At 47.8% G+C, this 460,601-nt stretch overlaps 2 protein-coding genes, 1 long non-coding RNA gene and 2 other non-coding genes across 15 annotated transcripts; 2 read left to right on the plus strand and 3 right to left on the minus strand.

Annotated features, from left to right (window-relative positions):
- Positions 1-66,929: 66,929 nt before the first annotated feature.
- Positions 66,930-77,728, plus strand: CALM1 (calmodulin 1). The gene is made up of 6 exons (XM_043556831.1): positions 66,930-67,250; positions 70,025-70,055; positions 70,974-71,117; positions 73,277-73,383; positions 73,811-73,946; positions 74,129-77,728. The coding sequence occupies exons 1-6, from the start codon at positions 67,248-67,250 to the stop codon at positions 74,155-74,157; spliced, it is 450 nt and encodes a 149-aa protein (XP_043412766.1). The 5' UTR covers positions 66,930-67,247; the 3' UTR covers positions 74,158-77,728.
- A 39,231-nt stretch (positions 77,729-116,959) lies between these two features.
- TRNAN-GUU lies at positions 116,960-117,032 on the minus strand. Its single transcript has one exon. It is a non-coding gene; the product is annotated as a tRNA-Asn (tRNA).
- A 57,381-nt stretch (positions 117,033-174,413) lies between these two features.
- On the plus strand, positions 174,414-176,624 carry LOC122467981. The gene is made up of 2 exons (XR_006293121.1): positions 174,414-174,550; positions 176,123-176,624. It is a non-coding gene; the product is annotated as an uncharacterized LOC122467981 (long non-coding RNA).
- Positions 176,625-179,628: 3,004 nt separating this feature from the next.
- On the minus strand, positions 179,629-435,425 carry TTC7B (tetratricopeptide repeat domain 7B). 11 transcript variants are annotated; one of them, XM_043556832.1, is made up of 24 exons: positions 435,242-435,405; positions 412,011-412,165; positions 405,838-406,006; positions 370,859-370,989; positions 354,721-354,842; positions 354,048-354,071; positions 326,529-326,607; positions 320,343-320,515; positions 312,361-312,424; positions 308,110-308,247; positions 289,643-289,726; positions 288,502-288,606; positions 288,193-288,297; positions 286,475-286,592; positions 284,302-284,359; positions 277,786-277,858; positions 274,870-275,030; positions 251,453-251,569; positions 244,244-244,341; positions 239,650-239,814; positions 237,237-237,287; positions 228,141-228,281; positions 213,796-213,998; positions 179,629-180,589 (listed from the first exon to the last, which is right to left on the minus strand). In XM_043556832.1, the coding sequence occupies exons 1-24, from the start codon at positions 435,360-435,362 to the stop codon at positions 180,368-180,370; spliced, it is 2,877 nt and encodes a 958-aa protein (XP_043412767.1). In that variant the 5' UTR covers positions 435,363-435,405; the 3' UTR covers positions 179,629-180,367. The 11 variants fall into 11 exon arrangements, with proteins under 11 accessions (XP_043412767.1, XP_043412768.1, XP_043412770.1 ...); XM_043556833.1 differs by lacking the exon at positions 354,048-354,071; XM_043556835.1 differs by lacking the exon at positions 288,193-288,297.
- Positions 374,729-374,858, minus strand: LOC122469890. Its single transcript, XR_006293769.1, has one exon. It is a non-coding gene; the product is annotated as a small nucleolar RNA SNORA11 (small nucleolar RNA).
- Positions 435,426-460,601: the final 25,176 nt, after the last annotated feature.

Below are 460,601 nucleotides of genomic sequence, written 5' to 3' on the forward strand. Positions count from 1 at the left end.
ATCAAGGGGCGCCTGGCTTTGCAGTTTGACCCCCCAGTGTAGAGATTACTAAAAGCAATTAATTAACAAAAACAAAGTGTATAATTGAGTAACTGATACAAACTCCTGATTTTAAGTTGAAACTTTATGAAGTTTAGGCAGAGTTTCAGAACATCAAAGAATATAAAGTTTACTATATGTGTAAGTGTAATTGCTTAGCTTTATAAAAATTAATGCCTGGCAGGTAATTGAAGTACCTGAAAAGGAAATGAAATATATTAAATTTATAAATTTATATGAAATATATAAATACAAAGCAAAGGTCAGCAAGCTTTTTCCTAAAGGGCGAGAAAGTAAATATTTTGGGCTTTGTGAGCCAGAGGGTCTCTGTCACAATTACTCAGTTCTGCCGTTGTATCGGGAAAGCAGCCATAGGTAATAAACACATAAACAAATGGGAGCGGCTGTGTTCTAACAAAACTGTGGTTACAAAAACAGTGAGCCACAGTGGACTTGGAAAGTGTTCTGTATTACATTGGGCAGTGTTTGATTAACTGTCTTTATAAATTGAAACAAACATTATTCAAGACCCCTTCAAGGTATTGCTAAAATTTACTAGGCTTATAAATCAAATAAAATTTGTAAGCTGAACTTGAACATTTAAGAACATTGTTCTTCAATTAAAACATTTATTCCTGGGCACCTGGGTGGCTCAGTTGGTTAAGTGACAGACTTCAGCTCAGGTCATGATCTCGTGGTTCATCAGCTTGAGCCCCATATTGGGCTCTGTGCTGACGACTCAAAGCCTAGAGCCTGCTTCACATTCTGTCTCAGTCTCTCTCTGCCCCTCTCCCATTCAAGTTCTCTCTCTCTCTCTCTCTCTCTCTCTCTTAAAAAACATTTATTCCTTTATAGTCAATAGCCAGTTTTCAGGAAATGAAAAAGCGGAAAATGTTAAAACACCAGGGGACACAATCAGCAAAACCCTGAAACTGTATAAAACAAACCATCTGGTTCTTAGAACAAATAAAATACAAGGGAAAAAATCAAGTCAAAAAGAGACATACAGGGGCACCTAGCTAACTTAGTTGGAAGAGGCTGTGACTCTTGATCTCAGGGTCATAAGTTTGAGTCCCATGTTGGGTGTAATTACTTAAATAAACAAATATTTAAAAAAAAAAAAAAGAGGGGCTGGGGCACCTGGGTGACTCGGTTGGTTAAGCATCCAACTCTTGATTTCGGCTCAGCTCATGATCTCAGTTTTGGGAGACTGAGTCCCACATCAGGCTCTGTGCTGACAGAGTGCAGAGCCTGCTTCAGATTCTCCCTCTCTCTGCCCCTCCCCACCCACCTGTTTTCTCTCTCTCTCTCAAAATAAATAAATAAACTTAAAAAAAAAGAGGGGTGCCTCACTGGCTCAGTTGGTGGAACGTGTAACTGAATCTCAGAGTTGTGGGTTTGGGCCCCAGGTTGGGTGTGGAGGTTACTTAAAATCTTTAAAATAAAAAAATAGAGCGACATACATTAAAAGAGACTTGAGAGGCATATTGACCAACAGTAATGCACATATCCTATTTGGATTCAGATTCATACAAACTGTGTAAATCAAAATCATGACACTTATGAAACCATTGGTTGGAAATTTGAACACTGGCTGGGTAATTCATAAAATTAAGGAATTATTGTTAAAATTGTATAGGCATGATAAAGGTGCTGTGATTACAGATTTTTAAGAGTCTGTGTCTTTTAGATATACATACCAAAAGGTGAAATGGTACATTGCCAAAAATTGGCTTCCAATATGGGAGGAAGTCAAGGGGCGGGGTATGGTTGAAGCAAGATTAGCCCTGAGTTGATAACTGTTGTAGTAACGTATACATGTACTATTATTTTGGCCTTTTTTCTGGTAAAATGTTGAAATGTTCTATAATACAAAAGTTTTAAACTAAACATCAAAAAGTTTACTTTTTTAGGGGCGCCTGGGTGGCGCAGTCAGTTAAGCGTCCGACTTCAGCCAGGTCACGATCTCGCGGTCCGGGAGTTCGAGCCCCACGTCGGGCTCTGGGCTGATGGCTCAGAGCCTGGAGCCTGTTTCCAATTCTGTGTCTCCCTCTCTCTCTGCCCCTCCCCCGTTCATGCTCTGTCTCTCTCTGTCCCAAAAATAAATAAACGTTGAAAAAAAAAAGTTTACTTTTTTAAAAAGCGTAACAATAAAAGGGAACAAATTACTGATAGGCACAACAACATGAATGAATCTCAAAATCTGTATGCTGTGCAAAAACAGGCAGACACAGGAGTACTTACCATATGGTTCTATTTATACAAAATTCTAGGAAATGCAAATTAATATATAGTAACAGAATATATAGTAGCAGATCAGTGGTTGCATAGGGCTATGGGAGCACACGGAGGGATATTCTATGGGAGGCACGCAGAATCTCTTGGGGGTGATGGAAATGTTCTGTATCTCGATCATGGTGGTGGTGGTTTCATGGAAGTGTAACCACCACCTGGCTTTTTAAAAGTTTAAGACCACACTAAGGTTTGGAATGTATTGTTTCAATAAATTAAACACCTTTTTTTTTTTAATTTTTTTTTTAATGTTTATTTATTTTTGAGACAGGGAGAGACAGAGCATGAACGGGGGAGGGTCACAGAGAGAGGGAGACACAGAATCTGAAACAGGCTCCAGGCTCTGAGCTGTCAGCACAGAGCCTGACGCGGGGCTCGAACTCACGGACCGTGAGATTACGACCTGAGCCGAAATCGGACGCTTAACTGACTGAGCCACCCAGGCGCCCCTTAAACACCTTTTAAACCAGGGGTCACCAAACTTTTTCTGAAAAAAGTTGCACAGTAAATATATTAGACTTAGCAGGACATAGGGTCTCTGTGTCAACTACATTGAAATTTGAATTTCATATAGTTTTCACAGGTCACAAAATATTCTTCTCTTTTTTGCAACACTTATAAATGTAAAAAGTATTCCTAACCCATGGACCATAAAAATCAGCAGTGGGTCAATTTGACCCATGGCCACAGTTTGCTGGATGGTTGCAAACTCTATATCATTAAACAAAACTAATTTTTTAAAAGTTTACTTTACTTATTTTGAGAAAGAGAGAGTTTATGAGCAGGGGAGGGGCAGAGAGAGAGAGAATCCCAAGCAGGCTGCACGCTGTCAGCACAGAGTCCAATGTGGGGCTTGATCCCACGAACCTGGGATCTTAACCTGAGCTGAGATCAAGAGTCAGATGCCCAACTCACTGAGCCACCCAAGTGCCCGTAAAAGTAAATTTTTGAAAGGTCTTTTCTACATGGGAAATTCCACCCCAGGGTACGTGGAAACAGCTCACTTTAACTGTTGTTGTTGTTGTTGTTATTATTATTATAGTTATTATTACTATTATTATTTATTTTGCCCTACAGACTTTGGGTATTTCCAGTGCCTATAGAAAGGATTTCTTAGAATAAGCCAAAAATGGGTTCAAATTCTGATTTGGCTTCATATGTAGTTTGACTAAACGGTGAGAGTGCACCGCTCGACCCCTTGTACTTCTATTCTTTGTGGCAGGGATGGCTCCCTCTAGCTGGGCACGTTGCTGTTCTAGATCTATCTTACGTTCCAGTGTGTTCTCGTTTAGCCTGCGTTGCCTCATGGATTTTGATCACCTCCAGACACTGACAAGAACAAATCTTTTCTCTGAGGCTGGCGGGAGGAGAAGATACGTGAAGGAGGAGCGGTGGGAATTGTGCAGGAGAGATCTGCAGAAAGGGGCTCTGTTTTAGTTGCAGGAATTGGAAGAGAGATGCTGTTCCTTTGGATCCCAGTGGAGCAGGCAGCCAGTCTGGCCACAGAGAATGAAAAATGAGTAGAGGCTATAGAAAGCTATAGAAAACAGTCTTTAAACAATGTCATAGGAGACACAATATGAAGAAATAGACTGCCAGGAGGCACTTGGACACAAAGTAGGTAGGTGCCTAGTCCTTGTTTGTTGGTGAAATAATGCCGATGTAATTTCCATCTACTTTTGGAGAAAAACATTATAGGAAAAAGAATAGGTAGTAGACTCCTATTGTTTTGCCTAATTCACAGCCCTTTTCCTGAATCCGGGAAGTGGTCATGTGTGTACAATAAGGCCGGGTGTCTTGGCCCCACCTGAGTTTTCCCGGTAGGTATGTGACCCAACTCAGTCAAGGCTTCGGTTGGTAAGGGCTCAACCCAGATCTGACCCAAGCCAGGCCCAGCAAAGTTCTTTTCCAGGGATTTGGGAACTAGAGCTGAGCAAAGAAACTGGCCTCTGTGTGTCTAGACCGCATGATGTAGTAGCCCAGGAGCTGGCGGAGGGGCAGAGGATACCTGCCTGTTAGTAGAGAAAGATGAAAACAGATTGAGTTGGAGAACAGAGTCCCAGAGATTTGGGGAAGCTCATTCCAGTTGCCCCTGGAGCCTCATTCCTATGCTTGGATTCTGGGAAACAACCTAATATCCTTATAATACCTTCTCCATTTCAGTTAAGTGGATTCAAGTTGACTGGCTTTCACAACCACGGGCCCTAAGCAATACAGAATGAATGAGTGCATGACATCATTTCCACACTCAAGGTCATAACCTCACAGTCTGGAGGTGTTCCGATTCGTTGGAGTGATGAATGAGACTTTTAAACTGGTCTACCTAGAACCTGTAAGAGCAAACTCCTTTCATCTTCTTCTTAATGTTTATTTATTTTTGAGAGGGTGAGAGACAGAGAGTGAATGGGGGGGGGGGGCAGAGAGAGAGAGGAAAACACAGAATCCGAAGCAGGCTCCAGGCTCTGAACTGTCAGCACAGAGCCCGACGCGGGGCTTGAACCCACAGACCATGAGATCCTGACCTGAGCTGAAATCGGACACTTAACTGACTGAGCCACCCAGGCGCCTCAGGGTTTTGAGAGGTTTTGCAGAAATTAGAGAAGGATGTCAGCAACAGGTGCTAATGATGCTACCATTTAGAACACCCTTTAGAAGGAAGCTCAGTTGGATTTATTCTCCTATAAGGAGGGTTGCGTGGTCAGGCTGAGGGCATTTCCTAAGAGCCTTGGGGAAAAGGTGATTTTGTTCTTTTTAGTGTGAGCTCTACTCCCAATGTGGGGCTTGAACTCACAACCCAAGATCAAGAGTCATATGCTCTACTGACTGAGCCAGTCAGGCCCCCTCAGGGGGGAAAAGGTGATTTTAACCAGAGTTTCAAAAGGTTAAATGCATTTCCTTGGGTAGCTTACTCTAAACTAGCACCTCTTCCCAATATGCCCTGAAAGAATTTTCTACTTTTGTTGTCATGCAAGCTCTTCCAGGAAGTGGAATGTGGTTGTTTTGTTTTGTTTTGTTTTGTTTTATCTTGAGAGAGACAGAGACAGCAAGGGAGCAAGGGAGGGGCAGAGAGAGAGGAAGAGAGAGGATCCCAAACAGGTTCCCCACTGTCAGCGCAGAGCCCAACGCAGGTCTCAAACCCACGAAACTGTGAGATCGTGACCTGAGCCCACACCGAGAGTCGGACGCTTAACCGACTGAAGCCACCCAGGCCCCCCAAAAGTGGTATATATGTTTTATAGCTATATTGATAATGAAAGAAATCAACGATAAACCTTCTGTTTTTCAATAATTTTTACATAAGCAAATGGCTAAATCCCCCCTGGTCAGGCTGCCTTTCTTGGTCTAGAAAAGTGGCATTTTAAGAACTGGTTTGTCTCCATTTAACAACTTCTTTACCTTGATGATTTGTCTCTCTGGCTTGTGGTCCCATATCTTTTAAGTGCGAGGCAGGAGTGGGGTGTTTATGCCTCTCCACTTTGTTCCCATCTACACCTCTCTTTTCACTGCCTCCTGTCACTGCCCAAGGAGCAAAAGTGTGGATTTTTTTCCCCTGTAAATTTCTAGTTGCAAGTGAAAGTGTCTAAATTAAATCGGTTTCACCTTTTGCCCATCTATTTAGGAGTCCAGAAAGGAACTATCCTGTCCATTTTAAGCATGCAATACACGCCTGATACAGGAAAAGTTTTAAACACAGGGAAGTATGAAGCAAACACAGAATAATCACCCATATTCCATTGCCTGAAGACAAATACTATTTCAGAGTATTTCTACACAGGGCTTTTCTTTCTTCCTTTTCTGCTTTTCTGATGTCTTAGGTTATGAGCATATGTTTTCATCACAGTTATGATTATTTTTCCTCCTAATATTCTATGCAAGCATCTCTCTGCTTTATTACAAATGTCATAAACATGTATTAGATGTATAATATTTCATCCAATGGATGGGATCACAATATACTTAACCATTCCCATTTCTAGATATTTAGCAAATCTCGCTTCTGTCATCTCGTTGATTTTATCTGTGAGATCTCCAAAACATGAATGGCCAGACGGGACTGTGAGTCACAAGATCGTAAATGGTAGACCCACCAGTGGCCAAGAGGGGTGTTTGTAATGATGAACTGCCTTGTGCTGGAGCATGAGGAGTGAGGTGGCAAAATGGCAGTGATGGACGGCAAGAGGACACTTTCTAAAAAGACAAATATAGGAGTGCCTTGGTGGCTCAGTTGGTTGAGGCTCCGACTTTGGCCCAGGTCATGATCTCGCAGTTCACGAGCCCAAGCCCCATGTCAGGCTCTGTGCTGACAGCTCAGAGCCTGAAGCCTGCTTCAGATTCTGTGTCTCCCTCTCTCTCTGCCCCTCTCCTGTTCATGCGCTCTCTCTCTCCCTCTCAAAAATAAATAAACATTAAAAAAATAAAACAAATAAAAATAAAAAGACAGATATCAGAGTGCCTGGGTGGCTCAGTCGTTTAAGCGTCTGACTCTTGATTTCAGCTCAGGTCATGATCTCCCAGTGTGAGTTTGAGCCCCATGTAGGGCTCTGCACTGACAGCTCAGAGCCTGCTTGGGATTCTCTTTCTCTGTTTCTCTGCCCCTCCCCTGCTTGCATGCTCTCTCTATCAAAATAAATTTAAAAACCTAGAAAAATTTTATAAATAAAAAGACAAATATAATTTCAAATAATAAAGACAAAGCTCCACAAAACATTTATTGAGCAAAGTCACTATACTAAGTGCCAACACTACATCTCAACAAATAATTCTGGCCTGTAGAAGTAAGTGCAAAGATAATCCATGAATGAACAAGGGGCACTAACAATACTGGGGAGGTGAGGGTTAACTCTGCCTGGCTCCACAGAGGTAAAGCTGCTTACCCGAGTCTTGAAAAATGATGAAGGAGGAGTTCCCTGGATAGACCAAGGAGAAAACAAATGTAGGCAGAGGAGATAACAAGTGCAGAAGTCTAAATTATGAAACAGCAAGGTGTGTTCAAGGACCCTCAACCAGGGCTATGTGGCTGCCGTGAAGTGAGAGAGGCTTTGGGCAGGTCCTTATGGACCCTGATGCCTTGTGGTGTACAATAAAACATTTGGTCCTTGTCCCTGGTTCTTCCTCAGAGGCTAATACTAAATCCTTGGAATTTTCCAAGATTCTTTGTTATTCACAGGCAGGAGGGGGACAGGCTGGAAAGACTAACTACATGATTAGAGGGCTGGGCTTTGAACCAGCTGACCTCTAGGGAATGGAGTGGGGCGGGAAGTTGAGTTCAATCACATAGCCAATAATGCAATCAATCATGGCTATGTAATGAAACCCAGTAAAACTTGAGATACCAATTCTCCAAAGAACATCCTGGTTGATGAATACATCCGTGTGCTGGGAGGGTGGTGCATCCTGGTACCATGAAGAAAGTGCACAGAAGCTCTACATCCAGGATGCTCCCAGACCTCATCTATGTGTGATTCATTTGGCTGGTCCTGATTTATATCTTTTATAATAAAATTATAATCATAGCTATAGCACTTTTCTGAGAGTTCTTTGTTGTAGCAAATTATCATACCTTAGGTGGTTGAGGGATCCCCTGAACTTGTACTCAGTTGGTCAGGAGTGCTGATAGCCTGGGCACCCCCGAACTTGTGGCTGGCATCTAAAGTGAGAGCAGTCTTTAATTAGGGACAGAGCCCTTACCCTGTAAGTCTGCACTCACTGCAGGTGATTTGCATAGGACTCACATGGCAGGATTGCACCGTGCTCAGGGATTTTAACCTTATTTTGATGATTTTTTTTTCCTTAGAGGGAGAGAGGGAGCGTGAGCAGAGGAGAGGAACAGAGGAGAGAAAGAGAGAATCTTTAGCAGGCTCCATACTCAGCTCGGAACCTGACACAGGGCTCAATCCCATGACCTTGGGATCATGACCTAAGCCAAAATCAAGAGTCAGATTCAGATGATCAACCGATTGAGCCATCGAGGCGCCCCTGAACCTTACTTGGAAAGATTTTAAGCAAGGGAATGTCAAATATTTGTGTCTTAGAAAAACCACTGTGTGGCAGTGTGAAGAATGGATTAGATGGGGGAGAATATGAAATTAGGGTGTTACGGATTGTTGGAACTCAGAAAGGAGCAATAAACGAGGCCAACACATAGCAAGCAAGAATGGGGATGAATTATAAAAGATCTCTGTAAAATAGAGTGTGCAGCATCCCGGGGGTTGGTTCCGCAAGGGTGTGCCCAGACTGTAGTGGGATAGAGACAACGGTTTATTGGAAACATCACTTTCAATGAGCAGCAAGCTAAATGATTTGGATCTTTTAAACAAAATAATAAAAAGATATATATTTCCTTTTGAGTCCGCTAGAAGAGTTTAAAGATACCAAATAATACAACAAATTATCATGTGCTAACCCCCACCTGCAATTTAGCACACGGTAACATCTTCTTCCTTTCTCTTAAGTTGTTCTATTTGTGCCTAATTTTTAAGATTATTATATAAGTCAATGGCTCTCAAGGTGGGGAGGAGGGGCAGCTCTTCTCCACAGAGAACATCTGGCACTGTCTGGAGATATTTTGGATTGTCATGACTGGGGAGTTGCTACTGGCAATCTAGTGGATAAAAGCCAATGGTACTGTTAAACATCCTACAATGCACAGGGACAGCCCCCACAACAAAGAATTATCTGGCCCCAAATGTCAATAATGCTGAGGCTAAAAAACCCTTATTCACGGAAAAGAAAGAAAACAGTGCAGATAAAAGTGAGATCCTCATGTATCTCTCCCCAAATCCAAACCCACTTCCCAACCACCCTCTCCCCAAAGATAACCACTCTCATGAATTAGGTAGGACAGAGGTTTGTTGGTTTGGTTTTTGGTGGTATTTATTTTTCCAATTTCTTTTTTTGCTCAATTCTTAGGGTTCGAGTTTTTGAAATTTTTAGCTAATTCTCAGTGTCTCATACAGGAGTAAAAGTACCCCAAATAGACACCACTGTTGCCGTAAAAAAAGTATAATGGTGGAGCCTGGCTGGCTCAGTCAGTGGAGAATGTGACTATTGATCTCAGGGTTGTGAGTTCAAGCCCCACGTTGGGTGTAGAGACTACGTAAAAATAAAATCTTGAAAAAAAAAGTACAACCGTATACATTCTGCCTTTTAAAGCCTTGACACATGCTACATGTGCCCAGATCCATCCCCTTGCCACCTTAGTCTGCCCTGCCCTCTTTCTCAAGGTAAGCTAGGTTGTCCACCTAGGAACTTGAAAGGAGACTGTGTTTTCCTTTATTTATTAACCTTTATTTACTGTGGTAGAAGACCATGAAAAGTTATTGACAGAAACAAGATAAGACACAGGGCTAGCCATGTTCCAGCCCTGACCAAAATGTAATACAATAAACATTCCCAGGGTACCCAAGTGGCTCATTCTGTTAAGCATCTCACTTCGGCTCAGGTCATGGTCTTAAGGGTTCGTGAGCTCAAGCCCTGCTTCAGGATTCTCTCTCTCTCTCCATCTCTCTCTCCCTTTCTCTCTGCCCCTTGTGGGATTCTCTCTTTCTGTCCCTCCCTCTCTCTCTCTGCCCCTTGCTCACTCGCGCGCGCTCTCTCTCAAAAAGTAAAAATAATAAATAAAAACAAACATTCTCTAATTCATTCGGTGTCCTTGGACACTGCCAGTAGGAGCCCATCCTACAAGATCATGTGATTGATTCTTATACAGAATATAGTATGAGTTTAATAACATCTATTGGAATGGAATCACCAAAGATAGGCTTATGAAGCAAAGATGACGTAATTTGTTCTTTTCTTAATTCTTTAGAGAGGGAGGGGGAGTGGCAGAGGGAAAGAATCTTAAGCAGGTTCCGTGCTCAGCATGGAGCCCAATCCCACAACCCCCAGGATCATGACCTGAGCTGAAATCAAGAGTTAGATGCTCAACCACTCAACCGACTGAGCCACCCAGGACCCCCAAAGATGATCTAATTTAAATCAGAGTTTTACAAACTACTTACAAACAGCTGTTTGTGTTACAAACAACTTATAAGAATTTTGGATTAATTAATCCAAGAAATTAGGGTTAATACTGAAATGATGTGTCAATGCCAAAAAAAAATTTAATCAACTGAAATAAATGAAAAAGTAACCAATAAGATGGAAAACAGGGGCACTTGGGTGGCTCAGTCGGTTAAGCATCTGACTTCGGTTCAGGTCATGATCTAATGATTTGTGGGTTCGAGCCCTGCAACGGGCTCTGTGCTGACAGCTCAGAGCCTGCAGCTTGTTTTGGATTCTGTATCTCCCTCTCTCTCTGCCCCTCCACTGCCCATGCTCTGTCATTTAAAAATAAATAAGTGTTGGGGCGCCTGGGTGGCGCAGTCGGTTAAGCGTCCGACTTCAGCCAGGTCACGATCTCGCGGTCCATGAGTTCGAGCCCCGCGTCGGGCTCTGGGCTGATGGCTCAGAGCCTGGAGCCTGTTTCCGATTCTGTGTCTCCCTCTCTCTCTGCCCCTCCCCTGTTCATGCTCTGTCTCTCTCTGTCCCAAAAATAAATAAACGTTGAAAAAAAAATTTTTTTTTAAAATAATAATAAAAATAAAAATAAATAAGTGTTAAAAAAATTTTTTTAAAAGATGGAGAACAAAAAATTGCTCCTTACTTTTTATTAAAAAAATTAAAATTCCTGAATACCTTTCAAATGCATGCTAAGTGCTGTGCTCTACACTGTGATAAAAATATCTTCTCCAAGTGACATAAATCTCACCTAAGATGCCTGTAAGGATCTCATGATCCAGAAGGGGAAACACACACATCAGCAGATAATGTTCATAATATGATGTGATGGGACAACGAAAGAGATATTTTTTCAGTATAGGTGCAGCAGAGATTAAATTAAAGACTCAGTTGGTAATAGCGACACCCTTCTTCATCACCATCAAACTCTGGTTCATAACCTTGTGATAAGAGCTGAGAACACCATTTAAATTAAAATAGTCAAGTAAGTGTGCCTACCCAACTTGAAACACATTGCTATAATAATCTATAATAATTGGAATGATATGGCACTGGTTTAGAACTCAGTGGACATAATAAAACACAATAGAGATTATAGAAAGAGAATCTGTCCTCCCATAAGCATGGTATTTCAAACCAATGATTGGAATGTGGATTATTCAATAAATGATCTTGAAATACATTTAATTTGGAAAAAAAATTATATCCCTACTTCTCCTTAATATCAAATAAATTCTAGTTGGATCAAAGATGAAATATTTTAAAAACATGCAAAATTGAGAAGAAAATATAAGTATTTTTAAAATCTTTGGAGGATGGGCACCTGGGTGGTTCAGCCAGTTAAGCGTCTGACTCGGGCTTAGTTCATGATCTCACAGTTCATGGTTTCAAGCCCTGCATCGGGTTCTGTGCTGACAGCCTGGAGCTTGCTTGGGATTCTCTCTCTCTCTGTCTCTGTCTCTCCTTCTCTCTCTCTCTCTCTCTCTCTGCCCCTCACCTGCACATGCACACACACACACACACACACACTCTCTCTCTCTCTCTCTCTCTCTCTCCCCCAAAATAAATAAAATAAACTTTAAAAAAAATCTTTGGGCAAATAAGATCTTTCTAAACAGAACATCAAAGCTAGAATTCTAAAAAAAAAAGTTGATAGATTTTATTAGACTAAAATTTAAAACTTCTGAACTATAGACAACTCCTGAAAACAAATATAAAACATGAAGCAACAAATTAAAAGAAAAAAAAAACTAGATCATAGATCATCCAGGGGAGCCTAGTGGATTCAGTTAGTAGAGCATACAATTCTTGATCTTGGAGTTGTAAGCTTGAGCCCCATGTTGGGAGTAGAGATTACTTAAAAATATAAAATCTTGGGGCACCTGGGTAGCTCAGTCACTTAAACATCTGACTCTTGCTTTCAGCTCAGGTCTTGATCTCAGGGTCCTGAGTTCAAGCCCCATGTTGGGCTCCACACTGGGCATGGAACCTACTTTTAAAAAATCGGATCGTCAGGGAAATACAAATCAAACCACAATGAGATACCACCTCACACCTGTCAGAACAGCTAAAATTAACAACTCAGGCAACAACAGATGTTGGCGAGGATGCAGAGAAAGAGGAACCCTTTTGTACTGCTGGTGGGAATGCAAACTTGTGCAGCCACTTTGGAAAAACAGTATGGAGGTTCCTCAAAAAATTAAAAATAGAAGTACCCTATGACCCCAGCAATTGCATTACTAGGTATTTATCCAAGGGATGCAGGAGTGCTGATTCGAAGGGGCACATGCACCCCGATGTTTATAGCAGCACAATCAACAATAGCCAAAGTATGGAAAGAGCCCAAATGTCCATCGACTGATGAATGGATAAAGACGTGGGATATATATATATATATATATATATATGAATATTACTCAGCGATCAAGAAGAATGAAATCTTAGCATTTGCAATACTGTGGATGGAACTAGAGTATATTATGCTAAGTGAAATAAGTCAGAGAAAGACACATATGTGATTTCACTCATGTGTGGAATTTAAGATGCAAAACAGATGAACATAGGGGAAGGGAAGCAAAAATAATATAAAAGCAGGGAGAGGGACAAACCATAAGAGACTCTTAAATACAGAGAACAAACTGAGGGTTGCTGGTGGGGTGGCGTGTTGGGTAGGGGGCAGGGCTGAAAGGTGAGGGGCATTAAGGAGGACACTTCTTGGAATGAGCATTGGGTTCTATTCCTGAAATTAAACACACACACACACACACACACGCACACATCCCCACAAAGCTTAAGCTAACCAATCCAGGAAACTCCAGAAGTGGAAAGTATTAATTAGCAATAATATAAAGTTTTGAGTACATTTTATATCATTCAATAAAAAATTTTAATTTATAAATGCAATTTAAACTTTTGCAAATTATGTGAAAGGAAATAAAAATCTGCCTAAAAAAGGAGAGAGAGAGAGAGAGAGAGAGAAAGACAAACCAAGAAACAGACTCTTAACTATAGAGAACAAAGGGATGGTTACCAGAGGGGGCGGAGGATGGGTGAAATAAGCGATGGGGATTAAGGAGGGCACTTGTAGTGATAAACACAGCGTGTTCTATGGAAGGTGTTGAATCACTATATTGTACACCTGAAACGAACGTTACTCTGTATGTTAACTAACTGGAATTGAAAGAAAAAACTTTAAAAATCTAAAAAAAAACCCAACTAGATCATCTGGAAGAATATCCTTGACAGATTAAAAAGCTGTTCAGGGGAACCTGGGTGCCTCAGTCAGTTCAGCCTCCGACTCTTGGTTTCAGCTCAGGTTGTGATCCCAGGATTGTGGGATCGAGCCCCAAGTCGGGTTCTGAACTGAGCATGGAGCCTGCTTAAGATTCTCTCTCTCCCTCTGTCCCTCTCCCCCACTCGTGCTCTGTCTCTGTCTCTCTCTCTCTCTAAAATGAAATAAGAAATAAAATAAAATAAAAAGCTGTTATTTTTTAAATAAGAAAAATGTGACTCTCCCCCATAACATGGGGAAACGAGATGAAAATGCAATCCACAAAAAAGATACGCAAATAATCATGTGAAAAGATATTGTTCTTATTTTTTTTAATGTCTGTTCATTTTTTGAGAGAGAGACAGAGACAGAGACAGAGACAGGAGACAGAGCACAAGTCGGGGAGGGGCAGAAAGAGAGGGAGACACAGAATCCAAAGCAGGCTCCAAGCTCTGAGCTGTCAGCACAGAGCCCAGTGTGGGACTCAAACTCATGAACTGTGAGATTATGACCTGAATCGAAGTCAGACGTTTAACCGACTGAGCCACCCAGGTGCCCCAAGATACCGTTCTTATTAATAGTGAAAGTTTCACCACCATAAATGATAGTGAAGATTTAAAAAATGGAAAATACTAGTGTGTGCAGAAAGCAGACATTATTATACAATGATGGTGGGAAGACAGCTAGGTAGAAATCTTCTGGGTGGGGATTTGGGTATATGTATGAAAAAGTCAAAGGAGGAAAATAAAACAAAACAAAAAAAAAGAGGCAGGTTGAGGGGAGGAGGGGAAGGTGAAGGGAGTATTTTGAACCAGCAAGTCCTTTTCTAGGAATCTCTACAGTATGCATCTCTTGTGTTTACAACCACATAGTAGTCGGCTCAGGCTGCCCTGATAGAATGCAGCAGACTACTGGCCTCAACAATAGTTTATTTTCCCACAGTTCTGGAGGCTGGAAGTCCAAGATCAAGGTGGCCATCTTCTTGTGTGTTCTCACATGACCTTTGCTCTGGCGTTTCTTTCTCTCATGTAAGGACACCAGTCACTTTGGATTAAGGTCCCATTTAACCTTCATCACCTCTTTAAAGGCCCCATCTCCAAACACAGTCGCATTGAGGAAATAGTGCTTCAACATATAATTTTGAGGAAACACAACTTGGTCCATGACAAATAATGACAAATTGGAAACAACCTAAGGGTCCATACAGTAAAACATTACCCAGCCTTAAAATTGATACAGTCAGTTTATATTTATTAACATGGAAAGCTGCCATGATACATGACATGTTTCTTAAAAGATTTTAAAATCATAGGCTTATATATATATATATAATCTCATATATACATATTTGAAAAGCAAGGTTTATGCACCCTAAACAAGGTAACATCTGGGTAGTGGAGATTGAATGTGAATATACACATTCCACTTTATATTTCTATGAATAATATATAATGAATATTTTTACCTTCACATAAAAAAGAAAAAAGCCATTTTATTTTTTTTTATTTTTAAAAAATTTTTATTATTGACATATAGTTGACATAGGATGTTACGTTAGTTTCAGGCACACAACATAGTGATTCGACAATTCTATATCTTATTCACGGCTCACCCGGGTAAGTGTGAAAAAAGCTATTTCCCAAAGGACAGTTCAATCCCAAATTTATTTCTTTGAGGATCATTTAAATAAATTTCCATTTCTGATTACTAATTTGTTGCATAAATAATTACAACCTATAAGCCAAAGTGGTCCTCCCGGGTACACCAGGAAAGAGGCCACTGATGTGAGGCAGGTTACAATCTTGAGCAGAAGCTATCCATCTACAGAAAAATTATGAACCTAAGTAAATATTAATTAACAATAGAATCTATGGGGATGCTTAGTGGATATTTGGCAATCCTTTGTTAATTTGATCATTTTAGCCAGTTAAACTAGATAATATAAGCCAAAAGTCCCTGAGAGTATACAAATACACTGACAAATTTCAAAGACAATAAATTCTTTTTCTAGCAACTTGGAATCCTATGGGCAATGTCAACACCAACCCAATGGAATTTCTCAGACAAATCCACTTCCACAAGTAGGCAAAAACCCAACACCACAGTATACAGTATGCTGCTTTAGTTCTCGATTGGTTTATCAATGAATTCGGTCCCTGGAGTGACAACATTCCCTTTAGTGAAAAATCATCCCAACTTGCTACTTAGTTTGAATTAGGATTTGTCAAATTCAAAGACCTCAACAGCGCAAGGTCACATGGCGGTGACGGTTGTTCAGACTGAGTGACCCTGCCCCGGGTAGTTCCTGATTGACGTTCCCCATTTGCCTACACCTGAGAAACAGACCTTTCCCTGTGGGACCGAACGGTGGCATCAGGGGTGCAAATTCATCGCCGGATTTTTCAGCTTCCCACAGGTCTGGCTAACTGATTGATCAGAACAAATGAAAGCGTTATGTCTTCCAACCTCCCTTCCGATGATCAAGCAGCTGATTGCAACTTTCCACAGCCTTCAGCATATGGGTTGCATGACCCATGGCCGATTCTGCTGAATATGCTGGGAATAGCTTCCTCTTTGACATTCAAGTTAATTATCACTATTGAATCTTTAATACTTAAAAAACACACAGTGCTTAATTTGTTCATGAATCCGTGGTTTGATAAATGCCAGTGTATATATTAAATTATGTTAATGTCTAATATCTTTTTTGAGCAGTCAAAAGTGCATTAAAAATTAAAATAAAATTAATTCCCACTTTCCCATTCTTACACTGTAGGTAATGTTATTGTACACTGTGCTGTAGTGTTCTACAAATTGATGTTCGGTGCTTTGAATTAATGAACTTTGTGATTTATTTACTGCCTGGGGTGCTGTTCATTAGTTTTTCAATTACTGTAAAACTTTATATAACATGGCATGAGCCCCTAAGCAATCAGATGAACAGTACTGGGGAGTTTTTCTTTTAAATAGGATCGTGTAATAAAGACAGAAGACTAAATTAGCATCTCTGATATGCCAGCCAAAGACACTGGGTGCCATGCTGGTAGGCTTGTGAATAACCTTCCAGAAGTGAATCTTTCAGAATCAGAATGCTCGGGAAAATCTGCTCTCCTGCCCTTGAGTAAAAGTCCTGGTGAACCATCTTTGTCCACAGAACTCAAAACAAGAATCTCTAGGATGCAGTGTATTAGCAAGAGGCAGGTGTGATTTGAAAGTACTGTCATATCACCCTACAAACTCTTAGAAAGGCTAGAAGTGATTGTTATGTGATGAGGGAGGGTGGGGCAAGCTGAGGGCAAAATATGGGCCGGCACCCCGCCCCCCCACGTGGGATATGTGTGATGTGCCTGGGACATAAGAACCCAAGAACAGAGAAAGTGTTTAAGTGCTTGCCATGGTGATGTGGGACACTAAGGCAAATGAAAACTGAAATTCCCTTACTGCCTGCAACCCATTGACAAGTCCTTGAAACAGGCAGGGTGACCTCCCTCTAGGAGCTCAGCTGCCTCCAGGATGACGCTTTGCTGGGGGCAAAAGACAACCTTGGCTTAACATTATCCCAACCTCGAGGATCCTGTAAGTCGACTTCCCTCATCCCACCTGCCCCGAGATATATGCTGGCAATCCTACTCCAAACTTGTGCCCCACCCCCCATACATCTGAAGGGTCTCGTGACTGAGGTTTTATTAAGCGGTAGTAAGCGGCATTTCCCTAGCAACAGCCAGCCCCTCAAGGTCCTGGAAACCTTGCTTCCTAAATTCCTTAGAGACTTACTCTATCCCTGACCCCCTCCCAACCCGAGGGTATATAATGAGCTCCCCATCAGGACCCCAGTGCAGCTCTTCCTGCCCATGGGTCCTGTCCCCATGCTTTAATAAAATCACCTTTTTGCACCGAAGACGTCTTCAAGAATTCTTTCTTGGTCGTCGGCTCTGGACCATCCCACCACCACCCCCAAAACTTCATCATTATGTTTTGCACTAAGATTGAAATGTGTCCATGTGTCGGATTTCTTTCAGTGTCTCTTTTGGTAAGCTCTGACATGATTCCTGGCACACTCCCTCGGGGGTTTCTTCAACTCTTAGATACCCTGTGTCCTTTCCAGGAGGGGCGCTGCATGTAAAACATGGTCCCTGCTGGAAAACTCCCAGGGAGGTGAGGCTGAGGCAAGGAAAGGTTAGAGGGAGCCTCGCCGAACGGCTCCCACAATCACAGAAGAGCTAGAAGAACAGTGGGGAGTGAGGGGAAGCTGTTGGCAAGGCGACAGAGGCAGCTGGCTCAGAGGGAGTCCAGACTCAGCACCAGCAAGGGGGCGGGGCGTGGGGGTGGTAAACACACAGCCACCGAGGCCCAGGCTTCTTCCAGTTAGCTCGACCCGCTCTGCCCCGTGACCCTAAATCTACATGTATTTCAGATGTGCCCACAGAGAGGGAAGCTTTTCATCTGACACAAGGGATTTACTATTCAAAGGTACAGTAATTCATACCATTCATAGGATGAAGGCAAGAAAGAAACGCTTGTTATCTGCATGGGGCGGGGGGGGGAAGCCTGTTGACAGGACACCGAGAAGCTGAGTACCCCCAGGAGCTGAGTAGCTACTCAGGCCGCTTGAGATCAGACCACACAAAACACCAGAAGGAAGCCTGTGCTTGGGACGAGGGGGGTAGTAGCCATGTAACTAATACGTGTTCATTAGTCTTTTGCAAAGTTATACAAAATACAGCATGAGGAGACTTCAAACTCTAATTTTAAGAATTTTATTTCTGTATCAGAAATATAACGGAACCTCAGTTTTCTAGAACTTTCCTGGTTAGTCTGTTCTGGCATATCTTAGTTGGCCAGTCTGCCCTCACCCCTATGGTCATCCCCAGTGAAAACAACACCAGTCCCATTGCCTCTTCAGTCACGGGGCTGGTCCCAGTTCACTCGTCTGTTGTACAAGCGTCTGTCTGGCCTGACCCCTCGCTTCTTGTCCTCCAAACTGTTCCCTGCCCACAGCCTCTCCTGACACTCTGACCTGATGTTCAGGATGGCTTCTCTGGCTCTTAACCCTGTCACCATGCTTCTTCCTTGATTTAAACACATCCCTTTGCTGATGCCTGGATGAGCCCTCTAGGAGCCCCTTGCCCAGGATAGGTCCCCACCAAACCAGCCCTGGTTCCTCCAGCTGAACAGACCAAGGCAGTTCTGTAGAATTTGTTTTTGGGGGCCAAGGGGGAAAAAAAGTCTTCTTTTGCTCCAGCTCTTACTGTAAATAACGCTTCTAAAGACCTCGTGAATTTATTGTCTGATCCTTCCTCCATGATAAGGGATGGTGTGAATCTCAGCATCCTCATTACCAACATCAGTGAAGGCTACACAGGGCCGTGGTTCACCCAGTAATATGGTTCATCAGCTAATAGAACTAGACACTGGGGGGCACCTCGGTGGTCCCGTCGGTTACGCGTCCGACTTCGGCTCAGGTCGTGATCTTGTGGTCTGTGAGTTCGAGGCCCATGTCAGGCTCTGTGCTGACAGCTCTGAGCCTGGAGTCTGCTTCAGATTCTGTGTCTCCCCTCTCTCTGCCCCTCCTATGCTCATGCTTTGTCTCTCTCTGTCTCTCAATAATAAATAAATGTTTAAAAAATTAAAAAAAAAAAAACTAGACACTGGGATCCTGAAGTCACCTCTCCTGTCATTCGATGTTTTCTGATAAGAGATGAATACTACAAAAACAAATAAGCAATAGATTCTAGTTGCTGCAAGTTCTGAGGAGTGGAGTTGTTTCCAACTTGTTACCCCGTAATATCCAAGTGGATCCTGAAAGCTAGGTAGCCTCTGGGCAGTAAAGGTTATCTTGGGCCTCCAAAATCACAATTACCTTGATAAATAAATCACTGTCTCCAGAAACACCCAGATAATTCATTTACAGTAACAGCTATCAGATTACTCGAAAAATATAGGCATAGCATAGGTGATAGTGAATAAAGGGTGTGGGTTCGGAGAAAGTCACCAACAGTGCTCACCTCCATGGTGGCTCATGGGTACAGACAGGATGGCCGGTCCCAGCCTGGACCCACGCGAGACTCTGCGTAGATTGTCCAATGACCACCAGACCCTGTGGGAAGGTGGCACCAGCACAGGAGGGGGACTGAGGGAAGATTCAGGGCGAGGCCCCACCTTAGCCTCTGGACTAGGTGTGTTACTTTGGACCCAGTCAGGAGAACTGGTGAATTTCCCAAATCCAAACGTCAGTCATGATTTCCTAAATGGAATGGATCACAGCCCTCGATATTTTGGAAACTAACCATATTGTCGCCCCTAATCTCTTCGGGGAGAGCTGTCTACTTCTACACATCCGCTCCCAGGAGGTCAGACCCCAAGGAGCTCCCGTTCCAGTGCAGGTCACAGGGTCAGAAGATGCTGCTTCGGCTGCCAGCTCGAGGTGACGTAGGCAGAGAACTGGGAACAGGCGGGATGTGCTCTTTTGATGTGCATTGCTCCCACTGCAGCATAAAGACACCATTAAAATGACTTTGAAAACTTTAGACATCTTGATGTATCTGCTCATCTGAAGCTTACTTTAATAACTAGAATTTTTAAAAAATCTTAATGTTTATTTATTTTGGGGGGAGAGAGAGACAGAGTGTAAGTGGGGCAGGGGCAGAGAGAGAGGGAGATACAGAATCCGAAGCAGGCTCCAGGCACTGAGCTGTCAGCACAGGGCCCGACTCGGGGCTCAAACCCCCGAACCATGAGATCATGACCTGAGCCAAAGTCAGATGCTTAACCCAGCTTAAGGTCACCCAGGTGCCCCTTAATAACTATAATTTTAAATAGCTTCTATCCTGATCTTGATTCTTACAACTTATGTTTCATTTTTAAGGTTTATAATGACTGTTATTTAATGTTTATTTATTTTGAGAGAGAGAGAGAGAGAGAATGCGAGCAGGGGAGCAGCAGAGAGAGAATCCCAAGCAGGCTCCAGGCTATCAGCGCAGAGCCTGACCCAGGGCTCCATCTCAGGACCTCACGGACCTGAACCGAAATCAAGAGTCAGAGACTTAACTGACTGAGACGCCCAGCCACCCCTATAATGACTATAAATAAAGCAGTTTACTTGGGAATTTACCTGGTGTCTATTTCTTCACGTACAGTTTTTATAACAGCAATCCCAAACTCCTCTAGGAATGTTACCAGCATATTTATTGCCTCCATTACTCACATTGGGAAATACTTGATTGCTTTCTGCTTTTTTGTTAACTCGAGAAGCTCATTGATTTTCAAAAGGAAAACTCTTTTTTTTTTTTTTAAGTAATCTCCACACCCAACGTGAGGCTCGAACTTACAACCCCAAGATCAAGAGTCACATGCTCCGCCAATTCAGCCAGCAAGGAGCAACTCTGTTTCATCACCCACTGGGACTCATGAACCCCCCAAAATGACACATAATCCCCTGTCCACGTGTGCACATTTCTCTGGGGAGTAGATCCATAGCTTTTGTTCTATTCTCAAAGGTCCATGACCCCCTCTTCCTCCAAAAGAATAGCAATTGTCTGCCATTTTAATCAAAACTATCATTACACTATACTTGCAATATTAAATCACCCTCCTGGCTGATCCCCCTACCTCCAGTCTCCTTCCAGTCCCTTCTGGACGCTGATGTCACCCCACTGTCTCATCTGCCCAACACGAGGTTTAATTGCTTTGGTTCTTTCTCCCTCTGCATGCAGTGCCCACAGAAGCCTGGTGGTGGCGCCACCACACCGCTTTTATTCCCAATTCTCTGCAGCTCTCCCATCTGCAACACCTCCCCCGCTCTCTCCGCCACCCTGGCCCACACCCCGCGCTTCCAGGCCCGGCAAAAGTCGCCTCCCAGACTAGGACCAGCCCCGAGGTAGAGTCCGGTTTCAGATGCAGACTACCTGAGTGGGGATGTAGGCCTGGAGGTCTACAGGGCTGGAAATGTCAATTGGAAAGTTTTTAAAAATCTTGAAAAAGGGCAAGCTCTCCAAGGGAAATAAAAACAGAAAACAGTCAAGGGCTTATCCTCAGTTTCTACAGCACTTAGGTGCTGGGATCAGTGCTCAGCAAAGAGCAGCACTCGAATGCTTACAGAATGAACGTGAGATGTCTTGTTCAAAACAAAACGCGTAAGCGGGTGGGGGGTTATGAGGTCAGAATTTGCCTGCAAAATATTTCTAACAAACTGCTTTGTAAAAAAAACAACAAAAAAAAAACCCCCCAGGTGAATTATTTCCCTAGTCTTTGCGTCACAAATTATTTATCAAAGCATTGGAGTTGATAAGCAGTTTTAAGCAATGCACGTCAAATGACAGTCCCGAATAGGGGCAGGTTAAATACACATCTTTCATGAACATTTTTCCAAGACAAGATAAGAAAGTAAATCTAAAGTGGAGAGACAGAAAATACACGGGATTAGGAATCAGTAAACAGCTGTCTCTGGTATTTGCTCAATTACTGTTACGTATGCAACTAACCCCGGTCATAATTATTTAGGAAAGAATTCGTGTCTTCTTTAGCAACACACTCTACACCGATATCGTCGGTCTCTAAGGTGCAAATGGGTCCGCAGGTTAAGTTAGGTGTTTGATATTATGAGTCAATATTAATATTAAACTCGGGGCTGAAGAGAGAACAAAAACCAGGTCAGTGCGCAGCTAGGTAACCACGGGATGGTCTGCGACTTAGGCAGGCGGCTGTGAGCTGCCCAGTTTAGGTGGGAGGGAGGTGGCAGTCCCAGCAGGAGGCCGGTGTCTCAGCACGCGGGCTCCTCCTTCACCCTTCGTAGCAATGGTGCTCCCCAGTCTGATGTTCCTATAGGGCGTCATCTTCTTCATTTGCAGAGGATGATGGACAATATCAAGGTCAGGCAAGGTCCGGTCACTTGCACAAGGTCCCAGCTTGTAGGCACACGGTCACCGTGGAGCCAGGCCTCTACCTGACGATCGACTCCTTCCGGAACTGGCAGCGATCTATCTGTAAGTTCCTCTCGGGCTTAAGCATGCCCTTTGGTCCTCCCCACGCAGGAGCGTTTTTAAAAACCTTTGCAGCTGAGCTCCTGACAGCTCCTCAAAACCCTCATCCCCAAAGCTGGCTGCCTGCAGCATTCTGCCAGGGTTCGGACCACACGGCCCGACCGTGCCCCGAATCTAGAGGAGGATTTGCAAGCAGGAGAGCCCCCAACCATAACTGCTTCTTCCATTTTACACGTGACCAAATGGGGGACTGAAAAACCCAAGAGCTGGCCCGAGATTGTGCAGCTGGCTCATGGCACGGCCGGGGCCGGTCCAGGGGAGTCTCTGCCGCACCCCACTTCTTCCAGCTGTTGGTGGCCTGGGGGATACCGACCGAAGTAAGGCTGCGTTTTTAGGAGGCGAAAAGTGGGGTCCTTTAGGAGTCCTGAGCACCTGGGGATTTTGAGTCTTATCGGAAAGGCATTGTTCCAACTTAGTGGATTTTTTTTTTCTTTTTACAAATTGACTCCCTGCCCTTGCCAGACTCTTCCCACTCATTCCTTCGGAAACATGTCTACTTTTGACAACTCTTGACGTTAGTACGCAGCTGAGGTGAGCGCGGGGATTCCTGTCTCCCGGACTCCGTTGTATATTAATGAGCACTGGCAAAGAACAGGAGGAAAAGGTCAGAGCTCCCGAGCTTTTATGGGGCAGCCAGTGGCCAAATCCTCAGATCTGCAACCTGCGTAGGGTGCCCATGTCCTCAGGAAAGGCTTCGCACAGCTCAGAAAAGCCCTTCAGCTGATCAGCTTTGAGACATCTCTGAGCTTCCTGTTTCTACCAATTAAAGCTGCCTCACCCCTTTCACCTTTCCTCACTGGTGTAGGAAGATGGCCCAATTTGTCAGCAACCAAAGCAGAGACGATGGCTGAGCTGACTCATTTAGGAACAGTAATTCCTTCCAGAGAAGATTCTCCATTCATTTAGACACCGGAGCAATTATTTGCTGGCTGACAGTTGTAATTACTTTTTGCTGCAGGTAGGTAACTGTTCCAGAAACCAAGCTAATAGGATTACTGGTTTCTGAAGGGCTTTGGGAACAAGTAATTTTCAAGTAGTCAGTGCGGCATGTTCAGTGAACTTTCTGCCCAGGGTAAATTCCTTCCTCTGTGGCTCCCCACGGAAGGCCAGGCGTGGGTTCTTCAATGGGGCACTTTGGAACTGCAGGACATTTTTCTTGCAGCCTCCTTTGTTTGCAAATGGGACCTGAGCAAATCACGCTTGGAGATGTTTCACGAGCTTGCACATAATTTTCAACTGCTCTGAGACTTGGCAGTAAATTGTATCAACCAACCAGCCCTTTTGGCCACAGCAGGGTAAATCCCTTTCCCGGTCATGGCAGGTCGGGGTAACTTCTCCCTCCACGCTGCCCATTTCTGAAGGGAAATTAAGGGGGAAAAATAGACCCGGACAGCATTTTAGACAAGTTTCTAACACAATTACCCTCTTTGTGCCTTGTAGATAGTGATTTTGCAACAAGGTTTTCTATTTGGTAAGAAAAAGGCCTTTTGAATGCTTGTCAACATTTGTCCCTACCACATCGTTTGACATTTAACAGAGCTTAAGCAGCACATCCACGGTCTGTTGGGACAACGGTTTCTTTTACTGAGGAGTTTGAGGTATTTTTGCTACTGTTGTTGTCATTGTTGGGATTAAACATTCTCACGTCCTGCACTGCCATCCACTGATCAGTGGAATGCTGGTCTGGAGCGGGGCATACGTGTTCTGTGTCCATGAGTTAGTCTGTCCAGGAGAGGCAGCAAATGCAAAATTGCATGACTGGGACAAGACGAGGCCTAACTGAAGGCCAGCATCTCCAGAACAGCTCTGCTTTCGAGTAAATAAGAACACTGAGTTGTGGCGAATCGAGAGGCGATGAACTATACAGACTGACGGTGTGGAGACTATCTCCCTTGTAGCTTTCTTGAAAAATAACCGACACGCGGGAGCGCCTGGCTGGCTCAGTCGGTTAAGCATGTGACTCTGGATTTCGGCTCAGGTCACGATCTCGCCGTTAGTGAGTTCGAGCTCCGCATCGGGCTCTGCACTGAAAGCACAGAGCCTGCTTGGGATCTTCTTCTCTGTCCTTCTCTCTCTGCCCCTCCCCCCTTCCCTCCCTCTCTTTCTCTTAAATTAAGTACACAAACTTGCAAAAAAGAACCAGTCTCAGCAACTTTCAAGCACACAACGCAACATTGTAAACCATAGTCATCATGCTGTCCATTAGAGCCCCAAAACGTATCCATCTTATAACTGGAAGTTTGTCCCCCTGACCAACATCTCTTTTCCCCCACCTCCACCCCCCAGGCCCTGGCAACCCGTGCTATCTACTCTCTATTTGTATCAGCTTTGCTTTTGGGGATTCCACATATAAGTGAGATCATACGGTATTTGTTTTTCTCTGTAGAGATTATGTTTTAAGGGTTTGGACATATAGTCAATGCATAGGAACTTGCAAATAAATTTTATTACAAGTAACTTGTGCTATCAGTTTGGTCTACTGATACTCAAATTCATTAGATTCTGGGATCGCCGGAGAAGGAACTGTAACCCTGCAGCAAACTTCCTTCACAGCCCTTAGAAATTGAAAATCTTCACTTATTGTTAGGCAAGCTGCAAGTATGCTAGAGAGCTGTCCTCAAAGCCTGAAAAGTGCTTAGCTGAAATTGTAAAGGAAGCTTAAGAAAATGTTTACTGTTTAATATCATACAGCCTTTAGCATTACCGCAACCTTTGCGAGTCGTTCTGGTGGGGACACTGAAGTCCCCCCACCAACTGTAGGACCCCAGCTCTAAAATATCAGGAGAGTAAAATTTGTAAATGAGAGTATAGGAATCAAAGAACAAGTTTAGAATTAGGGGCGCCTGACTGGCTCAGTGAGAAGAGCATGTGACTCTTGATCTTGGGGTCGTGAGTTCGAGCCCCACGTTGAATGTAGAGATTACTAAAAAAAAAAAATTTTTTTTAAGTACAAGTTTGGAATTGGACAAAACTGGGTTCAAATCCTGCTCTATCACTTCCTACCTGTGTACAATCATATCTACCTTGAAGGGTAAGGGTGATGAGATAATGTATGTGAAGCGCTTAGTACTATGTGCCTGGCACATAGTAAATGCTCAGAAAACCGTGATCAACACATTAATGATACTGATGAATCACACTTCCTTCAATGACACATACCAGTAACATTTCTGAACAAAAGATGCACCGTTTGCCAGCCAAGCCTCCTTTGTGGAAGGAAAATTCTTTTTTTTTTTAATTTTTAAAAAATCTTTGTATTTATTTTTGAGAGAGAGAGAGACAGAGCATGAGTGGGGGAGGGGTAGACACAGAGGGAGATACAGAACCGGAAGCAGGCTCCAGGCTCTGAGCTGTCAGCACAGAGCCCGACGCAGGTCTTAAACTCATGAACCTTGAGATCATGACCTGAGCTGAGGTCAGATGCTTAACCAACTGAGCCACCCGGGCACCCCAGAAAAATCTTTTTTTTAAGTTTATTTATTGATTTCAGAGAGAGAGAGAGAGACGGAGGGAGAGAGAGAGGGAAGGAGTGGGGGAGGGGCAGAGAGAGAAGGAGAGAAAGAATCCCAAGCAGGCTCTGTGCTGTCAGCATGGAGCCCAATGAGGGGCTCAAACCCAGGAACCATGAGACCATGACCTGATCCGAAATCAAGAGTAGAATGTTCAACCCACTGAGCCACCCAGGTGCCCCTCATTAAAGAAAATGCTAAGGTACCCATGAGACATAGGCTATCCCAAAAGGTCATTCTGGTCACTGATCACAAACTGTGGCCAGTGGCCCCCTGCAGCAGAATCGCTAAGAGTGCGTCATTATAAAAGTGGTTTCTGGGTTCCAGAGAAGGCAGGCTGTATTGGTCAGGACTGGCGAGGCTATGCCGTGTAACAGACACACCCTAAAAGCTTAGTGATTTAACCTTGAGAGGTTTGTCACTCGTGCAAAGTCCACTGTGGCTCTGAGCACCCTCCGGGGAATCTCACTTTATGCAGGGGCTCAGGGGGTACAGGCTATTTCTGCTCTGTGGCTCCGCGATGGTGATGAGGCAGGTGAAGACGGTCAAGGTGATCCCTGGCCAGGGATCTATTCACAATCCATTGGCCATAACCTGTCACATGATCCCACCTATCTCCAGGGGCTAAGCAGGTGGATATCTGGTGAACATTAAATGTCTCTGTCTCACCTACCTCCTCAATAAGTCCCTGGGGTGGGATCCAGGACTCTATGTTTTCAGCCTCCCCTGGTGATACGATTCAAAGTCGCAGCACCATGATTATCTGCTCTGGGTGATATTCCTTTAGGGGATAAGTAATTTGAAATAATGGAAAAAAGAGTGGTTCTGTCAACATACTGATTTATTAAGATGAGCATCGAAGGGCCTAAAACATCAGGCTTTTTTCTGGCTGTCGTTTAAGTGTCTGTCTTAGATACAGATGCCTCTCAAATCTATTTCTGGTCCAGATTGCCCCCTATATACACTCAGCCCAGGGCTCAAGGGTGCCTCCACATGTTTGTTCATCCCTACCAAGCCTGTCCTGTGGCCAGGGACAATGCCAACATCCACCCTCCCAGGTGACTTCCAAGGCATCCTGACTTGGGAGTCTTCCTTGCCCTTTTATTTCTTTCGTGTCTCAAAGCCAGACATCAAGACTGCGTCTCTGTCTCTTTCTTACACAGTCGGTCTATTCTTTCTCTCTTCCTCCACTGCTATCCCTTTCCTCCAGGGTCCTATCATCCATCACTCACATGGTCCCCCTGCCCCAGTCGAGCGTTTCCGTCCTCTGTGTCCTGTGTTGCTGAGTGATGAATTCCCCTTCGTGATGATTATTTCCTCATCTTCTATGACTCAGCAAGACTCCCCTCTATAAGCCATTTCTGACTGTATTCTTTTCCCTTCCACTGCTCCCTCAGGTAGCTTGTCTCATGCAGCTCTACAGACGTCTTTGTCTCTGCCTGACTGCAAGTCCTATGGGAACAGACAGCAAATTTGCCTCTCTCCAGGTTGTCTTGACATAGTCTACACCATACTCAGCACATGGTAGGTATGAAGGAAGAAAGAAATGCAGGTCGCAAGCTGCATGGTGCCTGGCACACAGTAGGCGCCATACAAAAGCTCGCTGAATGAAAGAATAAGCAAGTATCCAACCATCCTCCTGCGCTTAGTTATCTGAAATATCCATTAGTGTCACCAAACCCAAGGTGATGAACTAATTAAACTGACTATTCACCTTTATGGGTACGGCACTTTTTCTTTGGAAGACTTGATAGGCAAATGCGTCTTCACTGGAAACCGTGTTCTGCCTCTATGACCAAAGAATGAGAATCAGATGTGAAGCGAACCATCATGTTCAGGGTATCTGAGTAATATCATTGTGCAAGGGGAGTTCTATTTTCATTTGCAGGAAAATAGTTCTGAGTAAAATAAGGTGAATTAAAAATAGAATCAAGCGAATTAAAAATAAACTGCGTGAGTAGACTAATACCTAGTTCAAAAGGCGCTAACAACTGAAAGTGATATCATTTTTCTTAATTTACTATATAATCCATAAATATTTGGGGCAGTTAAAACAGTAACGTTAACATATCTACATGAGTACTCATCCACACATAATTAAAAATGAGCCACAGGGTGCCTGGATGGCTCAATCAGTTGAGCGCCTGATTTTTGATTTTGGCTCAGGTCACAATCCAGGGTCATGGGATGGAGCCCCACATAAGCTCCATGCTGAGCATGGACACTGCTTAAGATTCTCTCTCTCTCTCTCTCTCTCTCTCTCTCTCCCTCTCTCTCTCCCCACCCCTCTGCCTCTCTCCCTGTTCATGCTCTCTCTCTTAAAAATTAAAATAAAAAGAAATGAACCAGAAATATTCTCAAAATGTACTTCTAGGGGCAAGTTTGTGAACCATTTATTATACAGTGTGTCTCATGTCTTAAATCATAATAAAATTTTGTTACAAAGTCTGAGGTATTTTAGTTTATTTTATTACCTCTAAGTTTGTTCTTTCATATATATATATATACACACATACATATATATGTATATATTTTTTTTTTTTTTTGAGGGCAAGAGAATGTGACGAAGAGGCGGGGGGTGGGGGGCGGACAGAGGGTCTCAAGCAGGCTCTGTACTGAGAGCAGTGAGCCTGATGCGGGACTAGAGCTCATGAACCGTGAGATCATGACCTGAGCCGAAGTAGGAAGTTTAACTGCTTAACTGACTGAGCTACCCAGGGGCCCTTTCATATATTGTTTAAATGTTTATTTTGAGAGAGAGAGAGAGCGCGTGCATTGGAGGACAGGGAGTCAGAGAATCTCAAGCAGGCTCCAAGCTCTCAGCACAGAGCCCACGGGGCTTGTTCTCACAAACAGTGAGACACTGAAATCAAGAGTCAGACGCTTATTCAGCTGAGCCACCCAGGAGCCCCTGTTCTTTCATATTTTTAAGGGACCTCTAATCACTAAAGATTTCCAGAAAATTACCCCCAAATGGAAGATTCTACACAAGAGGGTAATATTTAATATGTAGACATAAAGAGGTGAAGAAAGATTAACGAGTTAGAAATAGTACATTGAAAATATGAAATTCTTCAAGAATAATTTTGACAACACATGAAATGTTTAGAAACTACAGACAAGCAAAAATAATAAAATGAACATCAGTCAAAATCCTGCCAAACCAGATAACTACTATTAAAGTGTTGGCCTTTGCCCCCACCAATGAGCACATTTTAGGGAGCACAAAGTAGGGCCATCATAATGTTCACGATACTTCAGAATCTGATTTTTTCGTTTAACAGTATACCACGAGGATCTTTGCCTGTTAATCATTTCTACGACATCAATGACATTCTACAAATCCATTAAAATTATCTTGTTGTACCATGATTCATGATCACTTCTCGCTGGTAAATTATATCCCACTTTTAAAGTACTATAAATAAGGCTGACATTAACATCTATAAATTAAATCTTTGTGCACATTCATCATTATTTCCTTAGGATAAATTCTAGGAAGCGGAATTTCTGGGTCAGAGGGAGTAAAAAAATTTTAATATACATGGTTTAATATATAAGGCTGAGCAGCTCCAGAAATATTATGCCATTTAATGTACAAATATTTATGGCTCTTCTCATTTCCTCTTTGGTACATTGCTTAATCATGACCTTTTGCCCTCATTATTACTGCAGAGTTCGTCTTTTTCTTATTGTAAGAATTCTTTATAAGTATGTATATGGGATCTTACATAATATATTAGACAAATATATTAAATATATCGTCTTACAGGGCAACCGGGTGGCTTACTTGGTTAAGTGTTCGACTCTTGACCTCAGTTCAGGTCATGATCTCATGGTTTGTGAGTTCAAGTCCCGCATCAGGTTCTGTGTTGGCAGCGTGGAGCCTGCTTAGGATTCTTTCTCTCTCTCTCTCTCTCCCTCTCTCTCTCGGCACCTCTCCTGCTCATGCTCTCCCTCTCTCTCTCTCTCTCTCTCTCTCTCTCTCAAAATAAGTAAATAAATAACTTAAAAAACATTAAAAAATTTAATAAGTATATTGTCTCAGGTTTTTTGTTTGCCTTAAATTTTTGCTTACATTAGAGTTTCTTGTCCTGGGAAAGCTTTTGTAATTTCCTTTTAGTCAAATCCATTCATTTTGCTTTGTGCTTTCTAGCTTTGGTGTCGTCATGTTTAGAAAAATGAAGGCCAAACTCTAGCATATACAGTCACCAAAGCTAGTACATTCCAGTTCCATCACTTACATCTAAATTTTTAATTTCTCTGAAATCTTATGTTGACATATGATGCAGAGCAGAAATCAAATTTTGTTTATTCTCCAAATACAAGTTAGCCAATTGTCTCCATTTACATCATGGGGCAAAGCTTTAGCCGTTTGTTAGTTTCCATTTAAACAAACTGAGCCGGCAGCAGGTGCCGTGCCCTCCTTCAAAGCCCGGAATTTGGGGTTTCTGCTTTCCAGAGCACCTGTTCCTGGAGCAGCACAGGTGTTGGTGCTTCTCCTGAGGTCCTTTGCTTTTGCCACATTTTGCCAACTTTCTTGGTTCTCTGACGGAAAGGAATATGCCAGTGGTGGTTGCCACACTGCCCCACCCCCACCCCCCCAACGCCCAGCACCTCTGATGCCCCATTCCTGAAGCTGGGAAAACTAGTCAAACCAGAACAGGGAGTGTTCCAGGCCAGCATGCTTAGAGGGGGGTGGGGGGGGGGGGAACTGGGAAGAAAGGGCGCCAGAGATATTTTCCAAAATTTTAAATGCATATACTCAGGATACCACTTCTTCGAATCTAGCCTAAAGAAATACATTCACATGTGGAGAAAAATGCAAGGATAACACTGTCCGCTGCAACACTATCAATTACGGCAAAAAAACCAACAGAAAATTGATTACATAGTGATACATCTGTATTATGGAATATTTTGCAGTGATTAAAAAGAATAAGGGGGAGCACATGGGTGGCTCAGTTGGTTAAGCGGCCGACTTCAGCTCAGGTCACGATCTCGCGGTCAGTGAGTTTGAGCCCCGCATTGGGCTCTGTGCTGACAGCTCAGAACCTGGAGCCTGCTTCAGATTCTGTATCTCCCTCTCTCTCTGCCCCTCCTCCACTCACGCTCTGTCTCTCAAAAATAAATACATGTTAAAAAAAAAAAAAAAAAAGAAGAAGAGGGAGGGAAGAAGGGAGGGGCAAGAGAAAGACTGCAAAAACATATTAAAGGGGCAAATCCCACTTAGGAAATAACAAACGGCATTGATAGGGAGAGTGCTGGGACGGGGGATACAGATAATTTTTAAAAAATACTTCTTGCTCTAAATACTTCTGTATTTTCAAAAATCCTTTACAATAAGAATATTTTCAGGAAATTCTTGTGCAATTTTTTTAAGTTTCTTTATTTTTGAGACAGAGAGAGCATGCGTGCAGGAGGGGACGAGAAGGAGACAGAGAATCCCAAGCAGGCTCCACACTATCAGCACAGAGCCCAACATGGGGCTTGAACTCACAAACCACGAGATCATGATCCGAGTCAAAACCAAGAGGCAGATGCTTAACTGATTCAGCCACCCAGGCACCCCAACTTGGGCAATCTTTTTAAAAGACAAAAATAAGCATGCAAAAATGAAGCCTTTCATGGAAGTCAGTCCTAAACCCACTTACGCCAGTATGAACTAGAGTGTTCCCGAGTTGCCTACCGGCTGGGGCTCAGCGTTTCCTTATCAGCAATTTCAACAAGCCCAGGCAGGCGCAGGTGAAGGCCAGCCCACGAATGCATACCTGGGACCCAACGTTTAATATAGGAAATGCAGAGTGGAATACATTAGAACAGGAAAACATAGAGGCATCCCAGAAATGCTTATATTAAGGACCAATTGAATCCAGAATTTAAAACACAAAAGAAGCCAGAAATGATGAATACAGCAAAGCAAATTATCATCCAGATGGAAAGGACTAAATGGACTTTGTTCTGGGTTGGACTTGCCTACAGCATGGCATTCATATAATAAATATAATATAATATAATAAATATAATATAATATAATATAATTAATATATTATATATTATATATTTTATATATATATAATATATATATCTTTTTTTACTGCCTCAGAAGAAAAATAGAAAAGGTATGCCCGAAAACCACAGTTTTATTTTTAAAAATGGAAATGACCATCTATTTTGATACTGTGACATCTCTTAGGACTTACTGAGAGTATACCCAAACTGAATTACTCAAGACCCGGCCTTTGTTTCCTCCTGCATTTATAGCAACTGTCAGATAAGACTCAAACACAGAAGTAAAAACACCTGCCCCAGCACAGAGTGTCAGCCAAGTGCTGAGGACTGTCTGTGACAGGAGGGGGAAGCCCACTTTGCTTTGTAACACAGGAAAGCCAGGGAGGGAAAATCCTAAAGAGTCCTGTTAAGTGAGAAAGGGTCTCCTCTACTACCCTTCCCTCACTCAAATATTCTCTTACCTCCTCAGCTGCAACTTTCAGCCTGCTGAGGCCTCTCATTTAAAAAAAAAAAAAAACAAAACAAAAACAAAAAACAAACCTTCTCTTTTCATGGACTGAATTTTGTCCCCCCACAATTCATATATTGAAGCCCTAACCCCCAGTGCAGTGGTATTTGGAGACGGGGCCTTTGGAGGTGACTAAGTCTAGATGAAGTCACGGGTGCGTGGCTGACTTAGTTGCAAGAGCACGCGAATCCTGATCTCAGCGTCAGGAGTTCGAGCCCCATGATGGGGGTAGAGATTACTTAAAATAAATTAAAACTTTAAAAAAAAGTATTTAAAAAAGAGCGTTTAGACAAAGTCATGAGGGTGAAGCCTTCATCATGGGATTAGTGCCCTTATAATGAGGGACGCAGAGAAACTGCGCTCTCTCACTCCCCAGTGTGTGAGGACACAGTGAGAAGGTGACTGCTACAAGCCAGGAAACAGGCCAGGAGCAGAGCTCTCACCAGAAACCAGCCGTGTTGGCACCTTGATCTCAGACTTCCAGCCTCCGGAACTGTGAGAAAATGAATGTCTATGGCACTGTGTTATCGCAGCCCGAGCTAAGACAGTCCCACCCACACCCTGCTTTCAGCAGCCACTCTTCCACCACTTCACAGCCAAGTTTCTGGAATGGCAGTGTCTATGCAGACTGTCTTCATTTCTTTGTGGCCCCCATCCCTTCACCACTCATTCCTCAAACCCCTCCAGTCTGCAAACCCCTCCACTTTACTAAGCCAAAGCCCCTTTCTCTAAGGTCATCATCACCTCCATATTGCTACACTCAGTGGACCTGCTTTGGATCTGACCACTCTGTCTTCTAATTTTCCTCTTCTCTCTGGCTGTTCTGCCTCCACCTTCAGCTTTCTGCTGGGGCCTCAGGCCCTCTTCTTTTCTCCCTCTGGACTCTCACGCAAGGTACGCACCTCCAATATCACTCCCGTGGCAATGATTTGGACTCTCATCTTCAGCCGGGACCTTTCCTCTAAGCTCCAGACCTACAGATGCCTACTGGACAGTTCCACAAGGTGCACTCAAGCTTATGTCCAAAATAAACTTGCAGTTTTGCCCCCTAACCTGGCTCTTTCTTGGTGTCCCGCTCCATGGATTCAGCAAATGAACTGGAAACCTAGGAATGAGTCATCCTTGACCATTCCCTCCTCCATCCTCTATCTGATCTATCACTGAGACTCACTGATGTGACTTTCTATGACCAATCCCTTCTATGTCCGCTCCTCTCCTACCTGCTATCGCGTGGATTCCTAACTGGTACTTCCGCACCCACCCTTGCTTCGTCAACTCATTCTGCACCCTGTATGGAGCCAGGGTGGTTTTTTTCAGAGTGCAGATCTGACCACGCCTTATTCCTGCTGCAATTCTCCGTAACCCTTCGTTGCTTTTACATTTTGACTAGAACCCCTTACGTAGGCCTCACAACTAATCTCACTTCCTTTCCAGCTTCCTCTCACACCACACTTCCCGCTCCCTCTCCACAGCACACAGGCCGTGTTTCCTCCTGCCAAAGGACCTTGGCATGTTCTGTCTCCCTTGCCTAGAATACTCTTCTCCTCTTTATGCTGTTATGGGTTGAATTGTGGCCCCCAGAAAGACATGCCAAAGTCTCAACCCCCCAGTACCTCAGAATGTGACCTTACTGAAGACAGGGTCTCCTGCAGAAGTCATCAAGTTGAAATGAGGTCATTAGGGCAGGTCTTAATACGATATGATTGACGTTCTTATTAAAAATGGGCCGGGGACCCCGGGTGGCTGAGTCGGTTAAACATCTGACTTCGGCTCAGGTCATGATCTCTCGGTTCGTGACTTTGAGCCCTGCGTTGGGCTCTGTGCTGACAGCTCAGAGCTTGGAGCCTGCCTTGGATTCTGTGTCTCCCTCTCTCGCTGCCCCTCCCCTGCTCACGTTCTGTCTCTCTCTGTCTCTCTACAATAAAATAAATGTTAAAAAAAAAATTTTTTTAAGGGGCAGTTTGGGCACAGAGACAGGGAAGATGATGTGAAGGCACAAAGGGAGAAGACAACCTCAAGGGTGCCTCTACAAGCCAAGGGACACCAAGGATTGCCAGCAAATACCAGAAGCGAGAAGAGGCAAGAACCAAGGGCAAGATGCCCTAGAACCATCAGAGGGAGCATGGCCCTCCTGACATCTTGATTTGGACTTCCAGTCTCCAGAACTGTGAGACATTTGTGAGGTTTCTGGAGACCCAGTTTTTGGTGTGGTGTCACGGCCACCCTAGGAAACCAATGCATCCCGTCATTCCATTTGTCTCATTAACTCCCACTCAGCCAAACTTTCTCGGGGAATGTATCCTGGACCTCCTGGCTCAGGGGAATCCCCCATTGTAGACACACAGCACTCTGTTCCCCCCCCCCCCCACCGTCTCTGTAGCACTTACCACATTACCCCTTGACATTTATTTATGAAATTTTTTGATTGTCCAACTCTCTCACTAGACTCTAAAGCCACTTACAGTAGGGACTGTGCCTCCTTTAGCTCACCGTGGTATGTCCTGTGCCCAGACCAGTTCATGACACATATTGGCAATCCACAGGTATTTGCTATATTGAAAAAATACAGCAAATATATTGAATACATGAATGAGAGGAAGAGGGGTGAGGGGGGCATGTTGGAGAGATGAAGACTAAGACCTTAAGAGAAGGCAGGCGAGGAGACAGTTTAATGTGACATACTTTCCACAAGGGAAATGCCTCTGCTATCAGCTGGTGCTATCATTGCACAAGAAGAAAGGTTCGAAATGCACATATCCCTGGGAGAGATCAGGCATTAACCTAAATTTGCATTAGCATATTAATAACACATCCTTTCCAGAAAGCAAGCTGGAGTAGAGGGTGTGCTGAGGAGAATACTAAATCAAGACACTGAAAATCTAAAGGTGAAAGTGGTGACCAGTGAGGGAAAAACATGGGAACCAGGGTGAATGGTGTTAAAAAGTAACCTTTCGTAGGCCATAGTTTTGCTGAGGGTCACCTTCCATCGGCCAGAAACAATCCACCAGATCACAACTTACCGAGGGTCAATGAGACCCCTTCCCTGGGATCTAACGTGCTTACGGACATTTGGCAGGTGCTGGCAGCCAGGAAACGATTTACCTCTTCAACCAGATGCATGCAGGGGGACAGTGAGAAGCTGTGCAGATGGCACCCACCCAAAAGGATTCTGATCACAAGGTTTTTCTTTAGGAATTAAAATGGAAGAATCTTCACCATTGATCAGCCTCCAGATCCTACAAGGTACTGGCCACCACACATGGCCAATTATCACAGAACGGTCATTTTTGGGGAGAGGTCAAACTCCAGAACCCAATAATGACAGGAAATGATCCTCACATTCTATTTAAAAAAGACTTGCTGAAGATCAGCAGACACAGAAGAGAAACTTGAAATGGATAATTGCTTTTATAAAGCACTTTCAGGGCTACAGGAGTTCAATTTATTTTTTCCTCTACTGTCAACATGCCTTTAATGACAATGAAAAGGGAGACGGATTTTTCTCCATTGCTCCAACTCAGGAGATAATTCCAGAATAATGATTAAATATCGCCCAAATGCCTCCCATTCTGAAATTAAGGTGAATTGCATAAAGTATTAGATTGAAGTTTACTAAAATCTTAGATTTTCAGAGTTTAGAAGGGATCTCTGAGACTATCTGGCCCAATCTCCCTCCAGTGAAAAAAAGTACATTCTATAAAATCTCCAACAGTGACCCCAACTCATGCTTGAGTTTTCACAGAAACAGTGATCTAGTTTACTTCTTTTCTAGCCAACTTATGTCATTATTAAGCAGTACTATTTAAGCTTTTCAGCTAAATTTTATGACATGGAACTCTATGAGACCAATTGGATCAGTTTAAATTTTACACTGGTATCTTATTCCTCCAAAAATAATTGCCCAAAGAAAAACATTTTAATTGCACATTTAAGTGAAAGGCACAGGATTGGCAACAGTTATAAGTTTTAATTTGTTTATTCATTTTATGTAATCTCTGCCCCCAACAGGGGGCTTGAATTCATGACCTCAAGATCAAGAGTCGCATGCACTTCTGACTGAACCAGCCAGGTGCCCTGGTAATAATTTTATTTTTAGATTTATGGCCACTGTAATACTCCTGTGGCAGGAATGAAAGTAAACTAAATTTTGAAATGTAATAGATAACCATACACTTATATTTCAACATGTAAATTATATGTTTGCATTCCTTCTCCAAAACTAGGTTTCAGCATTGGAATTATTTCAATTTTTACATTTTTTAGTGATACTTGAACCACACAGAACACTTATTTGTGAGATCTCTCTCCTATGGTGATTTGTTTTTGTGAACAATTTTATTCCTATAAAACATATTGTTGGCACTTGGTATAGTTGTTTGATTTTATAATAGGACAGCATTATATCAAGAGGAAAAGCAATTGATGATTTAGAAATTTTGAAACATCAACTGAACAACTGGAAGTAAAACCAAAAACTTTCTCAACTATGTTTTAACGTTTAATTATTTTTGAGAGACAGAGAGACACAGAGAACAAACAGGGGAGGGGCAGACAGAGAGGGGGACACAGAATCGGGAGCAGGCTCCAGGCTCTGAGCTGTCAGCACAGAGCCCAACACGGGGCTCGAACCCACGAACTGTGAGATCATGACCTGAGCCAAAGTCAGTTGCTTAACTGACTGAGCCACCCAGGCGCCCGTTTTCTCAAATGTGTTTTCAGTAAACTATTAGAGTCAGACTACAAAAGAATACTTTTAACTTTGACCAGAATTTAACAATATTCGAAACATTTGTAAGAATCTTAAAACATACAACCGAAATAGGGGCACCTGGGTGGCCCAGTCAGTTGAGCCTCCAACTGTTGGTTTTGGCTCAGGTCATGATCCCAGTGTTGTGGGATCGAGCCCCGTGTTAAGGTCCACACTGAATGGGACCTTAAGATTCTCTCTCTGCTTAAGATTCTCTCTCTCTCTCTCCCTCACCCCTCTCCCCAACTTGTGCTCTCAAGTAAACATTAAAAAAAAAATATATATATATATATATATATATATACACATACACCTCCAAAATAAACAAGAAAATGTGGATGTCACAAACTTTGATGGGACTGAATGTGGAAATAACACCTTACCTTGTTTCCTGAAAGTCAGTAACAGGCCTTAGTCATACCAAGAGAGAAAATTCTAAAGAAAGGGGATCTTATCATTAAATCATGAGATGGTTAGAAAAAGCATTAACCTTTCAGGAGGCAGTGGGAAGAAGGTAATCTCATCGAACATCTCTAATCAGTAAAAGGGGGAGCCTTGAGAGGCTAACATGGGTTAGACAGAGCTCTGCTACAGTTTCCCACGATTGATACAGGCTGCTACTGTTGGATTCAGATGTAAGGGTCCATACTGACGAAAATTAGTCACAGCAAGTATTTGTACTGCCAGCCATGTCCAAACACTGCTTTCTACTGGACTATAATAATCACATTTCAACTCGAAAGGGATGAAAACCTCCACAAAATGCTGAAGCCTATTGAAAATAAATTGAAAACCAGTGGGATGTAGAATGCAGTTTAAAAATCTTCCTGAAATCAGCCACCTTAAACAGAAGAATTATTGTGTGGGCCCTAGAGAAAATTTCAGGATGCCCATTGAAAGCAACCATCAAGATATTTCAGCGTCTCTAATCATTATATTATTGGGAAGGGAGGCTAAACAGTCTTATTTGGATCTGCTTTGGACAAAACAGAGTGTAACTAAAGACAAATTCCATAGTTTGCTTGGGATGCATCTTTTATCTGCCATATTTTAAAGGTAGAATTTTGAAAGAGGCAAAAAATGTTTCTCACTGTCTAACTCCCCCTGCCCCCATTCTCACTGTGAACAAAAGTTCTGTGTTGTGGATTTCTTACGTGACAGAGGTAAGTGCTCAGGTGCATCAGCAGGGAAGGGAAGGAGTAAATGCCACAAATGCTCATCCCGGTTGCAGTGGAAAACTATCTAGCCTCATCGTTTTTCAGCTGCATAAAAAAAACAAAGGAAGACTGTTATATGTCGCAGTCGTGGATGATCACGGCTTTCACCGAACACGCACACCAGCGCCCTGCACCATCACTTCAAAGAGCCATTCTCTTGTTCCGAACAATTTGAAAAGCAAGGGAACTACCGAGAGCCGTTTAGAAAGTGAAATGTGGCCTACAAAATAATTATCGGGGTCAAAACTAAAACTAAAACTGAAGGCAGGGGCTTTCTTAGATTTACTTGGATTCCTTCCTAGAGGGTTAACATCAAGGATTATCAAAGAAAATGAATTTTAAAATACTGTACAAACTCCTTTGGAAATGAGCTACATGTACGCAAGCAGATATTCTCTGGATGTGTATAAAAATCATCTCCAGACACTGACAGACACACTACCCTGAATTTTGGTAGTACCACGTAGGATCCATAAGATGGCAGGCCTAGATTTCACAGTGATAACGTTTTTTTGGTTTTTTTCCCACAGCGATGTTCTGAAAGGTGTAAATCTATTCATCGCCTTGAAGTAGATAGTACGTATTATCAGCAGCCCGTAGCTAGCAACAATACTAAGAGCACCTATCAGATTAAATTTGTAAATATTCAAAGATGGGAACTATTACCAAATCAATGCATTCCATTAGTTCATAACGCATCACAAAATATTACAGCCAAAAGGAAACTTACAATCGCCTATTCCGGTATTGCCTTTGTCTAATACGGAAACCAGGGTCCGGGTTTCAGTGCTTTGGCCAAGGCCACGTGGCAAAGTGGGTAGCAGAGAGAGAACTGGGATCCCGCTTTCCCTCCTTCCAACTGCACCAGTGCCATTGAACTGGCATCTCTCCAAGTCCTTGGGGTGGCATCAAAGTCCACACACAACGGCTGTGCACTAACTTACTGCTCTGAGCCCTACTTTTGCACTTCTTCACAGACCGCCTTCTACCTGTCCGTGTCACTCATGAGTTACCCCGAGCCTGGAATCCCATGACTGTCTTCATAAATTCGTCCATGTGTTTCACAAACTGGGCTGTGGTGAGGTACAGTGGTATTTGAAGCTACAACAAGAATAAATGATTGGCGGGGGGTGGTCACAATACCTTTTTTTTTTTTTAATGTTTATTTATTTTTTGAGAGACAGAGTGTGAGTGGAGGAAGGGCAGAGAGAGAGAGGGAGACATAGAATCCGAAGCAGGCTCCAGGCTCTGAGCTGTCAGCACAGAGCCTGATGCGGGGCTCGAACTCACAAACCGTGAGATCATGACCTGAGCCGAAGTCAGACACTCAACCTACTGAGCCACCCAGGTTCCCCCCGCTTTTTTTTTAATGTTTATTTATTTTTGAGAGACAGAGAGAGAGACAGAGTGTGAGTGGAGGAAGGGCAGAGAGAGAGGGAGACATAGAATCCGAAGCAGGCTCCAGGCTCTGAGCTGTCAGCACAGAGCGTGATGCGGGGCTCGAACTCACAAACCGTGAGATCATGACCTGAGCCGAAGTCAGACGCTCAACCTACTGAGCCACCCAGGCTCCCCCCGCTTTTTTTTTAATGTTTATTTATTTTTGAGAGACAGAGAGAGAGACAGAGTGTGAGTGGAGGAAGGGCAGAGAGAGAGGGAGACATAGAATCCAAAGCAGGCTCCAGGCTCTGAGCTGTCAGCACAGAGCCGGATGTGGGGCTTGAACCCACAAACTGTGTGATCACGACCTGAGCTGATGTCAGACGCTTAACTGACTGAGCCACCCAGGCACCCCTCACAACATCTTTTTAACGAAAAGAAACATAAAAATGTATATGAATTTTAAATATGAAATACGTAAAGTTTCAAAGAGGTGTGTAGCTTTGGGTAGCCTCACTCAGGCTACACCCTCAGGCCTGCAGAAGCAGACCCTTGGTCCCCTAGCCTATTGGGATACTTTGGTGGAAAGCTCAGAACTTGGTTAAAAGGTTGCTCTCTGTCAGAATGCAGCCAGGAGCCCGCCTTGTCTACTGTAAAGTACATGAAGAAGGTCACGTGACACTCGTGTCCTAGACAAATTGTCACACTGCTGTCTAAATACCTATCCTAAGATAAATGTAGAGTCTATATATGACAATAATTACACTGTAAACAAACATCATAGTATAAATCAAACATCAACTCTTATACAGCTATTGTAAGGAATAACAGCTAGAGATCACTGGTAGGCAGAATTCTAGGGGCAAACCAAACATAGTAGACGGAATAAAAATAAACCAATGTACTACTTTCAGGGTTTTATAGTGACTTTTTCCATTTACATGTATGCTGCAGACAGAAGTATAGGGATTCAGGAAGCAGGAGAGATGGTGGGCTTCTAGTCAATTATCTAAACTGTCTTAGTCTGTTTTCTATTTTCTCATAAAAGAGTAGATTGTGTCATGATGGGGGGGGGGAATCTAGAATTCTAGATTGTTTTTTCTCATCTTTTGCTCTACCATTTCTTCAGGCATTACTTTTTAACGCATGTAACAGAAGATAATTAGCAGCTAAATCTTTTCCTGTATGCCTTGACAGTGATTAATTCAGTTACTTGAAATATACTTACTTCCTTAAGAATTCTCGTCATATCGATCGGTTAGAAATCAGTAAATTAGTCAATGTTGTGAAAAACAAAGACAAATTGAAGAAGGACTCCACATTAAGTGGGACTGGAGACACGACACCTGAATGCAACGCATGATCTGGGATTTCCTTTTGCTGTAAAGAACAGCATTGGGACAACAAAATTTGAATGAAGACTATAGATTAGACGATAATGGACAACGGTGTTATGTCCTTTTCCTGATTTTGACAATTATACCATAGTTATGTGATAGAATGATCTTATTTCTGGAGTTCTCCGCTGAACCATTCAGGGACAAAGGGGCATAATCTCTGCCGCGAGAAAGAGCACGAGAGGACATGCATGAATGTGCTTAAATGTGGTAAATGTTAACAGTTGGGAAATGGAGGGGGAGGGTTCATGGGAATCCTTTGTACTGTTCTTCTAACTTTTCTGTAACTCTGAAATTATGTCCAAAAAAAAAAAATTAAAAGAAACGGGGAAGACAATTTGTTTGAATGGCTACATATAGAACTCCAATGGAAACCAAATGTAGAAAGATGAATGGGAAGGGCAAAACTGTCCTGGAAAGGAATCCTCTTTGTTTAGAATATTTCTTTGGAATGTATGAGTTTATGCCACTAGACGTGACATGCTATGCTGTCTATTGTATAAAAGTATGCTCCTAGTAAACATTGGTGTAAGAATTCTTTTAAGTTTATTTATTTTGAGAGAGAGAGCGAGAGCGAGAGCGAGAGAGAGAGAATCCCATGCAGGCTCCACACTTCCAGTGCAGAGCCTGATGCGAGGCTTGAACTCATGAGCTGCGAGATCATGACCTAAGCCAAAATCAAGAGTCAAATGCTTAACTGACTGAGCCACCCAGACTCCCCTTGTGTAAGAATTCTTACTGGAGAAGGCAAATGTTGCTGTAATGAAAGGCAAAACAAGACACCAGAAAATGAACTCTAGTATCTGCCTTCTCTGTGTGCATGGTAGACTGTGCTGATGTCCCCAGGATTTAGCACATTGAAGTAACCTTGCTTACTACTTTCTGATGATATTCAAAGGGCCTGTGATGATCTCCCACAGGACTATTATTAAATATATTTGGTTTTCAATTGCTTACTGTGTAATTTTTTTAATGTTTATTTACTTACTGTGAGAGAGACGGAGAACATAGGGGAGGGGCAGAAAGAGAGGGAGAGAGAGAATCCCAAGCAGGCTCCATGCCGTCAGCACAGAGCCCAATGTGGGGCTTGAACTCATGAACCGTGAGATCATGACCCGAGCCGAAACCGAGAGTTGGATGCTTAACCAACTGAGCCACCCAGGTGCCCCTAAATGTGTAATTGTTAACGAAAAATTACATAGATTTGCTTTCTGTAAAGCCTTGTTCCTAGTTTATACATCTTAGGGTTAAAATACTCCTGAATTGAGAGTGCGGTCTGGGCTGGTGGGGAGGCAGAAGGATGACATTGGAAGTGTACAAGTAGTTCCCACAGTCTTGGTAATTTTCTAGTTATTTGAATAGGTGGCGGGTTCACTGGGGCTTATTATGCTTATTAATTTACATTTACTATATATAGCGTTTTGTATGTGTTAAATATTTATAAAGGCATTTGAAAAGAAGAACATAATGCGATATTTTCCTTTTTAGAAGCTACATCACAAGATAGAAGCTTTCCTTTTATTTAACTCCCTTTTTCTCTCCAACTATTTTAATAGCTGTTGATTCAGATGCTCAATCTATATTTATTTAGCAACTATGACACGCCAGACATGGTTGTAAGTATTGAGGGTGTAAGCCAATATAAACGTTAACAGAAACCAACATAAATAAAACGTGGTCCCTGCCAGCACGCAGGTGATGGTCTCATTATGAGCACTGAAAGGGCAAACAAAGCTAGTGCGATTCTTTGCAAGCTTGGCACCTCCCCGAGTGCCTTGCCCACGTAAGAGTCTCGACGTTCACTGATGATATTGATGCTGTTTGCACCGCTTACAGATCTTTTTATCGGTAGAAGATTCTGTATGTTGTAATCAGATCATGTGGCCATTTGAAATAGATTTATCCAGGGCGCCTGGGTGGCTCAGTCGGTTAAGTGACCGACTTCGGCTCAGGTCACGACCTCACTGTTTGTGAGTTCAAGGCCCGCGTTCAAGGCCCTGCGGCCTGCTTCGGATTCTGTGCCCTCTTCTCTCTCTGCCCCTCCCCTGGTCACACTCTGTGTCTCTGTCTCTCAACCCTGAACAAAAGTTAAAAAGAAATACAAAAAAATAAAATAAAATAGACTTCATCCAGTGACGAGGGGAGCTGTCACACTGGAGACCTAAAAGCCGCGTAGAATCTCATCCTCTTTGGGAATCTCATCTTACTGAAATAATCGTCACTGCAACAAGTTTCCAGGTAGAGTAAGGAGCTGTAGACGTTTGCAAACTTTGCTTGGTGTCCAGCTCATCCATCGTTAATCATTCACGGAGAAGAGATTCTCAAATGGCAGCTTTTGTTGCCTTTCTGCACCTTTTAAACATACAAGTCTTACACAAATGTATAGATTTCAAGAGGGTTTCTCTGTCAGTCTTTCCGTAATAAAATTTAGCAAATACTGATATTAACTAGGAAGAGCAGCATGAGGGAATAAAAAAAAAAAACAACCCACTGGGAATCTGATCTGAAAATAACTCCTGTAGTCACTATTCATCCTCCTCAAAGAAAATAAATATTTTTTCAAGATGATAAACAAACATTGATTGAACACATCAATAGTACTAAATCTTATGGGAAAATGTTCTGTGAAAAATCTCATTTATGTACCTCGTTTCTTAGTTGAATTATATACATTTCACGTGGCACAAAATTTAAAACAAAGACTAGAACCCGAAAGTTTCAAAGACTAGCTCTACCAATATGGCATATTGTAATTTGAAAAATATTTTTATCAGTGATGAATTAGAACCCTTACCTTCATGAATAAATGGTGCTATAATATCCCATCTTCCAAATTCTAGTAGTAGAAAGATGGCTATTTTTGCTTTAGTAGAGTTTTAAGATTTAAAAAACAAACAAAAGGGGTACCTGGCGGGGCTAAGCGTCTGACTCTTGATTTCACTGAGGTCACGATCTCACAGTCCGTGGGGTCGAGCCCCACATTGGGCTCCCTCAAAGATAAAATGAACATACACTTAAAAAAACATTCAAGTATTGGAATATCTCCCTTAGTGCTAGATCATTGAGTAATTGCATGAATGCCTCCATATATAGTTACCTATATAAAATAGATCATATGTGATCGCACAGTGGTAAACCCTAAGCACATCACACTGAAGGGGATTTTTGGATTTTCTAAAATGCTTTTTGTTTTGGTTTTGATCAAGTCAAAGTCTAGATTCTATGGCAGGGGGTGCAGAATTACTTGATGTATGTATACTTTTCTGAGAGGTTTCCATGGCTTTTATTAGACTCTCAAAGGTGCTGATGACCCAAATAAGACTATGAACCACGACCCCAGAAGAAAGTAATCAACACTCACATTCAAAGGTACTTGACATATAGAATGAAATCAATAGACATGGTTGAATGAATAACCTTATTCCAGAGTGTCATTGAACTTTTTAATGCTGTAATCAAGTTTTGGTTAGAAAAGATAAATCAGAAAAAAAAGAGGAGAAAAATGACACATCAAAACTGACAAATCAAGAGTGACTACTATATGCAGAGCAATGGTAAGTGTGGTAGGAGATCTTTTTTTAGGAGCGCCTGGGTGGCTCAGAGCGTTAAGCATCCAGCTTCATGATCTCTCGGTGAGTTTGAGCCCCGCATTGGGCTCTTTGTTGTCAGCACAGAGCCCACTTCGGATCCTCTGTCCCCCTCTCTCTCTTTGCTCCCTCCCCACTCACTCTCTCAAGGATAATAAATAAAATACATAAATAAACGTAATTTGCTGTTAAGGGACTTATGATACAATCAGAATCAAACATAGACAAAATGCTGTGAGACTATTAGCAAAGGGGAAAAGATAGTCAAGGTATAATAAAACGTATGCTAGAACTTTTGAAGGTGAGCCTTTCCTAGAGTTGAAGGACTTTTGACACATACAGGGTTTAATTTTTCCAGCTACAATCAGAACAAGACAGGAAGTGTAAAGGGTAGGGAGAGGTGGAAAAAAAGGATCAGAACAAACGAAACTCTCCCCTCCTTACTCCTCTTTTTAGAATCTTCAGTGATTGGGAAGATGGTACCAGAGGCAATCAAGCAATCCAGTGGTTCCTGAAAGGAACACTCACTAGCTCTTTTTAGTGCTTTTTTTCTTGGGGAGGCAAGGCGGGTGGAGATCACAGACTTGACCAAGAGCATAAGAAAACCACTCCTCCGGTGCCCTGAAACCATTAAACATCTTCACACAGGTACTAGCACAAGAAAATTTTTCACCCAAGGCAAATGCCTTGAAAAGTTCTAGTTCACGTTCAGGAGATATCCCCAGTAGGGCTATTTGGTAGCATAATTTGGTACACCCCCAAGCCGCTGCTGTTGCTTTCTTCTATGAGCTTTCTTTCTTTCTCCTTCTTCTTTTTTTCATGTTTATTTATTGATTTTGTGAGAGAGGGAGAAACAGAGAATCCCAAGTAAGCTCCATACTGTCAGCACAGAGTCCAATGTGGGGCTCGATGCCACAAACTGTGAGATCACGACCTGAGCTGAAACAAAGAGTCAGACGTTTAACCAACTGAGCCGAGGTGCCCCTCTTCTGTGAGGTTTCTGAGGAGTCCAAGTAGAAGACCCAGCCCAGGTTTAGCATCTAAAACTTTTCCTCATTTTGGTATTATGAGTATAAAAAAATTGAGGTGAAACTTTAGCAACTGCATTTTGCTTACTGGTGTCTTATTTCTTCACTATAGGAAAGTATGTAGAAATCACATGATGAGATCAACATTTAAGAAGATAGTCCTGGGGGTGCCTGAGTGGCTCAGTCGCTTGAACGATCAACCAACTCTTGGTTTTGGCTCACGTCATGATCCCAGGGTCGTGGGATCAAGCCCTGCATTGGGCTCATGCTGAGGGTGGAGCCTGCTTGAGATTTGAGATTCTCTCTCTTTCTCTCTCTCTGTCCCTCTCCCCCCCCACAAAAAAAAAGAGAGAGGAAGAAAAAAAAGATGGTCATAGTCCAGGAATTCAGCCCAATCATGGTGGTATTTGTTGCTACTTCAATTTTTTACCTCAGACACAAAGTACAAAAGTACTATTACTTAAAAAGAGGGTCATTTCGGGGTACCTGGGTGGCTCAGTCGGGTGAGTGTCCAACTTTGGCTCAGGTCATGATCTCCGGGTTCGTGAGTTCGAGTCCCACATTGGGCTCACTGCTGTCACTGCAGAGCCTGCCTCGTTTCCTCTGTCCCCCTCTCTCTCTGCCCCTCCCCTGCTCACACACTCTCTATCAAAAATAAGTAAAACATTTTTTTTTAAAGCACATCACTCTTGGATCTTCTCTAATTCCACTGCTAACGTTTTCCGATTATAGCTAATTTGCGGACCAAATACTGCAGACAGTAATGACTCAACTTCCAGTTCTGTCACCATGGGTGAACCTGGACAAGTTATTTATTCTCTCTAAGCTTAGATTTCCTTATTTGTGAAAACGAGTGAATAATAGGGTTTTTTGTGAACAATAAACAAGATACTGCAAATAAAGATACTGCATGGCATTTTCTAAGTGCTCAATAAATGTTTGCCATTATTCTCATTGTTATTGCCTTCATCAGTCTCCCTGTCTACAGTCTCTCTAAAATTCACCTCCCACTATGATGCCACATAATTATTCCTAAATCACGTTTGATTTTGTCAGTGTCTTGTCAAAACTCTTCAATGGATTCCATGCATACAAGAGAGTCTTTTCTTTTTGCCTGGAACATTGCCATTCTCCGTGTACCCTTAACCAACCTGTCACCAGCTTCCTCCATAGAGCTTTTTCTGATCCCTCTAGTAAAATGAGTTTTCCCTCTGCACTTCTGAAATATTTGGTTGTTTTCTTCTACCCTGAAAAAGTAGTTCCTAAGTTTACATTATCTATCAACTTGAATGTAAGTCCTTTAAAAACCAAGGGACAAATAAACTATTGGGACTACATTAAAATAAAAAAGCTTCCGCACAGCAAAGGAAACAACCAACAAAACTAAAAGACAACCTACTGAATGGGAGAAGATATTTACAAATGACATATCTGATCAAGGGTTAGCATCCAAAATACATAAAGAAATTATGCAACTCAACCCAACCCCCCCCCGCCCCCAAATAATCCATTTTTTAAAATGGGCAGAAAACATGAACAGATATTGTAGCAGGATTCTCGCACGGAGAGTCGTGACACTGAGGCTTTTCTTTCCAGGAAGCAACTTTATTCGCTCCGGTACAGCTCAGTTGTTATGGAAATATAAACCTCTAAACCAAGATGATGCTCTTTGACCCAAAAAAAAGGGGTCCGAGCATCAAAGGGAGGAATGTAGTAGGGTCCCATCCCTAAGAAATGGGGAAAAAAAAAACTCTCAAGGCAACCTGTCTACACATGTACATGACAACACCCCTCACCACCTTGTAACATGAGATCACTTAATCAGACTGCATGCTTGTGTGTTACCATATATGGGAGACAAAGAAACAGAAAATGTATAAAAACTACGCCATGTGGTTTTGGGGGCTCAGTTCTTCAGTATGAACTCAACTGAGCCATACCGGCCCAAATAAAGTTGCTTCCTGGAAAGAAAAGCCTCTGTGTCATGACTCTCTGTGAGAATCCTGCTACAATATTTCTCCAGAGAAGACAGACAGGTGGCCAACAGACACTCAACATCACTCGTCATCAGAGAAATGCGAATCCAAACCACAATGAGATATCACCGCACATCTGTCAGAATGGCTAAAACAAAAAAAAAAAACAAACCACAAGGAACAAGTGTTGGTGAGGATGTAGAGAAAAAGGAACCGTTTTGCACTGTTGGTCGGAATGCAAACTGGTGCAGCCACTATGGAAGGGCAGTATTGAGGTTCCTCAAAAAATTAAAAACAGGACTACACTATGATCCAATAAATCACACTACCAGATATTTACCCAAAGAATAAGAAAACAGTGATTCAAAAGGATATATGTACCCCCTACATTTATTGCAGCATTATTTTTTTTTTATTTTTTTTTTCAATGTTTATTTTATTTTTGGGACAGAGAGAGACAGAGCATGAACGGGGGAGGGGCAGAGAGAGAGGGAGACACAGAATCGGAAACAGGCTCCAGGCTCTGAGCCATCAGCCCAGAGCCTGACGCGGGGCTCGAACTCACGGGCCGCGAGATCGTGACCTGGCTGAAGTCGGACGCTTAACCGACTGCGCCACCCAGGCGCCCCTATTGCAGCATTATTTACAATAGCCAAATTATGGAAGCAGCCCAAGGGTCCATCGATAGACGAATGGATAAAGAAAATGTGATGTGTATACACACACACAGACACACATATGTATATGTATCTATACATACACACACACACACACACACACATATACACAATGGAATATTACTCAGCCACAAAAAAGAATGAAATCTTTCCATTTGCAATGACATAGATGGATCTAGAGTATAATGCTATGTGAAAGAAGCCAGTCAGAGAAAGGCAAATACCGTATGATCTCACTCATACATGGAATTTAAGAAACAAAACAAAGAAACAAAGAAAGAAAAAACAGAGACAAACCAAAAAACTGGGTCTCAAACATAGAGAACAAACAGATGATTACCATTGGGGAGGTGGGTGGGGGATGGGTGACAAAGATGAAGGGGATTAAGAGTATACTTACCTTGAGGAGCACTGAGTAATAAATGGAATTGTTGAATCACTATATTGTACACCTGAAACTAATATAACACTGTGTGGTAACTACATTGGAATTTTAAGAAGAAGAAGAAATACAATTGTCCAAGGAAGACCAGTTTACGGCGGCAAGTTTCAGAAAGGAGTATTTTAACGCCACCCAGCGTGCACGACTGGAGGACAGTCTAGGAGGATGCTGAGGTAGTCCACGAAGACCAGTCTTAGAAGGGTGGGAGGGAGAATTAAAAGGAAAAAGCAGTTGGGGCGCCTGGGTGACTCAGTCGGTTGAGCGTCCGACTTCAGCTCAGGTCACGATCTCATGGTTCATGAGTTCGAGCCCCGCGTCGGGCTCTTTGCTGACGGCTCAGAGCCCGGAGCCTGCTTCGGATTCTGTGTCTCCCTCTCTTTCGCTGTCCCTCCCCGACTTGTGCTCTGTCTCTCTCTGTCTCTCAAAAATAAATAAATGTAAAAAAAATTTTTTTTAATTAAAAAGGAAAAAGCAGTGAAATTGGTGGTTGGGGGCTACTTTTAGGAAGCCCCCCCTCATCTCCACCAGACCCCCCAAATCCTACGGAACTAAGCATTTAAATAAATTTGTTCTGCAAATTAAAAAAAGTAAGCAAAACTAAATAAACAAAACCAAGGTACGAATCGGTTTCATTTCATAGGCCCTTTGCCTCTAGTACACGGCCCCATTCACAACAGGTACTTGACACATACTTAATGGAATGAATAATCAAATACTCAGGAAAGGTAGAAGGAGGTAACAGAAGAGGGTGAATGAGATAAAGTGCCAAGGGAAGCCAGGGAAGGAAGAGGTTATTTTCACAGACTTTGCATTTGAAGTAAGCCTTCAAAGATACTAGAATTTTGTGAGGCAGAGATGGTGGGAATCAGAATTCCAGGCCAAGGGAGCAACGTGCATAAAGGATGCAGGGGGAAAGCTCAAATACTGAACAATTCCTCCGGCTTAAATCTAGGAGATGCAAAGGATAGTAGGTTATAGGGACTGAAAAGGCCAGATCATGAAGGACCCTGGAGGAACTAGTCCTGAGGAATCTGGACTTGGTCCTAGAGACCACAGGAAGCCAAAGCAAGTGTAAGGAGGGAAATAATCCGCTGTGTGCTTTGGGAAAACTACTCTGTCAGCTGGGCTGAAGCTGGAAGTAAGGGCGGAGACCAAGGAAGGCGTCTGTAAGAGGGAAACAGCAACAATGTTTTGAACTGTGCTGATGGCGGTGAGAATGTTAACCTGAAAGGATGCAAAAGGGAACGGAGTGGAAAAGAACTGCGGTGGGGGCAATGGAGAAGGAGCAGGGGCTCTCCACCTGGACTCCATGAGGCAACTCACAGGGTCCGTGAACTTGGACGGAAAAGTAGAACGTCTTTGTGTTCACTAACCTCTAAGTGACATGTAGCATGCCTTCGGTCGTGAAGAGAGGCAAACACCATAGTAGCAATTAGGCTTCCCCGGACTGGCCGAGGGACCCATGACATAAAAAAAACAGAACTTAAGCACTCTAAAAGGGACTGAAGGGGCACCTGGGTGGCTCAGTCGGTTGAGTGGCTGACTTCGGCTCAGGTCATGATCTCGCGGTCCAGGGGCTCTGTGCTGGCAGCTCAGAGCCTGGAGCCTGCTTTGGATTCTCTCTCTCTCTCTCTCTCTCTCTCTCTCTCTCTCTCTCTCTGCTCCTCCCCTGCTTGTGCTCTCTGTCTCTCAAATATAAATAAATGTTAAAAAAAAATTTTTAAGGGACTGAAAGTGCAGTAAAGGCTCTACCAGCGATGGAGATTTGAATTAAGTAACCACCACCACAACAAAAACGTGCGGGGAGAGAAGGGAAAATAAAGATGGATGGAAGTATCGGTTTGACTTTGGATGAGTTTCAGGTGTCAGCCCACACTTATCTCATCTCTTGTGACCAGCAGCCTTCAGCTGCAGGGAAACCTAATCGCCCCTCTACGGTAGGAATTTTCATTTCCCATCCTGCTCATCCTCCCATCTCGCGGCACTGAAAACAGTCCAACGGTGACCACATGTCCTTGTTTGCCTGGGACAAGAGGGGATCTCTTGGACACGGGCCTTTGATGCTAAAACCAGGGAAGTCCTAGGCAAACTGACAAGCCAGTCACCCCAAGAGTCCTCAAACCTGGCACTGTATGCCAGTAAGGCTATATTAATACGATGCCTTCAATTAAGGGGAAAAAATATGCCATTTAAGATTCTGGATCTGAGTTTCTCCATCTGTTCTTCCCCCAAAGTAGAAAATCTTGAAGGAAAATCTCTCTCACACAAGGTCAGACAGTGACGGGTATTCAAAAAGCTGCTTTAGTAACTGAATATCAGTATCAACATTATGTCAGTAGTTCTGCAATTGACACAGTGCTGGCACATTCACATCTCATGCAAAACTCACAAGGACTCTGTGAGATAGACTTGATTCTCTTCATGCTACAGAAGAAACCACGGTTCTGGAAGATTTAGTCTTTTGCTATACTTCACGCAGCAAGCAAAGGGCTCCTAGTGCTGCAGCTGCCAAAGAACACTGAATTACTGAGTGTTCCACAGAGGCACAAGTGGTCGCTGCTAGGTGGAGATGATGCAAAGCTGCAATTTTCTTTCTTTTGCAATGTCCATGGAGCCAGTGCTCAGGCATCATATCCATACACCGTAAAGTGCAATGTTAGTTTTGGGCAGAAGGCACCCTATGGTAAAGTGTCGGTTTACCTATGGTTAAAAGGCATACCGGCCAATAATTACATGTTCCAAATTGGTTCAGATTAGGTAAGGGTAGCAATAGCTTGCAAATCAAAATCTGTGGCACATGGTACCAAAACTATCTAATCAGATGAGCTACACAAGGCAGTGAACCCACTTGTATTAGTCCAGATGCAAAACCTGACACGCCCACGTGTGCCCGTACCGATCCAGGAAATCTCGGACAGAGATGGGAATGGTGAAAGCCAGAACACCTAAACCAGGGTAGTAGATTATTACTAAGGCTTCATACATGGGAGAGGCCCGGCCTTGCTGGGTTTAATGGGCCCTGCAATTCACCACCTACCTCTCCCCGTAGCCATGGCAACACCCACTCCACGACTACACCTTTGGATAGCCACACGCTACTGAATTTGCACCTGCGCAGCTCACAAGAAACCAACACAGACATCACCTCCCGCGAAACAAGACAACTGTGGTTTTTCTCCGTTTCCCATCTCTAACTCCTCCAGAGAACATATTCTTTCTTTTCACCCACAAGCACGGAAGGGGGGAGGTTGAGTCCTGAACAACGACTACTTTTGGTATAAAGATAAGAGGGTTTGGGTGTGTGCGTGTGTTTTACGAGGGGGTGGACATCGGAGATGAACGAAAACCGGATGCACGCATAAACATAACAGTTGCCTAAAAAGGCAAATAAACTGATATGATCACACTAATTTTCAGCCGACGTCTCGTGGCATGTCTATCAGGCAAGCTCAGTTTTGCCCCTGCAGGCCACTGTCTCTGGAGCCGATAAAACTGTTTCCAAGACGGCTGATTTGCAGTGCTAAAAAATAAAAACGCATTCCGTGCGGGCAGGATCGCTCACAGCATGAGCAAGGGCCATGACGTATTCGGCAGAGCTTTCCAGAACTGCTTTCCAGCTCCAGCAAGATGCCCAGGAAGCAAAACACATCTTTGCTTCCAGAAAATAAGAGGAACCGCGCACGCCGAGAGAACGCACAGCAAGCAGTTTTATTGAGGCGGCGGCTGAAACTTCGCCAGACCCCCTCCTTCCTGGGTGGCTACTCTGCCCGGAGTTCCGAGCCGCGAGCCCTCCAGCTCTACCCCGCCACATCCCTGGCACCGGAACCAACACAAAACAACCCCCAGCAAAGTAAGAAGGGAAAAAGAAACCCCAAACAAAACTTCTGTCACACAGCCTTTCTCTACTGGCCAAAGCGCCGCGAAAGCCCCTCTGCGTCCGAGGCCGTCCGCACTGCCACTAGTAAAGATGGCGGCCATAGGCGGAGCCGCTCCCTCCCGAAGGCCGCGCGCTGCCCCGCCAGCCACGACCATTCACGCGGAGCCCTCCACGCCCTCCGCGGCTTGACGCATTGCAGGTGCGGAGCGGCCAATGAGGCGGCTCGACGCTTTCCGGCCAACCACTGCAGGGTCGCGCTGGCCTATCAGAGCGTCCTTGTCAAACTGAACGAGGAATGAAGGCTCAGCAGCGCCAACTAAGCAACCGGCGTCTGAGCGCATTTTGGGGCGTGTGCCTGCGGCCTGCCGTGTGCTCCTCCGCCGGGAGATATAGTGCCCTCGCCCGCGCCCCGCCCCGCCGCCCGCGCGCGCTTGAAAGCCTTAGGCGCGAGGCTAGCGTCTTGTGTCCCGCTCGGAGAGACCGGGGAGGAGTCGGTTGCCTTAAAAGCAATGCAGCATTCCTTGGCCTGGGCCTGTGGCCCTCCGAGAGGCGATCCCAACCCGCTGCCGCCCTGCCCCCTTGCTCAGTGAGGCCGCGCTCGGTGCCGTTCCTGTGGCACGTTTTGTGAAAACAGTTGCTGCCGGAGAAATAAGGCGGCCTCCCCTTATCTCGAAACCCCGACCCAAACTGCCACCGAGCTGACCCTTCCTGTTTACAGCAGAGGCCCGACCGCCCGAGAAGAGCCCTAGTGGGCGCTTTTGTTTCTCGGGGGGGGGGGGGGGAGACGTTTCCATTTCCCTCCTGTGGTTTCTTTATCTCCCCCCGCGGGCCGGGTTTTGAGCCCCGTCCGAGCAAGGAGGGGGCCGCCAGGGACGCGGCCAGGAGCCGGCTGGGGACAGGCGGTGGTTCCCCGCTGCTGAGCTCGCTCGAAGACCGAGGGGAAGCTTCTAGCGTCCTCCCCCATGGAAAGCCCCTTGTGACTTCTTTGTGGAAAGGCCCTTCCAGATTGAGGACGGGGTTCAGTGGAACAACCTCTCAACTGGGCCAGATCTGGTGCCACAGACTGTGTGGTGGCTGGATCTCTAAGCCCTCATTGTGCAGTGAAAAATCTGAGACCCAGGAAGGTCAAGCGCCACGCCTACCGTCACATAGCGATTTAGTAGCGGAGCGCAGAATACAGCCTAGGTTGTCTGTCTCCCAAGCCTGGGGTTCTCTGCTCCAGTAAATACCCCCACTTTCTAGAGCCAGCGCTATAGTTGTGAGAGATGGTGGAAGCATTTGGGGAAGGAACTTTATCGTGAAACTGCAAGATGGTGTGGGAACTAAGAATGGGGTTTCTCGGAACAGAATTTTGTTAGTGTCCTGTAGAGCAAGCAGCAGAGAAGAAATGTTACTTGGGTATTCTCACTACTCTAAGAATCTAGCTGAGAAAATGAAATCTTGTGGCTTTCTTAGAACTGCCATTTCATTCAACATCCTCTATCTGTGATTTTGACACACTAGAGCTTTGATGATCTCATGATTCTTGCCATTGAACTATTCTCTATTCCCATCCTGTTTCTAAGAGTATGCCTTTCCTGAGGTTTCACAACGAGTAGTGGTGTTTCTGCTGTACCCACGTAAAGGTTGTTCTTTGATCTAAGGCTGTAGTTGCCAGTAGCTGTTTATTGCCGCTTCTTAAACCTTTACTCAGAGCCTTGTTCAAAAAGGAGAAAAGCTGTGGTTTTCTTTCTGTAGGCGGCCAGTAGTCGTCCCCAAAGATGCTTGCCAAGTGAGCAACGCATCATAAAAATACCTGGCCAAAGAAACAATACATCATATTTCTTTTGCAATATAAATGTTAGAGGAAATATATACCGTGACTTTTTGGGTTAAGCCAGACCACGGTGCGAGAAAAGAGATTTGGCGGGACGCCTGGGTGGCTCAGTTGGTTAAGTGCTCGACCTCTGCGCAGGTCATAATCTGGTGGTTTGTGGGTGGGAGGTCCCCATCAGGCTCTGCGCTGGTGGTGTGGAGCCTTCCTGGGATTTACTCTCTCCCTCTCTTTCTGCTCCTTACCCGCTTGCGCGCTCTCTCTCAAAATAAATAAATAAACTTAAAAATATATTTTTTTTAATTTGAAAAAAAAAAGGGATTTGGCTGGGCCACTAACAAATTGGGAATTCTTGCAGAAGTCTCTGTATTCTTGGGAACTCAGTTTTATATTCTGTAGAATGAGAGGATGGGATGAGATGATTTCCACGTTTCCTTACAGCACTATTATTTAATGTTGCTGTGAAGAAGTTAGACCACGACTCACTGTGTCATCATATTTAGGCTTATCTGCTTCTGTGCACAGTGCTTTAGACTTTTAAAGTGACTTTTGCATTTACTTTCACATTTAATCTTTGCTGTACTTCTAGAGGGAGAGTCTCCATTGCATAAGAAATTGGGTTTACTCTCAAGTGTGTCCCAAGATTATGTAAATGTGAATCAAGGTGCTACAAGGTACTCTTCTGGGCCGATTACTTCCATGCTAGTACATGCCAAACCTGCTGTTGCTTGGTGGTCAGCAATTAGCTCACTAAATTGTGAGCTCCTGTACGGATAGGGCCTATCCAATTCGTCTTCATATTCTCTGTGCTTAGTCAATTTTACTTTACAGAAGCTCAATAAAGATTCATTAAAGGAATGAATGAACAGTAATTAGGACAGTAGTAGAAGAATCCAGATGTGAAAATGTCTTTTGAGTTCCAAGAAAATCGACCAACCGGAGCGCCTGGCTGGCTCAGCTGGAGGAGCGTGCGACTCTTGATCTCAGGGTTAGGGGCTTGAGCCCCGTGTTGGGTGCAGAGATTGCTTGGAAATAAAATCTTTAAAAGAAAAAAAAGAAATTCAGCCAACCAATACTTACTGATAGTCTACAATGTAGAAGGTACAGTTTCTTTTTCAACACTACAATTTTTTTTTCTTCATTTGTGTTGTTTCCACTTGTTATTTTTTTTTTTTAAAAATTTTTTTTTTCAACGTTTATTTATTTTTGGGACAGAGAGAGGCAGAGCATGAACGGGGGAGGGGCAGAGAGAGAGGGAGACACAGAATCGGAAACAGGCTCCAGGCTCCGAGCCATCAGCCCAGAGCCCGACGCGGGGCTCGAACTCACGGGCCGCGAGATCGTGACCTGGCTTAAGTCGGACGCTTAACCGACTGCGCCACCCAGGCGCCCCTCCACTTGTTATTTTTAAGTTAAGGAAATATCATCATTATGGGACATTAATAATGTCTTCTTAAATATCAAGGCTTATCTCCAAGCTTTTCTTTGCATTCATCTGTTACATTCTTTGAACAATACAAAGATATAGAAGAAAATATTAAAAAAAAAAAAACAGATTCTCTGAAACCAAATCACTCGATTTCCCTTACTATTGTTGCTTTTCTGGTCTTTATAAAGAGATAATGTCCTTTACCCAGCTTTTGGTCTTTTTTTGTAATTTGGGGGGATAAGTGTCACGATTGATCAGTCAGTTTGAGGAGGCATGGCCTAGCCATGTTCTAAGTATTTTAATCAAGTATCATTCAACAAAGTGGGACTTCTATAATGATCTTAATTTTTACTGTTTATAAGAAGATGTAACTCTTGAGTCAAATCCCCTATGACCTTTAGTTCTATTTATATCCACATCTCCAGGGGTCTCCTAGTTACTGTGGAATTCTGCACAAATCCCTTGCAAAATTCACAAGTAAAATAATTAGAATCATAAAATTCTAAATCCGGGAGGAACCGCAAAATGTCTATCTGGTCCCCCTTTTCCATTTTACAGATAACTAAGTTCTGAGAAGTGAATAGTTAGGAACAGAGTGGGCTTTAGGATCCTTCTAGACTGACCTATGCTTTGACCTTTGAAAACACTTTAATCAAAGATTAATTGTAAAAAAAAAAAAACAAAACCCACACTATAAAAAAAAAGATTAATTGTAAATGAGGGAGCAGAGGAATGTTATCATCCTCAAGGCCTCCCAGTGACTGGAAAATCTTGAAATGACTTTGCTTTGGACTTTGTTATGCCATTTAGGGATTGGCACTCCTGAATTGTTCTCTGTGCTAGGCCTTATCTATACAGCTGGTTTAAAATCTTTGACCTTTATTTAAATTGCTGACATTTTCCTGTTGTTAAGCTTTATCAGTTTCTTTACTTAGGTCTTCTTCAGGCTAGCAGCGTTTCCCTGTCTCATTCCCCAGAGAAGCCCATTTTCTGAAATGAGTAACAAACACATGAAAAGGCATGTCACCATACAATTGCAATTTTTCCACGACATTCTGAAGTATTTTTTTTTTTTTTTTAGGGTATTGCAAAGTGCTCATAAAGAATAACCGTGGTTTCGTCTTCATTGGTCGTGATGCAACTTTTAGGCCGGTTCCTACAAATGTGGTTCTCCTCCTCAGCTGATTGTGACTGGTATGAGTGGACTTGTTTAGAGCATGGTGCTGTTTCACAGAAAGAATAACTTGGTCCATAGCTCCAGTAGCACCTAACCCCCTCACCTAGCTTGGCTGTCTAGCAAATGTCCACAAGCCAAAAAAAAAAAAAAAAAAAAAAAAAAGAGTTTCGAAAGAATAGCACAGCGTGAGCCTCTGTATACAAAATACAGGCTGAAATGCGTGCTCAAACCTCAAAGTCTCCCCAGATACAAAGCTCCCACGGGTACAAAGCACCGTAGAGTTCCATCGCGTCTCATGTTTCTTTGGGATTTGGAAATCAGAAATGCCTCTCTTCGAAACACTTGTCAACAGGCCATTTAAAATATGGCTTCTTTATTTTGCTGCTATTCAATTTCGAGGTCATCTCCTACGTCTCAAACTTGGTGTGAAACAGGTACAACCGTGAAACTTTGTGTGGCAGGGAAGAGCTAGGGCAGCAAAGCCCAAACCGATAAATCAGTTCTCTGAGTCACAAATCTCTGAGGCGGCTCTACGGGCCGGTGATGACTCAGCAGCATTCCGCTGGAGTGGCGGAGGGAGTGAGGCCTGCTGGAGGGCTTGTTGCCCTGGGCAGCAGCCTGTTGGGGGCGATGGGAGACCTCTTGGATCTTCCCACTGCAGAGCTTTAGGGGGACTGCCTCGGATTCCCTGACTGGTCCGGAATGGACTTCTGCCCTGCTCTTTGCCATATTTAGCTGCCACAGGTTTTAATCGTATAGACAACCACAGCTTACATTTGCCTAGGGTTTTATTGTTTAGAAACTAATGTGACATGTTTTCCCCTTTCATTTTCTCACTTTTTCTCGTACAAGTCCTTGAGGTATGTTATTATTATCGCCATTTTACAGATGAGATAGCTGAGTCTGTGTGGCTGAGTGGCCAAGGAAGCGGCCATCTAACCTAGCAAATAATATTTCACAGTGTTGTCCCCTCCTGGGAAATAACTGTTTGCTTTGACAAGGTTAATAGAAATAAAACCTTGAATAAGCTTTCATTGAGGCAAGACACAATTTCTTTCTTTTTTTTTTTTTTTTAATTTTTTTTTTCAACGTTTATTTATTTGTGGGACAGAGAGAGACAGAGCATGAACGGGGGAGGGGCAGAGAGAGAGGGAGACACAGAATCGGAAACAGGCTCCAGGCTCTGAGCCATCAGCCCAGAGCCTGACGCGGGGCTCGAACTCGCAGACCGCCAGATCGTGACCTGGCTGAAGTCGGACACTTAACCGACTGCGCCACCCAGGCGCCCCAAGACACAATTTATTTCTGTCCTCTTGCTTTATGGGGGAGAATGTGAGAAGGGAGGGGGCGTGCCAACAGGCATCTGTACAACTTGCAAACTCTCCTGAAGGCAAACCTTTTCAGTGACCGAATGGTCCACTCATCCCGTTGTGATGCCTAAAGTTGGTTTATTAGCCAATGACTCAGAGTCTCTACTTAGAATGAACAAAACTCAAGAAGCATCTTCACTGGACTTGGGCATAGGTAGTTCAGTTTTCCTATTCAGATACAACTTGCCTTTGGCCATAGTTTCTCCATTACAGGAAGCTGGGAATGGATCCAGTTATGTGAAAGTGGGGAGAGAATTGCTGAGGAAGGAATATGCTTGCTCAGGGCTGTCGAAGGGTACAGGTCAGGAGCAAGGCAGGAACAGTCCAGCATGTTCTGGAGGAGATGTGGCCTGCCACCAAAGCTATGGAGACTGGTTTCAGGTGATAGTTCAGCATTAAAGTAAATAAATATTTCCTTTTCCTTTTCTCTCTACTTTGGAAAATTCATGTCTAATACCTTCCTTAGTCCCAGGAGTGAAGTGAGCTCAACACTAATCAATTAAATAATCTATCGGTATTTATTGACTCAGGTACTATGCCAAATTCAAGAGTAGAAGATGGATGGGGCGGGCGCCTGGCTGGCTTAGTCAGTGGAACATGTGACTCTTGATCTCAGGGTCATGAGTTCAAGCCCCCTATTGGGTATGAAGCCCACTTGAAAAAAAAAAAAAGAGTGTAACATGGAGCTTCTGCTACTATCTGGACGAGGAGGTGAGGTACATGAAAAGATACTATCAGAAATGGATAAGAGGTAGAATCCAGAAATGGATAAGAGGTGGAATTTGGGAGAGAGGGAGTTCGTTTGGAGCTATGATAATCAGGAAAATCTGTAAGGTGTGGTATTTAAACTGGGAATGAAGGACCCGCAGGGTTTAGACAGGCGGTGAGGATATGGACAGACACCTGGACCCTGGGAATGCCATGGAAAGGGCAATGAGTTGAGAGGGCACCATGCTTATTCAGGGGGCAGAGAGTTAACCAATTTGAAGCAGAGAATTCATATCTATAGAATAACAAAAGTAACTCGGAAAGAGTATATCGACAAACTGTTGAAGGGCTTTGCATGCTAGGCATGAGGACTTAGCATTTTATCTCCTGTAGGCACCGAGGAGCCACTAAAGGTTTTAGAGTGAAGTGACACAATGAAAGTAATCTGGTGGCTGTGTGCTGCATAGCTCAGAAGGAGACAAGTCATTGGGATGAATAAAGAATCATGGACCTGGCATTACAAATTTTGGGATCCTGGATTTTGGGATTCTGAATTCAGGCAAATGTGTGTATTTCTTCCCTTAAAAAAAATCTTTAGAATGGTGCTGTCCAAATTGAACTTTTGTGATGACCGAAATGTTCTATGCCTTGCAATATGGTAACTCCCAACCATGTGGGTCTCTTGAATAGTTGAGATGTGGCTAATGATCCTGAGGGACTGAATTTTTTATTTTAATTTTAATATAAATAGCCACATGTGGCTAGTGGCCACTGTAGTGGACAGCATGGCTCCAAAAGGCAGGACAAAGGCCATTTGTTAGGATTCAAAACCAAACCACACAGTCAACAAACTAGACCTTCCCTCTGCTGGAATTGGTGAGGCCCATTCTTTGCTATAATCCAGAATCAGCGTCAATTTATCTAATTTATCATTATGGTCAATTTTCTCCGTATCAAGACCTCATTTGAACGTACCAATTTGTGCCAATCCCTGGCTCTGCTCTTCAGGCAAACTGAGTCCCCCAAAATGTGCTGAGTTACCACCATGGCCACATATCCCTCAACTGAACAGTTGTCAAATCATTTATAAGCTGCTAAATGCATATTGTTATATGGACATCTGAGACGAGCTCTCTGGCTTGTCCCCCACTCTAGCACATATGGTAGGAATGAGAAGTTGCTGGTTACTGTTTGGATGTTGATTAAAGTTACTTTTACACTTGACTTTTGGGTTAATTGGATTTAATAGGGGAAATGGTGACTTACGAATTTCCAAAATAAGATGACTTAGAGAATACATTTCTCAGTGGGTCAGCTGCATTAAAAAAAAAAAAAAGCTTGAATTTAGTGTAAACAACTAAAGCACAAAAACTGTGATCTTATCCCATTGGGCATTTTAGAATCTGAATTCACATACTTGTTCCCTTAAGTCTGTACAACCATTGGCTGCCTGTGACTTGAGAGCTCAGTGGGTGAAAGCACAGAGCTAATGAAGCCCAAGTCATGGGTCCAGACTTATTAATGGCCAGTTATTTTGCTCTGTTCTCTATCCCTGACCCCGACTTGCTGTGTTGCATATTCATGACCTTGGTCACAAGGGTGGAACAGGCCAGAGAGGGAATGGTGCAAATCCATCACCACAGCTACTAGCAAAACAAGCACAAGCCCTGTGAATGGAGGGCAAGATGTGTCCTCTACTTTACAAAGGAAAGCATTAAAAAAAAAATGCAAGAATGGGTAAAACATGCAAGGTGAATGGTACTCTTTACAAAAACTGCACTTCAGACTATTAACTAAATATACTGATGAACATTGCAAGCTGGAACATACCGCAGGGCATTTAGTCTGATCATGATTCACTTAAACTTATGGGGCACTAAATAGACATATGCTAAAATTGATAATGTTTTTCTCCTGGTACAAAGTGTTGGCCTAACACTTGCTTATTGTGTTCTGATGGTAACATATTTAAAATTTTCAATTTAGTGTTAGAATTCTTCCTTTATCCTTTACCTTTATAAGAACCATTCATAAAAGATAATAGCAAAAACAAACAGACACACACACACACACACACACACACACACACAAAACAAAAAAACCCCAAAACAGCAAAATTTGAAATGGAAAAATGAGGTATCTTGTCTGTTGTTAGAGATAGCAAAGCTTTTATAATAATCCTGTGGAACATTTCATGAAATGTAAATCCACACACAAACAGCAGGAAATCTGTTCTGGCTCATGGAGATGATTAGCGAGGGAGAGAATCCCAAATAGTAGATAATCATGGAAGTATTACGGGGTGGAGAAAGGGGGAGCTGGGATGGTGGAGAGGGAGAAGACAAGACTCCTTTCCTGCGAGAACGCTCCGGGGCTCCAGTTTGGCGTTGCATTATGTCTTGAGGAAAATCCTCTGGACAATCCACCCATGAACACAGCACCGACTATAGTTATGTGCAGTGAATGACTTTAGACTGGACACTTTGTAGAGGGTGGGTACAAGAAATACTCAATCGGAGCCCTGTTCTGAAGCAGATCTAAATATGTACATATATTCTCTGAATATATACTAGTGAAAATCAGGGCCATATTTCTGTCTGTATTCATTGATGTCTTAAAAGCAGGTTATGTTGGGGTACCTGGGTGGCTCAGTTGGCTGAACATCTGACTCTTGATCTAGACTCAGGTCATGACCCTGGGATGCTGGGATCGGCCTGCTTTGGGCTCCATGCTGAGCATGGAGACTGTTTGGGATTCTCTCTCCCTCTCCCTCTCTCATTCTATCTCTTTCCATCCCTCTGCCCTGCTCCCATGCGCGCGCTCTCTAAAAAAAAAATTAAAAAATTAAAAAAAATCAGGTTTTGCGCCAAGACAGTTTTGTAAAAGAGACATTTAAAAGACCAAACGCTGGCGCTAGGGCATGGAGCAAGAACAGGGTTAGGGAGCCCTCTGTTATCTCTTTCTATGAAAGCACGGAGTCGTCACCTGAATGTGCCACAGTGAATACGTTCCCCCGCCGCCTTGGGCCTCATCTGCAAAATGAGAAATGTCCTCTAGCTACAAAACGCCACAAAGTAAATGTTTTGCCTTGAGTTTTCTTTCACAAACACTCTGCTCCTTGTGTGGAAGATGTAGCTATTGCTACATTCCTATACTCTTATTTTAATTTTAAATCCTTGGATAAGAAATATTTCTTTAAAAATAAATTTTATTTTGGGGGGCACCTGGGTGGCTCAGTCGGTTAAGCGTCCGACCTGGGCTGGGGTCATAACCTCGCGGTTCATCAGTTCGAGCCCCGCGTCCAGCTCTGTGCTGACAGCTCGCAGCCTGGAGCCTGCTTCCGATCCTGTGTGTGTCTCTGTCTCTCTCTCTGTCTCTCTCTCTCTCTCTCTGCCCCTAACCCAGTCATGCTCTGTCTCTCTCTCAAAAATAAATAAACATTAAACAAAAATTTTTAAATATATTTTGTTTTTTAATTTTTAAAAAAGATTTTAGGTAATTTCCACATCCAACATGGGCCCCAAACTCACAACCCCGTGATCAAGAGTTGCGTGCTCTACCCACTGACCCAGCCAGTCACTGCTAAAAAAACAAATTTTAATTTTACTCTTTGTGCTTCCTCCTCCCCCCCGAAAATTAAATTAAACCTAAATTCTATTAAATTACAGGAAATAGTTATAGTGTAATGTTTAAAGTGCTTGGGGCTAGATTTTTGGGTTCTACCACTTAAATTAGGTAAATCATTGAAACTCTTAGTGCCTGTTTCCACATAAGGATAATACCTGACTCATGAGATGAGCAGAAGAATGAAATAATGCATTTTGCACAGGGCCTGGCCAGAGTCAATGCCTGGCAAAAGTTGTTTTTGTCTTTAACCTATTTCCATTTCTTCATTTGCCCCCTTCATCTTCCACATATGCACATTTGTGTATATACACACATAGGTGCATGATAAATATATTTTTATTTTTTAATTTTAAGATTTTATTTTTAAGTAATGTCTACACCCAATGTGGGGCTAGAACTCACAACTCTGAGATCAGGAATCACATGCTCTTCTGACTGAGCCAGCCAGGTGCCCCTGATTTTATTTTTATCATTTTATAAAATAAAATGATTTTATTTTATCATTTTATAATGTTTGTTTATTTTTGAGAGAGAGAGAGACAGAGTGCAAGTGGGGGAGGGGCAGAGAGAGAGAGAGGGAGACGCAGAATCCGAAGCAGGCTCCAGGCTCTGAGTTGTCAGCACAGAGCCTGATGCGGGGCTCAAACTCACAAACCGTAAAATCATAACCTGAGCCGAAGTCGGACGCTTAATTGATTGAGCCACCCATGCGCCCCGATATGTATATTTTATAATCATATATATTATAATCTCAGGCACAGGGTTTTATAGTTGGAAGGAATTTATAGATCAAGTCCAAAACTTTTGTCTTATCTTTGAGTATGTACGAGTTTTACATTTGTATTCTTACCATCAGACTCACTCTGACAGAGTGATGGAGTAGTGGAGTGGTGTGGTTACTCAGGCAGAAATGATATTCCAACCTGAGATTCCTGGCTTGGGCTGCATTCTTTTAACTTCCATGCGACATTATTTTATTTAAATAATAACAATGATAATAACCATTTTCCTTTCAACATCATGAAATACTCCATAGGTTCTGGGTTCTCAGGAAATTATGATATCACAGTAATGTGGCTTATTTTCCTGATTGATCTCTCCATAAATAAAGAAGTTTATTGACTTCAAAGAATCTATTTGACTTTAATGAAAACTCAGTGATCATCTAGGGAGAAGAATCTGCTTCATGAATGAGGCAAATCCTTCACATTGTATGTTTAAAGTTTTCAGATATTGATTTCACAAGTATATAATCTAATATTAGAGCCCCTGTGCAAGGGCCCATGCTCTATTTTATGCTCCACCATTGACTCATAGTAAGATCTTGGGCAAGTCACTGACCTCATATTTCAGTGTGTCAAACTAGCCAAAAAACTGAGTAAAGCATGACCTCACTACAAACTGAGTAGACTTGAAAGGTGAGATGTGCTTTGATATATGAAAGAATTACTAAAACAGAACTTAAGCTAGTAAAACATAAAGAATCAGAATAATGAATTGGACTATAGTAAGTAAAAGGGTTCTAAAATGTACAGGTTTTAGCAAGCAAAGTCATGAAAAAGTTTCAAAGTATTTAATTTGGGTGAAATCGGTTAAAGGACAGTGGGAGAATATGATTTTCAAAACATTATTTGAAAAACCATGGCTTGTAGCAATTTAACCACAATAATTATAAGGAATGGAAGATAGAAGCTAGTGAATCCTTAATAATTAAATACATTTCATTTCTAGGCTGTTACTTATTCATTTCTAAGGCTGTTCCCCTTACTTATACGATGTATACTGTATTTTAAAATGTATTTCACTAAATACTATATGAAAAACCTGACAAAAGAATACAAATACCCTAGCAATGAAGCATTTTTAAGATGTGTTTGGCCATTTAGATTTGTAACACGCCATATCACGGAATATTCTTTACATTGATTTTCTATTCGTGCCTCTTCTTCTCTCTTCCTATTTCCAACTCTCCCCTTAATATATACACTTTATTCCCACTCAGGCTTTCCACCGTGAACAAACCTGAACAAACACAATGAAGATGAGGAAAAGGGAGGGGTAGAAGATGGGGGAGAAAGATGATGATGGTTGGTAGATTTGTGAAGCAGATCATATCTTTCTGGTCTGCAGAGAGAAGGCAACACCATTCCACCATTCCCTGGCTTGCTGCTGCAGCCTCTTTTTAAAAATTTTTTTAAGTTTATTTTTAAGAGAGAGAGAGGTGGTAGGGGGGAGGGTTGCAGAAAGAGAGGGAGACACAGAATCCAAAGCAGGTTCCAAGCTCTGAGCTCTTAGCGCAGAGTCAGACTCCGGGCTTGAACTCACAGACTGCGAGATCATGACCTGAGCTGAAGTCAAAGGCTTAACTGACTGAGCCACCCAAGCACCCTGCTGCAGGCTCTTTAAACTGAACAGCAGGTTCACCCTGTCTGCAGCATTTCAGAAGGAACGCCTGGTAGAACAGTTCACAAGAGGTTATCCCAGAAGTCTTGTGGCATCTGCAATGTGCCTGAACATTTTTCATTTTTAAAAAATATCTTTCTGCAAATTTTGTCAGAGCCAGAAACAAACATAACCATGGGAAGCCCTTTCTAGCAGAGTTTGTCAATTACACACTTTGTATTCTCTGATTAAGTAAGCAAATGATAAATTGGAACTGTTGCCCAGGCCCTGTAAACAAAAGATCAAATTTTGTCTTCTGCCTTGGCAAGAAAACTAACTGCAGCATTTTGTCAAGATTTTTACAAGTGCTGATTTCAAATTAATTAACTGAAATTGTCCTTTTTCTAGTTTACAGAAAAATTGAAAACATTAGTAAATTTAAAGATAAAATATTTTTAAGAAAGGAACATAATCAAGATTGCACATTAAAATATTATCCAACTGCACTGTAGAGTCAATTTGCTGTTTGTTCCAGCTCTAACCTAGGAGATTCTAAGTGCCTATTTTCTCCCCTTCTTTGCTTTTATGGATTTATGAATAAAGGTCTGAGCCTTCTCAGGACCAGGAAAATTAAAAAAATGTATCAAAGCATGGGTTTTAAGGTCTATGGAAGATTCACAGGTACTTTAATTTCAGTAAGACTGGAGCCAGGATGAACAATATTTTCCATAGGGAAAAAAAAAAAACAGTAAAGGGAGAGATATTATTCAGGCACACAAAAAATATTCAGTGGAAACGTGAAAACATTAAAAGAAGACTGGCTAAGCATATGAGCATGACACAGATTTAGCAACTAAGCATACATCATTTGTTTCAGAAACTGCTTCACTTTTTTTAAAAGAAAAAAAAAAGCCAAAACATCTGACCAATTTCTTGCGCGAGGAAAACTGCCATGACCCTTCCAGACCCTCCCCAAGGCAGCTGAGGTGTGCAGTCAATTCCTCTGTCCCCAGCTCCCCACGGCCGGCCGCCCCTTGCCCCAGGACCTCCTGAAGCTCCCCGAATGGAGGGGGCCAGCTGGGGACCCAGGGGCGCAAGACCAGGGTGACCCGGTTGCTCCCGACAAGCTATAAAAGAGGAGAGGCGGGGGGGAGGGGTGTCCCACAGGTGGAGGTGGAGGTGGAGGTGGGGCTGGGGCGAGAGGCAGACAGCTTCTCAAGTCCTGGGCTGTCCCAAGTCGGGGCTACGTAAACACTCCGCCCTTGAGCGTCCCCAGAAGTGAGTCTCTGGAGATACCACCCCTCACCTGCCTCTGCCCCTGCCCCGCGACCTCGCGCCTCTCTCCAAACCCTACGAGTCCCGGGCCCCAGCCTCGGCCGGCGGCCGGCGCGCGGGTGCAGCGAGAGGCGGGGCGCGGTAGGGGCGGGGCCAAGCGGGCAAGGCCCGGCCTCTCGCAGGGCCGCTCGGCGCGAGGCAACCGCGGTCGTGGCGGAGGGATACGGATCTCCATATATATACCGCGGGGAGCAGGCTCGCACTTCGGCAGTGGTGCTGAGAGCCTCGCGGGCGCGGCGCCGTTACTCGCAGTCGGGCGGCGGCAGCGGCACAGCGCTGAGCGCACACCGCGCCTTAGCAGCAGCAGCAGCAGCAGCAGCAGCAGCAGCAGCGGAGGCACCCCCGCCGTCACAGCCTCTGCGCTGGTGCAGCACCCTCGCTCCCTCTGCTCTTCCTCCCTTCGCTCGCACCATGGTAGGTCGGGAGTGGTAAACGGCGGCATAGCAGCTCTCTGCCCATGATTTCTTCCCAAATTTTTAGTTCAGCCCCCCCCTTTTGGTGGAGGGGAGGTCCTTTTTTCCGGGTGTTACGCAGCAACTGCGGTTAAGAAGGACGCATTTCGGATTTGCATGTCGCTTTCCTCGGCCAGGGTTTCTTTTTAAATTTTGGTCCCTCTTGGAGCTGGACTTGGCTGTGGGCTGTGCGCGGGCAGGGGCTCCGGCCGCAGCAGCACCGGGGCCTTCCGCATCCACCTCCTCCCCCCAGCCCCGCACCACTGCATCCAGCGCGCCGCACCCGGGCTTCCCGCAGCGCTGCGCCTGGGCCGGGGCCCGGGTGGGGGGGCGGGGGAGCCGGGCGGGGCCGGGCGCTCGATACCCCCACCCCCCTCCGCCTTCAGTCCGGGGCACGGAGGCGGCGGGTCGGGAGGGCTGCAGAGAATGAATGGGCCCACGCTAGCCGGTGGCGCACATTGCTCGGGCCGGGGCGTGGGGGGCGCCGTCCGCGTCTACCTCCTCCCCCACCCCGCGACCCTGCTGCGCGTTCGGGCCCAGCCGCTTTCCCTCCTCCCTCCCGGGGGGCGCGGCGCGGGCGTGGGCTGGGAAGGAAGGAGCCGGGGAAGGGTGGGGTGGGGGCAGGAAGGCGAGGGGTGGGGGGCGGAGAGGGCGGAAGCGGCGGGCCGGCCGCCCTGCGCCCGGGCGGGGCCCTGCGGTGTGGCCGGGCTCGTGTCTCCCTGTTTCGCACCCCTGCAGCCCCCCCACCCAGTGCGGTAGTGAAGGCGTGCGTGATCCTCAGTACATCGGGAGGTCCCTTCCCGCGGGAGGCGCTCGGCTTGCGCTAATTGGGGCGGGGGGGGGCGGGGGAGGAGGGAGCTGGCGCGCGGCTCGGTTTCCATTAGAGACGCAAAGTTTCTGCTTTAGGAGGAGGCGGCGGCGCGGCGGGCTCGCCGCCTGGGGGAGCAGAAGCGGGTGGGAGGCGCGGGGCGGGCTTGGCCCCCTCTCGCCGCGCGGTCCCGTAGCGGGGGTGGGAGTGGGGGTGGCCCTGGTCTGGGAGGGGCGGTGTCCCCGCCCTGGGGCCCCCTCGCTCCTCCGCACCCCGCCTGCTCGCGGGGCACGCACCCCTGCCTGGCCCCTAGCCACTTTGCAGTCCGCAGGGAGATGCCCTCCACGTTTCCGCTTTCTCTGCGGCCTCTAGATTGCCAGATGCGCCTGTGCGCCTCGCCGGGTGTGTTCTCTACAGCCCCCTTCCTCCCTTGGGCGGGCAGGGCTGACATCACTCACAGCGTTTTCTGGCTTGGCGGGGTGGGGAGTTTCAGGGCACCTTTGCCCCTAGGCCAAAGCGATTTGGGGGCGGGTATTTCTTTGTCGAATAAGGCTGCTGATGGTCTCAAAAACCTCTCCAAGAGAGTTTTGCGGTGAGGTGGGACTGTGCTCCCCCAATAAGGTGACAGCTTCTCTTTCGAGGTGTGGCACCGCTTCCTGTTGTACAAAGACAGATGTCCTGACGTTACATAAATCATCGGGTCTCCTTCTTTCGATGTAAAGAAAACCATCTTCCGGTGACTGGGGTAGAAAGGAAGGAAGACCCAATTCTAATTTGAAAAAATAAGTCCCCCCCCCCCCCCAAATAAATAAATTGGAACGTTCTTATTGGGAAAGTTTTCATTTAAGAGTTCGAGTAAACATGACTTGGTTAGCTTTCTGTTAGAACTTACTTTGTAACTGGCTTCACTAGGTGGTGTCCTTCATTAAAATAAAAATACATATTAGCTCTCCTTGCATTCTCAAATTCCTCTGGCTGGAGGCACAGGTTCCGTGTTGCAGAGATCAGACAATACAAGTGAGAATTACCTTCATGGTCATTACCACCTCAAGTAAAGTGTGTTTATTATGAGCAGCTCTTGGTAGATTGGTAGAGTAAATATTCTCTGGCAAAGTTAATAGCTACTTCTTTTCCAGAAAAGAGAAGGTGTAGTCTTACAATTGTTGTGTACTTTATGTGTACTTAACGTTTGCAGTTTTGTAACAGCTCAGTTGTAGGATGGTTCCATTTTTTCCTGGCCTCTTCGTCAAAGATAATTTGAGGGCATCAGCCATAATAAATGGTAGGCTTTTAAGACATAACTGCCTAATTTAAACAGAAAGCATTTATTACATGGAAATCAAGTTAGGTGGGGTAACCCATTGCCGTAAATTTATTTTTTTCCACTTCATTGTGTCTCATAAAATAGATCTAAAAGCCTCTTAATCCACTCCAATGCCATTACGTAACGCCTATTCGGAGATTTTGGAGCTCCCGCAGCAATGCGCAAGGTGCGCTAAAAGCCTGCCCCTGGACGCGATCCTGGCTGTGGTGACAGCAGCCTCAGACTAGGATCCTTGGATGGAAGGGGGGACTGCGGTGTCCCTGGCGCAGTAGGTGGCGCTCTTCTTTCTCAGAGCTTGTGGCTGCATCCTATGCGGTGTGGCCTTTTGCCGCTAGAGGTGCCATTTTTCAAATTATGAACTGACCCTTCCTTAGGGAGACCTCAGCACATCGCCTTAGGCCCAGCCAAGAAAACCTGAAGTACAGTGTTGTCACTTTGTCACCGTTTGTTTTTAAAATGGGTTTCATTTAAGGGCAGTGCTACCGTGTGGGGATGGTTGTCTTTTTTTTTTTAAAGGTCAATATTAAAAGTGTAATTGGGAAAACTATGTTGCCCTCAGTCAACTCTTGTGCATTGAGTTATAACCTCTTCTTTCTTTATCTAGGCTGATCAGCTGACCGAAGAGCAGATTGCTGGTAAGTTGCTGACTTCAGGGGGTTCCAGGAGACCAGAACTAGGCACGATTGTGTGGGTGGCTTCTCTGACCCTTCCCCCCCCAATAATGTGAGCAGTTTTCTAAGAATTGATTTAAATGGAAACAATATGCAGAGATATTTAGGTCAGGAGTGAATTCCTTGCCAGTGTTTCAGAGGCAACGTGGAAGGAAGTGGAGGTGGGAATACTTGTTCCGCCCTGGAGTGTTTGACTGAACGTCCTGGTGTTCAGGGCTCCGCACGTAATGAGATGGCGCTGAGCCTGCTCCTCGCAAATGGAGTTTAGAATTCTTATGCCACGGGGCTTTTAGTAATTCACCGCGAAGGCTTGGGCTTGCTGTTTGAAAATAAATGGGAAAATGAGCGTTAGGACTACTATAATCATTGGAAAGGGAGTTAGTTGAGATTCTAGCTTTTAGTGTTCCTTGGAAGACTTTTTTTGAGGATGATTCTGTTCAGGAAGCCAGGAATACGCCTTTGAGATGTTAAGTGCCATGTAGAGAGAACAGCCTGGTTACCTGGGACTGTACGTTTCTAGGAACCGCTTCATGTTGTTATGAAACCAGGAGTTCTTATGGCTGTAGAAATTTAACAGGAAGGGGCCTGAAGGGAACTTGCTGACCAATCTTCACTTGTCAGATTGGATTGAGGACTAACTTAAGTGTGTTTAAGCTTAGTTTTCTTGAAAAACGTGAGACTACTGTGGTTTTGCTTTATGGACTGCTGAATGGAGGCCAGTCCAACAGGACTGTTGTGGTCTTTATTTTAGCAGATAAAGACCAGGCAGTTACTGATAATTCCCAAACTTGGACGGTTTGCTTTGGCAAGCCCAAGGAAAGTGTGTGCTGTGCCTGGGTTGGATAAAGACGTTCATTCTAAAGGGTACGCTTTTGTTTTCAGAGTTCAAGGAAGCTTTCTCCCTATTTGACAAAGATGGCGATGGTACCATCACAACAAAGGAACTTGGAACCGTCATGAGGTCACTGGGTCAGAACCCAACAGAAGCCGAATTGCAGGATATGATCAACGAGGTGGATGCTGACGGTGAGGGCTTAGACCTATGAATGAGTGCCAGCGTTGTGTAATGCAAGTTCAGACATGTCACAAGATTGTCTTTCAGGTCCCCAGAGCAAAGCACATGCACCGCAGTGGTTGCCTTACAGCCGTTGACAAGGAAAATAGAAGATTATGGGCCTGCCTTTGGCTGTGCTCACTGTCTAGAACATTTCCTGGATCAGATCGCTGATTTGTTCTTTTCTACTTGCCGTGACCTACAGCTCAATCTTTTATCAACTGGCCCATGAGTCTGCACTGAGTCCTGTGGGGGAAGTAAAAAAAAAAAAAAAAAAAAAAATACCCATAGACCTTTTAAAAGAGCTTACTGTCTGTCTCTGGAGGAGTGGGAAGTGAAGGTGGGAAAAGAGCACTCTTAGAATTGAGTACAGGCGTGAGCTGTGGATGTGTTTGTGCCAGAGAATTTTGAAGATCATGTGAAGCTTGGAGAGATGGGGTGCTTGGTGACTGTACGGAGTAGATTTATAGAATCTACTAGAAGAAGAAGATAAATAAGGTGCAGAGCAAGAAGGAACAAGCAGTAACCCCTGTAACAGTCGGTCACCAATTGGTCATCCATTTCTCTGGACTCTAGAAGAGTGGAGAGTAGACCTTATCTTGCTCACTTCTATCAGTAAACAATTTCTGAGCGTTCCCCTCTTGAAAAAAAAAAAAAGACACCATGTGTTTGTGGAAACCATATATACATGTACTGTATAACATTGTAGAACATGGGTAATTTTTCAAAAGATGAGCTAAGAATAAACAGTTTGGATCTAGACTCTTTTCTAGATGATTGGCTTGGTGTAGTAGCCATTTAAATAAATGTGGTATCCTAAGGTGATAAAGTAGAGTTAAACTTGTCTGATCACATTTAGAAGCAGGGGCTTGGGGCGAGCTCTTTAACAAGTGGTTTCAGCCCATTTGGGCTACTTCGGAAAGAGTTTTCATCCATATTAGTGTTGTTTTGGAAAGGAGATAGCTCATAATTCTCTTGCGTTTGATTGCTAAGGCCATCTGGGAACATGGAGTGGCTGCCTCCTGTTTCATGTGGAGCCTGGGAAACTGCTTAGGGACCCGCAACTGGCAAAGTGTCTTGGGCCCTTAGATTGTATGGAACAAGGAGAGAGAAGTTGTCTGGGGCTACAGAATCTAACACTTTGCGATGAATAAGTGTGATGCCTGAGGACGTCTTCTCTGCATGGCTAGGAGATGGCACTTCAAATAATTTTTGTCTTGTGTGAATGTCATTAATGCTTTAAAATTTTGGAGGCCAAAATGACTTAAAGGGGTCTTTGAATTACTATTTTGATTTAAAGGTACTTGCTTGTGAAAATGAGTACTTAACCTAAGGCTTTTTCCCTCTAGTTTTGTTTCCATTTAATGCAAGTTACCCCGTTAATCTGGTGGCTTGTCTCTGGAGGTGGTTCACGTAACTCTTCGTTTTAGAGGGGAAGTTGTTGGGAATACTGGCTGTAGAACACATTCTTCTGACACTGTTTCCTAAATGTTTACGGTTCTGAGCTATGAAAACACTTCCGAGCCTTGCCCTTAATGGGAAACAAACAAAGATACGGAATTGGAGAGAAAAAGATTAGCGGACTTACAATGTGGTTGAGAAACACCTTCTGGAGAAGACTTTGTGACGGTTTATGGTCTGTGGCATAACAAAGTCAGTTTTTCCCCTCCCGTAATTCTTTTCTTCTGTGAGAACGTTTGGTTGTATTGGCAGGCCAGTTCTGAGCCTTTCCCGGCATCACTGGCCAAGGCAGAGTTAGGTCGGAGTGGTCACCCTCACTCGGGGACGGCGCTCTCCAAAGCCTCTCTCGGGAATGGAAGGGAGCTGTGCTCTTTCTCTCGAACTGTACACCCCCCATTAGTGGTCAAGAGGCCACGTGTGCACTTTGTTTTGCATCGTTAAATGATATCCTGGGCACCGATTGCTAGTTTGAATTACCACGAATCATGTGAAATTACCCTGCAAAGTGTTTAAACAGTTTAGACTTATAAATGGTTTTACCTAATAAAATAATTTACCAGTTTGTGCCAGTGAGGCTTCAACCATTCCGTAAAGTGCTTTTAAGATTATCACTGCCAGGTAGCAATACTGGAGCATTTCTTTTACGTGAGCTTTTGTTTTTTAATTTAAGGTAATGGCACCATTGACTTCCCAGAATTTTTGACTATGATGGCTAGAAAAATGAAAGATACAGACAGTGAAGAAGAAATTCGCGAGGCATTCCGAGTCTTTGACAAGGTAATCCTGCATCTGTGTTGCAGACGGTACTTACATATGGCTTTTTATTTTTTTTCCCCTATCGTTTCTAAATGCTCTGACAATCTGTTCTCTAGTTAGCACACTTAAAGCTAATTGCTGGGGCCCTGTTATCTCACTTTCAAATATCCTGACTTCTGCAGCCATCTTAGTGGGTGAGAGTAAGCATAGTAAGTAGTGGCGAGTTCTGAGCCAAGTTCTTGGTTGTTACTTTCAGTTTGTTAGCTTTTGCAAAGCCCCTGCGTTCTCTGGGGTCGCTGAGTGTATGCACGTAGTCGGTAAGCGGGGAGAGGGGGCCGGACCGGAGATGTGCAGGCCGTATGCAGAAGTGGCAGTACTGGGAGAGGGGATGATGAAGTCACAGACCTGCTCAGCTGCCGCCGTCAGTAACAAGGCTCCACGTTCACAGGATGGCAACGGTTACATCAGTGCGGCAGAACTACGTCACGTCATGACAAACTTAGGCGAAAAACTAACAGATGAAGAAGTAGATGAAATGATCAGAGAAGCAGATATCGATGGAGACGGGCAAGTCAACTATGAAGGTAAAACACTACAATTTCCTTAGCTTAGTTTTGAATAGACTTCCCTTTGGTGTCTGTAAACAAGCTAACTGCTTCACTAGACAGGGGTCTTTTTGGTTTGTTTTTAATGCAGAAGAGAGCTGACGTGTTCATGAAAGCTACTTTTGAAGATAACCAAAAGCTATGATTATTTGTCTTTTCAGAATTCGTACAGATGATGACTGCAAAGTGAAGACCTACTTTCAACTCCTTTTTTCCCCCCTCTAGAAGAATCAAATTGAATCTTTTACTTACCTCTTGCAAAAAAAAAAAAAAAAAAAAAAGTTCATTTACTCATTCTGTTTCTATATAGCAAAACTGAATGTCAAAAGTACCTTCTGTCCACACACACAAAATCTGCATGTATTGGTTGGTGGTCCTGTCCCCTAAAGATGAAGCGCTACACATCAGTTTTACGATATAAATACTTGTACTACCTTAACGATAAGGAAGCACTTAGTGGACTCCTTGCAGTTCCGTTTGCTCATGATTACTACCCTGTTTGGGCTGGCCAGTTTTTCATGCATGCAGCTTGACGATTGAGCACAGTCAGGCCTTTGTATTAAAAACGAAAAATGAAAAAACAAATTTAAAAAAACCTGTTTCAAATGGGTTCTAGTTCAATTTGTGAGTATAAATTGTCATAGCGGGTTTACTGAAAACAAACCTTTAAAATTGGTTTACCTCAGGATGCTGTGCAGAAAAATGGGTGAAGGATAGATAGACCGTCTAGACGCGGCCCCACAGAGCAGGACGGCCCCCTGTACTTCGTGCGCCCCCACCCGTGGTGACAGTGACACATCCTGCCGGCATCCTGTGCGTGTTGGTTTAGCGTTGTCCGCATTGTACCAGAGAGCGAGATGGGTGTCGGGCTGTCACCATTCACACAAATTTTTAAAAAGAAACCTTTACCAAGGGAGCATCTTTGGACTCTCTGTTTTTAAAACCTCCTGAACCTGACTTGGAGCCAGCAGAGGTAGGCTGTGGCTGTGGACTCTTCAGCACAACCATCAACATTGCTGTTCAAGAAATTACAATTTAACGTCCATTCCAAGTTGTAAATGCTAGTCTTTTTTTTTTTTTTTTTTTTTTCCAATAAAAAGACCATTAACTTAAAGTGGTGTTAAATGCTTTGTAAAGCTGAGATCTAAATGGGGACAAGGCAGTTGGAGGAGAGGTTTAACCATTTAACGCCCACAGCCCAGAATCGGGCTTCTCGCCCTCCCGACATCCCAGCACCGACCTCTGAGCGTGAGACCTTGCCTAAAGCCGGGCAGATAGCAACTGCTTCGTCCTGTCCATAGATAGGCACGTAGGTCTACTTGTATTTTCACTGGGGGGAGGTGGGGAGTGAAGGCCGGGAGCTTCATGATTATTCAGGCAGCGGAGCTCTTAAGGAAGGAAAAAAACCCACTTTTTCTCGAGCATGTACTTCGGGGTTCTTCTCAGTCGTGCTGCCGATTACCTGTTTTATGTAACTACTTGAGACCATCTGTGCAAGAGACACGGTTTTGTGTGTCTGTAATTCAATCCTCGCCGGGTGGTAGGAGCACGAGGTCCCTTCTTAGCCAGTCTTCGTGCCTAAAAGACACTACCGGTCCCCTTTGATTGATGACTTTTCATTTATACTACTTTCCTTAGCCTCCTTTTCTATTGTTTTGTTTTGTTTTGTTTTGTTTTCCTGCAGTGGACTTGACACTTTGCTTTCTTTCTCCCAAGTAGTCCCCAGCCTGAAAGTAAACAACTCCAGCGTGGAGTGGATTTTGTGTCTAATTATAAACCTGTAACCAAAACTGAGATGCTGACACTGGTCTTTGCGGTGGGATTGGTGTTCTCTAAAAGCCCCTTTAAAGACAGAATGCATTTAGCGTAGAACTCTTTTTCTGCAATGAAGGCTGGAGGTGCGTCTTTCAGGGTGTCAACTGGTCGTAGCTTACCAGTAAGGAGATGGGGGTTTCAAGAGTGTTCGTGGGCGGTTTTAATTTGCCTGGGACAGCAGCAGGCTGCCAGTGAGGCAGCGAGAAGCTCTTGGCAGCCAAACGGGTGCATTCGGGGCTGGTTTATAGAGACCCTTGGCTTCTCCCTCTCCTACTCCCTGTCTTTCTGGCATTTTGCAGCCTGTTAGATTTCCTGCCGGAGGGATAGGTCAGAGCCGTGGAGAGGAGCCCACCCATCTGCTGCTGGTCCTTAGACTGGGCGGTTGTAGAAGAGAAGGTGACTGAACTAGAGATGGCTTTCAGAGTTCCCTGGATCTGGAAGGAGCACCTGAGAACACCTTAGAGGTTCTTCTGGTGAGACAGTGGGGACCGAGGGCTCCTGGACCTTTCTTGCAGGGAGGCCAAGTGTTGACCCATCGCGGGCCTGTGTTCAGTGGCCTCTCCGTAGCGTCAAAGAGGGATGGGGGTGATTTAACTTGTTTTCAAAACTTTGCCTTCTGTCTTAACTCTTTCGTCAAGTCTTTTTCTAGAAGCTGGGTGGGCTCCATTTAAGCGGTCCCACAATCCTTCGTGAAAGACCGTTCATGAAGTCAGAGTCTTACATGGCCAGCATCCTGGATGGGAAGTGAAGCCTTGCCCCCAGGGAGTGCTGAGTTCAGCTTGGCGTTGAGGGGCAGCCCAGTCCGCTGTAGCCTTTTTTTTCCCCTCTGGCTTTTGAGGGGATGACCAGCCCAGATTGGGCGTTTGCAGGCTGCACAAGTTTGTGAGAGGAAATAGCTGGATGTGGGGGTCTGTCCCCCTAACGTTGGTTAGCACCTTCCTGTAAACTCTTGCCCCTACTTCTAACTGCTCTATAAATATATACATATATTTATATATATAAAGTGACTAGTTTAACTGGCATCCCGCTTGAGCCTGAGACTTGCCATAAAAAAACTGCTGAGTACTTGGCAAACACTTTCATAGTTTTGTTCTCCATCTGTCTGGGGTAGGTGTTAAGCAAGGCAAATGCATCTCGATGTTTCAGATGGGCTTTTGATGCACTGTTGCCAAGAAAGGCTTTTTTTCTGATTTTTAGACAAATGAATTTTTGCACACTTTAATTGGTGTCTTTCGGCAACACATTGAAAATTAGCTACTGTACATATTTTTATATTCTCTTTATAAATGCATGTCTGACTGTACTTCTAACCTGTATCGTAACGAGCGGCCGTCCGGTAGGCCTCCCTAACTAAGTGCCACCGTGGCACATCAGAGTAGCAGCATATTATTGGCCCCTCAGCGTACTGGGAACTTCTTCCTAAACCAAGAATGTAAATTTGGTCAAGGGTCTGCTCTTGTTTCACTCAATTACTTTAAACCTTTGAACTAATACTGTATATCCTAAATACATCATCTTTTTGGCAGTGACTAGGATTCCACGAATGTGTCTTAACCCGTCCCTTCAGCCGGCAGTTTACGATTTCCTTTTTTTTTTTTAATCCCCTGAAGTTGTCTTCTAGGAGACAGAAATCCTTTGCGGTCTGTATCCCTCGAGTAAGAAGGTAGTGGCGTGGGTGGGGTGTGTGTTCTTTCTCCAGCCTTCTACTGTTCATTACACACGTCTGTAGCAAAAGATGGCCGTAGTTCTGTTACCGGAGTTAACCCTTCACCATGGCGATTTGAAAAGGAGATGTACTTGAATGTTTCTGTAAATCTTGAGATAAACTGTTTGGAGATTTAACCACCTCTCTGATGGGGGACCAACTCTATGGAAATTGTAAATAAGTTTTATTTATAAACCTGGCACTGTATTCAATAAACATTTCTGCAGCCTTTCATCTCTAACTGCGAACTGTGTAGGTTTTTAGCTTGTATAGCCTCCGATCCCTTCTGCTTAACGGGCGAGGCACACCTGCCCTCAGATGTTATTCCACCCAGGTTCTAGAACAGTGGGCGAGCATGAGGGGCCAGAAACACCACAGACACATCCCACTATAGCCTTACTCTAGTTTTAAGTTCAAGTGATAATAGCTGACATTTGAACTCAATCTCGTGGCCAATCACTGTATCCGTGCTTGCTTTATGCAGAAAATTCACACCACGAAAAGGTTCATTTCCCTTTAACCTCAGCGTTAATTCCAAGTTTCTTGAGGAATTGTGTGAAGAAATACACTTTACAAATTGGACGGGAATTTTATACCTAAGCCCGTATTACTTCCGCCCGCGTCAAGAGCAGGGCGGCCAAGGAAACGGGGTGGGATGCAACTTTACAACCTTGGAGTTGAAACCTTTCCCTGTTCCGATCCTGTTCAGACCCTGGTCCTAGGCAAAGTTCTCTAGCAGGAAAGTCCACCTGTTTTCCTGAAGGATCTTTTCCAGGTTGCTTTGCCCGTTTCCTTCTGCACAGAATCCGTGAGAGAGCCAGAAAGAAGGGGAAAGGTCACAGGGGAAGCCCCTGCTTTGGTCAGAAGGCTTGAGACCCGCTTCCAGGGAGCATTTGGCCCCTTCTGTATACAGGAGCTGAACTAAAGGATGTGGACACCACTGTGGAGACAGAGCCCCTCTGCCTGACACTTTAGGCCTGGCTCTTTGTTTTTGGTTCTTTCCCTCTGGAGCTGTGGACAGGTGCTTCCCTTCTCTGGGCCCCAGTTTCCTCCTTGGTAAAAGAAGATTTTTAGACTAGGTGGCTTTCTAGGATTCTGGCCAACCCAGCTTGGCATCACTTGGTGTTTAAATTGAAATTGCAGCCTAAGGGGTGGGAGGCAGAATAGTGCGGGCGTGCTATACGCTTCGAGGTGACAATTGGGATTTTTAAAGTGTCAGCAGCTCCATGTTGGGAGTGGAGTGAGGGGTAAGCTTGCTGTTCAGACTGACGTCAGGTGGGGCACCTGGGTGACTCAGTGAGAATTCGACTCTTGATTTTGGCTCAGGTCATGATCTCACGGTTCATGAGACGGGGCCGTGTTGGGTTCTGCGCTGACAGCATGGAGACTGCTTGGGATTCTCTCTCTGCCCCTCCCCCCCACTCACGCTATCTCGCTCTCTCTCAAAATAAACATATATATGAAGACTGTGATGTAATATTGGAACGTGGGTCAGAGAAACTGATCATTAAGTGACTTCCATCCTCCTCCTGGGATGGAAATAGGAAGCTCTCTGCCTGCAAGAGATTCAGTCCAAGTGGCAACGTCATCTGGATTTTCAGCAGCTTTGGTTCAGGAAACACACACACACACACACACACACACACACACACACACACATTTCCGATTTGAGCTGAACTTCCCCGGGCACTGGGGGCTGGAGCACCCAGTGACTCAAGATGCCTTAGAAGGAAATAAAACTTGAAAGTTTTTTTATAGCTTGGAGCTTCTCTCTCACTGCCCTCCACCCTCTGCCAGGGAGCAGGAGGAGTTAGCTGACTCCAGAACCCCACGGGAGAGCAGATGAGGCCAGAGGAGCCGGCCGGCTTCCCCGCCTCTCCCATTGACAATCCCTGAACTTGAGTTAAAAAAAAAAAAGCAGTTTTCTTCAGAAGCATTATGTTCTGCCTCTGTGTCAGCAACCTTTGGAGTGAGCATGTATGTATTTACACACTCAGATATTATTAGAAATGTCTCATTTGAAAGTTTTATTTTCACTTACAGAGATGAAGGGGAAAAATCTGGAGGTACTTCCACTAAGAAGATAATTTCTTATATTTTGTGTTATTGTCTTTCTATCCTGGTGGTATGTAAACATGTGCAGTTTGCTAATAATTTTTTTTAATGTTTTATTTCATTTTTTGAGAGAGAGAGACAGAATGCAAGCAGGGGAGGGGCAGAGAGGGAGACACAGAATCTGAAGCAGGCTCCAGGCTCTGAGCTGTCAGCACAGAGCCCAACGCAGGGATCGAACCCACAAACCACAAGAGTATGACCTGAGCCCAAGTCAGACACTTAACCGACAGCCACCCAGACACCCCTACGGTTTGCTTTTAAACTAATTTACTTCCCCTTGTTGGGTCTTACTATATACCCTCAGGCTGTGACTTTCTTTTTTAATTACCGTGTTTTAGAGTAAAAGATTTTTTTTTTCCCTCGCAGAGATTGGTACCAGAGGCAAGATTTGAGATAATGGATTATAAAAAGAAAATGGGAAATAAATGAAGAAGTAATTATAAACTAATACTTTAGTTAAAAGGACTAGATCAGGGCACCTGGGTGGCTCAGTCAGTTGAGCATGTGATTTTGGCTCAGGACGTGATCTCATGGTTCGTTGATTCAAGCCCCACGTCAGGCTCTGTGCTGACAGCTCGGAGCCCGGAGCCTGCTTCGGATTCTGTGTCTCCCTCTCTCTCTGCCCCTCCCCCATTCACACTCTGTCTCTGTCTCTCAAAAATGAATAAATGTAAAAAAAATAAAAATAAAAAAAGGACTAGATCATACATTGTAGGTCAAACTCAGTGCAAATGCCCATATCTGGTGATTCTCAAACTTTTGGGAACACTTGACCATGACAAGAAGCTTGTTACCTCAACAGGCAGCCAGTCCCATCTTTACAAAAGTATGTCTGTGATTCTAAAAGAAATGTTTATTGTAGAAAATCTGTGATCTCAAATGACCCCACTACTATGTAAAATATACTTAATGCTTAGTATTACCTTCCAGAATTTTTTCTCACCATATGGATGCAGAGAGACAATGGACAAAATTGGATCTGTAGGTACGGTTTTTATTTTTAAATTAAGCATAATATTCTTTATTATATACAGTTACATATTGTGTATATTATATACATATATAATCTTTTGATTATGCTTTTTCTTGATCTATAATTCATGTACCATAAAATTCACCCTTTTCATAGTGGTTTTTAATATATTCACAAATTGTGCAGCCATCAATATTATCTAATTTTAGAGCATTTTCTTTTTTTTTTTAATTTTTTTTTTTCAACGTTTATTTATTTTTGGGACAGAGAGAGACAGAGCATGAGCGGGGGAGGGGCAGAGAGAGAGGGAGACACAGAATTGGAAACTGGCTCCAGGCTCTGAGCCATCAGCCCAGAGCCTGACGCGGGGCTCGAACTCCCGGACCGTGAGATCGTGACCTGGCTGAAGTCGGACGCTTAACCGACTGCGCCACCCAGGTGCCCCTGGAGCATTTTCATTACCCCAAAAAGTAGCCCTTAGCAGTCACTCCCTATTCTCTCTTACCCCTACCCCTGGCAACCATGAACCTACTTTGTGTGTCTACAGATTTACCTATTCTGGACATTTCATATAAATGGAATCATGTATTCATAATTTTTTCTCCTCTCTTTTTTACTTTTTATGCTGAACATTCCTCCATATACTTCAATTCTTAGACACAATTTTTAGGAGCTGACTACATGACTATGGCCTACTTTCGTTAACGATCCCCTAGTAAAGGCCATTTGGCACATTCCATTTTGAGCAGCTCTAAGTGTGAGAACATTCTTAATAGGTTGACCTCTTCCTTTTAGCTTCTCCTCATTGATTCCACGTCAGCCTGGTGGAGCTACCACTGGACATCTAATCCTGTTTCTACGCTGTAGACCTTTGGTCTTTTCCACTTCCACACAGCCCTCCTTAAATCTTCAGGCTTGGGGTGCCTGGGTGGCTGGGTCGGTATGACTCTTGATTTCGGCTCAGGTCACGATCTCATGGTTCATGAGTTCAAGCCCTGTGTTGGGCTCCGTGCGACAGCGTGGAGCCTGCTTAGGATTCTCTCTTTCTCGCTCTCTGCCCCTCCGCCTCCTCTCTTTCTCTCTTCTCTCTCAAAAAAAAAATTAGAAAAAACTCTTCAGTCCTAGTATTTACTTTTTGTTGTTGTTGTTCTTTTTTTAAGACTGCTCTGAGCTGGGGCGCCTGGGTGGCTCAGTTGGTTAAACATCCAACTTCAGCTCAGGTCATGGTCTCACGGTCTGTGAGTTCGAGCCCCGCATCGGGCTCCGTGCTGACAGCTCAGAGCGTGGAGTCTGCTTCGGATTCTGTGTCTCCCTCTCTCTCTGCCCCTCCCCTGCTCATGCTCTGTCTCTATCTGTCTCAAAAATAAATAAAAACAAAAAAAAATTTTAAAAAAAGACTGCTCTGAGAGTAATCAACAAAATATAGTGAAATTCACTCAGATTCTGTATTCAGACAGACTTCTGCATTCAAATCTTGCCTTCCCAAGCCATACAATTTGGCAGGTGACAGCTTGGTGCCTTAGTAGCCTCAAGGCGGTTGCAAGAGTGAGATTACGGAGATCCTCTGGCTTGGCGGCAAGCACGTGGAAGGTGCTTAAACGCTTTCTTCTTCCACGAGGTATGAATTCTGTTACTGCAGAAGAAAACGAGGCCAGGTTTCCAGTTTCCTTTGTTTGATCCAGCTCCTGTTGGCTCTTGGGAGTTGCCACTTCCTCTCTTTGTTCAAAACACACAAACCTTCTGGTTAGTTAGCTTCTCATCCCTTTGGGAACCTGATGACAGATGCCAGTGTCTAGTCTTCTGGTATCGGCTCCCCAGAGCTCACGGGCAGGCCTTCTGGACCCTCAGCGGGGCCAGGCCTAAAGGCCTCTGTCAGTGTTCTCCCTAGGTGTGCCTGCATGGGAAGAGCTGTAGCATCTTTGGGCACTTGCAGGCTGGGCCTTCTCTGGAGAATGATCAAGGTCCCATTCTTGTTAAAGGTCCATCTTAATGGAAGCAATTGACCCCATGCGGGAGAGGGCAGTGGTGAAGCCCTCTCTTCCTTCTCAGGGAACATCTCATTACCTTCTGTCCCTGGCAGAGGACTATCTCTTCCTGCTCCTGTTCTATCAGAATTCTGACTGGTCCTTGAGAAATGCTCACTGCCCCCAGCTGGGAGCCCTACTCTCTAGGATGGCTGGACCTGGCCCAAACTTGTCTAACACCATGGAAAGTAAAGCCACCTGGTCGCATCCTGCCTCTTCTCTTCTCTGCCAAACTTGATCTTCACCTGGAACATGTCATATGACATGCCTTGGCTCCCAAGACCTGATTCCAACTCAGTGTCAGAGACCCATCCCCAAACCCCAGAAGTGGGCAATGACCCAATGGTCAGCTAAATCTTATGTGAGCACATCTTTTTTTGAAGGGTTCTGGAAGGAAATTCAGAGTCTGGACACAGCTGTTTAAACGGGGCAAATCCTTTAACTCAGCCTTGCCCATAACTGCTTAGTCTTTCCATTCAGGCTGCCACCTGTAATCAGGAAGGAATATATATATATATATATATATATATATATATATACACACACACACACACACACACACACACATACATATATATGTATATACTTTTTTTTTTTTTTTGCTTGCTGGGAGAGTCAGCTGATTAAGGGAATGAGTGAGAGGGTTGTATTCTAATTATTTGTTCTCAGGTTTGATGCCTACAACGTTTAGAGGTCTGAATCAGAGGGCTTCTAAATATGGGAAGACTCAGTCTCTACCTTTTGAGGAGCTTTTGCAGGCTTTTCAAAGAAACAGTAACTACAACTACCAAACAGCATGCCGATGAATAACATATACCAACTTGAATACATAAGAACTGATGCAGACATAGCATAACAATGTATAAAACAAAAATCGACAACAACAGGAATAACAAATCCATCATCATAGAGATTTTAGCATTCTTCTCCCAGTAATGAAGAAACCAGGCAGACAATAGCACATTTGAACTACACAATTCACAAGTTTGATCTTGCATATATGTAGAACATTTTATCCAGCAATTAGAGATTTCAGATTGCAAATACTAATTAGGTCTTAATAATAGTTATAAATTAATAAACTATTATATTATTATAATGTATACTTATAAATACAAATATATAAATAACTATTAATGTCAATAATAAAATTAATAAGGAAGATATTAAATAGAGAATTAAGATTGACTATATATTAGGTCATAAAGTAAATCTCAACAAACACTTTTTTTAACGCTTATTTATTTTTTTGTTTTTTTTTAAATTTTTAAATGTTTATTTAATTTTGACAGAGGAAGAGAGACAGAGCACGAGTGGGGGAGGGGCAGAGAGAGAGAGAGACACACAGAATCTGAAGCAGGCTCCAGGCTCTGAGCTGTCAGCACAGAGCCCGACACGGGGCTCGAACTCACAGACCGTGAGATCATGACCTGAGCCGAAGTCGGATGCTCGACCGACTGAGCCACCCAGATGCCCCAATGCTTATTTGTTTTTGAGAGAAAGCACAAATGAGGGAGGAGCAGAGAGAGGGGGAGATAGGATCCAAAGCAGGCTCTGCGCTGACAGCAGAGAGCCTGATGTAGGGCTCGAACTCAAAAACTGCGAGATCGTGACCTGAGCTGAAGTCGGATGCTTAACCAACTGAGCCACCCAGGCACCGCCTCAATGAACATCTAAAAAAAAATCTTTCACATTGACTATGTTATAACAATGCAATGGATGAAAAATAACTTAAAAAAATACAACTTTAAAAATATGCATTTGTTTTGAAAATTAAAGTCCATTTCTAATAACACATGGGTCCAAAAAGAAATAATGAAAATCTAGAAAATATTTAGGACTGAATGAAAACAAAATTCTGCATTTCAAAGCTGTAGGATACAGCTTAGAAATGTATAGCATTAAAATAATTATAATAGAAAAGAAGAAAAGCCAAGAATAAATAAGGTAAATATGCAGCTTAAGTTAGAAAAAGAATAGAATAAGCCCAAGAGAACAGAAGGGAAGTATCAAAGATAACCACAGGTACAAAATACAAAACAAAACACAAAGCAGCGGTAGCGAAAAGAAGATCAACGAAGACAGACAAAGATGGCTCTTTGAAACGATTATTAGGAAGAGTGTGGCAGTTTGTAAAAAACTAAAAATATAATTACCCTCTGATCTAGCAATCCCACTTCTGGGTATATAATCAAAAGAATTGAAATCAGAGACTGAAATAGACGTTTGTAAACTCATGTCCACAGCAGCATTATTGACAATAGCTGAAAGGTAGAAGCAACCCAAGTGTCCGTCAGTGGGTGGATGGATGAGCAAAATGTGGTGTAGACAGACAGTGGAATATTATTCAGTCTTAAAAAGGGAGGAACTGCTGACACGTGCTAACACATAAATTAACCTTGAAGGCATTGTGCTAAGTGAAAGAAGCCACTCAGGAAAGGACATGAATCCACGTTCACGAGGTCCCTAGAGTAATCAAATTCACAGAGACAGAAGGTAGAATTTCTAGGTGGATGCCAGAGAGGGGAGATGGGGGAATCCTTTGCTAAATGGGTCAAGTTCCAGTTTTGCAAGATAAAAAAGTTCTTTGGGGGCGCCTGGGTGGCTCCATCGGTTAAGCATCCCACATTTCAAGTCAGGTCATGATCTTACTTGAGTTCGTAAGTTCGAGCCCCACATCAGGCTCTGCTCTGACAATAGGAGCCTACTTGGGCTTCTTCATCTCTCTCTCTCTCTTTTTGCCCCTCCCTTATGCTCTCTCTCTCAAAATAAATAAATACACTTAAAAAAATTATTTTTAAGTTCTTTGGAGACCGATGGTGGTGGTGGCTGTACAGCAATGTGAACGTACTTAATGTCACTTAACTGTACACTTAAAGATGGCTAAAATGGTAAATTTATGTTATGCATATTTTACCACAATTTTTTTTAAGTTAAAAACGTGGAGAGAACATTACAGGAAGATAATGTCATCCTGGAAGTTGCTTATATTGCAGATGATGTTTTGTCTTCTGTTTCATTGATTTGATTTTCCCCCCTCTTACTTCACCATTAATATATTGTGTAATTATTCTAGCTTAAATTTTTTTTTAACATGTTTATTTATTTTTGAGAGACAGAGAGAGACAGAGCACCAGCAGGGGAGGGGCAGAGGGAGAGGGAGACACAGAATCTGAAGCAGGCTCCAGGCTCCAAGCTGTCAGCACAGAGCCCGATGTGGGGCTTGAACCCATGAACCGTGAGATCATGACCTGAGCCAAAGTCAGCTGCTTAACTGACTGAGCCACCCAGCTGCCCCTAGTATAGCTTTACAATAGAAGCTAATTCCTGGCATTTCAAGTAAAAAAAAAAAAATGCTAGAAATGTCAGGCAGTGCTTATGAAAAAAATGTTAGAAACAAAAATGGAGACATAACCACAAATAAAGCAGAGATTTTAAAAAAAAAGCATATTATGAAACTTTGATGCCAGTAAATATGAAAACTTAGGTAAAAGAAACAATTCCTTAGAGAAGAGAACTGACTTAAGAAGAAGTAGAAAACTTAAAGCAAACTATAACCATTCAAGAACTCTAATCGGTAGTTAAAAATATATCTACCTGTAGCGAATATCTGTCAAATTGTGCCATTCTTCCCTCTGAGCCATGAGGTCTTTATCTCATCCCCTGGAATCTAAGTGGGCACTGTGACTATTTTGACCAATGGCACACAGTAGAAAGGATGTGCTCATGTCTGGGTCCATGCCTTAAGAAAACTGAATTTTTCCAATTCTGTCCTTGGAACATTCGGAAGGCCCTGAGACCTTCATGCTGGAGAGGCCACATGTAGATGTTGGGCCAAGCCTTCCTTCTGCTGTCCCTACCAAGCTGGCCAACGTGTAAGGCCATCTTGGACCCCCTAGACAGGGCTACTGGCCAGCTGAAAACCACTGAGTAACCTCAGTTGACCTCTGGCCACAATGCTTGTCCCTTCACTATAGGATGACTGGCTCCTTCTCAGCCTGTGGGTCTCAGCTTTGATGCTTCCTCTTCAAGAATCCTTCCCTAACCATCCTCTATAAGACTCTACAAAACCCTGTCTCCATTAAGCAGCCACTTCCCATTCCCCCTTCCTCCAGCCTATGACCACCACTAATCTGTTCTAATTTATTGATTCAGGATATTTCATATAGACAGAATCACACAGTATGTGGCCTATCGCGTCTGGCTTCTTTCACTTAGCATTTGCTTTGAAGTTTCATCTACACTGTCACAGGTTTCAGTGCTTTGTTCCTTTTTTATGGCTGAATAATACTCCACTGTATAGTTAGACCACAATTTGAGCCAAGCTGGGCTGGGAACTTGGTTCTCTTGCCCCAAACTTCAGATTCCTGTCTCTGAAATAGTGAGAAGGGACACCTTATATCACACTCCTGTGGAAGGGTGAGGCGCGGGCTCTCTGTGAAACCAACCCACCTGTCCAGCTTGCAGATAACAAACCTTCATACAGCCATGCATACACATGCAGGGCAACCGGCAAGATAATGAATAGTTAAAGCCCTCTTTCCCTCCACCGACTAGAACACTCTCTTTCCTTCGCTGGAGCAGGGTTGGGAGTTAACTCTTCAACTGGAGACTCATTGGGTCAGGGGTCCAGGGAGGATCTGAGATAACAAGAAGGTACTTGGGTGTTTGGGGCAGTGATTTTTTTTTTTTTTTTTTTTTTTTTTTTTTTACCAGCAGGTAAGGATGTTTTAAAATATTTTAAGACTGTTAAGGCCACGATGTATGTGGCAGGTGAACCTCAAGGTCGCACACCTATGAACACCAGCACGTCCGCAGACACTGACAAGACACGCATCTTCACACCCATGCATGCACCCTGCCCAAAACCAGACTTCCTGACCTCCTGCAGTTAGTTTTCCTCGAGTGAGGCCAGAGCTGGGCTGACCCAGGCGGCACGCTGCCAGCTTGCTAATATTTCCCTCGGCTCTGGCCCGAGAAGCTTCGGGGAAAAACCCACTCACATCCTGAACTCTCACCTGCTCTGGGCGGGCTTTCAGGCTTCCTGGCCTGGGTGTCATGGCAAGTGGCCGCGGTTCCACCCTGCTCTTCCCTCTGCCAAACACGTTCGCAGGGAGAAAAACCCACCCCGCACAGGGTTTCTCCAGAGTCCTCCTTGGATAGAGGCCTGCGGGATGGGCTGTCTGGTTTGTCTACCTTTTGGAGCTGGGATAACTCTAGGATAACTTGTTCAGGCTCTTCACTTACCAGGTGAAGAATTAGGTCCCAAACGTGGGAGGAGAACCAACCAAAGTCACACATGACGAGGGTGGTGAGACCAGGGCAGAACCCAGGCCTTCTGATGACCCAAATGCCACTTTCTACCCCAGCAAGAGACAGATGGCGATTCCCTGCCTGGGAGCACTTGTTGCCTCCTGTCCAGTGCCCCCTCGGGCGAGATGGCTTGACTGGTCTGCTCTCTCCTTGAGTTCTGCCCCGTGACCATCCTGAAGGCCTGCCTTGGACCAGCTCCCCTCAGGACTTCCCCATCCTGTGGCCCGCTCTCCTGTTTCCAGAAGTGAATGTGTTCTGGGACCGGCCAGATGACAAACATTCCCTCCCTGTAAGGAACTCCTTCGTGGGGGGTGTGTGTGGCCTTAGCTGGGTTGGAACTCAACCTTCCCGGCCGGGCACCCTCTCTGCGTGGGGCACAGGCAATGCTCGCTCTAGATGAGCTGGGCGGTGGCCACGGATGCAGCAAGGCCTCGAGGACCCCTCGGGGGCATCCAGATTCTGACAGATGGGGAAGAGGTTCATGCACGCACAGAAAGCTCTGGATGCACCCTGAGGGGTTTGCAGTGGGGAGCCAGAGAGCCTGTGGTATGGGCTGTTCCCCATTTACCCCAGGACTCCTCTCTGCTCAGCTCTGCCCAGGCTTGGTGCCCCGGAAGAGGCTGATCCGTCTCCAGTGCACGAAGGGCTTCTGGTTGGGTGTAGCCAGAGGCCGGCACCATGGAGACTGAAGGGCGGAGGGGTGTGGGTCCCTGCTGGGCCGTGAGTCAGCAGGGACTGTGTCCCAGGGGCTGGGACGCCTGGCAGAGGGACACAGCTCTGTGGAGCAGGCCTCTCTATAGCCCCCGTACCTTGTCCCCCTGTCCTGGCAGGCTTAGGGGCTGGTGCTGGGGAGGTGCTGCTGGGGGCAGGCGCTTAGCCCTGGGGAGCTTCAACATCCCACACTGGCTTCCTTAACCCTGTCCACACCTGCAAACAGCCCCAATCTCCCTGTGTGAGGGGGCCCTGTGTCCTGCGGGCACCCTGGCTGGGTTCACAACCCTGCGTGTCAGGACCAACAGTTGACAAGCACCAGTCTAGAAGATGAGGGAACAGCAGAAATGACAGTAATGGTGACTCTGGGGACTCAGGCTGGGAAATGGCAAGCAAGAAGGAGGCTCACCCCCCAGAATAGTCTCCACTGAGCAGAATTCTGAGCACAGCTATCGCCCAGGCTCAACTGGGGGCCCTGGGGGCTGAGGCTGGAGAGCCACTGAACCACACAGTGAAGGGGACTGTCCTGGCTCCCAGCAGGAAGAGGCCAAGATAGCGCTCCCCAAGCCCAGGCAGCCTGCGGGAGTGGCAGGGGGTGGGGCGGGTCCCCAAAGGTAGGGAGCTAGGGAGGCCCAGGCAAGCCTTCTTCTCCACCCCCACTCCCAGTCAGCCCACAGGGAATCGACCTGGGCCTCTAGCATGCCTGTGAACTTCTTGGACCTTGAGGGAATACACCTGAGCCTTAGGGAGATGTGAGAGGGGGTGGGGTCAGCATGAGTGTTAGTTCTGGGTTCAGCTTTCCCACTAATTAGCGACAGAACCCCAGGGGGCAGCTCCTTAGCACTGGGGCTACAGCTGTCCCCCTCCCACACCTGGACTCTGGGACTTTGATCCAAATCTACTTGAGAAGCTACCGAGAGCTGCCTCGGCTTCTCTAGAAAATTGGAGAGAACAAAGAAGCAAACTTACCAGTTACCATGGAAACCATCCAAAATTTAAAAGACTAAAAAAAAAAAAACCAGTTTAATATCTCAAAAACCCTCTTGTTGGTTTGTGTGTGTGTGTGTGTGTGTGTGTGTGTGTCCCCTTTCAAAAACACACGCTCCCTTGGGGCGCGTGGGTGGCGCAGTCGGTTAAGCGTCCGACTTCAGCCAGGTCAAGATCTCGCAGTCCGGGAGTTCGAGCCCCGCGTCGGGCTCTGGGCTGATGGCTCAGAGCCTGGAGCCTGTTTCCGATTCTGTGTCTCCCTCTCTCTCTGCCCCTCCCCCCGTTCATGCTCTGTCTCTCTCTGTCCCAAAAATAAATAAACGTTGAAAAAAAAAAAAAACACACACGCTCCCTTACAAATCCACATTAGTCTGATGAGACAGGGGATGAGGACCAGAAAAGGATTCAGGATCTCTGGGGGCCGCGGCGTCCCCAGAATTAGTTTTAGGGTTTAAATTAAAACAGGAATAAACATTTGAAATGCAAAAGATCTAAATCCTCAGTCTCCACTGATGAAAAAGAGGTAAAAGCTCTTTGCTGGATTAAAAGGGAGAGAAGATGGGAGGGTGGGGGAGGGGGGCAGATGGCGCACACTGGTCCCCGGTGTCTGAGGGAAGGTGGGGAACCACGGCTCCCTCCGGGGCTCAGCCGTCCTTCCAGCACCGTGTCCCATCCCCCCTCTCTCTGCAGGGCCCGAGAAGTGAGGACCCCGAACGAGGCATCCCCCGTATCGCGTGGCGTTGGTGTGGGCGAGTGGGGACTGAGCTAACTTTCTATTTTGTGGAGGCCATTGGTTGTGCCACTGCCTAAATGCTGGATCCACTCCCGTGAACACGGGTCTCCCCTCCCAATGTGTCGTGCTGGCCCTGGGGACGCTGTCCTGGCGGGTCCCTTGCTGCAGAGTTCCCCACTGCTGGCAGGATGACTGTGTGGGTCATGCTGGCTGCCCTCCCCTGGGAACAGTGCCCTGAGTGCCCACAGGTGGCCACCCTCCTCGAGTCTCAGGCCTGTGGCCTGTGGAGGACTCATCCCACCCCCAGTGCCCGGGAGAGGCCTGTCTGTCCACAGGGACAGGTTGGAGGACGAGCCAGGGACATGTGATTAGATGTGGGCTTTGAGTTCTCCATCTTCCCCTCTGGACTTGAGCTGGGCAGCATAAATGTGCTGGAGGCCATCTCCAGCCCGTGAAAGGGAAAACCTACTTGCAGAAAGGAGCCAACACCGAGAGAGCAGCGCCGAGCCAAGAGGATGCTGGATTAAGCCTTACCTGAAGCCCACCCCCACCCCCCCAACCCCCCAACATTTCAACTGCATGAACTGATACATTCCCTTTTTGTGCTTAAGCTAGTTTGAGTTGGTGTTTTCATCATCTGCTGCTAAAAAAGTTCTAGTTGGTACAGACTCTCAACCCCTCATCCTGGCATTAAGGCTCCTTGACATCTGTTTCTCTCCTCTTCTTTCTTCACCCCCCACACTCCCTGCTCTGCACTCCTCCACTCAGCACGCAGATCCAGTGGGCCTTTTCCAAACACAGTGCAGGCAATCCGCCCTCCAGGCTGCTCACAACACTCTCCCCACCTGGAGAGCCTGCCCTACCTATCTCAGTACTAAGTAGGTAGCACTTGGTACAATCTGAGTACTTAGCACTGTCTAAATTGTACTTAGACACACAGGGCAGATGGGATTTCTACTAATTGCTAAGTACTACTTGTCTAAGTATCCACTTGTCTTCCAAGGCCCTTCTCCGTCTTCCAGAAGTCTTTCTTAGAAGGCTCCTCCCGTGTGTTGCCCTGACTGCCCGCGTTTCTCCTCTGGCCTCCAGGAAATACCCTTGGCTCCCCCGGTGGTCCAAGAATTCCAAGTATCATGCCTTGGCTTAGTTTAGTAGTTTCCTAGAACCCGTTCCTATCCCACAGAACCAATCCAGCAAGGGACTTGTGCCTGTGGAGGCCTGTCCCCAGGCCCCAGCCCTGCCCTGTTCAGAAAGGACATGAAATGATCGTTTCATCCTCATTTTCTCATTTGGTCTTCACAGCAGCCCTGCGAGGTGGGGCCCCTGGGTGGCTCAGTCGGTTGAGCCTCCAACTCTTAATTTTGGCTCAGGTCACGATCTCACATTTTGTGGGTTCAAGCCCCACGTCGGGCTCTGTGCTGACAGCACGGAGCCTGCTTTGGATTTCTCTCTCTGCCCCTCCCTCCTCCCTCAAAATAAATAAACTTAGAGCACAAACCCCAACAGCCCTGCGAGGCAGGAGATTTTAACCCACTTTCAGAACAGGGCCTTGAAGCTCAGAGCGGTTCAGTTACTTGTCCTGGGTCACATGTCCCTGCACTAGCAGACCTGGGATGCGGAACTTAGGTCTTCTGATTCAGCCCCACTGTGTTTCCGTGCTCATTCCTCTGATGAGAGGCAGATCTGAATTTCACCGAGGGATCCCAGAGGATGTGTGTGAATTTCTCCTTGGCTCTCTCCTTGGAACAAAGGGTGACACCTGTACCCTTGTGGCATGGCCACTGTTCTTCCGTCACGGACCCAGCAGGCTGCTTACCAGGGGGCCGTGGCTTCCAGAGGCAGGCCGGCCTCATCCTGACCACGTGAAATCCCAGAGGTCTTGCCGAAGGATTGTACCTTTCTAGATGAACGACATAAATTCGTGGAAGTGTTTTCAGAAGGGCGTTTTTCCTCCGCTGGTCTCCATTTCCTTGAAAAACACAGACTTGGAGGTAAACAGTCTTTGCTGCTGCAAGTGAGCAAGAACAGATTTCCTTCCACATCCCTAGATCTGACAGTTCTGTTTCCTCTGCCCTTCCTTCCAGCGCTGTCCCCCAGGGAAGCCTGAGAGGACCAAGCTCCAAGGATGGAGGGTGTCCCACAGCGACAAGGTGCAGGGACACCTGGGATTCCCAATGCTTCTGTCTCCCCATCAGTCAGTGTGCTTGGCCTCCTGCCCTCTCGCCTCTCTCCACAACCATCAGGCTGGACCCAATGCCCTTCTAGAAGCAGAGGTAGAGCATTCCTGAAAGGAAGGATGCTGTCAGGTTAAAATGGAGGCTCGATCCTAATGGGAAAGACAAGCCGTGGGCTTCAACTATCTTTTCTTCTTCCTTCCAGACCCTGAAATTGGCTCGTAAACAACACATTGTCAGATCCATTTTCAGCTTCTGGAAATTAAACACTCTGTTAGGAAGAGTTTGTACGAACATCCCTAACTGGGGAGGGCAAAATGAGAGGAATTACCTCCTGTTTGTTTATGCTTTACACGTTATACTTGCAAACTGCTTCAAAATACATTTTATTTTCTCTTAGGGTTTTTTTTTTCCCTCCCCAAGATCCTGGTGGGGATGCATCCTTTAGGTGATTCCTGGGTGTGGGTTGGAGGAAACAGCAGTAGAGCGACCTGCCTTCAGTCAGCTGCAAATTAGAGGTGGGCTTAACAGGTCCGTGGCAGATGGGATGATTGATTACAACTTCTCCCTCCCCTGTGCTTGTACAACACACCCACACAGAAGCACAGCGGAGTTCTCCACCCCTCTGACAATGAGGCTGACCATGTGACTCTTTTTCCCCAATGCCAAACGGACAGAAGTGCCAGTGAGCCAATTCTCAACCCACGCCATAAGACACTGGGTGAATTTCCGCTTGTCCTTCTGCCATCTCTGTGAGGAGTTTCCCCCGGTAGCTTCTGCCCGTTTATCCTGGGTCCCAAAGTGAACACATGGGTGGCGGGGGACGGGGCGGGGGTGGGGGGTGGGGGGTGGGACAGAGTTGTTCTTATTGACCTGCAGATGCCTGAGTGAGAACAAATGATGGTTTTAATTCTTTGAACTTTGGGATGGCTTGTTACACAGCATTTCGTGGCCATAGCTGACCAATACAAGTACTTAGTAGAAATTCTGTAGATAGTTGGTGATTAATAAATGGCACCATCCCTGGCATATTTATTTCCTACCGATTTGCTGGGCATCTATGCTTTTGCCAGGCACTGTGATATGTTAGGTCCTAGGGATACAGATAATAACAAAAATCAATAAAATAATAATAATAATAATAATAATAGCTAGTGTTTATTGAGCATTTACTAGGTTCTAGATACTGTGCTTAGCTCTTCCTGTATATGCTCTTACTTAATTTTCCCATCATTCATATGAAGAAATAGAGGAAATTGAGGCTGTGAGAGGTAAGTAACCTGCCCCAGGCCATATGGATGGAAAGACCCAGTCCCTGCCCTCAGGAATCTCAAGGTCTGGCAGAGAAGGATGTGTTAATGGTGAACACTCATGCATTCCTGTCTGTGTGACTGAGCTGATGATGATTACTGTCCAAGTCTGGAGTCTGTGCTGAGGCAGCAAAAGGCAGTCTGGCCATTTTGGTAGGAGAATCCGCCTTGCTCCTACCTGCAGGCAGAACGTTTGCTCTGGAGGCTGTTAGGAGGAAGTCAGGGGACAGTGAGGTTAAGACCTGGATGAAGGTGAGCCTGTCAGGAGACCCACAGGTGCTGAGGAAAGCCCCGCCTTTGGAATTGCAAATACTGGGGACTGGGCTTCTGTGGTATGTCGTGGGACCGTGGGTCTACCCCTTGCCCTCCTGTGCCTCAGTCTCCTCACCCCTAAAATGGGCTGGAGGATACAGTGGGGTGAGCCCTGTGGTGGAGCCCGGGATCCCTGCTTTGGAAGGAAAGCCTTTCTCTTTGTTGTTATCAGCTGCAAGGGGGAGGGGGGAGGGAGGAGTAGACACGTCCTTTCAGCAGGATGTTAAAAGCAGTACAAACAGTCTCACTGTGCTATTTGTTTGATTAGAGACCATGATGACTGTGTCCCTTTTTCCTGGAAACTGAACTATAGAGAGGGATTTTAGCACCAGCATATGTTGTGTGTGTGTGTGTGTGTGTGTGTGTGTGTATTTTGGAGGAGTGGTGGTGTTTGCAGGTTCTGTGGGTTTAGCTTTTCAAAGGGAAGGGTCACAACCACACCAATATCTTCCATTTATTGAGCCACTATTATAAGCCAGGCACTTATGTTATCTCACAATAGCCCTGAGAGGCAGGAGTCCTCTATCTCATGAGGGAGAAAACTGAGCCCTTTTAGGGGTGGGCCTACCAGGTGATTTCTGTTGTTCAGGAGCACCTCTTCTTAGCTTCTCCTCCTGGGAGAGTAAGATGTTCTTCATGGCTGTGTCATCTTAGGCAAGTTTTGAGTGTTTCTGAGCCGCAGTTCCCTGATCTATAAAATGGGCATAACTAAACCCTTCCTCATGAGTTTGTAATGACGACCGCCACTGAGTAATGTAAATGTCTCGATGTAACTGTCTGAGACAGAGAAGTCACTTGGTAAAGATAATTACTTTGTGTAACGCATAACGATTATAGATTTACTCGAAAGACATTGTTAAGTCCTTCTGTCCAAATGAAATAATTCTAACTCCATCTTTCTCCCCAGAATGTTTTATTTTGTTTTCACCCTCACTGACTTTGCTCAGTTCATTTCAAACCACAGAATCACAGACCATCGAAGCTTGAAATCACCCAATGCCTACCCGCCTAGTTGGTTTGAATCGTTTCTTGTGTTTTTGCGAGTCTAACCAGAGAACACTTTTTCCTGACTAAGCCTTGCGGGGAAGGCCAGTGAGTGAAACACAGAAGAGCAGGGTTGTTTTGAGTGAGGCGGGAATGGTAGGTGGTGAAGGCCCAAAGTCCTGTCTGATGGGGATCCCTCCTCCCTGGAGAGGGAGCCTGTCGGTGCTCCTGAGGCCCTTTGCCTGGTGCTCTTTGAACTTCAGTCATGACCCACCAGTTACCATGAAATCAACTGGGAAGTCTCCACTTAGGCGGAATAGAACAGGAAATATCCAAGTGCCTGGCCCGAAGCCACAGTGAGTGTTGGCTTGTATCAGTTTTATTATGGTTACATAAGCACCCATGTGTCTACTGGACCATGATGTAAAAATCTATTTCTCACTGGGATTTGCCATCACAAAGTTTGGAAGGCCAGGGGTGCCCGGGTGGCTCAGCTGGTTGAGCGTCTGACTCTAGATTTCAGCTCTGGCCATGATCTCGCGGGTTCATGGGTTCGAGCCCTACATCAGGCTCCTCACTGACAGTGCAGAGTCTGCTTGAGATTCTCTCTTTAGCTCTCTCTCTGTCCCTCCCTCGTGCTCTCTCTCTCTTAAAATAAATAAATGAACTTAAAAACCAATAAAGTTTGGAAAGCCACTGCCATTCACTCCGATCTTTTCAGTCCACGTTTGGGGAAAAAGAACCCAAAAGAGGGAAGTGACCTGCTTGAGTAATGCGGTAACACAAATCTCTGGATGCTCTGTCCATGGTCTTCTTAACGCACCACACAATGGACTAGGTAATGGTTACTGAGTGCTCACCGAGTGCTGGGTACTGTGCTCACTGCCTCAGGCAAGAAGCCATTTCGTCCCCACCACCCATGATAGTGATGGGTGACAGTAGTTCTATTCATATCACCATCCAGAGAGGAGGAAACTGAGGCACATGGCAGGTGCACAGGCAGGAAAGAGAGCCTGATTCAGACGCAGGTGTGTGGCCCCTGAGCTCGCATGTCACCCACGGGGCCCTGCTGCTTGGGACTAAGGAGGGTGCACTGGGAACCCAAGGCTGGATGGGGAAGGCAGACCAAGGAGGAAGGAGCCCATCCTTTACCGCACCGAGGCCCCCCCACGGGCCCTGCAGTGCACGTGTGGAGCTCGAGGGAAGCGGATTCCACGGGGATAGCAGCTCCTGGCTGCCTTCTGCTGCCCCCGGCAGGCCAGCGTCCTCAGGCTGGAGCTGGGGGTCACCCACACTGCACCTGGGCATGCTCAGTGCCCCTCCAGAAACCTTAGGGAAGGCAGGTGAGTGAGGGCGATCCTGTTAGAGGGACAACCTCGGACCTCTTTTAAGTTGTATTGTTAGCACTTTTGCCCAAGCAGATTACGCGTCCTGTGCCCCTCAAGCGGTCGTGTCTGGGATGCTCAGGCAGAAGGCAACAGGCCTGCCGTAAAGCAACTCTGATTTTTGTGTTTCTTTTTAACATTCATTTTCTAGACACACCCCTACAACGCTTCTGTCCTCCTTGTCCCCATTGTCCAGGTGTTCCGGCCTGTGTCTCATCTTTGTCTCCCATGTGTCTGCCTGGAGGCCCCTGTCTTCCTCCACGGGCTCCTCTCTCTCTGTCTCTGGGCCACTGATTCTTCCTCTTTCTGTCTGTCACTCCGATGTCGTCCCTCCTTTCTCACTGACAGGGACAGAGCTGGCTGCTCCAGATTCTGCACCGCTGGGACCAGGAGACTGATGATCATGGGGGGACAGGCTTTCTTGTGCAGGTTTCTGGGCAAGGCCTACCTCAGCTCCCATCAATCCCCGCTCTCCAGATGGACAGGAGGGGTGCGGTTCGTAGCTGGTTTCTCCATGGGAAGCATTAACAAGGTGCCGTTAACCACCGGTAGCCTTTTGAGCCTTGGTTGCCCCGCTCTGGGACACCATCCGATTCCAAAGAGAACCAAAACCGAAATACCCACACGGGACGGGGGTGGGGTATTGCAGTGACCTTGACCCTGACATACAAAACAATTCCCTCCTCCCCCCAGCATTCCCAGGATCCTTCCAGAAGCTCTGTGAGGGGCGCCAGTACTGCCCCCACTTCATGGATGAGGGAACTGAGGCTCAGAGTGGTAAGTGAAGTGACCGCCAGGGGTCACACAGCTGGGCCACAGCAGTCCAGACTCGAATCCAGGTCTCCTGCCCCCAAACTCCAATGCCGCTTCCCTGAGGCCTGTCCAGATGGAAACTTCAGGAAAGTGTTGGCAGAGAGAGAGAACAGGAGCAGAATGCAGGTTGCTTAGAATTTTGACGGTCTGTTTCCCGCATAGTGAGTTCCTCCATTTCTCTGGGCTGCAGTGAGACCATTCCTTCCTGAAGAAAAGTTGGTATTTCTGCCTGCAGGCTCCTTCTCCCTTGGGGCGAAGGTTCCCAAGGCAGCAGGGAAAGGGAGCAGCTGGTGAGAGTTCCTTGCACTGTCCCAGAATCCCATGGGGCTGGGACGGGGTCTGCGGCCCCTGGAGAGAGTCGAAGTTAGCAAGCCTGACAGATCCCCCAGCTGCCCACACCTGCTTGTGTCCACCCTGTCATCCCAGCCTGCTAACAAGGTCTGAGGGCCTCAGTCTGATTTTTGGATGGGCAAGGGGGCACCGAGGAGGGATGGCGAAGGGGGGTAGCACCCCGCCCTCCAGGGCTGCGTGTGATCACGATCAGTGAGGACACCCTAAGGAGGGTCAGAGAGGCCCTCAACAATGGGAGGGAGCAGACACCCTCCCCGCATGGAACCTCTCCCTTCACTGCCAGCTTTAAGGGTCAGCATGAGATTTTGTTTAAGGAGCTGAAGCTGGTGGGCTTGGCAGGTTACGGTATGGGGGTGGAGACGCTGGTCCAGTGCTGTCCACTCTGGGGATCTACCAGAGGTCTAGGCAGGCTGGTCTGCCTCAATCAGCCTCCCCTAAGGATGTGCAGTGGACAACTCTGGGGAGCACCATTCCCATTGTGCAGTGGACAACTTACACACTGGTAGGCGTCAGTCTGGTCCGGGAAGGGACCCTGCTATTGATTTTGCTCTGGGCCCTACAAATTATGTAGGCAGCACTGCCTCTTCATATAACCCCGTGGAACAGACATATTCTGCATTGTCACACCTATTCTATAGATGCATAAACTGAGGAACGGAGAGATAAAACGACCTGCACAAACTCAACCCGCCTGTGAGCTGCAGAGCAGGGGTCCTCTTGCATGGACCTCCATTAAATAGCGTCCGTTTCACTGGGGGTGGTGACCCTGTCGCTGTGGCCACACACCTGCGGGGCCCGGTGGTGGACAGGTGACAAACTTGAGTGGCCTTTCCCTCTAGCTCTTAGAGGATAGGGATTTGGAGGATCTCATCAGTCTCTGGAAAAACCTCCAGTCTTTGACAAAGCAGTGAAATGGCCTGCAGTCCACCCACTCTATTTCTTTCTTGTTCTGGAAGATGAGTGAGAGGACAATGGGCGGGGGGCGGGGGGGGGTGGGAAGCAAAGCAAAGATGAACAAATGTCACAGAAAGTCAACGGCACCTCCCTCATCCGGCTGAGCGAGGTGAGGAGGCCACAGAGAAATGTCAGGAAGGAACAGCCCCCAACCCAGGCCTGGGACCTCTGGAGGGTTCTGTCCACAGCTCTGTCACCCACGCCGAAAACCAAAAGTGCAAGACAAGCTGGTCCCTACCGCCTAGAACAAAGGGAGGCTGGTGTGTCTTAGTCACTGCTGACTTCTGGCAAATAAGTGGCTTTAGGAGCAGGACTGCTTGTAAAGTTCCCAGCTCCAAGCTGGAGGCAACATATTCAAAGGGAAATAAGGACCACATCTATCGAGGTGATGGGGAGACCTGGGAGCCTCTTGCAAGCTCGTAATGTCTGAGCCGGAATCTTAGATGCACCTGCAGTGGGTTCGACGCTCTCCCCAGCACGGCTTTTATTCCTTTGGAGTGGTTGGTATAAGGAAGCTCAGAAGGGCTTATGTGAGCTTGGGAAGTTGTGTATGGGCTTTTAAAAAATATAATAAAGTCCGCTACTACTCCCGAGGCTGAGCGCATCTGGGAGGAGGGGAGGAAATTGCAAGTGGTTTTTTTCAGCCCGAGATGCAAGGTATTGGCAACACGTTCCCGAGGAGAGGAAGCGCTCTGTTAGCTCTGAGCTCTGAGGTGGCTGGATTCACACATAACACTCCAGCAGCTGAAGGCAACGAGGGAGCTCCAGGTTCCAGCTGAGCACGGGTCTCAGGGCTGGAAACCCTGGGCAGGGGGCAGGGGCAGGAGGACAGAAGGACCAGGACTTCTCTTTGCCTTCTTGACCTCAATTTGCTCCTCTGCAAAATGGGAGGCGGGAGGCCGGACTGGAATGGTCCCTTTGGGCTCAGACATTCTGGATTATGAATCTAGAGAAAAGGGACAGGCGGGAAGAGGTTATTCACTAATACGTGAGCTTCTTTGTTGTCACGGCGGACACGTGGAAAAGGACATAAATGTAAATCTCACAAATAATTGTTATCGCAGTAATTGCAAAGCAAACACCTGTGTCACAGATGACCCAGATCCAGATAGAATGAATAATCTGATGGTGCCAGGATCCCTTCGTGGCCTTTCCCACTCGCACCCCCTCCCCCGTCCTACAGGCACTCATTGCTTTGTTCTCCTGAAGGTCACTTCCTTCTCCATTTCAGCTTGCCACGGTTTTGAACCGCATACGAATGGACTCATACGGTGTATGTTACTTGTATCAGCTTCTTTTACTGAAAACCATGATTGTAACATTTGTGTACTTATGCAGATGAAGGAACGGAGCCCCAGAGAAGTGAAGCGACACATCAGAGGTCACAGAACTAGTCATGGCAAAGCGGGGCACGAAGCCACCCTTCCTGGTCACTCCACCACCCAGAGCCGTCAGCTGGAGTTGGTGACTTCCATTCCCAGCAAAATGGCAGAGCGGGTAACCTGAGGACGGGAGAGATGGCTCATATCCCGCTTCACACTCTTTTTTAGTGTTTATTTACTTTTGAAGGAGAGAAAGAGTGTGAGCGGGGGTAGGGGTAGAGAGAGAGGGAGACAGAGAATCCGAAGCAGGCTCCAGGTTCTGAGCTGTCAGGGCAGAGCCCGGCGCGGGGCTCGAACCCAAGAACCGCGAGATCATGACCTGAGCCGAAGTCAGACGCTCAAGTGACTGAGCCACCCAGGCACCACCCACCCACCCCTCCCCCGCTTTCTTTTTTTTTTTAATGTTTTCCTAGTTCATTTCTTCATATATAAGTTGGGACAGGGGCACCTGAGTGGCTCAAGCAGCTAAGCCTCCGACTTTGGCTTAGGTCGTGATCTTGCAGTTTGGTGAATTCAAGCCCCACACGCTGGGTTCTCTGCTGTCAGCGCCCTCTTCGGATCCTCTGTCTCCCTCTCTGCCCCTCCCCCAGTTGCGCACTCTCTCTCTCTATTGAAAATAAATAAATATTAAAACAATTTTTTGAAAAATATGTAGGTTAGGACAAGGTATGAGAATAAACCCGAGTACCTGCGGTCCCCCCTCGTCTCTCATTTCAACAGTGAGCAAACTGATGGGAACATGGATTTTCTGAACCTCTTCAAGAGAGCTCACAGGCTCTTGCTCCTGAGGCTGACGCAAAGGTATCATAGAATCGCCACATTTTACAGCGGCTTGAGGCCAGAGGACTTTTTCAGCTCCTGCCCGGGAAATTGTTCTCTCGTGTTACCCTTGCCTTTTCCTGGACCCTCAACGTCATGCCAGGGACCCCTAGAGTCTTGAAAAACACCCTCAAACAATTTCCAACGGTGGCATTAAGTGGCTTCCTCATTTTGTCTTCGGCGGGGCTCCCAGCAAGTCAGTTATGTCCTAGATGCGGAGAGCCTCTGGGTTTGGGGAACATAGTGGCAGCTGGGATGCGACTTGGGGGACTTGGGGGAGGGGGATTGTTGGCTGGAGAGGAGAGACGGTGTAGGGGGAGAAAGGGATTGCTGAAGAAATTGGGCTGGTGGAGACCAGGGCATGGGAAGGAGGGCAGGCTTCCCAGGACAGCTCAGGAATCACAACACAGGGGTCCCGGCGCTTGGTGAGGGGGCAGGGTGGCAGGGACGAGGACTCAGACAGTGCCTGTCCTGGGTCAGGTCTTCTGGGGTACTCGCGACTGACTCCTTTGGCCCCTTCCAGGAGGGCACGGAGCTCCACCGGGCACCCCTAGCCTTGGTCTGAGGAGTGAACACTGGGCGGGACCCAGGGGCCCTCGAGACGTGCTGGGCACTACTCTGGGGACACCTGTGTGTGAACTCACTTGGGACTCACAGGACCTGACACATTTTATTGGCATCATTGCTTTATGACAATGATTTTTTTTTTTTTGACAAATGGGGAGACTGAGGCCCAGGGAGATTAAACGACATGCTTGAGGCCACCCAGTGGTGGAGCCAGGATTTGAATCCTGCCGTCTGGTTTTCTTTTCTTTTCTTTTCTTCTTTTCTTTCTTTTTTTAATGTTTTTTTTATTTTTGAGAGAGACACAGAGCATGAGTGGGGGAGGAGCAGAGAGAGAGGGAGACACAGAATCCGAAGCAGGCTCCAGGCTCCGAGCTGTCAGTACAGAGCCCGATGCAGGGCTCGAACTCACGAACTGCGAGATCACGACCTGAGCCGAACTCGGCAGCTTAACCGACTGAGCCACCCAGGTGCCCCATCTTCTTTTTTCAATGTTAAAAAATGAAAGGATGGGACCAGGTGGGATGGGACCCAAGGTCCTTCCGCATCCCACCCCTGGGATGGTTGATGGCCTTCTCTGCTAACTTAACTGCAGACTCTGGTGTCACACAGGGCGACAGAACAAACCTTACGATAAACAAGTGGCTTTGTAAAAGACGAGCCTGTCAGGCTAACCCAGTTTCCTTCCTTGACATCGTGAGATTATGCGCGAACAGCCAGGCCTGGGGCGCATCCCGCCCAGTGGTTTGTGGGGAGTGGCCGGGAGCCAGGGGTCCCTCGGAGCTCCCCTCCCTGCTCTTGGTGTCTCTCTGAACCGGGCCCACGCCGTCCGGGACAGCTGATGCTGGGTGAGCCGGCCTGATCTCTTCCGCCCCCCCCCCCCCCCCCCCCCCCGCGCTAACCCTGCTCGGTGCCCTTCTTGGGCTCTGAACCCGAAACGCCAGGACAGGGGGATGAAGACAGGTCTCGCGTCCTTTCCCCATGGGGTAGCGCTGGGTTGTCATGAAGCGGGCTCACCCGTGCAGAGTTGGGAACCCAGTGCTTTGCTGGCCTGCCTCGACTGCGGTGCCTGCTGAAGCAGAAAAGCAAAGATAAGCCGCGGAGGGAGGCACCGAGGGGCTGCCTGGTCAGCACTGAAGGGGGGAAGGGTCAGAGGGGAAGGGTCGGCCCCAGCTCTGCGCTGAAGCTCTGTGTGGCAGGATCAGGGGCTTGTGATGGCACTGGGCACCCCACCCCCTCCCTGGACGGAGGCCGAAACCCAGACTCGGAGTGACTTGGCCACGTCCACACAGCGACGGATGGCAGAACCAAAATTGAAAGGGATCTCTGGAGGCCAAGTCCGGGCCCGGTGCACTTACCCTTGCTGCCTTCCCCTCCGGTACCAGCTCGTCAGGCCCTATGCCCTGGTCATATGGGCCGGGCACCCAGAAGGCCCCAGATAGCAATGCTGAGGAACACGAGACTGTGAGAGATGAAAACGAGCTGGTCCCATTCTCTGGGGGAGAATGGGTGGTGGAGACTCAGCGATGTCACGCCCTCTGAGTTCTTGGGGCTCCGGCATCCAGAACCCAAGAGCCCAGGCGTAGGACGGCCCGCAGCTCTGAGTCTCTGCAGGCCAGGAGAGACACAGCTGCCCCTGGTGCCTGGGGCGAGCTCTCTGCTTTCCCTCCGGGTCCCCGACACAGTGACACAGTTGGCCAACACTCAGGACGCACGAGAGTTCTTTTACACTGCACGACAACCCTGTGAGGTTGATTCATCATTGCACAACAGCCTATTAGAGATGAGGAAACTGAGGCATGGAAAGTCTAAGCACCTGCTTGTACTAGTTAAGTACGCGGAGGAGGTGGAAAAACCAGGATTGCGAACCCAGACGGCTTGGCTCCCAGGTCCAAGCACCCAACCCTCAGGTCACCCATCTGGGGTAGTTAAGAAGCACCCCTCCCGCATTCCCCAAGGTCCCTGTGGCCTGTCTGTCACAGTGCCCCACCCGAATGGCAGACGCCATGCTCAGTGTAGGCCAGTCGGACTCTCTGGAGCTTGAGTCTCAGGCTGAGTGACAAAGGGGACTGGAGCCCCTGCTTGTTAGCCAGAATCGGGTTCTACAGTTCAAGAGTCCTGTGGATGCAACTGTCCCTCAAATGATTTGCTTTTCTTTCTTTCTTTCTTTCTTTCTTTCTTTCTTTCTTTCTTTCCTTTCTTTCTTCTTTCTTTCTTTCTTTCTTTGTCTTTCTTTGTCTTTCTTTTTTCCTTTCTTTTTTCTTTCTTCCTTTTTTTCTTTCCTTCCTTCTTTCTTTCTTTCTTCCTTTCTTCCTTCCTTTCTTTCTTTCTTTGTCTTTCTTTTTTCCTTTCTTTTTTCTTTCTTCCTTTTTTTCTTTCTCTTTCTTTCTTTGTCTTTCTTTTTTCCTTTCTTTTTTCTTTCTTCCTTCTTTCTTTCTTTCTTTCTTTCTCTTTTTTCTCTTTCTTCCTTTCTTCTTTCCCCCTTCCTTTCTTTTCTTCCTTCTTTCTTTCTTCTTTCTTTCTTTCTTTCTTTCTTTCTTGTAAAGTTTATTTATTGGGGCGCCTGGGTGGCGCAGTCGGTTGGGCGTCCGACTTCAGCCAGGTCACGATCTCGCGGCCCGTGAGTTTGAGCCCCGCGTCGGGCTCTGGGCTGATGGCTCAGAGCCTGGAGCCTGTTTCCGATTCTGTGTCTCCCTCTCTCTCTGCCCCTCCCCCGTTCATGCTCTGTCTCTCTCTGTCCCAAAAATAAATAAACGTTGAAAAAAAAATTTAAAAAAAAAGTTTATTTATTTATTCTGAGAGAAAAAGAGAGCATGAGCAGGGGAAGGGCAGAGAGAGAGGGAGAGAGAGAATCCCAAGCAGGCTCCGCATCGTCAGCACAGAACCTGTCGAGGGGCATGATCCCACAACTGTGAGAGCATGACCTGAGCCGAAATCAAGAGTCAGATGCTTAACCGACTGAGCCACCCGGGTGCACCGGTTTTTCATTTCATATACATTTAAAGTAAGCACTAACCACGTGCCCAAACAGGCCTGGATTCAAATGTGGGCTCTGCCACTTACTAGCTGTTGTGAGCCTGAGGAAGTGACCTCACTTCTCTGATCTTCACCCCTCTCATTTGAAAAATGAGGATATTACTTTGTGGTACAATTATAAAGATGATGCTCTGGCAAAGGAAAAAGCAGGTGCAAAGAATGAGAAGTGAGTGTTTGCCTTTGACCACATTAATGGTTGCATTAATGGTCCCATCCTGTTACTCCTCCCTATGTCCGTGCCCTTCGCCATGAGACTTTGCAGACCTGTCCTTACTGTGGGTGGGAGGTCCTTCCCTACCTCTTCACTCTGCGCTCAGCCCTGTGCTTTGGCCAATGGATGATAGCAGCCATGGCTCGGGAAGATACTTGAGATGGGCTTGCAGAATCGAGTGTGCTCTCTTATGCTGCTACAATGGTCTGCAGATGGCAACCCACATCATGCAGGGTTGAGTCCATTGGTAAAACTGTTGTCTATAGTAACTTGGGAAACAAAAAAGCTTATCTAATGAACTCTTGGACTCGGGCAAAGAGATTTCCAGGCAGAATATTGAAAGCATCGGTTGGCTCTTATGAGGGTGTTTGGTAAGGTACTAACCGACGAGATGGGCTCAGAAAATAACTACTGGGTGTGCAGACAGAATTAGAAGGACTACAGAGAAGTTAGCATCTGTTCTGTTGATATGGTTTTGGCCCAAAAAGTAGAATGGCATCGAAGACATAGGGAACCCACAGAGTTTTTGTAAACAGTTGTATTGACAAAAGGACTCCCAGTCTGAATTAAAGAGACAGAGACCGTTCAAAATGTAAACAGACCTCAGGGTAGGAGGCAATGTGATCGCTTAAAGGCTGTGTTTCATGATGCCTTCAGAAGTGGCCCGGGAAGGTGACAGAAAAGAGGCTGGAGCAGGAGCCGTGGAGAACAGGGGAGAGGGGACCCTCTCCCAGAAGCAGATCTTAGGGCCGATCAGAGAATGTTACCTGCCCTGTGGGCTGGGGTAACGAGAGACATTGTCCCAGCAGGATTTCAGAATTGCTGCGGACCAGGGACCACTATGGAAGTCCTTCTTTGCTGGTTTGAATGGCAGTGTTCATGGCAGATATCCCGTTCCCAGTTTACCACTGTATGTTGGAGGCACGGAAGATGGGCAGCTGTCCACGGGTCTCTGAAGGTAGACGTGATCTAGTTGTGTCTGGACTTGACGTAGATCGTGAGAAAGTAGACTCCAAGCTTGATGCCGTTGGTTGATTTGGATTCTTGCTATGGTAGTGAATTTTGAATGGGGTCCGGGGGGAGGACCTGAATAATTTGGGTCATAAAGGCCGAATGTGGTAGATTTGACCGCCCCAAGGGACCCAATTCTTCACCCTTCCCTGTATCCGTGTCCTTTGCATGTTCTCCTATTGTGGGCAAGAGTCCCTTCCCCATCCCTGACTCCCGGCTCAGCCCCGAGACTTGCTTTAGACAATAGGATGTGAGCAGATATCACAAAAGCAGAGCCTTGACAAGTGCTTCCCCCACAGGGCTTCCCCACCTTGCACCTCCGACGATGCCAGGAGAAGGGCATGCTCAGGCTAGCCTAGTGATCCATGGAGGGGGACGAAAGAGCCATCCCCAACCCAGCCAGCCAGCCAGCCAGCCAGCTTCAGACTTCTGTCCATTCAAGGCCTATAGAAGGGCACCTGGGTGGCTCAGTCAGTTAAGCGTCCAACTCTGTTTCAGATCAGGTCATGATCTCACGGTTCCATGAGTTCGAGCCCCGTGTCGGGCTCTGTGCTGACAGCTCAGAGCCTGCTTCGGATTCTCTCTCTTCTACTCTCTCTGCCCCTCCCCAGCTCATGCTGTCTCTGTCTTTCTCAAAATAAATAAATAAACTTACAAAGAAAAAAAAGACCCATAGAACTACCCATCCAACTCAGTCTAAACCAGCTGACCCCGGGCAATCCACTCACAGGAAAACTAATGATTGCTGTTTTAAGTCACAGAAGTTTGAAGTGATTTATTATGCAGCAATAGCTGATTGGACATAGCTACAAAGTGGAGTTTTTCTCCACGGCAGGCTGCTAGCCATGCATGAAGACCAAGTGAAACTTTCCTCTTGTAAGAATTTTTCTAACACCAATCATGCCAACAACAAAAGCTACTGCTTATTCAACTCCTATGGCCGGGTCTTGTGAGAAGAGCCACATACGTATCAGCTCACTGAATTCTTGAAACAACCCGAAGGGGTGGGTGTGATTATTCCCATTTTCCAGATGAAAAATGGTGAGGCTCAGAGAGGTTAAGAAACCAGGTCTAGGTCACACAGCTAATTTGCAGCAGAGTTCGGGTTCAACTCCAAGCCAGCCGACTCCACAACCTGCCTTCAGAGTGTTCTCTGTCCTACTTCTGGCTTTATTTATGGTGTGACCATGTTCACTATAATCTCAAAGAGAAAAGAAAAAAAAAAAAACTTGTAAAAAGAGCAAAAACAACAAACATTTTATTCCAAGCAATGTAGTAACTTTTTTTGTGTATATACTTGGCTGTACTCTAAGCGATTGGTTTGTACGAGATGGTTAAAAAGGGGCCAAAGATAAAAGGTTGCTTTGCCTCCCTTTTCCTGTATATGAAGTTGCCGTTTGTTTTTTCACGTTTGTTGTATGTGTGAAACAATGTTGTCCAACAATGGACCGGAATTTTATTTTGCTGAGTTGTTCTAACAAGAACAACAAATATAAGTGGGTGTAGGCATTGTAGCCGATGGGGTTGGCTTCTTCCTTGGGAAGAAGTGACTCCATTTTTTAGGCTGTGCACAGGGTCACACAGCACTTGCTGGTTTTGTTTTCCCAATAGAATTTTTTTTAAGTTTATTTATTTATTTTGAGAGAGAGAGAGAGAAAGAGAGAGAGCACAGGGGAGGGGCAGAGAGAAAGGGAGAGCGAGAATCCCAAGCAGGCTCCACACTGTCAGCGCAGAGCCCAACATAGGGCTCGGACTCACAAATCGTGAGATCATGACCTGAGACGAAGTCGGACGCTTGACCAACTGAGCCAGCCAGGGGCCCCAGTAGAAGCAATAGAAGACATTCTGTAAGCAGGTGTCAGAGAATCGCAGAAGCGAAAGGCGGACAGTCAGATAAGGTGAGGTAGAAACCGCAGGAGGCTGATAGGACGGCACCCCTAGGTCAGGGAAGAGGTCAGACCTCGCAACTGGGAGTGCAGCCCCATGGAACCAGGACTCAGTCTTCCTGGAAGGCCCTGCCTGGCTTGTGCAGGTGCCCTTGAGAGAGCAGAGATTATTTTTGACACGTCAAGGACATCAACGAACAGAGGTTGGGGCACGGAGTCCCCTTGGTTCCATACACAGAGGACGCCCACGGAGAAACCACGACACGGAGAAAATGAGGCTTGGACTGGGCATCAGAAGATGGTCAGGATTTGGGTAACTTAAGAAGAAATCTCAGGGAAGGATTCACTTACCCAAAGTCCTGGGACTAGCCTGGGGCAGGATGGGACTGACCACGGATCCAGGTGTGCGCCCTCCCTACTACCCCACATTGCCCTGGGGAAGGTCCCCGCCCTAGCAACTCCCAGCCTGGCCCTGAGCATACGCCTGTCCAGCAGCTGGCACCATGGCCGTGGGCACCTGCAGCCCTGGGTGAAAGCTGGGGAGAGTAGGTGACAGTGGCCTTCTGGGTGGTGCAGTGTGGTGGTGACAAGCACCGACTCTGTAGCAGGTGGCTGGGGACCTGTTCCTCACTCTGCTGCTAACCAGCCACGTGGCCTCAGGCAAGTCACTTAACCTCTTTTATTTTTAAACTTTTCATGTTGAGAGACTTACAGATTTATAAAAGAGTGGCAAAGAGATTTTACATATTACCTGTCACCACACGTCACACACCTGTCACCCAGCTTCCCCTGATGTTGACGTCTTACATCACTAGGGTACATTCGTCACAGGTAAGAAATTAACACTGGTACATTACAGTTCACTGCATTCCAGGCTTTCCTCGCATTTCCGGTTTTTCCACCGATGTTCTCGTTCTGTTCTGGGATCCCCCACGGGATACAACACCACATTTAGATTCCACCTCTCTTTGCTTCGGTCCCCTCTGTTGCGAAATGGGGATGATGGCAATGATGGCACCTATTTCATCGTGAGGATCCAGGGGTGGACCACAGATGTCCGACACGGAGATGGTGCCTGGCACAGGGAGGTGCTGTGTAAGTGGAGGCCATGATTATTTCACTCCACCTAGCAACGCCTTTGCGTGACCTCTGCAGTTGTTAATAACAGCGATAACCCCGGGTACAGGTATGGCTCTAATCACTTTACATGAACTCAGCCAGTGAATAAACTGTTTTTGTTTTAATTCACTCGCTCCTTATAATAACTCTTTAGGGTGGGTGCTATTATTACGCCTCTCTTACAGGTGAGGCACAGAGAGATTAAGTGGCTTGCCCGAGGTCACACAGCTGGAAGGTGACAGAGGCTTTGAATCCAGACTGTCCACCTCCAGCACTTGCCCTCCTCAGCACGGAGTCACCTGCTACACACTCATCTTTTTTTTTCTGTTTACACTCATCATTTTCTGTAGCCAGGATTTCACAGACTCAGGGTCTGAGGGCCCCACACGTCCCGGGGGTGGTGGTGGACAGGACACAGAGCTGCCTTAGAAATAGGAGGAGAAATAGAAGCAGAAATAGGGACCCAGAAAGAGGGGGGGCAGCAGAGCACGGTCGGGGACAGCCCGAGACCCTCCTCTCCAAGTCACGAGGCCACCTGGAAACCCTGGCCGAGTGCCCCGCGCTGGCCGTGCCGCCCGAGACCACCCTCGGGGAGCTTCCTGCTGACTCTGGGTTCTGGAGGCGGCCCCCAGGGAATGCCCTGATGGCCTGGTTGGGCATTTTTGCAGAAGCATCAGCTGGGGAGAAGAGGGCGGGCAGGGAGGGGAGCAGAGAGGAGATGGAAAAACATGGCCAAGGCCAGGGGCAGCTGGGCAGGGTGGAGGGGAAGCCGGCATATGTGATTCCCTGTTAGCCAGGCGGCGTGTTCAAATGAGGACAAATATGTATGAGTGGGCACAGAGCCCACGGGGAGCCCAGCAGCACAGTGCAGAGAGGGCTTGGTCTGCCTGGGAAGTCGCTGCAGGGGTCTGCATCATGCTAGGAAAAGCAGGGAGTCTGAGTTTGCTGCAAAAGAACGGGGGGTCTGGGGAGGGGGAGAAGACGGAAGCTGTCCATTGTCATGCCTGCTGCCCGCCCTGAGGCCGCTGGCCACTGTCAGCCACCCTCTCTTCCAGCCACTCTGGGAGGCAGGGATTATGGAGGTTCAGAGAAATGAACTGATTTGCCCAAGGTCACACAGGTTACTAACTGCAAGGTGAGGTGTCTCAGATGGTGTCCTGGTCCAAGGATGGTGGGGTGTTCAGGACTTATAGAGAGCTTCCACACCAGGCCGGCCTCCCAGCTTGCAGCCCCACCTGCTATCATTTGTGGCTTTGAGGTGCAGAGGGGACTCTAGGGCAGCTCATGGGCTCCGGGCTCACACCTAGCAGTGGAAGCAGCCACAAAGGTCAACCCCCAGCCTTGGGGGCAAGGACAGATTTGGGGGCTTTAAGACAGGCACCAAAAAAAAAAAAAAAATTAAGAGGGCAAAGAAGGCAGCACTTTAGTTAGTTTGGAGTGGACGAGGAGGGAGGCGTTCAGGCGAAGGTTTAAAGAACTAGACCGAGAAGGGTCTTGAGGAACAGGAAATAGGCCAACAGGTGGAGAGAAGAGGGGCAGGGGCAGTGTTTGCTGCTGATTGCACTGAAGGCCCCAGTGAATGGCCTCCCTGAACCCACGCCTTCTGCAACGAGACTTTGCAGCTCCTCCCACCCCTGAATCAGGGATGCCCTTGGTACTGGCTTGGGCAGAGAGAAAGCAGCAGCAGTGTGCCAGTCCTGAGCCCAAGCCGTAAGAGGCCTTGCACGCCCCCACTCACTCTCTTAGACCCTGGCCTCCTCGGTGTGAACAGCAGGGTCTAGCCTCCCGAGGGGGGAGGTAGCTGGAGGGATGGGTGAAACGAGCAAAGGGACTCAGAGCACACGTATCATGACGAGCCCTGAGTAATGTATAGAACTGTTGAGTCACTGGGGCGCCTGGGTGGCCCAGTCGTTAAGTGTCCAACTCTTGATCTCAGCTCAGGTCATGATTTCATGGATCCTGAGATGGAGTCCGGAGTTGGGCCCCACACAGCGTGGAGCGTGCTTGGGATTCTCTCTTTCTCTGTCTCTCTGCCCCTCCACTGTGCGCGCGCTCGCTCTCTCTCTCAAAATAAATAAATAAACTTAAAAAAAAAATGAATGGGTGAGTCACTATATTTTGTACACCCGAAACGAATAGAACACTGTATGTTAACCATACTGGAATTAAAACAAAATAAATTAAATTATTGGGAGGTGTTAGGTTATCAAGGTGGAGCCCTCATGGATGAGATCAGTGCCCTTATGAAGGAGACCCCACAGAGGTCGTACCTTCTCTGCCATGTGAGAACACACGAGAAAAGGCCCGTCTGCAACCCAGAAGATGGCCCTCACCAGGACTGGACCACGCTGGTACCCCAACCTCAGACTTCCAGACTCCAGAACTGGGAGAAATAAATGTCTGCTGTTTATAAGCACCCAGTCTGTGGTATTTTCTTACAACAGCTCAAGTGGATAAGACATCGTCTGTGGACATCTTCCATTGCTCCATGGCTATATGGGCTTGGTTATGTCTACTATTCTAGGTGTCTGGAGTGGGGGGGAAGGCCTTACCCTTTTGCGGGGGCGGGGGGGGCATCTTAGATGTGCCTCCTCTGCTGGAGTCACCAGTGCTGCTGGGGGTGGGGAGACCTGCACTCACGGAAGGAGCCCGAGCTGGGAGTCTGGACACGAGCCCTGGTCCTGGCATTGTCCCAACAACTGTGACTCTTGGGCAAGACCGTCCCCCGGTGGCTCAGTATGTCAAGCAGAGGGCAGGGAGTCGAGGGACGCTTTGCAATCCTGTGATCTCCAGCAAGCATCTTTGGCATTATCCCCTGAAAACCTGCATCTGAAAATCAGGCAAGGAGGCTACCTGTGTGGGATGCTTCCCACATGCTGGGAGCCCTCAGCACCTGCCAGTGAGTGTGATTCCCCAGGAGGCCCAGAGAGGTTCCAAGACATTCCACAGCCAGAAAGTGGCCAAGGCTGAGCCGGAACCCCAGTCTGGGGCCCTGTAAGGATGCTCTGTGCCACACAGCTGGGACCCCAGCTCAGCTGCACCCCCACTCTGGCAAAAGCACAGGTAGGAAGTAGGTGAGAAGTGGGTTAGCTCCTCGGGAGGGGCCGAAACCGAGGCCTACTACTTCTGTACCGAGTGAAACTGGGGTGGGGGTGGTCCCAGGCCCTCTGTCCCCCAGGACAGGTCCCCGTGTCCTGACTCTGGGGCTCCAGTTGGAAATTGGAGTTGCAAGGCAGGCTCTCCCTTCCCCACCCAGGCAGATCGCGAGCCCAGCACTGCCACTGCTGCCCCTCACACCCAGGCTGGAACCCTCCCCTCAGCCTGGGTCACTCTTAGGCTGCTTACCTGTGTGAGCTAAAAAGCCTTGGCCTTGGAGTCAGGCAGCCCTGAGTCAGGCCCTGGCTTTCTAACACTTTACCTCTCCGTGCCTCAGTTTCCCCATCTGTCAAATGGGAACAAGGAGAGCGATGACCTCCCGAGGTTGGGTGAAGGACAGGCCCTTGGGTGTCTGTGTGTGGTTTGGATTCATGCGGCAGGGGGTTGGGAGGAGGGGCCCTCAGGAGTGCTCCCCACAGACACACCTAGTACTGGTATCTCACTCCCCTCCTCAGAGAAGTAAAAGCTGCTTCTGTCCCTCTCCCTCAGAGCACTTGAATGATCTTTTTTTTTTTTTTTTTTTATATACTTATTTATTCTTGAGACAGAAAGAGACAGAGCATGAGCAGGGAAGGGGCAGAGAGAGAGGGAGACACAGAATCCGAAGCAGATCGCAGGCTCTGAGCTGTCAGCACAGAGCCCGACGCGGGGCTTGAGCCCACAAACCGTGAGATCATGACCTGAGCCAAAGCCGGACGCCTAACCGACCGAGCCACCCAGGTGCCCCTTGAATGATCTTTTTTTGAAAAAGCACAGTGATTTCCAAGGCAAGCCCAAGTCGTGAGCGGCTCCCGTGGCAGGTCCCACAATTTGGACTCCGACCTGCAATTCATTCCGCGGTCATGCTTTATTCCTGCTGAACCCAGGCCCCCGCACTCTCGGCCCAGGCCTCCTCCTGGGGCCCTCTTCTCCTCGCTCTCCCGGGATCTGCGCGCCTGCCGACCCCGAGACGCTCGCGCTGCCTCGGGAGATGACAGAGTTGGGTGTCTAGAACCCGCAGCTGCGCTCCCGCAGGAGCTCTGAGCTCCGCAGAGGCCCCAGGGGGCGGCGGCCAGCACCCCCCACCGCCCCGCTCCGCGAGGGACCTGGGCTCCCCCTGCCCGTCCCCGCCCCTCCCGCCGTCCAAACACCCCCCCACCCCCTCGTGCTGGAAAACCTCCCCGGCGAAAGGCTCCGCCCCCGAGCGGGCTCAGGAGTGGCAGGAAGGGCAGCCAATGACAATGGAGGCAGAGCATTACATCATCACTCTGGGCTTCCATTGGTTGGCAAGACAGCCTCCTGGGCTCCGCATCCGAACTGCTACTCTAGGCCTCTGTGCCCCAGGCTCCCAGAGCCTTGGGGTCAGGCTGGCAGAGAAGGCCCGTGTAGGGCAGAACGCTGGGCAGACGGAGGTCCGGGCTGTGCCACCGAGCAGGGGAGAGGCGTGGTGTCGGCGGGCGTCCCTTTCCTCACGTGCAAGAGAAGTTTCCTATTCTAACATCCTCCCCCACTGCCACCATTTTACAGAACTCCCAAGACCACCTTCTGCCCCCCCCCCCCGCCCCCGTTCCTCTACCTCCACATATTCACCCCCTTGTGCGTCCTCCCTGCAGGGCTGCTAGCCCTCAGGGGACAGAGGTCTTGTCTGGCTCCCTCTCCGTTGCATCCCCGGAGCCTGGCAGGACGTGGACACGTATGATAATGGTTTGCATGAGCTGAATGTTTCCTAAAAGGCAGACACAGCTAAGGCTTCTATGTTATTTTATTCATATTGTAAACATTAACGCTGCGCAGACATTGAGGCTGGGTGAGCATAACGGATGGTCCAAGGTCATAGACCTGGTGAGTGGGAAATTCAGCATTTGCACCCAGGCAGACTGGCTCTAGAGCCCTTAATCCCTATGCCCCGGGGAATGAATAGCCAACCCTCGCTGTTGGGCCTGGTTTAAGCTCTTCAGCCCGATGGGCAGTCTTTGGCAGGAGGCTTCCTTGGCCTGGCTTGTCCGGGCCAGGCAGTTCCACTGAGCCGTCCTAGTGAGCTTGGGTGGTGATGGGGAAAAACCGTTGCTGGGATTTGAGGAGGTCAGTCCTGAAATGTCAGAAAGGATTTCAGCTCTTCTGCCACCCCGAGGATGGTGGCGCATACATCACAGCGAGCTGGCTCACGTCAGGTCATCCGTGGCATTCGATGCTGGCATGTTGCTTCCTCTTCTCTCCAGCCCCCCGCCCCCCATCTTTCTCTCAGTTCTAGTCCGAGCGCTGCGTAGGTTCTCTGTGAGTGATCCTAAGAAACCGTGCCTCCTCTCTAGGCCTTGGTGTCCCCTCACCTGCACCAGGAAAAGGTGGGATGGATACTCTCAGACCCAGAAAACCTTTGGGGTCCAACCCGTGCCCTCCACTGGAGGTCTCTGGCCATTGGGCCTGTGCCCTGTTGTTTTGAGCCATGGGAGGGGGGGGGCTGTCCCAGTGGTGCCAGGTGGGGGAGGGGGGGAGTGCAGGTGTCTGAGTGCTGTGCTGAGGCCGGAGGGACAGAGAGAATGAGGCCCAGCAGGGGAACGCATACTTTAACGGATAATTCGGATAATTGCAAAGCTGTCTGTGAGTAGGAGCCCAGGGAGAGAGCATTCAAGTCTGCACCGGAGTCTGAAGGATGCTTTGAGGATGAGAATGCAGCCCTTGGCTGAGCCTTAATGTGGCCCAGAAGTTTGTCAGGCAGATGGGCTGGGGAGAGGGAAGCATTCATTCACTCACTCACTCACTCACTCACTCATATTTTCTGAATAAATACAGAAGGGCATATTGTGGAAAAGAACGTATCAGGGGAAGATAGGACGGGGTACTTTTAAAATCCAGAGTGGCCTTCACCATGGGTGTTCAGAATCTCCATGTGGAGTTCCAGGAGGGGGCTGGGCCTCTCCCTTTTTGGCAGGCCTGACTGTTGGGTGCTGCCTCTCTTTTCCCCTTCCCACCGCACAGCCAGCCCATGCAGTGTCTGTGACTCCGAGGAGGCTCTGGGAGCCGTGTATCCTAGCAACCGCCGAGGCTGGCATCAGCAGGGCTAGGCCCAGACTCAAGGTGTGTTCTAATTTTTCAGCTTTCTATTAATGGTGCATCTCCCACAGGGATGGGGGTAGGAAGGAAGAGGAGGGAGATGGTCAGGAAGTCTAGCATCCAGCCCCCTACTGTCTCTCAAACAACACGGTTGGGGGGGGGGGGGTGGCGGTAGCGGGGGGAGGGGGAAGGAGGGAGACAAAGGGAGCCCTTTAGCTGAACATACCCCCTGCCGGTCACCAAGGCCAATTTATAATCATTCAGAATACAATGAATCCAGGTAGTGATCGTCGGTGACAGCTAACATGGTGAAAGGATAGACAGTTGGAAATGATGTTCCTTCTCGTGGAAGACTGTAACACCACCTAGGAAGTATTCCTACCAAAAGTCAAACCAGAATCTGATCAAGCCTCGACAGGTAACTCCTGATTACAGAGATATAACCAGGTGAACAGAGAAGCTCAAGAGAAATCCCAGCCAATTATAACGGGTGGACTTTATTTGGATCCTGAGTCTTAATAACAAACTAAAAAACAACAATGACAATAAAAACTGAGACATCTGATGAGACCATTGGGGAAATTTAAACACTGACTGGATATTTAATCATGTCAATGAGTGATTTTTTAATTTTTGAGGGCAGTTAAGATGGTTGGGACTATGCTTAAAAAGAGACCTAACTGGGGCACCTGGGTGGCTCAGTCGGTTGGGCGTCCGACTTCGGCTCAGGTCATGATCTCGTGGTCCGTAGGTTCGAGCCCCGCATCGGGCTCTGTGCTGACAGCTCAGAGCCCGGAGCCTGTTTCAGATTCTGTGTCTCCCTCTCTCTCTGACCTTCCCCCATTCATGCTCCGTCTCTCTCTGTCTCAAAAATGAATAAACGTTAAAAAAAAAATTAAAAAAAAAAGAGTCCTAACTGCTGAGGAATGCAAAGGGAAATATTTGTGGATGAAATCATCAGATGTCTGGAGTGTGCTTTCAAGTCATGCACGGTGGAGAGGTGGATGTGGGGGGTTACATGCAATGAGATTGACCCTGAGCTGATAATTGTTGTAGTTGGTGATGACGGGTGCTTGGGGTCATACTACCCTATTAATTTGCGTCATATGAAATTGCTGATATTTGACCACTTTTGACCTTCAAAATGGCAATTTCATATGGTGCAAACTAATTTTTTGCTATATGCTTGACATTTTTTCCTAATAAGGTATATATATTTTTTGGAGCAGAAGGAGAGGTCCATGCCTGCTTTTCCAGAAGTCTCTGCACTAGGAAAGAGGTATCGTAGGCTGGTACTAAAATATGTAGCACTGTCATGAGAAAAGCTGAAAACAGCCCTCCGAGGCTTTTGTAACCTGTGTGAATTATTTTCTGTTGAACTAGTAATAATAGTCATTCACGATTTGCTGGCCACTGACAGCAAATGTTCAGCGTCTTGCCTGGGTATGTTTGAGCTGCAGAAGGTGGCTTCATTCATTTATTTTTTATGTTTTTTTAAATGTTTATCTTTGGGGGCGGAGGGGCAGAGAGAGAGGGGGAGACACAGAATGGAAAGCAAGCTTCAGGCTCTGAGCTGTCAGCACGGAGCCCAATGGGGGGGGGGGGGGCGGAACTTGTGAACTGGGAGATCATGACCTGAGCTGAAGTCGGACACTTAACCGACTGAGCCACCCCAGGCGCCCATTCATTGATGGCCAATTGCTCAATAAGAAACAATAAAAAACTGAATCCAAACAAGCAATCCACTGGGCATCAAATGGAAACTCTTGGCTTATGAAGGCAACTTGGGTCATTCCTGGAGTTTCTGGAGATACACTAGCCTTGTGGGACATTGTCTGGACGATCCCCACAGTGGGTGCAGAGGCAGGCCTGGGACTTCAGCCCTGCTTTGTTCCGTGGTCTCTGCATATCTCTCGACCTTTGGAGCCACAGCGTCAACTCTTACCTTTTTTGGGACTTGTGGTTTCCTGTACCTGGGAAAGGCTGGGGTTTTCCATTAAGTCCCTTCTCTGGTTGCTGTTTCTGTCTCGGTGATGAGTTAGTTACTAGATCAACCAACGACGTTTTCTTTGTTTGTTTCAAAAATATTTATTTACTTATTCTTTTTAAGTAGGCGCCACACCCCACATGGGGCTCGAACCCACGACCTCAAGATCAACAGTCACATGCTCCACCAACTGAGCCAGCCAGGTGCCCCCTTATTTGTGTTTAACGTCTTCTCTTTGCTGACGACTGTGGTGGGTGCTGGTTTCTTGTCTTAACAAGCTCACCAATCAAATCCCGACTCTACCTCTTACAAGCTTTGTGACCTCAAGCAAGTATTTCATCTCCGTTTGGGCCTCAGTTTCCTTACTTGCAAACTGGGGGTAATGAGAGTTAATACCCTCGTGTAGGGATTTTGTCAGGATTAAATAAGATAAAACAGGCCAAGTACTTAGTGTCTGGCACATTGTAGGGCCCAGTGAATGGTAACTACTAGAACTACTATAATTATTATTACATAAAGCCCTGAGTGTTTAACAGTGAATACAGACCCTGTGGTTCCAATGATGTGTGATGTAAGACATCCTAGGGGACTGCTGTCACAGGGAAATCTTGCACTAAACCTTGAAGGATAAGAGAATCGGAAAGTACCAACTGCCCCTCAATATTCATTCTTCCCCTTTTTCTTAATAACAAAATCGAGACTATATTTTCCAGCCTTTCCTTGCTGTTAGGTTTGGCCATGTGACTAAGTTCTGGCCAAAGAAGTGAAAGCACATGCTTTAAGTAGGACTTCTGGAAAGCCTGCTTAAAAGAATCTGACTCCGCTGGGAGCAGAGTCCCTTTATCCCTCTTTCTTTTTTCTGTTGGTCTGGAATGCTGATGTGATGGCCGGAACTCCAGCATCTACTTTGAAGTATGAGTTGACTTTTCTGACCTTGACAGAAAATATGCACTGAGGATGAGGGAGCATGATGGGAGCCTATTTTGTTTAAATGATACTATGGAGCCACGATGCTGTCCCTGAACTGCCTATCTCTTTACTTTTTTGTGTGACAGAAACGAACTTCTATATCACGTCTCCCGTTTTTTCCTGTTATTTGAAGCTGAACCTAATTCCAGGAGTCACATTCAAAATATTAAACACCAGAATGGCATGGGCACTGACAAGTCCGAACAAACTCTGGTCATAGTGCTAGGGTACCAGATGAAGGGCTAGGATAGCAGGGAGATTGGAGCAGAAGATATTTATCGTGTAGTATGGAAGTATTTTAATATTTTAGCCACCAGTCCAGCTGTATCAATACATATCAGCTGAAAACTAGCTGAATACCAGCCCTGCTTATTCTTAGCTGATACAACAAAGTTTGAGAATAGCTAAAAAGACAAGAAGGCCTTCGGATCATGGGCACAGCTTGAGTAGAGGTTTAGTGGGTGAGTGAAGCATGGTGAGTTATGAACACTGAGAACTCTAATTCAATCTGACTTGATGGGAATGTTCTTTTCTTTCTTCTTTTTCCAATTTTTTTTGTGTTAAAATACACGCGTGTAAAATCATTTTAACCATTTTTAAGTGTACAGTTCAACAGGATTGAGAACATTTATACTGTTATGCGATCATCACCACCGTCCATCTCCAGAACCCTTTCATCTTGTAAAACTGACACTGTCCCTGTGAAACACTAACCCCTCACGTCCCCCCCTCCAGCCCCCGGCAACCGCCATTTCACTTTCGGTTCCTGTGATTTTTTTCTACTCCAAGTACTTCAGGTAAGTGGGGCCATAGAGTATTTGTCTTTTTGTGACTGGCTTATTTCACTTAGCATAATGTCCTCAAGTTTCATCCACACTGCAGCACATGTCAGCATTTCCTTCCTTTGTAAGGTTGAATAATATTCATTTGTATATATATGCCACATTTTGTTTATTTCTTCATCCATCAACGGACACTTGGGTTTCTTCCATGTTTTCGCTGCTGTGAACCTGGGCGTACATGTTTGAGTCCCTGCTTTCAGTTCTTTTTGGTATATACCCAGAAGTGGGATTACTGGATCATTGGGTATTTCTATTTTCAATTTTTTGAGGAATCTCCATACTGTTTTCCACAGTGGCCGCACCATCTGGCATTCCCCAAAACAGTGCACAAGTGTTCCGATGACCCCACGTCCTCGCCAAAACTTGTTGTTTCCCGTTTGGGGATAGTAGCCATTCGAATGGGTGTAGGGTGGTATCTCATTGTAGTTTTTTTTTTAATAAATAAAAAAAATTAATGTTTATTTTTGAGAGAGAGAGAGAGAGAGAGAGAGAGACACAGAGTGCAGGCAGGGGAGGGGCAGAGTGAGAGGGAGACGCAGAATCCGAAGCAGGCTCCAGGCTTTGAGCTGTCGACACAGAGCCCGACGCGCGGCTCGAGCCCATGGACCGTGAGATCATGACCTGAGCCAAAGTCAGATGCTTCACTGACTGAGCCACCCAGGCGTCCCTCATTGTAGTTTTGATTTGCATTTCCCTAATGACTAGCAATGCTGAGCATCTTTTCATGTGTTTACTGGCTATTTGTATGTCTTCTTCAAAGAGAGAATGTTCTTTTGAGCGAATGTGTGTATGTGTAGATTATAAAAGAAGCGGGAAGATAACATCAGAGGTCACACAAATCAGGTAACAGAAGCTAGTGAGAGGTAGATTCAGGAGTATTCTTGAATTTCAGCATTTGCGGGCTTTGGACTACACGAGGGACTAGATGGGAAGTAAGAATCTTGGTTCTGCAGTGCTGGGGTGTGTGTGTGTGTGTGTGTGTGTGTGTGTGTGTGTTTCAGTTTCCATTGCAGTATAACCAGCCATCTCTATTAGTCAAAGAAACACAAATCCACCCAGATTTGAGGGTGAGCAGGCCTGGGTGCCCCCTCTCATGGGAGGGATGTCAAGGTCACATCGCCAAAACATACGTGAGGTGGGCCATGCTATTGCAGCCATCTTTGGATGCGACAACCTGGCACAGGAGGTGTCCTTCCTTTTCAACACTGGTCTTGTTAAGAAGCCCCTCGGGGTGGAAGCCTTCTCTTTCTTCCCAGTCCCAGCCTGCTCAGAACTAGGAGGAGGTTCTCACTGTCTTCCAAATGGGATACACAGTGTGCACCTAAATTATTTCTGGAAACCAACTATATCTTTGGTGGAAAACGTCCAAGAAAAAGCTTAAGCACTGAACTAATTAGCTAATGTAATTGAAACAAACGGAATAGTGCAGGCTCTAAGTATGACTCGAAAATGCAGAGAAATGGATTTTTCAGTGGGAGGTGATATAGTTCCCATCACTACCCAAAATTACTGGCTTTATGAGTTATTCATTTAGCAGAATTTCCTGAATGCCCACGAGGTGCCAAGCACTGTGCTGGGTCGAGGTTGAAGATGCAGATGCCCCTGTAAGATGCTTAAACTTAGCAGCAGAGAAGAAGAAGAAGAAAAAGAACGTAGACTCGCTCAGCGCTCTGAGGGAGGAAAGCAAACGGTGTCTTGGGGACATGGAAGGGTTGGGCTCTAGGATTACCCTTGGGCTGAGTTTCAAAGGAGTGTAAGAGTCCTAGGAACTCAGGAGTAAAGCAGACACCGGAAAATTTACAAAGAACTTTTATACCTATGCTTTGATCTAACTTTCTTGACAGCTGCGTAAGGGCGTTCATCCCCATTTTTTTGGATAATGCTCAGAAAGATCAAGTGGCTCACTCAAGGTCATGCAATTAAAATCAGAGATGAAAACTCGAGCCTAGTTCTTCTGACATGTTTTACTTTCTTTATTGGATAATTAACTTCTGGGGAACAGCTGTTTTCTTCCCTGATGCCAGATCAATGACAAGTGAACGGATTTGAGCTAAAATCATGGAGGGGAGAGAACGATGATCTTTTATCATTTAGATCCCCCAAGGTCACTCTCAGTTTTGACATCCACACTGGCAGGAAGAGAGAGAGAGAGAGAGCGAGAGAGAGCGGGGAGGATTTTTTGGCCAGGTCAGGATGTGGTGTTCATCACGTTCCCCCATGTTCTGTTGGCCAGAACACAGCCATGGGGCCCCATCTCAAGGTCAAGGTGGCTGAGAAACATAGTCCCCAACTAGCCAGGCACTTCCCTGCACATGAAGAAGGAGGAGCATGATTGTTTGGTGTTCAAGTGGTCCTCTCCGCCACAAGCCAACACTTATAGAGCACTTACAATCTACCGGGCAGCATTGTAAAAGCTCCGCCTGTATTAATGCATTTGATCTTTGAAACATAACTCTATGTGGATGTACTACTTACAGTCCCATTTTATGGCTAAGGAACCTGAGGCACAGAAAGGGGTAAGCAACTGGGATTCAAACTGAGATCCTTGCTCTGGACCATGGAGCCTGGCTGTCCCCACCCCATGCATCACTCATCAATTTCTCCTCTGAAATGTGGCCTGCACTTGTCTTCTCCTCTCCATTCCTCTGCCACCGTTCAGGGTCACACCCTCTTCATATCTCATGTGTCCCCATCCCCTGGGTTGTCCCCTCCTATCCACTCTCCCCTCTGCTGCCAGTGATCTTAAGTGTCAAGTGTGGTTCTGTCTCTGCTCTTTCTTACCAGAACTTGGGTGGTGTCCTCAGGATAAAGTCCTGGCTCCCTTCATCTTTCACTAGCCTCTGTGCTCCAAACACTCTGGGGTTCAACCTCTCTGAGCTTCTCACCAGTCCCTATACTCACCAAAGAGCCCAATTGTGAATCCATGCTTTTGCGATGCTGTTCCTTCTTTCTGGAATGTTCTCCCTCTCTTGCATTTGCCAAATTCCCAGGCCCTCAAGACAAGGCTCAGAAGCTGCCCACCCCATCCTTCCCTTCCAGGCCTCCCCAGGCAGGTCCTTCACCCCTTCTTCTGTGTTCCCCAAGCTTGTACCCGGACCCCACCCCTTCCCATACTGCCTTGTTGTTGGCTCTTTACTCAGGTGTTTTCCTTTCCCAGACCAGGAGCAACATAGGGTCTGGGGGGTTTCTCATCCATTGTCATTCCCATGGGGCCTGGAACAGTGGCTGAGCTTTCACACTGTCACAGCAGGAAGAAGGGTGCCTGTTTTCTATGGCCTGTTCTGCCTCTGCCTAGATTTGACCCTGGTTGACTTCTCTGTTATGGGAAAGCATTTGTCTATTCATGGATTCTTAACCCTGGGCACCTTGTAAAAATGACTGATGGCCACACACCATCCCAGTGATTCTGATTCCCCTGCTCCCCAGTGATGCTACTATGCAGTCAGGGTTGAGAACCACTCTGAGTGCTTCTCTGGTTTTAACATATCCACAACCCCCCTGGGATGCTGCCGAAGCGCTGGTTTGAATCCAGTAGGTCTGGGATAAGGTTGCAGTGGCTGCGTTTCTCACGAGCTCCCAGGTGATGACGATGCTTCTGGTTCATGGATCACGATGTGAGTACAAAGGCCTTAGATGATCTGACCATCCCTTGCCTGACATTCAATGCCACTGAGATGGGAGGAGGAGGCCCAGAAGCCTGCATGAGGGGTGAGGGAAGGTGGTGAGGTTGGGGAGGTGGCTCATACTCGAGAGCTGCCACGGAGGACACATGGGCAGCACGTGGTGACACTTGGCACACAGGTGGTGGAAGTGCTTGCGTGCGTGGTCCTGCTGATCATCGACAGCTAGTGTTTACCATGTGCTGGGCACTTTTCTAGACTTCTATTCCAGTAACTCACTTGATCCCCCCTCCCATTTTATAGATGAGGAAACAGAAGCCCATTAAATAACACATCTAAGGCTTGCAGCTGGGATATGACAGAGCCCAGGCTCCAGACTGTGTGACGTCTCCTTTGCCACGTTGTCCCTCTAGTGTCTGAGCCAATGCATACTCATTTATTTGTCCATCACACCAAACATTTGATGAGCCCCTGTTCTGAGCCAAGCTCAGGGTTGGACACAGGGAAAAACAAGGGGATCGCTACCCAGGACGGAGCCCAAAGGCAGACCCTGAACATTCACCTGGAGGGCTTATGGAAGGGCCTGTCTGGCCCCCACACAGAGAACCCCAGCCTCACCTGCACGTGGATGAGTAGCTTCTAACATCGGCCACAGCCTGATGACCTGGTTAGGTGGATGGTCAGTGGACAACCACACACAGGACTCTGGACACGAGGCAGGCAGAGCAGCCTGGGGCTCCCGCCCCTTCCTCCTCAAGACCTTCCTCTCCCGTCCAGCTTCTCAGGATGTCGGTCCTCCTCAGGCTCCAGCTCACTCCACCATCTGAATCTCATAGTCACAGCCCATGGGCCACGTAACTGCCTGTCTTTAACAAAATCAGTGCCATTCTATTATTTATTAATTGCTTCGTTATTATTTTGGTGGATGGAATAGGACACTCAGCCCTCTGGGCTCCTGTAAAACAAATTGACTTCCAGCCCACACCACTTAGATAATAGTAGATCTTCATGTGGGAAAGCCGGACGGGTGCACTGGGACACCATGGTTTCCTGTATCCCTGGCTCCTGGGGACTGACTGCCTTCACCCGACTTCAGGTGGTTCTCACAGAGTGGCTAACCCATCTGATGACCTTGGTAGCTAAGGTCTGAGCTCTCCCTCAGGGTCCCTGGTTACTATGGCAGCTGATGTTCTAAGCTCCAGGTTGGGGAGAGGGGAGGGAGACCTGGTCAGGATAAGAGTTATCCAAGCCAGAGGGAAGCGGATGAACCAGTGAAAGGCTTATTTTTTCAAATATCTTTTTTTTTTTTTTAATTTAAATTCAAGTTAGTTAACATACAGTGTAGTCTTGGTTTTAGGAGAACCCAGTGATTCATCCCTTACATATGACACCCAGTGCTCATCCCAACAAGTCTCCTCCGTAATGCCCATCACCCATTTAACCCATCCCCCCACCCACCTTCCCTCCAGCAGCCCTCAGTTTGTTCTCTATATTTAAGAGTCTTTTACGGTTTGTCTCCTTCTCTGCTTTTATCTTATTTTTCCTTCCCTTCTCCTGTGTTCATCTGTTGTGTTTCTTAAATTCCAATGTGAGTGAAATCATATGATATTTGTCTTTCTCTGCCTGACTTATTTTGCTTAGCATAATACACTCCAGTTCCATACACATTGTTGGCAAGTGGCAAGATTTCATTCTTTTAGATTACTGAGTAATATTCCATTGTATATGTATTACCAGACCTTCTCTATCCATCCATCAGTCGATGGACATTTGGGCTCTTTCCATAATTTGGCTGTTGTTGAGAGCGCTGCTATAAACATTGGGGTGCCTGTGCCCCTTTGAATCAGCATTTTGTATCCTTTGATGAAAGGCTTTTTCAAAACCAGTCCCTCCTTGGTCCCCGCTCCCGTCCCACTGGGCTGTCACGTCTGTTGGCATCGCTGTCATCTCCATCAGGCTGGGAGCTTCTCTATCATCCCAGGAGCCAGTGTGGAGTTTGACAGAATAGATGATGTCATGTGCACCCCACTGAAAGGGAGAGCCCAAGGATTATAATTCCAGTACCTGTACCCAGCCTGGCATCTGCCGTTTGTGTTTGATTCTTTCCAACAGCTCACATTTGTGACGCATACTTCCAATGCTCTGGCATACTGTTTATTCACGGTCAGTATTTCCACTTGATGAAATCCTGTGGGATTCTGCAACTTATATAACAAACTCTTAGGGAGCATTTACTATGAGCCAACCCTGTTTTCAGTGTTACTGACTCATTGACTCCTTATGATAGCCCTCTGAAGTTGGTACAATCATTATCCACCCTTGGCAGAAATCTGAAACGTGTAGAGGTTAAACAAACCTGCTAGTAAGTGACCTTCAGCTAAGCTGTCTTTCCCAGTCTCATTTCCAACCATTCTTCCCGTTTTCTGACTCTGTATGCTTGCCTGGATCTTCATGAAGTAGCTTCCAAACTTTTTTTCTTATTATGTAAAATGCAAAGTTCCTCAGGTACTTCCTTTGCCCAAGCCGCATACGAGAATCCAGCAAAAGATATTATACAATTACTATGAATGTGCTAACCTCGCTCTGCCAACATTTTGTTATAATAATAATAGCTAACATTTGGAGAATGTTGACAACTCTATGCCACAAGCTTTAAAAAGTTTATAAATGCAGAAACTGAACTTCGGATAGGTTAAGAAACTTCCAAAGGTCTCACAGCTAATAACTTTTTGTGTGTGATTCAAAAATTTTTTTATTATTGGGATTTAGTTGACATACCGTGCTATGTTAGTTTCAGATGCACAACGCAGTGATTCAACAGTTCTATGTGTTACTCAGTGCTCGTCACGCGGAGTATAGTTTCCATCTGCCTCCATAACTTCCAAGCTTTTTGATCATGCACTCCACCAGCAAAATTTCTAACCATCCATCCTTCCAACATATGCGTACTTGAGTGTGTGAGCACGAGTGGGGGAGGGGCAGAGAGAGGGAAACAGAATCCCAAGCAGGTTCCAGGCTCTGAGCTGTCAGCACAGAGCCCGATGAGGGACTCGAACTCGCAGGCAGAGAGATCATGACTTGAGCCAAAGTTGGACGCTTAACCAACTGAGCCACTTAGGTGCCCCCTTCATAGGAGTCTTTTAAAGACATCTGTCCACTTAGAGTTGATGTAATGAAAAGCAGACAGTTGCAAATCCAGTTGCCCAAGCAAAGCCGAACTACCATATACTGAAACCCCATTGGGAGAGGGTTTCAGTGTATGGTCCCTCCAGCGCTGTGGCCACCTGATCTTGGACAATCTGGAGGTCAGTTTGTAAATTCAACATCAATAAAGCTTCGTTTCTTTCTGAAGTTTTACATACAGGTCTGAATAAAAATCCTAATACTGTCTTCCTGCACTCAAATGAATTGGCTTTCCAAACCCCCCGGGGTCCACTCCCTGCCTCCACCCCCATTATAATCTATGGTTTTGCTCCTTTAATGTTTAGTAGAATTTCCAGAATTCTTACACATGATTCAGACATTTTTACACAGATTAAGTCTTTGGTTGAGCAAATAAACATTTAAAAACATCCATCCACAGATAATTATTTGATTAAATACATGCTCGGAAACACAAACAGTTCTCAAAAACACTTTTATGTAAGGTATTAAGTTCAAAATAGTTGATCTCATTTGGTATTATACATGGTAGAAAATTCTAAGCTTGATTTTAAGAGATCAGATAAACAAATGCTCTGGAGAGCTTATTCTTTTAAACAGTCCTTCCCTGCCTGTCACTTGTTGGGTCCACATTTGTAAAGCGACGCGCATGGGTCTTAGGGGGTCACTGGCTGGAGAGATCATGGGATTAGTGAGCCCAGCTGGCCGTGTAGCTCCCAAATAAGCAGAGATTTAATGAGGGAAACACCTGAGTCTCATAGAGGTGAAAGGTCATACAGACAGTTAATGGTGGAGCTGGATTAAAAGTCAGGTCTCTTTATGGCCGCAGCATACCAAGCAAGCTCTTTATTCTTTGGTATATTGGTTACACACTAGTGTTGTGTAATAAGACGCTCCCAAACCCAGGGGCTTAAGATGGCCATTGATTATGATCATATTCACGGGTCTTCAGGCCCAGCGCACCTCAGCTAGGCTGGGCTGGTTTCCAGAGGCCCAGCCCTGGGCTCCAGGCCCCCAGATGCAGGTTGAATTCAAGCCCGCTCTACATATAACTCGTGTTTCTTGTCCCAGTAGCTGCTGGGGCTATGTGGTCTGTTCCACTTGTCTGATTCTAGGACTCAGACTGAAGAGGCAGCTTCTTCCATTCAACCAGTGGAGCTCAACAGGGCAAGTCCAGCTGGGTGAATGCATTTCAAGCCTCTGCCCACTAAATGGCCACCAATATTCCAATGTCACTTGCGTGAGTTACATGGGCAATCCCAAGTCCAAAGGGTGGGGAAGTACTCTCCATCTACCATGAGGCTGTAGTAGATGCAAATTTAGAACTCTCTGATGGGAGAGGGACAAATTTGAACCAATAACTCAAGTTATGCACCTGGTTTAAGTTAGAGGCATGCTGTATTGGCCCCAGCATCACCTGCCTTGGACTCGTATGTGCTGGAGTGTTTTGGATGATCTGAGGAGGAGGGACACTCGAAGTGAAGGTGAAAAGGCTTGTCTCCTCCATTTTTGCTGAGATATTTGAATAAGTGCGATGATTTCCTATGCCTCCCTGGGGCTCTGAAGGGCTTTTATTCAGCCCCTGAGGGCAAAGGTGGTCCTGGCTGGTAGCCCCGGGTTTCCTGGTGTAGGGCTGGGGAACCTGTGTGGCATCTCTTCAGGGGCCCCATGGGAAGTCCAGAGAAGGCCCTGGATGGCACCATGGCACTGCCCAGGACCCCCACCCCCCACAATAGGCTGAACTCTGCAGGATGATGGAAAGAGCAGATGTGAGGTTGCAAAAAATGGATGCGACCTAGTCGTCCCCCAAATACCCACAGTGACAGAGTAAGTCCAAGCTTCTCTTCATACGGTTTCCCAGAAATGCCCCAGTTCTCACAGAGGAGAGCAAGCCCCTGCGCATTCACAGGGGCCAAATCCCCAGTGGCCTGAAGGGGCCTGGACTTGCAGTGGCCGCTGGCCCAGAAGATGGGGCTGGGGCTGGGAAGGATGGCACTTCTGTCTCTATTGGAGTCTTTGATTTTCTTTAATGCTTTATCATGAAAAATTTCCAAACATGAAGAAAAGCAGACATAGTAGTGTGTTGAGCATTCTGACATGGGCTTCATCTATTGGTAACTAATATCACCCTAATACTTTTATCATGCCAAAATTAATATTTCGTTGCTTGACATCATCTAGTACCCTTACTCTGCCCCCAGTTCTCTTAAAAAGCCTTTTTACAGTCACTTGTTTGAATTAGGATTCCACACATTGCATTTGGCTGGCATGTCTCTTAAGATTCTTTCAGTCTGTAACAATTGCCCCTCCTTTTAAAACACCATTCCTGGGGTGCCTGGGTGGCAGCCAACCCTTGATTTTGGCTCAGGTCATGATCTCACGGTTCGTGAGTTCAAGCCCTGCATCCGGCTCTGCACCGACAGCACAGATCCTGCTTGGGATTCTCCCTCCCTCCATCTCTCTCTCTCTCTCTCTCTGCTCCTCCCTAGCTTGTGCTCACATGTGTTCTCTCGCTTTCTCTCAAAACAAATAAATAAACATTTAAAAAATAGGGACAACTTTGACTCGGGTCATGATCTCATGGTTCATGAGTTCTAGCCCCGAATCAGGTTCTGTGCTGACAGCTCGGAACCTGGAGCCTGCTTCGGATTCTGTGTCTCCCTCTCTATCTCTGCCCCTCCCCTGCTCACACTCGGTCTCTCTCTCTCAAAAATAAACATTAAAACATTTTTATAAAAAAAAATAAAAACACCATTCCTTTGTCAAAGAAACACAATCATTTGCCCTATAAAAAGTCCAACATTCTGGATTTGACTGTGTTCTCGTGGTGGTGTTTGGCACATTCCTCTCTCCTCCATTTTTCTGTAAACTGGAATATCTAGAGGCTTAAATAGATTCAGATTTAGTGTTTAGGGAAAAAAAATTATGTTGTGGGTACTGCTGTGTACTCGTGGGCATCCCATCAGGAGGATGTTCTATTTGATGTCTCACATCGGTTGTGTGATGTTGACTGATCAGTCAGTGCAGGTGCTGGAGCCTGACCTATTCTAAAGTTCTCCTTGAGTCTTCTACCCCTTTCCACCAGCTTTAGCAGCCATTGAGTGAATAGACCCATTATTTCATTAGGAGTTGCAAGGGTGATATTCTAATTTTATCATTTCTCCTGCTTTTATTAGCTCTCATCCTTCTATAAAGAGGAATGTTCTCACATCAACCATTTGGTTATCTTGAAGATGAGTTTTACAGGAAAGGCATGATAAGTGCTTGAAGTGCTTGATTCTTTCTTTTCGATGGTCTTCTTTCAAAGTGATGAGACAGTGCCTGAGCAAACCTCCACAGGTGGCCAATAAAGGACTGTTTTTGTTTTTTATTGAAGCCGTTATAATCAGTAGGTTTTTAACATATTTACGTGCTTTACTCCATTTTGGTCGTTAGTCTTCTTGACAAATAAATATTCCCATCTTTGGCCAGGGGGAGCTCATTCAAGTTGGTTCTCATGTCCTTTTTGACATGACCCCAGTAATCACTGCCTTGCTTTCAAACAGAACAAGAGGATCCAGACTCATCCTGTACATTTCCTGCTGCATCCCTAAAATCAGCCATTTCTCCAAGGAACCCTGGTTTTCTTTCAGTGAGAAAAGGTACTCAGACATCACAATCTAGATATTAAGTATTGCAATTGGGTTGTTACTGCTTCTAAGACTTTTCAGTGGACAATGCTAAGGGGAAAACTGCATATTTTAGAAAGAGGGAAAAATTCCTGTGATACTGATATTTCAAATTTAATTAAAGAGCATAGGTAAAATTTGATTTAACTTTTAAATTTCGTATTTATCTCTTTTCTCTAGCTCCAAAAATATTTATTGTCCTATCTGGATCCATCCATCTATCCATCCATCATCCATCCATTCATCCACACATATATTCACACAGATAAGAGTAGTTTCAAACTAACCATGCTGACATTGACACTGACAATAACCAATAACTAAATACAGTTGGAGATTGCTTCGTGTGTGATTTCTTCCTTAAGATTTGCTGAATAGTGTGCTTTAAAGTCACTTGAAACCATGTTTTTTTCTCCATATGGTTACATTGCCAGCTTGATGTATAACCATTATGATGTAGAAGTAGGTTTATTTAGTTCAGTTTGGTTGTAATTAAAAAAAAATTAGAGATCCTTTGACTTTGTTTTCAATTTTTATTTACTTGATCTCAAGTCAAAACTATAAAACAAGTTGCATTCAGAAAAGTCGCTTCTCGCTGTGTTTGCCTCTCGTTTTTTTTTTTTTTTTAATTTTTTTTTTCAACGTTTATTTATTTTTGGGACAGAGAGAGACAGAGCATGAACGGGGGAGGGGCAGAGAGAGAGGGAGACACAGAATCGGAAGCAGGCTCCAGGCTCTGAGCCATCAGCCCAGAGCCAGATGCAGGGCTCGAACTCACAGACTGCGAGATCGTGACCTGAGCTGAAGTCGGACGCTCAACCGACTGAGCCACCCAGGCGCCCCACACTTCAATTTTTTTTTTTATTTTTTATTTAAAAAAAAAATTTTTTTTTTCAACGTTTATTTATTTTTGGGACAGAGAGAGACAGAGCATGAACGGGGGAGGGGCAGAGAGAGAGGGAGACACAGAATCGGAAACAGGTTCCAGGCTCTGAGCCATCAGCCCAGAGCCTGACGCGGGGCTCGGACTCACCGACCACGAGATCGTGACCTGGCTGAAGTCGGACGCTTAACCGACTGCGCCACCCAGGCGCCCCACACTTCAATTTTTTTTTTTATTTTTTATTTAAAAAAAAATTTTTTTTTTCAACGTTTATTTATTTTTGGGACAGAGAGAGACAGAGCATGAACGGGGGAGGGGCAGAGAGAGAGGGAGACACAGAATCGGAAACAGGCTCCAGGCTCTGAGCCATCAGCCCAGAGCCCGACGCGGGGCTCGAACTCACGGACCGCGAGACCGCGACCTGGCCGAAGCCGGATGCCCAACCGACTGCGCCACCCAGGCGCCCCTGCCTCTCGTTTTTTACTAGTTTTTGGAATTCCTTCGATTATTTCTTTTTGAAAATATAAACAAATACATACATATGTGTATATGTGTATTTCCCCATTCTACACAAAAAAATAACAAACCATGCACTCTGTTCTGTACCCTCCCTTAGCAATATGTCTTGGAAATTGCTCTACAATACCATTTACAGGTAGTCCTCATTCTATATAGCTAAATAGTACTCTGTTGTATGGATGAACATAGTCTTTTCAGCCAATTCTTTATTGATAAATATTTGGGCTATTTCCAGCTTTTTTTCTTTTTGCTATTATAAATGATATTCCAGTGAATGACCTTGCACCTATCATTTTGTATTTCTTTCAGTGTGCTTTTGGGGCAATTCCTAAAAATGGGATTACTGGATCAAAAAGTAGATGCCTATGTAATTTTGCTAGATATTGCCAAACTCTCAAGAGAGGTTGCATATTTATGCTTTCCTATCAGTACTATTGGAGAGTGCCTGTTTCCCTAGGGCTTCTCCAACAGAGTATGCTGCTGAATTTTGGGGTTTTGCCCATATGATAGGTAAGAAGTGGTATTTTGGTTCAGTTTTCATTTGCATTTTCCTATTTTCATAGGTTAAGAAGCTATTTGCATTTTTTCCCCCTGGGAACTGTCTATTCCCATCTTTTACCCATTTTTCTTTTCTTAGCTGTTGTTGGGAATACTAATTCTTTAAAAAAAAATTTAAAAAAAGGAATACTAATTCTTTGTGATATAAGTTAAAAAATATTTTCCCAGTTTATCATTTGTCCCTGTGTTTTTATATGCTTTATAACATATGTTTATATGTTTTTTTTATATGAAAAATTTAAAAGCCTTTTTTTAATATAGTAAATTTACCATTTCCCTCCATGTTGCTTCTGGATTTCTAGTCATAATTAGGAAAATGTTTTTCCAATCCCAGGTTATAAAGATTATTTATATTGTTTTGTTTTTATAATTAGATTTCTCATGTAAATGGAATTTAACCTGGTGCACAGTGTTTGTCTGCATCTAATTTTATCTTTTTCTGTATGGCTGTCCAGTTGTTCCGCAAGACTTATTAAATAACCTTCTTTGCCCCGCTTACTTGAAATGCTGCCTTTATCATATACTCAATTTCCTTAAGTACTTGGGTCTATTTCTGGATTTTCAACCCTTGCACCATAAATAGATATACTCATCTTTATGCACCAATACTACACTGTTATAATTATAGAGGCTTCCAAATATGTTTAATATCTTATAAGGGTAGGACTCCTTATTACTCTCTCATTTTCTTTCCTGGCTATGCTTACTAGCTTTCTTCCATATGTATTTTATAATCAATCTTTAATGCTCCAGGGAAAAAAAAGATGGTATTTTGAGAAGGGTGAATCCTATTAAATTTATAAGTAAACTTATGGAGAATTGACATTTTTACAGTGTTGAACTTTCCCACCAGGAACATGGAATATACATCAGTTTGCTCAAATATACATATTTGCATTTCAGGAACCTAAAAAAATTTCCTCCTATAGATTTTACACATTTCTTGTTAAGCTTATGTCTAAATATTTTATTTCAAGTTTTGCATTACAAATGGAGCCTGTTCTGTTAACTTCTTCTTATAATTTTTTATATTTATAAAGATGATGGGTTTATGCATGTTGATTTTATTATCCTACTACTTTACTAAATTCTCATTGTTTATAGTAGTTTTACCATATTCTTTTGGCTCTTTCAAATATATATAGTCATATTATCAGCAAACTGAGTTTTTTCTTCCTTTCTGATTATTATGCTTCTATTTGCTTTCTCGTATCTAATTGCATTGGCTACTATCTCCATCACATGTTACATAGTCATTGTGTGCTATTTTAAATGTACTGTTGTTTTGTATTTGCTAGTGTTTTATTTAAGATTTTTCTGTGTATAGGTGAGATTGGTGGGGCCTGGTTTTAAACCCTTCTATGGTACCCATGGCATGTCACCTACAGGTGACAGCATGAACTGCAAAGAGTCTCATGAACTTCACTTTGCATTTTCTTCTCTTTCTTCCATGCTGGCTAGTTCCACACTTGTTTGCTTCCATTGTTTTTGTTGTTTGTTTGTCTGTTTCAGTCTTTTGCATTCACCCTCATGTTTGCTTTCCATTCTTTCTACTTCCTGGAGATCAATGAAGCTTGGTAGTGTTGGGGAAGTGAACGTGCCTCAGACTCACACAGACCAGCCTGGCATTGAATCAGAGCTCAGCCACTTACCAGTTCTCTGACTTTGGGCCAATTGCAGAATCTTTTCAAGCCTCAGCTTTCTCATCTGCAAAATGGGAATGATAAAAATGCCCAACTTTACAGGTTTGCTGGTAAGAGTAACACAATTAAAGAATACAATTAACAAGTGTTTGTTACAGCTGCTCGCCAAACCCTTTCTTTCCTCCAGGGCACAGACTTAGGTAACATTTTCCACTCTTCACTGCAGGTAGGTGTGGCCATGTGCCTGTGTGCTAGCAAATGGAATGTGATCACAATGATGTGTGCCACTTCCAGGTGAGGCCCATAAAAAAAAATTACCACATGTAATTGTCCATGCTCTTCCTTCTACTGGGCTGATGCAGACGTGCAAGGTGAGGAATGTGGAAGGGGACTGGGCCCCTGAATCACCACATGGAAGAGAGTCACCTGCTAGTCACAAACACAGTGTTGGACTTTACGTGAATAGATAATAAATTTCTATCACATCTGACCCATTGCCCATTTCAGAGTTTGCTTGTTATGGTGCCTAGCATTACCCTAATTAATACCATGCTCAAAAAACACAACTTCTTCCTCTCCCTTTCCCCTCTTCTCTCCCTCATGACCCAGCTCAAAATGTCAGCTCCCTGGTGAGATTTTCTCCAATCTCCTCAGGCAAAATTAATGAGTCACTGTCTCTGTGCTCCCAGGGCACTTATAAGCCCTGACCCAGTCACAAACTGGGTTCTGAATTCTTTGTTTATGCTTCTTCTCCAGGTGCCTTGCCCAGAGCTAGTACTCAACAATGGTTAGTGGATTACATGAGGAATGAGTACATAGTATGCAAACGCCTCAAATAGACATTCTGAATAAAGACTGAAGGCTGGCTAATGTCTGCAAAAGGGTGTGGCAATAACACACTAACCTTTTCATCTAACCTTAAATCTCAAAGCAAACTGTTGGCATAGTTACACCTTTGTTTTTTGTTTTTGTTTTAATTTTTAAAGTGTTTTATTTATTTTTGAGAGAGAGAGACAGAGTGTGAGCAGGGTAGGGGCAGAGAGAGAGGGAGACACAGAACCTGAAGCAGGCTCCAGGCTCTGAGCTGTCAGCGAAGAGCCCAACGCAGGGGCTCGTGAGATCATGACCTGAGCTGAAGTCGGACGCTCAACCGAACCACCCAGGCACCCCTTAAAAAAATTTTTTTTAATGTTTTATTCATTTTTGAGAGACAGAGACAGACTGTGAGCTGGGGAGGACCAGAGAGAGAGAGGAAGACACAGAACCTAGTTATACCTTTGGATCACTGCCAGGGACGGCTCTCTGTAAAGCCTCCTGTTTTTGCACTGGTACAAATGACGTAGGTTGCATGGACCCTTCATTTCCTACCACATAAGGTTCAAGTCTTGGCTCTGTCTGGAACTAGTCATGTGGCCTTCGATCTGTCACACATACACACACATGCACATACAGACACTGGTTCAAAGGGATGTACCTGGGAGTGGGGAGACCACTTGCGCTCTGAGGGTGAGCCTGGGGAAGTTGAGATGCAGGGAACTGAAGTTGGGGGGAGGCAGCCTACAGTTGTTCCGGTCTAGGGTCAGGAGACTCCTGAAATGCGAGAATGATGGGCCCAGGACTCAGCCCTCCCTGCCTTGGTCAGCTCAGTCTCAGTCTTGCTGCTCCAAACTCTCCAAGGGAGGGCCACATGAAGATTTTCTGAGACCCTGTATTTGGAAGAGATTCTGGGGCTGGCCACCACCTCACAAGTCATACAAAATTAAAACAATATTAAAAATACCATAGTCTCATTAAATTCTGATTTTTTGTGTGTGTGATTATTACTTTAATAGTGCTTTTACAACATTATATCAAAATCTTTTAAAAATGTTTCATTTTTCCTTATTTATTTTTGGTGCCCCTATTTGCCATCATCTTTAACACCTGCTAGGCCTCCTGCTGTAAGATCAAAGAGGCAAGTGATGCTCCTCTTGAAGCACCTTGAAAATTGTGTGTCCCTGGGATTTATGGGAGTGGAGCCCAATTCCTGTCTGTGTGGGTAGGTGTTAATACTTCCCCTCACACGTGGCTGGAAAGGAGCCAGGTCTCAGAGCTGTAGCACCTCTCCTTAGTTCCTTTGGTGCCTGGAGGAGGCAGGAAGTCTTGCAAGCTGCTGAGTGTGGGGGTGAGGGTGTGACAAAGGGCGCTGGGGATAGGGACAGGCAGGGAATGGAGAGGCTGAGCTGGGAGGAAAGCTAGCAGGGAGAGGCCTGTGGAAAATGCCACCTGCATCATCTCTTGGGCTCTGGGCGTGGCAGAAAAATGTGGAGCAAGCCCAGGTGCTTCCTCATGCAGGGGCCTCAGAGCAGTTCCTTGGGACAGCAGCTTGACTGGATGGAGGTAGGGGGATTGGTACTGGGAACAAGGAGCCCCTGGTTAGCCTTTGAGCCTTTTTCCTGATGTCTCGATAGAAGCAGTAAAGCAGAATATTTAGAAATCATGGACTTCAGAGTCAGATTGCCCAGATCTGAATCTGGACTCCATCATGCACTAGCTCCATGACCTTGGGGAAATCATCTAACATTTCTGTGATGCGAGTTGGTCCAGATGGAAGAGATCAGTCAACTAGTCTAACAAACTTGTTTTACATATGATGCTGATGAGGTCCTGACTGGGGAAAGAGCTTTCCAAGAGTTCGAGTAGGAGGTGGAGTTAGAGCCTGAACCAGGGACTTCTGACTCCCATCCAAGTACTTCATCCAGCATATCTCTGTGAACATTGGGCACAAACAACATCCAACTACCAATCCCCCCATTTAACCATTCATTCTCTTAATCATTCATCATCCATCCCCAAACCAATTGACTCCTTTATTTAACCATCCATATAAATATCCCATCCACCCCTATCTGCCATCCACCCATCTATTCATCCGTATATCCCTCTATCCAACTATTCCTTATTCACCCATTTGCCCACCATCCTTTCTATCATCTATCTACTCATCTATCCACCCATCTATCCATCCAACCACCACCACATCCATGAACCCAAGGTGGGGGCGGGGGATGGAATGACTGTTGGGTACCTAACCAATAGTGTTTGTCATAGGGTGTGAGAAACTGAAGTTATTACCTTTAAAATTTGTGTTCCTGGGGCGCCTGGGTAGCGCAGTCGGTTAAGCGTCCGACTTCAGCCAGGTCATGATCTCGCGGTCCGGGAGTTCGAGCCCCGCGTCGGGCTCTGGGCTGATGGCTCAGAGCCTGGAGCCTGTTTCCGATTCTGTGTCTCCCTCTCTCTCTGCCCCTCCCCCATTCATGCTCTGTCTCTCTCTGTCCCAAAAATAAATAAACGTTGAAAAAAAAATTTAAAAAAAAATAAAATTTGTGTTCCTAATTCAACTCAAAGTGGTTGCTGAATTGCTATTAGGTTCACAGCATTGTGCTGGCATTGCTGCCTAAATGTAAGGGTTCGGAAAAAAACCCTGTTATATACAAAACATTTTCTACTAAAGAAATATGACAACTAAAAGCAGCTCGAGGCCCTGGATTGGATCTTGGACTGGGAAAATAAAATAACTACAAAGGACATTATTGAGACAATTGATACAATTCTAATATGGACTGTGTAATAGGTCATAGTATATTACTAGAATGTTTGATACCCTGATTTTTATAACTGTACTATAGTTATACAAGAGCATGTCCTTTTTCTTGGGAAATGCACCCATAAGTATTTAGGGGTAAATGGACACAATATCCCCAACTTACTTGCAAATTATTTAAGAAAAAAATATTTCTAATATGTAAAAAATGTTTACTTAAATATTGTAATATACAATGTAAAGTATATTTATATATAATATGTAAATGTACATATAATATATAAAATGTATAAATGTTTGCATATTACATATGTAAATATATATTATAAATAAATAAATATATTTATAGAAAGAGAGAAAGCAAGCAAATGGAAGCAACTGGTGAATTTTGGTGAAAAGCAGTGAATTTTGGTCAAGTATATAAGGAAGAACCTTGTACTATTCTTGCAGATGTTCTGTATGTTTGAAATGATATAATTAAAAGCCAGCCCCCAAATGCAGTCTCTTTCTCATGGAGTTTACTGTTAGATGAGGGATGTACCCATGGAAAACCCAGACATATAAGAAGAAGACAAGACCTGTTAGTCCATGAGTGTTCATGTTCCCCTTTCACCCCAAGCACTGTACATGATGAAGACCTAGAGGGGAGAGAATGGAAGAAAAACTAGGGGGTGGGACTGGGAAGAACATGGAGAGAAGGTTTGTGAGAGCTGTAGCTCCCGGGTCTGGAGACCTTAGGAATGCCAAAAGCAGCTTCGGAGAAGTCTATTATGGGTTTTGAATTTGATTGTTTTCCAAGAATCAAAAAACAAGGATTGAAATGTCTTTTAAAATTGCTTTCAATTACTAGACTTTCTTTGAGTGCAACTTCATGCAAAGACTAATTCACAAGGAGCCCTGCATTTTATCAGGTTGCAGATATATAATTATTCCCCGTCAATTAGTATTACAAGATTGCTGAGGAATGGGTTGGCTATAGAAGCTCTACCTCCAATAGTCACTGGAAGATGTTGGGAGTAGAGCTTGAAGGGTAAGTGGCAGCTGGCTAGACAGAAAGGAGGAGAAGGCCTTGGGAATCCAGGTGAGAAAAGGGAAACCCTGTGCTAGGCTCTTTTACATACCTATATTTCATTTCATCCATTCAGTGTCCTTGTTAACTACTTATCATTAGCTCTGTTTTACACATCAGGAAACTGAGTCATAGAGAGTTGCCCACACTGCTGGTAAGAGGCAGAACCAGGAACTGTATGACTCCAAAGATCTATGATGCCATGCTGCCTCAGGAAAGAGCATCCGGGGAGATGGTAGAGAGAGATAAGTTGGGGGTGGGACCGAAGGGAAAGGCCTTGAAATGCTAAGAGTGTCAGCCCAGAATTTACCAACATAGATTTCCAGAAAACTACTAGCAGAGAAGGAGCCTGGTAGATGAGGGGTATAAAGAATGGGGACCAGGGGTTCACAGTCTTGTCCAGCCACAATAGCAATGGTAACAAAGAAGGCCACCTCTTACAGGACCTCACAGCAGACCCCTTAGCCTGACGGGTTCTCCTCAAGGTGGGAACTGCTTCTTTCACCACGGCACCAGACACATTTAAATTCAGAGAGGAGGATTTGTGATTCTGTGTGGGCAGATTCCCAGTTGTGAACTTGCCAGCTGCCATTTCTTGTTCCTTCTGCCACAGGATGGGGGAAACAGGCCCCTTCTCACCCTTGTAGAGAGTGGGTGATTATTGGACACACACCGGCTGCTCATTCATCCAGTTTCCCTCTGGTGGTGACTTGGACAGCAGCTCAAACTCCAGACCAAGCCCTTCCTAGATGGGGACAGGGGCTGAGCATGTGACATGAAGGACCAAGAGAAGGCTGGGGTCTGAAGAAATGGCTCAAGGGCAGAATGAGGGGGACAGCGAAAGCCAGAAAAAAAATCATTTGGGGTTTTAGCAAAGTAGAAGTAGAATTTTCCTGACTGGGCCAGGGTTCTCTCTCCGTTGGTCAGCTAGAGGGGTACTATGATGAGGCCCCATAGGATGGCTGAGCCACAAGATGGAAGGAGCCTGGGTCTCTGAAGGACAGTGAGGAGGACAGCTACCCAACTACCCTGAATACCTGCCCATGACTAGTGTGAGCAGAGTAACAGAGGGGTCTCTGTTGTAGGGATCTGCTACATGTTTGGGCCTATTTGCTACAGCAGTTAGTTGGCCAATACACAGGCTGAATCATCAAGGGGTCATGCAAAGAGCATGATCTTATTCCTGGTTCTACCACCAATTGACTCTGTCATCTTGGGCCAGTCACTTTTCTGGACCTCAATTCACCACCTGGGAGAAAAGAGGTTCAGTTAGATGACTTCTAAAGTCTCTTCTATTCTGCAATTCTTTTTTTCTAAAAGGTGAGCAGCAGTCCTTGAGAAAAGAAACCCAGCCAAATATTTGACAAAATGCCTCACAGTATCCTTACTGATAATATGGTAAAATGGAACCTTGCAGGTTCTAGGTGGAGATAAGTCACAGAAGATAGATTAATGACGCCTAAGGAGCATTGTTTAGTAGATCAATAACCTGGAAAGGAGGTCTCTGGTGACATTAATAATTTGGATGAATACAAAGAAAGGGAGCTGGAAAATATATGGAAGACACAGAGCTGGCTGGCTTATAGATGGATGAAACACTCACGGTTCAAAATAGTCTCTATAAGGCAAGGGCTGTGACAAAGGCAACAAAGGGAAATGAAGAAAGGTAATGCAAGCCCTGCAAAACTCAAGGGCTAGAGGAGGTTGTCTTGGCAACAGGCCTTAGCAACAGGCTATGCAAAAGTGACCTGGGCATTTTTGTTGACCACAGGTTCTCTTGGAGCCAATACTGGGCCATGGCTGCTGAAACCCCACTGCATCTGTGGCTATACTAAGCAGCCACACACTGGGTCCAGGGAGGGGAAAAGGAAGAGTCATTCCTCAAGATCAAGTCATACCTGGGGTCTCCTGTACCATTTATGGGACAATTGATGCTTTAGAATAGATGTCAGAAAACTCTTTCTGTAAAGGGCTATGTAAGTAAGTAAATGTTTTAAGCTCTGTAGCACAAAAGCAGTCATAGCCAATAGTAAATGTAGGAGTGTGGTTGTGTTCTAATAAAAGTTTATTTACAAAATAGGTAGTGGGTCAGATTTGGCCCCTGGGCCAAATAGTTTTGCCAGCCCTTACTTTAGAAAAAGGACAAACGTAAATGACAAGCATGGGAAGGGTTCTGGAGGTTGAGGCATATATGGATTGGTAAAGAACAGGGTGAGACTAAGTATGGAGAGGTAGACATGCCCAGTCAGTGGTCTCAAAGGGAAAATAATAATAGAAGGAAGTTACAAGAGGCTTATTTTAATTCGTGTCAAGGAAGACCCTTTAAAACAACAAAGGGGTAATTCTGTATCATCAGAAATGGGCAAGTAGAGGCTGGGGGATGTGGGAATTGGGCTCTGTGTTCTTTAATGTCCAGTTTTGCTCTGGAGTGAAAAGTTCTCTGCCTCCCATGATGGCCCTGTCTTCCCTTCCTTCCCAGTACTCAGTGCTGAGCTGGTACGTCCTGCCCACACAGTGAGGCATAAATAATACATTGGAGATACAGCCATGTCCCTTTGATCACGAGGCTCCAGGAGTTGGAAAGACATTTGTAGGACTAGCTTGACTGGAAATTTATGGTGAGCACTGTGGAGGCTGGAGAGGCCTCTGGATGCAGATATGCTCCTCTACCCACATAGGTGATTGAAAGCTGGCTCCTCAAATGGGGATCCTGGCCTGGGACTGAGCATTCAGAACTCGGTTTGTCCCTTTCCTGACCAAAATGGTGGAGGAGATTGGATGAGTTCATTTCTCTGGTCCTTCTGAGCATAGGTATCTTGGGGGCAGTACACAGCCACCAATGATTACTGACAGAAACACATGCCTCCATGTCAGTTTTAGCTGGCCCCTGGAAGGAGTCTCAAGAATAGGACTGGGACGTCCAGGTTTCCTGAGGCAACATTCTGGATTCACTCACTTCAGTTCTGTAAGTTCATGACTGAGCTTGAAGAGGTCTGACCTTTCAATCTTGCAATAACCTGTGAAATGAATGGGGTGCCACCAGAGAGTTTTGGTTGCTAATAACAGAAACTCCAACTCAACTAGTCATAGTGGGGCAAGGAGTGACTCATCACCAAAGGCATGAAGGCTCCAAGTTAGTGAGGTGGCTTCTCAGGTAAAGGAATCTCCAATTCCCAATGGCTTACATCAATGAAAAAATGCATCCATTATATCAGCGACAATATTCAGTAACGTGAGACCCCACCTCCCTGGCCACAGCTGATTGGACTACAGGGAAGTATGAGGCTAAGAGCAATCAATCAGTTCCCAATGAAATAGTCAGGGGGCGGGGAGCTCTGCCCAATCAGGGAGCCAGCAATTAAGAGACCAGAATTTGAGCAAGAGAGTTGGATAGAGTGTGGGACCATCTGTGAGGGATCTGAAGACAAAAATCCAACTGAAGGTAGTGGGTAGAGGAACATGAGCCAGAAGGATGCAGAAGCCAGAGGGGAGTGAGAAGCAGGCAGAGTCAGCCTGGAGAGGAGTTGGCCATCTTTAAAGTCACAAATAGGGGATTCTCTTTCCCCAGAGCTGAAGCAGGTCTTTCCCAGCTCCAAGTTTGTTCTGGTCTTTATGAACCTGGTTGAGTGTCTCACCATGGAGGTTATGCCAAGTGAGGTCATGCCTGGCAGAGTTGCTATATTTGCTGCTGTCAAAGCATCCATCTTCCTTCCTCCCTCTCTCCCTCCCTTCCTCCCTTTGTTCCTTCCTTCCTTCCTTCCTTCCTTAATTTGAGAGAGAGAGAGAAGGTGTGGAAGGGGCAGAAAGGGAAGGAGACAGAGGATCCAAAGTAGGCTTTGCACTGACAGCAGAGAGCCCGATGCAGGGCTTGAACTCATGAACCTGAGCCAAAGTGGATGTTTAGCCAACTGAGCCACCCAGGTGTCCCTGCCACAATATCTTTTAATAGGACCTATGATCAACTTCTCACTACGATCTGGGAGATTTTGAGGAGAGAAGTGAATCCCCTGGAATTCTAAGTAATTCTCTTGCAGGGTCATGATATGGCATAAGCCAGACTTCCTGGGTCAGGTTTTCTCTCCTCAGGGTACCCCAGGAAGATTGAGGGAGTGCTGGAAATGATACCCATGTCTCTTGCCTCCTTGATCTCTCAATGCCAACCCGAGACCAGTAGCCATCTCTGGGCTTGAGAGAATAAGCAGTCAGCCAGAGCCAGGGAACTCAGTCAACAATAGTGTCAGGGAGGTGTGGTCAGCTGGCATTGCCCTCAGCCCTGGCCTCAGCCAGGAATGTCGATGTGGGGTGTAGACAGAGGGAAGGGGAAAGTGGGGAGGCTCTGTGGGGTCTCTAGAGCATAACATATTCTGCCTGTGTCCCTTGTCTGCCTCCCCCACCCCCGATTTCATTAGCAGCACCTGGACTTGTTCAGACAAGGGAGACCACCCAGACACCATAGTGGCTAAGGGTGCAGTCCCCGGAGCCCAACCAAACTGCTGAATCTGCCATGTATTGTGTGAAATGAATAAGTCACCCATCTTCTCTGAGCCTCCACTTCCCCATCTGGAAAATGGGGATGATGATAGAGCCTACCACACAGGGTGGGAGGATTACATGAGTTCACATGTGTAAAACACTTGGGATGGTGTCTGGTGTATAGTACTCACTCAATAAATGTTAGCCACGGCTCCTAAGAGCAAGAGCTCAGGGGAAAGAGTAGGAAAATCAGGATTTAGAGAAAGGACAAAAAGATACAGATAGAAACATTGAAGGAGGAAGGGAATGAAGAAGGCAAAAAGGAAATATGGGACTCATTTGGGTGCTGGCCTTGTCCACTCAGGGTCTGCTCAGGGCTCACTCTCTTGTTCTTCCCTCCCCCATATAATATCCCTGGAATTCTGAGGAATTCTGCTTCCACTCTCCAGTGGTTGCCATGGTGATGGAAACCTGGACCCAGTGGAAAGTTCTCTGTGCTTGGCAACGAGGCTGCAGCACCCTGCCTTCCGCCTGCCTGCCTGTGCGTGGGCGACTAGCTACAACTGCTTCCAGATTTGGGGCCAGCACAGCCTCTCTGTGGAGACCCAGCCCTCCCCCCCTCAGAATCTAGGATGAGAGCCCTGGTGTGACTGGCACCAAAGGCCCTCAGAGAATATCTAGCTTGTCCCTTTTTGCAGCTGGGACATTGGGCCAGAAGGGTGACTTGGGAGACTCTTTCAAGGTCACACAGGCCTCTGACTCCCCTGAGTTGTCTCCCCTGGGCTTAGCTGTGAGTCCAGTAGGCATGGTGTCCCTGAGGACATCACAGATGGCAGTAGCTACATGGTAGGCCAGCCCCAGAGAACACACCAGCTGCTGAGAGCCAAAGGGACACGGGAAAAGAATCGGAGCCTGGGGAGAGCACAACTGCTTCCACTTCTCCCAGATTCCATGCTAGATGGGATTTATTGGGGTGCCATGTTTGCTTGTCTCTCAACAGCCCTGATTACAGCTGAAGTAACAAGGTCACAGAGCCAGCCTTTAGCAACGTCCCTCTAGCCTTCCCTGGTAGGGTCCCATTGCTTATCTTGGCTCCTCCCTCTGCCCATGCCCTGCCCCCCAGACTGAGCCTCAGTCCCCAGCAGGAGCCCAGCTGTCCCCTTCAGTGTTGGTACGTCCTGGCTTAACCAGGAATCTCCTACCTTTCACCCCCACCCCCACCCCGCAGTTACTTGTGTGATTTTTCTTCTGTGGACTCTGTGTTGTCAAAACCTTTGTCCTTTGAGCAAACAGCGTTTATTGAGTAACTCTGCACACCATAGCCCCTTTTTGATCATCAGAAACCAGGCTCTGACTACCCCAGAAGCAGAAACATGGGTTTGTATGATTGTGTGGTGGGTATGTGGGACCGTTCCAAGAAATGAAAATTGACACTAGCTCAGGGATTATCTTATGGTCCCTACCTCTCAGAACCTGGCAGGAGAAGGTTTCCATGTTGGCAGTGATAGAATTTCCCCCAGTTCCCATAGGTCAACCCCAGCAGGTGGGATGTGGTCTGTCTTGGGAGCTCTGACCACTGACCACATTAAGGCCAGACTGGGCCATATCATGCCTACCCCCACTTCCTATGTATGAGCTTTGACTAGGCATTTAAGGTTGCTGCTGAGAATTCAGATCATGGAAAGCAAGGGCCCCCTACCCTGTTTCTGATAATGAGATCTGGAGACAAAACTATGCATTGGAACAAAGGGCTTTCTTTGAACAAGAAGTTATTACCCAAAGAATAGAGACTAAGCCCGTGGGTCCTAATTTTCCATGGAATCTGGGAGTTGAAAAATTCCCTTAGAGATAGATTTAGCCCAATGTCATCATTACACAGGGGTGTGAACTACAATCTAGAGGGGGAAGTGATGGCATTGGCAGGGGATGAGTACCAGGTCCAGGGGTAGGGGGAAGTTTTCACCTCCATTACACCTGAGATATGTGGTTACAGAAGAATTGCATCATTTCTCTGAGCCTCAGTCTTCCTACCTGTAAAATGGGGCTCAAGTTATCAACCACCATTAATTCTTCCACTGGGTCACGTGATCCTTAGGGGAAGGATCCTCCTATTTTTCTGCCACAGTCCTAGCACAGAGAGGTATAGAGGTCCTGGAATAGAGGTCCTGGATTGATTAAAGGGTAAGAAATAACATGAGGGCATTCCTTCCACATACTATCCACCACTCATTCATTTCATTCATTGACTCATTTATTTGTTCAACCAAAATTTATTGTCATCCTTTATGTGTTGGGAACACAGCAGTGCAGGAGAATGACTAGGAGCTTAAAATTGACTGATGGGGTTTGGAGAGGTGGTCCTCACACACTGGAATATGGGAAGTACAGGACATTATGTGAACACAGAGGAGAAGATCACACTCAATTTTACAGAGCCCAAGAAGACTTCCTTGAGGAGGTGACGACTTAGCCAAGACCTCAAAGATAAGAAGGTTTAATAAAAGCAAAAAAAAGCAGAATTAGAGTTTGAGGAAAGATAAGTGTAACCTAGATAGGGAGGGGTCCTCTGGGGCACACAATTCCCCACTCTCTACCTCTGCTCCTCAAAGAACAAAGTTATACAGAGCAGAGACTAGTGAGGTGGTTCAGGACCACGGAGAGCACCACGACATCCTAGCCACCATTGTGGTCTTGCTAATGCTGAGGGGCACAGCACAGGCTAAGACCTGAGATGAAGAAGGGCAGGGCCTGTGGGGGTTTGGGAACCACCAAGCTGGGAACAGAGGAAGGAGAATCTGGGGGACTCACTAAGATCCAGGGTACTGATTGTTACATCTTCAACTGGATGAAGGCTGCAGTCACAGACCCATGAGAGCCAGGTGAGCAACTCTGCATGAGAGTGGAGGAGGGAAGAAGAGGTATAGAGAGTAGCTGGGCTGAGTCTGCCTGGATCCTCAAGCCCAGTACGAGAGGGGGCTCCATGCTCCCTGATCAGCTTCTGGGGGCATCCGTGGGTTCCCAGCTCCTGCTTTGCTTTTGCAGCCCACCTTTCCATTATCTTATTTATTAATTGAGGACCTATGTCAGATCACTCCCTGTTCTACACGTTTAGGGTATATCAGTGAGCACAAAAAATAAAGTCAATATCCCCATAAAGCTTATATTCCAGTGGATGGAGACAGATAATAAATAATAAAATAATGAAATTATATAGTATATTAAAAGTGGTAAGTGCTATGAAAAAAGGGGCGTGGGAGGAAAAAAGAAACCTGGCAGGGTAAGAGGAATTCGAGCACTCAGGATGGGCTGGGAAAGGGGGAGTCAGTTACAATGTTAAATATGTAGGTTATAGTGGGATTCACTGAGAAAGTAACACTTGAGCAAAAAAGGTTGAGAGGGAATAAGAGGGCTCCAGGCAGAGGGAACAGCCAGTGCAGAGGCCTGTGTTGGAGAAATAGCAGGGAGGAGTCAGGGAAGAGGTGAAAGGGACAATGGGGGACCATATGGTGGGGAAGCTTGCACCAGGTTGTTGCCAGAGCAGTGGAGGGAGCAGTCAGATTCTGGACTGATTCTGGAGGTAGAACCAACAGGATTTGCAGAAGAATCAAATGTGGGATGGCAGAAAAGGAGAGGAGTCAAGGATGACTAAAGTTTTGGCCTGAGCAATTGAAAAGGTGGAGCTGCCATCAAGTGGGGAGAGATGTGGGCAGAGCAGGTTTGGGGGCACAGAACAAAAGCTCACTTTCAGCTGTGTCCTTTATGAGATATTCATTGGACATCCCACTAGAGACACCAAGGAGGCATTTAGAAACATGATTCTGGATTTCACAGCCCAGAGTAGCTGAAATGGAACAGGCCCAGAAGAGGCTGCCTGAGCTCAAGTCCCCATCAGAGCTGGCACATCTCCTCCACACGTTTCCCACCACTGCTTCCATGTCTCTAGGGGTGGGTCATCGTTGTCTGCCCCTGCGGACATATGGAGGCCTTTGTATGTCTGAATAGTCCTGATGGAGAGAAGTTCTTCCTACACTGAGCAGACTTCTGTCCCAGGGTGTCAAGACCACGAGAGAAACTTAGATAAGAGACGCTGTGACCTCCACATGTAAGAGAGAGATGTAGAGGACATGTAAGGGTTCTTGATATCGTTCCAGTGTATGATTGCAATCCTTTGTGAGACCAGTTTTCCCTAAGACACCCAGGGGCTTTCCAACGTGTGCTCCCTTTCTCTTAAGGTGGCTCTAGTGGGCTCTGCTCCTGCCTTCAGAGACCTCTGCCAAGCCAAGCCAAGCCAAGAACTGACAGAAGAGCTGTGAAGATTCAATGAAGGAAAAAATGTCAAATGCTTAGCCTGGTCGCTGGTGCCTGGTGCAGAGAAGGTGCTAGATGCAATGAAATAGTCACCTGTGACAGAGGTGATCACCTGTGCCCCAGAGCATCCAGAAAGACAGTGATCAGGGAAGGGACCCTTCAGTTAAGTCCCAAAAGGTGGGTAGGACTTAACCAGATGAAGAGAGGGATGCAGGGATTCCTTGTCCCCAAGCCATCTCTTCTCCATATTGAGCATGCCCAGCTCCTGCCACACATCCGTCCACCATGACTAGTGTGGAAGCTCCAAGGACAGACCCTTGAGAGGACACAGCACAGTGTAGAAGTATGTGGGGACTAGAGCTAGATATTCAAATCCAGGCTTCATCCTAGCTGTGTGACCTTGGATAAGTTATTTGACCTGTCTGCATTTCTGCTTCCTCATCTGCAGACAAGGGGATAGTAACAGGGCCTATTTTCTAGACTGGTTGTGAAGACAAAGTGGGCTAATGCCTGGTAAGAGCCTAGATGTGGTGAGTGCTCAAGAAAATGTATCTATTATCATGGTTGGGGCCTGACACTGCACTGGACTCAGCTTCTGCTCAGCCCAGCAAGCCCTGACAGGTCTGTCATGGTTCACAAAACCTGCTTCAGTCCATGAGCTCAGGTGGCTTTGTTTTATAGAGAAGGACATGAAGGTGACTCAGAGAGACCAAATGACATTTCTGAAACCCTACAGCTAGTCTGGGGAAAACTCGGCTGAAGGAGACAGGCAGTTACTGAGGGACCAAGTAAAAGTGTTGTGGGGACTCAGGGCCGGGAGCAGGAAGCAAAGGAGACAGGCAGGGCTGAGCTGGGGGGAGGCAGTTTCCAGCAGGAAGAGGGAGTGGAAACCAAGCAGCTTCCCGAGGGGTAGTGGAAGCTCTGGCCACAGACACCTGGCTGTCCCATTGGGTCCCTGCAGACCTCTCCTGCCTCAACTCTGGGTCCTCGGCCGCAGCAGAAAATCCCTTTGCTGAGTCACCGAGCAGCTGGAACAGGCGTGGAGCTTCCTGAGTCTTCCTGTAAATCTACCCAGTTTCATCCCCCTGCTGAGCTGCTCCTTGGAGCATTGGCTTCTGCTCTGGCCTGACCTTCAGCTGATTATGTATCCTTGGGTAGACCCCTGACTGTCCAACAGGGGTTCCCATCACCAAAATTCAGCTGCCAGGAAGCTAGGGACATTGATGGCCTTTTTTTCTGTGTATTCTAGGGCCTACAGTCAGTCAGGTACTTGATACTCAGAGAGTTTTTGTCAAGTAAAGCGAATGACTGAATGAATGAATGAATGCATGCTCAGCCTTGGTCTGAGGGCAGTAGTGGAAACCAGATGAGTAAATAGGCAGCAAAGGCCTTGCTCAAAGGCCTTGGTCCGGTGCTCAATATCTGCACACACACTGGCAATTGGACCCTGCTCCAGGATGCCTCCAGGCCTCAGAATCTCCATGACTGAATCCAGACTCATCACCTGCCCTCCCACCCTTGCTGCTGCTTACACATTCCAACATCTTTGTCTCTGACCACAGAGAAGGAATTCCCTCAGTACCACCCTCAGCTCTTCACCTCCTACATAATTCTCTATCCCACCCACTCTCCATCTGAACTCCATCACTTTGCTAGACCATACCCTCTTTCCCCTCCTATCTTCCAGAATGACCTTGCAACTGGTCTGTGTCCAGGCATGCCCTGACCCACCCCGCCCACCCCATTTCAATCTTCCCACTGTAGCCAAATAGGTCTTTTGCTTCCAGGGCTCCTCATTGTCCTCAGGACAGAATCCAAATTCCTCAGCAAGACCTGCATGGCCCTTGGAAACTGGACCCCTGCTTATGTTCAGCCTCCTCCCTCTCCATACTCCCCTCGTCTTATTTCATAACACTCTCCTTATGTTTCAGGAGCCACCATATTGTTTCCATGTCTCTGTATCTTTGCACATTCCATTCCTTTGGCCTCCCTTGTCTGCATGATAAACATCCCTCCCTCCCTGGTTTGGTAATAAACACCCATCTCTCAAATCCCTCAAGAAAAGTCCCAGAAAACCCATCCTGACCACCCCAGAGTTGCATAATTTCCCCTAAGACTTGCACAACTTATTATGAACAAATCTATCACATCTCTCATGTTGTACCTCAAGTATTTGGATGTCACTCATCTCTAAGAGGTATTTCTAGAATATCTAGGCACATGGTTTGTTCAGACTACATATGAATATATATATTCATATGTATATATATATATATATGTATATATATGCAGTATCTAGCTCAAGTAGGTGTTCATAAATATGTAATCAATAAATGTACTGATGGGGTGGACAAACGGAAGAATGGGAGAAAGAATGGTTGGATAGATGGATAGACAGAAGTAAGGAAAAAGGAAAGGCAAATGGATGGATGTATTGAAGGAACAGGATGAAAGGAAGGATGGACAGCTAAATTGAAGGAAAGGACAGGTATTGAATGGAAGGGTATAAGGACAAGGGATGGTAGATGGAGAGGAAGACTGAAGTTTGGATGGATGGAAGGAAGGATGGGGAGATGGAAGAAAGGAAGGAAGAGAGAAAGCATGAATGGATGAAAGAGTAGTTGGATGGAATGGATGGATGGAAGTAAGAAAGGTGAAATGACAGATGGATGAATGGATGGATGGATGGATGGTTGGATGGATGGATGGATAGTTGTTTGGATGAATGGGTGGACGGATGGTTAAACAGATGGATGGAGGGCTGATAAGATGGAAGAATGAAAGGGAAGATAGGAGGAAGAATGGAAGCATGGTTGGGTCAATGGATCAATGCTTAGGTGTGATTCATGGATAGATGTAACAGGTTTTGTGCCACTTGAACTGGTCAGCTTTCTCACAGGCATTCTGGGGCTCCCACGTGGTCCCTGAAGTTGGTCCTGGCCTGGTATATTTACACTGCACACTTTTACATTTTGACCTTAGACAATAAACTACTCATCTACTTGTGGTTGTTAAGAAAAACTAGAATGGCAGAGGTCAGCCAGTTCAATATGTTCAAGGGAGTGTCAGAGGAAATGGGGCTCAGAGGGTTTGGGCAGCCTGCCTAGGTCAGAGCCAGTTCCCGAGGTATCTGACTGGAACTCAGCTCTTCCAGCTCCCTCCAAAGCTCTGCATTGTACTCTGGTTTGCTCAAAGCTTCTCCCCAGAGGCTCATTCTGAGCAGGCCCTGCCTGTCCACTAACCTGGGAGAGATTTTTTTTCATGGAACAAATGAGAAAAGGAAATGATCTCAACCTGGGATTGAGGCTGGGGAGGCCTGAGTCAGGCAGCTGCTTTTCCACACTAAACGTGACCCTGGGCACATTCCTAAGTGGCAGGAAGAGGATCTGGTCCAGTGCCAGCTTCCTGGCACCTTGCCAGGGCCATGACATTGAAAAGGTTTGGGGAGCAGCAGAGAACAGTTTGGGTGCCCAGAAAATCCTCAGGGGAGGTGGGCTGAGAGGTCAGAATTCCCCTCATTGAACCCAAGGCAGGGCATGAGCATGGAGGCATCCGTGGACCTTCTGTCCCTGCCACACCCATCCTCTGTGGTCAAGGTCCAAAGGCTGAACCTCTACCAGTATCCTCAGCCTTGTTACCCCTGGTAGCACTCACCACTCTCTTTCTGAGCTCTTCACCCACAGATTTCATTATTGAGGCTTCCAGAAAATACCTGGACACCTGTGGTACCCGTATATTGTCCTGTATCTCTGCATCCCAGTGTGGGTGGCAACAATCCAGGGGAACAGTGCCTGGGAAGTCATTTGCTTCTTTCTCCGGTCTTCAACACAAAGCGCCACTCTGGGACACCTGGTGGCTACTCCCTTGGAACTTCCACCTTCACCCTCTCATGGAGACCTCACAACCCCTTGAAGGGAGGGGCTTGGGGTTTCTGCTATGCAGACATTGACCTGGAACCCAGCATAAGAGGTCAAGCGAGGCCACACAGTTTAGTTGCCAAAGGTGCAGATTCTGGAAGGTGCTATCAATGAGAGGTAAAGACTTCACTTTTTAAGCCTCTGTCTCTAATTTTGTAAGTTCTGTTGTATGTTTATTTTCTTTAGGGCAGCTGAAGGACAAAGCATGTATTTTTGAACCAGCAATGTTTTTAGTGTTTTCTTTTTCTCCCTTTCTTCCTGGGAAACAATTCAGGGCTTTCTTTTCATGCTTCATGACCATAGAGACTGAAAAAAAAAAAAAAAAAAAAACCTTGCTTTGGAAAATCCAGAAAGAGTCCAAGTTTCCTAGGGAGGCTGGCCGGGCTGGTGGGGTGTGGGCTTTCTTGCTTTCTTTGGTGCAGACGTGGTTGGCCTATCCTGCCGCTCAGCCTCAAACACTCAGCCCTTTGTGGGCCTTGTGCCCGCTGTGGTTTTTAATGTTGTTGTGTTTCAGAGTTAAGAATCTGTGGTTTTTAATTGCACCTCAGGATACCACCCAGCTCTGTTCCCAACCACTGCACCCCCTTACAGGCTGAGCGGAGGGACTCAAGGTAAGGTCTGAGGCTCTGTCGTGCTGATAATTCATGAAAAAACATGCAGAAATCTGTATTTATTCAACCAGAGATGTCCTAGAAACCTTTACAGAGAACTAGATATGAATTCTAATTTTAAAATATATGTTTGGGTAGGTTAATATTTGAATTGGACAGGGGCGCCTGGGTGGCGCAGTCGGTTAAGCGTCCGACTTCAGCCAGGTCACGATCTCGCGGTCCGAGAGTTCGAGCCCCGCGTCAGGCTCTGGGCTGATGGCTCAGAGCCTGGAGCCTGTTTCCGATTCTGTGTCTCCCTCTCTCTCTGCCCCTCCCCCGTTCATGCTCTGTCTCTCTCTGTCCCACAAATAAATAAACGTTGGGAAAAAAATTTAAAAAAAATATTTGAATTGGACAAATATATAGCAAGAGTATTGTAATACTGTGCTTTGGGATGTTCTTTACTGCTTAAGAGTCTGCCCTCTTCGTGGGCTTCCTTGCCTCTACTCTTGACCCGCACAGTCTTTTTTCAGCATTGCAGCCAGGGCAAAACTTAAGGCACACACATTTAGGACAGGGGTCAGAAAACTTTGTCAAGGGCCAGATAATAAATATTTAAACTTCGTGGGTCTTACAGTTTCTGGGGCAGCAACTCAACTCTGCAAAAAGCAGCTATAGGCAATAGTAAACAAGGGGGCATGGTTGTGTTCTAATAAAACTCTATTTACAAAAGCAGGCTGAGGGCCTGATTTGGCCCTTGGGCTATATTTTACCAATCCCTCTTTAGAGAAAGGACAGACATAAATGACCAGTATGGCGAGGAGGTTGAGGTATACGTGGATTAGTGGAAGAACTTCATAGGGATTGATGTGGAAAAGACTCGGAGAGTTTGACACATCCCTTAAATGATCAGGGAATGGGAGAGGGACCCACTCAGTGGTCCCAGAGGCAGGCCATAATGAGGGAGAGCTACTGGAGGTTTATTTTCATTCATGACAAGACAAACCCCATAAACAACAAAGGGGTGAGTTCCCTGTCGGTAAGGGCATGCAAGCAAAATCTGGGGCATGGGAGGATTGGACTGGGTGTTCCTTAATGCCCAGTCTTGCTCTTGGAGTCAGAAGTCAGAAGTCCTCCACTTTTGCTCAAAACAGTCCTCCCCTTTGCTCACAGCAGAAGCCAAAGTCCCCACAAAGACAGACCAACAGTTCTGCACATCCTGCTCCTGCCTTCCAATCCTCTCCCTGTCTCTCCACTCCTGCCTTACTGGCCTCCGGGTTGCTTCCTGAGCCCCAGACACACACCCACCAAAGCGCCTCTACTCTGGCTGATCTGGTTCCTGAAATTCCACTTCCAGACCTTCATATGGCCAACATTCAAACAGCCACCTGACATATACATCACCACCTGCCCCCCACACGCCCTAGTGCTTTACCCTACGTTATGTTCCTCTTAGCACTTACCTCCACTTGATGTGCCTTTGAGTTCACCTATTCATGTGGCTGACCGATTTATTTAGTTGACCGATTTGGCTGTGTTCTCCGGCTAGAATGTCAGCTCCCTGAGGCGGGGACTATTGTCTCCGGGTCACTACTAGTTCATAGTAGCCACTCAATGAACAGTTACTGAAGATGGCAGGTTGTATTTTTCAAAGATGGCTGCCACCACCTCCCACCCCACTCGCTCTTCATACAGTGTAATTGTGACACTCACTCCTTTGAATGGCAGGAGGTGGATGTCTCTGCTCTCTCCCCTTGAATCTTGGCAGGCCTGTGACTATGTCAGAAGTGACGTTATGTGACTTCAGAGTTGGGGTCAGAAAAGCGACAGAGCTCTGCCCAGTTCTCTTGGGATGTCCGCCCTTGGAACCCAGCCACCATGGTGTGAAGAAGCCCAAGCCATACAGAGGTCAAGTGCAGGTGCTCCAGCCAATGGCCTTTGTTGAAGTTCCAGCTGACAGTCCGCCTTAATTGTTGGACACAGGGGTGAGGAATTCTTCAAAAAGGCTCCAGCCCCAGCCACCGAAACCACATGAGAGGCTCCAGGTGAGAACTGATCAACCCCCAGAACTGTGGGGTATAGTAATAAATTTTTTTTGAGAGACAGAGAGGGTGCAAGTGAGTGAGAGGCAGAGAGAGAGAGAGAGAGAGAGAAGCGGGGCTCACCCAAAGTGGGGCTTTTTTTTTTTTTTTTTACCCAAAATGGGGCTCGAGCTTACAGGACACAGGGCTTGAACTCATGAACCAGGAGATCATGATCGGAGCCAAAGTCACATGCTTAACTGACTAAACCTCCCAGGCACCCCTAAAATGTTGTTGTTTTAAGCCCCTAAGTGTTGGGGTGGCTTGTTATCTACAGAACATCCAGTGACAGCATGCTGATGTGTTGTTTGTAACTCCCGCGTTCCCCACGTCAGTGTTCGGGACCCCACTTGACACTGACCCCTTGTGTCAAGGGCTGAACCAGCCCTTCTCAGAGTGGGTCCTGCTGTGTCTGCATGTTTTCCTGGGCACTGCCTACCTCGTGTGCTCTCTGGAAGCTTGTCCTGGGCTGGGGGTGGGGCATGCCCTCTTTTCTGGCATCTGCTGAGACTCCTTCTCCCGGGCCTGGCTCTCTGCTGGGGTCACTGCAGATGCTCTTCGGGCCTCAGGAGGCATGGGACATGGCTCTCCTCAGGCTGTTCCCCGTCCCTAGGTTGGCCAGAAAGATGCCCCTGCATTGAGGCTGAGGGCTTCTCCATCATTGTCCTTGATACTGGTGTCCCAGAAACTGCTCACTGCTTTGGATGCCTACCTCTGCCACCCGCAGGCGGGAAACAGAGGCACAGCTTGTTTTTAACTCTCAGCTGCCTCCATGTGACCCACTGCCAAGACCACTTTAGACCCTGGAGCTAAAAGTGAGAGTCCAAGAAGAGGAGAAACTCCTCCTGTCCCCCTTGCCCCTTTCCTACCCCCCTGAGACATTTCCTTTTCACGAATGTTCTTTCCAAGATCATTGGCGGCACCCGTTCCACTCACATTTCACCTGAGAAACACCCCCAGCGTCCATCCAGGATGTGGTTCAGTGCTGTGATCCCAGCAAGTGATTCCCAGAGAGCCCAGTACTGGTATTTTCCTGAAAGCCTGGTCTATCCACGAGCACAGGGTTCCACCTGTCTTCTCCCAGCATCCTCTGGTTTGCCTGCACCTGCCCTCTGTAGGAGAGGTGCTGAGGGTGCTGAGGGTGCTGAGGGTCTGGGCAGGGCTGGGGCTAAGAGCACACGCTTCAGAGTAAACCAGACCCAGGTTTTCATCTGCTTTGTGGCCTTGGCCGAGTCACTGACCCTCTGTGATCTTTGAACGGGGGAAGTGGTCTTTCTGGCCCTACCGTGAGGATCAGGGAGGTAATATGTAAAATGTCCTTCTCATAGTGCTCGGCACGTTGTAGGCTTGCAATACACAGTGGTTGTCACTATTGGCATGTGACTTGCTAAGGTCATGCAGCCAGTCAAGGCACACGCAGCCCTGTGTCCCCATCTCCTCCGCTTTACCTGGCTGACAGCCCCCCTGCCTCACATCACACTCGCAGGTGCACACCCCCACGTCCCACGTCTTCACTGAAACCACCTCTGGAGGGACAGCCCCAGGAGCTACCTTGGGGCCACAAACCAGCTCCCCCTGGGGCTTCCTTCTTGGGCTTGCAAATCAGGATAAAGTCTTCTTCTCTGCCTTGGCAGCCCTTGGCAGACCAGAAAAACAGAAAGGTTCCAGGAAAGGAAGACATGTCCCAATTTGGCCTTTGACTCAGGGTCAAATGGATCCAAGGTTGGCTGCTGGAAGCAGCATGAACCCCCAGAGGGCTTGGGGGATGCACCTCTGCCCCTTACTGGCTGTGTGACCTTGGGCAAGTCCCTTTACCTCTTTGAGCCTCAGTTTTGTCATCTCTGAAATGGGCATAGTAGTACCAGCCCGGAGCATGGGTGCTTCCGCCTGGCTCTGGGGCTGGATGAAGGCACGTCTCTGAGGCCACCTCGAAGTTGGTCTCCCTCTTCTCTGGGACCATAGTCCCTTTTACCTCCTCCCCCAAAGAAGTCCCATGGTGATGTATGTCCCATGCTTGCCCTTTACCTTTAAGCGCCTTGAGGACTGGAACCTTCTACTGTGTTCCCTGTCAGTGGCCCCATGCCCAGCACAGGGTCATATACAAAGAAACCAACCTGTGTCAAAGGAGCAGGTGCTGACTGATGTGTGACCTCACAGCTCCCGCTGGGACTGAGAGTCCAGAAGAAAAAGGCCCCAATCAGAGCCCCAACCAGGCAGAGGCAGGGACAGGGGCAGGCTAAGGATGGTTGTTTTTAGCTCACCTGGCCTTTGGAGCATTCCTGCACAGTGGCCCAGGGGCCAGCCCAGCCCAGCCCACTGCAGGTGGGAACTGCCCCACTTCCCAGAACCCAGGAGCCCTAGAGGTACCTCAGCTGGAGAAATGTCTAGATTCCATGGGCCTGAGCCGTTGTACTTTCCCCAAGGGTTTCATCTTGTGACCTTTGTCATTGTCATCATCCAATAGGCTTACATAACGGTTATGCTACCCCAGGGCTGTTCTAAGTGCCCAAAACATGTGAGGTCACCTATCATGCTAACTCTGGAACATGGGTACTATGAATTAGCCTGGGACCCAGAGAGGTTGGGTAACGTGCCCACGTCATGTGGCTGAGGGGCAGAGTGGCGCTCTTTGCTTCTTTCTGAGAGCAGCAATTGAGAACAAGGCACAAGATGGTTCTAGGCCATCTCCAGGCACAACTGTAAGTTCCCCCGATGCCGCCTGTGGCCTCGCGAGCTTCCATTTCTTCATTTGTAAGTGGGGACAATAATGGCCAGCTCCTGGAGGCAGGAAGGAGCTCAATACTCAAAATCTGGCCTTATTTCCTTCTTGCCCAGCATCTGGCGGAGGCTGGTTCAGAGGTCTCCACTGATACAATTCTGCTGGAACAGCATTCTGGGGTGGAAGGAAGAGCAGGGCTAGGGAGGAGCCCTCGACTTCAGGGCTGGCTACACTGGGGGGCAGCCCCAGAGTGTGACATCCTCAGGCAGGGGTGGGGCATGTGCCCCAGACCTTCCCCTTCAAGGCCGAAAGCCTTGGCTGCCCCCTCTAACGAATACTTGGGTAGGCTCACAGCATCCCCAGGGCCTGGCCCTGAGCTGTGGGCTGTTTGCCAAGGTAGGGTGACCCTGGGTCAGAAGGCCTCCCCAGGCTGGCCCACCCCCGCCTTTGAGGAAATCCACTCTGTTCCCCAAAGGATTCCCTGCGTGAGTGTCCTGCCAGCCAAGGTACACAGAACCTTTGTTTGTGGAGCCTGGGGTGTGGGCAGGAGGGGAGGATGGGGCTTGGGCCAGGAGGAGCACCTGGCCTGGAGCACCTGGCCTGGCAGAGGCCCATTGGGCACAGGCCCAGGAATCATGGGCATCCCTGGAAATCAGTTTCTGGCCCCCAAGGCCCACCCTCGGGCCTCCCGGGTCTTCTGTGTGAGGTGAAGCCCTAACAGGGTCCCTAACAGGGACCTCAGGGCAGGAGACACAGAGCCCAGAGCCCACATCGCCCTTCTCCTGGAGGAAGGGAGCCAGGGAAGGCGGCCCTGGCTGAAGGTCACACAGGAGCCCTGGCTGCTGGCCACCTTGGGCTGGGCCTGTCGCAGGAGGCCTCTCGTGCACCGAGGGCTTCAAAGTAGCCCTTTGACATTCTCTGCAAAGGAGGTGACAGCCTTAGGTATGACTGACATATCCACAGGGCTAAAGGAAGCTCATTTTATGGCCACCGGGGAGGAGGGTTCCCTCACTGGACGCACCATCCATGGCCCCTAACCGTGTATATGCAGAAAAGAAATCCTCTAGCTAACTTGTAGCTGCCACTATGATGTTACCCCGGGAGGGGGCTTTAAAGGCGATTATTGATTAATTGCAAGCATTCGAAATAAGACCATGATTTTTTTTTAAACTGTATCTTGGCTTGGTTTGGGCTGTTCTCCACCTCCATGGGCCTGGGCCCGGGGAATTCTGGGTGAGTGGCGGGGCAGCCTCCGCCTGCCCCTGCCACCCTCCCCCCACCTCCACCGCCTACCCTAGGGAGGGAGGGAAGGTGGTGAGGAGTCACATCGGAGCCAAGCGCTGATGACCAGGGTGTGAGAGACAGGTGGACATCTCCCAGATCGGCTCCCCGCAGAAGACAGACTCTCAGCTGCCAGGTTTATCTCAGCTGGCCCCTCCTCTGTGACATCGGGCCAGAGGCCCCTGCCCCCTCATCCCCATTCCCGCCTGGGGCCTCCGTGTCTCCAGCAGAACCTCAAAGGGCTGAGCTGAGCGGCCTCTCTGGTATCTTCCAGCCTTGACCCAGCATGGCGGAGACACCCCAGCTCACACCCTCCAATGTGGGGAACCACCTCGAGCACTCCAGGGCTTGAGCAGCCTCAGGAAGGAAAGAAAATGCTCTTTAAGTTGTCATAACAGAGCGGGCCTCCAGGCACCTCCTGTTTACCGAGGCTGAGTAAATACAGCCCGGCCCTTAGCAACAGGCACAAAGGGGCCCTTGTGCCGCCTGCTCGCCCTCCCTCTGCTCTCTCCCTGAGCTCAGCCCCAGCTGGGAGCACTGTGGGAGGCAGGGTGGCCTGGCCTGGAGCCGCCTGGCGGGTGACAGGGGTGGGTGCAAGACCTGCCGTGTGGGGACCCTGGGGCGTGTCAGGGACCCAGGTCTGCACGGGCCCCTGTCTTCTGCAGGCAGGAAGTTCTGCCCCATTTTGATACGGCTTGTCACTCAGAGATGGAACAGGTAAGCCTTAAACCAAGGAAGAAGGGTGGGGGTGGGGGGTTCAATGTCAGTCCTAGCTGTGAAACTTTAGGCGTCTTATGGAGCCACGTTGAGCCTCAGTTTCCTCATTTGTGACCAGGGACTAATACACCCCACCTGCCTCACCTGGCCACCTGGGCATCCAATGAGACGGATGTTCATTCTATACGACCGACCCCGGGCAGACAGAAGAGTTGTTAGTTCAGGCTGAGGGGCAGAGCAGGTGTTACGAGTCGATGACAAATGGGTTGTGCCCCTGTTGAGTGCTAAGAGCTCCCAGAGCCCCCTTTGAAGGATGAGGGGTCCCACTTTTGGAAGCCTGCTCTGTGCCAGGCACTCGGGGCACGGGGGGCAGACGCTGAGGCTGGTTCACCCTCTCCCCATAGACCCTCACTGTCTAAAGTGGGAGATGAGGCAGGTAATGACAAAGGGCTGATTTCTGTAGCATGTAAAGTGTTACCACAAATCAATACAAGGATGAATGGCCCGGTTGAAAAATGAGGAAAAAATACGGAAAAGTAATTCATAAAAGACTGGCTGATAAACACTTGGGGGGAAAATATCAACGTTACTAGTAACAAAAATGAAAATAAAGTCAACAATGAGATTTTCTTTTTTTTCCTCCCGTTAGATTATCAAAAGATTAGAAATGTTTCTCGGGATGCCTGGGTGGCGCAGTCGGCTAAGCGTCTGACTTCGGTGCCGGTCATGATCTCACCATTCATGGGTCCGAGCCCCGCACGGGGCTCTCTGCTGTCAGTGCAGAGCCTGCTCGGGATCCTCTGTCTCCCCCTCTCTCTGCCCTCCCCTGCCTTGCACATGAGCGTGCTCTCTCTCTCTGTGTCTCTCTCTCAAAAATAAATAAACATTTAAAAACATTAAAGAAATGTTTCTCTTTGTATTAGCAGGATTGTGGGGAAATGGGCATCTTCATATACTAATGCTCTGCCACTTACTAACTCTGGACTACTGACATAAAACTTCCCCCTGCCTCACCTTCCTCATCTGTAAAATGGGCTATGGAAGCATCCACCTGGCAGGTTTGTGGGGGGATTAAATAAGTCATGAGATATAAAGTGCTCAGGGAAGGGCCAGGTAAGAAAAAGTGCTCACTACCTGGTATTTATTATTCATTTGTATTATTACTGTTGGCTCAAGGTATAAATTGGTGCACTCTTTCTAAAGGCCAACTTGGAAACACGTGTCTGAGTTTTAAAAGTGCCTACTAAATCTGCTCTAAGAAAATAATCAGACAAGTGAGCAAAGACCTGTATACAAGGATATTCATCAGAGTGTTGTTTGTGAAAACAGAACATTGGAAATAATCTAAATGTCCATTAATAGGGAACAGAATGATTCAATTCTAATCTACCTCTTCAATGAAATACTGCCCAGCAATTAGATCAGATAGGGTAGACATGTTTGCATTGACATGGAAAGTTCTACAGGTCACATTGATGGAGAAAAGAGCAGGTCAGGTGACATCTGACGCAAAGAGATCCCATTTACATGCAAGTGTAAACACAGATTTATACGTGTGTGTGTCTGCACACTGAGGGATGTGTGTGAGGATATTCTCCAGAATGCTAGAGGGGCCTTCCTGTAAGGTGGCTTTTATTTTCTTCTTTATATCTTTTTGTATTCTTTTAAATTTTTTTTTAATGTTTATTTTTAAGAGAGAGTGCAAGCAGGGGTGGGGCAGAGAGAGAGAGACACAGAATCCGAAGCAGCCTCCAGGCTCTGAGCTGTCAGCACAGAACCTGATGCGGGGCTTGAACTCACGAACCATGAGATCACGACCTGAGCCAAAGTCGGACACCCAACTGACTGAGCCACCCAGATGCCCCCCTTTTTGTATTCTTTAAACTAAAATACACACACATGTATAAAGTTGTTTTTACAGTTTCTTAAAGCTACTTATAGTTTATTAAAGCTATTTTTGTTGTTAAGCCCAAAGGCAGTAAGTGCTGAATGGAAATGTGGCCTTACTCTCTGTGGGCAGTCCTGATTCAGGGAGGGGGAGGCTCCATTGGGGGTGGACACAGAGGACAGGGAAGGTCACAAGGTCAGTGCAGGGGGACACTGTTTGTGGTCAGGACTCTGGCAGAGACAGGGAGGAGAGGAATAGGGAGCAGTAGTGAGAAAAGTAGACCGAGGCCAGGTTGCAGTGACTGGAAGGCCAGATGCAGGGTGTGGATTTTAGGCAGAAGGGGCAGGGAGCTGGGCCAAGGCAGAGGCCCCAACCTGGCGTCTTTGCTTTCTTTTGGTTGCTTACATTCGGCTCTCACTGCTCTGGGCAGGGGAGCCTCGGAACGGAGGGGGACAAGCCCGAGGAGGTAGGTGGACCCTCACACACGAGCAAGTTCTTTCCGCTTGAAGCCTTTCTGCTTGAAGCCGGCCGGGGCTGCGGTCATGACCAAGTCTCTCCCAGTCCAGTACAGCCTGGGCCTTCCCATGATGCACGATGAGAGCCGGTCCCCATGCACCTGTTGGGACTTGGAGAGCCTGAGGAAAGGGCTAGATTCCTGTGGTCAGCAGACTGTCACACCCCAGAGCTGACAAGAACCATGTGCCACTCCCCAGAGCCATCTGATGGCAGCCCCATGAGTAACCCCAAGGTTTTCACCAGGGCATCGTATAATTACAGGAGATCCCATGCTCTAGTCCTCGTGCCCTGGGCACTTCCCCAGTTGGCCAAAGGTGCACTATTGACATTTTGGGGGTTAGATAATTCTATGCGGTGGGGCTCGTCCTGTGCACCCAGGGTTTAGCAGCATCCTCGGCCTCTACCCACTGCTGTGAGCAGCACTCCGGCCAGATCTAACGACCCAAATGTCTCCCACCTCCTCTGGGTGCCACAATCGCCCCCAGTTGGGAACCAGGGCTTCACAGTGACCTTCTGTGGCCGTCAGCCCCTCTCCGGGACTGAACGCCATACCAGGGCAGGGTCTTCCCAGCCCCAGCCCGGGCTGTGCTTCAGCAGGAGCTTGTGATGGCCGAATGGGAGCTCCAGCCCTGCCTTACCTGGACACCCCCTCTGCCCCCCACCCTGCCCCTGCCGCTTCTCCCTCGGGGGGGGGGAAGTAACAGCTGAGAGAAGCATGTCCCATCCCTGCCCCTGCACCCGGCCTGCCTGGCCCAGGACACTGAAAGCCTCATTGTCCCTCCCACCTCTCCCGGCTCTGGTCTGCAAGCCACCATGATGGAAAGAACCAAATCCTTTGAGTGAAACAAACTTCAGTAACCTTCTCAGACGACTGCCCCCCGTCCCACCCCCACACATGGGGAGGCCAGCTGCTGGCACGGTGGGGACTCCTTCTCCTTGGATCACTGCATGTGCATCCTTCATACCCAGCCTTCTCTGGCACCAGCCGCCTCAGAGGGAAGGGCCATCGAGATGTAGTGTCACATCCTTACCACCCCAAAGCACTTAAGGGGAAGCTCAATTCTCAGAACGGCGGCTGGAAGGGTGCCTCAGATGACGGCTCGATGTGCAGGGAGGAGAGAGCCAGGAGGGGACGTGGGCCGGGGTGTGAAGTGTGCCCCACGTGGGGCTCCGGCGACTCCAGCGGCAAGCATCCCAGGGCCGTGATCCCCAAGGGGGATCTTTGTTTCCATCTGAGACTCTGACCCGGAAGGATTCCGTCATATTCAATGTTTGAGACAAACGTAAAGGAAGAAGCCATTGTAGTTAGGCAGGTGGCCAAGAAGGCACAGAGTTCCTTGAAGGAAGGGAGCCCATGACAGCTGCCAAGGAGCTGGCCAGAGAGGGAGCTGAGAGCATTTGCACGTTCAGGGACCCCAAATGTTGTGTATTTGGTGACACGGGTCTTGCCTCAGGAAGGGCTTCTTCCCAGAACCCATGGCCTGGGCCAGAGCTCACTGGGTGCACAGGGTATCAGCAGAATTCTGGAAACCGGAACCGGGAAGTCTCCAAGAAAAGGCTTGCCACAGGTCCCTGGAGAGGAAAGATTGGATCCTGATGACTAAGCCGCACTGTCCAGGCTCAGCCATGATTCTCCACGCTCAGATGTGTTCACCGAAGGGCAGACGTACTAACTTTTGTTTCAGAAGGTGCCTGATAGGCAGCTGTCCCCAACAAACCATCTTCATAAAGTGCTGTCGCCTCAGGGCTTCTTGGTTCCCAGGGGTCCCTGGAGCCGTGGAGTCTGCAGAGAGGGGTCATACCAAGGCATCTGGGCTTCTAAATGACTTCCTGTTTTTCAAAGTTAAAGGGGATTCTGGGTGGCCCTGGGACATCATCGCACATAGGCAGGCAGAGGTTTTGGTGGGGGCTGGGGAGGAGAGGGACCCTCGCGGGAATGCCGCCAGTGGATGTGTCGTGGTAGGAAGGACAGAGGCTGCAGCACTAGATGCTGTTTGGGGACACGGGACATCGTGACCAAGATTCTGGGGCCTGGGTGGGCACAGCCAGGTAAATGGCCCCTTCCTGCTTCCAGCAAGGTGGCTTCGGCAAGCCTGTTCCTGGCTGGGTTTGCCACCTTTAGGGACACAGCTGCAATGGAATTTGGGGTCCCTTTCCCTCCCCCAGGGAGTTCAAAACTCCTGTGCCCTCTGTGTCTCTTGTCCTCACATTGCCCCCTGGAGGAGGGACGGGGGATGGAGCTCGTGGCAGAAGGGGGGGCAGATGCCAGGCATTTGAACTGGCCCTTCCCCTCCTCTTCTTGGCCATCAGAATCCTGATTTGGTTCAAAACAGCAGAGAGTGCCAGGGCCCAGGGGATGAATCTTGCCTCACTGCTGGTCCTGTGCCCCTTTGCCAGAGTCTCTCTTTCCCGGCCTCCCTTGCAGCTCTAGGTGGCCAGTGACCCAGTTCCGGGTGATGAAACATAAGGTAAAGTCTGTGGGGAGGGAGTGAGGGTGGCATCTGGGAGAGCTTTTGTTTCTTCATAAAAGGGACAGGTATGAAAGGAGACTTCTCTTAGGCCACCTTTCCTCTCCTTTCATGCTGGAATGCAGACATGATGTCCAGAACTGTGGCAGCCATCCTGTAACTATGTGACACCATGTTAACGCTGAAGATGACGGGCCGAGAGGTGGAAAGAACCCGGGTCCTTGATGATCTCACTAAGTTGCCGAACCGCCCAGAAGTCCCCTATGCCCGAGGTCCTCGTTAAATAAGCAATTGCTATACTTGTGGGTTAGCTGGATTCTGATACTTGTAACAAAACATGTTAGGGAGGCAGTGAGGTATGACTTCCTCTGTGGAGCGTATGTAAAGGACCTAGCTCAGCGGCCACTATCACGGCCGCGTGTATGTGCTCACACCCACAGATATGTGTGGACGGATGATAGATGAGTCAAGTATATGTACACGTGATCTCTGGGGTAGAATGTGGTTCGAGTCCAGGTCCTCCGACTTGGCCCGGGTCTTTCGGGTTCTCCCTACCCTAGCAGAGGGGCGGCTTGGTTTCCTTAACTGAATGGGGGACGATAATGATGACTGCCTAAACTGGCAATTACGATGTCAAGTCTCACGATAACCCAGAGGGTGGGCCAGAGTCCTGGCTCCACCCAGCAGATGGGGAAACCGAGGCTCAGAGAGCTTGAGTTATGTGCCAGAGTCGTGAGCCAAGCTGTGGCGAAGCTGGGGCCCGAATCAGCCTTCTTGCTCTCTCGCGTGGCCTCGCACAACGCTCTGGGCGTCGGAGGGCTGCGTGTGTGCGTGCGGGCAGGGGCATGTGTGCAGAGGTGTGCCTGCAGGGTGTACGTGCAGGGGTGGGTGTGCACAGCCACACAGGCCAGTCACATGGGCTCTTCCAGCAAGGATGCCCCTGTGCGACAGACAGCTCCCTCCGCTCCCTCCGGCTCCCTGGGGCCCTGGGGCCTCCCGCTCCCTTCTCCAAAACAACTTCATCAGCAGCATGGGCAACAGCTCCCCAGGGGTGGGCCACCTGTTTACCACCTACGCGGGCCTCACCCCGCCCGGCTGCTCCAGGCTGCGACGACCAGTGCCCTCCAGGCCCCCAGCCCTTTCCCTCCCGGCGTCTTCGAGCGCCAGCTTTGGTGCAGCTGCTCCTGAGAAGAGCTTCCCTTTCCTTTGCTGCCAAGAGCCCCCAGACAAGGGGGCGCTTTCCAGCCTTCTCCCGCTGGGCAGCCTGGGGGACAGGGCTGGGGGCCTGTGTGGGACAGAAGGAAGGCAAAGGAAGTCAGAAGCTCACAGAGATGGTTCCAGGCTCCTCCCTCCCACCGCCCCCTCTTCCTTGTCCAAGCGGATCTTTCAGGTCGTCCTGAAGGACAGAGGTCCACTGGGACCTCAGGCTGCAGCCCAGAGGTTGCCCGGTCATGGCAAACGGGCTGGGGAGCCCTCCTGCTCTCACCTTACGCTGAAGGGTGCCTCCCTCCTCCCTCCTGTTCTCTGTCCTCACTTCCTCTTCCCCACCGCTGGTGGAAGGAGATTCGGCCGCACTCCCATCTGGAGCTCAGGGCAGTCCCACCCCTCGGCCCTCCAGCTCCTGAGCCACAGGCCTCACCTCTACGATTTTCTCACAACAAACACACTGTCCTGTTGTCCTCCCCACCAGGGAGTCTTTGATCCAGCTTGGGCCCTGGGCCAGAAAGTCATTCAAAGAAAGTACAGCCAAGGAGAGGAAAAAATTGCTCTTCTGACGGGACAAAGCCAAACACTGTCACACGCCAGGGCCACTGGCCTCCTCCCAGGAGCTCAGAGAGAACTTCTGGGGGGTGGGGGCAGGGTGGGGGCCAGGGAAGGGGCAGAAGAGGGGTGGTTATGGCCAGGGCCTTGCAGCCCAGCTGGGGTGCAGAGCCCAGGTTCATTCCTGCCGAGGCCTTGAGCGGGCACCCAGGCTCTCGGGGACGGCCACCTTGTGGGGTTGGGTGCCTTGGAGGCCCGAGTGAAGAGGGCCTCCTGAGGTCTCTGCTGTTTCCCACAGCTCACAAAAGTGTTTGGGGGCGGGGGAAAGTCCCCACACAAGCGACCAACTGAGGCTTGGGAGGGGTGAGCCGCCTGACATCACGGTTGGGGCACCCTCGGCTGTTCCCACGTTCCCCGGGGCCCCCATGGCTGTCCCACACCTGGCCTAAGGAAGACAACACAGCAGTAAAGATAGCAACCCTCAGGAGCCCCACCTTCTCAGTCCCTGGCTGGAGGAACTGAGACCCGGGCCAGCTCCTATGGGGTGCCCGGCTCTCCTCGCGCCGTGCCTCGCTGAGCTACATCGCTGATGCTTACTGCGTGCTTCCTGCGAACGGGGCTAGTGCTTCATGCTCTCAGCGTATGATCGTGTTTGGTTTTTATAACAAACGGATACATTAGGTACCTCTACTACCCTCCTATTTACAGACGAGTAAGCTGGGAGGGCAAGAGACAGACCCAAGGTCACACAGCTGACCCGCGGTGGAGTCGGGACTCGAACCCACGACGGCTGCCTCCAGTGCCCGGGGCTATGGCCCCCGGTGAGGGCTTCCTGTTTTAAGTGCTGTATGTGTAGTATCCCAGTCCCCAGTTCCTTCTAGGGGACTCTCAGCCAGAGTGCCCTGTTACTGTGACAGTGTAGCCTGTCTGCCTCTCTGTTCGGTGCCACGTCTGAGGGTGTCTGCTCTGTGCCAGGCAGGCCGCGGAAGGAGCTCTTGCACCCCTGCCACCTGGCTCAGGGGTTCGGGGAGGGGCAGAGGGTGGATTGTGTCGGCTCTTCTCAGGGGGGCAGGGGGAGGGGAAGTGAGGTTTGAGGGAGGGAAGGGTTGGGAAGAGAAAGGGTGTCCTAGTTAACCCTCCAGACAGCCCTGTGAGTCAGGGCACATTGCCACCCACTCAGGAGATGAAGCTGGGGCATCCTGTGTTCTGCCCGCGGCACAGCAGTGAGGCAGAGTCCCCCCTAGACCTGCTGGCTCCAGGACCAGACCCGCTGCCTCACTTGGTCATTCCTTCCGGCTGAGGGTGCAGGGCCCAAATTAGACACTCGTCTCTGTCCCGATAGACTGAGTGCCTGATGCTCTCGAGCGGAGCTCCTGGCTCACCCACGACCCATCCTCCGGGGCGAGTTGGGAACAGCCCCGCAGGAGGCCCATATCCACATGGGGTCCCCGGCAGAGCGTGGACCACATGGGGCTGAGGACCAGGCAGCTGCAGGAGGAGACGGCAGGAGAAAGGGCCACGGGCGCTGGGCCTGGCCCCTCCCTGGCCTGCTGAGCCCGCACGGGGCCGGCAGAGGGTCCAGAGTCTAGGGCGTTTGTCACTCTGTCCCTCCTGCCCCTGAGCACTGGGGGTGGGCTGGGGCTATCTGTGAGGAGAGGCAGTGAGAAGGGCTCTGCTCTCCTTTCCAGAGATCTTGCTGGACAGAGCGTGGGGGATGGAGGGTCCTGGCTTCCAGCTCTGCCCCAGCCGCTCGCTCATCAGCTGTGCGACCCTGGATACGATTCTTAGCCTCTCCGAAGCTTTGGCCTTTTCGGCTGTCACAGGGCATGTATTGGTCTGCCTGTGCTGCCGTGACAAAGTCCCACAGACCAGGACTTAAACAACGGACGTTCTGTGACTCGAAGTCTGGAGGCTGGAAGGCCTATGTCAAGGTGTCCACAGGGCTGGTTCCTTCTGAGGCCTGGCTCCTTGGCTTGTAGGTGGCCGCCTTCTCCCAGTGTCCTCTCGTGGTCATCCCCCTGTGCGTGTCTGTGCCCTAATCTCCTTTTAAGGACATCAGAGCTCACCCTAATGGCCTCCTGGAATCACGTCTTTAAAGACCCTATGTTCAAATACAGTCATACTCAGAGGTACTGGGGGATTAGGACTTCAATCTAGTGATTTGTTGGTGGGAGTCACATTTCAGCCCTTTAACAGGCATAACGTGAGTATGTTCTCACAGGGTTGTTATGAGGATTATTTACTATTAAGTTTATTTATTTTGAGAGAGAGAGAGAGACAGAGTGAGTGGGGGAGGAGCAAAGGGGGAGAGAGGGAGAGAGGGAGAGAGAGAGAGAGAGAGAGAGAGAGAGAATCCCGAGCAGGATCTATGCTCTCAGCACAGAGTCCGACGCGAAGCTCAGTCTCAGGAAGCGTGAGATCATGACCGGAGGTGAAATCAAGAGTCAGATGCTCAACTGACTGAGCCACCCGCACGCCCACATTGTGAGGATTATTAATCATGAAATGTAGGCTGGCAAGCCTGGATGCTGCCACCTGTCCGGGGACATACACGTGATAACCCTCACCGCTCAGGGGGTGCAACCTGGTGCCTGTACCCTGAGGAAATGGAGGGTGCTGACGCCCGGGGCTTGGCTCAGGTGGGCCCTCGGTCAGGTTGTGGCTTTCCAGAGCCTGTCCTGTCCACTCAACCATGGGAAAGGGGAGCGTCCCTGTGGCCCCGGTCCGTGGCCCGGGCCCGAGGCCCGGGCTTCAGCCAAGCCTCCGCTTCCTGAGCCGGCCTCCAGGACGGGCTGGGCCGCCGAAACCCTTCCTAAAAAGGAATTGGGCTGTAGTGGCCCAGGCTATTTTTAGACAATTGTGTTGAAAAAATCCCCAAAGTACATGTAGCATCATGCATTTTTTTTTCCTTCAGGAAGAAAAAAGAGAGAGAGTAAGTGGACTCCCCCCATCCCCCTCCCCCACCCCCGACACTGGGAGGGGCCTCACAATGTCCCCTCCCTAGAGGGTCAGTAGCCAGGGTCCTGCAGCTGTCCAGCTGTGAGGTTGAGGAGCTCAGCACTTTGGGCCAGGGGAGGGGCTCCCACTGGCCCCCACCTCACCCTGGGCCCTTAGAGGGGACAGGGCACATGAGATCACCCCACATTACAGGCAAGGAGACTGAGGCCATGCTGTCCTTGGCCCCATACTCCGGCTTCCCATTTTACTTTTTATTTTATTCTTTTAAAGTTTGTTTATTTATTTAAGTAATCTCTACACCCAGCGTGGGGCCTGAACTCACAACCCCAAGATCAAGAGTCCACTGGATCCACTGATCCCGTCAGGCTTTACTTGCTTTGTTTGTTTGTTTGTTTGTTTTTGAGACAAAGAGCTCAAGTGGGGGAGGGGCAGAGAGCCAGGGGGACAGAGGGTCCGAAGTGGGATCTGCCTGACAGCACAGAGCCCGATGCAGGGCTCAAACTCACAAACTGCAAGATCATGACCGGAGCGGAAGTTGGATGCTCAACCGACGAGCTACGCGATATGTTTTGATGGCTGTGAAGCCATCCCTACAACCGAGATAGTGAACACACTCATCATCCCCTAAAATTTCCGTCTCCTCTTTGTAACCCCTCCTTCTCACTCCTCTCCCCTCTCCACCAGCATCACTACCCACCCACTTGCCCCAGGCAACCTCTGGTCTGCTTTTTTTTTTTTTTTTTTTTAATTCTAGAGAGACAGAAAGCAGGGTGGGGAGAGGGGCAGAGCTGGAGAGAGAATCTTAAGCAGGATTCACACTTAGTGCAAAGCCTGACATGGGGCTGGATCCCACGACCCTGGGATCATGACCTGAGCCGAAATCAAGAGACTCACGACTCTGAGATTGTGATCTGAGATGAAATCAAGAGTCGGACCCTCAAGCGACGGAGCCACCCAGGGGCCCTGCTTTCTGTCACCATGGATGAGTTTGCATTTTCTAGAGTTTTCTGTAAATGGAATCCTACAGTAGGTTCTCCTTTGGCTTCTTTAACTTATCCTCGGTATTCTGAAATCCATCCACGTTGGCTGTACATCTCGACAGCTCCTTCCTTCCTATCGCCACTGGTACCCCCTTGTGCGGCTGCATCACAACCTGTTTACCCATTCATTTGCCGATGGACATTTGAGTTCTTTCCACTTTGTGGCTGTTATGAATAAAGCAACCCTGGGCATTCATATACAAGTCTCGTACGGACAGATATTTCCTTTTCTTCAGATGAATACCTAGATAAATACTACTGGTAATTCTATGTGTAACTTTTTAAGAAACTGCCAGGCGGCACCATTTTGCAGTCCCGCCAGCAGTATATAAGGGCTCCAATTTCTCCACATCCTTGCCAACACTTGTTGTTGTCTGTCTTTTTGATTATAGCCATCCTAGTGGGTGTGAAGTTGTGTCTCCTTGTGGATTTGATTTGCATTCCCCTTATGACTAATGATGTTGAACATCTTTTCCTGCGTTTGTTGGCCCAGATCTCACTTAAAAACAACAACAACAACAAAACAGCACATACTTTTAATTTTGGAATAATTTTAGCTATACCGAAAAGTTGCAAAGACAATACCGATACCCATACCCCCTCACTCAGTTTCCCCTAATAGTAACACCTTATATTACCTGGCACATGTCACCGCTAAAGAAGCAATATTGCTACATTACTATTGATTAAACTTCAGACTTTATTCAGACCCCACTAATTTACAACGCTAGTGTCCCTTTCTTGTTCCAGGATCCCACCCCGGAACCCACACCACATCACATGTGGTGGTCGTGTCTCCGTGAGCTCCTCTGGTTAGTTTCTCAGACTTTCCTTGTTTGTCATGCTCTTGACAGTTTTGAGGAGCCTTGGTCAGATATTTTATAGAAAGTTCCTCAATATAGGTTTTTCTGACGTTTTCTCATTACTAAACTAGGGTAATGGTCTTGGGGGAAGCAGACCCCAGAGGTGAGGTGCCTTCTCATCCCATCCCATCCCACTGGGGGTACATGCCATCCACATGACTTACTGCTGGTGACATTGACCTTGATCGTGTGCCGGGTTTCTCCGCTGTGGTGGTACAATTTTCCCCCTTTCTAAATTCTGCTCTTTAGATGGGAGTCCCTAAGTCCAGCACACTCGAGTGTTCAAGCTCCTGAAGCCTCACCTTTATCTGAGAATCTTCCATGCCAGGCACTTCACACTGTCCCCAACCCTACCACTGTCTCTTTGGGAGAGGTCCCAATAACCCCTAAATTTGGTAATGTTTAAGATTACAAAGGATCAGGGGTCATTTAGTCAAGCCCTGTCTTGCCCTTCTTACAGATGAGGAAACTGAGGTCCAGAGAGGGAAGTGATTCACCTATGATCTCACTACGATCAGAAGGAAAACGGGGGCGCCTGGGTGGCTCAGTCAGTTAAGCATCCGACTTCGGCTCGGGTCATGATCTTGCAGTTCGTGAGTTTGAGCCTTGCATCAAGCCCTGTGCTGTCAGCGTGGAGCCTGCTTCTGATCCTTTGTCTCCCTCTTTCTCTGCCCCTCCCCTGCTCATGCTCTCTCTCTCTCTCTCTCTCTCTCTCTCTCAAAAATAAATCAGCATTAAAAAAAGATAAGAAGTAAAAGGATCTCAGGGCCCCAGACCAGGGCAGAGATCTGGAAGGATGTCCTGGTCCAGAGTAAATGCTCGGTAGGTATTTAGGGATAGATGAGGCGAGTATATGTTGAGTGAATGGTAAGGGCTTCCGGAGGTGATGAGGGTTCTCGGTGGATGCCATAGGCCAGGCAGACACCTGCCACCTGCTAGTTCCCTGCACAAACTAGGGAAGGAATGATGCTGAAGGGCAGACAGCCCCACACTCCCCTGCTGTGAGCCTCAAATGCCTCCCACGTTGGCCATACAACAGAAGGGCTAGAGGAGCCCAGATTTGGGGCTTCCGCTGGCTACAGATGACCCTCTGAGTGGCCGGTTAGGAACTAGAACCCCCATAGTGAGCAGACACTGTTACATCTCACAGGTGAGAGAGTCCAGTGGGAGGGCAGTTTATTAACGCTTATCAAGGGCATTAAAAATGTTCATGTGTTTGCCCTGGTTCCTGCAGGGAGGCAAGTGGAATCAGATGGATCCTGGATGGAATACAGGTCATGCTCATTGGCAAGTCACTTGATCACTCTGTTTCAGTTTTCCCGTCTACAAAATGGGGCTAATCACTGCATCTACCTTTTGTATTATTTTTAATTACGTTAACATATTTCAGCAAGGGCAGTGCAACATATATTAATTTTGATGTGCACCTAGAGATGACTACTTAACTCTTAAAGAAGTCTAAGCAGGAATATACACTCCAGGGCTGGTTGGTCAGCATCTGAAAGACTAATCAGAAGCCCCTGGTCTAAGAGGCAGCTATGACCTGCTCAGCTACTATATCTTCCATCAGGTCCAGAGGGCTTGAGGAGGGTGCTAATTAGTACAATGGATATGAAAAATGCTCTTTTTTTGGGGGGGGGTGAAATTACTGGTGTTAAAGTGTTAGTGTGGATTGGCTGGCAAGACTGTACAGGCACCTCTGACGTGCCCAGCACTCCAGGAGTAGCCCAGGACCAAAGACCCAATCTAGTTCTGTGTCCAGATTCCTTTGAAGGTTTTGATGTCTGATCTGACCAGAGGGAAGCTGAATTCTGAATCTTGCCATCAGAATCCTGTCGTACCTGTCCTTTCCTGGGAGTGCTTCTCAGCACCCGGGATGTCGGAGAGCTGGGACCCACCCTACCCCCACCCCATCCCAGACCATGCACCTGCTTTGGCACCTGCTTGCTGATAGCATGATCTGCCTGGGTTTTGCATTCATGGGGCTCAGCTGGCAAGGTGGACTTGTGGGTCAGGAGCCTGCAGCCCTCCCTGCCAACGATTGGCCTCCACACAGACCTGCCAGCGATTCATACTGACCAGCGTGGCTCCAGTCAACTTACAGACCGTCTCATAGAATCGCGAGGGTTGAATGAGGTAATCCACAGCATCACCCAAACCTGGGGCAGTTTGCTTCACCTTCTCAAGAGGCCTTCATTCCTCATCTGTTCCAGTACCTGTCATAACAGTATCCACCTCACAGGGTTGCCGTGAGTGTCGGAGTTCATCCAAGTACAATGCTTCGATCGGTGCCTGGTGCATAGTAAAGGCTCAGTAAATGTGAGCTGGCCTCCATCATTCCACTTCGTGTGATATGACCATGAGAGACCATGGCTGACAATAATGGACAGGTGGAATGATTCACAGTGCACCCGTGTGATGGAAGCATCTGCTATCCTTAAATCGTCTACTGAGTTCTATGACAGGGGACTATTACGTGAAAAGGTGTGTAAGTATTATATGTAATTTCCATTTCATCAAAAAATACCCTCATAGGAAAATACTGGAAGGCAACAGGGCAAAACGCTGAGAAGACAAACACTAGATGGTGACATTTGACCTTAGTCTTTGTATTTCTGAGACTGGTCACAGTGGGGGTGGTTGTCAGAATAATGGCCCCCCAAAATGTCCACATCCTAATCTTTGGAGCCAGTGAATATGTTGCCTTATATGGCAAAAGGGACTTTGCAGATGGGATTAAATCAAGGATCTTGATTTGGGGAGGTTATCTTGGATGATCCAGGTGGGTCCAAAGCAATTACAGGTCCTTGCACGTGAAAGAAGGAGGCAGGAGGCAGGGTTGGAGAAGGAGATGGGACAAAGAAGATCACGGGTCACAGTGATTCACTGCTGGCTTTGAAGATGGAAGGAGACCACAAACCACAGAACATGGGCTGCGTCTAGAAACTGGAAAAAAAGACAAGGAGCAGATTCTCCGCCAGAGCCATCAGAAGGAACGCAGCCTTGGGGCGCCTGGGTGGCTCAGTCGGTTAAGCGTCCGACTTCGGCTCAGGTCACGATCTCGCGGTCCGTGGGTTCGAGCCCCGCATCGGGCTCTGTGCTGACAGCTCAGAGCCTGGAGCCTGTTTCAGATTCTGTGTCTCCTTCTTTCTCTGACCCTCCCCTGTTCATGCTCTCTCTCTGTCTCAAAAATAAATAAATGTTAAAAAAAAAAAAAAAAAAGAAGGAACACAGCCTTGCTGACACCTGGATTTCTGTCCTATGAGACCTATTTCAGACTTCTGATTTCTAGAACTCTAAGCTAATAAACACGTTGTTTTAAGCCATTGAGTTTGTGGCAATTTTCTACAGCAGCAATAGGAAATTAATACAGTGGGTATTTTGCAATGATAAATGAAAAACAAAAGATGTTTGCGATTTATTTATTTATTTGTTTATTTTTTAATGCTTTCTTCTTATGTTTATTTATCTTTGAGAGAGAGAGAAAGACAGAGTGGGAGCAGGGGAGGAGCAGAGAGAGAAGGGGAGACACAGAATTTGAAGCAGGCTCCAGGCTCTGAGCTGTCAGCACAGAGCCCGACATGGGGCTCGAACTCACAAACCGTGAGATCATGACCTGAGCTGATGCTGGACGCTTAACTGACTGAGCCACCCAGGCGCCCCTGATTTGTTATTCTTAAGACCATCGTTGGCTACATAAAAATACAGTAAAACCTTGGTTTGTGGGCATAATTCATTCTGGAAACATGCTTGTAATCCCGAGCACTTGTATATCAAAGCTTATATATCAAAGCACTTGTATATCAAAGCAGCTGTGATCATGTGACGTCCAGCATCACGTACCTACTGGTATTGCAGGACGTTGCTCTTCTATCAAGTTGAAATTTATTAGAGGGGCCCTGACAGCAGAGAGCCCGATGAAGGACCTGAGCCCACGAACCGTGAGATCACGACCTGAGCCGAAGTTAGACACTTAGTAGACTGAGCTACCCAGGTGTCCCCAGAGGGGGACTCGGTCCGCAGAGGGAATCGTGGCGTGGCCTCCAGCCCTGCTGCATACGGTTTGTATGGGAGGGGGGAAGAGAGCCAGCACATGCCTCCCTGCCCACCCAGGGCCGCTTGGCGTGTCTCAGGGCTGCTCCCCCCACACCCTGTGCTCGGCAGGGAAGAAAGCACATCCTTGTGGTGCGCCTCTGGGGCCAGGCACCATGTTCCATCAAGATTATGTTCACAGGCCCGGTAGCCCCGTGAGCGGAAGTGTCAAGCCACTTTGAGACAGGAGCTTGCGACCCTTTGTCGTCAGAGGTGATGTGACCGGGCAGAGCTGGGATTCCAGCCAGATCCGTGTGACCCACAGGAAACCCTATTGTCCTCAGGGGGTCGGGGGCCAACCACTAGCAGATGGAGGAGGGAGGGGGGCTGTGGAGGCAGTGGGTGGCCCACTGGCCAGCTGGAGATCCTAGCTCCAGACAGACCTGCAGAAGGCACCCCGTGACCTGCCTGTCACCTTCCCTTAGCCAGCCCCACTCAGGGCCCGAACCCCCAGGAGGGGTCCTGCTATAGCGGGGCCCCAAAGCCCCATGTGGAGGCCCCACGGGGGGCAGTGTGCCCTGCCCGGCACCCCATAATCCCTACAGGGGCCTGCCAACTCACATCTCAGCCCAGAAGTGAGGCCATCATCCATCCCCACTGGACCCTGAAACCCAGAGAGGGACAGTGACTCAGTCAGGGTCACCTCCAGGCAGGCATAGAGCTGGAATGGGTCTCCCAGGGCACGGCCTTGAGGAGGGGGTCCCAGATGGGCTCTAAAAGACCTTCCGGAGGAGGCCACGCTTGTCTGAGACATTTGCAGGATGTCCTTTTCCGGGTCCCGTCCAGCGGCAGCGGGGGCGGGGGCGGCAGGAAATGAGTGAGAACAAGTGTGAGAGGAAGGCCGGTGGCAGGAGCAGCATAGCACAGAGGGCCGGCCTCCTGGGGCCCCACTCCCTGTCACAGGGAGACACGGGGGGGCCTGCTGGCCCTGAGCAAGGTCTCGGCGACTGGCGGTCAGCGTGTGGCTCTGAGTGGCAGGAGGGAACAGAGAGAGGAACCGAGAGAGGGGCAGGGAGGGCAGGGAAGGACAGGAGCGCCCGCCGACGGGCCGGCCGCCGCACTCAGGGCTGAGAGTGCTAGTCACCAGTCCTCCAGCTCAACTGGTGCCCCCCCACTGGATGACGTCCACCCTGCCGGCCCTGAGAGGTAGCGGGGAGAGAAGAGCAGGAAGGAGACAGCAGGGGAGGAGGAAAGGGGGAGCTGGGCAGTGACAGGCACCCCCCCCCCCCAATCCGCAGGGGAGGGCTGGGGGTGGGGATGGGAGAGGGGACGGCAGGGCGCCTCGGAATCCCCTTCTCCCCACCGCCCAGTTTAGTGGGTTCTGGCTGGGCAGGGTAGGGGTGCAGGGGAAGGGCTGCTGGCCCAGTTTAGTCAGTACTGGCTGGGCTGGGTGGGGGGGGGAGGTTCCCAGGTGCCTCACTGACAGGGTGGAGGGTGCCGGGCAGAGGGTAGGGACGACCATGGGACCACAGGGGAGCTCTGAGCGACATCTGGAGTACTTCCATCCGTGTGCCCTCCTTTAGGCCATAAGACAGGTAAGGACACAGTCTTGGGAAGCCTTGGTTCTCACCCGGGGAGATCTGAGCTCACGCCCCTCTCAGTCCCGAGGGTGTGCAGGGCCCTGGCCACAGCCCACACCTCGGGGCCTCGACCTGGCCCCGTCCCCGAGATCCTTCTCTGCCGGCAGGGGCTGGCTCCTTGTAAAGAAGAACCTCCTCTCTCCTCTCTCCCCTCACCTCTTCCTCCTTCCCTCCCTGGCCCCCTCACACCCCCTTCCCCTCCAATTGCCCACATATTCTCCTCACCCTCACCTTCAGCTTGCTCTCTAGCTTGCTGAGAGGTGGGGGCCACAGGAAGAGGACCACCGAGGCTCATTAGCATCAGGGGTCAGGTGCTCTACCCACGGAAAACACCTGGGCTCCTGGTTGAAACAGCCGGCTGCCTCTCAGCTGCTCGGGGACGCAGCTCCGGCAGTTTCCGGCCCTGCTCTCCTAGTCCATCCATGTCCCGTCTGCAAACTTGAGCATGAGCCCATCTTAAAAACAGTCCCGGCCCACCTGTGCCCCCACCTTCTCAGGGTCCCTTGGCAGTGACATGCTTGAAAGAGACGTCTGCACTCCAATCTCTCTTCCCGCTCTTGAACCCGCTCCAAACTGGCTCCACCCTACCACTCTGTCCAAACAGCTAATCTTAGTTATCTCAGGCCGCCATAACTGAAATACCACAGACCAGGGGGCTTAGCCACGGGAATCTATTTTCTGACAGTTCTGGAGGCTGGAAGTCCAAGACCAGGGTTCTGGCCCATCTGGGTCATGGTGAGAACCCTCTGCCTGTGGTGAGAACGGCCGCCTTCTGGCCGCATATGCTCACGCGGTGGAGAGAGAGGGAGACAGTGTGAGCTCTCTGGTGTCTCCTCGTACAGGGACACTCATCCTGTTGGATCAGGGCCTCACACTTACGACCTGATTTAACCTTAACTACTTCCTTAGACTCTGTATCCAAACACAGGCACATTGTGGGGGTAGGGCCTCCACTGTAAATGGGGGGCGGGGGCATGACTCAATCCATAGCACCGCTCTCGTCAGGATCATCACCAACCTCCATGGTGCCAAACCCAGGGGTCCGTTCTTAGGCCTGGCCTACTGGCCTTCGGGGCACGGAACACAGCCGGCTCCTTTCCTCCTTGGCCTCTGAGACTCACTCTCCTGCTTCTCCTCCCTCACAACTGCTTCTCCTCGTTCTTTGTCGGTCCGTCTCCATTTTCCCAACCCGTTAACCTTGCCACGCCCTGGCGCTCAGCCCTGACTTTTCCCCTTCCTGTCTGCACTCACTCCTGAGGCGGCCCCACCACAGCCCCCTTCACTGATGCCCCCACGTTTACACCCTCATCTTGGAGTCTCGCCTGTGCGCCAGCCCTGTCTAGCCGGCTGCTCCCCACTCGGAGCCTTCACGGGCTCATGGTCTTACAGTCAACCTGCCTACAACAAACGCCTGCCTTTCTCCCACCTCGCCAACCTGCCCTCCCCTCGGGGCCGTCAGCTCCCTTTATCCTGTGGCTCAGGACCGAACCTTTGCCATCCTCCCTCACTTCTCTCTTCCCCTCGCAGCCCTGGTTGTACATGTGAGCACATCCTTTTGGCTCCGTCTTCAAGATAGTCCAACCACACCTGACCACTCGGCCTCGCCACCGACCGTCGTGTTCATCCGGAGGAACCATAGCGCCCTCCTGACAGTCTCCCACTCGGGTGGGCTGGGTAACGTCTCTCCTCCCCCAAAGAGGTCTGCGTCGCAATCTGTAACCTGTGACTGTGTCACCTTACGTAGTAAGAGGGACTTCGCAGATGGAATTAAATTGAGGATGTTGAGATGGGAGATTATCTTGGATTATCCAAGTGGGCCCAAGGGCCCTCCTTTGGAGAGGCGGGAGAGGACAGAAGGCAGAAGGTGACATAACAGTGGCAGCAAGTGTGGTGTGACGTGGGGCCGCGAGCCCAAGGAACGGCAGCCTCTAGAAACGGATTCTCTTCTAGAGCCTTCGGAAAGAACACAACCCTGCCAACACAGACCTCCAAAACGGTAGAATAAATGTGTGTTGTTTTAAGCTGCTAAGCTTGTGGTAATTTTTTTAGAGCAGCCACAGGAAGCTAATGTGCACCCTTGATGTGGGCCACAAGGCCCTGCATGATCTGGCCCCTGTTAAGCCCCTCTGACTCATCTTTTTCCTCTCCTCCTTACTGCCCTGTCCCCCGTCTGCCTATGAGCTTTTGCACTTGCTGTTTCTGCTTTCCGGGATGCCCTTCCCCCCCCCCGCCCAGATCTACCTGGCTTGTTCTGGCCAAATGGTACTTTATCAGAAGCTTTTCTTTATTATTATTATTATTATTTATTTTTTTTTTCAACATTTATTTATTTTTGGGACAGAGAGAGACAGAGCATGAACGGGGGAGGGGCAGAGAGAGAGGGAGACACAGAATCGGAAACAGGCTCCAGGCTCTGAGCCATCAGCCCAGAGCCTGACGCGGGGCTCGAACTCACGGACCGAGAGATCGTGACCTGGCTGAAGTCGGACGCTTAACCGACTGCGCCACCCAGGCGCCCCTATTATTATTTTTTTTAACGTTTATTTGTTTTTGAGACAGAGAGAGACAGAGCATGAACGGGGGAGGGGCAGAGAGAGAGGGAGACACAGAATCTGAAACAGGCTCCAGGCTCTGAGCTGTCAGCACAGAGCCCGACGCGGGGCTCGAACCCACGGACCGTGAGATCATGACCTGAGCCGAGGTCGGACGCTTAACCGACCAAGCCACCCAGGCGCCCCTATCAGAAGTTTTTCTAACCATCTCCTATAAACCGTAACTCTGATGCCCCCTTGCATCCCTGCATACCTGTATCACTGTGTGTATATGGTACATACACGAGATTATATATTTCTCTCTTTTCTTCCATGAAAACGTAAGCGCCGTTTATGTGTGCTGCTTACCCTCGGTGCCTACAATAGGTGTTCCGGTGTTGTGAGCACTTTACAGGTATTTGTTGGATGGAGGGATGAATGAAGGAATTTTACAGATGGGAAGACTGAGACCAGGGAAGGGGACTAAATCGAACACGGCAACTGCCACATCTCACTGTTCCTCAGCTGGGCAGCCGTAGGCACCTTTCAAAGGTTTATCCCTCAGGCCTGGGTCTCAATCTGGGTTCTGCCGGGTAGTGTTCACATGACCCCAGGCTGGTGTCTCACCCACTCAGCTTCTGCTCCCAGGTCTGTTAATGAGTGAATGAATGAATGAGTGAGTGAATGCAGGCCATTGGTTGGGAAAGCCCTGCAGGCAGAGGACCAGGGCCGGAGCAGTGAGAGACTAATGGGGAGCAGGAGGGGACAGCAGGGCCAGGCCGCAGGCGCTCGGGGCCTGGTTCCAAGAAAGAGTGGGATTAGCCACGGAGCGGGATGAAGTGGGCAGAGGCCTGATCCAACCCTCACCCTATAAAGGACCCTCAGAGAACGGATTGCAGGGCACAAGGGAGGAGCAGCGAGGACACTGCAGTGGTCCAGTCAGAGGTGGTGGGGCCGGCTGATGGGGCAGGTGGGGAGGGAGAATGGACATATGATCCAGGTAGAAATGACCAGTCTCACTGACAGGTAAAATGGGGGGTGGGGAGCAGGTGAGATTAAGGAAGAGGACCAAGGGGTTTGGAAAGAGTTCCCTAATGGGGGTGGACGGTGACGGCCCCTCACGGAAACGCGCTCTGCTTGCACAAGCAAAACAGGGAAATGCATAGGCTCCCGTGATGGAAAAGTCTGGGGCTCCAGTGCTCCAGCTAGGAGTCTGCGATCCGGTCCCTGTCTCCTCACTCTCTCCTCCTGAGTTGGCATCACCCTCAGGCAGGCCGTCCCACACGGTGCCTGTGGCCAGCAGCAACCCCAGGCTGGCATCCCTTCAGGACATCAAACCCAACAGAAAGAGGGTTTTTTTTCTATTTCCGTAACACAAATCCTAGCTGGGCCTCCCGTTCCCATTGGTCAAGCTTGGACCACAGGCCCAAACGTGAACCACTAAAATTGGGGGCTGGCTGGCAAGGCGGGGCCCACGTGCTTATCTTTGAGCCACGTGGATGGAGAGTGGGGGAGGGGGTTCTCCCGAGGGAGATGGGACCCTGGGGAGGGGACAGATGGGGGGGCAGGCAGACACGATCCATCACTAGTGCCCTTGCACAGCCTGACGTCTTAGGGATTTTCCGAGGCAAGGGCCTGGCACAGGGCTGGCTTGGGAGATAATGGCCGGTATGGTCCCTGGACCGTTATTTTTGGGTAGTCCCGGCTCCTGCCTTCCTGGTCCTGATCTGGGCAGGCCTCTCCCTACACTCCTGCACAGGATGGCAGGGCTGGGCCCTGAGCCTCCAGCCAGGGTGAGCTGCTACCCCATTGGATACCTGCCCCTTCCTGCCTGTATCTCGTGTTGGAAAATTCCATGATTTTTGTCCATCCACAGCCCCAGATGCCCCCTGGCAATGCCAGTGCTGAGGCTGGGGGGCTTACCTGCTCTGCTAATGGCAGGCAGGCTCCCTGCCTGTGGTCTCTCCCCAGGCCTCAGCTGCCCCCTCACCTGCCTGCCCAGTGAGTCAGGAAGGCTGCGCTCAGCTTGGGTGGGGGGCCTGGAGATTGGAACTCAGCCCCTGCCCCCCACCCCCCATTTTCTTGGGCCCCGGCAAGGTGGGGCTGCCCCATATCTGCTTGGTTGAGCAGCCCCGGGGGATTGGAAGGTCCTCTCTGGCTCACATTTGTCTCTAACACCTCTCTGCCCTCCCTCCCGCCACGGTGGCAGGAGGGTTGCTGAGGTCCTAGCCACACCACTCAGCATGGAGAGTAAAAACCTTTCCTCACACCTCCTGCCTTAATCGGGTCACTTTATTCCTGATCCTGTGCGCCCGTGAATGCAGAGATCAATAGCCAGGCCCGAGTCCCATGCTCCAATCCCAGACAGCAGGGGAGCGATGGGAAAGGTGAATTTCCACAGGAAGGTCAGGGCGGGTCCCGGGCGCACATGGCCTCCCGCCCCGCAAACTGAGCCTTAGCCCCTCAGCCCTGTGGGCTTTCATCAACACCACAGACCACGGGTCCATTTAAAAATCATTTTATTATTAACATCATCTTCCCATTTAGCCAAGTGTCTGTCATGTATAAGGAATGTCGGTAAATATTCCATTTGAAGCTTCTTTGTACATATTTCCATCGATAAATAAACTCTGAATTCACATAAAAAAGTTAAACTTAAATAGCTCCTATTCCCTTCTCTTGTAACAGGCATATATTGGTGAAATATAAATATTCTCGGACTCAGGCTTTGTTCTAAGTGAGGAGAGGAATTCATCACATGGTACAGTTACTGACAACAAGATCGAGAAACTGTCAGCTGGTGTCCTGGCTTGGACTAGGACTGAGGTGGGAACCAGAAAATTCACATTTGGTTTCCCGGCCGAGGTTGGGGGAGGAGTGGTGATGGGGAGGAGAGTTTCCTTTACAGCTCTGATAAAAATAATCTGCTCTGCCAGTGAACTTTAACTTTGAATATATTCTTCTACATTGGCTGATTCATTCCATTATTGTTTTACTTAAAACTTGGATGTCAGCTAACAAAATATGGCACATAATCCATTTTGAACAATGTCGGTGGGCTTGGAAACTATCATTGGGCTGGCCAAAACAACAACAGAAATGCACGTGGGGAGAGCGACGATCCGGGGCTTGTTTGGTGAGTTCACTGTGGTCAATCGCATGTTCAGCCACGGCCTCGGCGCGGGGCGCCCCGGGCGGGGCCTCCTGGGCCCGAGCGGCAGTGAGGCTGGCAGGGGCCTGCTCAGAGCACCCGGGGGATGATGGTGAAGGGCACGGCGGGGCTGCTGGCCTCCAGCTCCAGGGCTGTCAGGAAGCACTCGGTGGCCGCCGCGTCATTGCCCTGAGCTTGAAGGACCTCGCCCAGCCCATTCCAGACCTCGTGGGCCGTCGAGTTCACCTGCACCGCGTCCCGGAGGATTTTCTCTGCCAGACTGTAGCGGCCCAGCTGATGAAGAATCAGGGCCTGCAGGCATCAGAGAGAGAGAGAGAGACAGACAGTCAGAGAGAGAGTCTCTGCAGCTCTAGGCTCTTAGCCGTCCCAGAGTTTCTGCACGTTTCTGGGAGGCTGGCGTGAATCTCCACCGGGCTGGGCACCCGGCAAGTTCGAACCCTTCCCGCACTCAGGGGCAATGTTCCAAAGAGTTGCTCGAACTGTATGAAGTTGCCTACGTACAGCCGTTTTTTTTTTTTTTTTAATTTTTTTTTTTCAACGTTTATTTATTTTTGGGACAGAGAGAGACAGAGCATGAACGGGGGAGGGGCAGAGAGAGAGGGAGACACAGAATCGGAAACAGGCTCCAGGCTCTGAGCCATCAGCCCAGAGCCCGACGCGGGGCTCGAACTCCCGGACCGCGAGATCGTGACCTGGCTGAAGTCGGACGCTTAACCGACTGCGCCACCCAGGCGCCCCATACGTACAGCCGTTTTTTGAAAGATACAAAAGGCAGTTCCACACGGTTCATCTTACTACTTAACCCCCAGGAGCGAACCAATCCGAGAGGCCAGTCTGTACTGACCCAGGGGGCCATCCCGGGTGTACCGGCTGATACGTAACAGGTTTTCTGACCTGAAGAAATGTCATTTGTGGCATTACTTATGGTGGTGACTAGAACAGACCTTTTTTTATTGCTCTCAGTCCCCCTACCATAAACAAGCCCCTGCCTTCGTTGTCCCCCGCCCGCCATCTTACACAGTTTTAATTAGGACGTAGGGGTTGGTCCCCAAATATTTGACCATGACCGTGTTTCTAAGTTATGCATCTCGATGACCGATGTTTTTGTATTCTTTCATCAGATGATATATTCTCTTTGCTCAATCTCTCCCTCACGGGGAACATGCTGAAATTGTGCCCACTTTCTCTGCTATTTTTTTTTTTTTTTTTACTTTATTCTATTTGTTTAGAGGGGCAGAGAGCGGGTGTGAGAGAGAATCTTTGGCAGGCTCCATGCCCGCACGGAGCCCCACACAGGGCTCAATCCCACCACTCTGGACTCAAGAGTCAGACGCTCAACAGACTGAGCCACCCGGGTGCCCCTCCCTTTGCTATTATAAATCATGCTGCGATGGTCTTTCCAGACAGCGCCTCTGCACTCTTACAGAATGGCAGATCTCAAATCTTTTCTACAGTCCTGCTAACCTGCGGGTAAATGGAACCTTACTGAGAATTACCCACATATTCTGGGGGGGACGCTGGGGTGGGGGCAGCGGCCTCTGTGGGCTCCTCGCAGCAGCCCTGGAAGGGGCTCAATGGAACCAGCTTGATAGCAATTTGGAGACTCTTCCTTTACGGCAAATTTCCGCAAAGTGACCTTGGCCGGGTTAGAGGATGTGACTCTTTTTAAGTTCTCCAAATACTCTGCAAATTATATGCCTAAAGGGTCACTTCCTTTTTTTTTTTATAATTAAAAAAATTTTTAAATGTTTATTTTTGAGAGAGAGAGAGACACACACAGAATCCAAAGCAGGCTCCAGGTTCCAAGCTGTCAACACAGAACCCTATGCAGGGCTTGAACTCACCAACTGTGAGATCATGACCTGAGCCGGAGTTGGGTGCTTAACCGACTGAGCCACTCAGGTGTCCCAGGCCATGTCACTTTCTCACCCATCCGCAGAATTCCAGTGCTTGGTCCCCTGTCCCCCACTATCATTACTCTTCATGTTTGCTAATTTCATAAGTGCAGAACGTCTGTCCTTAGTAAAACCTGCATTTCTTTAGTAACAGTTGAGGTTGGGGCTCCTGGGTGGCTCAGTCAGTTGAACACCTGACTCTTGATTTTTGGCTCTGGTCATGATCCCAGGGTCATGGGGTCAAGCCCCGTGTTGGGCTCTGCACTGCGCATGCACTGAGCCCGCTTAAGATTCTCTCTCTCCCTCTGCCCCTTCCCCTGCTCTCTCTCCCTCTCTCAAAAAAATAAAAATAAAAAAACCCCAACAATTGAGGTTAAAGATTTTCCATGCTTTTGTTTACAAGTCTTTTAGAAGACTGCTATTCATCTGCTAGCATACTTGTCTAGATTGTTCTTTAACTTTTGAGATTTTTTTCTTTGAACAAAAGTTTTTAGTTTTTCAAGTTGGATTTGTTGAACTTTAGTGGGTTTTGTTTCGTTTTTTGGTCACTCCAAAGCTCTGAAAGTTATACTTTCAAAGAACTGACGTGTGTTCAATCCCGCTTTGTTAAGTAGTTGTCTGCTTTATCTTGGCAGACAGGAACCTACCTGGATTTCTTCTTCTCTGCTGGACACAAACTAGCTACCCCTCCCTCCCCGTCCCTCCCGTGAGGCGCTGCCCGTCATGAAATGAATTATTACATGAAACACGGGGCCTACTACAACTTTCCAGTGAGCCACAACAACCCCCTCCCGCCTTTGCATCAGTACTGTGCTGTTAAGATTGCTGTTACATCATGTTTTAATGGCGGGGGTGGGGACGAGAGCCTCTCTTCCTTCCCTTTGCTTTTGAGTATTTGCACGACCGTGCCCGATGAACTTAACAATCATCTTGTTCATTCTCTTCGGGAGTTGAATCGTGCTTGCGTTAACCTCCTGGGTGTGTGTGGAGAAGCCCGACATCTACCGTGTTGGGTTTTCCCAACCAAGAACATGGCATGGTCGGCTGGTCCCGCGTATCTCTTCCTAAATTTCCCGGTAAAGCCTTGCTCTACCTTTTTGTGGTTCACGCACAGAACCGATGAGGCACCCCCAGTGTTCTCGAGCATATGCGTCACCAAGGGGCGAGGGCCAGCAGGTAGGCTCTCGGGAGCAGAACCTGCTGGGGAGGGGGCATAAACGCACCTTCCAGGGGGCTGGCTGTGGCCTGAGCCATAGGCCACAGACAACGTGAGCACCGGGGAACCAGGTGGGGCCCACTCTGAAGAGCTCTGGCCTCCGAGACAGGCTGTGAGGAAGGCGCCTCCGTGGGTGGTGTCCAGGTCCTGTGGGCTGCTCGGGCTGGCCTCTCCCCCAGGGCAGGTGGCCCTGGAGGTGGCGTCTGAGGGCCTGGAAAGCAGCCTTGCTTCCGAGAATCACCCGCACTTAAGAGTACCCAGCGCAGGAGCTGTGAGGACGATTCTGGCAGAGGCCAAGGTCAATGGGGCGACGGCCAAGGCGACCCACAACCCCAGGGCAGTGCGAGATACTGTGGACGGGTACTCTCCGTGCCCCCAGCTCCGGCTCCCTGAACTGCCTTCCAGAGCGAGGAGGAGAAGGCCTCCAGCAGACAGAGGCTGTCCTCCCCTGGCCAGGGTACAGCAGACCTCAATGTCAGCTCGACTCTCTCTGGGAGGAAAATTGAAAGGAAACACTATACATTCCCTTTCTTATTAACTTCGATATGTGCCTTAATTACGTCTCTGCTGGAGTCCACGTCCTAAATGGGATCCGTCAGAGCTGAGGCTCTGAGAGGGTGGCCAGGGCCGGGCAGACAGGTGGCTCCCTCTGATGCTTTAGGACACGAGAGGTGGCCGGAAGTCAGTCCTTGCTGTTAGGATTTCACCTTGGCTTCTGAAATTCTTCTCTCCTCAGACTACAGGCCTTCCCGTCCTCCAGCGCGAACTGCAGGTTTCAGCCGCCGTTCCAAGGCTGGTCAGGGTCAGTTTTGCAGAGGTCGCCGGTGAGAGCCTCCCAGCTGTCTCCCCAGAGCCCCATCCTCCACCCACCTAGGAGCGGGCAAGGGAACCATGTGCTGAGAGCAGGGGTAGCGGTTCAGCATGGACCCAGCTTCCTGCAGGATGATTAACAGTGATAACAGCAGCAAGGGCTTTCAGCGTTTTTGACACACCAGGCACCATTCCAAGTGCTCACGTTCATTAGTTCACTTAATCCCCCCAGGGACCCCGAAGTGGTTTCGCACGGGCATGGCCGGGACATGTCTGCACCTGGCTGCAAGGCCGGCTTCGACCGCGGTGGACAAGGTCCTGCAGCGGAAGAGGAAATCTCCCCACGCACTAGGTACTCCTCCCGTTTTGCAGGTAAGAACTATGGCTCCTACAGCTGCGTCTCCTGCCCCAGGCGCACAGCCAGCTGCTGCAGAGCTGGACTACAACCCGCATCCTAACTCTCAGGGCCTGCCTGACATCCATTCGGATGTGGAGTCCGGGGCGGGGCTACAAGCGGCCAACTCCACCTCCTGGGGGGGTGGGTGCGTGTGGGGCATCCTCCCTCTGGCCCTCCTTCAGAGACACTGGGGCAACTCGACACCCACGCTTCTCAATCTTGGAGGTCCAGGCAGAAAGGACGAGAGGCCCTCCCCGGCTTGCAGGCAGCAGGATGTGAGGGCCAACGAGCTCCTGCCTTCATTCCTTCCGGGCGAGGTTATCAGCTTGAGCTCACTCTAGAATATTCCGATTTAACCAACAGAGCCGTGAGAGGAGGGAGGGGGTCAGTTCAGGGTGGAGACAACAAGCAGTGGCATGAATTTTACCCAAGTGACCCTGTCATACTCTCTCTCAGTGCATCAAATTATTGAATACACACCACCTTTTTCTGAGTGGCCCTCCCAGGCAGGGAGACACGCACTGCGTGTGCCGGGCAGATGGGTGAGGAGGGACAAGCCACCAGGTAAGATGGAAAGAGGCGTCCCTAGTTACCTGGCGGCAGGCCGAGCGTACGGTCTGGGTCCCGACAGGCTCTGCTTTCTTCCTCTACGCGGAATGTTTTCTCCGCATCAGGCACGATGCTAGGCACTTGTGCTTGGCTCGTCTTACATTACCACCGCTTTATAGATACAGAGACAAGGTTCAGAAAGGCCAAGAGTCTTGCCCAAGGTCCCAGGGCCAATGGATAAGGAGCTGCGGCCGGCCCAGGTCTGCCGGAGGCCAAAGCCCCCATGCTCCCCGCACACCTTCCCAGCCGGCCCGCCTGCTCACTGCTGCCTCTGTCGCTTTAAGAGACGAGCCTGGAGCCCCCTGGGCACTGACCCAGTTACATCTGAGCCATGGCAAATGGGCATCTGCCGCACTGGGTCTCCTTTTCACTTCTCCAACCATTGATCACTGGCTCTGTCACTCCTCCCCGTGGTTATGGCCAGGAGATGGTTCCTTTCCAGCCCAGCTTTTCTCCAGCTCGGGTTGCTGCTTGGCAGTATCCTATATATTCACTCAAGGACGAGGACAGCTCCTTGCCTCCCTTTGGTGGCCTAGAGGCTAGCTGTGATCTTGAGGCTTGGCATGGACATGGGTGCCAAAGGAGTGGGGGCCAATGAGACGTGAAGACCCAGAAGGACCAGGGCCTTGGCCCAGCAAGACCCAGAGGCCACTGCACTCAGCAGCAGTGACCTACCCCCACCCTGCTGGAGTGGGGACAAGGTCACCAGTCCTTTTAACTGGGAATTTTGTTTAGAAATTGGCAGGCTGTTGTATCTGGGTGTAGCCTACCATGGGGGCTCCAGGGTCTAAGGCAGGGGACACGTCTCCCCACTCCCAAATGCTTGCAAAGAACCAGCCAATGGACTAATCTGACCGATCACCCGCAGTGTTGGGAAGCTAAGAGTCTTCATGTTGTCCAGTGTCTCACAGGTCTTGTGGGCTTGGAAATTTCCAGCCCGTGTACCTGGACTTATATTCCTAATGTAGGAACAGGCTACCCTTTCCAGATGACCTTGAAGCTTCCTGAGCAATCTGTTTAGTGGAATTAATTCCTAAAGCTGGAGCTGCTCAGGGAGACATCAGAAGCTTGCCAGGGGCTGCCAGCTCAGGCTTGGCAAGGGAATGAAAAATCAGCCTCTGCCCAGTGCCCCAGCAAGCCAAGAGCAGCTCAGAAATCAGTCACATAATGGGATCAACCAGGACAAGCTCCAGCTGGGGTCTGAGCCATTGCTTGGGGCCAGCATCGCCGGCAGGTTGGCCAGAGGTGGGCTGGGACCTGGACACGCCTGGCTGTCATGAATGACATGCCACCCAAGCCCCGGTGTGCTGGGAGAGGCCTTCCCTGGCTTTGCTCTTATGCACTAGATGCTCTTATGCACTAGAATCCCAACACCCTTTTCTTTAGGCCCTGCCTCCTCTCTCCTCCAACCATCAAAGGCTTAACTCGTGAGGCTTGCGTTTAACTGTTCTCACCACGGCTGGATCCAACTTCCTCCTAGGACAGACCTCTTGGTTCAGCCAGGCTGGTCTAAAAGCCCACCTATTTCTGCAGGATGCCTCCCCCAGCCTTCTTCCCCCTCTCCAACCATGGTCATTCCTGGTCTGGCCCCTCCTGCTGGAGTTCAAGTCCATCTGCTCAAAGCCCTGCAGATCACCATTCCCCCAAGAGCCCGGGCCACACTGCCCCCCTTAGGCAGCACTACCCAGAGGCACGGGTCCGGGTCCCAGCACTCAGGCTGGTAGGAGACAGAGCTCTCCATGAGTGACATATTTCATTACCGCAACAACCCGCCTTCTCTCCCATATCAAAATCCAAAACCCCACTGAGTGACTGTCCAGATCCCAGCCACGTTCCGGCGACACACAGGAGGTCAAGTCTGCTCTCAAAGCTCGGGGCCCAGTGAAAATCCTAACCAGATCGAGCAATCGCTCCCTAAGACCTAAGACACCACTGCAGGCCGAGGTGGGAACTCACATGGTCTGTGCCTTCTTTTAACACCAGCCCCTTCTCGTCTCTTGGAGGTTGTGCAAACAGGCTTCCACCTTTGCCAGCCCTGGGGTTCCTGAGCCACTGTGGGAGGCAGCTGGGCTGGCCTTCTGAGAAGAGGGGAATCACTGAGAGGTAACTTACTTGTCCCTTTTCTTGGACACAAATGAAGACAGCCTCCCAAGCTGGTGATTATTATAATCACGTGTTCTGTACAAATAAGCTCTTGGTGCCACACCAAATTGGAAGTGAGAGATTAAATTAAATCTGTTACTTCAAATGAGACAAAATGGACTTGGCTAATTTGAGGACGGTTAGCATCTTCCTCACTCATGTCTTGTGTGTGTGTGTGTGTGTGTGTGTGTGAGATAATTGATGCCCAAGGACTAAAGACCTTGCCACATGCTGTGGGCACCCGTGCAGGAGCTCTGCGTGGGCTCTAGTGCCCAAGGCGTCCTGCTACAGCCCTCGCTCTGGAGAGCACTTGGAGCCCTGGATCAGGTGACCAATAGCAAAGAGGCAGGACAAAAGCCACTATTTCAGACATCCCCATGGTGCTCTGTGCAAGTGCCAAGATGGCCCTTTGCTGGGCTCACTGCTTGTCCCTGTAGGGGTATAGGCACAGAGAGATAATGTCCCTGCAGGAAAGCATCCTTCTCAATGCCGAGCCACCACTAAAAAGCAGTCCTGCAGCTCAGCTCTGGTTTGGGGGTCAAGCCGCAGTCTCCTTGTGCCTATCACTCTTTCCGGGGAAGGATGCTTCGGAAATCAAACGGTCAGCAGCAGGGTGGGGGTGAACAGCTCCCTTGTGCTTTCCATGCCGCGCCAGGCTGCTGCTACAGACTCCACCCCGGGGCCGCTGCTCTTGACTTCTGGAGCAGAGACCAGCAGGTGCCCTTGCTGTGTTCGAGCCAGCCTGGGTTTTGCAGAGGCTGCTGGAAGCACCAAGGCTGGGGGGTGGGAGGAAGTCTGGTGTCTGGGGTGGGACTGGAGTATTTAAAGAGTTTTCTGTCCCATCCTGGGTCAGACACTCCACCATTAAATCACTGCAGGGGGGTGGGGTGGGGGTGGGGGTGAGGGCGGGAGCTTAGGGCAGTATTGTCAGGAGGTTCCTCCAAAAATACAGGTAAACCTGCAAGGACAAATGCATGGATCCACTAGGCTCTATTAATCTTTAAGTTTTTTTTTTTTAAGTTTATTTATTTTTGACAGAGACAGAGTGCAAGCACGAGCTGGGGAGGGGCAGAGAGAGAGAGAGAGAGAGAGAGGGAGACACAGAATCCGAAGGAGGCTCCAGGCTCTGAGCTGTCAGCACAGAGCCCGACGCGGGGCTCGAACCCACGAGCTGTGAGATCGCAACCTGGGCCAAAGTCCGACGCTCAACCAACCGAGCCACCCCGGCGCCCCATAGGCTCTATTAATCTTTAATGGGCAAAGTGTGATAGCCAACACGCTGCGTGTTACTGATTGCCAAATGCTTTCCTAACCATCCTACACGACAGGTGCTACGTCAGTCAAGGTGGATTATCTCTGTCCCAGCTCCCCAACTAGGCCTCGCTCTGAAAGGCCGGAGGGCAGGGGCTGGGCAAGCTGTGGGTCGTCTCTGCTTTGGCAGGCTCGACACCGAGCAGGTGGGGCCGTATTCAGTGCAGAACGAATAAATGAGGGGCCCCCAAAGGTCGAAGAAACGAGGATCATGTTTAAGGCCACTGCTGGCCAAGTCCAGGTCGTTCTGGCCCACAGCCTGTGCTCCTACCCGCCACGGCATGCGTCGGAGAGATGGAGGACTTCACCGGCACCAGGGAGCCAGGGGCCTGAAGGCAAGGCTGTCCCTGGAGGAAGTGGACATGGGCTGAGGACCAGATCTGCAGCCCCTCCTGGGCCACTCAAGCCAAACTGGCACCTCCAAGACTTTTGGACAAAGACACCTAAGCCTCCCCTCTGGTGGGACTTCTGTTGTGACGGCAGCTAGAGGAGAGCCCATCTCCTCAGCCCGTCACCCTTTGGGACGGTGACAGAGCTGCCTGGCTGTAGCCTGAGCGGTGGCTGTGCTGACTACAGGTAGCTTGTTGGGGGATCAGGATGCAGGCGAGGGGTTACAAAGAGCTCTGCGGGCTCTGGCCACTGCCAGAGGACCCATGCCACGCAGGTGAGAGGCCCGGCTCCTTCTTAGAGAGTGGGAGGTGTAGGTTAAGAGCGTGGCCTGGGGCTCACTGGGACTGGGTGTGAGCCAGTCCCACCAGTGACTTGGACAACTTCCTCGGGTCCCAGATACTTGATCTGTATAATGGAGACAAATGCCAACTCACAGGAGAGTCATGAGGCTACAAGAGCCCAAGTTTGTAGAGTGCTCAGTAAACCTCTGGTGAATGGTCACCATCATCAACAAGACCGTGATCGTTATCGTTACCCTTAATGACCTAGGGGGAGGGGAGGCCCTCCCGAGATGCCCAGGGTTGCAGGACTCTCCACTGCCGTCCTGTGCGCCTCTGGGTAGAGCTTGTGACAGCAAGGGCCATCTGGCTTGTCCTTGCACACAGAGGGGGTTCTTGGTCAATGTTTGGTGAACGGGTGGGAAGATAGACAAGCGGATGGCACGGGACACTGTCTGATGGTGGGAGGACGGGGGCGGGCATGACTTCTTGCCAGTGCTCTCGACCAATGAGTACCAAAAGGCCTGGCCTCGGGTCACCCTCGTCCACACTCGCATCAGAGCCCGATCGCTCAGAGCCTCCACGTGTGCCTTCTGGGGACATCGTTGAGGCGGCTGAGCCCGACGGGAAGAGGCGCTCTGTTCCCAGGGGGTTGCCACCGTCTCCCCTACAGATACTGCATCGCCGAGGAAAGCAGGACGCCAGTCCCCGTTCTGGTCAGGTACTTGCGTTCTCCTTCCTGAGGATGCGATCCATCAGAGAGAAGCCGGGTGGTAGTGGCGGTGCCCTCAGAGATAGTTTCCTTTTTTAAAAATTTTTTTTTTTCAACGTTTATTTATTTTGGGGACAGAGAGAGACAGAGCATGAACGGGCAAGGGGCAGAGAGAGAGGGAGACACAGATTCGGAAACAGGCTCCAGGCTCCGAGCCATCAGCCCAGAGCCCGACGCGGGGCTCGAACTCACGGACCGCGAGATCGTGACCTGGCTGAAGTCGGACGCTTAACCGACTGCGCCACCCAGGCGCCCCAGAGATAGTTTCCTTTTAAGTCAGAATCTAAATGGACTGCCAAGCAGGGCCACCCTGAGAAGGCCGCGGGAGACGGTGGCCTTGCAAAGGTTTTCTGGGAGCAGCGGTGGGAAGGCCAGGTGGGGGGCTGCCGCCGGCCCCCCCTGCCCCGGGAGTGGCCCTTTCTTCTCTGGGAAGCATCAAAAGCACTGACAGTTGTGAGCACCAGCATTTTGTGGGCGCAACTGAAGGGGCAGCCTGAGCCCCGCCCCGCTTCCCAATGATGCCTTGAAAAGGAACTGAAAACACACTCGGATGGGGTGGGGGTAGCGCTCAGCTTCTCTACCTGGATTCCAGCGGCTCTGGGTGAGGTCTGGGCTCTCCTGGGCTCTGTTTTATGTTTCATTTCTGTGTGTTTTGAGTGCTTAGAAATGCACACTGGCTTGCCAGGGGGCCGAGCGTGTGTGCCTTGGCCAACTATGCCAGGCTTGGAAGGGCCTGCCTAACCAGGCCAGGAGCTCCAGAGGCCAGATTCTAGGTGTCCCGGCTGATGCCAGGTGTCACTGCCCTACAGCCTATGCCGCTGCCCACTGCACCTCCAGAGCGCGGAGGGGGTCACACGCTGCAATTCAACCCCCTTTGCTACGTCAGTCAAGAATGAGTTTGGGGAGCCCTTCTGGCGGTGGCTCGGCAGGTCAGAAGTTTGGGGTGGAAACTGATAAGGCGTGGGTCTTTTTGTTTTAGCCATTTTACTTAGTTTTGCCCCCAGTTTCCCCAAAGGCCGGGGCCAGCCATTCCCGGCAGCCGCACACCCATCTAACCACAGACAGCAGGTGAGGCTGCCGCAGCCCCCACCCACGGCTATCCGGGTCCCATCCACCCCACCTGGCCCTCATGTAGGGACACAACATTCACGAGGCCGCTTGACCTTCAGAGCAAAGGGCCACTGACGTCCGGTACTGGGGACGGGGGCTGAAGAGCAGGAAGGAAGAGGCTGAGGGACAAAGGGGAGGAGGGAGATGTGGGCTGAGCGGCTCCTGGGGAAGGGCCAGCGACTGTTCAGGCTGCCCTGAGGAGTGGCTCCTTGTGACAAGGTGAGTGGAAGCCAGGCCCCCACGTAGCTGGCCTTGCTCCATCCATGGTGGGGCCAGAGATGGACATGGTGGACATCACAGGACAATCTGGGCAGGCCTGGGTGAGGAGGGGCAGTGGTCTGAACCCAACAGACACCCCGTGGAGGCTTTCCCTCAGGGTGTGCTGTGAATTGGTGCTGAGGATTCCAGAAGGAGGGAGGCAAAGACCCCAGTGCCTCCCTTCCTCCACCCAGGGAGGATCAGACGTGCCCAAGAGGCAGCTGGCACCTTTGTTCAGGCAGGAGATCGGCCGGCTGTGGGAAGCTGTCCTCTCACAGGCCCCTTTTCCAGGTCAAGTGTTTTATTTGAAGAAATGTGCCTTCTGGAGACCAGGCCTTTATAGCATTTAACTCAACTCAGAAGGAAACAAAACTCAATTTTTCCCAAACCTCTTATTTTTCTAAGCCAGCAGCCAACCATCCACGGAAGCAGAGCTCCTTGGGGTGAGGAGGGGGCTTGGGCCTCTGCTTCATGACGCACGAGCCCCTGCTGCAGTCCCTGACAGGCAGCCTCCCACTCTTGCTTACACCCTCCAGTGACGGGGAGCTCACCACCACCCCGGGCAGCCCACACCATTAGTGGGCAGTCTGAACTGTCAGTTAAAAATGTAGAGCCCTAATTAGGCTTTTTATCTAATTACTGTTCTCTGATGTTCATTTAGTCTTCTTGAGTCATATGGAAAAAGTCCCCTCCACTTTATATCTGAAAGTCCTTCAGGATCCGAAGAAAGCTTCCAGAATCACACACACACACACACACAAGCTCTCTCTCTCTCTCAGTCCAGGGCATTAGAGGAACAGTAAATTCAGGCCTCCCTAATCTCCCCACCTCACTGACTTCTGCTGCTGAGCATGGTACCCAAAGGAGACTAAATGGTGGGTTCAGAAGATGGAGCGATTAAGCCCCAAGACAATGTGACTGTGGCTTTTCCTTTTCTTAAAGCATCTGACTGGCATTGCTTAAAGCTGCTTTCTTCCAGAATGGTCTGGAATATTCTGAAGGAGCTGATTCCTCAAATAGCAGAGCTATAGGCTGTCCAGCAGTAAACGTGCCAACAGTGAGGATGGGGGCAGTCTGGTCATAAGCCAAAGGGCCCGTCCAGCCTCAAGTGGATTTCACACAGAAATCTCAATTTGGCCCCAAATTTCCTCTGGCCTAATTTCTTTGAAACTGGGTACTTCACTGTCGGTGCCAAAACATCCACATGCTGTGGTGGCTTTCAGAGAACAGTTGCTGGGGATCAGTGGGACATTTTAGGGAAGGGACCACAGTCAGCCCGCCTGCCAGCAGCTTCCCAGCACCAAAGACCCACAGCCTGCCGCTGCTGTAGACAAATGCCCAGAGGGTGGTCAGGGATGGCAAAGAAGGGCACATGAGCATTCCCCAAAGGGCCACCCTCCTTTTTCACAGGCAGGAAACAGGGGCCCTGATCTACCCAGGTGACAGAGTGAGCTGAGGAACAGCATTGAGGTCCCAGGCTGGGGCTCTGTTTGGTCTGCTGTAACCAAAGCCGTTTCTAGTCCTTTCCTCCCTTCTATAAACTCCACTGAGCACCTGTGGGTGTTCTGGCACCAGTGTGTGTGTGTGTGTGTGGGGCTAGTTTGCTGAGGGTCCCGCCCTAGAGAGCTCCCTGAGCCCAGCAGGGGTGACTGTACATGTGGAGGTCCAGCATCTGGAACAGAGTGAGGCCAGCATCTGGAACAGAGTGAGGCCTGCTGGAAGGAGCACAAGGGAGATCATTCCAGAAGAGACAACACAATGCTCCCACCCATTTTTTTTTTTTTTTAAACTAATGGGAAGGCTGACGCTCAGAGTTGGGCGTGACTGGCTCATGGCCACAGAGCTACTTCGAAAAGCTCCTTGTGGACAGGCATGTGGGCAGCCAAGCTTGGGAGGGGCTTCACTGATGACAGAAAAGTGAGGAAAGGGTCCTGGGTGGGCGAGCACCTGGCTCAGGCACCAAGCCAGGTAGAGGCCAAGTTGGGTCTCGGAAGCCAGATTTGTGGAGGACCAGCTCAGGGCTGTTTCTCTTAGGTCAGGGTACCATGGTCTCTAGAAGGTGTTGGGCATTTAGGGGACCAAGAGACACATTCTAAGAGGGCTTCTCAGGGTTAGCTGGCTCTGGACTGGGCTGTCCAGAGAGCAGTCCTCTTTGCAGAAGGAGCTCTGGGGACAGGACTTCCCTGTCCAGCTCTGTTAGCCTGGACACTAGGTCCTTCTTCCATGCAGGGGATGCCACTCCAGTGGGGCTAGACTGTGGGCTCTCCGGACCTAGGTGAGCACCACAGGACCTAGCTTGAGAGGGGCTGATGGGGCTGCTCACATCTGCGTGACGTGACGAATGCCCACCCCACCCAGCACCCTGTGCTAGTGGCCCAGACGGTCACCTGCACGGCAGTCCCTCGAGGTCTGGACTTTGCCACGCAGAGCAGGAAAAGCCCAGCTCCCTTCTATTCGGCCTGCTGTGTTAATTTTACAACACGCCCCCCTCCCCCCATCTGTAATGTCTGCTGGCAAATGAGATCATTTAGGACACTGGTCACTCTCCAAATCAGAGATGGGGTACCCTGTGCTCTCAGCAGTCTCTCCTGCCCTAACTAGGACCTGGCTATCTGGCACCCCAAGTCCCTTTCTTTCCCTGCTCTTCGGAATGGTGCGGAGATTTCATTAGGAAAAAGATGTCAGAGCCCCTCTCTGACTTCATCGAGAAGGCTAAGAAGGCAGCTGCTTCCTCCCTGGAAACGGCTCAAAGGCAGCCTTTGAGCTGCTCCCTCTTGGTCCCAAGCACAGCCCCCACCCCAGCCCTGGGAGGTGAATCACTCTGATCTGTGTGTAAAGCCTGAGGGTCAGATACCGCTGCCAGCAGGCCCTTGGAGACCAGGCCAAGGGCAATGGGGAATCCCTGTGTCTGGTGGGGTGAGCTCTCCCTTCCCCTTCCCTGCTATCCACTGCAGCCCAAGGCAAGGCACTCACAGATTACACACACACACACACACACACACACACACACACACCAGCATAAGCACCTGTAAAGCTCCGCATGGTGCACCTGCTAGGCAAGTCCCCTGCACTATCAAAGGACATGAGCGAGAAGGTCTGCCTCTGTGCGACTCGGGTTGAGCAGGGGGCCCTGGTGAGGGGTCAGAGGGGACAGGCCCTGCTGAGCCTGGGATGCTGGGCATTGTCCTTACTCTGAAGCCCGTGACAGTTCTTGGTAAAATTCCAGATGATTCTCCATCCTCCCCTGACCCAATCTGTCATTTAAATTGCACGCCTGGTTGTTACAACGAGTATTAGTGCAGAGCCTCAGGGTGGACATAAATATTAGCTACCAATTCTTAGGTGAGAGGAATCTGCAGTTTGGCCCTGGTGCTGTGGGACCGGCCACATCCCAGCCAGCATTTTCTGCGAGTGCTAATGTGGCTCCCCTTGCTCGTACTTTTCCATTGGTAATGGGCAAGAGACTCCTGTTGACTTACTTCTACATCTCCCTCGTTGACTGATTTATTTATTTTTATCTACCTTCCCCGACAAACAAGTCAGGCGGACATAGCAGCCCAGGGCGGCCTGGAAGTCAGCGCTTCCCCACGGCCCCGAGTTATCCACGCAGTGGAAAGTTTGGTGCTAATCACTCCCCGGGGGCGAAGGCCCAGCCTCCCAGCCTCACGGGAGGCTGCTGCCACCCCAGGTGTGTTCGGGAAGATGGCGTCCCACCCCAGGCTGGTCCAGCTCAGCCAGAGAGGTGTGGGCCAGGGAAGCTCCGAATAAACTTCCAGCCCAGCCCTCCCCTGGGGTCCTGGCACCCTGGCTTCCACAGGTGAGAAGGGAGGCCCAGGCAGATGCTTAGCTCCCCATGAGGCGATGGAGACAGGTAGGTATGGAGGGAGAGACATGGCCCAGAGCTCTGGTGGGGGATGTGTCTGACAAGCCCCAGCTGCAGGTTCTCTGTCCTCAGGAGAGTAATTCACACGTGACTACCGCAGAGCTGAGCTGAGGGCTTGCTGGGAGCCCCTGGGCCATCGACAGTGGGGGAGTCCTAGAAACCCCAGCCCCATCCCCGAGGTCCGAGGCTGGGCCTCCTTCCCAGTGACCCTGACAGACTCACGTTGGGCCTCTGCTTTAGCCTGTCCTCAGATGGGGCAGGGGGAGGCTGTCACACCTTCCACTCGGATGTCACTGCACTGAAAAGTCCTGGCCTTCCCTGGGGCAGGAACACAGGGCTGTGGGGGACATCCTGCTGGCGGGGAGCACACTGTCTGGGCCTGCCCTGTGGCCCACTGCCAACCACCCTACTTGGGCAGAACCTTCTGTCTGCCTCACTTTCCTAACCTAGAAAACAAAGAGTAGATGATCAATATGAAAATTCTAGGGGTTTGGTAAAATCTTCCATCTAGCAAGCGTTTTTCGGACCACCTGTTAGGCCTCCGGTTTGAGAACTTAAATGTTAACTAGAGAAAGCACCATAGGGAAGAGCCTCTTTCTGCAGTCTGTGGGGTGCAGGGAAGGCTGCCCACAGCATGCCAAGAAAGGGCAGGGAGGGCTTCCTGGAGGAGGAGAGGCCACCACAGCCCAGAGAGCGGCCCTGGAACCTCGCTCCCTGCTGTGCTGTGTTGGCTGGGCTGAGTGGGGCCTGCGGGGTCACTGGGCAGTGCAGCGTGGCTTTCTCTCTGACACCTGAAAGGCAGCTAGCGGCTGGAGACACTTCGGCCCAGTGTGGAATGGGGTCAGAAAGTGGGCTCGCTGGCGGTACTGGAAGACAGCTGGATTTACAGGAAGCCCTGGGAAGCGCAAACAGCCAACAGCGCAGACGCAAAGGGCTACCAGCTTCTGACCTGTGCAGACTCAGGCACCCGGAGGCAGGGGCCTCGGCGACTCATCTCTGTATCCCCAGAGACCGGTGTGGTCCTTAGGACCCAGTGGGCACTCATCAATGACTGCAGTATGGGTGTCATCTCCCAGCTGTGAGCCAGTCCCCCACTGCTGTCCAGGCCAGGGCCTGCCAGAAGGGCGTGGAAACCTCGCCCAAGCTCGGTGCTAACTTGTACCTCTGGGTGCAGTGGAGGCTGGCCCAGGAGCGGACGGTGCTGTCCAGGTGGTGGGGCGATGGGTGTGCCCCTCAGCCTGGATGGCCAGCAAAGCTTCCAGACCCCAGGCCTGAAGGCCACCTGGGGATGCGGGTGCATCCGGGCTCCATGGAGAACACTAGCTCCACAGGCAGCCGCCAGGATGACGCAAAGCGGGGTGCTCCCCGAGTCTGGGTTTTCAACAGGCCCTGCTGGGGGCTGCTGGCCCCAGGCCACCACGGCAGTGCCACACCCCTGATGGAGACAGACGGTTCTCTCGCCAACGCGCCAACGCACCGAGACGCAAATGCCGGTGATTCACTACCTGCCACGGGGGACGAGGTCATTTTGGCAGGCGCCTTCCCCACCCCTGCCAGGGTCTGGCACCAGCTATTTTTTCCATGTTTAAAGAGAAACAAACAGAAATGATAAGATACTTCCGATGGGGAGAGAGGACTGGGATTGACAGGCCTTGGAAAATTTTTTCCACAAATAACAAGAGAGATTCCAATCCAGGCAGGAAGGCAGGGCAGGGGGCTCACTGGCCAGTGCTCCACCTGCCCCCGAGCGCTTCCCCCTCACGCCCCGTGCCATTCCTGGTGCGCCAGAGGACAGGAGAGCTACCCTCTAGTGAGAGAAGAAAACAGGCAATTTGCTCAGAAATGAGGATTTTTACCAAAACTTCTGCCCCAGGGCCCCCAGACCTTGTCCCAGGACTGGAACAGTGACAATGGCAGATGAGCTAGGGGACTTGTGGGAGCAGCTGCCCGCAGGGAGCCACATGGCTGCTGTGGAAATGGGACAGACTCGGCGTGGCACTTTCTTTTCCAGCACGATTGAGCTCTTATCACTGACCACTTCGATATGGGATAAATCAGCATCAAGATTAGAGTCATTTCCTCAAAAATCCCCCAGCACTCTAAAGAGAGGAGCACAGTGATGTGCCCGGTCTCCGGAACAGAGGCTTTTCGGGCTCTGCTGTTGGATGGGCTGTAGCTAACAAGGAGCCTTCTCCCAAGCCAAGCCCAAGCCCAGAGCTCCCAACAGATCTGGGAGGGGTCGAGCCGCTCATTTGCAGGGACACAGGACACCGGAAGAGCAAATCAAAGCAACAGCAAGGATTGCCCCCGAGCTGCAGTACGTGTGACTTTCACGCCACGTGGGTTTAGGAAAGGTAATACCGTGCCGCTCCCTGGGGCCCACACAGGTGGCTGCTCACAGCCCAGGGGGACCTGCCCAGAGGCTCTGGCTGCCAAGGAGCTGAGGGGACGAGGTCTCAGCCTCCCTGTAACCCACTCGGGCACCCGCTGCTCTCCAGTGGTGATGCTGTGCCGGGGAGTGAGCCCTCTCCTTGTCTCAAAGAACGGTGAAGAGCAGGACCGTGGGGAGACCCAACGGCCATCCTCTGTGGCCTCTGGGGGATCTCTTCACCTCACACATGATTCTCACAGCCACACTGTTTTGGGAGAAGGAGGGCCTGGAAGACTAGAAGCTGCCAGGCAGATCTTACGTGCTGGGAGTGCTCAGAACTGTGTTCAACCTTTACGACAGCTCTGCTAAGGTGTTATGTAGGAGAGGGTTAAATTTTCTTTTTTTAATGCTTATTTTAGAGAGACAGAGACAGAAAGAGAGAGAGAACGAGCAGGGGAGGGGCAAAGAGAGAGGGAGACAGAATCTGAGGCAGGCTCTGCTGAGCTGTCAGCAGAGTCTGACGTGGGGCTCGAACCCATGAACTGCGAGATCATGACTTGAGCCCAAGTCGGTGTTCAACTGGCTGGGCCACCCAGGGACCCCCCGTATGACAGAGGTTAAATAACATGTCCAAGGTTAAATAGCATGTCCAAGGTCCTACGCATCGCCAATGAATGGGAGAGCTAGAATTCAAATGTAGGACTTTTCGCTCCAAACCACACCTTCCTTCCTGCCACCCACCCAGGCAATTGTGAGTCTCGTTCTTTCTCCCCTGAGCCTCCCCATAGCTGTTCTGTCTCTATCTAGAGTGGCAAGGTGAGCTCCACTCTACCTGTCCCACGAGTACCCGCCGCCCTGGAAGTCCTGAGGCAGGGACACGTGTGTTCTTCTCTGCCTACCCACTGCTCCCCCATTGCCTCCCTTCCCCCCGTGAAACCACTTAGATCTGTACGTCCAGTGTTGTGCTGGTCTGCTGGCCCTCTGAAAGAAAAGAAAAAGCCCTGATTTGTAGTGCTTGCCAGTTTCTAGGGTATCAAGGCTCCCACCATGGCTGGTTTCAAGCTACCCATGAGGTCACTCTGGGCAGAGCTGGGAAAGGATGAACGGAGCTGGCTGGCCGGCTCTGGCACACACTGCCTGCGTCTACCGGCGAGCAGGAGCTGCAAGAGGCCCCTGGCCCAGTAGCAGAGGGACGGCAGAAGATGCAGGTGATGCTGGTGCCATAAAATCCGCCCATCCTGTCGGCCAAAGCACACTGCTGTCTTGATGGTGGAGGGGGGTCGGCACAAAACTTCTATTTTCTTCAGGGTTAAGGATGCAGAAAGGGAGCAGAGGGACACGTGTTCTTCTGTCATTGAGCAATCTGACTTGCGGGAAGCTTAAGGCACCACTGAACCACCCTCAGAACACCTCCCACATCGGGGAAAACGGGGCTGGGGGCTTCGTTTCTCCCCTTTAGCCTCCCAAGATCATCCAGCAACACAACCCTTTCAGCCTGATTTCTCTAAAGCCAATTTTCTTGTCAACTGGGCTGTGTCCCATGTCATACTTGCTGGTGGGCATGTGGGCGTCCGCGTGGTGGCAGTGGGGGGGGGGGGTGGGTAGCTGGAGGGGGCTGTTGCCGGCAAGAAGGATGGGATTGTAGCCGGCTTTCTTTCATCATGCCAGAGGCAGGAGCAGATGCATCACCTCTGTGTAAGATGCCAGGCAGCAGGTAAAGAATTTAACAGCTTGTGGGAGTTCTAATTAGATTGCCAATTATAACTCGATTGACCTGCCTGGCTTTGAAAGGCCTGGAAAAACGCATGTTGTCTGTAGGAAGAAGCAGATTTTGCTTCTAGTTTGTTCTGGGGGATCCCTGCAGGGATCACTTGCTTGGACTTTGGTTCTAGCCCCATGCATCTGTCTGGACTCCCGCTGCCCCGGATGCAGAGGAGGAGAGAAAACCCGCGGGGGTGCAGGGAGGGAGAGAGATTCGGATCCCTGTGGGGGGGGGGGGAGCCGTTGTCTGCAATAGGCATCTTTGCTCCTTTCTTTATGAAGAAAGACTCAGCATCATGTCCCCTAGGCTCCCCTGCAGGGTTGGGCCAGCAGTTTCTCCTTCATTCGGAAGGACATCAGCCAGCATTGCAATTACTGATCTAATCAAAACTGACCTCCTGGCGAGGCCAGATCCCAGGTTTTTTGTGTGTGTGTGTGTGTGTGTGTGTGTGTGTGTGTGCATGTGTTCAAGAGTCTTTGCAGAAAAGGTCACCATTGATATCAGCTTGGGGCACGCCCCCTCCCCCAGACATTGGCACCCAGCAGGAGAATCGGGTCTCCAGCAGACACGAGAGGGCATGTTTCACATCCCTCCTAGGAACCAAGGCACCCGTTCACTGTTAGACACCATTCAAGTCCTTCTCGCTCACACATGTGATCCCATCTGCTTCTCCCATCACCATCTCTACTCATGGAGGAAGAAACTGAGGCCCAGAGAAGCTCAAGGGCTCCCAGCTCCTCTGTGTGGGACCATGTCTGTAATTCAAGTCATTCTTGTCTCTCACACTTATCACAGTGATCTTGCTCACCGGGACCCTTCCTTCATGGACGTCCCATAAACCTCACAGGGCCCTAGGCCGGCCACAGCCCGGAGCCAAGAACTGAGTGGGGCCACGGGAACAAGAGGGCTTGGGGATCTGCAGGGTCAGGCCCAAATCCCAGCTACAGTTTGGATGAGCTGGGTGCATGGGAAAACTGTGTAAATGACCAGAACCCATGTGTCCTCATTAGCCAAGTTACTCTCCCGCTCTGTGAATGCTGGTGCTCCTTGGGTTCCGTCTTTGGCCCTCTTTCTTTTTCTCTCCGATTTGCAGCTTAGCTGCCACCTCCAGGCCACCACTGACTGCTTCCTAACCATGGCCCCTGCCCTGGAATGTTCTGCCTCCAGACCGTGTGCAAGGCTTGTACCTTCCTTCTTCCCATTGCGTCCCTTCCTCCTGTGTTTCCTCTTGTTGGTGAAGTCGTCTTATCCATCCAGGTACCTGACCCGGGTATCTGAGAATCAGACGAGAACCTTCCAATTCCCTCACCAAGCCTTACTGCATCTGCCTTCTCGAAATCTCTTCTCCTGGACTGTCAACATGTTATTAGTGGAGTCCAGTCCTCGGTGTCTCTTAGCTTCTACTAACGTATCCTCCACAGCTTCTAGATTGATCACTCCAAAATGCAAACCTGATCTCACCACTTTGTCTTAAGTTTTTTTTAATCTTGAAAAATTTCAAGCATGCAGAAATTTCGAAAGGCTGATATAATGAACATCTATATACCTATCACCTAAATGTAACAACTGTTAACGTTTTTCACACTTGCTTTATCTATTTTGGGGGCAAGCGTTAGTATTTTGAAGTAAACTATAGGCACTGTGACACTTCATCCCTAAATACTTCAGCAGGAATCTCTTAAAAAAAAAAAAAAAAAAGAATGTTTCCTTACAGAACCACCTCTAACAAAATTCATAGTACCTGCTCACCATTGTCTACTAACTGGCCCCAACTGTCCCATGTAGCTCTCCAAGAGCTAGTTTGTTTACTAGGTATTCAAGCTCCATCTGTCCCTAACTTGTGGAAGGGTCGACATCTCTACTCTGCTGCTGAATCCTGGCCCCCAGGTCACACCTTCAGTGGAGCCGTGTCTGTCCCTCTTCCCTCATGACCCCAGACAACCTGTGACCTGTACCTCTGTCTACCAGAGCCCCTGTGACTTTTTTTTTAAATACTTTTTTAAAAGTTTATTTATTTTGAGTGGGGGGGGGGGTGGTGGGAGAGAGCGGGGGCAGGGCAGAGAAAGAGAGAGAAAGGGACTGAGAGAGAGAGAATCCGTGCAGTCAGCACAGATCCTGATGTGGGACTTGAACCTCATGAACCTCCAGATCATGACCGGAGCAGATATCAAGAGCCAGATGCTTAACCGCCTTAGCCACCCAGGTGCCCCTCCCCTGTGACTTTTCCTACACTTACTTATACATGTTTATGGCTCTCCTTCGAGACTTGAGGGGAGTGGTCTAGTCCAGTATGTGGCACAGAACCAGGCTCCACGCAGCTTACGTACATCGTGCCATTTAATTCTTACAGCAGTAACTAAGAGGCCATTGTGCGGAATCCATGATGCTGAGGGTAAAGCCAGAACAATACCTGACACAGAGAAGGTGCCGGTGCCCAAGTGCCGGGTCCCTTCCTGCTCACAAGCCTCCAGCTGAAGATGTTCTGAAAGGCTTGAAGAGAAACAATGCCTGCAGAGGTATCTGAAGAGGCAGGTGTCCCATAAATACCAAGCAGATGAGGAAAGGGAGGGAAGAGAGATCACGCGGGAGGTGAAAGCGGTCAAGTAACCGTGGGGACAGGGGGTCTGCCGCCAGGCAAAGCGGCTGGAGTCCCAGGGACCCTGGCAGAGGAGTTCTCAAAGGGCTTTCCTAAAGCTCCTGCAGGCCTGGAGCTTTCTGGATGCAGGGGCCCAGATCTGGGAGCTAGGGGCGGGCCCTCAGACTGTGGTTCTGGTCTCCCTCTGCAGCAGGTCGCCAAGGCCCCGGGGAGGGACATCCGGGGCAAGGCTGCCTCCAGACCCTGGGCGGTGCCCTCACCCAGTGCCCCTGGAGGGAGCCTCTGCACACTGGCACCCCATTCCTTGGTCAGCGGTGCTCACTGGCTTCCGAGAGCAGGGGCTCTCCAAGGAAAGGGCCCAGAGCATGCTTCTGTGATCTGTGCAGGGGAGGGGGCCTGCCTTGGCTCCAGGCCACCACCCTCCTAGAGTCCAAGGGTTTGAGGCTTGGTGAGTTTTGGTATTTTGTCACTGATCCGTTTGTCATTCCTTCCTCCGAAGCAACCCCTCACCCCCACTCCTTTGGCAACGGGAGGGGTGCCAAAGGCTGCTCTCTCCTGCGCCCAGTTGGGCTCATAAATCAGTGCTGATCCTGCTGATCCAGGCTGTGAGAAGGGGTGCTACACAGCAGGGGGGCCAGGTAAGAGGCAAGTGGGGAGACCAAGTCTTGACTCCAATTGGGGGCAAAATTGAGAGAGGATGCAAGCTCAGCGGATGCTACACGACCCGCCAAGACAGGCTCGAGCCCCCTACTCCCCTTGTCCCCAGAGCAATGAGCGGGCTTCTCCGGGGCCAGGGCCTACCCTCGAGGAGTCCTGGGAGCTTGTCTCTTCCCCACCCCCACCCCGATGTCAAAAGGCAGATGCCACCGCTCACTTCACAGACAAAGTGGACGTGACGCCTTCGGGAATGATGTGGTCAGGATTCCTGGTTGGGTCTGCCACCTGCTGCCCTGTGCTCTTGGCAAGTCCCTTCCCCCCTCTGGCCTCAGCTTCCCCATCCGTCAAAAGGGGTGCTTAGACTACGGAATTTCGTTGGTGTTCTAAATCCTGCGATGCCTCCGCTCTCTGGTGAGTGTTAGGTCCAAAGATGTCCCGGCCGCTTTAGGCTCTCACCCCTGATACTGGTGAAGAAATGCCAGAAGCAGTACCTGGGAGAAACTTCCAGGGTGTCCTCCCCAGACCTTTGGGCTGAAGGGTTTTACGCTCAAACTGAAGCTCTAGACAACATGTGTGCAGGCATGTCCCAGAGAGAGCCCAGGAGCACTCCTGGGGAGTGGGGAGCCTCTGGGACTAGCACTGAATGATGGGGAAGCCATTCAGACAAGAGGCGGGTTGGGGACAGCCAGGCCAGGTGGACCCGAATGCCACTTTCTCATGGCGACAGCCCTCTTGTTGACTTCAGGGACAGGCGGTGTGGGGGAGGAGGGTGCTGTAGCAGGGCTCAAATCCAGGGGGGCCTGAAATAAGGAAGGGGAATTAGGGGCAGGTATCTGGGAACACAGAACAACCCGGATAAGGGAAAACTTGGATCAGACAGTCTGATCCAAGCCAGGGAGCAGCAACCGTGGCAAGGCAGGAATGCGGTGGAAGTGAAATGTCAAATCATACTGGAATAATGGGCCAGCATTTCTAAGAATAAATGGTTTGGATGGAGTATGTCAGATTTTAAATAATTTTAGATCATAATTACTAATGAGACACTGAACTGCACTGCCTGTAATTAGTCATCTAAGACTCCCAAACAGAAAATAGAAATAAACACAGAATTAATTTTTTCCTTAAGCCGCGGCGAAGGAAGGCCCAGTGACATGGCTTGTATTTCGGAGCCTGCGCCGGGTCTGTGATTGCAGTCCTCGCTGAGAGCCGGGTGGCCTGATGCCATATCTCCCTGGCCAGCACTGAGAAAATGCTGCAGTGGGAAGGAGGAATCCAAAAACCAAGCAGAAAATGTCTGCAGAGAGTATCTCTGCACCAAAGGATGCTGTTTGGGGTGGGAGGGCTTTTAGTGCGGGGAGGGGTTGGCAAGATCAAGGGCCACAAGCCACACAGGAGCCACGTGGGTGCGGAAGTTCTACATCTCCAGGTGATACTCCTTTTGCTCCAAGGAGGACATACACGCCAACAAACGGAAAATGCTTTAAGCTAAAAATATGCATTTTCAAAAGGATGTGAGGACATAGCTTGAGTCATAAAAAAAAACCCTTTCAATTACCTGGTTCTTCCCCCAAATAATTTCCAATCCCTCCCCCTATTCAGATGTCCTCCCCATGTGGCTCGCACCTCCGACCTGGCTCTGGGAGGCTCACTGTCGCTACCGCTGCAGGCATCCTACCCCCAAACGGGCGCGGGCACCGTGCAAACCCAGTTAGAGCGGCACAGCCCCCTCTCCTCTCCCCAGAGGAGCCCACCCTCAAGGGACACGTCTTGGTGCTGTGGCAACAAGGGAAGCTGCTTGAATCTGGGTTTGGGGTAGGCACGGGGGTTACAAACAGAGGCTCCCACAGCCTGGGGCCAAGATCAGAAGTCACACCCTGAACAAGACACCAGGCTCACAGTCCATGGAGGGAACCAGATAAAAAGCGCTGAGGATGTATTCTGGGTCACCATCGGGGCAAGTGAAGAGATGACTAGGGGGTGGCTGACAGAAACTCCACAAGAGAACTCATTTGAGCAGAAGGATCAGTGTTTGGGTGTCTGTTTTCCTTAAACAGGAAATGGTATTTAATGATATTTGTATGGCACCCTGGGGCAGGAGGACCGGGCTGCTCTAGGCCACATGTGACACACTACCCCCTTTCCTTGGCACTCCCGAGGGCAGAGGCTGTCCCCTCTTTGGCTCATCTGTAACCACAGGACAGAGGCGAGATGCTCTGGCCTAAAGGGCAAGAGAGTCTGGGGCCTGGGAAGAGGGTCTCTGCATTAGAGGCGGGGCTACTGCCTGGATCGGCACAGCCCCAATCCCTCGGTCCCTGCCACGTCCACCTGTCTGCCACGGTGCCCCAGGCTGCTTGGGGACGGCCATTTCAGCATGGGGTCTCTGGGATGGGCCGTGGAGCCTGACATCCGGCTTAGAGGGGGAGTGCCTCTGGGGAGGACGAGGGGTGAGAAAGCACAGGGGTGTGGTCCAGGAGAGGCATCAATCTTTATAAATTTACTGTTTCACTTTCTAGTCTGAAACTAGGTCTCTCATGGGCACAGTTATTATGGGTCAGCTTCTCGGAGGGTGATCGTCTCACTGAATGAGAGACAGAGAGCAGGCAGCCTGGGACACATGGGGCCTGGAAGACCAGGGCTGACCCTGGCAGGATGGCCTGCACACTGCTCCACAGCAGCCTCTGGCCTACGGATGGTGACCACTGCCACCCCCAAATGGGGCACAGGGGCTGACAAAGAAGCATGCGCTTGGGGACAACAAGACAGGGTGTCTGAACTTGAGAGGGGCCCACTGCTTCCCCCCAGGGCCCCGGGGCAGAGGGCTGCCCCTCTGGAGCAGGTGCTACAGGTTGGCCTGGGGACCTGGCGGGGCCAAGCACGCCTGGCAGGAGCCCCACCTTATAGCACAACACGTCCTCTTTGAGACCTGGCCTGTGACACACTCAGATCCCACTGCACTGGAAGGTTCCATCAACTAGCTGACTCGGCCTCCATGGTCTCATGTGAAACTGTGTGGCTGCATCCTCCAGTCCCCGCCTCGGTGTCACTTCCTGTACTCATGGTGGGAAGGGACTGTGCCAAGGCCAAGCCAACAAACGCCCAAAGGACTCCGCATAGAGAAATAGTTAGCCTAGTTAAAAATAGCGTGTTCCCATGATATCTGCTCAAAGTCCATTCAAGGGAGATGGCACCCGGTGCTTTGGGGGTCTTTGTAAAAGGGGAATGATGACATCTGTCAAGGTCAAGTTGGCTCTTGAACTTGTTTTTCTCCACCTCTCCCTGCCATACCTCAACTACCTGACACTCCTGGTCTACACTGGCCGCTGTGTCACCACAGGCATGGCGCCTTCCTCTGACAGATCTGCAAAGAAAGAACCCTATATTGGTTCCACAAGTGCTTCAAGAGAGGGAAGTCAACGGGCCGAAGGCCCCTCTGCAGGGGTGGGTGGGTAGGGGCCAAGAAAGGCTCCTCAGAGGTGTGACATCTGAGCCGGCCTCCATGGCAGGCTCTGCCCTCCCTGCTACCCAGGCCAATCTATGGAGCCTGCCCAGCACCCCCTTCAGGTCCAGGGCTTGCCGCCACCCTGGTCTGGCCCCTCTGAGCCCAGATGCTTCCTGTCTCTGCCTGACAAACCACACCATGCCTTCCTACTCTTTTTGGCTTTAATAAGCTGGACTACGGGCTCCAGAGAAACAGCAAGTAATACTTAAAGGCAAAAGCACGAGCTTTTGGCCAACCACGTTTCATGACATATTCTTATTTCAGCTCCTCCGGCTGCTGAAATTCGGTTCAGAAGGAAAGCCACGCCCATGGGCAGATCTTTTGGAAAGGAGATGCCTCCCTCACTGTCAAGTAGATACAGAGGGGCTTCCACCGACTCAAATTATACAGAATGAGAGTAGCGTTCACAGCTAGTGTTTGTGGAGAGCGATGCAGCCTGTATGAGCTCGTTTAACCACACAATAACACGGAGGGGTACTATGGTTACTCCTGTTAAACAGCTGACATAACGGAAGTGCAGAAAGATTAAGGAACTTCTCTCGGGCCACACTGTTAGAATGTGACAAAGCTGGGACCTGAACCCAGGCAGGCTGGCTCTCACGCCGGGCTCTGAACCCCTGTGCCGTGCTATCACTCAAGCTGTAGGCGCTTCTGTAGACTCCACAAACATCCAATCTTAGTATCGCCCAGCCCTGGATCTGCTCTTAATTTGCAGTGTAGCCTGGGGCCGGTCACCAAGAGCAGTCTCCCCAGCAGTAAAAAGAGAAATTGTCCACTTCAGCACATACCGTGAGAACGAACGCATCAGATAGGACCTCTGAGGTTTTCAATTTCTTTGTAAAGGTTATTATATTCAGGCCAAATACTAAGAGTTCTCGAGAGGGCCTTGAGCTACTCATGGGGCTAAAATGTAGTGTGTGCTACTAAACGAAGGGAGAGAAGGCAGAAGAAAGAACCAAGACCTGATCCCCCAACAGAAGGTGCCACTTCTTCTCTTGCACTGTTAGTTTGAATCCCAGTTACAGCGAGTGAAGATACTGGAGAAATTGAGCGTCGTACATTTAAGAGTGCTCTCCGTAAGCACACAGATGTGTAGGGAAGGGAGAACATCTAAATATTTCATTAGGTCGTTCTTCAAAGAAAAAAACTGGTCTTAATTTGAAAAGCATTTTTTAAAAAACAATCAAGTAAATAAAGTGCAATTAATAGATAAAAGAGCCTTCTCACTTGACTATGGCAAGGCTTTGTTCCTGCCAATCATTCTATGGACAGGAAGAAAATTGATACCTCAGATGAAAGAGATCCATTTCCAAAGATCAGCGTTTGAAAGAGGAAGGGTATCTTGATGCTATTTCATTGGCTTAATTGTCTTACCCAGAGTAGCATTAGAGATCAAGGGCCCCTCTTCAAGACAGGTTTTGCCGCGGGAAAACGAGCCGTGCCGAGGTGAAACCCTGCCCGATGTGTCTGTGCCCTGGGCCGCCCTCGACCCCAGAGCCCCCCGCCAGACTGATGCCGAAAGCAGACAGATACACAGACACAGGATGCCTGTCTCTGGAATGAACCCCTGCAACTCCATCCCATTCATTCTGCACCTCTCTGCCAACAGAGGCACAAACTGGAAAACATGCCTCTGACCAGTGAAAGAGGAGACACAAGCAATTTCCCCTCCAAATCTCATTCAACAGATGGACGCTGGAAAAGATGGGAGAGAGAAAAAACACCGAAGGTTCAGAATTTAGCAGTGCAAGTCGCCGGAGGGAAGCCAGAGCTCACCTCTTTCCCTCGATTCCAACCCTCTCTGCCATCCTTCTGGCTCCTCATGCAGAATGGGGTGAAGCCTTTTCTCACAGTAAACAGGCATGTAAGCCCGAAGACAGTTAAAAGAAAGCGCCAACTTCGGGCCCTTCTTTGAACTTCAGAGGAGCCTTTTTCGCCTCTGAACAATGTCGTTAGCCAGCCTCGTTGTGACGAATACTTCTGGATCAAACTTTAGAGCTTTTAAAACAACTTAAAATGTAGTCACAATCCATAAGACATAACCCACTGCACTACATAATTGATGTCCTCCTTCCAAACCCACCGTCGATGTGACGTGCCTCTGCTATTTCGTTTTTTTTTTTTTAACGTTTATTTATTTTTGAGACAAGGAGAGACACAGCATGAATGGGGGAGGGTCAGAGAGAGAGGGAGACACAGAATCTGAAACAGGCTCCAGGCTCTGAGCTGTCAGCACAGAGACCGACGTGGGGGTCGAACTCACAGAGCGAGAGATCATGACCTGAGCCGAAGTCGGATGCTTAACCGACTGAGCCACCCAGGCGCCCCTGCTATTTCGTAATAGAACGCGCTTTTCCAACAGCTCAGCCATTCTCCCTGCGTCTTTCCCACTAATGCACTGCCGTGGAACAGAAGTACAGCAGTACTTCTAACATTGTTAATGTCACTTCAGATTTCTGATGTTTCAGAAAACATTAGATCATGGAGAAACCCCTTCAAGACAGCCTGTGTACGGGGGCGCCTGGGTGGCTCAGTCGTTAAGTGTCCAACTCTTGATTTTGGCTCAGGTCATGATCTCATGGTTCGTGAGATTGAGCCCCATGTCGGGCTCTGTGCTAACAGCATGGAGCCTGCTTGGGATTCTCTCTCCCTCTCTCTCTGCCCCTCCCCTGCTCACATGCCCACATGTATGCTCTCTCTCTCTCTCCCCAAATAAATAAACATTAAGAAAAAAAAAAAAAAAGATAGCCTGAGTATGAAACAGTTAGCCAGAAGCCATCTTGACTGCACTGGGTGTTTTCATGTCTTATGATCCTTCCACAGAAGACAAGCCTCAGCCACAGTCCTTGGGCAAATGGCCTAGCCTAACCCATCACCTCCAACCTCCTCTCTTCCCAGCCATCTTCCCCTCTCGTTGGGGAGATCCACCAGTGGTTTCTTACCACTACTTCCTCTGGGGGAGGTGGTGAAACTTACCACCTTCCCCAGTCTTCCGGCTGCCCTCCTTTGAATGACTGATGGCTTCTATCCCTTTCTAGGCCTTGTCTTGGGAACTTCAACATTCAAGAGGATGGCCCCTATGTTTTCTCTTCTCTGAGCATCAGCTCTGGAATATCACTGCCTCTGTTGCACAAAGACTTGCTTTAGGTGAAGGCTGACCCCTGACGCCATCTCTCCTCCTGCCCCCTGCAGAGGTGCAGGCTCTGGCTCACCAGTGCCTCTGTTAAGCCCCTCCTCCCCTGGTTCCTCTCGGGCTCACAGCCCTCTTCAGAGCCCTGTGTCCTTCCCTCCTTGTGCTGTCCACTCTGGGAGCCCTGGGCAGCACCTTCCCCCTCCCCCCAGCCTTTGTCCCATGCCTTTTCTCAACCTGTCAAGTGGTTTAGAAGAAGACCTGAGCATCCTGGTAATATGATCTAGGATACATTTATTTCTTAGCAATACTTTCCCCTCCTCGCCTTATCAGCTCCTCTCCGTATCACCTTCCTGGCTCCCTGCCATGCTCATTCATCTCCTGAATGTTCTTGTTCTTTTCATCCTCCAATCTCACGCATTGCCCCCATGAGCCCAGGCTGATGTTATCAGATGTTGAGCAGATGTCCCTGTTTGCAGAGCCTGTCTCTGTCATGGTAATTCCGTCCTTGGCTACCTTGAGTCTCTATGCCTGCCCTTGGCCTGAGCAGTGCTGCCCAGCTGCCCCCAGCCCACCGACAGCCCTGTTTCCCTCCCCCCACCCCCACCCCCCACTCCAGGTCACAGGACAACTGATGTGGAGAAGGGTGCTCTGTGTTTCATTAATTCATCTTGGGTCCTGGGGATGAAAGATGTCATGGAAATGTATGTAAATGTATTCACTTATGCAAAATGATATGAAAATATGTCTTTAGATTTTCTGGGAAAAGTCTGATCATTCTATGAATTCCTCCCCTTGTCAACAACATTACTTTGTAATTCCTTATCCCTTCAGCTCCCTGCTCCCTTAATACCTGCCCACACTCAGCTCTCTGCCTCCCTTATCTTGTGCCAAATCATTATTAACGGTAAACACATTATTTCTCTTCTCCCTTCTCTCTATATGTGAATTTAAACATATAGATGAAGGCTGAAACGATTAGAAAAGTGTTAAGTTTCACTGGGTGTAATTTACTTTTCTTTTGTCGAGTCTGACCTTCTATTAACTTCAGTGAATACCATCTGCCTCCAAGTCATCACTGCTTTTCCAACAATATTAACGTGTTTGCATTTCTGCTTAAATCGTCCCTGTCCTCCGAGCCGGACAATCTGGCACATGCTATTGCTAACAAGCCCTAGAAGCTAACCAATCCTTGTTCTTCACGACACAGGCAGAGCTTCTGACCGTTAGGTTCTTCGCGCTCTCCATCTGCCACCTGGGCTCCACCTGTAACGGACGCGGCTTCCTCCCTTCAGAAGAGCTCCCTCCGACTGTCCCTCCGGCTCCCCTCCTCCCTCTCCAAGCCTGACTGCTGGCGTGGACGCACTTTCCACCCTCTGGTTTTTTCTATGACCCACAATCGGCCGGTAGCCGGCTCTTTCCCTGGGAACCCCCGTGGTTGACTCTCGTGGTTGGCTCTCCGGCGGTCTCCAGTGCTCGTGCTCTTCAAACTCTTCATTGTGATCTTCTGAGCCTCGCCCTGGCCTGACCCAAGCCCTCACTTGCACACTCCTCGCCCCGAGTGTCAGAACGGTCATCTTGGCTGTTTCTACCCTGCTTCCAGCACAGAAGTCTCGAGCTCCTGGCTCCTGCCTGGGACTCGGCCTGGTAAGAGGCCTCTGACCTCTCTGTTGACCCCTTCCCCTCAACTTAGGGGCCTGCAAATCAGTCTGGTTTCTATGAGGGCAGAGGCAAGGATCTACTGTGCCTTAATACAGAGATTTCGGTTCTGTGTTTAATTTGTGTCTGGTGCTAGTATTGACCCCATTTATACATCTGAGGACACTGAGGCACAAAGAGGGTGACTTACCCATGGTCCCCAAACCAGTGAGGGACAGAGCTGGGATTCTAATCTCACACCTTTTCTGGCCTGGAGCCTCATCCTTAGCTTCTATTGCAAAGGCCGCCTCCTTCCCTTATTATGCTCCAAGCCATAGAAACACAGCTTTTCTGTGCAGCCTGGGGCTGGAGGGCCTGGGGGGCCTGGGGGGCCTGGGGGCCGCCCCCCCGCCCCCCCGCCCCCCCCTCCCAGACACCAGGAGATCCAGCAGCACCAGCGGGAAGGGAATCTGCCAGCTGTGAGATGGACCGTGGGGGGTAGTCTGGAGAACACAGGCCATGGTGCATCATTTACAAGGTCACCAAGAAGGAACCATCCACTCTGCCCTTTGGAACTCACACCAAGTATAGTCATTGAGCAGTATTTTGGACTCCAAGAATCAAGACCTAAACTTTGTAGGCCTGCTGGCCTCAACCTGCCTCTAGTCTGCGCAGTTTCTGAATATGTCAGGATGCACTGAGAAAAGTCTTAAGGGTTTATGATTACTATTTTCTACTGGCAAGAATGCCTTTGAGCCAGACAAGGCTCAGACATTGCTGGTGATGGCCCGGCCTCACCTGGGTCCCCCTCACCAGCTCCCCTCACCAGGCCTGAGGCTACTCCTTTTGAAAGGCGAGCATCTGACATTTGTTGGAGAGCTCGGGTGACTCGAAAAGCTCCAAAGGTGAAACAGAAAACTTTCCTGGTGCGATCTTCCTACTCGATCTTTTGTCTCATGTTCCCCTTGGGGATGAACAAGAAATACTTGTCTGAATAATTCATAGGCCCCGAGGTAGAAATATGCTGCTTCTTTTCAATAAAAAGGTTGGGTACACGGTGTTGATTATACCTCTTCTGCAATGCTCTACCAAAAAGCACAGAGATCTGAGAAGCTCTGTACCAAATCCCTCTTACAACAGGGAGACAAAAATGAAAAGCCATGTAATATTTTTAATCAAACAGACTAATGCTTGGATAATATGGAAAATTACTTATAAAGCTGTACCAAGCTACAAAATGTTCATAAAGGGAAGGTGAAAAAAAAATCAAGTAGCTGTAATTATAAGGTCTGATTTATTTTTATTTTTTTTAATGTTTATTTATTTTTGAGAGAGAGAGAGACAGACAGAACACGAGCGGGGGAGGAGCAGAGAGAGAGGGAGACACAGAATCCGAAGCAGGCTCCAGGCTCCGAGCTGTCAGCACAGAGCCCGACATGGGGGTTTGAACTCACGAACGGTGAGATCATGACCTGAGCCGAAGTCGGATCCTTAACCGACTGAGCCACCCAGGCGCCCCAGTCTGATTTGTTTTTAAAACAGAAAACTAGTAGTTAGTTATTTTTGAAACTGCTGAAGCCCTTCTACATCTTGCAATATCACTAAGAGACGCAGCAAGAGAACTAAGGCTTTGGGATCCTTTGGAGAACATTTTATTTCTTAGGTACTAAACCATAGCCTCCTAGCGTTGGAGGAGGTTCCCGGCCTATTTAGTTGCTTGCTTTCATTTTACAGAAAGGAAACGGGGGGCAGACAGCTTAGGGTCTTTCTTTTTGTGAGCTTAGGCAGGCTCACAAGTTAAAGAGTGAGCAACTGACACCACAGGGTCCGGAACGCTGTTCCCAGACTTCCTGGTCCACTGCTCACTCTTTGTATCACACACTGACCACTGATTACGGACACCAGGCTCCCAAGGGCTGCTGACACAAAGGCCACCTCAGTTTCACCACAAGTCTTCTCTGTCCCGTGACTCACGAAATCACAGATATCCCACCACTAAGTACGAAGCGCGAATCCCAAACGTCAGCCTGGCGTGCAGGCCCAGAGAAGCAGTATGGCTTTTCATCAGCAACTCAGACTTTGGTTAGCTTTTGAGTTTCCATTCAGACTCACGGGAGAATAACAGGAGATCGGCGGCTTTGTGGGGCGGTTGTGCTCAATGCGTGTGCCTAACACAGTAATGCCACCAATGCGAACCCCGCGGAGGGTTCGCGAGGGATCAGTCTGCTCCCCCACCCCACTGAAAATGAGGTGGAGGGACAGCCGACTCCAGGCAAGGCAGGGAGAGGAGCAGCCAGGCAGCCCCCAGGCTTCGGGCGCACATGCATTTCTGAGGAGCCACCACACCACGCGCAGTGTGCAAACCGGGTGACTTAGCTGGGTCCTCTCGGTACCAGAGGGCCCATCCCGCCCTCCTCTGACAGGATGCCCCTGTTAGCCAGTAGCCTCGGAGACAAGCTGGAGTCTCCCAGGGTGGGGACACCCTCCCGAGGTGGCAGCACAGAGACCAAGGTGACAGTGGCAGTGCCCAGGAGACTAGTGACTCATGCCTGCCCCTTGCGCGGAACAGGACCGCTGGGCAGGGCTGCCAGGGCTGTGCACCGCCAACTCCCAGGGGCTCCATAAACCACACAGAAATGGCGTCGCTGGCTCTGTGCTGTGTGACAGCCTGGCAGGCTAACCACATGGGCCTCCGAACCGGAGGAGACCCGCCAGTCGCTCCGAGGGGAGCCCCGGCCCAGGAGCGGGGTCCCGGCCTGGCTCTGAGACTCACCAGTCGCTGCATGCTCTTCACGTGGGTGGGACTGATGGATAAGGCTTCTTCATACCACCGCCGGGCCTCGTCGAGGTTTCCCCGGAGCTCGGCAACCTGGCCACGCATGTACAGGACGTTGTGGGACATCGGGAAGAGGTTGGCGGCTTCCTGAGTACAGGCCGTGGCTTCTGCAGGCTTCCCAATGCCAATGTAGACTTCAGCTGTGGCGGGGAGAGCAGAAGACAGATGCTTTACTGGTTTGCTGCCCTTCTGAGGCCCTGCGAACGGCTGTGACTCTAGTTGGGGACACTTACATCCCCCCCACGGGAGTCTGGCAGGGACCCATCTGGAATCCGCAGGGCCCAGAGCCAGCCAGTCCCCCAGCCTGAGTCGAAACAGCTGCAGTGACGGCCCTTCCCGCCCTCGGTTACACCGGGACTCGAGTCTCTCTGGCTGCAGGGCCTTGGAAGGTATACAAGTCGCCACCAGCCAGAGGGGAGTGAGGCCGGCCTGGCGCCACCCCCCACCCCCACCCTCAGGGCTGACCTAGGGCACCTTGGTGTCCGGGGCACCTGCCCTCGGCTCTGACATCCACAAAGAAAGGGCCGGAAGGAGCTGAAGGCCAAGAAAACCAGAGGCACACGGCCCCTCAAGGGGGACAGCTCTGCCCTCCGGCCTGTTTTCCTGATGCCAAAAAGCATACAGAGGGAGCGGACTGTGGCTGCCATGTTCACGGGCATGAAATAAAACGGCGGCTCCATCAGACCCTGCCCTCCGACCAGTAAAAGCTACTGCGCCCTGGAGACCATTAACTGTATGACACCGACAAAGCCCTTTGAAAACCAAGCTGTCACTTTCAAAAAGGCAGGAAAACGACCTTTCCTGCAATGTCAGGCCTCAGCTCTCGCCGGTGGAGTCCCGAATCGCTTTGCGGCCCCTGCCTCCCAAAGGGCCCATCGCGCACGGCCGCCCGCCTGTCTCTCGGGCACACTCAAGTGCCCTCTTCTCCTGAGGCCTGTGACCCCAGCACCACCTTCTTCCCGGCGCTGGGCAGGTGTCTCCAAAGACTTCAGACCCCTCTCCTCTCTCCTCACCGTATCTGTCTGGACTACTGCCCGAGTCCTACTCGGCCGGCCGCTGTGCCCTGGGGCCTACGAACTGCTTCTACCTCCAAGGCAGCCCCCGGCTCATCGGCTCCTGCCTGGACCCCCACCCCCTCACCCCTGGTGGTCAGCGACATCTGCACCCATGCCCCCCAAGTTACACATACAGTAAAATGTTATGTGTCATATAATGCAGGCCAAAGTAGACGGAGTAGAACACAACACAAAAGAAATAGAAAAGTCCTAGTATTTTCCTTGTGCACTTCACAAGCTGTGTACTGGAGGCCACTTTGGAACTGCCCTGACCAGGGCAGGCCCTCCTTGGGCCCCTCACCTGCTGCCTGCCACACCTGTCTGCCCCACACAGCCGCTGCCAGGTCAGCCTCCTGAGGCAGAGCTCGGGGCCGGTCATCCCACCTGCAGAAAAGCGCCCCTTCCTGAAGACCTGCCGTTTCTGTTCAGCCCTCACGCCCTTCAGCCTGCCTTCCAGCGGCCTCCCAGGGAGGCCTTCCCTGACCGTCCTGCTTAGCCTACTGCTCCCCCTGGACTCAGCATGATCCTGTTCCATGCTGTTTTCTTGTCCTCCATAATTTCGAACAACAGGTTCCTCTCGTTGGTTTCCTGTGCTGTCTGTGTGTCCCCTGCAGAACGTAAGCCATCAGCACCCGAGCACAGGGACTGTGTGCGTGTTGTTCACCGCTGTGTCCCCGGGGATGGGAATAGCACCTGGCCCAGTCAGAGCTCAGGGAAGAGTCGCTGAGCGAATGAATGAATGAGTAACAGTAACAACAATAGTAGCTAACATTCATTAAGCATGTGCCTTATGCCAGGAAGTGCCCTCATTTCTCCTTCATCGGCACACGATGCCATAGGTACTATTATTTTATCCCCATTGTACAGATGAGGAAACTGAGGTACAGAGAGGCTGAACAACTTCTCCAAGGTTTCAGGGCAAGTTGGAGGCAGAGCCTGGTTTGGGCCTCTACAGAGAACAGTGGCCCTGACCCCAGATAACATCCCGATCCCTCGATGACTGGCTCCACGGCCCTTACGAACCTGTGTCTCTACTGCTCCCCGACACCCTAAGCTCTGGTGAGCCGCTGCTGTTTCCACACACGTGTCCAGTCTTCTGCCCCTTCCTGTGGTGCCATTCTCCCCCCACTGAGGCCTGCTCAATAGCCATCATCCCTGGCAGCCAGCTCTTCCCCTCAGAGGGGAGCCCGGCCTCTGCGGTCTCTGATGGCTGCAGCCCTAGATGTGTTTCAGTGAAGGGTCTGGGGTCCGCTCGCGGACAGCACACTTTCTGTCTCCCCACCTGCAGCTTTGGGCCCAGAGGCTGGAAAAGGGCAGGTGTGGATCACACACTTGGGGTGTGTTCATGTTGACTACGTTTTGACCTCAACCAGCCTGATGGCCCCTCTCCTCGAGCCCCCTCTCTTTCCCAGGGATGGTCACCAACCACTGACTCCTCAGGCAGGGACAGAGCCCTGGGGAAAGCGGGCCCCGCACCGCCCGTCTGTTCTTCCGAACTGTGGGTGCCCTCTTCGACAGGGAGCACAGACATGACGGGCTGGCCCAGGGGTCCCTCAGACGTGGAAACTCGGGCCACTGAAATCCAGCCGAGCCCTGACGGTAGCAATGCCAGCACCGTGCCTGTCTCCCGTCCTCTGGAGGTTCAGCTCACCGGGTAGTTACTGAGCTCCTATGACACACAGGGACTCTGCAGAACAAGGGTGAAAGTCTGTCCCCGGTGAAAGTCCGCCCCTCCTGGGAAGGACACGGCAGGGCTGTCTGATGTCTCTCACCATGCAATTCCCTCCCGGCTCTAGCCAGCCGGCTGCGTGCCCACTGCGGTTTCAGGTTACCTGAGTGTGCCAGTGACTCGGGAGAGCTGTACAGAACGTTCCTCCCACTGTATGCTTGGCTCCTGACTTGCTCCCATTTTGGGGGTGGGCTTGTGTACATTTCTGAGGTCCCCAGGGCCTAGAGCTGACTGGGTGGGTGACACACTGGGCCTCTGTCATCTAAATCACTATGAAAAAAGACCAGCTTGGGAGTGGGGACCGAATGCTTCTAGAATTTTTATAACAAGAATCAAGGTGGGGCGGGGGGGGGGGGCGGCGGCGGGCTTAAACACCAGCATGACAATGTACCCGTCAGCCCTGTTCTAGGAAGGTTCTCCGTGGGACCATGTATCTTCATGACCACCGTGTTGTCATCGGCCACGTGTCTGATGCTATTGCTTCCTTCCTGAGGAATCGATTGGAAGACAGAGACTCAGCTGAGTCATGATCATGACAGTGGGAGAAAGAATCTAGGCCTCCAAGGATTTCTTTTCAGTGGTGCAGAAGTTACAGGAGGAAACCTATGTCACTGGCAAGGCCTGTGCTCCTCACATAGGTGGGGCAGATGCATGGCCTGGCTGTTCCTAAATGCATCCAATTTAAGCTCAAATGGAAGGACACGGGGCAGATATCCTGTGGTGATTTTCAAACCATTTCCTCCAAAGGAGCCTCTTTTTCCAAAGGGATCTTAAGAGTGGCAGCTGGCCTCCCTCTTGGTTTGGTTCCCTCTTCCGGCCTCTGAGGCACCTCTGGGGACCTCAGGGCTCTAGGGTCCTCAGTTTGTAAGCCAGTGTCATGAGAACACGGAGGGTTCAGTTCCTGTACCTGGGCCGAGTGTGTGGCTGGGGCAACACAGTCAACTTCTCTGGGCCCATTCACCTGTCAGCTGGTGCCCGAGGCTGGCCCACAGCTCTCCCTGGACAGCGGTAAGGGTCAACCAGGGTGGTGGGAACTGGGGAGGATGGCGCTTCGTGGAGCCCTGCCGCCTTCCAGATGGCCATGAAGAAACAAGAGTACGGGGAGCTGAAGCCACCTGGGAGACCCGTCAGCATATTTGGGCATAGTTTGGGCCGATCGGTATATTTGGGGGTGCAGGGCCAGCCTTCTGTTTACCACGGCTCCTGTGAGACAGTGGCTTGGAATAGTCATTCCCCCTTTATGAGGAAATCACGTCTTCTTGGGGTGCAGTCTTAGGCTCCAGGAGCAAGACCCTAGTGGACGAATTGGGGAGGAAGAGGGAAGGATTACAGAGGCCTCCCTGCATCCCTGAAATCCCCAGAGGGGTCCTCTTGCCTAGACAACACAGCTGGCCTTCTAGAATGTAACGAGTCCCTGTAGGTATTTACTCTGAGCTTATGATGCTTGGGAAGCCTTCCTTCCTGGGGGTCCTCAGCTCAAACAAGGCCCAGTACCTTCCTGGATGAGGGGTTCACAAGTGTCCATCCCTCAGTCCACAGGGCTGCAGCTCCCGCCTTTGTGGCTCCATGTGGCTTCCCTAAATAAGCTCTACCGTCCCCTGGAGCACATCATCTTTTCGAGAGGACCCTCCAACCTTTGCTTCTCGTGTCTGCCAGGGGCTCATCTGCCACAGCCATGCACCTGGCCCTTCCCCGCCTGCCCCAGGTCCCATCTGATCGATGCGTTTGGGAGAGGGCCTTGGGCGTGCTCGCGGTGGCCCTTCAGAGCCCCCTCCGCCCCAGGCCTTGTCTCTCGGATGCCTGAGTTCTTGGCTTTTGCTCTTGCAGGCACGTCGCGGGGCTCTGCCTCTGCCGCGGGGAGGCCAGCAGTTTGGGATGGGCGAATTTACCTGAGCCGTGATGTTAGGGAATCTGACCGAGTCCAGATGCCAAGCCACCTTCTCAGATTCCACTTCCCTAAGTAAGTGAGCTGGCAGTTTGCTCTCCACTTGCCAGAACTCAGGAGCTAAAGGGTGTTTCGTACTTCCCTAAAGCCTCCAGCATATGACCAGACTTGTTTTCTCCCTCTAAACTATGAGCGACTCCCAGTCACGGCCATCTCTGCATTCCTTAGCACAGGCTCTAGCGTTTAGCAGGTGTTCAAAGTGCAGTCTGAAGATTAGTGAATGCTCAGTGAAGGCCAGAGATGGGCCATTTCTGGGGCACAGGCCAATGAAGCAAGTCGAGGGTCAGAGAAGCAACAGCAAACAGTTTCCCTGACCCTTCACCGATGGCTAAATTCAAGTTAAAAAAAAAAAAAAAATGAACAAAGGGCCTTGTGAGCTTATGTAAGAGATGGTAAGAGTCTGCACCAAAGGAACAGCAAGACAGAATGAAGCTGGCTCCCGGAACCGAGCGCTTGTCAGGCCCTACGAGAATGCACTTGAACCGTGCAGGGCAGGCTCTGAGAGGTCACTCTCTGATGGGGTCCCAGGCACAGAGATTCTGTGCTGGTTGCTGGCAGCTGACAGCCTCTAACCGGAGGTAAGGGGTTGCTCAGGGTCATGGACACTTTCCACCTTTCTGAGAGCTCACACTGAGCTCTGACAGTCCCCTTTGGAATCACTTGGTTTGTCCTTGTCATTCTGTTGCTGTGGAACATGTTGGAAATAAAATCCCCTCTCTGCTTGCAAACTTCCCATGGTTCCCTACTGCAGGTGAATGTAACCGAATGTTTTTTGTTTTAATTTTTATTTTTAGTTTAGAGACAGCGTGCATGAGGGAGAAGAGCACAGAGAGAGAGAGAGAGAGAGAGAGAGAGAGAGAGAGAGAATCTCAAGCAGGTTCCATGCTCAGTGCAGAGCCTGACATGGGGCTCGATCCCACGACCCTGGGATCATGACCTGAGCCAAAATCAACACTCAGATACTCAACCGACTGAGCCACCCAGGTGCCCCTGTAACCCAACTGTTTTTGCTCAGCATTCAAAATTAGGGCCCTGCCACCTTTCCGACTGCCTCCCGCGATGTTTAGTTTACGGTCTCACCCCCACACCTCTGCTTGTGCTGTTCCTTCTGCCCCAAATGCCCTCCCCGAGTGGCCATCTGTGAAGACTCCTGGCTCTCAGCCCCAGCACACTCCAGCTGCACTTGCCTTCCCTAGACACCCCCAGGGAAGCCACCTCTCACACTCCTGTTCTTCCAGTGCCCTGTGTGTGCTCTGGGAAGCATGCACCCCAGTCCACCTTGTCCCATGAGAGCTGTGTGTGTGCTCGCTTTCCCACTAGAGGCTGTGGTCCTGGACGGCCAGTCGAGCTGCTCTGCCTTGGCGTTGAACCATGCCTTGCGTGGAGGGCCTTCTGAAATCACTTGCTGAACCTTCTATGGGTGTTATCTGAAAGAGCTAAGCTCTGCATGTAAGGCTGAGGACTGTTTCTTCCTCAAGGTGAAGAGCTGTTCCTGGTTGGGGGACCCAGTGTAGATGCACTCACAGTCTCCCACAGGTCTGGTTTCCCCATTCATTCATTCATTCATTCTTCTAACACTTGTCAAGCACCTGCTTCATGTCAGCTGCAACGTTGAGAAGTGGCTTACAACATGCCTTCCCTGGGCTCAGGGTTGTGCATGTTGTGCACTGTGCAAAGGTGCTGGGCAGAGGGGGGCTGAAATCTAGCCTGGATCCTGCTGGCAGGCTGTGTGCCTGCTGCAGGGCTGCATTTGCCCAGAGAGATGCAAAGTGCCTTCTCACAAATGTGCCTTCAGCTAGTTAGGCCTGTTCTCTGCGGGATAGTCTACCCGGAGGGGACACCTATTTTGGAACTCAGATAAAGGAGCAGCAGTATATGCTGGAGGCAGTTCAAGGGCGGCACCTTGTCTGGGTGCTCAGATCTTCCATTCCACCTGAGGTCTGGCCGACAGGGATGCAAGAAAAGACCCGTGTGCCATCAGGTGCTCCCCAATCATACAGGCCAGGCCTGCAGGCAGGCAGGGAGCTAGGCCAGTGGGCCCCCTGACCCTCTAAAACCATTTCCTTTACCCCAAACCCTACTTCCCTGACTTGCGCTTGGAAAACAAACCTTAGCAACTTGGTTCTGGGATAGCTCCTGCACATGGGGGGCCGAGGAGTCCCCATGGTGAGCACAGGGCATCTTCCGGAAGCATCAGGGGCTCCTAGAGCACAGCACCCGGACCACTGAATTCACTCTTTCATATCAAAGTCAGCACGAGGGCCTGATGAGTTTTCTGTCACCCTTCCAAGTCATGAAGGCCCAGGGGAGGGCTGCGCCCTTATCAGCTCTCCCCAGAACTGTTCTTTACTTTTCCTCCGGGGAAGGTCAGAAGTGAAAGAAGGCAGTGATTTTGTTTGCATGCATCGGTCCTAACCTCAGCTTCTCTGGGCCGAGCCCCAAGCTGGGCCTACAGTCCCCAGGATGAACATAGCCAGGGCCTTTCCTCCATGAAAGCCTGGCCAAATGCCTCTGTCAGGGTCTCAGCTTCCGGATCAACACTTATTTCTGAGTTTCCGAGTGGCTGTGTCAACCTGTCAGGGGGGAATGCTTCCCTGGGTGGCTTGGTAGGGGTGGCAGGACTGGCTCCTCACCCTCTAGCTGCATCGGAGACACCTGACCCCTCCGGGCCCTGGCCCAGCAGTTCTCCTGATGCCTCAATCCTTCCCCAAAGCCCTCCGCCCCTTTGGCTGACCTTGACTCATCATTCAAAGAGAAAACAGAAGCTGGCAAAGCAGACCTTGAGCCTTCTCTTGCCACCACATTGACAAGCCCTCTGTTGTCCTCTGTGCCTATCCACTCTGCTCCTAACTGAGGGCCAATCCCTCTGCCTGCGCCCTGGACCCCACCACTCTCTTGCTTTCTAGAGGGATTCAGACCCCCACGTATCCTCTCTCTCTTCAGGGCAAGGAAGGTCTCAGTCTTGACGTGATCACTCCCAGCAGCAATCAACATGCTTCTGTGTCAGCCATTTGTGAAGCCCCCTAACTTGAACCCACACTCCTCCCCAGCTACCCCTCATTTCTCCCCTCTGCTGCATAGGGGCCCTTCCTGGAAGGATTAGGTACCCCCTGCCTGTCTTCGTCACCTGCCATCCACCCTGCAGCCACATCAGGAGGCTCCACCTCTGGCCCCCAAAGCCTCACCTGTCATGGCCGCCGCCAACTCCCATCTGCCACGACCAACAAATGCTTCTGTCTGCACCTCTTCAACCTCCCAGCAGCACGTCCTACCAGCCGTATCCTCCTTAATAACAGTGATTTGAGGAGTTCTCGAGTGCTTGCTGCCCACTGAACACTCCCCATGTGTTATGTGGTGTAGCTGTCACAACTGCCCTCATCTTCTGTCGGAGAGCACTAGGCTACACCCAGGGGACACCGGGATGTTCACGAGCCCGACTTCAGAGCCCTTGATCGTGCCGCACAGGCCCCTTGGAAGGAAACCCTTTCAGCTGCCACAGTGCCACCTCTCCGGTTCCCCTCCTGCCTCCCTGACCTCCCCCTCCTTGCCCTCGCTTTGGCTTTTCCCCTCCCGCCGCCCAAATTTTAAATGTGGGAGGGGCTTGGATCACACGCAGTCCTGTCCCTTTCCCTGCTCCCTGGACGTTCTCTTCCTGGGCCTTCTTATCACACCCCTTGGCCTTAAATCCTCACTCCCGAATGTCTGTTTCTAGCCAAAACCTGACGTGGAGGCTTGACTGTCCAGCTGCCCACGTGCCGTCTTCATTTGCGCATCCTCAGGCACCAGACACTTCCAAGTTCAAACACGACTCTGGTTTCCCTTCCTCCCTGACCCCAATGCATCAGTTCTCAATGCCTGCTCCCCCGCCATGGCTTCCCATCACAGAGAACAGCGTCACCAGTCACCCGCTGACACAGGCCCCGAACACAGAACTCTTCCCAGATTCTTTTTTCTCCTTCTCCCCCAACTTCACACCCACCGGGGAGTCCTATGGATCCTGCTGGACAGTGCGTCTCAGGGCCCACCTCCCTCTGCCTCAGACACCGAGCCGCACCCTCTGTATTCCACTCTTTCTGTTCCCACCCGTCTGACCCTTTCCCCCTCCTGCCGGAAGGCCATCGGTAGCTTTTCAATGCTTTTAGGATTAAGTTAAAGATCTTAGCATGGCTACCAGGGGCCCTGCAGGACTGTGCCTCACCTCGGGCCACGTCGTTTCTTTCTCCTTAGGCTCCAGGCCCAGGGGCCCTGCCATTTCTCCAACACTCTCCGGCACCGTCTGCAGGCCTCCCGGGTGCTGTCCTGTGCCTCCCTGCCCGTGTCCCAACCACCATCAATCACTCCTCAGGCCTCCGGTCCCATGCCTAGACCTGCTCTGGCTCCCGGCTTGGGGCGACCTCTGTCGTCAGTTCTCATGAGAGACCAACCCTGAGCCTTCATAGCACGTGGCACAATGAGAATTAATCTGTAATTGTTTTCTCTCACATCTGTCAACTCCATGAAGGCAGGGACCGCGTCTGTCTTTACGACCACTGCCCTCCTGAGCCTCACTCTGACTGTGGCCCATAAACACGTGCCGGAAGACGTTGTGCTGAACGCCTGAGCGCCCACCCGGGGTTAGAGCGGGGATGCTGAATTCTGGCTTCTCCCCTTACTGGCCATGTAACATTAGGCAAGTGACTTGACAGCTGTGTATCCGTTTCTTCATAGGTAAAATGGGGTGATTAAGGTGTTTACACCTCAGAAGGCAATTAAGGCATATAAAGTCCTTGGAATAAAGTCTGATACCTGGACAGTGCTTGGTAAATGTTAGCTACCTGTAGAATGTAGACCATTTAGTCAAAGCCACTCCGGGCAGGAGCAGGGGCTGGTTTGCTTAATCTAGACTGGCCCTGAATGGGGCTCGCCCGACCCCCAGGTACTGAGCGTTCCCTCCTGCAGGGGCTTTCTGTGCGGTGACCCATACACCACCCGTCTGGGAGCTGAGGGCTATGCCACAGGATGACCCCTCCATCCTGCGGATGCAGACTTTGGGAGGCTGGGAGGAGCCTGGTAAGGGGGTGGGGGCGGGGTGTAGGCTGGGCCAGGGCCAGGGAATTCGTGAGAGTATCACCGCTTTAAGTTCCCAGCAGAAATCAGAAAATCTGATCTTGCACATCTAAGAATAGCCGCTAGTTTCAACTGTGAGAGCGCCAAAGTGAAAGCTATAATTATTAGTAAGTAACAAGCAGAAATTAACCACCTACCGCAAAGTCATTTTTAGCCGCCATCCCAACGTGGAAACTAAAAGATGGGCAACAAAAAGCTGCCGCCTGGTGTGGCAAAGGCTCTGGTTCAACCTGGAAGGTCTGTGAATGTGTGAGTCTCCGATGGCCAACCATCGGTTTGCCTCCTAAAGAAGTACGGCTCCTAGGGAAATGGGTTTTGCGGTACAATAAGCATCACGTGCTCTAACGGAGCTCCCCTGAGTCTGTCTCATTCCCCAGTAAGACCACAGAGGCACTTATTTCCATCTTGCCTGGGTTCTCCCACAAAGGAGAGGAGATAACCCCTTCTGACCTTTATAAGATGGTATATATACCAATGGCCCCAGAAGGTGCTTGGAACTTCTGAAAAGGAGACCATAAAAACGGGTAAATGTCATGTAAAGCCCGGATGCCATCAAGAAAAGATTGATAAATATATTTTTTAAAAACTGGCCAAAAAAAAAAAAAAAAAGACCAACGAAAACACTAACAAAATAAAAACAGGGGAAAATATTTATAGCTCATATCACAGACACAAGGCAGATTTCTTTGGCACATAACATGTGCTTACAAATAAAAAAGGAAAGCTCAGTACCTGAGAAGATAAATGAGCAGAAACCAGGAACAGACAATTGAAATACCACTTTTCACCTATCAGACTGGCAGAGATCTAGAAGTCTGAGAGTTCGTCGTGTCGATAAGGATGCAGGAAAATGGGCCATTCACACACTGTTGGCGGGGCTATAAGTTGGTACTATTTTGTGGAAGTCAATGTGACCAAACTTATCAAAATTGAAGAGTGTATACCCTTTGGTCCATCAAGTCCATTTTTAGGAATTTATCTTACACGCAACATAGAGAGCAATAAATATTTGGAAGGATACTTACTGATGCATTGTCCGTAATGGCAAAATATTAGAAATAATCTGTTAACTAATGGAGTCATATAATTATTTATACTATGCAGCCAGGAAAAAGTGAGTAAGCGTTACATGTGCTGATGAGCAATGACCTCTGTGTGCGAGTGACAGCTCAGGAAAGCACACAGGGGCCCTGCTAACAGAGGGTGCTGTGGGTGGGTGGCTGAGGCTCAGGGGCAGGATGGAGCCTTTTCACTCTCCATCCTTTGTACCTTTCCAGTTGTGTACCAGGGGAAGGTACTCTTTATTCAAAAATAATTTAGATAAAACTGTCACAGAGGTCCCAACAAACTAAGGAACAAAACACACACAACCCATGCTGGTCAGCCACCAGGTGTCCTGGTGAAGAGCTGGAGGTCAGAGGGAAGGGTGTGAACTGGGAGCGAGTCCCAACGCTCAGGAATGGAGGGACCCTATGTGGCCAAATGTCCTTGGTCTTCCTGGATCTGTGCTCCCTGCTGGGCCATTGGCCCATTCCTTCACAGGGCAGCTGGAGGCTCTGGTGTCCAATTCATGATCTCTTTGCCATTCAAATGGACATACCAGTGGCCCAGGGACCTGCTCATCCAATAGGCTGAAAATCGAAGGTTGTCTCAGAGTGACCTCATCTGCTAGCTTCGGGGGCCCCCTTCACCATGGGCTCTCGTCATGAGCTCCCACTATACTCAGCTCACCAGAGAACACAATCTAGACAGGAGAGACCCACAAATGCCACAGTAACACCATGGCCTTGGGCGTTAGGCCTTGATCTAATTAGTTTCTTCCAAAGCTTGCAAAATTTACAGAATCTGGCAGTATTGCTAGGCCTGACGATGGAACCACAAATTGTCCAAGAGTCGGCATTGGGCAGGGCGGGTGGGGGCGGGGTGATTGGTCACTGCTATCTTGCCTCTGAGAGCAGTAGAGCTCAAACCACAGATGGTAAGGTCTTACAGTTAAGTGGAAGCTGTTTTCTCAGTTCATTCTGAAGTTACCTCTCCAAAGACTATATGAATATATGATCTTGACTCAAAGTCATTGCTTTGAAAGAGTCAATACGGCACAGACCCCATAAGATTCTAATTTACTCAGTGCATTCACATAACATAAGCACTATGAATATTCTGTCCAGAGTTTATAAGGCAGGTATGGCATTCGTTTCCCACAGTCCAATGCCACCAACTAGTAGACTGTTTTGTTTCTAAATGTTTTTCCATTCATTTTTGAGAGAGAGAGAGAGAGAGAGAGAGAGAGCGAGAGCATAGGCACGTGAGTGGGGGGAGGAGCAGAGGAAGAGGCGGACAGAGGATCCAAAGCGGGCTCTGCACTGACAGCAGCGGGTCGATGCAGGGCTCGAACCCACGAACTGTGAGATCATGACCTGAGCTGAAGTGGGATGCTCAACTGACTGAGCAACTCAGGAGCTGCCCTCCCGCCCACCCCCCCACCAACTTGTAGATTATTAAAAGCCACACCTATAAACTAACAACGAGAACTTTGTTCTGTGCTGTAAGCTGTGCCGATGAGAAGTGGATATTATGTGATCATGTAAAAATTCAAGGACAGCTCTAAACTGAATCTTCGCTACCAAGTTCTTCAATGTTCTCATCAGCAGCCACAAAATTCCCTCCCAAGAGTCACGTGGGATATGCAAAAAGGAACAGAGTCTGAATAACCGAATAAGGGGCAGCAAGCCAGCGGGAGAGGCCATTCTGGAACCCAGTGACCCTCACTCAGGTCACTGACTTTTCCAAGAAATGGGCAAGAAGAAGTGTCCCTGAAGTCAAGGAAGTTCATTCCAGCCTAGAAGGACTGCCTTCAGCTCTTCTGGTTTTTTTAGACGGTGGCCCTCCAAAATCCCAACTTTAATTCAAATTCAAAAGACACTTCTGCCCCCACACTGGCCCTGCAGGGTCAGCCGGTCTCTCCTGGCCGACCCTGACACTGAAGCCTTCCCTCTCTGCTCTCTGGAGTCACCGCTCATCAGGCGGCAGGATGGGACAGGTGCCAGGCCCTGGACTGGGGACTGGGCTCTTCTGTGGGAGAGCTGCATTAGTGCAGAGGAAGGCATTGCTGCTGTCCCCACGCCCTGAGCGCCAGCTCATCTAGGACCCGGCGAGAGGCCACATGCTGGCAAGCGTCTGCGCAGGAAGAACAATCAGCACATTCATGAATCATCCCTCTTTTGTACTTCTGCTTAGAAGAATGTAATTTGTTAATTTACGGGAGTTGTTATGGCTCAATTAAAGATGCCAACACAGAAGAGGCCGGCTGAGCTTGGCTCTGTGACCCGCCAAAGCCAGGTAGATCCGACCATGTTTCCAACAAAGGTCCGCCAATGGTTCCAAACAAGGCTCAACATCACATAATGAGCCTTAGCCAAAGACGACTAAATAGATGGACAACGGTGGGTAATAAGTACTTTCCTCAGCCGAATCTGGCCTTCCGCTGTGCACCCGAGGGTCTAGCCTGGGAAGGCCCAGTTGGGGGTCTCACAGACCCAGTGATAAAACTTGAGGAACAGAAGTTACCGTCTATACCCAGATATAAATACGGAAGGAAATCCGCAGCCATCACCTACCCAGAGCCTCTGTGTGTGTGGGGGGGTGCTCGTTGCTGCAATGCCTGCACGTGGGATTTATTTGGGGGATCTCCAGCTATGCGGCAGCAACCATGTGAAACTGGAGGGGGGGGGCAATCACATCTGCCTTCTGGGCTGGTTTCCAGCCCTGTGTTTGCTGCTACCCGCCCCTGCCTCTGCGGATTAGCAGGAGTGCCAACAGACAGGGGGCAGGGACATCGAGAGCGCTGCCCCTTCCCTGGCTGTGACGAAGACATCTGAGCCATCAACACACCCGTCCCCTCTCCCAGGGACCCCAGGATGCGCCAGGCACCACGCTCATCCACCCTAGGAGGCCGGTGCTATTACCCCCACTGTGCAGATGTGGACCCTGAGGGGGAGGGGTGAAGCTATTAGCTCCTGTCTACACAGCCAGTAAAGAGTAATGGACTTCCAGACTTCTGAAGCCTGGGACACCCTACTACGCTGTCCCCTGCAAAGAAAGCCTGGGTGTAGCTCTGGGGTCCCCACTGCAGCACAAACCCTACAACCGCCACCGAGATCTCACCAGGACCCTTGGCATCCAATCAGAAAATTTCCGTTGGATGCCTGCTCTGTACCAGCCTCTGGGTCAGGGTATCGAGGCAGGGGATGGGGTGGGGAGATACACAGCAACTCGTGGTTCCTGCAAGGAAGTAGTGGCATTTTGGCATGTGACCACAAAGGCCGTGATTTCTCCTGATGTGGGGCTGAAGGCTAAATAGGCAAGTGCCCACAGGATGCTCCGGCCTCCGGCTCAGTCGTGTGGGTGTGGGTGGTGGGAGGGCCCACGGGTAGGGGCAGGGCAGTACCTGCATGGAGCCAGATCTGCGCCAGCGTCATCCAGGGGTGTAGTGGGCCCTGCTTGGGGGCGCTGCTCTGCAGAGAAGAGGCCACTTCCGACAGTGCCTGCTCCACTCTTGAGGCTGCTACTGACGTGGCGTGGACAGAGCCTGTGAGGGGTTTCCGAGAAGACGGCATCAGAAGTCAAAGGACAGACCCGACTGACTAGTCACCCCCCCCACACCCCCTCCCACACACAGACACGAGTTCAAGACGAACACACACTCCTTCCCCAGGACGTTTCTAAGTCTTATGTCCATAAAGAAATACGGACAATCATTATGGCCTTGAACCTGAGTTTCCATCCAAGGCTCTAGCTAATCTTTTAGTCAACATCCAGAGCACATGCCGTGGGAGGTGCTCCCTTGAGGAGCTCAGTCTAGGACAGCGCGAGTGTTGGGGGGGGACAGGGGTACAGCTAGACACAGCTATGGCGCTCATGCGGAAACGTGGCATAAATGAAGTGCTACAAAGGAAAGTTACAAGGCACCCCTGTCAGGGCCTAAACCTGGAAACTATCGTCGGGGGGGGGGGGGGAGGGGGGTGTGCATTGGTGACTGGGGGAGGAATCATCCTTGCTTCCTGGGGATGGAGGCCGTTCTTAAGATAAACCAAGCCACTTGCCATTCCACTCCCTGGCTTTTGCAAGGCGGCTAACACCCCTGGATTTGGAACCACATTCTAGGACATGACTTAGGAGTAGGAGAGAGAGCACGCTTTCACCTTACGTACAAGCAGATGTCGGTCATCAAGGCTAAACTGAGGGAGGATGGGCTGTAGCAAAGGCACCTATGCTCAGGAGTTGCTACCTGCCTGACTCTTGGGTGAAATTTGTCCTAAAAGGCTATGGAGAGGTGTGGACCAAGCACATTCACAGGCAAAGGGAGTTGGCAAAGGAACTTCTATTCGGAAATCAATTGACTCATTCCTCTTCGTGTGGCCCTTCTATGGGTCCTGATGGCTGGAGACCATCAGGGGCTTGGTCCTCACCTCTTCCCCCAGTTCTCTCCTGGAGATGTGGTTTCAGAGCTGAGAGAAAGGGTCTCAGTTATTTCAAGGTGAAAACTTGATACTTCTATCACTGGCCACATTCTAAATTTGAATTCATCATAAAGTGTAATATGTAGATAAACATGGAACCATCAACTTATCATAAGGATTCAAATAGTGATAATATATAAAGACCAATGCTGACTACTCAAATAAACGGAGCTGGTTATACTCTAGATAAGACAAAATTGTAAGCATAAAAATAATTTCTGTTGGGGCTTTGACGTGCACCATAATTTATTCATTTTAAGAGTATTTGCAGCAATAGACTGGCCATCGTTTTGCGTTTTGACTGTTCCAACATGAAGGAAACACAGATACCTCTAAATACACTCAAATCCTTCAGCAGGGATTTGGTGGAGGTGGCTTATGGGAGGTGGACGGAAACCAGGCCAGGAATTCACCTTCTGTGGATAATCCACACAGGGCACCCACGAGGACGAGCAAGAGGAGAGCCCCCCCCACCCCCGCCACCCCCCATGCCCTCTGTCCCGGGAAGGAAGTGAGTCCTGCAGAGTGAATGCAGCCACACAGGAGGAGGAACCGGAGGCCGAGTTAGAAGACATCAATCGATGCCATTACCATCCGGAAGACCTAATGAAGTTCAGCTAAGAACTGACTCTTGGGTAGACAAAGTGTGTCTGACTACTTAGAAAAAACAAAAACAGAAAAACAAAATCTAAACAGCAAAGTGATTACACTGCTGTTGATTTTTTTGGTCTCGTTTTGAACTTTGTCTTTTTTTAATGGAAAATAAATATTTTAACTTTGAGAACAAAGATTTCATATAGTTTTCCTGAGAGTTTCAGGAGCAGCTGTCAGTTAAATAAACAAGGTTGCCGTTGCTATAGTCTGACGTCACCACGGTGGCTTGCCTTCTCATTGACTGCCTTGAACAGTGGTTCTCAACCTTGGCTTCACATCAGAATTACTTGGCGGGGGGGGGGGGGTGTGTGTGTTTCAAAACCCATGATGTCATGGATTTTTAAACCACCCCCCACACCAACTGAGTCACTAACTCTAGGGATGGGGCTAGGCCTATTGTTAATCACCCAGGTAATTCCACCGTGCAGCTAAGACTGAGACCCACCGACCTGGAGAGACAGAAAAGCAGATGTCATTAATGTTTGGTCAAAAGAAGCCTGAAAGCATATTCTGCACACGCCAGGCAGCGAGCGTGAGTTTTCCTGCTTCCCTGCGGCCCAAGACTCTGGAGCACAGAGTTCCAGGAAGATCTTGTTCTTTAAAGAACATTCGTTCTCAATTCTCTTGGTCTCAGGATCCTTTTATAGACTCTGCAGAGTTATTGAGAACCCCTCAAGAGATTGTACTTATAGGGGTTATATATCTCTCTATATTTACCACACTGGAAACCAAAACTGAGAAGCGCTTCAAATGTTTGGTCATTAATTCATTACAAAATACAACAATAAACTACTACTGAAGAAAAATTCTACACATTTTCTAGTAGGTTCTATGGTTCCCTTGCTACAAGGGACCTGTGACTTTTGGAGGGGCTAATTTTGCTCTTTGGATTCACTGTTTTATTTGGTCTGCAAACAAATTAATCAGAGCTACTGTTAAAGTTCCTTCTCTTTGTGATATCTACATACGACCAAAGTAGCTAATTATTCACATAATAGTATGCTTCACTGTGGATAAGTTCTGGCAAATGATGACGGTAGTGATGATGAGTTTTAGTGAACATGGTGTAGCAGGCTTCAGGCACTCCCAACTAGCACTTTACATAGATTATTTCATTTAACCCTTAAACAGTTCTGTGGGTCTGTGGGGCTGCTAACAATGTTATCTGCACGGTTTAGGGGACAAAATTGAGATTTCATGAGGTTATGAACTTATCCCAAGTCATACGGCCAGTGGGTGGCAAAGGTAGGGTTTAAACAGTAGTCTAACTCCAAATCTAGCCTCTAGCCTCTAAATCCAGCTCTGGAGCCACCTCCTCCAGGAAGGCTGCTGTGAGCCTTCCCTTTCTTCCCCCTGCCCCTCCCCTGTAAGAAGCTAGGCCTTGGTGCCTTGGGTCCTCGGTGCTCCTATACTCCCTAGGGGTGTGGCTATCACTGAACAGACCACACCGTTTCATGTTCAAGGTAATGTAACTGTCTCCCCTCTTACTTAGACTGTGGTTCTGGAAGATAGGAAGCGTGCATTTAGGTGCTCTCAGGGGCTAACGACGCCAAGCCCGTGAGAGATACCTGGTAAAGGCCTATGGAACGAAAAAGTGAATGAATGACTACTGTCAACAGGCACGTCACTGTCTGAAATCTGGAAGACAGTGGTTCCCTCTTTTGGAAAAGCACGTCTGTGTCCTCTAGTCTCCTTGACTAACAGTGGCTCCGAGGCCAGAACCTTCACGGTCTCAAAGGGTTTCTCAGCATGGCTGTCATCGCCTCCAAGCACCCGGACTGCAAATGAGTGTGGCACATAGTTAGATTAAAGTCACCTCACTCAGTGACTTTCTCCCATCTCTAATATAACCAAGCTATTTAAATATGGAGGGTAACGGAGGTTTCTCAGAAATATTTTTTTTTCCCTTCCCAGTCAATCCCTTTTAACACCTGCTTCACAAGGGCAGAGACCCTTCACGTCCTAAACCAGGGATGGATATTAGAGGCTTCAGATATGTACTAATAATAGGTGACTGGTAACAATGGCAACATTATCTCATAGTTAACACCCACTATTCCTGGCAATAACACCGTCAATCAGATTCCTCCATTGGATTAGAATTTGGAGGAAAAAATAAATAAACACGATTATGAATCAGAATGGATGTATCTGATTAAAGAAAATAACCAAAACAGCCTGTATCTTACTGTCTCAGGGGACTAAAATGGTAAGTGCCAAAATAGATACGATATCAAAATAGATTTGGATTTATGTAGGTACACAACTAGAAATGCTAGTTCTAACCAACACTTTTTTTTAAAGCAACCACTTTCCTTCTCTCCAAAGTAAATGTATTCCCACAGCATACGTGGGGGTGGAAGGGATTATTACCCTCAGCGAAATGGACAAATTGAGGCTTAAAAAAGGAATCAGATGGAGGAAGGAATAGAAGACATATTTCTAATTTGAAATCCAAGACTCTGGAGGAATCAGCTCCCATATAATCAGGTTCCACAGGTAAGCCAGGGAGGCCGGCTGCTGTACATCTCTTATTTAGCACAGGAATTCGAGACGTGCTTATCACTGTCCTAACCTTGCAAGCTGAGCAGCTGTGGTGCTCCACCCAGTCCCTCAGCCACAGGGCACGAGGCCCTGAAAAGCCACCGCAAAACCTAACTGAACCGAGAGCTGACACAGGCAGGTGAGAATGTGCCCTAAAACCTGGTCCAGGTTCTGTGACCTAATTGTCCAAATGGTCCGGAGGGGGTGGGGGGGTGGGGATCAGATGCCCTGGAGCTGAGATCTGTATTTTCTCAAGCCAACTGCTCTCTCTTCCCTGCCACCAAGATGCCCCCAAAGAAAATGTGATCTAGGGCACCTCTTACGAAGGGAAAGTGTCCCCTGATGAACTGTTCTGATCCCTCCATCCCGGGTTTTCATCGGGGTTCTCCTTGGACCACCCTGTGTGTGGGGATGGGGGGAGGGGACGGCAACAGAGTGGCCCCGGGGGACTGAAGTGGACAGGCATCTCCCCACGGCTGAGAGGACTCAGGACCGAGGCCACTGACCTCAGGGAGCCATGAGTCCAAGCTCTGAACCCCTCTGCTGACCCATGCTGCTATCATGTGCTGAAAACCCTGTTGAGAAACGCTGCCACAGACAGGACACTGGGAACAGCCAGCTCAAGTTGCTTGTGCAGCTGCAGCCTTTACGAAAATCCTTTTTCCAAAGCACGCTACACCTGTGGTCGACATCACACAGCCCTCCAACGTGGCAGCTGTACGCGAACCCCATCTGACCATTCAAAGGGATCTCGAAGGCAACCGTTTTGTTAAGCAAAAGGCACGATGAATGACGTGGCTTGGTTATGTTCAATGAGGCGTTATTTTCACAAGCGTGGTCACTGAATGCACGGCCTATATTTATATTCCAGCTGTCCTTCTGACTGTTCTGGTGGCATTAGGTAAGCGGCTATGGTCTGAAGGGTGTGCCCCTCCCTCTCCCCTCCTATCTTCTCAGCGTGTAGCAGATAAACTGGGTCTGAGAAGGAACCCTGCCCCCCTAGTGACTAGGCAAGCATCAAAGTCCAGGAACAAGGGACAGGTGTTACACTGCGTGCAACGAAACTCGCTTATCGGAGAGTCAGTAGACACAGCTCGCGTGTGTTTGCTTGGGATCCGGGCTGCTCTCTGCTTCACGGCCCCAGAATCAACTCAGATGCCTCACGTGTATGAATATGGGGAGAGTGATGGAGCATGGGGCTGTGCCCCAGGTCCCCTCTCTCTGCTGGTCACCCACATTCTCCCAAACGCTACAGTGGCAGATACCTGGCCTCCCCACAGTTTTTCTGAAAAGAAACAGAGCCACTCCAGTAGCGGGCATGCAGAAATCCTCCACGGCCGATGAACCCCTCTACTGATTTCCCCTTGGTTATGAAATGATGCAATATTATCTGTCAGTAGATTTCGTCCAGCTTCCAGTTTCTGAGAAGCTGTGCTCCCCCCCCCCGAAAACAATTCCAATAAGAAGGAAATGGAAGCAGTTATACCTTCTTAAAGACCCCGAATACTAAATAGCAACCCTGAATGACTAAGCATTCTTGCCAGAGAGCTTTGCTTACAATTTTTCACTTTTAACAGGAAAAGAACGTCTGTTTCTCGAGATAGGGCTTGAAAGTAAATCAGTCCGACGCTGCAGACTGCTGGCAGCCGGGGACCTCACACCTGCCACCTGTGCTCTGAGACCCAGGATGTCCTCGGGGCGGAAGGAGACAGCCCCTCCGTAGCCAGTGATGACTGTCTCTTATTTTTTGAAGGGGGAGGAGAACCCACTCTCACATCAACATTATTTATCTCTGTACCTTTTTTTTTTAACGTTAAACATGTTGGCTCCCCCCCACCCCCACCCCCGGCCCCGATTTCTGCTGGAGGTGGTCTTGCTTCTCTAAGGAGGCTGACTTGGGGCTGGGGTGGGTTCCCCGCTGTGCTGTGCGACGTGTCCTTCTCAGCTCCCCTCTTTGTAGCATGTCTGCTGGGGTGACAGGGGCGTGGGGCTCGAGTGCTCTACAGGCAACCGCCGGCCCTACCCACTTCCCATGACAACCAGGCCTCCTGCTTGTGGGTTCCTCCGATCAATAACTCTGGTCCCCATTCTGGGAGATACTTCCCTTTTTCACAGAGTGGGAAAGAGATTAAGACAGCCAAATAAATCAGGACAGCCAAACCCACGGTCTCAAGACGAGATCACAATTTCCAAGTGACTTTAACAGAATATCAAGCACAGCTGAAACCTGACAGGATGTGTCTTCTCCTGAAGGGGGAAAGTTCTTTCCAGGGAAAGCTTTAGGGAAGGATCCCACTAAGGCAGGGAGAGACTGGGGGATGCAGTCACCAGTGGGCATGCGGGGGTGACCCAGCATGCTGCTGGCGGGTGCTGGCAGGGCCAGGTGGTCACACGGGAAGCGTGGAGGGAAGCCGTTCACAAGCATGCAGGAAGATGCCAGCTGTCAGAGTGAGCCGAGCCATGGCTCTGGGCTGGAGACAGTACCTTCTGGAGGACGACACCAGGCAGATGCTTTCATCGCCATCAGAAACCCTCCCTGCTGCATATTCATGAGGCTGTGTCTTTGCACTCGAGTGTCTGGGGAAGGCTGTGTTTGTCTTTGAATGCAGCTTATGGGAAAAGCCTTCCCGGTTTTGGGTGAGGGTCTAATGATTGGACCCACACTCCTTAACTTCTATCCGAGTGCCGTTTGTTACTGACTTGTCAATCTCCTGAGATTCTATTCAATCTTGTTTAGAGAAAGACACCACAGAACTAATTGGGAAGAATTAACTGTAATTTCATTAAAAGAGCAAGAAGAGGTTCATACTTGACTCATCAGGGCTGGAGTTTTTTAACTGCCACCCCTCAAAAGCAGTGGAGTCATCACTAAGAGTAACTTGTTCAAATACAGATTAAAAAAACCCTGACTTTATTCTGTTAAGCAGGAGCAGAGGGTGAAATAGACACCCAACAGACTGGACGAGATACATTTTGAACTGTCAGAAAATGCAAGGTCAATAATAAAATGCTAGCCATAAGAAAAGGGGAAAAAACAATGACCTTGAGTTTGTTTTTCAACCTTATTTCATTCCAGGGGTTTGTTTATCATTAATCTGCTTATTCTCTTCTCCGGGTTACAGGTTCCTAAAAGGGGCGGCAGCTTGACCAGAATCAGTGATAGGAAAAACTGAGCCAAGAACCCAAGTTGGCGTTCTTGATTTGAGCATGTTCTTGGAGAGGCAAATAAAATGTCGACACACATTCTCCTCCAAGATAAGGACTGCAAGGGCACTCAAGAAGGGGGCTGCCTGGGGTCCCCGGGTCTAAGGAGTGGTGAGCAGCGTGGAGACAGCCTTGGACAGTTGTGTCCCAGTCGGGCTCTTCCCACCTGGCGGCCACCTCCCTGCCCCTCGGGAGCAGGTACCTGACCGGAAGCTTGAGATCAGGAGGGGCTCCTGGCATACCATAAAGGCATGTGTGAACAGAAGAATTAGTAAGCTGACATCCCTACAGATGGGGAAACTAAGGTGGACTCTGATTAAATGAGTTCCCTGGGTTCTTCCACAGAAGTGGCCCTTGAACCTAGGTTTCCTGACTTTGGAGAGAGCTGGAATGGTTTCCACAGAAGATAGTTAAGTCCCTTGTACAAATGTATCGAGCCTCACTGTCACTAATATGGGCTGCCTGAAGATTTTAAGGTAACCTGACTTTCTGAAAATCAAATCTTTTTAATGTATCCGAGGAGCCTGATATTGAAAGAACCTTGGCGGTAAAACCTTTTTTTTTTTTCCCCATGAAGAACCCTAATGTGATGACAACACCAAACATATCTCTTCTATTATGGACTTGTATTTATTTTAAAAAGTGTTTTATTTGTATTGACACTTTTAGAAGCCAGAAATAAAGTCACATCTAAGCTGAGCTGGATTTCACAGGGGAAATCAACTCCCTGAGGGGTATATTTACTATAAGCAGTAAAGGCTCAGATCATTCAAATGCATTGGATCACCATATACGTGAACATCTCCCAGAATGCAGTGCCTGGAATGCTGATTCTACAGGGTGGGAAAAATGATGAAATTAGCTCAGGAAATTAGCTCGAACTTTTTTTTTAAACTGCAGGACTTCTCAGAGCCCTTAATATGCTAATGTGAACTGTCAGTCCCTAAGAGGGAGATGCAGTATTTCCCAAAAATATTTGCCCAGAGAGAATCAGAAGTCTAGGAAACATCCTCTGAAAGATGTGAAACTTCACTCCTGCCTTAAAAGGATACCACCTAAAGTATGAGTCCTACACCCAGGGAACCGCTTAGTCCCCTTTAAATTTTGGTAGGTGTAGGTTAAGTTTTATGGCATCTGTTTAGCTTATTTTAGGAAAATTCATGATTAGGACTGCTTTCGTATGTAGCAATAATGGTTGAACTGGAAAAAAAATTTCCAGATTCAACTGGTTCCCTCTACCTAAAATTCACAGACGACCCACACTGGGGAGGCTGAGTGCCTCACACTTCCAATCAGGCCACTGGGGCTGCTGACCAATCCACTGCATGCCCTTACTAGGGCATCTTTCCCACACTGCCTCCTTCTGTGGTCCCTCCCAGAGAAGTGCTGCCTCCTCATTGCTTAAGCCCAAGCTGCAGCGGAATGCATTAGAATCTTGGGAGAGATGGGAACTGGGGGGGGGGGGGGGCGCGGGCGGAGTGGGCAAGCACGTGGCAGCTTTGCGTCCATGTCATCTCAGCATTCCCAGCGGTCGACAACGACAACACACGTTCCGTGGTGGAGGGAAGCATGATTCTGGAGGCCCTCAGAGAGGTTAATAGATAGATTGGTAAGCTACTTACTAACTGAAAAAAGGGAGGGGAAACCATGAAAGTATACTTCTGGAGAGTTGCCTTGGAACAACAAACCAAATCAAAAATTAAAACCAAGAAACAAAACATTTGAAAAATCAAAATTAAGGCTAAAAAAGCAAATAGAGTTCTAATAACCTTCCAACTGTTAAGTCTGGCTGTGTCGAATTAGATATCAACTCAAGAGTGACACATGTTTTTCCACTAACAATGATTTTTTTTTTTTTTTAAACCAAAGAAAGGCCAACTGGGCATTCCCCTCTACATTGAAATGTTCACCCAGCACATGAAAGCTGACCGATTCATGTAATGTGTTTTGTTTCCAGGGCAGGAAATTCCAAAGGGAAGGGAAAAATAATCAGACAAGCACTTTTCAGATCTTTCCACCACTAACCCTAATCATGATTCCAATACTTTGTAGACCTCGGCTAGTTTTTGCTCCTATGAAGTCAAAGGATTGGGGAGACATTCGAAGAACTTGGGGCCTTGGCTATCCCTCCTAACGAAAGGAGCTGGGATTCAAATTCATTACAGTTTTAATCAATAAATTTTACATTTATCAGTAATGTGTGGTATGTTTTCCCCTTCTCTAATGAAATGTTGTATCTATGGAGGAGAAAGAGTCTTGGGCACATCGGTCTTGGTCTAAAACACCTGGTTACTGGCTAGGCACTCTCTAAGGATGGGAAAACAGCTCGGGGTTTCACAAAGAATAAACAATTGAGTCCTTCGTGGAATACAGCACATTCAGCAGAAAGCCCAGTGGGGGGCTCATCACCCTAAAAATTCACTAATTCATCTGATATCTAGTGCTTCACTGAAGAGTCAGGACTTCAACCTTATAAAGTCTAAAGGAACACAGGGATCCTCGGGATGGTGTTGACAGAGGTGGGTTTGCCGTATAATAGGAGAGGACGGGCCAGTGGGAATGTATTCTAGAATGGTAAGATCCCATTTTAAGACCAAAAAACTGGGCAACAGTCAATGTGAAAAAAACAGCTTTTCTGGAAAAAACTGAAGGTGGCAATTGCCTGGAGGCATTGTATTAAGAGACAATGCCTATTTTAAGAAGTGGGTTAAAAACAACATAAGCAGTTTATAAACATTATCTTCATCTTGCGTTTCATAAAGCTGGGATTGCCACGAAAGCAAAGTTGAGCACACTTACTACACAGATAAGTAGAGCCAGAGTGTTTCCTGGTTTGGATGATTTATTTTAGATGATAGCCTCATTTCTGCCCCGGCTTTGTGCGTGTGTGAGTTTAACACAGCAGCTTTACCATCCAAACGATGAGCACATTAGAGGAAGCAGTTCTCTCTGACAGCGCCTCCCCTCAGGGGCTTTTGTTCTGCATATAACTGAGCATCTGGGACAAAGATGAGCCCTTCTAAATTATGGATACAGAGATTAAATTTTCTGGCAGTGCTTTGGGCAAAGTGGATGTTAAATAAATAAGTGAAAGGAAGCAAGGCTGTACCTCCTGGGGGGAGACCCACAGTTGGGTCCCATCTAAGGACCTTACCGACCAGGGTTTCATTTTAGTACAGGAATCTCTCTCTCTCTCTCTCTCTCTCTCTCTCTCTCTCTTTTTAATGGACAGGTCCCCAAACACTGTAAAAGAGACTTTCAAATTTCTGTATTATTTAAAAGCAAGATCAGATTAAAATACCATCCAATTTCCCTACATGATTTCATGGGTTTTCACCCAAACCCTACATTTTCCTTCCTAGCAAATGGAAAACAATTTATACCGTTGCTTCCCAAGATGTGGTGACCCACTGGCTTTGGAATCCCAAGTGGGTATTCTGTAAATCCAGGTGCCTGGGCTCCAGCTCAGGCCTACTGAGTCATAAGCTATAGGGATGGGGTTCAGGGGATCTGTGGTTCTTAAAGCTCTTCGTGTGCTTTTGACGGACAGTAAGTAAAGTTTGAGAACCACAAACTTAAAGGGCATACGACCATTATCTTTAGGATATCACCTTGATCACTGTATGCTTGTCGAATTAATTTCTAAATAGAAAATCAGAAATACACATAAATAAGTTATTGGCAAAATGTTCTAATTTGCCTTTTTTAAAAATAGCGTTTTTACGCATTAACATTAACTCCAGGAAAGCATACAAGTAACCAAGGACAGGACGTAATTGTCTAGAAAAGCTTCTGTTTATTCTGCTCAAAACAGGTTTCCTTTCCTTTTCAAAGAGGAGGTTGGAACTTGGGCACCAATGTCTCTTTCTGCCCCAAACAGCTCTTGGATTTTTTAAATTAGCAAGATTTTCCCCTCAGATAAATTTGATGGGAGTTTCCTATTCAGCTTATCAGTTAGGAAGATTATCAGAAAATGAAACATCAGGCAAATGAAGCAGGTCTAACAAGAAAGGAAAAACCATAAAGCATGTTTACACAGAGAGGGCTCCTGGCGGGGACCTGGGTCATTGAATGAATGAGCTGCAGGGGGCCACACAAAGGTGTCAGGTTTGGGAGGAGAATGAAGATGAGGAGATACAAACAGGTGGAGAGGAGATTCGGTTCTTGAAAGAGAAGAGGAGGAGGAGGAGGAATCTGACACTAAAAAAGTGAAAGAGAAAAAAAAAAGGATAAAGGCAAAAAAAGCTTTAGAAACACAAAGGAAAAAATAAACTAGCTTTTCATATACTCACATAAGCTGCAAACAAAATGAGGTCATGTAATAGACAATCATTCCTGTACTGGACAATAGCATACAAGTGCTTTTCGAAGAAAACAAATTTGTTGTTTTTTTTTTTCCCCACTGGTTATTTAATTGTTCTGCAACAACACCACAGAATAAAAATAACTCAGATTTACCTGGGCACAGACTCAGCAGCATGATCCAATGACCATCTCTAACCTACAATATCCAGGACATTCTAGAGGAAACCGCTTTTCATTTGGAAAGGTGCAGTAGACCTTGGTTATTCCTGGACTTGTTTTTTTAGGAGAAGCCCTTATATAAAGTTTACCTGAAAGGTTAGGTTTTCCTAGGTAGAGATACTGAGGTATGATGATATGTCTTAGTCCCAGCATCGTGACAACAGAGTGCTAAGCTTTCTAAGTTGGTCTGTGGTTCGGTGCACAGGCTGGGGCACTTTGAAAAGGAAGCTGTTATTGTCGCCTTCAGGTCTCACAGCTGGAGACATACACAAGTAAGAGGGAGACCACCTTTCCCAGACACAATGGACCAAACTTTCAAGTTAAAAGAATGACTTTGCTTTGGACAGGTGTCCAGTGATATCTACCAATGATTAAAGATAAATCTCCTTACTCCACATCCTGTTTTCAAGGCAAAGGAAGAAAAAAAATTTTTTTTTCATCCTCTATTTAAGGAACTACCAACTTATTCCTAAGAAAAGACAATGATTCATAGCTTCAACGTTAAGACTGTCACTCTATTTGATTCCTCTTTTTCCATGGCTGGGACCTATCAGAGGTGGGGGAAGGGGGACCAGAGGTGACACTGAAAGGGAAAACATGTTGTTTAGGGGGATTTTTCAATTTGTCACATCCATTTAATGAACCCAATGCCCACTTTCTTAGCCACAGGGGACTTGGCCAATCCAAAGCTTCCAGACAAGAGTTCCCCTGATGTTATTCCATAGATGTTCATGTGGACAATTTCGGAGGTAAAAAACCATACCTAGTTAATTAACCACTTCCAACATCAATAATGCTGAGCCTGCACCTTATAATGACCCAGATGTATAATAATAGCATTGGACTTACATTTTTAAAGAGTTCTTATCTATTTGACATGTACACTGAAATTTTAGGACACAAAATATGATGTCTGAGATGTGCCTTAAAATACTCTGTAAGATCTAAGTGTGGGACAGGAGAGGTGGATGCAAAAGGAATACTGATTGCTGAAAGCTGGTGGTAGGTACGTGGGATTCATTATATTAGTATCTCTATTTTGGGTATGTTTGAAGATCTTCCACAATAGAGAAAAATTTTTTTAAAAGGAGATACGTTTTTGTTCTTCAACACCCAAACAAGTAACCCAAGAGGGCCTATCTGCACGCTGGCTGACTGAGAACGGACAGGGTCATGGCGGTGGAAGTTCGCCATGGCTCTGGCCGCATCGTTGCCGATGCCAACGCTGTGGCTTTGCTAGTGTCACATGCCTGTGCCCTTTAAATGAGGGAGTTGGGGAAAGAAGAGAAGAGCAGGTGTTGCATGGACCAATGCTGTTAGCAAGATGTCACCTGCAGGGCTGGGTTCTCTCAGACACTTTGTTTTGATTCAGGAGCATTTCTGCCTCGGGTAAGTTCCTTTTCTCTTTTTCTCTAAGCCCAGTTGCTTTCCGAAATGAGCAGAGCTGCAGTGGATCCTCAAAATTAGCCAGCCTCCTCCCTCACGTGCACTGAAGACTGTGGCAAAGGGAAAGAGGAAGATGGCCGAGATCCCCGCCGGACGGGTTAAGTCCAGAGTGTGAGGTGCGTGCGCCATGGAATGCTACGTTGTTGTAAAGAACGTGGACATTCTGTACGGATGGATACGGAGGGGTCTTTAGGACGTGCCGTGAAGTGAACCGAGCCAGGGACTGAACAGCACATATACACAGTATTCCGCTATTTGTCGTGGGGGGGGACATGGAAATGATATCTCTGAGTATTTGAATGCAAACACACTGGAAGGGCAAACCAAAAAGTCAATAAAAATGGTTGCCTTTACGGAAAAACCAGACGGGGGTGCGGGGATGGGAGTAAAAACTTCTCTAGGGCACCTTCCGAATCAAAACCTAAAATCTGTGTGCTGTTCACAAGTTAGGCCATCCACACAGGTGTATGAATGAGAATGGGCTGGCCCTCTGACTGCTCCCCCACCCCCCAAGCTGAACTACAGAAAACTGGGCTCTGGTAACCGAGATGGAGGCACACTTTCCATTTTTAGGCGAGCCTCCCTAAATTCCGTCTCTTTGCTTTCAACTGTCATTTCAGAATGTACTACCCTCATTTACAACCAGGGGGCAACTGGCAAGGCCTCCTGAGGTGGCCTTCCATTCTTCTGATTCCCTGGCCTCCTGGGTAAGTAATTGGTGCTGTGTAAACCAAGAGTTTGGGGCTCTGGGGGCAGGGCTGGGGAATGAAGTCTTGTAGGGATTCCTGCAAGAATCATCTTGTAGGGATACTACAACAACAACAGTAAAATGGTCAGTGGCCAGGCCTGGGAGGCTGTGCTTCTCTCCTGCTGGGGGCAGGGCACCTGTGCAAGCAATCCAGACTCTAACCACCTGGGACCCCCGGAGTGAGTGACAGAGCAGATGCATGAGCCCCTGCCTGTGCCACAGACACACCCCGCCTGGACGCTATGGCACCTGAGAAGGCTCAAACCTGAAGAGGGAGATTCTTGAGGTCTCTAGGGAGAATGTCCCACGGGGCAAAGGGGAGAACAAATAACAGGGTCTCTCTTATTTTCTGCCACTCTCTGTATTTAATGCGATGTGGCATTCGAGCCTTGGGACTTCAGGGGAAATGAAGGTCCAGGCCAGCTGGAAGGAGACGGGGTCTGCATTCAGTAGGACTGTCCTCCCAGGGTGGTGAGGAGGGGTGACGGGGGAGGAAGCCCTGGGCAGCCGCAGCAGCTGTTCTGAATCAGCCAAATTGCTGCAGGTGCGGCCGTGAGCTTCCCCTCCTCCCCACCGTGTCCCAGCCTCACCTTGCAGCGGCCAGTCTGGACAGCCTTTCCAGCAACGAGGGCTTACACAGCGTCTCTAGGAGCACTTCTGTGCTACTCAAAGCCAGAGGCCCCCCTCCAAGGACTGCTGGTCAAGGGGAGGGAGGCGGTCAGGCCACTGCAGGGTCGGGGAGGGGGAGTTTCTCTGTGGCTTGGTCGTCTGCATTTTGAGCACAGGCTGCCAGTGTTAAACCGCATTGATTTGCAATTCATGCTGCATCTAATACCCAACACTCCTTTGACCTAGGAACCCTGGGGCCCTGAGGGCAGACTTCTGAAGACTGCAAATTTGGTAAAAGGGAGCCTAGCACAGGAATGCTGTTTGCAGGCAGCTGTTAGCATGGGCATGGGCATGGGCCTGGGCGGGTAACACATCTGGCTCCGAGAGGTGGTGTTTCTTCCATCCTGCCAGGGGCCGAATCTTCCAGGAGATGGCTGTGCACACCTCAGTGCTGCTCCCTGGCTTTCTCTGGAAAGGCTTGGTCAGGAGAAGGACTGGGAGGCTCCTTCCATGAAGCCAGCCCATAAAAGAGCAGGCATACCCAGAGGGGGATTAAAGCCTTACACAGACTGCCTCTGCGGGGCAGGGGGAGAGGAAGCAGAGCCGGCTTTCCGATGATGCTGTGAAATGGTCTCTGAGGCTCAAAGCAGAGGGAATTTCTTTACATCCTCCAAACTGCCCCTGGATGGTTGGTGTAACTGTTAGCATTACTTGTTTGGAGGTTTGGAAATGACAGAGGTATATTTGTTCCTCCTTACCCAGCAGATGTGGAAGCACAAATGACGAGGTGTACCTATTTGCTCAGAGGCAGTGAGTGCAGCAGGCCTTCACGTGGGGACAGGGGCATCAGAAGCTCGGAACCCACCTGCGTCCCTAAAGGGCCTTTTGGCCCAGGGTGGGGGTGGGGAGGATGTTCCTATGTGCAACTGCTTAAAAATCAAAACCGATTTCAGCAAGGTCTGAAACCTAAAGAGAGAGAGAGAGAGGCAGACAGAAAAGCAGAGGGGAAGCTTCACGGGGATGGGAACGATCTAATTTTAGTTTTGAATTTTGGGCTCTGAGAACAAGGGGAAAAATAGAAAAGATTTCAAAGAGCTCTGCCGGGCAGGCACTATCGCAACCCCCACTGTGAACACACACTTGAAGAGACGCTGGAGAAAATGCGCCTCGATTGAGTTTAACCTAGTTGCGTGAGGAGCGTTTCCAAGCCCAGTCCCTGGCAGTCTCCACCCCACGCCACTCGGGGCCAGGCCCCACGTTCTCGTGGACACCGTTTCGTCCCCTCTGGTCTGTTATTCTCACCTGTCTCGGGATCGCTGAAGTCTGGCAAAGTAATTGTGTTAAGCTGTCGTCTGTCAGCAATGGTTCTATCTAAGAGGCTGCTCCCACGTCCAGAATCACTGCAAAACACAGCTGCAGAGGTCAGTCATTTGAAGGGGGGCAGGGGAAAGACACAGACTTAACCACCACTGACCCTGAAGTGCAGTAACATCCCTTTTGTGCGTTTTCGATGCTCTTTAACACTCTCTCCGTTGACGACCAGGCATCCTGCTTGTGGCAAGGCCTGGGCTGGGATTACTTTCCACGTTCACTGTCACAAACACATGTAAACCACACCCTCAGACCCTTGCTAATTTTCGCCCTTTTTGTGTCATTATAAGATACAAGAAAGAAACCGTGAAGGCAGGTTCTCGAACCACCTTAGAATGGGGAACCCACTGGATTGGCATTCTGTGTTGAATGTCTTGCACCTCATCAAGCCCGTAAACACACACCGTCCTCGAACTGCTTTACTAATCAACGGTCTACACCTCAGCCCTCACTGCCCAGGGAAGTCACCTGCCTGGGGCATTTCTAGAAGACTCTGAACCCTAGGCCCCTCTCCAAACCAAATCCATCAGCATTTCTGGGGCAGTCAACATTTTTCCAAGCTCCCCAGATGGCTCTGATCTGAGAACCCAGATAGCTGGATCTGAGAACCCCTGGCCCCTGGTTTTCCTTTCCAAGGGCAACCACAGCCATGGCCTGGTTTGTGTCCCTACTTAACACAGGAGGGAAAGGGGCTGTGAGGTCACACAGGCCAGCTGCACCACCCCTCCCTCCCCACCTTGCTCCCACAGAACGGGCTTGGCACCATTGGTTGGCAAGTCGCTTGGGAGACCACATCAGGCCCGGGTGGAATGAAACAGAGGTAGGGGACCGGAGCTCATACAGACTCTTGTTTTCTTTCGTTCTAAGAAGCTTGTAAGCAAAAACAGTTACATTCTTCCTTTTTTCCTCTATCATGAGATTCCATCAAAGAAGCTCCAAAAAGCAGCCCATCTATCTCTTGAGGTTTGAGTCTATCTATAATGCTTTTCTTTGCATCTATTTTGTTTTGTCAATCTGGGGGCTCTAGGAGTGGTATTTTGTTGTTGTTGTTAAGAAGTTCAAATTCTATAATAAAGGGACACAATTTCCTTCCTGCGTGCAGCTGTTGCTAAAAGTGATACAAACAAGATTTGGTATGAAACTTAATATGGTTCTCAGGCTGCAATTTCCACGTCCAGTGATGTAGTTAGAGAAATCCACAGGAAACAGATGGAAACTTGCCTCAGTACAGACTATTTGTCAGCCTATACTTATTACATCATTGGATACGCGTTTTTTGGAAACCGCTCTATTCATTATTTCCGCAATTGAGAAATAATAAATGTCTCTGAGCAGAAGACAGCACAAAAGTACATGCAAATGTGCATTAATCACATTACCAACTGAACAGTTCCAACATTGGTCTGTTCATGTATATATTTTTAATATAAATATGACAAAGATATTACAAAGAGTTGTCTGAATATTGCAATGGCTCCTCACTTAGGAGCTTTCCAGAAGATGTTATCTCAACATATAGTGATATATTTTTTTTTTCAATCTCCTGGGGGATTCCAGGCCACACAATAAGGTGTTGGCATTGCAAAGGAAGGATTCGCCTGGCATTTTGGTGGACCCAATCTGAGGAAATGGATCAGAAGTGTTTGTTTTGGCCCTAACCCTCCGGGCTTCCCATCTTACCAAGTTTCAGAGCCCAAGGTTGGCTGTCACGTGTGCTGCTGGGTCCTGGAAGCCAGCCAGGGGGTGGGGGTGGGGGGGGCCGTCTGGCTTCTTACCTTCTATCTGTCCCTAACAAGTAGGTCACTTGGGGTCTACTTTCCCTGTCAGATGAAGATAAGGGTTGTCTTCCTACAGACAGCTTTGCAAGGCTGAACTGAGGTCATGTGGTCACAGCGTTCAGAAGATTTGTAACTTTTGGGTATAGTCCATGCATCGTTATCAATACACGTACCCATACATGCAGCTGAGGTTAATACGGCTGGCTAATTTCTGAGGCCCACTGATTCCTTGCATTCTGGTGCAATGATAAGGGTGGGAAAGCTGATTTAAGGGCCTCCTGCTCTCAATGTTAGAAACCGCAACCAAAACCCAAATCGTGACTTGTGAGCCTTATCCACTGGTAATGACACAGGATAGCCTTCCCCTCCACCAGCCCATAGTTACAACCCATAGTGCATGTTCCAGAGTTCCTTTTGAAAACAGTATATAAGCAACACTTCACTCTTCAAAATGGAGATGGTTTTGTTTCCACCCTGAATGCTGGGACTGAGAATTTGGCTGGTTGCTTTAAGCAATGGTTAGTTCTACCTTTAGAGGGTACGGAGTCTTAACCCATCAAGATTTGCCTTTGCGATGACCTCTGGAATGTGGAGGAAGGGGCAAAGGGAGGCCCTGGCCAACCCTTGAGTTTCTTTGACTTTCTCTGGCCAGTGTCTCTTACAAAAGACTTCCTCTCTCCCTCTGGGGCCTGCTTGGGCCCCTCCCATGGACCACCCTCTGCCACCTTACTACCCAGTTAGCAGAGCCCAGTGCTTTAGGCTGCCAGGAGCACCTCTCAAGGAGGCAAGCAGGAAGGGAAGCAAAACCATTCCTGGTCAGTGGTGCTAGGAGACAGCTTAGGGAGAGGACAGTGGCAGGAGCCCCAGATCCATGGTACGTAAGCTACAGATCTCCATGTAGGCAGATGCACAGGTGTGGGTAGCTTCTGTTCCCTGCTCACACTGAACATTTAGAGTGCACTGTAGTGATGGTTAAAGTTATACCAGAGACTGGAAGCTTCTCTTGGAAATCCTCTCTACCTTCCGTGGTACGCAGAGGAGGCCAGACGCAAGAGGCAAGCTGGCAGCGGGCTAGGAGTCAGAGCCCGGGAGTTCTTGTTGCCACCCAGCCTCTCGCCAGCTTCTGAACTAGCACGTGGCACACCTAAGTGCCGGGTGTAAGAGAGGGCCCTGGGACAGGACACCAGAGAGGGGCAGGTGGGAGAGGAGATGCCTGGTGTCCTCCAGGCCTCTTACAGCTGGGTAATAGGAATCAAGGTAAGCTCCCAATATCCCTGACCCTCAATTCTCATCAGTAAAATGGGTATGAGAGAACATGACATTTGCCTGTTTCGTGGGGCTGTTCTGAAGATGAAATGACAGCCCGCTTTGTAAACAGAAAAGCTTCGCCAAAATGCTCTGGACCTTCTCTCGGTAAAAATGTTAAGTGCTGTTTGTTAAGTAAGGAATAGGACTGAGGGAGAAAACATTTTCTTCCAATTACATGGCTACATGATGGAGATGGTCCCAGTGGTAGTGGCAAGAGGGAGAAAGAAGGGGTTAACAATAAAAAAATAAAAACAGGGGCGCCTGGGTGGCTCAGTCTGTTAAGCGTCCAGCTCTTGATTTCGGCTCAGGTCATGATCTCGTGGTTCGTGAGATCGAGCCCTGCATCGGTGTCTGTGCTGACAGCACATGGCCTGCTTGGGATTCTCTGTCTCCCTCTCTCTCTCTGCCTTCCCCCGCCCCGCTCGTACGTACTCTCTCTCATGCGCGCACCCTCTCTCTGCCCCTCCCCAGCTCGTGCTCTGTCTCTCTCAAAACAAAGTAAACATTGAAAAAAAAATTTTTTAAATAAAATAAAAATAAAGGAAAAGAAGTTGGTTGCTGACTTAGGTTGGTGCAGGAAGCTTTGATGTTAGACCAGGGCTTGAATCATAGCTCTACTGCTTGTTTGGGAAAATGGAGGCAAATTATTCAGACTTGTTTATTTTCTTTTTTTTTTTTAATTTTTTTTTTCAACGTTTTTATTTATTTTTGGGACAGAGAGAGACAGAGCATGAATGGGGGAGGGGCAGAGAGAGAGGGAGACACAGAATCCGAAACAGGCTCCAGGCTCCGAGCCATCAGCCCAGAGCCCGACGCGGGGCTCTAACTCACGGACCGCGAGATCGTGACCTGGCTGAAGTCGGACGCTTAACTGACTGCGCCACCCAGGTGCCCCAGACTTGTTTATTTTCTATAAAGCGGAGAGAACAGTAGTGATTCTGCAGGGCTAACGTGCGGACTGAAGGTAAGGCACAAGTGGATGGCCCAGCACAGCCATGGCCCAGGGAAGGGTCATTCAGTTCGAGGAGGCTGCTGGGGACTTCTGGGGGATGGGGTGCTCTGCTCACAAGCCCCACTGTTCCCAGTGGCAGAGTCAAAATGTGCAAGGACCAAAGGGGCTTGCTACTTTACTGGGAGAGAGGAGACGAAACAGGAAACGGGTTTCTCTCCTAAATGCACATAAAACTGCACACCCAGCGAATAAACCCAGGCTCCTGAGATGACACACACCTTGCCACATGTACACTGGAGAGAACGCCTCCCCCCATGCTGCTCACAGCAAGAGATGTGTTCTCAGACTGCGGGTGGAGCGCTCTTTGCAAGCTGTCTGAGGCTCAGTTCAGCCACTAGCTCGGTGTGATTTTCCTTCGAGCAAAAATACAGAGCGAGTTGCAGAGAACACGAAAGCCACGTGGAGTCTCCGTGTGGCCCGCTACTGCTCATACCATCCTCTGTGCCTCACCGCCTCCCGGGCTCTGGAGGCCTGTGTCAGCCCCGGGATGGAGCTGGGAGGGGGTGGGGACAGCGGGAAACCCTGGCAGGTCGAGCACACTCAGAAATAAGGGCGCCCTGAGCCAGGAAGTCAGTGTGGACCTTCTGTCGGTACAAAGCAGCCACTTCCCAAGATGCTTTCTGCTGTTTTCGTTTTCATTTTCATTTTTTTTTTTTTTTTTAAAGCAGGGATGCTTCTCGTGCATTGGTTCGTGCAATTCTGCCCTCTTCTGAAACCCCGTGTGACCTGATCATAGACTCAAGGCTCTTGGACCCAGAGCTGCCCTTATCTGGAGAACTAGGAAGTATGTGATCCCTTGTCAAGACACAGCCCTCTCCTCTTTATGCTTTATTCTATTGCCAGGGTCACGTCTTGCCTGACCACACTGGGGAGGATGTCTAAATTTGCGCAATGGTAAGGCCTACGGGAGAAACATTTATTTATATCCCAAAGAAAATAAATAAAGTTAAAAAAACAATCAGGAAGCTCCTTAATAAGGGGCTGCTCGATTGCCACCCATCCCCCCTCCCTCAAGGTTCTCTGAGTAGCAGGAGCGAGAGCTCCGCCAACTGATGGGTCTTCCTCCATCCCCCCCCCCCCCCCCCCCCCCCCCCCCCCCCCCCCCCCCCCCCCCCCCCCCCCCCCCCCCCCCCAGACTCTGCCTCTGGAGCCAGGGTCCCTCCCTGCTCCGGCCCCGAAAGATCCTTCAGGAAACGGAGGAAGTATGGACACACAGCCCAGGCATTTGGTTAAGTATTTTTAAAAAGCTTTCCAATTCTGCTATTTTTTTCTCCTCACATTCAATATTCTTGGTTGCTAAGTGGGAGGAAATGTGGGGAGGTGGGAGAGGTGTGGAGAACGGAGGGAAAATTGGCAATGTGAAGGCTGATGGGTGTATTTTCTCATTTCTAAAGGGGGTACAGGCAAAGGAATGCTCCAGCACGGAAGCAACCAGCTTGGGGAGCGTCTCCTGTTAGCTGGGCTTGTGGCAAAGACTCTACCCCAAATCCTGCTGCTTCTGGTAAGCCAGGAGCGGGGGGCTTTTCGGGAACATAAGATGGGCATTTTCTATTTCTGCTGACAGACTCAGAAAAGGAGAATTAATTAAAATGATCTTTATTTTCAGAACATATCCGCAAAAGGGAAGAGGCCAGTTTCACGATTATCTTTTCACCGAGAGGAAGATGGGGCATGAGCAGTCATGTGCCACAGGCTATGTGAAGGGGACTCCTGTCTAATTGTTGCGACTCCAGCAATGCAAGGGTCGCCTGGCCGCCTGCCGGGCGTGGAACTGGACGGCGGGCTGGCTGTTCAGGGTGAGCTTCCTCCCGTCCAGCTGCACTGCCCCCAGGCCTGTGGTCACAAGTCTGTCGAATGTCAGGTCACAAACATCCATCCCCTAAGAGGGCCCTGATTTTGAATATAGTTTTTTAACTGCAGAAACTTCTGTAAAACAAAATCCCACACGGAACCCCACCTGTACTCTGTGGCCTCCTTAGCGCCCATCCCACCAGCGCTCTAGGCCAGTGGCCTATTGCCTCCTGGGGGACTGTGCTGGGCTAGTGACACATTTATGACACACTTACGATGTGAGTTGAACATATTTAGGCTCCTGACTTTTAAGAGCCTAGTGTGGGCTGTCCGTACATCTTGCTATGAGCTTGAAAAATGTTCCGAGTGTGTCTGAGCAGTTGTCTGAGTTCACTGGAATTATTAGGTCCCTTTGCATTAAATGACGTCCTTCCTAAGGCAGGACACACACCGGGAAAAACTGTTCAAGACTTGAAAAAGGGCACAACAGGTTACCGGGTGTCTTACAGCGGTGAGCTGGGGGTTGACTAGTGAACCTTCCGCAGGTTATCTGCCTCTGCGGGCAGATGAGATACGACTGATTTCTACCCTGCAAAAAAGATGACCCCCAACCATATATTTCATTGTTCTATAGGCTCCTGTCTTTGCATTTCCTTGCAAATTCATTTTAGCATATCTATCTTTTGCAAATTCATTTTAGCGTTATCTATTTTTTGAATTCTTCTCTGAACCAGTCTTAACGTCTTACTGGTTCCCTCGTTAATGAGGTAAATAAAATCTCGATAGGTCCTTGTTTTGTATTTGAGCCATGATTTGAACCGTTTGAAAATCATGCTTTATCCTGCCAATAGTGATACAGTGATTTCTACTCTCTTTAGAAGGACGTGGCCTATTGTCTACGGAGGCCTTTTAGATATTACCATAGGAGCCCCATCTGGAGTATACAGTTGACGAGTCTATCCACAAATTACCCGAAAGATGGTAAGACTTGTCAAAGAAGTTAACTGAATGGCTGGTTGAGAGGAATCAGATAGAGGTCGCCCTTGAACCGGGCCCTAGAGGGGCATCGCGGCAGCAGCCGCAAAAGAAACCCACAGTGTGGGGGCCTCATCAGCCCTGGAAGAAAGTCCCCTTAAGAATGGAGTGTGTGCGGCTCCATTGCTACCATCCGCTAAATGCCCATCAGCGGCGGCACTGTGGGGCGGGGACCCATGCAAACACCACACAAAGCAGGCGCTGCTGGCCTCTTACCTGGGGTTGGTTAGGTTGTAGCAGGATTTCCATATCTGCAACATGTGCTTACAGGTGAGGAGCGCCTCGTCCGGGCCCCGGCACAGTGACTCCACCTTCACTTTGGAAAACAGTAGTCTACGGCGGGGAGACAAAGGGAGAAAACAACACGGCTCAAGCCAGAGTCCCCACTGGAAACCAAACACCGTGGCCTGGCCTAGACCCGGATGCTATGGTGCTTATCCTAGAAAGGGGTGTCCAAAGGCTTGATCCAGGGGAAGCCGTGGTGCAGACCAAGGATTCCAGAACTCCCAGCTCAATATACGGCTTTGTATACTGAAGGCAAATGCAGGCACACCAAAAAGGACCATCTGTGATCAGGTTAAAAGCATCAGAGTGGTTGGGGCACCTGGGTGGCTCAGTCGGTTGAGCATCCAACTTCGGCTTACGTCATGATCTTGCGGTTCACAAATTTGAGCCCTGCATCAGGCTCTGTGCTGACAGCTCAGAGCCTGGAGACTGCTAAGGATTCTGGGTCTCCCTCTCTCTCTCTCTCTCTGCCCCTCCCCCACTCGTACTCTGTCTCTCTCTCAAAAATAAATAAACATTAAAAAATTTTTTTAAAAAAGCATAAAGGTGGCTAATTTTATTGAGAACACAAGGATTTTATTAAGGCGACTTTTTAAAAAAAGTTTATTTATTTATTTTGAGAGAGGGTAGGAGAGGCAGCAAAAAAGGGAGAGAGAGAATCCCAGGCAGGCTCCTCACTGACAGCACAGAGCCTGATGAGGAATTCAACCACAAACTGTGGGATCATGACCTGAGCTGAAATCAAGAGTCAGATGCTTAACTGACTGAGCCACCCAGGTGTCTCAAGAGCGGCTTTCAAACCAAGCTGTTTATTAAGAGCTTTTTAACACAAAACCAATTCATTTGCAAAGCTTCAAAAATTCATTAAAAGGGAATCTTGATTTATTTACAAAATTACACAAGAGGTGTGACTCAGTTGATATAAGCGTCTACAAATAACCTTCCACAATGATCCTCATCATGTGATGGTGAATAAATCTCGTAAGCTTCGCAGAGCCTGAACTGCAGGCACATAAAGAAGGGGGCATCTGGCTCATGCCCTGTCCTCGGATCTTCTCAGTCCTGCTATTTATGGGTTAGGATTTCACCAACTCACTTCGTAATCACCAACTATCTCTTCCCTATTTTTGTTACCACCAATGGCTTCACCCTCTGTCCAGACCTGCTGAGAGCTAAGTTTCGATCCTTCTCAGCCCCTCAGCTATCCCATTCCTAAATTCTACTTATGCCTTTCTGAAGACATTGGCTCCCCTGGGCCCAGAGCCCATCAGTACTATCCTTGCGAAGGCCCCAACATGAGCCCAGATACTGCCCTGGTGGTCTTCCGGTCCCCTGAGTTGCCCGGCTCTAAGAAACTGTAGATCTCTAAAAATCATTTTCATTCCCAGCTCGAGAAACTACAATGATTCCTTATTGTTTGTAATAATAAGTCAAAATTCCTTACTGAGTCCTCGAAAGTACCCTGCCCACCGGCCACTCCTGTGTCACCACCCACCCCATTCTGGGCCACACATCCCTCTGGACCCCTTTACTCCTACCAAAGGCCAGGTTTCTGTCCTAACTCTATGAATATATTTGCCGTGTCCTCAGTTTTCATCTGTATGGATGAATCTACTACTCTCCCCCATTCTTCCTAAATTCTAAACCCGGCTAAAACCCCACCTCAACAAACAAGACCACGTTTACGTCTCTGTCTTTTCTACTCCGTGTCACATCAGCTGCTGCTGGTTGTTATTGAAAATACAAAGAAGAGAGGAAGGTGCTCCTGTTTATTAAGGGTCTCCTCTGTGCCAGGCCCCGTGGTTGGCACTTCACAGACAATATCAAGGGCATCTTTGTAACAGCTCTTCCGGCCCGGTGGTGTTTCTCTCCCTACAAGAAAAGAGCAGCGCCCCTCACTTCCGGAGTGCCTAGGATTGTGTTCAGAGGCCAGCGGGCCTTAAATCTGCATTTGCTCATTAACTGCTTTCTGTACAAATCACGGATTGTGAAATATGTGTCCAGTGATTTAAGGTAGATATGTAAGACAATTCTTCCACCACAAATGACATAACGGCTTCATTTGGAGGCACTTTAGAAGCAAAAAGTCTCCTTTTCCTCAGTGGGAGATGGAATGAGGGTGGTCTGAATGCATTACTGCCCAGGTTCCAGAAGGGGTTAGTGTCACCCGCTCCCTCCAAATGGAACACAGGATGCCCAAGGGGGTGGGTGTTGGGTGGCTCTCAGAGCCTCCTGGAGCCTGGATCTGCAGACGCCTGGGATGACAGCGACGGGCCGGGTGATGACAGGGACGCAGTCCCTGATCTACAGACAGGTGGGCATAAAGGGTGAGGCCAGACGTGAGAACAGGGATGGGCATCTGCTCGAAACATCTCAGGAAGGAGAGGTTCCCAGAGGCCTTTCCAGGACTGTCCACAAAGAATGACAGCCACTCAGGGCGTCTCAAGGGGTTCCTAAGGAACCAGGTGCCGACTCCTGCCAATGTCTCCACTAGTCCAGAGAGTGGTGAGAGTTTCTTCCCACCGGAATCGGCCACCAAACATGGGTCAGCTGGGGATGTGTTACAGACGGAGGAGAAGCTGCCCAAGGGTCACCTAGCAGCATTTGGCAGAGACCTATTCAGAGGCCAGAGACCCCCTTGGGTCTGGTTGCCAAGCCATTTTGGCCAAGGAAGACCCCACCTAGGACCAGGGTGATGTTCTCTGAGAGGCACATCGAGCCCACCTGCCCCAGGGAGGGCCGCGAGATGGTGGGGAGGGTTTCCCCGCACACGCTGACGGTGTGGTTCCAATCGTCCACGATTGCTTTCACTGTACCCAAAGTACAAAATGCCGGAGCTTGTCTCCAAGCCTCAACTTGGGGGAATGGTTCCATGCAAAGCCTCTTGGCTGCAAAAAGAACTTCTAATTAACATGAAATAACAGCTTTCAAACACTTGACTCAGGATATGGAGTTGAAAAGGTGTGGGCTGGATTTAAGAGAACCAGACAGGAAGAACAATGGGGGAACGGCTGAGCACAGATGATGGGAAAGGCACCTGGAAGTGAGGCTGGAGGAACAGCATGAGAGAGAGACTGGCAGAAAGAAAGAGCTGGAAAACACGGGCAGGGGAGCAGAAGCAAAGCCTCGCAGCTGCTGTCAGGTATCTCCAATGCGCTGGGCAGAACGCCCTGCCGAGCCAAACTCTGATATGTTCCCTCGGATGGGCACATAAAAGCAGGAGGCAGAGACACGGCCTCCAGGAGACTGCTCCTTCTCACCACTTCCCCAAACCTCAGCTTGTCTACAAGCAGAGAATAATACCGAGCACAGGACAGGTGATGCTTGTCGGCATACTGGCCAAACCCTGCTCACACATTTCAAGACTGTTTGAAAACATCTGGCTGGCGGGAATGTGACATTAGCCCAGATAGGAAGGGAATGCAAACAATGATTAGCATGAGTGTGCTACAGGTGATATCCAAAGATATTACAGATTCCACCTACTGGGGAAACCCTGAGGACAAAACAGGAAGTCATGAGAAAGCCTGGGACAAACCGGCATTGAGTACATTGCAGCACGCGGAACTACCAACCCGGCAGAGCGGGCAGAGGGGACTTCAGGCTGAGATAGTCTGCCGGTCACAGCAGCCAAGTCCGACCATGAGCTGAAGAAGTCACTTCTCTTAGTGAGAAGTTACGTGCTGGGAAAGTGGTCTATTCCTATGCCCTATGCCTGGCTCAAAGGTCATTGACCTAATTAAAACAATTTTGGTTCACACTCACTGAAACTTACAGAAAATGAATGAAGGATAGAAGAAGCTTGCCAATATACGACTCTGACTACATTCCTGATAGCCCAAATCTGGCGTCTCACACACTGTTGTTCCTGACCCGGCTCCTGCCCAAACGCTTAGCCTTGGTCTGCCCCCTGCCCGTCGTGTGCATCCCCCATTCTGGCCGGGATCAACTTCCTCCACGCCACTCTCCTTCATGACCCAGGCCCTTTGCACATGCTATTCCTTCTGTCTGCAAGGCTTTTTCCATCCATTTCTGCTTTTTAAAGCATCTACTCATCTTTCAAGATCCGGGGCAAACAGCCACTCCCTCCTTCCCCCGCTGCCCAGTGAAGCCGACCTTAAGGAACAGGAGCTAAAGGTCCCAAATAGAAATGCAACTCCAGAGAAGACACGAGAGCTCAGCTGTGGGATAAGAGCCTACAAGCCAGGAAACTTCTGCTTTCAAGACAAGCGAAATAATAACAATAACAACAGCTTTAAACAGTTAATTTAAATTTAACTATTTAATCACTGATTCTTACACTAACCCTGAAAGTCAGGTTGCGAGTTAAGTAACTTGCCCGGGTTCGCACTGCTGGTCACTGGTTGAATGGAAGCAGAGACCCGGATCCCTCGGACTCCAAAGCACTGAACAAGAAACGCAGCAGAGTGACTGAAAATGCTCTAATCACGCTCCTGACATTAACGAGGATAGACAGCATTTTCTAATCCATTGCCAAGTATTTAAGACCCTGTATAATGTGCAAAGACCTGTGTCGCTGTGTGGCATAGAAAGTGGTAAATATAATAAAATATAGTCCCTTGCCCTCAAAGAACGTAAGTCCAATCAGAAGAAAAGATCTGGCCATGAATAGGAGGTAGGCTTCCTGGTTTAGGGACAGATTACGGCCCTGGAACTCGAGTGTGGCCGCAGGAAGATGGGGGTTGGGCTGCTGGGGGATTGTTCCTGGGATACATCAGACGGGCTTCTTTACAAAATGATCACATTTGTCTGTGCTTCTTGTGACTTGCCTCCTTCACCCAAAAGTCCGGTGCATACAAAATTCGAGTCATTTGAAGGACTCAGTTAATCAAGGTTTTACTTTCCACTGCACCTAACAGAAATAACATTTTACCCTATTCTTGGAATTTTTTAAGACTCCCAAGATACCTCTTGAAATAACACCTGTGTTTGGCTTAGAGTAGAATTTAGAAAGAAGATATAACCCCCCGTGAAGCTCAGGGGCACGTGGTACTGCAACTTTTCCTTGGGTACCTTAGGGAATGCATCAAAGTGACATTTTATCGGGGCCAGGTTTAATGTCTAATGATCATCTTCAGGAAGACTTTCCTGACTCCCTGGAAACTGCCCCCAACCACCAGACCCTCAACTCCAGTGGCTCATTCCAGTTCAACTTTATCCCCCACCCCCAGGAGTCCCAGACCTCAGACGCCCCTCCTTGAGTCCACTGTAGACGCTCACCCTCACGGCTCCCACCTACGCTCATGGCGTTGTATCTGCTGGCCTGGAAGTCCGCTCTCTCCCAGTGCTCTTCCCACTCCCAGCTATGAAAATCCCACTGTCTGACATCTTCCATGGCCCCCAGACTCAAGCAGAAATCTATTTCCTTCCTCCCCTTACACGTACAAAATATTTTTTCTAATCTGTTAATTCATCCATATTTGTACAGCTGACCACCTATATACATCAATGTACCTGATGATGAACTCAAATTTGTTCATCCTTTTGTTGGTCATTTTTTAAAAATGTTTTTATTTATTTTTTAAAATTTATTTGAGAGAGACAGAGACAGTGTGAGTGGGGGAGGGGCAGAGAGAGAATCCCAAGCAGGCTCCATGCCGCCAGCACAGAGCCCCATGAGGGGCTCGAACTCAAGAAACCGTGAGATCATGACCTGAGCTGAAACCAAAAGTCAGACGCTTAACCAACTGAACCACCCCAGCCTCTTGTCAGTCATTTTCAAAGTGCCTATTATGCCCCTGAGGCTACAAAGGGGAATAAGACGTGGAATGTTGCCTCACAGTCTAGCATTACGCACACATGATATGTGAAGAACAGACATAAGGACAAAGTTCTGTGGGAGCACAACCGGAAGAACATTCTGCCTGGGGCTCATGGAAGACCACAAAGAAGTGGGACCCTTGCGGGGGGCGTTGGGGAGGGCCTTCCAGGCAGGCGGATGGACAACCTCTCGAGCATAGGCAGGGAGGTGTGAGCATCCACAGTAAGCTAGGAGTGGTGTCTGGAATCCGGGCTATAAGGCTGGGGCCCGAGATAAAGGTGAAGGGGTAGGTATTTCAAATTTCTGGAATCTAATATGCCTCACAAAACTTTCTGGTGAAGAACTCTCCAAGAAAGTAAATGAGAAAAGTTTAGAGAAATACTAAATTAGTACTTTCCTCCAACCTTATTTGGCAGGATATAAAATGCACTCATTAAGTGCATCAAGGAGGAAACATGCATATTAATATACAAAACCCGCACTAATGAGCCGATCTGTAAATGCTGTATTCAAGGCAGATGATTCAGAATGAGAATCACAGGAACCTTGAACATTCGGTATTTGGTGCTGGTCTGTGTTTGAATGCTCTTGGGCCCAGCATGCTCTTTGTTTATCTGCTGAATATAGGCAGGGATGCAAAAGAGCTGTGAAGAAAAGCACATGGGATCTGCCCAAGTGGGGCAACGGCCATGGGGGCCTTGACTACAGCCCCCATCCCTCACTTCCAGGGAATCTGATCCGAGAGCTGACGTGGGGCTGGCTGCCAAACACCTGAAAGAAAGTGAGAATCTGTCACCAGGTAAAAGAAATAATGGGTCAGGAGAGGGGGTAGGAGGTGCAGGTATGTTGAAATTAAAGTTTAAACTGAGAAAATGGTTTGGCAGCCGCAGACCAGTAAGGTAAGAGGAATCGAAAGAGATGTGCCAAAACCATGTGGTGATGAGGGGAAGAAAGATGGAAATCTGAAGCCAGATGAGTCAGCTGGGAACGAGGTCTGAAAGGATAGAGAAAGCAGCCCGTTGCTGATCGGGCAGAGGTATGTCATCAGATAAATCTAACCAACCCCTCAGAGGGGAATGAAGGGTTTCTTCCAGGCTCCGATGTGGCTTTCAAGAAGGAAATCTAATTCACTTCATTGTCACCAACATTTCTGATCTGGTCTTGGAGCCTCTCCTGGCTGGGCTTCCAAAGTGGTCCAGTCCCAGAAGGTCTGAGCCTGGGCTGAGTCACTGTCACTGAAAATCAAGACTATGACGGGCCTGTGAGCTGCCTGGCCTGACAGTTCAACAGGGCCCCTTCACCACCAAGGGGGCCAATGATGTTGGGTTTACAGCAGTGAGGGCCCCAAAGCCACGCCCTGAAACTGTTCCCGAGGGTCCTCTGACAACAGCTGGAAGGGATGGGTGGTAAGAAACCAGTTCATGTGACTCTTCCCACTAGACATCAAATAGTGCCTGGGGACTCACTAATGGTGAATGTTCAATAAAAGTCACCTGAATGAATGATCTATCTACTCAACTGTTACACGGGAAACACGCAATTTCTTTGACCATTTGGCTTACAGAATCGCTGTATTGAAACTGTTCATTGGCTTGTTAGAAAAAAAAAAAAAGAGAGAGATTTTTCCAATTAATCCAAAACTGGAAAAGGCCTCCAGTGGTCCTGTAATGCTCTGCTACTCAGAGTGTGGTTTGGGTCAGGCAACCGTGAGAGCTTGTGAAGAATACAGAACAGCCACCCACCCTAGACCCAGCGCATTACAGTCTTCACGGAACGCAACTTGCAGATGATTTGTGTAGGAATTGAAGTTCAAGGGCCACCAGCCTGGTTCATAACTCTCCATTCAAACTTTCAATCAGCTGATCTTTTTAAAGACCTCCAAAGGAAGTGTTCGCGTAGCCCCTCCATTTAGGAAAGCCCGCCTCTGTTTATTTCCCTCCAGTAAGAATTTTGGGAGTATTTTATTCTTGAATTCAGTGGGAATTCTGATCAACCACTCACAGTAAGCTCACAGATGAAGCGGACCCCTACCCATGATCTTGAGCAGAATGCTTCTGTTCCTTCCGGAGGGCTTCCCAGGGCAGCTTCCTGAGGGCCGTGCTATATAACCCCGCCCAGGTCCTCCCTGAGAGTCTCTCCAGCGAGGGTCAGCATATCAACCCTGGGGGCACATTCACATTGTCTCAAGGGCACAAGTGTCTCAAGGGCACCCCTTGAGTCTGCAGGGCACTGAGCATCACCCACCGCCATTGTGGGTCCTCTTGAGGGACAGAAAACTCCAATGTCTCCCACAACCAGGCAACTCAATAGGAGCTGGGCTCAAGATGTCAGGGAGCGTTTGGAGTCGTGCCTGCCTACCGGAGAGGTAATCAAATCCAAACATTTTTAAAATGTACACTGACCTAACGGAACTCTGCTAGCAAATGTCAGCTCCCAGGCCGCCAGACAGAAACCCCTGGTTTACAAGCTTTTCAGGGGTCAAATCTGAGGAGCTGGCTTTCTTGACAAAACCCCAGAGCACAACACAACCACGGAAGGAGGGTGGGAAGACTGTGGGTCTTCTCCTAAGTGTGTCTGGTCCAGGGATAAAGCCTGTCCAGGAGCTGGCCCCGGGTGGGTCCCTGGCAAACTTCTGTCCTGGAGTTTTTAACCCCTGAGCAAGTTCTAAAAATCTGACCACTTTTAAGTTTCCTGGGTGCTCAAGAAGAGGTCGCCTAACGCGCCGGCCTGTCAGGGAGGTCATTTCAGCATTTCCCCACACTGGCCTCGCTGTCACCCATGTTATCCCGGGCCCAGGCTCCCAGGTCTGCTGGTTCCTGGGAAAAGCGGCACCACTCTTGTTTAACAAACTCTGGTATCAGGAGCAGAAGCCTCGCTCTCCAGAACTTAGCCGCCCCTCGTCCCTGGCTGGGAGGCTGCTGGAAGGGACGGGAGCTGCGGGGCGTCCTGCCGTCTGTGAGGGCTCAGCTGCGCCTCTCGGTATCCTAATCCGGCCTCCTCTTTATGACAGGCAGGGACTCCTGTTAGATCCCCTATCAGTTACATTTCGCTTCTCATTTCAGTCAAAGTGTCAACAATCTGGAATACTCCCCCATCCTTCTAGCGGTATTTTTAGAACAAACAAACAACTGACATATTTAGCTAAAATAAATCACCTCAAGAAACCCCGGTTTGGCTCATTTTTTGCTCCCGCTCCGGTTCTTAATCTCAACTTAGACCAGTGACCGGGACCAGCAGCCAAACTGGAAATGACATGGCCAGGGTGAACTAAAAACACCCCTGGAACCACAGTGCCCGTGTTTCAAAGACCTCCTCCAGGGTGTGAGTTTGGCATTTTTTGGAAGGGAGCCATTTCACTTCGCTCTATCCACGAAGCACCAAAGAACCAACATGAGCAGTCAGGGCCACTTCCTGAGCGCTGTCTCACCGGGTGGTGGGGGGAGGCCGAGGGGGTACCGTGGAAGTGGGAGCACCTGCCCTCCGCTTTGCTATAAGCAAGCCGGCAAGCAAGTGCCTTTGGCACAGTGGCCATCGAGGAAGTAAATGTGTGAACGGGAAACATCTGAAAGCAAGTCTTCCCATTAAACTATCTGGCTAAAAGAAAATCATCTATTCTCGCTGAACCACAAAGCCATCGGTCATTTCTAAAACGGGGGAGGGAGTGAACCAGAAGCAACTCTACTGACCTGCCACCTGCTCAGAGCCCATCTCTCTGGAGGGTATCCCTGTCCTTATTTCAGACTTAGCTCCCATGGCCCTGATTTCCCGAGTCTGTATTCCCGAGTCTGAAGCTGGGAGCTTAAGCACAGAAATGAGGCATATGGGTCCATTTCAGTGGATGGTGGCAGATGTCAAAAGAATGGGAATCCTCCATCACATGGACCTAGATGGGGAAGAGCCCAGGCCAGATGGGACAGAGACAAAGGAATCCATGAGGATCTGCAGTATAGAAATGGCACCCTCCACTCAAGGACAGGATGGGAACCAGAAAGGAAGGAACCTGGCAGGGGGCTGGGAAGCTGAACCAGCAGTTTGGGACCCGAGGTGGACAAGGCACCCATCCCTCTGGGATTGGATGCGAAATGGGACCTAGTTTCTGCACCAGAAAACTGCTGCTGTGAATCCTGGCCTGTTTCACAGGTCCCATGTTCTCGGTCTTTACGTCCTGTGTGTTCTCACTTAGCACATCATGAAGGGGTGGGTTTTGTCTTGCTTGGCTTTGCTTCAGCGGTGCCAAGGAGACCAGAAGCAGGACCCTTGTCCGTGGGGGCTGGAGCTTTAGCAGGGGGCCCTGCTCTGCAACGGTGTGCGTGGCGGGGGCCACAGCCATGATCTTTGTTTCTTCTGAGGTGCTCGGGACACTCTAGAGTAATTCTTCACACGGCACTGTAAGCGGCACGAAGGCAGGGACAGTGCTTTCCTCGGCCGTGGCAGAAAGTGGGAGCTCTCTAACCTTTAACTAGGGGGGTGCTCAAAGAACAGATAATTGGATCATCTGTAGGTGGGTTATTGATCCCAACCAGCTGTTTCCAGCTGAGGATTCCCACAAGAATACTTATAGGATAAACGTGGAGACTGTCTTCTTTGCTCTCGGGGACTTTTGTTGTGTTTTGTTTTTAAACAAATAGTAAATAGTAATCTTTCATGACCTTAAAATGCAAGAAGACCGCTATGAATGCACTGACATTCACCTGTATTTGGACTGTTGGATATTTTTTGCACAGTTGGCTGGGTAACTAGCAGGTAGGTGCTTTATATGATCCATATGTAGTAAGTAGATATCATCATTGTATACAGCAGAACTTGGCAGATTAAAACCCAAATGGACAATGGAAGAAACACAGGTAGACACACGCTTAGCTGGAACTAAGGCTACCAGACTACTCGGCAGGGTCATCAGTTTCAACCACTCACTGCGCAAACGTGTATTAATGTGTACAGCATGGGCTAGGTGCTAGGGACCCAGAGGTTTCAGGAAACACCTTGCATGAAGTCTGAGGATGACACTCCATACTTTGAATTGTTGAATAAGGTATCTAGAAGAACTTGCAATCTTGTAAAGAAAAGCTCCAGAATAAATAAACCTTGTGCATGCCACCACTGGGGATAGATGGCTTTGGGGTGGCCGCCCTAGCCTGGCCTCTCCCAGCTGCCAGGCCTCCTGAAGAGCTCTCTCCCCTGGCTGATGGGAGAGTGGCACATCCTGAAGGCTTTCTCTCCAGCATGCTCTGAAATAACCAGGAAAAGGGGAACTCTCTGGAAAGGAAGCAGGAGAGTCCCATGAGGACTTAGGACTGGGGACAAACAGCCACATGCATATCTAGGACTGGGCATGTGGACTCAGGGAGCAGAGTTTGGGCCAGCTCAGCTCCCAGTATGAGGACAAAGCCATCCCTAATCCTGGAGCAGGGAGGTCTTCTCATGACCCAACATGGCTTCGAATACATTTCTCCTCCATTTCCTCTTTTCCAGTTCCTTTACCCATACCTCACAAACCCAATTTTCAGCTTCTAAGCCGTTTTTCATTGGCTTTTGGGTATTTTGTCTCTCTTAACAAGCATCTACATTTACTGAAGGCAACACGGCAGACCCAGAACTTCACAGAAAGATTACATCAACGGGCTGGTGCAGGGGGCGACCACGTCCCCTGCCTCAGCAAGCCCCTCCCAGAAGAACCGTGGCTTTGTGACCCAGAGCCAAAGAGTCAAAGGGTGCAGGGGCCCCCAGCCATCTAATCTCAGCCTCTCAAGAATGCTGGCAACCCTCCTACCACCACATACGTCTAGAGGGAGAGAGGCTGGAAAGCTGATTTTTTTTTTTAATTGTGGTAAAATATACATAACGTAAAATCTGCCATTTCAAAGCGTACAGTTCAGTGGCATTAAGTATATTCACAGTGTTGTGCAACCATCACCACCATCCATCTCCAGAACGTTTTTCCTCTTACAAAACTGAAGCTCTGTACCCAGTAAATGGTAACTCCTCATGCTCCCCTTGCCCCAGCCCCTTGGCAACCCCTAGTCTGCTTTCTGCCTCTGTGATTTTTGGCTGCTCCAGGAACCTCACAGAACAGTAGCCACACAGTATTTGTCTTCTTGTGTCTGGCTTATTTCACTGAGCATAATGTCCTAAAGTTTCATCCATACGGTAGCTTATGTCAGATCTTCCTTCCTGTTTCAGGCCAAGTAATATTCCATCCTACGTATATATCACACGTTGGTTATCCTTTCATTCATCGTGGGCACTTGGGTTGCTTCTACATCTTTAGCTATTGTGAAGAGTGCTGCTGTGAACACGAGTGTGCAGTTATCTATTTGAATTCCTGCTTTCAATTCTTTTGAGTACTTACCCAGATGTGGAATTGCTGGATCATACGGTATTTCTATTTTTAACTTTTTGACGCACTGCCATACTATTTTCCACAGTGGCTGCACCATTTTACATTCCCACCAGCAGGGCACAAAGGTCCCAGTTCCTCCACATCCTCGCTAACACTCATGACTTTCTGGTGTGTGTGTGTGTGTGTGTGTGTGTGTGTGTGTGCGCGCGCGCGCGTTACTAACAGCTCTCCTAATGGGTATGAAGTAGTATCTCATTGTGGTTTTGATTTACATTTCCCTGATAATTAGCGATGTTACGAATATTTTCATGTGCTTGTCGGCCAGTTGAATATCTACTTTGGACAAATGTCTATTCAAGTTCCTTGGCCGATTTTTTTTGTTTGGGTTGTTTTTTTGGTTGTCGGAAGTTGTTTTTAAGTAACCTACTGCACCGATGAACCTGCTCCGCTTTGATCCACGGTGTCTTTGAGGGTGCCACCCATTTTCTTTTGCCCAAAGATCCTCCTCTCCAGCTTGTATTCAGGCGTGGGCATCCCTGGGTGGGTTACCTTGCACTCATCCCTCCCAGACATCCTTCAGGTTTCCATGGATTATTTCTCTGAGCTAACGAGAAGAATAATCTCTTCCTTGTGGCCCAACTTTCTATCAAGTGCAAATTTAATGGGCATGTTCATTACTCCATCACTCGGCTCAGGCATAAGAATAGCCCACAGCACCTGGCCTCTCAGTAATCACTACATCCAAACATTACTCAGTATCATCTTTCAACTTACATTGAGTGTAAATGAGACACAGTGAGGAAGAGACAGCCTTACTTGCCAAGTAATGATTTTTTTTTTTAAACCAGATATATGCTCCACTCAAGTACAGAATGATCCTAACCATGTTTTCCAGTTTATTGATAAGATTGACAGGGGAGACAGCATAAAAATGCGGTCCTTCTGGATTGCTAGTTCTGAGCATAAAACGTCTTTCTCTTATTCATGGCAGCCTTCCCAATGCCTAGCATGGTACCTGGAAGGTGGTAGGAACTCAGTGCTTCAAAGGCAGTGATTAAGAGCACAGATGTTGGGGCGCCTGGGTGGCGCAGTCGGTTAAGCGTTCGACTTCAGCCAGGTCACGATCTCGCGGTCCGTGAGTTCGAGCCCCGCGTCGGGCTCTGGGCTGATGGCTCAGAGCCTGGAGCCTGTTTCCGATTCTGTGTCTCCCTCTCTCTCTGCCCCTCCCCCGTTCATGCTCTGTCTCTCTCTGTCCCAAAAATAAATAAACGTTGAAAAAAAAAATTTAAAAAAAAAAAAAAAAGAGCACAGATGTTGAGGCCAGACCACCTGTGTTCAAATCATGACTGTGACTGACGACGAGGTGGGTAATTTTGGACAAACTAGTTTACCTTTCTGTGCCTCGATTTCTTTAGCTGTAAAATGGGGGTGATAACACTGCCCACCGTGATCAAATGAGTTTAGAATGAATTTACAATGTGCTGATAAGAGTTGCCTATAACAACTATTATCATAAATGCTAATAATTATCACTGCTAAGTGAATGAGTAGACGTTATGTATGCCCACTGCTTTCCATGCAGTTAGTTCCCATTGGTGTCAAAAGAAATGTGATCTCTCGCATGTGTGAGAGTATAAGATCACCCACAGGAGCGTGTTTAGAAGAGCTGGTGGTCTTCTGGTCAGGTGACTGAGGACTTGTGTCAGTACCCTCTCCTGTATCAAAGTTACGGATCAGAAAACATACTGGAGGCATCCGGGTGGCTCAGATGGTTGAGTGTCTGATTCCTGATTTCAGCTCAGGTCATGATGCCAGGGTTGTGGGATCAAGCCCCACGTCTGGGGTCTGCACTGAGCGTGGAACCTGCTTGGGATTCTCACTCCTTCCCTCCCTCTGCCCCTCCCTCCCACTCGCATGCTCTCTCTCTAAAAAACAAATAGATAAAATAAAATTTAAAGGAAATGTACTTAAGAGAGTTGGCCACACACCTTAATGATGCCACTTGGATTTGTATCCTTGAGAGGTTCTAAAAATTGCTTTCTTATGCTTTGCGTCACAAACCGCATTTGTGGTTTAAATAAGAAAGATTAAAATTCAAATCAATTAACAATTTGTAATCAGTCGGGCTGCACAGCCACCATTTGTCTCAGGGCAAGAAGCTAAACCTGACAGCGGCTGCCCTTAGCAGTTACTGTAAGGCTGGCTGAATTAGAAGAAAACATTTTAGTTACACTAAAATTCTCAGATGCCACTGTAAGTAGGATACTATCTGATATATTTTTCAAAGACAAAAAGGAACAAATTGTCAGCTTCCATCCCATTATTTTATCTAAAAATGCATCCCCATGGCAGAAACACAAAGTCCGTGAGGGGCTGACCAAGACGCTCACTGACAGATTGCCGCACCGTCCCCCAGAGAGACACCTGTTCCAAACATCACCCGGCACCTACATCTACCTTCTTGGGCCAATGAAGAAATCTACCAAGGAAAGTGTATTCATCAGTCAGGAAATGTTTGCAAAGCTGTATTTCAAAAGGAGAAATATCAAGGCTCCTCTAACAAGTACATTAGATAAGGAATCTACCCGAATTTACGCTCTTCAATAGAAAAATGTGTTCTTTGTTAGATTTTATTTGGGGAAAAACTTACAATGTGTTAAAGACATTTTGGGGCACTGGGGTGGTTCAGTCGGTTAAGCATCCAACTTTTGATTTCGGCTCAGGTCACGATCTTGCAGGTTGTAAGACTGAGCCCCGCGTCAGGCTCTGTGCTGACAGGGAGGATCCTGCTTGGGATTCTCTCTCTCCCTCTCCCTCTGCCCCTCCCCTGCTTGTGTGTACTTTCTCTTTCTCTTAAAATAAATAAATAAATAGACATTTAATATATAATCAGCAAATAATTTGTCATTCTTTTGATTAGGTATTTAATAAAAGGTTTTAAAAAATAATTTTTTAAGAGAAAAAGAAGTCACCACAAGAGGAACAAAATAAGAGAATACATTTATAGAAATCGTACACATAAATCCAACCATACCATTACTTATATTAAATGTGAATGCACTAAACACTTAAGACAAAGGGCAGGAATGATCAGACTAAATAAAAAAGCAAGACCCAATCATAAGCTATCTATAAGAGAAGAAGTATTTGGCTGAAAAGAAATAATGGCAGAGAATTTTCTAGAAATGATAAACAATACCAGTCCACCATTTAAGTAAGCCCAGTGAATCCGAGCAGAAGCTACTCTTATCTGTATTACAGTGAAAATGTACAGTGTCAGCAACAATAGCAATTAAGAATAGCCAGAGAGAAAAGACAGATGACATTAAAATGATCTAAAATTAAACAAATAGTTGACTTCTCAACAACTCCAAGAGGAAAGCAAGATCATTTGTGCTGTGAGAAAATGTGAGCCTAGAATTATATATCCAGTTGGAAAATCTCTTTCGAGAGTAAAGCCAAATATATTTTCAGACACAAACTGAGAAAGTGTGCCAGCAACAGACCCTCACTAAAATTTCTAGGATAATCACTAAACAAAAACCAAAACAGAATGTTTCTTTTCCAAATTGGCAAGTAAAAAATACGTAACAAAAACACAATTAACCTAAAAGAAGGTAGGAAAAGAGAGGATAACCTATGAAAAAAAGGGCAGGACAAAGAGAAAGCACAAATGAGGTAGGAGACACTAACGCAAATATAATAGTATTTACAGTAAATGGAAATGAACTAAATGTTCCAGATAAGACTGTCGGCCTGAGTTAAAAAAAAAAAAAAATTAGCTGTCTATATTGAGCACAAGAGTGAATCTAAAACATAAGCGTATAATAAGTTCAAGATAACAGAATGAAGAAAGATACTCCAAGCGTGCATGCAGTGTGCACATGTATTGTATGTGTGCACACATTAGATAAATGTTGTGGATGTGTGTGTATAGCATGACAAACCAGATTTTGAAGCAAAGTGAATTATGTAACTTATTACATAATGATAAAGGGTTGAATTTACCAGGAAGACAAGCAATTCTAAATTTATATGCACCTTATAGCATAGCTTTAAACTATATAAAGCAAACATTGCTAGAACTATGTGGGGAAATAGGACAATCCACCATCCCAGTGGCACATTTCAACACACCTCTGCTCAACAATTGATCGGTTAAGTAAACAAAAAACATCAGTAAGAATGAAGAAGATCTGAATAGTGCAATTAATAGCTTAATCTAATAAATATATATGAAATATATACAAATATATAAAAATGTACCTCCAAATACAGAAAGCGTTCTTTTCAAGCACAGATGGAATATTTACAAGGAGTGACCACATGCTGGGCCATAAAAAAAGTCAACACATTTCAAGTTCATATAGATTGCAGTTTCTGAACACAATTCAATGAAGTTATTAAAAGCCCATTAACAAAAGATAAGTGGAAAGACCCATATACTTGACAGTTATAAAACACAGTTCTAAAATAACTGATGGGTCAAATAAGAATAATGGAGATTTAAAGTTATTTAGAATAAAATAATGATAAAAATTTCACATACTGAAATTGTGGTCTCCCAACTAAAGCAGCACTTGGTGGGAAATTTTTAGTCTTAAATGTTTATGTCAGAAAACAAGAAAGACAAAAATTAAAAATGAACTAAACACCTAACTTAAAAGATTAAGAAGGAAAACCAAGCAAAACAAAACAAACTCAAAGAAAATAGAAGAAAGAAAATAATAGAAGAACAGAAATTCATGAAAGACAAAGTAAAAATACAGTTGAGACCATAAAAAAGCTGGTTCTTCAAAAAGATCAATGTAACAGACAAATTTCTGGCAAGGCTGTTCAAGAAAATTAAAAAGAAAGCACATTAAGCAGTATTAGGAATGGAAAAGACTTAACCATAGGTGCTCCCTGACAACAAACAGATCATAAAAAAATATGAACAACTTTATGCCAAGGAAATTTAATATTTAGATGAGATGAACAAACCCTTAAAATATATGTTGTATGTTTCAGCCTCTACGTTATATGTAGCTTAATAAAATAAGTGGAAAACTTGAAAACCCCCTAATTATTATTATTAGTAGTATAGTATTTATGAAATTTATTGTCAGATTGGTTTCCATACAACACCCAGTGCTCATCCCAACAGGTGCCCTCCTCAATGCCCATCACCCACTTTCCCCTCCCCCCACCCCCCATTATTTTTTAAAAGCATCAGAAGTCTTTCCATAGAAAAAAACCCAGCCCCAGATGGTTTTACAGGCAAATTCTACTGAAACTCATTATTCTAGAAACAGGTAATTCCAATCTTACACAAATGATTCAAAAACACCCCAAAAATGATTCCAACTCCTTTTAGGAGGCTGGCCTAATCTTGACGCCATAACTTGACAAGTATACAAAGAGAAGGGAAAATTACAAGGCATTTCACACCTGAACATAAATATAAATGTTCCTTTAAAAATTAGCAACCAACTCTCTCATCACCTATAGCAATTCATCTCATATAATTTCATAACTAACATCTTTTGCATTACTACCATTTGGAAGTGATAATTACAATTTTATTTACATTTAAAAAATAAATAAAAATAAAAATCAGTCAACTGAATCCATTAAAATAAGCTAATATGTCATGATCAAGTTGGGCTTATTCCAAGAATGCAGAGTTAATTTAACATTAAAAAATATCAATTAATATAACATTCAGATTCAAGGGAGTAAAATCATACAACAATCTCAATAAATACAGAAAAAGAGTTTGATAAAATTCAATATCAACTCATGATTTAAAAAGATCAACACTTAGCAAGCCAGTAAGAAGAAAAGGTCCTTATCTTCTTAAATAATATCTATAAACAAACTCGTAAAAAGCATAATTTGTAATGGCAAAACACTGAAAGAATTTTATTCAACTATACAGAAGGCCCAGTAAGGCCAGTTTTAAAAAGTTGAGGGATTAGAGATAAAGAAACTGAATTTTAATTATTTCAGGTAAAAGTCATTGTCTATACAGAAATCCCAAAGTAATCTATACATAGATTGTTAGAAGTAACAAGAGTTTAGCTGAGTTGCTGGGTCAAGAAGAATATACAAAAATCAGCCACCTTTCTACACACTAACAACAAATAGCAAATTTGATAAAGAAAAAAATACTACATATATAGTGTATACAAATGAAATTTTTTTCAGGTAGTTAGGAATAAAGCTAGTTAAAAATGGGCAAAATATTTATAAGAAAAATCATAAAACTTCATTAAAAAGTATTTTTAAAGACCTAAATAATTAGATATAATGGCCATGGATTAGAAAACCAACTGTCGGGGCGCCTGGGTGGCGCAGTCGGTTAAGCGTCCAACTTCAGCCAGGTCACGATCTCGCGGTCTGTAAGTTCGAGCCCCGCGTCAGGCTCTGGGCTGATGGCTCAGAACCTGGAGCCTGTTTCCGATTCTGTGTCTCCCTCTCTCTCTGCCCCTCCCCCGTTCATGCTCTGTCTCTCTTTCCCCAAAATAAATAAACGTTGAAAAAAAAAATAAAAAAAAAAGAAAACCAACTGTCATAAATATATAATTCTCCTCAAACTGAGCTATTAGACTAAATGCAATTCCAATAGATTTGTTTTTGTTTTTGGAACTTGACAAAATTGATTCAAAAATTTATACACAAGGGGCACCTGAGTGGCCGAGTTGGTTGAGTGTCCGACTCTTGATTTTGGCTCAGGTCATGATCCCAGCATTGTGGGATCGAGCCCTGTGTCAGGCTCCGTGTTGGGCATACAGCCTGCTTAAGATTCTCTCTCTCTCTCTCTCTCTCTCTCTCTCTCTCTCTCTCTCTCCCTCTGCCCTTCTCCCCAACTCACTATCTCTCTCTAAGGAAAAAAAAATTTATATGCAAGTTCAAAGGCCTGAGAATAGCCACAACACTCTTGAAGAGCAAGATATGGGGACAAACTTACCCCCCATATAATAAAGTTGTAAGAATTCAGAAAGTGGCAATCACACACAGATGGGTACATTGACTGAAAGAACCAAACAGAAAGCTCAGAAATAGCAACCCCCCCCCCCCCAATATGGGCATTTGATTTAAGGCAAAAATGATACTGTGGAACAACAGGGAAAGGAATCTTTTCAATACATGATTCTAAGACAAGCAATTTTTCCATAGAGGGAAAAATTACACTACATCCTTCACACCATATATATATAAAACTATCATTTCCAGATGGACCCTTAGATTTAAGTGTGAAAGGTAACACAAGAGAGCTCTTAGAATATAACTTAGGAGACTTATCTTCATGACCCTAGAGAAGGGAAAGTAAGGTTTCCTAAACTAGACACAGAAAGTAAAATCCATAAAGGAAATAACTGATAAATTCAATCGCTTTAAACATAAGAACTTCTGTTCATCAGAAGACAAGGCACAGACTGGTGGAAGATTTTTGCAACACATGTCACCAACAAAAGGACTCGTAACCATAATATATAAAGAAATGTCACCAATTGGTATGAAAAAGTCAACCCAATTAGGAAAGAAGAAAGATTTCTCCCTGTACTTCACAAAACAGAAAAGCTAAATGACCAATAAAACAAATACAAAGGTATTCAACCTCATGCAACTTAAATTCACAATGTAACACCATTGCCAAAAATAAGTCTGAAACACCGGGTATTGGTGTAGGCAGCCACATGGGTTCTTGGGCACTGCTGGTGGGAAACTGGCACAACCCCTTTGGAAAATAGTTTGGAATCATTTGGTAAAATGCAAGATGCAGATACCCTATGACCCAACAATCTCACTGCTACATAATGCCTGGAGTGTTTGCACATGTGCATCAGGTGACCTGTACAAGGATATATTGGGACGCCTGGGTGGCTCAGTTGGTTAAGCATCTGACTTTGGCTCAGGTCATGATCTCACAGTTTGTGGGTTTGAGCTCTGCAATAGCTCAGAGCCTGGAGCCCGCTTCGGATCCTGTGTCTCCCTCTCTTCGTCTGCCCACCCTCACCCCAACTTGCGCTCTGTCTCTCTCAAAAATATATAAATAAACATTAAAAAAAAAAAAGAATATCTACAGCAGCTTTGTTTGTAACAGCTGAAAATGGAAAACAACCTGTATATCCATTTGCGATCAACTAGAAAAATACATCTTGGTATATTTGTATAATAAAATACTATTTATCGGTATAAAGAATAAATTGCTGCTGCAGGCGGTAAGGATCAACCCCAAGAATACAATGCCACACGATGAAAGCAAGCAGTATAAGGATATACTCAGTACAATTCCATTAAAAATGTTTAGATATGCAAAACCAGAAATTTTCATTCTTTGGGAGTGCAAACAGATATGATATAGAAACACAAGGGAATGCTCAACATAGAACTCAGGATGCAGTTAACGTCCGGAGATGTTAGAGAGGTAAGGGATACATAGGAAATTCATAGGCAATATTAATTTTCCTTTTCTTAAACTAAGAAGTGAGCACACATGTTAACTGTATTATTATTTTAAATATATTTAATAAATAACCTTTAGCTTTTACTCAATATTTAATAACAATCATTTTAAAGGATTCTCAAAAATCATATTTGAGAACACTATAGAAGGACTTGTAATACCAATAACATGGATTCCTACCAATTACTGAGTGATTACCATGTACAAATGCCTTAAATGCACTAGCTAAGACAGCTGAACGTCCTCAGAGGGGCAGCTGGTCTCTCAAGTACTACTTATCCTTACTGTCACCATGAAATGATAAAAGATGGCACTTAAAGTACCTTGAATGAGCTTAACAGGGACCAAAAAGTCTATTATTCTCTGCATCAGGCTAAGAGGCTAGCTAAATCAATGCTCTGTTCAACAGTTTAACTGCCCAACAGTTAAACAGGCCTAAGCCCAACTGTGGGAGGGGCTTTCTCCTCCATCTGGCAAGTTATCTAGGAGGAAACATCAAGCATGTCCTCAGTCTGTGTATGGCCATTGGGACACGAGAAACATGAGGCATTCCCAGGCTTCCGAGAGCCTACGGTTCTGCGGGAGACGAGCTTGTCACAAACGGATAATACGTGTCGGCATTCGGGACAGGTGCCCACATGGTCTTGTTTAGGTTGGTGATGAAATGTTTTACCCACGTTGGAAAGAAACCATGGGATCCACCAATTACATCTGGCCCCAACTTTTCACAAAGTATTCTTGGGAAGAAGTTTCCCATCACATAGGAAGAAATACAAATATTTAAAAAGCAAACAAGTCATTGGCTGCTCTCAGACCTGCTGCCATATGCTTTGCTTTTTTGAGCTTACAGCTTAACATTAAAATAACAGGCCTGCATTCTTCAAATATCTCTACTGCTGTTCCTTACTTATTCTACTTGAAAAGGCTGTCAGCTGCTGTCACTTGGAAGCATTACCATATTAGCCACCACTGTTTACTGCTCACTGTGTGGCGTGGCTATTAGTTTAATAAGCCTCCTCTCGGATGACACCCGAGGCTGTCTACGCAGGAGACACACGCGGGAGTCTAACGTCTAATGAAGGTGTTGGGGTGGGAGGCAAGGAATGCCGCTTTATAAATATTGATGAGAGAAACCGAATTCAACGGCATCAGGTTGCACTTTACTGATGGGTAAAGGACCGAGTCCTTTTTAAAGTGCTTTCACCATTTTAAGATTCCTTGGGCTAACCGGCTTTGGATGCAATCCAGAAATACACTCGGTGTGCAAAAGAGCACGTTTGAGGCCTGCAAGAAGTAAAACACTGCAGCAGAGCTCTTTAATTCACTCTGCACAAATAGCTGAACCTACAAAAGAAATCTCTAGTCAGAGGTTTCCTGGGTTATAATGAGAATTTTCTCGATGGGGAGAAGAGAAGTGCCCTTTTCACTTGAAGACAAAGAAATGTTTGTAATGGAAATGCGTGAACCAATTTTCCAAGGAGAGCTGAAACGCACTGATTAAAAACAGCGAAGTGATGAGGCACGGAAATAAAGCCAAAGCCGAGCCACTTAAAATTCGCCACGGCGGCACTGATTTCTGAAAGTGAAGGGAGCTGCCCTGAGCCCCCGTCTGCATTCCTTCCCTCCCTCCCTCCCGCCCCAAGCCACCCCCGCCCCATCACTGACCCTGCCACTTAGACAATTAGAACCTGCCAGCGTTTCTGGCCACAGTATACTGGTTACCAGGCTACTCCACTGAGGATAAAACGGGAACCAAGGCACCCACACAACAGTGTCCTTCTCCACAAAGCCTAACCGACAGGCCCGGATTCAGGGATTTGGAAGAATATTGTGAATTCAAGTAGACCGACATGCATATGGCAGTTTACAATTCTTCAGTTCTGAAGTCAATTCTTCAGTTAGGTACAGACACTAATTGATTTATTTAGGGAATTCTATTTCCTAGAGAACAAAACCAAGGTACAAAGAGGTCAGTACCTTGTTGCAAGGTGCCTAAAAGATGATAACCGCCTGGAACTAGCAGAAGGCGCCGGTGACCAGGACAAACCAGCCATAAAGCCTGTTTCCCAGGCTTCAGGCACTGGAGTCGGCTCGATTTAACTGGTGCCATATCCGTGTGTATCTGTATTAGCATTTACTTCATAGTTTTCTTTAAATTGACTTTGAAACAACTCATTTGGAAAATCTGTGGTCTCCCTCTGAGCAGGAATTTCTATGAAATCACACTTTGATACACAGGTATATTTTTTCTAATGTGCATCTTAAAAAATAAAAATGTTCATCCACCATCCATCTAAAATCATCTTGGGGCGCCTGGGTGGCTCAGTCGGTTAAGCGTCCGACTTCGGCTCAGGTCACGATCTCACGGTCTGTGAGTTCGAGCCCCGCGTCGGGCTCTGTGCTGACTGCTCAGAGCCTGGAGCCTGTTTCGGATTCTGTGTCTCCCTCTCTCTCTGACCCTCCCCCATTCATGCTCTATCTCTCTGTCTCAAAAATAAATAAACGTTAAAAAAAAAAAATTTAAAATCATCTAACGTGCACCAAAGCTACATACACATTGGGAAAGACTGGATAAGGTGTTTTAATGTAATAAGGTGACCTAACAGGCTGTGTTTGTTTCTAAATATCATGGAAAAACAAGAATAAAGGAATTTTGTACTATTTACCCTCAGGGTATCCATGAAGGACTTAAATTAGATAGAGTGACGGAAGGGGGAAAGAAGTAAAGTTAATAACTTCTGAGTAAGGGAAAACAAAAGGCCAGGATCACTTACATAAAGTTTTCTGGATATTCACTCAGGGCCATGTCAATGATATTCAGAGCATCGTGGTAATGCTTTTGTGCAGACAGTAAGAGGGCAAGAAGGTGCAGGGAGTTGGCATCATCACCTTGAAGTTGAAGAGCTTGGCGGACGTACCCCAGAGCCTCTGGTATCTGGTTTGAAACAAAATAAAAAAGAATTTTAAAACACACACACACACACACACACACACACACACACACAAGAGAAGATACCATTTCAATATCTGATTCTCTATAAACATCAAAAGTTGCTTCACCCTGTGCCACATTCAGATTTTAACCTTTGTGATAGCCCCAGGATATTAACCACAAACATGCAGACAGATGTCTTCCTCAAGCGACAGTATGACCTGCGGAGTGATGCTAGATGCTCTGCTTCTCTGTAAAACTGCCAATACCAAATCTTTTGTTTCTCTCCAAAACACAATTTCTCTTTTTCCACAAAACTGATCCACTCTTGATTATGCCCAAGATTGTTTCACTCTCAATGGAGACACATACAAGTTGCCAGAGGTTTTTAGTGTAATTAAGCTGCCTTAGCTGAACTGTTCTCATTTTTTGAGGTATTAGTGAACTAAAGTACATAAGAAATTACAAAACCTTAAACAGAGCTTTCCAAAGGATTAGACACCCGTGAATCTTTTCAAGTTCCTTTGTCCTGGACATCTCCATCAGGCATCAAGGAAATATGCAAACAAACCAACAAACAAAAACCCCACACCTTTCCAAACTACAACCTAAAATAACTTGATCCAAGAAACAAATTGCAATGCCGCATACAAAGCAGATGTATCCAAATTCAAATAGGGTGAGGTAAAACTTTAACCTTTAAAATGCAAGACCTGTGCAAGACTCTTCAAAATTGTCCAAGCACTAGGGTTGATAAAATGCATACATAATGGATATTTGAACGCCCGAAACTCCGTGCAGGTTTAACAGTAACTGGGGGGAATTAGAACCTGACACTGGATTTCGAAATAGAGCTCAGGACTGAAGCATTCTTACACAACCACCCAGGGACTGCTTCCTGTCCCCCTGCCTCAACTCCAGTCCAGACCTCTTCTCTGTTCGCCTGCTTCTTCCCAGCCCTCGGTAACCTCACTCTGTAGCAAGAAGCCACGACTTCCCAAACCTATTCATTTTCCTCTCTGAAATTCCATTTAGGATGATTTAAGTTATAAAGCCTGGCTACAGAGACTTTCTGCCACCGAGCCATAGAATCAGGGCTGTCACAGCCTGGGAGAGGGCTCATCCAGCCCAGCCATTTGTTTACAGGGAGGGAGCTGAGTCCAGGGAGGTGACAAGACTTGAGCATTGCCATCTAGCTAGTGAGTGACTGAGTCAAGAGTGGCTCTAGAGCTTCTGATTCCTCTCCTGTCCTCTCCTCCTGCGCAAATGGCATTGGCTCTAAAGATAAGAGGGCCACAGCCTTGGGGCCCCTGCCCAGCAGGGACACTCTCCCACAGAGGTCTGGTGTCTTCACACTGTGGGCCTGCAAAGATAGCGGCTGGACCCACAAGGCCCCACCTATGTGACCTCTCTTCGGGGAGACAACCCACTGCGTGAACAGCCTTCAGCTTCCTGTTAGGAAGGTCAAAGGCAGGTGTACTTCTGGTGTGGATCTGCAGGGGTGACCAGAGCAATCAGGGACAAACTGATAACAGGATTCAACATGATGGCCTTAAGGGAGAGCTGACTGGGAAGGAATTCAAAGCTGGTTTCTTCATTCAACGAATGTTACCGGGTACCTAACACATGGTGGGCAGTGTCCCAGGCACCAGGGTATAGTGATGAAGGTGACAGCTTCCTGCCCTCTTGGAACCTGAAGTCTAGGGAGGAAGACAGGTCCTGAACAGGAGAGCTGAGCAGGAGGAAGGAGAAGAGATGGCTCCTGCAGGAAGGAGGCTTCAGGGAGAAGGTGAGAGACGCTCCTGGTGGAGGAGGGCCCGGGGGGTCGACCCCCAGTGCGCAGCTGAGGCAGTAGCAAGCTCCCCATCCGTCCAGCTGTGAGCCCTACCATGCCGGGCGACAGGGCCCACACAGAGGAGGCATTCTGGTTTCCTCCGTCCCCGGGTCACCACGGGAAGGCACTCCTCAACACCATTCCCAGGCCCGCGGGGAGTCAGAAGCATGCCCACAGCCCCGGCCTATCCGGGGAATGGCATGTCTGGGGAACTGACCTCTGCTTCACCCTCCAGTCAGCACTCAGGAATGTGCTGGGGTTACCACCAGTGTCTTGCACCTGGTGGGCAGGCAGGCATGCGGCCAGACTCTCAGAGCAGCTGGGAGGGGACGGGAGGGTATGAGAATGGTCAAGACGGCTTCTGGAAGCTGCTGTTGGGAAGAGGAAGGCCAGCGAAGCTTGCCTCTCCAGCAAGGAGAGTGCTGAGGAGTCCCGTATGTAGGGGGGGAGCCACTGTGACTGTCCCTCTCTTCCACATGTTATAAAGGAAGCTGCTACCTTTTGCCCATGCCTGCCGGCAACTTCCTGTCAATCGCCAGCACCTTACGATGACCAGTGGCTAATCCCCACTGCGCAGCTCGGCACTGGGTCTGCCAGCAAGGGACAAAGGCTCTTTGGTGACTCCTGGGTTCATTCAGGGTGTCTGCCACGTGCTGCAGCCCGTGTTGCCCTCTGAACCCTCCAGATGTGTGGACGTAATCTCCCAAAGCGGAGCCCAGGACATCTGTGTCTTCACAGCAGATGCCCAAACTGACCAAAACACCAGTGGCTGTGCCGTGGGGAGTCAGCATCCTCTGAGAAGAGACTGGCTTCGGGTCAGCTTCGGGTCAGCGAAAGAAGACCAGCTACTGCCTCAGAGGGAGGCGCCGAAGGAACTGTAAGAAGGCGCGCACACCAAGTTCAGAGAACGTGAGAGAAACTGACCTGTCTGGAGATGGCAAGCTGCAGAGCCAGGTAGAAAGCTGCTTGGTGATCTGTAGGTGACAGGCTGTGGGCCCTGAAAAAGTATTGATGGCCATTAGAACGCAGGAGAGGCCATTTGAACCCTTCCTATCCAATGAGTATTCCCATTTGCAGTTTTACACGCAGGCCACATATTTATGCAACGTTTCCTTTAAACTCTCCTCTTTTGTCCATTAGCAAGTGTGACGTGTTTTCCCTCTTATGGCTGTGTGTGCGTATGGCGCCGGAGCCTGCCTCTGTGTTTCGTCTAGCATCTGAAATGGCAGCCAAGGACCCTTGGCTTTGAGGAGGTGAAGCCACAAGGCCCTGAGGTCTGACCCCCCCAACCCCCCAGCAGACGCCTCCCTTGGGCTGAGCAGGAGAAGCCCACGTGTCATGCTAGGACACGGTGAGGCTATGAGTACACTTGGCAAGGTGACGGCTGCTTTGGTTAAGTTTTGGCTTGGCCTTAACACTACTCCCTCCAAATTTCGGGATTTCAGGGAAACCGTATGAAAATCAAAGACCTGGCTTTGCTTGTAAAATGAGGTTTTGGTTTTTGATGAACCATGGGAAGAGGAGGATTCTCATTCAGCCTTTTGAAGCTTCTACTAAGCTCCCTCCAGCTTACTGATGTAGTCTGCGTAACTATGCATGTAAGTCTCTGTGGCCAGACACTAGGCTTGGTTTTATTAACTGGCCTTTGACAGCGAAGGGGAAGAGGCTGTACTGGCCTCCTACTTGATTGCAAACACAGTCATTCTTGCTTTTATGTGGAGGCCAATTGTATTTCACCAAGAGTAACTCAAAATGTGACTCGATGAGGCAGAAGTCTGTGTTCAGAAGTCTGGTAGGAAGAGAAAAACAAACTTTCAGTTTCTTCAAAAGTCACTATGGGGCCGACTAATTACAACTGGGGGTGGGGGTGGGGCAGACAGTACACAACCCTTCACGGTCCTCTGTCAACACTCTGGGATTAAAGGAGAATCTTCTACCAGCAGAAAACAAATCTGAGATAGAAAAGGAAGCCAAATCATTATGTATTCAATGGCAGCAAACACGTCAAGGATGTCTTCCTGTAGTAATAAGGCCTTTTGCAGAAACCATCTGTCTGCTGTGGAGAAAAAGGCTAAACAGTCTTCCAGGTATTTGGGATCCAGAAAATACGCTACTGGGTCCAACAAGTAGGGCATTGTTTAGACAAATGTGGTAGCTCCAGTGCAGGACTGGGGAAACTGGGGTGGTGACTGTCCTTTAGGTACACTCAACAGCAAAGGACCCAGACTCCCATTCCTGCGAATCTTCATTCATCATCTTGCCTCAAGACACAGCCCTCATTTAAGAGGCTGAGACTGAAAGAGGTGTGCGTGTTGTCCTTTTAAATGTCATATTTCTGGGGCGCCTGGGTGGCTCGGTCGGTTAAGCGTCCGACTTCGGCTCAGGTCACGATCTCGCGGTCTGTGAGTTCGAGCCCCACGTCGGGCTCTGTGCTGACAGCTCAGAGCCTGGAGCCTGTTTCCGATTCTGTGTCTCCCTCTCTCTCTGGCCCTCCCCTGTTCATGCTCTGTCTCTCTCTGTCTCAAAAATAAATAAAACGTTAAAAAAAAATTTAAATGTCATATTTCTGCCAGAGGCCTACTCGGTGGGCTCCAGGTTTTATGATTTTACAAGTATTGGTTTTCCATGAATTTGTACATCAAAGAATTTTTTTTCTTTGGTGTTCATAAAAAGTGAGATTGGAATGTCATGGTTTCTGTCTCTCCCAATTATTCAGGGAAAACGAATACACACTTAATTATGAAGAGACTTTGAATTATTTAGCATTATTTATTTTATCTTATCTTCTTTCACAATGGATGAAGCCAGGTTTTTACAACCCTCAAAAAAACCCCAAATTCCTCAGAGCTACCATTTTCTCAGGCCAGTTTAGACTTGTCACAAATGAAGTTAAATCAAGTCATGGTTGCTTCTGCCCAACACCAACCAAGAAAAGCTGGCAATGGCTTGGTGAGTTCAGGGAGTAGATGGGGATAGTTCCGACCAAAGGCCCACTCTGGCCTCCTCAAATAACGATTAACTGCCAGCCACAGCACTATGAAAGAAACAAACCAGGAACGACAGAAATCTTGGCATTTCTGGGGTGCATCAGGACAAAACCTGAAGACTGCCAACTTGACTGCCCAACTGCCAAGTTTCTAACAGGACACAACTTAAACATACACATTGAAAAATCTTATTTCAATAATTTTGCTAATGAATTAAACTGACCACTTTAGCCTATGAAAGAAAAAAGGAGATAAGGAGAATGCCCAAGAAAACAAGAAAAAGCGCACAGTGTGGAGCTCATGTAGACTCCAGAAAACTTGCTTCGGTCATGTAGAACAGTTTGAGCAGCTAGGCTTCCTGTGACAAAACTATGCCAACAGAAAATGTGCTCAACAGAAATGACCAAGCAATGCAAGTAAGAGGAAAGACATTAGTAGCGATCTTGAAAACTGTAAGCCTGCTGGACTCAGCATATGGACTTAAAGCAGCCTCATAAAGCCCATTCCCACAGAGTCAGCACCTGGTAAGGCTGCTAAGAGAAACCCAAAGACCTAAAAATGTCACCCCATGGATGCTCACAAAGCACTTCCCTTGTCAAAGCACCTCCATATCCATTAAGTCAGTTTCTCTTCTATGAGAAAAAATTCTTAGATTGTTGGCTCACTGAGGCTGCCCATCTGTCCATCCATCTACTCATCCATCATCCCCCTACCCAAGTCACCCACCCATCCATCCAGTCATCCACCCATCCATCCATCCATCCATCCATCCATCCATCCATCCATCTGTCCACTTATCTGTCATCCATCTCAACTAGTCGCCCATCCATCCACCTGCCCTTCCATCCATTAGTCCATCTAGTCATCTGACCACTCATCCATCCATCCATCCTAGTCATTCATCCATCCACTAATCCATCCCTCCATCTACATATCCAACCATCCACCCCTCTATCCACTCATCCATCTATCCATATCCACCTATCCATTCACTCACACATCCATCCAATCATCCATCCACCACTCATCCATCCATTCACCCTAGTCATCCATCCATCCATCCATCCATCCATCCATCCATCCATCCATCTATCCATCCATCCTAGTCACACATCCACCCATAAATCCATCCATCCATCCATCCATCCATCCATCCACTCATCCATCCTCATCACACACCCACCCACAAATCCATCCATCCATCCGTCCGTCCGTCCGTCCATCCATCCATCCATCCATCCATATTCTGCAGTACCTATTGCAATGCCAGGACATGTCCTAGCCTCTTGGAGAGGAAGGAGACGAAAGAATAACACAAGCGTCTTTCCTTCAGAAGCTCCCCACGACCCCGCAGAGGGGGAGACCCAAAGTGATCATTACAGTGCAGTGGGAGCATGTCCTGGGAGAGGTATGCCAGGGTGCTATTGGAGAGCATGGATGGGCCTCCCAGACCACCTGGCTGAAACTCAGAATGCCTTGAGGTCACTCCAGTGCTTTCCTAGACTCTGGTTCCAACATCCTCTAGAGATGAACCAAGAATATAGAGAAGGCTGACCAATTTGAACCTGGTCCATAAGACACATACCTGGTAACAAGAACAACTATAGTTTATGAGGCATCTACTATTAAGCATCCTGTCCAAGAGCATCCAGCAAAAGAGGTAAAGCCAGAAGTGAAATTCTGAGGCCTTGTCTCCCTAGCATAACACCCCATTGCCTTGTTTAGCCAACTCTTAAGGTCCCATTAGTCCTAATTACAGTGGACATGGGATCTGTGTGTTATTGAGGAAATAAAAAATACAAACCTGATGAAAGTTATTACTCAGGAACCTCCCTTTAGTTACACACATAGGATATGACCAGCTTGTCCCGGTTTGTCCAGGATATTCCTGGTTTTAGTACTGAAAGTCCCATATTCTGGGAAACTTCCCAGTTCCTGACGAACTGTGCATAAAACATGCCACATTAACTTAAACTGAAGCTAGGAGGGGGAGAGAAAAAAAGAGCGAGATTGGACCCCCTGTAACACTTTATATGGCAAATGTGAATGACACCATGCCACCTCTTCCTTGTGGGGCAGCCCAGGTTGCTGCCGTTGGGGGGTCAAGCTGCTGAAACATGCTCTCGACTGTTTGCAGACTTGCTTTCCTCTGGTGGACACAAGAGCACAGAAGTAGCCGCTCAGACCACTTGTGTGTCTTCAGAAAGCTCGGAAGACAACACTGTTTTTCCTCGTGATTCTTTCGTACCGGGCAAATGAGTTGGTTCAGCTGCTTGGGCTGAGTGTATGAGTCAGCAAACAGCTGAGGGTCTCAGTATTAAGATGCAGTCATGCAACTAGGAGGTCTTCAAAAATCGACTTTTGGAATCCACTAGAAAGCAAATCTTTCTGAATTCTGACTCCGGTCATAATTAAGAGTTAATTCTCACATGCTATATCTATAACCCCATCCCCTTCTTTTGAAAAATAGGATCCACACCCAGCGTGGAGCTCGAACTCACAACCTCGAGATCAAGAGTTGCACGCTCCACTGACTGAGCCAGCCAGGAGCCCCAACGTCATCCTTTTTGAATTATACTGTTTTCTCTTTAAACAAAAAAATTGTCAAACAGTGGTATAAACAGAATTGTGGGCAGAAGATTTACAATACACAGTAAATAAGTACTTCTCAGCCAAGTGGTTTTTAAATACCCATTTACATTTAAGAAGTAATACAAATCATTCTTATTTACCTCACATCATTCCCTTATAGATTTCTGTTAAGTCTCCAGTGCACTGGAATAGCTCTAGCTAATGAACGTACTTGAAACAAAATAATTTTATTCCTTTGAAAAATATTCTTTATTTCACACAAATACTAATGTAGGTTAGCCTTCCCCAATATGATCGTGTAGGTTAGCAGGATTTTATTACTCTTTATTCCCATATGAACTAATATTTTTAAAAATCTCCATGAATTAAAACCCAAGCAAAAAAAGGAACAAAAAGGGATTTCAGGCCAATGGAATAGCTGTTATATAACATGAAGTTACGAATTCTGGCAGCTCAAGGCAGACCACCGCCATGGCTGTTTTTAGACAGTCGGGAAGATGTGCCGATTTAAGAAAAATGAAACAGATGTGATGGCCACTTTTCATAGGCATCCATGTGTGGGCTTTACAAACTAGGACTGCAGGACGTGAAACTCCAAATCATTTGAAATGGAAATGCTTTCCACACTCCATGCTGAAGAACGTTAACAAAAGCTTAGCATGGAGATAGGAGGTCTGTCTGCAGATGTCAAGTGGTACTTTGCGTCATTAACCAGTCTGGGACTGGCAAAAGGGAAGAAGCTATCAGCATGCCTGCTAGGAAACGAAAAGAAACGAGACAAAAGAGTCCCACAGTAACTGAAGCCGGGTGATAATGATTTCATGAAAAAAGGGACACGTGCGCAGTGACAAATCTGTAGGCAACCCCAGTTACTAAGAAAAGAAATTGAACAGAGGTTATTTGGTATCGAGAGGTCCTCATAAAATTTTCAGATAAGCAACGAAGTTTCTAATACAATTCCAAGAAATCAGTGTAACTCAGATACATTTAAGGTGACAGGATCAATACCGATTCAAGATTTGACATCACGGGGCTACCCCTGCAGGCAATGATTCGTTTGGGTGATTTATTATACCCGTGGTAAGGAATAAAATTAGGGCGGCAAAGTATCGTAGGTACGAGGAAAGCTGAGTGGGAGTCAGGCGACCTTGATTCTACCCTGACTTCAGTAGCTGTGTGACTCTGGCAACTCTTTTCCCTCCTGCACACCTTAGTCCCTTACCTGCAGTAGACACACCACTTGTTCGTCTGTCTTATTGGCATGAGGATCAAGTTCAAGGAGGAATGCGAGAGGTCACTCGAGCATTCTCTAATTATAAAGGTGCCCTCCTAATTTCATGAAAAGCATAATTGATGGAGACAATCACAAGGCTTATGGAGCTCAGCGGCAGTGCTGGGTCCTGAGACTTGCTGGCCTGTCTTATCACAGCATCTCAGAAACTGTCCTAAAATCTGGCCTTTTCATTTCTTATAAACATCTTCAGCATGACGTGTAAAAAAACAAACAAACAAAAAAAACAAAGGCCAGAAAAGAAATGATCCCTTTTCTAGATGATGACAATTGTCTTTAATAAAAGGAAGCATCTCCCCAGACATACAAAGTGTCCATCTTCTTAGAGCTGAAATCATTTAATTAGGAATGAATAACATGCCCCAGTGGATAAACAGATTAACAATGCAGATTTACGTAGCAACAAGTGGGGCAGCAAGTTTTGATACTGTGTGTTCGGTGCTCGAGATGAAAAGACTCCCGGGGGGAAAATACTGTTTACATAATCTTTATAAATATCTCTTCTTTTTATACTTTTCATACTTTGGTGTCATTATGCACAGCCGAGTGAAAAGATGAACTCCCACTCACCTCTGAAATGCAAGAAGCGCCTTTCTCTGTAGGACCTCCTGCATCCCTCGCAAAGAAGCTAAGAAAAGGGTTCCATTAGTCAGTGGCATGGAAGATCGGGGAGTTTCTGACAAACACAAAGCTCATCATAAAAACTGTACATGCAACTGGGTTAAAAGCAACACAGGACTGTGTGCCCAGCCCCGTCCGGGCACTGGGAAATGAAGCCCAGACCGCCCCCAGACGGTTGCACTCTGTGGGCACAGCTGTGGAGCCATGCCGAGGGGACAGTATGAGTCGGCTGGTCACCTTGATGCCCCAGGCATAGGGGGCTGTTGTCAAAAGATCAGCTGGGAATTCCAGAGAGGAGCGCGTCTGCTTTCTCGAGCATGGGCATGTGGCTTCCGGCGGGGGGGGAAGACTGCCTCTACTGGATGGTCCAGAGAGATTCAAGCACCAATGGTGTTGATCAGATGGACTTCGGTTCCTTCTGGCACTGACAACTATGATACTGGGCCAAGGGAACTAGCTTGATGCCATACAAGGCCGGTTTAAGTCACACTGGACAATGGCCAAGACCTTTAATACCTTGATGTGAACATAAGGGATAGACCAGGCAAACCCACAACTGATACTAGAAAATCAGCTGAAAAGTGTGAGGCCATCTTGCTGTGAGCCCACACGTCCCCTGTATAGAGCATATGAGAAACAGCTTCCTTAAGGTCTGTCATGGGAACTATAAAGGTACTTTTTACTAGGGCATGAGAAAAAGTCCTGGAGGAACCTGCTTAGGGTTGGAACTGAGGAGGCCCTATCGAACAACCCAGCATGGCCGATCCCCTCCGGCCATGATACTGAGAATGGTGGACAGCTGTCCCAAGGGCCATAGCTAACTTAGAACAACAGTGACTAAGCTAGAGAGCATCTCAGGCGATCCTACTAAACCATGAATGCAAGATGAGGCTCAACAGGTCAAGCACCTCTCCCAAAATTAGCCCTGAGCTAATCAGGGCTGGGGTCCAAACTAAGACTCTATCTGGATAAATATATGGCATTAAACCTAAACTTCACTGAAAGTTGCCCATAGTTAAAACAATGTGCTGGGTGTTGCCAGTATATCATGTATGCAAAAAAGATTAGCAAAACAAACAAACAAACAAACAAACAAAAAACAAAAACAAAATCCAAGCCCATTATTGAAAATCGATTGATAATGTGAAATTTCTCTAAGGTCTTTGATTTTTTAGGAGAAGAGGATTTGGGGTAATTTGTAAAGTAAACTATAGCAAAACTATAAAGAAAGAAAAAGAAAGTGAACACTATACAAGTCAGGATGGTGTTTTTTTCTTCATGGGGACTATGATCAGGAGCGGGGGGGTGGGGGTGGGGGACAGGAGATGTTCCCCGGGTGGCTGGTAAGGTTCTATCTCCTAAGCAGGGTGGTGATTACAAGGATATCTCCTGTATCCTCATTCGTTAATGATGCATTTGCTTTGGAAAATTTTTTTTTATTCGTGTTATATTTAACAACAAAATGTTAAAGACATAATAAGAGTTCAGGAAAGTAATTTATCAGTTTATATTTCCTGCAGATGTACCATTGAAAGCTTCATCAGGTGTACAAAACATAATTAAGATTTTTAAAAAATAGCTGGGACCCCCAAATTCTACGTACATCCAACAAGCATGTCCCCCCGCATGGGTATTTGGTAAGCTGTTGCACAGCATGTGCACATATCTGAACTAAAATGTGCTACTAGGGAAGGGGCATCCTGAGCAGTCAAGGGAAGCTTCCTGGAGGAAGCTGGCCCTAAACTCTTCCACATTCCTGTGCCTAAGACACAATATCCCTTCACATGGGGACAGCCCAGCCAAGTGCCAGGGCAGACGCAGGTGCAGGCTGGGCTGGGTGAACCATCCCTCAAGACCCTGCACCTGCCAGCTGGGCACCCCGTGCACCACCAGTCAGTGCACCTGGCGCACAGGGCCTTCGCCCCCGCGCTCTGATTCTCCAACCAGTGGGAGCGAAAAGGACAGCAGCAGCAGGTCCCCACGGGACGGCACACCCGAGTGACCCAACTTAGATGCATACTCCTGCGACAGTCCTCTGTGAGGGCTGTGGCAACCCTGCAGTGCGGACGTAGGGAGCCCAGCCCTGAGGAGCCCAGATCCCTTGGGGCGGGACTTCTCTCACCATCAGTGGCCTGCAGACTGTACGTGAGCCCCAGAGCTAAGTAGCCTTTGGCCTTGAACTCTGACGTTTTCTCTCCCGCATCAACGACGGTTTTGGCAAACTTCTCGGCCTCTTCCAACTGAAAAACCAGACAAGTTGAAAACGACAACAACCTGCAGAATTTCTAACATGAGTTCCCATAAGCGTCTGCTGGCAACACCAGATTTCTGATGAGTCACTGTGAAAATAACTCCCAGGTCTTCCAATTCCACTCTGGTGATTCTGTTCTCTTTATTTGAGCCTGTCTGACAGACCTCAGGGCTCCCACCTTGCCTTTCTTTCTTTCGAGTTTGCCTTAATGCTTTTTTTTTTTTTCACTTCTTTTCCAAGGTCATTTTCATTCTTGGCGGGGTTCTATCTTTTTCATCTTTAGTTTTTACTAATGTGTTCTGTAATTGGGCTGTGCTAGGGATTCAGAAATCGGATTGTAAACAAATAATATCTATAATAATTATAGATGTAACTTATATATAATATATATATGTTATATATAATAAAGTTCTTAAAACATTTGGTGTCTCGTCCTTCCTTTTTTTTTTTAATGACAAAAAGAACACATTTGGGCTTGGATTCTCTTTCCCACAGCTGTTAAAAATTTCAGAACCCCCCATCTATTTATTTTACAATGCAGAGCACATGGACCTCACGTCAGCAGATTCCAATGAGAAAATGTGAAAGGACCACAAATTTCATGGCTCTTTCCAAGCACCCGGAAACGGCACCCACAGTAAGACCTTTTGCACAATTTATTAGAAGCCAAAATAGTAAGATGTTGGGGCCACGGAGGCTGGGTGATAATACCCGGGAGTTCATTACACTCTTGACTTGTGGGGTGTTTGGAAATTTTAATAATAAAAATGTAAAAAAATATATATATACAGAAAAGATTTGTTCTGCTCATCTTTACACACAAAAAAAGAGAGTCCAGTTTATTTTTGGCCTTAGGGAGAGATCTGCGTGACAGTCACGAACAATGCCATGGCTCGAAGGGGCGCGACAGTCATCGCCGGAAAGTGGCATTTTCAAAACGGAACGGTCTGTCCAGCTCCTCCGCCCACCGCTGGAGCCTGCCTGTGTGGTTCCCTCGCCTGTGGCACCGAACTGTCCGAAAGTGCATGAACCACACGACGCCTTCAGAGCTGTGAGCCTCAGGTGAGAACCTGCCCTTTCAAAATGTCTTTTTCCTTCCACACTTCCCCAAGTACAATTTAGCGGAAGTAGAACACGTTCTTCCCAGGGCCTACTTTCGTCCTGCTGCGTGAGAATAAATGGAAAAAAACAAAACAAAACAAAACAAAACACAAAACAAGCAGCGAGGACCGTAACGGCAAAAATCCTTAGCAAGGCACCTCGGTCTTTGGAGCAAATTCTTCTTCTAATTAATCTTGGCGTGAAGTTAAAGAAAAGAAATTAAAACTGGATCGTCTGTGGTAATGATCCATACCCCCACCTCAGCGGTTAGTCTGGCTTTTCTACTTTCTACTCAAACGGTATTTTTTTTTGAGGTACTAGCACTGTTACAGATGGGACTATTCCCAAATTCAAATCTGAGCGAGAGGAAAGCCTACGTGAAGGAGGGGGAGCGAACAGCATTGGTTTACACGTGAGCTGCAGGAGAGAATGACTCTTCTATAGAAAACCTCCGCTCTGCTAAGAGTGAATCACTCAGTGCCATACACCTTTCCAGTCCCGCATCCCTTCTTTGCGTACAGCAAGGTTGGTGTGAGTACAAGTTCCAATTCTCTTTTATCAGTTCTGCCTCTTTCATCAACTGAAGCACATTCCTGTGAAAAAGAAAACCCTGGAGTATCCTGGGAACGTGATTCTCCTCAGTCCTGGCGCGGTGCGTTGAGGCCGGAGGGGTTCTGGGCTTTGGGGCTTTGGGCGGCCTTGTTTTTGGGTAGCTGATGAATTGCCACTATTCTCTCTCAGTGTTTTGAAGCGAAAGAGGTCACTGCCTGAGCGCGCGGGGCCCCAGCCCTACTCACCCAGTGAAGGGAGCCCACGCACAGCTTCGCGGCGAGGAGTGGGATGGTGGCGTCGTCGGGCTTCAGACGGATACACTCTTTCAGCACCTTCACGGCACGAGCAGACTTGGCAAAAGGAAATTATTTCTGTAAAACTCAAACTTTTTTGACAGGACCAAATACAGAAGCCTTCCCTGAGGGGTTTCGGTAAGGGTGGCCTCTTCACGAGGCTTCTCAACTTTGAACCCAAACGAGCAGGGGCCTGAGGATGGTGACAACCAGAGCTTGGGGCTCTCGAGTGACGGGAGTAAACTGTGGTGAGGACAAGTAGAAATGCTTCCCTGGAATCGCCCTAATTTTCTTCCTTACTTGTGTAGCCGTTGCAAAAATAAGAAAAAAATAAATAAAGGCAGCGAAGGCTTATTATGAAAAATAAACGGTACAATTTAAAGTACGCCATACTCAATTTCTGTCTCCACTTGGCCCAAATAATCTCATATCTCAGACTTAACAAGGCACTAGATGGCAGCTTCGCTAAATGGCCCGAATTAACGAGAATGGTGGCTACTACCTTTATTGTGTGTGTACCTGTGCGGGGGGGGGGGGGGGGGTGCTATTATACACAGCTTAGGGTTTTACCTCATTTACCCGATAACGGTTCTGTGAGGGAGGTGCCGTTAGGTCTCCACTTTGCCGAGGAGGAAATGGAGATACTAAGTGACCTGCCCTCAGTGATAGCTGTGAGGGCAGCTCCAGGCCTCGACCCAGCAGCAAGGCTCCACAGCCCAAGCTTTCAACCAGGATCCTACGCTGCCTGATATAATGCATTGCTAAAGACAACGGAATGATTTCCCCCTCCAGGAATATGTTTATGCTTCCAAATGAGTGAAAGGGTCGCTGGGAGAACCAGCCTTCGCTTAAGTCCCGCCTTCACACGACAAAGTTACAGTGGCCAAAAAAGGGCAAATATTTCAGAATTTCTCTTCTCAGTGGCATGTCCGTGTTTGGCTCCCAAATCATTACATGTGATGACTTAGTTATAAACGACCACAGGGGAGTTTCAGATAGTTGGTGTAGACATCTACAAGGTGTGATATCACCCCCTGGAATTCCAAGACATGAAGCACTGAGACAGAGGATTACGCATCAAAGGGCAACTCACTTTTCCGGCGGCCATGAGGGACAGAGCAAACTGGTACCACAGCTGGAACTCCTCAAAGGCAAACTTCATGGCTCTTTCCAAGCACTGGTTGGAAAGAAGAATAAATGCGGACATCTGAGAACTGTCAGTGTCACAACGGGATATGTGTGAGTTTGTGTCTACACATGTTAAGGTAAGTCCTACAAAATCTGCTTCCCTCGAATGCGTCAGACTTAATCCTCCATCAGACCCCTCCTGAGGAGCTCCCACAGGGTATGAGTCACTGTGCCAGAAGCCAGGACCATCCACAGTTGACTAAGTAGTTTTTCATCCAGTGCAAAGAAAAAGGCACGTACATAAACAACTCAAACACAAGGCCCAGACTGATATGTGCCCCAACAATGGGCAAGTAATCACAGAATTGAGAAATGGCATCCTGGAAAAATGCTACTTGAGCGGGGCCTTGATTAGTGAGGAAGAAAAAAAATGCAGCTCTGATCTGGAAGAGGGGGGTATAAGCAGAGATGTGGAGGTGAGAGGGTATGCTTTGACTCGATGATAGCAACTGGTCCAGTAATAAAGGCAGCCCAGGGCACACAGGCAGGAAAGGGCGGAATGAGGCTGCGAGGCTGGCATAGGCTGGGCCCATGTCACTGAGAGTCTGACATGGCAGCTCCTTTTCAAAGATGTTCCATCTCCCTCCTCCGCCCCATGCTTGGTGGTGCTCCTCAAGTTCATAACTGTATGTTAATATCACTGTCTTCACCTTTCCTGCCCCAGCCCAGCCACATTCCACTGTGAAAAACCATCAAGGGCAGAAATCCTGACTTTGTCACCTCAGGACCCACCTAGGTGGGTAATCTACAATAGGTTTCACTATGCACAGAGTGATATGATCATATCAGAGCTTTAGAAGGATCATTTGGGGGGTGGGGAGAGGGATGTGTGACCAGCATGAAGACAGACCAGGAATAAGGTGGATAGAATGGTCTAGAGACTTCAGCAAAGACAGGGCAGCCAAGGAGGGGGGAGGGATGACTGGTGAGGTGTAGAGGCTGAAGGAGGCCTCCAAAGTCTCTGGCTTGTATACTTGGGAGCAAACCCATGACAGAGAAGACCCTTGTGTAAACACACACATATCATATGCGTGCGTGCGTGTGTGTGTGTGTGTGTGTGTGTGTGTTTATGAGAGAGAGAAAGAAAATTTTTAGAATAAAGAGAGAATTTGGGGAAGAAATGTGTTTTATTAATGAGCTTGGTAAGGAACATGGTGAGTCTGAGGTGTCACGTGGTTACTGATGATAATTAGAGACAATCTGGGGCCTCAAGAGAAAAATCTAAAAAAAGACATACATTTGAGCTGAAAGAAATTAAAGACATAAATAAATGGAAACACATCCCATGTTTATGGATTAGAAAATTTAATATTATTAAGATGTCAGAACTATTCAAAGTGATCTGAGGATTTGACACAATCCCTGTAAAAATCCCAATGGCATTTCTTTTTTTTGGCAGAAATAAAAAAATCCTATCCTAAAATTCATGGGATCTCTAGGGACTCAGAATAGCCAAAACAATCATAAAAAAGAACTGAGTTGGAGGACTCACACTTCCTCATTCCAAAGCTTATTACAAAGCTACAGCTATCAAAACAGTATGGTACTGGCATAAAGACAGACCCCAAAGAATTAAAAGCAGGGACCCAAACAGGTATCTGCACACCGATGTTCATAGCCGCATTATTCACAATAGCTAAAGCATGGAAGGGACCCAAGTGTCCATCAATGGATGAACAGATAAACAAAATGTGTGAGATATAAGCATACAATGGAATATTATCCAGCCTCAGATTAAAAAGGAAGGAAATTCTGTTGCATGTGAAATAAGCCAGTCACAAAAACATAAATACCATATGATTCCACTTGTATGAGGTACTCAGAAGAGTCAAGATCACAAAGACAGAGAGCAGGATGGTGGGTGCCAGGGGCTCAGGGAGGGGGACGGGGGAGGTAGCATTTCATGGGGACAGTTCCAGTTTTACAAGATGAAGAGATTTCCGGAGATACATGGTGCTGATGGCTGTACAACATTGTGAATGTATTTAATGCCACTGCACTGCACGACTTTAAAATGGTTAAGAAGGTAAGACATGTATTTTACCACAGTAAAAATAACTGGGGGAAAAGTACATTTGAGAAAACAGTCGAAGCCATCAGAAGAGGTTTTGAAGAACATCAAAGGAGTGCTTGGAGAGAGGGCAGTTCGGGCAGGACCGTGGGAAGCATCTCTACTTCGGGGCCAGGAGAAGAGACACAGACAGGTCTCAGGACGGGGACGAGGAGACGGTCAGAGTGCGGGAGGCCCAGGGGCCCCGGACCCGGCAGCAGGTGGCCGAGCTCCGGGAGCACAGTGACTTATCTATGCACCTATCTTTCCATGGAGACAACCTGAGACGAACAAGCGGAAGAAAGTCAGAGAAGAAACCGAGGAGATAAATTAGGTCCCCCAGGACCAGAGAGAGCCAGGTCCCTGGAATAGACGGGCCCCTGGTGGAAGGCATTCTCTTAAGGACACAGGCTCTTTAAGAGAAAGAGGAGAGACCCTTACCAGCAGCTGTCCTTCCCAGCCACCGTTTCCTCTGTAAAGATGGGCCGAGGTGGGTGTAGGAGCAGGGAAACAGCAGAGGGCCGGGAGTTTCTTAAAAAAGAAAAGCTTTAAACATCAACTTCACCCTGAGACAGACAGACACCAGTGTCACCTTAGAGGCTGGTGTGTGTGCAATGGCACCTGCAGCACCTGCTGCCAATTCTCTCTAGTGAGGCTCTGTGGCCAGCCTGGGGCAGAGGCGAGCAACTACGGAAGTCTCAGGACTAACAGGCAGACATTCAGGGATGGGTAGGGGGCTAGGGGCTGAGGGAGGAACAAAGGAGCCACAGAGAGGGTGACGAACGAATGGCAGGAAATAATAAAGGCTAAGTGAGGAGGTGGGAGAGGAGAGAAAAGAATTCCAGAATTTTAGGTAGTATTTCCAGAGAAGGTCACAGCAAATATTATGCTAGCTGGTTCACTGTGAAAACCTACCCAATAAAAATATATTAAAAGGTAAAGCGATAAGCAGTTAAGAAGCACCTACTGCACACCTGGTGATGGGATAGGATGGGGATCTGCAGATCCCAAGTAAGATGAATATTTGGTTCCTCATTTCGATCACACTGGCAAACTGCTTAGCCAAAATCTGGGGGGTTGGACATGTGACTTCATTCTGGATCATGTGATGTCGGCAGAGGCCGCTGGGTGAGGCCTCCGGCATGGCTCTCTAAGAGGAGGGCTTTCTGGGCTACTGCACGCTCTGCCCTCAGCCCTGGCCCTCCCTCCCACCTGGGACGCAGCCAGGAACGCCGAAGCATGAGGACAAGAGCCACTCTCTAGAATGGCTGAGCAGAAAGAGAAAGCACTGGGCCCCTGAGGCTGTGACATGCTGTGGCTGTGACTGCAGCCTCTTTCCAGACGTGTTGCTGTTGTTGTGGGGGGAGAAATTGACTCATATTTGGCTAAGTCACTGTGAGCTGGTTTTGTTGATTACATCTGGCTGCACCTCTCACTAACACAGACACTAAATGGCAGAGCTGGGATCCGAACCTGACCCCAGAGCTCCCTTAGCGGCTCTGCTATACTGATAAGAACAGGAAACCCTTAAGAAGGGCCCTTAAAAAGCCCTCACTGTGCCTTTAAGAAGCACTGTGGGAACAAAAACTAAAGCAGCCTGCTGAAAACATCAAGTAGGCAAGATGCGTGAAGGGAGACCTCATCCAGGTGTGGGGTGGTAGGAGCTGGGAAGAGGTGGGGGAGGACGGCTCTGAAGGAGAGAACACCAAGCAGTGAAAAGCCAACCGTGCTTGGAAACTGAGTTGGGGGATGAGGGACGGCGGAGGAGGAGGAAACGGAAAACATGATCACACTGCAGGAATTAGGCAAAGGAGCTGGCACGTGGAGAAGGTCGCAGATGACAATCAAAAATGAGGTTTGTCCTAACAGCTCTACGGAACCAGTTCACTGCAATATGACCACTAAGTACTTAAATATGTACACAGAAACATTTAAATGTTTGAACGCTTTTCTTCCTCCTTTGCTAAGAGGAATGATAAATATCAACTGTTTTCCCAATAAACAAAAGGAGTCAGCAGCTGAAACAGCCTGTTCTGAATCAAAAAGCGAGATGCTATAAATAAGTGTGCATCTTTATTTTCTTTTGTGCCAAAGGTTAACATACTCATTATACTCAGTGAAAAACACTTACTGGAGGCCTGATTGGTACAGAGCTCCATTCCATGTGCAACCAGCCCTGGCACCAGGAAAATACCAGCCCTCCTAAAAAGTAGACCTGGAGAATCTTGGGGCTACGAGGGAACCTGAGAAACGTCCAGTTGAAGTCTCCAAAGGAGAGATCTCTGTCGTTTTGGCTTCCCATCACCTCAAAACACTTCTGATTTTTTTTGTTTCAAGAGTTGGGGATACCCGACATTGGAGGAAAGCAGCCTCTCTGTCTCCCTGTAGTTAAGGCCTAAGGATGAATGAAGGACAGAAGCGATAGGAGTGGGTCACGTGGCCCAAACTCAGCCAATCAGATGCTCCTGCCGGAGCTTTGCATCTGGAGCAGGGAGGGGAGGGCCTGGGGGCCACAGTAGAAGAAGGGTTGGTGGAGGCCCTGGAAGGAAGGAACGGTGTCCTCCCAAACTGAGCCAGGGACCTTGCCTTCTTAACTTCTGCTCAGACCCATTCTTCAGCCTTCTGTGGATCCTGTGAGCAGCACACAGGGACGACTGCCTTTTCTGTTGGAGTGAACTAGTCAGCTTCTGCTACCTACAATCAAAGCCCTAAAGGTACAACCAATCAAAGGCTTCAGGCTCTTACAAGCAAAGCCCTGCCTCCTAGCCCCCAACAAGTAGTTGTACTAGTTCTGCCGGGGACCTTCCAGAATAGGGAATTCACAACCTGAACAGTAGCTGGAAGTAAAGCCAGGCACCTCCACAGATGGAGCGTGTGGATTCGGGCAAGCCAATTAACCTCTCTCTATCCAGACTCCTCGTGGTAAAATGGGAAATATAGTAGTAATTAATGTAGAGAGTTATCGGGAAGATTAAATTAGTTAATACACGTAAGCAATAAGAACAGTAGCTCAGATACTGGCTAGTAAGTGCTAAATAAAAGTGAGCTATTGGTTCTTGATAAAAATGTAACATTTTTTTAAAAAAAATTTTTTTTAATGTTTATTTATTTTTGGGAGAGAGAGAGAGAGCACGAGTGAGGAGGGACAGAGAGGGAGACACAGAATCTGAAGCAGGCTCCAAGCTCCGAGCTGTCAGCACAGAGCCCGATGCAGGGCTCGAACTCACAAACCATGAGATCATGACCTGAGCTGAAGTCTGAGGCTTAACTGACTGAGCCACCCAGGCGCCCCTAAAAATTTAACATTCTTATATTAAGAAGCAAAACTGTATAATTCCCATCACTTTATCTAAACTTAATGAAAATCTGAATATTAAAGTTCAAATTTATAATATATCAGAAATAATTACTTTACAAAACGCTTTCTCATCTTAGAAAAGGATTCAGTCTGAGATCCTTGAAAATAGCACACTTTATAGAATCAGACTAGAATATATGTTAATTATCTATTTTCCTAACAAGTGGTACGGACTGAATGTTTGTGTCCCAAATTCATGCGTTGAAACCTAACCCCCAATATGATGGTGTCAGGAGGTGAGGCCTCTGGGAGGTGATTAGGTCATGAAGGTGGAACCCTCAGGAATGGGAATAATACTCTCATAAGGGAGAAGAGATCCCTTGCCCCCTCCACCGTGTGAGGACACAGCAAGAAGCCCGCAGTCTGCAACCCAGAAGTGTCGGCCCTCGCCAGACATCAAATCTGTTAGAGCTACGACCTTGGACTTCCAGCCTCCAGAACTGTAAAAAATAACTGCTTACTGTTTATAAGCCACCCAGCCTGTGGAATTTTGTTACAGCAGCCTGAATAGACTACAACGACGAGCCTTACTATAGGATACTGACTCTGTAGCCGGGAGCTAGTCCCATTGCTTTGCAAGAACTGCCTCATGGCTCGTCCTCACAACCCTCCAAGGACAAGCCGGCACTATGACGGTCCTCCCTGGAGCACAGACGTGCCAGGTCGCAGTGAGCTGGTGGAAGAGGCAGGACCTGAACCCGGAAGGTCTGGTTCCAGAGTCAGAGCCCTTAACCACAACACTCCCCTGCCTCTGCGACTTTAATTACAGACAGGCCAGCCACACTTATCAGTCCCACTCTTGCCGCATAAAGCAAAGGATAGCTAAAATAAAAGGCCCCCCAAAATGCCACATGCTCACCTGAACTGTTCCGGAGATTCAGCAATATTTTTTACTGCTAATGGGGCCCTCGCTCCCGTGGCCTCTTTGGGATCCCCGAGGCTTCAAAGCACGGAGGCCTTTCCGGCTTGCGGAATTTTCAAGAAACCTCCCAGACCCCGTGATATCCACCAGCACCACAGTCAAGCAAAGGTGCTCAGTTCGTGTCCTTCAGGCATGTCCCCTCCACTGTGGCATCCTTCATGGGCCCCTCCCGCTTTGGACCTCCCTCCCATAATGAAACCGGTTTCCTAAAGTTAGTCCAGGTGTGTCACAGAATTAGGAAATACAAGCCAACAACGACAAAGTAGCCCTTCGCCCCCAATTCTGAGGGGTTTGAGCTCCGGCATCACAGCTGAGGGCTCTTGTCCTCCCAAGGCTCTTGGCATCTTATATACGGTGACGGCACGCTGTCTCTGAGAAAGTGCCTAGACAGCTCCAGATGCTTGTGAAAGCTTGAGGCCAAGCATACCTCTTGGGTATATAGCATGTCCTCCCCGTGGTCCCCTAAACACGGGGATTATATAGCCCCGAAGCAGCTCAAGTCAACATACGTCGGCAACGAACGGAAGCCCTCTCCCAAAGAACGCAGCTGAATAAAAAGGCACTTGAGTCATCTCTGGAGGCATTTGCTATCCACGGCTTCCGCTCCTTAGATGAGGTGTTTGCTCACCCCGGTTCTACCTGACTACCCTTTTTGAACACCCCCTAATCATATCTGTATAGGGCGAAGTAAACATTTCCCAGTTTTAATGGACCGAGGGAGATGGCAATCCATACGTGCTGTAAAATAAAGTCAGACAAAATAAGAACATTCATATTTCAATAACGGTTCCAGTCTAAGACGTGGGTGTTTGTGTGCCAGGGGCACGTGAGAGGCCGCTTCAATCCCCAGGCCCGGCGGGGGCCGGGGGCCGGAAGGGGAGAGGAGCCCATGAGGCCAAGAGAGAGAGAGAGCAGTCACGTGCTGAAGGCCAGCCCTGGGGCCAGCTGCCCAGGCTTCATCCAAACTCCCTACTCACCAGCCGCGGTTGTCATGGGGTTAAGTGGAGAAATACTTGGAAGAGTGGCCGCCACAGAGCCAACGCTATAAACGCGTTGCTGTTGATGGTGCTTTGATGAAATGAGGAAAAGTAGCAGATGCTGAGGGGCTCAGGTCTGATCTGAAGGGGGCACGAAGGGGAGGCCGAGGGCCCTGTAGATGGCGCGGGGGTGCCGGTAGACGGCGAAGGAAGAGGGGAAGGGGAGAGATGCCAGCCAGATGCCAGCCCTTTCCCACGTGTGGTGTTGGGTCGAGAGGTGGCAGTGTGGCCGGGGCAGAGGGACGTGGGGCAGATGATGCCTGGGCCACACACCCCAGGCGGCAGGTGACATCTCCAGATCGCCTCCCTTGCAAGAAAAGAAGGGGGATTTGGGAGTAGCATTACGTCTACCAGGAAAGGCAGGTCCATTCGCTGTAATCACACCTCTGCCAGCTCGCTACACCCCAGGTCATGTTCATTTAATACCGCGAATATTTTGTAGAGCAATAATTAGACTCTAAACGGCATCCTAATCATTTGAGCGGTAGTCAAAATGCCACTTGCGAAAATGTCGCTTCCCTTTGGGAGCAAGGGCTCGCCCTTTCCAGTCTATTTTGGCTCTACATAAACCAGCCAGCCCTGAGGGGGCTCCAGGAATGAGAAGCTCTTCTGGCCCAGGCAAGGGATGTAGCGATTACCTTTCTAGTACCCAAAGCCCAACTACACGAACTGGGTGCGTGGCAGTGACCGCAGGACAATGCCACGAGCAAGGAAAAGCCAAAGCCTATTTTTGGAATTCAAGAGTGAGATCCAGCAGCCAAAACCCATGGGGGAGGGGACAGGAATAAAATAATCAGATACCCCTCAGCTTTACCCTGGAGCTTATGTCTCAAATCCATCAGCATTAAAATAGAACACATAACACACCGAGCTGTCTTCATTATTCACCGTCGTGAACAGGTTGGCCATATCCTGACTAAAAGTTCTTGTAACACGGATCCTCCAGTGGTTTAGGAGAATTTTCTTTTCTACATCATATATACTTAATGAGTTCGTTGATAAATGTAATCCTTTGCAGCTGTGTAAAATTGTAGTTTTTTGTTTTAACTTTAACGTGGCGTATGGATAATATTTCACCTCTTTACTTTTAACAATGAGAAACTATCTAAGCAATTTACACATTTTGGACCCATATCTTAGACCCACAGAACGACATCATCAGAGATCATGTTGGGACCCTGGAGACTGCCCAGCCCTATTCTTACTCTACAGATGTGGCAACTAAGACCCAGAGAGAAAACAGGGCCTGCCCAGGGTCACATAGGGGCAGATCTGAAATTAGAGCTTTGACACTCAGTTCCGAGCCCCTATTTCTATATTAACTAAAAATAAGAGTACAAATTACAGATCTACTTGAGAGATCTACTCTACGAGAGTCTGAGTCCAGGAGAAGCTTCTAAAAGTCATGCTTCTGGGACTCTCAGCCACCAGTAAAAGTTCCCCCACCCAGGTTGTGAGGAAATAGATGAGGTCCATCAAGTCTCACTCAAGTTTTCCCCTCAGAAATGAGAAATGAAACAGAGTGAACCCCACATCTGTGCCCCCATCCCATTTATCTTTTTGCTTTCAAACACCAATACCGCTCCAAGCTGAGGAGTCTCAAACCTTTATTGTTCAGACAAGTGCTTAAACCAAAGGGTACCACGGCTTCTGGCCATGGTGGGAGGAAGAGAGAGCAGGCTGGTTTCCAAAGGTTACCGACTTTATTGTAGACTTTGAACGCTGGACACCATCCTCTGGCACGCTCTCTGCTCAACTCTATGAAGGGACTTGATCAAGTTTGCCTTGCGAGTAAAGGGTCTCCAGGGTCCTAATCAAAAACGATTCCATCTGCCGCTGCGCTCATGTAGCTGTTATTCTTGCAAAATGAATCACTAAATTCAAGAAACGGGCATCCTGTTCATCTACCTCCTCCTTAACTGCTTCTAACCTTGGGTCTTCACCTGTTTTCAGTCCACCTGCCCTGGATGGGGGTGCTGGGTGTTTGCCCTTCGACCACGGCTGCTGCTTCACCCATGCAAGGGCTGGGGGAGGGAAGTGAGGAGTCAAGGTAACAGCAGACGAGGGGAGTGTCACACACGAAACAGATGCTCAGCGAATGCTTGAAGGAAGGAATAAACCTGGCTCAAGTGGCGACCCACTCTTCCAGATATGCTTTTAGGAGGCCACCCAAACAAGGAAGCACTTGGGAAGAGTACAGTAAAGTGCCAAGAACCTGGAGCTGGCGTCACGTTAGGAAGGGCTACCGTAGTATGGCCTGTGAGCCAAACCACACCTGCTGCCTGTTGGCATAGAGTCCAAAAGCTAGGAGTCCTTTATAGACGAACATTTGCCATCAATTTGATGAGCAGAAATACCAACTTTGAACCCAAATTAAGTGAAATGTCATCCTCCAAAATAATCCCGTTCTTCTCATTAGTGGACCTGTATCACAGAAAGTTGTATTCATTGTTACAGTTGGAATGTAATCAATAAAAATTCTGTGAAAATTTGTTTCCTTTCTCGTCATACCTACATAATATCCTTGATTTTGTCTCTTGGTCCTCAAAGCCTAAAATATTTAGTGTCTGGCTCTTTACAGAAACGTTTGCCAACCCCCAAACTAAAGGCACAGGCATTTTAGGCTGGAGGAAAGAAGACAGCATAACAGCTGCCTGTCACTGAGGCAGAACCGAACTTGCTCTATTGTTCCAAAGAGACAGAATAGATGGAAGTTCTAGGAGACAAACTTCAGATCCATCCTTTCTACTAACCAGAGAGAAATGGAATGGTACCTATCACATACCAAGAGCCGTGCTATTTTATACCTATTGTCTCACCAAGTTTTATGACGGTCTTTGAGGTGGGAGTCCAGAATGGCTAACTCTTCCCAAAATCACAAGCTAGGAAAGTGTAGTGCCAGGATTTGAACTCAGATATGCTTGGACTCCAAGGCTGAGTTTTCCCACTGTACAATGAAAGACCCTACCAAAGCTCAAGCATTATCTGCCAGGGTAATTACAGAGGGGATTTTACTTGAGAAAGCACATGATCACCACCACCAATAGGAACAGCAACACGCACTTTGCATATACTATCCTATCAATCCTTACAATAACCCTCAGAGGTAGGTCCTATCATTACCTGTATTTTCCACGTAAGGGGACTGGTGTAGAGAGGTAAAGGAGTCTGCCTACATTCATAATCAGCATATAAAGTAGCAGAATTGAGATTCAAACTAAGATCTGATATCAAAACATGAGATATTGTCAGGAGGGCAACACTTTCCAAATGACCTACAGAGTCAACACAATCTCTATGAAAACTCTAACAAGTTTTTTTTTGCAGAAATGGAAAAGCCAATCTTCAAATTCATGTGGACTTGCACGGGGCCCTGAATAGGCAAAACAATCTTGAAAAAGAGCAAAGCTGGAGGACTCAAACTTCTTGATTTCCAAGCTTGCAAAGCTACAGTAATCAAACCAGTGTGGTACGGACATAAGAATAAACATATAGACCAATGGAACAGAACTGAGATCCCAGAAAGAAACCCACACATCTATGGCCAGCTGGTTTTCCACCAAGGTGCCCAGTCCATTCAATGGGGGAAAGAACAGTCTCTCAACAAATGTTTTTAGGACAACTGGGTTTCCACATGCAAAGAATGAAGTTGGATCCCTACCTGTATACGAAAGTTAACTCAAAGTGGATCAACATTCTAAAAGTAAGAGCAAAGACCATAAAATCCTTACAGGAAACATAGGAGTAAATCATGACCTTGGATTTGGCAATGGATTCTTAGCTATGACACCCAAAGCATGAACAGCAAAAGAAAAAAATGGACACAGTAGACGTCATCAGCATGAAAAGCTTTTGTGCATCAAAGGACATTATGAAGAAAATGGAGAGACAGCCTACAGAATGGGAGAAAATATTTGTAAATCATTATCTGTTAAGGGTTTATTATGCACAATAAAGAAAGAATTCCCACAACTCTACAACAAAAAGACAAAAACCCAAGTTTAAAATGGGCAAAGGTCAGGGGCACCTGGGTGGCTCAGTCGGTTAGGTGTCTGACTTCGGCTCAGGTCATGATCTCATGGCTCGTGAGTTCAAGCCCTGTGCTGACAGCTCAGAGCCTGGAGCCTGCTTCGGATTCTGTCTCCCTCTCTCCCTGCCCCTCCCCCGCTCACACTGTGTCTCTTTCTCTCTGTCTCAAAAATAAATAAAAACATTAAAAAAAGTTTTTTTAAATGGACAAAGGTCTTGAATAGATATTTCTCCAGACAAGACACACAAGTGGCCCAAAAACACATGAAGAGATATTCAACATCATTAGTCATTTGGGAAATGCAAATCAAACCCACAATGAAATACCATTTCACAACTACTAAGATGGCTACGAGAAAACAAAACAAAGCAAAAATAACAAGTGTTGGTGAGAATGTGGAGAACTTGGAACCCTTGTGCTTTGCCGCTGGGAATGTCAAACGGTGCAGCTGCTGTGGCAAATAGTTTGGTAGTTCTTCAAAAAGTTAAACAATTACCGTATGAGCCAGCAATTCCACTCTTGTATGTATGACTTTACAGAACTGAAACCAGGAACTCCAATATGTGTTTGCCAATGTTCCCTGCAGCATTATTCACCGCAGTCAAAAGGTGGAAACACTGAACACGTCCACCGATAGATGAATGGATAAATAAAATGTGGCGTATACATACAAAGGAATATTCTCCAGGACAAAAAAAGGAATGAAGTCTGATACATGCGATCAGACGTGTTACACAACAGAGTGGAATCTTGAAAACATTAGGCGAGGTAAAATAAGCCAGACATAAAAAACAAGGACCGCATGGTTCCCTTTACATGATGCAAACTCATAGAGACAGAAAGTAGATCGGAGGTTAGCAGGTTATGGGGGGTGGGGAGGAGGAAATAGGGAGTTATTGTTCAATGGGTAAAGACTTTCTGTTTGGAGTGATGGACGATTTGGAAATAGTCATGAAGGCTGTACAATATCGTGAATGCAATTAACTCACTGAATTGTATACCTTAAAAAGGTTAAAATGGCACATTAAAATTTATTGAGGGCCATAAAAACAGAGCAATGATACTTAATTCGAAAACGTTTCCATAATGGTGGACATGGAGGTGCCAGGGGCCACGTCAGGAGGTGAGATTCTTTGGGGCAGGCCTGTCACACAAACGTGACATAGCCGATCCCTGCTGGGTGACCCCCAGAGCTGGACCAGAGTGGGGATCTGTAGGTGCTCTGGCCCATGCTGGACCCAGCTCTTCCTCTGTTACCTATTTCCCAGCTAAATGACCTTTACTCTTTGGACTCACCTGGGAAGATATACTCACTGCATATCCAGGGAAAGTTTATCTTGAAAATCAAAGAAAAGGGAGCAGGACGAGAATGTCCATTGGCTTTGAGTTTATTCAGCAAGTTTCTACTGAACACCTACCATGCACTAAACATTCTGCCTTGATTTCTCAGAAGGCCACGCCTCTAGTGGTCAGGCCACACTGATGCCTCCTAGCGAGCTGGGCACCTAGGTCAAGGCTGGGCTTCTGTAGCCCAAGTGGGGCCGCACGAAACACCAAACTCTAATATAAACTGACAAATGGTAGGCCTGTTCCGCAGACTTAGACATTCAAGTGTCTTTCACATGCTCCCTGATTAAATGAGTGTTTGGGTTAGGAATGTGTAAATGTCCCTTTGGTACAAGCACTAGCCAGACAGTTCTACCCACAGAACTATAATGTTGTTGAGATTTACCAGAAACGAATTGGGAGTTCAAAAGGAAAGACAAAAATACCACTTCTGTCTTTAAAGCTGCCGTCTCTATGTAGAGGGGACACGTACACCCTTCCCAAGAGGACCCCCTAACGTTCTGTCAAGAGGGAGCCATTAATAGTCAAATTCAAGAAACAAACCTACTTCGCAGTTTGGGTTCATTCTGAAAAAAACAGAGGAAGCGGGGCTTGTTGCTTTACTTTTAATAGCACGGGTTGTCATGCCAACTAGTGCTCCTGTTTAAATTGAAGGGGAAGAAAGAAGTGTTCCTTCCTACACAAACCTTTCAGCGGGGCTCACAATTAGTCTTCTAAAAACACGAAAACTCATGGCGCCGGAGATACGGTAAACACCATGCTTATATTTAAGCCTGTCACAACGAGGATGTGGGAAACCTCTGGTTTGTACTGCCTTTACACAAGGCTCCTGCCCGGTGATCTGGCTGTGCGCTGCCCTGAAAGAGAGCAAGGCATTCCGTGGGCACACACACAGAGGCGGCCGATCTCGAGACGGGAGGGGAGCCTTCCATCTTGAAGGAACACAACTGAAGAGAGAGACAGAGACAAACACGGTTTTCTGGTCAAGGTGGCTCTGCGCCCCGCGAAGGCACCGTTCCTAAAAGGCTGGGTCCGCACAGTGCTGCACAACACCCAAAGGTGCCAGTGATGCGGGGAGGGAAGGGGAAGGCGCACCAGGTGCTGCGGCAGAGGGACCCCCTCGGTGCAGGGGTGCCGAGGGGCCCAGGTCAGCGGCAGAAGGTCGGTTGTTGGCTTCTGCTCACGCAAGGTCCCAGCCGGCATAAAGGAAGGTCTGTGCAGTGTTGCTACGGCAAGCAGGACCTGCTCACAGACCAGCCGCGGCGGGGCACGGCCGGATCCCATCAGCGAAGGGCACAAGCAGTCTGTCCCAAGATGTCGGGGGTTCCCAACCCAGCCCCGTGCCCGTCTGCTGTCCTCTCCTCCCGCTCCTCCGTGAGAGCGAGCCCTTGTCTCCCACGTCCTCAGGCCTCACGCCCTCACACCCCCACAGTCCTGAGGATGAAGGTGTCTCTCTGCTCTGAGACTTTAATTCCTAGCAGTCCTTGAAGAGCCAATTCAGGAACCAGCGTTCCTCCTCTCACACTGGCCCCCCACCTACAAACACTGCGGCAGCCTACCTGGTCTGTCCACCTGTGGTTAGCATGCCTTGGGCTAACCAGTCTTCTCTAATCAGTGTCCTTTTGTGTATTTCTATTTAATTTCCCTAATTAGTTTCTGGAAGTTTCTGGAAGCCAAAGGCCTTTCTCTGTGCACTTTGTTGCTTCCCCTGTGCCTGGAAACCCCTGAGCATACGGTGGTGGGGACAGCACAGAAGCACACAGCGGCCACGCAATAAGCTCCAGTGCTGGGCTCTGTTCTGAGTACCTTATGTGGTTTGGCAAATAAGCCTCACAATAGAGGCTGAGAGAGGTGTGATTATTAGCCCCATTTCCTTTTGCAGAAGGAAAAACCGAGGCATATGAGGTCAATGACTTGCCAGGATCACACAATTGGTAACTGGCAGACCCAGGACCCAAACCCAAGCTCTCTGACACGAGGGCCTGGACCTGGGCCACACTTGGTTGCTGCCCTGGGTTTGGGGGTTGAGAAAACAAAGATGGGGTGGGGAGCCAATGGAGGGGAGAAAAATGAGTGGGAATATCTATAGTAAACACATACGATACTATCCCATTCCTTGAAACTTACGTAAATGTACATGCATTTATTCACAAAGAGATACATGAAAAGATGGTCTCTATGATGTCAATGGGTAGTCAGCTGTCTCAGGAGGGTGGGGCTTTAAGTGCCTTTTATTTCCTTTTCCATATTTGTCTGTACAGTTTGATTTTCAAGGAGTCTGCAAGGTGCTGCATACTGCAAAAATGATCGCCGATGAAGTCAATTTCATCATGGGAGGAAAAGGGAAACAAAACAAAAGAAAAAGAAAGGAAAAAGAGGGAGGGATGGGACAAGCCATCACGTGTTTCTGATCGGAAGGGTGGCATGCCACACCTGTGACTTAGACCACCTCGGGGACAATGCAGGAGGTGAAGACAGACATACTATTCTACCTCGATGAATAACAACAATCCCTAACTCTCATGGGGCCCAAAGAAGTAGTACAGGAAGTTGAAAATCCAGCTGCCCCCACAGCAGCACGGCTCACCACAGTCAAATGCCCATCAACAGATGAACGGATGAACAGGTTGTGGTATAATCTACATGATGGGCTGTTATTCGACCATAAAAAGGAACGACATACTGACAGGCTACGGTGTGGGTGACCGTGAAAACATTATGTTGAGTGAGAGAAGCCAGACTCAAAAGGTCACTTACTAGATGATTTTATTAATAGGAAATACCCAAAACAGGTAAATCCATAGAGTCAGGAAGCAGATTAGTAGTTGGCGGGGACTGGGGGGAGGGGGGAGGGGGGACAGTTGCTTCCTGGGGATGAGGTTTCCTTTTAGGGTGCTGAAAATGTTTTGGGATTTGATAGAGGTGATGCCTGCACAGCACGGGGAATGCACGGAACGCCACTGAATCGTGCACGTTTACAATGGTTTAAGTTTATGTTACGTGAATTTATCTCAATTAAAAGACAGTCCAATTAGCTTTTAACCTAAAGCCCCAATAAAATGGAAGGGCAAATGAGAAGAAAAAAAAAGAAAAAAGAAAGAAAGTCCCAGCAAATGAAGGAAGCAGGACACTCCACGGAAGATGTGGCCTGGGGCCGGAGGAGAGAGGGTCCCTGCTCAGCCAAGCGTGGACCTTCCGTAACTGAGCACCGAGGTGCCACCGTCTCCAGATACCGGGAGCTTTCACCTTTCTCCTACGACACCTCCTGTTCTAGCTAAAAGATATGAGACAACATGGTCATCAAATATTTGGCGCGGGAAGCTCCAACTGCAAAATCAAGTAGAAACAGCAAGAAAGGTTGAAGCCACGTATTCAAATGCTTTGCTACTGGAAGCGGACCCTGCGGGGAGCCCTCCCCAGCATCAGCCACACCAGATGGCAACTGCCTGCTGCTTGGCTGCCTCCCCAAGACTGGGAGCCACTCACGGGCAGGGACCATGCCTCGTGCAAGGCTGTGTCCCGGCCTTTATCACAGTCCCTGGCTCAGAACAGGGGAATGCATATACCTGTGTTAAAGAAATGAATGTCCTCCATTTTATATATCTTATCATTTGACTTCTCTATATATTTTTTAAGTTTTTATTTTCATTTATTTGAGAGAGAGTGCACAAACACATGTAAGCGGCGGGGGCGGGGGGAGGGAGAGAGAGAGAGAAAGAGAGAGAGAGAGGGAGAGAGAGAATCCCAAGCAGGCTCCACACTCAGCACGAGACTGGCACGGGGCTCCATCTCACGAACTGTGAGCTCATGACCTGAGCCAAAATCAAAGGTGGGACACAGAACCCACTAAGCCACCCAGGCGCCCCTGATTTATATTTTTAATAGATAAAACACAGCCATGGGATAAAATCCAAAGGCCTCCAAGGAATGTAACGGTGGTAAATTTCCCTTTCTCCTACCCTTGTGCTCCCTCACCTACGAGGCAACCTCTGACGCTGTCCCCATCACTTTAAACGTGACCAGGGCAGTGAAATTCTGAATTGCAAAAGCTCCGGCAACCAGACCGCCCAGTGACTCGGGCGTCAGGTCATCACCACAAGATGGAAGCCACATGTGATACCAAGATGAAAGTCATCGGAGTGCAAACAAGGTCCCAGTATTCCGTGCTGGGAGGAGGCACATGCCAGGCTTGCAGAGGAACGCTGCTAAGGTGACAGCCGTCCCCCTAGAGTCATTCATGGCATGTCGAGAAGTCCGTGGGCAGGGGCCAGCCAGCCACCTCCAGTTCCTCACACCTGATTCTGACGCTGGCGCATTTCAAGCTGAGGCAAGGCCACGTGGCCACATGATGGGACGAAAGCAGACACACAAACCGCAATCACGCTCAGACCCAGAGAGATGCTTTAGCGGTTTATCTAGAGGAAAAACGTTCACCTTAAAAGAACTCAACGGAGAGCTGGGTGGCACTGTCCCCACGGACAGGCTCCACGGTGGACATGGCAGATGGGAACTCAGCCGGCCAGGAGGAGAGGGGCCGGGGAAATCAAAGCACCCACGGTGGCAAAGAATCTGGGCAGCGTCCCCAGGGGCATACCGTGTGCGACAGGAACATCTGGACACACTGAGCCCCGGCCTGTGAGGGGCTTTTTTTGAAGACTGAGTAACCATTGCCCTGTATAGTCACCAAACCGAAGCCTAAAAAAAGACCCGGGCCGCGCAGGCTCATCTGTTCTCCAAGGCTCCTGCCTAATGTGGCGAAGCACCGGCGAGAGGGTGAGCCGGGTGCTTATCTGATTTCAGCCAATCTGTTACTGTATTTCATTCCCTGTCCTCGTGCCCAGAGGCTGTTGCAATGTGTATAAATTTAGAAAGAAAAAGATAAATAACATGGAAAAGTCCATTTTAACAAAATGAGTTGTTTTCTTTCTTTTCTTTCTTTCTTCTTACTCCACTAAAGAAAGGACAAAATGATCGTGTTACTTATTTAGCCCTTACCGTGGCAGAATTTGGTATTCTGGGCAGCAGCTCAATAATGCATGACCGCAGCCCAAGATTAACTAGCTTCTTCTGAAATTGTAAAATAGTCAAGCTTCCATCCCAATATTTTTTAGAAGCTGAAGGAACAAAATGACAGTACCTCGCCCAAGATCTGTAATCAACTAGAGCGTCTTCTGATCGAGCCAAAATCTCTGAACGAAGACTGTGCTTATCGACACGAATGTCTATGCCAGCTCACTGACCACACACGGCGGTGCCATTTTGCCCCAGGAGTTATGCGTCGATGCTTTAAATAAGGTAAAACCTTCATAAGGACATTAGTATCACGGATGGGAGGTTTGGGGTTACGGTAGAAATTACCCTCAAAGAGAAACTGCTTGAGAAATGCTTGCCTTCCCTCACACGCAAATTCACAGCCAGTGGGTTTATGGACCAAGGTAGGAAGTCGACACCAGTGGATTCTACGAGCTAATCATTTAGCCCAATTCCCACTCCACAGAGTTAAGTGATGGGCCCAAGGTCACGTGGCTGCCGTGGCAGAGGGGTCAGGACCAGGTCTCACAGCCCTTCCCCGGGCTTATTCTGCTGGCACCACTCCCCACCGGAAAGTACCAGACTCAAGCGCTATACCTCCGACAGCATCTCGTACTGGCCTCTCCTCCCAAGGGCAATGGTCAGCAAATCATAGACCACAGATGCGCTCTGCAAGCTGATGAGGCGGTCACTCTTGTGCTCGGGTATCCGGCTCAGCACAGCGTCCCGGTTGGCCTGAAAACAACGCAGAAGAGAGAAGCAGATGGTGAGCCAGTCCCTGCACACCGCCAGTGCTCGGGGCAGAGAAGCCATCTAGGCCCTCCTGCCCCTGACAGCTTGCCGAGGGCCTGGAGACAGGGGAGGGAACGAGTAAGGGGCTTGTGACCTCGGGCTGTTCATTCAAATTCCCCAGAGCACTGCAGCACATGGTACGGGGTGCTATCCAAACACGAAGGCCCGGAGGTACGGTTCTAGAGGACGCTTGGTACCTGTCAGCAGGCATTTGAGGGAAGCTTTGGGGGCTGATGGGGAGCAGGGTGGTTTCTCCTGGGCTCGGGCTCACAGCCAGGCTTGCTGCAGACACAGCCAGTGCTCGGGGGCAGCAGAATGACCCATCAGGTACGGCCCTGCTGTGCCTTGCCTGTAGGTCCTGCTTCTGCTCTACATTAAAGAGCAGGGGGGAAATCCCCAGTCCCGTGTTCCCATCATCAAAGGGTGCCATTACGTTGTGTCAGTCCTGTGGAGACGTGCGGTCCTCTTCCTGTGTCACTAAAGCAACATTCAAATCCCTATATGGCACCTTCCCTGGAACAGACTACAAAGACTAATGCAATCTTGTTTAGGGAAGCACAAAACAGCTGTATCAGAGAAACCAAGAAGCAAACAGATTTTTGTCTTAAAAGATATTACCGAGGACTCAAGAGATCACCTTGCCTATTTTGCATCGCCGCTGCTTGGCACAGAAATACAGCAGGCACATTCAAACTTATTAATCTCATCTATCTAGAAATCAAATGCTCTTTACGACAACTGGTTTTCGTTACTTCCGAAATTTAATTTCTCTACAGATTCTCCACACATATCCCATGTATCAGGGACGCTACCTACTCTAACTATTTTCTTTTTCTCCCTAATAGGGAGCCGGAATCAACTAAGTTAGATTTTGCCTGTCTTTGTTCCCCCTGCTAGTTAACAGAAGTCTCCAGATCTATCCACCTCTAGGAGGACAGAAGGGGCCCGTTGGTTTTTCCTGCGAAGGGGTGCCTGAGATACCAGGGTCGCTTGTCCAGGCCAGCTGATGATCATCTCCCTGCCTGACATTTAGATGGCCGCGCGCACACCTTCTCTCTCACAAACGAGACAAAATGCTTTCTCTGTGTGTGAGTCCAAAGCACTCACTTTTAGCCACCCATCAGTACTTACTCACTCGAAAACTCCTTGCTCTTAAATGTCAAAGACAAATAAGAATACATAAGACAGGCCACTTCCTACAAAGTGAGTCATCTCTTATGGATACGAGCCTGCTTTTGAAGATTTCATTCTAAGGTTTTCTTGTTAGGAGTGTCTTTGAGCCAAGAAAAGAAACCCTGAGGGAAATAGGGCCTCCTGTAAGGGGTCTCATTTTATTTACTTGCCATAAATGTTCCATACTGAGACCAATGCCTGGAAGAGAACAAAACAAAGCAAAACAAAGCAAAATACTACTTAGGGGATATTTTCAAGTTATGCCAAGCACACTTTTTTTTTTTTTTAATTCTTAGAGAAAATCTATCGACGTCTTTTGATTAAAACCTCAATACATCCACAGATAATAAATACCACAGAACACCGTGTCAGTGGTAATTGTGGAAATGTAGTTCTGATGACCCCTTTCTCCTGGGGAAACTTCATTTGACACTTTCTTGCAGGTGGAGAGACTATGGATGAATTGACTTTTCTAAGTTAAAGTCAGAACCAACGAAGATACAATTTTCTCAGATACCAAAAAAAAAACACAGCAATTCTCAACTGGTTCTGAAATTGAGCACATGAAACTTTCTGTCTAACAGCTGAAAAATCAAGAAGTCAAGGAACATGAAAAAAGGCTTGCAAAGGCAACTTAACTGAGACTTCTACCTACATAATTACGGAATAATTTACAGGGAGAGCACAGTCATTTTGGTTGGAAACCCAGACCTCCATATTTACTGATGATGTCATTGGATTTCACCATCCTCTGAAGAGAGTTTCCAGAAATTCAATACCACAGAGCCAAATCGGACTGTCTCAAAGGGATCTCAATTTTGAGTATTATTAGTTTCTATCATTTCAATTAAGGAGCAGGAAAGTTGGAGACATCATTCCCAAGACATCTCCACTTAGAGCAAGCATTTCAGAGATGTGCCTGTGTTTTCCAGACTCTAAACTGGAACACGCAACCTGACCACAGAACACCATATTTTCAATCAGAATTGTCCAAGAAATCTAAAATGTGTGGTCGCCACTCTTTCAGAACTTTTACAACGTCACCATCCCAGTCTGCCCAAATGAAACTAATTGCGAGGTTGTGGAGAGCCCCGCCTAGAAGGAGGGCACGAGAGCTAGGAGGCCAACGCGAGCTGGCCCCCACCAAAGAACTGATGACGAAGCGCGGAGAGACCGGCTCATTCGCAAAACAGTTCCCGAATGCCACAGAGTGCCAGCCTGTTCACATATATGCTTTCCCTGACTGTGCCAAGGCAGAGTAGAGAATGTAAATGACACCGTTCTAAGTTACCAGCTGACAGTCAAGGAAAGATGAGTCAAGGGGGCAACCTGTTTCCTTCAGAGGAAGTAAGGCCAATGACGTCAAAGAGGTTCCAAATAAAAAGCAGTGGTAACTCAAGCAGTCTTGCTCCTGTAAACATCTCTGGGCCATTTCACAGAACAAGGAAACCCAAAGCTTGAAATTAAGGCAAGGATGCTAGCCTCCCTGACTAATCCCAGCCTCTTCCAATCCCTCCTTCGCTCAGCATACAGCCTTCTTCTTGTGTTCCATTTCTAAATCTTCTTCGGCTGAGCGCATTTCATGGCTCCATTTAAACTGCACACTTGGGCAAGATGGAAACTACCTTCTCTCGCTTCAGTTTCGATTCCTTTTCTTCCACCTTCTCCACCTGCCTGCCTGGTGAGGAGGGAGATATGAGAGGACGCAGCCTAATCTGGAAAGAGCAACAGACCACTGTGGGATACATCCGTTTTGCCTGCTCTGGTCCTCATCTACAGAATGAGTGAATGGGTGGGAGGACATCTAGGTCCTTCCAAGTTCCAGGAGCCTCGCCATTCTGCTCAGGTGCTTAGCACACACCATTTAGGTGCTAACGTACTAACTACTATAACACAGATTGCTTCTCAGAGTTTCAAGCCAGGCGGTCATGCCTAGTGATATGCAGAGTAGAAACCCAATAAATGGTGAGTAATGAAACACTAGATATAAACTTTGATATTCTGGCCAGACATTACGAAAACATTTCAAAGGAATCTGATGGCCTGGCAAAAACTCCCGCACAACAGCAGAGCAGGTAACAGGAGAGAGCTCTCACGGCCAGGGACTCTGCAATGCCCAGGGAGCGGGCGGGAGACATGTCCAAAGAGCTGAGTCTGCTCCATCGGGCTTCTGCTTTAAAAACCAGAGGTTCAGGGCGCCTGGGTGGCTCAGTCGGTGAAGCGTCCGACTTCAGCTCAGGTCACGATCTCACGGTTCATGAGTTCAAGCCCTGTGTCAGGCTCTGTGCTGACAGGGCAGAGCCTTCAGATTCTGTCTGTCTGTCTGTCTGTCTCTCTCTCTCAGTCCCTCCCCTGCTTGTGCTCTTTCTCTCTCAAAAATAAATAAAACATTTTTAAAAATTAAAAAAAAAACAAAAAAACAGAGGTTCGCATACACCACAAGTTATTTATCCCTAAACTCTCCCTCCCACCCAGGCAAGTTGAGAAGGCTCGAAAAGGTTAACCTCTGGGGGCTTCCTTCCCTTTTTAGGGTTACTTTGATGGTCTTTTTAGCTGCAGTTTTCCGATACACAACTGTGCTAGTGTTCCATCAATACTCACTAGGTGGGCAAATAAATGAACTCAGATGCCTGTTACCTACTAGGGCAGAGAAGTCCCATGCCCCAAGCTGACATTAACCTACAGGGGACATTTCTAACCATTCCAAGAATTAAGAAACATCCCTCTTTTCAAACCCCCGTTGTTTCTCCCCCCACCCAGCTATCCCCTCTAGAAAGTATTCTTCTCCAAAGAAAAACAGCCACTGTACTGATGGAGTCACCGTATCACAAACAGGACTGTAGGAAGAGGGGAAAGAAAAATGTAAAAACACATTCTACTTACCATTGATTCACTGATCAGCAGTAACAACAGGGCTTCTTCAGTATTTTCTTGAGGACAAAAAATGCTGTGTAAAGAAAATCAAATGTTATACATGGCACTTTCAAAATAATATAATGAACGGAACTGATTATTAAAAGCTTTTAGATTTTTTATATAGAATCCACACCAAAAAAATACTGTATCATCTGGACACTTGAATTAATTTGCTTATTTCTATGGTAATCTATGGAAGTTTTAACTATATTTTAACTATGCATTTTAATAGCAGGCAGCAGAGTGAAGTAAAGCTGTAAAAAACCACATTAAAAGCCCAAATAACATATATGCCAATTACAGAGGCAGAAATTTGCTACAAACTGACATTACCTCCATGATAAAGCTCTCTCTTAAACCCATTATGGGGTATCGATTATAGGCATTTTACTAAGCAGGTGTCTGCTTACCTATTTCTTGCTAACTGCCGTATCTTATATTGTCCATTAGATGAAATAAGAGATTGGAAGCAATTTTAGAGTTTGAATCATTTCTAGAATACTGTAAGAATTTGGCGAGCCACACTAGTTAAACACACATGTTCGTTACAGGGTGGCCCGCAAGAGCTAGCTGTCTTATTAATCTGTTTTATGGAAGTTGGCTGAGCTATATAACATCTTGGATTGAAAGAAAAAGCTTTTAAGCTCAATGTTGCTCCTCGAGATTAGAGAACAAAAAAACCCAAACATACCCCCAATCTCCATTCTTTATAGCCTATAGCCTTGCGCTTTGAGCATTTTTAAAGACTTGTAGCATTTTTTCCCTCTGTTCTAAAAGCTCTAGAATCCTTTGAGTAGAATTAGAAGTGTTATCACCAACTGAGCCAAACTCGACTGTTTCACGGAAAGGAAGGGGAGTGCAATAAAAATGAACTTGGTTAAAAACACACAAACAAGGGGCGCCTGGGTGGCTCAGTCGGTTAAGCGTCCGACTTTGGCTCAGGTCATGATCTCACGGTTTGTGAGTTCGAGACTTGTGTCAGGCTCTGTGCTGACAGCTCAGAGCCTGGAGCCTGCTTTGGATTCTGTCTGTCTGTCTGTCTGTCTCTCTCTTTCTGCCCCGCCCCCACTTGTGCTCTGTTACTCTCTCTCTCTCTCTCTCTCTCTCAAAAATAAATAAAGCATAAAAAAATGTTTTTAAACAAACACCCCCCCCCAAAACAAAACAAAACAAAACAAAACAAAACAAATCTCCTGGACGTTTTGGAGACGATTACAAAAGAATAAATCTTCCCAGTGATAACATCACAATCATTTCAGAGATGGGATGACTCCCCCACCAAAATGGTGAAAAAAATGTCTTCCACATCATTATAGATCCTTGTTTTCTCTGAAGCGCTGGCAACTTTTGTATGGCGACAAAGGACCGTGAAGAGCAAGACAGAAAAAGCACAGTGCCTGGTTCTCTTTTTACAACTCTGACGTCCCTAGAGGTAAGGAAACCACCTGTGGATAGTTCCCGTTGCTCTTGTGGGCTAAAATTTTACGAAAAGGCTGGCCTGTAAATGCTGGGCAAGATTCTGGGATTTGCAGTGAATTTCCTAAAGGAGGTAGCTTGAGGTGAGCTGGGTTTTTCAGAGATGGAACTCTTCTTTCTCCTTAAATTCAGAAATAGAGCCTACAGAATTTGAATGAAGAGTGTTCATGTGTGTGTGTGTGTGTGTGTGTGTGTCCACCCAGCAATCATTTCCTGATATTCTGGCTCCAGCTTACATACAACTGGGACCTTACAAATAAAGCAGTAGCATTAACCTTTTTTTCTCATGGCTAGCCAGTTCTGCATTGTCCAGACTAATTGAAAAGAAGAGAGAGCCCATGCTAATTGTGACTTAACACCAGCCAATTCAGTCCATGGATAATCCCTAAATTCCATTTGAGCCATCCAGCCTGCTTAAATGCTAAGTTGTGTTATTTTTACCAGAGCTGCTAACAAGTAACACATTAACTGATTCTAATTCCACTTCCTCTACCCTTCCTTTCGAGGCAGGCGAGATGGGTACTCAGGAGCACTGCAAAGCTCTCAGGGCTGGCAGGAGGAAATGGGGGGTGAGAGAAGGAGGAAGGGTATTTTTAAGGGACATGTTGAAAAACTATATATCAGAATGCACCCCTTCCAATACTTATGGATTCTCTAGACCCATTTCTGTCCATTCCTCCCTTCTTCTCTGTTGAACCTGATGTGGAGCTCAGGGTAGATGTCGGAATTGTGACAGTCTCCTGGTGGGGACCAAGAGCCTCAGGGGAGGTCCCAGGGTGCTTGGGTCTCAGCCTTGTGGAGTGGGAACGCTGGGGCTCTAGACCCACAGGACATTGACTAAAAGGTAGGGTGCAGGATTAAAAGGAGCAGAGAGAAAACAGGGCCCGTGGGGGGTGAGGACAAGCTCCTGGGGGACAGACTGGTGGCCAGCGGAGGGGGTGGAAGCACAGTGCTGCTGGGTAAGATGGAAGAAATGCACTGAAAGCCCAGCCACATTACTAACTCAGCGGCTGACCTGCAGGCAAGCCACTCATTTTCTGACTTTGGATGAAATTTACCAACTCACTGTCTGACTCTACACAAAAGAAACAAGGACAAGAAGCTTCACTTATAAATAGTGATCATGACCTTGCTGAGGTTCCCAGATAACAGCCCTTTCTTAAAATTTTCCCAGATAGGTGAAAAATGTCACTGTATGTGGTAGAAACCATCATACAAAAGAAATCAATCCAATTTTATCCAACTGCCATTCATCTTTCTGTCATCTTTAGCCATTACACAACTAATGACGAGTCGGATGTCTGGAAGTCAACGGCACCATCTGGGAGTCAAAGCAGACCCTACTTAGGTACAAAGATGGCCCTGAGCACCTCCAACCTGTAAGAAAGTTATGTGTAAGTAATGACGGCATCAACTCCAAGGCCCAGCAATGGTGCCTTTTATTTTGACTATGTCTTGCCTGATTGTGATACTACTAGGGAATTTCTGGACAAATACAGCCTCTGAACCACAGCCAGTGGAGAAGAGCTAAAGAATCAAAGCCAAAAAGGCTGCAGCCCCACCCCATCCCCAAGTCACACTGTTAAAGATGCTGAGACAGAAAACACATCAGTCCCAGGTTTGTGTGGAAGGACAAGGATTCCAAGAAAGAAAAACTAATCATTAAGAGTACCTGCTGATTATGAGGGATCAGCTAGCTTGATGTGAGGATCAACCAGGCACACAATTCCATACAGATCAACATCCCCTTATGACAAAGAAAGAAGGGTCCTTCGTTTGGATCAAGTCCCCTGAGCTATACTCTGGAGTGGACTGGGTAAGTCCCACAAAGCATATGGCCTTGGACGAGGCCTTCTGCATTCCTGATGAGAAGACAGGCCCTCCACCATGACTAGAAGGTGGGCCATGTACACTAGAGGTGAGCCCAGGGCAGGAACCGGGGGCACAGGGGGTTGCTCACACGGCTTCAGTTCTGCCATCAGGTGGTTCTCCTGACCCTTCAAGCCCCCCATCTTCACACTTTAAACAGTGTCCTCATCTTTACCCAAAGCCTGTGCACTGGCTCTGGGAGGTTCAGATCTATATTTAGAACTCCATGATAGTCACTCTCTCCTCCTGGGCCTACAAAGGAGTTCAGCACATCTGGCTCCAGGCTTTCAATAAATGTTCTCATCAACCACTTTCTGGCACAAAAGTAGTTTTTAATCTCCCTCCTTACTTTGCATAAATCAAGAAGTCAAATATGCATTTAATGATCTAAGCCACCTAAAGTGTTCTTTACAAGGAGGAATACAATAGAAGGAAGATATACCTGACGTGTGTACACTAAAGGAACATGTGTAAGAATGTTCATTGCAGCACGTTCTAGAAGGAGGAGTCAGATAAACACATGAACCAAAAAAATCAGATATTTTGAGTGCTATGATGAAAAATAAAGGAGCTAATGTGATAGAATATGCTTGGAAAGGACAGTTAGATACAGTGACTGGGAATCCTTTCTGAGAAGATAACAGTTAAGCTATTTGGGCCAAGGCCTAGATGAGATGGAACCAGCCCCAACTGAGAAACAACTCCAACATACATCATGAACAGAACGGATCAATATATTAGAATAGCTATGGAATACTGTGCAGTAATGAAAACAGACTCCAACTGCATGCAAAAATATGGGTGAATCTCTCAAACATAATGTTAGAAGAAGTTAAACAGAAGAGTTCTTCATGTATTATTCCGTTTACATAAATTAAGAAAAATGGGCCAAACTAATTATTGGGACAGAACTCAGGATGGTTTCCCTTGGATAGGGAACTTGGTAAAAAGTCACCAAGTTTTATACTTCTGGTTTATTTCTCTCAATGTGTGTCATGTATCAGTAAAAAGCTTACCTAAAAAATAAATAAGCAAAGATAAAAAAAAATTCCACATGGAAAGACCCAGAAGGAAGGAAGTAAAGAGGCCAATAGCATGTGCTCCCTCCCCTCTTTTCTATCTAGGATTGTCAACATCTGCTTTCCTTTCAAAATTCAAGATGGGGAGAGAATGAGCATCCTGTTTCCACTTCCCATGCAGGCCACATTGACAAGGAGTGGAGTTTTCTGACAGAGCTCACTTTTCCATTATGACCAACTATTCTGAAGGGTTCTTGCGATTTGCTGGAGCGAGAAGGCTCTGTGCCTCCTAAAGTCTGCTCTGTGCTCATATTTCTCATAAGAGACTGAGAAGGGGGAAGCATTTGGGACTATTGGCCAAGATGGGGTTTAATCATTATCCGTGGATTTCCTTTTTCACCTCCCAACTACCACAAATGAATTGGTGGTAATGCCCTTCTCACCACAGGGTTGACCAATCAGATAGTCCTGGTGATTAGGAAGCGCCAACACACGTGTAATCCCAACAGGCTTTCTCTGTTTACTAATAAACCAGGAATATCCCTGGGAACACACAAAACTAGAAAGCTAAAAAATGATAGTAATGACTGAAGGAATAAGGACCGTGTGGAAATTAATGAAATAGTGAATAGAGACACAATTCAAAAAAAGGAACAAAACTAAAAGCTGGTTCTTTGAAAAGATCAGTGAAATCTGATGAAGTCTGGCTTAGCATCTGAAAATTAATTAATGTAATACATTACATCAATAAAGAAAAAATGTACATAATCATTTTGATAGATGCAGAAAAAACATTTGACAAAATTAAATACCCTTTCATAAAAAAAATTACTCAACAAACTAGTGATAGAAGGGATCTTTCTCAACCTAATAAAAGGTATATATGAAAACCCACAGCTAACCTCACACTTAATGGTGAAAGACTAGATGCTTTTCCCTCGTAAAATCAGGAATAAGACAAGGATGTCCACCACCCTTGCCACTTCTATTCAACGTTATATCAGAGGTTCTAGCCAAGGCTATTAGGGAAGAAAATGAAATAAAAGTCATCTAAGTTGGAAAGTTAGACATAAATTACTTCTATTTGCAGATGACATGATTTGGTATGTGGAAAATACTAAGCAATCTAAAAAACTATTTGAACTAATGAACTAGTTCGGCAAGATTGCAGTATAAAAGATCAATATAGAAAATCAATTGTATTCTATATATTTGTAATGAACAAACCAAAGACGAAACGAAGAAAACAATTCCACCTATGATATCATCCAAAAGAATAGCACACACAATAAGTTTCACAAAATAAGTGTAAAACTTTAACCCTAAAAATAACAAATCACTGCTGAAAGAAATCAAACAAAACCTAAATAAATGAAAAGACATCCCATGTTCATGGATCAGAAGACTTAATATTGTTAAGATGGCAACTCCTCAAATTGATCTATGGGTTCAATGTAATTCCTATCAAAATCCTAGCTGCCTTTTTCCCCCCAGAAATGGACAAAAACTGATCCTAAAATTTATATGAAAATGCAAGGAACTGGGGGATGGGGGTGACAGCAGATAAGAGGTACTGAGTTTATTTTTGGGGTAATGAAAATGTTCTAAAGTTGATTATGGTGATGGAAGCACAATTATAGGACCATATTAAAAGCCACTGAACTATATACTTTAAATGAGTAAATTGTAAAGTATGTGAATCATATCTCAACAAAACGGTTAAAAAAAAACCCAACTGACTGTATCTGTGCAAAATGAAATTGTGACTTAGCAATCAGCCCTGGTATGGGAATCCTCTGGTGAACCAGTAATTGCATTTTCTAGATCTGCATGTTGCCTCCATAATTCTCCTTGGACAGATGGGGAAGTTGACGTCAGAACAGTGACAAAGTCTGAGTGGTTCACAAAATAAAGGAGAAGTGGCCGGCTCTATGAGCTTTTTTGCCTTCAAGAGGTGAGGCCACATTGGAATAACACCCAAAGAGACAGAGAGCTCTATCTATGTGTCCAGCTTGATCAGGGGAGGGAGTAAGAGCTGAGTTTCTCAATATACCTGGCATCTTATATACCTGTCAATTAAGAAACATAGAAAGCACACACACAAACACACACAAAAATCTCAGGTCTATTTTTAGGATGTAAGTTTCACTTTAAAAATGAACCCCAAACCTGCTTCTAAATAGTTCATAATGAGGAGTCAGCATTTTTAAAGTGAGAGTTTGGGAATTGTTAGGACAGATGTTCTGTGAATCCAGATAAGGACTAAGGAGTGAACACAGGCCATGAATTAAGCAAACTCATGGTTCAACGAGGCCATAAAAAGGGGGGATTAAATTAAAAGGGGATTAAACACAAATTAAAATAAGCCTAGGGAAAAAGTTAAGAATATGCTCACTCTGAATCCATACAAGAAATACAGTCTGAACAGGAAGATGATGAGGGAGAGAAAAGCCAGGGTCAACATAAGAGGATTAAGAGAGGCTGCCTGGAGAAATGCTGTCCCCTTTGAAAATGCGACAATCATTTTCAGAAGTCACACATGTAGTATCTAGCAATACAGCAGCCTGCAGTCTCTCTGCCATTTTCACGATTTGATTAACAACCGTGGAGGCTTCCATATGCATTCATACACGCCACCTTTCCCTCATGGAGAGATTCTGAAAAGCCATCATGCCTTGTCCTCGCAGGGACAGGCAAAGATGGGAAGGTGAGGCTCTAAGGGGAGGAATCAAGAGTGAGTCAACAACTGTCCCTGTCTCCTGGCCCTCTTCATGGTCTCTCCCTGCCACGTCCCCCTCCCCCAAATGGGGAGGGCCCACACGGAGACTGCAGTGGTTCCCTAGCCCACCTTCCTCAAAGGTGGTTAAGTCCCAGATTTAAAACTTAAAAAAATTAAGAGGATCTAAAAATGACATCACATCTTCCAATCACTTACAAATTATTTAATTCTCCTTCTTCTTATAGATAATTCAGTTTAAAACAAATTTTTATTCTTTTTTTAATGTTTATTTTTATTCTTATTTTTGAGAGAGGGAGAGAGTGCGTAAGAGATGGGCAGAGGGGTTGGGGGGGACAGAGGATCTGAGGTGGGCTCTGCGCTGAGAGCAGAGAGCCCAACGCAGGGCTTGAACTCACAAATGGTGAGATCACGACCTCAGCTGAAGTTCGGATGCTTAACCAACTGAGCCACCTGGGCACCCCTAAAACAAATTTTTAAACAAAAAGATCAAGGAATTGCTGAAGAAAAGAAAAAAAGGTTAACTCTGGCTTACAAACAGATTTGTCGCTAATTGCTGGATAATGCTAGGTTTCTTACAATAAATAGAATGAGAATCCCAAAGACCCACAGTGATGGCTGAAAACGGTGCCCAACCACCGAAATGAGAGAATTTTCCTACTTAAAATGCCCCACTGGTGCATAGATATTTCCAGAAGTTATGAAAAATAATGAGGTATATCTATTAAATTGGCAAATGAGACTTGTCTGGTTCTCTTCTCGGGGAAGAATCTGCCCTTGAACTTCTACTCATCCTTGAGTTTTCCCCCAATCCCCTAACCTACAAATGAGGACATCAACTGCCATACTTCTCTCCTGAGTAGACGCGGGCTTTCCGAGGCAGGGTGTAGGTTTTGGTGTTTGCTCCTTTCCGGAGAGGATCGTCCAGAGGTGACTGGCAGGGTGGATCCTCCAGGGGGTTCCAGTAGCTCTGTTCACACATACCCCGCAACAAGATCTCCGCCAACTGCCTGGCTATTGTCTGGAAACACAAAGGAGGAAAGGCATAGCTATGAATCAATTTTGTATCATTCATTCACTCGTTCACTCATTCAATAAATATTTTTCAGTCATCATTTTGTGCTAGGCACAATTCCAAGACTCATGATTAAAAATTTTTTACTTCGGGGCGCCTGGGTGGCGCAGTCGGTTAAGCGTCCGACTTCAGCCAGGTCACGATCTCGCGGTCTGTGAGTTTGAGCCCCGCGTCAGGCTCTGGGCTGATGGCTCAGAGCCTGGAGCCTGTTTCCGATTCTGTCTCTCCCTCTCTCTCTGCCCCTCCCCCGTTCATGCTCTGTCTCTCTCTGTCCCAAAAAAAATAAATAAACGTTGAAAAAAAAAATTTAAAAAAAAATTTTTTTTACTTCTCTGATGAAAATTATATCAGTTGGTGACAAAAAATAAAATACAATACAGCAAGATAGTTGAACCTTTTTGAAACACAAGTTCATGCCCTTTGAATGCCACTCTGCCTCTGAAACGCTAAACGTGTTTTATGCCTAAAGCAACTGAAACTTTAAGTTCTCTCCCAAAAGCTCTTGTAACAGGTGAACTGCAAATATTTTCATCACCTCCCAACAGATCCCTGCTGAAACCCAAACTTGGCATCAACCTAGATGATGTTATTCCTGAAAAAAAAAAAAAAAAAATCTCTTCATTGATGGTAAGATGACAATCAGGGAAGATTTTTAGAATGCCTTCCCTCTTTGAAGTGCCACAGGCCAGTCCCATGGTGGCCCCATCCTGGGACTCAGCACCTGGGCACCTCGTTCCGGGCGCACCCTGGGCCTTGCGGCCCAAAGGCTCCTGCTGACCTTGTGCAACGGAGAAAGCAAGGTGGGGAGCGTGGCTGCTGATCAAGAGAGACCTCTTTTCAAAGCTGGATAGGTATCTCTTTTCTCACTGTGAAAACCCAGACATATCTGGGTCTTGTCATCCTGAGTTAGAAACAGATTTGCTATGCTTTCCAAGCCCTCTGTCATGGAACATATAGAACAGTACCACGTAGGATGAAAGGGAAGAGGGTGTGTGTGGCATCTACTAAGAAATAGTTCGTTGGCTGATACGTATCAGTTCATTTACCTCATAATCTTCCAGAGATAAAGGAGAGGAGAAGTAAAAACAAACACACAAACAAACAAACCCACAAAATCTCTCTGAAAACAGAAGCATTGCACCTGAGGGTGGTCCAGGCTACCCCATGATCAGCCAAAGGTGGCAAAATAAAACTTCAACCATTAGGTTTTCCCACAAGGTTTTAGCATTCTTTGGAACACGCAGAGAATGCTGATCTTCCCTGAGGGCGAGACTTTTTTTTTTTTTTTAATAAATATGTTCCAGGAGAGAACTCTGCTAGGCTTTCATCCACATGAAATCTCCTAAAACACCACAAGGAAACTTAAAAGCAACCAAATCACTAGCTTAGTGGTTTCTGATGACCACTGGGTAAAGGCAAATTTTCTTAATTATTCCCAAGTAAGACCCGCTGGCTTTAAATGTCTACAAAAATGTGAAATTAAATGCACTCCTATCATCCCCAACTGAGCCATCTGTAAAGATCTCATAAGCACACAATTTTCAGGACCTGAACAGCTCCCGAACTGTTTTCTTAAACCTTCCATTATAGTTTCATTTCCATCTCATTGCAGTCATATACGTTAATGACTTCTGCTGGAAGCATCAACTGGCAGAAATAACCTCCACTCGCTATAGCTGAGGGGAAAAAAAACGTCAAAGGAGAAAAAATGAACGAGGAACTTCATTTTCTGGGTATATCTGCCATGGAGGGATTCTGAAGTTATAAAAATCTCTGTCCTAAAAAACAGTTTGCTTGTCCACTACTAGACAGCTCATGCGAGATCTCACTTTACCTCAGGGTATTAACCTTCCAGAGAGACTTTGAAAATAAGGTTTTGATGTGATTGCATATTTTAAGGGTGTCATTTCACCACTGCACTACCGACTAGTTTGGTTGTGGGCACTGAGAGCCCACATGAAGTTTTCAGAACAGGAGATTAAATATGAGAAATTACCAGCAACATTACCGATGTCAATCAGACCTTCTACTTTTTTATACTCAGGTTTCATTTGCTTGCAGTTGAAAAGTTAACAAATTATTGGTAGCTATCAAAGTCAGAAGGAAAGAAAGGAGAGGAAGGGGGCCAGAAGCAAGTCAGGTTTTTATGTACAAATCCGTTTTGTAAATCCTTTATGTAAATCCGTTTTGTATATATTTTTTAAATTGTGGTAAAATTCGCATAACATAAAATTTACTATTTTAACCATTTTGGTGTATAATCCAATGGCACTTAGTACCTTCAGTGCTATACAATCATCACCTCTATCTGGTTCCAGAATATCACCCCAAAAGGAAAGCCTGTATAGTAGTCACTTATAGTAGTCACTACATTCCCCCCTTCCAGACCCTGGGAACAGCTAATCTGTAGATTTGCCTGTTTGGGACATTTCATAAAAATGGAATCACACAACTTGTGGCCTTTTTGTATCTGGCTTTTTCACTCAGTGTAATGTTTCCTAGGCTCACTTATGTTGTAGCCTGGGTCAGTCTTCACTCTTTTTGTGGCTGAATAATACTCCGTTGTGTGGACATACCACATTCTGTTTATCTAATCATCAGCAGATAGACATTTGGATCGCTTCCATCTTTTGGCAATCATAAATAGTGCTGCTACGAACATTAACGTTCAAGTTTTTGTTTGAACACCTGCTTTTAGTTCCTTGGAGTGTTTCCCTAACAGTGGGTTGCTGTAAATGTACTGTTAAGCCCTCAGCTATGGTCTCACCCCATAGAGCTTACAAAGCGACGTTTCCATCTCCTAAGTGTGTCATAAATTTGCAATGATCAGCTGATCCTTGAGGAATCCTATGGTTATGAGCAGTATTAACTGGACAAGCTTTCTGATGTCTAGTGCAGACCAAGATACCAGTGAATAAGCCCACCAAGCACCAAGTGCTTCTCAGCTGGGGAAGGCAAAGAATCCCTTGTGGAAATGAGAAAATAAAATTCTCGGGTTCTGCCCCAAACCTACTCAGTTGACATCTCTGAGGTCAGGATTAGGGATGTGTACTTGTTCAAAAATGTTGCTCACATAATTCTGATGCACACCTTTGGTTCAGCCCTCAAGGAATTGGAAGCAGTTCAACCTAGGTCACGTGAGCCTCATCAACCAAGACCACAGGTCTACTCGCGCCTCCAGTCCAACACAGACAGGAAGTGACTCCTCTCGCGTCAGCACCAACCAGTTAGCAGCTGAAAATGCCCAGGGGCAACTCCAGTCTATCCAGACTTCTTTAGGAGCCTCTTCACGGTACTTCTCAGAAAAAAAAGGAAAACTAATTGAAAAAACTTCTCTCCCTTCCTGACATATCTTTATTCAGAATCCCACCTCATAGGATTTTTATAAGTTAAAGTACATTGATTTCAATACCACAAACCTTAGGCAATGGTGGAAGATATTCTCTAATTCTGTGAAAAATAATGTTGAAGTAAACAGCAGGCAGATCCCCACAGTGCACTCAATGCACTCGCATCTTCTAGTGGGGGAAAACCATTAATCTCCTTAATAAAATATATATGCTTTTGAGTCAACAATATGAACAAATGCATCATATTTAAGCAATCTTGAAAGACTGGATTTTTAATCAGCTCTTAAAACAATTATAAGAACACTTGCCAGTATAATCAGTTACTTTAATTGTGCTTCCAAATCTTAAAAGAACCTGTTTGTGCTGACCAGGCAAGGAGTGTTATGAAATGTTGGGAGGAGGTCAATCTGAGAGAGAAGACATTTGGCAATAATTTTTATCTATACTTTTTCAGGGTTTTGTTTTGTTTTGTTTTCCCTTAAAGAACTCTACAAATCAAAATGTCTAGTTTGAACTTCTTAAGGCACCTAAAAATCCCATCAATATATAAATAAATCTCACAGACCAGGTGAAGTCTTGGTGGGGGGTAGGGGGTAGGGGGCGTAAAGTCACCCATCTTCCCTCATGCCCACTAATTCCAGGAAAGCCTCTGGCTTAGCCACCTGGCCCCATGACAGTTGCGCATCCTAAAACCCTGAAGACACCAAAAAGAAGATTCAGCCTCTCTTCCCACAACAGGAGTCTCTTGGCCTTGCCCAAGTGAAACTCTACCATGGCACGAAAAGGGGCCATGACGTGAGGAGGACAGTGGCATGGTAACAAGACAAAGGAAAGTGGAATCTTGTGTGGGGTTGTATGTGATACTCGCTTAGCTTCTGGTAAGCTCCAGACCTTCACCCAGACACCCCTTGGCTATGGCTCTGCAGGCCAAGCTATGGAGGTACCATCAATAAGTTCCCCCAGCAGGGAAAGTGTAAGGAGTAAAAGGAAAAGGGAGAACTTAAGTCAACAAGAGAGCCAAACAGCGATCAACAGCTTGGTTTATGGAACCAGCTTTTATATTTCTCCTCTGAGTTTTAGAGTCAATATAACTCATCAAACAACTAAGTACTCTTCAGGATCTAATCTGCTTTTGCTCTGGTTAGGTTTTGGTGTGAAATCATTAGCAGACAACCGACTCCTTTGCTACACTGGCATCTGGGAGGGCTTACGTGGCCCCTGCCTTATGGGACGCATTCCTTAGGTTTCAAGAGCTAGCACTGACAATAAATACATAAAAAGATGCTCAACATCATCAACCATCAGGGAAATGTAAATTAAAACCGCAATGAGACAGCACGTCACATGTACTGGGATGGCAACAACTAAAAAGACAACAGCAAGTGCTGTGAGGGAATATGGAGAAATTGGAGGCCTCGTAACTTTCGGGGGGAATGTAAAATGGTGCAGCCACTTTGGAGAATCATCTGGCAGTTCCTCCAAATGTTAAACGCAGGGTTACCATATTACTCGACAATCAAAAAAGAATGAACTCTTGCCATTTGCAACAACGTGGGTAGAACTAGAGGGTATTACGCTAAGCGAAATTAGTCAGAGAAAGACAAATACCATATGACTTCACTCATATGTGGAATTTAAGAGACAAAACAGATGAACAGAGGATAGGGAAACAAAAATAACATGAAAACAGGGAGGGGGACAAAACGTAAGAGGCTCCTAAATATAGAGAACAAACTGAGGGTTGCTGGAGGGGTGGTGGGTGGAGGGATGGCTAAATGGACAAGGGGTTAGTGGGGAGGACACCTGGAATGGGCACTGGGTGTTCTATGTAGGGGATGAATCACTGGTTTCTACTCCTGAAATCATTATTGCACTGTATGCTAACTAACTTGGATGTAAATTAAATCATTAATGAGTTAAACAAACAAACAAACAAACAAACAAACAAATGTAGAGCTACCATACGATCCAGAGATTCCAGTCCTAGGTACAAGAATGTATATTTCCACCTAAAAACTCGCATGAGAATGTCCACTGCGGCATCATTCATAGTCACCAACTCGTGGAAACAATCCAAATGTCCATCTGATGAACAGATACATGAGATGTGTTCTATCCATGCGGTGGGATAGTATTTGGTCACAAAAAGGAGTGAAGTGCTGATCCGTGCTACAACTTGGGTGAACCCTGAAAGCAGTGTGCTAAGGAGGCCAGTCATAAAAAGACCACATGGTACATATCACCCCGTTTATCTGAAGTGTCCAAAACAGTCAGATCCATAAAAGCCAAAAAGAAATTAGTGGTTGCCGGAGGCCGGGGGAAGAGGGGAGCGTGGGGATTGACTACTGATAGGTATGGGGTTTCTCTTTGGGGATGAGAATGTTCTGGAATTAAACAGTAGTGACGGCTGAGCAATCTTGCGAGCATACTACAAACCAGTGACTTTAAATGGGTGAGATGTATAGTGTGGAAATTAGATCTCAATAAAGCTCATATATCTATGACAGAGGGGCAGAGGGGCAGAGGGACAGAGGGAGGGGAAGGGAGGCAAGGAGTGAGCACACCTGAAGTGCCCTTCTGGCCTCAATCAAGTTATCCATCACACTCACCATTCGCAGGTTTTGAGTTGTTCTTGTTTCTACTGCTCTGAGGATCTCTCTAAATCTCCCGACTCCTCTTGTCAAGTTCCTGTGTGCACACAGAATTTGACAGGGTTTCCATCTGGCGTGCATTAATATTAAATATTTTATACACATATTTCAATGCATTTTGTCTACATAAAAGCTGTTGGCTAGGTTTTCAGCAAACAATTATTCTGCACATGTCCATCCATCTTTGTTCAACTCTGAAAAATTTGGCCTGGGATTGGTGGTCTTTTGTGCTTCCACAGTCAGATTTCCTCAAGAAAAAAAAAAAGTGAAAATCAGTTCTAAGGTATAGAAGGAAGGAAGGAAGGAAGGAAGGAAGGAAGGAAGGAAGGGAGGAGAAAGGAAAGGAAAGGAAAGGAAAGGAAAGGAAAGGAAAGGAAAGGAAAGGAAAGGAAAGGAAAGGAAGGGAAGGGAAGGGAAGGGAAGGGAAGGGAAGGGAAGAGAAAGGAAAGGAGAGGAGAGGAGAGGAGAGGAGAGGAAAGGAAAGGAAAGGAAAGGAAAGGAAAGGAAAGGAAAGGAAAGGAAAGGAAGGGAGGAAGAAAATGTAAGATATCTTGCAAGAGTTTCTCCTCAACCTTACAATGGCTCTGTAGTTTTCCTGCTCTATTGATTGGTGCCGAAATCTATCTTTTCACTTAAAAGGTGGGTGGCAACAGGGTACAGAAATGTCAGCACTGAATGCACTGTGGGTAAAGGCTTCCTGTTACTTGCGATTTTTATGGGCAAGACAAAGGTAACAGGTATGAAAACGGTGGGGTTCCACCAAGCAATCACTCTGCATCTTGGAGGACAGAAATCACTGTCCCCAAAAGCCATCAAACCGGCCTTCCTCCCCCCAACCCTGCACCAACAAGAAAAGGCAAATGGTCAAAGGCCCTTCCGAGAGCAAACGCATGAGGACTGGAACCCGGAGCCGCCTGACTCTGCTCAGAACACATCTCCCCTCCCGGCCCCACACCTCCCAAGACAAACGGAGAAGTCATTGTTTAGTGACATCCTGGTGCAGATGTCCAGGCCCCTGCCCGTTGTCCTCCCTGAAAGCTGCGCCTGCCCTGCTCAGCTGGGAACACTTCCCATTTACATTGAGTGCTGCCACCACCTATGACATAACTCGGTGATATTTATAACTTGCTCATTAGGACACATCTCATCTTTCCAAAAAGCCGCAGAACGGGTCAGCCGGTACAAACCTGTCAGCCAGCCTCTGCCGGCTGGGACAGATGCTCTAGGTATTTGCCTCTCTTCTTGGGTGACATTTTAAATCATGCAAAGGTATTTAATCAAACTGAATGTGGGGTTTCTGTAGGTTACAAGCACTCACGCGGGCTGTTCCTTTGTATCTTATACCTACATGACGTCCCAGGACTCTCGTTCACAAGTACAGCCCCGGAACTTTAAGATAATAGTTTACTGGCGTATGTACATAAATACTCTCGGATTCCTCTCACCCACACATATCAGATGATACCAGATCAGAAGCTTTATGGTGACATAAAAAGAGAAGCGTGTGCTCAGGACTCTAAGCGGCGCTAAAGAAAATCTAACAGAGGCGTGAATAAAAATTAGGTAATAGGCCCCAGGACATACAATCTCCTCTGCTTTCCCCTTCGTTTGTTTTTATGGGATCTGTGTTCACAGGCAACAAAGTACATTTGCTTTGGACTGAAGCTCAGCTCTCTTGAGTAACGGGGTGGGGGGTGGGGGAGGAAATAGCAACAGCTAAAAAAGGGATGGGTGTGGGCACGGTGGGCTAATTTTGTTCCAGAATCACAGACCAAGCTCCTACTGTGCGCAAAAGGAACGGCAGTTTGAACTGTAGGACCTAAGGGTGGGGCTGAGGGAACACAACTAAAGACCCAGTGTGTAAAGGGCTGTTTTTCCAGGGTGGAAATCAGGCCTGAAAGTAGCATCAAATCTGAATATGATGAGCCAGGGAAGGCTGCAAGATAGGCACTGGTCATTCAGAATGTCTCCCGCGCCCTGCTGGCAAAAGGAGACACTTATCCAGTTACAGACCCACAGAATTTTCCAGCTAGACACGATCCAACGCAACCTAGTCCATTATGACACAGAAGTGAAATGGCTCGCTCAGGTTCACAAACCCAGTGAGAGAATGAGCTGGAAGCTTTCTCCTGGGTTCTATCACCTTTCTGGGCAAAAGAAATGTCAGCTCTGAAAGCGAAGTGAGGCTCTAGAAGAAAGAACAAAGTACGAATAAGCGAGCTCAGGTCTCTGTTTTGTAACATTTATATGCAAATCACTTCATATATACATAATACAGATTTTACCCGTTCCAGTGACCACAGCTAATGAGCTACTGCTAGGAAGTGGTTCACGATCCAAAAGAAAATGCGTCAGCCCAGGTGAAGCCTTCTGGAGGGTACTGCCTCGGCTGCCTTAAAAGAGAAAGGATGGCTGGAGAAACTCAACTACCTCTGAGGGCCAGGAGGCTCTCCCGCGCGGGACCGAGGCCCCCTGCTGGATGACTGGAGGAAGTGTCTGGGCCTCAGGGGTGCGGCACGGGAGGGGGCTGATCAGCCTCTGGGTGCTTGTTCCCAAGGTACCCACGCTGCCTCTGAAGCAAACAGTTTTTCTCAACTGTTTCCACGGTATTTCTGGCGGGAGCTTTTCAGAATCGAATTGTTCCTCAAGCTCTGGGATCCTGCTTGTAAACAAAGGATCCACAGTGACCCCCCGAAGGCCTCACCCCACCGTGCCAATCAAACGAATGTGGCACCATCCACATGTGGGTGTCCGGCCACAGACCAGGCTGACAGCAGGAAGAAGGGGCTGGAGGTGAAAGATTTTAAATAGCAGAAGAGGAAGAAAGTTTCCCAGATGCAGAAACATCTCCTTCTCAGCAACTCCTATACCATTCATACATTTTTTTTTTAGGCACATAATTTTATTCAACCAATCATTTCCAACCGTTGCCATGACAGCAGAAAAAAAATTTAAGCTAGATGGATGATCATGACAGAAAGGAACAAAAAGGGGAATTAACTTATAAGAATTATAGCCTAAATGCTATGAAACACTCCATTTTGAGGGAAATAAAAGCCACAGGATTGCCTTCATGTCTCTAAACTATTAGTTTATTCTTCAAATGTTGAGATCATTAAATATCTAGAATGAATTGTTGCTTAAAAACTCCACTCCAAAACGAAGACAAGGGAGGCCAGGACGTTCCTTGGTTTTGAGGGTTTCCACAGACCCTTCACATTAGGTCACTGATTCCATTTCAACACCCTTGACTGAGAGAGCACAATGATGTCAGAATTCATTATGGCAAACTAGACTCAAAATGAATGTTCCTGCCAGCCTGTGAGCAGCGGGCACTTTGGCAAGCTGTCAGAACTTGGGGTTCACCTCCCGCATCTTGCTTGGGTAAGCTTTCTAAGCTGGGCGCGTCTCCCTCCGTGTGGAAAGGTTCCCAACAGCTCAGCTATCACCAAGGAGAAGGGGCCTGGGCGTCCCTTGAGCCCCAGCTGGTTGTCCAGTGTGACGAGCAGGCACAACCCTGCCTTCCCTTGCCAACATCCCTGTGTGCCCCCAACCCTGTGGGGAGAGCTTGGGCCAGTCCCACCGCCTTGCTCGCGTTCAAACCCAGGCAACCTACTGCTCTGTCTTGACAGGAAAGCCCGCCCACTTTTCCCAGGGACGCGTTCTGTTCCTGGTGACCTACTTGCACTTCTTCTTCCCTCCTCCTTTCTCCATCTGGTTTCAGATGGGAGGAACCTCCCAGGTCTCGTCTGCTGGCCCTTAGGTCAGGGCAAAAGCATGACTTCCTGAGGACACCGAGGGAGGCGGCGCCGCCAGCACTTGGCCTCCCTCTGGACCCCGCGGGCCCTGTGGCAGCCATTTGAAGGCTGGTCTCTGAAATTTACACCCTGCCACGTGCAAGTCCACGGCAGCGCCTGTTTCACGACTCTGAGCCACATTCAGAGCTCTTTGACATGGCCACCTGTGCCTCTGTGCCACGAAATCAAGGAGGAGCTGCATTGGGAAGGAAGCCAGAGCTCCAGAATCAAAATCAAAATGGGAAACCAGGGCTGGGAGAAACTCGGAGACGTTCAGAACCGTTACACCTCGTGATAGGTGGCTCCTTCAACAGCAAGCTCAATACACCTTTTTCGTTATTATTTCTCCTTTCGTTTCTTGGGACCAGCGTGGGTGGGACGGGGCAGTTCTTCCCCTAACTTGTCCTTCCAGATTATTTTCTGACCTCAGAGTCTGGCCCAGGCCACCAACACTCTTCGATTCAACTATCCATTATCACAGTCATGCAAACCCAAAGTTCTGGGGTGAATAAAATACTTTTTATGCTGTTTGTCAAACTCCTGGATGATAAGGAAAAAGTGCTCCTGCTAGAGTAAGTTCAATATTTTTTCTCCTCTGTGGTTAAGAAATTTATAACCAAAGATCAATTACAGAACAAGTCAAGCTAGTAGATCTCTCAGAACTAAGAAGTCGCTGGCTTTTCCCAGGTCTTTTCTTACCAACTAGCACCCCTGAGGCTCTTCAGCAGTAGGGTCATTTCAACAGTCACTGAGTGCATTGTTCTTCAGGTTCCAGGCTCATCCCTGAAGATACACTGGCGAGCAAGGGACACCATCCCACCCCAGGGAGCTCAGAGGGCTTCACACACCCCACAAGAACGTAATAAGCATCTTGAGGACCAAGATCTGTGTTCTGTTCACCGACATACCCCAAGCCCCTCAAACAGAGTCTGGCATACAGCAAGTGCTCAAAAAATACTTGTTGAATGAGGGACGCCTGGGTGGCTCAGTCACTTAAGCATCCGATGTCGTCTCAGGTCATCATCTCACGGTTCGTGAGTTTGAGCCCCTCGTCGGGCTCTGTGTTGACAGCTTGGAGCCTGGAGCCTGCTTTAGATTCTCTCTCTCTCTCTCTCTCTCTCTCTCTCTCTCTCTCTCTCAAGAATAAATAAACTTTAACAAAAATTTAAATACTTGTTGAATGAATTTCAGAGCTACTGTAAGTCAAATAAACCAAGATCACAAGGGAATACATTTTCTACCTGCTCCTTGTCCCCTTCTTTCTCGCTGCACTGGGTTGGCAGACAGCACAGCAATGCACTCTCTTAAACAGAATATGTCACAGATGCCCTCGGTGGCATTGCAGCATGGGTACCTGGGGGAGCAGTGACATACCTGCCTGTCCCAAGTGGCAGAGTGAGGCATGCCTGGCCTGACAGCTTCTAGAGAGCTGCACGGATAAGAAGGATTTTGAAGATTTTTTAAAAACCTTCCAAATATTTCAGGGAAGCTTTCCTGCTCACGTGCCTTTTACACCTGCTCCTCTCTGTCTGAAGTGTTCTAGGAACTGTTAGTCATCCTTCAAGACCCAGGTCAGAGGCCACCTGGGGACCCTTTTCCTAGGTTCCCTAGGAAAACGCAGGTACTGCTTCCTGGGTTCTCCCAACAAGCTCGCTTGTGTTTTGAGCCTAGTGAGCACTCAACACGCTGGTTTTCACATGTATTTCTGTCTGTCTGCCAACCAAAGCGTGATCACCTCGGGAGCAAAGACCCTCTTTGTCCCAACTGCCACATAGAGCCAACCAGGCACCCAGTGACACTTAGGAAGCTGTGTGCCCTCAAAAGAAAGAGCGAGCGCCATCTTGTATTCCAAAATCCCTTTCCCCATCTCCTTGATGAAAAGTCTTCTTGACCACAAATGGGACAACTGAAGCAGACCCTTCTTACATGAGACACACCCCACTGGTATGCTAGACATTGTCAATACAACCCCAGAAGGACGGAAATAAACCAGCCTTCTCTAGGTCAATTTCTCTTAGCTCTCAGGCTTGAGAATTGCTTCCTCTTCATTTATACAACCTTAGGATCATCTATTTGGAAAAAGTCTGAAATCAAAACCAGATATCCAGATCGGGAAAGTGTGAGAAGAAAAAGACATCCTTCGCAGTCCAAAAGGGCACTTCTGGCCGGCTGTCAGGGAGCTGCTTTTTGTCCCAGAATGGACTCCAGCTTCTCCCTCTGTACACGCTCTTCGCCTCGTATCCAATGACATGCATTTGTGAAGACAGATGGCTTGCTGTAGTCAGAGGCCAGGGATCAAACCCACAACCTTGGCCTGGTTAGCAAAGGACTCTGTCTGATCAACGGAGCAGGCCAGCTGCAGCCTAGATATAGTGGTGGAGGGTGTGACAGCCATCCACGCTGGGAGGCGATCAAGCAGGCGAAGCTTCCGGAAGTCTCGCTGCAAACCTAATGAGAGTTGTACTAGGCTTAACAACATTTTTTCTGACTACCTCAGCAACTGAGGCTTCCCCGTGACAAAAGCAGAGTCAATCAGGCGTTTCGGTCAGCCGGCCAGGCAGCAGGCAGCACGCGGAGCAGGCTCTGTGTATCAGACAGCGTCTCAGGCAGCGGAGGGACAAGTCCAGTGAGGCAGGCAGGGCTGTCGCGGAGCCGGGACAAAACATGCACACTTCCAGCGTGGTGTGCTAGAGGCCCCCAGATGCAAGCTGGACTCGGGCAAAACAACGGCACCCTTCCCCCGGTAACCTCTTCCCTGACACTCGCCTGGACCCCCGGCCTCTGAGGAAACACGGAATACGGAGAGGCTTGCTTCCTCTCACGTTCTTCTCCTCCAACTTTGGGGAATGGGTCAAAGGCTATCAATCCTCATTCCAACAATATCTACTGAGTGCCTATGGGCATCAGGAAAGGGGCACAGGGGTGCAATTGTGAGCCAGCCAATACACGCGCATCCTCGTGAGCTGTGGTGTGACCATGGTCACCTTCGCCCCGAATCCCAGCGGTATCCAACACAGAGCAGGACTCCTCAGTCTAATGCTACCTGCACCAAAAGAACCAGAACTTATCTAACACGTGAGGCCGGCCCTCCCATATGCTCACCTGGAAATCCACATACTTACATATATACTGACACCTAGACCAAACAGAACATGGGTCCTAGAGCCACATGGTAAGGGCTCAAGCCCCAGCTTCATACTCACTCATTGTTGACCTTGGGCAAGAGCCTGTGCCTCCGCTTCCTCATCCGTAAATTGGGGATAACAAATGTAGCCCCCTCCCCCCCACAGACTGGTTCTAGGAATTAAATGAGTTAATACACAAGGCAAGTGCTTTTAAATGTTTACCATTATTACTACTATTTCCTCACAACTCTGTCGTTGGTCTAAATAGTTTTGGAATTCTGGAAACTACCTCCCAGTCAACTTACAGAACATGAAAGTCTGTTTTACCGCTTTGGAGACATTTCACTTTGAAGCAAAAAAAAAAAAAAAAAAGTTATTCCTGGTTTGGATTCACTCATTCACTTTGTTATTTACTGAAAACCTACCATGCCCTCAAAGACAAAAGACAACAACCCATGTCAAGGGAGGGTGACAGAAGCTCCTTCTCTGGGGCTCTGTAATCACGCTCCCAGGAAATGATGGTGAGATCTCCCAAGTGTGCTGGTGCCCACAGGGAGGGGTGCAGAGTCCCCACCGAAGCTGTAGGGGACGGTCAGGGACAAATGCAACACTGAGAAGCAGAGGCACTGAGGGAGGTGAACTGAATCCTTCTCGGGCTGTCTCAGTTAAAACGGCCAACTTACAGAGATTGCTCTGAATCAATTGATGAGGGCCAGGCCAAACTCAAAAAGGTTAACCTGGGAGGCTGAACCACTAACTGTCTCACAAGTACTTTTGACCTCCTGCTCACCCAGCCGATTGTGCTACGGAGAAGGAAAAAGGCGGAGAAGACATCAAGGGGAGGACAGTCCTTCCAAATGTACTGCAATACTTGAGCTAAAAGTTAAGTACAAGGATCAGAGTGCAATACTCACTTCCATTTCAATTAGCGGAAAACAGAACTGCAGTTCCAGAACAATGTCTGGGGACAATATTTTAAAAGCTATGGCAAGTGGGAAAAAAATCCAAGGGACTCAGTTAAAAAGAAAAAAAAAAAAAGATCTTTAAATGTACAGGGTCACGGGTCCAAACGCCTTCAGGAGCCAAGCAAGCGGCCACATGGGTGGGGTCAGGCAGTGGCAGCAGCTGGGGGCGGTGCTGGGGCCCCAGGCCTGCCTAAGGTGTAGAGTTCAAAACCAGGCCAGATACACTCCATGTGGGGAAGGCGGGGGGGGGGGGGGGGGGGGGGGGGGGGAGCTCCGCCATTAAATTGGCAAGAGAGCCTCCAGTATTTTTCTTGGGGAAATAAAGCAGTATATCTCAGCTCGAGGCAGCGTGGTGCTGTTTGGGATTCGCAGACATTCCCGTGAGTCATGCCAGATAACTTGCTTGGGTCTGGGAGAGGCTAATAAGCTGGGGACAGAAAAGAAGAAAAGGGCAAAGGTTGCGAGCGATCATGAGCAGAAGAGGAGGAAGGGAGAATGGAATGTGAGACATCTGGAAACACAGCGAAGGGAAAACAATACCAGATGCTAGGCACGCACCTCGAAGGGTAAGAATGTGGGCAACTGGCTTTATCTTGCTGTGCCTGTTTCCTCGTCTAGAAAATGGGACTATCTTCCCTCCAAACACCGGAGTGAGATGACACCTGTACAGCTCCTGACCCAGTGCTCAGAACCATGTGAACTCCCCCCCATTCTCCAACCATCCACTGCCTCCCACCATCTATCATCTGGCTCTCCGCTCCACGTGTCAACATTGACTGGGCCAGAGCCAAAAGCAGCCGCTGCTATGTCCGTGTACCTTTGGTTTAGCAGAAAACAGAGGAAAATCAGGACCAGCTTCTATTATATACTATGTCAAAATGTTCTTCTCAACCAACCAACAAGTATTTATTTAGCACCTTCTGTAGTTTTACAGAACTTTTGCATGAGGAAACAAAGCCCACGGACAGAAGAGCCAGCATTTGAACTCAGGCTCAATCTGATTCTGGTGCGAAAGCTGAAGACCATCCCCGTCGTGCAGAAGCCCGCCGACAACCTGGAAACTGTGACCGCTTCGCATGACGCAGAAACAGAGGCAGAAGAGAGGCCAGAAAGGTTGGGAGCAGCGAGGGTCCAAGTCTCCACCTGAATACACTGGTTTCTAAAGAAGGGATGGGATTGGAGGCCCCTCCCCTGGGGGCGGAGGACAAAGGAACCTCGGGGAATTTCTGCTGAGTGGTCTGGGCAGAAACACAACTCCGAAGTAAGACGGTATCAGAGAGACTAACACTGACCAAAGGACGACAACACAGAGACGGGTCTCTCCCCAGTCGTCAGGACAAGCTTATAAATTAAATTCTTTCATCATACAGTGACTCGTTTATTTGACCTTCCCATTCACAACCGGTCACCCAAGATGGTGAGCTCAACTGTACCTTTGGACCATCTATAGAAAAAAAAAAAGCTTTGCTAAGCACACGAGCAGGACAGGACAAGCGTGATCTGTGAGGAGCATATTTAATTTGTCTTGGGGGAATAAGCTATTTTCAAGCCCCTCGAAGCCATTCAGAAGTGTATTAATAAACCACTGACAAGGTAATTAAAAAATATTTCACTCCCTCATCAAGAAAGCCCCTCTAAGACTTTCGGCTCCTTCAGGACAGAGACTGGGTCCTCGTGTGCTTGCAGGATACGACCCAGCTGCATACCTGCTACTCACAGGGCTGCTGTCAGGATTATGTGAGGTTAACAGTCATCGATGAGTAAATGTAAACCACCATCATTATCTTCTTCTGAGGCAACACCAACTGGTTCCATGCCATCTCCCAACCCATTATTCCAGATGGTTCTCCCACCAACCTACTGAGGCATGTAGGACTTCATTACCTTCAACTGACAGAGAGGGAGACCGAGTCCCTGAGAGAGAAAGGGAGAGGCCCGCCCAGCAGCTCCATCAGTGAGTGGCCCCTGGCTTCCCAGTACAGGGAACCCTCCCCTGCTCTCTGCAGGGCACTGTTCTATCTCATCTTTCACTGCCCACCCTCCCCCATTCTTTGTTAACTTTTATTGTATGAAGTATAGAGCAGACAGCCAAATAAAACAAATAAATCTCCTGGGGAATTCTTAGGAGGCAAACACCCTTATAACTACCACTCAGGTTTAAAAAAAGACCACTGTCAGGGAGGAGAGCCTGGGAGACTCAGTCGGTTGGGCATCCTCCTCTTCATCTCGGCTCAGGTTGTGATCCCGGAGATCGTGGGATCGAGCCCTGCATCAGGCTCTGCAAAAAGCCTGCAGCCTGTTTAGGATTTTTTTTTTCTCTCTCTCTCTCTTTATTTCCTTCTGTGTTTCCCCTTGCTTGTGCACACATGCTCTCTAAAAAAAAAAAAAAAAAAAAAAAAAAAAAAAAAGACCATTGTCAAACACCCTATCCCAATTAACAGCTCCTCCCTCCACCCAAAAGTACCTGCTACCCTGACTTTTAGAATAATCGCCTCATTCCATTTCCGTATGGCTTACTCCCTCAAGTATACATACCTACACTACAGTTCAGCCTTGCCCACTTTTCTCCTTACTCGAGGAGTCTTTAAAATCTCTTAATCTGTAGGTGCCCTTTCTACCTCCTTCTTTTCCTTAGAATTTATCTATTAAAGAATCTGAACTGTTTGCCCCATCGAGTTTCTCCTTAGCTGGAAAACTGCACAGTTTCATACTTTTCTCTGTTCTCTGTATTTCTTAAAGTTGGTAGTTGGAATTCAAGACTTGACCTATTCAAGTTCAATCCCTTTGCTCAAGATTTTGCCAGTGGTGTACCCCTCTATCAGGAGGCACATCATTTCTGGCTGTCACTTTTTTTTTTTTTTTTTTTTTTTTTTTTTTTGGTGTTAGCAGCCCTTAGATACATGAATTCACTGGGAGGTACAAACTGGTGATATTCTTTTTTTTTTTTAATTTTTTTTTTTCAACGTTTATTTATTTTTGGGACAGAGAGAGACAGAGCATGAACGGGGGAGGGGCAGAGAGAGAGGGAGACACAGAATCGGAAACAGGCTCCAGGCTCTGAGCCATCAGCCCAGAGCCCGACGCGGGGCTCGAACTCCCGGACCGCGAGATCGTGACCTGGCTGAAGTCGGACGCTTAACCAACTGCGCCACCCAGGCGCCCCCAAAATGGTGATATTCTAAGTCTCTCTTTGCATTTTCATTCATTAGCTGGAATAATCTTATAGGAAGGTGTTTCCTTTCATCTAATACTCGGTTTTCCAGTGCTTTTTATTTACTTTGTTGATACCGATTTAGAACTCATGAATTTAAACATATTTGATGAGTCTCTTGCAATTTTTATCCTTCTTGAAATTCAAATTGTCCCATATTTGGCCTGAATTCTTTAAACATGATCCTAGAAATCTTTTGAGTTTCCTTGCTATCTGGTACGTAAGGATGTTCCAAACTCAACCTATTCATTTCTTATTCCAGAACTGGAATGATTTCTTTTATTGGTAAATGATACTTCAAGATCACAATCATGCACTAGGGATGTTCATTGCTACTGGGTCAGTCACTGAGTCAGACCTCTCTCCCTCTCTCCCTTCTTCTCTCCCTCCCTCTCTCTCTCACGCACACAGGTGTATATATGTATATATATACACACATGCACACACATGTACATATGCAGACACACACTAACTCATGGTTTCAATCATTTCCAATTTAATCATTCAGGACTGACACAGTTTGTTCCTGATTTCTTCCATTTTAAATCTGGTTCTCCCACACCAAGAAATCTGGTTCTCAAGGACACAGGGGATAATAGATAGAACATTCCATAAGTATTCATTTGCTTTATTCCATGTCACATAAAAGTGTTTTGGAGTAGCAATACTAATAATACCACCATCATTATGATTACTGAAATATTAAAAATTTATTTTCCGCATGTGCTATCAGCGTTCTCTTTCCATTTTAAAATTTGTGATTGTACTCTATCTGTTATGAGACACACAAAGAAACAGAAAAGCCTGACCTATGGCCAGAAAAAAAGAGCAATCAATATAAACTCACTCCAAATGGATCCACATGTTGGATTTAGCAAAGACTTCAAAGAAGCTATTATAAGTACAATCAAAGAATTAACAGCAACCATATACAAAGATGTTTTTTTAAGATCAGTCGTTTCAAAAACAGGGAATCTCAATAGTGAAACAGAAACGATAGAAATTAACTAAATGAAGATTTTTAGAATTAAAAAGTATAAGTACAATGAAAAATTCCCTGAACGGAATTTAGCTGTTTTGAGATGGCAGAAAAATCACAAGCTTAAAGATAAATGAATAAAAATTGTCCAAAGAACAGAGAGAAAAAGTACTTTAGAAAAACAAACATGTAATTGTAAGCCTGCCGAAAGCAAGAAAAAAATCTTGAAAGTAATAACCAAATTAATCACATACAGGGGAACAACCATACTATTCTCATCAGAGGAGTAGATACACTCTAGGTACAGAAAGAAAAGAAACTATCACCAAGAATTCTATCTACAGTAAAACTGTCACCCAGAAACGAAGGCCAATAATGACATTCCCAGATAAACAAAGAGTGAGGGAATTCTCAGCTAGGGAATTCTCACACCCAATATGAAATTTTAAAGGAAGTCCAGACTACAAGGAAATGACAACAGAGGGCAATTTGAATCCACAGGACAAAAATCAGTAAGAGTACCAGGAATGTAAATACAGGGGTAAATATAAAATATTGTATGGATACATTTTTAAATCATTTTAAACTCCTATAAAAAATAAGATTGTATAAGGGAATACTTATTTTCTGCACTGTTGTGTTTATAACATATAGAGACATTAATAGCACAAAGAAGGGAGGAAATGAAGCTATATTAGAGTCAAGTTGTAGATTTTAGTAAAATTGAGTCAGCGTTAATCTGAAGTAGACTATGATCATTTAAGATCTACATTGTAATTCATAAAAAATCAACAGAAGAGTTAAGATGTAATACTAAAAAGTATTTGCTTAACACAAAAAAAAAGTGATAGGGAGAAACAAAGAATCAAAAAAGATGCCAGACATATAGAAAAAAAGCAAGATGCAGACATGAATCGAATCACATCAACAGTTACATTAAATGGGAATTGAATCAAAAGGCAAAAATGTTTATACTAAATTAAAAAAGCAAGATCCAACTACATGCTACCTACAAGAAATATATACAAGTAGTACTTTACTCCAAAGACACAAACAGGTTGAAAATAAAAGGATAAAAAAGATACACTATGTAAACAGTAACTACAAGACAGCTAGTATGGTTATACAGATATCACATAAGTCAGTCTGTAAGTGAGGAAACATTACCAGAGACAAAGAGGCATTTATAAAGAACCTACAGCTAACATGTTATGGTGAAAGACCGAATGCTTACTTCTTAAGATCAGGCAGGAGTAAGATAAAGATGTCTCCTCCTATCACTTCTCCTCAGCTTTGTTTTGGAAGTTCTTGACAAGGCAACAAGGTAACAAATGGAAGTAAAAGGCATACGGTTTGGAAAGGAGGAAGTAAAACTGGTTTTATTCACTGATGATGTGATCCCGAGTATAAAAATTCTAAGGAATCTATTAAAAAATCTACCACAACTAATTAGTAAGTTTGGCAACATCACAAGAAACGATACTGAAATACAACAATATATCAACAGTATATCTACATAATAGCAAAGAATAATCTGAAAGTGAAATTAAGAAAATAATTCCTCAGGAGGCCTGGGTGGCTCAGTCGGTTAAGCGTCCGACTTCGGCTCAGGTCATGATCTCAGGGTTCATGGGTCTGTGCCCCGCATCAGGCTCTGTGCTGACAGATAAGAGCCTGCAGCTGCTTCAGATTCTGTGTCTCCCTCTCTCTCTGCCCCTCCCCCACTTGCATTCGGTCTCTCTCCAAAATAAACATTAAAAAAAATTTTTTTTAAAGAAAATAATAATTCCATTCACAATAGCATAAAAATGAATAAAATAATTAGAAACAACAATAAATGCTTAACTTGCACAATAAAAGCCATAAAAAATTCTTGAGAGAAATTAAAGAAAATCTAAATAAATGAAGAGATCCTGGATTGGGAGATTCACTATTACTTTTATGGCAATACTCCCTCAATTGATCTAGATAGAGATTCACTGCCAACCTTATCAAAATCCTGGCAGGATTTTTTTGTAGAAATTGACAAGCTGATCCTAAAATTTATATGGAAATGTCAAGGACTGAGAATAGCCAAAATAATTTTGAAAAAGAACAAAGTTAGAGAACTCACACTATCTAATTTCAAAACTTGCTATAAAGCTACATATTCAAGACAGTGTGGTATTGGCTTACAGACAGACATATAAATCAATGCAACAAAACAGAGATTCCAGAAACAAACCTTTAGATTTATGTTCAGTTAACTAATTTTTTTACAAAAGTGTCAAGGCAATTTAGTGGAAAAAGAGACTTTTCAACAAATGATGGTTGGACAACTGGATATCTAGATACAAAAAAACTTTTTTACTCAGACCCTTACCTCACACCATACACAAATATTAAAGCAGATTACAGACCTACATGTAAAAGCTAAAACTAGAAATTTTCTGGAATAAAACATAGGAGAAAATCTGTAGTCTTAGATTAGGCAAAATTTTCTTAGATACGACATCAAAGGATGACCCATAAAAAGAAAAATTGGACTCCATCAAACTCAACTTTCCTCTTTAAATGACCTCATTAAAGGGGCGCCTGGGTGGCGCAGTCGGTTAAGCGTCCGACTTCAACCAGGTCACGATCTCGCGGTCCGTGAGTTCGAGCCCCGCGTCGGGCTCTGGGCTGATGGCTCAGAGCCTGGAGCCTGTTTCTGATTCTGTGTCTCCCTCTCTCTCTGCCCCTCGCCCGTTCATGCTCTGTCTCTCTCTGTCCCAAAAATAAATAAATGTTGAAAAAAAAATTAAAAAAAAAATGCTTTCATTCTATTTAAAAAAAAAAATGACCTCATTAAAAAAAATTAATACAAGCCACAGACAGGCAGAAAATACATGCAAAGTATATACCTGATAAAAGACTTGCATCAAGAATATATAAAGAACTCCTACAACTTGATAATAAGACAACACAGTAGAAAACCAGGCAAAAGATCTGAATAGATATTTCATACAGAAGATATAAGGACAGCTAAGAGGCACACGAAAACTGCTGAACCTCATTAATCATTAGGGAAATACACATCAAAATCACAATGAGATACCACTACAAACCCACTAGACTGGCTTTAATTTGAAAACTGACAACACTAAGTGTCAAAGAGGATGAAAAGAAGTTGGAACGCTCCACGTTGCTGGCAGGAATGTAAAATGGCACAACCACTTTGGAAAACAGCTTGGCAGTTTCTTAAAAAGTTAAACACAAACTTATATGACCCATCAATTCCACTCCCATGAATCCATCCAAGGGCAATGAAAACATGTCTACAGAAAGATTTGTACGTGAATGTTCATAGCAGTATTATTCATAACAGTTAAAAAGTGCAAGCAGTCCAAACGTTCATCAATTGGTAAATGAATACACAAAAGATAGCACAGCCATGTGATGCAATAACTATTTAGCAATAAAAAGCAATGACCTACTGAGACTTGCTACAATGTGGGTGCACATAAAAACCGTGCAAAGTGAAAGAGGCAAGACACAAAGGACTCCATATTCTATGATTTCCTTTCTGTGAAATGTTTAGAAAAGGCAAATCCATAGAGCCAGAGAAAGATCAGTGGTTGCCCGGGGCTAAGGGTGGGAATGGAAACAAATACGCATGAAGAACTTTTTAGGGTGATGGAAATGTTCTAAAGGTGCCATGTGCCGATGACTGCACCACTGTAAAAATTTACTCAAAGCAATTAAACTGCAAATTTACGACAGGTGAGTTTTTTATATATATCTATAAAACCTAAATAAAGCTGCTAAAAAACATAGCAGCTTGCTTTATGATAACTCTTGGCTATCTCCCTCTCCCCCCAACGTTTACCTTTTCAGTCTTTTGTCTCTTGTGTCACTTCTTGGTCAACTTCCATTCCACGCTCTGCAGTTTCCCCTCATGGGGCCCAGTCCCGGCAAAGAGCCCACTGGTCCATTTTCAAGTCTTCAGAGGGGCCACACTGCTCCAGCCCCTTAGACCTTACTCGGCAAAACCCTCTCATTTTTAACCGCTGATCCCAACTGGCCTGCCAAGCTGTCCAGCCAACTCTTGTTGGCTATTTTAAAGTCTCTTACTCTCAGGTCCATCAGATGCCCCATCGCTTCCTTCTGCATTCTCCTACAGAGATGCAAGTAACATGCTAGTCCATAGCTGTCGGGAGTTGTCACACCAGCTTGTACCTTGGTGTTCACGAGTATACCTTGGCATCTGGTTCTGTTATAAATGTTGTTTTGGGTTTGCTGCCCAAAAAAAATGTTTTTTAACGTTTATTTATTTTTAAGAGAGAGACGGACAAGGTGCAAGTGGGGGAGGGGCAGAGAGAGAAAGAGACACAGAATCCGAAGCAGCCTCCAGGCTCTGAGCTGTCAGCACAGAGCCCGACGTGGGCCTCGAACTCAGGAACCATGAGATCATGACCTGAGCTGAAGTCACCCGGGAGCCCCTACTGTGTCTTTTTTATGTGGATATGTGAGAAGATCCAAAAGCCATGCGGCCCCTGTTGTCATCACTTTCCCAGATTTCTTGGCTGCCAATCGTACCTTTCCCTCTAGGAAGCTGACAAATCCTTCAGTCTGTGGAGCTGATCAAACCTTGGTATAGAGCTTACTATGTGCCAGACACTGTTCAAGCACACTATCGTTACTGAACCCACTTAATCTGCTTAAACGACACATGAATTAGCACTATTATTATCCCCAATTTACAAATAGGGAAACTGAAACAGAGAGGTCAAGAAACTTGCCAAGATCACAGTGCTGGTGAATGTCTCTATAAAATCTAGAGTCGGTGCTCATTAACCACTAGACAATGCTGCCTCCAATGAGCGTATGAAATGTATCTGGCCTGATAGATCTAGCATTCACCTGTGACTAACACCCCTGTCCCCCCAGTCCTCCCTAAGATGGGAAACTGTAACCCCTCCTTCAAAGACCAAGTTCTAAGAAACTGGATGAGCTCACATGGGGAGGTGGCTGCTTCTTCCTTCCTCCCCCTTCTTTTCTCCAACCCATCCCTTTATGATTGTGCTTTTCACCAGGTGTTAAAATTGTTCGTCAACATCCTTGTCTTCCCCATGGGCTCGGAGAACAGTTTTTATTCGTCTCCTATCCCAGAGCTTACCCTAGCGACGGGCGCCCAGCAGGCTCTCAATAAACATTGATGGAACTGAGTCGGCAATAGTTTTTTTTCTTAAAACTAGCTCAAAATGTACTTGAAAGCAACATAATTGCATCTTTTTTTTTTTTTTTTAATCTGTAATTCAGAGGTTTTACCAAGTCTGGCTAATGAGTTTTTCTGGGGCATTCTTCGGAAGAAACACAGCATCTGATTCTCCTGATATTTTAGCTGCTTATTTCCAACATGCATAGATTGTTGCTTCTGATGCTAATTGCCAGGGAGATTCAAAGGAGAACCAGCTACCACACCCTTCAGCCAAGCACCTGCCAGCACAGAGAGGATATGGGAGGAAGAGCTAGCAGAAGGAACGTACCATGTGTCTGTGCCAGGCCTAAAGAATTACCACCAAACTCACAAATAAACAGGAAAAATTCAAACCTAAAATAGAGAGGAAAGTGGAAAAACCAAATGTCAATTGAAAAGAAATAATTCATTAATTTTTAAAAGTCTGGTAATTTAACAGGGGCACCTGGGTGGCTCAACTGGTTAAGCATCCGACTTTGGCTCAGGTCATGATCTCGAGGTTCGGGGGTTTGAGACCTGCGTCGGGCTCTGTGCTGACAGCTCAGAGCCTGTTGCCTGCTTCACATTCTGTGTCTCCCTCTCTCTCTCTGCTCCTCACACACTCACGCTCTGTCTCTCTCTCAAAAATAAATAAACATTAAAAAAAAAATGAAAAAATAAAAATCTTGTAATTTAACAGAGAGCTTTGCTATGAGAAAATACAATTATATCGTAGATTTCCTTGTTGGTGCACAGATCTATGGCAGATATTGCCATATAAATATACATATACAAATATAAAGGCAGATATTTGTAAGAAAATTTATAACCCCGCTCGTTTTCAGTAGAAGGTTCTAGTAGTTCCTAAGAAAAGTCAGAAATTCTGCAAAGATGCCTTTGTCATTTTCTGGGCTTTAGCTCAATCTCTCTCTGCCACTCTAAGACTTGACTAAAAATACCTCTGAGAAAAAAAGAATGGAGAGAAACACAATGATTTAAAAAGAAATAGGTAGGAAGTATCCCTTGAAAGAGCTGGGGACCCCATCCCCTCCGACCCTGTTCTCGTGTAAAGTATTAATGCATTTGACACCGAAACCAGGGAAAGAAAACAGCGGCTTAATGAGTTTGCTCTGGCCAAGAGCCAGAACAGGGGTGCTGCCTGTGTCCCCACCCCTCTCCTTTCCATCCACCCTGCTTCCAGGGCTAATACCTCTGGACTTGCTCTGTGGCATGGATATCACTAAACCACCAGGAAAGCTTCCCGGAGTCTGACAGGCTCAGAGAGGGTAAAATCTGGCTTCCTTCTTGACCAGACAGGATGCGAATTCCTCTTTCCCAACACACATGTGTCATTTCAACAGTCGGCCCTTGGGGGGCCGCGTACAAAGGCCACACTTAAAATACTCTGACGTGCTTCAGTGTCCAACTTTGCCCCAAGAAGTTTCAACTCGAAGAGCTCCTTACTTGAAAAATGTGGGTCTGGGAAACCCTGGGAGCAAACTTTCTCAACAACTAAACCACTGAAGACAGTCATTCTCGTCCCTGCTGTGGGAACTCTGGACTCCCATCCAGACGGGTGCATATGAGGCTTCCGTGAGGAGGCCTGCAGTCACCAAAATTCCACTAAGCTAGGAGCACTAAGCTAGGCCAGGGCCTGCTTGAGAACTTTCTTATAGGTAAGCCGCCATTACTGCAAATATCCTCCAATCCCAGAGGTAAGGAGGAAAGCAGAGGTCCCAAAGCTTTACCCAGAAAAGGTATTACTTCCTACTGAGGTCAAGGAAGTTATCTGATGCCTGGCCCCCTCCACCCTCCTTTAACAGAAGGACATGATATGCAGAAAGACCTAGAGGAGGAGAGCACATCTCCCTCTTTACCACCGAGAAGCAGTTAACTGGGGCAGTAAGTTCCATTGAGCTCTCGATAAATATATGCTACATCACCTAATTTTAAGGTAAGCACACAGACATCAGCCATCTGTGAGCCATGGCTATCTCAGCTGAAAACAAGAAGCTCATTTACTCACTCGTTCATTCACGTACAGCTCTGTCCCAGACATTGCTCCCCACACAAAAGAGAAACTTCTGCCCAAGTGGGACGTATATTCTAGTGATGGGAGATAGACAAATTAGATAAGAAAAAAAAAAATACAATGCGAGCAAAGGGTTAACAAATTCCCTTCCTCGTCTGCTTGAGAACTTGACCCGAGGTTAACTTTCCAGTTCTGTTTCCCAGGAAACCTAATAAAGATAAAATGTCAATTATGTTACCAGGCAACATTGCTTATGATAAAAGTGACCCCTGATTGATAACTTGCATCTGGACTGGAAGGAACCATATACATCTGACGAGGACATCGTGGCTTGGGCTTCCTCAAATGTGAGGGCTTAAAACTGAGCACCTCCCTAGGGGAACCCTGAGTACTTGGGACAGATCCCGTGCCCACTAATTGCGAGGCTCATTCTCTGCCACTTGATGGGGGAGGGGCAAATACAACAGCTGCTGGGCGGCCATACGGACTGCTGAGACCACGATTCACAAAGAAGAGAAACCCCTGACGTTGCCCTGCTGGCAATTTATGATCCTGTTCTGGATTCTTCTATCTAGATGGGTGTCAACCATGGCCTGTGAAAGTCTTGTGAGTTAGAGTGTTTCACTGAACCTGAGAAGACCCTGGTGAGCCCTGTGTATAGCATATTCGATGCTGGTTCAACGCTAAGGAGAAAGAAAGACAGAAAAAAAGGATGGGTCCGTTGGGCAAGCCGCTTCTGAAGATCCCTGCAGGTCTAAACAATAAGCACCCCCCCCCCCAACCCTTGACTTTGCCACTTAGCTGCCACGCAATGATTTATCTTCTCAGGCTTCTGCTCAGTCACTCCCTCAGGAAAACCTCCCCTCACCACCAAATCTAGGTCAATGTCATTTTAAAATGGACTCCCACAGAAATGGGGACCTTCCCTTCTGAGCACTATCTCAGCACTAGACATCCAAGAATATAATGATCGAATTTCTCTCCGGGAGCAAGGAGCAGGTAGGGCTCACCATTTTATCCTCAGGTAAATATCCTCAGATATTTATGCTGGCAGAACAAGTGAAGGTCACAACACATCATCTGAAACCAAACAGAGGTGGGTAGTGTTCCTGATACCACTGATACCACCAGTGTGTGCTTTTTTGGGCTACCCCCATCCAGAGCATGACCCAAGAATTGTTCTGCAAATATTGCCACTGCTATCAGTAATTCCCAGGGGGCTCAATCTCCAGTCATATCAAGAGGTATTGGGAATATTAAAAAAAAAAAAACAAAACCTGTTAACTTTGATTGTCAGACATTGTATCGTGCAACTATCTCTTTCAGGAAAACTTGCCAAGCGAAAGGGTGAATTTTTAAAAATTTAAAAATTAGCGTTGTCTTTGTCCTATTTCCGAAGGCTTGACTCACTGGGAATTTTTATTTTCCTGCTGAACTAGAAAGTCCATAGGGATCATTTGTGCGCTTAACCCTAGCTCCTAGCCCATGAATATTTGATGGATGAATAAATAAGTGAATGAATCAACAAATAATCTCTCCCTCCCCTCCTGTCCCCATCAAAACAGAAAATCACCACAGAGACAAATCTATTGCGAAGAACTGAAATAAACTCATCTACTAGCTCATGTTTCAGGGAACTCCCAATTCTAAATGGTGACTGAAAGGAGGCAGCGCACAGCCGGTCAAAACCATGTGCGAAGAGGCCTTTATGAGATGCAATGAACTGCCGGTTAGTTCACTGGTCCCTCCCCTTTCAACCCTCCCATCTCAGCACGTTGGAAGCCTAAAATGACCTACCCTCTTCCACTAAAGCCAAGGGCAGACCAACATGGACGCAGCTCCCTTGCACTCGTAAAGCTTTCAGACAACACAGGGCTCCAACATTCACTGTGAGTACACTGAAAGCAATTACCTGTTCCCTATAATTCAGTCCCCATAATTCATCACTGAAAGTGGTCTTGGGGTTTCATAATTAAAATTGACAAAGATTCCTTTGTTTCCATACTAAAGTTCTGATGGCATTAAGGGATTAGCCAGACCTAGTCTACATTTAAACAAAACAGAGAAGATTTGGCTGATGCATTCTGTTACATAAATAATTACATCTCGACTGGCTTTTAAAAGTCCTTGTTTTCTAAGTGTAACGTATTCCCCCAAGCTACGCTGCCCAGTGCACCACTGTCAAGAACAGGGTACCAACTGGGCATGGTCCATGTGGGCCAAGTGGTGAGAGAACAGGACTGGGTGTCAGGAGGAGGTCCGAGCCCCAGCTGTGCCACCAACTGGTTGTGTGATTTAAAATCCTGCTGCCTTATCTACTGACTGTTTTCCCAACCAAAATGTAAACTCCACAGGGGCACTGACTGGGTCTCACCTGTTCTTAGATCAGTGTTCGGCATCAGTAAAGTAACCCAGTAAGGTTCTCAATACACATTTATTAGATGATACTGAACGTGATTCCTCTGGCTCTCAGATTCCCCATCTGTAAAGGGCAGTGATTGAAACAAATGTGCTCTGATAAGTCCCCAGATTTCCAGATTCTATACCCCGCCATCAGTTCAACTATTATGGAAATTTTCCTTAGCAGGGAAATGACTCGTGTGACATGCTCAGGGCAGTGAGCTAGGTTGACCAAAAGTCCTCCGGACCGAGTCTGTGACTCTCCCCTTGCAACTGCTTCAGCCACGCAGAATCCTTTCAGATTCTGAAACACGCCAAGGTCTTTCCCGCGTCAAGACCACTGCACATGCTGGCTGCTCTGCTTGGAATCCTCTTTCTCCTGCTGTTGGCAGGATTACCTCCTTCTCACGGTCAGGTCCTGGGCTCAGTGTCTCCTCCTCGGCAAGCCTGGACTGGCCACCCTACCTAAGCAGGTCCTCTGCTCTTTGCCTCCACTGCACCCACTCAATGCCTGACACTTCTTCCAATTTGTAATTGTACACATCGGTTTCCCGGTTTATTATCTGTCCCCCTCAGTCGACTGCATCCTCCCTGATAGCCTGGACTATGTCTCTTCTATTGGCCAATGTAGTACCGAGCCCAGTACTTGACATACAGCAGAACTCAACAAATACTTGTCAGATGACTGGCCAAATCTATGGCGTGCCAGGCCCTATGCTGAGAGGTTTATGTGAAAATCCACAGATCTCTACATAAATCCTCGCTCCAGCCGAATGTATACGATGCTGACCAGAGTTCTAACTCCAAAGTTCTACCAGCTATTTGGGAGGTAGCCCTGGCACTCCCTAGTCGATTTGCATTGACAGCATTTCAAGTGCACATCCTCAAAGCTTTACTCCCTTTACAAATCGTGAGGCTGTCTCAACATGGCCGCTTTCCTATTTGCTTTTGTGGCAACCTGGACCTTGCCCTGGCAACTCACACAAACTATCCCGAAATTGCTTGTTTTAATTCCTAACTCCCCATGGGACTGTAAGTTGCAGGAGGGCAGGGACATTGCCCCTCCTTTTCACCAGCACCTAACTCAGATGGGGTCCGTTACCTCACAGGTATGCAATAATCCTCATGAAACGAATGAACAAATGACCTTGCTGAGTGAATAAATAAATGGGCCTAGAAACTCGAGCTCACTTCAGTTAAAGTCATCAGGTGTCCTCCTTCATTTCGCAACCTTTAAAGTTACTTAAGTTTACGTCTTTTTTTTTTTTTAACGTTTATTTTTGAGAGACCTAGAGACATAGGGCATGAGTGGGGAGGGAGCAGAGAGAGAGGGAGATACAGAATCTGAAGCAGGTTCCAGGCTCTGAGCTGTGAGCACAGAGTCCGATGCAGGGCTCAAATCCACAAACGGCGAGTTCATGACCTGAACCGAAGTCAGATGCTTAACCGACTGAGCCACCCAGGCGCCCCTACTTAGGTTTACGTCTTCACCTTTTCTTTTCTCCTACTATCTCCTAGACTTAAGGCCCATTTCCTTCTAATCTCTGAATCCCTGGAAGATCGTCACGGACAAGAAGTTGATACACAGCTTCCTGGAAATGTATCTGAATTCTCCCATGTTCACCTTTGGCTTCTGATACAAAAAAGTCATGTGCGGTTTAAGAAGGGAACACTTCGGACCACTGCAGGTGGGAAGACAGCCGGTATGCCAGCTAGCAGGCAAAGGTGAAGGCCAAGCTGCTTCAGCGCTTGGGGAGACGGTGCATGCAGCACGGCCCCCCTGGCTTCCTGGCTGGCCCCCTCCCCATGGTCACATGGGCCGTAGGAGTCTGTCTGCCTGTGGCTGCTATCTGGGGACCATAAACACAGGAAGCACCCTACTCAGCAGCCCGTGGGACACTGCAGGCCTCTCTGCCCCTTTTTGGCCTGCTGATTCTGGGCTACAGTAAGCCAAGCTGAACAGTTACAAAGGGCACCAAAATTACTGGGGAAGTCTAGGAATCTTTAAAGCCAATGCACAGTGGTGATTAGCGGTCTATTTGATTGCCTGTAATCACAAAACTCCAAAAAGGCGCTCTACACCACTTTACTCCCCGGTGTGGCCTCAAGCATCTCGGAGAGCTCAGAGTCTGACCACAGGCCTGACTTCCCACCTTCTCTGAGTCGGGGTCTCCCAGGTACAACTCCAGGATGTGCTCTAGCAAAAACTACAACCCACAGGCACACCTCCCAGGTGTCGCTGGTATTTGCCTTGTTTTAACTTGTCCCCACCCTCCCTGAGGTAAAAGAAATTCAGAGCCAGGGAAAACACACACTGCAATCCGTTTCGCTCAGCCAGTACCTCGGACATGGCTGACAAGAAGCAAAGCCACTTGAAATGTCCTTTGCTGACCTCTGTTTATAAAAGATGATCAAATATTCCTAAAACAGCATGTAATCAATAACTGGAATCCCAAAGCCAAGCTTCCCGGAAGAGCCATGGGGACTGAAGAGAGGAAAATCATTTCTCTTCTCCTTAGAAGGCTGAGGGGAGGGGCACCTGGCTGGCTCAGTCAGAAGAGCATGCGACTCTTGATCTTGGGGTTGTGAGTTCGAGCCCCCATGCTGGGTGTAGAGATTACTTAAAAATAAAATTTTAAAAAATCTTTCAAAAAAAAAAAAAAAAGAAGGCTGAGGGGAGCGCCAGGCTGAGACCCCCTGTGCTGCCCAGTGAACACCCATGGCTACCACATCAGACCAGTCACCCCACCTCCTTTCCCTGAAGCACCAAGGCCATCGGTCATTAGTGCTATCCAAGCTCACTGATAACACATCTTGAGCACAGCTCACCCAAAGCAGCAGTCACAAATAAATGCCCTTCCCTGAAAAACGTGTGGTGTGAGCCTCAGCAACCAAATGAGTGATGGCCGCTTCACAAACTCCCGCTTCAACTTGGTTCCACTTCCTGCTGGAAAGTCGGCTGGGCACCATCATCACCAGAAATGACAACTTAGCGCCTGCCGCTCGCCTGACGCCCTACAAAGAGCTTCCACGTGCATTTTCTCACGGGTGCGTTACCTCAGCTCTGTGACATAGGTGGGATTACGCCCATTTCACAGATAAAGAAACTGAGACCCAGTGAGAAGAAGGACTGGCTCCATCCAAGTCCAAGGCCTCTGGCTCCCACCCTCGCTGCCCCTCATCCGAGCGCCAGCCTGGGCAAGGCCCTCCGAGAACCCACGGAGGGAGCAGTCCTGGTGCTTGAAGGCTAACACTCTCTGATCTCACCCTCTGCAGAGGCTGAGCTACCCACAGGGTAAGAACTAGATGTGAAACAGACAGGGCAGTATGGCGCTGGGATGGCACCAAGCATTCTCTCCCTCCAGGAGGAAAGAGGCTGCAGGAAGGGCCAGGGGAGAGGAGGAGAGAGGAAGAAATGGTGACCTGGGACATGCTCTGCATGAGACATGAGGAAAAATGTGAGGAGAAAACCCCAATCAACAGCAGAGCCTGGGAACCGTCCCCTGGCAACGCCTCGTGCTTGGGTCCAGCGCTTCCTCCCAGGGGGGCAGGATGACGGCAGGCCATGCACCGTCAGAGGGTCGGACCAAGCGTCTCCACACACAGACAGACCTTCCCCTATGTGGCACAGGGCTGGAAGGACTGAAGGCAGAACAGCAGCCAGGTCACCGTGTTCCCGTGGGGTGACCTACAGCGCCAGCCTCACGGGGCGGCAATGCCCAGGAAAGAGCGAACACTGTGAGGGTCAATGATGACAAAGTAAGAGCCTTGGTGAACACAACGGCATCCCTGGGATCCAAGGTCTGGAGCTCAGGCCCTTTCGGAAAGAGACCCAAGTTCACTGGTTTGGCACTGACTCTTAGAAAAGATGGGAGAATTACAAAAGTATGAAGTTGATTACTAAAACTCATTAAGTCCTCAGGGACGACAACTAAAAAGCTGAGGGCATCTGAGTATATTTCTGTTTTTTTTTTTAGTTTGTGTATTTATTTTGAGAGAGAGCAAGAGAGTGTGAGTGGGGGGAGGGGCAGAGAGGAAGAGGGAGAGAGAGAGAGAGAGAGAATCCCAAGCAGGTTCCACACTGTCAGCACAGAGCCCGATGCATGGCTCGAACTCACGAACCATGAGGTCATGACCTGAGCCTAATCAAGAGCTGGACACTTACCTGACCGAGCCACCCAGGAGCCCCTAAGTGTATTTCTAAAGAAAAAGATCTGCTTTATCGATTTCCATCTGTTATTACGAAGCTCTCTACAGTACATTTTCTTATCCTCGCAAATCAGTCTAACCCTGTCCATTATATCCTTCCAGATACATATTTTTCAGGGGCAGAAAGATGAAAAGGAGCAAACACATGAGGAGATGGGATGTAAGAAGCCACTGGTGCTTAGGGACAGCAGCTACCTCCGGATGTCCCCACCTACTCTGCAGAGACCCTAGCTGCAGACGTCCACTGACAAATGACCCAGGTCTGGCTTTTGGGCCCTGAGAAACCCACTGCTCTAAGTCAGGTGGTGCTGGAAGCACTGGGCATGACCAAAAGCTCCAGCTGCTTTTTCTCTTTTCATCCACGTTTTGTGGTCCCCTAACTGGCCTTCACCTCTATCCTCCCCAAAGTAATCTCTCATCACTGCCGCACAATCCCAGCCTTCAGGACGCTGCAGCTGGCAAGGACTCTCTGGAGTAGCTGGCCAATCCCCTCACTGGTCTTCAGAGCCCAGACAGAACAGTAAGACGGCAAGAAAGGAGAAGAAAAGGCTTCAAAGTTAAGCGGTTTCTTCACTTTGGCTACGTCAATGGGGATCTCCTTGAACTTGGGTGAAACAAAAAGAGAAATGAGCCGGTAAGCAATTCCTGGCATGTAATCCATCATCTCGTGCAAACTTCTCATCATTATTATTTTTCAGTTGGACTCCGGTGGACCACCAACATTTCAGGGCAGGAGGCCAGAGCCCAGTATGACTGGCTTCCTCCTCAATGAATAGGCTTCAGATGAAAACAAATGATCCAGCCCACCCTCACCAATCTTACACAAAGCATTTTCAATAGCAGGTATTGGTTCGGCACCTCTGAGAGCCCCAAGGGAACGCATTCACCCCTCCAGACTTGTATCTGGGAGTTAACCACACACACTTACAGGTTAGAGGGAGGGAGAGCAAGGTCAGGGCCTCTCTTTGATGCCCACCACTTATTATTAAAAGGGAGAAGAAACAGATCCTCAAAAAAATATTCCATGCTCCCTCCCTTCTCCCTCTATTTATAACATCATTGGAAATAGAACTAAAAATGGAGCTTAGGGGACATGCACTATCGCTCAGATGATCTCAGTCAGTGGAGGATGAGATCAAACTTGAGAGCATCTTCTTGGTGCCAAGGCCTCAAGCCAGTCCAAACCTTGGGGTGTCCTTGCGGCCCTTCACAGGCCGTGCCAATCTGAATCAATGGCCTTTGGAGCCAAACAGGCCTTCTCTACAAACAGTTTAACAAGATTGGGAAAATCAGCATTTACGCACAACAAATAGAAGATGGATGCGTGTGGCTTTGAGCCCCCAGGCAGATGAAATGCCATTTCCATGAGCTACGCCCCCAAGGTTTGAAGCTCTTAAAAATGAACAGGGAGCAACTCCACTGTTCATTTATCCCAAGGCTGGGACCTGCGTCCCCTCTGTCGTTCAAAGCGCTACGTGACTATTCCTAGAGGAAGGGGGATGGGCCCCTAGGGGCCTCCCGTGCCCAGCCCAGGAGGAGCTACGGAAGAGCCAGATACCTACTGTTGGACTTCATGTACATCTATCCTGCAGCACAAGGTCAAAACAAGGGACAGCTGAAGAGATTTGGAACACAATCATCGCATTTCTTGTAAGAGCCACACAAAAAGGAAAACCACCACCAAATGCCTTAGACAGCTAGCCCTCGCGTGCCCTTTCCAAAGGCAGCTCAAATGGAAAGTGCTCTTGTGTGGCCTCAGAGCCGCCCCCACGTTCATAAAAACTGTCCGATATTTGGCAAACCCAAGTCTCTGGACTGATAAGCCATTCAAGGGACAGTGACCCTGTGTGCTGGGATTTCCACATCATGAACTTGTCCCCCAAAAGAAGGGGGAGGCCTGTGTGCAGAGCCACTGCCACGGAGAAAGGATGGCATAAAGCAGGCTCCTGTCGGACCCCCCCCTCCCCCCGACTCCCGCTGGGCCGGTGCTTCGTTCATGTGACTCATACCCATACAGCCCTCCTTCCTCCCTCTCCCACCTTCAAACCTCATGGCAAAGTGAGAGAGCCGGGGGAGAACAGGCAAAAGAGCCTATATCCATTATTCTAAAAAACTATTCCAATCGTAGTTCATATTTAAAATTGCTTTGTTACAATAGCTAAACCGGAGACGGCATTGTAAGGCTTTCTATTTTCCTTCTTTAGGAACCTGATTTAAAAAATGAAGAAGGCTTACCCATTTTTGAAATAGAGGACATGGGCTCTCTGAAGTCCTGTTTCTAGGAAAAAACCTAGTTCTTGATCGTGGGGAGCAGGGCCAGGCTTAGGGCTTCTGTTTTGAATATTGGTAAGTATTACCTAGAAGGGGAGAAAATCGGAAAACTAATCAGATCCACATCCAAGCCTCGTCCCTTCAAACCGCATGTCTACACGCGCTGCACGACCTGACAAATCACCTTCCTCACGCACACACCGGTGCATCGGATTAGGAGAGCCGAGAGAACGGCACCTATGAGACGGGGCATGTGCGGCCCTCCTGGCGAGGATGGCTGAGGACTGAAGGGTGCTGAAGGGTGCACGGTGCCGGGAGAAGAGCTGAGGCGGAGGGTTCTGCTGGATGCCAGGATGTTGACAGAGAGTCTGGGTGAGACAGAAACAGGTCCCAGCAACAGGCGGGAATAGTCATCAGCTACCAATGGCCGACGTCACAGACAGGCAGACTGAAGCTTCAGCCCTACATAAGCTTGATGAACTCAAAAAGGGCGGAGCCTAAGAAGCACTATGATTGGCATTGGCCCCAGAATTCCCTAGGGAGGGCGAACCCTCTAAGCTACAGAGCCAAGGTTACGGACTCTCGAGGGGAGAGCCGAGACAAACAACCTAAGCTCTCTCTCTCCCCAGACTTGATCTTTTGTCAACAGACAGCGAGGTTTTAAAGGTTTAAACTTTTAGCCCCGGCAAGAAAGACTGCCAAGTAAGCAGGATAAAGACCTGTAAGTTGAGTGGGTTACAGTGACGTGTAAACACATATCTACTATTACAGAGGCTACTCGCCTTAAACTGGCAAGTCGAATAAAGCATTTACCAAACAGAAGCTACTTGTGGCCCATTTAAAAACCATACAAGTGTTCTCCAAACATGTTGTCCACGTTTGCTGACAGTCAGCAGCTCCCCAAAGACCCAACTGTTAGCCACGCCCCAAACCTCTTAGAGGTCTCGACATTATTCTCTGAATGGAGTTGAAGCGATTGCTGGATCTCTAACTCTCGAGCTTTGGGAAACAGAAAAGAAAGCACACAATGAACAGATGTTGTGGAATGAAATCCAGGCGGGCAACCCTTGCATTTGAACAACATCCCAGCATCTTCTCAAAACTGCCTGGCTCCTTCCCGACTTAGCACTTGTCTCTGCAAGTGCTAAGAGGTGGGTGTTCCTCCTACCCCGCGAACCGTCAGTTTTGGCTTCACTGCAGGCTCCTCCCCAACATCCTCCAAGTGCTGCGGATGCACAGAGCACGGTCTCTTGTAAGTCTCTCCTCAAGATGATCTCATCCGTTCCTCTGAGCTTCAGAAATCATCTCTATGCTGCCAACTCCCAAATTTATCCTCTCCGCTGCAGACTTTCCCCCTCTGAATCCCAGACTCAGATATTCAACGGCTTCCTTGACATCTCTACTTTGGGGCCCAATAGTTTGCCTTCGTGTGCTTTCAAAAATCGTTTTTTAATTTTTTTAAAATGCCATGATTATCTTAAAAAGCAAAAAGCCAATTCCGTACAACACAGAAAGAAAATTAAAAATCATCTCAAAATATCCCCCCTACAGAAATAACCAGTTAGCATGTATTAAACAACAATCCAGATGTCTCTATACATACGTATCAAGGGAAGAAAGATAAAAATCATTTTACAAAAACAGATTGTATTATATAAGCCAGTTTTAAACTTAAAATCATTAGAATTAATTTTAATTGAATTTAGCAGGAAAAACTAAAATGTGATCAGAGTAATCACTCAACTTCAGAAAAGTGTTTGTTTATTTGTTTGTTTGTTTTTTGTTTTAAGCACATAGTCATTAAAGGCCTAGGCACTTTTCCTAGAGTTAAAAATGGATCTTGTATTTATTGTGTGTGTGTGTGTGTGTGTAGAAAGAGAGAGAGTATTGGGGCGCCTGGGTGGCGCAGTCGGTTGAGCATCCGACTTCAGCCAGGTCACGATCTTGCGGTCTGTGAGTTCGAGCCCCGCGTCGGGCTCTGGGCTGATGGCTCGGAGCCTGGAGCCTGTTTCCGATTCTGTGTCTCCCTCTCTCTCTGCCCCTCCCCCGTTCATGCTCTGTCTCTCTCTGTCCCAAAAATAAATAAACGTTGAAAAAAAAAGCTTATTTCTTTAAAAAAAAAAAAAAGAAAAAAGAAAGAGAGAGAGTATAGATACAGATACAGATACATCTTAACAAGTTAAGTCTTTTGATCCAAAAAGGGGGATGTCTTTCCATTTGTTTAGATTTTCTTTAATTGCTTTCAACAGTGATTTGTAGTTTTCAGGGTATAAGATTTGTACTTCTTTTTATTATCCCCATGTATTTTCATCTTTCCGATGCTATTATAAATGGAATTGACTTCTTAATTACATTTTCAGATTGTTTATTGCTAGTGTATAGAAATAAAAGTGATGTTTTTATATTGGCCTTGTATTCTATAATCCTGCTGAAATCATGTACTAGTTAAAATAGGGTTTGTGTGTGTGAATTCCTTAGGATTTTCTGTATGCAAAATCATGTCATCTGCAAACAGAAATAGTCTTACTTCTCCCTTTTAATCTGGATGCCTTTTATTTCATATTGCCTAATTGTATTGGCTAGAACCTCTACTACAATACTGAATAGAAGTGGTGAGAAGAGACATCTTTGTCATGCTCCTGATCTTAGGGGAAAAACATCCAATCTTTCACCATTATATATGTTGTTAGATATTGGTTTTTCATAGGTGCCTCCTTATCGGGTTGAAGATGTGAACTTCTATTCCTAGTTTGTTGAGGGGTTTTTATCATGAAAGGGTGTTGGATTTTGTCAAATGCTTTCTCCACATCTACTGAAATTATCATTATCATGTGGGTTTTGTCTTTTATTCTATTGATATATATTTTTTAAAATTTTTTACGTTTATTCATTTTTGAGAGAGAGAGAGAGTGCGCGCATGTGCAAGTGGGGGGTAGAGCAGACAGACAGAGAGGGGCAGAGAATCTGAAGCAGGCTCCAGGCTCTGAGCTGTAAGCACAGAGCCCGACACGGGGCTCAAACTCACGAATGTGAGATCATGACCTGAGCCGAAGTTGGAGGCTTAACCGACTGAGCCACCCAGGCACCCCTCTATTCATACATTATATTAATTGATTTTCACATGTTAAGTCAACCTTGCATTCCTGATATGGAATCTCGCTCAGTCACAGAGCATAATCCTTTCTATATGTTGTTGAATTCAGTTTGCTGGTATTTTGTTGAGGATATTTGCATCTATAGTCACATGAGATATCAGTCTCATAAAATGAGTTAGGGAGTGTTTTCCTCCTCCTCTGTTTTCTCAAAGTTTTTATAATATTGCTATAATCACTTCCTTTAATGTTTGGTAGAATTCACCAATAAAGTCAACTTGGCCTGTAGTTTTCTTAGAAGGTTTTTAATTACAAATTCAATTTCTTTAAAGATATAGGAATATTTGGGTTACCTATTTCTTCTTGAGTGAACTTTGGTAGTTTGCATGTTTCATGGAATCTATTTTCTGTAAGTGATCACATTTACTGGCATAAAGTTGGTCATAATTTTCCCTTACAGTCTTTTTTTCTTAAAGATTTTATTTTTTAAATAACCTCTGTACCCAATATGGGGTTTGAACTCACAACCCCAAGATCAAGAGTCACATGCTCCACTGACTGAGCCAGCCAGGCACCCTGTCCCTTACAGCTTTTTAATACTATGAATCTATAGTACTATTTCCTCTTCTTATGGGTTCATAATTTATGTCTTCTTTCTTTAACTCTTCCAGTCTTGTTAACGTTTTACAAATTTTATGGATCATTTCAAAGAATCCATTTTTGGTTTCACTGATTTTCTCTACTGTTTATCTGTTTTCTGTTTTACTGATTTCTGTTTTGATCTTTATTATTTCCTTCTATTTGCTTGCTTTGGCTTTAATTTTTTCTTCTTTTTCTAATTTCTTGAGTTGGAAATTTAGATCACTGATTTTTTTTTCCCTTCTAGTACATGCATTTAATGTTATAAATTCCTCTATACATGTTGTTTTAGACATTTAGAAGCTCTACTTCAGGTACATACATTTTTAGAATTACAATGCCTTGTTGTTAACTGACCCCTTTTTAATGTAACATCTGCCTTTATCTGTAGTATTTCTTGTTCCAAATTTAACTCTCTGATGTAATACAGTCATTCTAGCTTTGCTTTGATTATTGTTTGTGTGATATATAATTTTACTTTTGTCTACCTATATATTAATTTTAAATAGTTTTCATATAGATAGCACATATTAGGCCTTGCATTTGCATCCAATCTGAAAATCTCTTCCTTTTAATTCTTTAGACCATTTACATTTAATGTACTAATTGACATGATTGAAACCATCTTGCTAGTTGTTTTTTTTATGTCTCATCTGTTGTTTGTTCCTTTTTTCTCTCTTGTTCTGCTTTTTAGGTTGATGATTCCATTTCATTTCCACTAATGACTGGTTAATTGTGTTTGTGTGTCCATCCATCAGTCTTTCTCTCTCAGCTGCCCAACTATAGACAATACAGCTCTTTAGCTCATCACAATTCTTGTTCAAATAATATTACACTAATTCATATGTAGCATAAACACCTTATAATAGTGTGCTTACATTTCTTTCCCCATCCTTTGTGCGATGGTTGTCACACCTTTACTTCTATGTTATATATCCCACAATCTGTTGATGCTATTATTGGTTTAGGTGGTCAATTATCATCTTTTTTTTAATGTTTTATTTTTTGACAGACAGGGTGTGAGTGGGGAGGGGCAGAGAGAGAGGGGGACAGAGGATCCAAAGCAGGCTCTGCGCTGACAGGCTGACAGCAGCAAGCCCGATGCGGGGCTCAGACTCATGAACCATGAGATCATGACCTGAGCTGAAGTTGGACACTCAAATGATTGAGCCATCCAGGTGTTCCAAAGGGGTCAGTGATCTTTTTAAAAAATTAAACATAAGAAAAGTCTTTTATATGTATGCTCATTATCACCATCTGTGATGATCTTCACTTTGTTATATCTATCTGTATTTTCTTCTGCTTGAACTTCTTTACCATTTCTTGTCATGCAGGTCTGTTGGTAATGCATTCTTTCAAGTCTTGTTTGTCCCAGAAGAAACAGAAAGTTTTTGTCTTCTTTCTTCGGAGGTGTTTTGGAATTTTTCATCCAGTACTTTAAGGGTATCTTTCTGATGTCTTTTAACTTACAGAATTTCTAATGATAAGTCTGCTGTAACTATTACCATTATTGTTCTGTATTTAAAGTTTCTTGCACCACCTGGGTGGCTTGGTCAGTTAAGCATCCAACTCTGGATCTCAGCTCAGGTCTTGATCTCAGGGTTATGAGTTCAAGCACCACATTGGGCTTTGTGCTGGGCCTGAAGCCTACTTAAAACATAAATAAGTAAATAAGTAAATAAGTAAATAAATAAAACAAAGTTTCTTTTTCTCTGGCTTCCTTCAAGATTTTATCTTTGATTTTCAACAGTTTAACTACAATATGTCAAAGTATATGTTTCTATTTGTCCTGGTTGGTGTACTCTGAGATTCTTGGACATGTGGTTTGTTGTGTTTCAGTAATTTTGAAAAACTCTTAGCCATTTCTCTTCAAATATTTCTTCTGTTCCAGTTTTTCTCTCTTCTCCTTTTGAGACACCAAATACATACATGATATTTTTTCCACAATTCTTGCATGCTCTGTCCTAATTTTTTCCTTACTTTTTCTTTCTTTTTGTGTTTCTGTTTGATAATCTCTGTTAACCTATTTTCAACTAGAAGATTTTTTTCCTAGTTGTGTCCAGTATTCTAACAAACCATCAAAAAATGTCTTCATCTCAGGGCACCTGGCTGGCTCAGTCAGTACAGCATGTGACTCTTAATCTCAGGGTTGTAAATTCAAGCCCCGTGTTGGGGATAGAGATTATGTAAAAATAACATATCAAAAAAAATTTCTTCTTCTATTATATGCTGCTTTGTTATTTCTAGCATTTCAATTTTACATTTTTATAGTTTCCATCTCTCTGCTAAAACTCCCGCCTCTTTATGCATGTTGTCTACCTTTTCTACAATATCCTCTAACATATTATTCACTGATATTTTTCAGCTCCTACCTGATAGTTCCAACACGTGGGCCATTTCTGGGTTGGGTTTATTGTTCTTCACAACAGTTTGCTTATTCCTGCTTGTGTGTGCATTTGTGTATATATCTGGTATTTTTAAATTCAATGTTGAAGATTATGTATAGAAAAACAGAATGAGGTAAATAATATTTACACCTGAAAATAGGCACATTTTTTTCATCTAAAAGGCAACAAATGGGGGGGGGGGGACTGAGCCAATGTAGTCAGAGGATGAAGCTGGGCTGGGTTTTGTTGTCTCTATAGTTACTTCCAAAGTACCACAGATTGCAAACTCCTCAAGTAGTGGGCTACTAACTTGTGCTTACTGTGGGACCTGGTATGCCAGAGGGTTTTCCTCGGTGTCTCTGTGCCAATTTGTTTTCAGCAGTCCCTGTGTGCTTGGGCTACAGAGGGGATTTCTCTCCAATTTCATGCCCCTTTCCCAGCAGTATTCTGCTGTTACTCATTACTTGGCGTTGTGTTTGTTATGTGGCTGGTGGTGGGAGGGGAAATTCTTGCTTTTCCTGGTCCAATTTCAGTCTTAGGAAGGTTCTATATACCTGGAGCTCAGAGAGAAGACTCTTCCTCAGGGGCCCCTTTCTGGGCACCTCCTTCCTACCTTCTAGAATGCCTTCTTGAGACAAGAACTGCCTAGCTTCCACCCCCAGGAAAACTCTGAGCATGATTAAATCTCCAGAAGTCCAGGGTCACTCCAAAACACAAATCTCTAGTTGTCCCGTCTTAATAAAAACATCATCCACCCAGCTGCCCAAATCGGACACTGGGGGTGAGCCTGCACACCCTGTCACTCTCTCACATCTAATCTATTACCACGTCCCTTCTAATTGTTTCTCAAATATGTCTCTATCTACCCATTAGTACAACCATTACCTCCATCTAAGCTACCAGCACTTCCTGTTAAATTTCTACACTAGTCTCCTAAATGGAATCTCTTTCTCCTTTTCTTCCTTCCCACTTTCCACAAGCAGCCTGAATAACTTTTCTCTAACACAGTCTGGGTCTTGTTACCTTTGTCATCTTTCTCACCTTTCAGGTGTCAGCTTGATTGTCACCTTCTCGGAAGGGCCTTTCCTAGCCACCTAACATCAAGTAGGCCTGCCTCTGTTATTCCCTCTCAAATCATCCCATCCTTTTCCTTCACTGCGTTTATTGATCTATTTTTTTTTGTCTTTGAATACTGGCTGTCTCCCTCCACAGTGCTAAAACTTCCACAAAGTCAGGGCCACATCTATCTCATTTGCTAATACATTCAGTGCCTACTGCAGTGTTTGGTGTAGGGTAAGCATTCAATATACAGAACAGATAGATAGATAGATAGATAGATAAATGAAATATGTAGATAATGAATGAATGAATAAATTTGCAAGACCAATCAGAAAGGCAGGGGAAAAGGCAATACGAAGGTAACCTAGTATGCATTAGGTACTATGTAGGTACACAGGCTCTCATTTATTCCCCCACAAAAGACCACCGAGATACACTATCCTCTCTTCACTGAAGGAGACAGTGAGGCTTTGTCCCATTGAGTGAGTTGCCCAAAATGCGCGGCTAGCACGTGTTAGAGTTGGTGCTGAAACTCAGGTCCACCTGACTCTGCAGTCCAGCTCCTCCGCCTCTGTCCTCTTGGTCTGTGTTTGCTTGCAGAACAAAGTTCAAAAGACAAGAGGTCAGAGCTGCCAGGATGAGGCTTTAGGTTATAAGTGGGAAGAATGGGAAAGACACAGTGGGGAGGCAGAGAATAACTTAGCTCAGCTAAGCACCTTAAGTTTAAGCACCTTGGATTTCATCCCGTCTTCACAAAGAGCTTCTAACACATGGGCCTGGGCAGGAGCACTGTTTGGCACGTCGAAGCCACCACTTGTTCTGTGGATAAACACTTCCCTGCAAGAAGACTGCCAACAAACCCTCTTCACAAGTGCAATCTGCTTTGGCAAAAGCATGCACCTAGTGACTGCGGAAGCATGACAGAAAGGAGGCAGAGGCCGAAAACTTTAGGTCAAAAGGCCCAGGTTCAAGATCATGTTCTGATACTCCTCACCACTGTGGACTTAGGACAATTCCTTCAATCTCTCAGACCTTCACTGTCCTCATCTGTGTATGGGCATAATAATATATACCCGACATAATGGTTATGAATTGTAAGTGGGAAACTTAATAAGCACACAAACATTTTAATCCTTAATGGGCATATATTTATGAATTACCTTCAAACAGGAACAAAATAAGGGCATTTTCTACATTTTCTACCACTTTCATTCTTTTAACATTGCTTTAGAAAAACCGGAGATGGGGGGAAAAATCTGGAGGGACGGCATGAGAGGGATAAGACGGAAAATATTAGACAGGAAGAAACAACAACAAAAATCACTCCTCTGCCATGTATTCATATTCTTAGAAAAATGAAAAGAATCAATTCTATTTTTACAGAATTCAGGACTGTGGCTAATAATCCTATGCTGCCACCCTTGTCAGCCTTTAAAATTCAGCTCAGGTGTCCTGTCTTTCAGGAGCCCTCCCTGACCTACCATGCTGCTCCACCAAGACCCTTCTCTGGGCTTGCAGAGTCTGCTGAGTGCTCCCCACCAAAACACTGCCCACACTGGTTATAGACCTGTGTCCTCACGAGATCATCCGTTTCCTAAGGACGTACTCTGTGGCTTATTAATTCCAGTGTCCCTCGTGTCAAGCACACTGCAGAGCACAGAAGGCACTCGGTAAATGTTGGTGTAAGTGAACGAAAAAATTAATAGCACTGCTATGTGCGAAAATATAATTAAAAAATAATGATCCCATTCACAAGGCAATACAAATGGAAAAGATCTGGGAATAAAGTAAATTGACTACAATCTGTGAAACAAGAAGTCTTACAAAGCGGAAAGTGGTATCATGGTCATAGATGAGTGAAGACTAGATATGATTCTCCAAATTATGTATAGGGTTCATAAAAATCCAACCAATCCCAACAGGATTTTTCTAGAACTCAACAGAATTATTCTAAAATTCACCTAGAAGTATCATGAGAAAAGAACAAGGGATATTCTGAAAAATAAGACTAATGCATAGTTACTAATCCTTTCAGATGTTGAAACTCATCATAAAGAAGTACTTATTAAGTAGTGTCATATTGGTGCAATATAAGATTAGGAGAACAAAATAGGACAGCCAGAAATGACTGTTATATCTAAAATTTTATTGAGTGACTTAAAATATATGACAGAAAATGTGAAAAAAAAAAGATCATCTCAAAGCAGCAGTGAAATTGGAGAAAAACAGTAATTTAGAGTCATATCTACATCATACAACAAAATAAATCCCAAGAAGATTTCGAAATTAAAAGTTGTTTTCAAAAACATGGAGGGGCGCCTAGGTGGCTCAGTCAGTTGAGCATCCGACTTCACCTCAGGTCATGATCTCATCGTTTACGAGTTTGAGCCCCACGTCGGGCTCTATGCTGACAGTTCAGAGTCTGGAGCCTGCTTCAGATTCTACTTCTCCCTCTCTCTGCCCCTCCCCTGCTTGCACTCTGTCTCTGTCTCTCTCTCTCAGAAATAAATAAACATTAAAACTATTTCTTTAATAAATAATAAAGATATGGAAAATGGTTGAAAAAAATGTTAAATCCTGGAGGGGGTTATCCCAAGATTTCAGCTTTTTTTTTTAATATGAAATTTATTGTCTAATTGGTCTGGTTCCTTTATTTTGAGAGAGAGAGCAAGTGAGGGAAGGGGCAGAGATAGAGGGAGGAAGAGAGAATCCCAAGCCGGCTCTGCACCATCAGCACAGAGCCCGATGTGGGGCTCGAACTCGTGAACCGTGACATCATGACCTGAGCCAAAGTCGGCTGCTTAACCGACTGAGCCACCCAGGTGCCCCAATGATTTCAGCTTTAAAACAATGAGGTAAATGTAATTTAAAAAATCAGATTCAACTATATACAGATTTAAATTTTATAAGCAACTTGCAAATGGAAATTTACTGATTGGGAAAATATTCAGAGCAAACATGATTAAAGGGCTAACATATTTATGATATAAGACTTTATTCAAATTATCAGAAAAAAAAAAACTTCATCCAAAAATTGGACAGGAAGTAAACACAGGCAAGAAAGGAATGTTACCAGGTTAAACATAAAGTTACCAGTTTCCACTCCTAAGAATATACTCAAGAAAAATGAAAACATTGCCCACATAAAATCTTATATGTGAAAATTTATAGAAGCATTATTATAACAGCCAAAACCTGGAAGCAACCCAAATGGTGAATGATAAAATGCTAGACAGTATATCCACAAAATGGCACATTTGTCGATAAAAAGAAATGAAGCACTAGAACGTGCCACGAGATGGACGAAGCCAAGAAGCCAGTCATAAAAGACCACAGGTGGTAGGGTTCTACTTGAATGAAAAATCTAGAATATACAAATCTATACATACTGGGGAGATCGGAGGCAAATGGGGAGTGAGTGCTAACGGGTACAGGGTCTCTTTTGGGGGTAACAAAAATGTTCTGGAATTAAATATTGGCGAATGGTTATACAACTCTAAATATGTTAAAAAGTACTGCATGGGATCCTTTAAAATAGCTTTTTTTTTTCAAAAATTGTTAACATTTATTCATTTTTGAGAGAGACAGCACCTGAGCGGGGAGGGGCAGAGAGAGAGGGAGACTCAAAATCTGAAGCAGGCTCCAGGCTCTGAGCTGTCAGCACAGAGCACGATGCGGGGCTGAAACCCACAGATGGATGGTTTCCTTTAAATAGGTGAACTGGGGGCGCCTGGGTGGCTCAGGTCATGATCTCGCGGTCTGTGAGTTCGAGCCCTGCGTCGGGCTCTGTGCTGACAGCTCAGAGCCTGGAGCCTGTTTCGGATTCTGTGTCTCCCTCTCTCTGACCCTCCCCCCCCACCCCCCCCCTCCCCGTTCATGCTCTGTCTCTCTCTCTGTCTCAAAAATAAATAAACGTTAAAAAAAAAAATTAAATAAATAAATAAATAAATAGGTGAACTGTATGGTAGGTGAATTATAACTCAATAAAGCTGTAATTCAAAAAGAGACAAAACGCAACCTGGGAGTAGATGGACAAAATTTCAGCCTGACTGATAGTCAAAGGAACGCAAACGAAAACCGCAAGCAAGGTCCCATTTTTCCACCTAGCAGATCAGCAAAATAACCTTTACACAACAGCAAGCCCGTTGAGAGTGCAAAGCAACCATTATGCTCCCGGCGCGCCGAAGGGAGATGTTAGTGTGACTCGTAGGGAGCCAATGGACACGATATGTAGTTAATGAGAATGTCGAAAATATCTCCACTTGCAGGAATCTGCCGTCAGGAAAACAACGAAAGCAAAGGGGGAGAGGTTCCCGCAGGAAGCTGTCATCGCCACGTTATTTACAACAACGGGGCAGACCTGGCAGTGAGCTGATTCTGTCAGAGAGACCGGCCACTCGATGAAATATTATTTGGCCATGAAAACATTCTGAAGTCCCAACGTAATGTTGAGTGACAAAGGACGGATACAAAACTCTTGAATGCCACGCAATTACGAGGGGAAAGGCTGGCTGGGAACACACGAAAATTAAAATCAGCTGCTGTTCTTTTCCGGTTTCCAGACTTTTCTACCGCTGCTTCAAGTGTGTGTGGCCTCCTCTCCCAGGCAGCCAGATGGCAGGCCCAGAGTCAGAGCACATTTACTGGCTAGTCAGCCTCTCGACGTTTCTTTAAGGAAGCAAAGTTCGTAAGCTACGAATAGTCAGTCACCTGGTGCTCTGGCCTGGGTGGAAAGGCAGGCCCTGGAGAGGCGGAGGGAAGCAAGAATCTTCTTCTTTACCGTCTCCCGTTTTAAAGCCAAAAGCACGGCCACGTAGACCTCCAGAGTCACCCCCTGCCTTCCCCATCAGCGGCGCGGGGTCCTTCTTCTGGGACACCTCGTGTGAATTCAAGACCCGCCGTGACCTCCATGTCATCCGGTCCAGAGTCGGGCACGTCAACGACGTCACTGCGGGCGCCTCCCGTGCTGGCCAGGGAGCAACGCCTTGATGGAGCAGGAGTCCCGGGCCGGGCCCCGCGATATTTGGGGACCCGTTGTTTTCTCCTCCAAACGTCAGCACTGAAACTGCCCACGAAACGTCTCCGGCACCCCGTAATTTAGCAGTGACTTCTTTTCTAAAACCGGGCGTGAAGAAACGAACTGCCGGCAGAAGGTGAAGCTGAACCCCGGCGCGGCTTCTCCTCAAGAAAGCCGTAACCAGCTGGTTGGCTGAGGCGTGCAAAGGACACAGACGGGATGATTTCATTTGCCAAAAGCGGGGCTCGGCTTATGCTCTTCAAAAATGAAGTCATCTTTATTCCTATCGCTGCACCAGGAGACGCTCCTCGTGGGGCAGGTAACTTTATTTACCGTTGGCATAATGCCACCAGCTCGAGACAAACAAATCAAGGACAGCCTGTGTCCTTTCTAATTCGATCCGTTCTAATTCGATCTGTTTGATTAAATTACTATATGTGCACAATTGTAGGAGTGTCTTACTCCCCTTCAGAGAACAAACTGAGAAAATTAGATGGCTCTTTACCCCTAAGATAACAGGAACAACTCTAAACAAATATTGAATCACCCTGCTTTCATGGATTCAAATTTTCTTCGGCCCTGCCTCCACCTCTGGACAAGGGGCAGGGGGACAATAACACATGGCACGTCCCATAAGGGGTGGAAAACACCAGCCCCAAATACACCAGGCAGTGTTAGCCCCACCGTGACAATGGAAAGTCGAAGCACACGGAAATATATGACTGGACCAAGGTCAAACAGTCAGGGGTAAACAGAAGTCCGGAATCCAGATATGACATGAGGACTCCAGGCAAGACGCGGTCCTGTTAGGGCTTCTGCACAAGAAAGGGAAAAGTTCTGAAAAAAAGTCACTCCATAAATATTCTGCTAAAAATTATTTAACAGTTCAATTAAAAAAAAAAAAAAAAACAGTGTGTTAATAATATTCCAGATTTTTATCCAACTATCTGAAATCTTCTAAGATTAGGAAAGATTCCACCGCTAACCATATGATGGCAGGCCTATGAGTGAACCCATTTTATCCTCATGGCAGCCTTACAGCAATTATTATTGCCCTGATACAGATGAGGATCTTCGGGTGGCACAGAAAGGTGGAGTAACTTTCCCAAAGTGCCACAGCTAGGAGGTGGCAAATCCAAGATCCCAACCCTGGCTGTCACTATACCACTGCGCTCTGCTGCCTCTCACAGCTTAAGTCAGCTGCCTCACAAATCTAACACTCTCAAACATCTCTGAAACACGGTTCGGGGGTGTCACATCATGAAAAAATATTGACCGTGTCACTCCACCCTGTCCTCAAAACTTCTCCCCCAATTTTCTTCTTGCTAGTGAATGAAGAAAACCACTCAGAAAACCAAAACAAACAAACAAACAAAAACCCACCACTAGTAGATAAAATGCCAGAGGTCCTGGCCAACGGAAGTTTCTTTGCTACAGAATGGCCGGTAAATGGGGGGAAACCACTGAGTGACCGGCTGCCTGTGCCCAGCAGAACGAATACCAGAACAGAGTGTGTGGGATTTTCTACTTAAAAGGTCTGCCCGCCCAGAAAAACAAAGCACTATAAACCTCAGCTTGTCCTAGTCTGTGACTTCTTTCAGATTCTATTTCCCTAACATTTCTGTTAGCATAATTCTTAAAAGTCATTTTAACTTCAAACTTAAAAAAAAAAAAAAAAAAAAAGAGGCCAAGTAGGTATCTTCTGCATAGAACACCAACCTTGCTTCATCAAGACCTTGAACATCCACCCAGCCCAGCAGTCACTTAGAAAGGCTATTTTTCCCCCACGCTTCCCATCAATCTATAAATGGCTTCTCGAGCACCTACTACAGTCAAAACAGATATCTGGTCATTCCGTCTCTCTCATCACTAATACCCCTGCATGTTTTATCTTGGGGGGGGGGGGGGCAAAGTGATTTCCCATAAAGCAAAACTCACACTGGAAAATCAGAGCCAGAAATGTGAAAATCATCTATACCCTGAGATTACACCCTAGGCTGAGGCTGCTTCCCCACGCTACCGAGAGCTATGCTCGCTTGGCCAAATACCTTCTGAGCGCTTTCTGTCGGGAAGGGTGTGGGAAACGACACTGCCTTGTACTTGTGTGCAGCAGCCTGACATGAGTGAGCCCTGAACTTGGTGTCAGAAGAGTTCTAATCCTACCTGTGGTCCTAACTTCCTGTGGGTCCTCCCTGTCTGGGCCTCCATTTTCATCTCCAAATCTCACATCCTATGACCACTGTTTCCCCAACACCACACAAAAAAGTTTTTCTTTTAAATTCTATGATTATACAAGTCTCCTTGGTGGTCTGGCGGGAGAACCTGACAGTGAACTGGTGGTTATCACTGAACACAACAGGAAGTACATCCAGAGCTGCCAGTCCCCACGTCATTAAAGACACGCGTCACAGATGAACTCCTTTCCTCCAGCCAGGAGAAGGCAGCCCCGAGGTAACGGGGCCAGACAACTGTTGGCAAATAAGGTGCAAAATAAGGGCCCCTAAGTGGCAAGGGCTGTGTGGTCAACAAGAACTGCTTGGCTGGATAAGAGACGTCTCCACTTCCAAGCACTGGCTATCAGGGAGACAGACGTTCAAGATGATGTGCATTTTAAAGCAGGCTGCACAACCATTTCTTTAAAGATCATATCAGAAATTCTGAATAACTGAAAAATTCCTTCCTCATAGCAGCCTTCTGAGGGGACGTTTTGGCAAGATGGCCAGGTATCTTCCTGAATTCTCAGACACCATGACCTGCAATTTACGACCCATGCTGGTGTTGGCCAGGTCAAACGCTGGTCCCCTCATTCCCCCAGACTCCTCTCTGTGGCTCTCACCTGCACTCCCTGCCCCTTACAAGGCAATTCTGACCCTTATCACACACATCAACACGTTATGAGAAGACTTAAGGGAAGAAACTGCTTCAGTCTGTACACATACAACGTAACAGAGCTAACCAGACTTTGGCAGCCCCTCCCCATTCTAATCCTTAGGGAAACAGAGAACTCATAAACTTGATGAGAAACAAGACGCGTCATTTTCAAAGTCTCGCAGGACATGTCTCTGGGTGTGAAGGGGGAAACACCGGTGGTAAGCCCTTGGTCAGAATGCCAGGAAACTCTGTTGGGGGTAGAGATGGCTAGAACCCATTGTTATTAGTAGAAAATAAATGACGTGTACCAAGGATCCAGTATATTTCTGCATCGGGGCTAAGTTCCTTCACTGACACATCCTTTTACCATCTCCACAAGAACTTCATAAAGTAGACGTTCCTTTTACACACAGAAAGGTTGAGGAGAGAGCAGAGCCAAAAGACAGTGATCCTTCTAAACAGACAAGCTGCCCGCACCTGGCGGGCCCCATCGCGCCTCCGACCTCCTCTGCCTGAGGGCGTGAGCGCAGGTATCTTCTCTCCATCCCTGCCCAGGGGGGCCCCCTTGTCAGCTGCCGGCTTGGCTCCCCACACCACAGGCAACCACTGACTGCTGGAGGTAAACCATCCCAGATGGTTTCGGGGGATACGCACCTGCTCCGAGCAGGTCAGCCGGGAGTCCCCAGCCGACCTTTCATGTAACTATGGATGTAAAGCCTCCCAAACCCCAGATGTACATCATGGGGGCATATCATCCGTGCAAGTACAACCCACTTCGCGTAGGAGAACATGAATGACTAACCAGCCCCGGGGCACACTGTCACTTCTGCTCTGAGGATACTAAAATGCTTCCCAAACACTTTTCGCAAGATGCCACAATCCCCACCATCTCCCATGCGCTGAAAAGTGTAAGGAACGCTTTACACCCAGAGGCAGACACGTGGAAGGTTTTCCAGAGGTTGACCACAGTTCTCTACGGTCTGGTTTGAAATTTTTAAAAAATTATCAGCTGGAGTGAACACACGCTCCTCACTTACCCTCTCTATCTCTTGGAGGTACAGGAGTGCAATGTCGCCTGCTTTCTCATAGCAGGTGATGACATCCTGTTCCCGGTCCACGTGGAGGTTACTGGTAGAAGAGGAAACAGGCAACTTCTCTAAACAAAGTCCTAAAAAACAAACAAACAAACAAAAAATCAAACATACAAAAACTGGGTGAGTTGTTTTTCATGGAGCTTAATTTCTCAGTATTGCCCTAGAGGACCAGAAGATGGTCCCAGGATATCATAAACCGTCAGAGAAGTGGCTTCTCTGCCCTCTACCCTCCCTAAGGACAAAATGGAACATCAAAATGAGACACCAAAAAGAATATCCGTATGTGACACATGAAAGAGGCCCCAAATACACAGAAATTACCCCATGACTTTGATATCCAGGTTGAGAATTTGACCGGGTACTTTACCATGACCCCATTCAGACCTAACAGAGCTTCTCATTCAAGGTATGGCCCAAGGCCCTTAAAGTAAGCAAAGCTTGGCTCACAGCACAGTACTAGCTAAAGAATATCTTCTATCCCAAAATGTACACTTAACTAATTGAACATAAAAAAAAAAAAATGTTAAATGCTCTCAGGAGTCTCAGTTACTAGGAAAATCTTCCAACTCCGAGCTTTAGACTTTTGGGAGTCACAATAGCCCCACAGACCACCTCTCCGCTGTGGGCTAAGAAAATACCAGAGCTGCTTTGTGGGCATTTCTTTGGAGACGGAAGAGATCCTCTTTGCCAAGAGAGAGTTCAGGGCTGGGAGGTACAAAAGTACGAAAGACTGAAAAAATAAGAATGCTAAGAACAGCTGTTGCCTGAACCAGCACCAACCTCAGGCCCGGCCCTGGGCAACCAGTCGCCCCCCGGTCTCCACCCACAACTGGAGGCAGAGAGAGGGAGGGTCTCCGGTGACTCTACACAAGAGGGCTTCTCCTGTGACAAGTGCCCTGGGACATATGTATACAACATGGCATATATTCCACTCCAGGGAAAAGTACGGGAGAAGTTTTGACATTGACAGAAAGGGGGTCTGGAACTGGAAGAAGCCAGAGAAATTCCCACCCCCGGAAAACCCACTCATTTTATGGACCAAGAAGCTGAGACCAGCCAGGGTGAAAGTAAGTGATGTGTCTAAAACCTGACGGTTAATAGAACAACAGGAATCAGAATTCAGGTCTCCAGCCTCCCAAATGACACCCATCTAGTTAGTTGCTAATTTTCAGAGCAGACCCACTACAGAGAGGAGACCAGACATGCTGAGCGTCAGCAAATGACCCATTCTTTCATGTGTCATCATGTTGAAAACAGCCTCTTCCAAGCTGCTCTTATCAGTGACCGTCCCTCCAAGACTGCAAAAAGCCATGAGAGAGATGTCTGTACTGAACAGGAAAGAGGAGAAGCCACTTCTATTTACAAGGACGCAACAACTGAGGACAGCGTGCCTGGGAGCTCAGAGGTTACCAGTTTGTCACAGAAAGTGACGGCTCAAAGATTTTGTCATTTTTTTTTAGCAGCTTTATTGGGGTGAAATTGGCATACAACAAGCAAAACATTTTTTCAATGTTTCATCATGATGATTTTTTATATTTATTTAATTTTATGTTTTATTAACTAAAGTCCATAGTTAAACCACATTAGGGCTCATTGTGTTCTGTACTTGATGAGTTTTAACAAATGTTTTGTCATGTATCCACCATTACAGTGTCCTACAGACAAATTCACTGCCCTAAAGACGTCCCATGCCCCACCTACTCATCTCTAGATCCCTCCTCCTGACCCCCTGGCAACCACTAATCTTTTCACTGTCTTTATGGTCTTGCCTTGTCCAGGATGTCATATAATTGCAATCATGCAGCATGTAGCATTTTCACTTTCACTTTTAACTTCACTTTCACTTTTAACTTAGCATTTAAGGTCCCTCTGCATCTTTTTGTGGTCTGATCACTTCTTTTTGTCCCTTTACAATATTCCATTTATTCATTAATCTATTGAAAGGCACCTTGGTTGGGGCTTAAGCATCTGACTTCAGCCTAGGTCATGATCTCGCTGTTTACAAGTTCAAGCACGGCATTGGGCTCTGTGCTGACAGCCTGTCTCTGCCCCTGCCCCACTCATGCTCTGTCTCTCTCTCTCTCTCTCAAAAATAAATAAACATTAAAAAAAGGAAGGAAGGAAGGAAGGAAGGAAGGAAGGAAGGAAGGAAGGAAGGAAGGAAGGAAGGGAGGAAGAAAGGGAGAAAGGCACTTAGGTTGACCCCAAGTTTTGGCAATTACAAATAAAGCTGCTATAAACATTCACATGCAAGTTTTTGTGTGAACATAGTCTTCAATTCAAATAGGTCAATCAATACCAAGAGTGAGACTCTGTAAGAAATAGTTACAAATGGGGTGCCTGGGTGGCTCAGTTGGTTAAGCGACCGACTTCGGCTCAGGTCATGATCTCGCAGTTTGTGAGTTCGAGCCCCGCAACAGGCTCTGTGCTGACAGCTCAGAGCCTGGAGCCTGCTTCGGATTCTGTCTCCCTCTCTCTCTGCCCCTCCCCTGCTCATGCTCTGTGTCTCTCTGTCCCTCAATGATAAACATTAAAAAAAATTTTTTTAATAGCTACATAAACATATTTTGTTTACAAATAACTTTGAAACAGTAATATTTTTAGCTTTGTCAGAAAGTGCCAAACTGTCTTGCAAAGTGGCTGTACCATTTTGCATTCTCACCAGCAATGAATGAGACTTAGTATTTCTCAGCATCCTTGTCAGCACTTGGTGTTACCAGTTTTCTGGATTTTAGTCATTCTAATAGGTATGTGGTAGTATCTCCTCGTAATTTGCAATTCCCTAAAGACAAATGATGCTAAGCATATTTTCTCATTCTTATTTTCCATCTGTATACTTCCTCTGGTGAAGTGTCTGGTCAGATCTTTTGCCCTTTTTTCAATTGGGTTGTTTATTTTCCTATGGTTGAGTTTTAAGATTTCTTTGTATATTTTGGATACAACTCATTTATCGGATATTTGCAAATATCTGCCAGTATTTATTAGAGTCTATAACTTGTCTTTTCATTCTCTGAACAATGTCTTTCACAGAACGAGAGGTTTTAGTTTTAATAAAGCCTATCTATCTTTTTTTTCACGGACTGTGATCTTGGTGTGGTACCTAAAACCCCACTGCCAAACCTAAGGTCACCTAGGTTTTTTTCCCTATGTTATCTTCTAGAAGTTTTACAGCTTTGCGTTTTCTACTTAGGTCTAATCCATTTTGAGTTAACATTTGTGAAAGGTGTAAAGTTTGTGTCTAGATTTTTCTCTTTTGCATGTGGATGTCCAGTTGTGCCAGCACCATTTGTCGGAGAAACTATCTTTCCCCCACTGAATTGCTTTTGTGCCTTTATCAAAAATCAGTGGACATCTGGATGGCTTAGTCGGTTAAGCATCCAACTCTTGATTTCTGCTCAGGTCATGATCCCAGGGTCGTGGGATCGAGCCCTACATTGTGCTCTGCACAGAGCATGGAGTCTGCTTGGGATTCTCTCTCTCTCCCTCTGGGCCTCTCCCCTACTCACATTCTCTCTCTCTCTCTCTCTCTCTCTCTCTCTCTCTCTCTCCCCCTCTAAAATAATAAATAAAAGTTTCATATCCTCATTAAAATAAATCAGTTGGCTATAGTTGAATGAGTTTATTTCTGGCCTCTCTGTTCTGTTCCATGCATTTATTTGTCTATTCTTTCCACAATATTAGGCTGTCCTAACTACTCTATACCATTTTTTCCAAACACAACAAACATCTACTGAGGGATAATTTATATGCCATAAAATTCACTCAGTTTAAGCATGCAATTCAACAACTTTTATCTTATTTTTATTTTTTGACACATGTAGGGTATCTGTTCATAGGAAAGCCACAAGGTTTGTGCCCCTTGTCACAACGAACCCAGATTCCTGTTGGGTGTGTTGTAAACAGAAGAGCCATTTCTTCAGGCCCCCTGCTCTGATCACACCCCTCAACAGCTTTTAATAAACTCAGAGCTGTGCAGCCATCAACACGGTTCAGTTGTAAAACATTTCCGTCATCCCCCAGTGATCCTTTCTGCCCACCCCCTGCCTCAGGGAACCACTAATTTGCTTTCTGTTTCCAGAGAGTTACCTTTTCTGGACATTTCATAAAAACAGAATCATTTAATATGTGGTCTTTTGTGTCTAGCTTCTTTTGCTTAGCATACGGTTTTCGATGTTCATCCAAATTACAACAGTACTCCATTTCTTTGTATTGTTGTATGGATAGACTGCATTTTACCTGCCCACTTGCCACTAATGGACCTTTGGGTTGTTTCCACCTTTTGGCTATTATGAATAATGCTGCTATGACCATTCATGTATAATTTTTTGTGTGGACAGATCTTTTCAATTCTCTTTCAATGGGTATGCACTTAGAAGTGGAATTATTGGGTCAGATAATAAATTTATGTTTCATTATTTAAGAAATACTAAACTGTTTTCCAAAGTGGCAATAGCATCTTACAGTTTAGGGGGGGTCCAGTTTCTTCACATCCTCGCCAACACTCATTATTGTCTTGTTTTTTTTTTTTTTTAATTTTTTTTTCAACTTTTTTTTTTATTTTTGGGACAGAGAGAGACAGAGCATGAATGGGGGAGGGGCAGAGAGAGAGGGAGACACAGAATCGGAAACAGGCTCCAGGCTCTGAGCCATCAGCCCAGAGCCCGACGCGGGGCTCGAACTCACGGACCGCGAGATGGTGACCTGGCTGAAGTCGGATGCTTAACCAACTGCGCCACCCAGGCGCCCCATTATTGTCTGTTTTATTGGAGCCGGCCTAGCGGGTGTGAAGTGATCTCATTGTGATTTTGATGGGTGTTTCCATAATGACTAATGAAACTAACCATCTCTTCGTGTGCTTGTTATTCATAGATCTTCTTTGAAGAAATGTCTATTAAAATCCTTTATCCATTTTTACTGGGTTGTTTGTTCTCTTATTATTGAGCTTTTTAAGAGTTCTTTATATATTCTGAATACAAGTTTTCTATCAGATGTGGGATTGGCTAATATTTTCTCTCATCTATAATGTTAAGACATGTCTTAATATGTCTTTTGAAGATCAGAAATCTTAAATTTTGATGAAGTCAAACTTATCAATATTTTCTCTTATAGACTGTGCTTTGGGTTTCCTATCTAAGAAATATTTGCATAACCCACGGTTACAAAGGCTTTTGGGTTTTTTTTGTTTTTTTTTTGAAGTGTTTACTTTTGAGAGACAGACAGAGTGTGGGCAGGGAAGGGGCAGAGAGAGAGGGAGACACAGAATCTGAAGCAGGCTCCAGGCTCTGAGCTGTCAGCACAGAGCCTGACGTGGGGCTCAAACCCACGGACCACGAGATCATGACCTGAGCTGACGTTGGACACTTCACCAACTGACCCACCCAAGTGCCCCCAAAGGCTTTTCTTCTTATACGTTCTTGTGAAATTTTTATAGGGTAGGTTTTACATTTGGTCTATGATCCATTTTAAAATAATTTTTGTAGGGCGGCCTGGGTGGTTCAGTCAGTTGAGCATCCAACTTCGCCTTAGCCATGATCTCACGGTTCGTGAGTTCAAGCCCCATATTGAGCTCACTACTGTTGGCATGGAGTCTGCTTTGGATTCTGTATCTCCCTCTCTCTCTCTCTCTCTCTCTCTCTCTCTCTGTGCCCCTCCCCTGCTTGCACACATGCTCTCTCTCTCTCTTTCTCAAAAAAAAAAATAAACATTTAAAGAATAAATATTTTTTGTATATGTTGCAAGATAGAGATCGCAGTTTACTTCTTTATAGATAGACATCCAAATGTACTACTTATCGAAGATTTTTATTTCACATGGAATTGCCTTTGCATTTTTGTGAAAAATCAGATGGGGATATACATGTGAGTCTTTTTCTAGACTCTCTATTCTGTTTCAATGAGCCAATTGTCTATATTTATGCCAATAGCACCCTGTCTTGACTACAGCACCTTTATAAATCTTGAAAGCAGTGTTAGTGTTCCAATTTTGTTCCCATTTATCAGGTTCTTTTTTTTGGGGGGGGGGGAGGGCTATTCTTAGTCCTTTACACTTCCACATGAAATCTTCTTGTCAATATATTTTTTTAAGTTGGCTGGGCTTTTGATGGAGATTGTGTTGAATTTATAGATCAATTTGGGAAGAACTGGCATCTTAACAATATCGAGTTTTCTGACTCATGAACACAGTATGTCTCTTCATTTCTGTAGGTCTTTAACTTCTCTTAGCAATGGTTTGTAGTTTCCAGTGTACGTGCCTTGCAAACCTTTCCACAGATTTACCCTTAAATATTTCATATTTGTCATGGTGTTAAGAATGATACTGTTTTAATTTCAATTTCCTTTTGTTCACTGCTATATATAAAACTACAATAAATTTTTGAATATGGAGCTTGAAATCTGTAACCTTGTTAAATTCACTTATTCTACCACCATTTTTGTAGGGTCCCGTAGGGTCCCTCAGAATTTCTACAAAAATATTCATGTTGTTGGCAAATAAAAGGCAGTTTTGCTTCATCCTTTCCAATCCGGATGCCTTTTATTTCTAGGTACTGCCTTATGCCTTGCTGCAAAGAATCTCCAGTACAATCCTCAATGTAGTGGTGAGGTCAGAAATCCTTACCTCATTCCTGATGTTAGGGAAAAAGCACCAGCCCTCCACCATTAAGTTTGATGTTAATTGTGAGTGTTTCACAGATGCCCTTTATCAGGCTGAGGAAGATCTCTTCTACACCACTGTTACTATGAGTTAATATCAAGAACAGATGCTGAATTTTCTCAAATCCTTTTTCTGTGTCCACTGAGATAATCAGATGGCTTTTTTCTCCTTTAGTTTTTTAATCTGGTGAATTACACTGACTGACTTTCACATATTAAAACAAACTTCCTTTCCTGAAATAAACCCCACTGACCATGATGTATTATCTTTTTTTATACTGTCAGATTTGATTTGTTAAAATTTTGCTTAAAATTTTTTCCATCTCTGTACATGAGGAATATTCATCCATAGTTTTCTTGTAATGGATTTGGGATTTGTATAAATGCTAACTTCATAAAATGACTTGAGAAATATTCCCTCCTCTTCAATTTTCAGGAGGAGTTGGCATGGAATTGTTATTTTGTTCTTAAGTTTTTGGGAGAAGTTACCAGGGAAGCCATCTGGACCTAGAGTTTTCTCTGTGGGAAGCTTTTAACTACAAATTCAATGTCTTTGATACAGGGTTGTTCAGATGATCCCGTTCTCCTTACATGAGCTTTGGTAGTTTATATCTTTCAAGTAATTTGTCCATTTCTTCTGAGTTGTCAAATTTACTGACATGGTGCTGTTTAGAATATTCCCTGATCCTTTTAAAATCTATAGAATCTCTGATCAAGGCAGCTTGTGTTCTCTCTTTTTATCCTGGACAGTCTAGCTAACGGTTTATCCATTTTATTGAAATTCTCAATAAAGATCTTTTGACTTCATTGATTGGGGTTTCACTGATTTTCCTCTATTGTTTTCCTGTTTTCTATTTCCTTGATTTCTGCTCTGGTTTTCACTATTCCCTTTCTTCTGTATACACTGAACTTGATCTACTCTTCCTTTTCTTATTTCTTAAAGTGAACGCTAAAGGATAAATCTGAGACCTTTTTTCTTTCCTAATATAGGCATTCAGCTATAAATTTCTCCCTAAGTACTGCTTTAGCAGTACCCTATAAATACTGATATGTTGTGGTTTTTTCTTCATTCAGTTCACAACACTTTCTAATTTAACTTTTGATTTCTGCTTTAGAAATGTATTATTTAGTTGCCAAATACTTGGGGATTTTCCCAAGATCTTTCTATTATTGATTCCTAAATTAATTCCATTATGGTCTGTGCAGTAAAAGGCTAAGCGGGCTTGGGATGTTCGAACTCCGCACATTCCGAAGAAAGGACTGGCCCTTGTGCAGCTCTTGGGGAACAACCTCTAGGATCCTAGAAAATCGTACCTGATAAGAGTGTCTTTGTTAATCTGGGTCACACCAGATAGTTATACTTATAATGTGATTTATGGTGAAGGCCTTGGGCCACCCTATATCCGTTTGACCTCTGGAAATAGTAAAAACCGAATAATTAAAGTCAGTTCCATGGGTGCTCCGTTTCTACATAACAGAATCCCAATAAAAACCCTAAACGCCAAGGTTTGAATGAGCTTCCCTGACTGGCAATACTCCGTAGGTGTTGTTCCACAACCTTCCTGGAAGAATGAAGTGCTGTCCATATGACCCCACTGGGGGAAGACCACTGAAAGATTGAGCCTGGCCTCTCCCAGACTCTGCTCTAAGCGCCTTTTCCCTTTACATATTGTAATCTGTAAACTTTGTTGTAATCGACTAGAAACCGTGAGCATAACAACTTTTCTGAATTCTGCGAGTCTTTCTAGTGAATCGCTGACCTGAGAATTGGTCTTAAGGATCCCTAACACAGGCCAGAGGACATAGTTGAACCCTTCTAATTTGCTAAAACTTGAATCAAAATTCTGGCCCAGAATATGGTCAATCTTGCTAAGTGTTTCATTACACTTAAAAAGACTGTGTATTCTGTTGCTGGGTGGAGTGCCACATAAATGTCAGTTAGGTCAAATCAGTAGACTGCTTTGTTCCAAGGTCTTCTATCCTTACTGACCAATCAACTGTGTACTTGTTCTATCGCGTATTGAAACGGGTACTGACGTCTCCGAGAACTGTCAGTGGTCGCTTTAGGGTTTAACTCATCACTGTCTCCTTCAAATGACAGTACTCCACATCTCATACAGTACAACACCTTCACCATTGCATACTTTCATTTAACTCTCTCCAGTCTTTATTCTCTTATTATACACACTTTACCTTCACATAGGTTCTAAGTCCCACCCTACATAGTTCTCATTTTTATTGAAATGATCAATTACATGCTAAAGACATTTAAAGAACAAGGAAGAACACACACAGCCATCGAGATAGTTATGACTTCGTTCCTTTGCATGGATTTGTATTTCCTCCTGGTACCACCTTCCTTCTACCTAAAGGGCCTCCTTTAACATTTCTTAGAGTTGCAGTTCAGCTAATGATGATTTCTTTCAGCCACTGTATGTCTGGAAAAGGCTTTTTTGGGCCTCGTTTTTTGAGAGATATTTTCACTAAGTACGGAATTCAGGGCCGATAGTTCATTCCCGTGTCCCCCACCAGCGCTCTAAAGGTGTCACTCTGCTGTGTTCTCACTTTCATGGTTTCTGACAGTAAATCTACCACGATTATAAACTTGGATGGGTTTGGACAATAAATCTCCCTTACGTTTGTCCGTCTGCATGTAATGTGTATTTTTTTTTTTTTCTGGCTGCTTGTAAGATTTTCTCTTTATCACTGGTTGTGAGCAATTTGGATTATTAAGTGTTTTGGTTCCGTTTTCTTCATGTTTCTTGCGCTCGGGCTTCACTGAGCTTTCTAGATCTGAGGAATTATGGTTTTCATAAAATTTGAAAAGTGTTCAACCGTTATTTCTTCAAAAATCTTTTACGCTACCCATCCTATTAGGGGACTCCAATCACACACACGAGGCTACTTAAAGTTATTCCATAGCTCACGTTTGCTCTCTCCACTTTTTGAAAGGAATATTTTTCTCTCTGTTTCATTATGGATAGTTTCTACTACTATGCCTGCAAGTTCATTAGTTTCTTCAATGTCTAATTTGCCATTAATCATATCCAGTGTATTTTGCATCCCGGACATTACAGTTTTCATTTCTAGAAATTTGACTTACATGTATTTTTTGTTTCTTGGTTTGTTTGTTTGTTTGTTTGTTTTTTAGAGACAGAAAGCATGTGAGCAGGGGAGAGGGACAGAGAGGGACAGAGAGTGAATCTTAAGCAGGCTCCATGCTCAGCATGGAGCCCAATGGAAGGCTCAATCCCATGACCCTGGGGTCATGACCTGAGCTGAAACCAAGAACAGGATGTTCAATCGATTGAACCACCCAGGTGCCCCAACTTATGTCTATTCTTATCTTCCATGTCTCCACTAAATTTTTAAATGGGAGGAATACAGTTCTAATTCCTGTTTTAACGCCCCTTCAGTCCTAGAATGTTCAATATTCATTCCTCTCCCATTTAGAGTCAAATTTGTTTACGCAGTTGCAAAAAAATCACTATGCAGCCTCTCTCCAGTGTGAACTCTGCTACAGCCTATTGAAATTTTCTTTGGAGGAGCATACAAGATAAATTGAACAAACTCTGGGGCGCCTGGGTGGCTCAGTCGGTTAAGCGTCTGACTTCGGCTCAGGTCATGATCTCCTGGTTCGTGAGTTCAAGCGCCGCATCGGGCTCTGTGCTGACAGCTAGCTCAGAGCCTGGAGACTGTCTTCAGATTCTGTGTCTCCCTCTCTCTCTGCCCTTCCCCCACTTGTGCCGTGTCTCTGTCTCTCTTTCTCTCAAAAGTAAAACATAAAAAAAAAATTTTTAATTGAACAAATTCAATGGGAGTATTAGTTGAGTTTATTTATAGAAAGCACTCAGGAAGGGTTTGCTATGATTTTTGTTAAGGTATTATTACTACCACAACAAACTGCCTCACACTCAAAAAGCAAACCAAACGAATTCACCATTTGCCAGAGCAGCTCTGGAACTACTCTGAAGCGTGTGCTTGACTGGAGCTTCCTCGATGTGCTTTAAGTGCTCACTTGTGCAAAATTTAAACCACCGGAAAACAAAAAGAGATCAATGGTTCCATAATCTGCCTTCTGCTTGTATGAAAAATGACCAAATAATGTGCAAGTCGTTATCGGGAATTTAATATAAAGAAAAAAAAATCTCCAGAGTGTGTTGAAGGGCCAGGAAAAAGAAAATGGTGGGGGGGGGGGGTCGTCTATCCTGCGGCACTTTGTATCACTGCAGGCTGGACCCTGACCACTAACGCTCGTGAAGACGACCTTCAGGGACCCGCCAAACCCACCAAATCAAAGAAAAGCCAATTCCAGTTCAGCACAGTTTGTCTATCATCTGTATTTGGGGGTCTGAAATATCTGAAATCCAGTCATCTAGGCTTGCAATCCATCAACACGCATAGTTAGTAGGAACACTCAAACCAGTTCCACAACTTAATCCTCCACAGTGAGGAGACACTGGTGTTTTCTGTGGGTCTGTGTTCTAATTCGGGAGATATGTGGACACCCAAGGTCTGGGCTGGCAAATAGGTCCCTGGCAAGGAATCATTCTTAGTAGGGGGCTCTTTATGGTAAACATTATTCCTTTCCTTCTCCCAAATGCTATGACATTCTTTCCATGTGTCACTGGGCACATCTCAGAGCAACAGCAGAGCCCTGATTTGCCACAGTGAATTCGTGGCTATGCAGCTCAGCTCCAGGATATTTAATTCTCTGTCAAAAGCTACTTACAGGGCCTCTCGACTAGACTATAAATTTTCAAGCATCTGGGATCAGATCAACACTGTCTGAGAAGCAAGTCCTGAGGTCATGGCCCAAACTGGCCCCCATTAAAATGTCAGATGACACCCTGTCAGTTTGGAAAGCTATCATCAATAATGATTTTAGTTACTTTCTTTTTCCCAAAGAAATGCATGACCAAAAAAATAGTGAAGAACAGACTTGACAAATAGCTGGTGTGACAGCAATGTCCAATGCACATCTTGATAAGCTCTGTGCCTCCAAAATCAAAGCTGCGTACAAAGAGTGGAAATCAACAGTTCCCTGCCCAATCATCGAGGCCAACTTTAAAGCATGGATGAAAACAGTAGCGGACCGTGTGCTACAATTTCAAAAATGCAGAATAGCCACTGGACCCAAAATGCATCCCCCTGCCACAGGAGGGGAAGCCCACAGGTACACTCACTTCCGAAAAGTCCCTCCTATGACGGGTAACACGCTTAAATAAATTAGTGATCAGAAAATCATTTAGATCACACCTGACTGCTTTCGAAGCCCTTCCGTGTACAGAAGCCTGTGTGGTCCTGGTTAATAGACACCATCCTCCCTCCAATCTCGTGGAGAAAGAAAGTCTCAGAAGAATGAAGCGACAACCAAAAGGTCTGTGCAGGGGCCAGGAGGAAACTATAAGAGGGCCTGGGAGCTGGGCAAATGTGTCCTGTCCCGGGGAATATTCTGAGGGGAGAAACCAAGACTGCCGAGTCTGATGCAGCAGGAGGGGTGTCGGAAGGCAAAGGGGTCACACGGCCACCAGCAGACCAAAGGGACGTCACAGTGGGGGCGGGGGGGCAGGGGGAGGGGGCTAGGCTGCAGGGAGCCAGCTGAGGACCTCGGACACTTTTAAAAGCTCAAATGTGTGCAGCCTCTGAACTGCTCCATTTAGGTGTGGCCTAGAGAACATACAACATAGCAACCTGGACTCTCCATCCTTGGTTTCCTTCTGCAGCAAGGTTTCCTCACCTCTGAAAGGGAGCTCCAGTTTATCTCCACAAGGGCTATGTATCCCTGGAGGGCTGGCTGAGGAAGCGGCCAGCTGCACATCTCACTGGCCAAAACTCCAGCGATCGCTGAGGGGGAACCACCCCAAATTCGTTTGGGACTGTTCAAATTTGAGGACCCTCAGTGAGGAGCCTGGTCTGGGTATGTAAGACTAAACAGTTTCAATAATGATAAAGGCTCATTTATCAAGGCCCTACTCAGCACCCAGCACTATGTCTAGGGCTGACATGCACCATTTATAATCCCCACAGCCACCATGCAAGGAGGGTGTTAACAGCACCTTACAGATAAGACTGAACTTCGGGCTCCACAGCTAGTGAATTTTATGATAAAGTCAAGTTTTGACCCCTGGTCTATCAGACCACAAAACCCTATTCACAATAGCCAGTCTCGCTGAGCTGCTGACAGCATATTCAGTGTCTGATAAGAGTAATGACGATAAAAATGAGTTTCAAACTGTAAAGACACAGAAGTCAAAGTCCAGAGCCCAAAGGCAGTGATCTCTCCCACCAAGAGCTGTGCCTCCCTGGACAGTTCTGTGGGTCACTGGGCCTCCCACACTTTGTCTGTGTCAGAAAGGGCTCAGCCACCGGGATACCAGCTTGAGCTGCACAACTTCAGAGAACAGCCAAAACCAATATTTTGAATTTTTTAATCGCATTAAAATGAACAAGGAATTAATTTCTTATAAAGTTATGCAACACAATAAAAGCCTATAAAATATAATCATATGAATTAGGGACTACAACATTAGGCATTGTTTCCTCATTTATCTTAACCACATCTCTGGAAGCCAGACCGTGACGCTTGGCTGTAACATGACCTATAAGGGAGTGTATGTATAACTAGAAGTACCCGGAAAACTTTATTATAATACACTGTCTCTGATAACCCAGCCCTGTGGTATGGCCTTCAAAGACAGTAAGATGATTTCCAGGGATCTTAATTCCCAAGGCTGAAAAGAAATTCAGGAAAAGAGATTCCAGATCTTCAAATCCAAGTCCTGGCAAAGGCAGCTCCAGATTGTTGGTCCTGTGTTCTCACCTCTAGAATGGCCAGGTTCCCACCAGGTGTCACATGTACTCAACTCAGTGGAAGGACAAGCCACTGTGTAGGGTGTAGGGAGGAGAAAGCCAATGGAAACCACCAAATGCTGGTGGGGGTAAGGGAGGGGGTGGCTGGCCTAGACTTCTTGTGAAGTCCCCGTCAATCCAGGGCTTCTATAATTTTTAGTGGTCTCTGGGCTGGGAGCCTCGGTTGGCCCCTTCCAGATGCTTTTAGAAACTGCTGTCTTCTTTCCAGAGTCGGCATATTCTTCTTAGAAGGCGTGCATGTATATACACTTACACACACACACAACGCACACACATCACTCACAAAAGAAGATGCCAGACCCTGAATTACACACTCACCTGCTACAGCAGACCATCTTTCAGTGCCCCTTCCACAATTCTGTGAGCAAGTGAGACGTAAACTCGACCTGAAATGCTCGCCAAATGAAATTTGCAATTTGAATGGCACTCGTTAAATCACTACTTCGTAACAACATAAGAGTAATAACAACCCTTAGTGAGTACTAGCTGCACACCTACACACGAGGCACTTCTGAGAGTTTGACATAATTTCTGTACCCTTCGCACGAATGCTATGAGGGAGGATTTACTATCATCCCCTTTGAGAGATGAGGGAACTGGTCTCTGTGCTATTAAGTAGCTCACCTAAGATGATGCCACTAGTAAGTGGCCGAGCTAGGGTTCCAACCAGATACTATTACTTGACTTTAGGTCTCACGTTGCACTCTCTGGTCTCTGATTTACCTGCCTCTATATGTAAAGCAGCACTGTGTAGTGATTAAGAACTTGGGTCTGGAGTCAGACTCCCTGGTTTTCCAATCCACAGGTGACTTTCTATGTAAAACCTCCCTGTGCTTGGAACAGTACCCGACACATACTAAGCACCTGAAAAACAGTAACTACCATGATCATTCCCTACACCACTGTTATCTTTAGGTAACAGCAGGCTGGAAGGTCTCCAAGTGGGAGCATCAAAGTCATTTGTTAGATTATTTGTATACAGATTTTAATGACAGCTTTACTGAGATATTACTTATATACCACAATCACCTGTTTAAAACATCATGATTCAGTGGTGTTAGCATATCCGCCTAGTTGTGGAACCATCGCTGCTAGCTAACTCAAGAACATTTTCATCACCCAAAAAGAAATCCCACTCCCATTAGCGGCTCCTCCCCAGCGCACCCTCCTCCCGGACCCTGGTAGCCACTAATCCACTTTCTGTCTCCAGGGATTTGCCCCGTCTGAATAGTTCACATAAATGGAATCATACAGTATGAAACCTTTTGCTTCTGGCTGCTTTCACTTGGTGTGTTTTTTTCGAAAGGTTCATACCTCTCGTATCAAGTATCAGAACTTCACTCCTTTTTTTAATTGAGGGGAAATTCACGCAACACAAAACTAGCCATTTTTTAATACTCGCTGGCATTTAGTACATTCACAATATTGTATGACCAGCATCTGTATCTAGTTCCAAATACTCCATTCCTTTCCATTGCTGAATAATATTCCATGGTACAGGTGTAACACTTCATCCATTCATCGGTTGATGACCACTTACAGTTTTTAGATATTATGAAAAATGGTGCTGCTAACAGTCATGCACTGATTTTTGTATGGACACACGTTTTCTCCTTGTTGTTGTCCTCACATTTGTTCTTTATTTTGTTTTGTTTTTCATTAAGTTTTTTTACTTTAATTCCAGGACAGTTAACAGTGTTATGTTACTTTCAGTTGTGCAACGGTGAGTCAGCGCTCATCCTAAGTGTTTTCCATTCTCTTGGCTATATCCCTAGAATAAAACTGATACAGAACATGGGGTAATCCTATGTTTTGTTGTATTACTTTCAGTCTTTGTTTTAAAAAAATCGCATTACTATCTAACTCCCACACTGCTAGGTAAAACATTACGAAATGAAAATACATGGGCTTCTGAGTACACAGGCCTCAACTCCAACCCTTGCTTCTCCATTTATTAGCTCCGTGGCTTTGAGAAAGCCGCTCAACATCTTGGAGCCTCTATTTCCTCATCAAGTAAACGAGAATATTCTGAGGCTTAGCCGGGTGCCTAGCACAGAGGGAAGTAAGTCCTTGATAAACAGTAACTACTATTACCAACAAGCACCTTTCTTGGGGACAATGACGAACCTTATCCTTTTTTAGAAGTATCTGAGAAAGGCAGAAAAGCACTGAGAAGAAGAATCACCCATACTCCCACCACGCAGAGTTATACGCATACACCCTCCACCCCAAGCATTCATGATGCCGTGTAAACTCTGGTCTCGGCTTTAGTTTCTTTCCCAAGAAAAGTAGACAAGGGATCCCCACAGTGCAAAGCGCATGCCCTGGGCGCCCCAACTCCAGCAAGGAGCGAGGGCTGCCAGTGACCAGATGTGCTGGTCCTTTCTTCACTTCTAGAATTCTCACTGAGCACCACCTGTGGGCAGTGCTCTGCTGAGGGCTGGGCCATGGTCTTCTCCCTCGAGAAGCTCACCTCTAGTGCAATGGGGGAGAAAGACATTCTCAAAACAATGGAAGCAGTGCAGTGACTGAGACAGAACAGGTATCACAGAGAAACTGAGGACAAGCACCTCCGTGGACCTTCGCCTCAGATTCCAGCCCCCAAACTTTCTTTGGTCTCTTTGAGTCTCTGCTTGCTTTCCAAAATGAGAACCGATGAGGAGCCTATTAACACAACCAACATTAAATACGAATATGGGTCAGTGGCAATAAAAGAGCTCTTACACTTCTCACACCATCTAAATATAAACAGGAAGCTTTGACTAGCAACCTGAGATGAGCAGCCACAGAGCATGCAGCCTCCCACTAGTGGGAGCATGGTTACATCTGGCCGGGAGGAGGCCAGAGATCAAGAGCGGGAAGGCTTCTGATGCAGGAACCTCCCAGGCCCTGGCCTCGGCCATCACTTTTTCTGGGTTTGGCATACTGGCAAAAGCCAGCACTCAGCAAGGCCTTCCCTAGCCCCAACTCTATCACCCTGTTTCCTCCACCCATCGACTTTCCTTTTTTTTCTTTTTAAAAAATTTTTAAGTTTGTTCATTTATTAGGAACTTATTTGTTTACTTATTAGAGAGAGAGAGAGAGAGCACCCAGGCAGCCCTACCCATCTACTTTTCTATAAAACTACTTTTTTCCCGGTACCAAAGGGATCTCAAGGCTTCAAAAAATAGTAAGAGGAGGAAGGAAGGAAGGAAGGAAAGCAACTTCTCAAGGAAAAAAGAAAGGTTCCCCTATCTTCTCTGCTCACTCTGCAGATGAAAAAATCTATGCTCAGAGAGGGCTCCCCATCTGCCCAAGGTCACATAGAGGGTTATCTGCCCAAGGTCACATAGAGGGTATCAGTAGAGCCAGCCCTGAGCCCTGCTCCCATGAGCTAACTACCAGAGCAGGTCCCCGGTAGCTGGAACATGGGCCCCCCACTGGACTGGAGAATTCTTCTGCCAGGGGAGAGACACTGTCAATGGTTACTTGTCTGCGCTGCCTCCGGGATACCTAGAAGGTCATGGTCATTAGCAGATATGCAATTCATAAAGGTCAGGCCTAGACACTGTCACTTCAAGACTGGTACATTAATCTACCAACCACTACTCCAGGAAAATCTTCTACAGTCCTAATTATAACCGGAGAGGGGAGTTCGGTCGGTGATAAAAAGGCGGCATGTTAACTCCTGCTAAACCTCCACTATCGGCATACATACTGGTACATCCCTTTCCTTCTTAAAGCGATGCACGCACTGAATGTCTCCAGGTACTGGGCACTGCGGACGCCTGCGGGACAACAGCAAAGGCCCGGCCGGGTCTGCACCTGCCAGAGAGGCCCCCTTGCCCCTGGAGGCTGTGCTTCCAGAAACCGGCCTGGAGTTCCTCGGGCGGCTCACGGACTTAATGAAGCCTGGCAAGTTCACCCCTCTCCTCCGACCCCTGACCTCGCGTGCAATCTCAGAACGACCCAAATGTCAGGGCCTGCCCCTCGAGTCCGCTGCCTGCCCCAGGCCCGCGGAGGCGGGCAGGACCAGCGCGGAGACGGGACGCTGAGGCGCGCCCTGCGCATGCGCGGCCCCGGGAGCCGGGCAAGCACGCGGCTCCGGCGCCCCCTGGCGGCGGCGGCCGGCTCGGCTTGGAAGCCCCGGCGCGGCCGCTGGCCGCCGTCCCTGTTGGAGTGGCCCGCGACAGAGCCTTGAGCAGGTGGCCTCGCTCGAGGCCGTCTGTGGAATTCCGGTTCTGGAACGTGCTCACCGAACCACAGAACTCTACTGCTTAAATAAGAACCCCGAGTGCTGTCTGCGCTGTGTTCAGGGAGATGGAAGTTTTCCAGAAGCTCCTGCAAAGTCGGCTTGGCACCAAGGCAAGGCACCCCCAGGACCCCAGCGTGGACTCGGCCTCTTGAGTGCGGCCTGGGCAGTCTCTGGAGGTGACCCGGGGGTCGCTACCCACACAGTGCGCCAGCCCCAGTCTAGGAGGCAGGGGAAAAGGGGCCAGGGGCTGGAAGGGGGGACCCACCCTTCACCCCTCCTCTTAAATGGGGACCTTACCAGCTTCTAACAGGGTTGCTGTGAGCATTAAGGGCGCTGAAGGGCAAGGGCTTAGAATGGTATTTAGAAGGAATCATCTTTAATGCTGTAATTACCATTAACAACCTGCTACTAGGATGCCAGAAGCCGGCACACAGTAGGCGCTCGCCGAAGCTGAGGCCCTCTCCCTGGCTAGTGAGGCTGCCGCGTACCCTGTAGGGCAGTTGCGGGCCTCTGCGTCGTTCAAGGCTCAGGGCCGTGGCCAGGGAGGCCCCGCCCGGGCCCCGCCCCAGCTTGCCGCCCTTCTTCACCAGTCCCAGCGTGAGGGAGAGGCCGGGGAGCCCAATCCGACACCCTCCTTCTCCACAGAACAGGCTGTGCTCCGCTCCCGCCCCCACAGAGCTCGGAGCTTTCCAAATCTGGATGCTTTTTTCATTCCCGAAGCATCGGGAACATTTGGGGGAAGAAAATGAACACCAGACATGGTTTGGAAATGATGGAAGCCAAGAGATGGGCGGTGGCAGAGGGAGCACGGTCTCAGGCGTCAGGAGTCCTGGTTTTAAAATATTCAGCAGGAGTATGAACTAAATGATCTTTTAAAACCTGGCCAGCTTCGTACGAGCGTAGGCCCAAAGAGATCCTAGCAGAAAGCACTCAAATCCCAAGAGTGAAAAATAGAGCAGCTATAGCACAGTGCAGGGGAGCAACCTGCATTAAGGACGTCCAAAGAGTCACTGGCTTTCAAAGAAAAGGAGCCATGGGAGAGAGGTTTCTAGAGCCCTACAACCTGAAACACAGTCCACAGCCTGGGACGAGCCGACCTGAAACTGAATGTGGTAGAAGACGAGTTAGAGACACGACTCGTCTCGTCTCATGTCAGGCCCAAACCAAAATCTATTTTTATCTAGAATGGAGAGGATTTCAGAATACACTGGAAACACGGAACTTTTGGTTAGGCAACTTGTGTTACTTGGCTAGAGTTCACCTTCAGCGGTGCACCCCAGGGTTGACAGGGGAAACTGTTTAAAGAACCACCCCATCGCCAGTAGCCCTGTGTGGCAAGTACTGTCCCTTGCGTGAATGTGGGGACACAAAACAAGCAGTTGGGACATGACATGCCCTCAGAGGCCACCCCGGAGCAGGCGCTCACATATTTGCTAGCTTAATGAGTTAAATATGCAATCTAGTTTGAGAAAGGCAAGTGACAGGTGTGAAGTCATCAAACAAAAACTGAATGCCAAATTGGATGCTACTGACTATAAATAGAGGTAGAAGAGAAAGGAGGGACTGAAGTGGACAACAGAGCTGGAGAGATGGTCACTGACATGTCACCAGGGGTGGACTCCTCACAGGGAAAAGGAAGAGACCCTGGTTGGAGGGAGAAGACAAGTAGAGGTGGGGAATGGGCCTGGCAGGGGTGAGGGCAGGTGGGCAGAACACGGGTGGGACAGACCAGGATATGGGGCTGCCCCAGCAAGACCAGGACAGAGCCTCCAGAATCTGGAAAACTGCTCGGCTCCGCCTAGACCTGCTTTGCTCAGCAGAAGCACTCATCAAGAACCTGAGCTTCAACAGTAAGGGAAAAGCTAACTTGGGGTGGGGGTGGGGGTGGGGGTGGGGGGCTCCACTCTTGATTACCTCAGTAACTTTCCATAGTTTTTAAACCTCAGACTGACTTGTCCTGACACTCAGGCCACTGTCTACTGACTGCTTTCACCACACTTTAACTTCAGCCTACTTAAGAATATAAATCTGCCACAAATGTACAGTGCTGTGTTTTAGACCCTGTAGACCCCAGGGAAAAGCTCTGTGTCACCTGCCTCCCTCCTCCTCTCCTCCCAGAGCCCTGGTGAGTGCTCTGCCTGAAGGAAGAGCTTCTCTGGTACATGCCCAGGGCCCCCAGGGTTCCAGCTTCAGATCTTGCCTTTCCTCACTCTCTGTGTTCCTCCGAGTGAGCTTCAGCCACTGCTGGGTTGTGACCAAATTCTATACACAATCAGCTCCTAAATCCTGACCAACAAACCCGAAGCCTAAAGACCCCTGTGCTGAGCAAAGGCTCCAGAATTAGAACGGTTCCCTGGACAGCACCCCCTTGCGGTCACAGAGGTTATCACCATGTTCCCCTCCAACCCAGTATCTTCCCCCTGCCTCCAAGGGAAGCTGGCTTCTCCTCCTGTAATCCTTAACCTGGTTCAACATCATTCTCTGCCCCGTGAGTGACGCTGAAAATCCCAGTCATTTTGACTCCTCCCTCAACCACCTTCCCACAGCAACTCCCCCCAACACACATGTCTCCGGGGCCTGCTGGAACCCGGGTTTTTGCAGTATCTGTCAGGATCCAGTAGGACAAGAGAATCACTCTAGTCCTTACAGATAAAAGAGATTTAAGGGGATGAAACAGATGAAAAGACAAACAGGAGGGTGTGGCATCCAAGAATTCTGAAATGTCAGGAGGCCATTGACATCCCGAGGGCCAGAAAGGACCGAGAAAGGAGATGGAGTTACGAGAGCCCAGAAGCTGGGGCTACTGGGTGGGAGACGCAACCCAGCAGAAGCTCCCCTGTGGGAGCCAAAACCTCAGGGGAAGTCTGTCAGACCCCCACAGCTGGGGGACCTGCTGTCAAAAGTGCTGCTGGAGGCAGACAGCAAGAGCGAGCGAGCGAGCGAGCGAGAGAGAAATACCCTGACTTCTCTCTCATTTTGCTCCCCAATTTCCTGCCAATGCTTCCTGTTGGCCAAACCCAGGCAGCAACCAACTGACTAGGGGATCTTGGAAACAGCTGGCAGAAGTCAGGCGCCCTGGGATGTAGAGCAACAAGAGGGAAAGAGCCCGCAGCCAGTTCACCTCCCTGACCGGTCCCCTTCCCTATAATCTTTAATTCCTTCTAATCCATTCTCCGTTCCATGCCAGAAGGATCGTTCTTACTTATAAACTTAAGTTACTCTTGGTTGGCAGTTTCCTGGCAGGGCAAAAGAGGACTCCTCCCCCAGGCTGACTTTGTCAATCAACGGCAAATACAGGAAGTGCTGTTCCCTTGACCACACCGTAGACTGGGTGTACGGTGTACATAACATGGGGGCTGCTGCTGAAGGTATTACTCAACTTACTAGCTAAATATCATTCCTTTCTGACCAGGGTTGTTTGCCACGATCAAGAGGCTCAGGGCTCCAATGAAAAAATGCCATGTCAAAGGAAGTGGAGAGCAAGTAAAGGCTAATTAAAATCTATTAAAACAGGGCACCTGGGGGCTCAGTCGGGTAAGCATCTGACTTGGGCTCAGGTCATGATCTCACAGTTGGTGAGCTTCAGCCCCACTTTGGGTGAGCAGGAGCCCTGCTTCGGGTGAGCCCCACTTCTCTCTCACTCTCTCTCTGCCCCTCATGGGATTCTCTCTCCATCTCCCTTTCTCTGCCTCTCGCTCACTTGCACCCTCTCTCTCTGGAAAAAAATAATAATAATAATAAAATAAAATCATAAAAAATACATTTTAAATTTTAAAAATCTTTTAAAACTGTAGAGTAGTAAGAGACAGAATTGAGAAATCAAAAAATTTTCTAGGAAGACAAACTCAAGCTCAGATGGCTTACCGGTGAATTCTACCAAATGCTTAAAAAATTAACACAATACTTGGCAAACTCTTCCAAAGAGCAAAAGAGGAGGAACACTTCAAAACTGACTCTGCAACACCAGTGTTACCTTGATAACCAAAACCAGACAAAGACATCACCAAAAAAACTACACCAATATCCATTCTGAGTATAGAAGTGAAAATCCTGGACAAAATATTAGTGCATCAAACCCAGCAACATATAAAAGAGTGTATATATGCCCTAAGTGGGATTTATCCCAGGAATACAAGGCCGATTAAACATATGAAAATCAATGTAATACACCACATTAGAAGAATAAAGCACAAAAATTTACATGATCATCTCACTAGAAAAAAGCATTTGACAAAACCTAACATTCTTTCATGATAAAAAACACTCAATGAACAGAAATAAAGGTAAACTTCTTCAATCTGATAAACGCCATCTATGAAAAACCCACAGCTAACATCATATCCAATGATGAAAGACTGTAAGCTTTTCCCCTATCTTAGAAGATCTCTGTTCTGGTCATTTGTATTAAACATTAGAATAGAGGTTGTAGCCAATGCAATTAAGCAGCAACAACAAAAGGCATCAGAGTGGAAAGGAAGTAGTAAAACTATCCTTTTTACAGGTGACATGATCCTGTCTAGAGAAAACCCTACAGAATCTGTACACACCAAAAAATTATTAGAGCTAAAAAAATCAGTTCAGCAAGGTTATAAGAGATCAATATACAAAAAAAAAACTTGTATTTTTTATACACTAGCAGTAAACAATCTGAAAATGAAATTAAGAAAACTATTCCAGTTATGATAGCATCAAAAAGAAGAAAATACTTAGGAATAAATTTAAGAAAAGGAATGGAAGTCACACTGAAAATTACAGAACACTTTTACAGTCAAATGTTCTACCACTGAGCTATACCCCCTACAGAACACTTTTGAAAGAAATTAAAGAAGACATTCTGTGTTCATTGACTGGAAAACAATATTAATCAGATGGCAATACTCGCCAAATTGATCTATAGGTTCAACAGAATCCTCAAATTCCCAGCAGTATTTTTTTTCCCCAGTAATTGGCCACTTGATCCTCAAATGTATATGGAAATGTAAGGAACCCAGAAAAGCCAAAATAATCTTAAAACAGAACAAAGTTGGAAGACTCACGCTTCCATATCTCAAAACTTAATACAATGCTACCGTAATAAAGACAGTGTGGTATTGGCATAAGGACAGAAATATAGACAAATGGTGGACTAGAATTAAGAACCCAGAAATAAACCCTTACATTCACGTTCATCGATTTCAACAAAGATATCAAGACAACTCAATGAAAAATAGTCTTCTCAACAAATGCTGTGGTAATAACTGCATATCCACATGCAACAGAATGAAGTTCTCATACCATACATAAAAATTAATTCAAAGTAGACTATAGATCTAAATCTAAGAGTTAAAACTGTAAAACTCTTAGAAGAAAACATAGGAATACATCTTTGTGACCTCAATTAAGTAGTGATTTCTTAGCTACAACACCAAAAACATAAAAGCAACCAAAAAAAAAAAAAAAGTAGAAGAAACACTGAACTTAATCAGAATTTAAATTTTTTAATGTTTATTTTTGAGAGAGAGAAAAAGAGAGAGTGCGCGGAAGAGGGGCAGAGAGAGAGGGAGACACAGAATCCGAAGCAAACTCCAGGCTCCGAGCTGTCAGCACAGAGCCCGACGCGGGCTTGAACCCACACACCGCAAGATCATGACCTGAGCCGAAAGTCGGATGCTTAACCAACTGAGCCACCCAGGCGTCCCAAACTTAATCAAAAACTTAAAACGTTTATGTTTTGGGGAGTGCCTTCGTGACATACCACTTCATACCCACTAGGATGGCTATAATCAAAAGGACAGATTATAGAGTCAGCTTCACGGCGGACAAGTTGTAAAGCAACAGGAGCCTCTAGAGTAGTACAGCCGCTTCGGAAAATAGTTGCAGTTCCTTGAAACGTGAAACCCAGAGTAGTCACATGATCCAGTCATTCCATTCCCAAGTGTATACCCAAGACACATGAAACTATATATGCCCCCCAAATTTTATGCACAAATGTTCACAGCAGCATTACTGATGATAGCCCCAAAGTGGAAACAACCTCTTGTCCATCAACTGATGCATGGATTAATAAAATGTGCAAAACGTGACATATCCATACAATGGAATATTATTTGGCCAAAATATGAACGAAGCACGGATTCATGCTACAACAGGGACAAACCCCGAAAACATGCTAAGAAGCCAGACACAAAACATCACATACTACATGATCCTGTTTGTATAAAATGCCAGAACAGGCAAATGTAGTGGAGACACAAAGTGGTTGACTTCGTCTGGGGGGATGTTAACTAGGCAATGGGAAGTGACACTGGTGATGGGGTGATGAATGCACAACTCTGAATGTACTAAAAACCACTGAACTTTAAAAGGTTGTATTTTATGGTATCTGAATTATATCTTAATAAATCTGTTGTTTTTTAAAAAAGCTATATTTGGGGCGCCTGGGTGGCGCAGTCGGTGAAGCGTCCGACTTCAGCCAGGTCACGATCTCGCGGTCCGTGAGTTCGAGCCCCGCGTCACGCTCTGGGCTGATGGCTCGGAGCCTGGAGCCTGTTTCCGATTCTGTGTCTCCCTCTCTCTCTGCCCCTCCCCCGTTCATGCTCTGTCTCTCTCTGTCCCAAAAAAAAATAAAAAATAAAAAATAAAATAAAATAAAATAAAAAGCTATATTTGACCATATAAGCTATACAAAGACCATATAAGCTAGACAAAAAAGCTATACAAAGACCATATTTGTAATATGAAAAACTGAAACAATACAGATGTTCCATAGGAAAGTGGCTCAAAAATATCCCATAAGGCACACCACCATGCCGTCATTAAAAACTTTTTTCAAAGATACTTAATGACCTGGAAAAATAATTATACATATACATATATACATATAGTGAAAAAGTAGACCATAAATAGTATATCTAGCATAATCCTAACTGTATTTAAAATAGCATAGGAGCGCCTGGGTGGTTCAGTCACTTGAGCATCAACTCTTGATTTTGGCTTGGGTCATGATCCCAGGCACACGGGATTGAGCCCCACGTCAGGCTCCACACTGAGCACGGAGCCTGCTTGGGATTCTCTGTCTTTCCCTCTGCCCCTGTCCCCTGCTTGTGGGCTCTCTCTCTCTCAAAATAAAATTAAAAATATTATATAAATCTATTTTATATATTTTAAATATTAAATATATAGAGATATATAGATACAGATATTTAGATATAAAATATCTATATGTAGACATATAAATTTAAAAATAGATATTTATAGGGGCGCCTGGGTGGCGCAGTCGGTTAAGCGTCCGACTTCAGCCAGGTCACGATCTCGCGGCCCGTGAGTTCGAGCCCCGCGTCGGGCTCTGGGCTGATGGCTCGGAGCCTGGGGTCTGTTTCCGATTCTGTGTCTCCCTCTCTCTCTGCCCCTCCCCCGTTCATGCTCTGTCTCTCTCTGTCCCAAAAATAAATAAATGTTAAAAAAAATAGATATTTATATTATATATATATTATATGTAATATATGTGTATATATGTATGTGTATATATATATATATATATTTAGCAGTGGTCAACTAGCTTAAGTGGTAGCATGAGGACTGATTTTACTTCCTGCTTTACATTTTTCTTCATTTTCCAAACAGCCGGCACTCAACACACAACCAAAGAATCAAAGTTCATTTTTAGGTCAAAGGGGTTCTATTCAGTGTGGGCCAGAAGGAGAGGCAGCAGGTCCCCTACCCTATGGACAGAAAAGCACAAAGGTACAGCCCTCTGCAGAGCAGTCTGGAAATCCTTCTCTTTTGACCCAGAAACTCCCCTTCTGGAAATCTCTCCCAGGGAAATCATTAAGGACAAGCACAAAGACCAGGCCGAGAGGGTGGTTCGTCACAGCTTTACGTGTAACAGTAAAAAGCTGAAAACAACCTACATGTCCAAAAATAGGGGCTTTTTAGTTAAATATATTATAGCTTGCCCATATAATGAAATGCTGTACAGCTGCTAAAAGTGTTTATGATCTGAAGTGGAAAAAGCAGGTCACAAAGCAGTATATGTGGTATAAACTCATTTTTATAAAAAAAAAAAATCACACATGATAATTATAGAGATCTAAAAGTAAACGCACTAAAATGTTAACAGAGGTTGGCTCTGGATAGACCAAGTGATGGATATTTTTATATTCTTTTGACTGGTCTGTATTTCTGATTTTTATATAATGCACATGTATGTTGTCTGTAACAAGAAGAACAGTAAAATAAAATGATGGGGGAAGGGGCAGGAGGTCAAACACAGGGACAGCCAGAAGTCCCACCTCACTGCCCAAGGAAAGGAGCATGCCAGACAGGACCTTGGGGAGGGGAGGGTGAGACCATCACAGCCACCCGTCGCCCCCAACTGCAGGTGTATGTCCGACTACACAAATCTCCTTCTGTTGACCTCGGATTTGTAGACTTCAAAGCATTTTCCCATTTTGCCTTAATCCAGCCTTCTCAGGACTCTCACCTGAATATTATTATCCCCATTTTGCAGGTAAAACAAGTAGGACTTAGACACTTAAATCAAATGGTTTAAGAATCACAGAACAGAATGAGGGGTTCGCAGGTTATCTGACACCAGACGCTTGTCGACAACAACCCCACTCTAAATGAGTTCATGCTCCAGCTGAAAGGCAGCTCGATAAAGCGGAGAGAGTAGGGATTCTGGGGCCCATAGGCCTTGAGGTGAATCCCACTTCACCTCCGAAATTCAGCCTCTCAACTGCTCACAGGAAATGATAATCCCTGAGCACAGGACTGCTGCCAGAATGGGGTGCAGTCACACAGCTAAATCAGCAAGCATCACGCCTGCCTCTGGGCAGGGCTCGATAAATGCTAACCCACCGGGAACCCCCACCTCTCAGGGCAGCCAAGCCCTGAGGTAGCTCCTGCTAGTGGAAAGACCTCCAGATACGGGCCTAACGTTGGACTCGGTGAAGTTTCCACCGCCCCGCTCTGGCCCCATCCCCGAGGACAGAACAGAGAAGTCTTTCTCCCCCCAAGGGCCCTCCACCCCTGGAGACTGTTCTTTTCCAAAAAGCCCCATTCCTTCAGCGCTTACCCACCTGATATGGTCTGGTTGGAAGGCCCCTCCAGTCCAGTCCACAGAGACTCCGCCACAGAGCAGCCATGTGGCTCCTCTCATGTTCCTTCTACCCTGCAAGGACCGCTGCCAGGGAGAAAAGGGTGTTCGGGGCCCTGGGCCTCTTTGACGAGAGGACTCCTATTCAGAAGAGCCACACTATGGACTTCTATCATAGAAGTCTGATTCTCCCGGTGGGACCACCCCTCCTCATCACGGCCTTCATGCAAGGCCTAAGCCAGTCCCTGGGCACGATTCTGGCCCCTGTAACTACATCAAGGATGGGAATGTGATCCACCAGGGCCAAGGAGACACAGTGAGAATGTGGCCGAGGTTTCTGAGACTTACACCTAAGAGAATCAAGAATCTGGAGCCGCCCCAGCCGCCTGGAGCCTGGAATGGGAACCAACACAGAGGACGGTAAGCTGAGAAATGGAGAGAAAGCACCTATCTCTGAGGCCTGAATGAGGCTGCCGCTGAGGTCGGCCTGGGTTGGGTTTTCTTTCACCGACAACTGAAAGTTGTCTTTCAGAAGACACAGATCTTAGCAGAACTTCAAAATGAGCCTCCAGCTTGGCTCGGGGCCTCACCTCCCCTTACACTGCTTCCCCTCTGCGTGTCCCTGGGGGCAGGGGCTTGGCCCCACCTCCCGAAAGCCTTGTAGGGTGGGGTTCGAGTTGCTGACTAGGATTTACACTGCCGCCTCCCATCCTCTCTGTGAACAAAACACATTCGTTTACCGCTGGGGCAGGGTAGAGCAGAGGACAGGGACCCTCTGCCACCGGTCTGCCCCCTCCCTACTCTCATGTCCCCGGTGACCATCACATCTCTTCGGTGACACTCTCTCCCACCAAGTACACGAGTGGCCTCACCCCAAGCCCTGGTCACTGCCCCTGTGCCTGAGGCCGAGCAAAGGGCTCAGAAGACTTCAGCCCCCCGGCCTGAAGAGGGCAGGGGGCCCCCTACGTGAGTGTGACCGCGGACGCCTTCGGCACTGGCAGGGCATGGCCAGCCTGCAGCCAACCCACCACACCCGGGCTGCCCCGGGACCAGCAAACTAACATCTCCAAGGATGGAGCCCGCAGGATCCTGAAAGCTGAAAGCCCCCAGTGAACATGTTTCCACTTTCCTGGGGGAAGCTGGGGCTGCTCCTGGGAGCCAATATTCCACGATGGGAAAACACGCTTCGAAGCAGAAAAGTAAACCACCGTGTAGGAAACGAATGCCTCAAGTCACCTGGTCGAGGGTCTGGCCTCGCCTTGACATACAGTGCTGTTAGAATCAGCCCCTAGGGAGAAGAGCCGATATGCCTTCGTTCTGTATCTTTTACATTCCACAGAGGCAACCCCTGCTTAACACGGCAGCCTTTTGGGGGGTATGACGGTCCTCAAGCCATCACCACCCACCGTCTGAAGAATTTCCAACTCAACTTGTTCCAAGCCTTTTTCCATGCCACCCAGATGCCCAGGACTGAGCCAAGTGTGGAGAAGTCACACCCGAGCAACACTTGATAAAAAGCCCCTCATCAATGGACTGCATCCGTTATGCTGACTTATCTAAATTTTGCTCTCGTAGGAGGCCCACAGGAGACAGTGGGCAATCCCCAGGTGCCTCTTCCGAAAACATTCGTAGAGAATGTTTAAGTCTCTTGGCCTAACAACCGCTTATGCTGAGCTGAAGTCTGCGGGTGTGTGAAGACACTGGGTTTCAAGCTGGGGAGAACAGGGCTGGGATCCAAACCTTTTGGAGACGGGTTCTCTATTTACAGACTAGTGCTTATCAGTTGCGGAAGACAGGTGGTGCTTCTGGAAAGCCTCTCTTGAGAGCTCCCTTGCCCCTTCGTACTGCCCACTGCAGAAGGCAGGTGTCTTCGTTCCTTCCCTGACGCTGACCCCTGAGATGGAGACATTCAGAACGCACACGGACAGTCGAAAGAGAACCCTAGGGCCAGCTTTACTGGAGGCAGGCAAAAGAGGATGTAACATTTTCCAAGGGGAAGTCATTATATGATTCTCGTGCTATTCATCACACCTGCGCTTCTGGGAAGACCAAGGGGTCCACGAGCTCTGCAGATTCTAGAGAAAGGGAGCTCTTTAGAGATCAGCCTCCGACCTTCGACCTCCGGTCAGGAAGGGGTGTCCAATCAGAAGAGACAAGCCCTCCTCCTGGGAGCCGAACCAAGAGATGGTTTCTCCTCAGCTATCTCTCCTCTCATCAGCCAACGTATTTAGCATGTTTCTTACGAAGAAGACAGCTGTCAGATGACTGTGTGAATTGTTCCTGCCTCTTACAGGAACACTACTTGAATCAACTGATCCATTCCAAGGTGAATGGTCCTTTGTGATAAAACCATGAATGTGGGCCCAATTCCAAAGACCTCTAACCCTCTGGGTCAGCCTTGGGCAAGACTGGTGAGGGGCAAATGGACTAGTCTTGGGCCCCACCCTCGAGCAATCCCCTTAGGGTAACCTCTCCATCTGCCCCTGGCCACTGGGTACTGCCCTCCTCCAACACCATCAACACCTTTTCCTCTTTATGGGGCACTCCAGGCCTCAGATCTTTGGCTGGATCTGCCCCTAGAGATTTCCCTCTAAATATACTGTTTCCAGGTCCCAAACCCTCTGCCAGACAAGGGAGATATACTAAGGCTACGATTCCCTCTCTCCATAGCTGGATGTTACCTGGGGCTTCTGGAGAGGTCTATCCATCTGAGGTCACACCCAAGAACAAAAATAGCTAAACTTTGTTGCTCTGCCAGGTGCTGTGCTAAGAGCTTTACAGGTATTCACTCTTTCCCTACGATAACCCTACAATGCAGATACTATTATTATCTCTATTTTATAGAGGAAAAAAACGGAGCCCCAGTGACGTGAAAGCAACTTGCCAAAGATCTTATAGCTGATAAGAGACAAAGCTGGAGATCAGATCTGGGCAGTCGGGCTTCAAAAGCCCCAGGCTCTTAACCAACGCATCAAAGGAACAATTTGAAACCAGGAGCAAAGGAGAAAGAGAGAATGTGGCTCCAGAGAGCTCCCCCACAGCGTGCCACCTTCTCTACCTGGGCACAGGGGCCGTGCAGACTGACGGGCAGGTTTCCTACCTCATCCTGGCCCTCCCTCCAGTTTACTGGGTGTCATCAGGCAAGTCCCTGAGCCACTCTGGCATAGTCTCCCCCACTGGAACACAGAACATTTGTATGAGGGCCCCGTTTGCCCTTTGCAATCAATCCTTCTCTGCCTGATACCACGCAATCTAGAAAGGAAGTGTAATACCACGCCGGATATGTCTCCGGGTCCATGATGTCCCTCCTCTTGGGCACCAAAGCCTCAGTCTTGCACGTCCCCTTCCATTCACCCGAGAGCAGGCTACTTCTTTCGGCCACTTCCAGCTGGGTGAGAGACCACACTCTACGGGGCATGTCTAATCAGAGGCTGACATGTGCCCCTGGTCTTGTTTTTCCCAGGTGACTATGGTCCTATAGCAACGTCTCACCAATGGACTGTCAGCAGAAGCGAGGCGTGCTCCTTGTGCTCACCCAGACATCTCTCTCTCTTCCCCTTTGCAGGAGCTGCAACACATCAGCAAGCCGGCTTCAATCACAGAGATGAGGACGACACCCTAGTGCCTGGGGAGAAACGGTAACCTCAGGGAACACAGCTGCCCCACCGGCTGTGACCAGTTGGAATATTACAGGGCTTCTCTCACATGGGAGCCAGTGCATGTTTGGTCCCTGTAGGATGAAAGGGTACGTGCCAAGGCTGTCTATAAAGTCCACATCCAGGAAGGCAAGCCACTTCTAGCCTACACGGTCCCATCTGCAGAAAGTCACCCCGTGTCCAGCAGATCTAAGTCCCAAAATAGACAGTGGCCATGTGTCCACTGTTCCCAAGCCTTCCCGTTTGGGAAAGAAACATCTGTGGCCATTTGGTGTCCTGGAGATTTCACCTGAAACCTCAATCTGTATCCCAGAACAAAGATGTCTACTCACTGGATTAAACCAATGCTATCAGAAGCTAAAGTGTTTCTCAATTCCCTCTATTCCCACCCTCTATTTGTCTGCTTCGGTTTAAGAAATGAAGGAAGGAGTTAAGGGGATGCAGGGGAGGTGAGATCCACTTAGGAACTCTCTGATCATGGAAATGAACTGAAACGTACAACCTTTTGGAAAGAGATCCATGTCCGGCTCTGTCATGGTGTGATGCCAGCATATGCTCTCATAGGTACTTCCCATGATTGCAAGGATATGACCCTGAATCACTAAAATATGCCCAATATGTTGCCTACAAACAAAACGCATCTCACTGTGACCGGCTATGAGCCAAGGCACCGGGAATCACCTGAGCTACACGACGGGCATCTCAGTAAAAATCCAAGCAAGGGAACTTTTATAAATTTCACTCAATAACTGAGCACCAATCATGTGCCAAATACCGTGGTAAGTGCTGAGGCTCGCAAACAAAGAGCTCTTCCTTCAGAGGAACTCGTGGACTGGTGGGGGTGTCTGATAATAGGACAGCTAACACTACTATGATTTTCAGGCAGTCTGCTGATCTACCACGCAAAGACAGCAGTGAACCTGATTAACTCTGAATGTGTGAGTCCCAGAAGGGGTCAGAGAAGATGGGAGGTGTGAGCTTGAGGCACAAAATCTACAGGTAAAACTCTAGGCAAGGAGAAGGAATTAAGGTGGAGGAACAAGGAAGGTGAGTCCGCAAAGAGGGGTGTATATACAAATCACGGGTATTCTCCAGTGATCTGAATGTCTTCTACATGAGGAGACCTTACTTGGCCCAAGCATCCTCCGACCCACGTGCCAGTAGAGCAGCATGATTAAGAACACGGGCTCTGGAGCTGCACACGCTTGAGACTGAGTCCCCCTTCTGCCGCTCAGTAGGAGAGCATGGGCTCCAGCACCGGTCTCTGCGCTCAAGTCTTAGCTCAGCCACTTCCTGGCTTTGGGACCCTGGGCAGCTTATCTAACCTCCCTGTGCCTCAGTTTTCTCATCTGTAAAATGGAAAGAATAACAGAGCCTACCTCACAGGGTGGTTGTGAAGACTGGCTGATACCCAAATGAGGGGCACAGAGCCTGGCACAAGTAGGCATCGGTAACATTCCAGTAACCTCGCCCAGTCTCACTTCCTTGGTCTGTAAATTAGAGGTTTGCAGGATTTAAGAGACACTAAAGCCCTAACTGACAACTGAATGATTTTGGCTTCTGATTCCCAATAAGCCAAGGCTAACATCAGCCCGTCAGGGGAAGCGCTCCCAGCAATGGCTGGAGAAGCAGATGTGGAAGTTCATGGACATTTCCAGGCTCTGGCTGGCAGCCCGGCTCAAATCAGGCCTCCGGAAGCCATGGACCAGTTTAGGTGACCTGTGAAAGGCCAATTCCTCCACCTCCAGCAGCACGCAGGTGGCACAGGGGAGGGATGTCCCAGGGGCTGCTGTGCTCAGCTCCAGCCAGGGCCTGCCCGGGGACAGTGAGGGGACCGCTCTTTCCTTCTTCCCAACAGAGCTGGAATTAACTGGATGGTCCCAATCTGGAAATGTCAGCAGCTAATTCAAAAGCACTGGAAACACGGAGCTGACCACACCAACCCCGTCTCCAGGGCCTGCAGGTTACGGAGCGGTGAGTCCTCCGTATATTTTGCGTTCATCAAACATTTGTCCACAATCTCTCCTAAAAACTTCTCAAGGACCTTGATGAAGAAAGAAGAACCAAAGAGTATTGCTACACAGAGTTAAGACCAAGAGCCTCTTGAACTCCTCAGAGAAACTGGCCTGTCTTTGGGCATCTCCATGAACTAAAGGGGCAACTTTTCTGCCACTCATAGTCACTTCTTGTGGTCCCCCCATTAAACACTTAGCTTGTAAGCCAAGAGTTGTATCATGTTCATTATGTGCCAGGCACTGTTTTAAGCATTTTCTATATACTATCTCATGTAATCCTCATGACAACCCAAGGAGAGCTTGACAGATGGGGAAACTGAGGTACAGAGCCATTAAGAATTTGCACAAGGGCACAGAGCCAGTACATGATGGAGGTAGGCACTGGACCCAGAAAGATGGCTAAGCACTGGTCCACACTGCCTCTCACGTGGCCAACGCAGGTTCTCAGGGCTGGGGGCCTCCACTGGCAAAAGTGACCCTTCCCTCTCCCATACACGTGTGACACTGAATGTGCCCATGGAAGTCAGAAGCTAGCCAGGGCCCGGTCTCCCGTGAGCCGGGCAGCGTGTCTCAAGAGCCAAGTGCCTCAGGGTGCCTGGGTGGCTCCGTCGGTTAAGTGACCGATTTCAGTTCAGGTCATGATCTCAGGGTTCATGGGTCTGAGCCTCACATCAGGCTCTGTGCTGACAGCTCAGAGCCTGGAGCCTGCTTGGGATTCTGTGTCTCCGTCTCTCTCTCTGCCGCGCGCGCGCGCGCTCTCTCCCTCTCTCTCTCTCTCTCACACACACACACACACACATACACACACACACATAAATAAACATTTAAAAAAATTTTTTTTTAAAAAGAGCCAAGTACCTCAGCACCATGGCTAGGGGCCCACTGCTCACCACATGTCACCCAGGGCAACTCAGGGACCAAGCCTTCTGTCCTCCTTGCCCACCTGCAGCCACGAGTCTCTGCTGGCAGTGCCACCTGCGGATGGTCTGCCCCCCCAGCCTGTCTTGGAGCCAATGCGAGGACCTGAGCTGTTGCTGCGAAGCAGGCCTCAGAGCCATCCCCCACCCCCAGCTAGCAAACACCCCTGGCTAAATCCACCAGCCCCCAGGTGACTGGAAACTGCCAGAGGAAGCTCTGCTCTCACTGGAGAATATCGTTCCTGGCCCCAAATCACACACGAGCTCCCATAAGCCTAAGCCACGTGAGGTGATGTGAGGTGACGGAGTGGGCACCACGAAGAAGGGGGCAGCAAACCACCAAACGCCCTGGCCAGACAGACGGCATCCTTTCCCAGCCCACACGGATGTAGAGAAGATTAAGTAGATGAACCTGGCAGTACTCGAGGCTCCCCAGGGAACTGGGTGACTATGTCACCCCTGTCACAAAGCTCATAAGTGTGCCTCGGGCCAGGTCTTTAATATCGCAGAGGACAACCAGTCAGCCAGCAGCACACAGATGACCGGCTCGCCGCCGTTCTGGTGGCCCCTGTGCCCAGCCACAGTCCATCACATGCACGGTTTGGACGGTAGGTGGCAGGAGGGAGAGGAGCAGCTTCAAATGGTCCCTTTCCTCCCAAGACCTTTGGAATTCAAAGTGTCCCTCCTCCTCCAGGAAGCCTTCCTGGGCCTGCGGGTCTGTGCGACCTCTGTTGTCTCCAAAAAGCTGTTAGCTGTGCCCGACTTTTACCGTCTGCTCCTTGTTTGGCGCTGATCTTTTAAAATATTATTTAATAAGCATTTCATAGGCCAGGTACTGTGGTGCTTTGCACACATTATTTGACTGAATCCTTAGAATACATCTGTGAAGCGAATATGATCATACCCATTTCACAGATGAGGAAGTAGCAGCTTGGAAAGGTCAAATAATGTATGTGTCCTGCCTCTGGCATTTTTCCCTCTCTGAGACTGCATTCTCACACATTTGGTTACAAACTCCTTCCTGGCAACTGGGGTGATTTATACTTGCTTCTACCCCCACAGCCCCCAAGCACACAGCTAAACACTGGACGACTGACTGTGCCAGGGATGGCCATCCGCAGGGACCGATCAGCCTTAATTAGCCCAGAGGCGGCATCAATGAATACGACTGGTCAGCCACGTGGCCACGTGGCCCTATGACAAGACTCCCTGCATGTGCTGTGCAGGATCCCCGTTACCCCATAAACCCCTGCTTTCCTTGCAGATTAGTTATCAGCACCCTTTCCGTGTTCGGCCTTTCCTTGTTTTGGTGAGAAATGCAGACCGAAGGCTCTGAGGAAGCAGAGTGTGGCTGGGCCTGAACTATGCAATGCACGTGGTGGGCTCCACCCCGAGGCCTTGCTGGGGACTGCCAGTCCAGGGCACAGGTCGGCCTGCAGGCTCCACGCAGGGCAGCGTGGCCCCGGGGGACGGCCTCCGGGGAGGGAAGGCGCGGGCTCACCTTTGGTAGCGTAGGCTTCCGCAATCAGGCGCAGCCTGTAAGGAGGGACGGCGGTCAGCGGCAGATCATCGAGGCCCCCGCGGGCATAGATGTTGAGAGCCTCCTTATAATCTCCTTCCACATAATTCAACTTGGCCATGATCAGACTGGATTCTTGTAGGAACTCTGACTAGAAGGAAAAGGAGAGAGAGAAACATTTTCCGACGATGCTCTGAGTCACGCTCCCTCGGGGGCCCTCCACCTGCTGCTGCAAAGCCTTGAGGCTCTCTACACAGAACCCACACTTGAACGTGCACAGCACGACGGCCCCGAAGTGGAAACAACCCAAATGCCCATCGACTGAGGAACGGATAAGGAAAATGTGGGCTAGCCTCGCGGTGGAATAATCCTCAGCCAGAGTGAGAAATGAAGTACTGGCCCACGCCACAGCACAGATGAACCTCAGAAACCTTACGGCAAGTGAAAAAGCCAATCGCAAATGGCTACATATTTAATGCTTCCATTTATATGAAATGGCCTGAATGGTCAAACCTATAGAGGCAGGAGGTAGATTACCGTTTGCCTGGGGCCGGTGGGTGGGAGGATGGCAGGTGACTGCTAATGGGTACGGGTTTATTTTGGGGGGTGTTGAAAATGTTCTAAACAGGGTAATGACTGCACGAGTCTCTGAATATACAAAAAAACCCCCACTGAATCGGACATTTTAAATGGGAGAATTATATGGCACATGAATTACATTTCAATAAAGCTGCTGTAAAACAAAACAAAACAGAACAGAACACTGAGGCTCCCCTCCGGCCCCTGTGCTTGGCTATGCTGGGCCCAGAATGGAAGGGACACTTTATGAACAAAAACATACAAGCACCTGTCTCAAAAAGGACATCCGGGTAGGTCCTGCCCATTGCACAGGGGGTATGCCACAAGACCGTAACCCAAAGGACTCCAGGAGAGAGGCTTTCTAAATTGGTGCAGGGCACCTGGGTGACTCAGTTGGTTAAGCGTCTGACTCTTGATTTTGGCTCAGGTCATGATCCCACAGTTCATGGGATCAAGCCCTATGTCAGGCTCTGTGCTGACAATGCGGGGCCTGCTTAGGATTCTCTCTCTCCGTCTCTCTGCCCCTACCCCCGTGCATGTGCATGCGTGTTCTCTCTCTCTCTCTCTCTCTCTCTCCCCCCAAAATAAATAAATAAACATTTTAAAATAATAATAAACAAATTAGTGCAAAACCCAGGACTTTTCTTTCCAGGGGCAAACTTCTCCCACTGAGCCATTCTTCTTGTCAAGGTGACTGAGCCCTCGTCCCCTCCACAGAGGCTGCAAGCTCTAACAGTCATCTGATGGGCCCTCGTTCCTCTCCAGGCAGGAGCACTTGGCTCCCCCAGTCCACACCCACCTCACCCCCGCCCTTCTTCCAGGCCACCACTCCTCAGTAGGAAAAGAAGAGACGACCCAGCCACCTATAGAAGGAAGCAGATTTATACCCTGGCGCAGGCCTTCTCCCTGGAACCCAAGCTACGCCAGGCTAGCTTTGCCAGCATACAGGAGCTCTCCAGGAAGCTGCACTGTCCCGCAGCCTGCAGCTGGGAGGGGGTGGGCAATGCACAGGTCACCTGCCAGAGCATGGCAAAGCAGCTGTCCGCCAGGATGGTCAGCTTCCAGGCATTTCTTTCTTTTTTCTTCGAGTACAGTTGGCACACAATGTTACATTCGTTTCCAGTGTATAACATGGTGATTGGACAACTCCGTAAGCTAGGCTGTGCTCACCACAAGTGTAACTACCGTCTGTCACCAGAGGATGCTCTTAGGATACCATTAATGTGTTCCCTAGGCTGTGCCTTTTACCCCCATGACTTCTTCAGTCCAAAACTGGAAGCTTGTATCTCCCGCTCCCCTTCACCCAATTTTACCCACCTCTCCCTCCCCTCCCCTCTGGCACCCATCAGTTTGTTCTCGGTATTTATGAGTCTGTTTCTACTTTTTGTTTATCTGTTTACTCATTTGTTGTTTTTTAGATTCCACATATAAGTGAAATCATAACGTTATTTCTCGAAAGGGAACAGGGGCAACAGGCAGCACTGGAGAGATGGCAAAATGGGCACAGGAAGTGAAGGGAACAAAGGGGTTTCTTTTTCATTTAAGTTCACTATTATTCTTTTTTAAGTAGGCTCCACGCCCAATGTGGGGCTTGAACCCACAACCCTGAGATCAAGAGTGTCATGCTCTAGGGGCGCCTGGGTGGCTCCGTCGGTTGAGCGTCCGACTTCGGCTCAGGTCATGATCTCACGGTCTGTGAGTTCGAGCCCCGAGTCAGGCTCTGTGCTGACAGCTCGGAGCCTGGAGCCTGCTTCGGATTCTGTGTCTCCCTCTTGCTCTGACCCTCCCCTATTCATGCTCTGTATCTCTCTGTCTCAAAAATAAACGTTAAAAAAAATTAAAAAAAAAAAGGGAACAAAAGAGTTTTAAGTGCGGGCAGTCGGGGCGGGGGGGGGGGGGGGGGGGTTGGCACCAATGCAAGAAATTAGAATTACATCTGCAAACGCAGAAATCAAAGCAGACTTAAGAGAAAAAGAGCGATGACAAAAGCACCCACCGCTGGGTTCTCCACCCAGAGGAAAGGCTTCCTGGCCGACTAGGCTGTGTCTTCCTTCCTACCTCAAGCCCTCCGGCACCGAGACCACTGGCTTAAAAGCAAGGGGGAGGGGCGGCGGAAGCTGGTGTCTAAGAGGCTTAGCGCTTCATCCTGGGACAATGAAAAGGTTCTGGAGATGGCTGGTGGAGACGGTTGCACAACAGTGTGAACGCACTCCATGCCACTGAAACTGTATACTTAAAAATGGCTATAACGCTAAATTTTGTGTTATGTATTTTTTACCAACAGAAAAAGATTTTTAATATTCAGCTTGAAAAAAGTGTAAGTTTTTTTGTTTTTTTTTTTGTTTTTTTTTTTTTTTCGAAAAGAAAAGTAGACTACGAGGCCAGATGGAAAAGATCTAGGAGCCTGAAGAGAATTACAAGCAGAAAGGCACAGTTTAGATGCAGGGAACAGCCTTGCTGGGTGAGTCCAATCGGCCGCAGGCGGACGGAGAGCACCTCCCCCACGGTGTTCGGGCGTGGCCTTGCCCTTGATAAACACAGTTCTCTTGACTTGAATCAGAAGCAGGGCTCCTGACTCCCAGGTCAGGCTCTTTCCGCCACGCCACATCGCCTCCTTGCTCTGGTCCTTCCTGCCTCAGTCCACGTGTGTTTTGTGGGTACCTTGTCTGCACTGGGCTTTAGCAAGCTCCCAACCAGGAGACAAACCGACGTAAGGTCAAGAAGAGAGGAAGTTTCCCGTACAAAAGTTGTGTGACTCTGGAACACTCTGTGTAGGGTAGAGGAAGCTACAAAATGGTAGGAGGAGAACATTCCTCCAGGTAGAACCAGTAAAACAGCAACAAATGACAGGTCCCTGGTGCTGTGTGGCTGTGAAAGAACTTCCACGTCCGTCCGGGCCTCAAAACAACCCTGAGCTAACTATATGCTTACAGATGAGCAGCGTGAGGCTCAGAGAGGTTAAGTAACTCTGCCGAGTCACACAGCTTATAAATCCAGAACTGGAACACAAACTCAGACATTCTAACTTGAAATTCCGTGTTCTTACCACTACACTGGGTTGTAGAGGGTGGAGAGCAAAACCCAGCAGCACCTGGTAACACAAAAGGTCAACTTTTCACCATGAAGTTAGGGGTCTGGAAGGGGGGAAAGAAACTAGCCAGATGTCAGGCCCGGAGCGGGATCCTCAGCCTTTCTCCCCTAACACACAGCCACATCCTCTTGGAGTAGTGCTTGAATCTGACGGCTGCCACTGTGAAGCGTGGCCCCTTGTGTCCACTGTCCTTCTCCCCCTTCGCACTGATGACCACCTGCTAGTATCATGAGCTGACTTTGAAGAAAAGTGTATCGTGGCCCCTGGAAAGCAACAAGGAAAGAGAGAACATGTGTTTTTAAAGCCCCACCTGCAGCACCAAGTGCTTACTAAACTGAACTTGCTATATTAAAGTGAATGCTCTCAAGCCAGCCTCTGAGGGGCCTGGGGCTATGTCCACTGGAGACAGACATACCCAAAGGCCATTTTGAAAGGAGGCTTTCTGCCAGGGTTTCCAGAAGCCTGCAGCCGCATAACTGATGAACACTAACACTCACGTATTCAAATGCTGCCCACACCCTCAACTGCTCCGGGGCCAAGGAGGTGATCAGATAACAGGGAGGAAGGACATCTCAGAATGAAAGCTCGCAGGCTTGGAATATACTGGAGCTGGGAGGGTCCAAGCTCACCCCTCCAACAGTCCACCCCTTTCAAACCAAGAGAAGCTAAGCCCCAGGGAGGGAAATGATCTCCTTGGGGTCACACAGCAATTTGGGAATAGGCACAGGTTTCCAAAACAGATACAGAAGGTAAAGTCGAGGAAAACATGGCCTCTTAGGGTGGGGGGGAGGGGATGTACACAAACAGGAGAGTAAAGTCCCAGAGGATTTGGAGACAGGAAGTAAAGAAAAGGGAAAGAGAAATCATCCAGGTCACAAGCAAAGAGATACAATTCAACAACAACAAAAACCCAACCTGAATAAAAGCTGGCCAAAGCACTTGAATAGATATTTCTCCAGAGACCTACAGATGGCCATGAGCACATGACAAGATGCTCAACATCACTGATCATTAGGGAAATACAAATCAAAACTATAATGAGATACCACCTCAAAAGTATTAGGATGGCTACTATCCAAAAACAACACACACACACACACACACAAATACAAAATGCTGGCAAGAATGTTGTGAAATTGGAACTCAGTGTTGGTGAGAATGTAAAATGTAAAATAGTGCAGCTGCTGGGGAAAACAGTGTAACAGTATGGAGGTTCCTCAAAAAATTAAACATAGAATTAGCATATGATTCAGCAATCCCACTTCTGGGTATATGCCCAAAAGAATTGAAAGCAAGATCTTGAAGAGATATCCGTAAACCCATGTTTATATCAGCATTATTCAAACTACCAAAAGGTAAAAGCAACATCAGTGTCCACTGATTGATGGATGAATAAACACAACGCAGCTTAAACACACAGTAGAGTATTAATTATTCAGCCTTAAAAGGGAAGGAAATTCTGATACGTGCTACGACATGGATGAACCTCGAGGACATAATATTAATAAAATAAGCAAGTCATAAAAAAAACAAATACTATACAATTCCACTTCTATAACGGATCTGGAGCAGGTAATATCACAGAGACAGAAAGCAGAATGGGGGTTGCCAGGAACGGGTAGAGGCCGGAATGGAGAGTTAGAGGGTAATGCATAGAGTTTCACTTTGCGATGATGAAAAAGTTCTGGAGCTGTGATAACAGTGAGCGGGGCACAAGAGCACAACGGTGGCTAGAGAAGATGATGGGAACGGGCTAGGTACGGGCAGCAGCCTGCAGAAGCGGTAAGAGCCAGCCTTCGGGGCCACGGAGTGTGCAGAGCCCCGCAAGCGAGGTAACGGTGGGGAGGGAGGAGGGGGAGTGAAATCCAGATGAAGGGAGATTCAAAGGAAGCAAGAAAGGACTGTGGTGAGAGGGAGAGGGCAAGCTGGGTGCAGAGACCAGAAGACAGAGCAGGCGGACAGCAGAAGGGTAGCACTTCAGGTTTCTGTGCCGTGAGCAGGTTTCTGCTCAGGCAGAGGGCAGTTCCTGTCCTGGCTCCTTCCCACACCAAGGTACCAGGCCTGCAGTCACCAGCAGGGGCCCCACACAGTTCTCAGGACATGCGTGTCTCAGGCAGGAACTGGTGGTAAAGGGCATTCCTGATCAACTCCTCTCCTCCCTACAGTGGGCCAAGGTGGCAGGTTGAGCTCTGGGCCTCAGACGGCAGCTTTATCTAAGCACCTGGGGCAGATGATGCTTCAGGATAATGTGTCATCGAAGAATCACCAGAGAGGCCCCTAGGAGCTGGAAGCCCCCCCCCATGGTGGTCAGCCAGCCGTGGGTCCAGCACAGCAATCGCGCAGTGGGTCGGCCTGCTTCCCAGAAGCCACGGCAGGGTACAGACGTGCTCCCCACCTGCCCGGCTCCTCGTAACTGCTCACTGCCCGGAGCGGGGCGGGCCCAGCGTCACCCCTCCGCCCCCCGCATCTCGGGCACCCACAGTACCTTCAGGTTCCCCCGGTCCAGGGCGGCGGTCAGATGCTTGCGGACCTCGGTCAGCTGGGGCCTGGGGCCTCGGGGACTGGCCCCCTGCCGTAGGGGGTGTTCCTTCAGGTACTGCTCCAGCTTCGACTCCCCGAGGAGGAGCTCTGCCATGTCATCTGCAGAGAACAAAGCGAGAGGTTAAGTGGGAAGGCCCCCCAAGGACTTCAGGACCACCACACCCTTGCACCGTGCCTCCAGCAAGGCCCTTCTGGAACTTCATAACCTTAGGTGGAGTCCAAGGAGGCACCATCTTATGGTGAATTCTGTTCATTAATAAGAATGTTCCAGGGATATCCGGGTGGCTCAGTCGACTGAGCGTCCGACCTCGGCTCAGGTCATGATCTCATGGTTCATGGGCTTGAGCCCCACGTAGGACTTGCTGCTGTCATCACAGAGCCCTCTTCAGATCCTCTGTCTGTCCCTGCTCTGCCCCTCCATGACTCATGCTCTCTCTCAAAAATAAATAAACATTAAAAAAAAAGAATGTTCCAGAGTTTGTACTCAGACAGGTGGTAGCTCATTCCTTTGTCACACATTGATTGAATCTAGAAAGACTTGATATATGTTAACAGAGAGAGCCCAAATTCAGTAGGAAAACACAAAGTTGTCTTACGATACTTTTCAGCATGATCTTTATAAAACAATACTATGTATTTTCCAAGAGCAATGTGGTGAAATCTCCCAGTCCTGTTGTGTTCTATGGCCTTATAACGCGGAGGTGAGCTGGCAGAATATCTTCTACAGTCAGATTTTTTTATTTTTTATTTTTTACATTTATTTATTTTTGAGAGACAGAGAGGACAAAGCACAAGTCGGGGAGGGGCAGAGAGAGGAAACACAGAATCGAAAGCAGGCTCCAGGCTCCGAGCTGTCAGCACAGAGCCTGACGCGGGGCTCGAACTCACAAACCATGAGATCATGACCTGAGCCGAAGTCAGACGCTTAACCGACTGAGCCACCCAGGCGCCCCTACAGTCAGATTCTTAAAACGAGTTGTGTCAAAAACACCTGAGTTGCATGCAGTCTGTTTCTGCCTAAAAGTCGAAGCTATATAGACACGGACAGCTGGGAATGTCTAGATGCAGGTTTTACCCCTAAGAGTATACTACTTATGGTTGCAATTCTGCTAATATCCGTGCTGGCTTGTTAATTAGAATGAAGAGCTCACTCCAGAAGTAGCGCTTTGGGATCCGCACATCTAGATGCTCTGAATAAACTCAGAACGATTCATACACCAGCCTGAGCATGACGTATTTCTGCTGTCATGGGACAGGATGCAATTGTATCAAGATGTAAGAGCGACAAAACAGGTCTGGAAGGATATATCTCCAATCCGTGACCGTGGTTACCACCGGGATGCAGAGCGGCAAGGACCTCAACTGGAGTAAAGGGTCAAAATGGACTTCAGTTTTACCTTTAACATTCCAGTCCCAGAAAGGAGAACAGATTTGCCTATTGTTTAGGTAATCTAAAATTAACTCAAGAGAAAAAAATCACAGAGGACCCGCTGAGATTCTGGGTGGTAGGTCCACTGAAGGCTGCAAGCTGGAAAGAGAGCCTTCCCAAGTCCTGTGGTCAGTGACCCAGATCTGCCAAATCTAAAGTTCTCAGCAGTGCCTCTGTCTGTGCACCAGGAAGCCTAAAATAGTCTCTCAGAGACGAGACCGAGGGTCCTAGGATAAGCCGAGCAACAACAGAACAGGGCTGAGATGTGACTGAACACAAAAATTCTGTAAGTGTCCAAGAAGAAAAAGCAAATCACCTACAAGATGAGGGGGAAGATCAGGCAAGATCCACAGAAGTATCCTGAACCGAAGACAGTGAAGCCATGTCTACAGAAGGCACAGGGACACAAAGCGTAGCCCAAGTGCACATTCTTGAGAATGAAATCCCGCTAATAAAGAAACTCGGGACTCAGGCGTGAAGGATATGTGGGCAAAGGCCTGACAGGGAGGGTCCACACATTTACCTACAGGATACTAGGTGCCTACAAGAATTACAGTTAAAGAACAGACTGTGACTGCTTTAAACACAGTGCAAAAATGACAATATATCAAAATTGGGAGGAGCTTTAGAGCACCATCTTTCAAAACACGGGAATATAGGCTTAAAGAAAACACACACACACACACACACACACACACACGACTCCAGTCTTTTGAAGAGTTGATTGAACTCTTTTAGGAAGTGATGCCGTGTGCCGAAGCATTTATCTGGAGTTCAACAATTCCCTGAGATTCACTTTCGTTTCTTTTTTCCCATGAGTACTTATTAATACTTTATTTTTCAAATCGAGAACGGCTGCGCCCAAGACCTGTGTACAAGCCACACGTTATTTTCAAAGTTGCAGTCGCTATTGTAAAAAAGGAAAAAGAAACAGGTGAAATAATTAATTTTGATAATATCTTTTATCTAACTCAATATATCTAAAATATTATCAGTTGAACAAGCAATCCATATTTTTTAACTACTGGCATAGTTTTATGTTCTTTCTTTGCATTGTTTTCCAAATCTAGGGGCACCTGGATGGCTCAGGTGGTGGAGCATGTGAGTCTGATCTCTGGGGCGTGAGTTCGAGCCCCACGTTGGGCGCAGAGCTTATTTTAAAAAAAATTAGTAAATAAAAATGAATTTTAAAAAAAAAGCTTTCCAAATCTCATGGGTACTTCGCACATATGGCACATCTCAATTCTAACCAGCCACCTTTCAAGTGGTCAGAAGCTGCCCGTGGCTGATGGCTGTGGCGTTGGACAGGAATGTGCGATCACTCTTCATAAAAGTCTGCCTGCTTACCTTTATTCTGTTTTCCTAAAAACATGTCTAGAATGAGTATCTCTTAAGAATGAGTAATAAAAATTTCTGAACGATAGGATTTGGGGTAATTTTTTAACTCTGTGTAGTTTGAATTGTTTTCATTGAGCAGAATTGTTTTACCTTAATATTAGGAAAAAGGGCGAGTCTTCTTTAAACACTGGAAGTATATATGATGGGACAGGAACAGTGGTTATTTCTGGGGTGAGACTATTCATATACACGGACTTTCTTTTCTGTAGATTTTAAATTTCCGAAAGCTAAAATAATGTTAGATTCAGAGTTATAGATATAAATCCCAGTTTGTCACGTTGGGACTGTGGTTCTAGGATTTAACCTCAGTGTTCTGGGGGGGGCGGGGGGAGCAATTTTAAGAAAGCCCCACTGTACGTGTGAACTCAGGATTCCTCGCTCCGCATTTTTCCCCACTCCGATTAACTCCCCACTGCGGCTCCCCTGACCTACAGCTGAAATGGCCGTCCCCAGCAGAATCGCTAGGCCAGCAAGCAGAAACGACAGCAGACTGGGCCCTCTGCTGCCTGCCACCTCTTTCTAGTTGTGCGACCAGGGGCACATTGCTCACCCTCTTGAAGCACCAGCCTCCATGTAGAAAATGGGAAGGATACCGTGATCACAATGAGACCGTGGATGGGAGCTAATGCATTCTCGGGGAGGGACATGCTGTGGCCTGGCCTGCCATGCCTCTCAACTAGACCCTACAGGATGAGTAGGATCTGGACTGGCAAATAGCACAGGGAAGGACAAACCAGGCTGAGGGAACAGCAGAGCACAAGGAAGGTGCAAAGGCAAGGGAAGTGCACCGGACCAAGTGGCCGGAGAAGAGGGTGTGGGCGAGCGGGAGGGCAAGAACGGAGACTCAAGCGGGGAGCAAAACATGGGACTAACGGTTCCCCTCTCCCCGCTGAGCCCCATCTCCGTGGAAAACAGGTTCCGGCCAAGTTCTCCACACGTGGGCCCAGTGAACCTCCTCTGGGAGGTGACAGAATCTGCCAACTGTCCCCAAGTATTCATTCTCCCCTTTTTCCTTTAGTATTAGAGTCCCTGAGTTTTATCCATGCCCATAGCTGTCAAGGTAGAGACTACTTCCCGGGCTCCCTGGGGGCTGGATGCTAAGTTGTGGTCCGTGGGATGTGAACAGAGTGCCGCATGCAGCTTCTCTGCTGGCCCCACAGGAAGTGAGCTCACCCTCCGGTTCCTCCTCGCTCTACCCCAATAGCTGGGAAGAGTCCGCGCTGCTGGGAAATGGCGCATCCATTCTAACCCTCCAGATGGAAGCCATCTACTGAGGACCACAGAGCAGCACAACATGAGGAACCTCGGTCTCCAACACGCGTGAACTGCCACCAAGCCCTAGACCACTTATGATCAATCACTGCGTGAGACAGAAACATTAACTTCCACTTGGCTCTTGTTGTTCAGTCACTGTCACTCGGACCTTAGTTACAGTGGCCAAACTGCTATCCTGACTAGATGTCCCGACCACCAAACAGGCTTTCAGCTGAGAACGGCTATCTGAGAACACCTCACCGAACAATACTCATTCTCAGGGTCCCTCACGTCTAAAAGGAATTTCCACAGAACCCAACTGAGGGCTTTGGTAGAATGCCCCGACGTCCCACCTCTCCCATTTCACGGCTTGTATATCCTAGGCTTGCAAAAATATTTAAACAAAGGACGACATAAAGAGACGTAAAAAGCTACCACCTTAGTGCTTTGTAGGATTTACAGACTTTCAGCGTATCAATCTCCGGATAACGGAGGAACACACCAGTCTTGTTGCCAAGCTGTGGAGGGAGCCCAGCTCTAACAGAAACACTGGACGGGCCCTGGGAAAGGTTCACTGAGAGGAAGAGGCCTTGCTCAGACTGAGGAGACACGGAGACGTGCACAGTCCTGGACTGGAGGAAGAGGAGGAGACAAAGCCTTCACCAGCAATGTTACAGGTACGTGTTCACAAGCAGAAGAAACAGAACGTGCAAAGGCATGGCACAGCCCCGTTGTTCGGGGAACTCCAAGAGCTGAACCATGAAGGGCAGAGAGGGGAAGAGGGGAAGAGTTGGGATTTCCTGCCAGGTCGGCGAGGATCAGCTCCTCAGTTCCCGAAGGAGCCGCGCGCTCTGAGCAAAGAGCGGCTGCAAATTGAAAATCTGAAATGAACGTAGCGGCTGCAAAATAATTTGTGAAACTTTAAAATTGTTCGGGCTCCAGGGAATCGCCCAGGCAAATTATGTTTCCTTTTCTCTCCTTCCAAAAAGGTGACTTCTCTACCACTCACTCTCCCAACCAGGAGGGCAAAGATCTGAAAAACATGCTATGAACCCACGCTGGAGAAGTTCTACGGAGGCTGCGAGGCTCCATCCTCAGTCGGCGCTGCCGGCTCTTATCAAGGACCCCTGGGTCCCCAATTCAGAGGCCACGAGTGACAAAGGACACAGATGTCACCTAGCCAGTTGTTACTGCCCATAGCATGTCCAGCTACATGCTAGGAAAGTGAGGCACAAGGGGGAAAAAAACGGCACCTCGGGGCATGCAAGAAAATTAATTCCAGCTGGATTAAAGAATTAAGTATGAAATAAAAGAGAGTAAAAAGTTAAAAACAGACTTTCGCTGCCAGCCAAGATGGAACAGATTTACCCTCCTGTATAAAATAACCACAAACACAGGGCGCCTGGGTGGCTCAGTCAGTTGAGCGTCCGACTCTTGATTTCAGCTCAGGTCATGATCCCAGGGTCATGGAATCGAGCCCCATGTCAGGCTCTGCTTTGAGGGTGGAGCCTGCTTAAGATTCTCTCTCTCTCTCTCTCTCTCTCTCTCTCTCTCTCTGCCCCTCCCCTGCACGTGCGCATGCACTCTCTCGCTCTCCCTCTCAAGTGAAAAAAACAAATAACCATAAACACAAGACAAAATATGTGAAAAAAACAATTTTCACAACATTGGACATGGGACAACAAAGAAAAGTGGTCCCTGAGAAGTGGGGAGCAGACAAGGTGAGCTCTGTAATTGCCTTGAGAGTTTCTGGCTGCACCACTGGAACAAGGAACCCTTACATGAGGATTCCGCCTCATGAAATACTTAAATCTAAGTATCTCTCCCCACTCCCTTGCCTACTCACACTCACCAGGCACAGGGTAGGGCACAGCCGGCCATCCCACCCTGCAGGGAGCACAGCAGGACTGCACAGTGGGACCAAGGGTGTACTTTCCAGAATGGAAAAGCCTAGGAGTACAACGTGGAAGACAGAGCTCTGGCCTCAGGCAGCCCCAGGCTTAACATCGGCTCCCTAGCTTACTTAGCTGAGCGGCTCTGGGCAACTTACCTAACCTCTCTGAGCCTTAGTTTCCTCACCTGGCGACGGCGAGGATTAGACGTGGGTGTAATGCACAGAGTACAGAGCAGGTACAGATGTGAGTTACAATTACTGTCATTGCCATTCATTTTGGACTTGCTATCTCCCAGAATGGTTATGTTGCATCTAGGAGGCCAGAAAGCTCTAGGGGACACAATCCCTGTGCTCAAGAGGCCTGCGATCTAGTAGGATGATAAAAATGTTGTATAATCTTACTAGACAAGCCATGCTGGGCTCTTACTAAATGCCGTGCCGCGCGCTGAGACATCACATCACCCCGTTAGTCCTCCAAACCTCACTAGAACCTATTCTCAACCTCCATCCTCACGGATGGGAGACCAGGCACAAGAGGTGAAGCCATGTGTCAAAGGTCACAGGTCCAGTCAGTCCTGGAGCTGGAATTCTGAACCCAGGCCGTCTACCTGCGCCGTTACCCCGGCGCGTCAGGCACGAACCGTGTGGATATCAGCATCCAGAGAAGGGGCCCAGCTTCCCTCCCAAGCAGCCATGTGACGCTGGCCAAGCCATTTTACCCTTGTGCCGCAAGGCTGCGAGGGCCGTTCCTAAGTCCCTTCCTGCTCCGCCTGCCAGGACTGTCAGGTGACCAGGGTGAGGAGGGACTCAGGGGTGCTCGGGGCTGGTTTCCACCTTTCCCACGGGTATTTTTCAGGGTTTAAGTGAGGCTGCAGAAACCAGCTTCCCAGGGACTTAGGTAGAGATACAGCCTGAAGCTGAACAGAGACCGCTCCTGGGGACCCTCACTGAGAAGCAGATGGGGAATCGGCCCCGGGCGAGAGCCCTGTGCTGAGCTTCATCTGCAAACAGACAATCTCCGAAGCCTGGTGGCTGGCCCTGCTGGATGCCCAGGCGGCCTTGGCCTCCCTGATTCCCCCAAGGAGGGAGGCGCTGTGTGGCCTTTGCCACTTCAGGTGACTGCCCCCTCCTCCCAGCCTTCTCCCTCATGGGATAAACAGCTGACACCCAGAGACTGGATCAACGCGGAAGAAAAAAGCTTAAGGTTTCCACTCTATTCCAGGGAGTACGTGACACCAATACAAAAAACTCTCAACAACTCGCATTTGTCAATAGAGAAGCATTTAGGTCTATTCAAACCAATCCCGCGGTGGCTCCGATCCAAGAGGAAAAACAAACCCCTGCTCAAGTCCAGCCGTTGTCAGCGTCCCCTGCACCTCCGTTGTTGCCCTGCGAAGTCAGCCAGGTTCTCCGTTTCTTGGTCTCAGGACGACTTCAGTGAATTTCGTCTCATTTACTTGGCTTCTTGTAAGTCACAGGTACCCCAGCACCTACAGCACTTGTCATCCCCTCCCCACCAGCAAGTGACAGAAAAATAGACACTGGGATACTGTCGGCAGGAGCATAAATCAGTACGAGTGTCGACCGAGGGCAATTAGCAACATCTACAGAATGATTTATGTACCTGCACCATCTGACCCAGAAATTCCAGGCTTAGGAACTTATCCCATACATACGTGCACTCCTGAGCACCTACGTGTACCAACGGGGATGTTTCTACATACGGCCCCACTGGGAACAGCATAGGACAGAAAACAACCTGCACAGTCCTCACTGCGGCGTGCCCCACGTGATGGGACATAACGCGTCCCTTACACGGAAGGAAACGGATCTACATACGGTCCCGCGGTACCTGACTGCACGAGCGGCCCCAGCTCTTCATACCCCTGAACCCACATGCTTTCTGGCCTCTCACACTGAACGTGGGCGTGGCCGCGTAACTTGCTCTGATTGACAGGACAGACGCAGACACGTGTGACACACACAGAGGCTCGGAAAAGGGCTTACTCGCGTCTGCTTTCCTCTCGCTTCTCTGTGACCACCTTGAGAACGCAGCGGGGCTGGCTAAGAAAGGCCACAGGGAACACAGCTGAGTCGTCTCAGCCAGGCCCAGCCATGGGAGAGGGCCCAGACAAGGGCAGCTCCATCGCGGAGCAGACCCACAGCTGGCTCCCCTGGCAAGCCCAGAATGGTGAAAAATAATAAAAGGTGGCTATTTGAAGGCACCACGTTTGAGGATGGGTTTGTTACACAGCAACAGGTAACACTGTCAGAGAGGGATACAAAACAGGGTATGCAGAATGTTACTATTGTGTGTGAAAACCAGAAACCAACAACACTCTTTCTTTTATTTTTTTTTAATTTTTTTTTTTTTTTAATTTTTTTTTCAACGTTTATTTATTTTTGGGACAGAGAGAGACAGAGCATGAACGGGGGAGGGGCAGGGAGAGAGGGAGACACAGAATCAGAAACAGGCTCCAGGCTCTGAGCCATCAGCCCAGAGCCCGACGCGGGGCTTGAACTCACGGACCGCGAGATCGTGACCTGGCTGAAGTCGGACGCTTAACCGACTGCGCCACCCAGGCGCCCCAAACAACACTCTTTCTTATACACGTACAGATATGCTGACTATTTCTTTTTATTTTTTTTTTTAATGTTTACTTAGTTTTGAGAGAGAAAGCACAAGCAGGGGAGGGGCAGAGAGAGAGGGGGACCCAGAATCCGAAGCAGGCTCCAGGTTCTGAGCTGTCAGCACAGAGCCCGACGCGGGGCTCGAACTCACAGACCGTGAGATCATGACCTGAGCCGAAGTCGGACGCTTAACCGAGGGAGCCACCCAGGCGCCCCATACGCTAGTTCTGAAAGGACCCCCAGGAAAGTTCCAAGAGTGGCTACGTCTGTGGACAGGAGCAAGAGGACACAGGGATGCTGTAGGAATAAAGTTACTTTTCTCTCTTGTGTTATTTGACTTTTACTACCGTGTACATTCATTGCCTGCATAAAACATTAACTAGTTAATTTAACAAGAAAAGAGGGGAGGGGCGCCTGGGTGGCTCAGTCGGTTAAGCGTACGACTTCGACTCAGATCATGATCTGGTGGTTCGTGGGTTCAAGCCCCACATCGGGGCTCAGAGCCTGGAGCTTGCTTGGGATTCTGTGTCTCCCTCTCCCTCTGCCCCTCCCCTGCTCAGGCTCTGTCTCTCTCTGTCCCTCAAAAATGAGTAAATGTTAAAAAAAACTTTTTTAATAAAAAAGAAAAGAGGGGAGGTGGACCGGGATGAGGGGACTAAATGAATGATGGGCATGAAGGAGGGCACTTGTGGGGATGAGCGCTGGGTGCTATATGCAAGTGATGAATCACTAAATTCTCTTAAAACCAATAAAATAATCATAATAATCAAGAAAAGAAGATGGCCCGTGTTGGAGTGTGCTGACTCGGGAGTGCGTAATCTGGTCACCCACAGGGGGCTGGCAGGACCTGGCCCGGCATCTCAGAACCAGGTGAGGGAGGTCTGGGTCTGCAGTTATTAAGTAGAGCTCGTCACCGCTCTCCCTGGGCCACCAGCCTCCCACATGCACACTCTCCAGGCCCCCCGCATCCTTCCGAGGCTGTGGCAATCTGTCTCACCTGGGGGTGCCTGGACAGGCTGTACCTCCCTCCCTTCTCCTGCCAACAGCCCAGGCGTCGTGTGAGCTGCAGTTCAGGGTCACCTTGGAGAAGCTTTCCTGCTCCCTTGGCCTGACCTCAGAGTGCTGCACGCATTAGCCACCAGCCAGCATTTACTTAGCACCCGCCAGCACCCGACACGTACAGTGGTGGGTGAGGCAGAAGCGTCTCTGCCCTCGTGGTGCTCACATTCCAGAAGGGGAGACAAACCAGGAAAAGGCCAGGTAGCGGTAAGAGACGCGCAGAGACAGGGCGTCGTGGCAGGGCGCGACTGGGTGGCTACCTGAGACTGGGCGAGCCACGGAAAGATCTGAGGGAGGAGTATTCTGGCAGCCCACAGAAGGGCCCTGGGGCAGGAACGCAGCTGGCATGCGTGAGGAACAGCAAGAAGGCCGTGTGGCTGGAGCGGCGGGGACAGATGGGAGCATGGTAGTCAGAGAGGCGGGTAAGGGCAGCCACGAACACACTGTGGCAGACTGTGCTCAGGAGTGTGGCTTTCCTTCTCAGAGCACCTGGAAGCCTCTGGAGGGGGCGGGGAGTGTGCAAGCAAGGGGTTGAAGTGATCCGGTTTAGGTTTTGTGAAGACCCCTCCCTCCGCCGTGTGGAGAACGAACTTGGGGCTGGAGAGGGCGAGGCAACGGCAGGGATGGTTGGAAGGTCACCGCAGAGGAGTCTGGTGAGGGGTGACGGATGCCAGGACAAGGGGGCAGAGGTGAGAAATAGTGCTGAAGGGGAGAGACGGGCAGAGGGGAAGACACGATTTGGAGGTAAAAATAAACAAGATTTACTAATGGGTGGGACCGGAGGTGTGGCACACAGAATAACACCCCCTGCGCCCCAGAGACGACTGTGCCCTAATTGCTGGGACCTGTGAATATGTCACCTTACATGGCAAAAGGGACTCCGCAGATGGGATTAAGTTAATGACCTTGAGACGGGATTATTCCGGATTACCTCGGGGGCACCACCGAGTCCTTGGAAGAGGAAAGTAGGCAGCTCAGAGGAGGAGATGGTGGTGAAAACAGGTATAGTCACAGAGGAAGCTAACCCCTTGCTCTAAAGATGGAGGCGGGGCATGCGGCAGGGAATGTGGGCAGTCACAGAGGCCAGGAAGGCAAAAGCATGGATCCTTCCCGAGAGCCTCCAGAAGGAACTCAGCCCCTCCGACACTTGAGGTTAGCCTAAATGAGACCCACTTCCAACCTGTGGCCTCCAGAACAGCCAGAGAACACAGCTGCATTGTTTCAAGCCAGTAAATGTGTACTAATCGGTGACGGCAGCAATAGGAAACGGATGCACGAGGGATGAGGAATGGACGGGGATTAAAGATAAATTCTTTAATCTCAGATATGACACTGCACAGTGGAGTAGACAGTGGTACCGTTTTGCCGTTTACTGTAGGGGAGGAGGAATAAGACCAAGAGTTCTGCTTCGACAGACTTAAATAACATTCGATATCCAAGTAGAGACATCAAATCGGTGGATGGAGGTCGGCGTCAAAGCTGGAGGAGAGTGAGTGAGAGAAAGGACCAGGTTAAAGAAACCGGGACTGCCTGTTACAAAAACGGAGATGAGAAGTTTCCAGAAAGAGGGAGTGGCCAAGCGGGTTAAAGGCAGCTGGGATAGGGAAGAAAATAAGAGCACAAACGTAACCACTGGATTTGGCAACAGGGAGGCAACATCGGAGGGTGACATTGACAGGAAGAGCAGCGGGATGGGCAGGGACACAAGCTCCGAGAGGGCCGAGGAGACAAAGGTTCCTCGAAGAGGCTTTGCTGAGACAGAGCAGAGAGGCGGGCAGTGAGGAGACAGAGACGTGGGACCGAGGAAGGTTTTTACAGGAGAGTCTTGGGTATCTATGAACCCTCTAGGGCATGATCCAGGAAACAGAGAGAGACAGAGAATTGATCCAGAGGCGAGGAGAAATGCCCGAAGCCGTGAAGTCCTGAGGAGGCTCCAACAGGGCGATTGTGAGCCAAGGTGAAGGGGGTGCAGGCCTTGAAAGGAACCGGAGCCTCCACACGGTGACAGGAGGGAAAGTGGACACAGATTCGGTGGTGGGAAACAAGGGGGTTTCCTAACTGCCTCTACTTCCTCGCTAAAATATGAGGCAACGTCATGAGGTAGGAGAGGATGCCATCCAGATAAAAGGCCTAAGAAGGGAAAAGAATGCGTGAGAGCAGGAATACAAACATGCCAGAAGCGTGGCAGTGCCTCCGAGGTCACTTGTCATCAAGTGCAAAAGACGCGCAAGGTTCCTCCCGCAAAATGCAGCACGCAGGGGCAGGCCGGGAGCTGGGCTTAACCGGGGTAGGGCCACACAGCAGGGCAGAGAAGAGAAGGTCATGTCACCCGGCCCCTCAAAACCCTCCGGGAGCTCCCCTTTCACCCGAAGCGAAAGCCAAAATCCCTGTACCTTACCACCTTGGCTCTGACCTCTGCCCTGTCACTCTCCCCTTCACGCCCTGTCTCCAAGGCACACAGTAGGTATTCTTTAAATATTTCTGAAAGGAATGAGTCAATCTCTAGTCTCCCCTTCACGGACGGGACCTAATCAGGTACCTCAGCCCCCCTCAGGCGTGCCTGGCATGCAGCTGGGATATGATTGTTGACCGAGACCCCGGCCTTCCCATTTCCACCTCAGGGCTGCCTCTGTTCCCCCTCCGCCATCTTTGCTTGAATTATGACCCGGTTCAGAGGACCTGGCCATTTGGATCTTGACTGAAAGGCAAAGATGCCATAAGTCAAAGATTAAGGAGCTCAAAGAAGTTGGCAGAAAGCTATATTCTGGGAAACTCTTGGTAGTTAGAGTCCAGGCTTCAAGCCAAAGCCTTCTGCCCGTGTTCACGCACAATGCAGAAGCTGGAGGGACAGGATGAGAGAGTAAAATGTGGGAACAGAAGACAATATTTCCACTGCGCTGGCAGAATAGATAAGTATACTGGTTTAACACACACACGCTCGTACACACGCACATGCACACACATACACACACACTTCCCTAGAAAAACCTAGTCTAAGAAGAGAAAAGGTAACTTGAAAGTCATGATCTTGGAGTTGGTTTGGCCTGTCCCCAGGGCTCAGCAGGGCAGGAAATGACTCTAACAGGGCAGGGGGATGTTATCAGGCCAGCCCAGAAGGCTTGGAAAGGGCTCGCTCAGGAAGCTGGCCCCACACAGACAAGTTAAATGCATACCCACACAGAGCCGGCAAGCATCTCTTGAAGATTCAAAGCTCTAATCCTGTCCCTGCCCTCAAAGACTACAGTGTGGGGCCATCAAGTCCAGGCACAGTGGGGTGGAAAGACCACCAGGGACACTCAGAAGACAGGTGAGGTAGGATTTCTCCAAGTGAGAGTCCAGGCAGAAGGAGACGCCAAAACTGGTGTGTGCGGCGGGGCAGAGGTAGGAAGGAGGCTGCCCCGGGCCACGGGGCAGCTGCAAGGGGCCTGAGGGACCCACCTTCCCAGGCCTCCAGGCCCAAGACTCGGTGGAGAGCGGACTCTCTTGGCCTGGCGGGCCAGAGAAAGGAAAGGCATTTACTGCAGGTCCCTGTGCTCGACATGCCCAGCAATATCACCTCACCGACTCAACACCCCTTACTTGAGAAAAACATACTGCTTCTTCTTGGACTCAGAACCTGCAAGGGCCAGAGAGGCAGTTAGTTACTCAAGGGAGGCAGGCCTCACAGCAAAGGGGCTGAACCAGCCCACAGGTGAGGAGACTGGAGGGACAAGGAGAGGCAGCAGGGAGCCCTGGCCACTCAGCAAGTGTCAACCCTGCAGTTGCACAGGAGACACAGGAAGAGAAGGTCATGGGCATCAGTCAGCCTGAACAGCAGTCCATCAGCCAGAACTTACCCAGAGCCCCAGGCAGGTGGGGCCATCCAGTCACCTGAGGGACGATACCAAGAGTCTTAGCCTCTCAGGTAGACACTCCCTCCCCAGGACCTCCTCAGCCCTCGTCCTCTCCCACTCCCACTCCCAGCACTGAGCATGTGTGCTACACTAGAACACAGGGTGGGCCTAATGACCACGGCACCCCAGGCCCTCAGGCAGCGGCTGGCACCCAGTACGCACTCAGCAGGTGTTTGAGGAGGAAATGAATCCGAGTTAACTCCTCAAGGGCAGCGGCCAAGGTGTTCACTGAACAACTAACTGAGTACCTACTGTGTGTCAGACATGTTACTGGTGCTTGAGACATAGCAGAGAACAAAAGAGCAAAACAGCCCTGCCCTCATGGGGCTGACAGCGCAGGGGTCACATTCGTTGTTGCGTCCCCAGTACACATCACGACACCCCCACATCCTATCCCGGCTCATTAAAGTACAGGATGGAAGGCTGCAAGGAGAGGGCTGGGGAGCCTGTCAGACCCAGGTCCGCACTGACTAGTTCGGGGACCCAGCTAACAGCGACTGCCGTTCAGCTTTGGGCCTCAGCCACAAGTCAGTACAACAGGACCCCACCCCAACCCCTCCTGCACGGCTCTGCTATCCCTGCTGTCATTGTCACCCTGCCTGCTTCCTCCTCCCTGTAAAGGGCTGAGTATCTGGACCTTTCTAACCTCCTTCCACACACAGTACTCCTGATTCAGGCAGGCTGCTGCAGACGACTGCTGGTGCCTGAAACTGCATTATCTCTTTTACTCCTCAAAACAACCTTTGAGCTAAAGAGGGAGGCTCGGGGAAGCTGAGTAACTCACCCAAGGCCGGACAAGCAGCATCAGAGCCGGGATCTGAACCCAGGTCTAACAGGACAAAGCCCTGCTTTGCACCGGGTTCCTTTCCTCTTTGCTAAAAACCGCTCCATCTGCTTAACAGGGTGAACTACGGGCCTGCTTGCCCAGGCCTGGGGGGTTCCCAGGACACAGGATTTTCAGTTCTGAAAACCAAGAAAGCGTCAGGCCAACTGGGACACGTTGGTCACCCTAAAGCCACAGCCCTGCCCAAGATCCTCCTCCTGGCACTTTGCCAGGCCCCTCCCACTGTCGTCTCAGCGCACCCTGCCCTCAGCCCCCCAGTAACCCAGCGGCACCCTGAAGCCTCGTAACGTGGTCATTGCTCTCTCAGGCTGCAGGCGGGGCACGCTGTCCCCACCACTTGGACAACCGTGTCTAAAATCTGGTCCTGGAACTTGCTGTGCTCCAACCACCTATGCTCGTCAACAATCGTGCTTCCTGAACCCCAACCCCACTATGGCTTCCTGAAGCGGAATTCGGGCCCAGCATGGGAATCTGAGTTGCTAAGCAGCCCCCAGGCGACTCAGCTGCCCAGAGATTACGTGACTACCCTGAGCTGGAAGCTCCTCGTGGCTGGTGACCCCCTCACTCTATTTCTTCAGGTGCAGTCCCCACGCATAGGAGGTACTCATTAAATGCTAAGGATTATGGTTGAGAGCAGGGCTTCCAGACCCGCTTGATCACACAACCCACCTAAGGCTCTGTTTAAAAATGCACACGTCGGGGCACCTGAGTGGCTCAGTCAGTTAAGCGACCGACTTCAGCTCAGGTCATGATCTCATGGTTTGTGGGTTTGAGCCCCATGTCAGGCTCTGGGCTGACAGCTCAGAGTCTGGAGCCTGCTTCGGATTCTGTGTCTCCCTGCCTCTCTCTCTCTGCTCCTCCCTTACTTGTGCTCTCTCTCTCTCTCTCTCTCTCTCTCTCTCTCAAAAATAAATAAACATTAAAAAAAAAATGCAGATGTCCAGCCCCCACCTTGGACCAAGGGAAATCACCACCCCACCGGAGAGGCCTGGGAATCTATGATGTCCAGGCTCCCTTAGTTCAGTGCTACTCAGAATGGGTGGACAGACCAGCAGCACTGGCATCACCCCAGAGCCCTGCCCCAGACCCACTGCATCATCAGAATCACTAGGGATGCGGCCCAGCAAGTCTACTTGGTGATTCTTTGATCTGACAAGTTTAGAAAACAATTTGTTGGTATAAAGAAAAATGGAATAGAGTGAGAAGAGGGTTAGAAACCAGCTCGATGAACATCTCCAAACGTCGGTCCACTTATCCCCGAATGAGAATTACGACCCCCGACCCCATTCCTCACGCGGTCATTGTGATGCCCAGAGCACAGCACACAGCAAAAGCTCAAGAAATGCTTGTTCGTTCCCTACTCGCACCGTTTTAACACCCAGGGAGTCAGGAAAACTAAGGCTTCAGAGAACCAAGTGAGGTGCACAAGGTCACTCAGAGGGCAAACGCATGCAGATTCTGACTCCAGGTCTAGCCAGCATCCAAAAGGACCACAAAACGTCTGCTCCGCCTTGCTCTGGCACGTCCCCCTGCACCGCACTTGACAAGCAGGAGCAGACACACAGGGGCTGTGGCCACACACACTGCTAGGTTTCCTGTGGCTTGTGACTGCCCTCTCTACGTTACATGGCATTCATCTGACCCAGCTGCCAAATGCCTGTTCCTTCTTGTCTTGGTAGTTGATGGAGAGGGTTTTGAGAGGTGTCGGAAAACCTCTTCCCTTCTCTTGGCTTCTCAGATGGGAAACACTGGCTTTCACAGAACGCCCTGCAACCCTCCGCCACCCGCCAAGCATGAGGTCACCCAGCGGGGCAGGAATCTACCCAAGTGAGGTCAACATGCATCAGAAGCGGAGGCCGTTCCTGATGGCGTGCCCGGTGCAAAGCTGGCGGGGCAGCTGGGGGTGACCCGAGTGAGCGAGGAGGTGTACCTGCCGGAGGGCCTTGGGCGGCAAGTAAGGAGCGAACCCAAGTCAGTGTGACTTCAACAACAAGACGTTTATGACCCCACATACAAGCAAGTCCAGAGAAGAGGACTTCCCGTCGCCTGTTCCAATCGCTCAGAGGCCTCCACGCGCAAAAGTCCGGGCCCAGTTGGCCGCACAGCATGCCAAGCGGGCTGACAGCTCATCCCAGCAGAACCACAGCCCTCGGTCCCCTAGAAGCTGACCGCCTGGGTGAGGAGACAAGATATGTGCCAAGACAGGCCACATGGGGGAGGAGAAACAGCCTTGGACTGGGGGATGGAAGACCATAAACCCACCACCGTGGGCTATTTATATTCTATGTGTCCCTTTGCAGTGACTGTTCGTGTGTTTTGATACAGAAAGAGTGACATGTTTTATTATCAAGTGCTGCCCCGGACCCATTGAGAGGGTCACATACTGGCCAGCATATGGAAAATTTCCAGTATTTCTGGAAAATTCTACATTCTTAAACACAGCTGGCACCAAGGGTTTCAGAAAAGGGATGCCGAATGTGTATCACCCCTTCCCATGCGCGGTTTCACAAGGGGAAATAAGGCTCTTAGTTAGGAAGGAGCACAGCCTCACTTTGAACCAAGCAACTGAACCGGTAAGCCAGAGCTCTGACCCACTCTGCTCTTTTCTGCCATTCGCCAGCTGGTGGCTTTGCAGGAGACACCTCTGTGAGCCTGTTTTCTCACCTGTAAAATGGAGAGCCAAAGATTAGATCGATGGCTTTCAAATATGTTTTTAAAAGCACATTAGCTCTTCTTTCAAAGGAAACTTTAGGGAAAAGTATCGCTGCTCCGTTGTGTGAGGCCTGCGCACCTGGCCCCCAGGCCCCTAAAGCGTGTTCCCAGAGGGGTTCCTCAACCACGCAGTTTGAAAACCGCTACACAATGGGATCTCTCAGGACCCATCTGGTTCTAACACTGTATGGTTATTTTCTCTGAAGCAAATCCTTCTCTGTGAAGGAGGACAGCTGGGAGGAACTTGAACCAGACCTTGACAGACGGGTAGGCTTCTGACTGCAGAGAGGACTTCAGAGCAATAGCGTGAGCATGGGGGCAAAGACAGTGAGCAAAGTGAGTGTGAGGGTCCAATAGGCCAAACCAGCCATGGCGGGGCGGGGGGGGGGGGGGGGTGCGGAGGAGACAGGGATGAGGGTGAACTCAGGTAATGGGAGGACACACCAGAAAGGCTGGCTTACCAAGCAGATCAACGTCAGGAATCCTCAGAGCCTGAAATCCCTCCAAGTCAGAGGCCAGGGAGAAGCTGAGCAGTCCCAGCCCCACTGTGTGCAGCCACAAGGTCATGGTCCTTCTGCCCTCTCACAGCAACCATGAGCCTGAGCCCCGGTGCTTATCTCAGAGCTATCAATATATTATTGTCAAATAAGTGAACCTTTGAATCCAAAAATCAGGACGTATGGTCTGCCACAAAGGTGCGTCCTTCAGAGGACAGACAACGGGACAGACTACATGAAAGCAGGATGGATGCCCTAGGAAGGCCGAGATGAAGTGTCACCAAGGTCTGACTCGTGTCCTTCCCCACTGTCCGGGAACAGTCTGACGTCCTGGGAACCTCCAAAGAAGCCATTGCAAACCACAGTGACACCTTCCCACCCCACAGCAGACTCTCAGTTAAACCTCAGCCTTACTTCCAAAGAAGCCCCTGGTCCAGCAGGAAAGGCTCCAGAGGCCTGAGACTCAGCCCAGCTCCAGAGTGGAAAGCCACCGTGCTGGAGGCACCAATGCCACGGGGAATATCAGTTATTGGCAAATGCAAGAACTTCACTCCCACTCAATGGTCTGCATACATTTTGAACCAAACTTTGCGCCAGAAATATTCTTTGTTAAGGGGCGCCTGGGTGGCACAGTCGGTTAAGCGTCCGACTTCAGCCAGGTCACCATCTCGCGGTCCGTGAGTTCGAGCCCCGCATCAGGCTCTGGGCTGATGGCTCAGAGCCTGGAGCCTGTTTCCGATTCTGTGTCTCCCTCTCTCTCTGCCCCTCCCCCGTTCATGCTCTGTCTCTCTCTGTCCCAAAAATAAATAAACGTTGAAAAAAAAAATTTTTTTTTAAAGAGAAATATTCTTTGTTTCAGGCACCATTTCCCTACCTGCCCATCACCAAGAGGTACTTAAAGGGTCTCAAAATCACACTTTATCAGAACGGTGATGATCCCTTAAAGGAGAAACCACCATTTGGGGCCGAATTGTTGTAAGTGAGCTCAGCAACTGAGCTCACCTAAGATTAGCAGACAGGGAAAGGAAGGAAAAACAGACACTGCTTCAGAAAGGGGGTGGCTGTCTGTTGGGGCTGGCACAGGCTCCAAAATGCCTCTTGCTGTGCCTGAAATACGCGAGAGCCTCCACCGGGCACAAGCTCAAGTGTGTCATTTCTAGGCCTCCCATTCTTCTTCCCAGCCAGGTGATATCCAGGACATGGCCTGCCTTGTCCAGGGTTATACTGCGTCAGGTGGAGAGAGTAAACAGTGGTGTTTCGCATGTAGCAAGCTTTGCCTTTCTCACCCCATTTCTTCCTCACAGCCACCCTGGGGGAGTAGGATTATCAACCATATCACACCGATGAAGAAACACAGCCTCCGAGCGATTAACAAACTGGCTCAGGGTCACCCAGCTAGCTACAGGTAGAGACTGGATGGAAGCCCAGGTGCCAGACCACTGCACTTTGTCACACAGCAGTGAACTCACCATGGGGAGGCTAAAGGGTGACATTCTGGAGACAGAAGGCAGCTGGGACTGTCCTCCTAGGGCCAGGACCGACCTACGAGCCAACAGGGAGCTGATGTGCTGTTCTCCGTCTTTACCCCCTCACCCCCCAGGCTGCCACCTCAGCTCCAGGCCACCGCACCTCAGAACTCCCTGTACCCACAAATCTCCTGGATACCTTGTTAAGATGCAGATTCTGACCTTGCAGGTCTGGGGTGGGGCCTGAGAGTCCATTCCTCACGCGCTCCCACACGATGCCCAAGCTGCTAGTTCGCAGCAAGAGTCTAGACTTGAGTCGAATTTTCTCCCACCTCAACCCACCACCCCCCCTTAACTTGTGTGGTCACTGTCCTGCTGGAACACACAGGGGCCTGGCATATCCCTGCCACACATTTTGTGTTTTTGAGATGGAGTGGTTAAAATGGTACCCACGGGGGGGGGGGGGGGGGGGGGCACGAGGCAGAAAATGGATTTCTGGGGTCTGTTTTCAGCTTGGCATTTGCCCTTTTCTTCCTTATCCACCTCTTGGCAAAATGTCTAAACCAATTTATCTCAGAGGAGTCAGGCTGGAGCAGCGTGCTCTGAAAGTGTCTACTATTTCAAGCCCACAGCCATGCTCCCGTCCCAGAAGAAGCAAAAGCTGCTGAGTAGGAAGTCCTCTGCAGGCAGGTCTCCTCCACTCGGAAACCTCCCTTGGCTCCCACCTCATTCAGAGAGAAGCCAAGGCCTTCACCGTGACCTCCAAGCCTCAGGTGATCTGGCCCAGCCACCCCTCTGCCCTCATCAGGCCTCTGCCCTTGAGGTCCCCTCCCTGGAACATGCTTGGCCACAGCCTCAGGTCCTATCTCAAATGCTGCCTTCCCTGTGAGGCCCTCCCTGGCCACATATTGGTATCCTCTGTGCCCCCCAACCACCCCTCTCTCAAAGCACTGCTGCCTCTTCCCCTCTTGAGCCCCCTCTGATACCACTTACGACCATCTGGCAACCTGCAAATTTTACTGAGTGATTTTTATTTACATCCCCTTGCCCCTTCCCCACCAGAATGTGGACTTCACAAAGGCAGGGACATTTGTCACCTTAGTCTGTTTTGTTCACTGGTATATCCCCAGTGCCTAAAGCAGTGAGTAGCAAGTACTCGATATTTATGGAATGGATGAATGAACGAACAAATGAATGAACGAATGAAGGGCCTACATGTTAAGATGTCAGACTCTGCGAGTAGCCCTGGGAGTCATTAGTTCCTGTGATCCCCGTAACAATCCCTGCAAACTCAGTGTTCAGCTCCCCTTCTAAGGTGAGGAGACTGAGGCTCTGCGTGGTTAAGTGATTTGGCCAAGGACATAGAGTCAGGCTCAGGCACTGGTCTGCCTCATTCCAAAGACTGTGTTCTGTTATGCCTGTGGCTGCCTTCAAAGTGTCTTACTATGAAAAACATGACATTAACTCGCTTTCCTTATTCCAAGCAGCAAATGCTTTAGCCAAAGGATTTTGCCAAATCTGCCCAGAACTTGAGGTCCAGTGCACCCAAAAGGATCTAAGGGGGAGCTGGTGCCCTCAAACCCAGAAGGAAGTCCCACCGCCAGCCAAAGGAAGCCCCCAGCAGCCAAAAGAAGGGAAGGACCCTCCTTCAACATTTCTCTGAACCCTAAAGAAGAACCACAATAATTCTGGTTTTGTTTCGTCTCTTTCCTTGCTGTGTATTTTTACGTTCCTGAGCAATCTCTTTGACCTTTTTAAGGCTGGGTGGGTGACCTTTTGCCATCAACGACCGCTACAAGGTAGGTGGGTTCTGGGGCAGAAATCTGCCTCTCATGAGCTTCCCAAAAGCAAACACACACACAGACCCACGGACTGCAGTGCCCCACACGACCCACTCCCCCAAAAGCCCCATAATGACTGAGGCTCAGGCCCCAGGGACCAGTCCCTGAGAAGGAAGCCAAGCCTTGGGAGGCTGTGAAGGTAAGATGGGTCCATACCACCAAAAGCCCATCTATTCCAAAGACCACCATAGTTTGAGTCGCCTCTCCCCCACTCATCACTCTCAATCGCCTTTCCTCGTCTGTTTTCTTTAAATCACCTCCCACTGGGGCACCTGGGTGGCTCAGTTGGTTAGGCGACCCACTTCAGCTCAGGTCATGATCTCGCAGTTTGTGAGTTCGAGCCCGTGTCAGGCTCTGTGCTGATAGCTCAAAGCCTGAAGCCTGCTTCGGATTCTGTGTCTCCCCCTCTCTCTGCCCCTCCCCTGCTCATGCTCTGTGCTGTCTCTCAATAATAAATAAACGTTAAAAAAAATTAAAAAATAAAATAAATCACCTCTCACTATCTGAAGCTAACCTATATATTGATTTCTGTATTTGCTATCCTATCTCCTCGGAAAAGTTTAAGTACACGAGGGAAGGAGCTTGGTTAGTGCTGTTCACTTCTGTTCCATTCCTGGCACAGGTGGGCACGCAAATATCGGCGCAATGAGTGAGTAAACAAAGCAGAAAACAAGTAGGTTCTGAAGAAGAGAACCGGGGGGGCTCACAAATGAACCCATTTAACCCTAACATCAACCTGCCCTGAAGGTATTTTATGCCTACCCAGCCAGGAAGTGACAAAGTAGACCCAGGACTGTCCAAACTCCAAGGAAAAAATGAGACCTTGCTGCAGGTAACGAGAGGAGAAGCAGGAGGAGAAGCCGGTGAACCTTAAAGGAAGGGCAAGGTCAAGCTGCCATTGGGGCCCACGGGACCAAATACCATTGTTGTCAAGGGAGGACTTAGAGAAGAGTCAACACTTTCCACCAAGCTGAGCCCAGGTAGACCTAGGCTTCCTCCATGCCCCTGGGACAGTCATGGTACCCACGTCCTTCCAGGAAACATCTGCCCAAAGCAGGGTACCACAGTTGAGAGTGTGCAAAACCAAGTTCTTATTTCAAGGCACTAATACCGTAAAAGGCACAGTCATAAACCATTCTTGAAGAAGACACGTGACATCCCTCTCCATTTCTGGGTAGTTTGAGGTTAGAGGGTTGAAAATAGTGTGATGTCTTTTCTTAGAGCAGTGCCATTCATTCATTCATTCATTCATTCATTCATTCATTCATTCAGCATTTGCTCACAGAGCCTCAGGCTGCCAGAGATGATATAAAACACAAAACCTCTGCCCTCTCACCAGTCCACTGGTGCCCTTGGTTTTTGGCGGGTACTAAAGGACCAGCAAATATTAACGATACTTGCTTCCAAAACAAATAAGGCCACGTGGAGCTGCGCTCTGAAATGGGATTTTGGATGCAATTTTGATTCGATTGGGTCCAAGAACCAATTCACTCAACGGGGCCATAGACTAACTCCAAGCACCAGGTTCCTACTCAGTGGCTCCCTTAGGCCCCTTCCTCCTCTGGGCACCGAGCCCCTTGCCCATCCAACCCCATTCCTCCACAACATTCCCACCTCTCTCTACAATATTCTCTCTCTGACTCTCTTGACTCTACTTCCCCAAGCCCGACCTCCCTAGGTCCACAGCTTTGACATTCTACTCTCTGAACCCCAGGACACACATCTCCCCTGCCTTCCCCAACCACCCCCGACACACACCCCAAGTCTGAGCTTCTCCCTGGAGCCCCTTGAACGTCATGTGTTTACAAACCCTATTTCCCAGGGGTCTCTGTTCGACACCCCCCTGGGTACAGCATACACGCACACACTGTAATCCCCTGCACGTTGCACGGGCCGGGCCGGGCCCGGGGGAGCACCCTCCCCCATCGCCTCCAACTTCTTACAACCCCAAGGCCGCCCCGGCCCCTGGGACCCCGGTGCAGCAGGCGGCTCCTGGAGCCCCCCGACGCGCGCACCCCACAGGAGCCCGCCAGCACGCCGGAACTCCGGGACGCCGGGCACGGCCCCCGCCCGCCGGACGCCCCCACCGCGTGACGCCCGGGCTGCCCAGGCCCCGGCCCCGCGCACCTCGCCGGCGCGGCGCCCGCGATCCCGGCCGCGCCCCTGCCCGCGCCCCTACGCGCCTCCGGGGCCCGGCCCGGCCCAGCGGAGAGCGCGGCGCCCCCCTGCAGCCCAGGCCGGCGCGCCCGGTGCCTACCGTTGGCGATGAGCTTGGCCGACAGCTGCTTGACGAGCTCGGGGATCCGCTCCCACTGGCACTCGGAGCGGCAGCGCTCGATCTCCGTCTCCAGCCGCGAGCCCGCCTTCCTGGTCGCCATCGCGGCCTGGCCGGGCCCGGCCCGCCCGCCCGCAGGCCCCGCAGGCCCCGCCGCCGCCGCCGCCGCCGCCCGGGCGCCCCCGCCGCCGCCTCCCGCTGCCGCCGCGGGCGCGGGCTCCGGCTCCCGGCTCCGCGGCGTAACGGGAGCGCCGGCTGGGGAAGGGGCGGGGAGGCGGGCGGCGGCGGCGGGCGGCGGCGGGGCCCCGGGCGCCGCGAGGAGCGGCCCCTGCCGGCCAGGGCCGGAGCGGCAGGCGGGCGGGGGGCCGGGGCCGGGCGCGGCTGGGGGCGGCGGGAGGCTGAGCGAGGGCGAGGTGCGGCGGCGGAGGCCCGACGGGGGAGGGACGGCGGGAGGGGGGACCTGGAGGGGGGCGGGGGCTGGGGCTGGGGTCGAGACCCGAGGTGGAAGGGGTCGGGGGGAGCGGCGGTGGTGCGGACAGGTGAGGAAGGGCAAGGGTGAGGGGTGTGGGTCTGGCGGGCTGGGGGCCTGGGGACCCGAGGGAGGGAAGAAACCGCAAAGGGGAGGATGGGGATGGGGCCTAAAAGGGCAGCGACCCTGAGGAAGGTCACCCGCCAGACAGGACTAGTGGGCCTGGTGTGAGGGGAGTGTGAGGGGGAGGCCTGCCTGAGCTTGTCCTGCCATCTCAGGTTTCAGTAGATCCCTCTGGGCCAGGGTTGGCCTGTCCCAGTCAGGAGGCCCCCCTCTGCCCCTGGCAGCCTTAGCCCCCAGGCGGACGGGGTGGGCGAAGAGTCATCCGTGTCAGGCCGGCACAGCACCTGTCCAGGGGCTCCATAAATGTCTGCTGAGTTGAACTGGGCCTGGCAAGGACTGCTACCAGCTCGGATGCCAGCTGCCTTGCCCCCTGAGGAGTATGCAAAGTCACCAGTGGGGTTTCCTTGCCTTGGCTCTGTGGACTGAGAGCTGGGGGGCAGGTGTCCAAGGTGTGCATTCTTTCAGTTATTTGGTAACTATGTAGCGATCACCAGCTCTGTGCTTGGCCCTGGGTTGGGTGCTGGGAATAAATACAGTGGAGAACTAAACAGCCAAGATTTCTGTCTCTCGTAGAGCTTTCATTCCAGCCAGGGGAAGAAATAAGCAAAATACAGTAGTCAGTTAGAAAGTGAAGATGGCTATTTGAAGAGACGAGGGGGCCAAGTGAGAACACAGAGTGGGGGGCAAGGGGTGTGAAAGATGTTGCAATTTTCAATGGGATGTTAGCCTTGGCTTCATGGAAGTGACACTTGCCAAGGACTTCAAGAGGGTGAGAGAGAGCCTTGAGGACATCTGGGGGGGAAGAGCATTCTTGGCATGGGAAACAGCAGCACAAAGGCCCTTGAGGGTGAGGGGGAGAGAGCATTTGGGGAGTTGGAGGAACAGCAAAGAAACCAGTGTGGCTGGAGTGGAGGGAGGGAGTCGAGCAAAGGCAGGAGGAATTTCAGTTCATGGCGGGCCTTGTGGGTCGTTGTAATGACCTTGGCTTTTACTCTGGTGGAATGGGACGTCCGTGCAGGACTTTTAACAGGAGTGTCACTTTGTGACCTACATTTTAGGTATGTCCACTATGGCTGAGAACACTGCCAGTAGTTGGGGAGAGAGATGGCTGGGGAGGCCCCAGGGTGATAGCTGTGGCTGAGGTGAGGATGCTGGGTGCTGGACAGTGTGACTGAGGCTGGAGCTGACGCTCTGGAGCTCCAGTGCTGAGGAAGCACTGTCCCCAGCAGCGGCACCCCTTCCAGGGACCTCACTCCAGCTTCACATGGGTTTGTCTCCTGTCTCCTCAGCAGCCCTGGGGCTGTTCTTGGGGAGAACAGACATGGCGGACAGCGGTTCACCATGAGGAATCTGAAAGGAGACATTGGACGTTAGGAAAGGAAGGTCAGGAGATGACTTCTGCCGTGACCAGCATAACCTTCAGGCACCCCCAAGGACCTGTGTCGAAGGTGACCTGAAGGGTCTCAGGTGTTGGGGACAAGCCCCAGGAAAGGGACATGTCTTAGCAGAGGACCCTTTGGTGCCTGGTGCCTTCGGTTCTGCCAAGAGGGAACAGGAAGAACAGGAGGAGAAATGTCCACAGGAGATATTTCCCCTCCCCCTCAGACCCTCATATTCTCCTCGAGGCTCTGGCATGGCGATCTGTCTCTCCAGACATTTGCCTGGAATGTTTTGTCCCCTCTGGTCCAGGAGGGAAATTCCTGTGCGTTCTTGGAGCCCCAGGCCATGTTAGGGCTTCTAACAACAAGCTTTGTAGTGACGTTTAAGACTGCCTCAGTGGCCACGCTGGAATGTGAATTATCAGAGTTCCACTCATGTCCCCCTACGTGATGAGTTCTGAGGCAAGGCGTATGTCGTCATGAGGGCGGAGTGGCGCCTGGACCCTAACCCAGGAGGTGCCTCCTGGGCAGTGACATTTCACCTCTCCACACCTTACATGCCTCCAGCTCCTCAGCTAGCATACCTATTCGGTAGAGTTGGTGGAGAATTAAATAAGAAAATACAAGCAAAGCACTTTAAAATGGCATTGACCCACCATAAGAGTGCAAAAAACGTGAGCTCTCATTCTGTGTCTCTGTACCCCCCTTGGACCCAGCATAGGAACGATGTAGGAGTTTGAGTGAACGAATGAGGCTGGTGATCTTCAAGGTCCGGACTCAGCCTGCAAATGTTTTCCTTTTGGACTTAACAGAACAGTGTCTGTGACTGTATCTGAGGCTTCCACCTTCACCACAGGCCACCCTGGAAGTAGTGGACACCCAACAGAGTCCTCGAGGTCATTTGCTTGAGCCCTGAGGTTGCTGGGGTGTAGGGACTGGCAGCAGAAGCTGACAAACACTGTCAGCCTGACCGGCCAAGGGAAAGAACTTTCTGGCCCCTCATTGTGCAGAGCCCCAGAGAGGGCCCCTCGGTCTGGACTCAGCCCCACATCTGTGATGTTTTGGTCCTCCCCATGGCCCCGGCCACTCTGGCAGCTGCCGTGACAACCCTGGAGACATACAAGAGATGGCAGGTGGAGAAGTCCCCCAGATTGTTTTCCAGGTAAGTTTACCTGCAGGTGGCACTCGGAAATTCAGGGGTAGGAAGTCATACGTGCTGATGACAATAATTAAGCCAACATCTTTGTTTCCAGGCACTGGTATTACAGGTTTGACAAAGATGTGAAAAATCACAGCTTGTAGGCCAACCCCCGAGGCTGGCGATGCCCAGAAGGAAAGAAGCTAAGTGGAAGATGGCTCAGGAAATATGAGTCCTGGCTAATCCCTAGAGTAAATCTGGCTTGCCAGAGCGGTGAGGGCGGTCTGAAGGTTCAGAGCAAAGGCCGGTACAAACAGGGGCGCCCCTGTGGTCTGGAAACCTCCCATTCCCCTTCCCCCGAAAGCCTGGGTCTCCTTTACAACTAGAATAGCGGGGAGCGTCTCAGTGGCTCAGTGGGGTAAGCGTCTGACTTCAGTTCAGGTTATGATTTCATGGTTGGTGAGTTCGAGCCCCATATCGCCCCACATCGCCCCACATCGGGCTCTGTGCTGAGAGCTCAGAGCCTGAAGCCTGCTTCCGATCTGTGTCTCCCTCTCTCTCTGCCCTTCCCCCGCTCGCACTCTGTCTCTGTCTCTGTCTCTGTCTCTGTCTCTCTCTCTCTCTCTCAAAAATAAACACATTAAAAAAGTTAAAAAAGAAAAACAACTCTAATAGGGGAAGACATGAGTGGGGGGTGGGAGTGGGGGGAGAGTGCTTGAGAGAGGTCTGGGCTGGGGTTGGGGGAGCTCCAGGAGACTGAGGAGAAGGCAAGAGGAGGGGCCAGGGGCCTTTGCCCTGCACCTCCCTCAACCTGGAAGGCTCTTCCCCAGATATCCACGTGGTCCCCTCCCTTCCTTTAGGTCTCTGCACCAAGGTCACCTCCTCAAGGAGGCCTTCCCTGACCACCCCATCCAAACCCACTTCCTGCCGTTCCCTTCACTCCTGATCTTTCTACTCCACTGTGGTGTTTTTCTTTTTTCTTCTTGACTTCTAGGTATTAATTCAGTGTTTACTGTCAGTCTCCCCTCACTCAAATGTAAGCTCCATGGGCAGGGGGTTTTGTGGGATTTTATCCATGGCTGCCTCCCCAGCGCTGAGAACGGTGCCTGGCACAGAGTAGGTGCTCCGTAGATATGGGGCTGGGCTGGGCTGGGCTGGGCTGGTGTAGCCGAGTCCTGAGCATCCCTGGGGACAGGCCCATAGAAGTGGGGATCTGCCTGCTGAAGCAAATGGGTCGCATTTAAGAAAGAGATGGAAATCTACATGGAAAAAATGACAATGACCACAGTGTGCTAACAGAACAGTCACTTCTAACCGTTGACCTCACCAGGCCAGGCAGCAGCCCTGTCATCTGGGCCCTGGGCCCCTGGAAGGTGTGAGCCATGAGCAGCCACCCCGTGGGCAAGTGGGCACTGCGGCGATGCCCGTGAGGACCCTGGAAAACGTGCCAGAGCCTGCAGGCCTGGGGCTTGAGTAATGACAGGTGCCGTGCCTTTGTGTGGTTTGTAATTATGAAATATTTGATTCATACAACCCATATAATCAAGGGGCACCTACATAGTAAACTAGTAAAATGAATACCAAGGCACCTGCTGACTATCCCAGTGTTAACCATCATCTTGATCTTTGCATTTATTATACCCTGGCTTTGTTTTGTGAGTAGCCTTCTGCTGTCCCTTGTGCCGTGAATGCTACATGTAACCCAATATATGATATTGTTTGGTTTCATGCTTTGTAAACATGGTGTCATGTTCTGTCACTTGCCTCGTTGCTCATTCTCTTCTTGGATTTGTCCTTGGCACAGCCTTGTTGAAGGCCGTGGTTCCTTCTTTTTCTCCGTGTGTAATACTCTGCAGTGTGCCCATGACACCCTGAGTCAGCCACATTATCATACTCCCAGCACCCACACTTTTCTGAACAAGGCTGCTATTTTTTTAAGTTAATTTATTGATTTTTGAGAGAGACAGGGAGAGCAAGTGGGGAGGGGTAGAGAGAGAGGGAGAGAGAGAATCCCAAGCAGGCTCTGCACTGTCAGCGAAGAACCTGACACAGGGCTTGAACGCACGAACCAAGAGATCATGACCTGAGCCAAAACCAAGAGTCGGACGCTTAACCGACTGAGCCACCCAGGTGCCCCAGAAAGCTGCTATTCAAAAGCTGCATCAGTGCTGTTGTTTTGAGCAGGGTTTCTGAGGATGACTCAAGATGGCTCCATGCCCCTCCCCTTTGAAGTGCCCTAGGGTCCCCTGAGTTTCTTCCCAAAGGCCACCTGCTGCCTGGAGTCATGGTACCCACTGTAGGGACACACTAGTGGGAATCTTGCTGGGCAGTCCCACTGCAGGCACTGAGGCTGGTGTCTCTAATTTATCATCGGTTGCCATCTGAGAGGGATAGCCAGATAGCCAGGGATAGAAGGCTGGCTGGCTGCTCGAGGAAGGCCTGGGCGTGGCATGACCTGCACGCGGACACCATGTTCCCAAGGTGGCCTTCAGCCCTGTAAGTCCAGAAACATGCGGGGGCTCCAGGGCACTCCACCTACTTCCACTAAAGAAGCTCACCACAGACCACTGTTTATACTCCATGCCAACTTTCGTTGATGATGGAAGCCATCCCCCCAGTACCCCATCCCTGGAGACCCCGTTCCCAGTGTCACGATGCGTGCGAAGCTGAAACTGTTGTTAAGAGATTGCTTGGTGAGTAGGATTTGGAACCAGAGTAGGGCGACTCTCAAGAAGGTCATCATTCAGGCCCTGGAAAAGATCAGAGGACTGTGTTGGTCCCATTCTTGAGCCTACCTCTCCAAGGGTGAGAATATCCATATGTCCCAAATCTTTGTCTTCTGCTCAGGATGAAGCTGGACCCGTTATGTGAGTTTCCACTTTCTGTCTCCGCCCATGCCTACTTTGCATAGGCTTTGGACACCATAATAACAATCAAGGTGGTTTGGGTTTAAGCCTGTGTGATAGGAATCCCTTATTTTCATGAGTGTTTTTTCACACTCAGAGTTTAGGGGACACTTTCCTGTTACCCTTATACCACCTGTCCTACCTTCTGCCAGAAATAGGCTTAGTGATAAAATACCCAACTGCATGTGTGAATGAACAGCAACATAAAGATCAGAAACTACATGGATACAGGGGAGAACATTGTACCTGTCACCTAGTCAAGAGTGTGACTAGAATGATTTTTAAGCTTCCTGGAAGATCAGACACAGAAGAGAATAAATGGAGAATAAATAAATGGTTTGATTTGAATAATGGTTGATTCACACATCAGAAATTTTAAAGGGCCATCAGGAACTTACTAGGTAAGCACAAAGGATCTGGTTGTTCCTGCAGAGTTGAATTAGCAAACATTTTCGCTTTAAACACTTTATTAGTAAAAAGAAGCTGACTCTGGGGCGCCTGGGTGGCTCAGTTGGTTAAATGTCCAACTCTGGCTCAAAGTCATGATTTCAGGGCTCATGAGTTCGAGCCCTGCCATCAGGCTGTCTCCTCTCGGTCCAGAACCCACTTTGGATCTTCTACCTCCCTCTCTCTCTGCCCCTCCCCCCTTTCTCTCTCTCAGTTAAACATTAAAAAAAAAAAAAAAAGCTAATTCTCATTCAGGATGAAAGAGCCTCAGAAACACAGAGTCTACTTTTACGAGTGATCTTTCCCTACACAAGGCCACCAGCATGCAAAGTTTCCACAGTTTAATTCAACAAACATTTATTAAGCATCTATTGTGTGCCAGACAATGTTAGGTTCTGAGGATACAAAATTGTATAAAATGTGATGCCATTCTTCAAGGAACTTACAGCTAATTGGGAAAAGTGACAAAGAAGTGAAAAATAGCTCTGTGGTTGCACTCAGATGAACACCAGGGACTGGGGGAGCCCTTGGGCCACAGAGGGGCTCCAGGAAGTCTGCCTGGAGGAGGTAACCCCTGAGCCAAGCCTTGAAAAATGATTTCAGGTCTGGTCTGATCTTCCGAGTGGAGAATGTGTGACACTGAAGCTGGAGTTAGGAGCCCGGGATCTGACTTTCATCTAACTAAATTGCTGTGTGACCTTGTGAAAGTCATATTCCCTCTCTGGGAATCACTGAATTCTCAGGGTAAATGTGGGAGAGAAGGTCACTAGCATTCCGCAGTAAGATGGGGCGTGAGAAATTCATCCACTGGAAAGAAAGACGAAACTCTTTAGAATACATGATTAAAATAAATGAGAAATAAATGTGATCGGTCAGGTACTTAGGCTGAAAGCGCCAGCTAAACCCCAGTAACACACCAGCGCAGAAAACCAGTACTTTGGCAGGTTGAAAAAAACACTTCAGTCTTTCTCAAGAAACAGAAGTTTCCTCTGAGGAATCTAAAGAGAAGCCTGCAAAGCCTGCAGTTAGGAACCCAAGCAGCCTTCAATCCAGGGGCCGGGCCCGCGCAGAAACCCGGAGCTCTAATGGCAGGGGCAGGCCCGGCGCGGCGGCGGCAGCCAATGAGAGAGCTTCCCGATGAGGTCATGGAGTTCCTCGGCGCTTCATTGGAGGACCCCCCGCGAGGCTTTGGCGCCGACCGCCCCGCAGGACGGCGGGTAGCAGCCGCAGGCCCGGGAGCCAGGGCTGGGAGGGCGCGTCCCCAAACTTTCTCCCAGTATTTATTTACGCAGAGCAGCGAGCCACGCGGTGAGTAGGACCCGGTCTCCTCCTGAAAATGCTCCCCCAAAAGAGCTCTTACCCACCCAGAGGCTGGATTCCGAGGAACCCTCATTTTGGGTGAAAGTGGAGAGCTTGCTAATTAGACACCCAAGGCCAGGAAGAAAGACATTTCTGGTGTTTTGAAACATTTTAAAACCATGATCCTCAAACCCTGGTGCACAGAGGGATCCAGAATCCTGGCTATGGAGGCTAGGCCCTACCCCTGACTCTTGTCCTTCTGACTCTGAAACCTGCAGGATAAGGACACTGGCAGGGCCAGAGAGTTGGACTCCACTTTAGGAACCAAAGTATTTAAAACATTATCTGAACTTGTTAGAAATGCAAATATTCAGGCTGCCACCTAGACCTACTGAATCAGAAGCCATCTGTGTGTGTGTGTGTGTTTAATTTGCAGAGAGAGAGCACGCGCGCGCACACGTGAGTGGGGGAAGGGCAAAGAGAGAGGGAGACACAGACTCCAAAGCAGGCCCAAGGCTCTGAGCTGTCAGCACAGAGTCCGACACGGGGCTGGAACCCACGAGCCACGAGATCATGACCTGAGCCCAACTCGGTCGCTTAACCAACTGAGCCACCCAGGTGCCCCGCCATCTGTGTTTTTACAAACCCTGCAGGTGGTTCTGGTGCTCACTAATGTGTGAGAACTGACTTAAGTCCTCGTGACCTTTGAGACTGCTTCAGAACGATGTGGATTCTGCACTCAGAATCCTAGGGCTGGGAGAGGGGCCCCCGGTCCAGTCCCCTGTGGGGGAGGTAAGTTTGGAGTGCTTGCCCTGTTCTCACCATGGACTCCTGGAGCCTGTTTCGGCTCCTAGCAGCTGCCGTGGTTTGGGCTACGGGAAATCGGACCAGAGATGCACGTGTGACCAGGGCTTTCCTGGATCGAGGCAGTCCCTGTGAGTGGCTGGACCAAGCGTGAACTTGGTACCCACGGGCAGCCCTGTTCTGCCCTGTGGCCTGGGCAGCAGAGGAAACCAGTCTGCAGAAGGAAGAACAGTGAAGCAGACACGTAGGCCCAGAGAGGGGAGGTGGAAAGAGAGTCCATGCCGAGATGCCCTCCAGGCCCTGCACTGCCAGGCCCCTGCCTCCCTCTCAGACTTAATTCAGGCCACTGGCTCTGGCTGATGGACCTCAGGGCACTTTGGTCTTTAAACAAGCACAACCTGGTCCCACCTGAGGTTTGGGGCATGTCGTTCCCTCGGCCTAGAACTCTGAACCCGTCTTTCCCATGCTGCCTCAGGCTTGACATTCAGGAATGTTCTTTTCTTTTTTGAGGTGGGGGAGGAATGTTCTTAAGTGACCCTTCCTCAGAGAGGGCCACTCTAAAAGGGCCCCTCCTGCAGCCAGACTCTATCACATCAGCCTGCTTCCGTGTCTTCCTCGCATGTGACATCTTCAGTACTATTATGGGTATTCATTTGCTTACCAGCTCTCCATAAGCTCCTTGAGAGCCGAGATCCTGGGGGTTTGTTCATCACTGGATCCCAGGGCCTTGAACGTGCCTGGCATGTAGAGTGGTAACTCAGTAAATGTTAAGTGAAGAAGAGATCACTTTCCCAGCCTTCCCAAGGCCCAGCTGCTTCCAGCCCTCAGGCTGCAAGAGACCCTCCCAGTCTGTGTTTCTGACAACACCCCTCCTGGCATCCCGTGTGGATTCCTGATGTTTGCCACTCAAGGACTCCTGAGGGGTTCAGCCTTGTTTTACAGACAAGAAAACGAAGGCCCGAGTGACTGGGCCAGGGCTATGTGGCCAGTGAGCGGGACAGTGGGGACAAGAAAACTGTATTTTCAGGCCACCGCTGCATCCCCCAGGCTACTCACCCTCATGATCTTGGGCCACTCCCCACAGCAAAGCAGTCAAGTCAACCTCAGGCTTTTTTTGTTTTTTGTGTTTTGCCTCTTCTTGTAAGCTTTTAATAAATCAGTTTCATTTTCAAAACATTGCCCAGAATAGTCTGTGGCCAGCAGAGAGATGCTGCCAGCACTGTCTACTGTAGGAAGTTATTTTCTGATGAGCTCCAGTGGGGTGGATGGTTTGAATGTCTCTGTTGCTGCAGGAGCACGACGAAGGTTGCACGGCTCCTCGCCCCACCCAGATTTCTCTTTTTAGCACGTAAAGGGATATGAACGAGCAGTTCCACTGCTGGATATTTATCCAAAGAAAACAAAAACACTAATTGGAAAAGATACCTGCACTCCCATGTTCATTACAGCATTATTTACAGAAGCCAAGAAATGGAGTCAACCTAAGTGTCCACAGACAGATGAATGGATAAAGAAGATGTGATATATATGTGTGTGTGTGTGTGTGTGTATGTATATGTATATATATGTATATGTATATATATATATATGGTGGAATATTACTCAGCCATAAAAAAGAATGAAGTCTTGCCATTTGCCAAAACATAGATGGACCTCGATGGCATTATGCTAATGAAGTAAGTCAGACACAGAAAGACAGTACTGTATGATTGCCATTTATATGTGGAACCTAAAACAAAACAAAAAAAAAACCCTCATAGATACAGAAAACAGATTGGTGGTTATCAGAGGCTGGGGGGCCATGGAGCAAAATGGGTGAAGAGGGTCAAAAGGCACAAATTTCCAGTTATAAAATAAAGGCATGGGGAGGTAAGGTACAACACAGTGACTGTAGTTAATAATACTGTACTGCATATTTGAAATTTGTTGAGAGTAAATCTTAACAGTTCTCATCATAAGAAAAAAAAATTAGCAACTATGTGTGGCAGTGGATGTTAACTAGACTTACTGTGGTCACTTCAGAACATACACATGTACACCTGAAACTATATAAGGGTATATGTCAATTGTGCCTCAAAAAAATAAATAAAAACCTAAAAGGACATGTTTTTACAGATGTTCTTGTGTTACAGCCTCTGGTTTGCTGCAGTCCAGGGAAGCAGAGCCTTTGGCCCAGAGGGCAAAGAATTTTTTTTAATGTTTATTTATTAGAGAGAGTGTGAGAGAACGAGCAGGGGAAGAGCAGAGAGAGAGGGAGACAGAGAATCCGAAACAGGCTCCAGGCTCGGAGCTGCCAGCACAGAGCCTGATGTGGGGCTTGAACCCACGAGCTGTGAGATCATAACCTGAGCCGAAGTCAGATGCTTAACCGACTGAACCACCCAGGCACCCCTAGAACCAGAGGAAATAGTTTTAACAGCTGCGTGTCGAACATTGTTCTAAGGAGCTTTCCCAAGCAGTAGGACCCTTGCACTTGGCCTGGGACCTCAACAAATATGTGTTGAATAGCTGACTCAGCCATGAGTAACTGTTGTCAAACTCAGAGCTCATGCTGGTCAGGAAGGCAGGGAGTAGGAAGAGTGGAGTTGGATGCCCTTGCTCTGGGTATTTATCCAAAGATGAATGGCCATCTGTCATGCCTTGTGGTCACCTGGGATCTTTATCTCCCTCCTGTATTTGGGGAACCCCCCACCTGATAAGGCAGATCCCCCCTCCCACTGGGGAACTTGAGAATGCCAGGCACTCACTGTGCCAAACTCCCTTGTGGATGAGGGTGGGTAACCTCAGCTCTGCTGGGCACACAACCTCTCAGAGCCCGGGGGCAGCCGCATCCCGATCTGGTCGAGGTTGTTGTGGCTGCTGTGGGTGGTGTTGGCCCATGTGCACCTGTGTGACCACACCCAGCAGTGGCGCCGTGCCCTCTCCTCTCCAGACCAGTCTTCGGGAGGATTTCTGGCCTCTGTAGAGGGCTGCCCAGCTTCCATCCTGGTCCCTGTCATCCCCGAGATTGTGACCCATCTGAGGTTAATTCTGTTAATGCAGAAACCAGCCGCCATTGGTTTCTGTGGAGAACAGGACTGAGGGAGGAGGCTTCCAGAAGGAGGGCCAGGCACTAGCAGGGCAAGAAGAGGGTACAGGTGCCCGGGTGGAGGAAGTGGCATTTGAGAAGGGAGAGTACCTCAGCAGTGTTGTCCTTGAGATCAAGTCATGGGTTGAACAGAGAGAAGTGAGTCACATGCGGGTAGGAGCCTCCCCCAGCTCCTCACGTGGGTCACCGAGGGTCACAGGAACCGTGAATGGGCTGGAGGGTTTTCCTGAAAGTCTGGCTTGCTTTCTAAGCCTTTCATTCAAGAATGTCAATTAGACTGCCTCATCCTCATCGTGGGAGGCTTCTCAGGTTTGATCGGGAGGCCTCAGGCTGTGTGCCCAACCTGGGGCCCAAATAGCCAAGTCCTTCCCCTAAGATACTATTTAACTTGGGGTGAACTTTCTCTTATTATTTGTTTTATTTTATTTTTGAGGGGGTGGGGAGGAGCAGGGGAGAAGGGCAGAGAGAGAGAGAGAGAGAGAGAGAGAGAGAACCCCAAGCAGGCTCCATGCTCAGCACAGAGCCCCACATGGGGCTTGATATCACAACCCTGGGATCATGACCCGAGCTGAAATCAGGAGTCTGACTCTCGGGGCGCCTGAGTGGCTCAGTCAGTTAAGCGTCCGACTTTGGCTCAGGTCATGATCTCACGGTCCATGAGTTCGAGCCCCGTGTCGGGCTCTGGGCTGACAGCTCAGAGCCTGGAGCCTGTTTCAGATTCTGTGTCTCCATCTCTCTCTGCTCCTCCCCCATTCACGCTCTGTCTCTGTCTCAAAAATAAATAAACGTTAAAAAAAAAAAAGTCTCTCAACTGACTGAGCCACCCAGGCACCCCGGACTTTCCTTTCACAGGGAAAAGCAAAGCTTTCAGGGACCTCACCTCCCTAAAATCTCCAGCAGAGATCTTGCACCTCTGCCTTTGATGGGAGCAACTAATCCCAGTGGGTTGAGCCCTTGCAACTCTGTGTGCATTAGAACGGGCTCCTGGGGGGCACCCAAGGGGCTCAGTTGGTTAAGCATCAGGTCACGATCTCACGGTTCATGGGTTTGAGTCCCATGTCGGCTCTGTGCTGACAGCTCAGAGCCTGGAGCCTGCTTCCAATTCTGTGTCTACCTCTCTCTCTGCCCCTCTCCCATCTGTGCTCTTTCTTTCTCTCTCTCAAAAATAAATAATAAACATTAAAAAATATATATATTAATCCTATTAGAATTGACTCCTGGGCCTAAGCCTGGGGAGTGGGGGCAGGAAGGGTTTGGGGACCCCACTCCTGAGTGGCTGAGGGGTCCCTCTAGTGGGGCTTCGCCCCATGCAGGGAGGCACTGATGTACATGGTGGGGCCAGGGATCAGGTCCTTTCTTGGGAGCAGGGATTCAATGAGCAAGGTGCGGCAGGGGTGCTTAGACATGGGAGAAGAGGAAGAAGAGGAGGAGGGAAAGGTCCCTAAAAGGTCGGAACAGAGTCTGGTGCCCCATAGACTGGCCTCCCTCTCCTGTTCTCATCTCATTCCTAACCCCGGCTTAAACCAACTGCAGCACAGCCCTTCATGCAAGTCCAAGTCCGCATGGATGGACAAGGAGGCAGCTGCCCACACAGGGGACCTCAAGGAGCACAATCTGGAAAGAGCCGAAGCAGGACGTGGCATTCCTATGGCCCTTACCATCCTGAACATCAAGCCAGCATCTGCCACATGCTGCCTTCTACAGGTCATGGGCTCTGTTCGTCAGCTTCTCACAGTGTCCCCGGCCCGGGGCCTGTGGACACCAGGCACTGCGGGCCATGGCTTAGCCCTCCGTGCAGCCTCAGGACACCCAACTCAGCAGGTACTCACCAGTTCACCCATCCATCCAGCGGGGGTGGCTTGGAGAGCCCCCAAAGGAAGGAGAAGGGAAATTTCTGCAGAACCATGCCTCCCTCTGCACCAGACTCCTCTCCTTCCCCAAGAGGAAGAGACAGTTAGGGTTTCCAGTTCTCTCCTTTGTCATTCTTTCTTACACTAGTGCCTTATTGTGACAGGGGCACACAGTCCCTCTCCTGTTAGAGGCATTTGGGTGTGCATTTGCTCTTCTGGGGGACTGTGTCTCTCAGAAAGGCCATGACGGGATCTTGGTCACTTCAACAACCCCCACAGCATCTGGCATGTGGTTGGCAAGCCGTAGTTTTTGAATGAAGGAACATTCATTGAATGGGATTGTCATACAAGAGGCCACCTACCCTAATAACATCTGTGTAGCGCGTTAGAATGTGTCATTTAGTTTGGGGGCGCCTGGGTGGCTCAGTCTGTTAAGCATCTGATTTCAACTCAGGTCATGATCTCACGGTTTGTGAGTTCAAGCCCCTCATTGGGCGCTCTGCTGTCAGCGTGGAGCCCGCTTTGGATCGTCTGTCCCCACCCTCCCTCTGACCCCTGCCGCCCACTGGCACGATGTGTGTGCACCCTCTCTCTCTCTCTCAAAAACAAATAAACATTAAAAAATAAAAAGTTTTGGGGCGCCTGGGTGGCGCAGTCGGTTAAGCGTCCGACTTCAGCCAGGTCACGATCTCGCGGCCCGTGAGTTCGAGCCCCGCGTCGGGCTCTGGGCTGATGGCTCAGAGCCTGGAGCCTGTTTCCGATTCTGTGTCTCCCTCTCTCTGCCCCTCCCCCGTTCATGCTCTGTCTCTCTCTGTCCCAAAAATAAATAAATGTTGAAAAAAAAAATAAAAAGTTTTAGATATAAATCAGCATACATTCTCAATATAAAATATATAATTTAATAGTTATCAGTATATTCACAGAGTTGTGCAACCATCACCAAAACCAATTTTAGAGCATCCTATCATCCCCAAAAGACATCTTGGACCCATCAGCAGTCACTGCTAGTCCCTCTTCCCCAGATCTTGGCAAACGTTAATTGATTTTCCGTCTTTATGGATTTGCCTATTCTGGCCATTTCTTTTAAATGGAGTAACACAATATGTGGTTTTTTAAATAACTGGCTTCTTTGACTTAGCATAATGTTTTCAAGATTTCTCCACACTGTAGCATGTATCAGTGCTTCATTCAGTTTTATGGTCGAATAATGTTCCATTGTGCGGAGACCACAGTTCTGAACATTGGATTGTTTGAACCTTTTGACCATTGGGAATGAGGCCGCTGTGTACCTTTGTGTGCAGATTTGGGCGTAGACCCACATTTTCATTTTGCTTAGGTATATACCTAGGAGTGGAATTGTTGGGTCACGTGTCAACTCTACATTTAACTCTTTGAGGAATTGCCAAACTGTTTTCCAAAACAGCTGCACCATTTTACATTCTCATCAACAATGTGGAAGGGTTCCAATTTCTCTACACTCTCGCCAACATCTGTCTTTTTGATTCTAGCCATCCTAGTGGATGTGAAGTGTATCTCATTGCAGTTTTGATTTGCACTTCCTTGATGGATAATATTATCGACCAATTTTTTTGGGTGCTTATTGGCTATTTGTCTTCTATGGAAAATTCAAATCCCTTGCCTATTTTTAGGTTTTTTTTTTTTCAAATTTTAATTGAAGTATAGTTGACATATAACATTATATTAGCTTCAGGTGTACCACACAGTGATTTGACAATTATATACGTTACAAGGTGTTCACCATGATAAGTATAGTTGCCATCTGTCATCACACAAAGTTATTACAATATTATTGACTATATTCCTTTATGCTGGACTTTTTTTCCCTATGACTTATTTATTTTATAATTGAAGGTTTGTACTTTTTAATCCCCTTCACCTGTTCCTTCTAACCCCCTCCCCCCCCCGTGCCCTCCCCTCTGGCAGCCACTAGTTTGTTTTCCATATTTATGAGTCTGTTTCTCTTTTTCATCATTGTTGTTTGTTGTTTGCTTTGTTTTTTAGATTCCACGTAGAAGTGAAATCATACGGTATTTTTATCTCTCTGATTTATTTCATATAGTGTGACACCCTTTAGGTCCATCCATGTTGTCACAAATGGCGAGGTCCTGTTCTATTTCATGACTAATATTCCATCATGTATCTATACCACAGCTTCTTAACCATTCATTCATCCACGGACACTTGGGCTGCTTCCATATCTTGGCTATTGTAAACAATGCTGCAGTAAACATAGGGGTGCCTATATCTTCTTGAGTTAATGTTTTCATTTTCTTTGGGTAAATGCCCAGTAGTGGAATTATTGGATTACATGGTAGTTTTATGTTTCGTTTTCTGAGGAACTGCTATGCTGCCAGGCAAATCCAACAGTGCATGAGGTTCCCTTTTCTCCACATCCTCACCAACACTTGTTATATCTTGTCTTTTTTTCTTCAAACGTTTATTTATTTTTGAGAGAGAGAGAGACACACACACACACAGAGAGTGGGGGAGGGGCGGAGAGAGAAGGGGACAGAAGCAGGCTCTATGAGCCCGATCAGGGGCTCAAATTCACAAACTGAGATCATGACCTGAGCAGAAGTTGAAGTCGGATCCTCAACTGCCTGAGCCACCCAGGCACCCCGTTTCTTATCTTTTGATACTAGCCATTCTGACAGGTGTGAGGTGGTATCTCATTGTGGTTTCGATTTCCATTTTTGTGATGATGAGTGATGTTGAGCATCTTTTCATGTGTCTGTTGGCCATCTGGATGTCTGCTTTGGAAAAATATCCATTCAGTCCTCTGCCCATTTTTAATCCTTTGCCCATTTTAAAATTGGATTTTTTTGTCTTTTTTATTGTTGAGCGGTGGTAGTTTTTTTATATATTCTAAATATGTCTCTTTAAAAAAATTTTTTTTAATGTTTATGTTTGAGAGAGAGAGAGAGAGAGCACACGGGGGGTGGGGCAGAAAGAGAGGGAGACACAGAACCCGAAGCAGGCAGGCTCCAGGCTCTGAGCTGGTAGCACAGAGCCCGATGCCGGGCTCGAACCCACGAGCTGCGAGATCATGACCTGAATTGAAGTCAGATGCTCAACTGACTGAGCGACCCAGGCACCCCTAAATATAAGTCTCTTATCAGATATATGATTTGCAAATATTTCTCCCATTCTATGGTTATTTTTTCATTCTCTTGTTAGTGTCCTTTGAAGTGCAAATGTTTTTAATTTTGATGAAATCCAATTTATCTAATTTTTCCTTTTGTCACCTGTGCTTTTGGTATTGTTTTTAAGACACCATTGCCTAACTTCGGGTCATGAAGATTTACACCTATGTTTTCTTCCACAAATGTTGTAGTTTTAGTTCTTATGGTTAGGACTACGATCCATTTTTGAATTAATTATTGTGTATGGTGAGGTAGGGGGTCCAAATTCATTCTTTTGCTTGTGGATATTCAGTTCTTCCAGCTTTCTTTCTTTCTTTCTTTCTTTCTTTCTTTCTTTCTTTCTTTCTTCTTTTCTATCTTTAAATTCAACTTAGTTAACGTACAGTACACTAGTAATTTCAGGAGTAGAATTTAATGATTCATCACTTATGTACAACACTCAGTGCTCATCCCAACAAGTGCCCTGCTAAGTACCCATCACCTATCTAGCCCATCCTCCACCCACCACCCTCTAGTAATCCTCAGTTTGTTCTCTGTATTTAAGACTCTCATGGTAGTTGCTCCCACACCCTTTATTGAAAAGGCTATTCTTTCCCCCTTTGAACGATATTGGCATGCTTACAAAAAGTCATGTGACCACAAATTGACCATAAAGGGTTTATTTCTGAATTCTGGTGTTTATTCCATAGATCTACGTGCTTATTCTTTTTTTTTTTTTTTTTTTTCAATTTCTTGATGTTTATTTTTGGGAGAGAGAGAGAGAGACAGTGTGAGTGGGGGAGGGTCAGAGAAAGACAGGGAAACACAGACTCTGAATCAGACTCCAGGCTCCAAGCTGTCAGCAGAGAGCCTGACGTGGGGCCCAAACTCATGAGCTGTGAGACCATGACCTGAGCCGAAGGTGGACGCTCAACTGACTGAGCCACCCAGGCGCCCCTACATGCTTATTCTTATGTCAGTATCACACTCTCTTGATCACTGTATCTTGGTAGTAACTTTGGAAATTGGGAAATGTCAGTTCTGAATTTTGTCTTTTACAAGATTATTTTGACCATTGAAGGTCCCTTGCATTTTTATATTAAAATTTGGATCAGTTTCATATTAAAATTCGGACCCACTTCTGCCAAAGCTGGCAGCTGGGACTTCACTAGGGATTGTGTTGAATCTGTAGATTAATTTGGTTGAGTACTGACATCTTAAGAATATTAAGTCTCATCCTGTCTTCTACTTGTCCCTTGTCTCTGCAGAATTGCTGCTGTTTAAAAGAGGGCGGGAGCTGGATTTGCTGGGTTCCAATGGCCTCCGGGGCATCTGGTTGCTGAAATCAGAAGAGGTTTGCCTTTCTGGTCTCAGAGACCTAAGGGATCAAGGCTCAGCTTCAGGCAAGATCATCTCATGCTTGATTGCCAGAATTCCTGGGCCCCAATATGGATACGATTTCAGGGCTTCTTTCCACTGCAGGCCTGATCAGTAAATGCTCCCAGCTGAGTGTTCAGGAACCTTCACCACATTAACAAAGCCCATGATAGGTTGGCTTGTACACATTGGGCCTCAAATATTTTTGCTGCATAAACGATCAAGTCATTCAGGCAAACAGTAACCTCCAGGTCAGTTTCAAGGGCACCAAAAAGGCTTCTTCCCCAACGTTTCACCTACCTGTCCTCCCCACAGTCCTTAGAGAGTCTGGTCTTGGGCAGGTGCCTGTTAACATGCAAATGTGTCTGAAGATAATACAGAAACTATAGTCTCTGTGGTCTCCCAGCTCAAATTAGTTTCTTATCTCCCTTTCCCTGCGGTGGGAGGGGCTGTCAGGGAATCAAGGGAGGGCGCAGAGGCCCTGTCTGCCCAGGTTAGTGTGGGAGGGTGCCCTGGAGAAACTTCATTGACATCCAGCTTTTCCCAAACAGGGGAACCAGTTCCTGGTGATTAAGACATTGGGGCCTGAGGGAAGTCCTGAGAGAGCAGAAGGTCACAGAGCACAGAGAAAGGAGCAAGGTGAGGACATCCAAGGGACTGTCTGTGGTCTGGAGGTAAGCCTGGATCAGACCAGACTGGAGCTCCAGGCTCAGGGCTCCCTTCCCTGTGCTATGGGTCACAGCTGCACACAGGCCGGGGCCATTGTTTCCAGATTTATTGAGTGTCTGCTGTGGTGCCGGGGACAAAGCTGGATGCTGGCAACACGCAGTGGGGAGCTGACAGCTGAATGGGGAGGACACCCAGCCATTAGATGGCTATGAAGTCACGTACTTATAACTATGAGTTATATTAGGAAGATATGTGGGGTCTGGGAAGGCGGGGAACAATCTGAAGGCCCCCACTGAGGGTAGGGATCAGGGATGCCTCTGGGCAGCGGATGGAAGTAGAGATCTCCTGTCAGGATGGGGTCAGGGAGTGCTGGGGGCAGAGTGAGCAGGGCAAGGAGCTCAGGGGCTGGGGCCTGCCCTCTACTGGGTTAAGACAAGAGCAGGACCACAGGGGGCTTGGAGGCGTCTGCCTAGGATCAGTTGGGAGCCACCGAGCAGTTTCAGTTTCGGCAGAACGTGACATGATCAGACTTGGATTTTATCATGGTCATTGGGGTGACGCCCACCTCAAAAATCCCCCCGCCTGGCTTACCGCTGAAGTTCAGGCCCCCTAGCCCAAGAGAGCCCTGGGGGAGGCCAGCTTCCTTCTCTGCAAGCGGATCAGTGGCCTTTGTGTAGAAACCACAGCTCAAACTTACTTTTATTTCCCAAAGACCAGGAGACATAAAAACCCACTCTTGGCCCTCAGCTTCAGGGAGTCTTTTTGGCTCCCGGAGGCACCCCCATCTGGCCCTCTCTGAGATGGACACCAGAGCACAGGGGCGTTTCTGGGCTGGCTGGCCCCTGACTTTGTGCGTGGGAGGCAGAAGGTACCATTTTCCCTCGGGCCTCTGCACCTCTCTGAAATCTTGGGAAGGCTACAGAGCCACCTTCCGACAGGGATAGAGTGCTGGGGTCCACGTGGTCCAGCTGCCGGGGCGGAAGGGTGCAGAGCCTGGGCCCCTCTTCCTTTACCAGCAGTATCTGCACAGTGTGAGGGGTGCTGTCGAGCAGACAAAACCAGCTGAGGCCCGTCCCCTCGTCAGGAAGCTGGGTTCTAGATTTCCTGTGCCCCCCACCCCTCTGTGCTCTGTTGATTTGGGTGTCTGTATACAGGCTGGGGATGATGTCTGCCTGCCTGTGTTTCTCTCTTTCTCTGAAAAACTTGTAAAATAAAAAACCCACATGGTGTCCAGGGTGGAGCCATCTCTAAAGTGTCTTTTCTCCAGACTGTGGGCAAATCACTTAACCTTTCTGGGCCTCAGTTTTCTTGTTGTAAATTTCTCATGACCCCAAAGTATCTCAGAGTAGGAGTGTCAGGACACCCCATCCTGGTCAGTGGCCAGTCGTGCAGTGTCCAGAAACCCAAGCGCATTGAGATCCTGGGCCTCCCCGAGTGACCCCACAGGGGTCACCTGGAGGGCCTCACACGGATGCAGAGGAGTGGGCCCCAAACTTCTAAGGGGCATCTGTGTTCCACAAAGCCCTAGAGCAGCTCAGGTCGTGACCTCAAACCCCAGGAAACAACCACCTATCAAAAGGTGGTCATGAGCTGTGGTTTCTATACAAGGGCCACTGATCCACTTGCAGAGAAGGCAGCTGACCTCCCCCAGGGCTCTCTTGGGCTAGGGGGGCCTGAACTTCAGCGGTAAGCCAGGTAAGCCAGGTGTGGGGATTTTTGAGGTGGGCGTCACCCCAATGACCATCAGAAAACTCAAGTCTGTTCATTTGTTTTAAGGCTTTTTTTTTTTTTAATCTTTATTTTTGAGAGAAAGAGAGAGCGCAAGTGGGAGAGAAACAGGGAGAGAGAGAGACACAGAATCCAAAGCAGGCTCCAAGCTCTGAGCTCTCCGCACAGAACCCAACGCAGGGCTCGAACTCATGAGCTATGAGGTCATGACCTGAGCTGAAGTTGGATGCTTAACCGACTGAGCCACCCAGGCAGGCGCCCTCTTTCAAGTTTTTTTGAGAGTTAGCTCTGAACGAAAGCTAGAACACTGCAGGATGCTGCCGGGGTTTGCCAGTTACTCTCCCATGCTCCTGGGAAAGCCCAAGTTTGTTCTTAGGCTGCGGAACACAGCAGCAGAAGACGGTGTTTATGAATCCAAGGAGTGGTCTTGATTTCGCAGAGAAGATAGAAAAGCTGAGTATTTCCCGCATGGACCGTGATAAGCCAACCAGCTTGCTCCAGCGGCGGCTGGCTGCCGGGTCGCCCTGATGAAGATTTCTCCGCGAAATCACGGTGTTGAAGCAATCACAACCCAGAGAGGAAGGTGCCTGACTTCTCGGGAGAACATAGGTGACCTTTGTCTGAAGGGATGAGTCACGCTCTTTGTTGCCAAGGGGAAGATAGTGGGCATCAACAGAATGAGTCAACACGACTTTGCTGTAATTCACCTTCCTTTCTCGAGGGTGGAAGTGAACATTTGGCCCCTCTCGGGCCTGCTTCCATACTTCATCTCGGAGTACGACCCTCATGGTGGGATGCAACGTCTTGACAGCAAGTGGCAAAATTATTCCATTATTCTGCAACACCACAGGGGGTCACCCTGCCCAGGGTGGGTGGAGGTGGAGGTAGCAAGAAGAAGCCCGCCGGGTGACGAGGCCTCAGGAACACAAAGCCGGTGTGATGTGTTTAACCCTTGGCACTCTACCTTGGGGCGCAGAGATGTTGTGAAGTGTTAAGAAGATCCACATTTCATTTCTCTTGTCTTTGATTTTACTGAGCTCAATTCCATCAGTAGTTATTAGGCAGCTACTCAGTGATCGCGACCCCGATCGCGATCGGGGCTGGTGCTGAATTCCCTCCCACCCCTGCCCCTCAGGGGAATAAAAGTGCAGGAGAATGTCCCTGTCCTGGAGTTTGGGCTCTGCCGGGGAGACAGACGGATTGGTTAAAAGGCTGGACAAAAACATAAGGCAGAGAGCAGAGATGGGGTGGGGAAGGTGGCGGGAGTGGCTATTAATGCTGTTTCTACCCTCTGGTTAGGCTCCCCTTTGGCTTTTGAGGAATGACCTCGAACTAGCACCTCTTCCGTGACTCGGGGAAGATGCCCCGCCCTCCTCTAGCCCAGGCGGACAGGACCCTCCCCCCAGGAAGTTCAGTCTTGCCTGGAGGGAGACAATGATGAAGGAAAAAGGACACACACACACACATACACACACACGCACGCGCACACACACGCACACGCATGCATGCACGCTCAGTTACAGGCTGCCCACCCCTCCACGTCGGCCTCAGACACTGCTCAGCACTCAGACACTGCTCAGCACTGAGTCCCAGATGAAGCAAACCATTCGTTTTTATTCCTCAGGCCCCAAGGGGCCAGATTCCTGCCCCTGCCGCACCTGGCTCTTTGTTCCTTCGGTCCAGAGGTCCTCCCATTTGCTGTCATTCATCCCGTTTTTTGCTGAAGTTGTTCAGGGATAGTTTTTGTTGCTTTCACACAAAGAACCCAAGTGGGACACCGGCAGATTATTTTTATATCCCTCAGGGTTGGAAAAGATTAGAGAACATGTCCAGGACTCAGGAAGACTGACAGAACTGTCCAGAGCCCAGGCCCCGGGCAGAGAATGGCTGGCCCTGGGGTGCGGCTGTGAGCTCTGATTATAGAAGCAAGAAGACCCTGATTTTGGAGAGCGTGGAAAGCCTTCTTCTGTGTAGGCCGGTCAGATGAACAGAGATCTTAATATCTCCTCCCTGCTTTCCCCCCCACCCCCTGCATGCTCAGGACAGGGTGTCCCCAGAGTGGGACTCACTGCTTACAGGGGGCCTGTGGATGGGTCCAGTTCCCTGGGTCACCTGTTCTGCCAGGCCCGTGTGCCCTGTGGCCTGATGGCCCGCATGAGTGAGCACACACAGCTCCTCAGACTGAACTCCGTACCGTCTCCTCAGTCACCCTGGGGATCATCTGGGTTCAAATTTCAATCCTTGGGTGGCCTCCTCTTACAGTCGGACCGTCTTCCTTACCGGTTGTTCAGGGAAACGTTCTAAGACTGGTGGGACCAGCGTCCGCCTTGCTGGTCTGTTGCTTTTGGGGCCCTCTCCTACGTGTTGTGTAATCCAGAACCGACTGCCCTTTGCTGGTGGCACTGGCCGATGCTGTCCTTTAAGAAATCGTTATGAGGGGTACCTGGGTGGCTCAACTGGCTGAATGTCTGACTTCAGCCCAGGTCATGATCTTACATTTGTGAGTTCGAGCCCCGCGTTGGGCTGGCTGCTGTCAGCCCAGAGCCCGTTTCGGATCCTCTGTCCCCCTTCTCTCTCTGCCCCTCCCCCACTCGTGCTCTGTCTCTCTCTCTCAAAAAAAAAATAAAAGAAAAAGAAATCAAACATTAGATATGCATTTTGGGCCTCCTATGCAAATGCCTGCCCAAAGAGCCCCAAACTCGAAAGCAGAGCTTTGCAACCTGCCCCTGCGTTTGGCACGAAGAGCAGTTCAAGGTGGGGCCACAGTGAAGTAGCTTCTGCCTCTGATCTGGTAAGACACTGGAGAGTCGCTGCGGGTCTAGGAGATTGCTAACATCATCCCTACCGCTGCAGCTTTCTGCCTCCAGAGTGGATGAGTAGAAAATCTGATTCTAGTTCTCCACGGCCCCTTCGCATCCTAATAATAACCAGTGTTGGGGGGTTATGAGTCCGACCGCCATGCCCAGCTCCTTCAGGTAGAGCTGGCTTATCCCCCGTTAGGTTCTGCCTTCGAGCCTTCAGTGTATTACTGGCCTCAGACCCTCCCTCCGTATTAGTAATCTGTCATAACTATTATGATTTTTGAGCAGTCTGAAAGTATCAAGAGACTTCAGATAGACTTTAGAGCACCAAGAAGTCCCCAGGGGATGTTCCAGTTTCCTGTGGCTGAAGGATGACAATAAGGTCACCCCCGTTTCACAGGTGAGGAAACTGAGGCCCAGAGAGGTTTACCCTCCGGTGGTCGGAACTCAGGCGGTGCTGAGGGATGTCGAACCTGCTGGGGAGGCTAGGTTTGGAGGCAGGGGTCTTCCCCAGGCCTTGTACCGCAGTCTCATTCTGGTTTTTGCCAGGCTAGTCCATCCGCCCTTTGGGGTGCTTTTCAGCCACTTGTGCTCATGCCACAAAGGGAGGGACCCAGTGTGGCCTTAACCTGTGGTTCCTGTTTGTTCCACATCAATACCAGCCGTGGCCTCAAACTACCACCAGGGCACAGTTTGCAAAGTACTGACTGGTGGTTTTGCTTGACATACATTATTATCGTACGCAAATGAGATTCTCGACTCAGTCCTGTGGCTCAGCGTCATTTGCAGCTGAACATTCTGCAAAGTAAACACGCAGACCGGGTTACCTGTGGGCTATCGGGTGGTCCACCGTTAACCCTTCACCCCACACCTCTATGCGGCCGCTTAGCCACGGCGTTTGATGTCACCTGATTTTAGGCTGGGGATTATTTCTTCTCTGTCTTAAAAACAGCCGAACACGCGCCCGGGTTAGCTGTTAATCCGTGGCGCTGGCTCTGAGATTTTTGGAATCACGTCTACCTGGGTTCGAGCCAACAGCCCCACGTGGCATAACTGACCAAAGTTAAAGAAACACAGAATATGAAGCCCAGTCTGTGGCTGGATCTGAGAACTGATCGGAGACACACGAGGGGCATTGTCCCCATAAGGAAGCTCCGTGTACGTCATCCCACATCACTCCCTCACGGCCACAGGCCTCATGCTGTGGAAGGCCCCGTGGCCCTCTGGGAATCCTTTGTGGTGAACGTGAACTTCCTCCGCTCGGTCAGAATGTCTTCAGGCCCAGTGAGAGGGAGGAGAGGGGATGGGAATTGAGAACGAGGGCTTGGGAAGCAGAAGGTTGGGTCATAATTTCCAAGAAACACACACAAAAAAACTTAAGTGCAAAAAGAGCCAGGCCACAAAGTCATGAACGACTGACAGGCAGGTTTTCATCTCAGCAAATAAAAAAATCCATTGCTCTCTTTTTTATGCATCCAGTTTAAAACAGAGCCTTAGAAAAGATACGCTGCGGTTTTAAACTGGGTGCAAAATATAAACAGTGTGCTGGACAGAGCCCAGCTGCAGGGACCCCAGAGTCAGCTGAAAACAACGAAGCTTTACTCAGGGGCCAGATAACGAACTAAGCATCTAAGTGGAAGGCATTTATTTCACTCCCAACGTTTTGTTTCGGCTGGTTGAACTTGGGATCAAAATGTCTTGGGAAAAGCTCTTGGGGTGTCGGTCCCAAGCGGGGCCGCTCCCGGGGGTGGGTGGGAAGGGGAGAGCTTTGCTCCTCTTCCCGAAGGTTCCCAGGAGATGGCAAGGTTGTGTCCCGGCTTTTAAGGCGTCTCCTGTGTGTTATGTCCATTTTGGTGGGAAGCAAATGTGGTCTCCCGCAAGGTAAGTGCAAAATGCCTCTTCCCCAAATGCCACGCACCGCCAGAAAGGAAGCCTGCGGCACCCTTTAGCCGTCAGCCCTGGTACCCCTCACGCCGCCCCCGTCCCCCAGCCCTGCCCTAGGCAACCATGAGCCTAGTTTCTGTTGGGCGCTGGGGAGCATGGTGTGCTTCCCTCGGAGTGATACCCTGTCTTGGGAGCAGAGTGCTTGGTGGGCCCGGGCAGCGGGCAGCAGCCTCTGGT

Source organism: Prionailurus bengalensis, chromosome B3 (genome assembly GCF_016509475.1).
Source record: "Prionailurus bengalensis isolate Pbe53 chromosome B3, Fcat_Pben_1.1_paternal_pri, whole genome shotgun sequence".
In the NCBI taxonomy this organism is placed as follows: Eukaryota; Metazoa; Chordata; class Mammalia; order Carnivora; family Felidae; genus Prionailurus; species Prionailurus bengalensis.

Bases quoted from the DNA above. Each gene is read 5' to 3' on its own strand.
- CALM1 (XM_043556831.1), top strand. The intron at 71,118-73,276 runs GTGAGGGCTTAG...TTTTAATTTAAG, and splicing joins CAACGAGGTGGATGCTGACG to GTAATGGCACCATTGACTTC. The intron at 73,947-74,128 runs GTAAAACACTAC...TTGTCTTTTCAG, and splicing joins CGGGCAAGTCAACTATGAAG to AATTCGTACAGATGATGACT.
- TTC7B (XM_043556832.1), bottom strand. From the start codon at position 435,362: ATGGCGACCAGGAAGGCGGGCTCGCGGCTGGAGACGGAGATCGAGCGC. The intron at 354,072-354,720 runs GTAAGCCTTCTT...CTTGTGCTGCAG, and splicing joins GTCCTCTATTTCAAAAATGG to GATAGATGTACATGAAGTCC. The intron at 239,815-244,243 runs GTGAGAATAACA...TCACTTTTTTAG, and splicing joins CTTCAGCGATCCCGAGACAG to TGTCAGATTCCTCCTCCTCC.